The 547620-nt window shown below is 43.6% G+C and overlaps 6 protein-coding genes, 1 long non-coding RNA gene, 1 other non-coding gene and 3 pseudogenes across 22 annotated transcripts; 6 read left to right on the top strand and 5 right to left on the bottom strand.

Annotated features, from left to right (window-relative positions):
• Positions 1-20061: 20061 nt before the first annotated feature.
• On the bottom strand, positions 20062-324935 carry ANKRD44 (ankyrin repeat domain 44). 9 transcript variants are annotated; one of them, XM_058664770.1, is made up of 28 exons: positions 324677-324935; positions 214268-214351; positions 178410-178488; positions 164974-165044; positions 150683-150883; positions 150254-150341; positions 145908-146050; positions 144745-144957; positions 129317-129395; positions 121790-121904; positions 110261-110343; positions 109063-109126; positions 106749-106817; positions 105551-105691; positions 104134-104217; positions 100997-101108; positions 55305-55376; positions 48511-48712; positions 44862-44949; positions 43711-43828; positions 41645-41861; positions 38636-38723; positions 37746-37829; positions 36048-36193; positions 35491-35573; positions 32254-32336; positions 30643-30734; positions 20062-20243 (listed from the first exon to the last, which is right to left on the bottom strand). In XM_058664770.1, exons 1-28 carry the CDS (start codon positions 324701-324703, stop codon positions 20170-20172), a joined length of 3000 nt encoding a protein of 999 aa, XP_058520753.1. In that variant the 5' UTR covers positions 324704-324935; the 3' UTR covers positions 20062-20169. The 9 variants fall into 9 exon arrangements, with proteins under 9 accessions (XP_058520753.1, XP_058520758.1, XP_058520754.1 ...); XM_058664775.1 differs by lacking the exon at positions 20062-20243 and adding an exon at positions 20258-20307 and having other exon boundaries at positions 324677-324934; XM_058664771.1 differs by lacking the exon at positions 20062-20243 and adding an exon at positions 25357-27063 and having other exon boundaries at positions 324677-324934.
• LOC101527175 (large ribosomal subunit protein eL27-like) lies at positions 82981-83378 on the top strand (annotated as a pseudogene).
• Positions 324936-354271: 29336 nt separating the features above from the next.
• LOC131480387 (small ribosomal subunit protein eS24) lies at positions 354272-354752 on the top strand. Its single transcript, XM_058664779.1, has one exon. The coding sequence runs from the start codon at positions 354326-354328 to the stop codon at positions 354725-354727; it is 402 nt and encodes a 133-aa protein (XP_058520762.1). The 5' UTR covers positions 354272-354325; the 3' UTR covers positions 354728-354752.
• Positions 354753-384215: 29463 nt separating this feature from the next.
• SF3B1 (splicing factor 3b subunit 1) lies at positions 384216-426489 on the bottom strand. Of its 5 annotated transcripts, XM_058664783.1 has the most exons (25): positions 426157-426454; positions 410466-410632; positions 408655-408759; positions 408181-408295; positions 406273-406352; positions 404976-405146; positions 400525-400762; positions 400039-400251; positions 399369-399494; positions 396760-396953; positions 396568-396669; positions 395708-395887; positions 394609-394695; positions 394227-394497; positions 393820-393965; positions 393576-393722; positions 393319-393444; positions 392675-392896; positions 392192-392374; positions 391996-392107; positions 390410-390530; positions 389992-390123; positions 387968-388240; positions 384984-385200; positions 384216-384697 (listed from the first exon to the last, which is right to left on the bottom strand). In XM_058664783.1, exons 1-25 carry the CDS (start codon positions 426281-426283, stop codon positions 384539-384541), a joined length of 4014 nt encoding a protein of 1337 aa, XP_058520766.1. In that variant the 5' UTR covers positions 426284-426454; the 3' UTR covers positions 384216-384538. The 5 variants fall into 5 exon arrangements, 2 of the variants coding, with proteins under 2 accessions (XP_058520766.1, XP_058520767.1); XR_009245478.1 differs by lacking the exons at positions 384216-384697; positions 384984-385200; positions 387968-388240 and adding an exon at positions 390918-390987 and having other exon boundaries at positions 390096-390123; positions 426157-426462; XM_058664784.1 differs by lacking the exons at positions 408181-408295; positions 408655-408759; positions 410466-410632; positions 426157-426454 and adding an exon at positions 406658-408154.
• A 2254-nt stretch (positions 426490-428743) lies between these two features.
• On the bottom strand, positions 428744-428878 carry LOC118757889 (U4 spliceosomal RNA). The gene has a single exon (XR_004995404.1). It is a non-coding gene; the product is annotated as a U4 spliceosomal RNA (small nuclear RNA).
• Positions 428879-441374: 12496 nt separating this feature from the next.
• On the top strand, positions 441375-441767 carry LOC101526928 (small ribosomal subunit protein uS8-like; annotated as a pseudogene).
• Positions 441768-452692: 10925 nt separating this feature from the next.
• On the bottom strand, positions 452693-453661 carry LOC105941899 (small ribosomal subunit protein uS2-like; annotated as a pseudogene).
• A 4682-nt stretch (positions 453662-458343) lies between these two features.
• On the top strand, positions 458344-471789 carry COQ10B (coenzyme Q10B). The gene is made up of 5 exons (XM_004576958.3): positions 458344-458570; positions 461224-461373; positions 465065-465257; positions 467212-467313; positions 471596-471789. Exons 1-5 carry the CDS (start codon positions 458455-458457, stop codon positions 471761-471763), a joined length of 729 nt encoding a protein of 242 aa, XP_004577015.2. The 5' UTR covers positions 458344-458454; the 3' UTR covers positions 471764-471789.
• LOC131480388 (uncharacterized) lies at positions 459355-460336 on the top strand. The gene is made up of 2 exons (XR_009245481.1): positions 459355-459548; positions 459688-460336. It is a non-coding gene; the product is annotated as an uncharacterized LOC131480388 (long non-coding RNA).
• Positions 471790-474941: 3152 nt separating the features above from the next.
• On the bottom strand, positions 474942-484556 carry HSPD1 (heat shock protein family D (Hsp60) member 1). The gene is made up of 12 exons (XM_058664785.1): positions 484400-484556; positions 483331-483506; positions 481039-481291; positions 480689-480771; positions 480374-480469; positions 479994-480087; positions 479340-479508; positions 477266-477365; positions 476547-476792; positions 476080-476254; positions 475676-475854; positions 474942-475560 (listed from the first exon to the last, which is right to left on the bottom strand). Exons 2-12 carry the CDS (start codon positions 483502-483504, stop codon positions 475408-475410), a joined length of 1722 nt encoding a protein of 573 aa, XP_058520768.1. The 5' UTR covers positions 483505-483506; positions 484400-484556; the 3' UTR covers positions 474942-475407.
• A 324-nt stretch (positions 484557-484880) lies between these two features.
• Positions 484881-530781, top strand: HSPE1 (heat shock protein family E (Hsp10) member 1). 3 transcript variants are annotated; one of them, XM_058664787.1, is made up of 9 exons: positions 484881-484986; positions 485527-485691; positions 506561-506623; positions 515079-515179; positions 526586-526628; positions 526793-526879; positions 528922-529001; positions 530148-530259; positions 530374-530781. In XM_058664787.1, exons 1-9 carry the CDS (start codon positions 484984-484986, stop codon positions 530503-530505), a joined length of 786 nt encoding a protein of 261 aa, XP_058520770.1. In that variant the 5' UTR covers positions 484881-484983; the 3' UTR covers positions 530506-530781. The 3 variants fall into 3 exon arrangements, with proteins under 3 accessions (XP_058520770.1, XP_004577336.2, XP_058520769.1); XM_058664786.1 differs by lacking the exons at positions 484881-484986; positions 485527-485691 and adding an exon at positions 500278-500419; XM_004577279.3 differs by lacking the exons at positions 506561-506623; positions 515079-515179; positions 526586-526628; ... (2 more) ...; positions 530148-530259; positions 530374-530781 and adding exons at positions 486518-486607; positions 486688-486924.
• Positions 530782-547620: the final 16839 nt, after the last annotated feature.

The raw sequence follows: 547620 nt of genomic DNA on the forward strand, positions 1-547620 counted from the left end.
CTGGCACTGGGGGCTAATTCTGTCAAGTCAAACCACAGAACCACCTGGAGAGTGCATAATCTGGGAGTGGGAGTGGCCTAGAAGGGAAATAGTGGGCTCTTCCCTCTTTTGTTACCACTCTGATTGGCACAAAAACTAGGGCACGAAAACTAGGACAAGGGCTGGGGTGGCTAGACAGACACCCAACAACATCTGTGTGCGCTGGATAGTGGAGCTGGTTAGATGGAACTAGGCTTTACTACCCATTGACATGTATGAGAGCAGAAGGGGATGTGGGACAGACTGGACTAGTCTGCCACACTTACTGGCAAATCAGGGTAGGGGGCGGGCCTGGTGGGGGTTATTGTGGGTCACTCTGACTAGGCTGCAGCTCCCACTGGTTTATGTGAGGGCCGAGTATGTGCTGGGCAGAACCAGACTGGACTGCAACATCCATTGGTTCCAGTAGAAGTTGGGACTGAAAACAGAACCAACCCAGCAATTGTAACAACCAGCTGATATCATGGGCAATGGACTGTGCTGGGCCCTGTGCTTGCTAGTACATACAAGAATCTGAACACCTCAAAGTTTCTTTGGAGATCTCCCCAATTGAACTGCTGGACTCAGAACCCTAACCATGAAAAGACAGAGGACAGAACAAGTGAATCAACCACCTCAGCCATATGTTGGCAGTGAAAAACTGAGCAAATGGAGACTCTATGATGGACTATGTCAATCAGTGGATTCTCCAACGACCTCATCGTGCTTGGAGTGGCAAGACTGGCCTCAAATCATAACTGTTGAACTATCAAAACCACTTGAGCAAGACCCTCGGAGCATGCCCCACATCAGGGACCTGGGGTAGGCGGGAGACTGGGTGGGGCTTCTCCCTTAATATCCCCCTTCATGTATCCCAGATACATGAAGGAAACAATGTAGAAATAATAGTCTTACCCACTTTCCTGTAGCCCTTGAACCTTTTTAACTATGTAACAATTATCAAAACTATAATTTAAAAAAATGGAAAAAAAACCCATCACGTGGTGCCCTGTAAATTCAAATAAACTTTCTGAAAACTCAAAAAAAAAAAAAAATATGTTGTTTGGGACACCTACATCATATGTCAGAGTCCCTGGGTTTGAGTTCTGGCTCCTTTCCTGATTCTAGCTTCCTGGTAACGTATGCCTTAGGAAGTGACAGGTGATGAATCAAGTAATTTGGTTCACTGCTGTGCACACTGAATATTCAGACAGTTCTCGGCTTCAGGTTTCAGCCTATCCATTCAGTAGGTGTGAGCATTTGGGAGAGTAAACCAGCAGACAGGTGAACTCTCAGTTTTTTTCTGCCTTTAAATTATATAATAATAATAATAATAATAATAATACATTTCAAATAATTTATTTTTTAAAAGTATTTGAAACTGAAAATTTTTTAAAAATTGGATCTGGGACATAAAAGCACAGCATGTTCTATCTTAGCTTCTTTATACAGACAATTTTGTACAAGAAAATTTAAAATGCCGCTGAAATAGAAACATTCCTAGAAAAATTAAACTTGCCAAATGGATTTAAGAAGAAAAGAAGACTATATCTATTAAAGAAATCAAAGCAGAATTTAAAAGTGCTCCAAAAAGAAAAGCATGCGTCCAGAAAATTTTTCAGGGATATTTTAGCAAATGTTCAAGTGGAATAAATAAAATCCAGCAGAGCAAGCTAGCAAACAACCCCTCCCAAAAAATGAGAAGTAAATAACATGTTCAGTATTCACTGTAAATTTAAAGCCACTAAATAATTATCCAAAACCCAGCACAATGCAAGAGCATCTCAATGATCCCAATCACTGGTAATGCAGAATATGATGATGTACACAGCATAATTTCAACACTTACACAAATATGTCTAGGGAATATAAAGACTTCTGGGGTGGGTGGTTAACCACCTGCAGTCCGTAACAGCATGTCTAGATCCAGTTCCCAGCTCTGGCTCCTGTTTACAGCTGCCTTATGATACAAAACCCAGGCAGTAGCAGTGAAGGCTCAGACAGCTGGGTTTTTGTTACCTCTGTGTGAGACCTGGGTTGGACGGCCGGCTTTGCCTCCGGCGCTTCCCAGCACTGTCCTGGCTCTAGCTGGCATTTAGGGAGTGAACAAGAAAATCAGAGCTCTTTGTCTCTCTGCCTCTCCATTAAATAATTAAAACCCAAAGATTTATTCTATGTTGAACCAGAGATTGTAGCTAGAGCGCAAACTCATCTTCCTGTGGATCAAAGTGGCAATGAAAAAGTATTTAATTATTTAGTATAATTTATCTTTTTCGCTCACTTCTGAGTTATTGCTCAGGTTCATTTGCCAGAAACCTTCTGTGACTTCTGCTAGTTAGATTAGATGTTGCACTTTGAGGCCTCTGTAATTCCCTACAGTTTTATTATATATCACATATTATCCATATATTTTCCTATCTTTCCCACAAAACTCTTGGAGTGCTATATTCTCGGTTGGGCATCTGAATATTAGCTAAATATTTGCTAAACGGATGAATGAAAGAGTAGAGAAGGAACAATTAAATATGCAATTGAGTATATATAGAGCCAGGAAACAGAACGCAGAGATTAAAAATACAGAGGAAGGAATAACACCAGGAAATTCAATATGACATTAGATTTTCCTCATTTTAATGTTTTTTCCCCAAATTACCAATATTCACTTGATGTATTTACTTACAATTCTCTTTTGCCTAATTAAAAAAAATTTTTTTTTTCTTGGGACATGGCTGACAAAAGGCATAGCCAGTAATATCCACTGGGTCACATACAAACCACCTAATTTTCCTGCCTGAGTTGAAGAGTAGGTCTGAGATAGCATAGAAAACGTGGCTTATGTGTGCAAGATACTCTGAGCAGCAGAATTTGGCTGGCATTCCCTTTGTGGCACAGATCACTACCGGCTGCCTAGGTGAGGGCTGGTTGCAGAGCACTGGCTAGTAGGGGCTTCTTTTGGGCAACTGGTCCCTACTGGAGGAAAGGATAAAGGGTGTAGCTCTGACTTCCTACTTCTGGTTAAGTTACTCCTTCCTTAAGGCAGAGTGTGTGGCAGAGAGATCAAAAGGTTTACACTACTTGAAATCCGTCCACAGGGAAGGAAAAACCAAGAGTAGAGAATGACTGTTCTTGTGAGTAATATCCATTTTGTAGATAAGGCAGAAGAAAGAATCTCAGATTTAGAAGATATTTCTTGTCACAATGGGGGAACAATCAAAAGCTGGAAGTAGAGCTGGGTTAAGCTAAAACAAATATTCAAGAATTAAGAGATAGTATTAAAAGGCCAAATATAAGAGTTATGGGAGTTCCAGAAGGTGCAAAAAGAGAAGCTGGGATTAGAGGTGTATTCAATGAAATGATAAAGGTAAATGTCCCTAATCTAGAGAAAGAATTGGGAAACAACCTCCAGAAGGGGCACAGAACTCCCAACAGTGTTGACCAAAAGCAATCTTCACCACGACACATGATAATCAGCTCTCTCCAGTCAAATATTAAAAAAAGATCTTTAAATGTGCATGTGAAGGGCCTGGCAGTGTGGCTTAGCAGCTAAAGTCCTCACCTTGAACGCCCCGGGTTCCCATATGGGTGCCAGTTCTAATCCTGGCAGCTCCACTTCCCATCTAGCTCCCTACTTGTGGCCTGGGAAAGCAGTTGAGGATGGCCAAAGGCTTTGCCACCCTGCACCCGCGTGGGAGACCCGTGTGGGAGACCTGGAAGAAGTTTCAGCTTCCTGGCTTCGGATCAGTGCAGTACCGGCTGTTGCAGCCACTTGGGGAGTGAATTATTGGATGGAAGATCTTCCTCTCTGTCTCTCCTCCTCTCTGTATATTTGACTTTGTAATAAAAATAAATAAATCTTTAAAAAAATGTACATGTGAAAAAATCAATTGACATATAGAGGAATGCTAATCAAGCTCACAGCTCACCTCCCTCAGAGGAAACTCTACAGGCCAGAAGAGAATGGAGTGACATATTCCAGATTCTTTTTTTTTTTAAAGATTTATTGATTTTTATTGACAAGTCAGATATACAAGAGGAGGAGAGACAGAGAGAAAGACCTTCCATCCAATGATTCACTCCCCAAGCGAGGCGCAACAGCTAGTACTGCACCGATTTGAAGCCGGGAACCAGGAGCTCTTCCGGGTCCCCCACGTGGGTGCAGGGTCCCAAAGCCTTGGGCCATCCTTGACTGCTTTCCCAGACCACAAGCAGGGAGCTGGATGGGAAATGGAGCTGCCGGGATTAGAACTGGCGGCCATATGGGATCCCGGGGCGTTCAAGGTGAGGACTTTGGCTGCTAGGTCACGCCGCTGGGCCCCATATTCCAGATTCTAAAAGCAAAACATTGTCAGCCCAGGATAATGTACCCAGCAAAGCTTTCCTCTGTGGATGAAAATGAAATAAAATACTTGCACAGCAAAGGAAAGTTAAAATAATATGCCTCTTTGAAACCTGCCTTACATATGATACTTAAAGATGTTTGCTTGACAGAGGAAAGGAATAGTACCCACTGAAACCAAAGGCAAATGTGAAGAACATCCCAGTAAAATAACAACAGAAGACTAAATCAAACAATGGACAACTGATTGCTAAAATGACAGGCCCAAATTTACACCTATTCATATTAACCCTGAACGTACAAGGCTTAAACCCACAAACATCACAGTCCAAAAAACAAAACCCATGTATCTGTTGTCTACAGGAGACACATCTCACCGACAAAGATCAGTAGAAAATGTATCTCATGGATTTTGATGCTTTTGTTTTTAGTTTCATTTCTTCAAAACAATTTTTTTCTCAGATTAAATTCTTCACTGACTCATAAATCATACAGTAGCATCATTTTCTTCTAGAAGGTTCTTGATTTTCCTTTTCATTTCTTCAGCGACACATTAGTCATTCAATAGCATGTTATTCAACTTCATGGCATTGTTTTTCTTCCTGTTGTTGATTTTGTATTGTGGCTTTTCATTTAAGTGTAATGGAGTCTATCATATCAAGATGTGAGGATATAATGCAGTATGCATTTCTACGTCCAGATCACAGGTGGACTCCCAATGAAACTGTTAAATGTATCTTGACAATAGGATGTTGGACTCTACCATTGTCCATGCCCGCAATGATGAACTTATAACTGTTAATAAGGAGCCATTGTAATAATATAGGGAAAATTGGGGGAGTAAGGGGATTTGATGAGGAGGTAAGGAAAATCAGAGCCTATGGAACTATAGCATAAATTATTATTAATAATAATAAAATGAAACATTTTAAACATTTTCAATTTACAAAATTTTTAAAGATTTATTATTTGTTTATTTACTGGAAAGTCATATTTACAGAGAAAAGCTGAGACAGAGAGAAAGATTTTCCATCCACTGGTTTACTCCCCATGTGGGGAAATGGCCAGAGCTGAGCTCATCCGAAGCAAGCAGCCAGGATTTCTTTCAGGTCTCCCATACACATACAAGATTCCAAGGCTTTGGGCTATCCTCGACTGCTTTTCCAGGCCACAAGCAGGGATTTGGAAGGGAAGTGTAGCAGCACAGTGGCGCCCATATGGTATACTATCACATGCAAGGCAAGGACTTTAGCCACTAGGCTACTGTGCTGGGCCCTCCTAGTCTTACTTTTAGAAATGTTTTCCAATTTAGTAAGAAGTTAGCTTTGGTGCTCTTGTGTCTCTCAATTCCTATTTAATTACTTTAACATGAATGGATGTTGAATTTTGTCATGTGACTTGTTGATATTTATGTAGACAATAATGGGAATTTTCTCCTTAGGTTTATTAATGTGATGAGCTATATAGAAATATTCATTGATGTCCTATTGTAGAGCCATTCTTCTAGTCTTGGAGGACCCTTAAGAATTACATTTTATTTTTAAATGTGCTATTGGTTGTCTTTGCTAACATCATTAATAAGCATTGTCAGTACTTATAAAATAATATAATTTTGCATCTGTTAAGTGAGATTGGTTTACTGTCATCTCTTTCTGCAAGCTTTTTCTGTTTGGGTATTAATATTATTTTCGGTTCTTAAAACATTTTGCAAGTTTTATATTCTAAAATGCTCTCAACTAGACTGCACAGCATTTTAATGATCTCATCTCTTATGGATCGATAGATTTTTCCCTGTGAATCTGTCTTTTATCCAAATTCTTGAGTTTTTACCCAAGTTTATATAGTGCTGAGAACAAACAAACAAAAACTACATGTGAAAAATATCCTTGTTTCCACCTTGCACTAATAGGATATGGAGATTACTTAAGTTGTTTTAAACATCTATAAATTATACTGTAACTGCAGCATTTGGGATGAGTTAGGGAAGGAGGAAAGAAACTTCAGAAAGCTGTTTCCACGATATCCTGAAACAAATCTATGGCCACAAGAATGGAGAGGAGGGGCACACGAGGAAGCGATTTCAATGACGGAAGTAAGTGGTGTGATTACTAATTAAAGTTGAAGAACAGAGAAAGAAAGAGGACAAAAATTACTGCAACATATGCACATGGAGGAAATAACTCAAATCCACTCATTGCTGAATGAGTGAAATATGGCTTCTGAATGCATTGGAACATCACCCAGCAATAAATGTGGCGCAGTACTTATGCATGCCACAGCATGAATAAACACTGTGTACACTCTGCTGAGAATCCAGCCACAAAAGATCATCTAGTTTATGATCCCACTTTTATGAAATGTTCAGAACAGGCAACTCTACAGGGATAGAAAATAGATGGGGGTTGCCTGGGCCTGACATAAAGGGATGACTGTTCCAGGGCACTGGGTTTTGGGGAGTGACGACACATTCTAAAATTAAATTATGCCAAGAGTTGCACACTTCTGTGACTACTAAAACCCACTGAATTACATATACTTCAATACAAAAGTGAGTTTCTTGACATGTGAGTTCTATTCCATTAAAGCTGTTTAAAAATGATCACTACAGCATGAGGTCAACTATACTACTCAGAGAACAAAATGAATTGTGATGTTTGTTAACAATATTGAGTAAAGAAAGAATAGGTTTGGACAGAAAGTTTCTGAACATGGTTTTAGACAATCTATAGATAGTAGTTCAGACTATGGAAAGTGATAAAAATTACATAAGGCAAACAAAGTTACAGGATCACAGGCACACACACTTCACAAATTATCCTGAATGTCAGAGGCTGGTACTGTGATGTTGCACGCTAACCCTCCACCTGCAGTGCCGACATCACATACAGATGCTGGTTTGAGTCTCGGCTGCTCCACTTACCATCTACTCCCTGCTAATCTGCCTAGGAAAGCAGTGGAAGATGGCCCAAATCCTTGGGCCTCTACACCTGCATGGGAGACGCAGTTGAAACTCTTGGCTCCTGGTTTCAAAGCAGTACACTTCCAGCCATTTGGAAAGTGAGCCAGTGGGTGGAAGATTTTCTCTCTTCGCAAATCTGCCTTTCAAACAGAAATGAATAATTCTTTTAAACATCTATATTGGGAATAGTATGTTGTGCTCCTAAGTTTTTAAATATTGAGATTTCCCTTTGCCTTTTTTTTTTTAAGATTTATTCATTTTATTACAGCCAGATATACACAGAGGAGGAGAGACAGAGAGGAAGATCTTCTGTCCGATGTTTCACTCCCCAAGTGAGCCGCAACGGGCCGGTGTGCGCCGATCCGAAGCCGGGAACCTGGAACCTCTTCCAGGTCTCCCACGCGGGTGCAGTGTCCCAATGTATTGGGCCGTCCTCAACTGCCCTCCCAGGCCACAAGCAGGGAGCTGGATGGGAAGTGGAGCTGCCGGGATTAGAACCGGCGCCCATATGGGATCCCGGGGCTTTCAAGGCAAGGACTTTATCTGCTAGGCTACATTGCCAGGCCCCTCCCTTTGCCTTTTTTTTTTCTATTGGTAAAAATGCATTTTATTTACTTGGGAAACAGCGTTACAAAGAGATAAAGACAGGACAGAGAGGCAGAGCGAGGGAGAGTGACAGGAAGAGCCATTCCCTGATTCACTCTCCGAATGGCTAGCACAGCTGGGACTGCACAGCTCGAAGCCAGGAGCCTGGAACTCCATCTGAGTCTCCAACATGGGTAGCCAGGGTCAGTTACTTGTGCCTTCTTCTGTTACCTTCCCAGGGACATTAGCATGGAGCTGAATGTGAAGGGGAGCAAACTCAAACTGGAACTCAAAAAACAGTACTCATATGAGATGGTGGTCCTGCAGGTGGCCGTTTGACCCACTGTGCCAGGACACAGGCCACCCTCCTCCCTATAATTCTGCCTTTCAAATAAACAAACCTTTATATAAAGGAAGATTTTAAAATTAAATCAGATTTAAATCCCAACCTCACAATGAGTCCAACAATAGAGGATTAATTTGTTTCATGAAATTGCAGCTTTGTTATTTTTGTTGGTTAAGGTTTCAAATGGATTTCTCACATAGAAGCTGCAAATAGATTCTCCAGCAAACTGGCATCCTAGGGAGAGCCTTGTACTTTGAAAATTTCTAATTAGGGGAAGGTAAAGGTTATATAAGCCCAGCTGCCAAATTGACTGTCTGACCTTAAAAACCAAACAAAACCTACCTTTTTTTTTCTCCCTTCTCCTTGGCCAAGGCCTCATTTAAAAATAAATATGAAAATACAAACACAAGCTCTGTGATAAATCTGGCGTAAGAACTAGGAAGGAGCTTGTTAGTTATAGTTGAATAGACTTTGATAACTATTCAAAGTCTTTCTAGCTGAGCATTCAGTCATAAGTAGTTCCACGTGTGGCTTCAATGTCAACGAATATAGGGAGAGGACAAAAGCATTCAGTAAGTTTTATTGTATCCATGGAACTTTCTCTCCTAAACACATTTAGTACACTTTTGAAAATAGGACCATTTCAGTCTGAAGTTATACAGCCTATTGTCTTCAACAAAAGGGTCGGTCAAGGCCACAGTGGTATGGTCTAAGTGTGTAGGTGATATTATCTATGCCAAAAAACCCAGGAGATCTACTTACTAAGAGTATTTTGCCAATAGTTGTTTAGGAAGTATTCTTTTTTTTCTAAAGATTTATTTATTTTATTGGAAAGGCAGATTTACAGAGAAAAGGAGAGAAAGATCTTCTATCCACTGGTTCACTCCTCAAATGACCATAACAGCTGGAGCTCAGCCAATTCAAACCCAGGAGCCAAAAGCTTCTTCTGGGTCTCCCATGCAAGTGCAGCATTCCAAGAGTTTGGGCCATCCTCTACTGCTTTCCAGGATACAGGCAGAGAGCTGGATGGAAAGTAGAGCATCCGGGATTAGAACTGGCACTCATATGGGATCTTGGCACATGCAATGAGAGGACTTTAACCACGAGACTACTGTGCCGGGTCCAGTTTATGGAATATTCTTAACTCGGTGTCACTTGTCTTAACCCGTAAAAACAAATGTAGTCACACATTACAACTATGTTCTAATTACAATGGATCAAAATTCCCTGATCTTTAACAAGGACAGAATTTTTCCACAAAATAATACTGATTATTTATGGGGTCCCTGAACACATACTTTCTCCATATTCAGAAAAGAGTCTGTAAGATTTCTTCACTACATGGAATCGTTCATCTGTCCATTGAATACACGCTGAGTGCCTACCATAGGGAGGGATTTGGAGACTCCCACACACATATTAGCATCTCGGTCCCAGCCCAGCCCCTTTGGGACATTTTTTGTTTGTGTTTTTTTTTTTTTTAATTTGACAATTTCACATTTGTCAAAACCACTGCTGGCAAGTAACTGGAAGATGTTTCTAGAAATGCTAAGGAAGTCTACTGTAAAACATTTGGCCAAGAATCTTAGAACCAGGACAATGTTGCATCCTGTTAGGGTGTACGAAAAGTGGCCTTCATCAACTCCACGCCATTCTGACACCTGCTCTGAAGCTCCAGAGCCTTCAAACCTATTCAGAGGGTTCAGTATCATTATCCCCTCCAACATCCTATCCTCTTTTCTGCTCCGATCTCAGTTACCAACCTAAAAAGCACCCATGTACACCAGTGACTACAATCCTGCTGAAATGGCTGTGACATTACATTACAGGCTTCAAATTCTTGGCCAGCAATCTGACATACACAATGTAACCACCTGAAGATTTTGCCCAGAGCCATGGCAAATGGCACATAGCAGCCGTTTGGTGAACTGTGTCCAATCTGTAATCTGGCCAAAGCCCAGGCTGATACTTCTAAACGTTTCCACATTAATTGCTTTAATTATTTGGAGGTAGGTTAAACAAAGAGCTGTGAGTGGCCGTTGCGGCTTCACTTAGGGAGTGAATCATCGGATGGAAGATTTTCCTCTCTGGCTCTCCTCTCTGTATATCTGACTTTGTAATAAAAATAAATAAATCTTTTTAAAAAAAGAGCTGTGAATAGATTTTAATTTTTATGTAATAATCAGCTCATTATAGTAATTTGTTACAACATATCTGAACAGGACCTAGGTAAGACAATGATCTGAAAAGAGCCCCTTACAAAGCAACATGAATTCTGCTAAAATTCAAACAAAACAAATGTGAAATTGATAGTGAATCTCATGGGGGGAGAATGGTGAAGGCAGGGACGCTTTATGAAAAAATTTTTAAGATTTTATTTTTATTAGAAAGTCAGGTACACAGAGAAGATGATCTTCTGTCTGATGATTCACTCCCCAAGTGGCCACAATGGCTGGAGCTGAGCCAATCTGAAGCTAGGAGCCTGGAGCCTCCTCCGGGTCTCCCACATGGATTTGGGCTGCCCTCAACTGCTTTCCCGAGGCTTTGGGCCATCCTCAACTGCTTTCCCAGGCCACAAGCAAGGAGCTGGATGGCAAGTGGGATTAAAATTGGCACCCATATGGGATCCTGGCACATTCAAGGTGAGAACCTTAGCCTTTAGGCTACTGCGCCAGGCACTTTACGAAAATTTTATGGAGGGTTATCGCCCAAATAACAAACATCTAACTTGTTGAAGCTAAAGCCACAGTGACAGACCATCCACATCAACTTGTTGGAAAAAAAAAGATCTTGATTACGTCCTAATTGAAGAGCATCAATTAACAACATAAGGGACAAACAACACCACAGATATCCTCACTGGTTCCACCAACTGAACTCTGGGAAATTAAAGTGGAGCAAAGTTTCTTGTTGATGAGCACTGAAACTGCTCAGATCAACTGTAGTCAAGAGCAGAGCTCGCAATGAAATGTTTCAGCAGGCAGGATCAAGATTCTGAAACAGTTCTTCCAGGAATTAAGAAAGGGATGAATGTAGCCTGAACAGTGTGGCCCTGAAGACAAGGTTCAATGGCTGCTCAAGTGCGAAAGCAGACCAGGCACAGCAACGGTCATAGCACATTGCTTGGAATGTTGTTGTCATTTTGCTGGCTGATTTTATGGCTCAACAAAGAAAACACTTGCTACAAGAGTGTGTTGAGAAATTAGCCAGAGAATTGGCAGGAAACGCCCAGAAAAACTTCACCAGAGAGACAAGGCTTCTGTTCATTCCTCTCATCAAAGGCAATTTTGTAAGTTTACAAAGGCAACAATCAGGCATTCACTGTGCTGGCCTGAGTTGACACCTCTGACTTATTTTTATTTCCTAATCTTAAAACATCTCTAGAGGATACTCATTTTTCTCTGGTTAATAATGCATGGACTTGATCAAATTCCTTGAAACTTAGTTCTTTAGAGATGGCCTAAAGAGCTGATATCAAAACACAAGACACTTATAAATCATATCATGAACCTGACAGATGTTAGGCTGAGAAATAAAGTTTACATATTTTATGAGTATATGTGTGTGTGTATATATATATAAAATTTCATTTTTCTATGAATGTTTTGAAGTCCATTCATATGTCTTCCTTCTATAGATTCATGCAATGTACAATGTTCTGCAATTTTGGTTTGTTAAATAATTTAAATCTGATATCTTTACTTATCAGTAAACAAAGGGCTATACCTTTTTCAAAGCTCAGTACTACCTTCCATTATATTGATATAACATTATTTATTCATCTCATCTTCCGCTGATGGACATTTGGGTTATATCCAATTTTCAATATTAGATATAGCGGCAATTAAACCCCTTGCACATTTGTATCTATGAATTACACAAACATTCTAGAAGACAAACCCCTGTAAACTGAATTAGCATGGCTAGATGTTATGTGCCTTTAGAAACTGATAAATACTCCCAAATTTACCTCTAAAATATATGCAGCAATTTACATGCCCTTCAGTGAGGATCACAACAAGTGCTTATTTCTCTGCATGTTCCCCACATTTTATACTAAGGCATTGACTTGTTAATTTAGGAAATACGTCTATTGTTTCCAAAAGGCCTGGTGATAAAAGCTCTGGTCTAATACTCTCATTTTCCTTTTACTTTTCATAACTGTCATTCAGTCCTAAGCAGGGAAGGAATGTATTTTTGGTTTTCAGGATAGCCTGCAGAGACATGGTATATTCTAAGTTATGAACACTTTATGTGTGTTATGAAAAAAATATAAATAGGTAGTTCAAAAATTTTCACCAAAATCAGCTTATTTTTAATTCCATTTCTACGAGCTTTCTCTTAAAATGAATTTTCATTTTATTTGAAGGGGAGGGAGGGGCTGGCATTGTGGCACCTCAAGTTAAGCCACTGTCTGCAACCTTGTCCCCCCATGTTAGTGCAGGTTTGAGCTGCAGCTATTCTCCTTGCTAACACACCTGAGAAGTCAGCAGGAAGTCACCTGAATGCTTTCGGGTCTGCCACTCACCTGGGAGAAGCAATAGAAGTTCCTGGCTCCTGGCTTCAGTCTGGCGCAGCCCCAGCCGTTGAGGCCATTTGGGGAGGAACCAGTGGATGGAAGATCACTTTCTCTGCTTCTCTCTCTCTCTCTCTCTCTCCCTCTGTGTAGTACTTTAAAAGAAACAAATACATGAATGAATGAATGAATGAATATTTTAAAACATGCAAAACAAAAGGAGAGACAGATACATCTTTTATCTGCTGGTTTTAATCCTCAAATTCCTGCACAGGCCGGACTGGCTCAGATCAAAGCTAGGACCTCAATCTGAGTCGTCAATGTGGATGGGAAGGACCTAAGTACTTGAGCCATCCTCTGCTGCCATCCCAGAGTACACTGCATGAATGTTTCAAGTATCCTCCCATGAATCCATGTGTTAGTTCATCCAAATCACTCCAAATCAGCAAGTTCTGGGTAGCAAGCCAAACTACTGAGACAAAATACAGGCTCTGCCTGCAAAAAGATCAAAACCCAACCTGGTGAAAAGAACAGAAAAGGAAACTGGAAAAACAGAAAAAGGTAAGGATGTGCTGCTTTCCTGTTAGGGTGCCCCATGAGCAACGCCGTAGCGTGAGTGACCCCAAAGGGTGAGGGCTATGGAGTCGTAGACCCAGGGCTAGCAGGGACCAGGCAACTGTCCCATTGGACTTATGGAAAAAATGAGTAGAAGGTTCAAGATTGGTTACTCTGAAGCGAATCTTTGCACAGCAGTTACATCAACAGCAAAAAGTAACATTTTCAAAAATACTGTTTTGGCTTATCCTTAGCATTGTAGTGAACATTCTTAAGTAAAAAAAAAAAAAGTGTCCAGCTTGTCTTTCCTAGAGAGGAAAAATGAAGCAGGTAAAATGTATCTTTTTATTTTATTTTTAAATGATATCTTCATAATTGATTAAGGTGGGAAGGATCGGAGATTAGGGAGAAGTGTTTATAAATTTTCTTTTTCTTCTTCCTGTATCTGTGGGGAGAGGAGTGGTAAGAGAAGCTGCACTCAGCCTCCCAATCCCCTCAGCACTTGGGGATGGGGAACAGTCACCCAATATCAACCCAGGGTCCCCGATGTGGAGCATGCTCTGAGGGTTCTGCTCAAGTGGTTTTGATAGTTCTGAAATGCTATTTATTTCACGGATACAAGGATGAGGAAATTCTTCCAATGTCCATTGTCTGACACAGTCAACCTTAGAGTATCCATTAGCCCAGATTTTTTTTTCTTGTTTTATTTTATTTTATTCTTTATTATTATATTTTTGACAATCTTTACATAGTTAATTATGGTAAAAAGGTTCAAAGGCTATAGGAAAGTGGGTAAGACTATTATTTCTACATTGTTTCCTTCATGTATCTGAGGTAAAGGGGGATATTGAGGGAGAAGCCCCACCCGGTTTCCCACCCACCCCAAGTCCCGGATGTGGGGCATGCTCTGAGATTCTTGCTCAAGTGGTTTTGATAGTTCACCAATTATGAATCACTGCCATTCTCGCCACTCCAAGCACAATGAGGTCATTGAAGAATCCACTGATTGATATAGTCCATCATAGAGTCTCCATTTGCCCAGTATTTCGCTGCCAACATATAGCTGAGGTGGTTGATTGACCTGTTCTGTCCTCTGTATTTTCATGGTTAGGGTTCTGAGTCCGGCAATTCAATTGGGGATATCCCCAAAGAAACTTTGAGGTATTCCCAGACCAGATTCTTGTGTGTTCTAGCAAGCACAGGGCCTGACACAGTCCATCACCACGATCAGCTGTTGGTTGCAATTGCTGGGTTTGTTCTGTTTTCAGTCCCGACTTCTACTGGAACCAATGGGTGTTTGCAGTCCAGCCTGGTTCTGCCCAGCACATACTCGGCCCTCACATAAACCAGTGGGAGCTGCAGCCTAGTCAGAGCAACCCACACTAATGCCCACCAGGCCCGCTCCCTACCCTGGTTAGCAAGTATGTGTAGCAGACTAGTCCAGTCTGTCCCACATCCTGTTTGGCTCTCATACATGTCAATGAGTATTGAAGCCTAGTTTCATCTAACCAGCTCAACTATCCAGCCCTCACGGATGTTGCTGAGTGCCTCTCTGACTAGCCACCCCAGCCCCATCCTAATTTTCATGCCCTCCCACAGGAGTAGTAACTTAAGAGGGAAGAGCCCACTATTTCCCTCCCAGGTCTCTCTCAATCCCAGATTATGCACTCTTCAGGTGGTTCTGTGGTTTGACTTGACAGAATTAGCCCCCAGTGCCAGCTTCTGCCAGCTGATGCTGCGGCTAAGCCCAAACAACCCTCACCCACTCTAATTTTTGTTTGCACCAGTAGGAATAATCTGCCCAGTCTGGCTTTTCCCTGATCTAGTCCACATGAGGTGCACAGGTGTTGTAGCCCTGCTTAGTCTGGTCTGCCCCGATCCCAGCTCTAGCTCTCCAGTGGGTGTAGCTGTCCAGCAGGGGAACCACCCCCGTAATCCCCCTGCCGGGTGCTGCAGCCTAGTCAGAGTGACCACCAATAACCCTCACTAGGCCCGCCCTCAGAGCATGCCAGTATGTGAAGCCGACTGGCCCAGTCTGTCCCACATCCTGTCATGATCTTAAGTTTGTCCTGTTGTAGTTAAAGTTCAACCATTTTGTTGCTCACAAAAGGAAGTGTGCATCACCTGAATTTCCCTGAAAGTTCTTCTGGTGGAAGAAGTAATATTGCAGTCAGAGATTTAATGAGGGTTATTTCTCAGCAACAATGTGTGCCTTGTTTGCTGCTTTAGATGCTGTAGCTGGTTGTCAGTCTGAGGAATAGTAGATATAATCTGAGGATTAAAATAAAATATGAGAGCTGGAATGATACGGCAAATTGCTGATTCAAATCTCCACATCTTTAAAGTGGGTGAAACCTTTCAGCTATTTCAGTTCAGTCACTTGGCTCTTCCTAGAAAGATGCAATTTTCAATTCTGAATATATCTGTGTTTTTTATTGAAGCATTTTCAATTTTTCTCAATCCGCTTTCATGATGGACAGGGCACTACCGAATGGGGCTAACCTAGCTGTAAGTATTTACTTTCCAATACATGTTTGTGTATTGCAGTCCTCTCTTGTTAAAATCCAATGCAAAACAACAAACAACATAAACTCAGACTGAAAATCACCCACAATTCTATCATTTAAGTAAATCGATTTTTCCACATTGCATTCTAGTTCTTTCCCATAGACATATTCAATTTTATTTTATATATAATAATTTTATAATCTATGTTTCACTTAACAGAGAAAGGGCAGTATAATCTTTATATTCTCCCTTTTAACTATAACTTTATAATTCCTTATACCTTTTGCTGTTAAGTCTTTGCCCATGATAACACATCAACACATGGACAATGATAAACATTTGAAGGTACTTCAAAAATTTGAGGAAAATTTAACATTTTTATTTTCAATATTTTTCTTTTAAAATTTGATTGATATGCAATGTTTCTGTTTTTATGGAATACAGTGAAGTATTTCAAGAAACATGCAGAGGATAAATCAATTGGACCAAGGAACCAACCTATTATCTTACCTTCTCTTTGGAGCTTAAAAATTCCACTCTTTCATTTATGCAATGTGTCACACATTATTGTGAACAACAGTCATCGCACTATACTACAGAGTATGAGAACTTGTATTTGCTACCTGCTGAGCAACCCATATCTTTCCTAATCCCCCCATCTTTCCAGTCTCTAATCATCACTACTGTTTTGATTTACCCATATGTGAGAGAACATTCAGTATTTATTTTTCTGTCTGACTTATTTCACTTAATATTTTCTGTTCATATGTTTTTATATATTATGTCTGAATAATATTGTTACGTTCACTGTGTTCTAGTTATTCAAACATCGAAAGACACCAAGGTTGAGGGGCTGTACCGTGGTACAGTAGGTTAAGCCTTTGCCTGCACTGTTGGTGTTCTATGTGGGTGTTGGTTCAAGTCCTGGCCACTCCATTTCTGATCCTGTTAATGAGCCTTGAACAGCAGCATAAGACAGCCCAAATCTTTGGGTCTCTGCACCTACGTGGGAGATCTGGAGGAAGTTCGTGGTTCTTGCCTTCAGACCAGCCCAAATTCAGCCATTGCAACCATTCAGAGAGTGAACCAACAGACAAAAGATTCTGTGTGTGTGTGTCCTCTCTCCCACTTCTCTGTAACTCTGACTTTCAAGTAAGCTAAATAAGTTTTCTTTGAAAATCTTCTCAGTGAAGCATGAGACTGCAATAGGGACAAGTCATGACCACAGGTTGAAGGCAGGAAGCAAGCCATTGTGTGCCATTATGTACATAACTAGCCCTATTCTACGAGGTCAGTGTTACATTCACAATAACAGAGGAGGACATTGGAAATAAAGACTAGACACTCCTTAGCTAGTGGCAAAGGAGCCAGCCACAGAGGGATACGTACTATAGTATTTCAGCTATATGAAATGCCCAGAACAGGCAAAATCAGAGAGAGAGAGAGAGAGAGAGAGAGAGAGAGAGAGAGACAGACAGAGCGAGCAATAGTGCTTTCCATGGGTTAGAGAGGGGGGAGGGGTGAAAACAGAGAATGATGTGAATGGTATAATATTCTTTTTGGGGTGATGAAATTTTTTTGAAACTTAATAGTGATGGTTATATATCTTTTGAAAGTTACTTAAATCACAGAATTGTACACTCTCGTAGGTGGTGTTTGTGGCATAGCAATTATATTGCCTACAAGGCGATTTTTGAAATGCAGCCGCTGGTCTGGGCCCTGGGGCCACAGTTTACTACCTCCCAGTTACAGATCTCTATTTACAGACCCAGGAAAAGGCCAAACAACACTTTAAATTACAACAACAAAACAGGCTATCAAAAAAAAAAAAAAAAAAAAAAAAGGAGAGCAGAAATCCAAATACTATCTGTTGGCTTCCCGTGAGATAAACTTGTCAATAGCATAATACCTGATGAATTCTGGCCCCACCTTAACTAATGCTGAATCTTAGATCTGCCACTGGTTAGCCATGTGTTCCTAGAAATAAAAACATGTTCGTACCTTCCACAGATACTGTAAGGATACACAACATTCTGAACAGTACCTGGCATGTATCACTCAGTGAACACTAGCTATTTTTATTATTGACTCCATTTAGAAAGCAGGCAAATAATTTCATCAAGTGATTTTTGAGTTTCAAAGGATCTGACCATGGCCAGTACCCTAACTACACCATCTGTTCTGCATCAACAAGCACAGTCACAGAATCTGACACCAAAAGTGTGACAAACACGGGAAGATCATTAACACATACAAGAAAATACGTTCTTACCTCCAGGAGCTATTATAAGTACCCTCAAGGGCTCCTCTTTTTTCAATATCAGAAATACATTGCAAGAAATTAATTGGTTTTCTCAACCTAATTTCTAGTGTCAGCTGTGACATCACAAAGCCAGCTCACAGATGGCATCCTCTGACTGCCTCATAGCTAGCTCTGATGCCAGAAAGACATGGGCCCAACAGCCAAATCCAAATTGACATTCTAATGGTAGATCCTTATAAATGGATTTCAAGCAGAAAAATCTATATATCATTAGGTAACATTTCTCTAAGAGAAGCTTTACAGCTTTCAGGTAATAAAAACATGTCAAGGAATAAATCTCAGCCCTAAAAAGGACTATAAAATTGAAACAGAGCATAACCTTGGAAATGGAGAAATCTTACATGAAAAAACAAACTCATAAAGGAAATTTATAAATAACTTATTGTCTACTCATTTTAGTTAAAAATTGATTTTTTCCAAGAAAAGTTAGTATTTTAAAGCAAAATTGAATTTAAAAAACATTACAGAATTCCAATGAATTCAGTCTTTTCTTCTCTGAAAAGCTTTCCAAAGTCTGCGTTTTCATTATTAACGCTAAGACATTTGTCTGATCCATATTCTCCTTTTGTTCATTCTGCAACTCTTTGCCATCTCTCATATTTTCTGAAGAGCCTCATAAACACATTTAGGTTAAACCATATGGTCATAAAACCTGTTACCATAGTCAAGGTCTGGCTATTGTTGTTTTAACATGAATGCACTTGACAATTTTTTACTTCTTTAAATGTTTCACTGTAATCCTGAAACCAAACTTCAATCTGAGAATAAACTGGCTCTGAGTGTATGTCTACTTACAGTAAAATGCACAATACAAAACTTCTCAATTTTGCTCAAACTCTATGTATGACAAATGGCTATTGGGTCATTCATCATATTGGCCTCCTCTACTTTTTATTTCTTTAATGCCAAGACTTTTTCCTTCAATCATTGGGAACAACCCCGTCCTGTTATTGCATCCTTGACTTTGACATTAAAACTACATCACCTCTAAAATCTTTACTTCAAGCATTCCACATCCAGATCACCAACTCCAGTACTCAAATTCCATAATCATAAAGGTGCTCAATGAATGTCTTACTTTTAAGATTTATTTATTTTCTTTGGAAAGGCAGATGTAAAGAGAGGAGGAGAGACAGAGAGGAAGACTCTTCATCCACTGACTTTACTCCCCAAGTGGCTGCAATGGCCAGAGTTGTGGCGATCCAAAGCCAGGAACCAGGATCCAGGAGCCAAGAGCCTCCTCCGGATCTCCCATGTGGGTACAGAGTCCCAAGGCCTTGGGTCATCTTCAACCTCTTTCCCAGCCTACAAGCAGAGAGCTGGATGTGAAGCAGGGCTGCTGGGATTAGAACCAATGCCCAGACGGAATCCTGGCACATGCAAGGTGAAGATTTTAACCGCTAGGCTACTGTGCCGGTCCCCTACTTTATACCATCACTATCTACAACTTTCCTTTTGTCCTGAATTTCCTCCTCAACCAGTTTATGATCCATGATCCCATAATATATCTACAATTGTATCTGTTTAAAACATCATCTTGGACTCACTCACTTGGCAAACCTGTACTTATCCTATGACTGCACTCAACTATCTGATGAACAAATCTACCATCATGATTGGGATAATTTCAAAATTCACTGCCATAAGTCTCAAGGGTACTAAACTCCACTCAGCAATCCTCAACTGTTTCAAATTTTTTTTCTCCATAATCTCCCATCCCTTCTCAGAGGTGCAGTCTACTCTTTACGGCTTCCCACCTCTGCATCAATATGCTACAATATTCCTATTTTTAAAAATAAGCATTCTCATTGGTTTCTAGTTCTTCGCTAGCTGCTGCCTCATTTTTCCTTCTTCTCTTCACCATCTCCCCTCCCTTTCTCTCCTCAGCTCAGTCACTGAATTGTCTCCCGCCCTGCTCTCATTTACATTTGCAAAATAAATTCAGTGGTCAACTTGGTCATATTTTATTTGGTATCCCAATTTTCTTACTGCCTTACCTGCCACCTTTTGCTGGTCTTCTCTCCTATGTCCTCCTCCTCCTCCTCTTCCTCACTTCCAAATGCTGGAGTAACCAGGGTTGGTTCACAGTTCTTCTCTCTGTTCACTCCAAAGGAAATGTCTGGTCATCAATAATTGCAAATGGCCTTAAACCCTAGACTCCCTGCCAAGTGACAGGCAATGTGTTTGACCTCAGACCATCAGTAGATTCCATTGATTACACCTTAAGACGTTTCCCAAGTTGATTTCCTGGTTGCCACATCCACTTGCACCACTAGGTCTACATTCTGGATTATTGCCGCAGTGACTTCATCATTCATGTGGATTTATCTATTGCCTTTCTACAGTAGCTTGAGTAAACTCTAAAAAAGAGAAATCACATCATAGACTTTTTTTTGCTTGCATTTACCCAGTTTTTGTCATATCCAGGATAAAATAGAAACTCCTCCCCACTCACAAAATTTGGTATCTGGTCTCAGTTTACTCTTGGTCTAATCTGTTCTCTCTCTGCCATCTGAGTCTCCAGCAACTCTGGGACTGTCCCTGGTCTGGAATATGCCAATCTCATGACTTTGGGTGTTGGCACTGACTTTTTCCTCACCCTAGAATGTTCTCTTCTATGACCTCTATATGGCTGGAACTTCTTGTGGGTTAAGATCTGTTCTTAAATATTTGCAACTCTTAGAGAAGCCAGATTTAAGAAGTATGAATACGTGAACTTCTCAGTTTTGCGGGGTGTTTTATCAAGTGATTATATGTAAGCTTTTTGTGCTGGAAGTAGTTTCAACACTTTCACTTTTGAAATTAAAAAAAACTGTCCAGAATTTAGATGTTTCATTAGATTGTCACTTACAGGTAGAAATGATGTTAATCACTGTAACCACCAGAGCCTAGAAAATCACAAGAGGTCACAGTGTTGCATGACCAGACCTTGCCTTGTGACCATGGATGAAGTGTCCCCACCCTTGTGAGCAGGAACTTTCCCAGACAGTAAACAGAGACTATTGCCCCTGAAGACAATGAATGTACCTATCTGTGTATATACGTTTGTGGGAGAGAACAAGGAAAGGAAACATTTGTCTTAAAGCGCTGCAGCTTTTCTCGCTTCCTCACTCACTTGCGTATGATCTCTTCTGGAAATGCCCACAATTAGAGCACACTTGCCTCCCAAAGTTTCTTTGTCTTAAAGTTGCAAGTTGTCTTGATAAGGACGTATATATCAGAATACACTTATGCAATTCCTTCTGAAAGAAATATGATTGCCTTCATAGGCAATAAGCTGATGAAAAAATGACTCAGAAGCGAGAGAGCAGGAAGATAGGCAGTGGATGGGAGAGCACGGTGGGTGGGGCAGCTGCTTACCCAGTGAGGCGTCACCTTTGATCCTCCTGGGCCTCAGAATAGTAAATGTCAGCCTCACCCTTCACATCCTTGGTCATTGTGCCAACCACAAATGCCTTCACATTTCCAATTACTTCCTGGAGTTCTGAACAATTAATGAATGCAGCAACCACTTGCTGTTTGTATTTTAAAGCAAATGTACCTTCATTATGGAATTTGCTAAAGAGACATTCATAGAGCACTTTTACCCACAATGTTTTTAGGTTATGTTAATAGCCCTTTAGCTTAATGCTTCTGTACCTCACAAGCTAATTCTGGAACACAGTAAGCATGTTATGTGAGGTGAGAAGTTTGAGGATCTAAACCTAGTCGCTGGAATGAGAAGGGTCCTTTGACAAGCAGTTTGAAGACAGTGCCACAGCAATGTTCAACCATGTATGTATGTCCTATAGTAGAAGCCATCATCTCCTTTTTACTTCAAAGAACTTGAGTATAATTAGAGGATCATTACATTTCTTTTTCTTGAATAGGAGAACAAAAAAAAAAATCGATAACACTCTTAGCAGTTGTTGGGAAGCAGCTTCCCAGCTTGGTTTCATATCCTCAAGGACACGGTGTGGTCAGTAGCTTCCAACAGCTCTCCCAATAAATCTGGCTTAAGCAACAAGGTATGCTTCAAAATAGTCTAGAGCTTGTAACCTGCCTCTAATGAGAATGCACGAAGTGCAACAATATCTGAGATTCAGTTACAAAACCCTGGGCCTTCAGTTTTGCTCCTTTCTCTGTTTTTCTCAGCTCCTCAAAAGGAGGCCCGCTGCCACACTGAGAGCCTTCTTATGCAAAGTTCCACTCAGCATGGAACTGTGAGCAGCCAGCAGCTCTTATGGGAACTGAGGCCCTTCAGCCACAACCTGCAATGAATACTGCCACCAACCACACGGGGAAGCTTAGCAATGAATCTCTCCCTGGCCAACAGCATGACTGTAGCTTCTTGACTCTGAAGCAGATAAGCTAGCTACGCCACAGCTGTCTCACAAATACAAGGTGCTAGCAAACGCTTGTCTCAAGACATCAGATTTTGGGAGTATTTGTTACAGTCATAGAAAACTAAACAACTGAAGGCTTCTTCATAATGTGATTTTTGATTTACAGTTTTAAGTCTGGAAAGCATTCATATTTGAACATTTGAATAAGAAATGAGGTGTGGATGAGTACAAAACCTTCCTGAATAACTCTGGCAGAAAAAAAAAAAACCAAATAAGCAACACAAACAATGAAACAAAACATTAGAGGGCAGAATGGTGGAAAGCAGAGAACTTCCACAAGTTGTAAAGCCAGATCACCAGCTCTCAAGTTTGGGCAAGTCATGTAACTTCTATGGTATTCAGTTTGCTTGTGAAAATTGATGATAGGATTGGACTGAATGGAAATACGGCTAACATCCCCCAACGGTATGATCTGACAGCCTCACCTTCAAATCTCTCTCATTAGCTAGAAACTCCATCACTAGGAATCCGTCCTTAGTTCCAGAGGTCATCCTTGAAGTTACTACTCAATAGGAGAACCTCTGGGTGCAAGACAGACCTGGGAAGAAATTTTAGAGACACCATCAAGGATGAGGCAGGGAGGTGGGTTCCTATGTTGCAAATAAACTGTGGAAGAGCAGTAATGACAGAATCAAATCAGAAACATGGTTGATTTATTCTACAGTCCTGAGGACCTAGTTGGCTTCCTTCTTTCTGAAGTATGCGGACTATGTAACTGGTCACATTTTCACTCTTGGCAGTGTTAGGTTCGGGAACAACAGGGAGAGAAAGAGAGTAAAAGAGAGACCTTAGTTCAGGCAGAGCTTTACTAGGCAAGAAGAGTCTGACTACTGTTCCCCTGCAGGAATCCGTCCAGACGACTTTCACATGGAGGGCAGGGGTGACGGTGGCGGGGGTGACTACATGAGGGAAATGGCCACCCAGGGTAGACAGCACTGGGCTTTTATTCATCCTAGGCACAGCTACTTGGCACGTTACTTATTCGCTAGTGTCTGTCTGCCTTTGGTAAATACTATCTTCGATATGCCTAAAATCTGCTATGATTCTACAGTAAATAGCTCAGTTCGTGCATGCGAGCTACCTGTAGCAAGTGATCTATGGTATAGGGTACTCCTGTGGTGGGCTGAGACAAGGTCTGAGTGGTTCTTGTGGGGTATTATTCCAGACACTCCTGAGGAGATAAGGCCTGGATGGTCAGTCACGGACTCACTCTCATGTTGCCTCAGGCCAGCATCTTCCCAATCTAACAGGCTGCAAGCAAGCTTAGCACAAACTCATGTCCAGCCACAGCCACGCTGTTAAATTTTATGCTTTCTGTATTTGTGTTCTTTTTCCCCTTCCTAATCTTTCTACTCTGAGTTTATCACATGTCTTTTATTGCAAGTCAAGTTCAAACCATTTATGGAAAAAGCTGACGGCACACATAAACAACAGAAACACGAACATGTTGGAAATCTTTTTCTCTAATTGTGATAATACAAACGGAAATAGCAAATCTGGAACTATCATGACTATTTATGTTCAAACTTTAAAGTTCATCTGGCTTGTGGAGGACAAAAATACAAAACAGCATAATTTAGAAAAAAATATAAATTGGGAAATTCAAGAAACCACAAATCACAACAATATTTGTACCGTTTTTATTTGTAAAAATAACAATCTGAATGCATTTTCATAGTATATTACAATTAAGTACTTCCTTACATTATCAGAGCATTCAGTAGTTGCAAAAAGTATTAAACTGTGCTTGAGAAGTTCAGATTGGATCAAAGTCACTCAGTGAACTAAAAACCATTTCCCTCATTTTTACAGTCATGGCATTTACCAGAGTCATTCAACTCCAATTTACATAATAAAACATTACAGACAAAATTCCACTGAAATCATCAGACAATATTTTATGCTGTTACAAATATGCTATGCAAAATATAACACTGGTACCAGATTTGTATCATCGTGCTTTGCAAAGATATATTGCACATGCTAAAGCATAAAATATGTAGACAAAACTACCAAACAAGATATTTGCATTGAATTTTTAGATCACTGCATAAGAAACATATAGAGTTACATTTTATACACACACTCAGATTGTCACTATCTTAAAACACTTTTCCCCTATAATACTGACCTAAAGTTTACAGTTTTGTAAGAAGAAAATATTTCAGTACTATAAAATGAAACATTATGCCTCTAGAAAACGTATAGCATTTTCATTTCAAAGCAAGAAAAGGGGAAGTAGGAAAACACACTCTATATCTTCAAAGAAAGACTGAAAGGAAAACTCACTGGCATTATATTGCTTTGATAACACTCCAATGGAAAAAAATACAAAACATTTCACAGAACATTGTCAGAATATACAAATATAAAAAGGCACTCTAACTTCATAGTACAAGACAAAAATGGGATGAGTTCTTCAACCAACACAACAGACCAGCAAACCAAGTTGCTCCACAGTACGAAGAATAACTAGTGCAGCAAATCCATTTGATGTTCCTGTTCTAACAATAAAATAATAAATCAAGCAGCTGTTTACTGCCTAAGTACCAAAACATACTACGCTGCCCTTTTAGTGGTGATAAAGAGAAATCCCCTGAGCTATTTACTGTAGAATCATAGCAGATTTTAGGCGTTTCGAAGATAGTATTTACCAAAGGCAGACAGACACTGGCGAATAGGTTACGTGCCAAGTAGCATGATCCCTGTGGCTATGGTTAAAATACAGTCTAAAAATAACATGTAAAAGCATTAAGCAACTAAGACTCAATTAAAAACACAAAGTTTTATGTTTTTTTTCCTCCCTCTTTTTGCAAACACAATTTTGCTCTAAGAGATGTAATTGAAACACATAGAAAATTATAGTTTTTGAAAAAGTCATTTCTTAAGAAATTTAGTTTTGGGGACAGGGAAAATTAGAGGGTGGACTAGAGAAAAGGACACTGATTGATTCAATGAACAGTTCATTGTGAGCATGATTGTGTTTTGTTCCTTTGCCCTGCTCCTACGAGACAGAGGGGAGGGGTAGGGGGAGAGGCTAAAGGCGACTCCATGGAGACAACAATGCCTCATGGCTGCTCCCTGCTTTGCTGGAACCATCCTTTTACTCTGCTACTCAAGAGGAAAAATGTCAACACTGCTTCACCATTAAAGCAGGCATTTCCTCTCCTGCCTTAAATGCCAATGGAGCAAGATTTCCATGCACTTGTGCACAAAAAGACACTGCAGGATGCTGTATCCTTCAACACAGCCTTTCCCTTATTTTCAGCAAAGATAAGGTCACTAATGCCCATTCACAATTTACCTATTTCTTTAAAAATTCATCCTGTCTAAAATTAACAAGGAGGGAAGCAGCACACCCAGGAAGAATTCAAAACATAGTGGTGGGGGTGTAGAAATTCTGCGGTGAAATTAGTATCAGCTCTGTAAGTCCTTTGAACAAGCACTCAATTATAAAGAACGCAATATGAGATTTAATGAAATCCAGGATATTAGAAGAATTAAGATAAAAGTATTTTACAGCTGAATGGAAAATACAGCACAGTATCTGTATCTGATCCAGATACGACATAATACTGTTTTTACAAACACCCCACATATACTATAAAACAGAAATTTCCACGGTCAAAATGGAAGCCATTATACATTGTTGTCGAGAACTGCATGGATGGGACGCATCCTTCTTGTCCTTTTCCTCAAGTGGAAATAAGCCCTAGAGCTGGTGATTTTCACTGGCCCTCTAGGCAGAGTGCCCACACACACATTGTTTCCTGTTAGGTTGGTGAGAGCATGATTTCTCAGTGAGGTGTGGATTGTTTTCTGAACTTTCTTCCAGCCACTGTTGTGCTTCACTGCACACTTTCCTTTTCCCGACACAGAGGAGCACATGGGCTGTAATGTCTTCTAAGCTCTAAGTCAGCGACAGACGACAACTGAGCCACAGATGAACTTGAGGATCTGGAGCCTGGAGCAGTGGGCATGCTGGGTGTGCCCTGAGGCTGTTGGGTAGTCCAGGGTCAAGTATGGTTTTTCCACTTTTTATTCCAAGTAAGATACACAGCAATTAAAACAGTGAATGGACACAGGATGTTTCCTCAGCATTTGTCTTGTATCATAAATACCAACACATTTACATCAAAAGTGTATGGACATTTCTCCTAGTTTGGCAAAAATAACAATAACAATAATGCTAATAAACTGTGGTCCACACATCATCAATTACAAATGTTAAGGTGTCAACTAGAAATCTGTATAAGAAATACAAAATGCAACCAACAGTGGTATGCAGAAAAGAGTACATTGTAACTCTGTAGAAAAGCTACTGCAGTTCTTGCATTTTGAAGGGAAAAAAAACTTACATCTTCCATTTTAGACGGAAGCATTTTGGTCCTCATGGAGAGTTGGCTGATGAACTACATACATATCTACATAGACGTTTATGTGTGCGTATGCATGTGCGTAGCGTCTAGACTCTCATTCTTCTTTTTGGACGGCTGTTCCGGGGGTGGAACGGGGTCCGTTGGACCTAGAAGCTTTGGCAGAGGGAGCACAGTATTCACTAGGCTGATCAGCATTAAGCAACTGGCAATCGGCTGTCATTTCCAAATCACCCATCTCCACTTCTTGTGTTCACTTTCTTTGTTCCCTTTCGCAGGCATACTTTCACACACTTGGCCATGACCTTGAGTGAGGCGCTCATTTAATATTTTCCTACTGATGAGTAATGCCAATGATTTGGATGTATTTCAAAAATTATTTTAAAAATCAATGAACCAGTTTCCTATTAAATGTACACACTGTCTTCAAATTTTGGTGCAATGTAGTTTTCATTGGAAATGCTATTAGATTTGGGCTCAGTCATTCAGATGGAAATTAATCATAGGTTTATTCGGGGGAACACTAGGATGCTACATTTATGTTTAGGAAAAAAAACACCTCAATTTTCCTATTCATCCAGCAACTTTAACAAAGATGTTAAAACTCTCAGAAGGAACTCAGAAAGAAATTCTGGATATTTAAGTGCTTATTAGAGAGGACTTAAGCAGTTGGACCCTCTTAGATTCATTCAGGCATTTTTCTGAAGATGAAAGCCTTTACCTTTGGCTTCTAGTGAGGAAGTCAACATCACAGCGAGAAGAAGCTTGAGGTATTTCCTACCCACTTCTTCCCTCCCCTCCCAGGGGACATGAATGTCACACTGCTACACTTCTGAGAACTTTCTGCTGAGTAACTAAAAAAAAAAAATTCTTCATAGTAAACAGCTGCCTCTCTCTCATGCATTATCCCCAAAGAAAAAGGATTAAATACACTTCTAAAAAATTTTTACTTAAAATGAGAGGTAGACTTTCATGGCAGTACCTAGCAAAACATGAAACAAAGCAAAATTGCGTATTCCAACCTATAGCCTTGCTGCCCTTCCTGTGTTTGATTAATTCTTTCCCTACTGACTTCTGGGAGCTCAAGTCCCAAATAATACTTGGATACAAACCAGGAAGTCAAGCTTGCGGCCCTTCCTCCGACCCAGGGGAATCAAGGCAAAGAGGAAAAGCTCCTGCAGTGCAAAGTCAAAATGTTTCTGAATCAGAGTCATTTTCATTGTACCCATCCTCGGAGCCTACGTTGTTATCGCACAGGCTCACCATGCTACCCAGATTGGAGAGGGTCGTCCTGCTCAAATTGTCTTTTTTTAAACACACGAAGTTGACAGCCGTCATTGTGCTGGAAGGAGAAAAAGGCATCATGGTAGCCAAAATGAGGGCGAGGCAGTCAGCCACGTCTTTGTTAGGAGCACAAGCCAGGGCCGGGGTATGACCTGGGCGTAAACGCAGACAAGGCAGTGGTTAGTTCCAGGGAGTCCAGGGGAGGCGGCGCGAGCATTTCACAGTACATCTCCTAGGCCCACCCAAGCCGAGATGTATGCTGAGTTAGAAATCATGCTAGGTAAAAGGTGAGTGACTCTTCCCAAGTCATGCTGGGGGTGAGGCTGGAGAGGGAGGGAGGGAGGGAGACACTGGGGGTGGGGAGGGCAGGTTTTCTTTTTTCTTTTCTTTCCCTAAGCTCACACAGCTACAGCAAGCACAATACTTTCTGAAGTTAGAATTTCTGCTTTCATCTACTGAACAGAAACAGGAGAAGGTGGGGATGGGACACAATTCCACAGGACAACCAGGAAGATGTTTCCACCTGCAAGCAAGTACAACACACACACACACACACACACACACACACACACACACACACACACACAACATGAGCCTCAGACTCAGACCACACAGGACTCTCATTCTGAGAACAATGACTTCGCATTGTAGCTAACTGTCTGTCGGATTAGAGAAAAACACTGCAAATTAGATGACAGTAAGATTGTCTAATGCTATTTTGTCTCGATACAGATAAAATATGCACTACCAAACCAACTGTAGAAAAATGGAATCTCGTGAGATCAGATACAAGAAGGTATGGTTGATTGTGACTCCAAGTCATTTAAGAGAAATTTCACAGGGTTTTGAAAAATAGTCATCCCACTAAGTAAAGTCCTAAATCGGAAATACAACAGATTTGGGAAATATATTATTCTTGTCACACCTGAAGAGTCGGATCATTCTCTACCATTTAGATTTTACGGGTTCAGTCCATATGAGAAACACATGCCTGGGTCAATCTACTCATTGTACAATCAGTCCTCTGCTTTGTTGGTCTGAAAGGACCACCCATACCTCTGCTGACCAGTTCCCACTCCACAATGGGCAGCGCACACACTCACTCGTTCAGAGGAACTAGCTTGGTAAAGCTTCGTATTTCACTGGCTTGCTTCTTATCACTTGACCTGATCCTCCCTCACCACTCCCCTGAGTACTTGAAGAGGTTATTCTTTCTGGTGTGAGAACAAGAATGGACATAAACATTCCATTCTGCAAAGGTTCAGTGGTGAGTATAGGAATTATGACAATTCTGGGCAAAACCTGCCCCACACGTTTGGGATGCGCTAAGCTCCAAGACAGGAGCTCGGATGCAGATGCACATATATATGCGAAAAAAAGGACAAAATTGGTTTATTCTGGTCTGTTTGGTCATTCTGGAGAAAAATTATAGGCCTCTGCATACCAATCTTAAAGTATAGAGTGGAGATAAGAGGGTGAGGAAACGTGACGTGAGAAAACCAAGGAGATGGAGTTAGAGAAAATTCTGTAGTTCCTACAGGAGCCACGTTGGGGACAGAGCAGGGCGCATGCTGGGTAAATGGGGCTGCAGAACCAAAACTGATAAGAGTTAACTACTGATGTCAGTAGGGCTGCTTACTTCTGAGAAATTGGCATGAGCTGCTAATTCCAATACCTGTAATAAGCAGTTGAGTCACATTAACACGTTATAATAATGAAATTAAATGCTATAAGTAATGTTATGTTTTAAAGAAATACTTAATTCATAAATATCCAGAAGTTCCTCTTTTGCTCCCAACGTTAATTAGTAAGCATTATGCTTAAAAGGGTAGCTTAGTACAATTCTAGGATTCATTAGTTTTCAAAATTTCTTAGGAAACAGAGTAGAAAGCTTCTGTGAAGAATCAGCTCATAGGAAAGAAATATTAGATAGATCAGGAGAAGCTTTCAAGCCTCGACATTAATTAAAATTTGTATTCATGGTCCCCAATTTGCGTACTGGGAATATGAGTTCTGATCTGTGCTTTTAACAAATTGTTTGATCTCAGAATGAATTGAAATACAATCAAAGACCTAGGTTTTTACTGGAGCCCTTGAGCATGCACTAATGACATATGTAATCCCAAACTCTTCAGTGTATGTAGTTAGCATTCTGAATGCCAAGTTGAAAGCTTTGTAATGTCTCTAAAAGATTTTTAACCACCACGCTGAGGAGTTAGAGACCAACTGCTGACGTTACATGCAGAATGAACAGCACTGGTGGGCCACAGGTAGACTGTGTGTTTTATGAAATGACAGACAGGACAAAGTATCCTTTGATTGCTCACACGCATGGAAATTCTAAGGAGAGCATTATGATTGCCTGTTCATAGGCTTCTGTCTCTCATTTTCCTCTGGTTTCAAACAGCACATGGAGGGTGCAACCAGTCCTCGTTCCCTTTCTCCACTTACCATTGTCATCCACAGCCAGCACACAGGCCCCTTTGGCCAGCAGCTCCTCGACTACCACCTTCAAGCCATTGCGGGCGGCAATGTGCAGCGGTCTGCAACACACAACAGCAAGCATTAGCGAGGCTACGTACTTGCAGGAAAATGTGGCATTCTGATTGCTTGAACCACTAAAAGGAAGAAGTACTTAAGGATTTACAAATGATACATGGGTCTTTTGACAGAGAAGAAAAGGTATTTGCTAACCAGACCTTTTCTAGGTGCCAATGATTCAACTGTTCTCACATGGTTGGCCCAGATCTCTTTGTGGGTATTATAAACATGCTGCATCTCAATCTCTATAACAGTAAAGGTTCTTACTTGATTGCTACCACAGCCTTGCCATCACTGTGTTCCACAGCTCCTCAACAGGGTTGGTATACAAATTATCATGCATATATGCACAGGCACTTCGGAAGGATTATGGAACAATAGAATTAACATATGAGCTTCCATATATATACATATGTATTTAATACACACATACATGCATGTATGTGTTTATACATATGTGTTTATATACATATGTGTACATGCACATGTATGTATACATGCATGTATTTTTAATTTGAGAAGCAGAGGAGAGGAGAGAGACAGACTGACTCCCATCCACTTGCTCACTTCCTACATGCTTGCAGCAATCAGAGCTGGGGACAAAGTCAGGAGCCAGTGTGACCCAAACTAGAATTCCCACATGGGTAGCAGGAACCCAATTATTCTTGGGCCATTACAACTGTTTCTCAGGGTCCACACTACCAGGAAGCTAGAGCTGGGGGCTGGAGCTGGGAACTCAGATATGAATATGGACACCATAATCACTAGTCACTTGCTCTGGTAAGCCTCTGTTGGTGCAAAAAGATGTTGGAAGAAATATCCAGCTTTTAAATCACATGGCTATTATATATGAACTTCTTGAAGAACTTCTGTATATAATTTCAAATGGTGTTATTACTAAAAGCACACAGATGTTTTACTGAATTCTTAATCCCTTAGAGATTAATGTCAAACTCAGCATACTGCACTTTATACTTAACAATCTTAAATGGAAAAATAAATTCCTAATATTCCTTTGTCTTTAAAACAAATGCATACATAATCTCCTAAAATGAAACCTAAAGCAGCTTTGAGATCTTTCACACCAAGGGTTACAATGAATCACATTAAAATATAATTAAGACAAATGGCTTAGAAATTCATTGAATGTATTCTGGGAACATGATTTATAAAACTGCCATTTTCCAATCAGAATATATAATGTTAAAATGTAAAACAAATATGTCAGTTTTTTCTAGCAGCCCACTAAAATTACAGCATTTCTACAGAAATAACAGTAAAGGAAAAATACAGATCTCAAAGAACCTTATGACAATGTATCAAAATGAGAATTCTAAGCAAACAGTTGAGCTCAGTCAACAGTTGTTGGTGAATGATTGCAAATCTCATGGCAAGAAGGCCCCGGGTCTACCTTCCTCATCACTGCACTCCCCAGTGCTAGCCTGACACAGCCAACTCTAAACACTTGTTGAATAAATTACTATGACTCTAAGTTCAAGTAAGACTGAAATAGTTACTTACGTCTGCAGTGCATTATTTTTTGCATTAATAAGGTTCTCATCTTGTATCTTGTCAAGTATTAACAAGGCACATTTCTCATGACCCTAATAAAGAAAAAGGAGTGATAAGAAACAGGAAACACAGACAGGTTACTAAAAAATTACTTCATTATGCTTTAAACTGCAAATGAATTTCCTCTAACCAAAAACATTTTATAGGACTATTTTCTGAGTACTGTTTTTTCTTCTAAAACAAAAAAATGGGCCCCAGATACTCTAATATTCTATATAAGGTCAATTAAAAGAAACGTGTTAACATAGATCTGAACTAAAATGGTGACACTTCTGAGATAATTGTTAGAATTAATGCCTGGAGGGCTAAAGCAGATGCTAATGTAGCACGCTCAGCTGGTAAACAGAGTAGAATTAGAAGTATCCTTTAAATCCTTCACCATTACTTTGTATACATATATTGGGTCCAATGTGTTTCCTGAAGCCTTCAGTTACCACCTCAGTGATCCATCATCACTGGATTTCCCATTACAACAATTATTTGCATCATTCCTCACCATTTACTCTTTGCACCATGAAGGGACCCTACATCAGGAAACTCATTCTTTTCTTCCCTCAACTAGGGGGTGGGGACATCTCTCTATCTCACAATAATAGGCAACTGATAGTTTTAAAAGATCTGAGACCCTTTCATAGCTTCAGGCCTGGTGCCCTTTTAAGGAGTCATGGCATTCTAAGCCCTTGCCCCTGGACCTCTAGCATGAAGTTCAGCTGGCAGTGAAATACACTGCCTCTAAGGCAGACTCCAGACCTCATACACCGATGTAGATTTCAATACAATTTCTAGTTGATTTGTTTGCACAATAAAGTTTGAGAAGCACTGTATTTACACTAACACCGAATGCTTTGACAAGAACCTCATCAAACTAAGCACCCTTTGTGATTTCCACAGGATTCTCAGAGCACAAAGAAACTGTCGAAACTTGTGGCAACGCCGAACCTACATAACACCTTCAGCATTTTAACTCTGCTGAAATTAATCACCGTCGCTGGTGTCAACTGGCACCATACCACAATGTCATATGTGGGATGCAATTAAACATGATTTTAGAAATGTCCCTGGCTCTTTCATTCCAGCGTGCTGCTGGCAGGATGCACACTACTGTGACCTTATCAGAGAATGATCTGGTTTTTAAAATGTTCACATCTTTAAGCTCAAGAAGGCTACACTGAGTAACTTCTCTCTCTCTCTCTCTCTCTCTCTCTCTCTCATTTTTAAGATTTATTTATTTTTATTGGTAAGACCATTTATAGAAAGAAGGAGAGAGAGAGAAAGATCTTTTATCTGGTGGTTCATTCTCTAAATGGTTACAGTGGACAGAGCTGAGCTGATTTGAAACCAGGAGCCAGGAGACTCTTCTGGGTCTCCCACTGCAGGTGCAGGGTTTCAAGGCTTGGGCCATCCTCTATTGCCTCCCTAGGCCACAGGCAGAGAGCTGGATAGATAGTGGATTAGCTGGACACGAACTGGCACCCTTATGGGATCCAGGAAGGTTAGCCAATTGAGCCATTGCTCCAGGCCTGAGGAATTTATCTTAAAAACGAATAAGGATTCCTAGAAAATATTTCCCTATAATAAGCTTTATAACATTTGACAATAATGTCTCTGTCCAATAATAGCAGATGGATTGAATAAGGGATGGCCTATTCCTAAGTTGAAGTGTCACACAGATTTTTAAAGCACCATATGGGGCCAGCATTGTGCAACAGTAAATAAAGCTGCTGCCTGGAGTGCCAGCATTCCATGTCGGCTTTGGTTCCTGTTCCAGATGCTCTACTCCTCATTCAGTTCTCTGCTAATGGTTTGGGAAAAACAGCAGAGGACATCCTAGGCATTTGGGCTCCTGTCACCCATGTGGGCAATGTGGATGAATTTTCTGGATCCTGCCTGGTCCAAAGTCAGCTATAGAGTCCATCGGGATGAATCAGTGGATGGAGGAGTTCTCTCTGTTTATAATCCTTTTAAATAAATAAATAAAGATTATAAAATATGATCTCACTTCTTTAAAATAATACATTTATAGATACACATATACATGAACATATCTTTCCAAGGAATACATATGCCCCTAAAATCTTTTATGTGGAATAAGAACCTGGAACAACACATAAACTCAAGCCTATTAACAAAAAAATTTGTTTCCTGCAATGAGCTATATACCAGAAAAGAAGGTAGAAAGAGAAAAATGTGTATTTATTGGTTTCTCATTATTTTTTACTAGGTTTTACAATGTCTTCAAGTAGAATAAAATAAAAACAAAATAAATAATTTATGTTTCACTTTAAAGACTTGTTAGTTTATCTGAAAGAGTAACAAGAACGGAGGTTGGAGACACAAAGGCAGATCTTCATCCACTGGATCACTCCCCAATAGCCACAACCTGAGGGCTGGGCCAGGCCAAGGCCAGCAGACGGGAACTCCGTCCAGGTCTTCCGCATGGATGGCAGGGACCCCACATAGTTGAGTCATCTTCCTCTGCCTTCCTGGGTACTTAAGCAAGAAGCTTGCTTAAAACTGGAGCAGCTGGGATGCCAAAGTAGCTCTCTGATATGGCTGCAAGTGGCAACTTGATAGGCTGTGCCACAGCACTAGCCCCTACATTTTAGCAGTGATTTAACTGAGGCCCTAACCTGCTCCTTAACCTGCTCACTAAGATACAGATACAGTGGCAGCACCAGCACAGACGTGGTGAGAAAGTAAAAGGCAGATGCCGCTGCCGACAGCTTGTGCTCCTCCTTCATGCTGGTAAAGCCCATTAGCCTGGTGTGCCTGCGGCCCCCCCACCCCCCATTTCATCCAAAATTGAAAGCATTCTGAGCAAATGTACTCCTTCAAAGTCAGGATTCTACTGGCATTATTATTGTCATTACTACAATGCCAAGAGACAAGGGCAGACATTTGGGCAGGCATTTGGTAAGATGCATCTTGGGATATCCACTCCCCATCCTGGAATGCCTAGGTTCCCATCCTCTCCCTGCTTATGCGCATCTTGATCTTGATGGCTAAGGAGCTGGGTCCCCATCACCCACAGGGAGACCTGCACCGAGTTCCGGGCTCACAGCCATTAGGGGATTTTGGGGAATGAACCAGCAGATGAGAAAGCTCTGCTTTTCAAATCAAATAAATACTTCTAAATTATTCTCAAAAACTCCTTTAAGCAACAGTGTTTTCAGTTAATTTACATACTTTACTGCTAGCCAAATGTAAGGGTGTATTCAAGTCTTTATCCTTTATGGTCAGGTCAGCCTGGGCACTGTTCACCAAAATGTCTACAGAAAAAGCAAAAAAAAAAAAAGTTATTTAGATTAGATGCTAATCACATGCATTTTCAAGAAGTTGTTACAAAAACAACATTTATGTTAGTTTGGATTCTATTTTGTGGGGTTTTTTTAAAGAAAAAAACAAACAATTTATTGTCGTATTGGTTCTAATTCTAAGGTTGACAGGCATTAATTTTATTTTCTAGTTTTTCATCATGACCAGTTAAATGATTCTGCTTATAACCCTGTGTTTCTACACGTCAAAAATCTCACTGCATAAAGACTGCTTCCTACTGACAGCACTTACACAATTCTCCAGTGACACAAAACACCTGGGCACACAGTCAGGCAGCTTAAGTGCGACTGTGCACGGCCCCTTTCCACACATACATTCTAAGAATGTGACTGATTTTTCTTTTGAATTTCCACTATTTTCTGTCACTGGGGAAGCATGAACACGAAGTGCACGTGACAAGTACACACCCACAGCGCCTGCCTGCCCGTTCTCAGCAGCCATCATCAGGGCCGTCTTCCCGGATTGGTCCACTGCGTTCACTTGAGCGTTGTGTCTCAAAAGAAGCTGCAAGCACTCCACGTGGTCAGCAAAGGCTGCTGCGTGAAGGGGTGTCCTCAAAGAATTAAAAAACATAGGATTTTAGTTTTCTATAAACTTACCCTCTCTTTAGTAACTGCCTGAGAAACTGCATGGTGTTACCCTTGGAAATTCCAATCTCCCAGGTAAGAGTCGTTGACCACACACCCTCTGAAGGCCTGACTGAAGTGTTACCTATGTGAATGGCGGTCTCTACATGTGGAGAGGGGTGTATGCAGCGGCTGGGTTAGTGAATCTTTAGTGCCCCTTTAGTCTTGAGACCCAGTGAGTTCATTCTCCTGTTGGAAATAGATACTCATACAATTGAGTCTTAGAAGTTCAGGCAACTGGCTGATTGAGTACCAATTTTAAGTCTACATCGTCCAGTGTAAGTGGCTGATGATTTGTCAACATTAAAAGCTTATTGGGGCTATCACTGTGGCACAGAGAGTTAAGCTTCCACTTGCGACACCCTCCCCCCAGCAGTACTTTTGATGCAGTGGGCTAATTGATAGCTGACGCTCATGGGGGAGTCTTGGGTGAAGTTCCTGGCTCCTGGCTTTGATGTGGCTCAGACCCGGCTACTGAGGCAGGAACAGATGGAAGCAATCTCTCTCTCTCTTACTCTGCATTTCAAATTAATCAGTTTATTTTAATGTGATAAAAAATAATTGATCTTTTCACTTGTTTTTCAGTTATACTTAGTCATGTCTATGACACACCCATGAGCATGTTTACTTCAAAATAACAAAATATGGGAGACAATCTAAATGTTCTTCAAGAGAGGGCAAGCAGAGTAAAAACACGATACATCAAGCCAAGGAAACAGCATGCAGCATTAGAAGGGCTGTGAAAAGACTGGGCGTTGGGCACAACAGAGAAGACCCCACTTGCAACATTTGCAACACTTGCAATGCGTGTTAGAGTGCCTGGACTCAAGTCCTGCTCCTGCTGGTGACACAGCTCTCTACTAACGTGCACCTTGCAAGGACAGCAGGTGATGCTTCAAGCAATCAGATCCTCACAGCCATGTGGGAAACCAAGATCGAACGCCAGGCTGCCAGCTGTTGATTGGCTCCTGTACAGCTTTCATAGGCCCTTGAGGACTGAACTACAAGATAACATGGCCTCTATTTCTCTCTTTCTGGCTTTCAGATAAATGAGAAATAACTTGTTTAAAAAATGGAATATGGCAAAGTTGTATATCCTACTATGAAAAGGTCTCTAAAACATAAAAAGAGCATTTCCATGAATGGCATAAACTTCTTACAGAAAAAGAATTGTGTATATATATATATATATATATATATATATATATATATATATATGTTTTGGTGATATATACATAAAATGCTTAGAGAAATTAAGAATTTGGAAAGAACAGTGGATAGCAGCTTCCCCTATGGAACAGAATAAGGATTTTGTGTCAAGAGGGGGAGTTCTCTTAACTATATATCCTTTTTATAAAAATTTAAAAAGATATGCTATGCATTGCTCTTCTAAAAAAATTAGGTATCTTGCCGCTCTGTAATGGCACAGCAGACTATGCTTTACTAACACGGAAGGCAAAGCCGTTTCAGGAGACTTACCTGCCTTTGTCATCTCGACAACTGACGATGCTAGAATCTATGGCCCCAAGGAGCAGGGAGGCACAGTTCTCGTGATCATTTATTCTGAAATCAAAATGGATTTTCATGTAAAAATTTCACTCCTTTAAAACATATTTGCCTTCCTAACTCTTCTTTCCATCTACTGTATATTTAATCTTGTTCATTTTTTTAAATCTCACGCAAATATTTTGTGGAATATATCTCAATGACATAACTGCTGCAACCCTTGCAGTAGCGCTTTGCTGCACAGCAAGTACACAAGGACCCCTGCGAGAAGTTTTGCAGATAACATGGTTCCTTAAGGTTCAGAGTATCTCCATCACTGGCTTCTTCTTAATGCCTCCAATATTTTTTCAACCAAGTTACACAGCTTTATGCCAAGTTCAGAGGCAATGCTATAGGCAATGTCCCCAGGATGACCCATGCAGGGGTCACTTTAACTGTCTTCCCCAAATTATGGCTCACACAAGACAAGAACAAAAATTGCATTTCTCCAAAAAAAAAAAAAAATTACAGCATGTGGAGAGTTACCAGTATACCAAAAAAATTCTTCCTGGTATAAAATGTACTTCCAAGCATATTGCTGAAATCTCAACTTATGTTCAGAACTCCGGAAGAACTCTTCACATTACTGGAATGTGAAGAATGTCACATGTCATGGCCTGCCCTGCCATACAGCTGGTGAGATGGATCTGGGGCATCTCATCAAAGGGTTCAGGAAGCTTATTAACACTGGGGATCACACTTTGCTATCACACCTATTTGTCTTTAGCAGAAAATGGAGTATTTTAGCATTATCTGCTACCTGAATGTTTTTTTCCTTTCCTAAAAGCACTAAAACATCATTACCTTCAAGCATTTTTACTTACATTGCACAGTGCAGTGGAGTGAAGGGATTACCAACAAATTTACGAAAACATTTTTGCTCCAAAAGGACCTCTATGCAGTTCTCATTACCTGTAGGGAATCAAAAGAATTTAGGGAGTCTCCAAGAAATCTTGTTCCACCGAATGCTGTTGTTGTTTTTTTCATTAAACATTGAGTTCTAGCTCATGAATTTTCCTGAATTGGTTGGCTGTTCACTCTCCAAAGAATAAAATTAACAAAATGTCAAAATGCTATTAACTGTTTTCACAGGTGTTCTGAGACATCAAGGCAAACAAAACAGTGAAGGCCATATGGTTTGGTGAGAGAGAGAAGACTTCCTATTTGTAAACAGACTAGATTCTATGTCACACTCAGCTCTCATAGCAAGATGCTAACATAGGCATGCCCCAATTTGGCCATATCTGTAAGAGAAAACTTACTTTCACCTACATGATTAGGTTTACTTACAGTTGTGTATCCCAGTGACAGGGAGAAGTCACAATTTACAGAAAATAGTACTTGAAATGTTACATATGAAAACATTTGGACTGTAAAAGCCCAGTGAAGTGTTCATAATGGCCCTGAGAACAGTCCCTAGCATGCAGTAAGCACCCAGTAAGTATCTTTTTAATAAGCAGATGAATGAATGTAAGGAATTATTTTTTTAAAAATGACAGGTGATTTCCAATTCAGCTGAACTTAATTCGCCTCCATCAGCTTGCACATCACATGGCCTGAGACAATTTAATTGCTGTCTACTCATATGAATTCTCCTAAGGGATGCTGTTTAGGACAGCACATAGGCACACCATTCTCTAGGTTGGGACCCTGTGATTCCCCACCCAAAGGTCTGTGTAAATAGAATTTGGAGCTTCTGAATTATTTCAAATACTTCCAAATATCTGAGCTCACACATGCATGTATATACACACACATAGTAATCACAGCTCCTAAGATAACATTTTATTAGAAGGATAAAAATACAAAAAATTATAGGAGCAAAATAAGAAATTGATGGGGAAATATTCATATAATCTGAAGGTAGCATTTTTAAAAAGTTTGGAAGCTTAAATATCATCAAGTGTTATCTGATAGCTTCAAATACGTAAAGCTCAAACTCTGCAAGGAAAATGGCATCATACGCAAGGGATTAAAAACACAACCTACAAAACCCACAGAGATCAAATCACTAAGACAAGGTGTTCCCACGAGCCCACCAGGAAAAGAATATGCACAGGTGCTTCTGCAAAGTCAACAGGAATTAAAAATGAGCAAAGGATAGGAAAGCTAACTTCCAGAAGAGGATGTATAAATGGACAATAAATTGCTATTATGTAGAGAGATGCAAACTGAAACAACGAGATCACCTTTTTCCTTGACCGTGAAACTGACAAAAACAAAAAGCAGTATCCTAGGACAACAACGATGTGGGGAAACGTTAACTTGTATACATGTTTGATGAGATGGTAATTAGGAGACTGGCGGCAGACACTGCCTACCACTCCTTTGTAGCATGTTCAATAAAATTTATTCAGCTCACTCAAAAAAGTTACGAGAACATTTTTGCTAAACAACATGATATAATGTATTGAAATTTAAACATGTATGCCCTATACTCAGAAAGTTCATGCCTGGAAATTTATCTGACAGACTTATGGTGCCAAAATATGAACACACACTATCACATTTTTGTCACAGGAAAACAACCGGAGTGCAAATCAACAAGAATAAGTGATAAATTCTGGTTGTTACAGAAGGAGAACCCCCTACACATTCATGGAAAAAAATGGAATGAAAAGATAAGTAGGCTTATTTTGCTATAAAACATTTTTGAAATCTAAGTAAGCATTTCTCATAGTACACATTTACCATTTTCTTTTTAAAGAATGCTATACACAGCTATGCAAAAGATTAATCTGCACTGATTTGTCAGGATATATGCAATGGAATTTTAAGTAAATGTGACCACAAAAGAAATAGGTTGATATTTATTATATGATTCCAACTTTAAAAACAGATGCGCATTCATTTGTATTCACATTTACAAGCATTAATATTCTCAAAGAAAAAGCTGTGACAGGCATATTCCAAAGTATATCAGAGTAGACTAGAAATGGAAACTCAATGTTACTTCAGATACTTCAGTATTTTTTAACTGATACAAGTAGCATGCTTTACATTTTATTGAAATAAATAAAATATAAAATTTAAATCCACTATATAATAATGCAACAAAATAAGTGGGGAATATAAAATTTAAAAGATATACCAATAAATGTCACATATCTATTAGCAAGTGTGACAGGTTATTACATAATTTTTAAAATTTTTATTTGTATTATTTTAATTCATTGTGGAATCACTGTTTATCATATATAAAGAATCCAAATTAAAACTGCTTGTTTAAGTTCACTAGAAGCTATGGTTAGCAGTTGTGCCACGGATTTTTAGAAAAGGGAAAAGTTAATAATTAAGATATCATAGCAGCTATGAAGGGGAAGAACACTATTCAAAAACAACCCTAACTTTAAAAAGGTATCTTGGATGCAAAGATTGAAAACTATCATTGGACCCAGCATGGTAGCCTAGTGGCTAAAGTCCTTGCCTTGCACGCGGGGATCCCTTATGGGCACTGGTTGGTGTCCTGCTGGCCCCGCTTCCCATCCAGCTCCCTGCTTATGGCCTGGGAAAGCATTCAAGGATGGTTCAAAGACTTGGGACCCTGCACTTGTGTGGGAAATCAGGAAGAGGCTCTGGGCTCCTGGCTTCGGATTGGCTCAGCTCCAGCCATTGTGGCCGCTTGGGGGGGTGGGAGTGAATCATTGGATGGAAAATCTTCCTCTCTGTCTCTCCTCCTCTACATATATCTGACTTTGCAATGAAAATAAATGAATCTTAAAAAAAAAAGAAAACTTTTGTTCGCTGCATCATGCTGTTATTTCCTCCATGGAAATCACAGTGGCCTGGTGGTGGGAAGCCTAGCAGAATCAGTCACATGGCAAACAACTCACCATTGTAGCAAGCCCAGTGCAGCGGCGTGTAGCCCTGGTTATCTTTGAAACAGCAGTCCTCCTCGGAAAGGGCCATCTGGAGCAGCTCACTCAGCCATGTGGCGTGGCCCCGAGCGGCTGCATAGTGCAAGGGTGTCCTCCCTCTGGCATCTCTACAGAGAATCGACACTTCATCTTCCAGCAGCATTTGCACACATTCTTCGTGTCCTGTCATAATCTGATGCATTGCAATTTAAACACAAAACTTATTTTTGCAGGGCAGAAACTCAGGAAATAATACAGTTGGCTGAAGCTGGCCTCACAGTAACCACCTATGTAACGGACTTAAAGAAAATAGACCCTATCTTACGGCAGAGCTGGGAAGCAGGCCAATCCAGCTCCATAACAGAAAAGCCTGTGACTGCTAACATTCTGGAAACCTCTCTTGACTCTCCAGGTATAACCATGAAAGGACCATGATGTGGTAAAAAACATCAGCTCAAGACTCAAGAGGGAGGCTGGTACGATGTCCTACTAGTCAAGTCCTCGCCTTGCACAGGCTGGGATCCCATATGGGCACTGCCTGGTGTCCTAGCTGCCCCACTGCCCACCCAGCTCCCTGCTTGTGGCCTGGGAAAGCAGCAAAGCATAGTCCAAAGTCTTGGGACCCTGCACCTGCAGGGAGACTCTGGCTCCTGGCTTTGGACTGGCTCAGCTCTGGCCATTGCAGTCACTTGGGGAGTGAACCAGCAGATGAATCTTTCTCTCTCTGTAACTCTGCCTTTCAAAAACAATGAATAACTCATCAACTTTTTATAAAAAGACTCAAGAGGTTGTGAGTGAAATCATGCTCTCACCCTTGTTAATCTTGGGCGTCACCTCTCTGTGTCTTGATTTATTTACCTATAAATGTGATCGGTATAATGACCTCACAGATTGTGACGAGGACTAAGGAAACACTATATAAGGTTCCCAGGCTGGTGCAGAGTTTCCAGGGAGTGCTTCAGAAACAAAAGCAGGAATTTTAATCAAGATCATTTAGAGTTCCTCCTTGCATTACTGGGGGAGTTGGGACCATATCCAAGTAGTAATTTTATGACCGCAGTTTGTTTTCTATTTAGTTCATTAGTTGCACTTTAAAGAATTCAAGAGCAGGCACTGGGCCCAGTGGGTTGAGACGGCCCTTAGTAGACCTGTGGCCAACATTGGAGTGCCTGCTTTGGGTCTCAACTCTGTCCCCAATTTCAGCATCCTCCACATGCATACCCCAGGAGGCAGGTGATGGTTCAAGTACTTGGGTTTCTGTCACCCACAGGAGACACTAGGTTCCCAGTCTCCAGCTTTGGCCTGGCCCAGCCCCAGTTACTGTGAGGATTTGGGGACAGAGCCAGTGGATGGGAGATCTCTTTCTCTGTCTCTTTTCTCCCCCCTCTCTGCCTTTAAAAAAAAAAAAAAGGTTTAGAGTTACAAAGAATTGGCCACAAGATGCATATCCTCACCATCATTTGTAATAAAAAGCTAGCAGTATCATCACTATTCAAAAATCAGGTAATCATTAAAATAAATGATAGCACCTCAGCACAATGGCACATTAAGAATGATGACATGGAGAACATTTTGTGACACGGCAAAGGTTTTTTGACTTATACTAAGAAAAGAAAAAGCAGATTACAAACAGTATCTTCAGTAGTCTCTCTTTTGAAATTTAAAATAAAACCACATGCAGAAATAAAGAAAAAGACTGGAGATAAATAGATATGCACATCTCTACAGGAGGTGTGATTACTGGTGATTGCGATTTTCTTCTCTATGATTATCATTTTTCTTTTTGGGGGGATATTTTCAGTGATGTTCAGGTATCTTGTAATCAGAGGGCAAAACCAATTCCACCAACTACAGGTGTTCACAGATCCATGACGCCACTCTAACATGAAACCCTAAGTGGACCTTTCATTACATTACCTTTCCAAAGATTCTGTAATCTCTTTTTGACTGAGATTAATTGATCATTCTGGGCAATAAGGGGAAAAAAAGAAAATAAGCTCATGGAAACATTGCTTGGTGAAAGCTGAGAGCTTTATACACACCCCTCTGTGTAAAGCTGTGCAGCCCATGATGTCGACAGCATCCACGTTTGCTTCCTTTTCAAGTAATAAGGAAACGGCATCAATGTGTCCATATGCCACTGCAAGCATCAGCGGGGTTCTAGGGAGACAGAGATACTGCCATCAGAAAGATCAAGAAACACACATCACTATCCCCCCTCCCTTTTTTTTTCTTGGATGTGGCTTAAAATGTTCTGAATGTTCCTGGTTTGCTATAAGCCTTGTGGAACACGTTATCTGGCTCTGCTCTAATGCCATGGGGAATGGTGTCAGTAGAACGGAATCCCGGGGATGGGGATCTGTAGGGGGAGGCTCCTTTTCCAAATATTCCTGCAAACCCCATCATCTTCAGAACTACGGAGCACTTACTAAACCTGGGTATGTAGAAATGCTGTTGCTTCTAACACAGCAGCTCTACTCCCATGGCATTCTGTGTTAGATTTTTGCCCAAGATTCCATTTTGACAAAATTTCACTTCCTTAAAGCTGAGTCTAGGGGGGGTGGGAGTGGCAGTGGGGAATATGGTATCCGAGAGCGGCGGTCCTGATCTGCTCACAGCATTGATTCACACACCTAGGACTCATCATAAGTGCTTTGTCAATGGACAGAAACTACTTTAGAAAATCAAACTTAAGGAACAACGTGCAAAGGATATTTAATCATGACCTCATGAGGTTTGTTCTGCTGCCAGTATTAATTTAAAACTGGTTATGCAGCAGCTTCAGAAGAGGGTGGGGTTGGGTAGAAAGATATTTTTAAACATATTTCAAAATAGGTAGGGGATATTTCTGAACAGACAGGAAACAGGACCACAGCTTTAGAAAGGTGGTCAATCTCATTAAGTTATGCGTACATCCTTTCTTCCTGGATACACGTGCTAGCACAGCACAAGGCTAGAGTTTCACCCAAATATAAAAGCATACTTCAAAAATGTTCATGGAAATGCAGATTCTGAAAAAAGATATGCATGGATTTCACAATTCTCTGCAGTAACACAACCTCATGTTTAAATTCCATTTTCCATGAAGTCTGTATATACAGGTAGAATTCAGCAAGCAGCTCTCCGGCTATTTAACAACTACATGCCTCTGGTGATAGAAATGTCAACCCAAGGCCAAGGCAAGAACACTTACTGTCCTTTGGCATCTTTCACATCAACTGCTTCTGGGTTGTCTGCGATTTCTAGTAACAGTCGCAAACACAGGGTATGACCATTAATTACTGAAAAAGAAAATAATGGGCATTGTTTTAATAGACCACCGTGACAGATTTCCTCCGAAAACTGAATGTATTTGGACTTCATTTCGCTTTTTCCAATTCTTGCCAACAGATTCTCCTGGGTGGTTTCCAATTCATAACTGCTTCCTGACACAGCCTACCCCAGGCTCAGTCTCTCCTTCGTTCTGTCTGGGCCTCTTTTTAAGTTTGACGGCATTTATTCCTCTGACAGACAAGCAGACGGATCAGAGAGCAAAAATAACTTGAGCAGACCCATCCCTGGGTCACTCCCTAAATGCCTGCAGGGTGTCGGGGCTGGGAAGCTGGGAGATGGGATCAAGTCCAGCCCTGTCACCTGCAGCCTCCGCGGATCTGCACTCCGATACAGGAGCAGGGCCTGCTGCACCTCCGAGTCAATCAATCGCTAGCCTACACGCCTGTGTCAGCAGCCTTGCCTTCTGGATCCTCACCTTTATTTTCTGGGAGTTCTCATTCAGCTTGAGCTCCTTTCTGGTCTTCCTGCATGGGACTGGTCATCTCTCCCCACTGGTCATGTTTCCTTTTCTTGTCCCTTTAAGTCAGTCATCCCATTTTTCTCTCATTATTCTGTATCTACCAGTCTCTAGCCTTTCTTTTTCTAAGGAAGAAGGGGAAAGAGAGGGAGGTGGAGGGAGCCAGGATCTGAATGGAAGGAGGAGGAGACGTGAAGCAGAGGGGAGGGGCTGAGAGAGAATAGGTCCTGCCTCTTCAGTTCCCCTGGTTCTCCCTCCCTTGGGCGGGAGCTGGTGCAGCACTCTCCTAACTGATCAGTGCTGCCTCCAGCTGGACGTGACCTGTAGGTGCACGTGATCCAGTCAGTCCTGCTCACTGATGATCTCAGGAGACGCATGGATGGGACCAGTGGCCGCAGGACCCCCTCCCCAGACAAGCTTCCTTTCTCTGTCCAGGGCTCATGTAGGCCGTGGGGGTCCTCTGCTGCCTTCCCCTTGTGCCTCCTCTTACCTCCCCTGCTGAGTTCTGACTTAACTCCTTACCCCTAACTTCCTGAGTGGCTACACTTCCTTCCCAGCAGACCAAGAGAGTCCAAAAGGGGACAGGAACTTAAGCCCACAAGTGTCAACCTTGACCAGCTGGGACATACCCTGTCTATATGTACTTGGTCAGTCACTTTTTTTTTAAGGAACTGGAGGTGCCCCATGGGCTGGGAAGTGACAGTCCCTGGAGGAATACACTAACCTCAGCTTGTTAAATGTGCCCCCCAAAAAGCTTCATGGCAGGCATACTCCATTCAGAGGGAGATGAGAACAGTATGATTAACATTTCAAATGTGACCTCCTCTCCTCTCTGAAACAATCACATTGCCATAAAATACATTGAATTTGCCTTGTTATTAATGTGAAGAGGGAAGGGAATAGGCCAGCTCCATTCGGTAGTTAAGGGTTCTTCTAAGAGCCATGTTTTACAGTGCTTTTTATTGTTTGCCAGTCATGAGAGGCTGCTAATTTAACCAGAACACATTTTTTCCATACATATTAGAATTACCTCATATTCATCCCCATCACTCAAATGAACAACAGAAAATAATGCCCACATTTTGTAGTTCGCGGCAGTCAGCTCATTCTTGGCAGCAACACATTTATGCATCCCAGGAGGAGATTTGGGAGATTGGAGCACAGGTAATGTGCCATTGTTTTCTGCTTCTAAAAATCACATTAAATCTGTAACCACTGGCAAAATATGTAAGCCGTTTGATGGTGATTAGCATGGGACCGTGAAATAGCATAGGCAGTGACGAACTACAGGTGATGGATTCAGAAAGATGGAGAGGTAGTGTATTGCACTGACTCCTTTGTGTGTTCCATCTAACATTCTTTAAATTCTCAAAATCATTCCAAGGATTCTTAATTTTTGCTAAATCTAAGAAGAAAAAAATCACCCAAACTCATATTACTCACTCAGCATGCTGAACAGCAAAATAATTTCTGCTGTCAGGCTTTGTTTTGGATACAGCTTTCTGCTCTTAGCTCAAAGTCTTGAGAGACATTTAACTCCCCTCGACAGTAAAAGCACAGCCTAGCTCAGCGTCTCACTGGCTTCCCACAGACTATGTGTTTTTACTCTTTTGGTCAAAAGATGCTGTCTTCCCCAGCTATGCCGGGCCAGGTCTGGCTTTGTCCTACTCTCTCCCTGGTTGTCAGCGACAGCTGCTTGTCATGCTGCAACAAGGCCACACCTGTCACTGAATGCATCTGGGATGAAATTCTAGCATCCATCCCAGCTCTTACTTCTTGTGGAACTCTAAGGACTGGGAGCAGCAACAACAAAATCTGGTCCCTCAAGGGAGATGAAAACATTCTGGAGAAGCAGAGCCTCCCCACACTGCTACAGATGCTGTGAGTCCTCACCGGGGGTGCCACTGGATCACACCTCTGTCACAGTGGTGCAAGAGTGCCCAGGACTGTTCCTTGTTGAGCTGTTTACAAGGGCTGTTTTCCACAATGGAAACAAGGCTTTGCAATGGTCAGGTATAACACGGTAACCAAAGTAGGATGCCTGCCTTAATCACAGACAGCTAACATAGAAAAGAGCAAAAGTTGAACTTCAGAATGAGCACAGCTAGGAACAAGACTAAATGGATTGGAAAATTCATAATGCAATCACAGCAACCAGCACTGACCCAATGATTACACTTTTTTTTTCAACAAAATAATCTCCAGGTAATTAGCAAGTAGGGATTTTGATCTCTGTATGTGTTTTTTATATTGGTGTGGAAATTCAAGGATACAGATGATCATGCTGAGAAAATTTCCCCAAGCAACAGCAATCAGAAAGTCTTAGACAAGCTGCCTTCACTCCTCTGTCTCAATTTGCCCATTGTTACTCTGTGTAACAGTTAATTCTCCCTACAGGATGGCATCTACTACTAACCAAGGGCTGGTAGCACTGGATATCCTGAGCCCAAGAGCTAGGGACCCTTCCACACTGTTTTCATACCTATGTGCGTGTGTGTGTGTGCATTCTAGATCTTTACCCAGTTTTTCACAAGCATTGTAAAAAATATTTCTAGAAAATAAAGTTCTTACTTATTGAGTAAAATGTGCACCTTCTTTAAAAGTCTCTATTTTTACATCTGATATATCAAGAATCAAAGCGAAAGCCCAGCAGCATCACTGAGGCTGGCAGAACGATTCTAGTTACAGAACAGTCTGATGATTCCTTATATGAAACAGCCCTGAGATATCATGAATTCTGTTTGATTTTTATTAATCTGCTCTATGTAGATTATTCTGAAAATTATGTTACATCTTGCTGTTTATTTGGAAAGTTTTGTGTTATTCTTTGGCTATGGGGTTCAGAACTGTCTATTGAGGCAAGCAGCCCACCTTGGAGAGAGAGTACCAATCACTTCCAAGGGCATAGCAGGTGAGAAGCACTTAGAAGCACATAGATACATCTCACCTAGGACAAAATGAAACAAATGAAAGAAGATGCTACCATCCTTTCATTCAAACTTAGGAGTGGGCCACGAAGTGAGGCTAACCAGACACCTGATCGACTACCTACCTGAGGCATGAAGTGGGGTTCTTTTGGTTACATTGTCTTTCACAAAGATGGAGGCACCCTGATTGACAAGTGCTTCCACGCATTCCGTGTGTCCCTTAAAGGCGGCCAGATCCAGGGCAGTGCGCCCTTTCTCGTCCCTGATGTCCAGGTCCACCAGCGACTGCAGAAGGACTTCCAAGGCTTGGTGGTGTCCATTGTAGGCCTGCGGAGTAGAGACCAGTGGCTCAAAACTCCCTCCCATTGGATCCCACCACGGTCCTCTCAAGGAGCCGAGTCCCTGTGGTCACAAATGGAGACCACCACCAAGGGCACCTCAGAAAGACAGTGGGACCAAGGACTGAGAGAGTAAACCCAAAGAGCGGGACAAACAGACTGCAATGCACAAATGTCACAGCTCCACGTCACTTCTTAGCTGTTCCTGTTCCCTTGTCAAAAGATGCACTGCAGAGGCACTAAATGCACTAACACACGCTTATATCTATTGATCTAAAAATCTAACATAACATGCATAGCTGAAAGAATGAATATTCATCTCCTAAATATCTTGACATTATCGTATTTTTTTCAGGAATTCTTTCTGTTAGTAAACCTGGAGAAATAAATTATGAAAACATTGTGGACTTTGGAATTTAACAGTGACACACAGATTCCCTTATAGTCCAAACTTTGTCAATTTTCATCCATGTGACCTTAGCTCAGTTCCTTAATTTCAATAGAATCTATTTCCTCTGTAGCAATAAAATAGCAATACAAGCTGTCTCCTGAGGTTGCCATAGAGACAAAATGGAATAGCTTTTGTGTGATAGCTGTATGTAGCTACTTCTTTCCTTTCTTTCGTTGATTATAATGATAACACAGGACCAATTATGGGAACAGTCCATCACTAGCACCAACTTCAGACAGATTTTGGGCCCCTGTGATGTGAAGAGTAAGAGTCTGCACATTACTAACAACTAAAAGTCTGAACATTTTTGAGTTTTATGTTAAAAAACTATATTTATACACACTGGCAAAGGAGGGAAAGAGAGTAAGGTTATTTTGGATGGGTGGGGAGAATGAGAAGGGGAGAGAAACAGAGAAGGAAAGCCTGTACCAGCGTCTTCAGCGTGCAACTCCTTCCCTGTGGCACCTGGGCTTTTTGTTTTCTCCTGCAGCTCTAACTCCAAGCATAATTTAGCAGAAAAAAGGCTGCACAAAGAAAAGAGACTAGTTTCCCTGTTGCACAAAGAGCTCTTAGAAAGCGTTTTAAAAATACTAAAGTGCATGAAAAGAAAATTCACAGAAATAGAATATAAAAGGCCAATGGGCAAGCAAAAACATCAATTTTTTAAATGCTATTTCAACTACCAGGTTGACAACGATTAAAAAGTTTGACTATGTCCATTATCAGTAGAGATCATGAAAAAGAAAACAGCAATCTTAGATTTGGTGTGACATTTGCAGAAGGTTATTTAACAAAATCTATCCAAAATTTTTGTTAGGAAATTTAAGTAATAGCATGAGCTTGTTGATATAACAAGCAAATACATTTATGCAAGCCTGTTTATGTCTCTATATATTTCTATAGTTCTCACAGGAGATATTTAGAAGGCTACAAAAGAAACTACTAGTGGTGTGGCAATAACAAACTTTCCTCATATTATCTTTTAAAAATGGTTTAAATATTTCTTCTTGAACAGATGTTAACAGCGATAACAAAAACCAGGATTGAAGTTTTCAAGTACCGGGCCCGGCGGCGTGGCCTAGCAACTAAAGTCCTCGCCTTGCACATGGGGATCCCATATGGGTGCCGGTTCTAATCCCGGAAGCCCTGCTTTCCATCCAACTTCCTGCTTGTGGCCTGGGAAAGCAGTCAAGGATGGCCCAAAGCCTTGGGACCCTGCATCCACATGGGAGATTTGGCAGAAGCTTCTGGCTTCAGATGGGCTCAGCTTCAGTCATTGCAGCCACTTGGGGAGTGAATCAATGAGAGGAAGAGTTTCCTCTCTGTCTCTCCTTCTCTCTGTATATCTGACTTTCCAATAAAAATAAATAAATCTTTTTTAAAAATCCATAGCTGTAGCTCTGAATGAGAACTCTGGTACGACAGGGTAAGTTTATGCATCTTACCCTGCCCAGATATGGGACTATGTTTGCTGAAATGAACAGACCCCATGCTAACTCACAGGGAAGGGTTGTTAGTTCTCAGCATCTGGCAGGAAAACAGCTCCCCAGTTCTTTTTCTAATTCATACAAAGTTGCTGTTACAATAGTGACCTTCAATGCCAATTCTAAGGCCTCATTGTCCCTACCTACTCTTTCCTCAAAATACATACAGAATCCTCTCGTTTCTCATTAGCACCTCCACCACCTTGTTCTGCTCGGATTAAAGCCAAAGCTTCCTTTTTCATTGTCACTCTGATACACCCAACAGATTGAACTCTTTCAAATCCCAGGTTGCTTGTGTTATGTCTTGTTTTAAACGAATGTAATACTTCTTCCCTCATGGATGAAAACACCCAAAATTTCCCGTGATGATCTATCTGACTTGGGACCTAGTCTTTGGCCACAATCTTGCTCCACACACCCCTCACTCTGGTCGTGGACTCCCCACAGGTCCTTCTACAGTCAAATACATCCAATCCCTCCTTTAGGGCCTAACATCTGTGCTCTATTTCCTTTCCCTGGAAAGCCCTTCCCACAGAGTCACATGGCTTTTCTGGCACTTCTGCTCAAGTCTCACCTTATCATTGTGGCTTCCCAGAGCAGCCTACGTGAAACAACCCTCACCCTATACCACCCTATACCACATTTATCCCAGGCACTTCCACCTCCTCATTTTCAGGTCACTATTTCCACCGGATATCTGTTATGTGTGAAGAAATGTTAAATGGGTTATTTATTGCTGATGCACAAACTAGATACTTGATAAATTATGAATAGAAGAACAAATATAATGACAGTTATTGTGGTAGAAATTTAAAAAAAATAACACCTGTTAATTGCTTTTTATATACTGGAAACTATACTGAGCACATCTTTTGCAGATTTCAATAGACAAAAAATAAAACAAAGTAAGCAATATTCAATTAACTTGTTCAATTAACTTGTCAGGTAGTTAATACATGACAATGTCAAAATCTGAACCCAGTTTTCATGACCACTACAATTTTTGGTTTTAGGTTCTTTCTCTCATTTTTTTTTACAGTAATTCCACTTACCTGACTTTCAAATTAAATAAATATATTTGTGTGTAGGTATGACAAAACAGAGTTGAATAGCAAATATTAAATCAGAAATCTAATCCCACCCTCTAGGAGGCTCAACATAATGATACTGTAACAAAGATTTGCAGCATGAATATACCTGCGGGACTAACTTCTAGACATTGCTCTTTCACTGTTAGCTAGGATGCAGCAAGCTTCCACAGTTATCCAGCCTGCCAAGGAGGGTACAGGCTTCAAGGTAGACCAGCTGACCCTGGAGCCCGAACTGTGAGCATTTCAAGATTACAAAGAGAAAGGGTATGAGGTGGCCAAGGGTACAGGCTTTGACTTTTTATTGTGGGAAATTTCAAACATACACAAGGAAAGCATGATGGTAGAATGAATTTCCATGTGGCCTCCACCTAGTCCCAGCCATCATCAACTCCAGACATAGACACTTTAATGGGTATCAGGATGCCCATGCTCACGGACAGACCTTTGGAAGCAGGAAGCTCCACTTTAGGATGTGCGCCTGTCAGCTGTACTGTCCTCTGTCCTCTAGATTTGAAAAGCAGTTATGTACGTAACACTGTCTCCCCTTTAACTTGCAATGACAGTCACTATTTCAGGGGAAGTGAACCCATGTACATGACAGCAAGTTCCAGAAGCTATTTGCAAACGCCAGCTCCTTTAGTGTCAATTCCTATCCTCCAGAGAATAACCATTTTAATTTCTTTGAGCATGACTGAGCCTAGGAAAATGGAACTAGCAATGTAAAATCCATGCACACAAAGCACAATGTCTAACAGGTTAGTAAAGAGAAGATACACAGGAAAGGAAAAAGCAAAGGCAGGAAGGATGCAGGTGGGAAGAATTCTGCACTGTCCAGAGCAATAGTCACATCACAGGGCACTTGGCTTGGACTCCAATTCATATTCATATTAAGATGAAATGAAGTGAACCCTATTGGTAATCAGGAAAAGAACAGGATTCCAATTCATGCTTTCTTCTATCCAGGCACTTGAACATTCTCCTAAAGACAGAGGATAGACAGGCCAGTTTCTTCCTTAATGTAGCCTTTGGTCCTTTAATTTATAGTGCATAGAATAGAACATCCCTGAAACCTTTGAAACATTTTTAAATTATTTTAAGAAATGCCTCTCCTAAAAAATCTCATTAGGTAACTTAAATACCTCTTAAACATGATTATATGGTTTCAAATCATTTTAGATAGAAACAAAGGGCAATGAGCGGAAAGAACTGTGATTTCAACAGAATCCATGAAAACAATAGGTTCATCTGGAACTGTCAACACCCGGAGCCTTTCATTTGCATAACCTTGTTTCTTAATTTAATTTTTAAGTGGATGAAATGCTTATGAAATTCACTGGCCCGATGACTCAAGACTTGAATCATTCAGCTAGGAAATAACAATTCAAGGTAGGCTGGGTTTCTTGGGGTAGTCAAGTTTTGGGGGCCTCTGGTTTCATTTCAATGCTAGAACGCTCCCACCTACGAAATTGTGTGCCTGGGGTTTTATCAGGTTAATTACTACTGAGTCCCCTTGGAGAGAAGGGATGGGAATATCTGTAGGGTTCTAGCAGCAAGCAATCTTCTTAAACTGTTAAGCCTAGAAAATAAAACAATTTAGGATGAATCCACCGCCACCACCCTGATCAAAGCCACCGGCATCACGTCTTAACTCTGGAGGTCTGACTTTTTTCCTCTCTTGTACTTCTAACTCAATACAGAAGCTAAAGCAGGTTTTAGAAAACCAAAGCTCTATACTGCCTTTAGTCTCTTAACCTACCACAGAGTTGCCTATTTTGCTGGCAGTCAAAGTCAAGTTCTCAACCGCAGGCCTGTGAGATCTACAGCAGGTCTCTCCGAATGTATCAGATCCTACCCTTGACCACTCTCTCTCACAGCCCGGCTGCAGCCCCAGGGGGTCTCTAAGCTTTCCTGTGTGCTTGCCAACTATGATCTCACCCCCCAGAAATTGGCACTTCTTCCCAGAACATTCTGCCATCAGATATCAACGCTGGAGGCATCTGTCCAAGTGTGACAGTCTCTGCTGTGTAAAACAGCATCCTGCCTGCCACCTCAATCACTTCTACCATGCTGATCCCATTTCATTGTTCCTGTAGTGCCTGCAGTACTTATTATGCATTATGTTTTACATATTAAATTGCCTATTGTCTCTCCTAGGTTGGAAATCATAGACAGAGGAAGTTGTGTGTGTGTGTGTGTGTGTGTGTGTGTATCTTTAGCTTCTGGAAGACTGGCACCGTTTGCAATCAGTGTGTATCAAGTAAAAGAATGATTTTTTTGTCGACAATGATAAAGATGGAGTGGATGACTGCCAAGTACATGCTAGGCACTGTCTGAATTGCTTTACATGCACCAATTCCTGCTATCCCTCCACAGTCCTGGGATGAAGTACTGTTCTCTTCACATTAGGAGTGAGGAAAGTGAGACTCAAGAGGTCAGCTACTTGTGCCAAGATCACATAACAGTTAAATGAACTAATAGACTGGATTGGGTTGCCAGGATCCTTAGCAGCAATTTCCTTTCATTTCCAGGTGGGGAAATCATGTCCATGTTAGCTGCAAATGAGAAGAGAAACAGCTGGAACTTCTCCGTGACCCTCTTGGGCTCTGCCTGCCGCAAAACTACCAAAAATCTAACTCCTTCCAGTAATGCTACCACCTGGTCACTTTTTGTAACGTTTGTATTATTTCTGTCTACTTGAAAGAACAACAGAGAAAGAGACAAAGGGCAAGATTTCATCCACGGATTCATTCTCCGATGTCTACAACAGCTAGAGTCAAGAACTCCATGTGGGTGATGGGAGCCCAAACACTTGAGCCTTTTTTTTTTTAACCTGCTGTACTAGCAGGAAGCCAGGTAAGAATAGAATAGCTGAGACTTGAACCAGTACTTTGATTTGAGATGCTGACTTTCCAAGCAGTGTCTTAACTCGCTCCACCACATTTTTTAAGACAGCTAGAATCCCATGGAGCTTAAAGAGCACCCATCGGGGTTGGTGTTGTGGCATGATGAGTAAAGACACCAACTGCAATGCTATCATCCTCTAATGATCCCAATTTGAGTCTCAGCTGCTCCACTTCTAATCCAGATTCCTGTTAATGTGCCTGGGAAAGGAGCATGAGACAGCCCAGGTGCTGGGGCCTATGCACTCTTGTGGGAGACACAGATCCAGTTCCTGGCTTTACCCTGGCTCAACCTAGACCTGGAGAATAAACTAGGGGATGGAAGAACACTCTCTCTGCCTCTCTCAGTGTGTAACTTTGTCTTTTAGACAGATAGACAGACAGATAGATAGATAGATAGATAGGTAGATAGATAGATAGATAGATAAATCTTACAACACACAGGGAAAGTGTTATTTCTAGGGTCACCAGCAGGAAGTTTAAGTTGAAAGACAGGCAAGGTTTCTCTCCACAGCCTCCTGTGCTTTCAACCTTGTACTACTTTCCTGATCATCCATCATGGCCCTAATATGTTTATATATTAAGAGCAGCCCAGTTTCAAGAAAGTTTAGCTTCTATTTGTAACAAACCAAGTAGCCCATAGTGTTTCACTTACAGCCAAATGGAGAGGACTCTTGGTGGCACCGGAATCCGATTCCTCAAAACTATTGTTGGTTCTTTCCAAAAGCTGTAGAGGTAAAAAGAAAATAAACTGAATTTATATGTCAAATTTACCCCTATCTCTTTCCTGAAAATCCCAAGTCTGTCAAATGAGAAGTAAATTTAAACCCTATATGTGGAAAGACACTACTTTCATTTTTTAAAATTATGTTGATATGCCTATGTCTGCAGAAAACAAGCCCAGAAACACATACAATGGTTCATACATAAGTCCTGAATTCCTTTCTAGTCAACAGGTGTGGAACAAAATACTATACTGTTAGGACTCTTTGGCAGCTCAAATAACAATTTGAAAATTATAATCTAAAAATGCTGCAATTTCATGTTTGCAACTATCGTAATACAAATCATTATTTTAGAAATCATTATTTAACCTGTTGTATTTACTTTATGACACAAAATTCAGAACTTAAATAACCTAGGAAATGTTAGAATGATGAGAATAAATTTAACTTCTAAGTAAAATAACTTTAAAGTCAATCCTTCTTTCACCCTTGGAGTAAAAGTAGCCTTAAATGCTTGCTTGGGGGAGCAAACAGCTGTGCTTTGCTTTGTTTTGCAGTATTATCACCTACAAGACTTCCTAGAACTGACAATCTGTAGCAACTTGAACTTCTGTCCTAAAGCGAACTTTGAATCAAAGGAATAAGGAATAATTTCCCCTACTTTCACAAACATGACCAACAGGGACACCCACCTCACTTCTCCCCATAAAAGTGTTCTGCTCATAGCTACACATTAGGCATGGTCCCAGGTGATTTGTTGTGGAGTAAGATTTCCCATGCACACACGATGACCATTCTAATGCTTTACTCCATTCCTTCCCCAAACACTTTGTGATTGTTATCCATGTGAACAGTCCTAGGTCAGGCACTAGAAAGGTGGGCGCTGATCAGAAGTGGCTAGAGACCTGACAAAGCTTAGAGGCTAGTAGAGAACCTACTGAAGGGAACAGTTAATCAAAACCTAAGGCAAGGGAGAGAGTGGAAAAGTACAACATGATATGGAAACACAAAGAGGTACCTTATATAAACCAGGGGTCAGAGAAGGTCCCGGCACAGAATAGGACCTAGCCTGCAATCCAGATGGTAGGAGGCAGCCAGGTAAAGAGAAAGGAAGAGTGTTCCCAACAGAAGGAAGAGCCCACAAAGCTCCTCTCACACGTGGGCATGAGGAAGAAATGACAACCAACGCACACAGAACACAGATTAGGTTTGGGGGATCATGAATTATGGGCCAACCCTAGACACTTCTGAGAGTGCCTGTGGACAACACACCATGACAGCAAATCAATACAGCTCTTAGGAATCCCTGAAGGGCATTCCTAAGCATGACTGGGGTCTTGGGTTTTACAAGAATCACTCTGCCTGTAGTGTGACTATTGGACTCCAGTGATGCTGGAGATTGGAACTCCAAGCTAGAAGCAAAGAAAATCAGTCAGGATATTTCAACTATGGGGTTTATGAACTGTGACATTTTAAATTGGTGAGAGTTAATGGCAGCCAGAACTGCAGAAGAAGCAATGGCAATGGAAGGATACAGCGGACAATCAAGAATTTCATTCACTCCTTTATTGACTTATTCAATAATTACTCATTGAGCACTGCACTCAGGACATGGAATGTCACATGCAATGTATTGACTGAACATTGGAGGAAGGGGACAAAGCACAGCAAGGAATGACATCTAGGTTTCTTGTTTTATTAAGAGTAGAAGGCAATCACTTCTTTAAATCAGAACAAAAGAAGGAGAAGCACCAGCAGCAGTAAGTTCCAGAACAGAAAGACACATTGCACTTGGCTACTTGGCTTGAGGTGCTGCTGGGACATTTTTGGAAAGAGGTTGTCGATGGAAATAAGGTGTGAAGTCTGGGATACACCGATGGGTCTGCGGTCTCCAGCAATGGCTAATATGCTAAGCTTCACATGTGGATGGGAGAGTTCATGTGGGAGTAGTAAGGGAATGGGACGAAGCTTAGGACACAAACCTCAAGAAGATGGACTCTGCAAGGGGACTGATCAGAGAGGTGCACAGTAAACCAGAAGAGTGAGATAATGATGATGATGATGATGATGATGATGATGATGACAATGATAGAGACAGATTCAATGAAACAGTAGTGATGGCTGCAATGATGTACATGATGGTGAAGTGGTCACAGTGACAAATGACACAGATTGGCACTAACAGTGAAAAATTATTAAGTAGTTACCAGGAAGCAAACTCTCTACTAAGAACCTTACACAGATCACCTCAGTCAATATTAAGTCATCTACTAAGTGACATCCTTGAGAAGTTCACAGAGTTAATCAAAGGCTGATCAGGGAACTCAACCCAGATCTAACTCAAAATCCAGGTTCCTAATACACACAGTAATGTTTTCCAAGCAATCAATTAACTGAAACTTTCACCGGATGTTTCACAAAAAGCAGTAGGGAGGGGACAGGAAACAGAGTTCTTGTGTGCTTATGTGCGTGTATACATTCATGTTTCTATTTAAAAAGGCAGGCCTTTTTTTATTAATGTCTCTAACTTCACAATTGCCTTTTGAGAATTTCCTTTATGTCCTCTAGAAGTAAGAATATTCATCTTAGCTACACAGTTATTGCTGGAGACACTAAATGGAAATTAGTTCCTTTAATCATTCTCTTCCTTTTGTGATTCTTCTTTATTGGTTAAGAAGATAAAATAAGAATTGTGGAGGGGAGCAATTTGCAAGTCAGTCAAAACTGGCATTTACAACCTGAATGAACTTTTCTTTCTTATTTAAGGTTTTGTTCTAAACACACAAAGTCCAAGGCATGAGACATTACTCAGCCCTGTGCAAATATTCTGCTCTGCACAAATGTCTCAGGGGAGGCATGTGAGGGGAAAAGAATGTCAGAGGGCTCACACCAGGACATGCAATATGAACTCATCAATCTGTAAGTCTATAAAGGTTACTGAGAAGAATATTATCCTGCAGAGATCAACCTCAACCTATCTGTCAAAATCAGAAATGGATCCTTTAAAACACAGATAGGGCAAGCACACATTCCAATGAAGCAGAATCTTAAAAAGCAATGAGTTCTGCAGATAGAGTGTACAGTTATATAAGGCTAGCATAAACTAAACTAGCTATGACTACATCAGAAAAAAACGCCCAGGGACTGATATAGTGGGCAAAGCCACTTTCTGCCATGTAGCAGCCCATATGGGCTCTGGTTTCTTGCCCTGGCTGCTTTACTTCCCTTTTTTTCTAAGATTTATTAATTTGTATTACAAAGTCAGATATACAGAGAGGAGAGACAGAGAGGAAGATCTTCTGTCCAATGATTCACTCCTCAAGTGACCTCAATGACCGGTGCTGCACCCATCCGAAGCCGGAAATCTGGAACCTCTTCCGGGTCCTCCACGCGGGTGCAGGGTCCCAAAGCTTTGTACCGTCCTCAACTGCTTTCCCAGGCCACAAGCAGGGAGCTGGATGGGAAGTGGAGCTGCCGGGATTAGAACCGGCACCCATATGGGATCCCGGGGCTTTCAAGGCGAGGACATATAGCTGCCAGGCCACGCCGCTGGGCCCCACAGCTGCTTCACTTTCTTTTTCTTTTTTTTTTTTTTTTAAGATTTATTCATTTTATTACAGCCAGATACACAGAGAGGAGGAGAGACAGAGAGGAAGATCTTCCGTCCGATGATTCACTCCCCAAGTGAGCCGCAACGGGCCGGTGCGCGCTGATCCGAAGTCGGGAACCTGGAACCTCCTCCGGGTCTCCCACATGGTGCAGGGTCCCAAAGCATTGGGCCGTCCTCAGCTGCTTTCCCAGGCCACAAGCAGGGAGCTGGATGGGAAGTGGAGCTGCCGGGATTAGAACCGGCACCCATATGGGATCCCGGGGCTTTCAAGGCGAGGACTTTAGCCGCTAGGCCACGCTGCCGGGCCCAGCTGCTTCACTTTCAATCCAGCTCCCTGATAATAGACTGGGAAATGATGGCCCAAGAACCTGGGTCCCTGCCACCCACATAGAAGATAAGGCTAGAGCTCCTGGTTCCTGGCCTTGACCTGGCTCAGTGCTGGCAGAGTCATTCACCATCCCTCTCTGTAACTCTGACTTTCAAAATGGATAAATAAATAAATTTTCAAAAGAAGCACTTCAGTGTCTTACATTTAAGGCACTGATTTAAGTCTTTTCTACAACGATTCCATGACACGGCCAAGCAGCAGCTGATCAGACTTGGGGCTAACCAAACAATAACCTTATCATCAAAATGTGCAGAAGAACGCCTAAAAATTACACTCGTGCAGGAAGCCAGGGCTTTATAAACAGTAAATTATGACTGGCTATTTGCAAACAGGACTGGGAACAATGCAGGGATCCCAAACCAGTCTCCAATGTGGTCCTTAAGAAAACAGCAAGTGGGCACATACCAGTGGGTCCATGAGCCAGCCCTGTTCAGTTCACCTCCTGTCCTAACAGGAACAGTGGTGTTTCCTGACTGTTCTTCAACCCAATCTGATTCTTATTGTTGGATGTTTCAACCCAGCCATGGCTCTTCCATACCACCATACAGCTTACACATGGTTCAGTAAGGGTTGAGACCTAGCCTAGTCTGTCATACATTTCCCCTGGTCCTGCAGAGCACCAGATGGTGTTGGAGTCTGGCCCGGCTTGGTGCTTCCATTCCCAGTCCACACTGTGCCAAGTGGGATTACACTCGTATCCTGATCGGAACGCAGCCCCATTTACAGCCCATGCGCTCATTGGTGGGAAACTCAACGCAGCTAGAGTATCCCCTTAGCTGCCCAACTGGGCCTATTTCCAGCCTTAGATCTTGTGAAGGCCAGTGGTTGCTCTGATTCAACTTGGTAGAGCCCCTCTCTTGTCCTGTCCCCTTAGATGCTGTGGCTTAGCATCCCTGTCTTACGCAGATCAGTAGGTGCAAGGACCTACTTGGCATGACCTGTGCTCTAACCTGATTTCTGTTGTTTTTTGTGAGTTAAGGTTTGTTCAGCCCTGCCCATTCTGTCCCCTTCCAGTGGCAGCACGGCCCACCCCACATCCTGTTAAAGGATGCACTTTCAGGTGCTGCTGCCTTGACCTGCGCTGACTGTTTTGGGTTCCTGCACCCATGTGTGATGGCAGGTGGCATGATCACATCTAGGTTAGTCCATCCCAACCCCAGCTTGTGAGCTAATCAGGGGAACTTGTATTTCCACAGGGTTGGGCCCACACAACCCCATAGAGCCTGCCCCCAGACCAAGTTCTCTCACTTGCTGGATACAGTCTTGACCCTGCCAAATGTGACCAGTCCACCACTCCACCAAACAGTTGGGTAATGGTACCCATCACTGCCAAAGAGGCCCCCATCCATAGCATTGGTGTGGGCTGGTGTGTGACGAGCAGTGATGTTCTAGGCAAGCAGGCCATTTCTGTATTCCGAATTGGGTTGGTGTATCTGACTAACCATAATTGTCTCCTAGGCATTTCCTTCCAAACCACCAGGTCTCAGTCACCATGCATGCCTAAAACTTCCATGACCCTGACACTGGGAATCACCCAAGATTCACTATTCACCTACACTAAAATTGGACTTAGTCATGGGTGTCCCCAGGCAGCAAACATATCTTAAAAAAAACCCAGAGCAGGCCGCCGGGCGGCCAGCAGGCAAAACCTGGCACCACATAGTGCACTGGCCACCCTGGGGGAGGCCGAGGACTCGTTCACTGCCTTGCGGCAGTGTCTCTGGCGTGAGCCCCCAGCATTGGGTCCGACCCGGCAAGGGCAACCCCCAACAGCCGCCACACTGTGAGGAGCGGCACTTGCCCCCAAACCAAGGCCCGAACCCCTCCCAAACTCACCCAGCCACAAGATATTAGTAGCTGGGCGGAGCTAGGAATTTTAACCCAGTTACCAAGTTCCCTCATGGCGCACTTACCCTGAGGAAAGAGCTCTCTTAGGTCCTGGGGGAAGCCGAGGACTCGTTCACTGCCTTGCGGCAGTGTCTCTGGCGTGAGCCCCAGCATTGGGTCCAACCCGGCAGGGACACCCCCCACAGCCGCCACACTGTGAAGCGTGGCACTTGCCCCCAAACCCAAGGCCCGAACCTATACTTAGTCTTTATATATACATACACACACATATAATAAAAGTATGTTAAAAAGATAACATGAAAGAAATGGAACAAAAGGTTAATAATACTTGCTTGGGTGTTATGGGAAACTGATGTTTTGATTTATACCTATTCTAAACATTCTGTAACAAATATATGTTAATGAAGAGTTATATTTAAAATTGAGATGGCTGAAGTAGATTATTTCCAAGGTCCTTTAAGCAATAATATTTGCCATAGCTAATCAAAATGCAAGATCAAACTACATGGGGTCAACATTTCGAGCACCAGACTATTTTTACCAAAGCAGTAATAACATTTATAGCCAATATTATTGATGGCATTTCTTCATAGCCATTATACTGAAAATTCCCTAGAGGAAGGTACTATCTATATTCTGTACTAGGCATTCAATAAATGATTACTGACTTGAATTAAAATCTGATCACTGAATGAGACAGCATTAATAGAATTAACTATAGGGTAAAAAAAAAAACTGCTGGGCCTGGTGCAGTAGCCTAGCAGCTAAAGTCCAGGCCTTGCATGTGCAGAAATCCCATATGGGCACTGGTTTGTATCCCAACAGCCCCACTTCTCATCCTGCTCCCTGCCTGTGGCCTGGGAAAGACGCAGAGGATGGCCCAAAGCCTTGGGACCCTGCACCCGAGTGGGGAGACCCAGAAGAGACTTTGAGCTCCTGGCTTCAGATGGACGCAACTCTGGTCATTGTAGCCACTTAGGGAGTGAATCAATGGACAAAAGATCTTCCTCTCTATCTCTCTTCCTCTTTGTATATCTGACTTTCAAAAAAATAAACAAACAAGTAAAATAAAAATCAAAACCAACTCTATGTGTTTGCTTTGACATTAAAGAATCACCAAAGATACGGCGATGATGTTTTATTTTGGATGGATTTTCCCCTTTGTAGAAACAAAGCTGCATAATGTGATGGCTTGCTACATCTAAAAGCTCCAGAGGGTAGGTGCGTGCAGCCTAGTGGTTGAGAAGCTAGGTAGGAAGACCGCTAGAGTATGTGGTTCCATTCTTGGCTCAAGTTCTCAGCTTTAGCTTCCTGCCAGCAAAGACCATAGGAGGATAAGTGTTGGTTCAGGTGAACGGGTCTCTGCAACCCATCTGAAGGATCGGTACTGAGTCCCAGCTCCTGGTTCTGAGCCAAGTCCTAGTCATTGTGGGTGTTTGGGGGTGCACCGTTGGATGGGGGCTCTGTCTGCCTGTCCCTCTTTCTATTCCTCTTGAACAAAAGAAATAAAGACCAAGAGGGGGTGGAAGACATGAAGAGACAGAGCATGGATTTTTTTTTTTTTTTAAAACAAACCTGAGTCTTCTTTTTTTTTTTTTTTTTTTTTTTTAAAGATTTTTATTATTATTGGAAAGCCGGATATACAGAGAGGAGGCGAGACAGAGAGGAAGAGCTTCCATCCGATGTTTCACTCCCCAAGTGAGCCACAACAGGCCGGTGCGTGCCGATCCAAAGCCGGGAACCCAGAACTTCCTCCGGGTCTCCCACGCGGGTGCAGGGTCCCAAAGCTTTGGGCTGTCCTCGACTGCTTTCCCAGGCCACAAGCAGGGAGCTGGATGGGAAGTGGAGCTGCTGGGATTAGAACCGGTGCCCATATGGGATCCCGGGGCATTCAAGGCAAGGACTTTAGCCGCTAGGCCACGCTGCCGGGCCCGAGCATGGATATTTTAAGGATAGTGATAATATTCTGTATGATATCATAATGAGAAATAGATGTCATTACGTATTTATCCAAGCCTACAATACCAAGAGTGAACCCTAACGTAAACTATGAACCCTAAGGCGCAATAATGAAGTGTAAACGTAGGTTCATTACATATGACCAGTTTGCCATTCTGTTGGGGGTGACAGGAAGGGAAGGAGGGGGTTGCAGACATGATACAGGAACTCTTTGAACCTACCTTTGGCTTTTGCTATGAGCCTAAAAATACTCTTAAACAATAAAGGCTTATTTAAAATGAAAGCATCAATGACAACAAAACTATCCAATTAAAAAAACCTAAACAAAAGCCCCCCGCTTTCTGCAGAATATGATCTTGAAAATGATAAAGGTGAATATTTCTTTCCAAATGTCAGTTTATTGCTACATCACATGAGGTGGTCTTTGGGTCCTCTAAGTATCAGAAGACATAAGCAATTAAAGATGATTAATAGAAATTACAGCTTTTTCTGGTTGTAAATTACTAAACCAGTCCAGAAAAGCCTTGGCATCATGTGTCTGAAATGTCAAGACAAGTGATACTTTCTCCTTGCCATAAACGCTCCCTATGAGAACGAATATTAACATGAAATAAGTCATAGGGAGTATTGTGGCATGGTGAGTTAAGCTGCTGCTCGACACATTTCCTGACTGGAGAATCCGGTTCCTTGCTTTTGATCCCGTTTCTGGCTAATGTGCATCCTGGGAAGCAGTGGATGATAGCTCACACACTTGAGGATGAAGTTCCATGTTTCTGGGTATGCCTGGTCTCAGGTTTGCTGGACATTTGGGAAATGAAGTTAAGGAAGCAAGCTTGATCTATCCCACTCCTTCATCCTCTCTCCGCTGCTTAGTCTTTCAAATGAGTAAAAATAAATAACATTTAAAAAGAAATGTCAGGGTCTTTAGGGGAAAGGCATCACGGTTACCAAAAACATAAGGAATGATCCAAAGCTAAAATCCCCATTTCAATCTTTTCCAAGAAGAATAAAAATATACACTCACTGTTGTGGTTAGGATGCTGCATCCCCCGCCCCCCACCCACACAATGCAGAGTGCTTGCCTTCAAGCCCAGCCTTCGTTCCCAATTCTAGCTTCCTGCTGATGGACACCTGGTGAAGGAAACTGTTTTGGCTCAGATGGCTGAGTCCCTGTTCCCAAGGTGGGGGGCCAATTGAACCCCTGGCTCCCAGGGTTGGCCTGGTCCAGCCCCAACCACCGTGGCTATCTGAGTAATGAAACAGGGATGGGAGTTTTTTCTGCCTGCCTCTATCTCTCAAGTAACTTAAAAATAAAAACATCTAAAAGCATTACTGTATCAGAATTAAATAGAATCAGAAGATACAATTCATCTCTATAAAAAGCATTCTCTTTGGTGTCACAGTTTTCCATTACTGAATTTAGTTTTATTCTTTCATGTGGGTGGCAAGCCAAGAGAGGGAAAGAATGTTTATGTCTTGGAGCCAGGATGGAAAGCAGAAAATGTTAAAAAATGTGCCAGAGAAAATCTCCGAGGAAACATAAATAGTTGCATCAAATTCCAGAAGCACCAACCTCAAAACCAAAGTGAATGCCTTGGTTGCTGATGTTCGCAAAACTGGGCTTGTGGGCACTCTTAATGCATCTACTCAGGACCTGATTGTGGGTACGGTAAGCCCACTTGGACTTGGCAACAGCCATCACAAGGAAATTTCAGTACTACTAAAGGTCCTTGTGAGGGAATAAGCTTAGACCATACCTGCTCGCTTCGTGCATTTTGCAGAGTATTTACAAAGCTCACATCATTATGTTACCCTTCTAAATTAGTTGTAAGTCCGACATGTTCTATCAGTGGAAGAGGTACTTGGTTCACTTGGTTTTCTTTCTCTTGATTCTACCCTTTGGATTACCTGTGTTAGTTGGGTTGACGGTGGTGGTGGTGGTGGTGTGTGTGTGTGCACGCATGTGAGTGTGTGTGCACATGTGTGTGTGTGTAAGCACATGTACCTCTGTATGAGAGGCAGGGGAGAGGGTGGGATAGGACAGAGACAGGGTCAGGGAGGAAGGGAGCTGGAGAGAAGGGCAGGGATGAGCAAGACAAAAGCAAAAAGTCTATGCTAATCAATCACACATGGGTAACACGATTTAGGACACAAAAGAGCTTCAAAGAGTAAATATCAAGAAGTATTTGATTTCTCATTGCTAAGAATGATCCCAAAGCTACGAAGATGGCCAAAGAATAATTTCATGTCCTTTCAGAGGAACCATTAAGCAGAGCCACCTAAAGATTTTTGTTTGTTTGCTTTTTAGCATAAGTTTTGCTAAGGGTTCCGTTTCTGTGAAGTTCTATGCTAACCTCTCCATTTATTTCCAGCAGAGAGGCAAACAACTTCTGTCCAGCAGAAAACAAAACTGCAGTGGTTGTAGCTTATTGCCCCTGGGAACAATCTACTTTTGTATGTAACCTAGAATCTTATTCTATTAAAGGAAGCTCTGCCCCTCAAATACTTCTTGGAAAAGCCTCAGCATTTTCCTGGTTCCCTCACAACTTACTGAGATTTAAAAGAAAATTCTTAATTCAGTTCCTCTTCTCTTTGTATTGTGGGTCACGTTTTTAAGTTTTTGAAAGGTATGCCTTGATAGCACCCATCAGCTCTAACCCTAACCTTAGCAGCTGTTGGAAACTCCTCCAGTAGAATCCTTCCCTAACTCAGCTTCGCAGCTAACTGTGCATGTGAGGACCTAAGGAGGTGCCTCTTTCTCCTTCCACAACAGCCTGCTGAACAACAGAGAAGACAGAGCTAGGCCATTCCAAGATCAGAAACTCAATCCCGCTGGAGTTCAGCTAAACTCCTGTTAGTCTCTGAGATGGAGAAACTGGGTTCCCCACACCACTGTAGCCAGAGGCCCTGGTGATGGTCAGGGAAGGCTGCCCTCCCCTGGCCTCTTGGTTTGCCCTGCAGCAGCCCATGTTTCTCTCTTCGGGACTCCTGACTGGTTCTGGGCATACCCTACAGGCCTGGGCTCAAGCATCTATACTACAGGTGTGCAAACTACCTAGTGGTCTTAAGCCCAGCACATGATCATTCTGCTCACCAGAAGTAACAGGGATTTCTATACCTCAACCTTGTTTCTCTTCCCTCTCCATTCCACCTGAGAGCTCCAATGCAATCGGTGGGGACTCACACAGCATCCCCCAGCTCCCTGTTTGTGGCCTGGGAAGGCAGTTGAGGACGGCCCAATGCATTGGGACCCTGCACCCGCGTGGGAGAGGTACCTGGTTCCCAGCATCGGATCGGCGCGCTTCGGCCCGTTGCGGCTCACTTGGGGAGTGAATCATTGGACGGAAGATCTTCCTCTCTGTCTCTCCTCCTCTCTGTATATCTGACTTTGTAATAAAATAAATAAATCTTTAAAAAAAAAGATAATGGGTTCATGGTAAATATCAGATTGTGTTCAACAGAAAGCAAGATCACATGAACTCAACCAAAACAGAAAAATAATTCAAAGGATTGTTTCAAAGTTCTTAACATCTCCTGCCATTAAATGTTTTTGTTTATGTGACCATTTTTTAAAAGATTCATTTATTTTTATTGGAAAGGCAGATTTACAGAGAGAAGGAGAGACAGAGAGAAAGATCTTCCATCCACTAGTTCACTCCCTAAGTGGCTGCAACGGCCAGAGCTGAGCTGATCTGAAGCTAGGAGATAGTAGCTTCTTCCAGGTCTCCCAAATGTGTGCGAGGCACAAAGCCTTGAGCCACTCTCTGCTGCTTTCCCAAGTCATAAACATTGGGCTGGATCAGAGAGCAGCAGCCAGGCACCACATCATGGTGCCGCCCATAAAGTGACTATTATGCTAAAGTTACTTCACAGGCACAGAAATGAGAAACAGCATAAGAAAAGTGTTCTCAGATTTTTTTAAAAAAATATTTTTGTTTATTCAAAAGGCAGACTTACACAGATGGAGTGTGGAGAGAGAGGAAAACAGACTGAGGTCTTTCACCCCCCAAAGGGCCACAACAGCTAGGACTGTGCCAGGCCGACGTTAGCAGGCAGAAGTTTAACCGGGGTTTCATACCTTGGTGCAGGGGCCCAAGCACTTGAATCATCATGAGCTGCTTTCCCTGGCATACTACAAGGGAGCTGAACTGGAAGTGGAACAACTGGGATCCACTGGTGCCCATGTGGGATGGCAGCATAACAGGCAACAATGCTGGCCCAATAAATATTTCTAGATTTTAAGATGACAAAAAAATATAAATCAAAATTGTGGTTGATCTTTTAATGTCATCAAACAATAATACTCTAAAGGCTAATTTTTGCATGATGTCAAAACAACAGCCTTGTCACAGAACTTTCCATTATGGGCCCACTTTACCCATACACTCTATTTCAATAAATCTCTCTCTCCTTAATTGAGGGGGCTGATGGGAGCCAGCTCCCAGGACTGCATTTTGGCAAATCTGGACTTAAAATTTTTTTTCTCTCTCACTTGTAAGGATTTATTTATTTTTATTGGAAAGACAGATCAGATTTACAGAGAGGAGAGACAAATATCTTCCATCTTCTGTTTCACTCCCCAAGTGGCCACAACAGCTGGAGCTGAGCCGATCCGAAACTAGGAGCCAGGAGTTTCTCTCGGTCTCCCATGTCCAAGGGCTTTGGGCCATCCTCTATTGCTTTCCCAGGCCATAAGTGGGAAGCTGGATGAGAAACGGTGCAGCCAAGACACAATCCACCCACATGGGATTCCAGCGCTTGCAAGAAAAGTTTTTAGCCATTGAGCCATTGCATCTTGTGGGACATGGCCCCTGGATCTCTGCCTGCTTGGCCTATGTGGCAGGTCATAAGGACGCAGCATACCATATTCCTGGGGGAAGTCCCTGGCAGTGGTCTTAGCACACAAAACTTCAACCTGACCTGATCACTGGTTATACACATGAGAGCAGTGGAGTGGGCTGCACCTCAGTTTTTCCTCTCTGTCCTTGGACAAGTTGTGCTGAGACTTCCTTGATATGCAACTGTGAGAAGTCAGGTGTGATCCATTACCTGCCAGCTTATGTGTTGTACATGACCCACAGCCTACCTGCCAGCCACACATGATGAACATGACCTGCAGCATAGCTGTCAGCCATGTGTGCTATATGTGATTTGCTACATGATGGGAGGGTCCAGAGAGACTGACATGCCTTCTAGCCAATCACAGTGCCACTGGTTGGTGGGAGGACTGTTGGAAGACACCCTTCTGCCTTCCCCCTTTTTAAATCTATTTAAGCTTGTGCTTGCTTTACAATACACAGACATGCTTGACTGGACTGTCTCCAGTGGTTTTTGCTGCTGAGGAGCTCAGCCCCCCTCATCCCCTTGGTTGGTTGTGGGACCTGCTGGTCAGGAACCCCCGAGAGCACCAGGCCCCTCTCCCTTTTAGTAATAATTTACTTCCATCTCCTTAAAAGATCACATGAGAGCAAGAGCATGCACATAAGCGAAACACCTCCCATGAACTAGCTCACTCCTCAAGTGCTCTCAACCACCACAGTTAGGTCACCTGAAGCCAGGAGCCAGCAACTTCATCCAGATCTTCCACTTGAATGGCAGGGGACCAAAGTGCTTGAGCCATAATCTGGTGCTTCCCAGGGTGAATTAGTGAAAGCCAGAGGAGAAGCACAGCAGCTAGAACTCAAACCAGCACTGTGAACACTAACTACAGCGGCAGACGTCCCGAGCAGTGGCTGAACCCACTGTGCCGCAAGGCTCATCCCTGTATTGCTCCATGAGGTTTTCAGATCATACCCTAATCCTGGAAATACCCACCACCTCCTCCCAGAGAAGCCAACATTCTTGAACAGGAAGGAAGAACACAAACCATTAGTCACTCAATTCTCAATTCTTATTCCTGACAATTTCACATGCTCATGTCATACCTACACCCTCCATGCCTGAAAAACAAAACAAAAATCTTAGAAAATCCACTCTAGGTCCCAGCACATGAATGCAAATCAACACCAATCTCTGGGGTTGGATCCAACTCTACAATACTGAATATAATTTGTTATGACAAGTAAGAAAACCTCTGGATAACATATGAATTTAAATGAGGTTTAAAAGTCAGGTCCCAGTCTATTTCATCTTAGTTTCATAAACACAGCTAAGGGAGTGCCTAAAAGTTTTCAGGCACCCAGCAAGCCAGTCAGTTATGTTTGGCTGGTGGCAAGAAGCAAGCATCGTTCGTCACCAGTGCCCATCCCATACAACACTACAGTGGATGAACTTGAGAACCACGATGTGAACAGAGACATATCACAATGCTCAAAAATCCTCACAGAAATTTGAGGTATTGATGCCTCCTTTCCCATCTGGTATTTGTCTTTTGTATCTCGCTGTTAATGAGCTGTTCAAACAGAAGGCATCAGAGCAGCATATTTAATTTAGTGGAAACCCATCACAAAGATTTTCACGATTCTCATACTAATCTATTGCTTGCTGACAGTGTTCATAAATGGTTCGAGAAGTAAAACAATGAACTGAAATGTAAGTTTGTTTCTATGGTCCATGGACATATCCTACATCTTCACTGATGAAGGAAAACCTAAAATGGAGCTGGATTCTCCATCACTCGGAGAGCAGTGTGCAGCCATCTGTGCACTTGTACTTCTCCCGGTTGTTGTCAGTTATCTCGCAGAATTTGCTCTGTGTTTCACATGCCTATACACAGAAAGCCATGTTAGAAAAATACTTCACGCAAATGCTATGGAAAAAATCAAATGTGGACAAAACTCCGTTCCTAATTTTTAAAATATGAGACTTCCAACATGTCAGGGTGCACCTGAAAGGTGGCTAGACAACACCTAGTTTCATTTAAAGTGTCAATAGCAGCATTGTTAGCTTGAGGGGAGGGGGACCAAGCTGCCTCCATTTGTTGCACAACAGTGCACTTGTCAAATTCATAAAGTAGACCACTATAAGCTATTTGCAAAATCTAGTGTCAAAGTTAATTATAACTGAAATCATGATTTCAGTTTCTATGTATTTGTAAAGTCAAAAGACCTGAAGATTAAAATGCAGGAACCACATTATGAAAAAGCAAAACCACAAGTTATAGGATATTTTTTCATGTATTCTTTGCCTTACAATTTGACCTAGTAAAAATGGCGATAGACAACATTTTGGGATGCCACTCCATATATTAACACAATAGAATTTCTCTTAAAATATGAAAATATTTTAAACTAAATGCTTACTAAGTAAGTGCTAAATTATACACCAATTCCTGATGCTTCCAATTAAATATTCCAGTTTTGAAAGCCTAGTCCATATGCATGTTTTTCTCTGAAGGCTGCCTTGCGTTTATCTATGATAATCAGTTTTTAAATACATGTCAGAAAAGCAACCTGATCCTGAAAATGCCCTTTGATTCTAACAACACACCAAAGCACAGACTGAGATTTCACCTGGCACTGTAAAGCAAAAGCAGGCCATCAATCTACAAATAATCTAAAGACACAAATTTCTAACTAAGCCATAAACAGCTTTAAAAAAAGGAAGTTTTAGGTTTAAGCAAAAAAATAAAATTCAAATACAGCTTAATTTCAGTATTTATTCACTATAATAGCTTAAAAAACATTTACCAAGTTTATGCCAGGGAAGGTACTAGACTGGAAAAACGGACTAAACGTGATTACATTTAAATATTAATGGTGGATTTTATTAAAATGACAAAACAATCACCAAAGCTCCAGATGATTTTATAAACCCACATCATGAACTATAATGTGGATTCCCCCTCCCTCTCTCTTTGCCACTTAGGCAATGGGGAGGCAGTTGGGCTGTATAAGTTTGCTCTACAAACTTCCACAGCCATCCTCTCTTGACCCTGCTAGTCAGACAGGTCATGTTCTCATCACTTCTGTGTGGGCTGGTGATTCTGCTGTCCTGTTTACTTCCCTTCCTCCACTGCGGCCAAGAAGTTGTCCTCTTTTGCTTTCCCCCAACAATCATGAGGCCAGGTCATCTCCACCTAAGCAGCTCTGATGGCATTTCATTTCGGAAAGGATCAACCATGAGCAAGCAAGCCTTGATATCCTGGGCCCTGTTGCTGATACAGTTGCACCTGTAGCACCTTGCTTATTTCCATCTGGGCTCATCACCCTGGCAGGTGAGCTAAAAGCACTATTGGTGGTGTGAGGGAGCAGCCTGGAAGCTCAGGTCTTTGTTATTCTGTCTCTGCCTGCAGAGAGGCTTGAAAGCATACTCTTCTACCAGTCATGCTGATAGACCATCTTCCCTCAAAATAAACTTTTTAAGTTCTGAAGGATGATGTGTTCTTTTGCATGGATGGTGAAAACACAGCTTTCAAACAAGATATACTGAAAACAAAATCTCCATTACTTAAGACAGTATTTGACTCTAGAATAATACCTCAATATATTTGTTTTAATGCATGATTTTTTTAAAATGAAAGAATCCTAAACTAATATTTAAGATAAAGACAATTTTTAAAAAGAAGAAGAAAAAGCATGTCCCACAATGGCAGCAGCCTGAGATCACTGGTTCATTTTACTATGTGCACATCAACACATATCAATCATGACACATGCATATTTTATGATTTTCTTCCTGTGTGTGACATGTAGTGACTATTCTGCAGAAATCAAGGATTCCTTTGCCATTTCTTTTTTTTTTTTTAAAGATTTATGTATTTTTATTGTAAAGGCAGATCTACAGACAGAAGGAGAGACAGAGAGGAAGATCTTCCATCTACTGGTTCAGCCAAGTGGCTGCAATGGCTGGAGCTGAGCCCATCTGAAGCCAGGAGCCAGAAGTTTCTTCCAGGTCTCCCACATGGGTGCAGAGTCCCAAGGTTTGGGGCTGTCCTCCACCGCTTTCCCACAACCAGAGACCTAGATGGCAAGTGGAATAGCTAGGACTAATGGGATCCTGGTGGATACAAAGTGAGGATTTAGCCACTAGGCTACCATGCCAGCTTCATACCATGTCATTTTAATAGCTACCTAACCTTCCAAGAAATTGATGCAGGGATGAATCAATAATTAAACTTTCGCCCCATGACTGAAAGTTCTAGCTGCCCCTTCGCAGCAGTACTGCTATTATTGATACTAGCAGCTATAAACATGTTTGTGGCTCATTCTTTATGAATATTCATGCTGGTCTCCTGATGATAAACTGCAAGGAGCAGAATATTAAGGCTTCTGATTTGCAATTGGCAAAACTCTTCCTAGTAATTTAAATCAAATTTAGAGCAGCTTGAATTATGGTGCCTGCAGATATGCTCTGCTGGGTCTTAGTTCATCATTTCCAACATTAGTCACCCCTGTCTTTGAATATATATTTTGTAGGCTCATCAAAGCAGCCATTCTCAAAGGAGTCTGTTAGTGAATCCTCCAAGAGAACAGGAAACTGATTCTTTTTCATTAAAAGGATCTTCGTGGTTCCTCCCAGTTGCTCTGTCATGCTGAGCAGTGTACATGTCTTTCTATCCTTTTTCTAATAACAAACTCCTTTCCTAAAGTCAATCTCATCCTCTTATAACCTCCAACTCCCTCCATGCTTATCCTCAATAAGTAAAACAGGGCTTGTCCCATTTAAACTATCTCAAGTAAAACTTTTTCTCACTAGTTTAATAAAAATGAATTTTGTAAGAAAAAGAAATGGACACAAAGTTATCTCAAGAATTTGGAGGGGCAGGCATTGTGGCTCAACAGGTGCCACTTTCTTGGGATGCCCTCACCTGCTACTGCTGGCCTGCAACGGAGGCCTGCCTCTGCTTCTGAACCAGGCTCTTGCCGGTGCACAGTCTGGGAGGCAGCAGATTCTGGCTCAAGCACTGGGGTCACTGCCACCCACAATGGCAGATTAAAATGGAGCTCCTGCTTGCTGGTTTCAGCCTGGTCCAGCTTCAGCCATGGCAGGCATGTGTGGGGGTAAATTAGAAATGGAAGGTTTCCCTTTTCTCTTTTTCACATGCTCTGCTTTTTGAATAAATAATAATCTTAACAAAGAGAGGTATGCCATTTGAGCTGGCAGTTTAATAAGACGTCTTTTTCCTCTCAGAATGCCTGGGTTCAATGCCCGCCTCTCATTCCTGATTCTAGCTTCCAGCAAAGACAGCAGTGATGGCTTAAGGGACTGTGCCCCTGCTGCCCTTGTGGAAGACTTGGTTCAAGTTCTTGGCTTTCAGTTTCACCTTGGCCTGCTCCTGCCCAGCTGGAGTATTCTGCCTCATGAATAAATAAGTGAACATTAAAAAAAAAGGAAGTGTGTAGCTATCTATGGTCTCTAGAAGGAAGACCATCAAGTTTCTCAAAATATGAATCTCCACTTTAACAAAACAACTAGAATTGCTATTTTAAGATGACTAACAAAAGGCAACCCTTTAGCATGCCACATGACGTCTAACAAGCATTTTGGATTTTAAAATCAGCCTTAAGTAGTCTTGGAAAATAATCTTGGTGTTGCCCTGAAGGTCAGCATCTGTTTTGATGAAACTATATCAAAGTGAAGGAGAGACCTTGCAGAGTAAGTCAACTGGCTCAGGTTGTTTGTGTGGGGCCCATGACGATGGAGATGGTAGCGACAGGCAGGCCCCAGCCACTCTCAGCTTCCAGGCTCGTCATGCCAATCTCCCTCCACCCATATTCCTCCATCCGCGGCTCTCATCAGACACCAGACGTCCGGACCAGGCCGATCTCATCCTGTAACCCTCCCCCTTGGACCATAAATTGAAACAAACCTTCTCCCTTCTCAAGAACATCCTCTTAGGAAATTTGGTTGTAGTGTCAAAGAGCTGACTACTACGACTGGACAGGGCTAAGGATCATTACTGAAGCAATGAAATGGCTTGTTCTTTTTCCTAATAACCACTACATAATACTACAGAAATAATTTTGCATACTGAAGGACTAGTACCACCATGTTTCTAAAACTAACAGATGCTGAACCAACTTAATAGGAATTCAGCAAAGGACTGAACCCTAAGAGTGGGATTTAAGGAATTAAGAGATACTTCAGTGCCTCCTGAAAGAAAAGTCTGACTCTCAGATGAGAGGGAAAAACCATAGTATCGATAATCTCTGCTGAAATGTCTTTTCACTCCTCTGAGAATTTGCATCTTAACCTTCACTTTTAGCTAGATGATCAAAGTTCGTTTCTTGCAAATCATGAAAAAATATATTTACATTGCATTTTTCAAAGTATGTCAGTTTTTGTGTACCAAATCCTTAGAAATATCCCATCTTCCATTCATTTGTATGGAAAGGATTTTTCCAAAACATTTACAATATCACAGGATACCATGATGGAAAGTAACAGGAGATTTCTGTACAAGAGCATGGTAGCAAAAACCTCTTATTTTAGCCTCTAGTAACAACCACACTGCCAGATGTTAACAGTGAAGATTTATGCTATTGAGAGAACATTCTGTTTATTTAACTTTCACATTTTCACACCAAATATGCCTCACACTTTCATGTTTTGTCTATTTCTTAGAACAATCAAATGTCCCTCTGAATCTCTACCTTAAGAATTTCACTTAAGCTGTGATTTGTATCAAAGAAACAAAGATTTTTCACAGAGCATTTTTTGAGTTTTAACATTTAATTGCTAATTTACCATGTTTTTATTTTAACATTTTACTCTTTCTTTTAAACCCCTTCAGGGTTCTCTTTCATTAATGCTGGCCAGGACACCCCTTGACCACCAATCACAAAGCATTCTACTTTTCCCTTATTACAAATTCATTGTATTGCTTGCTGCCATTAAAATCCCTTCGCCCCTACAATGCATCAATAACTATGGTAACTGTGGGCCAATTAAATTATATTACAGCTTCTTTCTGTTGGTGAGCTCCCTGGTTATTTTTTGAAAGTTCTCACCTACAGAGACTATAAATAACCCTCAGTAATTCACAGCTGTGATGAGGCTCTGTAAAAACCCAGCTCTCTCAGGGGCTGAGCTGAGCCTCTGGGATAAACATTTCTACATGTGGAATTATTCATAGGCCTCCCTTTCTCATCTTTAAAATGCTGATGACTCACAAACAAGAAGATCCAATCTTTCCAAAACTATAGGTTTCACCAAATCCAACTACAAGGAGTCTCAGCTTGGCTAAATCAGAATATGTGTTCAATCAACTGCTCTCAATGTGCCCTCTGAATTATTTAACAGTGACTTTGCTGAAGAGAGGAATGCATAGCACTGGCTTGGAAACTTAGCTGCATCTCACCAATAAAGACAGTCTATTTTCTTTCACTGTTAATACTGAGATGCTAATACTGTTCAATAGGGCAAAGATTCCCACCAAGGACATTGTCATCCCCAGTGGGCATCTATCACATCTGAAGACATGTCTTAAAACATTCAGTTATGAGGCAGTGAGAAAGAGGAGAGACAGAGATCCCATTGGCTGGGCCATTCCCCAAATGCTGGCAACATCCAGGACTGAGCCACAGATATTTCACCTTCTCCCAATCAAGTGTTAAGCCTGTTCATGATGTCAATAGCACAAAGGTTGAGAAACTGCCTTAAGGAGGTGAAATAAAACTAGATTAAAACAATGATTTCCTTTGAACCTTCAGAAAGCACTACCACCCAGGCAGTATAGAGCTGTGGCTTACATACTTGGAAGATGAGGCAACCTGACAATGGGTGTGTCCCAACCTGAGTGTTCTCATAAAGGAGTTTAGCCAACATGGACACACTGATATGTAGACCAGGTTCCAGAGGAGAATATCATCATCATTTTGATAGCATCCACAGCAGTCAGAAATGCAGCTTTTCACATTTAACTTGAAAATCATTGAGTCGAGGTGAAGAACAAAATAAAGGACAGATAACCAAACCACTCGAATGACTTTAGGTATAGTTCGTTTTTGCTAATTCATTTTAAACCTTTTCTTGCTTTGGGAGACACAGTGTGGTGAGTACCTTCAGTGTTTGACACATACAAGAAAACCTCCAGCCATTACTAGATTGTAATCATCTCACCCATATTACAGATGCAGGCAGCTTGGCAGATGCTCAGAGAAATGAGCTTTCTCCATCCTCAGCATCTAATTACTTATCTGAGAGAAAATTAGGCAATAGTCCAAGTCTACAGAAGACTTGAGTTCTTCTGGGAGTTATTAATTACAAGTAGACTTAAGAAGCATTAATTTGTTTTGGTAATCATGCCATGGCGTACATAGCTCTGCCAAAGAATGTGGGAAGTGGAAACCCGGGAGAAAGTGAGTGGCTGGACTCCGCCAGTAGATGTGGGAATTAAAACCAGATGGCCCCAATTTGTCTCTTTCAGCCAAGTACCAAATAAAATATTCCTTGCAGTGAAGTTTAAATTAAACTGATGCCTGACTAACCCTCTCCCAACTAATAATCTAAACAATTTTTTTCATTTTAAAAATAGTTCCTGTTTCAGTGGCATTTTTCAAAAAGTACTTGAGATTGTTAAAATATACTCTGACATAAAACACACAACAACACACATGAGAAAAATCCTAGAATGTAAACAGCGATTATCTCTGGATGGTGGGGTCATAAAAGATTCATTTCGTTTTCAAATTCATGAAACTTTTACCTTAAACATTCCTCCTAGCAATAATCATACATATTTATGAGCCAACATGATATTTCGATGTACATATACGACATATATTGATCAGAACAGGATAATCAACTATTCACCCTATTTGACACTATAATTGGGGGCATGGAGTTACTCTTTCTTCATATACTTTAACTGAGGATATTATGAACTACAGTCTTCCCTTCACATTGTTAAAACTAGGAACTTGCTACTTCGCTCTGATTTGGTAACCATTATCCAAACTCCCTCTAACCATGTCACCCCTCTAAACCTCCAGTAATCACTATTTTGTATTTAGAGTTTTCTTTAACTTCCACATACAACAGAGAAAATTTATTTTATTTTTATGTGTCTCACGTCTCCAACATTTCTAGAACTAAAGCTGAGTTTTATAATTAGCAAACAAACGGGATGTTACTTACACCTCTTCTGCCTTTCTACTTCATCCTCTACTTACAATCCAGTTCTACCTACACTGCTACCCATTTTTTTAAAAAGATTTTTAAATTTTTATTGAAAAGTTAGACATACAGAGAGGATCAGAGACAGAAAGGAAGATCTTCCATCTGCTGGTTCACTCCCCACATGGCCAAAATGGTCAGAATTTAGCTGAGTTGAAGCCAGGAACCAGGAGCTTCTCCCGGGTCTCCCACACAAGGACAGGGTCCTAAGGCTTTGGGTCATCCTCCATTGCTTTCCCAGGCCACAAGCAGGGAGCTGGATGGGAAGTGGGGCCACTGGGACACAAACCTGTGCCCAGTATTGTATCCTGGCTATGTGGAGGCTACAGAATATTGGACATAGGGTCCTAGACAGCATTAGTTGGGGGCAAACTGGGAAGAGGTTGTTTCTGAATCAAAAGGCCATGCTCCTAAGCTGGTCTTTAGTTGTCCTTCTACTTTTGATCTAAGCCCTGCACATAACACTTTCTGTGAGAGTGTACATGCAAGAGGAGCAGGCATCTGATTTAGTAGCTAGGATGCCTGCCTACCATATCAAAATACATGGATTCACTAACAAACTGCAGCTCCTGGTTCTAGCTCCCTCAGAGACAGCAGTTACAGCTCAAGCAAAACTGGGTCCTTGCTCCTGGCTTTGGCCTGGTCTAGCCCGAAATGTCGCAGGCATTTGCGGAGTGAACCAGTGGATAGGACCACATGTTCTCTCTCCACCTCCTTCTGTTCCCTCCCACATCCCCTACACCCCCGGTTCTCTGGCTAAGTAAACACAGTCATGTTTGGGGTTTTGAATAAGCCAGAGTCCTACTGAAGCTCCTACTTGCAACACAGGAGCCTATTTATTCATTTTATGCATTTCTGCCAGTTTGCAACATCTGCTGAATCCCTCCAGGTGAGGCTGGACCCACTTGATGGTGATATCTGACACATTACATTTTTTTAATGAATATGCAATGAGGGGCCAGTGTTGCAGTGTGGTAATGTAATCAGTTATGTCCGACCCCGGCATCCAGTATGAGCACCAGAGTCCCATCCCTCTGCTTCTGGTCCACCTCTCTGCTGATAGAGCTGGGAAAGCACTGGATGATGGCTCAGGCACACGGGCTCCTCCCTTCCAGGTGGGAGACTGCAATGGAGTTCTACACTCCTGGCTTCTGCCTGGCTCAGCCCTTCCATTTGGGGAGTGGTCCAGTGAATGGAAGATCTCTCTTTCTCTCTACTTTCATTTCAAATAAATAAATCTTTGAAAATGCAAAGTAATTCAGCATGAAATCATCAGATTTGTCATGGTAGTAAACAGCTTTTCTATTCCAAAAATTGTGAATATTTAAGTACTAACCTAGAAAATTTTACTGTGATTATAATTACTGCACATATTAATAATGATCTACTCCTTCACCCTACCGCTGACATCACAAGAGACAAGATAGATCAGTATGGCTCAAAACTACCAGAGGAAGGCATTAGGGTTGAATTGGAAGTTCAGGGACATGATCTCCCTCTACATTTCGAATGAAGTTTTCTGATTTTTTTTCAGCATTGAATGGCTAATGCTTTGTGATCTGCAAATTAAATCCTTTTGAGACAGAGAAAGAATATCAGATGAGAAGAAATAATAGGTAATTTTTAATAAAAGCCAGAAACTTAGATTTGTTGTCAGTTGACATAGTTCTTCAAATCCAAGGACATTAAAAATTCAGTGATATGCAGAAAGGCTTTGATTATCAGAGCTTTTATATAAGTTTGAGAGCTGATCACCTCTTCCAGTTAGTATCTAAGATGAAAGGCAGCAGGCCTTCTTGATTTTGGACTATTTAAAATGTATTTCCTCCCCTGTCCATAATCCACACGTCTGAGAGCTAATTCAGTTGAAGTTCTACACTACAAAATATTCAACTGAATTAAGAGTCAAACACATAGGCATGATAACAAAGAGTCAACCCAGCAAAAATACTGAGGGTCATGAATGTAACACTTGATAACTACTTGCCAAGCAGACACTGTTCACTGCGTACTGCCAAGCAAAATATTAACACCAGTCTCGTGTTTCCAGGGCAATTCCTGAAAGTAATTCTTGTTACCTCTTTTCATCCATGATTATTTTCATATAGATGATGTTCCCAGAATACCCAGAATAATGTTATCATTGTCTTGATTTACTTTCTGCCTCAGCTCAAGGTGGAATTTATTTGCCTGGGGCAAGCCGAGTTTTTATCTGGGGGGAGGAGGTGGTAGAGTAGGTTGAGGAGGACATCGAAGCTGGGGACGTGCGAACGATTTTAAAATGTAGAAAAAGAAAAAAAATGTAGAAAAAGAGCGTCCAGCACAGTAGACTAGGGGCAAAAGTCCTCACCTTGCACACACTGGGATCCCATAGGGGCACCAGTTCTAATCCTGGCAGCCCCGCTTCTCATCCAGCTCCTTACTTGTCACCTGGGAAAGCAGTTCCAGAGGCCCAAAACCTTGGGATCCTGCATCCAGATGGGAGATCCAGAAGAGGCACTGGAATCATGGCTTTGGACCGGCTCAGCTCCAGCCCTTGTGGCCCCTTGGAGAGTGAATCATCGGATGCAAGATCTTCCTCTCTGTCTCTCCTCCTCTGTGTATATCTAACTTTCCAATAAAAATAAAATAAATCTTTAAAAAAAGAGTTCAAAGAATGAATTAAATCTGTTTAAAAATGTAGAAAAAGAGCAAAAAGAAGGGAAACATGTAAATACCAAAGTATTACTTATAAAAATTTACAAAACATGTAGTGGAAAACATACCCTACTTCAGAGCGACATGTCTCTCCTCTCATGTTGATCCACACAAAAGCTGTATGAACCAACACAAATGTTCATTGGCACATATATTCCATGTGTTCATAGTACACATTTCTCACTCTAAACATCAGTTAACATTTTAGAGATTCTAGCTCAGGATAAAAAGCATACAGTTTCAAAGTAAAATTCTGCTGACCTAATTAATACTAATCTTGTTTGGATTCTTACACCTCAGGATCACAAAGACTGTTTCCGGCTATGAGCATTAGAAGAGTTAGCACAGATTCAAGTAAGTGGATAGAAAAGCTATTATTATTGTAAGCAAAATTAAAACAGATGGGAGAGACTAGCACACATGTATTCAGATATATGCCTGCCTCCCATTTAATCTTTTATGAATGGCTGGTCCCATATGGTGACAGAACTCAGGAACACAATTTTAGCTACAGCTTATATTTTCCTTTTACTCCAATGTTTGAGTCAGTTATAACTTTTCTATTTAGGGGGTGACGCAAATATCATCAAGAGGAAAGAAATCATCATGAAAACAAGTGCTAGTCAATTTTATCAACTCAAGCCCAAACATCTCCCTAGATGACATCATTCAATTCCTTTCTGGTTTTGTGCTACTATTCCAAATTCACACAAACAGTGAAACAAACAAGAAATTGAGAAATGCAGCAAATACTTTGTGCTGACAAGTATCAATGATTCATTAGCTACTGAACGCATAGTGTGACTTTGCCACCTTTCCCCAAATTACTACAGCATGTCACCTGCACTTCTTGAACACCATGTTTTCTTTTTTTTTTTTTTTTAAAGATTTATTCATTTTATTACAGCCAGATATATACAGAGGAGAGACAGAGAAGAAGATCTTCCGTCCGATGATTCACTCCCCAAGTGAGCCGCAACGGGCCGATGCGCGCCGATCCGAAGCCGGGAACCTGGAACCTCTTCCGGGTCTCCCACACGGGGGTGCAGTGTCCCAATGCATTGGGCCGTCCTCAACTGCTTTCCCAGGCCACAAGCAGGGAGCTGGATGGGAAGTGGAGCTGCTGGGATTAGAACCGGCGCCCATATGGGATCCCGGGGCTTTCAAGGCGAGGACTTTAGCCGCTAGGCCAAGCCGCCGGGCCCAAACACCATGTTTTCTATTAGATAACAACAACAGAAATGCAGAATTCTAACGGGACTACTACTGCAGTTTTTCACCATCATTAAGTTACACATTGATTTCCATTGCTGGAATTTTAGCCTTCATTTTTGTGTACCTGGTGTACAGCATCACAATAAATAGCAAGAATCAAAACAGTAAAAAATACCTTAAGAGTTACTACTTATGCCTATCATATGCAACTGAGTATGCTGGGCACGATATTCTTTTTCACTGTTTCATTGAGATATAATCAATAAATAGTGCATACATTTAGGGTATATAATATAATGTTTAATGTACATGGGGACTACATCAACTTTATGAGAAACGGAATTAAAAGGTAAACTTGTTTTGGTACATTTTTTATTAAAGATTTATTATTTATTTATTTGTATTGCAAAATCAGATATACAGAGAGGAGGAGAGACAGAGAGGAAGATCTTCCATCCGATGATTCATTCCCCAAGTGACTGCAATGGCCAGAGTTGTGTTGATCCTAAGTCAGGAGCCAGGAGCCTCTTCTGAGTCTTCTGCGCAGGTGCAGGAGCCCAAGGTTTTGGGCCATCCTTGACTGCTTTCCCAGGTGACAAGTAAGGAGCTAGATGGGAAGCAGGGCTGCCCGGATTAGAACTGGAGCCCATATGGGATCCCAGCATGTTCAAGGTGAGGACTTTTAGCTGTTAGGCCACCACGCCAGGCACTTGGTACAATTTTTAAGTGATACATGTGAAAGGGCTTCAAGAAATTCATGGTGGGACCCTTCACAATGACTCAATGGCTAAATCCTCGCCTTGCATAATCCAGGATCTCATATTGGCACTGGTTTGTGTTCAATTACTCCATCTCCCATCCAGCTCCCTGCCTGTGGTCTGGAAAAGCAGTCGAGGACGGCCCAAAGCCCTATGACCCTGCATCCGCATGCAAGACCCAGAAGACGGTCCTAGCTTTTAGCTTTCGCCTGGGTCAGCTCCAGTCACTGTGGCCATTTGGAGAGTGAACCAACAAAAGAGGAATCTTTTTGTTTTTCCTTCTCTGTAGATCTGCCTTTCCAATAGAAATAAATCTTAAAAAATATAGTTCATGGAGTGGCTAGAATTGTGGCATGAGGTCTCTGCCTCTGCCTGTGATGTCAGTATTCCATATGCATGCTGGTTTAAGTCCTGGGGCTGCTCCAGTTCTGATTGAGCTCCCTGCTAACATGCTTGGATAAGCAAAAGATGGCCCAAGTGCTTGGGCCTTTGCTACACCTCCTTGGGCCACCCAGAAGAAACTCCTGGCTACTGGCTTTGACCTGGTGCGACCTCTTATTACAACATTCAGGAGTAAACCAATAGATGGAAGATCCCTCCATATAACCCTCTCTAACTCTGCCTTTCCAATAAGTAAAATAAATCTTTTTAAGTATATGAAATGTGTATTATTAAAAACTGTGCATGAATTTCAAAAAATGTTGCACCAAAATAAATTCACCTTTGAATTATATTTTACAAGAACTCCTTGAGGTATCAATGTATGTATGTACTCTAAAACTATTACTATAATCAAAATAATTAACAGCTACCACCTCACAAAGTTACCTCTGTGTGTGTGTTTAAAATCTACTCTTTCTGCAAATTTCAAGTATAAGTGTAGCAATACTGACTATAGTCTGCAGGAGGCACCTTAGACCTTCAGAAATTTATTCTATATAATTGAAACTGTGCACTTAGACCCTCAGTCTCTGTTGATCATCATTCTATAGTATGCTTTTCTGACTTTAAATTTCAAAAATCCCATGTTCTTTTTGGCTGAAGGCCCATGTTCTTTTGTGGCTGTCGTCGAAATGGGCAAGTTCATTAAACCTGGGAAAGTTGTGCTGATCCTGGCATAATGTTCTTCAGTATGAAGAACATTGATGAGGGCACCTCGGACCTCCCCTACAGCTTCGCTCTGGTGGCCAGCATTGGCCACTGACCCTGCAAAGCTGGCCAGTGACAGCTGCCATGGGCAAGAAGATTGCCAAGCAGTCCAAGAATAAATCATTTGTGAAGGTTTATCACAACCACCACTTTATGCCCACCAGGAATCCTGTGGATATTCCCTTTGATAAAACTGTGGTCAACAAGATGTCTTCAGGGACCCTGTTCTGAAATGCAAGGCCCAGTGAGAGGCCAAGATCAAGTTAAGGCGAGGTACAAGAATGGCAAGAACAAGTGGTTTTTCCAGAAGCTGCGATTTTAGACATTTTTTGTTCTTTAAAAAACAAAACCGGGCCCGGCAGCATGGCCTAGCAGCTAAAGTCCTTGCCTTGAACGCACCGGGATCCCAAAAGGGCGCTGGTTCTAATCCTGGCAGTTTCACTTCCCATCCAGCTCCCTGCTTGTGGCCTGGGAAAGCAGTTGAGGACAGCCCAAAGCCTTGGGACCCTGCACCCGTGTGGGAGACACAGAAGAAGTTCCTGGCTCCTGGCTTCGGATTGGTGCAGCTCTGGCTATTGCGGTCACTTGGGGAGTGAATCATCGGAAGGGAGATCTTCCTCTCTGTGTCTCCTCCTCTCTGTATATCTGACTTTGTAATAAAAATCTATAAATCTTTTAAAAAAAGAAAAAGAAAAGAAAACAAACAAACCTTATGTGATATTTATCTTTCTCCCGTCCAAGTACAAACCAGGCCTGACCCTGCTTAGCTTTGGAGATTGGACGAGACTGGGTGTGTTCAGGGTGGTATGTCCATAGCCGTATTTATCTTTCTGTGCCTGGATGTTTTCACTAAGCAAAATGCCTTCCAAATTCACCCATGTTTTCATAAATGGCAGGACTTCCTTCTTCCTAAAATCTGAATAATATTCCCCTGAATATATGAATGGACTACTGGGCCATTTGGCACTTCTATAGTTAACTTTCTGAAAACGTATTCACATACTTCCATTTAATGGTCAGAACAATATAATCTCTACCTGACAGATGAAGCAAGATATGGCAGCTCATGGAAGGGGAGGAAAATGCTTAGAGCCTTACAGCTAGGTGGTGGCAGAGTTGGCTTTTCAACCTAGGCATGAGTAATGCAAAAGTCCTTGAAATTCCAACCATACCGGCCAGGCCCTTCTCTTACCCAGTTCCCTGAGCTCAGGCTTGAGTTGTTTGTGAGGAGGTCTAAGAAAAAAGTCAGTGGCGTGTAAGTGTTTGAGTGCAGACATCAAGCACAGGGCACAGGCATTAGCAGCTTCTGTCATGGGCAGGCACTCTTAGAAGCAGTGTCGTCACTGGCATCTGTAACAGCCTTTTGGGAATAAAGGTAGACACCATAGAAAGCAAGAACAGCCAGGGAAGACAAATGTGGCTGCCTTTTTTGCCAAGAGGAACACATGCAACTCATGGAAAAATGGCCAAAAGCTCTTAGCAGAGACACTGCTCCTACAGCACAGGAGGGGACAGAGCCAGATAAATATTTGGGGGCTTGTCCCAATCCTGTTATCTCCCTATGGACACCATGGAGATGTGGTTACTTTATCTAAGTAATATTCATGCTTAATCCATGTTTTGACCATGACCCCTACCGCATTCCATTCTGCTCTACCCTATTAATTTCCAGAAAGCAGGCATTCTAAAATCTCAACTTAGAAGTTTTACCAATTGTGTACCAAGTCCATTTCCAGGGAGCTGGGAAAAATGATACCAGTGAGAGGGGCATCTCTAACCCTTTGTAGAGGACAAGACTCCTAGGTAAGTCACTGAAGGGATTCAGATGAGGAAGGCATAAGAATGGATATATAAACTCACCCAAATCTGAACTCACTGACTTTTAAACAATTTCTTTAGTTTACTTTTATACCCAGGAAGAAAACTTCTGATCTTGAGTCAATTTGTAAAACTGAACCTCCTACCTGAAGGAGAATGTAACTATAGCAACGACATTTATTCACTAGCAGTTGATTTTTTTTCCAGTGGAAATTCATAAAGGGTGTTCTTGCTTATCAGGTTCCTATGACTGATAATGAGGACTAACAACGTTTATGAACTTGTCAGAGCTGAAATGTTCACTCTGACCTTCAATCTTAATAACTGTAAGCAGCTAGTGGAGCCTGAAAAAAAAAATCCGCCAATAGGAAATACTGACTAATCAAATGTCATCCTGACTGTACTATTCTCCTCATTAACAAATATATCTTGTGAACAAATGACACCAAAAACATGCTGCTTGTCACAATAATTAATCATTTGGTTATTTCCTACTATGTTTTGTCCCCATCCATGTAAGGAATTTGAGACCAAAAAAAAAAAAAAAAAAACAATATAAACTAAAAACACTGTCATGAAACTTAAATAGTAATTGTATAACATAAATCATGACGTGGTGACCCCTGAAATATACTAAGTTGCATTTCCAGCAACCAAGTGAGTTTTATGTTTCCTATTGATGAAAACACTTCTTCAAGTACTGACTGGCCCACAGACTGTAAGTGTGGTGAGGTTACCACATAGGCTCTGAGAATCTACTAAGCTAAGAAAACCCAGCTTCATTGCTGTTGAAGGATCGGATTTCTTGAAATATTCCTCTACTCTCCTTTGGAATCTCAAAAAGACTTTGTTCTCTGAGAGCATCGTAACCCTGGGACCCGGAAGCAAAGGTGTGCATGGGAGCTCTTTCTCTGGCTTAAAAAGAAAAAAAATGCCCAGGCCTTTACATTCTTCCATAAGGGAAAGAGGATCAAGCCAACAAATGATGATCAGAGGGGCTTGGTCTAGACTTTACAAGTGAGGCGGCTTCAGCAGCTGCCATAAAGCATCCTTGAAGAATCAACTTGGTGGGAAGTCACTATCCCTCTTCCGGCTGGAGGGGGTCATCCCTGCAGCTGCCACCAAAAGAAAAGTGATGCCAAGTCGAAAGCAGCTGTGACAAAGATGTTGAATGGAGAGTCCAGGAAGAAGGCTGAATCTGAGTGAAGGGTGCTTTCATAACAACACATGTGGAGGTTCAGGGGTCAGCACTGCAGATTCTAAAAAGTGGGGTGTGCTTCAGCATGGCAGTTGGCATGGCTTCACCCCTCACTGGGTGAGTCAATGCTGGCAGCTCATCCACACAAGGCTAGGAGAAGAGATGTTGTCTGAGGCCCTCCTGCTTCCCTTGGTAAGGACTAAAGACTACCTATCTCCATGAACCTTGGTTGGCTCTCATTGTCTTGGTTGATAGGGAATTCAGATACTCTGAGGCAGCTCTGTCTTTCAAGTATCTGCACTCGGCCCGTCTTCTTACAGCACAATGCAATGGTTAAAAGCATAGAATTGAGAGTTCAAGTGTGATGTGGCTCAACATCATACCAGCTGTGTGATCCAGGAAATGTTCATCAATTTCTTTGTGTGTATCAGAATATCCATCTGTGGCACAGATAACAATTGCTGTTACTTCATATGATAAGAACTAAATGAGAAGATGGTCCAGTCCAACATAACAGCTGATAAATGTTCTTTATTATGGCTCCGCTAGAAATAAGAAGCACATTACCCCCCTGGGTCGGTGGAAGTGGGGGCGGGGAGAGGCAGAGAATGCTTTGAAAGAGAATTCAGATGTTTTCTTTGAGGGATTGTTCTTCTCAAGGACCAAGGGTCTGATGACCTTATTTTATTGGTTGGAGCTGCGTGAATTTGGGTGCAATCAAGCTCAGAACCTGCTCTGGGCCACCAAATTCTCTGGATTCCAGTGTCTGTGAGGCAATATGAAACATGAACCTGGATCTTGGTAGAGTCTGAGTTTAGAGATACAGATTCAGAAGATTCTTCCCAGAACAAAGTGCTAAAAATTCGACATTTTGAGTGGCTGGTATTGTGGTGGAGCGAATAAAAGCTGCTGCTCGCAACACTGGCATCCCATCGCCAGTTCATATTGCAATTACTCTCCTTGCTCTACTTCTCATCCAACTCCCTGCTAATGACCTGGGAAAGGCAACTGAAGATAGCCCAAATGTCTGGTCCCCACTACCAAATGAGGGACCTGGAAGAAGTGCCAGGCACCTGGCTTTAATCTGGCCCAGTCCTGGCTGTTGGAGCCATCTGAGGAGTGAGCCAGTGAATGGGAAGATCTCTCTCTCTCTCTTTCTCTCTCTCTCTCTCATTCTTGCTCTGTCTGTCTCTCCCTCTCTTTCTGGGGGTGGGGGTAAGCTACACGCTGAAGGGGACAGCAGGTGGTCTACCTAAGAACTAAGGTCACTAAGAGTAACAGTGGTAACAATAATTTTTTAAAGATTTCTTTATTTTTATTGGAAAGGCAGATATACAGAGGAGAGACAGAGTGGAAGATCTTCCGTCCGATGATTCACTCCCCAAGTGGCTGCAAGGCTGGAACTGAGCCAATCCAAAGCCAGGAATTTCTTCTGGGTCCCCCACGTGGGTATAGGGTCCCAAGACTTTTGGCCATCCTCGATTGCTTTCCCAGGCCACAAGCAGGGAATTAGATGGGAAGCAGGGGCACCAGGGATTAGAATTGATGACCATATGGGATCCCGGCACGTGTAAGGCAAGGATTTTAACCACTATGCTCTTGCACTGGGCCCAACAGATGACTCTTAAGCAACACACGGGGATAACTGAATTAGGGGCTTGTTCAAAGACGTCTAATCCCAGGCTGGCTCTTAGTTATTCTGACACCTTTTCTCAGCTTCTTTCCATTATTTGTGTGCTTAAGGAAATTTATTTTAATGTCAAAAGTACACAGAAGAAGCTGAATTTCCTGCAGGAAAACATGTTAAATAACTATATAGTTACATCTTAAATCATTCCATTCAGTGCTCAATAGAGTGCCCACTGACTACCAGACTCTGCTTAAGATGTCAGGGATGCAAACATGTTGATGCTTACTGTGTGTTCTAGATACTATGCAAGGTGTTTTAATACACTGACTCTATACAACAATTCTATGATGTAGGTATTATCATTATACACATCTTACAGTTGATGAAACTAGGGAACAAAGAAATCAAGCAAGGTCACAATGCAAGCAAAAGGCAAAATCCGCGGGACTGGCTTTGTGGTACAATGGTTAAAGCCATTAACTCTTCAACTGGCATCCCAAATGAGCACTGGCTTGAGTCCTGGCTGCTCCACTCCCAGTCCAGCTACTTGCTGGGAAAAGCAGCAGAAGATGGGTCAAGTATTTGGACCCTTACACAAATGTGGGAGACCTGGATGACAGCCCCCTGGCTCTTGACTTTGATTTGGTCCAATTCTGGCCATTGCAACTATATGGGGAGTGCACCAGCAGATGGATGATCGATCAATCTCTTTCTTTCTTTCTTTCTCTGATTTTTCAAATAAATAAGTAAATCTTAAAATAAGAAAAGGCAGAGTCGAATATGATCTAGATCTGGGTCTTGCACCTGCACTGCTGCCAAGCCGTCTTTCTGCAGAGCTGAGAAGGAGTTATCTCCTCTAGCTTCATGCAGTCTAATGCTGGGGTGACACATCTGGAGCTAACAGTCCTGTTTGCCAGGTAGATTCCCTTGACCAATCTTCACCATCGTGATCTAGCTGCCAATCAATGGCATTTACTAAGGTATCCATTTTTTTCTAAACAGATTCAGTCTTCATTAGATATATTTATTTTGAAAATACGCCTAATATGGAGAGTCCAGGCTCTTATGCAATTACAGTCATAACCCAAGAGATACTGGGTGCCTTTCACCCAGCGTTCTATGCCCCTGACATCTTAGCAAACAACAGTACAGAATCATAGGGTGAGTAACACAGACACAAGGCACCAATGTCTTGAAAAAGTCAAATTACAGAACATTTCCATCACCTTAGAAATCCCTCAGACTGCCATTTTAAAACCTCGCCAACCTCTTACTAAAACTCTAAGTGGAAGAATCCAAGTGAATGCGTTGTCTATTCTATGATTTTACCATCTGGTAGTACAAATGGGCTTTCAAATGGGCTCCTAAAAAGTGAGTATAATTGATTTTTTTTTTCATTCACTGGAGATTCACCCAGGTTCTTACATGAATCAATACTTCATTTCTTTGCTACAAATTATTCTACATCATAAACATGACATTTTATTGAATAGTTTACTCCATTTAAAGTTACTGAATTGTTCCCAGTTTTACACATAAAATTACTACAAATATTTGTGTAAAAATTTCTGTGTGAGCCTAGGACTTCATTTCTTCAGAAGAAGTGCCCGGGAACGCAATCTCCGGGTCCTATGGGAGTTGCACAATGAGCTTCGTAAGAAGCTGAGCAACTGCTCTGCAGAGTAACTGTATCATCTTACACTACCACTCACAATACACTAGTGAGGCACTTTCTCTGTATCCTCATCAGCAGTTGAGGCTTTTTAAAAATTATTTTACTTATTCTTATATTAAGTGGTAATATGTGAGGTTTTTTTATTTTCTATTATTTAATGATGTTGAACATCTTTTCATGTGTTCTCTTGCCATCTATAAATCACTTTCACTGAAATATATTAATGTATTTTGCTCATTCTCTAATAGGATTTTTAAAAAATCCTTTGAGCCTTGAGAAGTCTTTATTCTAGATACTAGTCCTTTGTCAGATAAGTGGTTTATAAATATTTTCTCCCAGCCTTCAGCTAATCTTCTTAACCTCTTAATAGGATCTTGCATAGAGACGAAATTTTTGATTTGAAGAGTTCTAACTTGGTGATTTTTCAAATTGCTATCAAGAGCTCTGTAGCATTTCCTAGATCTTGAAAATCTTTTTTGTACGTTTTAAGTGTGTGATCCATTTTGAGCTGCTGTTGTGTAAACTATATGATCTATTTTGAATTAATACGTGTGTAAGGCATGAGACTGAAGTCGACATATTTTTATTTGCCTGTGAATATCCATCTGCTTCTGCAGCACTGTTGACAACTTTCCTCCACTGAATTACTTGTGCACTTGTGCCAAAATAGGCTGAAAATCTTTGCACACATCTGTGGCCAGGCTGTGTATCCTGCTCTACTGACCTCAATGTTTATCTCTCTGCCAGTGATTCATAGTCTTGGTTACCACGGTAATAATTCTTGAAATTAGGTGGCCTGATGTTCCCTACTTTACTCTTCTGTTTCAAAATTGTTTTAGTGTTCGAGTTCATTTGACACTGATGGACATTTTGGAAAACTCTTCTCTCTACTTATAGAAAAAAACCTTGCTGGGATTTGGACACAAACTTTACTAAATCAGCATGTTCATTTGGGGAGAATTAACATCTTTAATTATGATGTCTTCCTACCCATGAAATCAACAATAGGTCACTTTACTTTCACCAGATCTTTTGTTTTCATTAGAATTTGGTGGCTTGAAGCACACAAACCCCACATTCACTTTTTCTGATGGGTTGTGAATAACACTGTGTTTAAAATACTGGTGTCCATATTTTCATTCTATGTATCTGGGATTGTCATGACTTTTTTTTTTTTTAGCTTTTATTGGAAAGTCAGATACACAGAGAGGAGCGGAGATAGAGAGGAAGATCTTCCATCCGATGATTCACTCCCCAAGCAGGGAGCTGGATGGGAAGCAGGGCTGCAGCGATTACAACCAAAGCCCATATGGGATCCTGGTGCATGCAAGGCGAGGATTTTATCCGCTACGTCACCGTGCTGGGCCACTGACTTTTGTATGTTTACCTTACAGGCTGTAACCTTGCTGAAATCACTCAGAGTTCTAGTATATTTGTGCTGATTCCTTGGGATTTTCTCTGTCTTCTACTAGTAAAGCTGGTTTGTTTTTTCCCCTTTGCATTGCCTGCATTTAAATTTCTTTTCCTTTCCTTTTGCTCCAGTGAATGGTGACAGCAGATACCTTTTCTTGTTCTTGATTTTAGGAGGAAAGTATCCAATTTTTTAGAACTCAATATACAGTTTATTATTGTTTATCAACTTGTTACATATTCTTTTTTAAATGTTGAGGATGTGGGCCTGGCATGGTAGCCTAGCAACTAAATGTCCTTGCCTTGAACACACCGGAATCCCATATGGGCGCCAGTTCTAATCCCCGCAGCTCCACTTCCCATCCAGGTCCCTGCTTGTGGCCTGGGAAAGCAGTCAAGAATGGCCCAAAGTCTTGGGACCCTGCAACCACATGGGACCCAGAAGAAGTTCCTGGCTCCTGGCTTCAGATTGGCTCAGTTCCAGCCATTGCAGTATCTTGGGGAGTGAACCATCGGATGGACGATCTTCCTCTCTGTCTCTCCTCCTCTCTGTATATCTGACTTTGTAATGAAAATAAATAAATCTTTAAAAAAAAAATTGAGGACACATTGCTCTTTTCCTATTTTTTTTATTTTGTTTTTGTTTATGAAGTTGCATTGAATTTTATCAAAAGTGGCTTTTTGGCATTACATGATCTTGTGACTTTTCTTTATCTATTAATACGACTGATTACATTGATTTCCAAATATCAAAACAGGCCCCCTAAATCAATCACACTTGGTCATTGGATATAAATTCTTTGTATGTATTGCAGAGTTCTACTTGGTCATATTTAAACATTTTTTGCATTCATATTCATGAGACAGATTTTCCTAGTAAAGTATTATCTTTGGTTTTTGGTATCAAGGTATTATCTTCATAAATGAAAAGTTTTGCTTCCTTTTTCCAGCACAAAGTATACAGAATTGGTACTAACTATTCTTTAAATATTTGGCAAAATTTTCTTTTCTTTTTTTTTTAAAGAATTACTTATTTTATTGGAAAGACAGATGTGCAGAGAGGAGGAGAGACAGAGAGGAAGATCGTCCATCCGATGATTCACTCCCCAAGCAGCCTCAACGGCCGGTGCTGCACTGACCTAAATCCAGGAGCCAGTAACTTCTTTCCAGGTCTCCCACATGGGTGCAGGGTCCCAAGGCTTTAGGCTGTTCTCGACTGCTTTCCCAGGCCACAAGCAGGGAGCTGATGGGAAGTGGAGCTGCTGGGATTAGAACCGGAGCCGATTTGGGATCCTGGTGCGTTCAAGGCGAGGACCTTAACCATTACACTATCGCCCCAGGCCCTAAATATTTGGTAAAATTTTCTAGTGAAATCACTGGCATTTGGGCCCTCTTTTGGGGGATTTTTGAGAATTTATTTTTCCAAATAGCAATTGGGTTATTAAAATGGTCTACCTCAAACTGGGTAGAATTTATACTTTTCAGTGGATTAGTCCATTTCATCTAAGCTGTCATATATATGTGTACAAGGATCACTCATAATATTCCACCTTACCTTCTGGAACCTGCAAGGTATGTAGTGATAGCTTATTTCATTCCTGATTTGGCAGTTCACATCTTCCCTCACCTCCAGGCCTTTATCTCCTTGTCAGTATCAGTTCCTGTTTTATTTATTTTTTTTCAAATACTAGACTTTTTTTATTGACTTGTTTTCTGCTGACAACTTTATTTATGTTCCCACCTCAGTTATCCTCACCTTATGCTTCTTTAGGATTTATCTTGCTCTTCTTCTAAATTCTTGAGTTAGAAACCTCATTATCGATTGGAGACCTTCTCTCTTTCCCAGTGTAAGCATTTAGTTCTACAAATTACTTTTCATTTCCAACTGAGTCTCCAAACTTCAATTTCTTGAACCTCTTTTTTTTTGGTTCAATGTACATTTTATATTTTCCTGGAGACTTTTTCTTTGATCTATGAATAATTAAAAGTTCTGTTGTTGGACATTTTCATGATATCCTTCTGTTACTAATTTTTAGCTTTATTACACTGTGACCACAGAATGTACTCTATATGATCTCAAATCTAAAATAAGAGAGCGAGAGAAAGAGAGAGTTTTGTTTTGTGATTCAGAATTTCATTTATCTGGCTGAATGTTGTTTCACACTTGAAAAAAGGATGTTTTCTGCTGTTTGGGACAAGTGGTCTACAAATATGGATTAGATCCTCCTCTTGGTTGATGGTATTATTAATTTCCTACATGCTTAATGATTTTCTATCAGTTTGTTCTATCTATTGTTTGGATAAAGGTGCTAAAGTCTCCAACTATTATTATCAATTTTTCCACTCTTTCAGCTTAACCAGGTTTTGATTTACAAATGTTGCTGCTCTTTTACTTGATGCACACACATTCAAGACACCTTCTTTGAGTGGGTTCTAGCCCTTCCTGAACTGTATTTCTGAGAGTTGTTTCCTGGGGCCCTGGCCCCAGGTGACCCATATCCTTGCCCTGTTCAGTCAGTCTCATAGTGCTTATGACTGAGTATCAGGAAGAGAAGGAAGAAGAAAGGGAAGAAAAAAGGACAGAAAGAAACACCAGATTCATGCATTTTTTATAATGACTTTAAACTACCTTCTCTTTAAGAAATTTTCCTGTGTTCTGCACCATTATTAGAAGGATCTACACTGGAAACAGTAATTCTCATTCCATGAACTACTTAGTGTTTGCCAACCATCTGGAAAAGATCACAGTAAAGTAAGTGTGTGTGTGTGTGTGTGTGTGAGAGAGAGAGAGAGAGAGAGAGAGAGAGAGAGACAGAGAGAGAGAGAGAGAGAGAGAGAGAGAGAGAGAAACAGAGAGAGACAGACAGACAGAGAGAGTCAGACAGACAAGAGAGACAGAATGAGCCAAATCTCATTTGGCAAGGAGTTTTGATACGAAATACAAACACCAGTTCAGATTTTTCTATCTTGAAAAACAGTGTAGGAGAAATTGCAATAAAAATCAGTTGGTATGGAGAAGTAATCAAACATGAAGAAAAGATCAAGCCACAGAAATTCAAATGCTCATTTCCTCTCCACCTGTCCACTCATCGGAAGCACCTTCTGACAGACAACTACCCTAATACTTAAGAATTAACATCTACATTGTGTTACTAAGTCCAGCTGACCTTCACCAACGTATTCCTGCTTCTTCAACAATTTTTGGCACCTGATCAGTGCTTGACCTCATTAGAACCTTATGTCCCATAAGGTTGAGATTTAAATTCATGCATGCAAGAATACTTCAAAAGGTTCATAGAGAATTGAATTTTAAAAATACATTATTTTGGTATAAAAAAAATTGAAACTCATGCAGGTTTTTTCCCCTACAATATATATTTTCCATGAACTTTAAAAAAACCCCTTAGTTTAAAGGATATTAGTTTCTTTTTCTTTAGAGCAGGATAGTATTTTTCCTAAAGCAATGACTGTATAACTTTGTACTGAGGTGATGATTCATAGGCATAACCAAACAATAACTTTATTCTCTTTTTCCCTATACCAGGTCCCATCTCCTTTATGAGGCTGCTTTATTTCAAGACACTCCAGACAACATTTTGAACAAATAGTAAAAAGCTCTCTGGGTATTTTAGTTACAATCATAACTCAATGTCAGTAATTCATATCCTTTCTAGTGCAATGATCACAAATTCTGAACACTACTTCACATGAAGTTTCTCCCTGCTCCAAGGATAGCAGAGGGAAGGGCACCAGGCTCACTCCTCTCTTTCCCAGCCTAGGGCTTCTCCTCTGTCCTCCATCAGCCACCTCTGCCTCTTTCTGGACTAAAGGGGATGCAGACAAGGATACAAACAGGAACAAGAACAATGCTCTAACCAGGTCAACGTTTAAAACTGTCTCTCAGATGCTGAGCTACGTACTCTATCAACATCTATAACCAGGGCCTCTCACCTGCCAGTCGCTCTGCCTGGGAGGATGCACTTCTCGGCTGGTGGTTCACATCCCCTCCCGCACTCTAAGAGTCCTGGCTCTCCTCACTCTCCTAGGCAGCCTTCCTGAGCAGGATCCAGGGAAACTTCTTGCCAGGTCTGGCCCTTGGCTCACATAGTGACTCATTGTAGTTACAGATACAGTGATTTAGTCAGCACAGCTATCTTCCTTTACTACCTGGCAACAAAACTCCAGTCAGAGCCACTGAGTGTTTGATGCCAAGCTACCTACAAGGTTCCCTAAGTTACATGGGTCCCACTGTCAGATATCCAATCTGGAGGCTTCCCTCACTTGGGTTTGGTGTCAGGAAGAAAACACCCTTTCTCTCCCTTTAGGGGAGAGTGGGATTCACCGCAGAGACATCTCCAAATAAACTTCTTGTATTTTCTAACTCTGACTTTGGAAATGAGTAAGGAGACTATGAGTTGAGCATCTGGTTACGGAGATCTTAACTGTCCTGGGCCTCAACTGCAAGTGAAACTGAAATTGTCCATTTTAACTATCTCCTTGGAAGAGTCAGTCATCTTGGATGGGTTACCAAGTTTACTGAAAATAAGAAAATACTCCTATTCTAATACTACTTTCTTGGTATTTAAAAGCTTCATGAGACACTGCCAATGTAAATACATTTTATATACACATACATGTATTCAGGGCCATGAGAATACATATAGAGCCACAAGAAACAACCCAAAATGGTAATATATAGAGCCATAAGAAACAGCACAAAACATTAAGTATTTTACTGGAAATCAGCATCATTTAAAAGCTTAGTTTTCCAAAACACAACTATCCTCAGAGAATACCTGAGACTTCTAGTGTATACCCTAGAGGCATTTGTCATCCCACTTTAAGTTCCAGAGAAGGAGTTCCAGGGGAAATAACCACATTCTAAATGATTTGACAAAATCCTGGACTGAATTTAATCACAGGCCTAATAGTCTTCAAACGATTTCTCTACATTTCTGCAGGCAATTTATATGATTATATTGGCACACACATTTTTCCATTTCAATAACAAAGCCACAAATATGTTAAAAAAATGTTAATATTTGCAAAGGCAAAATAGTATGCCAACATAAACTTGAAACATTCCAAATAGAGGCATATTAACTGTGTTTTTATTTTGAGTAAGACTATATCCCAGAGAGGAGACAAGGGAGTATTGGAGCCCTCTTTGCCAGTTTCCCTTGTCCACTCAGACATGCATTTTATTCCAACGCAAGGTGCTTTCTTAGCCAAGGTTTGGTTTTGATCACTTGAGCTTGACTGAATGTGACTGATCACAGCTCTAAATACACATGTACTGCTGGGCAGATTTTTTGCTTACACACATAGTACATGCATCATTGATCAAGACCAGCTGGGAACACTGGCTTAAGCAGGTAGAAATCTGAGCTTTGGTTAATTCATCAAGGCTAAGGAATTTATACTGCTTTCTAGTGGTGCTTTGTTCTTGGAACTAATTCTAGATTGTTTATGTAAGTAGAATTACAATAACTAAAGTAATTTCTATTCCCTTTTGATTATAGGAAAGGTAGAACACAAAATATGATTTATAAATCCTAAGCTAATGATCACAGACAGATGCCACAGCCACAAATCTCAAGCAAACGCAGGCCAAAGTATACATCAAACAACAAATTTAATGATATGTACCTAATGATATGTACAATCACAGTAATAGCTCAACTAGATGGGAGGAGATAGCAAAAACAAACTCCATCAGCCCGATAAATCAGCCAGCTCTGTTGGCCACAAACAGGGGCAATGCCCCAGCTCTGGTGGGGAAACTCATTTACTTGTTATTTCCTCCCACAGGCCAGAAGCACGGGCTGGGAGGCTGGCATTCAAGTCTCCAGGGGCCAGCTGCCTTTGTGGCTCATTGAGTTAAGCCACTGTTTACTACATTAGCATTCCATATCGGAGTGCCAGGTGGAGTTCTGGGTGCTTCGCCTGTGATCCAGCTTCCTGATAATACCCCTGAGAAGGCTGCAGAAAATGACCCGTACTTGGGTTCCTTACCCATCGGTGGGAGACCGGGAAGAAGTCCCTGCTTCGGGCTTTGGCCTGACCTACGCCTGGCAGTTGAGGTCATTTTGAAAGTCAAACCATCAAACCACCGATGGAAATGTAAGCTCTCTCTCTGCCTTTCAAAAACATAATTAAATAAACCTTTGAAAGAAAAAAAGAAGTTTCCATACACAATTCTTGCTGAAAGTTTCAAACAAGCGATTCACAGTCTTCTCATTGGCAACATTTCACCTGACAGAGCCAGAGCCCATTAATTAAGAGGATGGCTCCTGCTTGTTTTTCAGGTTGAGAGAAAGCTTTTCATGTGGAAGAGTCTCTGAATTCCCCCCTTGTGCACACTAATTTGCTTTCCTATTATCTAGGGTCCATCGATGAGGGAATGCTAAGGAGTATGAAGATCCTACAGTCCCTGGAGTCAAAGGAACATGGATTAGGACAGGATCCCCCTACCCTCTTCCTCTAGCACTTGCATCCTGACCAAGCCCTATTCTTGCTTTCCCTCCCTACTGTCCCAACCCATCCCCAAATCCACTGGCAGTGGGTGAGTCTGCAACCGGGATAACATGCTGCTAAGGCATTGTGATTTCAGGGTACCTGGGGTTCAGAGTTGTTTTTTGTTTTGATTGGAGGGGGAGGGGGATATGAATGTTTATAGTCTGCTTAGGATTTTTGCATAAGTGTAAACTATATCCAGGAGTAATTTTAGGATACATTTCACACCAGGAATACATAAATATTCACAGTTAACTGTAATCATTCGTGACAATGTGAGAAGAATTTCCATCCCATCTGGCTGGAAATGGCACACTGAGGTTCTATCCCAAAAGCAAACAGTGATGACATTTTTACCAAGGTATACTGATAATCTAGTCTTGTTCCACAGACACTATAAATTAAGATCAATTCATAACTGGAGGGGAGAACAGAAGGGAGGGGAGAAAACTTGGAGAGGGGGAAGAGAGACTCCAGTGTCACAAAATAATTCTAAAAATAAATAATTTTTAAAATTAAAAATATCTGTCTTCTTAACCAAAGAATCAATTCATACCTCCCTCTGTTGTTTCTGGATGTCTTAAAATTGCCATGAATAATCATCTTTGTAAACTACACAGGATACATGATGATCTAATCAAAGGGATGCATTAATTATTAGCAGAACTTGTGAAGCCTTCTTGTGGACCAAAAAATCCAAACAAACAAAAACACCTTTCTGTTGTATAACAGAAATAACGGCTTTGAAATGACTTTTCCAAAACACGAAAGTAACCCATGAAATGTATCACTTACAAAGAAAGATGTTGTAACATGATAATTATTCCTCACTTATCATACTATAAGATTAAAGTGTTATAACTCAGCACATATTACTAAGACTGTAATAGCAAACTTTGCAATAAAATTCATATATCTGAATATGACATGTTATTTTCATAAAGTAAATCAATTACAGGCAGCAGTGTCTTTAAGTTTGTTTTGGAGAGCCGGCTCCAACTGAATAGTTGCATCAGTAAGCCTTCACTCTGCCACTGATGACCCCCTGAGTCTCTGAGGACCCTTTCTCATGCAGTATCTAAGCACAGAGTCTTACATGTCCACATACACATACATAGCAAAACTGGCATGAAGGGAACAGACGTGATACTGTTTTGTTTTAGTCACCTCCTGTCATACTGATTGCTCTATTCAACGCTTAAAACACTTTCTTTGAAACCAGGATTCATGAAATTCTTGTTTATGGTCTTGTTTCATCCACTGAGTAGTGCTCTGGTTGTGGACAAATTTGTTAATGCCTTGTATTTTGGTTTACTCATGTATAAGGTTAGGCATTGCTCTAGGGATGCTACATGGAAATCCATGCTACAGGTGAGGAAACCAGTGGCTTCTTCCTATACCTTCCTATGGAATTGGACCGTTTTAAAATATACTCACAGGGTCTGGCGCTGTAGCTTAGTGGCTAAAGTCTTCTAGGACTTTGCACGCACTGGGATCCTATATGGTTGCTGGTTCATATTCCAGTTGCTCCACTTCCCTTCCAGTTCCCTGTTTGTGGTCTGAGAAAGCAGCAAAGCATGACCCAAAGCCTTGGGACCCTGCATCCATGTGGGAAGCCCAGAGGAAGCTCCTGGCTCCTGGCTTCAGATCAACTCAGCTCTAACCAGTGTGGCCATTTGGGGAGTAAACCAGCGGATAGAAAATCTTTCTGTCTCTCCTTCTCTCTGTAAATTTGACTTTCCATAAAAATAAATAAATCGGGGCATGGCAGCGTGGCCTAGCAGCTAAAGTCCTCGCCTTGAACGCACCGGGATCCCATATGGGCGCCGGTTCTAATCCCGGCAGCTCCACTTCCCATCCAGCTCCCTGATTGTGGCCTGGGAAAGCAGTCGAGGACGGCCCAATGCTTTGGGACCCTGCACCCACGTGGGAGACCCAGAAGAAGTTCCTGGTTCCCGGCTTCAGATCAGCACAGTACCGGCCGTTGCGCTCACTTGGGGAGTGAATCATTGGACGGAAGATCTTCCTCTCTGTCTCTCCTCCTCTCTGTACATCTGACTTTGTAATAAAAATAAATAAATCTTTTTAAAAATAAATAAACAAATCTTATTAATAAAATATGCTCACAAATTTTTAATACGCCAACTTTTCCAAGGCATCCTCTGTAATTTGTGGCTGTCTTAAAAAACGGAATCAACAGAAGTAACCTTGTGTGACCTTGGAGGACAGATCCTCAATTTCCTTCCCTTCTCCTTCAGAGGATACCATTGGATCCCTGAGCCGCCAAGTGAGAAACCCAGTGACTCTGGACCTGATGTTATACAGACAACCATGTGAAAAGTCTACAGGGAGGCCGAGAGGGAAGGAGTCTCCAGGGATGGCAGCTGTTTCAGCCTTCCAGCACAGGTGACTGAAACACAAGTAAAGAAGCCTTTGAGATTTTTTGCCACCCTCAGCCACTGTATGTCAGTAATTTCACAGGATATCCTCAACTACAAGTGCTCGGCTAAGCCATTCTTGAATTCCAGATCCTCTAAAGCAGAGATGATATGCCACTGTTGTTATTCTGGGCCACTGATGTTCATACGGGATTTGTTATGAAGCCTCAGTAACTGGAAGAGAAACTAGGATGCAATCACAACTGAAGGATTAAGCCAGGCATCTACCACCAAGATCAAAGAAGGAATACTTTAGCAGTCACAAGGGTGCAAGAAACTTCAAGAACGATGAAGGGTAGGTACCATTCACCAACACATGCAAAGAAAAATAATTCTAACATAGCCATCTGTTTGCTTCCCAGCTGAGGGAACTTTTGACCTGTGAGACTGGGAAACCCCTGCATGCTAGTGAAACTGAACCGAGGTGATGTCAGCGGATGACCAAGGGTGGCCTGCACGCAGGATCTACACATGAACCCACAACTTGCTTTTGCCTGGCCCATCTATTGTCTCTCAACAGCAAATTTCAAATAAAATAACTAGAGTGCTCACTTCTCCTGCAATCCACCTGGTCGCAATCAGCAGCAGCTGACAAGTTCTTTCTCCAGACAGAACACAGAGCTATTTGCCACAATCTCTCCTGTGCTCACTTCACTCATGTACATTATAATTTGTGTCCCTACAAACATTTTGAGTTTATGTCTTGTGACCTACACCAACAAATATGTTTCAGTTTACAAATTCTCATGTGTCTCATGGTCACCCAAGTAATGAAATTGCTGTTTATCTGCAGAGCCCAGCAAATTTTGCTACTGTTATCTTCGTCAATTTCTTTTTCAAAAGTACAAACATGGAACCACAACAAAGCCATACACCTAGTGGTTATATTAATCATGTTAGGCACTGTTATTGGATATTGGAGTAGTAAGTTTCTGCTCAAACATATGCACTGAACTTATTTGATAGATCTTTAACTACCTGTAAAATGCCTACTAATACACACATCTAATAGTCCCAGTCCGAATCAACTGTCAGTCAGCTCTGAGATGAGAATGAACAAAAGTGGATCCCTATATTGTAAAGTAAATCAACTTACCACACAGCATCGTCCAGGCAATTTCTGTGCTGACTCAATCAGTCACTGATGGTATTTGCTGAGAGTTAAAGATTAGCAGTTTCAAGGATGGGTGGGTTGGTAGGTGAGTGAGTGTGCGTGCATGTGCTGGATAAAACAAAGTCAGGCAAAATGACTCACCAATTCCAGACACTGTCTGTGGCCATAGGCAGCAGCATAATGTATGCTATTGTAACCTTCCTTGTCCCGGATAGATGGATTTGCATCATTTTGAAGCAGAAACTCTAAACATCTGTAAGTATAAAGATGAGGCTTATTTTAGAAAACATCTCTGAATGGAGGATGATAATTAATGTCCATTCTCCAATTGTGAGCATTCTGCAAAGCACATTATGAGCTTATGTGTTTCTTAAAAATCCTACAGCAAGGGAGTCTTACATGCTGGAGGTTGTGTATGGTGTGTGCGTGTATTTTGTAGCTATCTTCATTTCAGCTTAAAATAGCCACTGTTCTTCTCTTTTAAGGGAATATATAATGATGGTATAATAGAGACTATTGTATTCAGATGTGAAGATACATGCAGTATGCATTTCTACTTCCAAATCAAAATGGACTCCCAGGGAAACTGTTAGACATATCTAAACAATGGAGCTAGACTGTCTGACATCATCTGTAACAGCAATGTTGAGGCACACCTAAATAACAGGCTGATGGACTTACGATTGCTAATGAAGGATTATATTGTAATAATATGGGGAAAAATCAGTCGGTGGGTGGCAATTTGGGGGGATGGAAATACCAGAGCTTATGGGATTGTACCATAAAATTCAAAAAAATAAAAATTAAAAAAGAATACTATGTAAAGAAAAAAAATAAAAAAGCCACTGTAGAAATAAAAAAAAAGTTGTAAAAACAAGAGTAACTGAAAGGCTCTCTTTTTTCTTTTTAATCTTAAATGGCAGAGCAGGTATGTCATGATTACTGAACAGTCAGTGGTAGAGCCCCACATTCAGAAAGTGAAGTCTCATTGTAATCAAAAGAGGGGTAGGTCACAGCAACAGGGCCAACCCAATAGAGGGAGGTTTATTTTTAAGCTCACTATTGGAGGTGTGAATATTAGAAGATTGTAAAATACAAGTAAAGTGAAAAAAGCTAAGGAACCCAAGAAGAATTCACATAGTGAAAAGATTAAAGAAATGATTAAGCATTTCACAAATATCAAGGACTGATTCAATAACTTTAGAAGAAAGACACTCAAATGGCATCATTATGAATACAGATTAGAATTAAATCATCAGTGTTTGAAGCATCTGCTAACACAGTTGTGGTTTTTTTCTGAGAAAGTTGCAATCTCTGGAAGGGGTGAGAGGAAGAAGAATAGCTCTGTCTTCACCAAAGAGTCCGAAATTCTAGCACCCAAGTGCTCAGGGATGGGACAAGTTCTGTTCAGGATCCAATATAAATGGCTCAGCTGTATAAGCAAAAGAAGGAATAAGCAGCCATGAAACAATAGTGTTATCTCCATGATAGTGGGCAAACAAATCCTTTACAAGGCTAACTGATTCCACTGGTTCATACTGAAAATTCCAAGATTCTAAATACAAGCCTATGTATTCGACAACACCTTCCAAAGGAAAATGCCTGTAATTTATTCACACATATTAATGATATTCACATGTCTTTTGGTATAAGGCGAAAAGGATAAACCAGTTAGAGAGACAATTCAAATAGATATTATAATTTCTATCTCTATCATATGATTCATCTATCATGACCTGCAACATAAATCAATGATCCATTAGAATGCTACTGTCATGCTGTCTGTCGTCGCACTTACAAAGAAGTTTTTGTTTTTTTTTTTTTTTTACTTTAGTAATTAAATGTCTTGGACAGAATTTTAGTGCGACTCACTGAAGTTAGCTCTTTAAATAAACTCATCCAATCGAAACAGCACATGATCAACTTCTGAACTGAAAATAAAAATCAGATGATAACTTGAATTTGTAATTCAGAAGGCACTTGGACTTGCTTCCAAGGAGTTATTTAACTTAGACTTATGGTTGAACTTTATAGTACCATCAGAGTAACATGAGTAGTATATGATTGAATATTCTCCACATTGGCTAAAGAAAAAGACAGTTTTCATGTTTTCCCCTTTCCAGGACCCTGATGAGCAAACCCATCACTTAAGATGCAAAATCAATAAGTACCCGTTAGACCAGAATGTGTCTGGACAAGAGGAGCAGCTTCCCACTCATAAAAGAGCTCTCAGGGAACCTGCTCTTCCCTACCTGCTGCATAATCCTAAGGGGGTTGGTCTACCCAGAGCAAGCCCAAAGCTCCGTGGAGAACAGGGCATTTATAGAGCTTCAAATTCTACATTAAAAGAATTATTTAAAATTCTGGAATGTCACTACTACTTCAATTCATCATTCCGCTTCACTTCCAGGTGTTTTCTGTCCCCACATGGAAACATTCTCAGTTACATCCTACCACTTGCACCTTGCACAATGGTATGGACACCAGCAAAGCCCACAAGATGGGAAGATCCTACAGTGAACACAGAACTCGGCTCACAGAGAAACTGGCTCCTCTAGTGGCCAGCGAACACAATGTACAAGAACAGTGTGACTGTACACTCCCAGCGGGTACCATTTCATTTGCTCATCATTCAACAACTAGCTATTGTATAGCAACTACATGCTAGGCACTGCACTGGTCCTGGAATGCTGCTCACTGTGACTTCTGGACAGAATAGACCCTTGGAAAGCCACCGATAGGAGCTCCCACGTGTCAGCACCCCTGGGTGAGGGCAGGCATCCACCTCTAGGCACAGGAGTCCCTATTAGAAGGCAGAGTGAAACAGTGTGGAGGAGTGGGCCAGGAGCAGCAGTCTGCAGGGAGCAGAGTGGAGTAGGGTAAGGGGAAAGCACAACTGGTGTGTTTCATACCAAAGTCTCAAGACATCAATGCATAGGATTTGCTAAATAGTCAGACCCAGATAACGAAGAGCACAGCCTAAGATCCTAAGTTACTATGTCATGTATAGGATGCATGGAAGAGACACCTTGTCCTAAAAATGCTGACCAATCACAGTGCTGGTTGAAGAAGAGCCTACTGTTTCAGGGTTTCCTGTGTGCAAATAGCATGAATGTATTCAAAGAACAATTTCTTCTCCATTAAAGGCAAGCCCACATTACTTCCTCATCAGGCCCAGATAAAACCCTGAGATAGTAAAGCAGGCACACGTGGCCATGCAGAGAAGGAAACGAAGCATTGCAGGTGGCAACTGGTTCTGAAGATGAGAGGAAACTTACAATGCGGCCTCCTTTTCCTTCAGCTCTCTGGCTCTTTCAAGTTCTTCTGAATTTTCATGGGCATTTCCTAAGATGGTCTTACTTCTCCATGCCAGGGTAGAAAAACAATTGCAATTAGTTGTTTTTCAATTACAGTATCATCGATGGTTTCAGAACAATTATATCTCAATGATTTTTTACCAAACCTCAAAGTAATAAGCACCACTGATTTTCACTCAGGATATAGATAGTTCTCTCCCAGGCTATCCAATAAATCGATTCTCTCCCAATGAATCCAACTGAAAACAAGACTTTCTTAAAACTTCCACTGAAGTGTTGCTGATAAAGGCAACAAATTGCCCACCGATCCACCAAATATCATAACCTCTCCACGTGAAAAAGGAGGTGACTTAACACAAACTTCTCTGACTCCTAATACAATCTCTGCACTTCCATGCCAGTTTAACATCAGTTTAGCCAGGCCCTAATCACCCTTCATCCACCAGAACAATTCCACCATCCAGGATTCCTCTTCCAACTCTTAACAAATGAGGTATACTTGTCCCTTCTCCCCTTCAAGTGCCCTTATTCTCTCCTGTGTAAATAGCATAACAGCACATGCTCAGCTATGGAATCTGGAATGCTACATATGACTTCAGCATACAGTGATTACACTATTCACATAACAAAGTAGATAAATCTAAATAGCACACACACACAAAAAAAAAACCAAACAAGCAGTGCTTTTTCAAAGTATGGATAGTAACCTATTACTGCACTTTGAAATCAATTCGGTGAGCTGCAGTAAGCAAAATTTTTTAAAAGAATTAAAATGTCAGAACCATGGGTAGTAAGTATGAATACATTTTCTGCATTTTTAACTTATTTTTTACACATACAGCATGTATATACTGTATTACATATGTTGTATATACAGACGTAAATATATATGAATTCATGTATTGTGGGTAATCAACTAAAATGTTGGAAAGGCACCGCTTTATGAGAAGCCAATTAGCAGGGCATAGAATTAATTCCAAAGCACGCACAGGATAGTCAGTAACTCAGCAATCTTCCAAAGTACATCACTAAAAAGCATGTCGGTGAAAGATCCTGCCTTAAGCCTTTGAGAACAATTTCATAAACTGTGGATGAAAACTTTGGTGGATCTCAAGATAAATTACCGTGGATTCTGAGTGAACTAAAAACCTGGGCTTGACGGCTCCACTTGGCATTCAACCCAAGCAATACAGAAAAGTCATTGCCCAGCGGCATGTAATAATTAAACATGAAGCAAGCCACACGGGGAAACCCAGGTTAAGAGGGAGGCAGCCCCAAATCCTGAGTCTGGATGAGAAAAATTCTTCATTTGTAGTTTCTAGAAGAAAACAGAGCTAGTCCCTCCCCCCAGGGGAAGCAGAAGGAAGTCTGTGTTTACTTTCTATCCATGTCCGAAGCTGCAGCATAGTGGAGAGCTGTCCGACCCCAATCGTCTGTTTCATTAACGTTGGCCCCTGTGGTCACTAACGTCTCAATACAATGGTAATGACAATTCGCAGCTGCATAGTGCAAAGGGGTCCTGGAAAACAAACAGCAACCTATTACTTCATTCAGTTGGGGAAACAGACCAGTCATCCGCATTAGCACTGGAAGCAGTGTTCCTAGGGGGCATACAAAGCTCTTTGATTCTCAGGGTGTGTGCAGGTCAAGGATGTGTCTTTCTTTGATTATATAAATTAAACTGAGGCTCCAAAGACCAGGCCAGTCAAGAGGCTTAACAGACTAGGAAACAGGATCATCAGAGACAGTGTGATGTGTGCCACAGTCAGAGAATGGGGATGCAAGTGGGTAGAGGGCACACGCAGCAGGAAGGAAAGGAGGTGTCTAGAGGATACAGAGATACGGCTTTAAACTGGTTGGTAAGAGAAGAAATTTGCAGGGTACATGTGGAAAGCAGCAGTAGAGAGATACATAGAAAAGCAAATGCCTTAATGACAGGTACGGATTCTGAGAAATGTGTTGTTATTTTGTCATTTTGAAAATATAATTGTGGGTACACAAGCCTACATGGAGTTGCCTGCTTCACATGTGTATTTTATGGGACCATCAAAAATGCAGTTTATCGTTAACTCAACCATCAATGAGAGAGAGTGAAAGTGTGTGAGAGTGTGTGTGTGTGTTTGTGTATGAGTGTATGCCATACACGTGTATAAGTCACACCACAACACATTTTAGCTAGACAAAGAATCATGAGGTAAATAAATTCTATGATTCATGTTGATATGTTTGTGTATTTTAATGTCTAGAATTTGCCCCCAGACTGGGTTAGGAGGCGCATATATATGTCAAAGCATTCTACTCTGATACAACCAGGGTTTTATACTTGACTGCATGTAGATTTTTTTTTAAATTAAAAGGAGACAAACTGCATCTCCAGGTGGAAATGGAGAAAACATCTTCTCTGTGTCCTGTGTCTGCTTTATTGGCTTTTCCAAACTATCAGAAATTTCCTTCTGAGGATAGAAGCCCCTGGCTACCTCCCCTGCTTACAATTTCAACATCACATGATTTCTAAACACACAAGTCCCATCCAGAACTCGTGGATGATGCTGGAAGCAGATCTCCACATGACGTACCTCCCACACTTGTCCTTCTTTTGGAAATCTGCTCCACTGCTCTGCAAGAGTTTTATACATTCCACATTACTAGAAAGACAAGGAAAGCACCATTCAGACAGCAGCAAACATGCACTGGCCTCTATCAAAACAGTGTAGGCTAAGATTAAACGACAACTCCAGGTTTAAAATTCTGCTAAAAAAAAGGGGAAAAAAAAATCCCTGAACACATTAGAGCAGTTCAAAAAGTTCCTTTATCAAACCTAGTAAGAATAAATTGGAATTCTTGAAAGAACATTTCTAATTCCATGAGTAAGAAATATAAAACAATTACTATATGATTAAATCTTGCATAATGTTTTCATCATTTACCCTAAAATTATTTTTCAAAACCATTAAGAGTTTTAGGAAACTCTCACTTAAAATTATAGTAACTTATGTCACCTTTAAACAATGAGCCAGGGTAGATAAGTATTACCTTAAATCACTGCAGAAATAATTCACCATGATAACCACATTCAACCCTGGTACTCTTTAAAGGAAAATAAAATTGCTGCATTCCCTGTCCTTGTAATCTAGGTAAACATGTGTAGAACCAAGGCTGAAAATGATGTCACAGGCAGAGTGATCCCCCAAAGAGGCCTTGTCATTTGTAGAAACAATCAATCACGTTTAGCACACAGAGAGGTACCCATTGAAGTAAATTTTCTTCTTGAAGGACAGGAATGATTTCAACAGGAGTTTCAGAAGAAAAGCCAGAGCACTGTGTTGTCACTTCCTGTACAGATCTAAAATCTTTTTAATGTGGGACTACCTAGAGACAATCATCTTTCAATATTCTAAACTTGGGATGCTAAGAAGAGGCCTAGAATTTACTTTTGTTACAATTTTAAGAAAAAGTGTCATTTTGACAACATGGGTAAGGTTCTTCCTACCCCACGTTCACTCCTTACAGCCAGCTTTCTTAAGAGAGCTATTGCACCCAGCGTGGTAGCCTAGAGACTAAAGAACTTGCCTTGCATGTACAGGGATACCATAGGGCGCTGGCTCATATCCCAGTATCCCTGCTTCCCATCCAGTTCCGTTTGTGGCCTGGGAAAGCATTTGGAGGAAGGGTCAAAGCACTGGGACCCTGCACCCACGTGGGAGACCTGGAAGAGGCTCTGGCATTGGCACAGCTCTGGCCACTGCAGCCACTTGGGAAGTGAATCAGTGGTGGAAGATCTTCCTCTCTGTAGATCTGACTTTTCAATAAAATGAAATGAAATGAAATGAAATGAAATGAAATGAAATAAAATAAAATAAAATAAAATAAAATAAAATAAAATAAAATAAAATAAAATAAAATAAGAGTGCTATTGCTGACAAACACATGTTGGTGTAGCATGCCAGGTCACACAAAGCACCTGTCTCCTACCAAATGATGCCAAAGGCAGATCCAAGAAGTATGATTCATGAAGCTCAGACGTTTGGGGGGATGGGCGAGGGAAAAGGATTTAAAGATACACACTATTATAAATATAGAAGTAAGTATAAGATATCATAGAAGATCCACAAGATCCATGTAAATAAGGGGCCCTGAAGTGTCACAGTTAATGCATTTATAATGAACAGGTGATACCTTTCATACTATAGAGATGACCTAGAAAACTGGTTAAAACCAGTACCTCAAAGACGGTCACTCAAAAGACAACATGCTTAGTCAATGTGTGAATATGCATCAATTTTGTACTGATCAGAGCTTTAATCTAAGCATTGACAGGGAAAAGGAAAAGCTGATAAAAATTATTCTTAGTAAAAACAACAATAAGAACAAAAGAATGTCTCAAGGACTAAATCAATTACTGCCTTTAAGAATTCTTGGTTTTTGTTCACATGTAATCATTATAAAGATTTCAAAATCAATTTTGAAAAAAGGCCAAAATCTCCATAAATGAACATGAATTCATCCAATCTTGGATTGCCTTGGTCATCACACACCAACCAGCAGCAAACAGGAAAAAACAAATCTTAGAATCTTTCCATTTGGTTTATAGTGTACCAAGTAGACATATATTCTACAGACTGAACACCTGTGATTAAAAACAACAACAACAACAACAAAAAAACAAAGGAAGGAAGAAAGAGATAAGCTACTTGCTAGATGAGATGGGCTAACAGATTTTCTTTAGAAGACTAAAGTGCAATTAATCTGGAAATGAAACATAGTGATATTTGATCTTGGGTACAGATGATCCTTTCTGATTTTATTCGGGAAATTGTCTTTGGTTCACAGTGGAAGTCAATTAAGACATATTGACAAGTCATGAAGCGACTGAAATTGCTAGCTACTCACCCTCCTGCAGCAGCAGCATGAAGGCACGTTCTTCCAAATTTATCAGGGGTGTCTATTTCAAAGCCTGCAGACAGCACGTGCTCATTACTAAACAAGGACACTATGCTATACTTTTGTCCTAGTTAAACCACAAGAAACATTGCAGAGACAGAAAAATCAGTTAGTAAAAAACCAGAAATGCAAGCAATTGTAGTCAGAAAGAGGTTGTCATGGAAACGAATGGTAACTGCTCAAGCTTGGTGATTTCAGAGGAAGAACCCATGAAGTCAAGGATTTATTTTCACATTCAGCCCTGGGTGAAACCATAAGCCCACGGTGCAATCCTGGGACAGAAATGCAGGAAACCAATCTGAGATAAGTGGGGCAAAAGGCAGGCAGTGAGAACACACAGAGAACACACAGAAGGCTAAGGAGTCATCCTTACATGCCAAGGACAGAGATTTCCTTAACTGTACCCCAAGATTTGGGGAAACATGCTTTCATGCACAGTTTATTTTTAAGCATGCCAAGAGCAGGGACAACAGAATCAAAGGTAGAGGACTAGCCTATGGCTATCTGATGAAAGAATTTGTACACAATCTTTGCTCTGCAGACCCTCTGCCACTTTTGAAAGCTCAGGAACTACATAATACATGAAGTTTGGCTGAAATAGTGATAAGAAAGATCAGTAAAGCCCCACAGCAAAGGGCATTCTTTGGCTTCAAATTGCTTTGCATTACCAAGTAAAAACTAAACCCAGTTGGATTGCTTCAGCTGTAATGATTTTTTTTTCCCCTTTTAGCATCCAGGGAGAGAGGAGAAATCCAAGCATCTTCTCCCATGAAAAATTTAGGGGATCTGATCTTTCCTGTTGGTTGAAAAAAAAAACTATGTGGAGCCACCATTTAAGGCTTCAAAGATGATTTCTTGCAGGACTTAAATTTCTCCAAACCCTGCCTATCTCATCCTGAATCACCCAAGATTTAATCTTTAAAAATTAGACAAATTCTCTCATCCTGTGGGAGGCCTATTGAAATCTAAATAGTTACAAGCCCAGTGTGGCAGGCAGCAATCGCATGCAGTTAGCTGTGGGACACAAGCCAGCCTGCAGAGTCGGACAATGACATGAAGCACAGCCAGTCACTCACTCTGACTGGACACCTGAAGCACGTGACTCATGGACAGGACTAAGTCTCATCTCTGGAACAGCCTTACTTACCTGATGACAGCAATTTCCTGCAGCAGTCAGAGTGAGCGTTTAGGGCAGCTAAATGTAAAGGGAACATGCTATGGATTCCACATCTGGGGATGAAAAAGAACAAAAGAGAGCAAGCAGCTCAAGATAAACACAGCAGCACAACCGCCTTTCTAGAAGGTCTCTGAAGGCAATTAGGGATACCTCATGGAGGGACTTTGTAATTCTTCCAATTTATAAATAATAATGCAATCATTCTCATCCTCAAAAAAGTCCCAGAACTGATTCCAAATTAGCCATAACCCTAGAAGTGTATATTTTTAAGAAAAATCTGTTTCACACAAACAGCAACTCTTTAAAATGTATTTCCCTCTCCTTTTCTTTGTTTAGCAACTGTATTTTTCATCCATGCGTACATTCATCTATTCACACATTAAGGAGCATTTTCATTTAAAGTTTAAGCTAAGTCCCAGAGATTTCAATATTGAGCAAGACAAGCTGTCAACCTGGACAAGTAACTCTGTAATAAATATTTATTATAGGTCTATACCACCTGCCAGATGCTTAACTAAGACTTAATAATGATTATACCTTTGAAAATAAAATTTTGGATGAGAATGAAAACTAATGCTGAGGCAGCATTTTGGCACAAATGAAGCAAGCTGCCATCAGCAATGCTGGCATCCCATATGAACACTGGGTTTGAGTCCTGGATGCCCCACTTCAGATTCACTCCCTGTAAATGCACCTAGACAAGCAGAACATGACTCAGGTACTTGGGCCCCTGTTGCCCATGTGGGAGACGGATGAAGCTGAGTTTGTGGCTTCAACCTGGACTAGCCCTGGCTGTGGCAGCCAGCTGGGGAGTGAACCAGAGAAGGCCTCTTTCTCTCTCTATCCCTTTCTCTCCCTCTGCATTTTCCTCTGCCTTTCAAATACAAAAATAAATAAATCTTTATAAAAACCTAAGAATGCCCTAATGCTTGCTAATTACTTGATAGCTACTTTTTCAGGTGAGATGTCATCCCCTAACAAACTTTATACTACTCATTAATCCACACTACAACCCAAGTCACAGAAACAGAAAGGAGCAAAAAAATATCACTTTGCTTATATTGTATAAATGCAGCATATTTTTCCTAAAAGTATTATGGGAAAGATCTGGATAAGCATTTCTTGGGCTGAAGCCCCACTTCAACTGTAACGTAGTCCTCAGAACAGTCTCTTGATGGATAGGTGGTCACCCGAGGGCAGCATTTTGGGTGTTCAGAATTAAACCCTCCTCATCTTCCCCACTGAAACAAGGACCCATGCTGTATGTTAGAGTTTATCACAGAATCATCGGGCAACTCCTGTGTCTCACCATTTGTTACATAGCGATAATTATTCATAACATCTCAAATATTCAGGTAGTACATTTCCAATTCCTAAAATTCGCTGCATAACACAAGCAACTATGCGGCTCTATTTATAGTCTGCAGCATTAATTACCCAAGTTTGTTCTCTGGCACAAAGGGATCCATTTTCAGATTCGATGCTTCATAAAGAAAGATGTATGATCGGAATTAATTAAGCTTTGGATATGTGAACTGTGTCAGTGATCTCAAATGTCATGATGCTTATTATGTGTTTGTGAATGTGTGAAGATTTCTACACAGCCACAGGTTTTTCATGATATTTATGATTTTGTGAAATCCAAATCGGTCAACAATTAACCAGCACTCTTTCTATGGTAACATACTTCTGTTTACAGGCAGTTTTGTTCCGTCTTCATTCTGTTAATTTCCTTTCCCTACATGCAGATTTCCAACACAGTGCATATAATAGCAAGCATCCATCAAGAGACTCAATTTGCCTGTCTTCCAGGCAGTGTCATGGAGGGAAATGCTTGTAATTGCTGCTCTCATCATTTCAAAAAGAAAAAAAATTCTGGAAAGCAATTGCATCAGTGATAACCTTGATGCTCATGAAGAGGAGGGACTCAGGGGATGGAAAAGAAGCTGTTTTATTCATAATATGCCTTATATTGCTCCCTCTTCGTGCAAAGGAAGAATGCTATTTAAAAAAAAAACAACGTATGACAGGTTTTAAAACTGCTGTCTATGTGGACTTTCAAGCTACAGTGATTTTACCTAATAATTTTAAATACATTTACACTCTGTGTGTGTACACATATATATATATGTTTGTGTATATATACATACACATATACACATATACATGCACTTTTATGTATATATACTTATATATACACAATTTAAAGATACATAAAATGTTTCCTTATATAAGCAATACAAGCAAATGAATTAGAGAAAATAAATTCTATATGAAAACAATTGAGGAAAACAAAACATGTAAAGGATAGCATAACTGTAATAATATTATAACACATATATTCCATTAATGTATTCATCATCAATACTTCTAAACGCCCTGGCCATTTAACACCTCTGTTTTTAGGTAATTCAATACAATTTACATTAGCTAATTATTCAGGCTTTTCATTGCTAAATATATACCATAGAAGAAAAGTATACTAATTTTAAATGTCTAATAAAATTGTTTGATACATTTTTAATTCCATAATCAATGAAAGGCTATCACCTCAATGCAGATTTTGAAACTGAATTAATGTAAGTTCAAGAACTACTGGCTTTCAAACTTGAATATGATATTATGTAGCTTAAACAGTAAAAATAAACTTCAATCCAAAACTGCAAAGAAAAGCAGAATCCAAAATTTGAGTCATTTCACAAGTCATTCATTAGTTAAAAAAATACTCCTTTACTGTTTTTACTTGTTATCAAATAGGATTGCTTTTGGAGCAGGGATTATAAAGACTTCAGCAGGAAAATTAGAAATTGGCTAGCTGGATCAAAGCAGCAGCACCATCCTTATTTCATCAGGTCTGATCAAGGATGATAAAGAATAAAGATTCCAAGAAATGCAACGTTAACAACATGTAAGTGATAGGAAAAGGGAAGGCAGCTCCAGTTAGGCTGTCACATTTCTCTGACCAGTCATTAGCTTAATGGAACACATCAGTAATAGCTGTTGCTTATTTGGCATTTAGCTGGCATCTCCTACCCAGTTATCCCAGAATAAATGAAATCTGAAAGATTGTCCTCCAAAGCTATTAGAGGTGAAGAAGGGGATTTTGCATCATTAGACTATCAGTTCTTTCAAGCTTTCTGCTGGGTATCTGAAAGACTTGGCTGCCCCTTCCTATAGCCAGTCTTTTCAAAACCCTCCCCTTTAGGCTGTGTCATAAAGAGCACTGTGATTAAGAGAATGGGGTCAGAAACTTTAGGATGGGCTCCTAGTTGCCCCTCTTGCTAGCTATTTGATCTTTGGAAAGTACATAATGGTTCAGTCATCCAGAAAGCAAAGATAATTTTAATGTCTGTGTTAGAAAGCAACTGAGAGGTCTCATTGAGATAATGGATGCCAAGTGCTAAACAGTGCATGGGGCACCTACTAAGCTTTTAGCATACATGAGAGTTCCATTATTACTGTCTTGAAATGATTACTAGCTTAGTAACTGACAATTTGTGGTCTTTGGTGTTGTTATCAACTTATACATCCTTAAAAATTATATGCATTTCTTTAAAATGTTTTTTTTCTTTTTCATATTATTTACATAATTGAGAAGGATGCACACCCATGTGGGCCTCTGATTACGGATGAGTCAGGTATAGAGGCAGGTGGGTGGGACAAATGTTCCAGGTTTTTTTTTTTCTCCTGTAGCCATAGGGGAGGAAAAGGCAAGGTTTACTCCTTGCTGTCAAACTACATTTTAATAGTGTAATGTTATGACTGTTCATGAAGAATTACCCATTGTAATACCAGAGGAGAAATCAGTAGGGAAAGAAGGGAGGGGGTTAGGGAAGGCAGAGGTGAAATCCCAGAGCCTGTGGAAACGTACCAAATAAATAAATAAATAACTACATTAGCATGCCAGTGGCTTCTGTAGCCCTGCCCAGCCTCATGTGCTCGCAGCCCCAGCTCTTGAAGTACATTATATATTCAAGTTCAAAGGCCAATAGTTCTTGAGCTTACATTAATTCACTTTCAAAATCTGCATTGAGGTGATAGCCTTTCATTGATTATGGAATTAAAAATGTATCAAACAATTTTATTAGACATTTAAAATTAGAATATTTTTCTTCTATGGTGTATATTTAGCAATGAAAAGCCTGAATAATTAGCTAATGTAAATTGTATTGAATTACCTAAAAACAGAGGTGTTAAATGGCCAGGGCATTTAGAAGTATTGATGATGAATACATTAATGGAATATATGTGTTATAATATTATTACAGTTATGCTATCCTTTACATGTTTTGTTTTCCTCTGCCCAACAGGGAAGTTCCTAGAGCTCCCCTACCAGGCCCATTCCCAGCTGCTTTGACCCAATCTGGCTTGGCCTGCCTGCAGTCTCAGCTCTCATCAGCAAGTGTTGCAGGCTAGCCCATCCTGGCACAGTCCACACCCTCTGTCCTGGCTCTCCTGCATGCCAGCAGGGGCAGCCTGTCCTGTCCCCAGACCCAGCCTGCACAAATACTAACTAGTGCTGCAGCCTTGCCTGGCCTGACCCGTCCCAGTCCCTGACTCTTGTGCTACCCAGAGGGAGCTGGGGACAAGTAGGGAAGTTCTCCAAGATCCAGGGCTACTCCCAGTCCTGGATCCCATGTGTGCAGGCAGGGGCAGCTGCCCTACTTGGCATGGCCTGTCTTCAGGTTTGGATTTTGCATGTGCCAGCAGGTGTTGCAGCCTGGCCTTGCCTGGCCTCCTCCAAGCTCCAGCTTCCATAACTGTCAGGTGGACTCCTTTCATGTGAGTTTTGTGGTCCAGCCTGGCATGGCTTGTCACCATCCCCAGCTCTCCTTGTAAACCAGTGGGTGTCATAGTCCCACAAAGGTGAGCTCATGAGTACCCTACAGAATCTGCCCCCAAGATCTGGTTGTCTCGTGTTCTGGTGTTTGCTACAGCCAAGTCTGAGGGGACCCACTCTCTGCTGCAGATACCTCCAGGCACTGTGGCTGAGGCCAGCCAGGCATGCCTCCCAGCTCTAGCTTTTGTGTGTGCCAGCACTCAGCAGGTGATGCTATTCAGCACAATCAGGTCTCCCATGTGAGCAGGTGCCTTGGCCTGACCCAGACATGCCCTATGGATTTTCCCCCTCCGAACCATTTCATCTCAGTTCCCTTGCCTACTTGCAAGTGCAGTGGCCCAATTCCTGGAAGTCCTTGAAGTCATTCCTTCCCTGTCAAACATGCCTGCAGCCACTCTCCACTCCAATACATCGCTAGACCTCTTCTCCAGGCAATCCAGTAACCTACCCTGATGCCTGGTGGCCAGCTGGCACATCCTGGCCCTGCAGTCCATATTTTCCCCTCCTAACATTAAAAAAACAGAAGGTAAGAAACTATGCTGGCACACTTGTGTTGTTACTACAAATTTGGCATTAACCAGGCCCAGAATGCCCGCCAGCTACTGGCTGCTCTTCTCCCAGCAGGGTAACACTTGCCTAGGTACAAGGCAACCTAGGCAGTTGCCTACCAATGGGGATATGCGATTTCTTAAACATGGAAAATGAATTCTGACCAGCTGGAACTTCTATTTGTCCATGTTGTTTACAGTAACATTTTCCTCATAACTCTCCCAGGGAAGTAGACTGGTTTAGTTAAGCTTCCTGAGTGGGCAAGGAAAAAAAAGCCCCAAATGACATATCCCTAAATTACAGGCATTTGGTATCACGACAGCCATGAGACCTGATCCTTGCTGTTAGCAACCTACATTTTCGTGGTTCCTTTTGAATCAAGTCCAAACACTGTAAGGTGATTTGACAGGCTCCTTCTGGATCTGCTGTTGCCTAATTAGCACATTTAATTTCTTCACATCATCTTCTCTCAGCCTTCTCCCCTGCTGTTCAAAATTTCTCAATCCAGCCAGTACATCCCTTGAGGTGATACTTGTGGGCTCTCAAGAGTTCTCTGTGAAAGTTCTTACATTCTCTTTCTCGCCCAGTGATACCCTAAAATAAAGGGTATACAGGAACATTTTGGCTCATTGGAATGATCCCTTTACCTCCTCTTAAACCATGCCAAATTTCAGTATCCTTGTTTGTCTTTAGGTTCACAATACTGCTTGTGTAGTGTCAGAATGGGCCCACAGGAAAAGAACAAAGATGAAATAAACTGACAAATGACATGTCTGGGCCTTAAGAAGGCCAATGATAACGCTGTGTAGTGAGCACTCTGCCTGACATTGGGAGTAGCAGGAATAGGGGCCTCTGCACTGCGTGTCAACTGCATTGTCTTACCACTCTGTTGGAGCCATGGCAGAACCTCCTTTCCTGTGTTTTACACTGAACTCTAGAGTTATTACTTTGACCAACAGATCATAATCTTAAGCAAATGAAGATCTGCCTGGGGCAAATATCATTTGTGATGCCGCATCATTTGCTATGGTGAGAGGCTCAAGCCACATACTCAGGGCCTGAGCCTCGGACACTGAAAGTCTCATTCTTTCCCCTCGCTAGTTCCGCAACCTTAAGCCAAGGCAACCAACTCTTCTGTGCCTTGTTGCTTCATCTGTTGGACAGGACTATCGCAGCACCTACCCCACTGGGTTGCTGTGACTTACATGTAAGCACCAAGAGCAGTGTCTAGCACAGGGAAGCATTCAACAGCACTGGCTATTGTTGCGGAACTACAGGCAGTTTATCTAAGTGCTGTTGGTTTCTGTTTGCATCTATTTCATAATTTTTTAAATGTATTAATATACTAGTGTCCTAATTCTAAGCAGCTTATGTCTCTAGTGTTATGTCTATACATATTCAAGGAATAATATCATAAAGATAAGTTTACTACGATGCCTGACTCTTAGTACCAAGATCTGAATAACTGTTACTCATTCTGCCGCCTCAGTTAAGCATAGCTGCTTGCAGGAGGTCTCCCTGGCTTTGCTACATAGGGTTCAATGTCCCAGACACGATTCATCATACTGCTTAGCACCAAAAAATTGCTCTGGTATTACACTCAATAAGCAGAATTGAAATTCCTTCTTTAATTCTTGCCCTCAGTGGGTTATAAATTCTTTGATGGCAGGGATTTCTATAACCACTGAGCCTAGCACCCTGAGTGACACTTTACAGACCTTTAATAACAATGTACCAACTGAATGAAAAGCTGAGCCTGTTATCCTCAGGTCTATATTTCTAATTCTGCTGCAGCTGAGACAGAAAAAGGCCTGTGTGTACAACTCGTTGACGGAAAGCAAATTACAAACCAAAAAAGACAAGTGTCTCCAACCTAACCAAGTTCAAGAGAAACCAAAGGCTCTGACACCACTGAAGCTACATGAACGCTGAGTCAAGTTACAGACAGTGCTTGGACTTACATTCAGAGAAGCACAAATAACAAAAAACATGGTCAGCATCAAAAATTCTCCATAATATTCAAATAAATTCATAATGTAATGACAAAACCTGCCATATAGACATTTGTAAAAATATATTTGAGGATACTGTTTATTAAAGATGGATTATTTGAATAAATGCTACTTGTTCATTTATACACTTAGAGAAGGAAAGGCTTTCTTTTTCCTCTTTAGTAAGTTACACTACACAAACTTGTATGAAACCCAAAGAACAGTAATTTCCCAAAGGACTTTCGGAAAATTTAATCTCCTCCAATTCTGCTATTTCCCCTCATGTGCTTTTTTTTTCCTCCCACGTACATAGATCCACAAACACACACGCACAAAATCACTTCCCTGACAAGTGGCAGGTCTTATGCTCAGACACGCTATGACAGAAGGAAGTGTATGTGGTTCATTAAGCCTGGGCAAATGGTTTCCAAAAATGGATCCCTGAGATACACAGCACCAACAGAAGTAAGAATTACTCCACAGCCTTGTCCAACAATGCCATTTCTAAGGCCCATTTGCTTCATGGCATGTTTTCATAAACTGAAATCAAAACAATTAGAAGGAAATAGACTATATAAATAAATGGGGCATGGAGGGAGGGATTTTAACTATTGGGCCAAGTTCATTTTATTCCTAAAATGAACTCAGGTTCAGAGGAAAATAAAAAATTCTTGACTATTGACTAAAATTTCCCCAAATAATGTAAAGTTGAAATAAAACATCACTGAAAATACCCCAAGGAAACACCAAGGAGAATAACTCAGGTAAAGTTGGTCTGTGCCTAGATATTTCACTTTTGTGTAATTAGCACTGAACATGTTATCTCTGCCTTTGGGCAGCTCCGCCTAGGTTGGAACTCTAGAACCTGTAGAAATTCTCCAGAATCTGAATGTGGACTCTTCCCCCCAAAAACCAAGACACTTCTTGTAGTGTTTGCAGCAGCCCAACTTTACAACAGGCCCTTTGGCTTGAAGCAGATTCTTTTCTCTGCCAAGAAGAGACACCTGACTACTAACACAGCAATCTCCTTCTGTGGGCCCTTGGCCTCGTCCTTATCCCTGGACTTCATCTTTCCTTCCCGGGACATTTGCAAGAGCCTGCCAAGAATTTCTAGTCTGGACAGTGGCCAGTAGGTTGAAATGGCTGTCAGAGTAACCTTCCTCAAACACAAATGGGATCATTAGACACAATCCATCCTAAATCCACCTTTAATTCTTTCATATAGCTTCTGAATGCCTCAGAATGGAGTCCAGTTCCTTGGCGGGACATTCAAAGTCCCTGGAAATGTGGCTTTTCTGCCTTTCCACGTCACTTCGTTCCATTCCCCTACACACACCAGATGACCCAACATTAAGAATTGCTTTCAACATGTTCTTTAGCAATGCTGTTCACTCTTTCTTGAATGCCCTTCCTTGCTTTTTCCCCTCTCCTTTTAAACCACAACTCTACCCACTCTTCTTTTGGCTGAGATGTCACATCATCTGGAGGATCTAGAAATCCAGTGTCTTGCTGGTTCTGTTCCCACAGCCTTGTCCAAAAGCTCCATCACAACAATCCTTTAGAAGATGACAGTCACTGCCTCTTGTTCTTTTCTTAACCACTAGACTGGCAGCCCCAAAGTTCACTGGCACACAGCTCAACTTAATGTATTAAACTAATGAAGGTAAATCATTACATACTGCAAAGCCGTCAGAGTTCTCTACATCTCTCATGTCAATTCACAGTACTTGATCTCCAGTGAATCTGATTTTAAAAATGATTCTGCCACAGCTTTCCTGGACCATTTAAACGTTGGCTCATTCTAGAGCAAAACATTCAATTCTACTGCACAATATTTTACAGATAAAATAGCATTGCTAGTATGTGCTACTCACCAACCCTGTAATCAAAGCTAATGTCTTTATTCAAGCATTTAAGGACCTCTTTAATGTGGCTCTACCATGTATTTTTAAGTAGTAACGCAATAGCTAGCTTACTATGTAAGCTTACTATTTATAGCTTACTATGTTCTAGGTATTATTCAAAGAGCTTTTCACACATATTACCTTTTTAAAATAATCGTAGCAGACATACTTACGTACCTCATACTCATACAGATTTTACCATGTGCCAAAAAACTTTACAAATAGTTAAGTCATTTTGGTTCAGAAAAATTCTGTGGATAGGCACTATTAGCACTCCCATTTTTCAAATGAGGAAACATAAAAATGGGGATTGAACAACAGACTAATGGTCACACAGCCCATATGCGAAGCAGCTTGGATTGGAGCCAAGCACAAGGAGTGTCCACCAAAACCTGGGCTTCCAACTCCCACAAAGTATTGCCTCTGAGCAGGACCCAACAATCTGATACTCCACTACTCTGTCTGGCCAAGTTCTCCTCTGAGGTGCAACCTGAACTCTTTTGCTCCTGCTGGGGATGCCTGCCACCCTCTGCTCTGCTCAAACTAGTCTCAGTTTCCAACATCTACCTAGAGTTCACCACTTCTTTGAAGCCTTTTCAGGAAGTATCAACCGCCTCTGGGCTCTCTGTGATGGAGCACAGTGGTTCATGGCTAGCACCCATTTGACAGGTTAATTGACAGCAGACAGCACGAAGAAATGGGAGTTTCCACACCTCACCCTTCCCACCTCTTCTCACACCATTCAAGTTCATTAAAGGCATGAAACCAGCTCTAGAGGTTTCGTGTGCACCCTTGCCCCTCCTGTCTTCTGAATTACTCAAAACAATTGACAGTGGAAAGTACTCTGGAGGCTCCACTCACCTGGCCCCTCATGCTTCCTACTGTACTAGGTTAGGTTAACTACAGGAAAACTTTGGGCTCCGGCAGCTCCCTTCTTGCCTCCAGCTACTTAGTTAATTGAGTAAAAACTTTGTTCAGTATGGCTCTCAATCTGATTGGACGGTGAGAGCTTTAAAAATCCCTGACTTTGGCAGCTTGATGCAGTGGCTCCTAGAGTTTTGGGGAGGTGCTGTTACCAAGCTTGGACAATAAAGACTCCTAACATGCTACACTTGAGTCCAGTGTGCTCTCTCTTGTACTCTTCAACACTCTCTCCTTCCTTTTGACACTTCAAACATTTTGTCATTTATGTCCTGTTTCCTTGAGAGCTTTAGATAGACTTGTATGGTTATTCATCCTAGGGGACCTTGGACGTCCTCCTATATCCTCCACGTAGGGTACTTCTGAAGTTCCCCAAAGCACCTAGTATTGTGACAGACCCTTATGAATGACATATATATATATATGTTTTTTGTGATTTCCAAATAAGGTTACTTTATTAGTGGATTGTTCAAGCTTATATTTTAACATATGCTTACAAATTTAAGTTTATATATGCTTATATATATGTTATTTATCTATATGCAGAGTTAGTGAGATCCATGTCATCCAGCCATTGACATATTCAGCTTCTTAATTATTGCTAAGAGATTTGTTCTAAAGTCATTCACCAGTATCAGAAAATCTACTTTCAACTCTTGATACAATTTTTTTATTAATTATTTTGCATTATGTGACAGTTTCATAGGCTCTGGGAATCCCCCCCACCCCTCCCCACGCCCCTCCCCCCTGGTGGATTCCTCCACCTTGATGCAGTATTACAGTTCAAATTCAATCAAGATTCCTTCCTTGCAAACATATACCAAGCATAGAGTCCAGCTACTTATTGGAATGACATATATTTTTACTGAAGTGTAAAATGAAACCAGGTCACTCCTCCATACATAGCAGATCTACTCATAGTATCCTTAACTGTAATATCAAAACTAACCAAGCACTCTGAATAAATCCTGAATTTGCTTAATTATTTGTTTTCCTACCACACTTATACAAAACATTAGAAAAGACGGAAGGAGGTTGTTAAACCGAGTTAGGAATAAAGTTCTAGTTTACTCAATTAAAACCATAGCCTAGGTCTCATTCTGATACAACTAAATTAAAATGGTTATACATACCTGTTACTAAGGATTAATTTATTTCAATTATAATTTGTGTTTAGTATAATCCAGATCCACCTTAATCAGAACAAATGGAAACTATCTATCACATGGCCAAGTCCCTTTGGAAGAATTCCCACATATGGCAATTATTTCACTGTATTTTAGCAGCAACCTACTTGGCTGTGTCAGCTCCACTGGTTATTAAGGTGTTAATCAAAAGCTCATGACCGTATCTTGCAGCCACATGGAGAGGAGTGTTGCCATCTTTATCCACACAGTCAATTTCACCTCCTGAAAGAGACATTTAAATTCAGGGTAACACAAAAGGATTCAGGATTCCCATTCTAGGTTCTGTGTTCACCACCCATGCTGACCAAATGTTGATCTCCTTTTCTACTGCAGCATGCATCTCTGGTCTGCAGTACAACAAACATGTCATTTAAAGGGATCCAGTTACCATCTACAGAAGCGGTAGTATATCTGCATAAATGAAAGTCTATTGCAAATGCTTTTGAAGAGTCTGCATATGATATCTTATTTAAGGATTCAATATCTCATGACTGGCTTCCTCCTCTGAGTGAGCAATGTAATCAAATTCCACAAAATGTAATACTGAGGGCACATTCAGTTTTAATTTTACCTGCTGAATTAAAGGCCTGTGAAAACTTCACACTAAAGCATAAGAATCAAAGGAAATAGAGTATTCAGGAAAAGATTTTATGTACTTTGATTACCCAGCTTAAAATATGGGGGTAAAATGAGTAACAACATGAAGTATAAACTGTAAATACCTGTATTTATAAGCTATCATGTTATTATTCACACTTATTTTTAAATAATATTTTTATCTTGTTTTTCCTTTTGCCCAAACCTTTCGTTTTATATTTTTCCTCTTCTCTTTTTGTAGGCATGTGGTTTGTAAGCATAACTGGTCTATTCAATAATCTGAGGAGCTCTTTAAAAATAAGTTAGATATCTCATTTCACCCAAGCATATTTCTCCTAATAACAAAACCATTCTCATGCATAATCACAATTCGTTAACATCTTTAAGAGACTGGACATAGAACAATCTTTTGTCAATCCCAGTTCACGTTCTAGTTTCTCCAGTTGTCCCCCAAAATTTGAAAATCTGTGATCCAAAGATTCTGATATCATTTGGTTGTCCTATCGTTTTAGATTCTCCTAATCCAGGAGTTCTACAGCACATCCCATGCTTCAGGGTTGTCCTGATAGTCACAGTGCATTGCAGCGAAAGACATACAGGTTGACCTTCTTCACTGTTACATGATGCAAAGCTTGATGTCTTACAACAGGCTCAGAGTTACAGTTTGAGAACACAGGAAATTTCTGGTAATGGATAGTGACAACTTACACAATAATGTACTTATTGCCATTGAACTGTATAATTACAAAAACTTAAGTGATAAATTTATAAATATCTTACCACTACTGCAAAACAAATCTGTGTATCTTGGGTGGCACCAGATGATGGTTCAAGTCCCTGTACTCCTCCATGGCTTTGACTTGAATGGTGTGCTGGGCTCCTGACTTAGGCCTGATTTAGACCTGGCTGTGGCAGGCATTTAAGCAGAGAACCAGCTGATGCAAAATGTCCTCTCTTCTTCATAATTAACCAGCTGTTTGTGTGATGATGTTTCTGAGTGTATGAGTACTCTATTTGCCCCAAAAGTGTCCTGTAACAATGTTCGTATATTTTCAAAAGCTATCTCAGTTTTTTTTATTGTGTGTTCTGTTAAGCAAATACTTCAAAAATGTTGTAGGAAAAATGTAAAACAAGATGTTATTTCTGCACAAAAAATCTACTCATAGTTTTTTCATAACATGCATTTCCATGATCTTTTTAAAGATCCTTCATATTGTCAATTTGACTTAGTTAGATTCACTTTGTTTCCTCAACTTAATCAGGTTTCAACTTGATTTTATTAAAGTGCAAGACATTTGTAGGTTTCAAATATTAAATTACCGTTTTAAACATTTCCTACCCTTATCCCTACCCTTCCACTTCGTCCTCACCCACAATCACCTCCTTAGCTTATGCTTCTTGTTGCAAAACCACTTTTCCTCATGTAACATTAAATCCTGGGATTCTCTCCGAGAGGTCAATATTAAAAGTAGTACAACTTTTCCATCTTCCATTGTACACTCGTCTTCTGTGGACAAACATCTAGAGGATAAATAACATACTATCACTAGCAATGAGGCAGTGGAGACCACCTCATACACATGCTACTTCAAATTTGTGAGACAGATTTTCAGATTAAAATCCTAAAAGGCACATTTCTAGGTAGCAGGGCAGTTGAGTGTGTGGTTTTGGTAGACTCTGCCAAATCTCCCTCCTTCAGCACCCTGGCCAGCACTCAATGGGTGTGTCTCTTCCACAGGGTCCTCCCAGGCTTTTGGATATCTGCCCTCTCAAAGGAAAACTGTATCTCAGAGCCACTTCCATTCACATCCCGGCTAGAGAAAGGAACTTGAGCCTCTTATACAAGGGCTGCTTGTCTATGTTTTTCTGTGAACTAATTTCTATGGGCTTTGTTGATTAATCCTGTGCACATCTGTGATTTTCCATGCCTTGATTCTTAATGGCCTTTAACATATTCTGGGAATTATCCATGTCTCCATAACAATGGGTCACAGATACTTCCTGTGTTTTTGTTTGGTGATTTAATTGATACAGCTTTCATCTTGCAAGAACTCAGGAATTGACAAAGGAATGACTCATGTCTCCCATACTGGAAAGGTTCCATGTTTAAAAAATAGATATCAGGGCCCGGAGGCGTTGCCTAGAGGCCAAAGTCCTCGCCTTGAACACGCCCCGGGATCCCATACGGGCACCGGTTCTAATCCCGATAGCTCCACTTCCCATCCAGCTCCCTGCTTGTGGCCTGGGAAAGCAGTTGAGGAAGGCCCAGTGCTTTGGGACCCTGCACCCGCGTGGGAGACCCAGAAGAGGTTCCTGGTTCCCAGCTTTGGATGGGTGCAGCACCGGTCGTTGAGGTCACTTGGGGAGTGAATCATCAGACAGAAGATCTTCCTCTCTGTCTCTCCTCCTCTGTATATCTGACTTTGTAATAAAAATAAATCTTTTAAAAAATAGATACCTGATTCACTTGATGTTTACTTTGCTCCTTTTAAAGATGTATTTATTTGAAAGGCAGAGTGACAGAGAGGGAGAAATGTATCTTCCCACAATGACAAGATCGAGGCCAGCCATAAGCCAGGAGCCAGGAACTTCATCCAGGTCCTCCATACGAGCGGTAGAGGCCCAAGCACTTTGGTCATCCTCCCCTGCTTCCCAGGTGCATTAGCAGGTAACTGGATTGGAAGTGAGGTGGGCAGGACTCAGACTGGTGTCCAATGGGATGCCAGCATCCCAAACTGCAGCTGGACCAGCTGCATCTCAAGGCTGGACCCCCTATTTGAGACTTATTTGACTGTTTCCATGTTAGTTACTTGAAACAAACAGAAATCCAAGTCAAGGATCTCAAGAAACTGTAGAGACAGAAAGTAGATTAGTGGTTTCCAGTGCTGGAGGAGAGAATTAGGTATTGGTGGAGGGGGAGGATGAAATATTCTGGAATCTGACAGTGGTGACAGTTGTACAACCTCCTGTAAGTACTAAAACCACTGAATTGTACACCTTAAGATAGTGATTTTTATGGTGTATGAATGATCTATCTCAATTAAAAAGGAAGGGCCTTGGTGTCAGTATTACTAAGGTGGTGCAGGTAAAGCTGCACCTATGACCCTGGCATCCTATGGACGCTGGTTCGTGCTCTGGCTGCTCCTCTTCCAACCCAGCTCTCTGCTAAGAGTCTGGGAAAGCAGCTGATGATGGCACCAACTACCTCATTCCTGGTCTTAGCCTTCCCAGCAAGAGTCATTATGGCCATTTGAGGAATGAACCAGTAGAGGGAAGATCTCTCTTTCTCTTTCAAATAAATGAATACTCTTTTAAAAAAGGAAAAACTAAAGAGATCTACATGAAAAGGTAAGGAAGCAACGTGCGAAGCACAGCAAAGAGAAAAATACATGTGTGTATTTGTGCTTGGATGGGCAAACACATTTTAGGAAACATGGAATATTGAGGCACAGAAATTATTCTGGGGTGCCATTTCCTCGTTATCCTATAAAGCTCTACTTCATTATGGAAAGCTGTAATGTGTATTGTAGAGTACATCTCATTAGAAACTTATCACATATAAGAATCTACCAATTTACTTCATATTTTTGCTTTATGCTCATTTTTAATTATATTCACCTAACGCAAGGCATGTTTAAGCTGAACTATACCATCATAAGACATAGTAAATACTATGTTCAGTGTATGTACACTAAAGTACACTAAAATGCCAGAATAAGAAATTCAAATTTCTAAAAAAAAAAAAAAAGCTGGTGAGTACAAATGGCTGGATCACATGCCTCCTGATGCAAATTTGCCTTTATTTTTTTAAGATTTACTTGTTTTTATTGGAAAAGCGGATATACAGAGAAGAGGAGAGACAGAGAGGAATATCTTCCATCCAATGATTCACTCCCCAAGTATCTGCAATGGCCAGAGCTGAGCTGATTTGAAGCCAGAAGTCAGGAGCCTCCTCTGGGCCTCCCATTGGGTGCAGGGTCCCAAGGCTTTGGGCCATCCTCCACTGCTTTCCCAGGCCACAAGCAGGGAGCTGGATGGGAAGAGGGCCCACCAGGATTAGAACTGGTGACCATATGGGATCCCAACACATGCAAGGTGAGGACTTTAACCACTAGGCTACCGTGCCAAGCCCCCAATTTGTTTCTTAATTTAGTTCCTTTTCCTCTCTCAAGTGAGAGTGTAACTTTATTCCACAAGCATATTTTGACAGTAAAGGTAGTCTTTGCTTACCAAGAAAGAAGACAGTATTTTTTCCCCCAGAAATTGTCTTACCTGAGCTGAAATATTCTGAGGTAGCAATGTTGCTATGAGGAACTAACAACCCTGACTGGCATCAGCCAGAGAAGCAGAGCAAGGCTATCCAAACACCAGAGTGATTTAACAAAACAACACCTGGTGTGCTGCAGGAGCGCACTTGGTGCTAATGTACCAGTTCCTGAACGAAAGATGAGTGGCTGCTGTGCTGTGACCCACGTTAGCACGTGAATCCCTGCAGAGGCAGGTTTCTTACCAGAAGGAAGCCCATAAACAAGAGGAAAAAGAACTTCCTACTCTTTTCCCCAAGGACATTTTCTGAAATGTCAGATGAAAGAACTTGCAATTCTCATGTGGGTACAACACTACCACAGTGTGAGTGCCTTGTATATATGGGATACCCAAATATCACTGTTGTTCCAGAGAATACATGCGTAAGCACAGTGATTGGAGTTCAGACTCATGTGAGACAGTCTTTGTTCTGACCTCTGTTCTCCAACACAAATGACAACCACACTGTCCTGGTTTCTCTGTATGTAAAATGGAGCCCCTAGGAAGACTTCTTTCTCATAGGGTAGTTGAAAGGATTTACATGAGTACTTGGCTGAGTGCCTACACTGGATGAACAATCAATGTAAGTTTTAACCATTACACAAAAGTGGGTTATTTATTACAGCCAATACAGTCTTCTCAGTTTATGCTGCCGGGTCTTACTCATGCCAAAATTAAGATGTCAGGCCAGCCAAAAACAAGACAGCCTCTGAACCACAGAGCTGTTGATTAGAAGGTATAAGACAGGGTCTCCTTCAGGTCTTTCTTCAACTCCAAACCCTGCCAAGAATGTCTAAGGGGGTAATGAAAGTCTTATCACATGCAGGATGGCTCTTGGAAGGCTCAGAACAGCCAGCAGGTCCCAGGGGCTGGGATGAGAATATCAACATGAGCAGGGATATGGATCATGGCTTTGATGCAAGAAGAGGACCAGCGTGTCTGACACTCAGGAATGGACCTGTGGGAAGGCAGTACTTACGAGGTTAAAACTGTTCTTCCTCCAACCTTGACTCTGGCACTTGACTCTGGGTTGTTTTAATAAGGAACAAAACTTTTTTTATGTTACAGAACTAAGGTCCATTGATTAAATTCACACTACATTTCTTCAAAAAGTTTTGTTTGGCCTTCAAGAAGGTAGAACATTCAGCAAAATAAAACAGTGAAAGTGACCCCTTCCAGTGAAATGATGCCAGAGGCACAGGATTCATGCAATTCATTTCCACTTTACCTTCCTTGGATCACTGGAAAGTTTTTAAGATTTATTTTCCCTGACAGCTCCATTGAATTGCTTATAAATTTCTGTACTTTGCCACAGGTATTTTGCTTCCTAAGCATAATTTCACTGGCTGGTCTTTAATCCAAATGTCAGACAATCTTTTGCTTTTATGATATAAGTGCCAGAGACATAAACTCAGTGCCACTAACAATCCAACTGTGCATCATCCAACATCCTCAGATAAGAAAACATAGGCAGAAGAAAATGAACAAAGAGACTGGAGAAGCAGAACGTGGATCAACAGAAGACAGTTTAGAATTGCTGAAGTGGGGTACTTTAATAGAGGTGGTTTTAGTTGGGAGGACTTGAAAGTGGTGCGCAGGAAGACCGCGTAGGGGGTAGCCTTACTTTGCAAAGTGGCCGGAGCCTGTTTGCTTGGTGTGTCTCCAGGGCATGCCTGTAGCCCATCAGGCCAGGACTATTGCCTCGGCCAGGACTATTGCCTCGGCCAGGAAGGAGCATAATGGTGGGCATGGGGGAGGTTCTGGGCCCCTGGGAGCCTTCATTAGGCAAGGAGCTCCAACCAAAGACTGGAACCCACTGAGGGCCTTTCAGGATGGTGAGCCCCTGCTTAAAAATCCTCCTCTGCCCAGGACACCTGGGATGGCTTTCGCACAGGTATTCCTGAGGAGAGCAGACGCTCATGTTTCAAATGAATGAAACTCCCACGTGATGAACAATCCGTGGTGTTCGTTTCTCTGTCAATTACATACCGTGGAGCATTGCAAAGTGCTTCCGAATAAAATGTGAAATGGTTCTTTTTCCTTTGGAAAAAAATAACTGCTGAAGTGACCTGAAATGTCAACATAAGATCTGGACTAAGCCTGGTTGTTGCTTTAAAAAAAATGGTTGCTAAAGATTTGTTAAAATAGTAGGAGCTGTTAAAGTCAAACCAGTCTCAGAGTACAGCCAATACTAACTGTTGCAAGAACCATGAGGTACAGGGACACTCCCCAGCACTTGGCCTTCATAGACAACCCAAAGGTTCAAGTAAAACAGTGTTGTGAGACTGGAAAATTACTACAGCAGGTGATTTACCAAGGTCTCTGTCAAGGCAATGATTTTATCATCCTTTATACCATGCATTTACCTGTAATCCTCGGAGTCACCCCCCTCCTTTTCACCTTTGCCTAAGTAGCTTAATGGGTTTTAATTTAGCAAACTATAACCAATTCTAAAACCTAAAATTAGATTTTTCTGTTAGAAAATGCATGCTGATTATTTGTTTCTTCACCTGATTGAGAAGTCAATGAGGAAACTATTGTTCTATGTTCTCATTAATATAAGTTAAAAGTTTATGATGCATCTGACAAGGCATTTTTAGCAGAGCATTCAAAGGGATGCATGAAACCATGCTTATAAAATAGACATCAACTCCCGCATCCAGGCACTGACAGCCAAATCCAGTCGGATCAACAAACCTCAAACAACGAAACCCCAGCAGCACCTCTCTTACCATTCTGAATGAGGGTCTGGGATCGAGTGAACCTTCCATGGACAGCTGTCATGTGAAGTGGACTTTTCCCATCTTTACTCTGAAAAACGAGAGAAGAAAAAAATAATGGAGGCACTTATGAACCACAGAGAGCCTGTGGACATTGCCAACAATGCCTGAATACATCAATTTTGATTTTTTTAAAGAGTGATCAGCAATTACAAAATTCAATGAAACTAAAGGCAAGAAACAAAATGCATATACTAGTTCAGGTTACGTGTAATAACCACATGCAATAAGATACTGTGATGTAACCAATGAGCCACAATCAATGTGAGGCAGATTGCTTATGATCTACATCAAAGAACTGAAAAATTCAATATGCTTTTAATACCCTATGTTATTCCGTAAAGGGTCGGGAGAGCAGAGAAATCTTCCACTTTCTTAGAGTGTGTGAGGAAGATGTTAAGTGTAACCTATCAAGAATATAACAGGTAACTTACAGACAGCAGACTCAAATCTGCATTAGACATTAGCAAAAACTATAAAGACAGACAATGGGATCCAAGAGCGATCCAGACAGCCTCCTGACAGGGGGCCATATGCACAGAGCAGCGGGGGGACCCTAGAGTGGAGCAGGAAGACAGGAGGAGGCTTCTATGCCAACCCTGGAGACTCCCGGATCCTCATCAGGGACTATCAGCATGGGCACCAAGGGCTATATCCCAACTGCCAAGGAGACCTGGGGAATTGGAGTGACCTCATAGGCCAAGAACTCTGAGGTTATCCACTCCCTTTCGGATTTCCCACATGGGATGGAAGAAGCCCAGTTCCTTCCTCACAGGATCTAATGTCATCGGAACAACAGCCAGGAGTCCTGAGCGGTCCTCAGGAACAGAAAAACAGTAAACTTCCTTCAGGACTCAAGAGAGGAGCTTTCTCTGGTCCTTACTTAGTTCCAACTTTGGATCCCCACCCTCTCTTACAATGACTATCAGGGTCGCTCCGTAGCACCCCCACAAAAAAAATCAGATCAGATAGACAGAGACCAATAAGGAAAGCTTAGAACAGACAGGAAAAAGTCAGCTTGGACTCCCATATACCTTACTAGGTAGGACACAAAGATTAGTCACTCCTCACTAAGGCATTGAAGATTTCTCTGCACACCCCTCCTGAAACTGTTCTGTGCCTCAATTGTTAACATATGCCTTGTTAGATTTATAAGCCTGTTTGGACTAACCTAAAATTCACCAAGTTCAGTAAAAATCATGCTTCAAAACTATAAGCTGCTAAATATAAAAATGAAAATAGACATGAGATAGCTGAACAGTACCCTATAGACATTCTAAGGTGTATAGCAACCGGTTGTGTATAAACTAAAATTGAAATGTTAATGAAGTAGTCACAGGATCTGGATAAGAACTTGCATGTTCTAACATATTGGTCACTCAATGCCATGTCAATTAACTCCATGATGTTGTAAATTGTTGTTATTATGTTGTGGCTTTTCATTGGAGGGGATGATATTCTGCCAGCTCTATTTTCAGACCAGGAATGGTCTCCCAAGAAAACTGTTGAACTTATCTGGACAATAAGATGCTGGACTCTATGCATGTACATGCTCGCAATGAAGGAATCATGACTGGATACGAACTGTACTACTGCAACAATGTGGAGGAATCCAACATGAGGGGAGGGCATGGGGAGGGGGATGGGTGAATCCCAGAGCATATGAAACTGTGTCATAAAACAAAATTTTAGAGAATCAGGAAGGGAGGAGGCAGAATCAGCAGGGGAATAAGGGGTGGTTCCCTTGCTGGACAGCTGCTACTGAGAGCATGAACTGGGATGAGGGTAGACCAGACTAGGCAGGGCTACAACATCTGTGTGCCTCATGTGGACTAGATCAGGGAAAAACCAGGCTGGGCTGATTATTCCTACTGGTTCAATCTATAATTAAAGTGGATGAGGGTTGTTGGGGGCTTAGCCACAGCATCAGCTGGCAGAAGTTTGCACTGGGGGCTAGTTCTGTCAAGTTAAGCCACAGAACCACCTGAAGAGTGCATAATCTGGGAGTGGGAGAGGCCTGGGAGGGAAACAGTGGGCACCTCCCTCTTGGGTTACCACTCCCCACGGGAGGGCACAAAAACTAGGACAGGGGCTGAGGTGGCTAGACAGACACCCATCGACATGTACAAGAGCCAAATGGGATGTGGGACAGACTGGTCTAGTCTGCCACACATACTGGCAAACCAGGGTAGAGGGTGGGCCTGGTGGGAGTTATCGTGGGTTGCTCTGACTAGGCTGCAGCTCCCACTGGTTTATTTGAGGGCCGAGTATGTGCTGGGCAGAACCAGGCTGTACTGCAAACACCCATTGGTTCCAGTGGAAGACAGGGACTGAAAACAGAACCAATCCAGCAATTGCAACCAACAGCTGATCAGGGCAATGGACTGTGCCGGGCCCTGTGCTTGCTAGTACATACAAGAATCTGGCCTGGGAATACCTCAGACAAAGTTTCTTTGGGGGTCCCCCCAATCGAGCTTCTGGACTCAGAATCCTAACCATCAAAAGACAGAAGACAGAACAAGTCAATCAACCACCTCAGCTATATGTTGGCAATGAAAATACTGGGCAAACAGAGACTCTAAGATGGACTATGTAAATCAGTGGATTCTTCAACGACCTCATCGTGCTTAGAGTGGTGAGATTGGCAGCAATTTATAACTGTTGAACTATCAAAACCACTTGAACAAGACCCTCGGAGCATGCCCCACATCTGGGACCTGGGGTGGGTGGGAGACTGGGTGGGACTTCTCCCTTAAAATCCCCTTTTACACCAGATATATTAAGGAAACAATACGGAACTAATTGTTTTGCCCATCTTCCTGCAGTGCTTGAACCTTTTTACCCTAATTATGTCAAGACTGTAATAAATAAATAACAGAAAGTAAAAAAAAACAAATTTTTTTAAAAAGTATATCACTATACTTAAAGGTTCTCAGAGAAATGGACAGATAAAAAGTAGGACACTCTGATAATATTAAAACATGAATCAGAAAAGATGGAGAAGGATGGAATTAAACTTGAAGCTTTCCTGGAAGGAGGAAAAGGAGAAGTGGAGAATGAAGAAGTGACAGCATCACTGATACCAGACACACCTGAGGAGCGATCCTAGAAATTATTGGACTCTGGAGCTTGGTCTTGGCTGTTAAAATTGAAGGCAGTTGTTGATGCTTGGGGCCCTGGCCACAGCCACCACAGCCACGTGGTGAGTCCTGGGCTTGCTCAGGCCCAAAAGGTTTCTCTCTTCTTGGTGAGTATACTAGCAGGAGATCTCTTGGGAGCAAAGGCAGGTACTGGCTCCACCTGCCACCAACATTGTGCAGTGGGAGGGACCTAGGGGAGTTCAACCTTGGGGCTTGGGTGCAGAGAGAGTCCAGGTTGAACTCAAAGCTTGGGGCCCTGGCCATAGCCACCACTGCCATGTGGTGAGCGAGTCCTGGGCTTTGGGTGGCCAGCATGCCAATTAGCACCAGGCTCTGCCCACTGGCCACCTGGAGGTGAACTCTGAGGTCTTGGAGATGTGGAATTGCTGCCTAGGTATGTCCACGAATGAGGCCACTGTGCAAGTTGGTGAGGAATCAATCCTGAGTGACTCCCAATAAATGGCAGGGTCACTTTACTTAAATGTATGCAAAGGTACTGAGACCTGATGGTTTGGAGGGGAGAGGCCAGATGATCTGTATGGGTCAGATTGATACACCAACCTATATGTGAGTTCTGTGTAGAACTTGTTACCACCGAACAATGCTGACCATCACACGCCAGTCCACGTGAAAGTTAGGGCCAGGGGCCTGTCTAATAGGGCAATGTTGGAACAGGGAACAGGTCACATCAGGCAGGGCCATGACACTAACCAGCACGCAAGAGAACCAGGTCCAGGGGTAGATTTTGTTGGGGGGTGGTGGTGCGGGCCCAACCCTGTGGAAATACAAGTCGTGTGGTTAGCTCAAGAGTTGGGGTGGTGCTGGGCTGATCTAGGTGAGAACATGGAACCTGCCATCACTTACAGGTACAGGAACCGATAACAGTCTGGGCAGGTCCAGGCTATAGCACCTGCATGTGGGGCAGGGCAGGTCAGGCCGCAACATTCACCAGCTCATACAAGGCCAAGATGGAAGGGCAGACTATGCTGGGCACTGGCCCAACATCTGCTGGCACGTATGAGATCTGGATCTGGGGGTGGGTTAAGTGGGGGAACTTGGAAGACTTTCCTCCTGTGTCATAATTCTCACTGACAATCACATGGTATAGGCCTGGGGGTCGGGCAAGCTGGGCAAAGTAGCTCTAACTGTTGGCTAATGTGTGGGTTGGTTATGGAAGGGGGCGGACCAGGCAGGGCCGAGCAAACCTTAGCTCAGCAGCAAGAACAGGTATCAGGCAGGAGCACAGGTCATGCTGAGCTAGGCTCTTATACCTACTAGTTTGCATGAGCTAGGGATGGGAATAGACTGAGCAGGGCAAGGTTCCATCACCTGCCAGTGCGAATTGGGATGGGAGGCAGGCTGGGTCAGGCCAGGCTACAGCACCTAAGGCAAAGGCGAAGACAGGTGAGGGCTAAGCCACCTGGGTCAGAGCAACCACTGGCATGCGAACAACCTTTAGCTGGGAACAGGCTCCCTGGTTGGGGAGCTAAGGAACACCCTGGCTTGGTTGGGGTTCCCACTGGTGAGTGCGGGGACTGGAGTAGGAGCTGCGTTCTGGTCTTGACATGGCTGCAGTGTCCCTCAGCACAAGTGTGGACAGGGACTGGGTGCACAAAACTGGGCTACACTTCAGCACCAACTGGTGCTCTGGATGACCAGGGTAAGTGTAGGACGGGCTAGGTTAGGTCTCTGTCCCTAGTGAGCCATGTGTGAGTTGTGTCTGGGTGTGGACCAGGCTTGGCTGGGCTGAAACATCCAACAGTAAGAACTGGAATGGGTTGAAAGCCAGCCAGGAAAGGCCACTGTTACTGCCAGGAGAGGAGGTGGATTAAGTAGGGCTGGCCCATGGACCCACTGGTATACACAAGATCTGCCATATGGAGAGATGCTGGTGGAAAAGCTTGGGAAACTCCTCACAGTCCCTACAGGTGAACGCAAGAACCACAATAGGGAGCATCCCAGAACAGACCAGGGAAAGATATTCACTGGCATACATTTGGCACAGGTCAGGGGAAGACCAGATTGAATCAGTTTACATCACCTGCTGGAGAATCCTAGCACCAGAATGGAGTGTGGATCAGGCCGGGTTCAGTCACAACACATAGCACTACACATTATGGCTGGAATTGGATGCCTGCTGGGTTGGGCTAGGCTGCAACCCACACCAGCATCAGCTGGAATTAGGGGTAGGCCAAGCTGGGCCAGGCTACAGCGCCCACTGGCAAATGCCAAGGTGAGGTGGACCATGCCACACTGGGCTGCAGCACCCAACCAGCATATATGAGAATCAGCGGGGAGGGGGCAAAGCTGGTAGAGGGAATGTAGAAGGCTCCTCTGCTGGACAACCACTCCCATTGGAGAGCATGAGCTGGGATGGGGGCAGACAAGACCTGGCAGGGCTACAACACCTGTGGACCTCATGCGAGCTAGATCAGGGAAAAGCCAGGCTGGGCTGATTGTTCCTATTGGAGCAAGCATAAATTAGAGTCGGTGAGGGTAGGATGGGCTTTGCCGCAGCATCAGCTGGCAGATGCTGGCACGGGGGGTTAATTCTGTCAAGTCAAACTGCAGAACCACCTGGAGAGTGCATGATCCAGGAGTGGGAGTGGGTCCAGTAGGGAAATAGTGGGCACCTCCCTCTTGGGTTACCACTCTCTGGAGAGCATGAAAACCAGGACTGGGGCAGGGGTGGCTAGACAGAATGGCAACCACCACCATGTGTGTGGGCTGGATAGTAGGGCAGGTTGTGTTGAACTAGGCTTCAATGCCCATTGACATGTGTGAGAGCTGAATGGGATGTGGGACAGACTGGACCAGTCAAATGTACATACTGGCAAGCATGGGAACCAGGGTAGGGGGTGGGCCTGTGGGGGGTTATAGGGAGTCGCCCCAACTAGGCTGCAACTCCCACTTGCTTATTAAAGGCTGAGTATGTGGTAGGCAGGATCAGGCTGAACTCCAACACCCATTGGTTCGTGTAGAAGACAGAGCTAGAGACAAAGCTGACCCAGCAATTGCAACCACCAACATATGCATAAGCTGACTGGGGTGATGAACTGTGCTGGACCCTGTCCTGGCATGTACACACAAGAATCAGGTCTGGGATCACCTCAGACTAAGTTTCTTTGGGGATCCCTCCAACTGAACTGCTGATCTCAGAATCACAACTATGAAGAGAAATGCAGGTTCCATGGTCTGACTATGGAGTGCAAATGTCAAAGCTGAGCCTCCTCGGAGGCTCCTGTAGCCCTTGATCCTTTGTGCCATAATAATGTAAAGATTATCAAAATAATTGTAAAAAAATTCAAGACAGTTCAATCAACTGAAAAGCCTGCTCTGGAGTGTTTAAAAAACACACTTCCAACAGAAAAGTGATGTCTATTCAAGAGAGACAGAAACTAGAGTTGACATTAATTTGTCCCTAGGTGGTGCTATTTCTTTAACTTTTCCTCCAATATTTTCTCTGAAATTTAATATGAAAACATAAGTAATTATCATTTAATGAAACAAAGTTATACATACTTCGGCATTTAGAAAATATCCTTAAATAGTCAAATAATTATCCAAGAGTGGAAAACAGCTCAAGGACTTTAGCAAGGAATATGAGTTTGGTGGGAACTAGCTAAATTCCAGGCAGAGTGTCACAGAAGTAAATGATGTTTATTTTGAAAAGTCAGTCCTCTTCCAGAGATAACAGTCACTACACCCTTTTGCTGCCTGGTAGTGTCAGTGCCTGTGGTAAATGGCCAAATGAACAGAGATCATCAAAGTTTGGTAAAATGTACAGGTGACCCTTGTTTCACATCTATCCAGGCAAAGTTGGGTTCATTTATCAATGAGTGTAATCTACAGGTGATTTTTTTCCCCTCACTGGGATACAGGTGGTAGAAGGGAATCAAACATGGACAGAAACTATTGAGTGTCATGGGAAACATTTGAGGTCATGCAGTTTATGTGGTAGGAGTGTAAAGACAGGTCATTATTGCAAAGGGGCATTTAAATCTAAGGAAGGCTGTTGTCTCTGCTGCTTTCCTTTGTCCGTCAGTCTCCAGGAGCCCTCTGTCATTCGCCTGTCCTCTCATGGAACATGTCCTCTCTGCTTCACCCTAGTTAATGTTTCTCCATCTGTTAAAACGTGTCCTTCAGATGGGACCAGTCAGCTGTGCATACTCGCAAGCACGGGAACCAGGGTAGGGAGCAGGTGGGGGTTATTGTGGGTCGCTCTGACTAGGCTGCAGCTCCCATTGGTTTATGTGAAGGCCAAGTATGTGGTGGGTAGGATCAGGCTGGACTCCAACACCCATTGGTTTGTGTAAGACACAGGGCTGAAGACAGAACTGACCCAGCAACTGCAACTACCAGTGTGTGAGTAGACCTGATTTGGGTGTGTGCCGAACCATGTATTGGCAACACACACAAGAATCAGGTCTGGGATGGCCTCAGATGAAGTTTCTTTGGCGATTCCCTACCAACTAAACTGCTGGACTAAGAACCCCTTAACCATGGAGAGAATTACAGGTTCCATGGGCTGACCGTGGAGTGCATGCATCAGAGCTGAGCCTCCTCAGTGGCCCAGACAGAGCAGTGGACAGCATATCCAGGTGCACATGGAGGATATGGCAGTAAGTTAGAGCCTCCAAAGGACATCTGGTACCATGGCAGAAGATGGAGGACAGAACAGATTGATCAACTACTCCAACCAAGTGGTGGCAATGAATATCTGGGCAGATAGAGACTCTAAGGTGGACCATAGCAGTCAGTGGATTCTGGAGAGATTTCATCACGACTGGAGTGGTGGGACTGACAGCAATTCAGGACTGTTGAACCATCAAAACCTCTTGAGAACTTCATGGCATTGTAAATTTCTATTTTTCTTCCTGTTGTTGATATTGTATTGTGGCTTTTCATTTAAGGGGATGTATAGTAACCGTGTAATGGAGATTATTAAATCCAGATGTGAGGATACAATGCAGTATGTATCTCTATTTACAGATCAAAGATGGACTTACAATGAAACTGTTTACTATATCTTGACAATAGGATTCTGGACTCTCTGCCATTGTCCATGCCCACAATGATGGACATATGACTGTTTATTGAAGAACTATACTACAGTAACAATATAGGGGAACTCAGTTGGGGGGAAGGGACTTGGGGTGAGGGTAAGGGAAATCCCAAGGCCTATGGAACTGTATCATAAAATAATAATAATAATAAAAATAAAATAAAACAAATCCTTACCCTATTCCACCATCTTGATTCCCAATTAAAAAAAAAAAAACAGGGTGAGACTAGACTCCTATGAGGTTTATTATCTAAGAAATATTTTATGCCAGGAAACTTGGCTGGTGCTGTTGTTCTTGGGTTTCAGACAAAGATGAAATATTTCCCATGTTCCCCTAAGAGAGAAAGTGATCCACTCTCTCATTTCTTCAAGGCTTTTATGAAACCTTTTCTTCTTATCTAATCTTCTTTCAATTGTATAGATACATTTTCTTATCAGACTTGGAGCTCCCAAATTTTTATTTTAATGACTCATTCAATTAGGCAAGAAGCTCTTCTACTGATTCTTAAGCCACAAAAGGAAACAAATGAAAATTAAGACCATTTTATGATAAAAGTTAGCACTCTTTCCATGTGGAACTCATCACTGTCCAAGGAAGATGAATCTTTGAATTAAGTAAGTGTTTTCCTTTCCAGATGACCATTCCTGCTGCCTTCTTTTTCACTGGCAACAGATCAAAATCTTCCCTACCCCTACACACATTTCATTCTCCAAGGAGTTGAAAACAGCTTGTTGACTGTGGTTTACGAGGAAGAACGGGATAGCCAAAGCCCAGTAAGCTTCCTGATTCACAGAGGAGCCACCTAAAATGCTGGTTTGAAAAAACCATACATAGTTGTTTGTTGTGTTTGTAATGATGATTCAGCCTAGAGATGCTACATGGTTGGACATTCATTCCCTTCCTGTCTTAGCTTCCTTTCCAAAGTCCCAAGGGTTGTGTCCCCATCATGGCTTACTCTTGTGTGTACCAATTTTCCCCTTCAATCTCTGCAACACAAGTCATTCTATCAACTGACCCTGGCACATACGAAGAAACAAAGAGGGGTTTCAACTCCAGTCTCCTGGGGTCAGATGATCTACGTGCCCATGGACAGAAAAGGACTGAGACCACAGGTTGGTGAGCAGAATATGGGCAATCAGGCTACCCATTGTAATTTCTGTCTGTCCAGCATGTCTAGGCGAATGTGGTCTTTTTTTTTAAATTATTATTTATTTATTATTATTTTTAATTCATTAATTACATTGTATTATGTGACACAGTTTCATAGGTACTTGGGTTCTCCCCACCCCTCCCCAAATCCTCCCAGAATGTGGTCTTTTTTAACGCTTACTTTGAACCCTTGCAAACACAGACTTGACATGCTACAGAAACTGTAATCTGTAACTGAAAAGAAAAGCTATGTTCTCTCCTGTTTGCAAATTATAAACAAACTTTTGAAGGCTTATTTTATAAAGTATTATGCTTTGATTATTTTATCATAATTCAAACATTGTAAATTCCAAGACAGGACTACTATCTATCTAAGCAAAATGTAAGACTATAAAATGCATGCAAAATATTTACCCCTCTTGCTCTTCCCACCCATTTTGTAACTGTGCATGAAGACATCACTCCTAGGTCTTGCGAGAATAGAGAAAAACAAGTGAACCTGTAGGTGGCTATCAGCTGCACTTCAACACACTAGTTCCTCAAACTTGGTAAAATCTAAACAAACACAACCTATCTTCAATCTCCAAATGCTTTCAAGCTCCAACCAGCAAGGTGGTAGAGGGAGACAATGACTTCAATTCAAAGCTACTTTTCTTTTGGCCAGTGTCTGCCAGCAGGGCTCTGTGCAGACACTGCAGGATCTGAGCATCCAGGGAGCATCTGGAACATCCAAAATGGATTTCTAAGGGAACTAGGCAGCTGTGTTGATTCAAAACAGCCCTTTTATAGGTTGGGTAAGATATGAACCCAAGCCTCAGATCTTTAAAACAGGATTTGTTATATTTTTAATGACCTGCTCACAGAACAAAAAATTGAAGAGTAACGTTAGTTAACAAGGCTTTTCGGTAGTCCATTTTTGTGGGAGAGAAGAGCATAGTGGAAGTCTCTCATGCATTCTGAACTGAACCCTACTCAGTTCTCTCTGAGAAGCAGACAGCTGAGCCAGGAAGTGGTCTTCCAGCCCCAGGCATCCGATACACCGAGCAGTGGTGGCATGTTTTACAGGGGACTGGACAGCAGTAGGCAACTGTTGAGAATTAGTGAAGTCACTATATTTAACTGCAGTAATTTCTCCTCCTTTGAAGGACTCACAGGCCAGGCATCAGACACCAGGATGACAAGACGAATGTTCACTGTCCCAGGGACACGGACAGCATGGCCACCTGTGTGCTCCTATTCTCCTCACCATCAATTACGCAGGCAGACTCTCAACCTCAGGCCAAGGCGTTTTGGGCTCTTCAGCACCTCCAAGGATTCTCATCTGTCCTCTGGGGGGGCTCCACTTACAAGACTTAGAACACTGAAACTCTCGTCTACATTATTTTTCTTTCCTTTTAAAAAATTTTGTTCATATTGTTTACATAGTTGAGAGGGATTCATGCCCAAGTGGGCCTCTGATTAAGGCAGGGAGGCTCTGGCATGGAGGAAGGTGGGTGGGACAAATACTTCCGTTTTCTTATTTTTTCTTCTTTGTCTACAGGGGAGGAGGAGAAGAGGGAAGCTCCTTGCTGTCAAACTACACAGCACTCGGGATAGGGGATGGTCACTTGATGACACCTTAGAGACCCCCATGTGGTGAAGAGCATTCCTAGGGCATTACTGAATGGGTTTGATAATTGTGTGAAGTTGGTTTTGTTGTTCCAAGGTTGAGAAAATCTTTCCAAGGTCTACTGACTGACAAAGTCCACCTTAGTGCATCCACACACTCAGGAACATGCTGCAAACCTTGGCCAGAAGGACTGTCCAACCTGTCTGCTTTCCAGTTGACATCTGCTGCTGGCCTGGATGAGCTGGCTGTCATGTTCCTCATGTGTATCAGGGCATGCTCTCCACTACACAGGCATCAGCAACAGGAGGCCTGGTCCTGATACATGCACTCCAGAGTCGGACCACACATCCTGTAATTTTCCTTGTAGCCAGAGTCTGAGTCCAGTGGCCTAGTTGGAGAATCTCCCAAGAAATTTCATCTGGAGTGACCTCAGACTTCACTGTTCTGTGCGCCAGCCAGCTGAGGGTCAGGTTTGGTCTGTCACCTGCACCAGCCAACAGAGCTGGTGGATGCAGCTGCTTGCTCAGTTCCGCCCCATCCCCATATCTCACGAAAAGCAATGGGTACTGCAGCTCAACTACATTAGTTTTGTACTTCTACCTGCTTTCATCCTTATGAAGTCCCTTCCTCCATTTCATTCTTATCTTCTCTAACTTCTTTTTCCTAGATTTCCTCCCAGTAATTCTACCAGTAAAGAGTTACTAGACTCTTCCCTACTCCTGTTATCATGCAATCTCTGACGGTGATCTCATCCTTTTCCTCCCAATCGTAACTATCACTTTTATGTAAACGAGGCAACATCAATGTTTTCCTCTATTCCCAACTGGCTGTATTACCACATTTCCCACCATTGTGCTTTTCTGACTGGCTCTACGAAAGCTCAAAATCGGCTTGTCAAGAAGTACACTTACCAGTTTTACCTCCTATGACAACTCTTTGGCCTAACATCCTCTCCTTTTAATGTTTCTTTATTTTTTAAAAGATGTATTTATTTTTATTGGAAAGGCAGGTTTACAGAGAGAAGGAGAGACAAAGATCTTCCATCTGCTGGTTCATTCCCCAAGTGGCCACAACGGCCAGAGCTGAGCCTATCTGAAGCCAGGGGCCAGGAGTTTCTTCCGGGTTTCCCACACACGTGCAGGGTCCCAAGACTCTGAGCCATCCTCAACTGCTTTCCCAGGCCACAAGCAGGGAGCTGGATGGGAAGTGGAGCAGCTGAGAAATGAACCTGTGCCCATATGTGATCCCAGTGCATTCAAGGCAAGGATTTAGCCACTGAGCCATCATGCCAGGCCCATATTTCTTTATTTAAAGGCCAGAGTTACAGAGAGAGAAAGAAAGACAGAGCCAGAGTGAAATCTATTCACTGATTTTCTGAGATTGCTGCAATGGCTGAGGCTGGGCAAGGCAGAAGTCAGGAGCTTCTTCTGGGTTCCCCATTTGGGCAGGAACCCAAGTTAATTGTGTCATCTTCTGTTGTTTTCCTAGGCCATTAGTAGGGAGCTGGATGTGAAGTTGAGCAGCTGGGACATGAACTGGCGCTCCTATGGGATGCTGGTGCCACAATTACAGTCCCCTTGCCATTCTTCTTAATGAATATTAATAAGTGTTGTTTTATTAAGAGTTGTTCCTATTTCAATCTTTTTTTACCCTTTTGTCATATAAAAGTTTACAATTTAAATGTTGTCATACAATTTTTCCCTTTATTTTTTCTGTGCTTGCTGTTCTATGGCCAGATTACTACTCAAGTCTGACATTTGGCTTTTACCGTAACTTATGAACTCCTAGCCTACAGAAACTCGAACACCATAGGTAGTCAATGAGCCCTCTTTTTTGGTCACATCAATTTCAGCTTATTTTTAGTCGCTTTCTTCTCTCCATTCTATTGGATAGGCAGACAGACACAGGTCGTTCATCTGCTGGTTTACTTCCTAAATCCCTGCAATAGTCCAGGATGGGCAAGGCCAAGGCCAGGAGATGGGAATTCAATCAAGTCTCCCACGTGAGTGGCAGGGACCTAAGTACATGAACCATCACCTGCTGTCTCCCATGTTGGGCATTTGCAGGAATGCTCAACCAGAAGTGAGACAGCCAGACACTCTGATATGGGATACAGGCAACTCAAGGAGGGCCTTACCTGCTGTGGCATGTGCCTGCCTCTAGCCTCTGTTTTTCAAATAATCTGTATTCTATTCAATCACAACAAATTGCTATCCTGAAAATGTGTATCATTTTTCCTTATTAGTAAAAATTATGAGAAAAATTATACAAATGTTTTAACAGTGAACAGAGACATCCATTAAAAGAGAATGATGCAGTATTTTGAAATTAAGTCTTGGAAATCCTAAGCCTTCAACATCACCCAGAGAACATACTGAGACCTTATTTCAGGATTCCTATGTGCTTAGCTGAAACTGAGAAGACGGGAAAGGTCTGCAGCTCAGATTTTTCTGCCTTAGCCTAGAAGCATTCAAGATATAACCCGGATCCTAAAGGCTTTATGCCTACACTCCCCCGGTCAGCCACCACTACAAGCCAGGCATGTCCTGATGCTCACCCAGAGTCTGTTCTACCCACTTCTCCCACTGCTTTGCTCAACCCATTCTCTCTCTGTATGGCCTTCTCCCATCTTACCTCTACTCTCCTCAGCTGAACTCCAATCCATTTCTGAGTCTCAACACAAAACCAGCTTCTGTTTTTCATTACCAACAGGAAGCCAGTCAACACCTGCTCTTGTCACTGCCGTGCTTTCTCACTGTCTCCCAACACACATCACACTCCTCCTCCCTCAGGATTCTGAGCGTACACTGTCTGCTTGTCATCTTGGAGCCTCCTCCAGTGGCAAACAAAGGGCACTAAGTGCTTAGTAACTCTGGTGAATAGAGAGGAGTGATCATGCGCCCAATGATGCATCACTGAAGCCACTACCTGATGTTTGAAAAATATTTGGGAACCTCCTTGGAGAGCCGTGTTGGAGCTAGAGCAGCCCATGATCACAAATCAGGCCTTCCTTTGAATTCTTAGCAGCTCTGCCCTATCAGCTTAGTATTTGGGTTTGGGATGCGTCAACATCCTAAAGAGCCACCTTCAGACCAGAGATGGTCTCACCAAGAAACCATTGAACTTACCAGGACAATAAGATGCTGGACTTTATGCTTGGTAAATACCTCCAATGAAAGAATGTCAACTGAATTTGAACTATGGAAATGCAACAAGGTGGAGCAATCCACCGTGGGGGGAGGGTTTTGGGAGGGGCGGGGGGAATCCCAGTGCATAAAAAAATGTATCACATAATACAATGTAATTAGTTTTTAAAAAAAGGAAATGCAATAAAAATAAATAGACAAACAACAGAAAGTAGAGCTTGAAATCTGACAGGAAAGAGCTGGCGTGGATTGGCTCATGCCTTGCTGGGTGGGACACAAAGATTAGTCACTCCTCACCATGGTGTTGAGGATTTTCCTGCACCCCCCCCCCAAAAAAAATGTTCTGCACCTTAAATGTTGACAAATATCTTGTTAGAGTTACAAGCCAGTCTAGATTATCCCAAAATCTGCCAAGATCAACAAAATTATACATCAACACAACAAATGGCTAAATACTAAAATGAAATAGACACGAGATAGCTGAATGGTACCCTATAGCCTTTTCAAGGTATATAGTAGCTGGTCCGGTCCTGTATATAAACTAAAATTGAGATGTCAATGAGCTAATCATAGGTTGTGGTTAGGACTTGTTTTTTGGTTTTTTTGTTTGTTTGTTTGTTTGTTTTTAACATACTGGTTACTCAAAACCATGTCAACTCCATAATATTGCAAATTGCTGTTGATGTTATATTGGGACTCTTAATTGACTGTGATGATATTATACCAGCTCTGACTTCGGACCAGAAATGGTCTCCCCAAGAAACTGTTCAACCCATCTGGACAATAAGTAGCTGGACTCCATGCTTGGTATATGTTTGCAAGGAAAGAATCTTGATTGAATTTGAACTGTAATGCTGCATCAAGGTGGAGGAATCCACCAGGGGGGAGGGGAGGGGGAGGGGTGGGGGGATTCCCAGAGCCTATGAAACTGTCACATAATGCTAAATATTAATAAAAATATAAAAAAAAATTTTAAAAATTAAAAAATATATATGTTAAAAAAAAAAAAACATCCTAAAGAGCTAGTCTTTGCCCTGGAGCACACAATGAGTTACCAGGTACATGGAGCTACAGCACAGGGCTTGGCAGCCAGGACCACACCACACCTGAACAAACAACATTGCTTCCTTCACCTTCAAGATAAGGCTGTGTGACCCAAGGCATTCAGCATTGCAGGTCACTAAAGACATACTATAATCTTTAGCCTCTGGCTTTGCTCATAGGCTCACTGCAAAGGGTTTGAACATCTGGAGAGACAAAGAGGTCATACCTGAATGTTGACATCTGCCCCATTGTTTACTAGCAATTCCAGACACAAAGCACCATGGGTGGAGGCGGCAGCAAAATGCAAGGGGGTGAAGCCGTTGTTGTTCGGTTGGTTCACATTAGCACCGTAGTCAATCAGCTCACTAACCACAGAATCCTGGCCATTGTAGCAGGCGATGTGAAGTGCTGTATTTCCATAGACATTGATTTCATCAATCTGTAGAGAGTCCAACATGGGATAATTAAAATCACAGAAGCCAATGTGATCCATTCCCTGCAGAGGTAAGCAGCAGCAAAACCGGACTATGACAAAAAGAGACCTTTGGAGAAAGGGCTGGAGGCTTCATGCCGTGGGCAGGTTTTTTATGTCTGAGAGAGAAGGTGTAAAGGACAAAAGGCAAAACTGCTTTCAATACATCAGAAAATGCACCAACTGGGATGGGGGCAAGAGCCCTGAATTCAAAAGCTGGGGCACAGGAAACAGAAAGGGTGAGAGAGGGAAGGGAGGTAGTTTGGACCCAAAACACACGAATCAGGCTCAGCCCCCACGCCCCCCACTCCAGGCTTGCTCTGCTGCTGGTTCTAACAGCAGAGTGGTGATGCTGCCCTGAGGCATCCTTCATTCAGGTCTCTCTTATTTTCTGAGACCAACCCTGGGTACTGAGCATCACCAATGTGGTCTCAGTGTAACAACTTGGTTTTCCTTCCTTGCAGGAACAGAAAGTGCCAGAGTCTCACCAGTGCTCCTGTCCTGCCAGTTGAGGGAGAACAGGAAGAGACCAGCTTAGCTCAGTATCAGCCACTTGTGTTTGTGCCATTTGTTCACTTCCTCTGTGTTCTGTGCATTCAAGACCAAGGTTCTGAGCATAGGATGGCCACCCCTAGCCAGCCTATGACTGAATAATGTGCATCCCACAGAACATGTACCTTAACATCTTTCTCTATCAACATAGATGTATGATTAGTCTGTTACTGGGTTTCCAATATCTGGCCTACACTCCTGTTGCCTGGCATCAGCTGTATGTGGAAGCTCAGACAGACAAGGCTACAGCAAATGTACTTCCCCCTCTCATTACAACAAAAATGCACGCAGGATTTAGTTTCAAAGCACAGAAAATGCACACACACACACAGGGGCCATGTAATGATGCACTCAGCATAGCTCACCTCCACCCCTAGATTCAGGAGATGTTTGACCACATTGATCTGTCCGTGGGAGGCTGCAGCATGCAGGGGAGTATAACCCTTCTTGTCCTTGCAGGCTACTTCTGCACCATGGCTAATGAGCAATGCTACAACATCCAGGTGGCCTTGACAAAGAAAGCAGCAGAGAACATCATTCATCTTAACAGGACAATGTGACAATGTACTTCACCTAAACTATCACCATTAACTGCTAGAGTCACCAGTGGTTTGTGAGCTATTTATGAAAAGCTGGTTCATGGCAAACACCCACCAAATGTTTATTCTGTACCTACTATGTGTCAGGCATCATGCCAATATTGTGGGAAGAAAAGGAGTGATCCATGCACAAGCCTCCCCTTGAATGAGAGGGACAGTAGTCACTATGTCAATAAATAATGCTGAAGGTCTGCAAGGTGTTAGCATCCTAGCCAAAAGTAGTTTGTGCTAAAATAAAAGTAATGGGGCCAGTGTGTGGTGTAACAGGTTAAGTTCTCTGACTAGCATAACAGTGCTGGTTTGGATGGTATCCCAGCCGCTCCATTTCCAATCCAGCTCCCCAACAAAGTGTGTGGGGAGGAAGGAGTATATCATAGCCAAGTTCTTGGGACCCCATACTCATGTGGGAAATCTCTATGAAGCTCTTGGATTTGCTGTGGCTAAGCCTTGGCTGCTGCAGCCATCTGGGGAGTGAACCAGGGGATGGAAGCTTTCTGTGTCTCTCCGCTCTAACTCTGCATTAGCATTATTTGCTTCTTGAAGGTCTCTGAATTTGTTTTTCATTTCTTTTTTTTTAAAGATTTATTTATTTTTATTGGAAAGGCAGATTTACAGAGAGAAGAAGAGAGGAAGATCTTCCATCTGCTGGTTCATTCCCCAAGTGGCCACAATGGCTGGAGCTGAGCCAATCTGAAGCCAGGAGCCAGGAGTTTCTTTCGGGTCTCCCACATGGATGCAGGGTTCCAAGGCTTTGGGCTATCCTCAACTGCTTTCCCAGGCCCCAAGCAGGGAACTGGAAGGGACGTGGCACTGTTGAGATTAGAACCAGCACCCATATGTGATCCCAGTGCGTTCAAGGTAAGGATCTTAGCCACAAGGCTACCATGCTGGGCCCTCTTTTTCATTTCTTCAGCAACACATTGGTCATTCAAATAAATAAATAAATCACATGTTATTTAACTTCATGTTGTTGTAAATTTTTTATTTTTATCTATGTTGTGGGTTTTCTTTGTGGTTTTTCATTTACAGGGATGTATAGTCACTGTAGTAAAGATTATCACATACAGATGTGAAGATACAGTGCAGTGTGCATCTCTACTTCCAAATCAAAGACGGACTCCCAATTAAGCTGTTGAATGTCCCTTGACAAAAGGATGCTGGACCCTTTGCCAATGTCCATGCCTACAATGTCAGGATACACTTAAATAGCAGAATGACGGACTTACGACTGATTGTCAAGGACTACACTATTGTAATGGCATGCAAGAAATTAGTGTGGGGGGGGGAGGGAAACCGTGGAGCCTATAGAACTGTATCATGGAATAATAAAATAAATAACTTTTTAAAGATGAAAAAAATACCTTTGAAATCAATCACCACTCCTCATTGAAACCTTTAAAAACAACAATTTGATATGGAAAAACGTATTAAAGAAAACATGAATTAATCAGAACGATTATGGGTTTTGCTAACTCATGAAATTTCTGCTTAACTGGCTTTTGACTCATAAAAATGGCAGATTCATATGGCTCAACCAAAAGCACTTTCATGAGGACTGGTACATGAGCATCAAAGCAAGAAACCCTCCTAAGCTTCAACTGCTGTTTCCCAGAATACTTCAATCTGTCTCAAAGATCAGACTAGAGAGTGACAAATGTATTTGGTTTTTATTTTGTGGCTGAATATTGTTCATTGCTTGAGGGCTATTGCTCTTAACACATCTGCTTGATAACAGATGAGGACAAGGCCAAGGACTGACTCTAGGACACAGAATTATCTAGAAGAGAAAGAGTTACGGGGAGAATAGTGCTGGTTTATTTTACTAGCATTTGACTTTTTCATCTCTCAAAACTTTACAGAAAAAAAATTTTTTTTCAATTGCTAGCTCCTTTATATAAAGTTCCTTGTCCTGATTTTGTCTTATTAGTCCCCATAGTTACTGATATATTGTTTCCAAATTGCATCCAGATGATATAAAACATATTGATATCTTGATAACTTCTTTAAACATATTCACCCAAATGTTTTAACTATATGTCAGCAAAGAACAGCACGGTAGCTTAGCAAGCTAATCCTCTACCTGTGTTGCTGGCATCCCAGCACTGGTTCATGTCCCAGCTGCTCTACTCGTGGCCTGGGAAAGCAGCAGTGGAGGGCCCAGGTCCTTGGGACCCCGTAATACGTGAGAGACCCTGAGGAAGTTCCTGGCTTCTGATCAGCTCAGCTCCAGGCTTTGCAGCCATTTGGGGTGTAAACCAGCAGATAGAAGAAATCTCCCTCTTTCCTTTCTCTCTTTCTCTATGTTAATTTGCCTTTCAAGTAAAAATAAATAAATCTTTTTTAAAAAAGTTAAGTAACTTGAAACTCCATATCCCTCAAGTCATAGAGTGCATTTTGCTTAAATATCTAGGTCCTGGCAAATGTTCCCGGGTTCCATGCAGGTACCATGCAGACAAAGAATGTACTTTAGGCAGCTCAAAAACTCATGTCACTTAAAAAAACTGTAATGTTTGAAAAAAATCTAATGCTCCTAAAATTTTAAGATTCTTCAGTTTTTAAGCCCATGATAGATTCACTCAGATCTATCTATAGTCAAATAATTTCTCCATCCTACCCTAATCTACTCTTTATTTCCTCTACAATTAATGACAAGTTTGTTTTTAAAACGTATTTACTTCAGTGGCTACAACAAAAGATCACAAGGGGGAAGGAAGAGAAGTAAGAGAGAGAGAGAAGAGGAAAGAGAAAACCAATGGAAAGGTTCCTATTGACTGATTCACTCCCCAAATGCCTGCAAAGATTGGGGTTAGACCACCTGGCTGAGGCCAAAAGCAAGGAACTAAGCCCAAGTCTTCCGTGTGGGTGGCGGAAGTCCAACTGAGTCACCACAGTTGGCGTCTAAATGAGCAGTAAGCTGGATCAGGAACCAGAGTCAGCGCAAAACCAGGTACTGCAGTGTGGGACACAGGCATCCTAGCCACCATCACCTTAACCACTAGGCTAAATTCTTGACCCAACGTTCATTTTTAATGTCACTGTAAAAAAAAAAAAAGAATATACATATATGCTTGTTGTGCTTGTTTTAAAAGATTCAGTGGGAGGGAAAAAGAAAAAAAAATCAAAGGAAACCAAAATCACCACGGTCACAATTGCTGGAGATAATCAGTTAACATATTGATCTACGACATTTCCCAAATTTGTTTTTACTGCACAGATTTTTTTCCCTGCAAAATGAGAATCATGCCATTTAAGCTGTTTCATGACCTGCAGTTGCTTTATTACAGAACCTTCCTATGTTAATAAACACCCAAGGATGACATCCTTGGTCACTTCAGAGTGCCTCCTTGTAAAGGTCTTCCAGGGTCTGACAAAACTGTCCTGCAGACGGGCACTCGGGTGTCCACTGCTAGATGCTGATCAAATCCTGGCTGCTTTGCTGGTGCCAGGATGTTCTCCAATTAGCAACACACATGACCGGCCTTGGTGCTTCACTTCCCATAAGCCAACCCTGAGAAGAAGTCTGTAAGGTCTTTGATATGGCAGAGGAATTTGTGTCCACAAAAAAAGTGAAAAGGAAACATAGAAATGTGACCTCTTCCTTTACCTCTTGCACTGAAGGTGCAAAAACAGGACGGCAAGCCCCCACTTGAACAGTGATGGACAGGACAACTCAGGATGCTTTGTCCTGCCACTTCCCACCTAAGAAACAGCCAGAGTTTGTCTTTCTTCCTTCTTCTTTTTTCCAAAATATTTACAAGCAAAAAAGACAAATGGGATTTGAGTCTTTGTTCGGCTAGCCAGCCATCTTTAGTTTTGCTGCCGTAACAAGTTTAAGTATTTAGTTTTCTAACCCAAACTAAAACCCATTCAAAGGGGTTCAGGCCATGATTCATCCCTCCTCCTCTTTGTAGGATAGATAACTCTCTGACAAAGCTATTGTTCAACTAGAACATTCTATTAGAGCCAGTCAAATGCACTGAATCTTCACACCTTTGGAAACAAAGCTTAAAAAGCAGTCAGATGTGTCCCCAGGGGACACCTCCACAGTCAGTGAAGAAGCCCATGTCTTATAAGTTTATCTCCACTTTGCTTTCCATGAATGAGATCCTTACCCATATATGCTGCCCAGTGCAGAGCACGCCGGTCCTTCTTGTCAAATGCATTGATGTTTGCCCCTTTGGCCAAGAGTAAATTAACCATCTGAAAGACAACCAACAATGAAATCTAGCATGCATCTGTAATGGGCTCCTCTTTGCCCATAAGTGATTTGAGACAAACTCACAAGGAATCAAACAGCACATCAGAGAAGTGAAGATCTAACAAAGTGGTAAGGCGATGCCACTGAAGACATGGGGCATGTGTGTCAGAGCAAGCTAAAGGGGCAGCCAGGGGGGCTCCACATTTTAAGAATAAACACAATTGTCTGTTTTGTATACAACTATTATCACATTTCCTAAAGGCGTAGTACTAAGATCAAGCCCCACTTGTGGCTAGGAGAGTCTGTGGGGAGCACTCCGGTTTCTAATGATGAAAACACCCACCTCCACGTGGCCATTCAGCGCGGCATGGTGCAGAGCTGTGCGGCCTCCTCGGTCGGAGACGTTGACACTGCTCAGTAGCGGAATGATCACCTCAGCACACTTGACAGCCTTATTGGCTGCTGCCACGTGCAGAGGGGTCTGCCAGTTCTTATCCCTCGCATTGACGTCAGCCGAGTGCTTGATCAAGACTTGAACTGCTTCCTACAATAGAAGAAGAATTTGCAGGAGTCGCTGACAAACACTCAACCAGGGACTCTCCCAGGGTCAGATGCTTCACCAGATCCTAGAAATCATGAAGAGTGAGGAGGATTCCTTCTTCCCATGAGCTGGCTCCAGCCTAGCAAGGTAATAATGTGGTAAATGATCACAAGTAACATAGATTAAGACATACTTTTTTGGTCAGACCAGGAGTCCAGGTGTATTTCTAAAACCAAATAAATATTTCCATTTGAAGATCTCCTTCTATGTTACAAGGCATTTTTAGATCAATTGAGAGCACCCAAATGTAGTATGAATATGAAGGCAATTGACAATTTGGGGGGGGGTCATTGCTGTTTGTCAACAAACCTATAACTTTCCGGGATTCTCCCAACCCCATGAAACTGTGTCACATAATGCAATTAAATTAATTAAAAAAAATTAAATAATTTTCAAATAAAAAAAACTATAACTTTCCAAAATCAAAAGGCCTCAAAGCCCTTCAGACATTCCTGGATTCACTTAGAAGTCTTTGATTCCCTCTGCCAATACCTTAACCTTTGCTGTGTCATCACTAAGCAGACAAGGGGTATGATATATTTGTTACCACCTGTTATACCTCATCCTGAAGCTATGAAACTGCCTACCTGTTCCCAACCTCTTCCAGTTATACTAACTTTTTTCACTTTTTTAAAAAATTTTTCATTCTTTTATTGAAAAGACAGGTCAGATCTAGAAAGAGAAGAAAAGACAAAAAGATCTTCTATCCGGGGCCCAGCGGCGCCGTGGCCTAGCAGCTAAAGTCCTCGCCTTGAATGCGCCAGGATCCCATATGGCCACTGGTTCTAATCCTGGCAGTTCCACTTCCCATCCAGCTCCCTGCTTGTGGCCTGGGAAAGCAGTCGAGGATGGCCCAATGCTTTGGGACCATGCACCCGTGTGGGAGACCTGGAAGAGGTTCCTGGTTCCTGGCTTTGGATCGGTGCAGCATCGGCCATTGCAGTCACTTGGGAGTGAATCATCGGATGGAGGATCTTCCTTTCTGTCTCTCCTCTCTGTATATCTGACTTTGTAATAAAAATGAATAAATCTTAAAAAACAAAAATCTTCAATCCACTGCTTCACTCCCCAAGTGGCCACAATGGCTGGAGCTGAGCTCATTCAAAGCCAAAAGCCTCTTCCAGGTCTCCCATGTGGGTTCAGGGTTCCAAATCCCTGGGCCATCCTCTGCTGCTTTCCCAGGTCCCAAGTAGGGAGTTGGATGGGAAGTGAAGCAGACAGGACACAAACCAGTGCCCACATGGGATCCTAGCACTTGATGGTGGAGGATTAGGCAATTGAGCCAGCCCTCCTCCCACATTCTTTGCTTCTGTTGAGTTGATTTTACCTTTATTGAGCCCCTCACTTTCTACTTTGTTTTTATTGACTCAGCTCATGGATATCATGACTATGACTCTCAAGCCTGCTTGTACAGTGAGATCACGTGGGGCGTGCTTTAAATGCAGGTGCCTGATTCTGATCAGAATTTTGGTAGATCTGAGCATTTTGTAAGCTTCCCTGGAGATGCTGCAGTGGGGCAGGTTTGAGGATATTCTTCTGTTTAGTCAAGGCAATGATTCAGCTCCTCTGCTACTTCTAGAGAGTTCCCTAGGAACAGTAAGTAGGGCTCCTTTATGGACATCTTGTCAGAGTCACACTGATAAACTGACAAAGAGCATCAGCGCCAGCTCACTCTCTTTCTACCCTTTAAATGATGTCACGTTTACCCTTGTCTGCTTGGGGTGGTTAATTTCAGGTGTCGACTGATTAAGGAATACCTAGAATCTTGGGAAAGGGTGTGTCTGTGAGAGTATTTCCAGAACAGTCCCTCATGTGAGTCCGAGTAGGTAGCTGAGGAAGACCTGAGCGCCGTTAGGTGGGCACCCTCACTCAATGAGGGCCTGTACAGAATAGAGAAGGGGTTGGTCCCTTGCTTGGAGAACTGGGAGATGCTCATCTCTAGCTTTGTACATCAAAACTCCCGGCTTGCTGACCTCTGGATTCCAGGGCTTACTAGCAGTGACTGCCTCATGGGAACTCAGGTTTTTGCGCTCAAACTCAGAGTTCCACCCTCAACTTCCCTGGTTCAGAGGCTTTGGAATGTGCCTGGCATCCCATAGTCTCCAGCCTGCAGATCTGTCATATCAGAGTGTCTTAGCTAATTCCCGTTACTATTCATCAATTCCCTTTTACACACCTACCTACATATGCTATTAGTTCTGTCTCTTCTCGATCCCTGATGGACAACCTAGTTTACCATACAAGCATATGACAGTGCTCTAGATAGAACTGGCACACAGCAACATTAACATGATCATCACAGACATAAATGATGGAATAAGAATGTTCCATGAATCAGTAATAACCACGCATGGAGATGAATGGCTAATGTAGAGAGCAGATGGACAGCAAATAAGAAACAAACTTTAAATTAGACACTATAGTTAAAATAAACAGTATGCTGATGAGGGACATTCCAGTTAGACGTTATAAACAAACTGATAATGCCCAACAAACCAATTTGTTAAAATTACCAAAAGAATACATACAAATATATGTTACCCACTCTCAGAAACTGACAATACTACTAAACATTGCATGAACTCATTTTACAGTGAAACATGTATACAAGCATTATTTTCTTTTCCAGTTTTGTTTGAAAGGTGGGGGATAGGGAAAGTGAAAGTAAGAAAGAAATAACAGAGCCCTCATCTGCTGGTTCACTCCCCAGAAGCCTACAACATCTGGACGAGGGCCTCACATAGGTTGCCCACATGAGTGCCAGGAACCAAGTACCTCAGCCATGACTGTTACCTCCCAGGGTCTGCATTAATGGGAAGCTGCATTCTGAAGCCAGAGCTGAAAATCAAACCAAGCTAATCCAATGTAGTACATGAACATGCTAACGAGCTGAATACTTGCTCCTCTACATGCATTATTAATGTCCAGAAACCATATACAAAGCCCTGATAAAACTATGGAATGATGCCAGAAACAACATCCAGGCTCTAGCCTAAAAAACTAATTAAACAATAAATAAGCAAGTGAAAAAGTAATGGCATAAATTGTAATATGAGGTTAATATTAGAAAAAATAAATTTTTATTAACTGGATTTATAATCATAACATGGTAAGAAAATACTAAAACCTCCATTGATTTTATTTATATTTATTTATTTGAAAGAATTACAGAGAGGTAAAGAGAGGTCTTTCATTGCTGGTTCACTCCCCAATTGGCTGCAGCAGACAGGGTTATGTCAGGCTGAAGCCAGGAGGTTCATCTGGGTCTCAAACATGGGTGCAGGGACCCAAGGACTTTGGGCCATCCTCCACTGCTTTTCCAGGCACATCAGCATGGAGCCAGATGGAAACTGGATGAGCTGAAATGCCCAATACAACAATGACCTGCTAGGTTGATATACAGATTCTAATACGACAGCTTTCCAAAAAGTTCATGGAATAGGCATACTGTGAAAAATTGTGCACAGATTTCAAATATTTGTGCACTGAAATAAACCATGGTTAACTGCATTTTCCACGAACTTTCTTAAATTATCTTCATGTATACCTTTAAAGTAAAAGAACCCTAAAATGCTCAAGATTTATGCAAGGAATCCACAAACTAAGGACAAGACTGGAGCAGGCATTTGGTGCAGTGGTTGTCACCACTTGGTTTGCCAACATCCCATACTAGAGTTCTGGTGTGGGATTCAGCTGTTCTACCTCTGAACCAACCCCATCAAATGCATACCCTGAAGGACAGCAAATTCTGATTGAGGTACTTGATTCCCTGACACCCATATCAGAGACCTGGATGGAGTTTTGGGCTCCTGGCTTTAGCCTCGCCCAGCCTTGACTGTTGCAGACATTTGGGGAGTCCATCAGCAAATGGAAGACTCCTTTCTGTCTCTTGTCTTTCTGTCTCCTTGACTGCCTTTCAAAAATGCTTTTCAAGTAAAATTAAAATGTAAAGATAAATATATTGATAACAATGCAAGGACAAATCATGTGGGAGTCCCCAAGTTGAAGCTATTCACTACTCTTACTGAAAGCTTTGCATTGCCCAAATCACAAGGTAAAAGCAATAGTAAACTTAATCAGCTCTGACAAGAGTTTGGACAAAATGGAGAAAAACCATCAGAGGACTACTACATGGTTAAGGAAAACAATGATGAACAATGAGACTCACTCAAAGTTCAGTGCACCTTGAAATATTAGCTAATTTATAAATGACAGGAATAAAAGAGATTCATAGTTTAAAGATGCATGTTTGAATATCTTTGCAGATAGATAATCTAAAATATTGGCAATAACAACCACAAAGCAATATTCTAAAAAAAATGGTAATGGCCTTCTCACATATCTACAGCACAATAACAATACATGATCACTTGAATTCCTCTGTTTTACAGGTGATTTTATCATGCTGGTACAGATTCTTGCTTTGCACTAAATACATAAACTCATGACAGACTTAACAACAAAAAATAAAATATACAGAATAACTTCACAAAACTATAGTACATGAATATAACAATGAATTCACGAAAAAGTTATATTTTAAAAGTGATAGCTTTGTCCGACTGAGGGAGTCTACTGTGACTGTGGTAGAAGCTGGTCCAGCTACACTTTCTGCACAACCAACTGAGGTGCATTTGGGGAACTGCAGGAAGGATAGGGGTAAGGATGGGAGAGGGGAAAGGAGGGGAAAGAAGACGGTCCCTGAACTCCAGGAAACAGGTGCACATTTGGGCTGACACGGGGGCAGCAGGCTGTGAGAGGAAAAAGCTAACAACACAACAAAAGTAAGGCAGGAGGAGCAGGCTTTCCAAGCTGGGCAATCAACAATTTAGACCTCCTGGGACTCCTTAAAATCATGAAGAATATTAGACTTGGCACAAGCTATGGCATGGAGTTCCTGGCCAGGCACATCCATGCAAAAGGCACAGTGATTCTGACAGACATTTGGGTCACATCTAAACAATTAGTAAAGGAAAGGTTCAAGTTCATTATCAGATTTGGGGGAGGGAGGGACACAGAACAGGTTGCAGTCTCTATGAAACCTCTTTTCCTGTGAACTTGAGGTAATTCCCAAGTGAGTGCCAGCTTCGGTCCACTTAACTCCTTTATGGCCCCCAGACACCTGGGAGAGAACCTTCATTTTTATTTCTGCATCTGCTTAGGTGATGACATGCATTGCTGTCACCTTCCTCCCAATAAGGATTCTATGAAGAAATATTTAGCCTGCAAAGGAAGGGTTATACATTTCCAAAGATTAACATAAAAAATGAAAATACGGTAGTTACGGAACTGAGTTCACAGGCATACAGAATATCAGACACAAGAAAGTCCTTAGGGGTCACCTGGGCTGGCCTTGGTTTTGAAGGCAGCCTCAGGGCACAGGAAGGACACTGGAAGTCCAGGGTGAAGTCCAACTGTTGGCTATGGGCCTTTTCTGCCAGGCCAGGCTTACTCAGTACACAGCAGCATCCTGACATAATCTCATTCAAATATCAAGTCTCCTCCATTCTCTACATTTATAAACTCTGAAGTTTTAGTCTGCCAAACTGAATACAGGTATTTAAAGAAATTTAGTAAAAAAAGATTTGGACAAAATTGACAACTTCCTTTTTTAATACTGCATTTTTGTCTTTCAAACGTTTTAACCTTGGAGACTTCAACTTGGTTTAATAACAAAGCAATTAAGGCTATTTGGGAGATTAATAATTCTACTTTTAAAGAATATTGATTTACCTACTTATTTATTTGAAAGGCATATTTATGGGGTGGGTTGTGGGGAGAAGAACAGAGAGAAAGAAAGAGAGAGAGATCTTTCACCCACTGGTTCATTTCTCAAGTGGCCACACTGGCTGAGACTAGATCAGGCAGACACTAGGAGACATGGGCTTTATCAAGATCTTCCTTGTGGGTGTAGGAGCTCAAATATTTGGGCCACTTTCTGCTGTTTTCCAGTTGGATTAGTAGGGAGCTGGACTGAAAGTGGAGTAGGTGGGACAAGAGCTGGCAACCATACAGGATGCCAGCACATAGCCCACTATACTACAACCCTGACCCCAGATGCTTCTTTAATCAAAAAAAGAGCAAAACAAAACAAAAAACTTTCAGGGCCTGGCACTGTGGCATAGTCAGCTAAGCCTCCACCTGCAGCAGAGTCATCCCACATGGGTGCTAGTTCATGTCCCAGCTGTTCTACTCCTGGTCCAACTCCCTGCTTATGACTTGGGAAGGTAGTGGAGGATGGCACAAATCCTTAGGCCCCCTATATCCATGTGGGAGACTCAGAAAAAGCTCCTGGCTTCAAATTGGGTAAGCTCGGGCCCGGTGGGGTGGCCTAGCAGCTAAAATCCTCGCCTTGAAAGCCCCGGGATCCCATATGGGCGCTGGTTCTAATCCCAGCAGTTCCACTTCCCATCCAGCTCCCTGCTTGTGGCCTGGGAAAGCAGTCGAGGACGGCCCAATGCATTGGGACACTGCACCCGCGTAGGAGACCCGGAAGAGGTTCCAGGTTCCCGGCTTTGGATCGGCGTGCATCGGCCCGTTGCGGCTCACTGTGGGGAGTGAATCATCGGACAGAAGATCTTCCTCTCTGTCTCTCCTCCTCTGTGTATGTCTGGCTGTAATCAAATGAATAAATCTTTAAAAAAAAATTGGGTAAGCTCAATCACTGGGTCATTAGGAAAGTAAACCAGCAGATGGAAGATCTCTGTTTCTCCTTTGTGTAACTCAGCCTTTCAAATAAAAATAAATCTTCCAGAAGAAATCTTTTTTTTCTTCCTGTATCACACACTGGCTAAAAATTAATCTCCAGGAGTTTGGTCTAACAGACATTTATAAGATAACAAAGAAACTAACACGTGGAAAGGGAAGTAAATATCTGATGAATTAAGAAAAGACACTTAGGTGTGGGAGCTTGGGAAAGCTGCTTGGGATGTTCACATCCCATTTTGTAGTCCTGGAGTTTGGATCCCAGCTCTGCTTCCAACCCAGCTTCACGCTGATGCACATCTGAAGGGCTGCACGTGACAGCCCAGGTACTTGGCTCCCTGCAACCTGGATGACAGGCTTGGACTGAGTTGTAACTTCCTGGCTTCAACCAGCCCCAGCCCTAGCTGTTGCTAGCATTTTGAGCGTGAACTAGTGGATGGAATATTTCTCTTTCTCTGCCTTTCAAATAATGCAAAAATAATTTTCTAAAAAAGACATTCACAGGGCAAGCTTAACTTTTGCGACTTCAGCATCCTATGTAAGCACTGGTTCATGCTCCAGCTTCCCCACTTCTAATCCATCTCTCTGCGAACAGCAATGGAAGGTAGCCCAAGTATCTGGTCCCCTGCCACCCCTGTGGGAAATCCACAGCTCCTGACTTTGGCCTGGTCCAGCACTTACCACTGTACCCATCCAGGGAGGGAATTAGAGAATAGAGTATTTCTCTCTTTCTCTCTGTAAACTACTTTTTCAAGTAAATAAATACATGTTTTAAAGAAATACACTTGAATAGTAGCTTTTCAAACTACTTGTAAGGAAGGAACAGATTTTTTCAAGAGCCAACACTTCTGTAAAATACAGTAAGATAATTAAAAGAATCCAAAGGCAAAAGCTATTAGCTTGATAACTGCATTGACTATAATAGGCAGAAAATTATATGATCAATGTGGAAGCTTTTGCTGGCTTGCTCTTACCAAGACAGTGAAGACAACAGCTCATGGTCATCACCACACACAGGACACCTGTGAGGGTCCACTGAAGCCTTCAGTTCTTTGGCTATGAGCAGACACCTTTCCTCCAAAATGGAAGCGCCAGCCCAGCGACCATGCAGCCCTAGGGCTGAGAGTCTTGCTGGTGACTCTCCTCCTGGCAAGCTGACCCATGGGAGACACAGAGACAGCACACAGAGGATCATGAGCTGTCTCAGGCATTTGCAGTCGGTTGGCTTCCACTTTTTATGACCTTCTCATTATACAAAGGCCACGCAACCTTGCAATAAGAGACCAAAAGATGGCTGGTGCGTACAAGTCAGGTCTGAGGTCATGCCACTCCTCAACAAGACCACTGGACTCAGACTTTGGCCACAGGGAAAATCACAGGGTGTGTGGTCTGACCTTGGAGTGCATGTATCAGGACTGGACCTCCTCAGTTGCTGATGCCTGTGTAGCAGAGAGCATGCCCAGATGCACATGGGAGACAAGTCGGCCAGCTCAGCCTGGCCAGGTCTAACAGGTTGGACATTCTCCTAGGCAAGCTTTGCACCTTGGGTCTGTGGACATACTAAGATGAACTTTATCAACCAACAGACCTTGGAAAGGAGAAATAAAACCAACAACTTCTTAGAACTATCAAAACCATTCAAATAACATTCTCAGAACACTTTCCTGCATTGGGGTCTCTAAGGTAGCATCAAATGATCCTCCCCCATCCCCGGGGTGCTGATGCAATTTGACAGCAAGGAACAGCTCCTGCCCCTTCTCCCCTGTGAACACAGAACAAAGAAAAGAAAAAAGAAAGCTGAACCATTTGTCCCACCCACCTTCCTCCATGCCTGACCCTCCCCTCCCTGATGGGGGACCCCTATGGGCATGCATCCCTCTCAACTATGTAGGCAATACTGGACATTCAAAAAATTTTAAAGAAGCCAAAATATACTCTGGGCACATGGAAAAGGGAATAGGAAGCATGTATCTTAAACTCTCACCTTTAATATTGTTTTATTCTCAAATGTGTACTGCATTTAAGAACACACAAGTTACTCATAGGAAAATAACAGTGTGTGACCCTACTTGTCCTTGCAAGCACAAGCAATGTCAGATTTTATCAACTATGAGTTGTTCTGTACCAAGATCTGGATTCCATACAACTTTGTGTACTCACCACAACAACCCAGAAAACTTGGAGATTTGGGAAGAATATATACAGGTATTGCTACAATAATTGAGTAATCTGCAAGTATTAACATTTATGGTGAAATTACAAGTCCTGAAGGTGTCTCCTGTCATCATCAGGGGTATTTATCAAATATTGATTAAAGCAACTCTCTTTTCTATAAAAGCTGCATAAACTGACAATCAATTTGCTCAAAGAATGGGATTGTTCCTCTGCAAGGACTTAGCATCAAACTAAACTCTTCCATTATAACTGTAATTTCTATTAGAGAACAGTTGTTCTAAGAACTAGTAGTACAAAGGTGATTTACTAGGACTTGGGATTTGAGAGAATGCCAAGGGATCCACGCAAGTAGCACTTGCGTCAGATACGAGGAAGGACAGACTCTAGAGCATCCCCAGTCTTTGGTCTCGGGCTTTAAAGGATGGTATGTAGCCTGTATCAGCAGCAGCTTCATAAAAGTACAGATTTCTGGACCCAGCCAGCAGTTCATCAGAATCACTGGGGGTGAGGCTCTAGGGCAGATATTGTGAAAAAGCACCCAGATGATTTAAACAGACATTGAGTCTGAATACCACTCATTTCCTTCTGGATAACAGATTGCATAATCTTTCTACACCATGTATGTTCTAGATACATTTGTATAGTCAATGAAGGATAACTTGAAGTAGTTATATTCCAATCATGTATATAATTTTTTAGAATTATGTCTACCAGTATTTGGTACACAGTAATAACTTTTTTTTTGGAAAGGCAGATTTTACAGAGAGAAGGATCTTTCATTTGCTGGTTCCCTCCCAAGTGGCCAGCCAGAGCTGAGCTGATCCAAAGCAAGGATCCAGGAGCCTTCTCCGGGTCTCCCATGCAGGTGCAGGGTCCCATGGTTTTGGGTAATCCTTTACTGCTTTCCCAGGCTACAACCCGGGAGCTAGATAGGAAGCAGAACAGCTGGACATCAACTGCTTATATGGGATCCCAGCGCATGCAAGGCAAGGACTTTAGCCACTAGGCTAAAGTGCAGGCCCAAGTTTTATAAATTCTTTAGAAGATTTATTTTTATCTTTTCTTGAAAGGCAGAGTTTACAAAGAGAAGAAGAGACAGAGAGAGAAATATATTTTAACTGCTGGCTCACTCCCCAACTAGCCGTAATGATGGGAGCTGAGATGATCTGAGGCTGGGAGCTTTTCCTGGGTCTTCCACACAGGTGCAGGGGCCCAAGCACTTGAGTCATCATTCACTGCTTTCCCAGACCATAAACAGGGAGATAGACTGGAAATGGAATAGCCAGGACACAAACCGGCACTGCAGGCAGAGGCTTTAGCCCACTATGCCATGGTTTTGTGAATTTAAGTTATAAATTAAGGGCTTCTCCTGCATAGCTCTGGCAAAGATCATTATACCATTTAGGGTCTTTGCACAGGTGCCAGAAACAGACCCATTTTATTAGCTGGCACAGATTCGCAGAAACTACACAACAGTTAAGCCTGTGGGTTCTCTGATCCCACTCTCCTCTGCCTACTCGCTGTGACATCTTTGGCTCCTTACTTAACTTCTCTGAAACTGTTTCCTAAATTAGCATCCCCAATAGTCTTGATCTCAAAGGGTAGCTCAGAGGTGATGAAATGCACAGAAAAGAACTTGGCATGTGTCCCAGCACACAGTAAGCCCTTCCTACATGCTCATCATAGTAACACATATTTGGACCACGTGTCACTTAATCCTCGGCCCTACTCTCCAAAGATAGGAAACAATAGCCTTGAACTTTCCCAATCAAAAGATAGTCTCTAGAATAGGGAGCGTAAGCCTTCCCAGCGAGTCTTCTTTGTTGTTACTCTTTACACATTACAGCAGGAAGGGCGTGTGCAGGAGGCCAGCTGCATTGACACTTAGGCCGCGGCAGACCATGTGTCTGGTTGCCCGCCTCAAACATAGGTCTGCAGAGGCCACCCAACACACATTCTCAAGACCTTCCACGCAGTTGGCTTTAATAAACACATGCTAAGCTTCCACCAGCGTGTGTGAGACTTTCTGGCTTATATACATTAATTCCTTTCCCCTTCAGCTGCTCTTTTACAAGAAAGAAAAGCAAAGGGGCAACGTGTATAAACTCAACAAGGAACACATAAAACAGCAGACAATAACACTCCAAAATATTCTGTCTGAAAGCCCTGAATCTTGCCTATGTCCAGCACCCACTATTACAAAATATATTTCCCTTACATTTCGGAAGGAGTCTGTCTACATGTCCTCACTGCCTTGAGAATAATAACAGAAAAAGGAGGGGAGACTACTTCAGGCATGGGATAATCTAACAAAGAAATTATGCTGTTTGACTCCAAGAAGCTTACAACCTGGGAATCCCAGCTGTGCCACACTGGGAAGGAGTGAAAGGAGGAGACCAGGGGACAAGACCCAGAAGGGAGGCCTTGGGCGAAGCCTAGTCAGCACCACTGTAAGTCTCCACGATCCACCTGGAGAGCCCAACCTCAGTAAGCAGATGTTCAAGGGATGCACTCAAACACACGACAGACACGCACAGAAAGCAAGATGTTCACTCACAGAAAATGGATTTTTCAAGATTCAGGTTTTTGTGGTTAGAGAGTTAACAGAGGTGGAGATGTCTTGGACATAAGACCAAGTACTAGAATCACCTGCTTTCGTGTCTTTCTCACTAGACCACAAGCTTGTCCCAGTAGACAAATGCGTCCTCACGGTAGGGACTCCAGATATGACTCACTTTTTAGATTCATCAACAGGCATAGTTCCTGTTCTATAGGAGGCACTCAGGATTTTTTTTTTAACGAAAAAGACCTTTACTTGTTAAAGAGGAGGCAAATCCATACATTTTTTGAGACACTGATGTATCAAAGATCCAGTGAGCCTATAATTTGGTTCAGAAAATATTTCCCTGTAAACACACTGGTCAAATGAAACCACTACTTTCAACTCAAGCACATTACATCAATCCCAGGTAAAAGAGAAAAAAATGTAGGATCTAAAGAAGATTTAAGGGGTGAATACTGTGGCCCAGAGGTTAAGCCACTGCAAGGGACTCCTACATTCCATTTTAGAGTGCCTGGGATTGAGTCATATCTCTACTTCCTATCCAACTTCCTGCTAAAGGAGTTATTTAAAGCAGTTATTTATTTTTACTTGAATGTCAACGTTACAGAGAGTGGGAGAGACAAATCTTTCAACTGTTGTTTCACTCCCCAGATGGCTACAATGGCCAGAGCTGAGCCGTTCCAAAGCCAGGAGTCAGGAACTTTTTCAGGTCTCCCACATGCGCACAGGCGCCTAAGCCTTGGGCCATCCTTCTCTGCTTTCCCAGGCCACAAGCACAGAGCTGGATCAGCAGTGAATCAGGTGGGATACAAACCAGCATCCATATGAGATGCCAGCACCACAGGTGGAGCATTAGCGTGGCATGCCATCATGCCAGCCCCACAATTTAGGACTTTCACTTCTTTCATTTCGCGTGAGCTATTAAGAAAGAGAATGCAACAAACCGGGGAGAGGGAGGGAGGTGGAATGGAGAAGAGGGGAGGGGGAGTGCTCAACTGCTACCTGCCAAAAACATTATGACATTTCTGGATGGGTGCCACAGAGGAAGAGCTGATGTGGACGTTAGCCACAAACACTTGCCTGTGCTGCGTAGTTCCGAGCAGCACCTCCTGCTCCTGGATGTGTCCAGGGAGCACTGCCTCCTCTAGGAATAGAGTGGATGCAGGCATCTCCTCTCACCTTGGGTTCCCTGCCATCCCTCAACCAGCTGATCTACTTGCTGGTTGTCCCTGTCCCTGAGATCCCAGCCTGAACTGATAATGTCAGACCATCCATCAGCCATCTTCACCGCAGTTTCCAGCATTTGTAATGAATGATTTCTTCCGTATCAGGCTCACTGTATTTCTCCAATGCACCAGGTTTGAGATGTGGGAAAAAATAGAACCTGCCCTCACAGAGAATGTGCCCTCAAGTGGCACATTTGCTAAACCTGCCACTCAAAGAGGAGTAGCCAAGTCACTTGCTCTGGGCTTTGTCAGTCAACAGCATCACCATTCAGCATGAGCTTCTTTTCTGCCCCCCTCTCTCTAGGAACCAAATCCTGTGAGGTTCACCTCTCAGGCTGAAGTCTTGCTCTTGCCTTTACCCCAAGCTCCTCAAGTCTCCTATGGCCCTTGATTTGCACCTCTGCCTAAAATCCCTCCCCACCCAGCCTACTTCCATGCTGTCACCACAGTGGTGGTACTGAAAAAGTAGCTGAGTATGTCACTCCTCTGTTATTGTCTTTCTCCACAAACCAAGGGATACTAAGCCCCTTGTCCTCTAGCCCAGCCTCAACTGTAGACTCACCTATACCACACCTTGTATTCCTATTACCCTTAAGTGAGACCACAATTTATTCACTCCCATGCCTCTTATCCTCTGGCACATTCCCTCTGCCCTCCCTCCTTTCCCTGGCCTGTTAAGTTGCTACTCATTCTTTTTTTTTTTTTTTTTGAGATTTATTTATTTTTATTGGAAAGGCAGATTTACAGAGAGGCAAATTTTACAAACAGAAGGAAAGACAAAGAGAAAGATCTCCCATCTGCTGGTTCACTCCCCAAATGACTGCAATGGCCAAAGGCGAGATGAGACGAAACCAGGAACCAGAAGCCTCTTCCAGGACTCCCACACAAGTACAGGGTCCCAAGACTTTAGGCTGTCCTCTTCTGCAGCCAAGAACACGAACCAGCACCCATCTAGCATACAGTACTTGCAGGAGGAGAGTTAGTCAACTGAGCCAATGTGCCAGCCCTCTACTCATTCTTTAAGGACCAGTTCAACTGATGCCTGTTTTTGGAAGACCTCCTCTAGTCATGCAGTTAGCTCCAATTCGACCATGACCTTGTGCCAATTTATTCCAGCTGCACCTCCTCTCTCTCACATGCACAACTTGCTGAAGTCAAGTGCCATGCTTGGCCTACCCCAGACGCCTCCTCTTCTGAACCATGGCTAGTGTGCAAGAGGTGTTCAAATAAACATTGCTTGTTATTGGCAACCCTCCTAGTTTGGAGGTAAAAGTCTCTTAATCACCAACAAGGACTCCTAAACCAGTGCAAAGAATTTTTATTCTAGGGGAGTAGGTATTAGATTAAATAAGGTAATCACTCACCTCACTTCTGGAAGCAACAGCCCTGTGCAGAGGGGTCAGCCACATGTTGTCCTTGGCATTGACACGAGCTCCTGGAACCAAAGAGCACACATTTGAGGCTTAATGGAATCTAGGCATATTCTGCTGATATTAGTCAAATGCTGTCTCCTGCTCTGATTTGCCTGAGGTAACCCAAACAGTCTTTACATTAGTCATGTTCTGACAAGATTGGATCAGGGCCGAGGAGAAAGCAGCTTTATAAGAATTGCTGTGATTTTTCTGGTAATAACTAGTTATTTTGGTAGGAAGCAGCCAACCTCCAGAAAGCTTCGAGACAAGCTATGGCAATTGCTCATATCTCACTCATGCTCTGGGGTGGGCAGACAGGTTCAAGCACCAGCCAGAACCTGCTCACACTCCATGAAAGCCACATCACCACCATGGAGTACAACTGTGCTGCAAATGAATTCACCGACAGTAGAGACCACCACATCCCATGAGGCTCCCACAACTCGCCATGAAAACAAACCCACCCGGTCTCTCTCTGAACTGTCAAAACATTCCATACAAGCCTCCTTCAGGGGCTCCAGGGTTATAAAAAGGCAATAGAAGGAGACAAGAAATATGGGTGATGTGTTTTGTAGGCAGCAGTAAGAGAAGCCCAATTCAGCTGTAGGACAAGGCAGAAAGAAAGTCATGAGGACAAAGGCTGGTGGAAGAATTGGGGAGACTGAGAAAGTAAGACAGAGGAGAGGAAGTACCAAGAGGAAGCCTCAGGGTCAAGGGCCGGGAAAGTGACTCAAGGGGATGCCAGGGTTGATTAATCTCCATGAGGCCAAGGCTGGCTGACAGCTGAAAAAGAGAAACCTCTTTAAAGTCAGCTTAGATTAGGATACTGGCTAAGAGGAACTCACAAATCACAGAACTGACACTGTCATTTACCTGAAAAAGAACCGATACCATCAGCAGCGCTCATCATAGAAAACAAGAACATAATCCCTCCCACCTAGCACCCGTAAGAATATAATGCCTCCCTGTGAGCCTTCATCCTAACTTCATGAGTTTGAGATGGGATCAGAAACTGTGGTTTTTGCATGTCTCCAGGAACCATGGCTACTGTAATACACTGTCAAGACGCAATGCCCTGATGCATTGTTGCTTAAGTTTACCAAGGCCAAAGTTATTTACACTCTAATTCTGCTCACTCTAGCTTGTCCAAAAATGGTCCATGCCTATTTACTCCACAATGAATATAAGAAAATCAGACTGGGTGGGCAGAGCCAGCAAAAATGTCTGGCGTCAACAAGAAGATGGGCTAAATGCTGCTAAGGTGTAAAATTAATGCAGTCTTGAACAACAGTGGCAATCACAGAGAGAAGTGAGTTCTGATATCAGCACCTACCAGCTCAAGGACCAAGAGTTGCTCATCCATAAAGAAAGGTTACCATCCACAATGCTCCACCCACTTGACTGCTGTTTGGGAAAACCAAACCAAAAACACCAAGGAACATGAGTAGCTCTTATTTCCAAATCAACTCCAAATCTACAAGCAGATTTTCAAAAGTAAAAAGCATAGCCCTTGTCCTACGAAGAGGCAATAAGCCAAAGAAGCCTAATTAAGAGCACAAAGGATCTCCAAGCCACATAGCCAAGTACCTTTTTAAACAAATCAGGTGCTAGAGAATATTGAGGAGAAAAACACATTGGATGTGATTAAAAACAGAAAAACCGGTGAATTTTTAAACAAAAAGCTTCAATATCTAATACAAATGTTAGATTTCTTCTCCCAAATCTTAATTTCAACCAAATTCCAGATTTTTACAAAGCCTACATTTCTAGCTTGTAAATAAACAACATTTATCCATCCATGTCCCAGGACATCCTCTTTACATATTTTAGAAACTATTTACCCTTTTAAAAAGCATTCACCTTTTCATTAGGAAATTTTCTTGGATGATATAGTTGATCACCCTGTTTTTAACCCCAAACATTAAGTAAGCAAAATACAGGCAAATTCATTACTTTTAGGCATGTCTTTGTCACTTTTGACACAAGCATCATTTGGAATTCACACAGTTTTGGAGGGCTGGGTTCAAGTCTACTATTCATAGCCTCGGGCAGACTAAACTGTTTTGAAATTCTGTAAACTCAAAAACTTAACCCAAGCAAAAACTGAAATGACAAAACACATATGGAAAGCTAGTTATCAAAATTCATCATGGAGAAGAACATGAATGCAACATTAGCCATATATTTCACATCCCCCATCCAACTGGTAGAAATGACAGAGTGGCAACAGCAAGAGTTAGCAAGAGTACCAAACAGCAGGAAGATTTACCATATAACTGGTAAAGACTGTAAAGTGGTCCAGCCCCCTTTGGGAAGCAATGCTGTGTTACTCAGTGACACTGATGGTATATACAAGTGGCAAATTTAACCAAAAACACACCTGAGGGAAATTCAACATACACTGCAGCATCTTTTCAACAATAGGAAGTTGAAATGCTAAATGTTGAGCAGAAGAAAAATGAGTAATACACTGATAGATTTGTACAATGAAAGCTACACTGTCATGGAAATGGACAGACGAAGTATAAACAAATACAGTTCAAAATCAAAACACTGAATGAAAGGCCAGCAGTGTACACAGCAGGTAAAGCAGCACCCATTAAGGCCAACATTCCATACGGGTGTCAGTTCGAGTTCTAGCAACTCCACTTCTGATCCAGCTCCCTGCTAATGCACCTGGAAAAGCAGCAGAGGATGATCCAGATGGTTGGCCCTTGCACCCATGTAGGAAATCTGGATGAAGTTCCAAATTCAGCCTGGCCCAGGGTCCACACTTGCAGCAGTGTGGGGAGTGAATCAGTGAGTGGAAGTGTTCCCATGCTTTGTCTCTCTCCATACACACATTTCCATTCCCTGTCACTCTGCCTTTCAAATAAACAATAAAACAAATCTTTTAAAAGACGTACTGAACAAATCACATTACAGATTAATATCGATGGCATAATACTACTTACTTATGTTTTAAATTTTACAAATATAATTTTCCATGTTATTTATGGCATATATGTGAAATAGAAGTGAAAAAAATGTGGCTAAAGAACAGATACCAAATGTGGACAATGGTTGTTTTGGGGAGGAAGAGAGCAGAAAGCCGGTACAGGCACACAGATGGCTATAACTGTGTGTTGAATGGTTTACCTCCTTTAAAAAACAATTAAGCAACTGGGAATCACAATTGTGTATTTACTCCGGAATGAATATTTTCCATCTCTCCCACCTTGTTTAGTGGAACTGTTTCCTACAGAAAACCACTCTTGCCACTGTGTCAGAATTGTGTGCACTTTGTAGTGTCTTAGTCCAGTCTGCTTAATTTGTTAACTTGTTGTGCAAAACTTACCATGTATATGACATTAACTTTTGAATTGTCTAGATTCATGTAATGGCAGTATTTGCCTGGAAAATCACTGGAATAACTTAAGAAAGAATGATTACTCATGTCACTTTAGATTTTTGGTACATATGTTAGCAATTGTATATGAGTTGAAAAGCATATTAGTGACTCTGAATATCATTAAATTCTCAGTTACTACCAAATTCTTTGCAAAAAAAAATATAATACAAAGATGCCAAAATGTTGAGATTTCTTAAAGGTGGAAAGTATACGGGTATTATATGGTTTCTCATACTCTTACTAGATATGTGAAAGGTTATTCAATAAAATATTTTTAGAAAGCTACTGCATGGAGAAACAAAGTTTCTTTAAAAAAAAAAAGGGAAGAAACTAACTTGCTTTTGCTTACACAGTTTTACCCTGGGTTAGTGGCCTGTGACAGAAAACTACTTCGCATCCTCAGCATACCAACAGGCCCAGGCCCAGGGTCTCCTCCAGGACTTCCCAGGACTCATTCCGCTGAGAAGGAGAACAACAGCAACAACGGCTGTGGGATCTGCAGATGATCTTGGTGTTAAAAAGTGTGATTGGAAAGAAAGCTTCAAGTTAGAAATGTAGTTTGCTCACCTCTCTCTGAAATCACTACTGCTGCCACCAGCTGAAGTCCAGCAGCAAGGAAAGCATGCCCAGGGGAAGGCAGGTCCATCGGGGTCCCTGGCTACCAGGTGAGGCAGCTCTAGAATCACGGGAAATCTTTTGCTGTCTCTTTCTCCCTCCCTCTCTCCCTCCTGGTGTGTCATTTGAAGATCCCAACATTGTGAATCTAAGTATCTCACTCCAAGAACTGCCCCAGCATCCAGATGACCAGGAGAACAGACAGGACAAATGCAGGTGACATGTTTAGCACACCCTACTTTTGCCCTCTGCAAATCCACCTTTCTTCTATTTCATTCCCTTTCTTCTCCCCTTCCCCACCGGGCATTTGGGTTGTCACTGTGTCTCACAATATGTTATAATATGGCTATAAAGGAAATAACTATCAAGACTAATTTTCAAGGATGTTTTATGAAGTATTGGTCATAAAAAAATAAAGCCTCTGGCAATAGATAAAACAGAGTTAGTTACAAACCTACTTTATGGCCATCCAATGTAGCTGTAAATCTGATTATAAACTGTATGCGTTCTGCATCTGCAGAGATGTTCACAAACTATTATATGAAGACGTACTAGAAACAAGAACATTACATATAGAATGAACCCATGCGTGTAGAAACACTGGAAAGTCTAGAACGATGCAAAGTCTTGCGATCTGCCTGCATGTGGGAACCATCTACATGCAACTAACACAATCAACAGTGCCAATCTTACTAATTTCATGTTTTGATCATATAAGTAATTTAAAAATGGAATGACTGCAATCTTTTAAAAACAGATTGCTGGACCCCAAGGCTCCACGGCTCGTCCCATGCCTGCTTTGCGCGCACCAGCTGCCACGTGCACATGGTGAGCCGATCCTGGACCTGCTTAATGGAGCCACAGGAGCTGACCTCTCGGAGGTGGGACTCTGGCTTTGTTGGGCAGGTCCAGCTCCTCCTACTGCTCACTTTGGTTTGAGCTGGGTAGGGGGATGGGAAGAGGTGGGTCTTTGAGCCCGGGGATCTTAACTTCCTGTGGCTGCCAGTCTACGGAAGCACCCCAAGACTCCATGGGTCGTCCCATGCCTGCTTTGCGCGCACCGGCTGCCATGTGCACGTGGTAAGCTGCTCCTGGGCGGCCAGTGCACCATTTGGTGCTAGGCTTCGCCTGCTGGCCGGCTGGGGAGCTCTGGGATTTTGGTTTTTTGATTTGCTGCTTAGGTAGTTCCATGCTGAACCCACAGTACGTTGGAGCCGTGAATCAATCCTCAAGATTCCCAAGGACAGTAAATCTTCCTCTGAAGAACCTGTAATTACTTAATATTGCTGAGCACCGAATACTAGTCCATTCAAAAGCTCAGACTCTGGGCATGCCCAACAGGATGTCCCCATTACTTGCCATGATGATGGATCAGCAGGGGGTTTACAGTGGGCAGGGGTGTGGGCCACATCCTGCGGAAATTCTACCCCTACTGGGTGACTTAGGAATGGGGATGGTGACAGTATAAGCTGGGTGAAACCAAGGAGTTTAGTCACAGTGTCTAGGGCAGGGATTGCTACAGGCGATGGGCTGTGCTGGGCTGAGCCAGAGCAACCACTGGCACGCTTAACACTGGCTGTGATCAGGCCCAGTTGGGAAGCAGGGGGGAGACCCTGGCTGGGTGAAGGTTCCTACTAAGGGGCGCACACACTGGAATGGAGCTGCGTTCTGGTCGGGACACAGTTGTAGCCTCCCTTGGCACAAGTGTAGACTGGACTTGCCGCACAGGGCCGGGTCAGACTGCAACACCTTCTGGTGTTCTGGAGGACCAGGGTGGATGCAGGACAGACTAGGCTGGGTTTCAACCCCAACTGAGTCATGTAAGTGCTATATGTGGGTATGGATGAGCCGTGGCTGGGCTGAAACATCCAACAGTAAGAACCAGAATGGGTTGAAGGCCAGTAAAGGAAAACCGATGCTGCTGCTAGGACGGGAGATGAACTGAGTGGCCCATGGACCCACTGGTATGCGCGAAACCTGACACCAGGTGGGGTTCCGAGGGAGGAGCCTGAGCAACTCCTCTGACAGGACACGGATCCTACAAATAAATGCAAGAAGCACGGAAGGAAACAGCCCAGAAAAAAAAAAATGCACCACTGGCATACATTTGGCATGGGCTGGGGATGGACCAGGCTGAGTCAGTTTGTGTCACACACTGGCAAATCCGAATGCCAGAGCAGAGTGTGGGTCGAGCCAGGTTCAGTAGCGACAAAAGCAGGATACAACACAGAATACCAAGGTGAGGCTACCTGTGCCAGATGAGACCGCAGCACCCAACCAGTACACGTGAGAATCAGGAAGGGAGGGGCAGAGCCAACAGGGGAATAGGGGTGGTTCCCTTGCTGGATAGCTACTCCCACTGGAAAGCATGAGCTGGGACCAGACTAGGCAAGGCTGAGGCACCTGTGTGCCTCATACGGACCAGATCAGAGAAGAGCCAGGATGGGTGGACTATCCCTACTAGTGTTGACAAAACTGTAGGTGGTGAGAGCTGTTGAGGCTTAGCCATAGCAGAAGCTGGCACTAGGGGCCAATACTGTCAAGCCCAACCACAGGGCCACCTGGAGAGAGCATAATCCGGGAGTGAGAGTGACCTGGCAGGGAAATAGAGGGCTCCCCCCTCTTGAGTTAATACTCCCATGGGAGGGCACAATAATAACTAGGATAGGGACTGGGATGGCTAGACAGAGAGGCACTCAACAACATCCGTGAAGGCGGGACAGTTGAGCTAGTTGGATAGAACTAAGCTACAATACCTTTCGACATTTACGAGAGCCTAATGGGATATGGGGCAGACTGAACCAGGCTAAATACACATGCTGGCAAATCAGGGAGGGGGCGGGCCTGGTGGGGGTTGTTGGGGATCGCTCTCACTAGGCTGCAGCTCCCACTGGTTGGTTTGATGGCCGAGTGTGTGATGAGCGGAACCAGGACGGACTGCGGAGCCCATTGGTCCCAGTGGACGTTGAAGCTCAAGACGGAACCAACCCTACAATTGCAACCACCAGCTGGGCGGGGAGACGGACTGTGCCAAGTCCTGTACTTGTTAGTACATGTCGGATTCTGGTCTGAGAACACCTCAAAAGTTTCTTTGGGGATCCCCTCAACCAAAATAGCGGACTTAGAACCTTAACCAAGAAAAGACGGAAGATAGAACAGGACAGTCAACCACCACAGCTATACGTTGGCAGCGAAACACTGGACAAAGGGAGACTCTATGATGGACTATGTCAATCAGTGGATTATTCAACAGTCTCATTGTGTCTGGAGTGGCAAGACTGGCAGCGATTCATAACTGGTGGACTACCAGGACCACTTGAGCAACGATCCTAGAGCATGCCCTACACACGGGACCTGGGGTGGGTGGGAGACTGTGTGGGGCTTCTCCTCAATATTCCCTTCAGCCCTTGTAACTTTTTATCCTAATAAAAAAAAACATAAAAAAATAAAACTAAATAAAAACAGATTGTTGGACTAATGATGTGGTGTAGCATGTAAAACTCCCACCAGTGATAACAGCATCCCATATAGGTGCTGGTTCAAGTCCCCGCTAGTCCACTTCTGATCAACCTTTCTGCTAAAGTGCCTGGGAATGCTTCGAGAAATGGCCCACATTCTTGGACCCCTGGACTCACATGACAAACATGAATGAAGCTCCTGGCTCCTGACGTCAGCCTGGCCCAGCCCTGACTTTCGTGGTCATATAGGAGAGGGAACCGGTAGACAGAAAATCTCAATCTCTCTCTAACTCTTCCTTTCAAATAAATAAAAATATTTGTTTAAAAAAGGAAAGCAAAGGAGTTGAAGACAGTAGTGAGTTTTGTTTTTGTTTTTTTAACCAAAAGCAACAAAATACAGATCATTACCAATGGGACCAAAGTTCTCTGGAGGCTCTCTCTCAAGACCCTGCCACCTCCCTGAGGTTTAACTGCTGCTCTGAGTTTGGTGTGGAAGTTTCCAGCTACTTTTGCATCTGCATATGCAAACGAGGTCTACCCTAAGAAAATGATCTGCAAAGCTGTGTGCCCAAGCAGTTACACTGGCTGGCTAGGAAAGTGTTCTTTTTGTTACTGAAAATACTACATAGTTACCCATATGGGTAGCACCGTCCCAAGCACTAAGCCATCATTTGCTGTCTCCTGAGGTACATTAGCAGAAACCTGGGTTGGAAGCAGAACCAGTACTCAACCTTAAGCACTCCAACACAGGATGCAGGCACCCCAAGTAGCAACTTTAACCCACAGTGACAATGCCTTTCCAAGAGACACATATTAGTTTCTAGCAATCATTTCAAAGGTATATGAACTGTCCAAATTCATCAAATTACATGCACTAAATATATGTGGTACATATCAATTATGAAGCTGTCTTAAAAATAAAAATTGCAAATAAATACTGCAATTCTGATTTGGAGAAAGTGGCATCTCATTCTTGTAAGCTCCGATTTAATAATAAAATTAAATATCATCTTATATTTTCTCATTGGCCATTCCTAATCCTTTTTCTGAGAATTATTTGTTATACAATTCCTTGCCTACTTTCCCAGTTTCACACTTGAGACATTTATCTAGTTATTCACTTGCAATTTATATATGGTACTTCGTACTTTATTTTTTAAAGTTTGTACTAATATAGAGAACAGATCTCAAGTATTTCATAGCTAGAACTCTAAAATAACCATACTTTCCTCTCTCCTATCCTTCCCTTCCTTCTGTCCTTCCTTTTTTTTCTGCTTTATGTACTCCATAATTATAGGCTTACTGCACCACTAGACAAAGGGCTGTGCATAATAACCCACTCACCCAGGAATCAGCTTCTCGCCTCTCTGGAACCATCCATGCCTCATGGTTGGTGGGGCAGGAGTCCTCACCTTCTTGTGCTGTAGCAAGGCCTCTGATACAGGCAGAGGGTTCCAAGCAGCCTGGACCCCCCATCAGAGCCCCAGCCTGCTGCTGGCTTCCTCCTCTCCACATCTCGGGTGCCTGTTTCCATGTCAGAGGAAGGCATCCAACGGTCTGGGCTCTGAATTGAATATTTATAACTCACTTTTCCAGAGGAAGCGTCATGTTATTTACCTGCCTGTCAGGCAGCCTTCTGCAGCGAAGGGCAAAGTCTGCATGTCTAATGATTTGAAGGCAAACGGTTTTACCCAAGGACATTTTCAAGCTGAAAGCATGAAATCAAGTACTCGACTGTCAGAAACAAAGGTCCAGCTCAAAACCATCAGGCACAAATTCTAACTTCCATTTAGGCACGCCGGGCCGCTTCTACCTATTACTTCTTAACATATTTTCACAGAGATCAGGAACAAGGGGAACCCTGAGCAGCTTTTCCAATGACAACATTTCTGCTCTCTTCACTTGTCATCTGGGAAGAAGTAGAAAGAAAAAATTAACCTGATAAAGGTGGGCTGACTGACCGGAAAGCCTTATAGAATAAAGAGAATAACTGATTCTTAAAGCTGGCTTATCTAAACATTGGCTTTTAACTAAAAAAAGCAGTTTTTTAAAAGATCATATAAAATAATTATTCTATGATGACATCAGCTTGTTATTTGAGTCTCTGTGAGTAAACAGACCAATCTTATGCCACAGGAACTTTGCCCTCCCAAGCAGATATTTGGAAAGTTCTATGATAATCCCATGTTTCATGGCAAGTGCTTAAAACATTTTTAAGCTCCCATTAGAGTTATCTTTAGATCGTTTACACACCCACAAAATGGCTCATTACTTTACAAATGCACCATATTTGTACTATAATATTGGCTTTGTTGTTTAATCAAATCCATCTAAAATTTAAAAAGAACAGCTGCTGTATACAAGGGAACCAAAAGAATGATATGCCACCAGCTATGAAAATAATTTGCATTTAAAGTGGTAACACATTTTTAAAATTCAAAGGAAACACTTTTTCAGGACTATTATTTTGTGTTATAAGTCCTAAGAATCTTTTTTTCTTTTTTGACAAATTCACCCATATTTCTGAAAGGTATGTGCTTTCAATTCTCTTCCATCCAGTACTATAAAACCTTACTCACCCTCAGAATTTGCTCTAGAGGGTTTTTTAAAACTTGCAAGATAGATGGATAGATTGATTGGTTGATTGATTGGATAGATTGATTGGTTGATTGAAAAAGTGAAGATACAGAGAGGGAGGAGAGGCAGGCAGGCAGGCAGGCAAACAGACAGATGATCTTCCATCCACTGATTCACTCCCTGAATGGCCACAGTGGTTAGGGCTAGGTTAGGCCAGGCCAAAGCCAGGAGACAGCACTCCATCCAGGTCTCCCACATGAGTGCAGAGGCTCAGGCATGCAGGCTTTCTTCAGCTCCTCTCTTAGGCACATTAGCAGGGACTGGATCAGAAGCAGAGCAGCCAGGACTTGGATCAGTATCCGTATGGGATACAGCCATTGCAGGAAGCAGGTGTGGCCACAGAACTGGGCTATCTAGAGGATATTTCTACTGTGGTCCTTGTTCTGTGTACTGTACTTTCTATATTTCAACCATGGTCTCTCTAACTCTTAGCAACTGATAGGATTCACTGATCTCACTGACCCTCTTTCACCCTTAATTATGACTTGACCAGCTCCCAAATAGAACCCCAAGGTGTGGGGGGGAAGCCAGATTTTGGACTGTTACTTCTAAGATATAATCTACCAGGTATGACTTCCTCCCGAGACCTGTCCCTGCTTTCTGTTCAGGGACATTTAGAGTTCCACCTGCCTGGTTGACGAAGCTGAAGTCAGAAAAGCATTCAGCAGGCTTGGATTACACCATACTCTGTAAGTTAATACAGCAACAGAGAATACTGCTGTATTGGGCTGTTCTGGCGAGGCCAAATTATTTGTCCAACATGAGAATCATTAACACCTCATTCATTATTAAGCTAGAAAACAGTTTTGGTTAGATTCCCTAAAGGGCCAGCTGCCAGATACAAGCTCTCAGATGAAGTAATCACACTTGTGCAACAATATACCTTTAAGAGTATAATATATAAATTGAATAAGGGCCCTTTCAGGGGAAATAAACACTATGCAAACTCCAAGAGTTTCCTTTAGCTCAACAAAAGCGCTACAGGAACTTCTCAAGGTTCTCCTCTATGTCCTAAGTCTTAATGGGAAGAGGAGGGGAAAAATCCATAGCAAGTTGAAGTAGAATTACACTAATGAGATTAACAATTCCGCAATTCTAAGACCCAACAGGTGTCCAGATCAAGATATACACAGCTTTTCCATCTCTGCCAAATCAATCACAGAGGCTGCTGGAGAAAGGCACATGTGAAGGTGGTGTGAATCCATTTTCCAAAGCATGACCAGCTCCTGACCACTAAAGAAAAATACAATTAAATGTCATGCTGACAAATCAAAACTTTTCTTTCAGATAGAGAAAGAATAACATGGGGCTGAAGACTCAGAGTGTGGGTTTGCCATTCATGAGACAAAAATCTTGCTAAGAAGTCGTGATACAGGTTGAGTATCCCTAATTCAAAATGCCTGAGACCAAAAGTGTTACAGCGTTCGGATTTTTTTCAGATTTTGGAATATTTATATATACTTAATGAGGTACTTGGGGAATGGGACCCAAGTCTGAGCACAAAACTAATACATATTTTCTATATACCCTATATACCTAGCCTGAATGTGATTTTAGATAATATTTCTAATGTGCCTCCATTTGACTTTAATCTGCCATGTGAAGTCAGATAAGGAATTTTCCTTTTGTGACATCATGTTTACACACAACAGGTATCAGGCTTGGTAGCACTTGGGATTTTCAGATGGGAAAAAAATACTCCATCAGTACATTTGGGTGGGGTAAGTGATTATAACTTAGTAGGTCATTAGGTGTTACATCACAAAATTCTATTTTATATCTCCACTAATCCGGCCTACAATTTTCCATGGGCCAAATTTTAACTGCTAGGGCCACCAGCCAGGTGCACGTTGGCGCTCAGCCAGTGTCACCCAACATTAAACAATATATGTTTGGAACACAGCCTTGGAACATCTCTAGATTTGTTGGAAGAAAGGCCCATTCTCAAAAAATACAACATCTAACCTAAACTCCACCTCCTGTCAGGAGCCTGAGGCACACATGTTTGAGGCCCAGAATATGAGTTTCCTGGGAAAATTCCACCGTAAGAATATGAAAAACAAAAAGGGCAGTAGGCCTCTTGCTCATGACCACAGCTCAACTCCTATTTCTTTTGCACAATGCTCGCCGAGCTGCCCCGGTGCAGCACCAGCTTCTCCCTTCGCACAACTCACTTTGGAATCCTACAACTCCCGTGCCTACCACAGCAAACAAAAGCAAAGCCTTCTAATTGGTCAGAGGCATTTCCTCCAGATTATTCTCTCTCCAAACAAAAAGAAGGAAGAAAAAAGGCCACCAGTCTGCATACAGCTACAGCAAGACACGGGCAGCACTGCAGGTGCACGGATTCCGCTGGTCTTTCTGCAACAACACACACGCATGTGCTCAGATGCACTCAGCAATTCTTCCAGCGGGCACTCAGGAAAGCACAAGGAGGCTCGGGAAACCTGCTCGGTAAGATATTGTGAGCACACAGCATTCCAAAGAGCAAAGCAGAGCAGTGGCATTTTAAAATCTGATGACATTTTTAAAACCATGGAAATAATAGCATAAAGACATTAGGCACACACACACAACAGCCTTAACATGCTTATCCTAATTGCTTCACTTTTTTAGAAAAAAATATTTCACATAGAGTTCGTATAGTCCTTTTTATACCTTCACTGAAGACTCTTCTCCCTGGACCTGCCTACCTGGTGGTAACCCCTATCCAGAGCTGACACACTTCCTCCCATACCCTCCAGGTTTTCACACTTTTATTACAGATCTACTTATGCACCCATAAGCTAAACCTAGTATTGTTTTCCAGCACGAAGTAAATATATGCAATAGACATACTTATTGAGTGCATACACATAAACACAGTACATGTTCCCATAATAGCTTCTGTGTGTACACAAACTACACTGAGTATATTTACATATATGCATATATACACGATATATATATAGTATGCACATGTGCAAAATTCATATAAACTTTAAAATGATTTTCTTTTTTTTAGCAAGTAAAAAAAATATACCCAAATATACTGAATTCATCTACCACGCCAGGCCTCACAAGACAGTCAAGAGCCAGACCTTGAAAGCAATACAAAAGAGTTACGAAAGAAACCATTTGTCAATAACAATTTCTTGTGCTGTATAGATGAAACTGCCCATCAGATAAGCCTCCTATGCACATAATAAGGGGATTTTGCCCGGATTCATGCAGCAGTCAATCTGCTCAACTGGTGCAACAGACACAGTTTTATCTGCAGCTGACCTTCGAGAGCAGCTGCTCCTTACCTGACAGAATCAGGAGTTCAATGATCTCTGCATCTCCCAGAAACGCGGCCACGTGAAGAGGGGTTCGTTTCTCAGAATCCTGAAACAAAGTCAAACACACACAGCAGGTCAGTGGCACTGGAGGCGCCTTTGGCAGACACAGTGTCACTCACCCCAAGGTTAGTACCTGTGGAAGAGCGTGATGGCCAAACACCTGCTCACCCGAGCACAGCCTCCAGCCTATGGGTGATGGAGTCTGTTCTCTGTGCCTGGTCCTTGTCTATCAGCTCAAGCCAAGGATGGATCATCATGCACTGGATGATGCACTTTATTTTCAAACTTTCCATAGAGTTTTTTTAAAAAAAACTTTCTAAATAGCACAGTCCGAAGCTTTCAATGACTGACTATCTTTCTAAGATAATGATAAAGGCTATAATTAAAGCAGCACCATAGCACAGTGGCAAAAACCTTGCCTTGTATCCATGAGGATCCCAGTCCGTGTTCCTGCTGCTCCACATCCCATCCCAGCTTCCTGCTTGTGGCCTGGGAAAGAGTGGAGGATGGCCCAAAGCCTTGGGACCCTGCATTCGCATGGGAGACCCTGAGGACACTCTTAACTACTGGGTTTCAGTTGGCTCAGCTCTGGCTGTTGCAGCCACTGGGGAGTGAAGCAGCAGATGGAAGATCTTTCTCTGCCTCATCTCTTTTATAAATCTGCTTTTCCAATAAAAATAAATAGATCTTTAAAAAAAAAAGCAGCCTAATGAGATTAAGTGATTGGGATTTAGGAATGATGGAATGGGAATGGCATTTCTTTTTTTTTTTTTTTTAAGATTTATTCATTTTATTATAGCCAGATATACACAGAGGAGGAGAGACAGAGAGGAAGATCTTCCCTCCAATGATTCACTCCCCAAGTGAGCCGCAACAGGCCGGTGCGCGCCAATCCGATGCCGGGAACCTGGAACCTCTTCCGGGTCTCCCACGCGGGTACAGGGTCCCAATGCATTGGGCCGTCCTCAACTGCTTTCCCAGGCCACAAGCAGGGAGCTGGATGGGAAGTGGAGCTTCCGGGATTAGAACTGGCGCCGATATGGGATTTGGGGCTTTCAAGGCTGCTAGGCCACGCTGCCCGGGCCGGGGAATGGCATTTCTAAGGAGGTTTACATTTAAACTGAGAGGAGAACATTGTGATTCAAATTAAGAATTTCCTCAATGGGGCCTGTGTTGTGGCCCCATAGTGGGTTAAGCTGCCACCTGAAATGCCTGCATCCCCTAGGAGCACTGGTTCAAGTCTCAGCTTTTCCACATCCAGCCCTTTTCCAGCTAATGTGTCTGTGAAAGCATAGAAGATGGCCCAAGTACTTGGACCAGTGCCACTCCAATGCAAGACTCAAATGGAGTTCCATGCTCCAGGCTTTCAACTGGCCCAGCTCTGGCCACTGTAGCCATTTAGGGAGAGAACCAGTAGATGGAAATCAGTCTCCCACATACCCTAAATCTTCAAGTAAAATAATTTTTGTGAAGATTTTTTTTTTTGAAAAGCAGAGTTACAGAGACGAAGGAGAGACAGAGAGATATCTTCCATCTGTTGGTTCATACCTCAAATGGCCACAGTGGTCAGAGTTGGGCTGATGGGAAGCCAGAAGCATGGAACTCCATTTCCTGGGTCTCCATGAGAGTACAGCGGCCCCAGGACCTCTTCTGCTTCCCAGAACAGAGGCAGGGAACTTGATCTGAAGTGGGACAATTGGAACTCACACTGGTAATCATATTGGGTGCCAGTGCCACAAGCAGCGGCTTTGCCTACTACACCATGATACCAGCCCCAACAAATAATTTTTCTTTTTAATTAAAAGAATTTCCTTAAGACATCAGGGGACACTTAAGAGCCAAGATCAGACCTTTACCAGTCAACGTCCTTGACAAGATATTTAACATGCTTCACTAATATGCAACAGCATGTTATCATACAAGGAAAAATGCAACCTCTCCATCTTTAAATCAGAGATAGCAATATCCACCTGAAAAGTGCGATAAGAGGAATCAGGATAGCGTGAGTAAATAAAACCTGAGTCAAGCAGAGGCAAGAGCCAGGATGTGGTGCACACGCAGCCATTATTCCCAACAGCACAAGTACGCGTATGCCACCCTCCTTCCAGCCCCCTGGAGGAACAGGCAGGTCTTATTCCCCGTTGTTCTCACAGCAATACCACACGTGGCATGAGGCACATGCTGACTGCCTGAACGAGTTCACGCGCACAGCCTCTGCGTGAGCACTCTCCATGACCACTCGGTGACAATGGAGACCAAAGCCTGTCTGTTATACCTCCAAGGCTTCTCCTGAAACTAACAGGCATCTTAGTCTTGAAATTCTTGGATTCAGTGTTGACTTTCACATCCCTGTTATCACTTGATTATATAATCACCCTAACAGCCCCTGATTAGCCCAAGGACATCATTCTATTTTCTGATCAGGTAAACCCTCTGCTTCTTTCAGATCATTGCTCTTGAATGACTCACTATCACCTAGAGCAGATGGCCAGCAGGGGACAAGATTGGATCTTCAAGTCAGTAGAAAGTCTGGCAAATCAGATTTAAGAAAGGACAGATGAAACACTAAGTGGATAAACACTAAATGAATAAAAACAGCCTTTGGATTAGTTGGAAACTTAGGTTGCCTGGGTATGACTGCAGGCAATTACTACAGATGAGTGGCTATCAAGCAAGTCATACAACTGTCAAATAATAAACTCAGTAAGACAGGCAACTAGGGTCAATCCTTTTGTAGTTACACATCAGCTTTGAAGATAAACATTCGACTTTCGAAAACACATTTGCTTATTTGAGAACCAGGTGAGTTCATTCGTGCAATGAACCACTTAAATGAGACCAGACTTCCATAGAATATTTCTAATATTTTTAGTTTTACAAGCATATTCTATGTTAGGCTCATTTTCCCTTTGAATCACCATTGCATCAAATTTGAAATGTCTGCTGAGTTTTGGAAAACAATGTATGTAATTATATGTTCTTCTGTGAAGTGGATCTGATTCAGGGTTTGGTTAAACACATGAAACCTTGCTTAAGACATTTAAACAATGACTATCTGAACCCAAATTATGATTTCATTTGACCTCAAGCAAAGTCAATCCTCTATTTGAAAACTTGGCCTCAAATAAAAGCCTCCAACATCCGTCTCTGCCTTGAAGACCTGGTGGGGCTTTTATTAAGTGTCCGTGCTGAACCCGTGGGCCCTTTCATAACATAGCCTGCTCAAGCCAAAGTTTCTAATATAAAAAGGGGGTGTTTTATGACAGCATACTATAAAAAAATTTGATTATAGATGCTAACAGTCCTCTTAATATTACTGAGATATTTCCAATATCTTCCAGGACAACTATATTTGCTGAACTGTCCCTTCCAGGGCCAATGTCGTAGCATAAGGGGTTAAGCCACCACCCTCAATGCCAGCATCCAGTTGAGTTCTGGCTGCTTCCAATCAAGCTGCCTGCAAATGCACAGGCGAAAGTAGAAAATGACCTAAAACATTTCTGAACCTGGGAGACCTGGATGAAATTTCTGGCTTCTGGCTTTGGCCTTCCCCAGTCATGGCCATTGTAACCATTTGGGCAGTGAACCAGCGGATGCAGGACTTCTCTATCACTCCTTTTCTTCCTCCATAATCTTTTTTTTTTCTGTTGCAAACAGAAAAGTTTATTTGTGAAGGGACCAGGTGATCAGGGAAGGGAGAGGAAGGGGAAAGCACCTCCGAAGAACTGGGAGGTGGGGTGCCTCTTGAAAGAGGAGGGAGAGAGAGACACCCTTCCATAATCTTTAAAAACAAATCTTTATTTGAAAATAAATGTTTAATAAATATTTTTTTTTATTTGAAAGATAGAGCTACAGAGAGAATGAGAGGCAAGAGACAGGCTTAAGCAGGGAACTGGATCAAAAGCAGAGCAACCTGGACACAAACCAGTACCCATATGGAATGCAGGCACCTCAGGTAAAGGCTTAGCCTACTATGTCACAGCACTAGCCTTCAAATAAATAAGTGGAAGGAAGGAAGGAAGGAAGAAAGGAAGGAAGGAAAGAAGGAAAGGGAGAGGAGGGAGGGAAGGAAGGAAGGAAAAAAAGTTTCTTCCAGAGAAAGAGCACAGAAAGGGTCCTGCATGGAAGAACTGTAATCCAGCTGTACTCATTTACTTCCCTGAAGTAGCAAAATGATATAAACTCTCACACGTGCCATTAAGACCCAAACCAAATTACAGGTCACTCCGCTTTTGGCACAGGACTGCTGACACTGGCTCTCTAGCAGGAACTTGAGGATACACAAGAACCTTGCATGGGGGGTGAGTGACACAGCCACCTGGGTCATCACGCTCACTTTGGTGGAATTCGCTCGGAGATCACAGTACATCCTCTGCCGAGGTACAAGGCCACTCCATTTGCCACCAGCTGAACTAATGGAGCAAGTGGTGCAATGACAGAAGGAAGGATAAAACTCTGGAGAAAATAAAGAACAAGTAGCAACACTACTAACAGTGAGTTCTAGTCCACTGGCGTGCCCTAAGGGGTCTAAGCCTATTTGACGTTAGGGAGGGTTTTCTTTATTTTTTTCAAAATACCTTCTTCTCTGTTCTACTACTAGGTTTGTAACACCCCTATCAGGGAAGATATACCTTTTCCAACTGTGTGCTTTTGCAGTCTTACTCGCTGTGTTTAAAAGATCAGGAACCTGGGCCCGGCAGCGTGGCCTAGCGGCTAAAGTCCTCGCCTTGAAAGCCCCGGGATCCCATATGGGAGCCGGTTCTAATCCCGGCAGCTCCACTTCCCATCCAGCTCCCTGCTTGTGGCCTGGGAAAGCAGTCGAGGACGGCCCAAAGCTTTGGGACCCTGCACCCACGTGGGAGACCCGGAAGAGGTTCCTGGTCCCGGCATCGGATCGGCGCAGCACCGGCCCGTTGCGGCTCACTTGGGGAGTGAAACATCGGACAGAAGATCTTCCTCTCTGTCTCTCCTCCTCTCTGTATATCCGGCTTTCCAATAACAATAAAATCTTTAAAAAAAAAAAAAAAAAAAAAAAAAAAAAGATCAGGAACCTGAGCCTGGACAGGCTGTATGACTTTCCCAACACAGGAAACAGATGTCAGAGAATTAGCTGCGCTGGCTCCCAGCCTGAATTTCCTTCATAAAAATGAAGGCAAAACATCATCTTCGAAGTTGCCTTTATAACCTAAACACCCTTTCACTTTAATCCCTAAGAAATCCTAGAAAAAAACCATGCACACAGCCCATATGCTTTTAGAAGCACTCACGGAAAGGAAACAGCATGCAGTTAGAAATGGAGAGTAAAATTGAGAAGCAAAGGCAGCAATGCAGAAAAGCTGATACCTGGGGTCAGGGGTTCAGCACTTGCTGGGGACGGTGGGTGGGCTACGCAATCAGTACCCAGGCCTTCACATACACAAAGACCCTCCTAGTGCTCCTGAAGAATGATGCTCGAAGTGAAATGGTGGGCTTGAAGACCAGCCAAACACATCGGCAAGTGGCAATGATATGCCAGGGCCTGGACACTTGGAAGGGGAAAATAAAGATGTCATCCTTGAGCATGCCCAGAGTTTGCCCTCTGAGGTTTAGGCTTTCGAAGTCATAATATCCACACAGTCCAGGAACTTCCATGCTAATCATAGGCATACAAGTTGGTTCTTGATCAATGATACTCAAGGTACAGAGAGGAAGAGATAAAACCCAGCCAGAGAGCCATGTCCTCAATTCAGGCAACCTGGGACATACACAGATTACATCTCCACAGAAGGGGAACTCAAACTAAACCACAAGACCCATGTGGAAACAATTCACCATCAGCAGGCGTCAGCAGACGCAACAATCAGCAAAGGCTTGAGATAACAGAAGAAAAATCTGATGGAGATTCAGCATAATGTTTGAAATACCTCAAGACATAAAGGGCAGAGCCTAAGGGAAACACAAAACACTACTTAAAAATATATACATATAAACACCCATTGGTTCCAGTGCAACTCGGGACTGAAAACAGAACCAACCCAGCAGTTGCAACCACCAGCTGATCGGGTGATGGACTGTGCCGGGCCCTGTGCTTGCTAGAACATGTAAGAATCTAGTCTGGGAATACCTCAAAGTATCTTTGGAGATCTCCCCAATCGAATTGCTGGACTCAGAACTCTAACCAAGAAAAGACAGAAGACAGAACGGGACAGTCATTCATCTCAGCTATATGTTGGCAGCAAATTATGGGGCAAACGGAGACTTTATGATGGACCATGTCAATCAGTAGACGACCTCATCGAGCGAAACTGGCAGCGATTCATAACTGGAGAACTATTAGCACCACTTGGGCACATATCTCGGAGCATGCCCCACATCCGGGACTTGGGGTGGGCAGGAAACCGGGTGGGGCTTCTCCCTCAATGTCCCCCTTTACCTCAGATGCATGATGGAAACAATATGGACATAATGGCATTGCCCACTTTCCTATCCCCCTGAACCTTTTTTTTCTTTTCTTTTTTTTTCTTCTTTTTCCTTTAACTGTAATTAACTATGTAAAGATTGTCAACAACAATACAATAAAAAGAAAAAAATTAAAAAATATATATATATATATATATATACATATATAAAATATGGGGTAAGAACTATGAAGGAAGTTGATGCGAAGTAGTGCCAATACATGATTCTAGAAATCATCCATACATGATTCTAGAAACCATCCAGAGTTACAAAAGAAGGGAAGCAGAAAGGAAAATGACAGTGACATTGGGACATACATTAAAACCACTGAGCCATACTCTGTAAGTATAGTCTTAGAAATTATTAGATGAGCATACTATGAATATGCCTGACTCTGAGGAGATACTGGAGTTCCCAAATAGGAAATATCCAGTCCTCTCACCTTAAATTTGCAGTCGATACATCAGTTTCCAAATTTAGAACATCAGGATGAAAACAAGAACAGAGAAGTGGGAAATCATGACACTTAAGGTATTAAATGGCTGTGAAAACTACCAGTGACATGAAGTGAATGTCTTAGTGAATACTTCCCCAACCCCACCCAATTCTGCCCTGACCTGGGCAGGAAGTCATCTGACCAGAACAAATATCTCTGAATTGAGAAACAAACACTCCCCGGAAGCCTTAGGAGTTCCAGCTTATCTGTGAGCCTTGGAAGCCCTGGCCCAGACCTCCAGGCCAATCACAGAACCTGGCCAGCAGCTTCAAGGCTAACTCTCTTGGCCGGCTCAAGAGGACGAGACCCAAAGAAGCATCCAGGCACAGTGGCTGGCCTCTGGCCCTGCAGTATTTGTATCTGTTCTTGTGTTTTGTCCTAGATCTGTGATGACCAAAAGCTTGATGAATGGGCACACAGGTCTTTACAACTGCCATGAATGCCAGGGGAGAAAAGAACTCAAAACCATTCACAGTAAGATGAACACACACCAGAAATAGACTCATCTGCCTCATTTTTAAAGCTACTCCAAGCAACACAAAGAGGGAGATCTTATTCCTTCACCCATCACCTCCAATTCCAAATAGTCTTTTTGGAAACAGATTCAGAAGTATGAGAAATGCAAAGACCCAGGCTTTTCCAGAAGAAAGGCAGGCAAACCCTTCCTTTGTATGAAGAACTATATATATACACACACACACACACACACACACACACACACACACAGCTGGCTTGGGTCTGTGCTAAATTTGCAGTTTGTCATAGAGAGACTGGGCAGCGGAAGTTTCTGAGCCTTCTGTTTACCAAAAAAAGGCAGATGAAAGAAAATAGGGAACTTGAAGTATGTACACACAAAGTGAGTCTGACACAAGCAGACAGACCATTTTGGCAGTGAGACAGCAGACAGAGTGGACACCCCACTCCATTTTCTGGGGAACTAAAAACTGTTAACGACGACATGCTTTGGGAATTCTTGGCTAGAAGTGCATGATTTAATTGGCACTCTACCTACCATACACCCAAATACTCCTCCCAATCTGAATATCTGACATACTGAGACAGAGACATGGTGTAACAGTAGAACAAGCCTAGGAAACACAGAAGCTCCCACTGTCAATCAAACTCCTATTGCAGTCCATGGAGCTAGGAAATAACTGACACCACAAGCCCAACAAGAAGAGTGTGGCACTGAACATCGGTTGCTCAAGGCACGGGCATGTATGTGAAAACTCAGAACAGATTTCTTGGAGACATTTCAAACCATGTGAGGAAGAGAGCCACAAACATGTGATAGATCTAAATTATACGGGACGCTTGGGCTTAAGGGAGGGAGCTACAAGGCTGTAAAGAGCAGAGAAGCTGGTGTGTAGGCCAGCAGGTAGGATGCCATATCCCATAACAAAGGGCTTGGGTTTGAGTCCCAGCTACAACTCCGATTCCAGCTTCCTGACGAAGGGGAGCCTAGGAGGCAACAGTGATGGCTCACGTTACTGGGCTCCTGACATCCACAAGAGAGATCTGGGTTGTATTCCTGGTTCTAGCCCCAACTCTGCCCAGGCCAAATCAGGAATTGGGAGCATTTCCTTTCTACTCTGTGTGTGTGCATGCGTCTTTCTCTCAAATAAATATCTAAAAAGAGGAAAGGAATGCAAAGGAGAGCATCATGTCATACTTCTTTTTAAGCTTTTCATGTTCACTTTCCATTTTTTATATTCCTTACGTACACAAAAGTTCAGAAAGTAGATCTCTATGTGCCCATCAGCATCAGCAAATGTTTTAACATTCTTCCACATCTGCTTCAGAGCTTTTTTTTTAATGCCTTTAAGAAAGGGTAAAATGCCATGGTTCAGAAGTACAAAAGGTTGGGAAGGTGACAGGATGCGAGTGTAAACATATGTGTATGAGAGGGACGAGGGGAAGATGAACACAGGGCAAAGGTCAAGTTGTTTTCATTTCCTCACCTTCCAAGTGATGCTGCAGTGTGCATCTCTGTAGCGGCCTCCTTGCATGTGTGCGTCTTCATAGCTCACAAGGAAGGAACTGCTGTATCTTGGTGGACACATGCATTCAGTTGTACTGGGTGCTGCTTAATACCTTTCAAAAGTGGTCTTACTAACTTACATTCTCACCAGCCAAATCAGAGTTCTTTTTCTGAACATGGTGGCAAATATTTGATGCTATCAATCTTACTGCTGTTTGCCAATACACAATGCCTGGTTTGGCTTGTCCTCGGTTGTTTGTTAGTTGCTTGCTTATTTGTTATTGTTTTTTTCAATTGCAAACAGTCGAGACATATATTTATCTACTGTTAAACCCGTTATTGGTCTTTTTCTTGTGCAGTAGTTCATACTGTTTGATTCCATTTCAATAGAAAGTTAAATTATGCTTTCACTAACAACAGAGATGACTAGATGCCATCTCCAAGTCACCAGAAGAGAAAAATGAAGATTTGCACAGCTCTTGTTCATCCTTTGGGGACTCATTATTTCTGGAATTGGATTATTTTCCTGGAATCTTCTATCACTCAAAGGCCTCCACACGTGTCCACTGACACACACTGGCATTCAATCAGCACTCTGCTGGGATTTCAACCCTTTCATTTGAATGGGCTTCTGGCTTCAGACCAGCCAAACTCCTGTCATCGTGGCCATTCTGGAGTGGACCAGCAGATGTAGAACCTCTGCCTGCCTCTCTCTGGCTATGACCTTCAGATAATAATAAAAAAAAAAAATCTTTAAAAGAACCCAAAAAGGACTAGTAATATCTTGTGGAAAACATTTAAAAATGAATACATGTAGTTTCTTGCCTGTCAACTGCATTTCAATAAAACAGTTTTTAAAATAGATAACTAGGGAAATAAAACATACTCTCTTGCTTATATAATGTAAATTTAAAAAAAAAAAAACTTTTTACAGATTTGTTTATTTGAGAAACAGAGTACCCCTGCACTGCTTTATTTTCCAGATGCCTCAACATATGAGGTTGGGAGCCAGAATTCAAGATGGATCTCCCAATATGAGTAAGTCACCTTACAGGATGTTCATTCGTAGGAAGCTGAAGTCAGGAGCTGGTGCTGGGTATCAAACTTGGGCACCAATGAAGGGTACAGTAGTTCTAATCTCTAAATCAACTGCCCACCCCAACAAAGGGTCTGTTTAAGTAAAAAAACGCACCTGACCACAAAGATAAAATCTGTTAATGAGGGGAAAAAACAAATGCAAAATGTAATCAACCATTAAGGAGTTAATTTGGAAGCAACTCATGTTTTGTCCTGTACAGGTGCAGACACAAAAGTGATGTTTTTACAAAAGAATGGTCTGGGGCCCAGCCGCGTGGCCTAGCGGCTAAAGTCCTCGCCTTGAACGCCCCGGGATCCCATATGGGCACCGGTTCTAATCCCGGAAGCTCCACTTCCCATCCAGCTCCCTGCTTGTGGCCTGGGAAAGCAGTTGAGGACGGCCCAATGCATTGGGACACTGCACCCGCGTGGGAGACCTGGAAGAGGTTCCAGGTTCCCGGCATCGGATCGGCGCGCATCGGCCCGTTGCGGCTCACTTGGGGAGTGAATCACCGGACAGAAGATCTTCCTCTCTGTCTCTCCTCCTCTGTGTATATCTGGCTGTAATAAAATGAATAAATCTTTAAAAAAAAAAAAACAAAAGAATGGTCTGTTAGATGAAAATCTACATGTCCTAAAAATAGGCACAAGCAAGCTTTCCGTTCAAAATCCTTTGGACGGTGTTTTAATCCTAAACAAAACCTCTGACAAATGTATACTGAGTACGGATGTAGAAAGTAACCTAGAAAATGAAGTGTAACTGAGAAGGCAGATGGTTTGTATCTGACCTGCAGGTACACTAGAACACATCAGCACAAGATTAACATAGGACCTTTGAAATCATGCCGCAGTGTCTAGAAACTTCTCTATGCCTGGGAAAGGTGATGAAGAACCAACTGTTTGTGATGCCCTGAAGTCATTCAGGCAGAATACTCCTGAAGAGCCAGTAGACCCAGCCACAGGAAAGAGTTCTAGTCCTTTGGTCCTGCAGAATGGGAACAGATCAAGATGCTGATGCTTCGTGGCCAGTGGAGCACTCACCTCCACACATCCACCCTCTGCAAAAACAACTCCAGGCGGCCTTTGAAGGGCTACCTTCCCACTCTGTCCAAAGGCTAGTCAAGGTCACGGCTGCCCTGTGCAACACTCAAGCTTATCAAGTAGTACTGCCTTTAAGTTCAATGCATTTGTAAATCATATTTCATGAACAAACTCTAATTCTTGTACTCACAGCAGGAATGTTTTGCTGTTAAGCACATTAAAGCTGTCAGCTCAGAAATGTTCTCGATTCTAATGCACTGACCAGTGTATCCAGAAACCTTGTGTTAGTCAGGGCCCCACTATAGGCTCACCGTCTCCTTTCAACAACTCATTAATCAAGTCATTCAACAAGTATGCGTGCCTCATAAGAGGAAAATAACCCAGAGAATCACTCAGTCAGCAGGAAAAGTATCTCCTATTGATGAAAGGCTAAAGAAAAGGTGGCTGCTGATTTTCACACTTAGAAGGGGCTGGCAATGATGAAAATGTGTTATCAGGTAAAGAGTCACCCAGCAACATAATCAAAAATTCAGAAAGGAAACTTAGAATGATAAACTGTTGGAGCTGGAAGGACATTAGAGATAGTCCAGGAGTTCAAATGACTGGTCCAAGGTCACACAGCTCTTAATACCAATGGTAACAACCTTCACTCACACAACCAATATACTTGGGTTCCTCATAAAGTTCCCCATAAAAGCAGAATTAAGAAGGAAGTGAAGTTTCATTTTCCATGACATATTTGAAGCACCCTGGTAGAGACTCAGTACTTGTGCCCCACTGGATGTGAGGCACTACACTCAGACCCGGGACAAGGCGCCATGGAACCTGAACCACAGCTGCTTCCTCGACTGTATGCGGTGGGTTTTCTATTGCAGAAGAATAGTATAGATTAGACACACTCATTCAAAGGAGCAAATACACTCCTAAGTGGTGTTAGAAAAGAACTGACAGTGAAAGAAACAGTATGCCAGGAGACAGAATGTTTGCAGCCGTCCACTCTGGATGTAATATTTATTGGCTGGCATTTCTCTCTCTCTCTCTCCCTCTCTCTCTCTCTCCACCTCCTTCCCTCCCTCTCTTCCTCTCTCCCTCTCTTTCTCTCCCTCCCCCTCTTTGCTTAATTTAAAAGCAAAACCTACAAAACTGTTTTCTCTGATCGAGGGAAAATCATTTTAACTGAAACAATCAGTATCTCTTTATGAGATGGTTTTCCCCTGCAGGTGTGTATTTCATAAACAGTTTATGTCTCATATAATTGACAATAAAAGTCAACGATGCAGTTATCTGGAGCTAAGATATCAGATGGGCACAACACACCAAGATGTTAATAAAGATTACTTCTGGGTGAATAATTTTATAATAATTTTATACTCTTCCATTTCTTCTTTATTTAACCGTGTTTCCAGACTTGCAGTTTAGAAACAAAAAAAATAAAATCTGTTTTAAGTAAGGCTTTTCTATTAAAAATGAAAACACAAAACTGGTCTGTTCTAACAAGAGCTAATTTTAAGTAATTACATAATGAACAGTAAAGCACTGGACATTACTTCCTGTCCAAAGTCTCCATGATCTTATGTTTGTTTTTAATCATTCTTTACAATGACAAAACATGATCTTTGTGATCAGAAAAAGTAAAACTGCAATGGTGTTCTGCCTGAGCACCATTAGCCACTACCTCATTCCATTAAGAAAATCCAGAGATTCTGGTCAAGTAGGTACCGGTGCCCCCTTTTTAGAAGACAGAAATGAAGCTGACTCTGAGCCTGAAGTGACCCGAATGCCACACAACAATATTTAGGGAGTCTGGGTTTCCTGATTTTACCTTCTCTGTGCTCTCTCAATCCATCCGTATCAGGCATTATGCACCTACTAAACATCCCTCTCCAAGAACAGCCTAATCCCATGCACTTCACATATTTCAGAGATCTTTGGCCCTACTCTGATCTTCCCTGTTGGGAGACCTGTGTGCAGGCATGTGCCCATGCATGTGTGCCCACACACCCACTCAAGCACCTCGGTTAGAATGAGCAGTCTCTGGAGTCAGAATGGCCTCACCCTGATTCCCTCCTCTGGATGATGGGGACAAATCAATGAACATATCCAAGACTCGTTTTTCCTTTCTATATAATGAAAACATTACCATTCTTTCTTTCAGGCACAAACATGTTCAAAAAAGATAAGTCATCCTGTTACTAGTATTATTAACATCTTTGTGACTGGTCTTTTTTTGCCCCTAGTTCCCCTTGGTGACAAAGAGGAAAACAAGAAGGAAAAACAAAATGGTTTCAGGGGAAACAATCTTACTGCTAAGAAATGATACGTATTAGCAGTTAGAAGAGCTGGCTCTGTGCAAAACCAGCCAACGGCAGAGAGCTGTTCACCTCCTCGCTCCCAGGTAGTAGGCAACTGTATCTTACACCTGGTCATTAGAAACTGTGTTGCTCAATGTAAAAAGCTGTGTCTCTAACATAAATAGGGAAGTGCCCTCCCCTCCCGACCTCACCATAAACTTTGGAGTTGAACCTTGCATTTATTTGTCTTCCTTTATTTCACTCATGCCTTTACAGGAAGGGTTTCAGTGGTGTTGACTCTACCCCAACCCCAACTGAAAAATCTGCTACCTGCAGATAGCAACAAGAGGTGGTTTCAAAACTACCCCAGGAAAAAAAGGTGGGCTTCAAGGACTGGCACTGTGGCACAGCCATATAGGCACTGATAAGTTCCAGCTGCTCTACTTTCAATTATGCTAATGTACCTGGGAAGGCAGCAGAAGACAGTCTAAGTGCTGGGGCCTCTGAGCCCACACAGGAGACCCATAAGAAGCTCCTGGCTCCTGGCTTAAATCTGGAAATCTGGCCCAGTCCTGGCAGTTGAGGTCATTTGGGGAGTGAATCAGCACATGGAATATCTTTCTCCGTCTCTCTGTAACTCTACCTTTCCAATAAATCTTTTTTAAAGTGAGTTTCAAATAGATGGAAATGTGGAAGTGTAAAGCCGTGAGACACTCAGCTCAAAACAACTGCCTCTGAAGAAGTAGAAGCATAAGAGATTAATCTAAGGACAATGCTCCATTTTAAAGCCATAAACAGGGAGTCCCTGATTCCAAACTTTGAGGTCATTTACAAGTCTTTTCACGCTCAGCTCAAGTGTCCTTTCTTGTGAACCCCCTTCTGATTTTCCAGTCATACCCCTCCCCCCATTCTTATACTCTCTAGGCTTGCGGGATGGCTCCTTCGCATCTGTGCCCACCTTGCTTTTTCTGCCTCCCTCTTACTGGGTTGTGACACAGGAGGTAGGGTCTCACTCATCACATCTGACATACAACCAGTGTTCAATATGTGTGCTGGAGGAATGAAGCAGAGTGACGTGGGCTTTCAGATTTACTGATTTATTTATCTGGGAAGCGGAGAGACTGACACACACAAAGGGAGAGAAGAAGGAAGGGGGAGGAAGGAACGAAGAGGAATGAAGGGGAGAGGAGGGAAAAAGGAAGAGAGAGAGTGCACACTAGCCCTCATCTGTTGGTTCACAACAGCCTGAAGCACACATCCAGGAACTCCATCTGCCTCACATGCAGGTGGCAGGAGCCCAGCCACTCACTGCTGCCTCCTAACAGCTGCACTGGTAAGATGCTGGAGTCAGGAAACCCAGGTGCTCTGAGGTGGGCTACCGGACGTCATCCTTACCAGGCCAAAACACCAGCACTGGGAGTCAAGCTCTGATTTACCTCATGCTCTTTATCAAGCTGTACACTCCACGACAAGGGTCTGCCCATAAGCGCGATGCAATTAGGGGTGGGGACTGCAGGCTTCACAAGGTAACAGAAAACTGGCAGGCCAAAAGGATGGAGAAGGCACCAAGCTGGCTAGTGGCTGTCGCTCACTTTTTTCTTGAGATCGGCTAAGAAGAGGTGACAAGAGTCTAGCGGCGTTTGGTATACGCTTGCAATGGGGAAATCTCAACTGAACTTGAGCTGTGGTTATGCAACAAGGTGGAGGAATCCACCATGGTGGGAGGGTTTGGGGAGGGGTGGGGAGAACCCAAGTATCTATGTAACTGTGTCACATAATACAATGTAATTACTGAAGTTAAAAAAAAAAAAAAGAGTCTAGCGGCTCCTCAGTACTCCACATGCGGACGGCTTGGTTTGCTGCTCTGGTTTCCGTGAGCCCTCACCTATAGCTAAGACCTGGAGAATCACATTTAAGGTCCAGTCGTTCACAAATGCCAGTTTCTGGGATCCCAGTGGCTTCTTGAATTAAGGAACCAACACTAAGGAGCTGTTGTTGTTGTTGTTGCATGCGTGTTTAATGTGGAACATTAGTCTCTGGCCAGCCTCAACATGTGTGTGAAATGATTAGAGGTTCTCACTGGAATGCAACTACTCGTTTGGAATGTTTCCAAGCACAGAAAATCTCAGGGTTGGAAGAGAGTCTTTGGCAGTAGACAGCAAGGGCTGATCATCGGTAGGAACAGGCTGTTGCAGGCCTGGGGCTGGGGAGGGTTGCTGCTTCTCACCGGGAGAGAGTGCTAGAAACACTGTGGGGCTGGTCATACCCAGTGCTTTGCAAAGGTCAAGAGTAAAGGGCTCAGCAGCGTGGCCTAGTGGCTAGGGTCCTCGCCTTGATCCCATATGGCCGCTGGTTCTAATCCCGGCAGCTCCACTTCCTCTCTGTCTCTCCTCCTCTCAGTATATCTGACTTTGTAATGAAAATAAAATAAATCTTTAAAAAAAAAAAAAAAAAAAAAAAAAAAAAAAAAAGAGTAAAGGAAGTGGGGCCCTGCGGCATGGCCTAGCGGCTAAAGTCCTCGCCTTGAACGCCCCGGGATCCCATATGGGCGCCGGTTCTAATCCCAGCAGCTCCACTTCCCATCCAGCTCCCTGCTTGTGGCCTGGGAAAGCAGTCAAGGACGACCCAAAGCTTTGGGACACTGCACCCGCGTGGGAGACCCGGAGGAGGTTCCTGGTTCCCAGCATCAGATTGGCACGCACCGGCCCGTTGCGGCTCACTTGGGGAGTGAATCATTGGATGGAGGATCTTCCTCTCTGTCTCTCCTCCTCTGTATATCCGGCTTTCCAATAATAATAAATCTTAAAAAAAAAAAAAAAGTAAAGGAAGTAGGGTCACGATAGGGTCCTTACTCTTCAATCCCTCAAGAGTTTTTCTGAGCAACAAATCACTTTCCCAAAGCAGCTGAGATGGGCTGGCAGCCCCACCTGCCAGGGGGGCCAGAAGCTGCAGCATTTCCACCCTGGCTGCATGGGATTTTCCTACATTCCCCCAGTCGCTGAGGGCCCAGCTTCAGACACTGGGGCTCCCTGGCTGTCACAGCAGCTGCTCCTGACCCCAGTCCAGCAGTGTAAGGTCAAGGGTGTGGGCTGAAGCAGCATGGGCAGCAGAGCAGCTATGGGGCTCCTGGCGTTCCCAGGCACAGGATGCCTTTTTCCTCTGAGGGAAGACATTCGTCCCCCTCTTCTCTTCACTGTGAGGCAAAGAAGGTCATGCATTTTTCTTTCTCAGATTTATTTAGTTTTACTGGAAAAGCAGATTTACAGAGAGAAGGAGAAACAGAGAGAATGATCTTCCATCCACTGATTCACTCCCCAAGTGACCGCAGCAGCCAGAGCCAAGCCAACCTGAAGCTAGGAGCCTCTGCCGGGTCTCCCAGGTGGGTACAGGGTCCCAAGGCTTTGGGCCATCCTTGACTGCTTTCCCAGGCCACAAGCAGGGAGCTGGATGGGAAGTGGGGCAGGAAGAAAAGAAAGAAAGATTTAGAAAGTCAGATTTACAGTGAGAAGGAAAGACACAGAGAAAGCTCTTCTATCCACTGGTTCACTTCCCAAGTGGCCACAACGGCCAGAATTGTGCCCATCCAAGGCCAGGAGCCATACCTTCTTCTGGGAGTGCAAGATCCCAAGGCTTTGGGCTGTCCTCGACTATGTTCCCACACCACAAGCAGGGAGCTGTGGTACAGTAGCCAAGACACAAACCGGTGCCCATATGGGATTCTGGCACACAAGGTAAGGACTTTAGCCACTAGGCTACCATGTAGTATCCCAGATCTTTTTTTTTTTAAGATTGTTTTTTATTGGAAAGGTAAATTTGCAGAGAAAAGCAAAGACACAGAGAAAGATCTTCTATCCACTGGTTCACTCCCCAAGTGGCTGCAAGAGCTGGAGCTAAGCCAGGAGCTTCTTCCGGGTCTCCCTTGCAGGTGCAGGGTCCCAAAGCTTTGGATCATCCCAGGCCACAAGCAGGAAGCTGGATGGGAAGTACAGCAGCTGGGACACAAATAGACCACCGCATAGAATCCCAGCTCTTGCAAGGTGAGGATTTGGCCACTGAGCCTTTGTGCGGAGCCCAAGGCCAAGGCTCTTATCTTAGGGTGGGTCCATTTAACTCAGACTCATATCTTCCAGTCCTCAAAACCCACACCTAAATAAATAAATATTTAAATTAATAAATAATTTCTAAACTTAAAGTATATACTGTGCACTGTTGCTATAGAGACAAAACCCACCAGAATGTAACTAATAGCAGGGGTCTTGAGAAATCTGCATCTAGGTGATGGTTTTAAATAACTCAAGCCTATTCTTACGTGTCCCCTAATTATCTGATAAGCATAAACCATTCTTGGTCATCAGGACTGAGCAAGTAGACGGATCTGGAAAAACTACTTGCTAATCACAAGCTAGGCTTATAGTCAAAATGAGACTGCAATCTTTGCCATCTGATTTAATGCAAAAGATCCAGCTCCACCGGACTTTTTCTGTCCCAAGAGCCAGATCATCATGTGGCAATCTCTTCTCATCTGGCATCCTATTAAGCAGACTATGAATGTGACTACCTGTTCCTACAGAGTTAAAATCTTTGCAAGGATGACTCATGGTGTCATGAGCTTCCATGTCAGAAGTTCAGCTGCCCTGTGGCTAGAAGGAAGCTAGGCAACACAGGGAGGCCACAAACAGGTACTCAGACCAACAACCAGCACCAGCCACCAGATCACTTCCAGGTGATTCCAGCCCCCATATACCAAAGTCTTCTCCATGGACAAATCTTTACAGCTAAGTCCAGACATCAGGGGACTAGAGAAAAGCAACTCCATGACTTCTTGCATGAATTCCTAACCCATAAGCCATCAGCGTAACAAAGTGGCTATTTTTACACTAGCATAATGTGGGGTGATTTATTCCAGCAATAATAATAGTCTGAGGAGTTGTGAAGTACTCTCTGAATTAGTGAAGAAAGCAAGCATTATGTTGAGCGTCAAATGGACATTACTGATTCCCCAGATGAGGACAAGTAGGCAGTTGGCCAATGATATACAATAAATAAGGACCCCTCTTAACACCAAGCATACTTATTAAGCCCCATCAGCAGTTCCTTTGTGTACCACCAAACAACCATTTCCTATTCTTACAGAATAATGGTGGCAACGGTCACTTCTCTGTCCCCCCTGAAGCCGCTCTTTAGTTCTATCTCCTCTCAGAAATGAACTGGTTCATGATGCCATTACTTGGCTTCTCCTCCAAGTCTCCCTCTTCTCCATCTCTACTGTTCGGTGCAGGAATTGTCAGGAGTCAGATCTTCCTTGATCCTCACTGTTTGCACATCACCAATTCCCAAGCCATGTACCTGGAAGCAATCCGCCTCTCCCCACCTCCATCACATGTAAGCAAGCCACAGGAGAAGCGCTCTGCAGACCTCATGCTCTATGCACTGGGCCACTGCTCCCCCTTCCTCCAACACATCATTTCTTCCCTGGCTGCAGCTAAGCCTCTCCCTGCTCGCCCAGCTCCCACTCCTCCCCCTCACAATCTTTTCTGCACACAATACTCAGTGTAACTTTCTCAATTCCTCACTAGACTCTTCTGCCCCTCAATGAAACCCAGCTCTGATGGCTCCACCCTTCCTCGTTCCCTTTCTAACCTCCTTTTCTTCCACTTTCTCTCTTCCTCACTCTCCTCCAACCACAATGACCTCCTTTCAGTTCTCCCCAGCCCGCCCACCACCTCTGCCAGCCTTTGCTCATGCCTCTATCCAACCTGAGGCTCTCCTTCCATCTCTCCATGGCCCCCAGTCTTAGTTTACACTTGACTGTCATCTCAGGGACATCTTTTCTGATGGCTTTTGGTTGAGTAAGACAGTATACTAATGGCTTTCTTGGTAGCAGCCTCCTAGGCTTTTTTCATATCTATTAATTCATCTCCTTTCTGTCTCTACCGACTGCCTCTCCACTAGCCTGTGAGTTCACAAATGCAAGGACCAGGTGTCAGTCCTCCAAGAACACATCTCAATCTCTAGCGCTGGCAAATAGCAGATGCCATCACACTGTCAAATGAGTGCCCCAACTTGCACACTGTGTGGCTGAAGTCTAAGGTACCCCACTTCTATTTTCCTTCTAGTCTAACAATCAACCAGTGGTTCTCAAAACGTGATCCCTGTCCAAAAGCATCAGCTTTGTCAATACATACTCTCAAAACTTCAAGGCCTGCTGAGTCTTTCTAAATACTGTATTATGAGTCTTTCAAAATAGTGAGACCAGTATTTTGAGTCCCTCCCACCTTGCCCCCGATGCACATCTAAGATTAAGAATTACAGTCATAGGTCATCCCACAGACTTACACACTCCACAGCAGTATTTCTCAAAGTGCTCTTCATAGGTTCTGGGGAGAGTCTCACTTTTGAGCTTAAAATACTTTTAAAGGAGGGACAAAAAGATTCAAAGCCAAATTATTTTGAGAAACATTATGTTGAAGACAGTGAAATTGATTTCCCTGTATGCAGGAATTCTCAGTGACTTTCACATAGCAACAGATAGTGGAAAAATCACTAAGAGACAAGGAAATTTGCAGAAGTGCTTTCCAATTTTACTTTACCTCAAAAACCTCCTTTATCTCTTCTAAACCCATGTTAGACATATTCTGGACTCGTAGAAACACATTTTGGAAAATGATGTCATTATGGAATCCCCCCTGGAGAACAACATCCCAATTCATTGCATTATGCAGCAACATTAATCATGTCTGAGTCGCTTGCAGCAACTATTTTAAGCTTTGTGCATTTTTATCTTTTGATCTTCCTTATACTTGAAAATGAATGTTAATATTAAGTATGTCTTCATAAATAAATAAACAACAAAAAGAAATCTGATCTTTGCTAAAACACCAAGTGTTGGTAAAGATAAATACGGGTGAGTAGAAAATGGTGGCAATCTCAAGTTGAAAGAGAAAGAAGTAGAGTTTAGTCTCCATCTTAGGCAACAGGGAGCTTCACTATTTAAACTGTGAAAATTCCTTGCCTGGGCATCAGAACACCAGCTTCATATCTGGGGCTCTGGGAAAGGCCTAACTTTCTTTCCTTGTTTAATGGGGTGGGGGTGAGTGGTAAATCCCTCATAGAGGGCTGACAAATTGCAAGTGATGGGAAAATGATCAGTCCCGGTTTGACAATGGGTAACCTTGAGAAAGCAGAGCCAGCTTGGAAACAGGACATTAAAATATTCATGCCAAACATTCAGTGTTTACTTAATCAGGACTAATGATTAGCTTCTTAATGAAATTTTACAAGCTTAGTTGAACAGAGAAAACATTTGCTTCTCTAAAAGCAAATAGGTCTGTTTGCATTATAATCAGATGCTTGGTGCACAGAAGGCCAGCAGCCCTCCGGAACAGGGCTAAACAGCTGAAAGATATCTGACATTTCTATAAAGATGAAGGTGCTGAGGAGTGTAATAGCAGCAGCACAGTGGGGGCCAGAAGGCTTGGAATTTGCAGAACTGAATACCACAGACTCAGACCTAAACTTCAGGCACTTGTGCTAACCAGTTACAGAGACGGATGACCAAAGGTGTTAATACAGTAAGCAGTGGTTCCAGGATGTGTGGGAGGACTAAGGAGGCAGATTAAGTGGAACTACTTCTGCATTTAAAGCAGGCTATGGTTACTGAGGCTTTAGGTTAAAACTCAAGAAATTAAAGTGGAAGAATCAGTAAGATGGGGAGAACGAACAGGTTGAACTAAAACTATTCTGTATGCAAGCGGTGGGTGCCTGTGATTACACATCTATCCAAAGCCACACACCAACACCAAGAGAGAACCCTAGAAAGACCACAGATGTGAGGCGATCATGGACTGAGAATGTATCAATTGCTCAAATCAAAAATCAGTTATTGTCATTACTGTTATTATGATCATTATTAGCAAGGTAGCTGATAAAAGTCATGAGAAGCTTTCCAGCACTCTGTTCAGCCCCAACCCAAGCACTGCCCTGACACTGTGGCTCAGGGTAGTATGTGGTTGGTCAGGCCAATGAGCAGTCCGCAGGGTTGGGGCAGCTCCACTCCCATCACAGCCCTGCTGCTTCCTTTGTTACCCTCGTTCACCCACCTGATCAGGATGTGATCTAGGCACACAGGAACCGGTCACACTCAGTACAATCATCAAGAGGCCCTGACACGGAGCCGTGTCAATGTGCACTGAGTGAAGACAAGTGGCACAGTGACAGTTAAACAGGAATCTGAACTGCTTTGTGAGCTTAAACACTGTTTTAAAGTTTAATAAGATTCCAGGAAATATGCTAATCAAATTTATTTAGGTACACGAGAAAGCCCTGTTTTGAAATTGTTAAATGAAGTCAAGTCTGACTACATCTTGAGAAGGATATTCATAGCATAGTCTCAAGATGGATCTTAACAAGCCAAATGCAAAACCAGGTCAATCACCTGACCTTTCCAGAAAGTTTGTCTCCTTAGTCAAAGATCCCTACGTCCTTATTCAAAATGATGAGTGGTAAAACCATCCTGAACTTTCCCAACCATACCCCAAATTCTATGTAAGAAATATATGAAAGCCTTTTTAAATATGATTTTATCCTCTAACAAGTATTATTTTAATAGGACACTCAGAAAAAGGGCCTTTAAAGAAAACCCAGGCACCATCATTACTCTGTGCCTGCATTTCATATGGACTTGTCCCATTACAGCCCAAACATGCTTCCCTGACAGAATAGTATCAACAGCCACTTCTGAATATTGCCATAGGGCAACTTGACATATTTATTCTTTTTCCCTCCTTGAGAGAAAAGCTGGAAAAGGATTTTCTTCAAAATGGAAGAACTACTTGTTGAAATAAATTATTAATGAAGGAATTCTATTTTCAAGATACCTAAAACAAAATTATAATTCCTTGAACAAGAGAACTTGTAAACTAAATGTATTCAGTGTTCCTGAAGATTTACATTTTTGTATTAATTTACAAAGATTTTATTTTTACACAGTATATTCCTCATGAACATCCTTACTTAGAGTTCTTTCTAGGTCTTTTTAAGTGCTCAATTTGATCATCTTTAAAATGTTTTAATCGTGGTAGGATGCACATAAAACTTACTGTTTTAATTTTTCTAACCATTTTTGGGATTGACACCACAATCATCACCCAGCTCAGACTCAGAGGCCACAGGCTCTAGCCAGAAGGTCACATGATCACAGTTAAAAGGCTGTCACAAAAAATGGACTTACTGTGATAAAATCCTAGAACAAATATGATGGGAATATAAATTACATGAAATAAATGTTTCATCCACCCACACAGATAAACATCAAACACCACATAGTGAGTGAGAAAAAACATGTTATCGATGATATAAACAATGACATGTTTTAAACTACACAACACTAGCTATTGCTTTTCCATTGTGTACACACAAGCACGCGCGCACACACACACACAGCACAGACAGCACTGGAGAGGGAGGACACACAAAACTTCCCTCAGGATAGTGGTCTTCCCTGGACAGAGAGGCCGAAAGGGGATGATGGGTAGGGGAGACTCAGAAGAGGCTCTGGCCCTCACCTGTTGCTAGTCCACTGCAGACACCACTGGGAGTGACTCAACTCTGAACAAAGTCCAGCCCCAGCTCTCCCTGGCCTGATGTGCTAGTAGAAAAATGGAAAACAAGCCCTTTCACTGTATATGTCACCCAGCAAAAAGCACTAAGAGGACAGTAGAGGCCAATGCAAAGACAGGAATGACAGTGTGTTTCTACAAGGGAAAAACCCTCGGAATCCATGAAATTTCATCCCTTAACTAAATGTGGAAAAATGTTCACACTTCAAGCAGTCTCTGTGGTGGACTCAGGGTTGTTTTTGGAATGCTTAAAATTTGTCACAATAAAAAAGATTTTAAACAATTCACAGCCATTAGTTATCTGAACATTAGGAGGGACAACGTCAGGCATGAGAAATTTTCCAAATGGAGTATCCTGAGCCAATGAGTACAGATTCTGTTTTTTTAGGGGTCCTGTAGATATTGGGCCCTTCTGAGAAGCAGCCAGCAATGGGAAACGTTGCCCAAGCAGTTATGTTACACATACGTGCTCTCTTGTTGGTTTGCTTCTCTCTCTACCGTTGCTTTCCAAAACAAAATGCATACCTGTGCAAATACTGAGTCTCCCATTTGGAAGGGACAAGGCCAGAGGACAACTAGTGAGCCTAACAGGTGCTTTAAACAGGAGGAAAGGTATATACCCAAAACTAGTAAGGACACAAAATATAAATAAGCATGAACACTGATGACAAGACAAGACCTCTGGACATGGGAGAGAAAAACATGCAGTTTCTGCACCACTGAGCCTGAGAGCTGCCGTGTCGTGACATATGACAATCTCACCATTCGTCCTCTCACCCTGAGAAAGAAGGCTCTCAGTAACACTGCACAGCAAGGACACAGTCACAGCTACATGATTCCTACAAACCATCTTTTTGACATATCATGAACAAACAAAGTACATACATGTGACATCTCTAATGCTCTAGCTGTAATAATTCTATAATAAATATCTAGTAACTAGAGGGGGTGTGGACCAGGTTACCTGCTAACAGCACAATGGAAGTGATACTCTTCTATACGCAGACAATTTTCTAGGTTCTAAAAGGCTCTCACCTGGCAGAGAACCCTGATTGTCCCAACATCTCTCTTCCTTCATCAAGTTGATAGCTCAATGCCGGTACAGTTTGGACACTACACAGGCAATTCCACCCTCTGGATCCTTAAAGAAAGAGAACATGTCCTCCCTCTGCTTTCCTCCTTCCCACTAGCCAGAATTTGGATGTGATGGTTGGAGCTCTAGTGGGCACTGTGGGAAATGACATGGAAGCATAGAAGGAAATAGACTGGGTCAAGACACCAGGGAGCGTCATGCCAGTCCCAGACAGCTTGTCACTGGGCACACTCTATACGGAAAATCAAGAAACTTCTAGTTTATTCACAACAACTAAGTTTTAACATATTTTTACTTGACTAGAAACTACTATCACTGTCTTTATTATTTTCACACTGAATACAGCCAAATCTATTTCTCATATAAAAATATATCATCTCATCTCCTTCATCACAACCTTATGAAAAGCTCATAATCATGTCCATTTTATAGCTGAGGTCAGAGGAGGTGATCTGGCTTGATCAGGGACTTCTGTTCCCTTGTCCAGCCCACTGCTCTCTCCAGGGAACTACACCCATGTCTGCCTGTTCATGTGACTGATACACACGATTCACTCTGAATACGTGCTTGTGGGTTACGGAAAGCCACGAGGAGGGTTAGGAAGGTCGGGGGCTACAGGAGAAGGAGTTCTGAGGAATCCATATGGCACATCCATGGCTAGCAGGACATTCTTTCAAAAGCGTAAAGCTGGCAAGTGACCTGACTACAGCCAGCTCTGTAACCTCCTACAAACACTCTCACCCAGCCCTCGGGCTTCCAGGCTAATTGAACAACACAGGAGTGTAAGTCCTGCGTTTCTTTCTTCTTTCCAAGTCAGTGTTTCAAGGTTGTAATAATAATATACTTACAAAACTACAGCTGGAAGGCCCTCAGGCTGTCACAATTACCTGCTTGTAGTTACATAACATTTGAAACCTGAAGCAATATATCACTGGTTGAAAAAAACCAAAAAATCTGCCGGTTCTACCTTCAGATCACAGATGGTCTCACCAAGAAACTATTGAACTTACCAGGACAATAAGATGCTGGACTTTATGCTTGGTAAATACCTCCAATGAAAGAATCTCAACTGAATTTGAACTATGATAATGCAACAAGATGGAGCAATCCACCATAGGGGGAGGGTCTGGGGAGAAGCTGGGGGAATCCCAGTGCATATAAAAATGTGTTACATAATGCAATGTAATTAATAATAAAAAATTTAAATGGGGAAAAAAAAGAAAAAAAAACAAAAAACAAAAACAGGACTGGTGCAGTAATTGACCTAAAATTCACCTTCTATACCTTTAAACTGAAGCGTGTCTCATAAGAATAACCAAGAGTAGGTGTTTCTCTCTGCCCTGCTGGTTTTAAAAATATAAGACTTACTACTACTTTTTCTCAAAATGTCTTTAAATTGGTCTGGTTTTATTCTAAACAACATTGGAACATGAAAGGTGTCTGGAACCTTTCAAGTTTTAGCCTGAACAAGACGAATGATCCCTTTTTTTGTTTATTTGTTTTTAAATCACTTATGATAAGAAATGTGGTTCCTATCTAAGCTTTGTGATTTTGCCACCTAGAATCTTATCCCTACATATTTTTAATATTCCATAAGGGCAAGTTTCCTGACTTCCGCCCCGTCCCCTCAAGGGAGAAGCTTGATGACCGGAGAACAGAAGCCACAGAGAGAGCAGAAGTTCCTCACTCCGGCTTCTCAGTCACCAGCTTAGGCCAGGATAAAGGCCCTAGGGATGCGATACAGGGGGCAAGGCCTATCCTGGCCGCCACTCACCACAGCAGCCACATCCCTGCCGCATCACTGCACTTGTCCAAACAAACACAGTGAGTGCAGTCTGTGGAAGCTGGTTTGATGGTGTTGTATATGCTGAAATAAATGCACCTGTCTCTACCATGTGTAAATGTAATACTTGTACATGGTCAGTACAAACCTTAGTTATACACAAGGTGATTTTAAAAACACGGGGGTAACCACTACCCAGCCTGCACTATGATTAAACTTTCAGACATCATGCTTCTAGGCCTCTTCTATACTTATTGAGTCATCTGCTGTTTAATGATGAGGCAATGTCCTCACAAATGCATCATTAAGCAATGATAAAGTTGTGCAAACATCACAGAGTACACTTGCACAAACTAAGAAACCTACAAAGTTACCAGCAAATACAACCTCATGGGACCACCATTTGTAGGTGGTCCACTGAGGATACTATACAGCACTTGACACATTGCATGCTACTTACTATGGCTTCACTTATATCTCGAACAGCTCACCATTGACTAAATGCATGGAATAGGCAAAAAACTAATGTAAGTCACCCTTTCCAAGATAGCAAAATAGAACCACCCAAGGGTGAGCAATGATACATTTAAGAATAATTCGCCCAATTTCATATTATACTAAGCCACGAAATGGCAAACCTTATTTGTGTATAAATACAGGGGACCATTTTGATTCTTTAGGATAAATTTAACATGGCACCATGTTAGAGGGTTGAACAGTTGGAATGCTGGTGCGAAACTGCCTTCCTAATGGTGACATAAATTAATTCTCCCAAAAGAGACAGAGTGCTTCCTCATTTGAGCTGATCTGATGCTCAAATGGTACTAGGCCCTGGGTGGTAACCTAACAGCTAAAATCCTTGCCTTACATGTGCTAGGATCCCATATGGGCATTGGTTCCAGCTCCCTGCTGGAAACCAATCCTTGTGGCCTAGCAAAGCAGTGGAAGATGGACCAAAGTCTTAGGACCCTGCACCTGCATGGAGACTCAAAAGAAGCTGGCACCCATATGGGACCCCACCACATGCAAGGCGAGGACTTTAGACACTAGACTACCATGCTGTGCCCAACTCTTCATTTTTTTTTAAGATTTATTTTTATTTATTTCTTTGAAAGGCATAGCTACAGAAAAACAGAGAAAGATAGAGAGCTCTTCCATCCCTAAACCACCACAACTGCCAGGGCTCACCAGAGCTGTGTCACACCAAAGCAGAGACCTGGAGTTTCATCTGAGTCTCCCACATGGATCTAGGAGCTCAATAGTTGGGCTATATTCCACTGCTTTCCATTAGTAGGAATCTAGATGAGAAGTAGAGCAGCAAGGACTTGAACTGACGCCCATACGGGATGCCGGCATTGAAGGCAGCAGCTTAACAGGATTGAACACCAAAACACCAGTGCTAACATTTTCCATATACATTGTACATATCCTTAGTTTGGCTTTTAACCCTGTTCATGGTGCTTTAAATGTAGCAAATCCAGTTCTTATATTTTTAAGATTTGCTACTTTATTCACTGTGGTTTTATTTTAGCTATTATGCTTTGAAAGTTCTTCCTCACACCAAAATTGCAAAAATATTTCCCTCTTATTGCATTCCACTATTTTCTACATCTAGAATTTATCTTTAAAAATCAGCTTTATGTTTACATCCTCAAATCCATATGTCCTAATACTATTTGTTAAATTATCCATCTGTGTACCAGTGATTGAAAATGCTTCTTTGGGCCCGGTACAGTGGCCCAGTGGCTAAAGTCCTCGTCTTGTATGCACCAGGATCCCATATGGATGCCGCTTCTAATCCCAGTGTCCCCACTTCCCATCCAGCTCCCTGCTTGTGTGGCCTGGGAAAGCAGTGGAGAACGGCGCAAAGCCTTGGGACTCTGCACCCACGTGGGAGACCCGGAAGAGGAAGTTCCTGGCTCCTGGCGTCAGATTGGCTGTGCTCCAGCCATTGTCGTCACTTAGAGAGTGAATCATCGGACTGAAGATCTTCCTCTCTATCTCTTCTTCTCTTTGTATATCCAACTTTCCAGTAAAAATAAATAAATCTTAAAAAAAAAAAGCTTCTTTGATCCTGTGCCAAAAATCAATATACACTATTGATATACTAATTCTAGACTGTCTATTCCATTGTCTATGCACACTGTTCTGACTGTTAAAGTCTTGTAATTGATTTATTTTGTGACTCTCCGCTCACTGATTTTCCTTTTTAAGAGTTTCCTAGCTAGTATCACATGTTCATTCCTCTAAACAAAGTTTAGAATGATGCTGTCAAGTTTTCACAACCTAAATTCTAGCACTCAGTTCAAATGCACCAACTTAATAAATTTTAAACAATTGTTCTCTTAATTACTATTGCCTTTCCATCTAAGAAATTTGTTTTTTCACATTTACATCCTTCCCCCAAACTTTAATATCTAATGTGAAAAGGGGCATATCACTTCTGTTCATATTCCCAAGCCAGTCATAAAATACAGTGGTATGTCAAACAGCCGTGGATTAAAAGACAAGCTGCTTGGGGCCCGCATTATACCATTCAGCCATGCTTCAGATGCCATAGCCTATCCTGGAATGATGCTTCAAGTCCCAGCTATTCCACTTGTGATTCAGATTTCTGCCGATGCATCTGGGAAGGCAGCAGAAATACGGCCCACAAACTTGGTCCTCAGCTACCCATGTGTGAGGCCCTACTGGACTTTTAAGTCCTGGCTTCATCTTGGCCCAGAACTGGCTGTTGTGACCATTTGGGGAATGAACCAATGGAAGGACGTGCGCTCTGTTTTCCTCACCCCCACCCTGCCACTCTGTCTTTTATATAAATAAGCAAAATGGTTTTATGGGAAAAAAAACAAAAGTTGATTTTGTTGTAAAAAAAAAAAAAAACTTTGAAACCCATGCACTGTGTACAACCTTCAAAAAGCTCTTGAAAGTGGTTATTATGAGCATATAAGTGGATTTCAGTTTTTTTACCAAAAGAAATTTATCTTTTAAGGTATACCTTTTTCATTAGATTTTTCTATGTGCTATAAAATTGTGTAGCAATTGTGAAACACTACTAATGCCATTATGCTTTGAACATTTCTGTAACTCCAAAATGCCACTCCTCCTATGTGGAGGCACAAATCATGGACCACTGTTCAGATTTCTCCAGCTCTGCAGTGCTTTCCTGCCTGCACGGCAAGTGCTGGAGAGACTGGCCCTGGAGCTCTGGGGCTTTCTCCACCAGACAGTCAGGAAGGATGCTAGCCAGCCCTGCCTTCACACATGTCAACAACTGTGAAGCCACATCTCTGCAGTTTGAAGGCACTGTCCTGAGTTTGCGTATTATTCTCTAGAGAACACAGGCAGTGGCATCCAAACCACAAGCCCACATCTCTGGCAGGAGGTCAAGCGGGCTGGGTGGAGGAGAAAAAAGTGACAAAAAGCACCATTCCCAGAACTGTAATAGGATCACCTGCCTCCCTCCCCGCCCCCCCCGCCCGCCCAGCTCTGACACATGAGCCCCAAATGCTGTCAATACTTTAAGAACACAGGGCACTTCTACACCTGGGATAATACAGGTCCCTCCGCTTCTGAGCCATGGGGCTTTCCTTCCAGACACAGGTGGCCAGAGAAACCTCAATTGACCAAGATTTGCTACTGTCATCCACAGTTAGTAAAACGGTGGCCTGAAGGCTGGACTTGGCCCACAATCGTGTTTTCCTTGGCCTGCACTTTGTTGGATCAGTTTTTAGAACCAGTATTTAACAATTTAGAGCTTTCCTGTATTTTTCTCTTAGAAACTTTTTTTTTAAAAGATTTTATTATTATTGGAAAACCAGATATACAGAGAGGAGGAGAGACAGAGAGGAAGATCTTCCATCCGATGTTTCACTCCCCAAGTGAGCCGCAACGGGCGGTGCGCGCCAATCCGATGCTGGGAACCAGGAACCTCTTCCGGGTCTCCCACGCGAGTACAGGGTCCCAATGCATTGGGCCGTCCTCAACTGCTTTCCCAGGCCACAAGCAGGGAGCTGGATGGGAAGTGGAGCTGCCGGGATTAGAACCGGCGCCCATCTGGGATCCCGGTGCGTTCAAGGCGAGGACTTTATCTGCTAGGCCACGCCGCCGGGCCCTTTCTCTTAGAAACTTAAAAGCCTGGGCCAACCATGCTTTGCATTCCTGACAGCACTTGACAAGAATGGAGTGATTCCTCACACTCCAGCAGGGCACTTCTGTCATTTATGGGCCTGAGCTCGCTGCCCTGGGTGCAAACTTCCTTATTTCCAGCATCTGATTTAAAAGTTCCCAACTTTCTATGTAGACAAACATTCTCATGTCTTTATCCTCATGTCAAAGTCTTTGTTTAAAAAAGAAAGAAATCAAATAGGTTATACTAGAGGGAAGATACATACACACAAACACACAAAAAAATCTAGAAACTTTAAGTCATTTGTAGTTCAGGTATTTCAGAGGACAAACACATAGCAGAATCAAGCAGAGGGGTTGGCATAGTGGATAGAGATATCACTTGGGCCACTGGTATCCCATAGGGTTCCAGTTCAAGTCCTGGCTGCTCCACTTCCAATTAGGCTCCCTGCTAATGGCCTAGGAAAAACCATGGAAGATGGTCCAAGTGCTTGGGTTCCTGCCACTCGCATGGGAGACTGGAAGAAGCTCCTGGATACTGGTTTCACAACAACTCTGACTGTTGTGCCCACTTGGGGAATGAACCAGCAGATGGAAGATCTTTCTCTCTCTTTCCCCCTCTCTCTTTAACTTTGACTTTCAAATAATATTTTTCAAAAATCAAGCAGAAAAGAGTTTGAAAACATAAAACCCGTCACTCATAAATCCTTTGGTTATATAGCCATACTGAGTCCTCCTGGGTAGATTTTTAAAATAAATTTGGCTACTTATCACCTTTCCATTTGCTTGGGTTGTTGTCTGTCTTTTTGTCAAAGATTAATTGACTGTATCTGTGTGGGTTTCCATCTGTTGTTTCTATTCTGTTCCACTGATATTCCTCTCTATCTTTGTGCCAGTACCAGGCTGTTTTGATGACCACTGCCCTATAGTATGTCCATAGATCCGGTACTGTGATTTCCCCTGTTAAGTTCCTGTTCTTCAGAGTGGTTCTGGCTATTCGTGGTTTTTTGTGTTTCCAGATGAATCTGTGTATCATTTTTTCCAGTTCGATGAAGAATGCTGTGGGTAATTTGATTGGGATTGCATTGAATGTATATATTGCTTTTGGTAGTATAGACATTTTGATGATATTAATTTTGCCTATCCAGGAGCATGGGATGTTGTTCCATCTTTCGAGGTCTTGTTCTATTTGCTTGGTATATGTTCGCAAGGAAAGAATCTTGACATTCTCTTTTTTTTTATTTTTAATTAATATTTAGCATTATGTGACAGTTTCATAGGCTCTGGGAACCCCCCTCCCCCTCCCCTCCCCCCTGGTGGATTCCTCCACCTTGATGCAGCATTACAGTTCAAATTCAATCAAGATTCTTTCCTTGCAAACATATATTAAGCATGGAGTCCAGCTACTTATTGTCCAGATGGGTTGAACAGTTTCTTGGGGAGACCATTTCTGGTCCGAAGTCAGAGCTAGTATAATATCATCACAGTCAATTAAGAGTCCCAATATAACATCAACAGCAATTTGCAATATTATGGAATTGACATAGTTTTGAGTAACCAGTATATTAAAAAAAAAAAAAAGAACAAAATAACAAAAAACAAGTCCTAACCACAACCTATGATTAGCTCATTGACATCTGCTATATACCTTGAAAAGGCTATAGGGTACCATTCAGCTGTCTCATATCTATTTCATTTTAGTATCTAGCCATTTGTTGTGTTGAAGTATAATTTTGTTGATCTTGGCAGATTTTGGGATAATCTAGACTGGCTTGTAACTCTAAGAAGACATTTGTCAACATTTAATGTGCAGAACATTTTTTTGGGGGGGGGGTGTGCAGGAAAATCCTCAACACCATGGTGAGGAGTGACTAATCTTTGTGTCCCACCCAGCAAGGCATGAGCCAATCCATGCCAGCTCTTGCAAGGAAAGAATCTTGATTGAATTTGAACTGTAATACTGCATCAAGGTGGAGGAATCCACCAGGGGGGAGGGGAGGGGGGGGAGGGGGAGGAGTGGGGGGATTCCCAGAGCCTATGAAACTGTCACATAATGCAAAATATTAATAAATATATATATATATATAAATAATAAATTTGGCTTTTAAAATCATGCAACACCACAAAATACACACACATTACAAGCTTCCTTTTGTAAACTTGTCTTATTTCTCTAAAAAGCCTCGTCATCATCCCTCTCAAGTTTTTTGTTTGTTTGTTTTTGTTTGTTTCCTCGCTTGAATTGTGAGACAGTCAGGTCACCCTTGCCTGCAGCCCAGAGTGAAGAACCTGCAGCTCGTTGGTGTTCTCTCTTTGTTTCACTCTAGGTTCTTTGCTGACACAGGCTCTGCGCTCAGCTCAAGAGTCACTGCGTTACCTAACATAGCCTTCCTGCCTGTCTTGGATTTCAAGAGTAACCAAAACATTCCAACACACCTTGGCCAAATCCTGTTAAAGCAAATAATAAATACTAGCAGCTTGACAGAATTCTCCTGTTGCATAAAATAGAGTATTCAGCTGCTCCACGTCCAAATTAGCTCCCTGCTAATAATATGGGAAAAGCATTAGAAGACAGCCCAATGACTTGGGCCCCTTCCCCTATATGAGCAATGCAGCTGAAGCTCCTGGCTCCTGGCTGTGGCCTGGGCCAGCCCTGGCCAGTAAGCAGTGGAGGCAAAATCTCTGTTTCTCCCTTTATCTCTCTTTTAACTCTGCCTTCCAAATAAACAAATATTTTTTAAGACATGGGATGATGAATGGGGTGCAGAACAAAAGGCAAAAAAAAAATCATAGCCTAGAACACATATACACACACAAAACTTAAGAGAATAAATAAGAAAAAAATGAAAAACTAAAGTGACAAATACTGTCTTTTAGGTAACAGGTGGCTCCTCTACTATTTATTTCTGTTCCTTGATATTTAAGGTTATCGGCCTTTCTTCCCTGTGGAAACCAACATCTAGTCTTAGGTTTCCAGTCCTCACGCATCTTCATCTCTGAATGTCCTTTGTTAGCATCGCTTGCTTTAAATTACCTAATCTGTCCCTGGAAAAACGCTCAAAATGACCAATGCCCTAGAAGCCCTGGCAAAAGAGGACAAGATTCTAGGCAGACAGCTAAAACTGTGGGGTCAAACGATCTTTATACACACCTGAGGGATAAGTAAAGGGTATGTGATGTGGATGTCTAAGAGGTGTGAGTGGAACAAGAAAAGTGTGGATACTGAAAAGCCCTAAGATCTAAGGCACCAGGCCCTCCTTTCATTTGCTCATTCATTCTTCCAACCACTAATACATTTATTCCTCTCTCCCTTTATCTCACCCTCCCAGCTGCCACACATTTGAGCATCCACAAACACAAGCAAAAGCCTACGTACATCTCAGATCTCAGTTAACAGATCACTTGATCAGGGCCCCGTGATTAGTCCATCCTCTTCCAGGGCGAGTGCCCTTGATTTTCACTTTCAAACACACACCACGACCTAGTTCTGCATCTCTGGGCTTTCCTGCCATGCTGTGAGCTTCTTTGGGGAAAGGACAATCTCCTCACTTCTGTGTCCTCTGCACCCTTGCAGTCTCAACTCAGTCATCTTAGAATGAAGGCACTCGCAGACAGATAATTACTAACACTTGAATCCCCCGAAATTCTATAAGGCCATCAAAATCCATACTCTCTAATTCCTCAGGGACACACAAACCACACTGATTTCCTACCCTCTTGGCAGTGAGGTGTGGCCACTGGAATGAGTCCTGAACCATGGAATGTGGGTGGAACTGACCTGCACCACTTCTAGTTGACTAATAGTCATCCTTCCATGCTTTTCTGCACGTTCTTTTTCTGCAGCTGCTCTACAGACAACCCCCATAGCGACATTAGAAGCCACATGTGGATGCCAAGAATGCTGTGTTGGAAAGGACCACCCCTCTCATCAGTTCACAGCACAACTCAGCTTCCTGCATCACACACCCACCAGCCACTCAGAGGTCTCAGTGTTGCAGTCCTCATACTGCCTAAGAAACTCAGTGATATAGCTGGTGACAACTCAACTAAAAGCTCCCAACCTTGACGAATCCCTACCACCCACCAACTAGTTGTCACTTTCCTAGGGAGAAATAAAGCCCATTCAGACAGCTGTACAATCTGTGACTTTGCATAAAAGCTGTACGCATGGGATCACCAGGAAAAGATAGTGACCTTACCGTGGGCTTGCCTGAGGTGGGGCCACAGTTACAAAATGGGCCAAAGGAATTCCAGTGATGTCAGCACAGGACAGTGAGCTTGCTTGTCTGGCCTTCTCTCAGACAGACAGGTCAAACCCCATAGGTGCTAGACAAATGCCCAACTTTCCTTCTCCAGTAGTCTGTCCCCGACCTCCTAGACTCGCTTTGCCAAAATGTCACAAAACAGTGTCCTGTTGTTTTTAGTGCCAGCTGGGAAGAAACTGCCAAAAGCCTTTTCAAAAGAGCCACACCAACCAGCAGTGCCACGGGACAATGATTACACTAAATGAGTTGCCTTCTGAATAAAGCAGCCAGCCAACTAGATAGAGAGACAACCTTAGACATCATTCATGTCCTTGTGGCAAAGCTCCTTTTATACAAGAGGAGTATTTGAGTCATTCTGTTGTGTTTGCTGAACACTGGAGACTTTACAGAGAAGTCCTCTCCCTGATGAACTTGACTGTTTCAATAACTGAATTACAGGAAGAAAATTAGTACCATGTACTGCACATAATTGCCTGTTTCACTCTAGTCTAGGGAATTATTAAAAGGGTGAATTATTGACTCTTTGTACCTTTCTTCCTTGTAATGTGGTTGGCGATTTCAAGACCTTTCAGAATTAGCCTTTGGGGGTCCACAGACCCTTGAAGGATTTGATGAGAACTCTTCATCTTTTTCCCATAAAATTTTGTCTGTGCACATGAATAGCTTTTACTTAAAACTTCAGAGGGAGGACAGGATAACTAGTTCAACCATTCACCCCTCATGGGGCTCACAGACCCCCACAGCAAGGTCAGCAAACCTCTTCTCTCATAGGCCAGATTCTTAACAGGCCATATGAGTTTTTACAGCATTCCAGGACACAAACAAGCTCTCTGACAATTAGTCAATGCTGCATAACAGTGCAAAAGAAGCCACAGATAATGTACAGTGAATATACAATGAATGACCATGCTGCAACACAACTTTATTTATAGACACTCAGGTTTGAATTCCATGTCATTCACATGTGTAACAAATATTCTCCTGATATTTTTCAACCATCTGAAAAGAGGAAAATGTTTAGCCAGAGGCCCACAAAAAGCTGATGGACCACAGGTTGCTAATTCCTGCTGCAGGACATTGGTTCATCTCCTTTAAAAATGACATATTTTCACCTATTTCTCATTGAAATTTCATATTTCTTTCCACGATTGTTCATATACACAATAAACCACAGGAGTAACCACAGCAACTCTATTTTTATGTTATGATCATTTTCAGATCTTCTGCTATAACTGGTTGTTTAAATGTGTTAATAGATTCAAAAACTGAGGGAAAGAGAATGGGTGGGTAGGAGAGAGAGAGAAATGAGGGATAAAGGCAGGGAGGAATGGAATGTCATAATACTCTCAGAAGGTATCTATGAACTATATTGAATCTATGAAAAACTAAAACAAAATTAAAACGTATCATGGCGAACATACACAAAATTTATTTCCAATATTTTAGTCACTATATTTCAGTAAAATTGGTTTTCCTGCGGTTCAAGAATTTTTAAATAATATGTAGAGACACTGCCCAGCTCTCCGTAGACAAACAGCAAAAAGGTCAACAACACAGCAAGGTGAGGGGCCGCTGCTGGCCCCTGAGAGGGCAGCAAAGCTACAGCATCTCTTACCAGAGCGTTGACATCTTCCGTTTTGTGGATGAGCATCCGTATCTCCTCTGGATCTCCACTGAAGATCGCCTGCACCAGTGGTGGCTGCAAACATAAGGGAATGGGAATTAGAACAGTAAATATTTGACTGCATTCAGATGCAAATCACAGGAAGAGGATTTGCTCCCTACAAGTTAACTGAACCCTCTGCAGAAGTGTAGTAAAGGAGATATTTACATGCAGCAGTAACTCTAGAGCCTGGTGCAATTGGGTTGGTCAGCTAAGCCTCCCCCTTCAAGTGCTGGTATCCCATATGGCTGCCAGTTCACATTCGGCTGCTCCACTTCCCATCCAGCTTCCTGCTTCTGGCCTGGGAAAGCAGAGAAGGATGGGCCAAAGCCTTGGGAGCCTGCACCTGCATGGGAGACTCAGAAGAGGCTCCTGGATCCTGGCTTAGGGTCAGCTCAGCTCTGACCTTTGTGGCACTTGGGGAGTGAACCAGCAGATGGAGGATTTTTTTCTCTGTGTCTCCTTCTCACTGTAAATCTGACTTTCCAATAAAAATAAGTAAATCTTAAAATAAAAGTAACTCTAATATAATACGAAATTCCTAACATATGGTTACTCTAACAGATGATTACTCTAACCTTAGGACATGATCTATAATGAAGTGACATTAACTCACTCCTAATTGAAACTATCTTTGAAAAGCCCCAAGATTCCCCGTGGAAAGCAAACGACCAATTGCATGCTCTTGTGTTTACAATCCCTGTTATTCACTGGACTCTGCTCCCTAAAATTCACATGTGGAAGCCCTAACCCCAATGCTGCAGTATTTGGAGACAGAACTTAAAAGGATGTAATTAAGGTTCGGTGAGCTCATCAGGGCCCTTCCCCAATCAGCACAGAAAAACTAGGTGGGAACAAGAAGGCAGTCAATCACAAACTAGGCAGAGATGTTGCATGAAAAACCAACGCTGATGGTCTCTGATGATTTCTAACCTCCAAAACTGTAAGAAAGTGTGATTCTGTTGGTGGTATTTGTGACGGCAGCCTAGGCAGAGTAACAAATCCTTATCATTTCTCCACTTCTCATTAGCCAAAGTCCCTTCATAGCCTCAGATAATTCCATGTTGATAGCCATATTCCTGGCCATCTGAACGCTTCTTCATCAACATTTGGAAAACCTGAAATCATTCTTAATCGCTTGCCATTGCTTTAGTGAAAAAAAACACTGCTTTGGGACCCGATGCGGTAGCCTAGCGGCTAAAGTCCTCGACTTAAACACACTGGGATCCCATATGGGTGCCAGTTCTAATCCTGGTGGCCCCGCTTCCCATCCAGGTCCCTGCCTGTGGCCTGGGAAAGCAGTCGAGGACAGCCCAAGCTTTGGGACCCTGCACCCACATAGGAGACCCAGAAGAAGCTCCTGGTTCCTGGCTTTGGACTGGCTCTGCTCCAGCTGTTGTGGCCGCTTGGGGAGTAAACCATCAGACAGAAGATCTTCCTCTGTCTCTCTTCCTCTCTGTATATCTGCATTTCCAATAAAAGTAAAATAAATCTTTAAAAAAAAAGGCACTGCTTTATGCCTAATTACATCCATTACCTATTTAAACTTGTGGAACCACGATGAGGTAGGGAGCAACATGAGTTTACTATTGAATTTTTATTAAATCCATTAAACAAGACCCCAATATATAAAGAATCTATTAAGTGTGACTGATAACATAGTTGAAAGATTAACTAGGTCTGCTAGCAAAGGAAGCAGGAGAAGAGTGAGCCCAGAAAAACTGCATGAAGGTACCTTACAGAATGTGGCATTGTGGGTAAAGCCACTGCTATGTCAGCATCCCATATGGGCACGAGTTCAAGTTCCAGCTGTCCCACTTCCAGCCCAGCTCCCTGCTAATGTGCCTGGGAAAGTAACAGAAGATGACCCAAGTCTTTGGGCCCCTGTGCCTACGTGGAAGACCCAGAGGAAACTAGTAGATCCCGGCTTCAGTCTGGCCCAGCCCTAGAGGCAGCAGACATTTGGGGAGTCTGAGAATGGAAGCACCCTCCTCCCCTCACCTTTCCCTCCCTATAACTAATACTGCCTTTTTCAAATAGATAAAATAAATCTTAAAAAAAGAAACGAGGGTAGAAAGGACACTCCAGGGAGAGGGGGTAGGGGATACAGAGTGTGGACAAGCAAAGAATCTCTTACAGGTTTGGATGGTGTTTATTTTTAGTTTGGGGAAAAACAATCTAAGTACCCTCAGTGGGAAACAGTAGGAATTCTTGAACAAATACTACACAGAAAATGCAAAATTGCAGATACCAGGAATGTGTCCAAAGGTTTCTCTGCTTCCATGAAAGCTCCCAGCAAATGGATAAATGCAGCCCTCATCTACCCCCACCTCCCAAATGTTTTCCCCATTCTATTTCTTGCCAAGGAATGTGGATAGTTTCTCAAACTGCCAACAATTGAGTAACAAACAAGAAAGAAGACCTGGCTGCTCTCCCTTAAGATAAGGAGCTTCCTCCATGGTCTTGCTGACTACTTACTAACCAAGTTTCCAGGTTACATTTATTTGCCCTGCGACAAGGAGCACATTTCACACAGGACACAAAGTCAGATGTATATTCAAACATTGAATCTTGTTTCCTAAAATTCTCCATCTGTTCATGGCCAAACACCCTTTTGGCTGACCCCTTCCAATGTCGTGGCTGGGTGTTAGTGTATATATACCACTGTGCACCTGCCCTGCTCACTTGCACTCAGGCATGCAAGTACAGTGATGTACACTAACATACAAATCCTTTCACTCCCTGGAGAAGTGTCTGTTCTCCCAGCCCAAAGACTCCCTAGAGGCATATCTAGCCCCAACTGTGTCATGTAGCTACCACGACATCATTGTCTTCACAACTTTGAACCCAAGCATCCTGGGGTTCCAAACCAGAACTCCGCAAACTCCGCAGGCTTTGGTTCGTCAAAAGCTGTGTGTTTGCATGGATATTATTCTTCAGCTCAATGACTGTGACTCTTGAGCAACTAGTACTCCTTAATACTATGGGTATTTCTCATTTTTTTCCACACTCCCAAGAAAAACATGGGAACTTTTTTGAAATATTAATTAATATTGGAAATATTTATTAATTTTTATTGGAAAGACAGAAAGATCTTAAGTCCACTGGTTCACACCCCAAGTGGCTGCAACAACCGGAGCTGAGCCAATCTGAAGCCAGGAGCTTCTTCTGGGTCTCTGACATGGCTGCAAGGTCCCAATCCTTTGGGCCGTCCTCTGCTGCTTTCCCAGGCCACAAGCAGGGAGCTGGATGGGAAATGGAGCAGCTAGGAGATGAACTAGCAGCCACATAAGATCCTGGCACGTGCAAGGTGAGGCTTTAGTCATTAGGTTATTATGCCGAGTCCAAACACAGGCTCTTAATCCAATCCTGTTTAATTCTTTCCCATGTAAATATTCAGAATGAATAATTGGGAAAAGCTATACCTAAATATTGTTTCTACTATGATTTTAAGAAAGGGGGATATTCTAATTACATTATTTCTGCTTTTAAATATCCTAGAGTTACACTCTGTTGACCATTAATTTGCTAGCCATTGTGACTTTCACAGCTTTTGCTTTAACCTTCAAAATCCTTAAAAGCAAAGTCTTCCCTGCACAACAGTCCTACACTTCAGCATATTCAGCTACAAGGGTTCCCTTGCCCCTTAATCCCAGGTGTACTTTCTGTGGTTTTAGTTATCTGTGGTCAGATGCGGTCTGAAAACATGCAGTGGAAATTTCCAAAAGCCAAACATTTCATAAATTTTAAATTGTTCATCATTTGAGAGTAGCATGATAAAATCTTGTGCCATCCGCCTCCATCTGCCCTGATTGTGAATCACCTCTTTGTTCAGCACATCCACACGAGAATGCTACCACCCCAAGCAGCTTAGCAGCCAACTTGGCTATCAGATTAACTGTTGAGGTATCACAGTGCTTGTGTTTGCATACTCCTGATTTTAATTAATATGGGCCCCAAAGCAATGAGAGTAACACTGGCTATTTTATTACAGTACTATATTTTATGTGTAGTATTGTCATTTATCTCTTACTGTTCCTACTTTATAAATTAAACTCTATCACCGACATGAACCTATTTCCAAAAAATTCATGGAAATGGAATTAAAACATTAGTTGATTTGTTGTGCAAAAGTGTTTTGAAATCCATGCACATTTTTTTACTTCACAGATTTCCTTTCAAGTTTTAGAAATACCCTTACATACAAAGGGAAAAATACATAGATATGATTCAGTACCATCTCCAATTTTAGGCATTCAGTAGGGTCTTGGAATTTATTCCCTGTAGATAAGATGTGACAATATTTGTTTTTGAAATGTCAACATTAGTAAACCCAATGTAAGCAAAGGATGTTTTGCATTCAATATAGTTCCAAGTTGAAAAAACATTATATAAGGGTCAACACTGTGAAAAAGGAAACAGTGGCCAAAAAAGGATATCCAGATATGATGAAATCAAACATGGGTTTTTCTAAATAAATCTAAATCCTTAAGAGAGAGATGAAATTATTACAGCTTCAGTGACCACGGTCTTAGTAGCACGCTGTCAACTGGACACGACATCAGGTGCTGTGCCTTGAGTAGATTCAAAAGGCAGAAGGACACAGCCTAGACCTAATTTACCATTGGCACAAAGAATTCCTATCAGGCTGGAACTTGTGCTTGTCGTTCAACATCACCAACTACCACCCCTATCATCTTTCACAGAAGAGTTGACAGCTGCTTTCTAGAAGAGACTTTTGCTAAGCTGATGACATCTGACCCTTCTAAGCTAGAAATGCAGATAACTTTTTAAGTTTTACTGTGAATCCTGCTGACACTAGGAACCAAAAGTTTATCAGCACAAAATCATTTTCCCAAGCCATATCCCTTACAGTCTGTGCAATGCAGTATGTTTCATTTCTGCTCTCACCCTTTGAAAACAAACTTGGAAAATACCTTGATTTCTCAAAATTAAGACACTAAATCAAATATGTATCAATAATAGAACAAAAGTCCAACTTTAAAGCAGACCTGCAATTCCACTAGGGGGAGCAAGATAGTAATTTGTTACCTGGGAGGTAAGATTAAATATTCAAGTTGTAATTAAACTAATTGAAATGGCCACTTTTCTTCAAAGCATGAAATAATCCAAGTTTCTGAAATCTATTGATAATAAGGAAACACACACTCACACACAATGTATACAAAAAAAGAGTTTTCTTTTGATCCCTAAGGGGGTAAGTAAATGAAACAAAGCTATTTAAAATCCAGATGCCAAAATATCATATTTAATCATTTGCAAAATCCAATTCAATTATTATCCCATTCCACTAAAGAATATGTGACTAGTGGCATAAGACATGGCATTCTAAGAATAGAGGCTATCCTGAGTTCTCCAGGAAGTGCTTAGCTAGGGAGCAGTATGCACTCCATTCTGCAATGAAGACAGCAGCACACCCGAGCCTCGCTCCCCACGCCCAGCCCAGAAACATGTCCTAATGAAGCCATCAATATGATTTTTGTTAAAAGCATTGGAGAGTGCATCTCCCTCTCCCTTTGTCAGGGCTGCAGGTTCTTTACTAAATGAATGGGCTTCTGGAGGGGGGAAGCTGAGTGACAGAAGCCATCAGTGAGATTCAGCAACACTACCAGACAGGAATAAGCCCAAGCACTACAGAAGATGCTCCAGCATTTTGTTCCATACCCCTGATAAGTTCCTGCTTCTTTCTGATTTCACTGGCTAAATAAAGACCACAAGTCTGAAAGAAAGCATCTTGGCATTCTCATCAGGAAGGGATACTGGGAATCAATAAGCAGACCACAGGAGAAACAATGGTATTCCTAAATATCCATGTACACTGGAGCATTCTGAGTACAGTATGTCACTAACTCAAGGTGGCAGGGTGCTATTACTAGCTATTAGCTGAGGCACCAAATAATTAGGCCATATGAAACCAGTAACGTATATGAACAAGCTGAAACACCTCATTAGTAATCTGATGTTTAGAAGAGGCAGTGCTTGTTTTTCTTTGCGAGAGGCTGATAAACACATGCTCAAGTCATTAGATTTAATGGATGAACCTTGCTAGCTCTATCCGTGTACATCCTGCTGTATGACCTGCTGTGAGGACACTGTGGAAGACTTCCTGGACACAGATCCCTCTTCCCACGGGGAAAAGTTCACTCCATTGTAGAAAGATAATGACCATCAGAAAACCAAAATAGCTCCCTTCACTACCAAAAGAATTGCACAAAATATACTGAGTCCTAAGAAGCAGCTTTTTCCTAACTCGAGGAGGCAAGATTACATGCTTTAAAAAGTCGCCTTCAGGCTATGCTACAGAGTAAATGTCTCTAATCCCACTTAAAAAAAAAAAAAAAAAAAAACAGAAAAAGCAAAAAATTTCTAGGTAATAGCAGGATTTCTACAAGCCACCCATTCATACTATTCTTAAGCATTATGAGAAAAAAAAATACATTTAGTCAGAAAGGAAAGAGAATGAGTTTATTATCTGGTCCTTTGCAAAATGAAAATACAATATACAAAACAGCAGGTATGTAAGGACCAATGACCCAAGTATTCAAGCATCCACTTTCTTTGTTGCTGCTTCCTTTCCTGACATCCCTCTTGGCTATGATTCCGCTCCTTGATACCATTCTTTAGCACCTCCACCAGAAGATACTAACCAGAAACAAAACAAAACCAGGCATATCAACTTGGCTACTTGTTGGGTAAAAGGAAATGATGAAACAACAGTATCAGTTACATTGAACTCTACAGGTAATATTGCTTTTTACTGACCTAAAATCATTTTTTCCATGGTAGACAAATTAACGCTATATTATCAGGTTGATCTGGAATTACATCTTGGCCATAGCTATATCATCTATAAAATGAGGTTATGAGAGCCATTTTATAAGATGTTAAGAAATTACATAAAACGACTGGGGCATGTAACGTAGCAATTGAATCACTGATTAAGACCAAGTCCCACAACGGAGTGACTCAGTTTGTCACCCAGCTCCAGTTTCTCATTCACTTCCTGTTCATGCAAACCCTACGCAGCAGGCAAGATGGCCCAAGTAACGGGGTTCCAGCCAGCCACACGGGAGATCTGGCTTGAATTCCCAGTTCCTGGCTTCAGCCCATACCCAGCTGTCACTGGTACTGGGAGAGTGCAATGGAGAGCAGCATTCCAGCTCATTCATTCTCTCCTTCCCATTTTCCTTTCCTCCCTTTGAAATAAACAGAACTGACTTGTACATACAGCAGACTCTGTACAGGGCTAGCTGCCTAGTGTGCACACAATAAAAGCAGTGATTAACGTAGACTTTGTGACAACAAATTCAAAAACCTTCACTGATAAATACATTGCTATCCATTTTACAAAAGAGAAAAAAAGGTATCAAAAAATCACAAAGCAAAATGATTGGGTAATGATTATTAAATATTCTGTATAACCCTCAGGCATAAGGACTCATAAGAAAGGGAGTGGAGTTTACAGCAGAACAAAAATCACCAAAGCAAATCGATCCTCCTTTGTTATCCTGGGACACGCGCCCCCAAAAAAGCACTGCACATCTTCTCTGTCCCCAGAAGTCTAATCTGTGAAACAGAACGGCAACTCTCTGAAATCACACATCATCTCTCTTTGACTTGTCAAAACATGCCATGAATTCACTCCTACTGGCTGAGATATGAGGTTGAAATGTTAATGCTTAGTGGTACCACAACTACACATACATTTGCCTTCTTTCAGGTTCTCCTGATAGCCACAAAGGAAATGAATTCCCTGGAGCTGTGAAGGGGACAACTGATTTGTTATTACTGGAAAAAATAAGATTAGAATTTAGTTTTCTGATTCTCCCCTTTCAGTATTTTTCCTCACATATCATGTTTACACTACACAATACATAAAATTCATAATGAGGAACTCAGCTTTAACTCAACATATTTTGAATGGAAAAACAGTATACATGTTACAGTCCACTAAAGATAAAAGGCTACTATATAACACGTATTATTTCTACAAGGGTGGTGTATCTTCACTGAATATGAGTTAGGTGTGTATGTGTATGTTTCTAGATACAGTTCTCAACAAAATCTCTAACAATCACACAATTTTATCAAAGACAGAAAAATAGGGTACAATCCTCAATGTACAGAGGTTCAAGGTAGCTGTGAGTTACAAGAAAGATGGAGTAGACAGACACCAAGTTGAATTGTGGAAAGTCTCTAGAGCACCTCTCACATTGGAGAGTAACAGCAGATGAAGTTAGAAAAGTCACTGGGGAGGGGGCACCATGCCAGCACAAGGAGTCGCAAACAGGAACTGATGTCTTAAGCAAGAGAGAGGAATTGAGTTTCTGCAAACATTTAATCTGTTCACTATGAGCACAAAACACTGGATGCCAAGGGATTAGAGTGGGAGACCCATTGGAAGACTGTTGCCATTACAAGCGAGAGCTGACTTTCCTTATCACAGGCTCCCCAAGCACTGCTTACAGGGATGGAGTGGAAACAGCAGATACTGCCTGTAGTTCTTTGATGTCCACTCTATTCCTGTATGTAAGCTTGGCTCAACATCTTGGCCGCTTCCCTTTGCTCTTTATATAAAGCCCAAATCTCCTGCCTCTGTGACACTGATGTTTCCAGGTGAAATCGAGGTTACTTCCTTTCATTCTGGAACACTGCCATTCCTCTCCCACCCCACCACACACACACACACACACACACACACACACACACCCTCTGTGGATGTAAGCTCTGTTTTGTCAGACTTGTCACTTGATTGCTGGATTTAAATCATAACATTTCAAAAATAGGCCACATCCATAAAGAGAAAAGAAAAGCAAAACAAGGCAGATAGGCCTTGCCAAATGCCATATTTTCACTGGGATCTGCTGCCAACCATCTACATTTTTTTTTTTTTTTGCTCTGTCTAGTTCCAAATGGCTGGAGATCAAATCTAAACTTTAGTTAATTAAGTAGTGCCGGGGAGTTTAAGGAAATCTAATTTAATCAAGAGTGCAGTGGATCTGAGAGGCTAGTTCATACCGCATGTTTAAATTCATGTAAGTTTACTGAAACAAAACTACATACTCTAAAAAACTATATACAACCACTTCCTGTTTTAAAAAACTGCAATAGGACTTTTCTTTCTTATTATAGTTTTGGTAACATTCTTTGCATAACTGTTAGCTTATAGTACGTAGCATTAGTTCACCCATGTGAGCCATTGTATGGATTTTTGGCAAGGGGGGGAGACAGAGTTATATGTTCAAAAGATAATTTTCAGAGTTGTATGGACATTCAGTATAATATTTGTCCGGAAAAAACAACAAAAAATATTAAGACAAGATTTTTCTACTCATACCAAGTAAATATGCCCTTATAAAATAGCAACAACAAAAAAGTACTCCATGAAAAGTAGGCCAGAAGTGGTAATTACATTAATATATTTTCCTGCATTCTCAAGAACTAGTAACCTTTTGAGATCCTCAGAAGTCAGGAGCTAAAGAAAACAAATCAATCCTATGAAAACAGTCTAAAGCCATCATGTGGAAACAGAAACGAGCCATCAGAAAGGGGGCAATCTTCGCTATATTTGAAGGAGCTTAGGCTGTTACACATGAGATAACTGGATTAACTTGGTTGCATTAAGCCATTTATGAATTGGGCAATCCCAAATTCAGTTTGTGTAAAATTTGTTAGAGGGGTTGGCATTGTGACAAACTGAGTTAAGCTACCACTTGTGACACCACATCCCATAGGAGTGCCAGTTCATGTCCTGATTCCTCCAGTTTGTACCCAGCCTCCTGTTAATGGCCTGCAAAAGTCACGGAAGATGGCCCAAGTACCTGAACACTGGCACCCACTTGGGAAACCTCAAATACATTCCTGTCTCTCAGCTTTCACTGGGCTCAGCTTCACTATTGCACCACCTGGAGACTAAACCAGCAGAGATCTCTCTTTCTTGTTCTCTTTCCCTCTCTCTCCATAACTATGACTTTCAAATAAATCAATCTTCTTTAAAAACAAAATAAAGTGTACTAGAATCTGATTGTTTCATTGCACTTGCAAGATACTTGTTACACAATCAAGTCCTTCTAAAACCCATGATGATTTTCTTTGCAATCCTATCCTTACTTTTGGTAGTTAATTTTCTTTGAATTCCACCTACTTTTTTTTTGGAAAGAACTCTTACCACATCTCCAAGGAGAGAGAGGAGCTCAGGGACTTGTGCAAAATGGAGTCACCTTCCTGGCCTCAAAAGGTGAGAACTGACCAAGCCCTGGAACAATCTCTGCCTTAGGTGACTGGCAGGTTCCCTACTGTTCACAAAGGCCAGGGAAGTCATAAGAAAAGGTCTGTTAATGACTCCTCTCAGTGGAGCCTTCCAGGAAGCACTTTCTCAATGTCCCCAGTGTCCCCAGCCAAAATCCTGGCAAGGGAGTTCCGGACAGATGTCAAAGGGAAATGATAAGGCAGCAGGAAAAGAGAGGAGCCTCCGAGACTGAGAAACACTTGATAACATAAAATGGGAAATACCACACAAAAGGCCATGTCTTTGTGGAGACCTAACCCAGTTCACATCTTTTTTTTCTCTCTCAAAATACTGTCTAACCTGAAAAACAACAACAACAAAATGTTTCCTAAAACTTAGTCCAGTATGTTTCCAATAACAGTACTGAATTCACTACAACCAAGTTTTTCTAAGAAGTTCACACACTGAAATGTCATGGTTAATCTCTCCTTTGATGGGGTGATACAAGCATATAAACCTGAGCATACAGCAAAAACCAAGGAGAGGGCTCGGCGGCATGGCCTGGTGGCTAAGGTCCTCGCCTTGATTCCATATGGCCGCTGGTTCTAATCCCGGCAGCTCCACTTCCTCTCTATCTCTCCTCCTCTCAGTATATCTGACTTTGTAATAAAAATAAAATAAATCTTAAAAAAAAAAAAAAAAAAAAAAAGGAGAAAGCCACAAAGATGAGACAGGAATTCTATCTCCCTGGTAATGTGCCTAGAAAAGCAGTAGAAGATGGCCCAAGTGCTTGGGACCCTGCTACCCACACGGGAGCCCTAGATGGAGTCCTAGGCTCCTGCCTTCAGCCAGAGAGTGAACCAGCAGACGGAAGATCAATTGCGCTCTCTCCCTCTCTCTCTCTCTCTACCGATCTCTCTCTATCTCTCATCTCTCCTTGTAACTCTGCCTTTCAAGTAAATTTTTTTAAGAAAATTCTAAGACAGAGAAATGAAATTAAAAGACTGGAGAGAATTTAAACAGGTAGAGATGGATGAGTGGGAAGGGAAACCACTGCTTCGTACTGAAGAGTGTGAGCAGATGCTGGGGATGACAGCCTTGCACAGTGAACAGCTTCCTCACACTGGAGCATGAGACAAACTGGGAAAACTAAGAGGCAGATAGTGACCCTATCTCGGAGGGCCTTGAGCGTGGACTGTCTTGTGGGGAACTGGGAAGCCACGGATAGTTTTTTGAGCAGAGGAGAACTCAGAGCTGTGCTTGAGAACAACTCTTCTGGAAAAGTCTGTACTGAAGACAAAGACTTGACTGGCAGAAGTGGGGAGGCTGTAGCAGCAGCCTGGTTGGGAGGGCCTGGGGTTGCAGTATCCCTCAGTTGTGACAGGAAGCGGGATACACTCTTACGGTGGCCCAGATGTGAATTTAAAATGAACTACCCTGATAGCAAGGGCAAGCCCTCTCGGGCGTGGCTCTATGCTTTCAAAAGCATCTCACGGACATGAGCTGCAGAAGGCAGCGTACTAGAGCAGCAGGCTGACCCCAAACTGCCTTTCTTCACTTTTCCACTTGTGTAAGCCATGTAGTTGTTTGCCACACCCTCTTCCGCCCAAGCTCTGCACTCAACATCTGCGCAACCTGCTACTTCTCTGCCCCAACCCAACCACAAAACCAGAGCTTCGAGGCTTTCGGTTTTGATGTTAACTTTACAGTTTGAGTTGAGGTAAGAATAAAACCTTTTCCTCACATCATGAGAAAGCAGAAGAGCCTATCTTCACATCCTGGCATGAAAGAGCAAAGCAAAAAAGCATACCTAACCCAAGTATAATGCTCTCTGTATTTCCTTATCTTTATTATCTAACTCTAAATTTTAGTCAAAGCATCAAACTTGTTTCTTTTCAGTCATGCCAAGTTTAAGCAACAGGAAATGGACTTTGTAAAGTATCAAAATCCAATGCAGTTTTCTGTCGATAGTCATAGGGTTTTAATCTTAGCAATTTTTATATTCCAATAATACAGACAAGCTTAAATAATGTAATGCCCCTCCTGACCACCAGTGCTAACAGCCTCACACATGCACCCTGCGACATTTTTCTCTCTGCCCCAGGGTTATATAAAAATACACACACAGGGCCTGGCACAATAGCCTAGTGGCTACATTCTTGCCTTGCATCCACCAGGATCCCATCTGGGTGCTGGTCTGTATCCCGGCTGCTCCACTTCCCATTCAGCTCCCTACTTGTGGCCTGGGAAAGCAACAGAACATGGACCCCGCACCCATGTGGGAGACCTGGAAGAAGCTCCTGGCTCCTGACTTCAGATCGGCTCAGCTCCAGCCATTGTGGCCACTTGAAGAATGAACCACTGGACAGAAGAGCTTTCTCTGTCTCTCCTTCTTTCTGTAAATTTGCCTTTCCAATAAAAATTAAAAAAAAATACACAGAGGCGCAGTATTTGGCCCAGATGCTGGCTCAGATGGCCTGTTTCATGGCTAGGTACAATTCCTGGCTCTGGCTTGGCAATCCATATCTTCCCCCTCGTAATGCAGACTTCAGAGGCAGCTTGATGGCTTAAGCAACTGGGTGCACATGGAGACCTGTATTAACTTCCCAACTGCAGTCTGAAGCCTGGCTCAGCACTGGCCACAGCAAGCAGCTCAGAGCAAACAAGTGAACAGGGCACTCTCTTTCACACCCTGTCTCCATCTTAAAAAAAAACATATTTTAAAACAAACTGTTTTTAAGAACAGATATTCATAAATACAGTTATTATGCATTATCACAAAATGAGACCTTAATTCCCTTCCGGTTAAAAGAATACAACAGCATTTTGAGGATATCTCCAAAGTCAATAGCTATAGCATAAACCCACCTGTTGTAATGTAAGATTCTATAACTCAGATACATCACGACACATTTAATAATGCTCCTCTGGGTGAGAACTTGGGTTATTTGTAGTTTTTGCCACAGCAAAAGCCTCTCCCAGCACTTATCCCAGCCAATATGTTCCACATTTAAGTAGTACCAAGCTAAAATCACTGAGTACTTACCATGCACTATTTTCATGAACTGTACAAAAGAAAGGTGTGACATGGTCCCCTTGAGTGCCAAATGTAACTGGGAAAATAAGCCAAATCTACACATAGAACAACTCCGCTGTGGAAGACAGAACCTAAGTACATTCCACAGATCTCTTGTGAACAGGTGCCAAGTTTCTTTCCTTCTTCGTAATGACAGATTAGAGAGTCTGGAGGCCCCTTCAGTCCTGGCACTCTTGGAGCCCTCTTGCTTTAAGCAAAGGGGAACAAGAAGGGCTATGCAGCTCCAGTCGTGTCTGTGCAGGAGGGAGGACCTGACCAAATCCTAGGAATGGGTTAGATGGAGACAGAACCCATGCTTGGGAGTGACAAATGAGCCACAGCCTACCCCCAACCCTCAACGTGTAAATGTTCAGGAGACAGAGTAAGCAGCCCTGACTGCAAGTCACTGCCCTTCCAAACATCCTCAGTACTCCCCCACCCCCACATAGCCTCTTCAAGATATAAAAGAATCCCAGGCTCAGCATTATAATAACACTGATTTAATGTGCACTTCCTCCAGAATTAAAGAAAGCCCTTCCCCATCCTTCTCATGCTCCACATAACCCCTGCCAAATCACACACACAACACACATGACACAATACACATGCAACTGTGCAATGCACATGTGTTTGTAAACATATACATACATGAAGAACTCACTGTGCACACATGCATACCACACAAATACAATTTTGTTCTGTGCCCTTCAATAAGAATAGCCATATAAGCTGTTCTTGATTATCTGAGAAATAACAGGGAAAATAATGTTTAAAACATAACTTAATTAAAAAGATTTTTCTGATAATCAAAAATCTCATCACAGTGTTGACAATGACAATGACTTTAGTTTTGTTCTTTCCCTCTGTTGCAATAACAAATTTGCAAATATCTAAATCTATTTGAATATAAAACATACTTAATAACATGTGTTAAACTTTATCAAAGGATAAATATGATTTGAAATCTTGGGGTACATACCAGGTATATATTATGCCTTAATATAAATCTAAGTAGCTCTACGAGAAAGTTTTTTAGATGAATTAGGCATAAGTAAATTAATCTGCTTTTTATCTCAAAGATTGAGGGAAACCACAGGGAACTTTAATAGTCTCTTTTTCTCATCTCCCCTTCCAGCCTAAAATTAGCTTTCAGCATGTTTTTTGAACATCAGGAAAACAAGCCGAACTCCCAGGATGTCAACTTGAATGCCAAATTTAAAGTCTTAATTTTTACAGTCACACTGCAGAAAATGAATGCATTTAATAAAGGGAATAGTCATTAAGTTTCCATCAAACCTGATCTGCATCTTAAATTTCTAGTCCATGGTGAAATGCCTACAAACACTCTTGACCTCTATTGCACTAGCCCAGCCACAAGGGTGGTCTGCAACACAGTACCAGGGAGGCAGGCCCCTTGTGACTCCATGCCCTGCCTAGCCACACTCTCCCTGACATGGTTCTGCACAGTGTGGAGATCCGCCCTCACACGGTCCCTCGGTGCCTTCTCACATTCCAACCAAGTTTAGGAACCTGTGCTATGCATCTATCAAAATCTTACCATGAGTCACCCAATCAACATACAATATTCCAGCAGTTTACAAGTGCACACTATGATCCAAGCTTTAGAACACAGTCCCATGGGCCTGACTGGATGACTCAGAGCTGCCCTTCTTCCACATAGGGATACAACTAGATTTGGCTGAAGGCTATAAAACCAAGCTCTCTGATCCACATGGCCTGCCCAGACATGTTGAGACCTGTTCTCTCTGTGAAAGAACTCTGAGTATACTTGGCATTGTGTAACTACATTTTGCCTCTTGAATGAGGACCAACAGAGAAGTTCAAAACAAAGCTACAAAGGGAAGTGGAAGTAAATTATCTGAACAGCCAGGAGACCTGAGTTTGGGCTAGCCTTGGTCAACAGCTGTTATACAATTGAGAGCAAGTCACAAAGCTGACACACACGCCTATGTCCTTATCAGAAAAAATGGGCTCAAAATGATCTATTCCTCAAGCACAAGAAGGGAGATCAAATTCTACACACACACACAACTACCCAGGGACCTAAGCCACAGTGGGCTCTGGCAGAACACTCAGAATGTTCCCTACAATAGGGAATACGACAAGACCAATTTGCTTAGAAGTGGTCAGGGTTGGAGGACAATTGTGTGGCTGCTGTCTCTCTTTTGAAACTTCAATAAGTGCAAAAGAAATCCATTTCACAGTTCTCGGTTAGATTGCAAACTAGAATCCTCAGGGAAACTGAGTTCACCCAGAATGAGCATGGTGTGTGAGGGAAGAAAATCCTAGCACTGGCTCTGCAACAGACTTTCTGGTGACTGTTCCTCATCCCTGCAGCACTGCGTTGGATCCTTCACACCTACACCTCAGCTCAGGATGCTACACCCTTGGGACAGACACTGTGACACACTGAACCACCATCACATCCTGTGTCTCAGCAGTGGTTGGAGTCCTGGCTGACCCACTTCCAATTCAGCTTCTTGTTAATGTGCTTGGGAAGGTAATGGATGATGGCCCAAGTACCTGTGCAGGAGACTAAGATGTGGTAACTGGCTTTGGCCGGGCCCAGCCTCAGTTCTTTTTTTTTTTTTTTTTTTTTGAAGATTTATTCATTTTATTACAGCCAGATATACACAGAGGAGGAGAGACAGAGAGGAAGATCCTCCATCCGCTGATTCACTCCCCAAGTGAGCCACAACGGGCCGGTGCGCGCCGATCCAAAGCCGGGAACCAGGAACCTCCTCCAGGTCTCCCACGCGGGTGCAGGGTCCCAATGCATTGGGCCGTCCTCAACTGCCTTCCCAGGCCACAAGCAGGGAGCTGGATGGGAAGTGGAGCTACCGGGATTAGAACCGGCGCCCATATGGGATCCCAGGGCGTTCAAGGCGAGGACTTTAGCCGCTAGGCCACGCGGCTGGGCCCCAGCCTCAGTTCTTACATGCACCTGGGGAGTGAACCAGTGAATGGAAGATTTCCTTCTCCATCACTTTACCTTTAAATAAACAACATATAAATCTTAAAAACAACAACAAAGTGCTGTAACATTGTGATTTTGATTTGCATTCTCCAACAACTGAAGATCTTAATTATCTTTTTATATACTCCTTGGGAATCTATACCGGTGTACCCTTTCTGACTTTATGTATTTAAATTTATTTAATAACTTCCATAGCTTTAGCACTGGTTCATTTTAGTCATTTATTTTCTGGTAAGATTTGTTTATTTTTATAAAAAAGGATAATTTATCGAGAAAAGGAGGGAGAGAAAAATTTTCTGTCTGCTGGTTCACTCTCCAAATTGCTGTAATGGCTGGAACTGAGCTGATCTGAAGGTTACCCTTTGGCTCCACAATCCCACTTCGGGGAAATTATGTAGAAATGAGATGTCAAGATCATTTTCATATAGACGTTCATAGTAGTTGATACACAACTCTTGTAAAATGTAAAGTTTAAAATGAACCAGTTCCAGGGCCAGAACAATGGCTCAACTGGCTACTCCTTCACCTGCAAGTGCTGGCACCTCATATGGGTACTGGTTCGTGTCCTGGTTGCTCCATATCCAATCCAGCTTTCTGCTTGTGGCCTGGGATAGCAGAGCAGGATGGGGCAAAGCCTTGGGACCCTGTACCCTCATGGAAAACCCAGAGGAAGCTTCTGATTCCTGACTTCAGATTAGTTCTTGGTTCTGTTGGTGGATTTGCTTTTCAAATAAATAAATAAATACTTACTTGAAAGGTGAGAACAACTGAAAGAGTTATTCACATCAACTGATGCATGCATAAATAAAATGCAGTGTGGCTACACCATGGAACATTACTCAGCTATGAAAAGGGATGGTCCACGGTAAATGCAGCAACATGGATGAATCTGGACAACATTATGCTAAGTGAAAGAAGCCAGACACATAAGCATACGTGCTGCATGAAGCCTTTTGTAAGGCATGAGCTCAAAATTTCAGACAGATCTAATGTGGTCCAGTGATTAACAGGAACTGGAAGAGGGAATGGGAAATGACTTTAATAAACACAGCGTTTTCTTTTGGGAATATGAAAATGTCCTGGAACTAGAAAGTGGTAACAGCTGCACAACACTGTAAATGTACTAAATGATTCTCGTGTGTGTGTGTGTGTGTGTGTGTGTGTGTGTGTATTTTTTAGGAAAGAGTTATTTCATTTATTTGAAAGGCAGAATTGAAGAGAGAGAGGAAGAGAGGGAGGCATGGAAGGAGAGATCTTCAACATGCTGTTCATTCCCCAAAAGGCTGCAGTGGTCAGTTGGAGGTAGGCATGTTCAAAGCCATGAGCTTCTGGGTCTCCCATTGTAGCCTGCCACCTTGGCCATCTTCCTCTGCTCTCCCAGACACATCTGTAGCTGCATCAGAAGTGGAGTAGCTAGGATCAAACTGGCACCTGTATGGGATACCAGTAACCAACAATGGCTTTACTTGCTAGGCCACAGCACAGGCATCATAGAATATATTTTTAAATTATTAAAGAAAAGATGCTTGGCACAGAGATGAGGTATCCACTTAACACACCTCAATATGAACCTCAAGTCCCTTAGTTTAAGTCCCCACTCCAGGTTCTGAATCCACTTCTTGTTCAAGTGTACTCTGAAAGGGAGCTGGGAATGGGTCAACAGCATAGGTCCCTCCCACTCAGGTGGGAGATCTGCCTCAGTGTGGCCCAGTGCTGCTATTGCAGGCATCTGGGGAGTGAACCAGCAGATGGAAGATCTCTCTTTCTCTCCTCCCCGCTTTCCCTCTCTCTCTCTCTCTTTTCACTCCACTCCTTTTTGAATAATAATTTTTAAAAGGTTAAAATGGTAAATTTCATGTTACATGCATTTTATTCCCCTACAAACAAGTTGCATGAAACAGATTAAGACTAATTTTTTGAAAATATTAAAAACATGTAACAATATGACTACTGCTTCATCACAAATATAGAAAAAAACAGGGATTTAAAGGAAATGTACAAAAAATATTATACAGTGTTACCAGCAAATAATTTTCAGTTTTAGGCTTTTCCATTTGTAATTTTTTTATTAAGTTACTACATAATAAAATACAACTTGTCTAAGACATGGGATCATTTGATACTATGGAGCACACACAGGAAAAGAAAAAAATCAGAGCAATGAATGGTCAAAAAAGCATGTGGCCTGATGATTCAGGGAAGGAGCAGGACGCTGCTATGCAGCAGTCAGGGCTATGACCATCCATAGGATGCCTGCCCGGACCAAAGCTGGCCCTGCGGCTCCAGATCTTTTGAGTTTTCCAGAGGCCAGAACTCCAGATATTGCAGTAAGATGCCCCAATTTTCACATGTTGACGACTTTCTCAATATTTTCAAATAGCACAGGCCAAACAGAACACATCTGTGGACCGGATGCAGCCCACAGGCGCCAGCTTCAGATTCCAGTTTATAGGAACAGGAATGCTGAGCCTGGAAAAGAAACACCTTACAAGGGACATTGCAGTAACTTCAGGTATCTGGAAAAATGACCATGTGGAAGATGACACAGCCTTAACTGAGGAGCCTGGAAAGGCAGAACAGAACCCAAAGCCTGGGTGTTATCAGAGAAGCCAAACTGGTCATAAAGTGGGAGGAAGCAGGTTCCAGCCACTATGGCAGCTGTCCAGCAATACAGGACTGCAATAGCCAGCCAGCTGCCTGTTTTTAAGGGCTCCAGCAAAGGCTAGGACACTGGGGATGGTCCTCTGGGTCAGGAACTGGACCAGGTCAAGGGCTCCTAGTTGTGGCAGAGCATCAGCAATTTGGGGAGTGGAGGATAAGAACGACAGATTTCTGGACCCCATTCTAGAATCACAGGGTGAGAGCTAGAGGTGTGTGTTTTCAAAGCATCTCAGCTACCTAATAGATGGCTTAGAACCACGGCCCTGAATCCCTAAGGCTGAAGCAGGAATTACGGTAGTCCAATCTATTGTGACACCTGCCCAGCAGATAGGAAAGGGTTGAAGGCAAGGAGAAAAGAACCATTTACCAGAGCTTACAAGGCGGGTCCTGTGCTTTCCGCTCTCCTTGAGACATTTCACTTCGTGGTTTACAACCACAGAGTGTGATGCCCTGCCTTTCATTTCCATGCGAGAGGCACTAGGGCTTGGGGAGTTTAGGGATGCTACCTCCACCCCAAGGTCCCTGCCAGTCACCAAGAAGACCTTTCCAGCTCCATGTGCCCTGTCAGCTCTCGTATACTGTACTGCCTACTCCACACACATTTCCCCAGCTCCCAAGAGACCAAGCTATCCACTTGAGGGAAGAAATTCAACAAGGATAAAGACAAAATCCCCAGCCCTCAAGAAGCTTTGGAATCCAGGAAGTAAAGAGAAAAACAAGTATCACCCTGGGAGCTGGGAGGTCGTACAGGCAGCGCACTAGCTGCAGCCTTGCATCAACAGGGAAGGCTCAAGGGTGGAAGTTATATTCAAGCTGGTATTCTGCAGAGACAAGAGTTTTAGAATGGCAGGTAGATGATGTGGTATTTAGAGACCCAGAGATCAGCAAGAGCCTAGCATGCACCGGGAAGCACCAACATTTCAGGGTGGGAGGAAAGAAGCAGCGGGTGGACAGGAGGACAGAGCCCAGGCACCTCCTGAGTTATGCTGAGATCCAGAGAAACAGGAAGAAGGTGAGCTGCTTTGGTACAGAGAGCCGAGGAAGATCAGATTGGCTGCCATGGGGAGAATGGAGGGAGCGGGGCATGTGTGCTCACTCCGTCACCAGTATCAGAACCCTTGCCAGACGCAGCCAAATAAACAGTGTTCACCACTGTGGAGTTTACAACTAGCCCTCTGATAGGCTACAGATTTTTGTGGAAGTACTTTCTTAGAGATAGAGAATTTGAAAGGGGGAGTTACAGATAGAGAGGAAGAGATATGGAGAGAGATCTTCCATTTGCTGGTTTACTCGCCAGATGGCAGCAACCGGCAGGTCAAAGCCAGAAGCCAGAAGCTTCTTCCAGGCCTCCCACATGAGTGGCAGGATCCAACCACTTGAACCATCTTCTGCTGCATAATATATAATATTACATATTATATATATTATGTTACAATATGTTATAGTATATATAACATAAATGTATAATATATCTATATAATGATATTAGCTATTTTTTAAGATTTATTTATTTTTATTGGAAAGGCAGATATACAGAGAGGAGGAGAGACAGAGAGGAAGATCTTCTGTCCGATAGTTCACTCCCCAAGTGAGCGCAATGGTCAGTGCTGCGCTGATCCGAAGCCAGGAACCTTCTCCAGGTCTCCCACGCGGGTGCAGGGTCCCAAAGCTTTGGGCTGTCCTCAACTGTTTTCCCAGGCCACAAGCAGGGAACTGGATGGGAAGTGGAGCTGCCGGGATTAGAACCGGCGACCATATGGGATCCCGGCACGTTCAAGGCAAGGACTTTAGCCGCTAGGCCACGCCACCAGGCCCAATGATATTAGTTATTTGTGTTATCAATAATAACACAGTTAGGGGAAGAAGATTCCATCATCCATTCTCAAAGCATCATGGGACCAAAGAAACCTATGAAATAAATCTAAAATGTCAGGCTTCAAGGCAGCCAATACTCTTCAGAATTATATTACTAACAGTCACATTTGAGAATGTAAATCAAACTGACTTCTCTCGGTATATTTATTTCATAGAAAGAGAAGAACATACTGTCATTTTAACTCATCATTTTTTAATCAAAATGCTCAATTTTCAAAAATGGGATGGGATGTAAACTAGTAAGATTTAAAAGATACTAAATACCTATTAAACATGACCTTGTACTCAGTGGAGTTGCTAAGCGCTGGGAGAAGAAGTGTGCATTTATGCCAGACCAAAGAATCAGCAACTGGAAAGTTACGACCAGGAGGGAAGGGGGTAGGTGTCTGAGAAAGGGGCTAAGCGTCTCCGAGAGCCCACCAGGTCTCAGACCAGATCGCCACCAAGGCCAGGATCTTCTCCCCGCGCACTTGCTCTGTAAGTCCCAGCCACTACATTCTTTTCATTCCTTGCCTCCAACTGTTGTCACCAAGATCCTGGATTCAACAGCTGCAGCTGAGATGGCACGTGGAGCTGCTGCTTTCTGGGAGGTAATCTCCATTTCTGTGACCTCTCAGACAATTCCTTTGATCTTTTAGCATGCCAGCATCCCAGTACCAGCAAGAGGAAAAATTATGTTAGAACTTGAATCTGCTTCCTCTACTGCCCAGCTTTTTTTTTTAAAAACTTACAACAGGATTATTAAGGCTCCAGTTCAGATAATCACCACTGATCTCCAATCATTGCGAATGGTCTCCTCTGGTTTCTTCCACGTGATCACTCTCTGATGATCTTCCTTGAGTATGTCAGGTACCTTCCCCACCACTCCCCATCTATAAGGAAAAGGGCACACACCATGGGTTGACAGCTCTGAGTCGCCATCTGGTTTCCCAAAGATAGAAGAAAAATAATAATTGGGATCCTCTATGGCTGAGTAATTCTAACCTTTACATTTGGCAAATCAAAAACAGAAATGAAGAAGACTTCCATACAAGTTCTTACAAGTCAACCTACAGCAGGAGCAGCTTTTATAAAATATATAGAAACCCCCAAATGCAAATGTTAAAACTATCCCAACCCCATCCCCACTTTTTATACACTAAACAGGAGAGCAAACAACCGGTCATGGAGGCTTTGTGAGTGGTTCTTGGTTTCACAGGAACCTTGCAGGGTAATGAACTTTAAAGCATTGCTTTCCTCAAACTTTCTGCAGATACAGTTCATGCCACTGGACAGTTACAAATATATGTTACATACGCCATGTATCTTCTGAGTAACTCCACAAAAGAGTGCAGAAACCAAGGTGTGACTTCAGCCTGCCCATCAATGCTCTAGCAGACAATGCTTGGCACAGGGTGACATCTCCCACACACCCCCAAGTGCCACAGCCAAGTGGAGGCCAGAGAGGGAGTTGGCTGGATCTTCTTTACTTGTCTGAGAGACTTATCTGATTATCTGCCCCACGCCTCCCTGTTCCTCTTCCACCACAATGGGAACAGCCGGGAACAAACAAGAATTCTGAAAAGAGTATTTAGCCCTTCAATGTTTGATACCCCAGCTGTCCAGTTTCCAACAAGAGGTGAACGTGCACGGCCAAGCCACACCACACACAAGGTGTCTTCACTTTCAAGCACAGCTTTCATTGTCATGTTCTCAAATAACGGTAACCTTGGAAAATAACCCAAAATCCCAGGTAAGTGACCCATTTACTCCAGGATCTTTTCCTCTCTCAGAACATCGTGTGATTCATCCTTCAGGCTCTCTAAAAAATAGGTATTTAGAATAAAGGCAAAGCGGATGTAACGGCCAATAGTATTAGAGGCAGCTCTTGCTTTGCATAGCTCCAGGGATTCCTGAATGCAATTCTTCTCCTTTCCTTCAGGGCACACGCTCACAGCTCTTCAGAGACGAAAAGGCACAGTGTACTGAGCGGCTTCTTTGAATGGATCAAGTTCTAAAAGAGACAGCTCTGACTTTTTAACAACTCCTAACTATCAGGTAAAGAAACACTAACAATAAGCAAAACATGAAATAAACAGGTAACCAAAGGTAAAGAGCTTTAGCTGGTATCCTACTTCACTGCTGCTAAATCATTTACCAGAATAAACCTGACCTAGAAACTTCTTCTTGGATTCCCCAACTGCTCTCAAGTGGGAAAGCCAAACAACCTAGAAACAATGGAATGGCCAGCATGTGGAGAGCTGGAGAGAGGCATGACAAATATGTAGCTGGGGATGCCACCTGCCCTCCTGTGCCTCTGAGAGACGTCACTAATCAGACACAACCATTCTTCAATGTTTTCCTTCAACCTCAAACAGACACAACCTCAGAATCTTTCTGAACACTCAAGCATATCAGATCATCATTACCCATTACTAACAGCTGACCTATTTGGCCTTCCAGTTTTAGAAGAACCCTGAATGATCTTCCATAGTTTATAAGAATTAGAAGTTGGCCAACTGGTCTTCTATTGAAATGTTCTCCCTTAAGAACTAAAATGGGGGGCCCGGCGGCGTGGCCTAGCGGTTAAAGTCCTCACCTTGAACGCGCCGGGATCCCATATGGGCGCCGGTTCTAATCCCGGCAGTTCCACTTCCAATCCAGCTCCCTGCTTGTGGCCTGGGAAAGCAGTCGAGGACGGCCCAATGCATTGGGACCCTGCACCCGCGTGGGAGACCCGGAAGAGGTTCCTGGTTCCCGGCTTTGGATCGGCACAGCACCGACCATTGCGGCTCACTTGGGGAGTGAAACATGGGATGGAAGATCTTCCTCTCTGTCTCTCCTCCTCTCTGTATATCTGGCTTTCTAATAATAATAAATCTTAAAAAAAAAAAAAAAAAAAAAAAAAAAAGAACTAAAATGGGGGCCTGGTGCAGTAGCCTAGCAGCTAAAGTCCCCACCTTGCATGCGTTGGGATCCCATAAAGGTGCCGGTTCATGTTCCAGCGAGCCCCGCTTCTCATCCAGCTCCCTTTTTGTGGCCTGGGAAAGCAGTCGAGGACGGCCCAAAGCCTTGGAACCCGTGTGGGAGACCTGGAAGAGGGTCTGGGCTCCTGGCTTCGGATTAGCTCAGCTCCAGCCATTGTGGCCACTGGAGGAGTGAATCATCAGATGGAAGATCTTTCTCTCTGCCTTTCCAATAAAAAATTAATCAATCTTTTTATAAAAGAAAAAAAGAAACTAATTTGTTGCAGGTCTGCAGGCAAAACTGGCTCTGCGGGTGAGACAGTGTATAGTTTTCCAAGACGGAACCTTTCAAAGAAATTTTCAAGGGCAAGTTTGCCTCTGCAAGAACTAACACATACAAGACTTAGAACTCTAGCCACTCAGTGAACTATGACCCTCCAATGCAGGCTGGTGCACTACTCAAAACAAGCTGAACAAGAACTTTTGAAGCAAGGAAGTAGTGCACATCTGATTACACAGTGATACGTCGAAGTATCTGTAACACAGCCCCCATTTTTGGCACGGAGCAGGTTTCAGCATATTTTCTTCCACCCAGTTTTCTGGTTTTTAAATTTTATTTTATTTTCTATTTTTGATGATGCTTACATAGTTGACCATGGTGAGATCATTGCTTCCAAATCTTCCCCTCTCTTCCTCCTGTATTTGAGGGAAGGGTGGGGAAACTGGGGGAGAAGATGCACCCAACCTCCCCACCACCCCATCTGTTATTTCTAAGATGAATCACAATAATATCTGTAAGGGGATAAATCCAGAAAGCCCACTTGGAATTTTTTTCTAGTTGATTTCAACACATGTGATTTCAAGATCTCTGTTTAAATATATTAACCTCAGCTAAAATAAATCCAAATAATTAGATGATATAAAGTACAACTCATTAGTAGAGCCCTGGTAAATATTTTCTCTATTCCAGCTAAGCACTGCTCATTATACACTTGAGCTCTGTGTAGTCTCATCATGTCACAGTTATCAGCCTAGCCTCTAAACCCTGCACAGAAAACTGTTTGGAGCCAATAACGGAGATGAACCTGCAAACTGCTAACCTCTTGAAACCTGGCTCCTACAATCTGCCCAATTGAAATGGCCCACTTGAACCAACTGTATGTTTTCATAAACAAGGCAATTTTAACAAGGTTAATGATCTAGTTTATTAAACTTTCTGAGTGAATACGCTAACTTCCTTTTCCGAATGGTTCATTTCTCAACTACAGAAATTTTACCAAAGTGTATGTATCTGTTTCATTGGGACTATAGAGCCTTACCTAAAATACAATGGTATGTAGGTTTTAAGATCACTTTCAGGCAATCACTTGATTTTTTCTGGACAATCAGAAAAAGACTAATATGGAGATAGCCCCCTAGAGATGTTAAGCATGCCCTCAAATGAGCATTCTATTTCTCCAGGTTCCTTGCCCCTGTGATTCTTGTGGAATATAACCGGAAATCAACAATCAGAGATGAGCACAAAGATTCACATGCAAAATGCTTACTGAAGAATTGCTAACCATAGGAAAAAACAGAAGCTTCTTAAACACCTAGTATCGGGAACATAATGAAGCAAAGATGGCACATCCAAATGATAAAATATTACGCAGCTATTAAAAATATAATGTCAAGGAATTATAAAAGACTTGGGGAAACATCTATTATAGAATATTAAAGGTGAACGATGGAAACAAATTCTTACCCAAAACCTAGCACCATAATGCAAACTTCACAGACATGAGATGAATTTCATGGTATTCATCAATGTATACAGTGAGATAGCAAGTCTATATTCTAGATATTTACATACATTAAATAAGTGCAAAGAGTAAGAAGAAAAACACCGGGCCCGGCGGCGTGGCCTAGCGGCTAAAGTCCTCGCCTTGAAAGCCCCGGGATCCCATATGGGTGCCGGTTCTAATCCCGGCAGCTCCACTTCCCATCCAGCTCCCTGCTTGTGGCCTGGGAAAGCAGTTGAGGACGGCCCAATGCATTGGGACCCTGCACCCGCGTGGGAGACCCGGAGGAGGTTCCTGGTTCCCGGCTTTGGATCGGCGCGCACCGGCCCGTTGCGGCTCACTTGGGGAGTGAATCATCGGACGGAAGATCTTTCTCTCTGTTTCTCCTCCTCTCTGTATATCTGGCTGTAATAAAATGAATAAATCTTTAAAAAAAAAAAAAGAAGAAAAACACCAACAAGTCTACAGTACTTGTGTCTTAATTATTCAACTACGCGTGAGTAAATGTCTGTTTATTTTTTCCTCATCGATACATTCTATATGTTAATATCCATCACTGACACTGGGAGGAGAAAAAAGAGACTATAACAACAAAATGCAAGAGCAGACAGCTGAATGAAATTGCAGTGTACAAACCCTGATTACTCCAACACCAAAACAAAACCTTGGATCAGAGAGTCACACACTCCTCTTCCTCAATAGATGCTGTAAATTATGCCAGCACAGAATTCAGGGACTATTCAAACAAGAGGTATATTTAAAAAGCAAGTTGATGCATCATCGTATTTTTACATCACACATTGTTTTGATGCTTGGAGGATGTATTAAATCTTACCAAAGACATAATAGTTGTATTTTACTTACCCATGAAACTACATTGAGGAGAGTAAGGATGTTTCCCTAAGGCCTTGGGTAAAGTTGCACATCTCTTCTCTAACTTCTCTTCCCCTCCTATGGCTTCAAGACAGTAGACTTTTGATTCTAACACCCTCCCTTGCTAAGCAACCTTTTTTGGCCTTTTTCCAGTTGAAAAACATTCGTAACCTCACAAGCACCAGCTAGGAAGCACTTTACCACCCTGTAATGACAGCAAGGCGAGTGGCCGGCTTTGTAAGCCAGCACACTCGAACCAACCAACCAAAATTACTACTTGGGGAGGAAACAGACTCAAATATTATCAGAAAACAAAAAACAAAGCAAAACAAAATAAAAACTGAGCTGGCTGAAACATAAAACACTCACAGTTATCAGCACTATGAGAGGAGCGTGAAGATGAAGAAGCTGGATAGCTTTCTCATCACTGTTAGCCTAGGAGCCTGGTTTTGCTGTTGAATACAGGTCATATCATTTACTAATTTCTACCTTTCTGATGACTTAATCATCTCTGGCATTATCAGATTCTGTAAATGATCACAACTGCCTCCTTTTACTAACTCAAGTGTTTTTCAATCCATCAAAGCCCACAAGGAGGCGAAGATCCAGGATATAACCAAGGCTCAAACACCAGGCAAGGATTCAGACGCTCACTAAGGTTAGATACATGCTTATGCAGACTGAACTGGGTAACACATCGGCATTAATGTAGAAGCCTAACAAGAGACAGAATGAGACATGAAACTGTGCACTCAATTCTGTATCTGAAAGACATGTGAAACTGTCATGTAAAATAATTGAAAAATTAAGCATCAGGAAAATGGCTAGGTAACAAGTCCAGACTTTCCATGTTGGTGCAGAGTAACCTTGAGATCTTTGCCCTTTAAGGTAATAAAGTAGGATAAGGTCATTTTAAAACTATTGGAAGCCATTTTTCTCATCTGTGAAGTGAACGGGTTGCACAGCACGCTTTTTGTTTGTTTGTTTCTTCCCAGAACTAAAAAGTCCGTATACAGCTTGGGATACACAACTCTGACATAGTTTCCAAAAAACACGTGGGAAATTGGTCCCCAAGGAAAAGACATTTTTACTAACGAAAAGCACAGTTAAAACACTTGACTGACAGCCAGAAAGAATAATTCTTGGGCTCAGAACACCAAAACAGAATTGACTCAATTGCCTAGGAGACCTAGGGTTCTGATTCTGGCATATTGATTGTGGAGATCTCAAAAGAAACTTTGTCTGAGGTGTTCCCAGACCAGATTCTTGTGTGTACTAGCAAGTACAGTGCCCGGCACAGTCCATTGCCCCATCAGCTGGAGGTTGCAATTGCTGGGTTGGTTCTGTTTTTAGCCCTGACTTACACTGGAACTTGAAAGGCACAGTTATACAGAGAAAGGCATGGAGGGAGGGAGGGAGGGAAGAGGAGCAGAGAAGGAAATTGAAAAAAAAAGACCGTTCAGTCTTTTCATAATTGGCTTTTCCCTCCTCGTAAACATAATTTTACTCAGAGACAGACCATGCAGGTCTTTTAGGCATCATAGTGAAAACAAAATCCTCCTTCTCTGAGCTGATACCAAGGGGTAAACCAGTTTTCGTTTTCCATCACAGTCTAGTTCCTCAGCAAGAGCAGCTATAACATTCTGAGGATTCTGGGATAAGCAGCTTCAAGAAATGGTTTGTGAACTGGGTCTTGAAAGCCAGACCGTCCTGCTTGTAAGTCCAGCTTAGGGGCTAACCCACCACGACCTCGGGAAAATTGTTTCTCATCTTTTTCATCTGTAAAATGAGGACACTAATATCTTGACCTCAAAAGTTGTCAGAGGATTAAAACAGTCAAAATCTGAGTTGTCGTCTAGTCTCATTTTCACAGTAAAAAAATAAGTTCTCTAATAAAAGTGAATATTGAGGGAATAATCTTTTGTGCCATTTTAGACATTTCAAATTCTTACGCTTTCAGGAGTATTTGAGTGATGAATTTGGGGTTATTTTTATTTTGTTCATCATAACGTTCTATACTTCAAAAACAAAAAACAAACAGTATGTTTTCTTCTTTTTTTTTTTTACTGAAGAAAGGTTTTTTTATTATTATTTCATTTTATGACACAGTTCCATAGGCTCTGGGATTCCCCCAACCCCTCCCCATGCCCTCCCCCCATATTGAATTCCTCCATATTGTTACATTAATACAGATCATAACCAGTCATGTTTCCTTTATTATGGGCATGGACCATGCAGAGAGTCCAGCATCTCATTGTCCAGACATACTCAACAATTTCATTGGGAAACCATCCCCAGTAAACAGTATGTTTTCTTAGCCTTTAACACAAACACAATTTTTGTTCCTTTTCCAGGAATCAGGGAATCCAAGGCTGATGATGATGGCAAAAGCTGGTTATCACGTACCGCTTATCTAATGGTATGTGTGCCTAGCCAGTAGAGAGAGATCATTTACTATTGCTTCTGTGGCACAGGGCTATTACAGGCCCTACATTTTAAAACTCAAAACAGATGTCAAGTTCATCACGGACGCAGATAATGACTTCCTGTTTAGAAGAACACAACAGCTCAGAATCTTCTGACACAAAAGAGGATTAACAGAGCCAAAGCTTTTAATATACATGGTAGGGAGGGGAGAAGGGGACGGGAGGGATGTGACCTTGGTCCTTGGATTTACTATGACCCGCTCCTGTGTCACACAACATGAGGGACCAAAGATTTGAACAGAAAGTACTCACGTGGAATTCTCTGGCTCAAGCAGGATGCCATCAATCTATTCATTTGATGGCCCAGTAAAATCAATAAAATAATTCAGCCTAGTTCCCACATGATTAATTTGAAACTAAAAGAATATTAAATTAACTTTAATGCTTTTCTGTTGAATTATATTTAAAAGTAAATCTTGCTTTAAGGGATTTGATATCCAAGGAAGAGAAAACCCTTCTGTAAGGACTACAGTCTTGACCCAGAAACAGACATAGTAATTTGTCATGGAGGAGAAGATGACTGTGTGCCAGATCTCAAGGGTGACATGGCCAGAAATCACCATGCTTACCTTACAAATAGTCTGCAACCCAAGCATTCTTTTCTAAGCCCATGAACATATTTTCCTAGCATAAACTTCTGAAGGATTATCTAAAAACAATTCCTCCTTTCTGGCTACATTAACCTTCCTTATGTATCTTTCCATCTTCTTCAATGTCTCACAAAAGGAATCTTTTATGGCTCTTTCCCTGGGAGAATTATTTTAGAAATCAATGACACAGCTTCAGTAACTTTTTAATAACATTTCTATGTTTTCTGAGACCACATGATCAGTGTTCTTCATTATAGCAAAGCCATTTACAAGCTGTTATGTCACTCATAAATCCCTTGGTAAGAGCCCAATTATATATGAGTATAGTTTAAAATATAACATTGAGGGGGTCCAGCACAGTGGCCCAGCAGCTGAAGTTCTCAACTTGAACACGCCAGAATCCCATATGGGCGCTGGTTCTTTTTTTTTTTTTTTCAAAATAATTTATTTTCATTACAAAGTCAGATATACAGAGAGGAGGAGAGACAGCAAGGAAGATCTTCCATCCGATGTTTCACTCCCCAAGTGAGCCGCAATGGCCGGCTGTACTGATCCAAAGCCAGGAGCCAGGAACCTCTTCCGGGTCTCCCACTTGGGTGGCAAGGTCCCAAAGCACTGGGCCGCCTCGACTGCTTTCCCAGGTCACAAGCAGGGAGCTGGATGGGAAGTGGAGCTGCCAGGATTAGAATCGGCACCCATATGGGATCCTGGCTCATTTAAGGCGAGGACTTTAGCCTTGGCCACAGCGCCAAGCCCTGGACACCGGTTCTAATCCCAGCAGCCCTGCTTCCCATCCAGCTCCCTGCTTATGGCCTAGGAAAGCAGCAGAGGACGGCCCAAAGCTTTGGGACCCTGCACCAGTGTGGGAGACCCGGAAGAAGCTCCTGGTTCCTGGCTCTGGATCAGCTCACCTCCAGCTGCTGCAGTAACTTGGGGAGCGAATCATCAGACGAAAGATCTTTCTCTCTGTCTCTCCTCATCTCTGTATATCTGCCTTTCCAATAAAAATAAATCTTAAATAAGTAAATAAATCTTTAAAAAATATATAACATTGAGACTACTAGGTATTGTAGAGCCAATCCACAAGGGTTGCACATTTGAATTCCCTACAAAATCTTTGGAAATACTGAGGCCCAGGCACAGCCAACACAAATTAAATCAGAACAAACTAATCGCTAATTGCATCAGATGGGACCCAGTGCCCTGTACTTCCCAGAGGGGACTCGATGCTCAGTGAGAATCAGAAATCATTGATCTGGACCAACTACCTTACCCTCCAGGTGAGGCAGCTGAGGTCTACAGCTGTCGAATGACCCTCCTGAAGTCACAAAGGTGATTAGCCACGCATCTGGGATTAAAACCCAAGCCTTCAGATTCACTTTCCTCCACTGGTCTTTTATAAATCTGTTTCTCCTTTGAAAATTAGATCTCAGAATCTGATGCTCAGAAAGGACCATCATTTGGACTCAACTCCTGAATGTTACTGGAGCCAGCCACACAATAGTCACTCCAGGAGCTCTCTCTGCGCCCTGCCTTCGGCTGCTGTTATGACAACTCTATCACCCTGTGAAATAGAACACACTCTCCCTCCATTCTCACCACAAAACAGCAGCCCAATTCCCCGTCCATATTAATGCCTTTCCTCATGACTTCCACTGACCCCTGTGCACTGAAACCTTTCTATAAAAGAAATACTAACAACCTCTTCTCAGAACCTTCATTTGGTGGTAAATTGAATTTCTGGCATCAAGATGAACTAAAAGCATTCCTAAAAAGAAATGGCTTCAGGGAGACCTCCTGAGAAAGGAATCATTTGCTGACGGGTGGTCTGAAGCTTTGCTTTCAGGGAGAGTTAAACATGGGCCTGCAGATGGAGCGCAGGGCCCTGGACACGGGCCAAAGCTCCTAAGTACTGAGTGTCACGTTGCACTGCTGGCCCCCTTCCAGAACCTACAAAGGGATAAGCACAATGATCCCACCTGGGTGTAGCGAACACCTCCTGGTTTTAAACACTACTTGGAGAAGGAAAAATTGAGCAGAGCCATCTCCCTTGCAGGTCCTGCCCAATCCCATGTGCACATCCCAATCCCGCTAAGCTATTAACCACAACCAAGAAAATGTTTGTTTTATTAAAGAGAATCCATTGAAACCAGGAAGAAGAAAGATGTCAGATCTGCACGTAAGAGATGTCACTTGCATGGCAAGGCTAAATGAGAAGTGGTACATCAACTCCAGCTCTGATCCTATTGTAGTTGCATAGGTTTGCAAAACTCCATCTCTCCGGGCTCCCCTTGCCTTCTAGGGAAAGCTGTGATCAGACGCATCCCTGGTCACCCTACGGGCTGGGTTATGAAGACCAAATGCAGAGATCATTTATATTAAAAAATACTTACACAGCTACAAGTAAAGAAGAGAGCAGAAGAGATGAAAAGAAACTTATAAGAACCAATTAAAAGTCAGGACACTTAGTGCTAAATTCCTAAACAAAAGACAACTGAAGAATGATTCAGTAATATCATGGCAGGAGTAGCAGCCCTGGTGAAGGAGTCAGAGAGCCCTGGAGTCACAGCTGGGTTTGGTTATCCCCCGAGCCCAGCGTTCACATCTGTATGTTGGGATTTGGGATTGAGCATACACCTCTCTCCACGGTCGGCTGAGGTTGACATGAGATTCAAGTAGGGATCAGCACTGTGGCACAAGAAACAAGGCTACTGTCTGTGACACCAGCATTCTATGTGGGTGCCAATTCAAGTCCTGGCTGTTCTACTTCCAATCCAGCTCCCCGTTAACACACCTGGGTAAGCAGTGCAGAATAGCTTGTGTCCTCTGCACCTATGTAGGAGATCCAGAAGAAGCTTCCTGCTCCTGGCTTCAACTAGGCTCAGCCCCAGCCTTTGAGGTCATTTCGGAAATGGTAAGATCTCCATGTCCTACAGCTCTTTCATCTTTTAGTCCAGTCAGGGTAGCTAGCAGGGTTCCAGCCTACTGCCAAAAATGTCAGATAAAATGAACAAAAGAAACAGGCAAATCAACAAGAGTTACTTTAAAATGAATGACATGAAATTTGTACCTAGCTATGTTCTAGAAGTCTCACTTCTATTCCAATAGAGAAAATTATTGGTTGTTATAAGTTTCTCTTCATCTCTTTCGCTATCTATCTGTGAATATACATAACAGAAATTTTACTCCACAAGGAGTTACAATAACTCTAGCTAATGAATTCCTTGAAATCCACAGAGGAGACTTAAAGTCTTAATGAATTAAGTAACTAGCTCTTCTTTTTTACTATCATGTAATTAAAATATATGAAAACAACAAAAAATAAAATATATGAAAACAGTGCTTGCCATTTAGTAACAGAAACCACACAAAAATTTCACACAGCAGTTATAAAAACCAGCAAGTCACACAGTAGGTAGAGTGCTGCACTGGGACTAGGACCAAGGCAGGAGGGAACTACAGCCCATGCTCTGAACCACCTTGCCATGCTGCCTCTCACCGATGCTGAATCAGAAAAGATAATCTCGGGCCCGGCGGCGTGGCCTAGCAGATAAAGTCCTCGCCTTGAACGCACCGGGATCCCAGATGGGCGCCGGTTCTAATCCCGGCAGCTCCACTTCCCATCCAGCTCCCTGCTTGTGGCCTGGGAAAGCAGTTGAGGACGGCCCAAACCTTTGGGACCCTGCACCCGCGTGGGAGACCCGGAAGAGGTTCCTGGTTCCCGGCATCGGATCGGCGCAGCACCGACCCGTTGCAGCTCACTTGGGGAGTGAAACATTGGATGGAAGATCTTCCTCTCTGTCTCTCCTCCTCTCTGTATATCCGGCTTTCCAATAATAATAATAAAATCTGTAAAAAAAAAAAAAAAGAAAAGAAAAGATAATCTCCCTTGTGCTTATCCACACTGTGGCAAGGAATAACATCAACTACAGCAATTGTTGAGCTCATCATAAAACCTCCCAGCATGCTGGAAAAAAAAAAACACAAAACATGCAACTCATCTAGGAAATACTGGTTTCAATAAACTGAGCAGAATCTGTATTTCACAAAAGACAGGGATACTCCTGGAAAGTTGGATATTGTTACGTAATATAGCAAACACAAGCCTTCTTCAGGGATGCACTGACAGGGTCATGTTTAGTAACTTAAAGGTCAGGCTGCCAAGGTGGGTGAGTACATGTGTGTAGGGATTCTTCTCCCCTCCCAGATCTCCTTTCTTTCCCTCCTTACTCTTCTCCCCACCCCACTGTTTTCCCCATATTATTACAATAGGATAGTCCTTCAGCAACACTTGCAAGTCCAACATTCTACTACTTAAGTGTATCATGGCATCATAGGTATAGACAATGCTATAAAGTACAGCATCCTACTGTCAAGATATATGTAACAGTTTCATTTGCAGTCCTCCTTTATTTAGGAATGAAGATACCTACTGCCATATATCTTCACTCCCCAATATGAGACTACCAAGAGCTTTTAAAAAGTTGATACATCTGTGGCTGCATTCCCCAGAGTACCATAAAATGCAAAATTGCCAACATTAAATGAAAGAATTGACTGTTCTCCTTCCTGTGCCTTAAGAAAGTCATCACTTGAACTGGGCAGGGAATAAAGCTCCTAGGAACTCGGCATTCAAGAACAATTTTCTGGTGGGGCCATAACCAAAACTCCTTATTCCATAGCCACAGTCCTCCCAATCCCAAAGCACTAGATGAAGGCAGATCCAAACTGGGCTCTTTCAAAGAAGATTCTGAAAAAGAAAACCATATGGAGTGAGGAAGTTGTATAGTTCTATCAAAGTACAGCTGATGACAGGATTAGTAAATGCAAGGCTATACCATCCCAGACTGATCAAAGAGAAGCCACAGTAAGTAGCTTCATGACATGTGATGAGTACTCATTGGAAGAAAGGGAGCAAGAGAGTTTATTAATCAAGAAAGTTCACTACTACAGCAAACAGCCCCTAAATCTCAGTGGTACAAAAGGAGTAAGAATCTTTCTCTTTTCTAACGTTGTTGCCCAGTGTTGTCAGCACTAGAAGAGAGGTGGACTCCATAGAGTCTCGAAGGGTCTCGAGTTTCTTCTGCCTAGGGCTCCAGCAGATCCAAACACCTCCGAGTCCCTGGCTAGATGCCGAGGTTACTGTCAATAACCCAGGAGGGGCACAGGAAAAGAGTCATATGACAAGTTCTATGGGGAAAGGGCCGGAAAGTGCCCACATCATCCCTAACTCACACCATGGACCAGAACTCAACTGGCCCCAACCAACTGAAAAGGTTAGAAAAGAGGTCAAGCAGGAAAATGCTTTGATAAAATACAGCACTATCTGACATGAGAAGGGGGAAGGAAACAAAGCTAGATTTAGACCAAAGAATATGTCTTTTTCCTTTTTTAATCTAGATCATCATCAGAGGCCATACTTGGGTACAAATTGAGGTAAGGCTGAACTATCTGGTTTGCAATCAGGAGTGAACACATAGCCTTACCAGGAGACAGGTGGCAGTATCTGGAGATGTTTTTCATGGTCACGGCTGCGGGAAGCAGCGTCACATCATTGAGTAAGTAGAAGTCAGGGATGTTGCTCTACATCCCACTACACACAGGACAGTTCCCTTTCTGGGAAGCTTCTCTGTGAGGCAGGTGCCCACTGGAGTCAAACTGAAGGCAGCTCAGTCTGTTCTCTTGGTGCTGCCCCTGCCCCACCTCTGCTCTTCTACCTCTTCTTCTATCCCAGATGAGAGAGCGCAAAGCTCATGTACTTCTCACAAATGTGGCAAGAAGAGATGGAACATGCTATCATGCAACCATCATCTAAACACCAATTAACATGTGCAAAGTGTCTTTCAAGAAAGTTCTTCTGTGTCTGTTATTTTATGTGTTCTTCATCTTCTGTCTTTAAGCTCCATATTCTCCCTTGACACCTTTCAATGCTTCAGGCTTTACATAAAACTAAAAAATATATAAAACATGATCCATTGTACATCCAATTCAGGATGGCTCTGCTATTCTGTTCACCCCCAGGTCAGGTAGAAGAACTAACTGAGAGCACAGATCCTAGCTCCATTCAGTTCCAACCCTGTCACTTAATTGCTCCATAACTTAATTTATATCACTAATATTCTCTAGTCTGTTTCATACTGTATTAAGCAGAAACATACCTTACTTTCATTACTCTTTTTTCTTTAAAGATTTATTTTTATTTGAAAGACACAGAGAATGACAGAAAAAGATTTTTTTATCTGCTGGTTCACACCCAAATGGCAGCAATGGCCAGAGTTAGATCCATCCGAAGCCAGGGTCTCCCAGGTCAGTGCAGGGGCCCAAGGATTAAGCCATCTTCTGCTGCTTTCCCAGCCCATAACCAGGGAGTTGGTTCAGAAGTGGAGCAGCCAGGATTGCAGGCAGCACCTATATGGGATGCTGGTGCCAACAGGTGGAGGTTTAACCTACTATGTTACAGTTCCAGCCCCATCGTTGCTCTTCAAAGGATCAAATGAGGGCAGGTATGCAGGGTGAGCCACCACTTGGGATGCCTACATCCATGTGTGTGCAAGTCCAACATGTACTGCCAATCCAGCTTCCTGTCAATGCAGTATCAGGAGAGGGGAGAGGTACTGCAGCCATACATAGGCAAAGGTAGCAGTTGATCACCCAACTAGTTTGTCTCTGCCACCACCTAGGAGTGGGGCATGAGACCTGGGTGGTCTGGATGCCCTGGGGAGCCCTGGAGGGAGTCCCAGGATTCTGGTTTTAGCCAGATCCAACACTGGCTGAGGCGGGCATCAGGATAGTGAGACAACTGATGAAGATCTACCTGTATGTCTCTCTCATGCATACCCACCGCCACCCATAAAATTAAGCATTTTTAGATGATCAAATGAAACAAACATACAAGGGCATTTTGTAATGTGGTCCTGCAATTACTTCCCAGAGGCACTTAGTGATGTCTTAGATATTGGATGCCTATAACCAAATAGAGCTACTAGAAAATACAAATAAATCTTGAAACCACATGGTTTTAAGTAAGTTAAACTGCACTTTTTTGTTCAATGAATACCTGATGACTTTTAAGCTGGTTTAACACAAATTGCCACATCCTACTTTATAATCATGGTTTCTTATCATTTAGCAATAACTAGTAGATTAATTCCAAATATCTTCTGCCAAGAAAAAAAGCCATGGGAATAGACATCTGAAGGCTACATATTGTTCAATTGTGCTAGTAATTTTCTTGCAAGACACAACAAGCTTGCATTACAAAAGAATGTCTGTGACCCATTATATGTAATGTTTCTTTTTAAACAACCAAGCAATACCTAAATATATTATCCATTCATCGGATTTAGTTCCTCATGCAAAATGAGTAAGTGCTAGAAGACCTGCTACACCACCTTCTGTTTATAATTAACAAGCCTGGGCACTTAAGCATGTTAAGAGGATAGCTCTCATGGTAACAGTTCCATCACACTCAAAATAAAATTAAAAACTTAAAGTTTGAAGCAACAGAAAAGACCAGAAAGCCTCCACAGCCCTGACTCTGCCAAGAGAACACAATCCATGTCCCGCCAGCCGCCTTCCTGCAAGCTGACAAAATGGATAGCCACACAGATCACGTGTCTCAATTTCTTATGTATTTGTCCCTTCACAAATTATTCTGTATTTTTTTTCACTTTTCCTAAATGTTCTCATCTTGTATATACACATATATCATTATTTTCAAAACACAAGATTTCCTGTTAGGCAGATACCCCAAATTTTACCTAACCTTATTGATGGAAATTAGTGGTCACAATGTCCACATCACATAGCACTGTTCAACTAGTAAAATCAATGCTAATGAAATCCATTTAATTGTTTCTCTCTAAATGCTACCTGCCATCAACTGCCAATAAAGTTCTTTCTAATTAATATTCCCTTCATTTCAGAGACAAGAAATGTGAAAACAGGGACAAGCACCTTGGTGTAGTAGGCTAAGCCTCCACCTGTGGCACCAGCAACCCATACAGATGATGGCTCATGTCCCAGCAGCTTCACTTTTCAATCAGCTCCCTGCTTAAAGGCTGGAAAAGCAGTGGAGTGCGGCTCAAGTCCTTGGGGTTCTGCATCCACATGGGAGATCCAGAAGCTCCTGGCTTTTGAGGTTCGATCAGCCCAGCTCTCTCCTTCTCTCTATAACTCTGCCTTCCAAATAAGCATTTTAAAGAAGAAGAAGTGTGGAAATAGTGTGAACTGAACAGTCTTTTAAAAGGCAGCACAGGAAAAAGCTTAGCAAGATAAACTCAATTCTAGTCTTTTCACAACATATTCCTTATTCATTGTTAACAGCAATTGTTCATTGGCCCTGTAATTCACATGCAAGTGGATAGGCCTATGCCTCAAGGCTTCCATGTTAAATACTACAGAATTTAGCTTCAAAACACACACACACACTGCTATTACCAAAGAAAGCAAGCATGTGTGTGAAAAAGCCTCGTATACTCTCTATCCATTTAAACTAGGTCTTAGATTCTATAAAAGAACTACATGGAATGATATTGCCAGAATCTCCCACAAGAGCAAAGCTACCTCCACTTGGGTTTTCTGAATTCAAGTATTTATTGACTGTCTACTATGTGTGTCCCAGAAACTATAAAACACTCAGGGAATGAGGCCAATATTAATAAAACACTCAATTCAATACAAAGTAGCCAATGATTGGGTGCCAAAAGGAACAGAACAGGCGAACGTGCCCTAGAAGGAACCCCTGGCAGTAGTAAATTAAGGGAAGTAACACCAAACAAGTCACTGTGAATAGGGCATTACAGAGAAGTGCTAAATCAATCCATGAAAGCCATTTGCTATACCACCATAAAACAGTCACCCCTGACTATAAGACACCTGAACAAATGAAGCTTAGCATAATGGCACATTTGGTGGGAAGACAACCAGAGGAAATAGTGCTCCACGAGGTGAAAACACAGGATCGGCACTGTGGCTTCACATGTTAACCCTCCACCTACAAGTGCCAGCTTCCCATATGCATGCCAGTTGATGTCCCGGTTATTCCATTTCTGACCCAGCTGCCTTCTTGTGACCTGGGAAAGCAGTGGAGGATGGCCCAAGTTCCTGGATCCCTGCACCCATGTGGGAGAACTGGAAGAAGCTCCTGCCTCCTGGCTTCACATCAGCTCAGCTGCAGCCACTGTGGCCATTTGGGGAGTGAAGCAGCAGACGGAAGATTTTTCTCTTGCCTCCTCTCTATAAATCTGTCTTTCCAATAAAATATATATATATATATATATATATATATATATATATATATATATATATTTTACAAAAAGGAGGTAAAAACCCAATGGATGCCACATAAAGCTTCCACACTGGCCCGACAGCACACTCATAATTGTCCAAGGCCACTCCTCAACAGGCCAAACAGGCTCCCAAGAAACACTTTGTAAATCTTATTGGAGGCACGGGCACTTAAGTTTCAAGCATTTTTTCATGCCCAATGCTGGCTGTGTGCAAAATATGACAGAAAACATCACTTAGCCGCCCCTAAGTGCCAATTTCTAAGTTAAGACCAGATGAAGCAGCAAACGTCTTGACCACCCACTCCTATCGAGGCTGCAGCCTGAGGGCGTCCTGAACTCCAATCAGCAGATGTGCAAGGCCCAGACTCAAAGGGGAGCAGTGGGAGAGGTGCCTGTAATGGATGTCTACAGGCTAGCATAATAAAAAGGATGCTTGTGTACATCTCTTAAAGGGTCTTGTTTTGGGGCTAGTCCTGTGACTTTGTGGGTAAAGCCACCACTTGTGGTGCCAGCATCCCATGTGGGTAACACTTCGAGGCCCATTTGCTCCACTTCCAATCCAGCTTCTTGCTAATGAACCTGGGAAAGCAGTGGAGGATGACCCAAGAGCCTGGGTCCCTGCTCCCATATGGAAGAAGCTGCTGACTTCAAACTGGCCCCACTCTGGCCATCTCAGCCATTTGGGAAGTAAAACAGTAGATGGAAGAACTCACTCTCCCTTCTCTTTCCCTCTCTACCTCCCTCTCTCTTCCTCTCCTTCCTGCTCTATCACTCTGCCTTTCAAATAAATAAATAAATTGAAAGAAAAAAAGAAGGCCCAGCGCAGTACCCTAGCAGCTAAAGTCCTCATCATGCATGCACCAGGATCCCATATGAGTGCCGGTTCTAATCCCAGCATCCCCACTTCCCATCCAGCTCCCTGCTAGTGGCCTGGGAAAGTGGTTGAGGACAGCCCAAAACCTTGGGACCCTGTACCTGTGCGGGAGACTGAGAAGAAGCTCCTGGCTCCTGGCTTCAGATTGGCTTAGCTCCAGCCATTGTAGTCACTTGGGGAGTAAATCAACAGACAGAAGATTTTCCTCTCTGTATATCTGACTTCTCAATAAAAATAAAATAAAATAAGTAAGTCTTGCTTTTGCTATTTCTGTCATGCCAAGGCTTGCTCTAATCTGCAGCACCTTATGGTTTCTTTCAATGCAAAATTCCAAAGTGTGGCCTTTTTTCCTATTATGGGGTTTTTAAGTCACTTTCCATTTTCTTTCACAATTTACCACACAGATAACTTGATGTAGGCCTAAAACTGCTAATCTCACCCCACTGCACTCCCGCCAAAAAAAAAAAAAAAAAAAGCCTAATAAAAGTAGTAATAAGGTCTAGTGGCTAAAAGATCCACATCCTCTATGAGACAGCTGAATTCAACACCATCTCTACTTCCCGACGTCAGCTTCCTGCCAATGCAGACCCCAGGAGGCAGTGACAACTGGGCTCCTGCCAGACAAAGGGAAAATATTTTTTTTTCTCTTTTTTAATTTTTAATTTTTATTTTAGATGATGTCTATGTAGTTGATCAGGGTGAGAAGGATCAAGGGTCAGGGAAAAGTGGGTGTTTCCCATTTTCTATTTCTTTTTTTTTTAAACATATTTTTATTGCATTTCATTTTTTTAAAATTAATTACATTGCATTATGTGATACATTTTTTATGCACTGGGATTCCCCCCGCCCCTCCCAAAACCCTCCCCCCACAGCGGATTGCTCCACCTTGTTGAGTTTCCATAGTTCAAATTCAGTTGACATTCTTTCATTGGAGGTATTTACCAAGCATAAAGTCCAGCATCTTATTGTCCTGGTAAGTTCAATGGTTTGTTGGTGAGACCATCTGTGGTCTGAAGGTAGAGCCGGCAGAGTATCATCCCAATCAATTAAAAGCCCCAACATAATATTTCCAACCATTTATAACATTGTGACATTAATTGACATGGTATTGATTAACTAATATGTTACTAGGAAAATGCAGGTTCTCAACCACAACCTGTGACTTCTTCATAGACATTTCAATTTTGGTTTATATTCAACCGTGTTCTATACAACTTAAAATGTCTATAGATTGCTATTCAGCTGTCTCATGCCTATTTTAATTTTAGTCTTTAGCAGTTTATAGCATTGAAGCACATTTTCGTTGAACCTGGCTGTTTTTCAGGTGGTCTAACTCTATAATTCTAACAGGATATATGTCAACTGTTTAGGTGAGCATGCAAAGGGAAAATATTGATGGGGTTCCCATCCTGGCTGCTGTGGGCCTTTGGGGAGTAAAGCAATAGATAAGAGCTTATTTCTTCCTCTCTTCCTGACAGTCCAATAAATTAATTTTTTTAATAGAAAAAGATGGAAAGATGCACTTACCTGGCAGGGGAGACACCATGATCAGAAAAAGATGGAAAGAAAAAAAGAAAAAAAATTCTACAATAACTACAGAAAAAGAAAGCAGCCCACAAGCAGTCTCATTTGCACATGTAAGGTTATATAGTGAGGGAGAAGGCCCACATACTACACTGTCTAGCTCCTATAAAAAGAAGGAATGCATATCTGCTCAGAAATACTAGGGACATTGGGAGAAGCAAAACATCACTATTTGTCTCTTACTGGAAATCAAGACAAGCAACAAAGTGCTCTTTGATGCCCTGGCCACTGGCAGAGATGGCAGGGATGGGGCGACACAGAACAGAGCTGTACAGGCAGCAGGCTCATTCTAAAGTAAAGTCCACTCCCGTGCAGCGCCTGCCATCAACTGTGGGTCCCTCACAATATCTGCCTGTGCTGCCTTTTCCCCTAAGAATTGACCTTTGTTCCAGATAGTGTAGCATCCTTGAGGGCATCGGTACTAGTCACTGTGCTTGGGAGAAAGGCACAGAACACCATAGTTGCTGAAGACAAAGAGAAATCAATTATTGAATAAGCTCATCTCTAAGAGGGTATCAAACTGCAGGGAAAACATGTGCCTCTGCTATTTTCACTTTCAGGGGCACAAACTAAAATGGTACCATCTTAGCAACACTTTTCTCAAACAAGGAAATTCAATGATTGCTTTGCATCCCAGCTACACGGCTCACCTCCGTTCCGTTTCGTAGGAACAAGCCCTATTCAGGGCAACATGTGTTCACTGAACAGACGCCACGGCATTCATGTTCTCAAGAGAAGCTCCTGCTTGGATGTCTACCTGTGATGCTGCATCCCCCTGCTCCAATGCCAAAGGCCAACACACACAACATTAGATCACTACAAAACAGAAGCATGCTAAACACCCTGGAGCTTAATCATGTGTTCCAGAGCATCAATCCCAAGATAGAAAAGGTTTGGTTGTTTCATCTAGGTTTGTAATAAGCTTGGAAACCACTGATCAGCGTCTCCAAAATAATTTCATAATTACAGACAAAACTGAGTTTTCCACAAAAGTGACATCTTGAAGTTGGAGTTCTGGTACAAGGATAAGCTGCTACCTGCAATATCTATGTCCAATATGAGTGCTGGCTGAGACCAGGCTGCTCCACTTTTTATCTAGCTCCCTACTAATGCACCTAGGATGATGACTGGGAGAACTGGATAGCGCTCAGTCATGGCTGTTGTAGCCACTTGGGGAGTAAATCGATAGAAGATTCTCTCTCTCTTTCTCTTTCTCTCCCCCACCACACCCTCTCCCTTTCAAAATCTTTACAAAAAAATTACATCCTTGGCAATTAGTTTAGTCTATACTGCTCTCCTTTGCCAACTGCTCACCAATAAATAGCCTTTCTACTTCCCCAAACACTGTAGCTCCCTCCCTCATCAGAGCTCTGCAAAGACAATCCCTTGTGTTGAGAACATGCTACACATCCATCCCCCACAGGCTAAATCCAATTCACCTTCGGATCTTGGTTCAAAAGCCACTTGTCCAGAACAGTGTCCCCTGACTGGCCCTCCCACTCTGAGTCTAGATGAGAGTCCCCAGGTATGTAGGTTCTCACAATTTCCTATGTCCCTGCCCCATATCTGTGTGGTTCTTGGATTGATATCCATCTTCCATGTGGGACTGTAAGCCCTATCAGATCAAGGACCACAGCTGTTCGGTTCACACTAGAGTCCCAGAACCTAACACAAAGCCTAATGAATAGTAACCAGGCCGTACCTTTGCTAAGGAAGTAAATCATGCAAGTTATGACTGCCTCTTGTAATAAAAAGTCAGATCAAATAAGGACAAAGTATAGAAAATAAAAAGTCTGTCCTGAAAACTGCCTATTCCAGTGGCTCGGAGATGTCAATACTAGCTGGGCGGCTCTTCTTGGTGAGTTTGGGTTTATCTTGATGTGTGTGAAGACAATGACTTTGACTAAGGATCAGTTATGCCTAATGGAACATAATAACAACAGAAAAATGAGCAATACAGAAACCCTAACAGTGCCTTAAGCAAGACAGAAGATGTCTCCCTCATCACAAACAAGGGCTACAGGAAGTTCACCAGATTGGCCTGATGCTCTGAGGTGACAAGATTTCACCAATGTTGTTGTTACAGTCTGCCAACATCTACTTCTGTCATGACCCACAATGGCCGCTCAAGTCCAACCACTTCACTTGGTTTTAGGCATCAAAGAAAAAAGGGAATTAAAGACAATATTTCTCTCTCTGAAAACTTCATAGGAAAGCATTTTGGTCAGAATATAATCTCATGACCACAACTAGTAGCAAGCACAGCTTTTAAAAACAAACAAAAAATAATAATGTTTAATCAGGGAGCACTTTAACAACTTACAAAGACTGGATCTTACAGAAAACTCCAGGACCTCCACCAGATGGCTCAATGCAAGCAATCAACTGTCATCACTAGACGAGTTCTGCAAGTGTGTTTTCAGTTTTTAGTTTAGTTTCTATCTTGGTAAAATTTTTGCAACATGTACAATGTCCCAAAAGGCAGACTTGCTGTTTCACATTTAATACACCTGTCAACTCAATTACATAACTTTTCTTGCTCTAATTGCCCATTTTTGGGAATTCCACATTCTCAGTGGATTTCAGACTCAGAAAAAAAGTTGAAAATGTGTCCAGATGAGCATTTCTATAAAAATCAGGTGCAACCCAGAGATTAGTTACTCCTCACATGGTGTTGAGGATTTTCCTGCACACCCCCCGCCAAAAAAAAATGTTCTGCACCTTAAATGTCGACAAATGTCTTCTTAGAGTTACAAGCCAGTCTAGATTATCCCAAAATCTGCCAAGATCAGCAAAATTATACTTCAACACAACAAATGGCTAAATATGAAAATGAAATAGACACGAGACTGCTGAATGGTACCCTATAGCCATTTTTAAGGTATATAGCAGCCGGTCCTATATATAAACTAAAATTGAAATGTCAATGAGCTAATCATAGGTTGTGGTTAGGACTTGCTTTTTTTTTTTTTTAACATACTGGTTACTCAAAACCATGTCAATTCCATAATATTGCAAATTGCTGTCGATGTTATATTGGGACTCTTAATTGACTGTGATGATATTCTACCAGCTCTGACTTCGGACCAGCAATGGTCTCCCCAAGAAACTGTTCAACCCATCTGGACAATAAGTAGCTGGACTCTATGCTTGGTATACGTTTGCAAGGAAAGAATCTTGATTGAATTTGAACTGTAATACTGCATCAAGGTGGAGGAATCCACCAGGGGGGAGGGGAGGGGGAGGGGTGGGGGGATTCCCAGAGCTTATGAAACTGTCATATAATGCAATATAATTAATAAAAAAGTAACATGATACACATTTATGAATAGATAATAGTACATTAGAACAAATGGCAGCCAATATCGGGGCTAAAAACAGAACCAACCCAGCGATTGCAACCACCAGCTGATCAGGGTGATGGACTGTGCTGGGCCCTATACTTGCTAGTACATACAAAAATCTGGTTTGGGAACACCTCAGACAAAGTTTCTTTTGGGGATCTCCCCAATTGAAATGCCAGACTCAGAACCCTAACCAAGAAAAACAGAAGACAGAACAGGTCAATCAACCATCTCAGCTATATGTTGGCAGCGAAATGCTGGGCAAACAGAGACTCTATGATGGACTATGTCAATCAGTGGATTCTTCAGCGACCTCATCATGCTTAGAGTGGCAAGATTGGCAGTGATTCATAACTGGTGAACTATCAAAACCACTTGAGCAGGAACCTCGGAGCATGCCCTACATCTGGGACCTGGGAGGGTGGGAAATTGGGTGGCCCTTCTCCCTTAATACCACCCTTTAAACATAAAGGAAACAATATGGGAATAATAGTCTTACCCACTTTCCTATAGCCCTTGAACCTTTTTACCCTAATTAACTATGTAAAGATTGTCAAAAATATAATAAAAAATAAATAAATTTAAAAAAAAAAAATCAGGTGCAACCAACTCAGTTCTTCCACACAGCTTCAGTTTAGGTTTGTGGCCAGGCAGATTCTTCTGCAAACTCTCTAACACATCCCCCTTACAACATGTGCATTTGCAGCCTGTGATTTCTACCTTTCCTAAATTACCAGTGGCCAAACTATTGATTCTAGAAGGAAAGATATATAGAAGTATCTATCTATCAAGGGGTTGATACAATGGCTCAACAGGCTATTCCTCTGTCCGTAAGCACCAGTATCCCATACAGGTGCTAGTTCATGTCCTACTGCTCCACTTGCCATCCAGTCCTGGCTTATGGCCTAGAAAGGCAGGAGAGGACAGCCCAGAACCTTGGGACCCTGCATCAATGTGGGAGACCCGGAAGAAATTTCTGACTCCTGGCTTCAAATCAACTCTGCTCCAGCCACTGTGGCCATATGGGGAGTGAACCAGCAGATGGAAGATCCTTCTCTGTCTCTCCCTCTCTCTGTAGATCTGCCTTTCAATAAACAAATCTTTTTTAAAAAGTTACTCAGACTTTCACCACAAAGTCCCCAGCATTTCTGACACAAAGAGGAAAAGCTGGGTAATAAATAAGACGCACATCCTCAAAACTGTCCTAAAAACCACAATCCAGTGACACTAGTGGCTAGAAGCTTCAAGGAAACCTCCACGAACCTGCCAAGGAGGCCTCCTTTTTTGTTGCTGGCAAGTTTTTCTCTGAGGCTGGGAGTTCTGTGTCCAGTTTAGCTTTGATGTGTCACAGCAGTCTTAAAGCATCTTCTTTTGGATGAACCATGACAACTGCACTGTGGGTAAAATCAACTCAGCAGGCCAGCCCCAAGGACATGGTATACTACACAACCGCCAAGTTGCACAATCCCACGGCTCGTTATTTCCCTCCTCTATTCTGCACAATTATTCTCTAAAGAATAATTGTCTGCTCAGTGCCGGCAGGAAACTCTGCAAGGCAGCTCTGACCAAAGGCCTCTCCCATCAGCTTTCCCCAAATGTATAATACGCAGCTGGCAATGCTGCAAAAGCATCTTACTGGTCAGGAATAAATTTGAGGGTTTTTTTTAAGATTTTTTTTTTTTTATTGGAAAGGCAGATGTACAGAGAGGAGTTAAAAGACCACATGGGATGTCCATGTTCTGTGACACAGCCCCTGGTTCACATCCGGCCGAGTTTGCTCCCAATCCAGCTGCTTACCACTGCACACCGCGCAAGGCAGCAGATGGCGGCTCAAGCACTCGGGTCCTTGCCCGAGTACTGACTGAGTTACAGCAGCCTGGCTTTGACCTGATCTACCCCCAGATGTTTGTGGGTATCTGGGGAGCAAATTAGTAAATGGAAAATCATTGTCTCCTGCTTTCAGATAAAATTTTTTTAAAAATAAACTAATTTAGGGCCCGGTGGTGTGGCCTAGTGGCTAAGGTCCTCGCCTTGAATGTGCCGGGATCCCATATGGTCGCCGGTTCTAATCCCGGCAGCTCTACTTCCTCTCTGTCTCTCCTCCTCTCTGTATATCTGACTTTGTAATAAAAATAAAATAAATCTTTAAAAATAAATAAATAAACTAATTTAAATATCAGAAGAATCTGCAGGTTAGATTTTTCTTTCCTCATAAGAAGTAGAGGTATTTATTACATCCTTCTACTGGACAAAATAGTAATCAAAAGGACAATCTAGAAAAACAAAATCCAATTTTAATTCTGACCGAAAGAAAAGGCTTCCTCCCTTCCGAGTTAGCCCAGCCTTCCCAAAAGAGACACGAGGGATCAGAGACCCAAGTCCATCCTTCAGCAAGATCCACCTTCTTACTAAAGCATTGCTTGTTAAGATATTTCTGTGCCCAAATACAACCACAGTGGCCAGATTAAACTGGCAAGGCCATCTCTCAGGTTCACCAGGAACAAGGTCTCCTAACCCCACTAGGTCTGTGTCCCCACGGAACATTTCCAGAAAGGGCAGTCAGTGGCCCCTTCCCTTTGGCTAAGAGGAACCTGTCAGCAGAACACATAGAACTAGGCAGGACACTTGATTCACCTGTCCAGAGGCTGAGGACACGCCTCTGTTTACCAAGACTTCAGTGCCCAACACGAGACCAGAAAGTCTTACAGTGCAGAAATCATGGGGGAGCTGTCGGCAGAAAGCTCCAGTGCCAGTCCTGCCAGTGGACTGGAGTAACTACGACCAAACACCAGGGTCGCAAATAGGCTCAAGTTCCTGCATCCAGATCAGAATAAAGAAGCCTCCATCTGGTAACTCGCCAGCTCAGCAACAACTTCGTTGCTTCGGGAAATGATACCATTCTAAAATTACAGCCGTTGGAACGCACTTTCCAGTAAAGATTGAGATTTGCCTCTGTCTCACTGAGCAAGTGTTCCAATGATGGAAGGAGAAGTAGAAATTATGTTAAGGAGAGCTCTTTATTTAGAAGGCTTCATTTCTACCAACCAAACACAAGCAAAACAAAATCTACCATGTTATAGTATTTACTGTACACATGCTCACCAACGATGCTATGTATTTCTAGCTCACGCTGCTGAATTTGCATAAAACTGTTGCTATTTCGGTCAACAGCAAGAAGGAACACTAAAAAAAAAAAAAAGCCTCTCAGAGATCCTGCGAAACAAGGAACCCAGTGCCACAGAAAAGCAGCTTTATTTTAAGGCCAAAATAAACAATCTGTAGGGGGAAAAAACCCTGAACTCCTAAGTCTGCCAAGTGATCACTGAATCAGCATCATAAATTACAATGCATTATAATAAATAATTCAAATTAGTGGGACCTTTCCAAAACTAACACACTGAAATATCAGGGAAGGCCTAAACAAACAGGCTGAAGAGGGGACTGCCATGGTCCCACGCGGGCTGCAATAACAAGGCACCTGAGGCTGAGGGGCTCACATAGTATTTAGTACTTGCTATCCAGAAAGTTGGCTGGTCTAACATCAAGAAGCCAGCAGACTGTCCAGCAAGGGCTGTTTGTAGACAGCAGTGTCTCACAAGGTGCTGGCATGGGGGAAGGGTGAACAAGCTCCCACACACCTCTGAGAGAGGTGGAGGGGGAGAGAGGGAGAGATGGGAAGAGAGGGAGAGAGGAAGACAGAGAGAGGAGGAGAAAGAATACGGGGAGAGAGGGAGAGAGGAGGCTTCCAGTCACTGGTTCACTCACCAGATACCAGCAATGGCCAGGACCACGCCAGGCCACAGTCAGGAGCCGGGAACTCCCCCAGATCTTCCAAGTGCGTGTAGGTACCCCAATTACTTAAGCCATCAACATTTCCTCCCTGGCTCTGCGTTTGAACTCCAGATATATGAGACCCAGTTACTTTATTTCTTAAAAAAAAAAAAAAAAAGATTTATTTTACTTGAAAGTCAGAGAGCTAGAGAGATAGGAAGACAGCGCTACCAATTGCTGGTTCACTCCCTAAACGGCTACTAAGGCTAGAGCTGGGAAGATCTAAAGCCAGGAGCCAGGAACTTACGAGGTTTCCCAAGTGAGTATTGGGACCCAAGAACTTAGTCCTTCCTCTGCTTCTTTCCCAGTCTAAGCAGGGAGCTAGATCAGAAACGGAGCAGCCAGAATTTGAAACAGGGGCCAGAATTAGCATGCTACAGCACCACGAGGGCCCTGAGACCCAGTTATTTTAACAACTATGCTAAATGCCAACTCCCAGGCCTCTTTTATAACAGCAGTAATCTCATTAATGAGAGTGAAGCCCTAATGACCAGCATGCCTAACAAAAGCCCCACCTCCTAATAAATAGCACTGTTTGAACAGCCCTGAACCAAGAATCTCAACCGGGGGTAGAGCATTGTGAGACAGCAGGGGAAGCCAGTGCCTGCTGACACTAGCATCCCACAAGAGCACCGACTGGAATCCCTGCTGCTCCACTTCCCATTCAGCTCTCTTCACACACCTGGGAAAGCAACAGAAGATGATCCAACTTCTTGAGCCCCCCACCCCACAACCGACTTCACCCAGTCCCACCCGCGGCTTTGGCAGCTGGTTGGGAAGTGAATCACACACAGAAGCTCTTGTTTTCTTTTTGTAACTCTTTCAAATAAATACATCTTTCAACCAGTATCTGATCCCCAGATCCTCCAAAATCTGGGAAATTTTAGTGCCATGTCAGTATTAAAGGTTTCAAATTTCAGAACATTTTAGATACTAGATTTCTGGATGACATACACTTCAGTGGTAATAGTCTATGTATATTCCAAAAATCTGAAAACACTTCTGTTCCCAAGCATAAGGAGTATCAAAATGTATTATATTGAGAATTAAGTTTCAGCGCCTGAATTCCGAGGAGGCATGAACTTTTAGACCCCAAGAACTTGCATACAAGGATATGGGGAAGATCTGTTGGTCCTAAACAAAGTGTGAAAGAAAAACATGCTATCGCTAATAAACAGAAATACTATTCTGTCACCCATGGACACAAAAGATGATGTATGTATAATGTTAGCCAGCACTTGTCATTATCATATCCCAAGATGAAAACATCAAAATAGCTGAGAACCCCTCATAAATAGCAGCCATATTTTAAATGCATAAAGAAATACAAGCCACCTCTGATGGTTATAAATGACAGAAGCAGGAGGTACTATTGAAATTTCAATATCAATGTCATCAAGAATGGAGTAGAGGAGTCATTTTTTAAGTGCTCGGACAAGACTTTCTTCCGCAATGACCCTAGGGGAATAGGAATACTGAGATGAATCTGCATGTCCTGGAAAACAACAGAATTAGAAGAAAAAAACCACACACATACGCACCCCCAACACGTATATTGACTTAGCAAATGAAGCTGTATCATCAGCCTCAAGACCGGCAAGCAGGCAGTAATGTTTTGTTTACTTCTATCTCTTTGGAGGACCATCCATCTATCATGCCCCTAATTTTATCTGCTAATGTTCATTGTCATCAAGTGTATGTTGGGAGTGTTGGGACAGAATATCACGTGTGTCTCAAATGTCAGAAATGAAACGTCCATTACCATCAATGTAATGTGATATGGAAAATGGAAGATGGGAAAAGGCAAATTACTGTTTACCTTCTACCCCAACAAACACAAGGCCAGGTCTGGATTGATAACTTTCTCGAAAGTGTCAACTGTACGTTGCAAGCAGGAGTGCAAAATGTCTCTTCAGCTGTCCCCTTGAGCCACCAAGAGGACCTCGCATGTCCCATGCACGAAAACAGCACAGGCAGGCAACTGCTCTATAGGCAGCATCAGTACAAAAGCATACATCTGTGGCTTATTCCCAGAAAAATACACAGAAATTTCAATCTACAAAACAGGTAAACATGAATGAATTCAATTACCTCACAAAATTAAAAGGCTATTTACTACAGCTTTTCCAAGGTAAGGTGGAAGGGAAGACAGGAGCAAAGCTGTCGGTGGGGTGAACCTTCCTAATGTTGGTAAAATGTGCCTGACCCTCTCATGCCAACGACCACGAGCCACACTTTTTGCCTGTGTGGATTACTCTAAGTCAGCAAGTAGTTGGATCAGCACTATGACTCCTGAAGACAACAAAGTCCTTCTACATTCAGGGAAAGTTTTTAAAGCCAGGAAAACGAATTGAGGCTGATCAAATCAGAGTTGCACCTTAAATTATTCTAGAAACTAACAAGATAAAAGGAATATACTCCCTAATTATAACAAAATTCCTTTTATCAGACAGAAGTAGGAATATTAAGCAGGAAAAAAAAAGGGGTTCTCCCACCCTGTTCCATTCTTAACGCTCTGTTTTGTCCCACAAATCAGAAATCAACATCACAGATGAAGTCACAACATGGTCACACGAGCCCTGACAAAGGCCAGCCTTTGAAAAAGGCAATGGAAGGCACACACAAGAGAGATGCCAAGTCAGGCAATAATCCCCCCGCACAGCTCTGCCCTGCTGTGTCTAACCCCTTGATCCTTCAGTCACTCTACCTGGCCATCCTTACAGAGGGAGCTTGAATTCCCAGGCCACCGTGGCTACCAAGTTTCCTGTTTGCACTTAACAGTCTTCCTGGCCAGCACCCCTCCTCAGCCATTCCCTGATGTGTAGCATCGCTATGACCTGATGGTTGTTGCCAGATTTGTCCTCTTCTCATCCAATTTCTCCAGCTCAGACACCTACAGTACTTCCCAAAGATCAGGCACTACTCCAAGTAACTTTGCTCCATTCTCACATGCCATCCTCAACATAACACTGTGCTGTACAACATCATTCATTCTTCTTATTCCACAGATGAGGAAACCGAGGCACAGAGCAGTCTCGTAGCTGACTCATGACTACCCAGCTAGGAGGCAGCAGAGACACAATGAGACACCTGGTGCTCCAACCCGAAGCCTAATGCCCAAAGCCCCTATGTGCTAATATCAACAGAATCAAATTCAGTATCTTTGCCCAAGGTTCTAGTCTTGGTTCCCTCAGTTCCCCTTGGCTCCTTCCTGACCTCCTGCTCCAATGTCACCCACTGTAGAATCACAGAGATGAAAGTGACTTGATTAAATAGCCAGCTTAATTTTCATTTCAGTCTTTAATTTCATTCAAGAATGGCCTTGATTTTCAACACCAGAGGGGGAGCAAGAGTGTTTCGATTTTTTCCCAGGAAGTCTAATCTCTAAATATGAAACCGGACAACAAAGAAATCATCCAAGAATGTGTTAGGTTAATTATTCATCTCCTGGCTGTCAGCAAGAGCTCCAAGCAAGGCAGCTCTATACCCCTTGCGTGTCATAAATCACACTGGGTAGAGGCAGCTGGGCATCAGTTATTGAAATACAGCTCCCTAGTCCAGAAAAAGATTCCTTACACTATATATCCCTTTGTTCCATGAAGAAAAATTCAACACTGACAGAAGTCCTAGGTACCTACAACAAAATCAATTGCTTTATGTATAAATCAGGCTTTGTCTGGTAGTAACAAATGGGATAAAGTGAAGCCCAAACCTAATTCAGACAGTGCTTCATGGGATATAAATCATTTACACATAGCCTCTTCCAGGATCCACAGGCCTGATCTCCACATGGTTGATGAGGAAACTGAGGTATAGAAATAATACCCCACAACCCACAGCAGTGTGAAGGCAACCATCCTTGTCTCCTCTCTCAAAGGCAAGTGCCAAGGCTCAACTGTGGACAGGGTTTACCTCATAACACACTCTTCCACAAAACAAGGAAGGACTCAGACAGCAACCAGCCATGGGCTGGCCAACGGAATGAAAAAGCCCACGAAGAGCTGGAAGAATGGAGCCCTATCTTGAGGCTCCTGTGGGTTAAGACCTTGCACCAACTCTGTAGAGAAATAGTTCTGGACATGCCTGTCTCATCATCATCCTTCATCCCAGCTCCTGAACAACCCCAATGCAACAAAGGAAGCAGCCACATCCACACTCAACTTCCTAGCTTCCTCTTGGACACTGCTGTAGGCACAGAGCAGAACCTGACAACCTGCAATCTGCAGAGGAGATGCAAATTTCAGGCTATGTTGGGGTAAAATTCACTTTAATGGGTGAGTGAGTAGAGCAGATTTCCCTCCATCATGTGTGTGGGCCCCATGCAAACCAGTTACAGATCTAAACAAAAGCACCAGCCTGCCCAACCAAGACCTTGTTTGGACCACTCAAGCTTGCTGGCCCACACTGCAGATTTTGGACTTCCTAGACTTCAAAATCAAGGGAGCCAATTTCTTCTAATAAATGTAGATGTATGTATGTATGGATGGATGGATACACAGGATGGAGAAAGGAAGGACTGGTGGGTAGGTAAGTACAAGGATGATAGACATATGACACAGAGTCACTGAGACAGAGCCTATGTATAGGGTTCTTCTGGAAAACCACACCTAATACAAAGAACTCACAATGGAAGGCTACTGCAAAAGTAGCTCATTGCTGCAGACAAGAAACAGTGTCTGGGAAGACGAGAGGAAAGAAAACCAAGGAGGAGAAGCAAGTGATATATGCATGGAAGGAAGTGTTGAAGTCTGTGTACTTTGGGGAGCGGTGGTTGGCCCAACGGAAGTGACCAAAGGCTTGCCTAGAGAGAAAGAACATTGTGTGCTGGAGAAAGGCTGTACTACCCCTGATATTCTGTAACATGTAAGAGAAATATGCTTTGGAGCTCACAGTGGTTATAAATATTCCGCTAGCAAATGTTATGACAAGTCATTTTTTAAAAGACTTATTTTATTTGGAAGGTATAGTTATAGAGAGAGTAGGAGAGACAAATAGGGAGATCTTCCATCTGCTGGTTCACTCCCCAACTAACCACAATAGATAGAGCTAAGTCAATCCAAAACTGGGATCCAGGAGCTTTCTGCGGGTCTCCCATGTAAGTGTACGAACCCAAGGACTTGAGCCATCCTCTGCTGTCATCTCAGGTCATAAGCAGGGAGGGGGAACCGAAATGGAACAGCTGGGACACCAGCAGGCGCCTATATGACATGTTGGCACTGCAGGCAGAGGACTGGCCAGCTATGTCATAACCTCTCTCTCCCTCCTCCAACAAGCAATTTCTATCAAGAAGTTTAACCTTCCTGAAACAGGGCAAGGGCCACATAAAGAAAGGGGAAGAATTACCCAGCTTTGCTCTCCAAGTGACACACCATGACACTGCTATTCAAACAGCACATTGACAAGTAAAACAGTTTTCTGACAGAGCAGAGAAGAAATACAATTTCCTATGTATTTGACATATAACTTCAGCAGCCACATTCATTCATTGGAACACTATCTCTTCATCAGCTGCACTGAAGTTTATTTTTAAACACATATTCAAACTATCTGGGCCATAATCCTATCACAGCTGCAGCTGCATTAGCGATTATAGAGTTACAGGTTTACACTCACTCTTACCCAAATGTCTTACAATGTCGCAGCATTTATTTTGAAAATATTTTTTCATGTTCATAATTAAAGCATACAACTCCACTTACATTTCACTTTTATTTTCAAAGCAGTTTTTAAACAAGTCTCTAGATTCAAAATACACTAGACAGTTATGCATTAAGATTAATTTTGAAAGCATTATTTCTGTCATGAAAATTTTACGTCTAAGATGAAAGACTAAAAAGAGTACTGACTTCTTAAAAAAAACTTCATCTATTCATAAAGAGCAATTTTTGTGCTAATATAATCTTAAAATTAATACATCCGACAGTGGAAAACTCACCTGTTATTTTCTACAGCAACTTACAGAAGAGCCAAGTAGATTTTACATGGGTAATTTGGACATCTATTAATCTTGTTTACAAAAAAGTTTCTATGGAGACAGGTGGCCCTGGACACTACAGTTCAGTGATGGGGTTAGTTCAATGAATCTATCAGAAGTCTAGATCATCTTTTTGCACTCTGCTAGTTTTAGCTGGGCAACCCACATACCTCATGAATGTCCAAAGCAAGAATGGTAGGGCCAAGGAGGAGTGAGAGGCATACAACTCACTGCATCTCTTTTTCTTTATCTGCATCTATTTTTTAAAAATATATAAAGAGGGATGACTTTTTCCCAGCAAATCCAAGTTGTCCTTCTATCAAGTCGCATGACTACTTCAACCCACTTTGTGACAAAGGAGAATCAGATCATCCTGCTACCCCAGGAAGCTTCTATTCACCTGTCGACAGCTGGGCTGCAAGCAGCCAGACGTCTGAATGAGTTCAGGGCTCTTTCAGCAAGCAAGAAGTCAGGGAACCACCAAGAATGCTTTCCGGGTGGGCACTGTGACACAGTGGGTTAAGCCACCGCTCAGGATGACTGCATTACATAGCGGAGTGCCTGGTCTAACTTCTAGCTCTTCTGTGCTTCCCAAACTTTCTGCTAATGTGCCTGGGAGGTGGCAGATAATGACTCAAGACTTTGAGGTCCTGCCACCCACGTGAGATATCTGGATGGAGTCCGTGGTTCCTAACTTTGCCTTTGCCAAGCCCTGGCTGTTGCAGGCATCTGGGGAGTGAACCAGCAAATGGAAGTTACCTCTCGGTCCCCACTCTTGTTCTCACTCTTCATTACTCTGCCTTTCAAATAAATCTGTCAAAGTACATAAGTAATGTCTAAAAAACTGAGTAAAGAATGCATTATCTCTCATTGGCTATTTGTATCAGCATTTTATTGTGCACTTTTTAGGCATTATCACATTCACTTAATTCTTACTTGGAGACCAGTACAATCTTCATGTCCCAGACAAGGAAACTAAAACACAGAGGTCCTAACAAATTCTTCACGATCTATACTAAGTGGTAAAAATAGGACTTGAATCTAGATAGTCTAAACAAAGGGCTGGCAAATACTGGGCCTGGGTAGCTACAAAAATTTTAGAGCAGAAAAGGAACTGAAGTGGCTTGAAATTTCATTTGGGATGGTAGGCTGATAGACGTATAGTTAAAAAGGTGTTCAAGCTTCTTTTTTTTAGATCTATTATTTACTTTCATTGGAAAGGCAGAAGTAGAGAAGGAGACAGAGAGAAAGATCTTCTCCCGCTGGTTCACTCCCCAAGTGGCTGCAACTGACAGAGCTGAGCAAATCCAAAGCCAGAAGCCAGGAGTTTCTGGGTCTCCCACGCAGGCGCAGGGTCCCAAGGCTTTGGGTCATCCTTTACTGCTTTCCCAGGCCACAAGCAGGGAGCTAGAGGGGAAGTAGAGCAGCTGGGATACAAACTGGCGCCCATATGGGATCCCGACGGTTGCATGGTTAGGACTCCAGCCATTAGGCTACAACACTGGGCCGGTCGTCAAATTTCAAAAAAAAAAAAATCATTTCACCCATCCTCAACGCGTTGTGCTAAGAAGGAAGGAAAAGTATTCCAGGGATAACAAACCTTACAATGCTCCTTTCAAAATATGATGTGTTTAAAGGTGGCTGCTGTGGTACAAGTTAAGCTTCTACTTGGGACACCCACATTGAACAGCAGAGTGCCTAGTTTGAGTCTTTGCTACCCTATGCTTCTGATCCTGCTTCCTGCTAGTGAGTTTGGGAGGCAGCAGATGACGACCCAAGTGCTGGGGTTCCTGCCACTCATGTGGGAAACCCAGACAAAGTGCCTGGGACAGCCCTGGCGGCTGCAGGTTTTGAGTGTGAAACACAGTGATAGAAGATTGAGCTCTCTCTTCTTGTCATTACGCTTCTAGAAAAACATTTTTAACAAACGTTTCTGAAATGTTTTTAAATGTTTTAAAATTGGCATATTCATATTGCTAAAACCATAATAAAGATGTCTATTTTTTTTAAAGATTTCTTTATTTTTATTGGAAAGGCAGATATACAGAGAGGAGGAGAGACAGAGAGGAAGATCTTCCATCCGACGTTTCACTCCCCAAGTGAGCGCAACAGCTGGTGCTGTGCCGATCCGAAGTCAGGAGCCAGGAACTTCCTTCAGGTCTCCCACACGGGTGCAGGGTCCCAAGGCTTTGGGCCGTCCTCCACTGCTTTCCCAGGCCACAAGCAGGGAGCTGGATGGCAAGCAGGGCCGCTGGGATTAGAACTAGTACCCTTAAGGGATCCCAGCATGTTCAAGGCGAAGACTTAAGCCTCTATGCTATTGCACCGGGCCCTGAGATGCCTGTTTCTTATTGGTCTTTTAACATATATTAATATGCTTTCTTCAGAATGTCTTTTCTAATCACCATTTTTGGACATCTAAAAAATATGCCATATTATTCATCAAATGTTTGGCCGCTACTAGTAAAAATGCAATAATATATATAGTTCTTATAGTTCTTTCTTATAAGTTTTCCTTTAGAGTAAATTCCCAAGGAGTGGGGCTTATTAGGGTAAAGGGTCTAATGGTTTATACGACTTTTTACACCAGCTGCCAATATGCTTCCCAAAAGAACCAAGCTCACATACACTGCTGCCAGAAATGAAAGAGGATTTTCATTTTCTGCAGTCATACCAGTTTTATTTATATTTTCATTAACATAATAGCCATAAAACTACAGTTTTTATATTTCCATTTCTTTTATCTATAGTGAAATGTGCTTGCAAGGATTTCCTCCTGTGAAAAATCTGTTCTTATTCTCTGTCCATTAATCTTTCTGGATTTTAACACTGCTGTGATTCACATTTTAAAACAAAGCTGGCTTAATTTCGTTCTTGCAAACAGCATGCTGACTGAATGACTGGTTCATCTAGACTTACACTTGGGTGGACCCAAATTCCAGCTTGTTTCCCCAACCTTCTACATTTCAACAACAGAGGCATAAATGTCAATCTCTGCTATAAATACATGAACAATGTTTCCACAGTTTAATTGTTCCCCCTCCCAGAAGACATATTAAGAATGCTCTCCTCAAAAAAGTATACATCAATATTAATCTTAACATGCATACATCAAGCCTTGTTTTCAGGGGCAACTAGTTCTGCAAATACACAGTCATTTCCCACTATGGGATAATGGTCATGATGAGATTTCCTTTATGCTTTTAGCTTGAAGTTTCTAGGCAGGTTCAAAAGCAGGAGCAGGGAGGGAACATTATATTAAGAGTTTCTTCTGTTTAAACTGAAAATCAAATCTCCTCAAATCAGCAAATATTGATTTTTAAATAATCTAAGCCAAGATTTGTATTTACTCCTGTGGTGTTTTGCAAAGAGATCTTGAAAGGCAATTTATAACCTTATTTCACCATTTATCTAAGCAAGAACAGAAACCAGAAACAGGCATTTTTACTTTTTCTAGCACCTGACCCTTAAAAACACTTGGTGTGTTAACCAGGAGCAGACCTTCGGGCACCCAGAGCAATATTTAGAAGTCTAGCTCATCCTCTGAAGAGTTGAGGCATTTTTATTTCCATTACAATTTGTCATGGTGATGGTCAGCAATAAGAAAAATAGCAGGACTGGCACTTGTTTGCAGGTAAAAGCACTAGAATCCTATATGGCCACCAGTTCAAGTCCCAGCTGCTCCACTTCCAATCCTGCTTCCTGTTGATGTGCCTGGGAAAGCAGTGGAGGATGGCCCAAGTCCTTCAGCCCCTTTAGCCAAGTAGGAGACCTGCAGGAAGTTCCTGACTCCTGGACGAACCCAGTTCCAACTGTTGCAGCCATTTAGAATGAGAACCAGGATGAAAGATCTCTTTTTCTCCCTTGCTCTCTAACACTGCCTTCCAAATGAATAAATAAATAAATAAATCTCTTTATGATTTTTTAAATTTTTATTGGAAAGGCAGATTTTTGAAGACAAGAGGAGAAAGACAACAAACATAGGCGTTGGTGATTAATGTTTTTAATCATGTCAATGGTGTCAATGGTCACAGTGCTCTAATACTATATCATATCTGCACATCTTCCACATTCATCAATAAAAATGACAGATGAAGGATGGAGTCATGCTTATCTGTAGAAGATACAGTGAAACCCACAATGGCTGCCTAAACCAGAGAAAACCCACCCTTGCACAGATGATGGTTTTCTCCACACATACATAGATAATGAGGCTTCATTTCTAAATTACACACAATGAGACTAGCAATAATAGAATAATCCTAACCATATACTGTAACAAAAGTCATGGAAACATTCTGTCTCCCAAATTCTCTTATGTGCTGTACTCCCCTTCTTCCTGTGGGCCACCGGCAATAAAAACGTGGACATGCAGGGGACTCCCGAGATCCAATAATACGTTTGATAATGCTGATGTCTGCATCATGCTATTCATATGCATTATTCTCTGTCATTACTCCAGATGTGCAGAATATATGGTTAATATATATGGAAGAACTTGAAAACCAGATGGATATGAATGAAAAAGTCTCTGGAAAGCAATGCTTTACTCTTCAGGGGATTTCCATGAACATATCTAATCACAGAGAAACACTTCAGCTGGGGCCTCCAACCCACAGCAAGCACATAACACGGTTCCAGTCTCAGCCTCTTCCTGGAGCCTAGCAAAAAGAAGTCATGCTTTCTGAAGGGGCTCTATGGTCTGCAGTCAGCCAGTGAACGGGTTAATTTGAGCAGGCACTGCTACCTGCAGAACTAGCTAGCTCATTCTTATTATTCAGCTTCATTTAGAAAGCATAGTTAGAATCTGTGCAAAGTCCATGAAAGATTATATTAATGTTTCTTAGCTCAGTCACTCCCCAGTGGGAGTATTCCGTGCCCAATTCTATATACACAGGCAGCCAACCTCCTGGCTTCACACATTAAAACAAGCAAAAGTACTGAGTATCTTGCCGCAGGGCTTCATGTCCACCTTTTAACCTCAGCTTGTAATTGTCCAGAAATTTCACTACTTCCTCAACTATCCTAGCAGCAGAGAGAAACATTTACCACAATAAAATCGGGTACCTTCCCTCACAGTATTTTTTTAGACAAATATTCCATCCCTGGTTCATTCCTCACATATTCACAATGGCCATGGCTGAGACTGAGGTCGAGCCAAAGCCAGGAACCCAATCCAGATCTCCCACACAGAAAGCAAAACCCCAACTAGTGCAGCCATCCCTGCTGCCTCCCAGGGTCTGCATTAGCAGGAAGCTGAAATCAGGAGCAGGAGCCATGAACTCAGCTCAGGTCCGTAAAGGTACCACACAGGCATCCTAACTGCCAGGCCCAGTGCCGGATCCCCTCACTAAGAAATGCTCATAAGTACGCCATCTTCGTCCCTGGAATGCTCAGCTTTTCATCGCTATAATGAAATGCTTCACATAGCTAATTTCATACAGATGTTTATTTAGCTCCTAACTTGAAGGCTTAAAGGTCCAATCAGTACGGCACAGGTTCCAATTAAGGGAGGATGGAAAGTGTGCTGAGGGATCATATCACAAGGCAGAAAGCAGTGTGAGGTCAGGCTTAAAACTTTTATAACAACTTATTCCAGAAGACTAACAAACCCATCTGAGGGACTGTTACCTTTAATAACTTAAGGAGCTCGCACTAAACCTTCCCTCTTAAAGATTCTCCCTTCTCCCATGGTTGCCACCCTGGGGCCCAAGATTTTGGGGAGTACCAACCAATTCTAAATCACAAGAGTCCCTAGTTTATATGTTACTGTAAATTTGCTTTAGCATCAAAATACCATTTCTTCTGAAACAAGGGGGAAAATTGGTACTCCAGGAAGATGTTCCAGGTGGACCCTAGCATTTCCCCTGTCTTTGAAAGGGGCACACCTATCAGACTGTCCTGACTTTTAAAACGCTTCCCTGGAGCTAGGAGTACACTCCCCAGCTAGGCTGTAGTTTCCACTGGTGAGCACGAGGACCAGAATGGGGGCAGCAATCTGGACTAGACATGATTGCAGTGTCCTTCGGCATGGGTGTAGACTGGGTGTGGGGGGTGCCAGACTGGGCTAGACTGCAGCACCTACTGCTCATGATCCAGGGAGGGCTAGGTCTCGGCACCTGCTGAACTGAGATCAGGGGCATACCAACTTGGGCAGGGCTGCAACACCTGCATATAAACTGGGTAGGGGAACTGTCAGGCTGGCCTCACCGACCGTACCCACTGCTGCATGTGCAGGCTGGTTTGGATTTGCTGCAGCATCAGATGGCAAAGTGCTGGGACTGGAGGAAAATCCTGTCAAGCTAGGCTGCAGAATCACCTGGAGAGTGCAAGATGTGAGAGTTGGAGATGGCATAGTAGGGAAACTGTGAGCACCTCCCTGATGGGCTGCAACTTCCACTGATAACAAAAAGAACCGGGGCTGGGGAAGAGCCTCGCTAGATAGGCAGTGGTACCCACCGGCATAAACATGGGCTGGATAGTGGGGCTGGTTGGGCTGAACCAGGCTTCAATGCCTATCGACATGTACAAGAGCTGAATGGGATGTGGGACAGACTGACCAATCTGTTGCACATACTTGCATACTCTTGAACCAGGGCTCGGGGGGTTGGCTAATGAGGGATATTGGGGGTCGTTGCGACTAGGCTACATTTTCAGCTGGTGCACATGAGAGTCAAGTATGTGGTGGGCAGGGTTTATGCAAGAGATGGGGCTGGAGACAGAACTGACCCAGCAATTGCAACTACAGTGCGTGTGTAGCCTGATGTGGGTGATGGACTGAGCCGGACTAAACACTGGCAAACACACACAAGAGTCAGGTCTGGGATCACTTCAGATGAGGTTTCTTAAGAATCCCTCCAACTGAACTGCTGGACTCAGAACTCCAACCGTGGGGACACAATCACAGGATCTGTGGTCTGAACGTGGAGTGTTTGTATTAGAACTGGGCCTCAGTGGCTTAGATGGAACAGTGGATGGCATACCCAGTTGCAAATGGGCAGTCCACTGAGGCCTGCAGAGGACAACTAATACCACAGAAGAGGAAGGCAGCAGAACAAATAGGTCAACTACTTCAGCCAACCATTGACAGCAAATTTCTGGGAACATGCGAGCTAGGCTCGCACCTACTGGTCTACGTGAGTCAAGGATGCTAAGCCACAGTGTCTAAGGAAGAGGTCGGGACGGGTGAGGGGCTGAGCCAAGCTGAGTCAGAGCATATGCATGATCTATGCATATGCATAGATCTATGATCTATGATCTATGGCTGGGAACAGGCCCAGTTGGGAGGTAAGGGGACACCCTAACTGGGTTGAGGTGCCCACCAAGGGGCACATGGGCTGGCATGGGGGCTTCATTCTGGTCAGGAAACACTTGTACTCTCCCTTGGCACAAGTGTGGACTGGGACAAGACGCACCAAGCTGGGTCAGAATCCAACATCATCTGGTGTCCTGAAGGACCAGGGTAGATGTGGGATGGACTAGGCTAGGTCTCAACCCCTACTGAGCCACGTGTGAGCCATATGTGGATGTGGACAAGCCGTGGCTGGGCTGAAATATCCAAAAGCAAGAACCAATTTGGGTTGAAGGCCAGTCAGGACAAGCGACTGTTCCTACTAGGACAGGAGGTGAACTGAATAGGGCTGGCTCATGGACCCCTTGGTATGCGCAAAATCTGGCACTGGGAGGGGTTCTGATGGAGGAGCCTGGGCAACTCCTCTGGCAGGACACAGACCCTGCAGGTAAGCGCAAGAAGCATGATAGGAAACAGCCCAGAACAGGCCATGGAAAGTTTCCCACTGGCATACATTTGGCGTGGGTTGGGGGCAGACCAGGCTGAATCAGTTCATGTCATCCACTGGCAAATCCGAGCACCAGAACAGAGTGTGGGTCGAGCCAGGTTTGGTCGTGACAAAAACCAGTGCACAATACGGAATGCCAGGGTGAGGTTGCCTGTACTGCGTGCGACTGCAGTGCCCATCCAGCAATGTGTGAGATCCAGGAAGGCAGAGGGCAGAGCTGGCAGGGGAATAAGGGGTGGTTCCCTTGCTGGACAGCTACACCCACTGGAGAGTGTGAGCTGGGATGAGGACAGACCAGACTAAGCAGGGCTACAACACTTGTGTACCTCATGTGGACTAGATCAGGGAAAAGCCAGGATGGGCTGATTATTCCTACTGGTGCAAACAAAATTAGAGTGGGTGAGGGTTGTTGGGGCTTAGCCACAGCATCAGCTGGCAGAAGCCGGCATTGGGGGCTAATTCTGTCAAGTCAAACCACAGAACCACCTGGAGAGTGCATAATCTGGGAGTGGGAGTGGCCTAGAAGGGAAATAATGGGCTCCTCCCTCTTGGGTTACCACTCCCCCCACGGGAGGGCACAAAAAACTAGGACAGGGGCTGGGGTGGCTAGACAGAGAGGCACTCAACAGCATCTGTGTGGGCTGCATAGTGGAGCTGGCTAGATGGAACTAAGCTTCAATACCAATTGACATGTATGAGAGCAGAATGGGATGTGGGACAGACTGGACTAATTAGCTACACATACTGGCAAACCAAGGTAGGGGCGCGCCTGATGGGGGTTATTGTGGGTCACTCCAACTAGGCTGCGGCTCCCACTGGTTTATTTGAGGGCCGAGTATGTGCTGGGCAGAACCAGGCTGGACTGCAACACCCATTGGTTCCAGTGGAAGTTGGGGCTGAAAACAGAACCAACCCAGCAATTGCAACCACCAGCTGATCAGGGCAACGGACTGTGCTGGGCCCTGTGCTTGCTAGTATATATGAGAATCTGGTCTGGGAACACCTCAAAGTTTCTTTGGGGATATCCCCAATTGAAATGCCAGACTCAGAACCCTAACCAAGAAAAGACAGAAGACAGAACAGGTCAATCAACCACCTCAGCTGTATGCTGGCAGCGAAATACTGGACAAATGGAGACTCTATGATGGACTATGTCAATCAGTGGATTCTTCAACGACCTCATCGTGCTTGGAATGGCGAGATTGGCAGCGATTCATAACTGGTGAACTATCAAAACCACTTGAGCAAGTATCTCAGAGCATGCCCCACATCCGGGACCTGGGGTGGGTGGGAGACTGGGTGGGGCTTCTCCCTCAATATCCCCCTTTACCTCAGGTATATGAAGGAAACAATAGGGAAATAATAGTCTTACCCACTTTCCTATAGCCCCTGAACCTTTTTACCCTAATTAACTATGCAAAGATTGTCAAAAATATAATAAAAAAAGAATTAAAAAGTTTCTGGGCAAATGGAGACTCTGAGGTGGACTATTTTTAGCCAACAAATCTTTGGGAGGGTTTCCACATCCTTGCAGCAGTGAGATCAACAGCATTTCAGAACTACTGAAACCACTTGTGCAGAACCCTCAGATCATACTCCACATTGGGGACCCTGGAATGACATTGGGTAGCTGTTCCCCCTCTCTGGGTACTGAGGCGGTTGGGAGGCTGGATGGACCTTCTCCCTTTAACTCTCTCTGCCCCCAGACACAGGAAGAAAAATAAAATTTGGAAACAATGGTATCATCCACTTTCCCCTAATCTACATTCCTTCCCACCCTTATCAACTATGTAAACATTATTAAAAGTCAAATTTTTAAAAATGTTCTTGTACTATAAAATATAATCAAAATAAAAACTAATATTAATCTCATCACATTTTATCATGATTTTCACAATGCTCCTGCATTGGAATAATATATTTTTTAAAGGAAAATAAAAGAACTTCACAATGATAATAAATGAACAAACACATGTATACATACTTCTCTGGAGCATTCAATACCTTGGCATAGTAAGTTAAACTTCTGCCTGTGGTGCCAGCATCCCATGTGGGTGCCACTTCAAGTTCCAGCTGCTCCAATGCCTATCCACCTCCCTGCTAGTGAGCCTGGGAAAGCAGTGAAAGGTGAGCCTACGCCCATGAGGGAAACCTATCAGAAGCTCCTGGCTTTGGAATGGCCCAGCTCCAGCCATTAAAGCCTTTTGAACCACAGATGGAAAACTGACATATTCTCTCTCTTTCTCTCTCCCCCTCCCTCCCTCCTGCTCCTGCGTCTTCCTATCTACAAGACACAACTACCATGCAAGTTTCTGAAATCCATTTGTCCAATAAAGTCTCTGGCCACAGTTAACTGAACCAGCCAGGACTCAGCTCAGAGGAGCCCAGGACAGGCCCTGTCTCCACAGTGTGGAAAGGAGCTGAAGAGCTGATCTCTGTGGCTAACCCATAGTCACATGTTCAGGGAACATGGTCTCAGACTCAAGTAGGAGAAGATGCTTAAAAAGAAGCCGAGGGATGAGATGGAAAGCAAAGGCTTTAGGTCTCCTTGCAGGTGTTCAGTTGGAGGCTATCCTCGCCAGGACAGGCCCCATCAGTCTGGAAGTTCATCCTCCCGAGTAGTCCACCTTAACTTGTATTCCTTGGACCAGTGCTCTGTGGTATACTAAGTGACAAGCCAGGCACCATATGACAAGCCTTGTTCTCCACAGCGGGAGCCACTTGATGTGGGTACACTTGGTCCCAACAACCTTAAGAATAGAGGAAGTTAAAAAAAAAAAAAAAGAACTCAGAGAACAGCAAAACTCAACACAACAATCCAAGTGACAGCAGAAACTAACAACCATGTTGGCCCCCACCTGGACACATCAGCAAGGAACATCTCCCACACCTTGCACTGCTATCGTTCAGGAACTGAAAATCTACAAATTTTAAATGAGTCCAAAACAGAAAGAAAGACTTGCAGGCCTGCCTTGAGTTGTTTGGTAAACTTCCGTTTTCTCCAGGTTGTGACATGCTCTGCTGATGTCACTGCTAATGGTGTGGGACGAGGCAGGTCCCTGGTTTTCCCCAGCCACGCTGCCCAACTGAAAGCACAGATCACTGAGACAGAGAGTACAGCTGGAGTACTGACTGAAGAAGCAATACTTCTCCAGCCACACAATGAAACCCGGAGCAGGACACTGCACTTCACAGATACTCAAACAAGAAATGGTCAATCACACATCTGTGCTAAGCACTGAAGGCAGCCACTGGAAAAGAGGAGCACTAAATGCAATGCTGGCATCCCACAGAGATGCTGGTTCAAGTTCTAGCTCTTCCCTTCCCATCCAGCGCCCTGCTTGTGGCCCCAGAAAACATCTAAAGCCTTAGGACCCTGCACTCATGTGGGAGACCCAGAAGCTTCTGGCTCCTGGCTTCGGATCAGCCCAGCTCTCGTTGTGGTGGCCATTTAGGGAGTGGATGGAAGATCTATTTGTTTATCTGCAATTCTTTCAAGTAAAATAAATAAAATATTTTAACTCAAGAAAAAAGCCATATGGAATCCTGATCTAACTTGATCCAAACCTAGAAAAATGTTGCAGGGTTACTGAAGATATTCTGTATTTATTTTCTCTTAATGGGGGCTGTATTCTGTATATATGAACGGAGCAGAAGGTGTGGCTGGGTCACAATTTGAAGCCATTTTCACTGCTAGGATACAGTTTCACTGAATTTCTACCATTTTCATGGCAATTCTCTAGACAGCAGAAAATGAAGACCAGTAAGAAAAAAAAAATGGAGGGAAAGACAACTTGCAGCAACTGTCCCAACAGCAGATCTGTAAGTCACTAGTGTCTGAGCCCGACAGCGGTCAGGAACAGACCTCTAACCGCCCAGACACTGGGCAGAAAGACGGTCCTTGCCCCTCGGCTGTATCTGCATCTTTCAAAGACTTTTCAAAGTAGCCAAAGTTCATCACAGTCATTGCACAGGAAGTAAATCAAACTGGGAAAGATGAGCAGAGAAGGGGAAAAAGGTTCCACATGAACCTAAAGTTCCACATCTATTTTTCAACCTCAATTGTGAAAAAACTCATTTGTAAGATTCATGCTGAAAAAATTTTCATGTGTATACAACCACATTAGTTTGGGCCCGGCGCCATGGCCTAGCAGCTAAAGTCCTCGCCTTGAACGTGCCGGGATCCCATAAGGGCGCCAGTTAAAATCCCAGCAGCTCCACTTCCCATCCAGCTCCCTGCTTGTGGCCTGGGAAAGCAGTGGAGGACGGCCCAAAGCCTTGGGACACAGCACCCGCATGGGAGACCCAGAAGAGGTTCCCGGCTGGTTCCTGGCTGTTGCGCTCACTTGGGGAGTGAAACATCAGATGGAAGATCTTCCTCTCTGTCTCTCCTCTCTGTATAACTGACTTTGTAATAAATAAATCTTAAAAAAAAAACATTAGTTCCCTGTAGAATGATTTACCAGAAAGACCTACTACTACAGAGGATGGCTTCATGAAAAGACGGCAGCACACACGGGTGGAAGTCAAGGAGCTCATATTCTGATCCCATTTCCTAGGTATGCCAAGCCAGCCACCATGACCCTAGTCCAAGAGGTCCCTGTATTTTATTCCCAATAAAGCATCCTATAAAGACCTTCAGCACACTCCTAGATCACAGATCATAGACAAAGTCTATAGAAAGAGAGAAAGAAGAAAAAAAACTTATTTGGGGTTTTAAAGGAAGTGTCCAGGCTTAAGCAGATTCAGGGACTCACTGCCAGGCACAGTCATTACCACCTAGAATTTCTTTATTGTCAACATGATTAACTCTCTCTCAGATGAACAAACGTGGGTACCCTGTAGATGAAATCTCCTGGGAAAGTCAGATATCTGCCAATTTGGTATGGCTTGACATTACATTTTTTTAAAATTCCAGTACTCTTTAACAGCAGCCATTCAAGAGAATGTCTTTGAAGAACTGGCTTGCTCTGCAAATATCAGGTTCTGTCATTCACCTCATTCTTGATACTCTAAAAATTAGTTTTAGGTTTTCATTGGAGAAGCAGGGGGAGAGAGACAGAGACAGAGAGACAGAGAGACAGAGAGACAGAGAGAGAGAGGCTCCCACCTTCTGGTTCATCCCCCCACCCCCAAGTACCTGGCACTGAAGCCAAAAGCCATGAAGACAAACCAGGTCTCTGTGCATGGTGGTAGGAACACAATCACTGGCGTCCACATGGCTGCCTCTCAGGCTCAGCACTGACAGGTGGCTGCAGCCGGGAACTGGAACTGGAGCTGATGCCAGGCATTGTGAAATCTTAACCATTAGGCTAAAAACCCTTTCCTTCTAATGTGTCTTGTCTCAGGAGACAACCTTCTGTGGTTTGACATTACATTTTAAGAGAGATTCTTTTAAAAGAAAAACACAAAGTTCTTATTTAACATAATTTGAAGAATCAGCAGTGATTATTATTATTATTTAGTGATTATTATTTATCTTTGATACAGAGTGCTGGAGTGAAAACCCAATTGCCTAATCTTTTGCCTTGAGGACCAGTTCATGTCCTAGCTGCTCCACTTTCCATCCAGTTCCCTGCTTATAGCCTGGGAAAGTAGCGGAGGCTGGCCCAAAGACTTGGGACTCTGCACCCACATGGCAGACATGGAAGAGATTCCTGGGTTTAGATTGGCTTAGCTCCAGCCATTGTCTCATTTGGGGAGTGAACCAGTGACAAAAGATCTTCCTTTCTCTCCTTCTCTGTAAATCTGCCTTTCCAATGAAAATGAATAAATCTTTATAAACAAATAAACAAATCTTTGAGACAAAAGAGCAATGATTTTCTTTGGTTCTATTTTTCAGTATCTTAAAACAATTCATTTTGGAGTACACATTTTTTTTTACTGCAGTAATATGTATATAACATGAAACTTACCATGTCAGCCAGCTTTAAGTGTGCAGTCCAACGGCATTAAGCATTCACTGTCCATCTCCAAGATTTTCTCACTGTCTCATACAGAGTCTGTACCCATTAAACAATAATGCTCACCACTATTCTACTTTGTCATTATGACCTGGACTATTCTAGGTATCTCAATAACTGTCATTTTGTGTCTGGCTATTTTTATTTAACATAGCATCTTCAAGGTGTATCCACATTATAGCATACATCATAAGTTCATCCCTATTAAAAGCCAAATGCAGTATTACATTGGCATTAATTTTTAAAATCCCCTTCATTCATCTGTTAGACATTTGAGCTGTTTCTGCCTTTTGGCTGATGTAATATTACTATGGACATTGGTGTGCAAACACCTGTTTACATCTCTGCTCTTCATTAGCATGGATATATGCCTAGAAGTGGAATCGCTGGATCAACTGGTAATTCCAGGTTCAATTTCTGAGGAATAACCAATCAACCTCAACAATATTTTATATCCTTCCTATCAGTAAAGCATGAAGGTTTTAATTTTTTGATGTCTTCATCAATGCTTTTTTTCCATTTGGGGGGGCTATAGCCATCCTCATGAAAACAGGTTGCACAGCCTTTTACGATTTTGAGCAAAATCCTTCATCTCAGTGGTCTCACTCAAAAAACAGTAATGATACCTCGCCTGCAAGTAGAACTGATCTGAGCAATTTAGGGGGAAATGCCTCATGAGTTTTCTTAACATCCAAGGCTGAAAAAAAAAAAACCAAATATTTTCTAAGGATTCTCAACACAAGTCTTCAGGTCAAAGGTGATGCTGTGATGCAGGTTCACTTCCTGCTGCTGCTGGGACATTCCTGTCAAGGCTTCTGAGAGTACTTAAGAGGAAGTGAAAGGGACTGCTGAGAACCTGAGACCTTTCTGTTGCCAAACTGGAATAACGCCTGCATGATAGCGTACCCTCCTGTGCCATGAGGACTCTGTGCATCATTTTAACGAAGGCCTGATAACTCCTCCTAAGACAATGTCACTGGAGACCACCCTTACCAAGAAAATAGGATTGGGGGGGTGGGAATGAAAAATTAAAACCATTTTTTTCTGTATGTGATGCAAGAGAAGGAAAAAGAAAGGAGAGCAAAATGCAAATAGGGAAAATGCACAATCAAAAATATCCAGCATGCAGCACATGCTAGGGTTCAGAACATCAATATGAATCAGAGACAGCTCACTGCTCACTTCCTACTAACCAGAACACAATATCCACATGCTTCCATACAAACAAACCTTCCTGGCCATACAGTAGTTCCTTCTGACCGAGTATTCTGAGCTGAGAGCAATAAACAGAATCCAGACAGGAAGCAGCCAGGAAGAAAAAAATGGCAGCGTTTTCTGGCACTATCTCCTTGTAGAGAAACAAGAAACACTGATCTGTTTTAATAAAATTAGTTTATAACCCAGGCCCTGAAATTACCTATTAACATGGTTACGGGGTTGGGGAAAGTTATAAACGCATTTGGAATGCTTTGGCTCCATGCCTATATTCAGCATCATAACATCAACTCTGATTATCGACCACGGACAACTCCAGAATCAAACTCCATCCGGAATGAAATATTTTGAACTGTTCCCCAGAGGCAGCCCTTCAGGAGACATGTTCTCATTTGGATGCAGCTGAATTCATACTGGAAATCTCAACGTGCTGAAATGAGTCCATCCTTCCCATAAAAGAATGCTTAAAGGAAGTACAATCATCTCTTTCTTAAGATTTATTATTATTGGAAATGCAGATTTACAGAGAGAAGTAGAGATAGAAAGATTTTTCCGTCTGCTGGTTCACTCCCCAAGTGGCTGCAATGACCAGAGCTGAGCTGATCCAAAGCAAGAAGCCAGGAGCTTCTTCTGGGTCTTCCATGCAGCTGCAGGGTTCCCAGGCTTTGGGTCATCCTGCTTTCCCAGGCCATAAGCAGGGAGCTGGATGGGAAGTGAAGCAGCTGGGACACAAATCAAAGGCCTTTTGGGGTGTTGATGGTTGCAAGGTGAGGATTTAGCCACTGGGCTATCGTGCTGGGCCCAGTATAATCCTTTTCAATTAAAGTCAAAATTTATTTCCCCAACATCTGAACAATTTAATAAGATATAAACACTAGATGGTATGGTCTGGAATCATCTATGAATGATAATTACATCTTTTCAAAAGGTGCAGTATCAAGTTTGAATGTATCCAAATGGCAAACACTGAAGGCCAAATGTTCCTATTCTTGCATGATAGAGACCCCCAGTTGTCTCCTTAATTGTCCTTCCTCTAAAGTTGCAGAAGTCTCAGCCAGGCACAAGGCTACTAGCAAAGATTACATTTCTCAGAATCCCTTGCAGCTTGGTAGTCACATGACTGGTCTGACCAATGAGAAAGCAGCCACATGATACCTGCAACTTCTCTTCAAACTAGTCAGTTCTTCCCTTTCCTACTCCCATCTCTGCTTGAACTGAAAAACAGGAGCTGTATGATCAAGATGGTACAGCAAAAAGAGGAGCAAACATTATCCCCAGGATTGTGGAGTCTCCTTCTGCCCTGATCTATTTGTACTCAGATCTTTATAGAAGTGGGTGAAATAAAGTGTGTTTTTCCTTTGGTAACTCAGTGGCTAACTAATTAACACATCATTTTTAACATTTTTGTTTGAGAGAAAGTGCTCTCATCTCATTTCCTGGTTCACAACCCAACCCCAAACGCCCTCAACGACAGACTGAACTGAGGCCAAAACCAAGAACAAGGAACTTCATACATGTCTCCCTTATGGGTGTCAGGAACCCAAGCTATGTAAGCCATGACCTGCTTCCTCCCAGGGCCTGTATTAACTTACAGCTAGAGTCAGGAGCCAGAGCTGGATATCAAACCAGCTACTCCAACACAGGACACAAGTACCTTAGCCACTAGGAGCCCATTCCTACCTATACACTTCCGGAAGCACTTCAACAACTGTCCTCTATTGTTTTTGCCATTCATTTTTTGTTTTTCTTGTTTTAAGGATTTAACACCTCCATTCACATTGGACCTAGGATCTAGGTTTATTTATATGAAAGGCAGAGTTACAGAGCGGCTTGGGGGAAGAGACAGAAAGAAAGAGAGGGAGAGACAGACATCTTCCTTCAACGGGTTCACTCCCCCAATACCCATAACACCTACTGCTGGGCAAGATGGAAGTCATGAGCTAGGAGCTTCTTCTTGCAGATCCATAGGACGCAGGGACCCAAGCACTCGGGCCAATTTCCACTGTTTTTTTCAGGCCAATCAGCAGAGTTGTACTGGGAGCAGAGCACCAAGGACTCACACTGGCACTCAACTATGATGTTGGTGTCATACCTGCTATGCCACAATGCTGGTCCCTTAACTATTGTTTAAACAGAGTACCTAGACTTCTTGAACAGAATTTCAATCCCATTTTTAGCACAGAACATCAAGATTGCACATTCCTTTGAGTTTGGCATTAATCTGTAGCATAAATGTTCCCAGTTCCTGTGATCAGATCTGCAGTGATGCTTCCCTACCCCAGGACACTGGAAGGCAGCAGAACATCTCCCATGTAGCAAGTTTTCTGGTGTGCCCTCATTGTCCTGGTCCATAGCTGGCGATGGCAAGAGTGTGCCTGAGTACTGGGATCCTTCGCAACACTTGAAACCCGCCAAGGGTTTGAAAAAACATTTTTGTCATTCAAGAAATCCAAACCCCTGGTTCTAGACATGAGGACCATGTATGTAGGTGGAAGCTACCAGGTCAGAGTTCATGGATCCTCTCAAAAATCAGTTTACTTAAAAAAAAAAAAAAAGGAAGGAAGGAAGGGGAAAGAGAAAAAAAAACTTGAAATCCCCCATGGTTCCAGTGGTCATTACCACCTACAAAACAAAAATGACAGTGGGCTCTGTGATAAGGTATCAACAGTGGAGACAGCTTGGGCTCTCTGAGAAGCCCCAGGAACCCTCACACAGAACTCAGATCTTCCAGAAACTCTGCCCAACAAACCCTCAATTGTCCCAGCTAAAAGGCCACAGAAGAGCTAACAGGTCAGGAATCAACTCTGCATGCCCGCAGGGATTTTTCTTATTTTAGTTACAGAAATGTTAATGTACTTCCCTGAGCAAAAGCTTTTTAAAAATAGAACTTTGGGCTGTTTTTGTTGTTGTTGTTGTTATGGTTGTTGTTGCTATTGCCTCTACCTTGTCTAATATAAATGATCTGATTAACTCTAAGCCTAGAATTCTTATGCAGACAATAAGATCACGGAGACCCTTCAAGAACAGAGTATAGATATACTGACACGAAAACGCCACAGATCAAGACTAGTGTCACTCTTTTAAAACTTCAAAGAACATGTAATTTCACAATGTTGAAAGAATTTGGGTAATATTTTGCTTCTTTAACTTTATTAGCAGTGTAACACCACAGTTCTAATCTGAACTTCCTGTATATTCACAGACTGAAACACAGCAGAAAAAGCATTTTCTTTCATCACCCAACAGCTAAAATTTAAAGCACATGACATTTATCTATATAAAAATAATTTGGAGTCAACACGGTTGCATAACAGGTTAATCTTCCACCTGAAGTATTGGCATCCCATGTGGATGCTGGTTTGAGTCCCAGCTGTTCCACTTCCCATCTAGCTCCCTAATTATGAGTTGGGAAAGTAGTGGAGAATGGCCCAAAGCTTTGGGACCCTGCACCCATGTGACAGATCTGAAAAGATGCTCCTACCTCTTGGATTCAAATCTGCTCAGCTCCTGCCAAGGCGTCCATTTGGGGAATGAACTACAGGATTAAAAACCTCTCTGTCTCTCCTCCTCTCTATAAAAATATGCCTTTCAAATAAAAGTAAATATTTAGGAAAAAAAGAACTGCCCTAAAAATATGATAAATCAAATGCTCAGTAACCAAGCAGAAAGTCACAGATATGAGGCAAAGGAAAAACTGTACATGAAGGTTTTGTGTGTTAATAGCAAAGCAACTGCTCAGGTAAGTGGAATTGATTCAAAGCATGGCACCCATGTGGCCAAGCCAAACTTCTCACTAAGGCAAACCAATGGACATGGTAATATGGCCATGTGGGAGACCCAGCTCCTGGGTTTGGCCCAGCCCAGTCCCAGACACTGCAAGCATCTGGGGAGTGAACCAACGATGGTAATGCAGTCTTGCTCTGCCTCTCTTCCTTGCTCTCTCTCTCCCTCCTCCTCCGTAAATAAAAAAATAATAATAAAAAAGTCTCCCCTGTACATATCACTTTCAGTCCTGTCCGATTTAGAACCAAAATAAAAGCAATTTTTATGGGTGCCTTTTATGTTTATTTTTCATTTACTTGGAAGGCAGAGAGAGAGAAAGGAAAGAAAAAAGGGAGCGATATCTCCCATCTGCTGATACACCCCCCAAATGCCTACAACAGCCAGGTTGGGCCAGGCCAAAGCCTGGGTGGATCTTCCACATGGGTGGTAGGGGTGTGTAGGCACTGCAGCCAGCACCTGCTGTCTCCCAGGCACATTATCAGGGAGCTAGACCAAAGCAGAGAAGCCAGGACTCAAATAGGCACTCCAATATGGACACAGGCATCTCAAACAGTGGCTTAACCCACTGCACCACAACTCTATCCCTCCGTGTCCTTTTTAAAAAATAAGATTTATTTTTATTTGAAAGGAAGAGAAACAAAGGCAGAAGATTAACTGCCCAAACGGTTGTAACAGCCGAGGTCAGGACAGACAGAAGTCAGGCACCTGGAACTCCCTACAGGTCTCTCACATGGGTGGCAGGCACCCAAGTACTTGGGCCATCTTTGCTGCTTTCTCAGGCACATTAACAGGGAGCTGGATTAAAAGTGAAGCAGCTGGAACTCGAACTAACACTCATATGGGAACACTGGCATCACAGGTGGTGGCTTAACTCTGCCACAACATGGGTCCCGTTGGTATCTTAGGAAATGCTAAAGCACTCTGGAATGTTTTCTGTAATTTCTCAGGCCCGTTATGAATGTAACACTTCATTTCCTTTCTGCTTCCCTATCGTGAATACAGTCTCTAATTTATTGGCACTTACAAGCCATTTAGCTACAACCTGACAGCCATGTGCCTTAAGTGTTCATGATGTCTCGGGGAGTAACGAGCATGAGTCAAACTTTGCAACATCTATGCTTGGCTGATCACAAACACAATTTGCTTCATATTTCTTGATTCTCCACCATCTTCTGGAGGGGTAAGAAGCCAATGAGCCAAGTTCAAATTAAGTGTGTCAAACGCACTCATGCAAAAATGACATGTGCTAGGGTCTAAGAAATGCCACTGTTCCATTAGACAGGATAACCACCAGTTACCTAGGTGTGTAATTTTTAGTTATCTATGTAAACCAGAGGAAGGGGTATCCAAATAAAACAGGTATGTGGCAAAGTCTGCATTAACAGGTAGAAAGCTCATTCTCACCAGAGATCCTGTAGGAGCGAATCATTGCCAGGGAGCTGCACCAGGGCAGGACTGAGAAAGTCAGAGCAGAGGCCAGAATTACAACTCTGGAACAAATCCTAAGTTCAGTTTTCCAAAATGCAACACAACGCCAAGGCCGGACTTGATGTGACAGGGTCCCTGGGCTGAGTCAGAGCTTCTTAAATCCTCAGAGCCAGACAAGGAGCCGGATCGGGACCAAACGTCCCAGACTGCAGCAAGGCTGGGAAAGCCTGCACAGGTTTGGACCAGAAAAGAGCGGAGACGGCAGCCACTGCCTCCTCTACATGGTCCAAGGGCATCACCCACACAGAGGGACAAGTGGCCTCTGTGTCTGCAATGGGCAGATGGCAGACCAATGGGAGGGCATTGCCACCAGGAACATGCAGTGGGAGGAAATTCTATGGTGACCAAAAAGACAAGCGAGAAGAAGGAAAGACAATAAGCCAGAATCATGCTGCCAGGACCGTCTCTGCCAGACTCCAGTGGACATGAAAATCTACTAAGCAGGGAGCAATAAAGCTGAATGCAATTTTAGGAAGACCATCCTGGGGGGGCAGCACTCAGGATGAACTGAAGCGCTGGATGGAGGCAGAGACAACGTAGCTAATAGCAAGGGTTAGCCAGGAATATTGAGACAAAAGCTCAAGTTTTCAACTTGGGGTGGAAAAGACCAAATTATTACTTACTGTAATGTGCAGTGACCAAGCTCAAGGCTAGTATTTTTGACCTTATCTCATGTATTCCTCCCCTTAACACTGCAACACCAGCATATTATCCTATGTAATAGGTGAGGAAATTGAGGCCCGCGACATGTTCACAGACACACAGCATGACGACAGAGACGGTTTTCATTCTGGGAAGATCTGAATCCAAAATCTCCACCTGCACCAAGTGACACATAGGGGCAGTGACTTTTTCACCCTATGGGAGAACGGGGAGCAGGAAGGGGGCCACATGTTTACAGGCATGAATTTCATAAGAACGCAAGCCACCGGGCTGGCCTGAGGCCTTCTTAGTACACCCCACTTCGAAACAAAACAGGGAAGTCCCCCATCAGACAGGAGGTTCAAATCCATGGGTGCCTCCCACGCTAGGCAAATGACATTTTAAATTTAAGTAATAATCCGGGCTTGGCAGCGTGGCCTAGTGGCTAAGGTCCTCGCCTTGATCCCATATGGCCGCTGGTTCTAATCCCGGCAGCTCTACTTCCTCTCTGTCTCTCCTCCTCTCAGTATATCTGACTTTGTAATAAAAATAAAATAAATCTTTAAAAAAAAAAAATTTTAAGTAATAATCCTGGGGCCCAGCTGCATGGCCTAGCAGCTAAAGTCCTCGCCTTGAACACACTGGGATCCCAATGGGGGCCGGTTCTAATCCCAGCAGCTCCACTTCCCATCTAGCTCCCTGCTTGGGGCCTGGGAAGGCAGCTGAGGACAGCCCAAGGCTTTGGGACCCTGCACCCATGTGGGAGACCTGGAAGAGGTTCCTGGTTCCCGGCTTCGGATCGGCGCACACCGGCAGTTGCGGCTCACTTGGGGAGTGAATCGTTGGATGAGAGATCTTCCTCTCTGTATGTCTGACTTTGTAATAAAAATAAAAACATCTTAAAAAAAAAAAAAAGAAAATGGTCTTTTATAAGCAAGGAGTGGGGTGGGATGGGAATTTGAATATGGAGATACGAGCCTTCCTCTCTCCTAGAGAAGGCCCACAGAGAAAAACACTCTCCTCAGAACCACAAGGCCGTTGCCTTGGCAACGGGAGCTGTGACTACTGCCATCATACCTCAGGAGTAAAGCTGGCCAAGATCTATTACAATTCTTAGATGCCTCGAGGAACCACAGATGATTGTAACTATGGAAGACAGCCAATCTGGAGTAATAAAGCAGCACATGCCAGAATTAGGAAGGCAGCAATTGAGAAAGAAAAAGGGGGCAGGGGAGGGAACCCGAATTCAAGCACAATAGGAAAAGTAGAATCCAAGGACCATACAGCTGAAAGACAGCCAGTTTCCCTGATGTCAGCCATCTCACGCTCTGTGCCTTATTGTGCACCTACAACCTGCCACGCCCCAGGACTAAAAGATTAAATAAGTTCTTTTGCAAGAAAAGACATAACGTGTGTAAACTGGGAATACAGGTGCTCTGGGAACCCGGTGAGGGAACAAATTAACCTCCAGTGAAATGGAGCACAGAAAGCTCCAGATAGAAGCCGGCAGCTTTAAGCTGGGACTCAGAACTGTCTGAGAGTGCCCCAGAGAGACCCTCCAGGGGCATCCAATTCAAGCAAATGGAAGATGCATAAAGCAGCCGAGTCCGTTTCTGAATGGAGTCGCCACCCGCAATGCTGGAATGGCCGTTTCCATGGCAAGAAGACTTGGCACACACTGCACAATATTGCCACCCTTGACAGGTCCAATTGCTGGCAGCAGTGCCAATCATTCTGATAACTACGGCAAGACACCACCTTTGCAAATATCTTGTTGTTGCAGGCAAGAAGCTCTACAACCTAGGAGAATAGATGTGTGGCCAAGGAGAGACACCAGTATAAAAATGCAGATGAGGCCAAGCATGAAGGCTTAGTGCCTTACCAGGAGCAAACCCCACTGGAGACACAGAAAAGAAAGAACAGATTCCAAAGCAATTACACACCAAACTGACGAGCCTTAGCATCTGATAAAGCCTGAGGTGAAGGAGGAAGGACGGAAAGAATAAACTCCACAGTTTCACTCTTAGACAACTGAGCAGACATTTGTGCCCTGAACCAAAGTGATGAGCACAGAGTAACAGCAGAATTGCAGTAGTATGAAAAGCGGGGTAGAAAATGAGCCTGAGGCTTTAAAAACTATACAGGTGGAATTTCTGAAAAGTAATAAATAGTAGACCAAACGCTGAGGAGAAACAGTTGGGCTGGAGATCAGGTAACCTTAACATTTATTTGTGGGCAATGGCCAAGCCTTTTCCCCAAAGGGCCCTAAGAGGCATAGGTGCTCCTGCCCATGCTAAAAAGCCAGCAAAGTGGTGATGTGAGGGTGAAAAGTCTCAGAAACTGGAGCCAGCCATGGCCAGGCAAGCACCAGAACCAGAAGGTGGGCCCAGGCAGGCAGGAAGGGAGAAGTGAGCCAACTGAAAGGTGTGAATTGGGCAGGATGTTTCCAGAGCTATGGGAGACAAGGGCCTCTTGGTTACAGACTGCCCAGTCTATACCACTCTGTTGTTGTGTCAGCCCAGACTCTAAGACCAATCAACCACACTAAGTATCAGTTTGAGTTAGAATTATATTTTAAGTTATAAATAGCAGGGTGACATTAAGTTACACCTTACATATATTTGATTAACTACAGATTTAGATTTTTTCTTCCCTTTCAGCATTCAAGAAGCCAATACAAAGACATGCATTTGGCACCATGCAGTTTGACATGCAGGCATCCCAGATGAGAGCACCTGGGTTCTAGTCCCAGCTCCATGCCTGACTCCAGCTCCCTGCTCATGTGCACCTGTGGAGGCAGCAGCGATGGCTCAGGCAACAGGGTCCCTGCCTCCCAGCTTCAGACTTTGGTGGGAATTCATGGAATGAACCAACAAAAGGGGCACTGCCACTCTCAATTCCCTTCCTTCTCCCCTTCTTTCCCCTTGTCTTATGCCCCCATCCTCTCACAAATAAAACAATTATAAAAAGAACCCAATACAAACTTTTTAATGTGTGATGTTTTAGATATTTAAAAAGGTCATAGGCCCAAGCTTCAAAATTCCTAAGGATTAACCAGGCCCATGTCTCACTAGAGCTAAAGGAAACAAGTCTCAAAGTGGAAAAGCACTGAAAGAGAAAAAAAGCCAGAATGTATCTGAGGCCAAGAGCGCCCAAAAACTGGTCAAAAAAAAAAAGGAGAATCCAATTTTGTCCATCACAAAGTAAATGAATAAGCAATTCAAGGAAGAGAAGAACGCAAAAGATAACATGGAAGGAGGTATGTAACCTCATGAGCATTCTGGGAAATCCTTGTTTTTCTCCTATCAGGTTGGCAGAAACGTGAAAGACGCACAGCACCGGGGGCCATGCAGAAATAGGGCATCTGGGCAGTGGCTGAAGGCAGTGTGGCTGCTGCAGCCTCCTTTAGCCAGTGACCCCAAGGGAACTAACCTCTCTCACCTGCAACCTCAGAAACCATCTTCCTGAATCACTGGTCTCCACTTACATCCACCACATCACAGAGGCCTTCCCTTTAACACAGTTTATTGCCTTATTTTTGTCATACCTCCTATCTCACTGCTATTTTGTATCTTCTGTATTGTTTTACCTGTTTTTAGAGGGTCTCCCCTCCATGATGTTAACTTCTGGAAAGCTGGAAACATCTCCCTTGTCCATCCTTCTAGCCCTAGCTCCATAGTTGGAATAGCATTGCGTAAACAACGAAAACTAGGAATAAGCTAAAGGCCCATGAATCAAGAAGACAGTTGAGTAACTCCAGACACACTCACACAACAGAATACCACAGAGCCAGACTGACCTGGGAAAGAAAGTATCTGTAATACGCTGGCTTGCAACAAAATAATTTAAAGATATTGAGCATCATGTTTTTATAAAAAAGAAAAGATGCAGATGAATATACTTGGGTCTGTCCAGGTAAAGACAGAGAAGAGAAGAAAGATGTACAACTGCTAACAATGATGACACCAGGGACCCAACAGCATGTCGGGGATGAGAGACTGCATTGTCAGAGGGAATAGGTACTTGGTAATTTTTTATTTATTTATTTCTGTTGGAAAGGCAGATTTATAGAGAGATTGGGAGACAGAGAATAAGATCTTCTGTCCTCTGGTTCACGCCCCAAATGACTGCAATGACCAGAACTGAGTCCATCTAAAACCAGGAGCCAGGAGCTTCTTCCAGGTCTCCCATATGGGTTCAAGGCTCTGGGCCATTCTCCGCAACCTTCCCAAGCACAGAGTTGGATGGGAAGTGCCTACATGGGATGCCAAGCTTGCAAGTAGAGAATTAGCCTGTTGAGCCATGGTGCTGGCCCAATACTTGGTAATTTTTAAAAATCATAGTATATAGTAAGAGATTCTGGTCTCAGGAATCTTCAAATATTTTGCTAAGCATTGGTTTAGCAGATGCAATAAACAGAAGTGTAGTAAAGTAAGACAATTCCACCAGTCCCATTGGCCTTGTCCTATTGGCTAGTTCCATTGGCCCACCTTGTAGCCTAATAGCCATTTCCCACTTGGTTTGCTAAAAAGCCAAAATCATTCTAGCCCACATTAGCAGAAACTGCCTTGTTCGAAAGTCTTTTCCATGGACCACTGAGCACCCAAACAGAAACAGAAAAGAGGGCCAGAACCAAGGACACCGTCCAGCAGGGGCTGGTGGCACCTGCTCCAGTCCCAGCACCAGTTGAATGGAGTGTAGGAAGTGACAGCCTTTCAAGGCGCTGACTTCCAGAGTTCATAAATCAAATGTCTTCACCTATGCCAGAAATAAGCTGTTGGTAGACTCTTATCACAAAACCAGCAGCTTTCACGCACATGCAGAAAATTTTAAATGAATTCCTAAAGCTGATCAAGTGATCAAAGCTGAGAACAAAGAATTCAGCTACTTCCCCCTTGCCATGCTAATCTACCTGCAAGCTACCCCACCAACCACAAAAGCCACAGCGTGTGTGGGACAGGCTGCCACTCAGGCCCCCCCTCCACACCTATGCAATGACAAGAAGTGAAGAACCAATGAGCGAATGACAGTCTTAAAGCCCAGACAGATATCACTAAAGAGAACTGGCATTTAGAAGGCCTCAGTTCCAATCCTCACTGAGACACTCATTATGTTAAAAAAAATTTTTTTTTAAATAAAAAAAAGGGCAGTCAGGGAAAATCCTTTAAGCCTTGGTTTCCTCATCTATAAAATGGGACTGACAACTGTACCTAAACTCCTAGGGTTCCTACGAAGTACACGCAAGAACAGATAAGAAAACCTCTCCACAGACTGAGCTGAGCCACCAAGATGCCCTTCAAGGAAGGACTTGCCACCCAGCTGGGATGTGTGCTCCCCAGATGTCCCCCAGCTGCCAGTTCCTCCAAGGGCTGCCCAGCAGCAGGGAGTTGCCTCGCCTGGAGAGCCTCTCATTCCTGCAACAACCAGGAGTGCACTCACTCTGGGGCTTCCCACCAGGACAGCTCAGTCCTGCTCTGTGCCTTCCTCTGCCCACACCTGCTTCCTGCCCTTCTCAGGGACTTCTCAGCACTGGGCACCGAAACATCTGCTTCTGAAGAGAAATGCCCCTTTGTAATGCCCCTCTTTCAATTTGTATAATGTGACAACCAGCAGAAGTCATTCCCCAGAAGCTAAAACACACACACACACAGTCATTCTCAAACATCTCCTTGTGGCGTAGGGGCGGGGATGGGGGAGGTAGGATTGGTGCCACTTACTTCAAGTATTCAAAGTCTAGTAGTTCATTCACACGCTCAGCAAAAAAGTGCAGCAAAACATTCCTGAAGCTTGCTGGGGAGGGGGGACAATTCGGGGTACAGACTATGTAATTCAGGAGCTTTTTCTACCTCCAGAACAGTAGCTCTCTAGGCTTCAGAAGTAGGGAAGGAACTCTTTGGTTGTTAAGATGACGGCAGGTTCTGCTGGCGTTTAGTGAGGCCAGGAGCAGGAATGCCAGAACCCCACGATGTTCCTTCTGGAAAGCCTCACCTGGCTCCCACACACCAGGGTGCGAGGTTACAGGCGGAGTTTGTGTGATTTTCTGGGTTTAGCTCTTAACTGCATTTCATAGGAATATTCTGTTTAGCTTTAAATGCACTGACCCTTCCAGAGATTTTATTATCCCATAAATTGGGGGAAGGAAGTACTTTAAGAACTTTGCCAAGAGTTTTTGTTTTGTTTTTAAGGTTTTACTGAAAGACAAGACTTACAGAGAAGGAGAAACAGAAAGAGATCTCCTGTCCACTGGTTCACTCCCTAAATGGATGCAGTAGCCAGAGCTGGACCAGTCCCAAGCCAGGAGCTTCTTCCGGGTCTCTCCTGTGGGTGCAGGGGCGAGTTTCAGTGCCTATAAAGGCTTCAGGAATGTTCGCCAGAGCACACTGACTTTCACTGTTCCCCAGATCTCAGCTCCATTGTACCCTCTGCAAAGAAGGCTACCACCCCCCATTGGCTTCTCCTTTCCCTGAATTCCCCTAGTTCTGTTGTGATCTCTGGTGTTTCTTTAAAGACACCGTTACTTTTTAAATATGTCTTTCTTTTTCTCTCCTCAAATGGCCACAATGGCTGGAGCTGGGATTCTGAGCATCACGCATTCACATATGGCAGATGACAACAGGCAATGAGGGCCACCAACTAAGCAAAAGCTACTGTGCTAACAGCAGGTTCGGAATTAGGAGCTCCTGGCAGGAGCCAGGACAGCACCCAGCAGCGTCTGCTGAATCAACCCCGACCTAATCAGAGAGCTCTCAACCCAACACAGTGGCTCCCAGGGCAGCAAATTAGCCTCATAGTGACTGACTGCAGTAACCAGGACAGGACTGGTGGGGAGGGGAGGACAGCAACACGCTAGAAGAAGCAATTGGCTGGTGAGAAGGGGTTAAGTGGTGCTTAATTAGCTGTTAAATTGCAAAGTGCTAAGCTTCTGTGTTCTCAACATAGAATAGTCAACAATGAACAGATAAGAGCACAAAATAAAAATGCCTCTGGATCTAATCTTTAGGCTACAGCCTGACTGTGCATCAGTTTGATACATAACTTTCCATCTCTGTAAAAAGGAAAAGATGAACACCCTTCATGTCCATGTCGTCAGCCTCATGGCGACCACTGTTGCTAGCCTGAGACCCAGAGAACCCGGTACCCCCTCCACCTCATTCTCACCCCTCCCTGGGTTCCACGCTGAGATCAGCACGTTCCTCATCCCTCCAAGGTAGAGGCCTAAGGACCCTGAAGTCACTGGAAGCAGAAACAGGTGGTGTGGTCTGGCACAAGCACAGGAGGCAAGCTCCAAGAAGCCTCCAGATGGAATTCTCATCTGCATTTTGTGCAGTCAGCAGTTCTCAGGATTTTCCACATCCCTTCAAAGGTTAGGTTCTCAGATCACGTGCTGTGAGTAGGTCAGACTAAGAGGGTTTTTTTCTTCTTCTGGTTTCAGACTGGATAATATTTCGTAACCACATGATTGCAGGGCTGAGCTTAGCTGTGCTGTAGTTAACAGTCGGCTGCATAGCCATCATCCAGCCCACATTTCAAAAACTGATAAAAGAGTGACTCTGGGATTTGAGAGAGCTGATGAGAAGACATTTCCTCTAACTCACAGGACCATGAGGGTCAGTTCTTAATGCAATACCACTAAGTCCACCTGTATGTAATCACGTTATCCCAGTATCACAGGCTCCAGGCAGTAAATGCACAATCGGTCCTTTCCAGCACGGCTAGATTATTCATCCTAAAATACTACATTACACACATCACGACCCCTGATCACATGTCTTCCATGGCTCCATAGATGAGCTGCACACTCCTATAGCAGGCTTTCAGGTGCCTCCAAGAACTGACGCTGCCCCATCTCTGGAATCCAATTGGCCCCTGCTGCCTGAAAAAGCCCAGCGCTCCAGCACAGCAACTGGTCTCCTAGCTCCTGGAAACACTCCACAGAGCTTCCCTTGTGTGTCTTCCTTCACTGAGCTATGGCTCCTTCCTCCCATGGCTTCTCTTCCTCCCACTTCCCAATGGGTTCCAGCACAAGGTGTTTAAAACCAGCTCAAACCCCATATCCTCCCTAAAGCTGCCTTTCGAAAACGGCCGGCCTGCATACTCTCTCCCTGCTGGATGGCCCTGAAATTCAGAGCTTACCTTGGCTTCTCCAGGATCTCGCCTGATTGCCATCATTTTTCAGCCATCATCTCTGTAAGAATTTGGTCTTCCCAGGTCTGACTAGAAGACGCACCCCCTCCTTCCTTCTCCATATGTCATCCTCCTGGAGTCTAGACATACGACAGGACCGCCAATTCATCTGTCCCTAGGGCAGTCAAATACTTAATAAGTGTTTAACATAAGACTCCTAAAAGGTGATTGCTGGAGCAGAAAAATCACCTTGGGTCCCAGGGGGCTATGTGCAGCTCCAGACAGGAAACAGGCAAGAGGAGAAGGAGTTTAAAATAAGCGAAAAAATGGCCGTGGCTCATTTCCACCCAAGCCAGCACCCCCCACCAGAAACAAAAAAGAATAGCATCTGGACAGAACGTGAGCAAATGTTGCTGAGATGGGAAAACTGTGTGTGTAACAAAAGCACAAAGACTGTTCAAAGGCAGTTTCACTCCCCATCCCCAGATCACCAAAAGCTCCACAAGAAAACGAGCGGAGCTTTCACTCACTCGCACATCTGTTTTCACTTACCTGCGCCTGAACCACAAACTGAATAGAGAAACACAGAGATCTTGAGCTGACTCCATGGTTTAAGACCTGTCAGAACAAATTATGTAGCACTGGAGGGCTGCAGTGTGGAAGCCTTGAGCAAGAGCCCTACAGCACACATGACCTTGACAAGCTTCACTGTTGAAGTTTTGGAGGGACTAGGAACTGTACTATTGAACTGATGGTTGAGAAAAATAAAAGCAGCTTCTGGATATCATTCTAACTTGATAAACCCAGCTGGCCATGTTGGCCAATCACTAATGAGTAGACTGGCATCACCCATTAAAGCCTCGTGTGGGGCAGGTGTTTGGTGCACTTAGCATGACCACTGCCCATCTGTCTTGCTTTGAATCTCTCAGCCCAACTACTACGTATTATGCTGTAGGCAATGAAAAGTCAGGTAGTTCATATCACACAAGACCTGTAGCCCCTGGTAAGCCACATGGCAAAATATTTATCAATGAGTTCCACAAACCTCCTGGTATAGGAATATGGTAGGGCCTGGGGTAGCTAACAGTTAACCAATGCAATGTATTTGGTGCCATATAAAAATTGCTATTTGTGGCATCTAGCTTCCATCTGCTCCTCTTCTGGGTTTTGATCCATATAGGGCAGCCTGTTTGTGATGTAACAGTCGGAAGAAACAGGTTCAAAGTGTGGGACATCATGGGTTAAAAATCAGCAAAGGGGCAGGCCTTGTGGCACAGTAAGTTAATCCTCCGACGGAGTGCCTTCATCCCAAATCAGAGTAGTAGCCTGAATCTGAGCGTCTCCGCTTCTGATCCAACTCCCTGCCGTAGAGCATGTGAGGTGCAGCAGATGATGACTTCAGTATTTGATTTCCTGCCACCCAAACATGAGACTCTAATGGAGTTTCTGGTTCCTGGCTTTGCCTAATCTAGGCCTGGCTTTTGCAGCCATTCAGGGAGTGGCTGGATCGAGTATCACTCTATACTCATCTTTCTCTCCAACCTCTCTCTTTGCCTTTCAAATAAAGTATTTACTAAATCTTTTGTATAAATAAAAACTAGCCAGGCCTGGGGTAATGGATCAGTGGCTAAATCCCTACCTTACAAGCACCAGGATCCCATATGGGCACTGGTTTGTGTCCTGGCTGCTCCACTTCCCATCCAGCTCCCTGCCTGTGGCCTAGGAAAGCAGTAGAGGATGGCCCAAAGCCTTGGGGCCCTGCACCAGTGTGGGAGACTCAGAAGAAGCTCCTTGCTCCTGGTTTCAAATCTGCTCAACTTCAGCCTTTGTGGCCACTTGGGGAGTGAACCAGCTGATGGAAGATCTTCCTCTGTCTCTCTGCCTTTCCAATACAAATGAATGAGAAAGAAAGAAGAGAAGAAGGAAGGGAGGAAGGGAGGAAGGAAGGAAGAAAGGGAGAAACTAGCCAAAGTATAGGAAATATCCTAGCTGGATGCTGCCGCTCCAGTGCTTGTCTCTAATGGGGTAATGATTCTTACTATTTTCTCAAACATGTGAAGTGCATTTTTACTTTCTCAAGAAGCTAAATCCTTCTGTGGTTTTATGACATTTCTGTAGGTATAACCAAGAACCTCTTGAATACTGAGACAAGTTTCACAGCCCTTAAAACACTGCCTGCTTGTTAGTCTCTGGAATGAGCCCCGATCACAAAATAAACCTTGATTGGACACATGGACAGGTACATGGATGGGAAGGGAGGAAGCAAGGAAGGAGCTCCATCATGGCTGACATACAACCAACCTATACAGAGTTCAAACAGATCAATAAAATGATATAAATGTCAGATCCCAATTTTTAAAAATATAAACAGAATTCAGCACAATTACCTTTGGAAACTCTCTGATAAAATCAAGTCTTCAACTTTTGTCCCTAAGTAACAGTCGAAGTAATTTCAACCATTTCATCTCCTACACAAAATGCTTAATCCCCCGAGCTGACTCTGGGTGGAGAAGCTAGTGTTGCCACTGTAGCTTAGAAAGTCCAGAGTCGCACTGTCTGCCCCAGCCAGAGGAAGAAAGCACTCCCACTGGGCTATGCAGCTGGCTGCCTGACAACATCGTCAGTCACCTGCTGTTCCACGAGGTTCTCCTTGACCATCTTCACACAGCATCCTTCCAAGCATCATTTGCCTGGATAAAGTTGAGTCTCATTTTGCTGAAACACTGAATATATTTCTATCTGAGCTGAAGTTATTTCAAAAAGTTTACGAAAAATAGAATTAAAAGATGAGTTTGAGTGCCAAAAAAAATTTGAAACCCATGCATACACGTTTCACAATACGTATTTCCACGAACTTTTCAAAGAATCCTCATATTTGTGGTTTTCAAATTTTTCTTCACCAAAACAAACTCCTCTTTTACTTCCATTTTTCACAAACTCTCTCAAGCACCCTTTTACTTGCCCAACGTGAAAGCAGCCTAGTTTTAAAGATCTCCCTAAATTCTATCAAAACTATCAAAACTGGCTTAAATATTTTAAGAGTACCTAAAGAGAAAAACAATGTCTTTCTCCTACACATGAATTTTAATTCTTCTCTCCACTTCTCACACACATGTTAGTCAACTGAAAACAATGCAAAAATACATTTTTGAGGGCTGACATAGTGGCACAGTTAGCTAATCATCAGCCTGTAGTACTGGCATTCCGTATGGGAGCTGTTTCTAGTCCCAACCACTCCACTTCCAATCTAGCTCCCTGCGAATGGCGTGAGAAAGCAGTAGAGGCTGGTTCAAGGCTTTGTGCCCCAGAACCTACTGGGGAGTCCTGGAAGAAGCTCCTGGCTCCCAGCTCTAGACTGGCCCAGCTCTGGCCAATGTTGCTACTTGGTGGTGGTACAGTGGGGGTCTGGGGGGTTTAACCAGCAGATGAAAGATATATATCTCTCTCTCCCTCGAACTCTGAATTTTTAATAAAATATTTTTGAAAAGCACTTTTTTGCTTGTGAAAGTGACAAGGTTTGTTTTGTATTCAAACTTTTGAAAAACATGTAACTTTGGAAGGCACAAAGAGGCCACAGAAATGAAATTTTCTAAGATCCCTTAAATTTCCAAAATTCTTTATTTTGAATCTTTATTCTACTGTATCTCCTCTAAGACTCTATCCAGCTAGCTATATGACATTCTGGAAAAGACAAAAACCATGGGGACTAAAAAGGGACGAGTGGCTGCCATAGTCAGTGAAATTACCTTGCTGCGATGCTGTATAACACATACATTACTATGCATTTGTCAAAACCCACAGAGTGTACAACACCAAGAGGGAGCGCCAGGAGAGTTTGGAGTAGCAATGACCTGCCAATGTATGTTCATCAGTTCTAGCAAATGACCCGTTCTGCTGAGATGCTGACAATGCAAGCAAGAAGCAGTGAAGGATATTTGGGAACTCTGTACTTTGTTAAGTTTTGTTATGAACTAAAAACTTCCCTATGAAACAAAGTCTACTTTAAAAAAAAAAAATAGAAGCTGTTCTTCCCCAAGAATATTCTCAGCTTGAAGACAGTGAAGCAGTGGAGGAAAAATGAATACCCCTGTAGCCAGAAACGGTTAAGTCAGAAAAAAGTTGCTGAGCTGTGGGGCCGGTCTTGCAACATCCCAGAACACTTGGCAAAGAGAAGATTTGTTGCTGTTTGGCCTCAGATGAGTCAGAGGAACCAGCCATCAATGCTCTTTGAAGGGCCATTTTTTTTTTTATTTATTTTTATTGCAAAGTCAGATATACAGAGAGGAGAAGAGACAGAGAGGAAGATCTTCTGTCCGATGATTCACTCCCCAAGTGAGCCACAATGGACGGTGCTGCACCAATCCGAAGCAAGGAGCCAAGAACCTCTTTCAGGTCTCCCTCATGGGTGCAGGGTCCCAAGGCCTTGGCTGTTTTCAACTGCTTTCCCAGGCCACAAGCAGGGAGTTGGATGGGAAGTGGAGCTGCCAGGATTAGAACCAGTGGCCATATGGGATCCCGGGGCGTTCAAGGCAAGGACTTTAGCCGCTAGGCCACGCCGCCGGGCCCAGGCCATTTTTGATGTGTTGAACCCAACACAAAAACCAGCCAAACCCATTCAACAACCCCATGCAACCATACCTCATCTTGAACTTTATGTCAGCTATTTCATCCCATTCTTTATCAAGTAACTTCCCAGGTATATCTGTTTTCAACAAGGATATCAGGACACCTTGATGTATTGCCTTTGGACAAAATTCTGCATGAAGAGGAATGGAGGTGTAAGCTCAAGAAGAAAAAGTAACAATGTAAAATGTCTGACTATTGGGGCCAGTGTTACAGTGTAGCACATTAAGCCTTGCCTATGTTGCCAGCATCCTATATGGGTACCTATCCAAGTCCCGGCTACCCCACTCCCATCCAGCTCCCTGCTGGTGAGCTTGGGAAAGCAAAGGAAGCTGGTCCAAGTGCATGGACCCCTGCCACCCTTCTGACCCAGCCCTGGCAGCTGGGGCCATTTGGAGATGAATGAGCCTGTCTGTTTCTCTCCCACTAATTCTGCCTTTCAAATAAATAAATAAGCCTTCAAAAAAAATTCAAAATTCTGACTATCAAAGAAATGCTTACTTACGTATTTTTAAAGTGATGATGGGGCCATCAAATCATAATAATGTTTAAATTCCATCATTTTAAACAGAATATAAGGTTTTCATCAGGAAAGTCAATATTTACATTGTGCTGGGAGTTACATCTTTTGTATCTTTCTAAGTTTATAATGAAAAATTCTAGCTGTCAACCTAAAAAGGGATACAAAGCTTGTAAACATCCTTTGGAGGTCAGGGTTGAGGTTAAAAATGTTGCAGGGAACACTGGATGGCCTGCCTTGGCCCTGCTTCCTCCTCCTCCAAGTCCTATCAGGGGTGGGAATTACACCCTGCGTCCTGTGGATTCAGTCAGGCCAGAAGCTTGAAACCAAGTGCCCAGTCAAAGCTATCTAAGACCTACCCCAGTTACACACCGCTTGAAGTCCTCAGGACACAAACCTGATGAGTAAAACAGTTCTTCCTGCACTATTTCCTTGGCCAGTGGGGAGTGGTTGCACACCGGTTCCTGTCATGACACGCTAATCTAGCAGCCACTGGCTCTTGGTGACATAAACTTAGTAGGGCATCAAGGAAAAAAAAAATAACCCACTGAAAACATTGGCAGTATTTTCTACAACCAGTCTTTTCAGTAGGGTTTTTATGTAACCAAATTAAATAAACACACCTAATCACTTCCAATCCTTCCTCTCTTCACAGTAAACATTCCAGGAAAAGAAAAAGGTGAACGTAAGAACAGGTTAGAGTCCGGGCTGGCGGCGTGGCCTAGCGGCTAAAGTCCTCGCCTTGAACGCGCCAGGATCCCATATGGGCGCCTGTTCTAATCCCGGCAGCTCCACTTCCCATCCAGCTCCCTGCTTGTGGCTTGGGAAAGCAGTCGAGGACTGACCACAGCCTTGGGACCCTGCACCCGTGTGGGAGACCCGGAAGAGGTTCCAGGTTCCCGGCTTTGGATTGGCACAGCACCAGCCGTTGCACTTACTTGGGGAGTGAATCATCGGACGCAAGATCTTCCTGTCTGTCTCTCCTCCTCTCTATATATCTGACTTTGCAATAAAAATAATAAAATCTAAAAAAAAAAAAAAGAAAGAACAGGTTAGGGTCGTGGATAAAGAGAAAGGGCAGCCGAGACTGACACGACTGACAAGCACTCATCCATTCACTCAACAACCATGGCTCACCTGCGACCAGTCTGGCCGGGCCTACTCTACTAAAGAGCAGAGGGTACATCTTCCCTCAGAAGTGAACAGCAAACAAATGGCTTAGCCCCAATCTTTTTCCCAAATCATACTTTTCCAAGTAATCAAGAGGCTAAAAACAGACAAAAAACCAGAAAAGGCTCAACGAATAAACTCCCCCTTCCCTGGAGGAAGGAAAAGTGAAAGTGCTCATTGAACATTTAAATGCACCTCAGAATAGGCAGGTCTGTGACAGCCACTCCCTTCATATGGCCAATGTGAAATAATTCTAAAACAGAAAACAAAGCATTCTGCAGGTGTGGCAGTGTGGAGGCGGAGGGCATGGGAAAGCCTTAGTATTTTGGGACTGTTATCAGCCACAAGTGTTTTTAAACAAGAATGTAGCTCCACAGTCTTCTGTTTATCACACACATCTTCACCCATAGGGGAACAATGAGGCAATATCCTTTGGGCCTGGCACACAATGAACTCTCTCTTCTAGAAGAACTTGGAAGCCAGAGATCCATTTGAATCTCGATAAATGCAGATGATAGGATACTAGCACCACAGAATAATTACACAGGCAGCAACCCTCCGTATTCTATCACCGGGTGTTTACCCAGCATTTGTGGCTGTATCCTGAATATAACTAAACAGGGACGTAATTTTTAAGGGCTGTGTAAGAACAGGATAGGCAAATGAAATGTACCTCGGCTGAGCCTGAAAAAAACCATAGAGCTCTACCTCCACTAAGACTCTGTAAGCTAAGTAACAAGCTCTTCCCTATTATAGATGAGGTTCCCGGGTTTGCCTCCTGTCCGCTCCAGATACTGTATGACATTCCTCAGAGATACTGTAGGTCCCAGACAGCTTAGGTGCTGAGTCACTGTCAGTATTTTGTAAAGTCATGCACTAATGGCAAACCTTCCATACAAGCAACTCTCCCCAAACTTGGTTCTTCTCTCCAAAGGATCCAAAGAGAAAACTGAAGCTAACTTCTGCGTGAGTGACGGCATGTGTTGGTTGACCTCTTTCCTACCCCTCACTAACAAGTTCAAGGTGTCCACCTTCTTCAATTCCAATGCCACGCCAGGGCTAGGAGTTTAAAGCAACCCAAATGACTCTGGAGGCACAACAGCAGGAGGCAGATTCTCTTCAGAATCATAATGAAATGAACACTGGAAAGCCACACACTAGATGCACACTCACCCAAACTCATAACTCATACAAAAGTGAGATTTAGTCTGAGAAGCTTCTAGAATTATGAGAAACAGAAAAGTAGACACTACCAGTATTGACTTTTTAATTTTATAATTGCCATTTATAATCACTGCAGTTTTAAAATGTGCTTATTTTAAAGCTAGCTTTCTATAAACTGACAGCCATTTCAATCTAGAGTATCAATGCAGAAAAAATTAATCATATATTTTAGCATACAATAGGAAACAGAAAATAATTAAGATTTTTGTTTTGGGGCCCAGCACGGTAGCCTAGCAGCTAAATTCCTCACCTTCTATGCACCAGGATACCATACGGGCGCTGGTTCTAAACCCGGCAGCTCTGCTACCCATCCAGCTCCCTGCCTGTGGCCTGGAATAGTAGTAGAGGATGGCCCAAAGCCTTGGGACCCTGCACCCGCATGAGGGAGACCAGGAAGAAGCTCCTGGCTCCTGACTTTGGATAGGCTCAGCTCCAGCCATTGCAGCCACTTAGGGAGTGAACCATCGGACAGAAGATCTTCCTGTCTCTCCTCCTCTCTATATATCTGACTTTCCAGTAAAAAATAAATCTTTACAAAAAAAATTCTTTTTTGTCTCACTCTCAAACATAGCCGGGGGAAGATCCTGTCTTGGCTCTCTGAGGGCATCAGAAAGCCTGAGCTTTGAGCCTACATCTGGCTCTTAAAAGACAAGTGACTTAAAATACAAACATATGGCCTCCTTCTCGACAGTGATTCCTAGAGGGAGAAAAAAAATCCAAGGACAAACTAGCTATTGTTTTTGAAGAGGATTTTTGTTTTAATTAAAAGCATACCAAGAAAGCTAACTAAGCTTCTACTTTCTACGGGAGAAAATAATAAAAGCAAGAATTTCCACCTTAAGCTAACTAAAACCAGATCAAAGTGCAGTTTGGGTATGGCTGAGACTTTAAGAGCACAGCACTCAATCTCTCAAGCGCATGGTACCCAGCCTACCCTCACGTCAGAGCAGCGCCTGACAAAGGTTTTCTGTAAAGGGGCCACAACAGGGTCACTCTGTCGCTCTACACTCTGCTGCAGTCTGCCATTGCAGTAGGAAAGGGGCCACGGACAACAGTACAGACAGAGGAGGCCGTGTCCTAACACAGCTTTATTTATGGACACCCCAGCTTGAATTTCATTAAATTTTTATACATTTCAAAACATTATTCTTGTGATCCTTTTAAGTCATCTAATGATGTAAAACTTACTCGTAGCTCATGAGACACTGAAAAGGAGGCTGCAGGCTGGATTTGGCTTGTGGACAGTCATCTGGGACCCCCTGGCGTAGAGCTATAAAAGACTGCAAGATGATCTAAATCAGCATCTTGACTTCTCAGACAAAAACTGAGGCTCACACAGTGGAAATGACCGACTGGGATCTCATCGTCAACTCATGGTGAGAAATTAAGAAAAACGCTACTGGCATAGCGGGTAAAGCTGCTTATCAACAAAGTTGGCATCTCATATGGGCATCAGTTCAAGTGCTAGCTACTCCACTTCTGATCCAGCTCTCTGCAAATGCACCTGGGAAAACAGAGGAGGATGGTCCAAGTGCTTGAGCCCCACACCCACATGGGAGATCGGGAAGAAGCTCCTGGTTCCCAGGTTCTAACCAGCCCAACTCTGGCTGTGGCAGCCACTTGAAGAGTGAGCCAGTGGAGGAAAGGTCTCTCTCACTCCTTCTCTCCCCCTTTCTTTCTGTAACTACCTCTCAAATAAAATAAACGCTGAAGAATAAAAGTACAGTTAAATACCTAAAAAGGCTGCTGAAAGGGTAAAGCAGAGATGGAGAGATGTTCTTAAGTTCAACTCACCAACACAGGTGGTAAGATGCTTAAAAACAGAGATGGCACGGGAACCTGCCTCCCTGCCTTCACACTGCATCCCATGAATCACCCAGTGCTGTTCTCTGCACTCACGCTGAAGGTTCTCTCACCAGCCACGAAGACCCTCTGATGGGCCAGAAAACATGAGCCTGATTCTTTCGGGCTACATAGCTGTGCTTAGTTCTGAAACCGAAACAAGCACCTCCATTGGAATAATTTGGTTATTCCAATGATAAAACACCGAGAGGTAAGTGTCAACCTGACTGTTCCGTCACTGACCAGGGGCAGGCACTGTGAGCCTGCAGCACCAATACCTGCATCCCACATGGAACCTGGTTCAAGCCCTGGCTGCTCCAGTTCCCATCCAACTCCCTGGTAAGACATCTGGGAAGGCATGAGATGATGGCCCAGCCAACTGTGCCCTTCCCTCCTGCATGGGAAACCTAGATGCAGTTCTAGGTTCCTGGATTCAGCCTGGCGCAGCCCTGGTTGCTGAGGACATCTGGAGAATAAGCCAGCCGAGTAAAGAATCTCTCCCCGTCTCCTCCTCCTTCTCCTTTCTCTAACTCTTCCAAACAGATAAATCTTTAAAAAAATTAAAAAACAGTGATCAATGTAAATCATTCCCAAGAGCACAATTCAGCAGATAACCTATTCAGCTCAAAATTCAAAAGGATCTGTAAGAAACTGACAACCTCCTTCCATTTCTTATTCTTTACTGTTCTTAAAATTATTTTCTAAAAACAAATAAAATTTCTTTCTCCCACTTTTCCTTCTTTAGTCCATTTTCTGCACTGAATTTGTTATTTACCTCATTGCAGCCCTTTTGATTTGGCCCTTTACCTTTCAACGAGGTACAGACTCTAGCTGAAGCATATTTGCAAAATTGGAATACAGGCACGTATCCAGCGATGTTTAACTGATATACTCTTTAAATAGCATCCTGTGGTTTTAAACGAAAAATAAAATTTAAAAGAAAAAAAAAACAGAACTCAAAGTGACTTTGGGCCTATAGATCCTTCATCTGACTTGACTTTTTCAGAGAATTTTACAGTTTCCTATTCTACTACACATTCATTCAAGACTTAAAATTGCACACCAATTTTTTTTGGAAATCATGCCATGTTGAGTTTTGATAAAGATGACTATAGCAACTAGTTTGTTTTTCCACACTTCCTCAAAAAGACACGATCTTACACTACTGTGGAAGAGGAAGTAGCATTTAAGATTTATTTACTTTTATTGGAAAGGCAGATTTACAGAAAGAAGAAAATACAAAGATCTTCCCCCCGCTGGTTCCCTCCCCAAGTGGCTACAATGGCCACAGCTTAGCCAATCCAAAGTCAGCAACCAGAAGCTTTCTCGGGGTCTCCCACGCGGGTGCAAGGTCCCAAGGCTTTGGGCCGTCCTCAACTGCTTTTCCAGGCCACAAGCAGGGAGCTGGATGGGAAGCAGAGCAGCCGGGACACAAACCAGCACTCATATGGAACCCCAGGTGTACAAGGATTTAACCACTGGGCTGTCACACCTCGCCCAGAAGTGGCTCTTTTTTTTTTTTTTTAAAGATTTTTATTTATTTGCATTAAAAAGTCAGATATACAGAGAGGAAGATCTTCCATCAGATGATTCACTCCCCAAGTGACCGCAATGGCCAGTGCTGCGCCGATCCAAAGCCAGGAACCTGGAACCTCTTCCGGGTCTCCCATGCAGGTGCAGGGTCCCAAAGCTTTGGGCCATCCTCGACTGCTTTCCCAGGCCACAAGCAGGGAGCTGGATGGGAAGTGGAGCTGCCGGGATTAGAATAGGCGCCCATATGGGATCCTGGCGCATTCAAGGTGAGGACTTAAGCCGCTAGGCCACACAAGTGGCATTCTTACAAGTGATTTCCAAAGTTCTTTTCAACAGCTTAAGTCAAGAATGACTGCAAACCTTAACAATACCCATTTATTCTCCTAGACCAACTTAAACCTAAGATTCTTCACATAAACTAGGTCCACTGATGTGAGAAAACCAAACTGCAAGAAAAATGCACTTCATACAATGGAAGGAACCAAAATACAGCTACCCAAATCTAAGGATGGAGATTCCACACAAAAATAAAACAGACCAATAACAACTCCCACCACACTATTTCCTACTCTCCTAAAGCTGAGAGTGATCCTAGAGAGCTGACCTGCTAGACAAAGGGAGACGGAACCCAGGATCTGGGGGCTATTTCCTGAGAACCAGTCAGGGGTCCCTGGCAGTACAGACTTTTCCTATCTGACTGTCACAACTTCCCCAAAGAACAAGCAGCATCACACTCATTTCACAGCCAAGGAAGACTGACATAGCCAGTTAGGAAGCAGAGTCTCACCTGCAGCCCAGATCTCTGGACATCAACTTCAGGACCGTCTCCACTACACTTCTTTCAGGTAACATTTCTGGAAACTATCCAGTGGGATGTCCACAATATTTTCAAACTATGTATACGTAGTAGTACAATCCCCTGAAACCTTGATATACGTCTCTGCTAAAATGTGGAGTTCTGGGGACTGGAATTGCTGCGATCTGTGATGCCAGCATCCCATATGGCACTGGTTTATGTCTCAGCTGCTCCACTTCAGAGCCACTTTCTAATAATCCGCCTGGAAAAGCATCACAAGATAGTCCAAGCACTTGGGCCTCTGTTATCCACTGGGAGACCCAAAAGAAGCCCCTGGCTCCTAGCTTTGGTCTGGACCACGTCTGGCCATTGTGCCTATTTGGGAAGTGAACGAAGAGATGGAAGGCCTCTCTTTTGTTCTTGCTTTGTGTGTGTGCATGTTTCCACCTCTCTGTAATTCTGCCTTTCAAATGGATAAATAAATCTTAAATAAATTTGAAAATAAAAAGTAGAGCTCATTAAAAACACATAATTTCTTCTTAACTGTCAAGAAGTATTAGCAACTAAATGCTACCCTCACTTCATGAACCCAGTATGTAAGCATACTGAGGCTCCAAACTGCCTAAAACCTTATTCACATGGCTTCTAAATTGCTCATGACAATATCATCTGCTCATGTTATGGCTGACCATCCAACAAGTCTGGAATTCTTAAGTGTGGACTTCATTATAAGGATATAGCAGAATTTTCATATTTACAGAAATAAGTCACAGTTCAGCATTCCTACAGTCACAATGAAACCACTATAGGTAACAACCAACACCCACTTCCTGCTCTGGCATGAAGACAGGCATGATTGCCAAGATCACTAAAATTAAAATTTTGCAACTATTTATTACCTTTAAAAACTATGACTCGGACAGATATGTCATGCAGTAGCTAAGATGCTTGGGATACTGCATTCCATGTCAGAGTTCAAGTCCCAGCTCCACTTCCAACTCCAGCTTCCTGCTAATGTACACCATGGATGGTAACAGGTGTGTCAGTTCAAGTACTTGGATTTCTGATACCTATGTGGGAGACCCATATTGAGTTCCAGGCTCCTGGCTTCAGTCTTGCCCAGTCCTGGCTATTGTAAACTGTAAGTATTTAGAGAGAGAAGCAAGGAATGAAAGAATTCCCTTTGAGTGCGCGCGCGTGTGTGTATGTGTGTACACACATGCTTAACCACATACCATTCAAATAAATTGACCAATCACTTCAAATAAAATACACCATTTAATTTTTAAACATGTTAAAAAGCCAAGATAAGAGTGATTTTTTGGCAATTTGAAATTTCCTCTGAAATATAACAAAATACTCAAGGACAAGGCCACCTTAAATGCACACAAAATGGGGGTCCTAGCACAGAGGCTCAAATATACGACTTGAGTTCAGAAGCCTCATCAATGAAGTGAATGGTTGTGTGGGTCTCACCACTAAGCTCAGAATTTTATTTCTTTGGGCAGAAAAACGAGCCAAGTCTGGTACTTCTGAAGAGAAACTCAAAGGATTCTAGTGACCTCACTCAGACATGCTACAGGGGGAGAGCAGCGTCTCCTCACTGGGACACAAAGGGTGCAGCAAGAAGTTTAAAAAGGAGAGAAGTTGCTTCCAAAATGAGTGAGTCACTAAAACAGTTAGATGCCCTGGGCAGGTGCTAAGGTTTTGCGGTTTTATTTCTTGTTTTACAAGAGCGTTTCCTTTTAAAACATAACCACAATACAATAGTCACACTTCAAATGATCAAATATCTACTCTTTGGAATTTTCTCCAATTATCCAACGAAAGTAATTTTTTAATGTTTAACTCAAAATTCAGGTGTATTCACTGCTATTAGTTTGGATTTTTTTTAATTTATGTATTTCTATTTCTTCTCCAACTTTTTTTTTCTTACAATTTACCTTTTTTTAATTGGGGCCATTTTTATCACTGTAAGCTTCCCATGAACTGGATAGTATAATTAAGCTTTTAGTGTTATGTTTCAATGAATTGAGTTACCACTGGGGAGGCCTGCAAACCATATCAGTATCTGGTTGAGGCATGGCTCTCTGCTTCCCGTCCAGCTCCCTGTTAAAGTGCCTGGGAACCAGCAGCTGCTGCCTCCAGGGCTTGAATTCCTGCTGTCCCTCAAACTCTCAAGTACAGTTCCTGGATCCTGGCCTCAGCCTGGCCTACTCTTGGATGCTGCAGCCGTTTAGGGCGTGAACCAACAGGTGGAAGATCTTTCTCCCACTCTCTGTGTCACTCGGACTCCCTAGAGGAAACTGAGGAGGAGAGACAGAGAGGAAGATCTTCCATCTGATGATTCACTTCCTAAGTGACCGCAATGGCCAGAGCTGAGCCACTCCAAAGCCAGGAGCCCATAGCCTCTTCCAGGTCTCCCATGCAGGTGCAGGGTGTCAAGGTCCTGGGTCATCCTCTACTGATTTCCCAGACCACAAGCAGGGAGGTGAATGGGAAGTGGAGCAGCTAGGATACAAAATGGTGCCCACATGGGATCCTGGCACGTGCGAGGCAAGGACTTTCGGCACTAGGCTACTTACTGTGCCAGGCCCTAAATAAATCTTTTCTTTTAAAACTATATATACAGTTAAATAAAAAAAGAGCCATCTCTGGACTGATAAAATTCCAGTTTTTTTATTTGCAAAAACCCATCCAAACTCCTTCAATGAAGTTTTTGCTACTCAAGGACATGTTTGTCAAACCAGCCCACAGCAAGTGACTTGTGCAACAATCTGTTCAAACAGGTGATATCATGGAGAGATCCAAGAGGTAACAGCTCATCTTACGGCTCGATTCCTTTTGGAATAAGAGGTATCGATCCATTTGTTAAAGATCATGCCCATGCAACAAATGGAAGCAATGAACTTTGTCCTGGCATAAAATCCATGTATCCAGGAGAGGACATGTAAGTACTTATAAGAACTCCAGTGAAAAAGATCTGTTAATATAGAAACACCTCTCCCATACAGTTCATATGTTAGCTATTTCTTATGGTCTTACCTTTGATTCTGATCTAAGCATGAGCTTTCATAATCTAGTGCCCCAGTAACCTGACAGGTATATGGCACATCAACTCAGCTGGGCTGCCTCTCACCACCACCTCCACCCAAGTCATTAGCTTCTTCATGTGTTAGTTGCACTCCCTCCAACTCCAAGGCTTTTCTTAATGACTCTGCCCATCCTGGATCCCTGGATCCCTGGATTCCTACAGCACCTCTCACAGGTACTGTAAACCTACATTGTACCTGAATTGACAGCTGGTTATCTGTATCCAACAGACTTTCACAGAGGGCCTTCCAGGAACAAGGCGTTCAGCATTGTCTGTGTCTACACCACAAGCTCCATCAGGAAAAGGGCCCTTGGAATACCGCAAGTACTTCAGGAGACCATAATATTAAGAGCTAAAAAGGTATACCTCGGGTTCACATTTACCTAGAGGGGACTCAGACGTGACTCTGAAGAAATGATTTACTCAACTCTCATTTTTGTCGTCTATAAAATGAAACGACAGCCACTGTCCTAGACATGTTATTGGGATTAAGATATGTGATGCATGATTGGTTTTTCTCATTTCCAATTACTGATATCAAGTTTCTTGCCATTTCATTATACCTGTTCTTTCCCTTTGTGGAAACAAGGGGAGCAGAGAAACCCAGGAGAGTCGTCACTTCTACGCACATGGAACTCACGGAACATTCCCTTGTCTCCTTGAGCACATAGGAGATGCACTTTACCACAGGCCCCAGTGTGTCCTCCTCTCCACAAAATTTCCCCTCCTTCCTCATAAAGAAATGAAGATAGGGCAATGGGTAAGCTGCCACCTGTGATACCCAGATCCCACGTCTGAATGCCTGTTTAACTCCTGGCTGCTCTGCCTATCATTCAGTTCCCTGCTAACACACCTGGAAAGCAGCGGAAAATGCTGTTCTGGGTTCCTGCCACCCACTCCTGCAACCAGTTCTGGCCTCTGGTGACCGTTAGGGAGGGAAGCAGTGGACTAAAGCTCAATCATTCTCTCTCCCCTCTAGTCCCTCCCTCTCCTTATGTTTCTTGCATTCTGCCTTCCAGAAAAAAAAAAACAGGCTGGCATTGTGGCATAGCAATTAAGCAGCTAAAGGTGGCCCAAAAGCTTGGGCCCTTGCCACCCACATGGGATACTCAGAAGGAGCCCCGGGCTCCTAGCTTCAGCCTGGCTCAGCCACAGTCACTGCAATTTGGGAAGTGAAGCAGCGAGTGAAAGATTTCACACATATTCTTTCTCTTTTTCCCTCTCTCTGTAATTATATTTCAAATGAATTTTTAAAATCTGAAAAAGGAGGGCCCAACACTGCACTGTGGCCTAGCAGCTAAAGTTTTTGCCTTGAACGCACCAGGATCCCATATGGATGCCAGTTCTAATCCAGGCGGCCCCGTTCCCCATCCAGCTCCCTGCTTGTGGCCTGGGAAAGCATTCGAGGATGGCCCAAAGTCTTAGGACCCTGTGGCCACGTGGGAGACCTGGAGGAGGCTCTGGGCTCCTGGCTTCGGATCAGCTCAGCTCCAGCCGTTGCAGCCGCTTGAGGAGTGAATCATCGGGTAGAAGTTCTTCCTCTCTGTCTCTCCTCCTCTCTGTAATCCGTCTTTGCAATAAAAATAAAATAAATCTAAAAACCAAATCTTTAAAAGGAAATGGAATTTTTTCAGAATTAGCTATAATGTTAAACAATTCCACCACCACCAAGAACCCAATTTTAAAAGGGAACTGTAAACATTAAAAAGACAAATACATCATCTCTTAAGTTTGTTTGCATGGAAATCCAATATCCCAGGGTATCAGTGAAAGTCCTATTTACAGAGTATTTCGGATTTTTCATTTGTGCAGCTCACGAATGAAAAATATTTGAACATATATACATATGATTCACTTAGCAAATATTTATTTAATGGCTATTAAAAGGCTTTATATTGCTTTAAGCACTGGATACGCAGGCATACCTGTGAGAGGCACCACCTGAATGAAGACGTGAAAGAGAAGGCATCATAGCACAGCACATTAAGCTGAAACCTGAGGTGCCTGCATCCCAGGTTGGAGCTGCAATTCGAGTCCTTGGCTACCCTACTTCTGATCCAACTTCCTGCTAATGAGCCCAAGCAGTCGAAGGTGGACCAAGAGCTTGGGCCCTTGCCACCCATGCAGGAAACCTGGATAGAGTTCCTAGCTCCTGGGTCTAGCCTGGGCCAACTACAGCTGGTGTGGCCATTCAGGAAGTGAACCTGCAGATGGAAGGGTGTGTGTGCGTGTGTGTGTGTGCGCATGTGTGTGGGGTGTGTGTGTGGCGGCGGTGGCGGTGGCCATTCAGGGAGTGAACCTGCAGATGGAAGAGTGTGTGTGTGTGTGTGTGTGTGTGTCGCTCTAAAAAATCCCTGAAAGAGCTGAAGCCTTACAGTCAACCTGGGAAAGCTTCTGTCGGGGCAGGTACAACCAGGGTCCTGAGGCAGCAATGAATCCGGGATGTTCACTAAGCAAAGAGGTGGCCAGCGTGGCTGGAGCCAAAGAACCCCTCACCTGTCCCACCTCACCTCTTCTTATTCTCTAACTGGTTCCTTGGTTACATTCTGGATAGTTCTGTGCAGACGAATGTCAGTTCCAAGTTACCCCATTCTGACAGCTCTACTGGGAGTAGAGGCCAGGGTTTAGATAACGAGGACCACCATAACAATGGGTCAGAGGCCACTGCGATAACCCAGGTGGGGGTTTGCCCAGGCAGCAGATTAAGAAGGACAATCAACAGAGTTAGATGGTATGAGATGATATTTACTAAAACTACACAAAAACTACAAGTTTCAAGGAATAATTTCTTTCAAGCAAAGGATAAAGGAAATAGGATTCTAATATTTTCTTTCCCAAACTCAAACAAGCATCTTGTTAAACCCTGGGACACAGGCAGGCTTCAGCCACTTTTGGAGGCCAATGTCTAACAATAATTGGCGTGTTGGTCAGCTCCAGGTGACCAGAATTCCTCCCTGTCTTTCTGTTTCTTATTCCCCACATGCTTACTTTGCAATCTTGCTCTTGGCCCCGCCCATCTAACAAAACAAGCCTCCTCCAGAGACCAAGCCCTACCCACACATCCAGGGGTGGGGAATTTTCGTTCCTCTGAGAAGACATCAGTGGCCACCATATCAGCAGATCACAGGACCTACGCCAGCAGCTGGGGAAGGGATTTGTTAGATCCAGATATTACTGTGGAGTCTAATGGAACAGGACTTTCCCTGGAAGATACCAAGGTGCTTGTTAAAACAGCCCTTCCAGGACAGGACAAGCCAGCCTCCAGCGCACTACAACTCACGGGAGACCAGCAGTCTATAGGGTAGGTTCCACTGCCCTTCAACTTCAAAAACCTTCTCAAAGGGTCACACCAAAAACATCCCTTTGGTTTCCGGTCTTGACAATCAAGTATCTGCAGATATCAGAAGACCTCCTTCTTGGGAAAAGGACTCCTGTCCTGAAGGTAAAATGCGTTCATCAGGCCTGGGAAAGGCCCAACCTGCCACCACCTCACTGGCAGAAAGTCAGAAGCTCATGGAAAGCAGACAGCTTCTGAAACAAGATTCCTTGAAGGAAGGAGGGATTCACACTGAGCTTTGTGCGATGCTTCCTTTGAATCACAGAGCTAGAAAGAACTAAATGCAGGACTAGCCCGAAGCCACACAACTCTAAGAAAACCCAGGGGCTGGCACCAAGGCTCAACTGGCTAATATGATGCACACATCAGCATCATATATGGGTGCCGGTTTGTGTCCTGGCTGCTCTACTTCTGATTCAGCTCCCTGCTTGTGGCCTGAGAAAACAATACAGGACAGCCCAAAGCCTTGGGACCCTGCACCTGCATGAAAGACCTTGAAGAAGCTCCTGGCTCCCAGCTTTGGATCAGCTCAGCTCCGGCCACAGTGACCATTTAGGGAGTGAACCAGTGGGCAGAAGATCTTTGTCTCTCCTCTCTGTGGATCTGCCTTTCCAATAAAAACAAATCTTTAATTTTTTTTTAATTTGTAGTCCACAGGTAGATTTTTCTAGAAATTCCTCTAATTGTAAGAAGAGTTCTGTAGGCACACTTGTAGTTAAAAAAAAAAAAGAAGAAAAAGACACCTCATAAAGTTAAACTAGGGGCTTAAAACTCACTGGGGTGGAAATAATGAAACCCTGAACACACAAGAGCCCAAAGGGGATTTATTCCTGTTACTTGCATAGTCTGATTCATAAGAGCATCAGACAAATTCTCAGTTTTCAAAAGGGGAGATGAGAAAGGACCCTTAATTATGAATGTTACAACTAAAAGTGAGGTTCAAGAAACATTCACTCAAGCTCTTGGGCTACAAACATGAACACTGACAACACCCCCCTCTCCCAACCTTTGAAAAAGAGGAAGAGGCAAACAGGACCCTGTGAAAAGCGTTTATCAGGCATGGGAGAGTGGAAAGAGTCAAATGAGAACCAGTTCCTAAATCATTGCCATTAGTTCAGACCCTCTTCTGGAACTTGCAATTGACTTTTTTTTTTAACTTGGAGAAATAAGCTAGAGCTCATATGTAAATACACTCTTGATTGCCACATCTGTGAGAACATCTGCGACTTGGTGTAGACATTTGATGCATTGATTAGGATGCCACTTAGGATAACTACATCTCCTGAGGTGCCTGGTTTGAGTCCTCAGTTTCATCACTTCCAATTCAGCTTCTTGGGAACAGTCATGTTGGGAAACAGCAGGTGACAGGTTGTGTGGTTGCAACCCTGCCCACCCACATGGGAGAACCAAGATGAATTCTGGGCTCCCAGTTTTAGCCTGGCCCAGTGTCTGACTGTTGCAGGTATTTGAGTGATGAACCAGTGATGGGAAGATCTCTATGTGTCTCTCTTCCTTTCAAACAAAGTGAAAATAATTAAATAGCTCTTAACTTAAATCTCCATTAAAGAGACTGAGCAGGAGAGAGCAGAGCTGAGGCACCAACCATTAAGGCATCCCAGTCCAACTTTATTTCATTTTAGGAAAATGGACCTAGACCCCACAGGGGTGAATCTGACCTGCCAAAGGTTGGCGAACACACAACATGGGCTATCTTTCCATTGTCTGAGACTCACAATAAATGCTGAGAGAGTGAGAATGTTTCTATCAAGTTACTCCTATAATCTCCCAGAATCAACTTAATCAAACCAACACACGGGATCTGGAATTGCACACGGCCATTCAGAATTTTTTGTAAAACCTGCTCTGGTGTGGACTGACTCAAAAGGAAACAACTCAGCTAGCTCCCTGCTGCCACCAGGTCTGAAGTGAACAAGCACTGCGTCCACATCATGTGGCCTTATGTCCAGTATACCTGGACACTCCTGGTTCACTCCTGCTTCCTAGCTCGATATCTAATAGTGCCCGATAATGCCCCCGAGGAGTTCCAGTTTGGATAAAAATGATATGGTTATCCTATTCCTGTTTAACTCTTCATAGTCTGCAAACATCTGTAAGTGTGCATTTGTTTTATTACATGAGATGTCAGGGGGAAAAAAACAAACACTGAATCACTAATAGTTACCTCTCACAAAGGAGCTTTCACATAACACTAAGATCAACCTTCAACAGCACCTTAACAGGCCATCTGAGACTGGGCCACAGCACCCACTGGCAGGCGTTAGACCAAGCACTGGGAGCAGGCTTAGTAGGGTAATCTCCAGGACTGTTCTGCTAAGACTGGATGCAGGCGGGCCCAGTGCCGTGGCCTAGCGGCTAAAGTCCTCGCCTTGAAAGCCCCGGGATCCCATATGGGCGCCGGTTCTAATCCCGGCAGCTCCACTTCCCATCCAGCTCCCTGCTTGTGGCCTGGGAAAGCAGGAGAGGACGGCCCAAAGCTTTGGGACCCTGCACCCGCGTGGGAGACCTGGAAGAGGTTCTGGTCCCAGCATCGGATTGGCGCGTACCGGCCCGTTGCAGCTCACTTGGGGAGTGAAACATCGGATGGAAGATCTTCCTCTCTGTCTCTTCTCCTCTGTGTATATCTGGCTTTCCAATAATAATAAAACCTTTAAAAAAAAAAACTGGATGCAGGCCAGTCCAGGCAGGACTGCAGCATCCACTGGCATGACAACAAGTCAAAAAGGGTACAAGCCAGCCAGATTAGGTTGCCGCACTTGCTGGCAAACTGCAGGTCTGGGTGAGTATCATTTCAGGCTTGCCCACAGGTATCCTTTGGCAAGCCCAAGATCCAGGGCTGGGAGCATGCCTGGCAGGGGAACTGAGGGCACTCTCCTGCTAGGTTGCAACTACCAATAATGAGCACAAGAACCAGGGCTGAGGGTAGGCCAGCCTGGACAAGGCATGCATGGAGGCCAGGTCTGGGGGTGTTCAGGCTGAGGTAAGTCATAGCACCCACAAGTGTGCATGAGAGCTGGATGGAATACAGGCTGGGTTAGGCTAGGCCACAACAGAAGCCGGCATGTACAAAAACTGGAGCTGGAGGTGGGGGATTACCAGGGGGCTCGCTCCGACTAGGCCTCATTACCCACTGATATGAGGGAGAACGGGGCCTGTGGCCAACAGGCTGAGCTGGGCCTCAACACGGACTAGGGAACTGCATCTACCAGTACGGGCGTCGGCTGCTACGGGAGACAAACCAAACCTGACCCTGCACTGCCTGAAACACGCAAGAGTCAAGGCTAAGGTCACCCCAGGTGAGGTTTCTTGGGGGACTACCCAAGTAGACTGTAGGCTACTGTAGACTGTAGGCTCAGACCCTGGCCACAGGGAAAATTACAGGATGTGTGGCCTAACCTTGGAGTGCAATGTACCACATTCAGGCCTCTTTAGTTTCTGATGCCTCTGCAATGGAGACAACGCCCAGATGCACATGGGGGACACGACAGCCAGCTCATCTAGGCCAGCAGGAGATGTCGAGTGCCTCGTCAGAAAGCAGACAGGTTGAACAATTCTCTTGGCCAAACTTGGAGCATTTTCCTGGGTGTGTGGATAGTCAAGGTGGATTTTGTCAACCAATTGACCTTGGAAAGATCTTCTCAACCCTGGAGCAATGAAACCTACTCAGAATTATCAAAACCATTCAAGTAACACTCTTTTCCACATTGGGATCTCTAAAGTGTCATCAAATGACCATTCCCCATCCTTGGGTGTTGATGTAGCTTGACAGAACGGGGCAGCCCTCTTGCCCTCCTCCCCTGCAGACACAGGAGGGGGAAAAAAACCTAAAACAAACAAACAAAAACTAAAACATTTGTCCTACCCATCTTCCTCAGTACTTGACCCTCCCCATCCTAATCAGAGGCCTACATGGGCTTGCATCCCTCTTAACTATGTAAATAATATTTAAAAGAAAAATTGTAAAAAAGTTTAAAAGGGGGCCCCTAAGGAATGTTCGGGTCTACTTTAACTATTGAGCCTTAATATGGAATCTTCTTTCTTTGGATGAAGCAAGCAAAAAGTGTCACAGCTTAAGCAAGTGTTCAAACCACCGGATTATTAGATCGCTGCAGCTCTGGCCTATGTTTAAATGATTACATGCTCTACTTTAGCCTGTGAGAATTCACATGATACTGCTGACATACAAACCCTTTCACAGAATACTTCAGCCCTGTTCCCGACCCAAGCACTTGTACCTTTCTAGTTATATTTTCTGTTTTGGAGGAAAGGAAGAAGCAAAAGTTAAAATACTTAAAAGAGAAAATACCAATCGATGCAGGGTTAAACCTTCGAGGTTGGGGAGTCAGGCTTGTGCCAGAGGATCCCCCCATAAGTTTCAGAGAAACGTGCTGAAGGACTGTTTCACTATAAAACGCAGGGGACGGGGCTCGGCAGCGTGGCCTAGTGGCTAAGGTCCTCGCCTTGATCCCATATGGCTGCTGGTTCTAATCCCGGCAGCTCCACTTCCTCTCTGTCTCTCCTCCTCTCAGTATATCTGACTTTGTAATGAAAATAAAATAAATCTTAAAAAAAAAAAAAGCAGGGGACAATGGGAGGACAGAAGGCAAAGGGAATCTGCAAAATCGTAAAACGAAAAACGAGAATAAAAAAAGAGAAGCTTGAGTTTATTCAGAAAAGTCACACAGATGTGTGTGCAGGTAACAAATAGTGATATCATCACACAGAAAGTTAAAAAAAAAAAAAAGTTATTTGACAGACAACCAGAGGTAAACCCAGAGTCCGGAGACGTCGATGGTCTTCTGCTTGTCTAGCTTTCGGATTGTCCTACGACGACTGCAGTGTGTGTGCGACAGAAATAATACCCAAGAACACAAGTCACCCAGCTACCAGCACACCACTCCCAGGGTGGGAAGCTGAGGCCAAGCACAGCCAGGCAGGAACAGAAAGCACAACAGCTCCTTGCTCTGACAAACGTGGGGCTTGCCCCTGGAGGCAGGAGGGGTGCAGGGAACACTGCTCACCCAGTGACTTCCTGTAAACAAGAGTAGGCCATCATTAGTCCCCAGTCGCACTGCCCTTTCAACTACGCAAAGTATAGCCTTGTGGTCAGAGCCCCACCTGTGCAATCCGAATGTCACAGCAGACACTGAGCTGGCTCACTTACCGGGCGTATGACCTTAAAGGCATCAATGAGCCTCTCTATTCTGTTGTCTCATCTATAAAATAGGAATCACACCATCACCAACCTCCTGGTGTGACTAGGAGGATTAAGAAAGATGATTCACAGCCAGGGCCAGCATACAGTAGGAGCAACAATAAATACACTATTAGGTGTGTGCCACCAACTCAGTCCTCAAGTACACTGCCAAGCCATGTGACAGGGTCCCAAAGCAATCAGGAAGGGATCCAAAGAACAAAGCCTTTCTTTTTCCCTCTCACTGAAGCACAATATTTGCTTTTTAAGACCAGTGCTTTAGGGAGCAATGGAAGGACAATCCAACAAAATACGCCATGTGCCCCCAAGGCCCTACACCTTGGGCTAGAAAACCTTGGTTTCAAAGTTACAGAATTTGTTTCTTGCCCACTGGAACAGCTGCCAGCCACTGCCTTTGGCAAGGAGGTAGGTGACCAAAGTGTGAGCTACAGCTTGGCAAGGAGACACAAGCCAGAAGGCCTCCAGGCAGGAAGCGCCAAAACAGCCACCTGCTGAAAGTGTCTCCGGGCAGCCTTCGACAGGACGCTGCTGCTGTTCAGCTGCTATGAGTACAAATCAGGTAAGAATCGTGAACACGTCAAATACCCAAGAAAATATGGCCACCGTGGCCTTGTGACTTAGAAAAAGACAAATCACTGTAATGCCTTAACCCCAAGACATAAAAATCACTTTAAAAAGGTTCATTATCAAATCAAATTGCCAAGTTTCATGGCTATATTGAGCTAAAGCACATTAGCTTTATAAATGAGAAAACCATTTTCTAAGGTTGAAATCATCTTGCTTTTCCAAAGAAAGAAATAATCCTCCTAAACATCCATCTGTGAGAAAATAATTACATTACTACATAGCTGAGTGTGTTCTATGCGAAAGGATGCAGAACCAATTCCTACTGGTCCACCCGGAATTTGCCCAGTTTTAGCACCAAACAGTGGGAAGCATGGCAGCTTTGAGCAAACTAGGATGGTTAGTCCCCCCACAGAGTACACAAAATGATGTGTGTTGTGTAAAGAGGAAAATAGAAGAGAAAGCTATAAATGCAGAAGTGTTAAATGCCCGTTTGTTTGTAGCAACAGTCCCCAGTTCCTTTTCCTAGTTACAACAAAATAGTCCAAAAACCACACTGGCCTCTCCCTTCTCCCCCCACCCACCACCCTTACTTTTCAGCCTCCTCAAACGGAGTATAGACATTTTCCTTTTCTTGTATGGCCAAGCGGTCCCTGCAGGAGTGACTGCTGAACTGACAAGGGCTCTCTTCTCAACTCCCGGCCCCAGCTCTAGCAGGACAAACCGGGTGCATCTGGGCCTCACCCCTTTCCAGGGCCACACTGAAAATCAAACCACAACTCATGGTTCTGGTTATCAACAGCAAGGATGTATCCTCACACTACAAGTCCAAGAGCCGTGGCATCTCACAAAGACGGCACAAAGCAGATTTCGGGGGCAGTGGTGAGGAAGCGACCACTCTAGGAAGGTTAGCAGAAAGCTAGCCCAGCTACTGGCCATTCCTCCACAAAGCCTCAGATAGGACCCCTGGAAGGAGCTCCCCCCTTCCCAGGATGCTGCCAGCTCTCCTAGAGAAGTTTAACCCAGGGGATTCTAAAGGGGTTGACAAGGCTAAGAACCAGCTTCTAAGAATCCAGAGCCACAGCCACAAAGAGGTAAGACTATAAAAGGCAACAACAAAAGACCACATACTTCCTGGACCTAAAGAAACCAGCGCCACTCACCACCCCACCCCACCCCACCCACCTCCCCACCGAGGCTCCCTCCAGCTTTGCCCAAAGACAGATGAGCAATGTTTAGATGTTTTTGAATCTTAGAACTGCTTCAGGTGTTCCCATATCAGAAGATGGAACCAAAGGCAGATTGAGCCACTCTCCAAGGTGATGCCAGTTTGCTAAGGGAAGGAAGGGAATGTATTTAGAAACATCCTAAAAGACAAACATCTTTCGAGGTCTGATCAGAATAACTTCCCAAGACCAAACAATGCACTTGTCACAAGGGCTGATCTTCCTCTAGGAAGGGATGCCTTCTGGTAACCCTTGAATGTGTCCAGAGAAGACAGAGGCTGACTCCGGAGCTCACGACCAGGGCCACTCAGGGGACACCAGCTTGGCAAGGAAGGATTCGGCAGGGCTGACATCTCCGGCATCTTCACCACTCTCCTTGGAGACAGTTACAATGCCTGCGTCCTTTTGAGTTTTAGGAACTCACTGACAAGTCCCTTAGCTTATACCAACAACTACGACAGCATGGAGACTTACTAAATGGGTAAGATTTAAACAAATGTCTAAACAGTTGGTGAAGCATGTGACCAAATGGTACAGGAAACCCCACTATCAACTTTCAAACACTTTCAAATGCTCTGCAACCAATGAGAACCAGTGGATTCATTACAATTACCAGCTGCTCTTCCTGCTAATTTTAACAAGAACGTGAGCGTTAACTCGGCGGTCACCCCGGGAACCCTGCCGCGTCCCTCCCTCCCCAGATGTCTGTAAATACTTAGGGAAAACCACCTACAAGTCTGAATCTAAAAGGCAGAACCCATCATCATGGTCATCCATTGCCTCTCAGCTGAAGCTCCTCTGTGCTGTTTACAACCGGGATAGCGAGGCTCCACGTGCAACACGAAGTTTGAGATGTTTAACACCGCGGGCCCGGCAGTCTGCCCTACCAGAACCCCCAAACAAGGGTCATTTCATTATGCTTGGAGTCGCCGGGGTGGGGGTGGGAGAAGAGGGGTAAGGACAACTCTTTCTTCGGTAGAGATGCCGAGTTTTGTCAGGCCACTTGGCTGGACGCCTGTGGGAATCGATGTCCTAAAGACAACTGAGTCGACTCCACAACCGCGGCACTCCACAGACTCGCAGCGAGGGCCGCCAGTGCGACCCAGTCAAGCCCCCTCCCTGCAAGCCACGACTGCAAAGAGCAACCCCGCGCGGTGTCGCGACAGGGAAAGCAACAAAGCTGATGCACCAGCACTCACGGCGGGCAGCTCCGCCTGCAAGGGGAGCCTCCGAAGCGCCCTCACCCCCGGCGCACAGCCGCCCGGGGCGCTGGCGCCTGGTCCCCCTCGCGGAGCGCGCACCCAGCGCCCGTTCTACCAGGAGGAAGTCAGGCTGTCCTAGCAAACGGATAAAGGCAGCGGTTTCTACCCGATTCCCGCCTGCCTTCAGGAGGGGTCCCGGTGGCGATCTCGGACCGCTCGCGATCCCACCTTCCCCGGGTCCCCTGTGCCGGCTTCACCCACGCCAGGGAGCGTCTTCGCAGCCTGCGGGACACCCCGCGCTCCCCTCCCCCTGCCAGTCCGGCCCGTGCTCGACGCTCCGTCCCCGCACATCCGCGCCCGGGCGCTCGCGGGGCCCAGGAGCCGAGCGCGCAGTTCCGACGGCCCAGGGCGGGAACCGCGCGGCGGAGGCACCGGCGGCCGCACACACTCCGCCCCTCGCCGGGAGTAAACAGCCCGCGGGCGCGCCCCGCGCCGCGCCCCCGTCCCCCGGCTCCGCGCGCGTCCCGCCCGCTCGCCGCCGCCGCCCCCTACCTGGTCGGTGAGTTTGAGCACTGCCATTCTTCCGCCCCTTGGCGCGCACACGCGTGCAGGTCCCCGGCCCGCAGATGTCACGCCGGGAGCCGGGGAAGCGGAAGGGACTGCCAAGGGGAAGGGGGAATCTGGCTCCCCAATTTGACAGCCCTCCCCCGGCTCCTCCTCCGCCGCCGCCCCCTCGCGCCGAGAGGCTGACACTGGCTAGTGGGGCTCGCCACCGAGCCCGCCCGCCTTTCCACAGGAAGTGCCGGCTGCTGCCAGCCGGGCCGCCACTGACATCACCGCGCGCTGCCTCGCTCGCCCGCGCGCCGCCCGGGCCGACGCTGCCTCCTGCCGCCCGCAGCCGCGCCTCGCAGCCCGCGGCCGCGCGCCGGGGCCAGTGCCGCCTGCTATCCGCACCTGCAGCGTGGCGCGCCGGCGAGCGGGCTGCTGCGGGGCCTGCCCTGCGAGCCTCACGCGCGCGCGCGCAACGCAGGGCCATGCCCGTGCCCACAACACCCCGCGGGGTCAAGAAAGGCTAGTGCACACTCGAGTCCCGCCTTCTCCTACCCAGTCCTCTGCCGTATGCATTCCTCGGCCACGGACCACCATCCCCGCGCTCTCTTTGTCTGATGCGGGAAAGCCCTGGACACAGGGAGATTCTTCAACGGCTGTTTCTCAGACGCTCGGAATCGGAAGATTTGGCCCTTCCTTGTGTCCTCGGGACACCTTGCAGCCAAGAGCTGTCCCTGAATGACGTTAAGGCATCCCAGGTTTGGGATATGCAGGTAGAGATGAAGAAAAGCTATGCAGGAAACCACATCGATTTCAGTGATCACGTTGATGAGTTTTCCATGGGCTATAGCTATCCAACAGTCTGGGATACAATGGGAATATTCATTATCTTAGTGTTGGTGCTTCCAGAATTTGGAGCACACGTGTATTCATTCAACCATCATATCCCAAGTCCCTTTGTGGTACCAGACACTGGCCAATCATGGACAGAACAGGGAACATAAATATACACGCTGCCTACTCTCAGAGTACTGACATAAACCCCACAGTCATTGCTAATGAACGTGATTACAAACAGACAAGGGATGGGGGTGGGGGAGGCGTGTAGAGAAGGCTTTGCAAGGAATCAGACCAGCAGGTGGATAAGGGCAGGCTTTCCCGAGAAAGGGATGGGAGCAAAGGCCCCTGGCAGGCCATAGAGTAAATGTAGGGTAGTACCTGTTATGGGGTGCAAGCGAGATCACACCAGACATGTCTAAGGCTTTATTAAGGAGTCTTTATTAACCAAGCTTGGTGATAACAGAGCATACTAGAAATAGCAGATCACAAGGCCATATGGCAATCCAACCAATCATAATCCAACCAACATAATCCAAAGGGGCACAAATGGTCATCACCCTTAAGTCCATCCGTTAAGCTGAAGACCTATGTCCCAGCTTCCCCAACAATATGCAACGAATGTCTAAGAGACACGCAACGAATAACCTGGACACATTTACAAAGCTGCAGACATTCACCTGTCCCTGGCTTCTCTGCCCACATTCCACTACTGCTAGGCCTCGCCTCTCCTGGAACTCCTGATAGTACACAGACCAGAAACAACGTTAATATATCCATTGTCCAATCTAAGCAGTACACAGCGACCATGCTCAGGGGATTACCTGTCCTGAATCAGCCAAGAGTCGAGGTGCCAGGGTAACGGAAGTACCTGACCAAAAAGAGAGCCAGCCCAGCTTCACAGGCCTTTTAAGCTGGCTTGTGAGGGGAGTGGTTACACAACAATGCAATACCATCCCCTCTGAGGTGATAGATGAGCCACAGGTGTTGTGGGTTAAGGAGTTAATTGGCGCTCATTGGGATGGGCAGGACCAGGAACTAGGCTTGTAGCAAATCACCTAGACTAATGGGATTCATCTGTACCCAACATCCTGGCTAAATCAGGACGTGGGGGAGAAGAGCACGCAGAGAGGTGAAGGAGCAATCGCTGGCTGCACTCCATAACACACCCAACAGCAAGCTAGAGTTACAGGGTCCCTGTGCCAAGACCAAACACTTCCATCCACACTCCTTTCACAAAGCAAGTGCGGAGCCTTCCCCCACGCCCCTTGAAGAGCCTCTGGATAGCCTTGGTAGGAGAAGGGAGCCAGGGGAGCGCATGCTTGCGTTTCTTACTGAGTCACCTCAGTGGGTGAAGCAGCTGAGTCCCAAATGCAGTTTTCCACACTAGTAATGCACAGAGGTGAGAGAGAAAACCACATCCCCTCTCAAACACAAAACAGCTTTTTTTGCACTTAAGAAGCAGTCTTAGCTACTGCAGGTGGTCTCTGTGTTTACTAATATCACTTGGCATGGCTTTGCAAACAAACTCCAAAAGGCACTGAATTCTGCTCATGAGTGCAACCATATTTCCAGAGTGCCAAGTGATTCAGTTTGGACGATACACTCCACATGTGCTTCGCTTCACCATTTGAAGGCAAAGAAAACAGTTCTCATATGCCAGACCCATCCTCTCCTTTCTGTAACGAGTGTTTTAATACTCCCTTGACTATTCTGAAATCCAAGTCAGATATAACCTGTACTCAATATTCCAAATGAATATAATGCCCTAATTTGTCTCATCATGGAAAAATAAGATGAAAGAAATTTATAATTAATACATATTTCTTGGTAGGTGATGGCATGCAGCTCTATTAGGATACAAAGCACTGAGATGCTTGTGCCTGTGTGTAGAAGTATTGAGGGGGCCAGCATCATGGCACACAGGTTAAGCTGATGCCTGAGACTCCAAAATTCCATCCACACACTGATTCTTAGCGCCGGCTGCTCCCTGCTCGTGTGCCTAGGAAAGCAGCAGAAGTTCCCCAAGGGCTTCACTTCTGCCACTCACATGAGAGACACAGAGGGAATTCTAGGTTCCAGACTTGCAGTGGAGCCCTGGCCATTGCAGTCATTTGAGGAGTCAATCAGTGACCCAAGATCTCTTTCTAGATCTTCCCCCCAGACCCCGCCCCTGAAACTCTGCCTTTCAGATCATTTAAATTTAAAAAAAAATTTAAATCAACCTCTTAAAAGTATTGTGAATGACAGATTACAATTGCAGTTCAATATAAATGTGTAATATCAACAACTCAGATATCAAGATGCGTTGTTAGTGAGTAACATAGTCTTGTGAAAGATTGAACAGCTCTGAGTCAAGTTCCATTCCAAACAGAGAGCAAAGGATTGGGCTAACTTCATTGACACAGGTGTACTTACCATGAAGTCTAGATTGTAACTGACAGATTGTTTAGTGAGTTAAATAAAACTCAAACACAACAGTGTTCTGTAAGCAGTTAGCTCAAGATGCCAAAATGCACCAGGTATAATATAGAGAAAGGAACTGGAATGTTAATGAAGATAGAAGTGTTGGAGTGATTTTATAATGTGTAATCCATACAACCAGCCCAAACTACATGGCCCTGGAGGGACCACATGTCCATACTTCTGGGGGAAAAGGTGTGTTTACACTAAGGCTCAGTGAAGGGAAGACCAGGAGCACTGTGGAGTAGCCTGATATTGTGGAAGGGATGCCTCCATTGAGACAGTTCCCTGATTTCTATAATCCTGGGGAAACTGGAATGACAGTGGCCAAGTGACAGCCACAAGAGAGTGCATTGACTACAATGAGCAGCCGCAACAAAATAGTTTGTGAAGGTCTTGATCTGTATGAATATTTGAAAGTACCCTTGGTGGCCCTAGGAATGAAATAAATGGGCAATTCAGAAACACTCCTTGATCTGTACAAGAGGAAAACTTCAGGTCTCCTGCCTGAAACCTGACTTGAGCTTTCACAATTAAAACCCTCTTCTCATTCAGACTCGGTACCTAAGCCAATTCATACACACAGAGCAGCTTGCTTCAATGGGGAGCCTTGTGAGGTGTGGATTCCATCCCCAGTTCCACTCCTGACTTCAGCCTCGCAGAAACAGGCAGTGATGGCTTAAGTATTTAGGTCCCGGCCACCCACATGGGAGACCTGGCTTCAGCCTGCCCAGCCCCAACTGTTGGAACAGGTGGAAACTGTTTCCCAACAAGTGGAAATGCTCTCCCTCTCAAATAGATATCTCATATATTACACAAAGGGAGGCCAATCCCCTTGAAGATGGATCTTGCAGCATTGCATAAATATATACTACAAAATCCTCATTCAAGCCTTCCTAAAAGGAACCTTATGTCATCATATACCAGGTAGCCATGCACTGGGAGAAAAAGTATTTCAGGGATTACCAAACAGTTTCTTAATTAATCCTAACCCAGAATACTACTTGGTCTACCAATCAGACTAGAGGCTTACAGTCATCTGGTGATAGAGTTTTCACCCAAATATCAATCACTGTAGATCTGTGAATTCTACAAACCCATCTATGGTTATTTCCTAAATTTTGAACACATAATTACATATATTCAAGAGCTAGCTGATCCAACATCACTCCTAGCATTTGCAGAGTGAAGGCCATTGTGGTAGGAAAGACCCAAGTGGAAACCTCTGAATTTCCCCCTGGCTGCCAGAATAGAAAACCAAAAGCAATATTACACCCCCAAATATGTAGAAATTAGTACCACTATAAAAGATCTGGAAGATGCCAGGATGGTAACACCCTCACCTCCTATTCACCTGTCTGGCCTAGGCAGAAAACAAATGAATCTTTTTTATATAATTTATTATTTTTTATTGTTAAGGCAGATTACAGAAAGGAGAGACAGAAAGATCTTCCATCCACTGGTTAACTCCTCAAGTGGCCGCAACAGCCAGAGCTGAGCCTCCTCCAGGTCTCCCATGCAGGTGCAGGGTCCCAAGGCTTTGGGCTATCTTGTACTGCTTTCCCAGGACACAAGCGAGGAGATGGATGGGAAGTGGAGCTGCTGGAACATGAACCAGGACCATTATGGGATCCCAGTGCATGCAAGGTGAGGACTTAGACACCAGGCTATCGCACTGAGCCCACAAAAGAATCTTACTCAGGCAATAACACCAGTTGTAATGGCCCTGCATCTGAGGTCTTTGTACAAAGAAACACAACCCTTAGCACCTGGGCTGCCTTTACTGAGATGACAAATGCTTTTACCTATCCCAATGTGCACCAGCAGATGTTTTCTCTGCTGTAGCTAGCATACTAGTACACTTTTGTAGTCTCAACCACGGGGTCTAAGCCTCCCACTCTCTGCTATAAGCTTACCTGTGGCAAACGTGACCACTGCCTAGAGCCTCTGGTAGATCTGAACTCTTGGCGAGGAAGCAGATGCCTTCATAAGAGGTAGGTGAGACAGAATGTGGGCTGTAGACCTCCAGAAAGTTCATTGTATCCCTGAAGTTTCTGAAGTTCTAGTTATCTAGAAAACACCCTCCAAGGTAAAAGACAAATTGCAGCACCCAGGCCAGCACCATGACTCAACAGGCTAATCCTACTCCCGGTAGCACTGACATCCCATGAAGGTGCTGATATGTGTCCCAGCTGCTCCACTTTGGATCCAGCTCTCTGCTTGTGGCCTGGGAAAGCAGCAGAGGATGGCCCAATGCCTTGGGACTCCGCACCCACATGGGACACCTGGAACAGGATCGTGGCTTCAGATTGGCTCAGCTCCAGCCGTTGTGGCCACTTGGGGAGTGAAACTGCAGATGGAAAATTTTTCTGTCTCTCCTTTCTAAAATCTGACTTTCCAATAAAAAATAAATAAATAAATCTTTTAAAAATATGTAAAATTTAAAAAAATAGACTAGTATATGCCAACATCAGAGATTTCCCACTGAGTTCAAATAGGGCACGGTAGTATTAGAATAGACATTTGACAGCAAATTGATTATATTGCCTTTCCATCATGAAATGGAAAATTATTTACCTTCACTGTAGTAGACACAAGTTGAGGGTACACATTTTTCTTTCTATCCCCATAATATTGCTGAGAGGACTACTATCCATGAACTTGTGTTATTCCTTGAGATACTCTACACAATATTACCTCTCTCGGGGAACCCATTTTATGGAGAAAGAAATATGCCAGTGGACTCAGGTAAACAGAATATACCAGTCTTACAAATCTCACCAACCATGTACAGGATGTAGGGGTGGCCTACTGGAGACTGGGTTCCACTCCAGCTGGAAAACTGTACACTGGCACCCTGTGCTATGGGATATAGAATATGCTTGAGGTCAGCATTAGGTCTGAGAATCAAGGTTAGAGGTCATGATCCGATGACAGACTGGGTCTAGGGTCTGCAACTCTCACCCCCAGAGATCACAGTCGTGCTTTCAGTGAGACTGCTCGCCTCGCCACCTTGGGCTCCTTGTGCTATGGCAACAACAGACAAAGGAAGGGTTACTATTTTGGCTGAGGTGGCTGATTCTAATTACCAAGAGGAAATTGCTTTGCTGCTTACACAATGGGGACAAAGAGGGTTGTGGGGGCAGGGAGGGCTGTATTCTGGACTTTCATGGACTTTTCATGGGGGTTCTCTCAGCATTTCCATGGCCTGCAGCAAACAATGAAGGAAAGCTATGATAATTTCTCTGAAATATTTTTTAAAATCCATCTAGATCTTTCAAGCAGGCACAGGGCCTCTGGGCCAGGCTTGCAGTTCAGATAACTAATATTTTCCTTTGTTCCCCAGCCCATCTGGTGAATGCTGCTTCTTCAAGTTGTTAGCTCTGTGCTCCCTTTTTTATTTTTTTCATTCCTCCAACACCTGTTCAAGCAATTTACCATGCAAAATTTTTATTTAAATATTGTGGTTTTCCTGGCTGGATTCTAACACAACATAATTGCAGCCATAGAACAAGTCACTGAATATTAAAACTACTTAAAACAAAATATAGGGCCCCAGTGTGGTAGCCTAGCAGCTGAAGTCCTCGCCTTGCAGGCACCCAGGATCCCATTTGGGTGCCGCTTCTAATCCCTATGGCCCCACTTCCCATCCAGCTTCCTGCTTGTGGCCTGGGAAAGCAGTCGAGGACGGCCCAAAGCCTTAGGACTCTGTACTCGTGTAGGAGACCCGGAGGAGGCTCCAAGCTCCTGGCTTCAGATTGGCTCAGCTCTGGCTGTTGTGGCCATTTGGAGAGTAAATTAATGGATGGAAGATCTTCCTCTCTGTATCTCCTCCTCTCTATATATCTGACTTTCCAATAAAAATAAAAATAAATGAATCTTTAAAAAATAAAAATATATATACAAAGTGAGTTGGATCCCAAGCTGAAATAATGACTGATACTTACATTTTCTTAAAGATTTATTTATTTTTATTGGAAAGTAAGACTTACAGAGAAAAGGAGAGACAAACATAGTTTATCCACTGCTGTATTTCCCAAGTGGCTACAATGGCCAGAGCTGAGCTGATCTGAAGCCAGCACCCAGTAGCTTCTTCTAGGTCTTCCACACGGGTGCAGGGTCCCAAAGCTTTGGGCTGTCCTCTACTGCTTTCCCAGGCCACAAGCAGGGAGCTGGATGGGAAGTGGAGCTGCCAGGACACGGACGGGCACCGATATGGAACATTAGGCTATTGTCCGGATATGTTTTTTGTCCTATATTCTGCAGCAAATGTGGTGGCATTGCAAGCTAATCCTCTGTCTGCAAGTGCTGGCATACCGTATGTGTGCCACTTCATTTCCTGGCTGTTCCATATCTTATCCAGCTCTCTGCTTGTGGCATGGAAAAGTAGCAGAGGATGACCCAAAGCATCCAGACCCTGTAGCAGTGTGGGAGACCCAGAGGAAGCTCCTGGCTCCTGGCTTTGGATCAGCTATTACAGGCATTTGGGGAGTGAAGTAACAGGTGGAGCCTCTCTCTCAGTATCTCTCTTTCTCTCTGTAAAAATCTGCCTTTCAAATAAAATAAATGAAACTTTTTTTAATTGTGTATTTTGACTTTATACTGGAGATTTGGATAGGTCAGCATCTGTTTGTAATTCAGTCAGAACCACTTCCTGAAAACCACAAGCAGAACCTTGGAAAAAAAGACTGCTGAATAGGTTAACTCCTAACTCAGTTACCTCCCTAGCTCAACAAAGAGACTTTTCTCTCTCTAAATTATTGTGGTCTTTATACAGTTAAGCTCCAGGTAAGCCAAGGATGCCTTTGTGACAGCAAGATCCTCATAAAATTATAATTTTTTTAAATAGCATTTTTAAGAAAATAAGTATCAATCTAGGTTAGGAAGCTTAGATATTTCCTCAATTTTCACAAATGTATACCTCTTTCTTTAAAAATTGCTTAATTGATGTGAAAGAGTGACAAAAAGAGAAGATCTTCCATCTGCTGTTTCACAGCCTAAATGGTCGCCAGAGAAAGTGCTGGGCCAGATTGAAGCGAAGACCCAGGAACTGCAACTGGTCTCCCAGGTGGGTGGCAAGAACGCAAGGCCTCCAGCCATCAGCTGCTGCCTTTCAGGTGCACATGAGCGAGCAGCTGGATCAGAAGTGGAACCGCCAGGATTCAAACTGCAGGCGTCCCAAGTGGTAATTTAAGCCGCTACATCACGGCGCTGGCCTCAGTGCATATACGTATCTGCAAGGACTATTTATGTCTACACACCATGGTTCTTAGATTTGGGACAGTTACAGAGTTTGGATTTGTACCATTAGTTCAGTAACAACTTTGGGATGGGAGTAAAATAATCTCACTTCATTAAAGGCCACCAGGGGGTACAAGTTTATGCACGAAAACACTTAACAATATTCAGTGCAACACAAATACTTGCTGTTGTATTTATGATGTTAAAATGTGAAAAGACAACTGAATTAAGAGCAGAACTGAGACACCGGCATGGTTGCACAGCAGGCTGATCATCTTCCTACAGTGCCAACTTCCCATATGGGCACCTGGATTTAAGAGCTCTGTCCAGGTCTCCCTCAGGAGAGATTGCAATCCAATCACTTACACACTTAATGCCACCTCCCAGCGTTAGCATCGACAGGAAGCTGAAGTCAGGGACCAGAGTTAGGGCTTGAACCCAGGTACTCCAATACAGAATGCAATAATAGTCAGCATCTCGTACACTAAGCTAAATGCCTGCCCCCTGAATGGGGCATTCTAACATGCAGTGTGGTCCTCCAACTTCACTGAGACCTGTGGGATGTGAATGACAGTTCTCAACCTTCCTCCAGAGACATGACAGACATCTCTGACTCCTCCCTCTCCTTTCAACCAAACATCCTCACCTTCTCAGTGTCTCCTAAAGGTGCCACTGAACCCCCACTCCCCTAAAACCACAGTAACTCAGACCAGTTCCGGGCAACACTGCCTGACACCTGCAAGACTCTCCTGGTCTCCAAACCCATCCAGCTGTCTGCTTCTCTCTTGGATGTCTCAAAAATCACCACACACACAGCCTATCTGATTTAGTCTTCTAGACTCGGTCCTCCCATGTGGCCAAAGTCAGTAAATGACACCACCAGGGAGCCAGGGCGGACCACAGACAAAAGCCACGAGGCGCACCCTTCACTTCCTTCCCCCTTCATACCCTGCCGGTCACCAAGTGTGGTCAGTCTGTTTTCTTTCCACCCTGCCCCCGCCCCCACATCTGTCCCCGTTCTGCTCTCCTGCTTACCTGCTGCTTAGCTGGTGTTCCTGGATCCATGCTCCATGCTGGGAGCATGACCTCTCTAAAAATGCAAGCCTGTTCAAACCAAAACCTCAACAGTGTTTTCCCCAATGCCTTCAGGCTGCATCCAAACACCTCAGCAGTCCACCATCCCCCTACCCCACTGCCCTTCTTACAGGGAAGCCACACGGGTCAAGCTGTCCTTGGAAATGCTGACCGTGCGCCTCCAGGAGAGTAGACACGCAGCCTGGCCCCTTGGCACTCCTTACCGTGCTAAAGAAGCTCTCCCAAGCCTGTAATTCCTCTCACTCCCAGCCTTTGCTTCTTCCTGTCTGTGAGTTCATCCACCTCCATGTCCTTCAGGTCTCAGTTGACCCACAAAGCTTCCTCTTCTTCCACTTCCCAGGCACAGATGAGAAGTTTCTCTAGGATCTGCGTTCGCGCCCCCTACAGGACACCTGCCACTGTATTTCCCCCTTGACTTTGTAGTTGCTTGTTTACTCGCTTGTCTTGTCTTTGGGGGCAGGGACTGCGTTTCTAGCTCATTGTGTAGGAGCTGGCACATGGTGAAGGCAAAGTAAATATTTTCTGAATGAATACAACTTTGAGTAAATCATTGTACCTAGTTAACCTTAGGTTCTTACTGATAGATATCCCTAGGAATGCTGTTCTGAGGGCTGCCATTGTGCTACAGCTGGCAAGGCCGCTGCCTGTGACGCACCATCCCATACACATGCTGATTCCTGTCCAGCTGTTCCACTTCCTACCCAGCTCCCTGCTATTGGCTTGGAAAGGCCACAGAAGATGGCCCAGGTGTTAGGGCCCTTGCTACCTACAGGGAGACCAAGAAGAAGCTCCTTGCTTCTGACTTTGGCTTGGCACAAGCTATTGAGACCATCTTGGGGTATGTGCCAGCAGATAGAAGAGCCTTCCTTCTGTCGCTCCCTCCCTCTCTATAACCTCAGTTTCAAATAAATAAATCTTTAAAAAGAAGCTTATCCTCAATACATTACAAACTGTATAACAAAATGTACATACATGATAATCCCTGAAAAGTGTAAATAAATAAACAGATGAGAAAGCAATTGATATGGCCTTATCTTCATAAGAAAGTAATAAGGATGACGGGACAATAAGATGCTGGACTCTATGTTTGGTATACGCTTGCAATGGGGAAATCTCAACTGAACTTGAGCTGTGGTTATGCAATAAGGTGGAGGAATCCACCATGGTGGGAGGGTTTGGGGAGGGGTGGGGAGAACCCAAGTATCTATGTAACTGTGTCACATAATACAATGTAATTACTGAAGTTAAATAATAAATAATTAAAAAAAAAAAAAAATAAATGTATTTTAGTGCAAACAAAAAAAAAAAAAAAAAAAAAAAAAAGAAAGTAATAAGGAGGGATGGGCACCATGGTGTAGTGCGTTAATCCTCTGCCTGCAACTCTGACATCCCATATGAGTCTGGTTCATATTCCAGCTGCTCCGTTTCCCATCCAGTGCCCTGCTTATTAAAGGAAAGAAAACAAGTGACAGGAACATGATGCTCTTAAGGAAAGGCCCAAGAGACGGTTTTGTTTTGTTTAAGATTTATTTATTTCTATTGGAAAGGCAGAGGCGAGACAAAGATCTTCCATTCGTTGGTTCACTCCCCAAATAACCACAATGGCTGGAGCTAAGCCTAACCAGATGATGGGAGCCAGGAGCCTAGGAGCCTCTTTCAGGTCTCCCACATGATGCAAGAACTTGGGCCATGCTCCACTGCTTTCCCAGGCTATGTGCAGGGAGCTGGATTGGAAATAAAGCAGCAGGGATATGAACTGGTGCCTATGTGGGATGCTGGTGCTTGAAGGTGGAGGATTAGCATGTTGAGTTACAGGGCCAACCCAAAAGACATCCTCTACGCTCTTGGCTTTAAGACCTGGAACCTGAGTTGAATAGAGACAAAGACTGTGTCTTGCTTAGAACTACAACGAGCAGCCAGAGTGCTTCAAAGGCCAAGCAGAAGATGAGGAGTCCAAGGCTCAGGCAGTGATTTCAGTGCGTTGACTGAACGGGTTACTGCTCCTCTCTGGTAGTGCATGCACATGTAAATACAAGCTGTGGTCAAAAAGTCTGCAGAAAATTCATGTTATCTTGTAATGCCATTTTTCCAGGACTTTTAAAAGTAGCCGTGGCTGTGTCTTACTATATATATCTAAGGAGATATGAATCTTACTATTTCTTTAAGAATAGGTCCTGGGAGCGACGCTGTAGCACAGAAAGCTTAGTCTCTGCCTGCATCCCCTATAGGCACCAGTTTGTGTCCCAACTGCCCCACTTGTGATCCAGCTCCCTGCCTGGAAAAGCAGCAGACAATGGCTGAAGTCCTTGAGCCCCAAACCCATGTGGGAGACCTGGAAGAAGTTCCAGGCTCCTGGCTTTGAATCAGCCCAGCTCTGCCCATTGTGGCCATTTTGTGAAGTGAATCAGCAGATAGAAGCTCTTTCTCTCTTTCCATCTGTAAAACTGCCTTTCAAATAAAAATAAATCTTAAAAAAAAAAAAAAACTAGGTTGCTGATACTTGTCAATTTGAAAAAATAGTGTTACAAAGAGTTGTAAAAATTCCATTGAAACAGCTTAGAAAGTTTCAGGATAAACAGCTCTTCAACCTGAGCCATCAGACTCACTTGATGAGTCATAGAGTTAAATCATTTAACTTGAGAAGCAACTTGAAGCAGTATTTATATAAACAAAAAGGGAGAGAATGTGGCAGGCACTGTAACATTTGAAATGAACCTGGGGGCGGCTTCAAACTCCTTATATTTATAGAGGAGTATTCCATATTATGTCCCTCTACCCTTCCTCCCACCAAACCTTCCCACTCCCAAGCTCCAGCAATAAGTCTTCACCCATTTGTTCCCTTAAGAAGCTTAAAAAAGTTTAGAAATGACTGCGTTTAGAAGTTTGGGAGGTTTTCATCTGCTGAAATGAAGCAAAGATAGAAACATGGCCAGAGCCAGCACTGTGGCGTAGAGGCTAGCCACTGCTGCAGCTTCAGCTTTCCTTATGGGTGCTGCTTTGTGTCCCTGCTGCTCTGCTTCTGATCCAGCTCCCTGCTAATGGCCTGAGAAAAGCAGCAGAGGACGGCCCAAGGCCTTGGCCCCTGCACGCACATGGGAGACCAGATGAAGCACCTAGTTCCTAGTTTCAACCTGGCTCAGCCTTGGTTGTTGTGGCCAGGTGGAGGAGTGAACCAGAAGATTGAAGATCTCTCTTCTCTGTCTTTTCTCTCTCTCTCTCTGACTTTGGCTCTCAAATAAATCATCTTTTCTAAAACCGCCCCCCAAACTTTCAGAAAACCTTTGCATAAGCCAAGTTCATAGTTGACTATTGATTTGTGCATCTCATCTCTGCTTGTAGAGTTTGCCTGTTATATTGCTAAATATTTTCATAAATATCAATCACAGGTCAGAATCTCCTTATGCAGAGAAATCAATTACTGCTTGCCACTGCACAAGAAAAGATTTTAAATCTATGTCTCTTTGATGTTTGGTATCATAACTTTTGTATATAATGACCATGATAGTATCTCTAAAAGAAGAAAACTAAGATTGAGTCTCAACTATGCTCCAGGTGCAATGCCAGGTGTGATGCCAGGTGCCATGCCAGTTGCTATAAGTTTTCTCACCACCCTCCCTCTCTTTCACTGGTGAGCATGAAACCAGGGCTGAGGGCAGGCCTGGGTGGACAGGTGGTAGCAACTGCTGACGTAAGTGTGAGCTGGATAGTGGGGTTGGTTGGGTTAAACTAGGCTGCAGCACACATGGGAGTATATGAGAGCTGAATGGGATGAGAAACAGATCAGACCAGACTAAACCAGACCAGACCAGACCAGACCAGTCTGCTGCACATACCAGTATGCATGGGAACCAGGACTGGGGACGTGTGGGGAGCTGCCGACTCCACGCGTATGAGGGGCCGCAAGATGGCGGCTGGCCGAGGGCCAGGAGGCGGGATTTGTCCCGCCAGTAAACAAACAGGAAGTCACAAGGATAGGCTAATCGTGCTCCCTGCCCCCGCGATTGCTGGCCTATCAGCGCCCAGTGGACCCACGGGGAGAAGTGATTGGTGGAGAACTATATATAAGCAGCCCGCTTTCGGCAATAAACCTATTCGTTGGGCTTTTTCCTTTGCCTCCCTTTTTTCATTCGCCTTCTTTTTGGTTCGGCTTTTCGTTCGTTCGTGTGTGTGTGTGTGTGTGTGTGTGTTCGTTCGGTGTGTGTGTGCCGGTTGCGGTGGCGGTTCCTGTTTTTTCCAGGCCCTCGAGATTCCTCATCATTTTAGTGTCACTGCAGGGCAGCGACAGGGACGGGCCTGGTGAATGTTTCTGGGGGTCATTCCGACTAGGCTACAGTTCCCACTAGCATGCACGAGTGCTGAGTGTATGGTGGGTAGGGTTAGGCTGGGTTGCAGAATCCATTGGTTTGCGTATGGGAGGGTCTGGAGACAGAACTGACCAGGCAACTGCAACCACCAGTACATGTGTAGGCTGATGTGGGTGATGGACTGAGCTGGACCCCGCACTGGGTTGCACACATAGGAGTCAGATCTGGGGTCACCTCAAGTGAGGTTTTTTGGGGGGACCTCTCCAGCTGGACTGCTGTCAAAGCTCCAACGGTGGGTAAATTCACAGGATCTGTGGTCTGACCATGGAATGCATGTATAAAAACTAGGCCTCCTCAGTTACTAAAACCTGGGCAGTGAACGGCATGCCCCATGCACGTGAGGGACGCAACAGCTCATTGAGGCCTGCAGAGGACATCAAGTACCATTGCTGAAGATGGAGGGCAGAACAAACTGGATAACTCTCCTGGCCAAGCTTTTACAACAAGTATCTGGGCAAGTGGAGACTCTAAGGTGGACTGTGTCATCCAATGGACCTTGGAAGGATTTCCTCAACCTTGGAGCAAGGAAATCAGCAGCATCTCAGAACGATCAAACTGCTTAAGCAGTACACTCGGAACATGCTCCACATTGGGAACCCTGGGATGACATCGAGTGGCTGTCCCCCATTCCTGGGTACTGTTGAGGTTGGGCTGCTAGGAGCAGCCCTCTCGCTTTCTCTCCCCACTTTCCCCAGATACAGGAAGAAAAATAATTGAAAGCAATTGTCTCATGCACTTTCTCCACTTCTTCAACCCTTCCCACCCTGATCAGTGATCCACATGGGCGTGCATCTTTCTCAAGTATGTGAAAATAATCAAAAATAAAATATGTTTTCTAATACAGGGGGAAAAAAAGCAAGTTGTGCTTCACTACTCCAAAACTCAACTTCTTTAAATCATCTTGCACAGATTCGTCATACACTAAGGAAATGCAGACTCAAATAGTTATGTCAGTTTTCATTATTTTCAGTCTCTGAAACATTTCCAAGTCTTCTTCCTAACCCCCAATAAGGGGGAAAGAGGTGTGTGTGCATAAAATCAATACATAATATGTACCACCAATACTATTGACTCTTCCCATAAAGCATTCTCTTCAGTTTACTTAAATATACTGAGTAACCTGTGCACTATAACTTTTAAGTGAATTGCTAAGTGCAGATGTTCCCTATTTCAGTGGTTTTAACAAGTGATAAAGAACAGGACCTAAATAACACTGCTTAGAGAGGATTAAACATCACGCATTCAGAATTCCAAAACTATAGCCTCAGGATAGTTCTTCCTTAAATCCAATGTAATCAAAACATGGAAATTTATTCTCATCATTCTACTCGTGAGTACATAACGAGCATAATCTGTGTACACCCTGTTTCACACACATACACACGTAACACAGATACACACACTCAAATACCTTAGTACAGAGGAGGAACTAATTAGAAAATAAGAGCTCCATCAACACCCAATTTAGACCCAGTTCAAAGTTAAGAACCTCATCCAATTCCTCTCAAGTTCATATTCACTTGACATTTGGTATATTGTGATTCCCTGTTTTCATAGAACAGTGTTTTCAAAATATATTCAGTAAACTCTTTGAAAAGTATCTAACTCCTATAATGCAATATTTGGAGCATTGAGCAGCTAATGAATAAAGAACACATGTAATACTTTTTAAAAAGATGCACATGTTTCCCAAAACTCAGGGGAAATATACTTGGCCAAGTCTATCTGTAGTTTTGTTCAACACTTGAAAATTAGCTAATGACATTGGGAGATACCAAGATACAACTGGGGTTTTCCATCGAGTTAGCAGAACACAAGAGCTGTCAACCAGTGATGACAGAATACATAGGAAAGTACCCTTGATTTTTCAGAAAGGGGAAAAATTGAGATTCACTGGTGTTTTGGTAACTGTCCCATTAGCAAGGAAATAAAGAACAAAACAAATGAATCTCAAAATATGCTCACATGTTTTAAACGTACTGGTTCTCTAATGTATATTTGTCAGCACATGGTCCACAGTAGAAAATGTGTTACAAACATCAAATCTACCAAAGAGCTCATAGACAAGCATTCAAGAGTGTTGCTAACAGTCGATAACAGGTCTTACTGATGGGCAAAAACTTTCATTTGACAAAACAAGCGCTTAGAATACTGAGGTAGTTGGCGAGTTGTCACCTCCTCAAGTCATTTAACCCTGAATGTATTCCTGGCTAAGTGCCCCAATCTCCACTCTAGAACATGGGTGACCCTAGGAAGTCACAGGCATTAAGACTTTGGAAGTATTCAGGAATTAACCTCATACTGCACTGCCAGTCCTGTTCTCCTCCCGGCTTTCCTGGGTATCCCCTGAGCTGGCTGAGCTTCTGGAACCTTCTGCCAGTCTGATTTTGACTATGTTCTACCGAAGCTCAAAAAGGAAATATCCTGCCTGTAACACAGTTGTTAATGCTTTAAACCCTCCAATTGTCGAATGATCACGCTAACCCTTCAGGAGGTGAATGATGTAATGTGTTCCAGGCAGAATGTGGGTATCACTCTGTGAATATCAGACCCCTCTCTGCAGAGTTTACACTGACGGCCTGGGCCTGTGGGTGGAGACCGAGCAGTACGCTCTTCCCCCAGCCAGGGTCACACATCTCTAGATGTACAAGGAAACATGCAGACTTTCTGGTGCTGGTCTGTGAATTGGGACCAGTGCAGATACATGTTCTATTGCCAAGAGGTTAATCTGATCGAGTACTTTAGTCCTGTTGTCAATGAATAGAAGAAAAAGGATGGGCATGCCTAAGTGGCACGGTGAGCTAAGCCTGCACTTGGGACACCCACACCCCAGAGTGCCAGCTTGAATCCTAGTTACTCTGCTTTCTATTCGGCTCCTTGCTAATGTGCCTAGAAAGCAGTGGATGATGACTCAACTCCGCGGGGTGCCTACCACTCTCATGCAAGTTGCAGATGGAGTTCCTGGCTTCCTCCTAGCTCACACTGAACTGTGGCGTTTGAGGAAGGAATCAGTGGAATGAAAGATATCTCTATCCCTCTCCCTGTCACTCTGCCTTTCCAGTGAATAAAAAATAAAATAAATTAGAAAGCAGGAAGAAAAACACAAATAGATTTTACTAGTCATGATGATTGTCATACCATAATACACAATGATCAAAGTAACTGAAGAAGGGCCCGGCGCGGTGGCCTAGTAGCTAAAGTCCTTGCCTTGCACACGCCGGAATGCCATATGGGTGCCAGTTCTGATCCCAGTGGCCCCACGTCCCATCCAGCTCCCGGCTTGTGGCCTGGGAAGGCAGTTGAGGACGGCCCAAAAATTTAGGACCCTGCACCCACATGGGAAGTCCAGAGGAGGCTCCTGGCTCCTGGCTTCAGATCGGCACAGTTCCTGCCATTGCAGCCACCTGGAGAGTAAATCAGCAGATGGAAGATCTTCCTCTATCTCTGTCTTTCTTCCTCTCTGTATATCTGACTTTCCAATAAAAATGGATAAATCTTAAAAAAAGAAAAAGAAAAAGAAAAGTAACTGAAGAAAAGCAAATGCTCAAACGGTATTAGCCAATTTTGGAAAAAGCATTTGATAAACTCACAAATTAATGATTTAAAAAAAAACCACTCCTGGGCCCAGCACGATGACTCAGTTGCTTAATTCTCATTTTGCAAATGCCAGGATCCCATATGGGTGCTGGTTCAAGTCCTGGCTGCTCCACTTCCAATCCAGATCCTTGCTTATTATGTGGGAATGCAGTTGAGGACAGCCCAAAGCCTTGGGACCCTGCACCCACGTGGGAGACCTGGATGAAGTTCCTAGCTCCTGGCTTCGAATTGGCTCAGTTCCAGTCATTACAGCCACTTGGGGAGTGAACCAGCAGATGAAAAATCTTCCTGTGTCTCTCCTTCTCTCTGTAAATCTGCCTTCCAATAAAAATAAATCTTTTTTTTAAAGATTTATTTATTTTTATTGGAAAGGCGGATATACAGAGAGGAGGAGAGACAGAGGAAGATCTTCCTCCCATTGAGTCACTCCCCAAGCGGCTGCAGCAGCTGGAGCTGAGCCAATCCAAAGCCAGAGCTGCCTCCGCGTCTCCCACATGGCTGCAGGGTCCCAAGGCTTTGGGCTGTCCTCCACTACATTCCCAGGCCACAAGCAGGGAGCTGGATGGGAAGTGGAGCTACCGGGACCAGAACCAGCACCCATATGGGATCCCGGCACATGCAAGGTGAGGACTTTAGCCATTAGGCTATCGCACCAGGCCCAAAATAAATTTTTTTTTAAATAAATATTTTTTTAAATAAAACAAAAGAAACTCTTACCTAGTTATAGGCAACTGCCCAGGTTGCCTTATACCTAGGAAAGTGTTACACTACTGGGAGAAAAGCAGCCAGTAGCTGGCCAGCCAAATTTGTGTTTACTATCCACTGTGCCAGCATAGTTTCTTCCTCTTCTGCTGCTTCTTCTACTTCTTCTTCTCCTTTTTTAAAGATAAGTAGGAATGCCTATGAAACTGTCACATAATGCTAAATATTAATAAAAAAAAAAAAGATAAGTAGGAAAAGCAAGGAACTCCGGGCTGGGACATGGCATCCTGGTCCAGGAAGGGGAGCTGCAGATTGCCCAGGAGAGAGGGTCTGAGGGTATAAGCATTTGCCCTAGCCACCTTCCTCCATAACCCAAACCTCCTCAGAGGCCCACATGAGTGTGACTTCCTCTCTACTATGTAAACAATACTAAAAATATAAAGCTCATTAAAAAAAAAAACATCTTGGGGCCAGTGCCACAGTACAGCAAGCTAATCTTCCACCTATACTGCTGGCATCTCATGTGGGTGCTGGTTATACAGCTCCTTGCTGGTGGCCTGAGAAGGCAGTGGAGAGCAGCCCAGGTCCTTCAGCTCCAGCACCCACATGGAAGACCCAGAGAAAGCTGCTGGCTCTTGGCCTCCAATCAGTTCAGCTCCTGTAGGAGGACAAGTGATTAGATCTGTAGGAAAACAATTGATTAAAGAGAGGGCATTGGGAATCCTTGCCAGTGTGGAGCCAGGGCTAGGTACAATTCTGCTGGGAAGGTTGCCGGAGCAGTTGGTGTGGAAATGAACAGGTGAGAAACTTCCTAGTCTTCAGGTTTAGATACCAGATCAAAGGGAGGTACTTCCTCTCACAGGCAAGGGTGCTGGGACTCCCACAGTCTCAAGTCAACTCCCACTTGCTGTTGAAAATGCAAATTCCTCAAACCCTCCCCCCTGATGCCTTCGTGACCACCTGTCTCTGAAAAGTCCGATGCTGTTAATACACTTCTCAGCCTCGTGTGTTAATATCAGCTCTGTGCACTAAGTCCATCTGGGAAACAGACCACAAGATGGAAAATCTTTCTCTCTCTGTCCTTTCTTCTGTGAATATTCTTTTAAAATAAAAATAAATATAAATAAAAGCTTTTTTTTTTTTAAAGATCTTCCATCCACTAGTTCACTCCACAAATGCCACAACAGCCAAAACTAGGCTAGTTGGAAACTGGGAGCTTCTTCAGGGTTTTCCATGTGGGTGCAGGGACCCAAGTACTTAGTCCCTCTTTGGCTGGTTACCCAGGTCCATTAGCAGGGATGGGAAGCAGAGCAGCTGGTGGAAGAAGCTGCTTGGGTGGGGTGGCCAAGTTCACGCTTGAATTTGGAACTCAGCTTTGTTCACACTGAGGTAACACAGAACACCATCTTGTGCTGAATCAAAAACTTTGGTTTCTGTTGGACTACCAGTGAATAGCACAGAAGTGTTCTGGGATAATCTCCATCCCTACAGTGATTTCTTTCCAAAAAAACTTAAGGACCGATCACCAAACACATCTGTAAAAAGCAAAGGAGACTGGCTTTTGAGTTGTCACTTTTACACTGACAGGTTTCTTGTGACTTTAGGATTCCTTAGTTGAAGCAGGAGTTGATGTTACTGTGGTGGAGATGGTTGCCCTCTGCAAAAACCATTAACTTAACTTGGAGTTATTTTGACTGTGGACAGAAAGCCAGTCCCACACAATAAGTCCTAACACAGAGCTGATATTCTTGGCTTTATAAGGCAATAAATTTCACTTTTAGCATTTTGTAGGGTTTTTTTTTTAAGGCTTAAACATATGTTCATTTTAGCAAGTTTCCATAAGTTCTTAAAAAATGTTTACTATATGAATATAATGAATTTCCTTACTAACTCCGAGTCCTTTTTTTTTTATGAACTCAGTATTTTTATACTTCTTGTTTAAAATTGGATTTCTAAGGAAGGCACCTTTTTGGTAATAAATTACAAGCTTTTCCCTGTTATGGCTGGAAACGATATCAATGATGCTATACACTGGCCCCATGTTATGTTCTCATCCGCAGCAGCTGTTTCGTGTTTGTAATGGACTCTACAGAAGATTATACAGTAGAGTGACCCATCAACACGGAGGACCTAAGTCACTTGGATGATGGGGAAGCCCTCCCATGAGGGTCTTGTTGATAGGAGACACCAACTAGACACCAGGGTTGAAGGCTGTGAGCAGCCTTGTCAGGGTCAGATGTTTAAGAAGCCAGGAGAAATAGCTGAGGGATCGGGAGTGGGCAAGGCCGTGGTGTCCAGTGATAATAAGCTGTCAACATCCAAAGGTCATTGAGACCATTCACATTTCATTAACAGGCACTCCATAGAGCCTGGCTGCCTTGGCTGCAAATCCACTCGACAAGTGTCAAATTCTGAGAAATTATTAGATCACTTAACAAAAAGGCCAGGGGCTCACACAAGGCCACCAGCTCATTTCACTATTTTCTGGTTGACACCTTGCTGTTATGACTTCTGCTTGACCTGCTCTGTAGACCCTAGACCTCCGGGCTTGCATCTGTCCTACAGTCAATCCCAGCAGGGTGAATGCTTCCTTCCTTCCTTTTAGTGAAAATGAAATAAAGGTCCCAGGATGGAGATTTCTTGGCTGTAATTGTGTGACATACTCATGGATGGAGCAGGGAAGAGTAGATGAACCTGACATGCAAAATATGTTCTCCTCTGTCTATATGCTATGAACTGAAGAAGAGGAATTAAAAAAAAAAAAAAAAAAAAAAAAAAGAGGTACTTAGAGGTACTTCCCCTAAGACATTGTCACCAGAAAAAGATTATAAATGGTGAACAGACACAAACAACATATGCACATCAATCACAATGCATAAAACTGGTGCTATCTTAATCCATTCACAAGTGGTCAAGTGGATTATGGAGCTTGGTAGAAGGCCTGGGCTCCAGGGCAGTTGGGGGCGATTTCCAGCAGCCCGAGGGTCTATGTGTAGGAGGAGGATTGGGGGCAGAAAGCAGAGCGCCAGAAATGGTGAGACTCAAGGAAATTTCTGTGCTCTCAGCCTGGAGCCCATTGAGACAGGCCTGAACTGCGTGGTCTGGGAACAGACTCTGTGAGGGGGTCCTTCATGCGAGGCAGCAGTCCCCAGGCCTGGGGCTGAGCTGCGGGCGTGGTTCTCAGATAAGGAGCAGGAGGGCTCAGCAGGGAAGCCTGCCCTCCTCTCTGATGCAGGTGATCCCCTCCCTGGTAGTCTCAGTAGCCAGTTGGCAGTAGGAATGGGGATGTGACCTTAAGACTATTGCCACATCCATAGACAAATCTGATACCCTGACCCAGAAAACAAAAATTGCCAGGAAGAGATTGATGGAGTTCTCCCTTTTGAGAAAGGAAACCTCTGACCCCTTGCTTTTAGAAATTTGAACTTTGTGTCTCTGTCTCCTTCTATCTAGTTGCACACCATCTGCTCTTCACTCTGGTTCATGCTGCGTGGGTCACGGGACTCTGGAACTGAGGTGAAAGGCAGGGAGCTGAGAAAGGCAAAGGCACAATCATTACCAGTTAGTGTCCAGGGAGGCTGATACACTACACGATAACGTCAGGTCTCTGGGGCGGCTTGTGTAAGATTCACCTGTCTCTCCCTCTCACTGTTGATTACTACAGCCCTGAGCCCAACATGTTCACACCTCCACGTGGGGAGGCTGGTAGAAAGGGGAGCAGTGGGCTTTCTTCCTGCTTATCCCTCTGTTACAGGAGAGAGAAAATCACTCCAAGATGCCAGCTGGTTTTCTATTATAACTCATTGCAAGTTACCTTTTTCTATCTCACAGTTTGAATTACATGTCCAGGTTCTCACCAGAAGAGAGGCTGCAACAACAACAACAAAAATCATTTAGCATTTTGTTGGGAAGGTGGCTCTACCAACAAGTTGAATTAGTCTAAAATGGGGGCGCAGGTGCAGCTGGAGACAATGGGGGCTAAGGACAGGTAGCAGGACTCAGCTCATCTGATGGGAGCTGCCACCACTGTGCTGCTCCTTACCCACTCTCCCCAGTGGTTTGTCACACCCCAGATGGTTCTGAACCTAACAGGTTTTATTGCACCAAATCAGCATTTCTTTACTCTCACAAACCACACACTACCTAGGAGTAAGAATATTTTCTAACAAGTTTGCATAGTACAATTTTAACTGCAAGTCCAAGTTAAAGAGATATGTAGATTAGCATAAAAGCAAAAACATTGTAGTTTTAGATTTCAAAATGGAAACTATAAAGATATTGTATTATTCTGCTTTTCAGTACTAAGGAAACCTTGAGAAAAATGTTTATTTTGGCTTACAGTTCCCATTAGGCTGGTATCTGATGAAGGCTGATGATCGGCAGAACACGTGGCAAGAAACAGTGGTGAACCAGAAAGTAGCAAGACACACAAGGAACACGCTCTTCCCCATCCTCCTTAAAAACGGCAACAAGAGGACCTGGCTAAATCCTCCCTTATGGGCACGGTTTGTGTCCCAGCTGCTCTGCTTCCCACCCAGCTCCATGCTTGTGGCCTGGGAAGGCTTATGGCCTTGGGACCCTGCACCCACACGGGAGATCCGGAAGAGGCTCCTGGTTCCTGGGTTCAGATTGTCTCAGCTTCAGCCTTGAGGCCACTTGGGGAGTGACCCAGCAGATGGAAGACCTTTCTGTCTGTCTCTCCTCTCTAGAAGTCTGTCTTTCCAATAAAACTAAAATAAATCTTTTAAAAAAAATGACAGCGAGTGTCTCTCTCGCCCTCCTGTTTCGAGAGGCACCCCACCTCCCATATTTCTCTCCGAAGGGGCTTTCCCTTTCTCCTCCCTGCACACCTGGTCCCTCCGCAAATAAACTTTTCTGTCTGGAAAAGAAAAAAATGACAGCAAGATTCAATTATGGGCTGCACCCCCAGCTGACCAATCTAATCTGATCATTTCCCAGAGGCCCTTCCTTCTCCATCCTAACCTATCAATCCACTGAACACAACCAGAACATTGTGGCAGCAGATGTTCAGCCCTGGAGCTTGAATTAGTACTTGGGACAGCCACACTGCAGCACCTGTTTGGGTCTCAAATATTCCACTTGGAATCCGGCTTCTGGCTAGTGTATATCCTGCAGCAGATGATGGCTCACATATTTAAGCCCCCAGTACCCACAGGGGACCCAGGTCGAGATCTGGACTTTTGGGTTTACCTTAGCTCAACCCTATTATAGGCAATTGCCGGGGGGGGGGGGGGGCGTGAAACAGCAGATGCAAGATCTCTCTTTCTCTCTCTCTCTCATTCTCTTTCTCACTTTCAAATAAAATTTTAAAAATATTTTTTTAAAACATACCCTGAGGTGGTGAAGTAAAAAAAACTTAAGAGGGGCCAGCACAACGGGTCAAATGGTCATTCCTTCACCTTGCAGTACCAGGATCACATAGGGGCTGCTTCACTTCCCAACCAGCTCCCTGTTTGTTGGCTGGGAAAGTGGTCAAGGATGGCCCAAAGCCTTGGGATGCCACAACCATGTAGGAGACGCAGAAGAAGCTCCTGGCTCTTGGCTCTGGATCAGCTCAGCTCTGGCCATTGTGGCCAGTTGGGGAGTGAACAGTGGATGGGAAGATCTTTCTGTATGTCCCTCTCTGTGAATCTGCCTTTCCAAGAAAAAAACAAACAAATCTTACAAAAGAAAATAAAAAGCCTTTAGGAACAAAAAACAAAGCTGTTATTTAAGCCAGAACTCTTGATTATGAGAAACTCAATTGACTTAAGCCAAACAGGGGAAATTACATGTTTACCCAAATAACTGTGCAAAGACTGGTTTTGAGCAGCGCTGGAGTAGACTGGGTGCAGAAACTCCACAGCACTGATTCCCTCACTCCTTTCCTCCCTCTCTCCGTTATATTCTGCATTATCTGAGGTGTGTTACCCTTGCTCCCTCAGTTCCAGGAGAACACAAAAGCAACAGAGTACATAAATGATGAGGCACTGAAAGTCTCCTTGCTGACAAGTGATTTAAGTGTTTAAAAAAGGCATTCATAGTAAGGGTGTTGTAGCATAGCATATCAAGTTAGCATATGTGAAATGCATCCCATATATGTGCTGGTTTGAGTTTCAGCTACTCCGCTTCTGATCCAGCTCCCTGCTAATGTCCCTGGGAAAGCAGCAGATGAGCCAATGCTTGAGCTCTTGTAACCCACATGGGAGACCAGATGAAAGCTCCTGGCTTCAGTGTGGTCCGGCCACAATCTTTGAGGCCACTTGGGGAATGAATCAACAGGCGCGAAATTTCTCTGTGACTCTCCTCCTCTCTTTCTCTACCTTTGCCTTTCAAATAAATAATAGAAATCTTCTGGTATGGTGGGGGATGCTCAGCCAGCATTGGGTTGCATCCTTATAACTTTTTAAAATATATGGTTTTTTTTACTAGAAAGTCAGATATAGAGAGGAGGAGAGACAGAGAGGAAGATCTTCTGTCCAATGTTTCACTCCCCAAGTGACCGCAATGGCTGGAGCTGTGCCAATCCAAAGCCAGGAGCCAGGAGCTGCCTCCAGGTCTCCCACGTGGGTGCAGGGTCCCAAGACTTTGGGCCGTGCTCAACTGCTTTCCCATGCCACAAGCAGGGAGTTGGATGGGAAGCGGGGCTTCTGGGATTAGAACGGCACCCATATGAGATCCCTGTGTGTGTTTGGCGAGGACTTTAGCTGCTAGGCCACCACACCAGGTCCATCCTTATAGCTTTGTGATCCAGTGGTAACAAGTCTGTAAGACATGGTCTAGGTCACATCACTGGTCATGGTAAGTTTTTCCTGGCTTCATCTCTCCTACATCTGTCACCTGTTGATGTGCCACCCAAAACAGTCTTGTGTGACTCCTCACAGTCTCTCATCTGGACTGCATTGGCTCCCAGCAGGTCTCACAATTTCCCAAAGCACCACCACTCACCTGACATGCTACACACACACACCCATTCATCCATCCTGCATGCCATGACCAGTGTTATTGGCTGTTGATTTATCTCAGATACACACCTGACTGAGTCACTGCTTTGCATCCCACGTTCCCTAGCTCCCACTGGGTTCAGCTTGAAGTCCATATCCTTGGACTCGGTCAGCCATGTCCCAAGCAGTTTGTGTTCTTGCACAAGCCATGTCAAGAAGACTACAGCCCATTCTGAGCATGCACAAACTGAAGCCATGGTATCTCTCTCCTGTCCCAGGGGCCTCTTGCTCTGTGTGCTGCAGCTTCTCCAACCTTACCAAGTGGATGTTGGTGAGGACACACCCAACTCAGGCAGGAACAAAACAATCAAAAGCCCTGGAATGGGCCCGGTGAGGTAGTCTAGCAGCTAAAGTCCTCCCTTTAAACATACCTAAATTCCATATGGGCACTAGTTCTAATCCCATCGGCCCTGCTTCCTATCCAGGACCCTGATTATGGCCTGGGAAAGCAGTCCAGGACGGCCCAAAGCCTGGGGATCCTGTACCCACGTGGGAGACCTGGAAGAAGTTCCTGGCTCCTGGCTTCGGATCACTGCAGCACTGGCTGTTATGGTCACCTGGGGAGTGAATCAGCTGGCAGAAGATCTTCCTCTCTGTCTTTCTTCCTCTCTGTATATCTGACTTTGCAATTAAAATTAAATAAATCTTTAAAAAAAATCCCTGGAGCAACTCATGACCCAACAGAGATTATAGGCAATGGATGTATGCTTTTCTCTTGTTCCCTAAGGGAAGAGCTCGGAGACACACATCACACAGCTCCTCCAAAGGCTCAGAGGACTGAACACCAGTCACCCACACCAGCACCAAATCCAGCTACTGGGCTCTCACCCCTGCCTCACTTCCCCTGCAATGCATTGCGAAGCAATTCACCCATACTCAAATCTCACCTTTGTCTCAGGATCTACCTTGGAAAGAACCAGAGCAGAGACACTGAGCTAAAGCCAGGCCAAGGACCTGCTCGGGAAGGAAGAACCAAAATCAGGAGAAAGAAAGGTTTTAAGTGAGGAAGCCACCGCCTATCCAATGTTGAATTCTAGCTCAGACAGAACTGAGGACCCAAGAAGGCAGTTATGTATTCAAAATAGCAATCCAGACAACCAACTTCCTACTTTCTGCCAAAATTTCCCTTCTGGAAAAGCATCATGGTTAGAAAAGTACACTTGCAGTGTAAAACTAAGCAATGTTTTTTAAAATGTCCCCTGTCTCACATCCATTTTCCATAGAAACTCATCCCCCAATCACCCCAAATCCATGTTCTCTCTCCTTTACCCTCAACTCTTAGTTATAAAACTCTTCAACAAAAAGCAAACTCCTCATGGCTCTGGACTTTCCTCCCCTTTCTCTTCCCTCTTTTAGCCTCCCTTCTTCCTTCTTAGGGGTAAGTTTCAGCTTTTGCCATGAAAATCCCACATCCTGTTTCTTTTTCATTCTATTTTCTGCTGTTCTCCCAACTCTGCATCACAGAGTCCCAGAACCAAAGACAACCAGAAGAAGGGATTGGAGCTCGCTAGGCTCAGTCCTGTTTAATGAGTAGAAGAGGCTGGGAAGCTCAGCTCTTAATGCTTTTGTTCCTGGTCCCCCAGTGTGTTCAGTAGAATCCAGGGAAGCACTGGGGGGCAAAACACAACAGCAAGTGTTATCTCAAGATCCGTCAACCTTCTTCAGGGAAGAACAAAAGATGAGTGAACAACCTTTTAAAAAAAAAGATTATTTTTTTATTGGAAAGGCAGATTTTCAGAGAGGAAAAAAAGAGAGAAAGATCTTTCGTCCACTGGTTCACTCAGCTGCAACAGCCAGAGCTGAGCTGATCCAAAGCCAGGAGTTTCCTTAGGGTCTTCCACACGGATGCAGAGTCCCAAGGCTTTGGGCTGACCTCTACTGCATTCCCAGGCCACAAGCAGGGAGCTGGATGGGAAGTGGAGCAACAGGGATACAAACTGGTGCCCACATGGGATCCTGGTGCTTGCAAGCCTGGGACTTTAGCTACTATACTACCACACCATGCCCCCAAAATAAAATAAATCTAAAAAAGAAAAAAGTCATGACTTACTTGGTGAGCGTGAACTTCAAGCATGGGAGCTCATGGCACTCACTGTGCAGCAAGTTTCACCAGACATTTCCAGCTCATCAGTAGGTCTCAGCCTGCCACCAAGAGGGGCAGGTGTGTTCTCAGGTCAGCATATGCGCTGTGTGCGAACAGACTTGCAGAAAATGTCTCCCTCTCTCCCTTCTCCAAGACTGAGAAGGTCTCTTTTTCCTGGCTCTTTTCTTTGGCAAGGGCAATTTCCTTGGTCAAGGTAGGCCGTATCATGAAATGGAAGGGGACCTAAAAGTTAAATATCTTGGGTATATGCAGTGGATCCAATGTCTGTGTCCCTTCAACATTCCTATGTTAAAACCCCGATTCCCAAGGAGACAGTACTTGGAGGTGACCTAATCACCTCCAAGTGATTAGGTCACAAAGGGGCGAGCCTGTGCTGGAGGGATTAGTGGCCTTCTAGTAGAGAACTCCAACAACACCGTCCCTCTCTTTCCACCACATGAGCACGTGACCAGTAGACCTTGGTCTGCAACTCAGGGGAGGACCCTCACCAAAGGCCCAACTCCCTGGAACACTGCCTTCACACCTCCATCCTCCCCACCCGTGGGAAATCAAGTAGTCTATTGTACGTTGTTACAGCAGCCCACATTAAGGCAGTACTACATGCGCAAAGGGCCTCTGGACTAGGAGCCAAGAGAAGCAATGATGCAGGTGAAGAAAGACGGGCATTGCACACCCTTATACTTGAGCTCCTCCCCGGTCCTCATTACCTGAGTGAGTACTCTATGCAAAAATAATTTAATACATCCTATCATTGTCTTGTGAGCAATGCGGTTACATTGTATTGTGTATTGTCTGCCAAAGTGTTCATTGTTCCAATGCAAACATTTAAAATAGCACACTTTTTCTAAGCCTGTTTTGTGTATCTTCATGTATTCTAATATTTGGGAATAACTTGGGTTTCTGAGCAGGACTGATTTAAGCAGCTTGTATTGAACTTTACGTCCCTAGAAACAGACTTTGAAGTTCTCTACACTGTCTGCTGGGTTCACTAAGAAGTAGTAAAGGAACATTAAACAACCACTACCAGTCAAGTAGTGGTTAGGTCAGTACCTAACCTTTGTAAGATGCTGGGAAAAGGGAAAACAGAAGAAACCTGATTCCTGCCCTCCAGGAGTTTCCATTCCAGAGCAGGAGATGAGTACTGGTCAGTGAGTCACACAGGTGGTCTAAAATTACAAGAAGTTGTAACAGGGACATTTGACCTTTGATGAGAATCAGGAAGGGAATTCATAGAAAAAGGACATCAGTTAAACATATCAAAGACAAGAGCAGAGATAAAGGAAGTGCCGGGGAAGATAGGGAGGGAGGCCAGGGGAATGGCGGAACACATTCTATGGGCCTATGGTGGAGGAAGTGCTGCAGATTTGAGCCTGGGTCTCTGGGAAACACAGAGCCGGAGGGAACAAGGTTGGCAGAAGGCCACTGGGAGCTATTCCTTAAAAGGTCTGGGTTTTCTGTGGCGGTAGTTGGAAGGAGGGATCATCTAACTGTTGCCCACACACCTCATCTCCTCATCCTCCCAGAACTCACACCTTTTCCCAATCCTAATTGTCTTCCAAAGCCCAACATGGCCTGAGCTTTTCAATATATACCACATAAATCATTTACCATAGTTAAAGCAGGGCTTTCCCACCATGCTGCAGATTTTGAACAACCACACACCTAAGAGGGAACAAACTCAGAAGTAAGGCAGATGTACAAGAGCAGTCAAGCACCAAAATCAAAATGAGATGTAGACAGGAATGAGTGGACAGGAACTAAAGCAGTGCACTTTCGTAGTGAATTTCTAAAGCTTTGTTCCAGAACAGGATACTTTCACTCAAGAGAGCAAGAGTTCTGAGCCATCAGGGACTTTTTCATGCACAAATACTGCATTGCAAGTAAAGGGATACAGTATAAATATGGATTATAAACAAGCTATATTAGGATCAGTAGAACCAAAAATTCACTCTTCACTGATTAAAATAAAATGAGCAAAACTCTGGCTAACTGATGAAGAAAGAAAAAAATAAAAAGCATAAATATACAACATAAACCATAAAAATGAGAACATATATAGATATAAAAAGGTTTTAAAAATAAAAGAATATCGATTTTCAGTCAGGCTGTGGCTCGGCCAGCCCCGCGGCCCCGGCCACGCCCACACGCCGACGCCATCCGGGGGCCTTCCTTGTGCGCTGATATGATTGGCCGGCCCCTCGCGGCTCTCTTTTGCTCCCTGGCTGTGTAAGGGTTTGCCGCCATCATGAATGACACAGTCACCATCCGGACCAGGAAGTTCATGACTAACCGACTGCTTCAGAGGAAACAAATGGTCATCGATGTGCTCCACCCTGGGAAGGCGACCGTGCCCAAGACAGAAATCCGGGAGAAGCTAGCCAAAATGTACAAGACTACGCCCGACGTCATCTTTGTGTTTGGGTTCCGAACTCACTTTGGCGGTGGCAAGACAACGGGCTTTGGCATGATTTACGATTCCTTGGACTACGCCAAGAAAAACGAGCCGAAACACAGACTCGCAAGACATGGCCTGTATGAGAAAAAGAAGACTTCGAGGAAGCAGCGGAAGGAGAGGAAGAACCGGATGAAGAAGGTCCGGGGAACTGCCAAGGCCAACGTTGGTGCTGGCAAAAAGCCGAAGGAGTAGATTTTGCAGTGACTATCTGCGGAGATTTGCGAGTTTTTCACGGGAATTAATAAACTGTAAAAAAACTTAAAAAAAAAAATAAATAAAATAAAAGAATATCAAGAATAATTTTGGGGTACTCAATCTGAAAATTGATGCTAGATTGAATCGTTTTGTCCCACCCTCACCCAATTCATATGTTCAAACCTAGTCCTCAGTGTGATGGTATACAGAGGTGAAATTGTGGGTAAGTCATGAGACTGGAGCCCTCACAAATGGGACTAGTGCCCTTATTTTTTTTTTTTTAGATTTTTATTGGAAAGGCAGATATATAGAGAGGAGGAGAGACAGAGAGGAAGATCTTCGTCTGATGGTTCACTCCCCAAGTGAGTCGCAACGGCTGGAGGTGAGCCTATCCGAACCCAGGAGCTAGGAGCTTCCTCCAGGTCTCCCACATGGGTGCAGGGTCTGAAGGCTTTGGGCTTTCCCAGGCCACAAGAAGGGATGTGGATGGGAAGCAGGGCTGACGGGATTAGAACTGTGCCCATATGAGATCCCGGTGCATTCAAGGCAAGGACTTTAGCCGCCACACTATCACACCGGGCCTGATTGGTGCGCTTATAAGAGAGGTCTTGAGGCCAGCATGGTGGCTCAGCAAGTTAACTTTCTGTCTGCAGCACTGATATTCATTATGGGCACCGGTCCATGTCCCAGGTGCTCCACTTCTCATCCAGATTCCTGCTTGTGGCTTGGGAAAGCAGAATAAGATGGTCCAAGTTTCTTCTGTGGGAGACCCAGAAGAAACTCCTGGCTCCTGGCTTTGGATCAGCTCAGCTCTGGCCATTGCAGCCATTTAGGGACTAAACCAGTGGATAGAAGAGCTCTCTCTCTCCTTCTGTATCATTCTTTCTGGTCTTTTGCCTTTCTGATAAAAATGAACTAATCTCCCAGAGAGAGAGAGAGAAGTCTTGGAGAGCTCCCCTGTGCCTTCTATGCTGTGAGGACACAGGGGAGTGTAGTCATCCATGAACCAGAAAGTGGGTCCCTATCACACGCAGCTGCTGGGAGCATCTCTACCTGTGGCTTCCTGGCCTTCAGAGCTGTGAGCAGCACAGCTCCATGGCTGAGGAGCCACCCCATCCTGATGTTCTTTCTATTCCAGCAGCCTGAACAAAGACACAGATGAAAAAAAGATACAAATACACTAGAAAAAAACACAATTCATCAAAACTCACCGAGTAAGACAGTAAGAATATATTCAAGGGCACTTCAGAAAGTTTGTGGGAAAGGGGTATTATTCAGCAAGAAAGGACGTGACTTCAACAAGTTTGGTGCAATGCTCACATCCCTGCTCAAGACATCTGCTTCCCGTAGCAGAGGGCCTGGGTTCAAGCAGCTGCCTGCCGACGCCCACCCTTGGAGACAGCAGGTAATGGCTCCAATTGGTGAGTCTGCCACCCAGTGGAGAGACATGCATGCATTGGCATCCCAGTTCTTGACTTGGGCTCCAACCCTGCTCTGACATGGCAGGCATTTGGGGAGTAAGCCAACGGACTGGCACCCTCCCTGTTGTCTCTCTCTCCCTGTGTGCATCTCCCAAATAAATATAAGGTTTTAAAATCTTTTTAGATTTTCAGGGACCAGCATGGAGGCATAATAGGTAGAGTTGCCACCCACAACACTGGCATCCCTGCCAGCCACATGGGAGCCTAGGCTTCAGTTCTGGGCTCCTGGCACTGGCCTGGTGTAGCCACAGGTGTTATGGGCACTTGGGAAATGAACCAGGGAATGGGAGAACTCTGCCTTTCTTTGCCTTTGAAACAAATATAAGTAAATCCATGTAAAAAGGCAAGTATATAAATCTTCCTTGGGTACCCCAGATAAGTGGTAAAGGGTTTACGTTTCTGCATGAAAAAAAAAATTAAATTCTTGAAGACTCTTAAGAATTTCAAGAAAGAACAACTTAGGTATTCTTATATTTAAGTGGAATTTTAACTTACCACATAAAGTAGAGGGGACTTTCCTCAGCGAAGACAGATTTTGTTTTTGTCTGACTCAGAACCAAGGGCCTGACCATACAGGAAGCAGAACCATGCTTTCTAGACAGTGTTTCAGCTGGGTTTTTTTTCTTTCTTTCTTTCAGTGCTTCCTCTGGGTTTCTCAGATGACCTTTTAGCATTCCACTGATTCCAGTATTATGTGATTTGTTTTGTAGTTTCTATAAGAAGAAAAATCCAGACTTTACTGATTCCAGCCACACAGTCCCTAGAAAAATCCAGCTGTGGACCTGAAAAGTGACAAGAGTAAGGACAGACTCCTCTCCACAGAGTCTGCAGCCCTTGGCAGACATGACAGGGTGAAGACCATCACTAGGTGAGAAGCCGACAGGGTCCCTCCCGCCTGGGGCCCCGAGGGGCCCGACTGGCAGCTAGAACCGCAACACTGAGGTCTGCACACTGGGGCCCGGGCCCAGGACTGGCAGACTGATGCAAGCAACTGCTTCTAGAACACTGAGGTAGGCCTTTGCAACGCCACTGTGGAGCAACTCAGTCTCTCGTGTCCTCACTGTCTCGGGTCAGGCTTCCCAATTTGACCCTGAGGTGAGGTTCTGTGTGTGAGCAGCTCAGAAAGCAAGGGCCCACAGGAGAAACAGCAAGAGAACAGCAGGCAAAGAACACCAGGGAAAAAGCCAGAAGCCAGGGCAGGCTGATGCTGAGGGAAGGTGGAGGGCCGGTGACTACACACGATCCGGCCTGTCCCTGCAGGCTCCTGCATGTGGCAGCTGCCCTCTCCAGGCTGTGCTGAGGTCACAACAACTCCCCTGCCCTTGCTCCCTGGGACTGACCAAGCTACACTGCTGCCGTAGGCCAAGGTGCAGTTCTCTGAAGAAGTCAGAGGCTTCAGCAACTCAGAGGGAAGTGCCCAGGACACAGAATTCCAGGGTGAAGCATCGTGTTGGGAATCATACAGGCCTGGGTGGAAATTCCAGCTCCTTCACTTACAAAGTCTGGCACCTTTAATGAAGTGCTGAACTAAGTTGGGGTTTGTATCTCAGTGGATTTACCTCAAACAAAGCGCCTTTTAATCACTCAGTTGGCTTACATGTACTATTGATAGTACCCATGTTTTGAATCACTGTCTTCAAAATGATTCTGCCACCATTCAACACACATACGAAAAATTCTGATGGAAACAGCACAGCAGTGAATGGTGACAAGAGCAGACTCTACCAGAGACACAAAAACTCCTCTAGCAGGAATAACCACAGTTACATCTGCCTAGCAATTTAATAAGAACAGTCTTTCCAGAACCCAGGAAAGGAGCTACAACAAGCAGAAAAACATGTGGTACCTTTGCTGCTGAGGACAGTGCATGGTGTTTGCCTCTCAGACCAACCGCCTGCCAGAGATGTCGCCATTCCTTCTGGACAAAAGAAACGTGGTGGCAGCAAGTGGCTGGAGTGGCCAGGTCCTGTGGCACAGGTCCATCACTGTAGCACGGTTTGTTGGAAGATTGTTTTCTTTCTTCCCAGCCTGTAAAATAATGATGCGTCTATCAGTCAATGAAATTTGCAGGTTGAATGAAAATCCCCCAAGTTCCAAACGTCACATTCAGGTGTGGGGTTGCCCTTGGCCTTGGCAGTGCTGCGCAGGAGACGCAGAAGCAGAGCCACCGCAAGTGACACGGCCATCCTGAAAGGCCAGACATCACTGGGCAGCTCCTTTACTGACAGCAAAGATGGAGCATGGGATCCACTCGTAACGGGGGTCGGACCTTTAAACCGTTAAGATAGAGGAACTGGAGAGGGAACATAATGAAGCTCTAAGCCATAGGGTAGATCTCTGCCCTATGCCCACGAGGGGCTTCCTCCACCCAAGTGTACCATGCCAACACTGCCCAAATGAAAAGCCTGGATCAAGACAGCCCCTGACCACCCTGTGGTCAGTGCATAGTGTATGCACTATGTATGCCACGTATGGTGTATCTACCTGTTACGTGGGGTCCAGAGGGGGATAGCAGAAGGGCACAGCAGGTGCAGCAGCTTGTGTATATGTTAGTGTGGAAATACTGTGATCTTTAGAAAATCACGCTTGGGCCCCAGCGGTGTGGCCTAGCAGCTAAAGTCCTCGCCCTGAACGCACCAGGATCCCATATGGGCGCCGGTTCTAATCCCGGCAGCTCCACTTCCCATCCAGCTCCCTGCTTGTGGCCTGGGAAAGCAGTCGAGGACGGCCCAAAGCCTTGGAACCCAGTAGCCACATGGAAGACCTGGAGGAGGTTCCTGGCTCCCGGCTTTGGATCGGCACAGCACCGGCCGTTGCAGTCACTTGGGTAATGAATCATCAGATGGAAGACCTTCCTCTCTGTCTCTTCTCCTCTCTGTATATCTGAGTTTGTAATAAAAATAAATATTTTAGAAAAAAAAAGAAAGAATGAATGAAAATCATGCTGACAGGACCCAGCAGAGTATTAGCCCAGCTGTCCTGCGCAACAGTGGGAGACCATGCACCGTGCGGAGGCTGTGGAGGCTGACACGGGCCTGATTCACTGCCAGGTGATTGTAAGGAAGCCACTCAGCTTCTCATCATCTCAATGTCTTTAACATAAAGGGGAAAGCATTTGATTCCATTGGCTTCTTGGACTTACATGTGATAAGGTGCTGCAATACTTAGGGCATGAGACACAGCACATAGTGAAGTGCTCTGCAAACCACGAGTACGAGGGCAGCTCTGTGTCTCCGGACAAGAAGAAACCAGGTGATGTGTCCGGTCAGGAGGTGATGACTCACTGTGGCTGGGCCAGGTTCAAGGTGTGGGTGTAGGGTCTGACTGCTGCTAACCGTTCATGACACCCACAGTGAGAACATCTCCTTTCAAGCTCTAGCCCCTGTGTTCTTTGAATCAGCTGAGGAGTTCTTTCCCCACCTCCTCCAAAGTTGAAAGTTCATTGACCATCTCAAGTGGGTGGAATGTGCTTTATGTAAAAACAAACAGACCCCAGAACAATATGGGAGGCAGCCATCTCTTCTGGCAGGTTTCCTTTCCATTAAGTACATATTGCACCAACAAGTCACCGTGATAAAGTAGATGAGACATGTCTCAGTGACCTCGCTGGCCCCGGTTATTTAATGTTCAGCAAAAGCTTTATGGAAAATATCATCACAATACACAGGGGATGGTGAAATGAATCCGGTTTCTTTAAAATATGCCTGCTTGTCCTGGTGCAATAGCCTAGAAGCTAAAGTCCTTGCCTTGAATGCACCAGGATCCCATATAGGTGCCAGTTCTAATCCCAGCAGCCCTGCTGTGGGGAGCGGCCGACCCCACATGGATGAGGGGCTTCAAGATGGCGGCTGACCGAGTGCCGGGAGGCTGGACTTGTCCCTCCAGGAGGCAGGCAGGAAGTCACAAGGACAGGCCAATTTTCCCTTGCTGCGATTGCTGGCCTATCAGATAGCCCCGTGGACCACGGGCAGAAGCGATTGGTGGAAAAACGATATAGAAGTAGCCGGTAAAAGCTGGACTCCAACAGACGGACGAACGAACGAAGACGGACGAAGACGGGGGACAGGGCACGACTGGAACTGATGGACAATAGAAGACTGGGGGACAACGCAGAGACTACTGGGGGCGACGAGGAGACTGGGGGGCGACGAGGAGACTGGGGAATGAAGCAGAAAGTACGGGAAGAAATGTGGGAAGAAGGGTGGCGGAAAACGGGAGGAAGGGTAGCAGAAGAAGTGGGTAGGAAAGCTTAGACCAATGGGTACAGGAGCAGCAGAGAGAAGGCTTTAAACACAGCCGCTTTTGCCAGTTTTCCCCGGACCTCCAAGAGTATGACTCAGCGTTTTTAGTGTCGCCGCTGCTGGATGGCGGTGACACCCTGCTTCCCATCCAACTCCCTGATTGTGGCCTGGGAAAGCAGTCAAGGATGGCCCAAAGCCTTGGGATCCTGCACCTGCATGGGAGACACGGAATAGGCTCCTGGCTCCTGGCTTTGGATTGGTGCAGCTGCAGCTGTTGTGGCCACTTGGGGAGTGAACCATCAGATGGAAGATCTTCCTTTCTTCCTCTATTCCTTTCATATATCTGCCTTTCCAATAAAAATAATTCTTGAAAAAATAAAATATGCCTGCTCACCCTCTATTAATATACCTGTGTACTATTTTTCATTGTGACACATACTGTTCTAGTTAATATGCCTTTGGTAGTATCTTTGAAACTTTATCTAATGATTTCCTTAGACTATAATGACCATAAACTCCAGAAAGTTTTCAGCAAGTTATAATTTTAACAGTAGTGTATGGAAGTATTCATCATAAATATTAATCACTGTGATTTCACCAGTACACTTGCTGAAAAACCTCACTGTCTTCCAAAAACACAATGATAAAGTGCTAACCGAAAAAAATACTCAAGATGGAAATACTAACTTGATCTGATCATCATTCATTGAATACACATTTCAGATTATTACATTCAACTGCAGAAATATGGACAACCATATTATGGCACATGGGACAGCTCATTACTCTGAACTGCTCAAAGCATTTTAGGATTCCAACTTTAAGATTACTGAGGTAGGTTGCACCCTGTCTACACTCCCAGTTTTACTTGTATATGTCATTATAATTAGTACATGATGTGTTAGACAATTTCCGAATTGTCATGCTTTACTTCATCTGTGACATTCTGGAAGGTGGGCTGTGGGAATGGCTTACTGACCCTGTGACTGACAGATGACCCTGTTCACAACTAGACCCAGTTTCTCAATATTTCCTTCATTTGTCTAATGATGAGCTGCACTGATCATCTAGATGGAGCAACCCGTGTAACATGCTTGACCCTCACCCCTTGGCAAAGCTCTCTCTCCTCCTTGGGCTTTGGCCCATGACAGCCCAAGCCGGCATGCAGCAAAAGAAGTGGCTTCAAGGTCAGACCTGATCTGACCTACTGTCCCACCATAACATCTGTCCTGCTTCTCATATTGGTTCTGTCTCTACTTGTTCCCTTGACAAATGAAAAATGCTTTTGGCTTAATGCTTTTTTAAAAGGCATTTAATGGGGCAATGTATGGTACAGTAGGTTATGTCTCAGCCTATTGCACCAACATACCATGTAGGCATTGATTTGAGTCCTAGCTGCTTCATTTCCGTAAGCTGACTGGGGCAACGGACGGTGCCGGACACTGAACTGGCAAACACACACAAGAATCAGGTCTGGGATCAACTCAGACGAAGTTTCTTTGGGGATCCCTCCAACTGAACTGCTGATCTCAGAACGACGAGATTGGTAGCAATGCAGAACTGTTGAACTATTAAAACTGCTTGAGCAGGACCCTCAGAGCTTGCCCCACATCGGGAACCTGGGATGGGTGGGTGGCTGGGTGGGGCTTCTTCCTTTGTCTCTCCCCCACCCCAGATACAGAAAAAAAAAATAATATTAATGTGGAAACAATGATTTACCTACTTTCCAGTAGCCCTTGACCCTTTGTGGCCTAATCAACTATGTAAAGGTTATCAGAATAAAATAATAAAAAAAGAGTTGGGCTCGGCAGCGTGGCCTAGTGGCTAAGGTCCTCGCCTTGATCCCATATGGCCGCTGGTTCTAATCCCGGCAGCTCCATTTCCTCTCTATCTCTCCTCCTCTCAGTATATCTGACTTTGTAATAAAAATAAAATAAATCTAAAAAAAAAAGAGTTAATGTACAAGCAGCTCTATCTGGAACTATACTTGTAAAGATAACAACAGTAAATAGGAAAAATCATTAGCATTTCCTTAAGGCAGAAGCACTTAATATGTGTCAAATGAATGGCTGTTGAAAGGATCACAAATACCATTCAATTTAATATTGCTTAATTTGGTTGAACATTTTTAATAGTTCTATTTTTAAAGGTTTATTTATTTAAGAAAGTCAGATATGGGCCCGGCGGCGTGGCCTAATGGCTTAAGTCCTCGCCTGGAAATCCCCGGGATCCCATATGAGCGCCGGTTCTAATCCCGGCAGCTCCACTTCCCATCCAGCTCCCTGCTTGTGGCCTGGGAAAGCAGTTGAGGACGGCTCAATGCATTGGGACACTGCACCCGCGTGGGAGACCCGGAAGAGGTTCCAGGTTCCCGGCTTTGGATCGGCGCGCACCGGCCCATTGCGGCTCACTTGGGGAGTGAATCATCGGACGGAAGATCTTCCTCTCTGTCTCTCCTCCTCTGTGTATATCTGGCTGTAATAAAATGAATAAAATGAATAAATCTTAAAAAAAAAAAAAAGAAAGTCAGATATACACAGAGGAGGACAGACAGAGAGAAAGACAGAAATCTTCTGTCCACTGATTTATTCCCCAAGTGGCCACAACGGCCGGAATTGAGCTGATTTGAAACCAGTAATCAGGAACTACTTCCGGGTCTCCCACACAGATGCAGGGTCCCAAGCCATGGGCCATCCTTGACCGCTTTCCCAGACCACAGGCAAGGAGCTGATGGGGATCTGGATGGGGAGCTGGGTCACTGGGACATGAATGGCACCCATATAGGATCCTGGTGCAAAAGGCGAGGACTTTAACTGCTAGGCTACCATGCCAGGCCCTTAAGTTCTATTCTTAAAAGTTAAATAAAATAGCAGTATATCCCTGGGACAAAAAGAATTATTTCATAAATTTTGGTTCATTCATTTGTCCACATATAATAGACTCCTTTATTTAAAAACAAAATAAAAGGCCTAGGGTGGTGGCCTACTGGCTAAAGTTCTAGCCTTTCATGTGCCACAATCCCATATGGGCGCCAATTCATGTCCCAGTCGCTCCACTTCCCATCCAGCACCCTGCTTGTGGTCTGGGAAAGTAGTAGAGGACAGCCCAAAGCTTTGGGACCCTGCATCCGCATGTGGGAAACCCAGAAGAGGCTCCTGGCTTCAGATCAGCTCAGTTCTGGCCTTTGTGGCCACCTGGGGAGTGAACCAGCGGATGGAAGATCTGTCTCTCTGTCTCTCCTTCTCTATAAATCCGCCTTTCCAAGAAAAATAAATAAATCTTTAAAAAAAATACAAACACTTCAAAATAAATAAATAAATAAAAATAAAACAAAAAGCAAATAAAACTTGGGGTGGCACATAAGGTTCAACAGACTAATCCTCCACCTTATGGCATCATTATCCCAGTTCATGTCCCAGCTGTCCTGTTTCAGATCTAGCTCCCTGCTTATAGCCTGGGAAGGCAGAAAATCATGGCCTTAGTCCTTGGCCCCCTGCATCCACTCGAAAGATACAAAAGAGGCTCCTCACTCCTGGCTTCAAATGAGCTCAGCTCTGGCTATTGCGACCATTTTGGGAGTGAACCAGTAGATGGAAGATCACTCTCTCTCCTCTATAAATCTGCCTTTCAAATAAAAAATATATATTTTTGAAAAGAAAAGATCTATTTATTTTTATTGGAAAGACAGAAAGGAGGAGAGACAGAGAGAAAGATCTTCTGTCTACTGATTCATTCCCGTAGTTGCTGCAATGGCTGAAGCTGAGCCGATCTGAAACTAGGAGCTAGGAGCTTCCTCCGGGTCTCCCACATGGGTGCAGGGTCCCAAGGCCTTGGGCCATCCTCTTCTGCTCTCACAGGCCACAGGCAGGAAGCTAGATGAGAAGTGGAGCACCTGGGACATGCACTGGCGCCCATATGGAATTATGGAGCATCCAAGGCAAGAATATAGCCATTAGGCTATTGCAATGGGCCCAATAAATAATCTTTAAAAAAAAAACAATAAAAGTCCTTAAAAAAAATAACAACCTCAGAGTTCCTGGCCTCCGAAGGCACTCCTTTTCTCCCGTGGTCTCCTTGGCAGTAGGGATGTAGTCCTCGGTGGTCGTACTGATAGTCCTTGGTGAGGCTCCGGGAGTCTTCAGGGTTGGGACACAAGCCTCCTCCTGTCCCCCTGCTCCGCTCTAGGGTCCGCCACCGACTCTATGCGTATGACCTCTTGTTAAGAGGTTGTTAGGATTGCTCCTGATTCCCTCCACATGTCTTTGTAGTTTTGCTATTGTCTAATGCTGACTCGAGACTGCTTTCTATGAGTTACCAGTTATGATCCTGATGGGTTATATTTCCACCGTCTTCCTCACACCTACTGGGGTGATGAAAGATTTCTCTGCCCTCCCTCCCCATTTCCAAGTGTCATAGGGCTTTACAAGTTTGTTAGGTTTTACAATTCTTGATGTAGATCATAAGCAATCTGACTCATATCGATTGTTGGTTCATTGGTTACTTCACAATGTCTTATTGCTTGAGATACAGGCTGTTTGGGGTTGAAATAATGTTACTGTTTTCTGCATTGACATCATTTCATAACAGCCACATCATCACAACCACAACAACATCATCAACACCAGAGTATAGCAGCCTGGTAAAATAATGGGCAGCTGAGTAACCAACACATGCTTAATTAAAAGGAAACGCCCACCCCCATTTGGACCTACAATATGGGATGGAAGAAGCCCAATTCCTGCCTTGCAGGATTCAGGGACATCGGTGCGACAGCCAGGATCCCTGGACGGTCCGCGGAAACAGAAGAACAGTAAGCTTCCTTCGGAACTAGGGAGGGGAGCTTCCTCTGGCCCTTGCCTGCTTCCAACTTTGGGTCCCCACTCTCTTTTATAAGGACCATCAGGATTGCTCCAGAAACCTCTCATAACAAACACGAACAAACAAGTTAGAATAGACAGACAGAGAACAGATGGGAAGGCTTGGAAGCAGACAGGAAGTGGCCAGCCGGGATACACTTGTGACTCACTGGGTGGGACACAAAGATCAGATACTCCTCTCTGGGGTGTTGAGGCTTTCTCTGCACACCCCTCCCAAAAATATTCACCTGAACTGTTGACATTTGTCCTGTTAAAGTTATAGAGTTGGACTACCCGAAAAACAGCCAGGTTCAGCAAAATCACGCTTCAATGCTATAAAATGCTAAATACTAACATTGAAAAAGACAAGAGACAGCTGAATAGCAATCTATAGCCATTTTAACGTATATAGACCATGGTTGAATGTAAACCAAAGTTGAAATGTCTATGGGGAAGTCACAGGTTGTGGTCGAGAACATGCATTTTCCTAGTAACATATTGGTTAATCAATACCATGTAAATTAATGCCATAATGCTGTAAATGGTTGTAAATATTGGGTTGAGTTTTTTACTTGATTGGGATGATACTCTGCTGGTTCTGCCTTTGGACCAGAGATGGTCTCACCAGGAAGCCGTTGAATTTGCCAGGACAATTAGATGCTGGACTTTACGATTGGTCAAAACCTCCAATGAAAGAATCTCAACTGAGTTTGAACTATGGAAATACAGCGGGGTGGAGCAATCCACTGTGGGAGGGGGAGGGTTTGGGGAGGGGCGGGGGGAATTCCAGTGTAAAAAAAAAAATGTGTGTCACATAATGCAATGAAATTAATAATAAAAAATAAATAAAATAAAATAAAAATAAAAATAAATCTTAAAAAAAAAAAAAAAATAACAACCTTCCATTCAATCATCCATCCAACAAATATCTGCGAATATTTATTTTATCCTTACTGGCACTAGACACCATTCTGGTCCTGAGAGGAAAGAGCATTGCAGGCAGCAGTGCCCCTACCCTTGAGCTCACATTCAAGGGCACACATAGGAAGCAAGCAAACCAACAAATACAATAAGGGTCTTGTAGAAAAAGAAAGCCGATTAGAGGTCAGAGAATGATGGGGGTGGGGGGGCATGAGGCTTTAGCCAGAGCAACCAGGAAGAGGCTGTCAGAGGGGGACATTTCAAGGTTCTTGGAGGGAGACCTGAACAAGGGACAGGAGCAAGCCATGCAAAATAGAACATCCCAGCCCGAGAGATACAGGACAAAGGTGATGGAAACACGGCTGATTTATTTAAAAGGTAACATGAGAATCAGCCGGGGAGCAGGTCATGTGGGGCCTGGAAAGCCATTACAAGGGTTTAGATCTTATCCAAGGCTGATTGAAGCCACGGGGGACTGAGAACAGGACCGTGGAATGATCTGCTCTGTTTTGAAGGGTCACCTTGACTCTCATGTGGAGAACAGACCGAGCAGACTGAGAAAGATTTGATTGTTTTTCTTTGCCTTTCTTGCATCTTTTACAGATCTGGTAAGGACCTTTTTTAGAGTTTTTAAATATTTCAGCCCCAAGGAAATGGGTTTGGGATTATTCTGGTGTCCAATCAAAGATTCATGAGCTTTAAAACAGTTGCTTCGAAAGTTATTGTAAAGTTCAGCCATCCATGAAATATGAAATGCTTAGGTTGAAAATTACTTCCAGCTGTTTGTGAAGATACATGTACCAGAAAATGAATGTAGCTCCAACTACGGAGGAACCCTGAAGGCAAACAGCTGAAGTTTGTGTTAACAATATGTTCTTTTAACAAAGTAGATGCCAATCCTATTTTAAAGAAAATTGTATGGGAATTATAAGGCTATCGGGACAAAGATAAAAGAGAAAATATATAACACAAACTCTGCATTTTATATATGCTTGCTTTCCTCTTAATAGCAAAAGTTACACCTGTTAATGTACTAAGTTGGAAGGTCATTACATGCTACAAACTGCTAGCAATGACCCCAAATCCACCACCATCCTCCACCTTGTTCTTGTTAATGAAACCTCTATCTGGGGGATTGGTTTTGTGGTGTAGCTGGCTCAGCCACCAGCTGTCACGCTGGCATCCCCTGTGGGTGCTGGTTTGAGTCCTAACTGCCCCACTTGCAATCCAGATCTGGCTAATGCACCTGCAAAAAGCAGGAGATGATGGTCCAAGTATCTGGGGCCCTGGTATCCACATGAGAGAATAAGAAGAAGCTCTTGAGTTTGGTCCAGTCCAGCCCTAGCCATCCCAACAATTTGAGCAGTGCACCAGGAGATGAAAGATCTTTTTCTGCCTCCCTCTCTGTCTCTCTAATTTATCTTTCAAATAACTCCTTTAAAAAGCAAAATAGGACCCGGCACCTTGGCCTAGCAGCTAAAGTCCTCGCCTTGAACGCACCGGGATCCCATATGGGTGCTGGTTCTAATCCTGGCAGCTCCACTTCCCATCCAGCTCCCAGCTTGTGGCCTGGGAAAGCAGTTAAGGATGGCCCCAAAGCCTTGAGACCCTGCACCTGCATGGGAGACCCGAAAGAGGATCCTGGTTCCTGGCTTTGGATCAGTGTGGCACCGGCTATTGCGGTCACTTGGAGAGTGAATCATCAGATGGAAGACCTTCCTCTCTGTCTCTCCTCCTCTCTGTATATCTGACTTTGTAATAAAAATAAACAAATCGTTAAAAAAAAGTAAAATAAAATGAAACCCCCATCTGAATCACAGCAGTGATATACCCAGATTCCAGTGGATCAAAACTGGTCTACATTTACTGCATCATCATCTTTCCTAGCTTTTTCACCTTCCCAGGCAAACAGAAGCGGCCTGTGACCCAGTGATGGCCAAGGAGACATTACACAAATGTGTTTGGAGGCATGTCTGGGAAAGCTTTGGCTTCTCTGATGAAAGGGGCTGGGCACAGAGGCTTCCTTTTCCCCCTCCTCCTTCCTGCCTGTCGTCTGGCCTGTTGGTTCCGCTTTGGATACACTGCAGCTGCGGGGCCAAGAGATTCAGCAAGCGGGCCCCCTCCCTGGCGACTTAGCCACCAACCCAACACTCCACATGTCTACTTTCAGACATTTTGTAAAACAAGAACAAAAATTCCTCAGTCTTTAACCTCTGTCGGTTGTGGTTTCGGTTGCTTATGATCAAATACATTCTTAATTTTGGACCTTTGAAATCACCAATAATCTAGGGAAATAAAGCATTTATGATTATCATTTATAAGCTAAAGTAACCAAAACATACTTGCCCAGTTTCAACCGGTAATAGGGGAATCTCATTCCTACTATCTGAACCCCTTCAGATGGCCATTAAGGGGCCACAACTCTGCGGATTTGTGAAGAAAGCACCTCCAGGACAAGAATGCATGCTGTGACGAGCTCAGGCCTAGGATGGAGAAGCAGAGACATCAACTAAACATCCAGCCCGTGGTGCATGCGCTCTCCTGCCACTATGTCAGGTGCACGCTCTGGGAGCATTCCAAGACCCCGCCTCTTAGCACGCACGACTTCTACCTGCCTAGGTACAACATAAAGAGAGGGAGCCTCACTTGGAAACTGACTTTCCCACTTCTGTTTTCTTCTGCTGCTGGCACTGTAAGCCATTTTGCCATCTAGTTGGGGATCACACAGGGTTGTCATGTCTCAAGTTACTGTCGTTCAACTTCCAGCCCATCTTTTCACCCCCAAAATGAAAAAGAGGCCCGAGGGTTCCTCCCCACCACACTAAGTCCCAGCCCTGAGGACAAAGAGCCACATTGGGGACAGATGAGGGACTTCTAGGCTGTTGACACCTCTACCACTTCCTACCTTTAGCCTTGGGCAAGATTTTGACTTGTTCTGGGTGTCAATTTCATCATGAGAACTAAGGAATTAATTAAGGAATCTGACTTAATTCCCAAGACTTTAATACATTGCCTCAAAAATTCTCATGGAAAACCACTGACCATTTTTAAGAGAAAAGTCACTTTTCCTCTTTGCTCCGGTTTCTTTTCTCAATAAGCAAGAACCGTGTCCGCTCATTTGACCTTTTGAGGGTTGACTGCCATTCTCTGGTGTGTGGGGTGGAAGTCTTCTGGACAGGTAAGTGCTTTGAGGGTTTGCTTCTTTATTCAGGCAGGTGCTTCTCATCTGCACACACAGCCTCTCTGCTCTGCTTCAGTAATTGTGATGGAAGAGGTATTTAGTGTTCTTATCTGGTGACCATTACACCTGCCGGTTGTTCCGTGCTCTTTCCCTCTTACACACAAAGATACACACACTTGAGATTCTTCTAGGTAAATGTTTCCAAGTTGAGGTCAGGAATCTTTTGACTTCTCTCCCACTCAGCAGCTCTGATTCGCAACCACTTGTCCTTTTTTCTTTTACTGATTTATTTTACTTGTGAGGTAAGGAGATAAAGAGAAGTCTCATCAAGCTCTTCCTTGCTGGCTCATTTCCCCTACAGCCCTCAACAGCCAGGCTGGCCCAGCCTAAAGCCAGGAGCCAAAGCCTCAAACTAGATGTTCCACATGGGTGGCAAGGAACCAAACACACAAGCCACAGTGCACCTGCTGCCTCCCAAGGTGCACGTTAGCAGGAACTTGAACCCAGGCATGCCAACGAGGGACACAGTATCCCAAGCAGCTTCTTGACCTTCTCCTTCATTCTTATGCTCACTCTCTGATACATGTTGTTACCCAAGACTACAGCTTTTTATGGGTATCAGCTTCTTAAGGAATCCTCCCTAGACAGCTGGCTGGGACTGGAGAGAAAATGAAGGTGAAAGGAGACATCCTTTTCTTTTTCTCTTGAAGCACAAAAACCATAAGCCGGCACACTTTTACCAAGGGTCCCGACCACCACAGTAGATGACAACAAGGAAAAGCAAACTCCAAGTTGCCAGCATCCCTCTCCTTACTTAGCTCCAGAAAACACCTGAGGCTGACTCACTCCCAACTTTGGCACATGTTACAGTTCACTTCTCCGACATTTTGCAAATCCTATCCTGCTCCATTGTGTCACAGTTCAATAATGGAAGTGCAATTTGGCTGTTCAACTGCCTGAAAGAACCATTTGCTCAAGAGAAATACAAGAAGCCAAGGTGCACAGGCTTGCTCCCCGCCTCTCCTCTTTATCACCAGCTACATCTCACCAGCCTTTCCCCTTCTTCCTTGTAGGGAAGCTGGAAGCTTCAGGGCCACATGGTTTTTCCTTCCCTAGCCCTTCCCAGGGCCTCGGCTGCACAAAGGCAGTATTCTCTGCTTGCAGACTCAACACACGGCACTTGCATGTTCTTCCTGGGAGCAAATGAGGCATAACAGCTTGGAACTCTGCATTCAAAGGGTGCTGGTGGACCCATGGGTTTTCTTCCTGTGTGCCCCCCCCCCCAGGGCCTTTGCTCCTACCTCCACAGCCTACACAGCCTTTGACATCCGTTAAACTCATGGAGTAGTTCATTCCAACCCTGAAAAACGACTGAGGGGGCTGGCCAATGTCACAAATATGAGTGGCATTTGCAGAGTTCCCACCCTAAGCCTGGAGTTCACTTTTCTCTAACCTATATCACATTCTTTCTTAACAGACTGAAAGAATGAATGAGTCTACCAACAGCTATGTAGGCAACACCAGGTTACAGAACTCTTTTCTTCAGAGATAAAAAATGAAGTGGTGCTGGAGGAATTAAGATGGTGGAATAAGGTAAGGACATATTTAAATAAACATCAGCCATTGTGAAGCAAAGAGGGCACATTCCAGGAAATAGGTGAGGACAGAACAGCAAAGGGACACTTGGAGACTGACAGACACAGGAAGGCAGCAGACACAATGGTGTGGTGTTGTAGTGGCCAATCCCCCAACAGCACTCAGCCAGAGCTACACCAGCAAGAAGGTGGGAAGGAACAATCACTGGGAGCTCCAGAGGTGAACCCAGACAAAGAACTGCCCATGCTGTTGGTCTATTTGATTTGACAGGAGCAGAGACAGAGTGATAGGTCCCAGGTAGGCAGTGCAGGAACAAGGTTGATTTCACAGCCCAGGCTGTCCTCTAGAGCCATATCGGGTGCCATTTTGTACAGAGAGGCAAAGGCTATGGGATAATACTGCATTCACTGACCTGGGAGGGAACTCATTTCTGGCTCAGAAACTGCAACAACGTGGCATCCTACAGGTTCCATCCAAGATAGGTACGGGTAGCCCTCAGACCTGACAGCCAGCAGATCAAGAACTCTAGTAGTGGCACATCAGGTGCCATTTTGCACAGTGTGGAAAAACTTTAAGACTGCAGGGAAATGGAAGATCTTCCTCTCTGTGTCTCTCCTCTCTGTATATCTGACTTTGTAATAAAAATAAATAAATCTTTAAAAAAAAAAAAGAATACAGTGAAGCAAATTGAAAGCACAGTGGAGAGTCTCTAAAATAGAATGAAGGAGGCAGAAGAAAGAATCTCAGAATTGGAAAATATTTCCTGTCACCAGGGGGAAACAAACAAAAAGCTGAAAGCAGAGCTGTATTAGGCCAAAAAAAGTATTCAAGAATTCAAAGACACTACTAAAAGGTCAAATATAGGGGCCCAGTGCAATAGCCTAGTGGTTAAAGTCCTCGCCTTGCACACCCAGGATCCCATATGGGCACCAGTTCTAATCCTGGCAGCCCTGCTTCCCATCCAGCTCCCTGTTTGTGGCCTGGTAAAGCAGTTGAGGATGGTCCAAAGCCTTGAGACCCTGCACCTGCGTGGGAGACCTTGAAGGAAGTTCCTGGCTTCTTATTTTGGATCAGCAAAGCACCAGCCATTGCGGCCGCTTGGGGAGTGAATCATTGCATGGAAGATCTTCCTCTCTGTCTCTCTTCCTCTCTGTATATCTGACTTTCTAATAAAAATAATAAACAAGCATTTTTTATTAAAAAAAAAAAGGTCAAATATAAGAGTCCCAGAAGGTGCAGAAAGAGAAGCTGGGATTAACGGTGTATTCAATAAAATAATAAGGGAAATTTTCCCTAACCTAGAGAAAGAATTGGGAAACAAGATCCAGGATGGGCACAGAACTCCCAACAGGGTTTACTAAAAGCTATCTTCGCCACAACACATGATAATCAAGCTCTCGTCAATCAAACATAATGAAAAGATCCTTAAATGAGTACGTAAAAAAAATCAATTGACATATAGAGAAATGGCAATTAAATGCACAGCTGATCTCTCACAGGGAACTCTACAGGTCAGAAGAGAATGGAGCGACATATTCCAGCAAAAATTCTAAAAGCAAAAAATTGTCGGCCCAGAATAACGTACCCAGCAAAGTTTTCCTTTGTCTTTGAAAATGAAATAAAATTCTTACACAGTAAAGTTAGAAGAATATGCCTCTTCCAAACCTGCCCTACAAAGGATACTTAAAGATGTTCTCTTGACATAGAAAACGGAGAGCACCCACCAAAACCAAAGACAAATGTGAAGAACATCCCAGTAAATAACCAACAGAAGACTAAATGAAACAATGAACAACCCAATGCAAAAATGATAGGACCAAATTACCACCCATATTAACCCTGAATGTAAATGGCTTAAGCTCATCAATCAACATCATAGATTAGTAGACTGGATTAAGAAAACAAAACCCATCTATTTGTTGCCTACACCAACAAAGTGGAAACTATATCTCATGGATTTTTTTTTTATTTAGTTTCATCTCTTCGAAACACTTTATTAAATTCTTCACTGACTCACAGATCATACAGTAGCATTTTCAAGAAGGTTCTTGGTTTTCATTTCAGCAACATATTAGTCATTCAGTAGCATGTTACTTAACTTCATGGAATTTTTAATTTCTTCTTTTCTTTCTGTTGTTGATTTTGTTTTGTGGCTTTCATTGAGGGAGATGTATAGCAACTGTGTAATCGCGACTATCATATCCAGATGTGAGGATACAATGCAGTATGCATCTCTACTTCCAGATCAAAGATGGGCTCCCAATGAAACTGCTAACTCTATCTAGATAATAAGATGCTGGACTCTTTACCATTGTCCATGCCCACAATGATGGACATATGATTGTTTATGAAGAACTATACTATAGTAATAAAATAGGGGAACTCAGTTGCGGGGAGAAGGAACTTGGGGAGGAGGTATAAGAGACACCACAGGCCTATGAAACAGTATCATGAAATGATAACAATAAAGTTTAAGAAAAGAATGAGGTGGTGCTAAGAATAAGGACCGTGCAACCACACAGCCTGGGTAAAAATCTGGGCTCTGCCCTGTATGAGCTATACCCCGAGTCCTTGGTTCACACAATGCTTCATGTGAGCTGCACTGCCCATGTGTGCAATGTCCATGCAGCTGTGTTGGGAATAACCTGGCCTCCCTAAGACTCAGTGGCCCCATTCGAGAAGTGGGCATCAAGGTAAACAAACCTCCAAGGTTGCAACAAGAAAACAAATGGGGTGCACGACAGGCTTGGGCCAGTCACAGCTACCCAAATTCTCTGTGCTCTTGAAGACTGGGCCCCTCAGGCTGCCCCCGCGACATGTCTCCACATTCCTTGCTGGGCAAATGTCTGCCTTTAATGAAAGTCAGCCCTGTGTCCTCCATGCCCCACCCCTCCCATGGCTGGGACACCCTTTGACCCCCACGGAGGGCAGTGTGCCTTGGTGCATGGACCGCCTGGGGTCAGGAACTGCACTGAGCCTGGATGTGCGTGCCCCTTGACCTCCCCTGTCCCAGCACCAACGCAGGCTCCACTATGTGTGCACATCAGCAGCTGTTCCTGGGCCCAGCGCAATGGCTCAGTGGCTAAATCCTTGCTTTGCTCCACCAGGATCCCATATGGGTGCCGATTCATGTCTCAGCTTCTCCATTTCCATATCCAGATCCCTGCTTATGGCCTGAGAAAGCAGTGGAGGTTGGCCCAAAGCCTTGAGATCTTGCATCTGTGTGGGAGACCCAGAAGAAGCTCCTGGCTCCTGGCTTCAGATTGGCTCAGCTCTGGCTGTTGCAGCCACTCGGAGAGTGAACTGGCAGATTGGAAATCTTTCTCTCTGTAGATCTGCCTTTCCAATAAAAATAAATAAATCTTAATAAATGAATAGAGTTGCTCCTGGAGCATCTCTATAGGGGGATTCTCGGCACACTTCTGCCATTGACCTCGTTCATGCCCTAAGTCTGGTCTAATCCATTTGCCAGGAAAGGTGTCTATCTGTCCTGTCCCGTTGTACAAACAGATGAGTCAGTGCAGCTGTCATATAAATTGATGGGGGACGAGTGAACTCAACCTCCCAGGCTTTGAATTAGGATTAAATGGCCAGACCCTCATACTAGCCAAGAATCCAGGGTGTTTTTTTTTTTTTTAAGATTTATTTATTTTTATTACAAAGTCAAATATACAGAGAGGAGGAGAGACAGAGAGGAAGATCTTCCATCCAATGATTCACTCCCTAAGTGACTGCAACAGCCACTACTGTGCCAATCTGAAGCCGGGAACCAGGAACCTCTTCCAGGTCTCCCACGCGGGTGCAGAGTCCCAAGGCTTTGAGCTGTCCTCAACTGCTTTCCCAGGCCACAAGCAGGGAGCTGGATGGGAAGTGGAGCTGCCAGAATTAGAACTGGCGCCGATCTGAGATCCTGACGCATTCAAGACGAGGCCTTTCGCCGCTAAGCCATTGCACTGGGCCCAAGAATCAGCTTTAATATCTGTCTCTGCAGACAAAGTCTAACAGCGCTGGAGACAGAATTCTAACCACCAATGGAAAATGGAAAACTTCATGTAACTTGCTGCAGCGATGCTGGGAAAAGGAGCATGTGCCAATTCCAGCTGAACCCCACTAGAACTGCCAGCCTAAGGGGCAGAAGGACCTCACAGAACCTCAATGTAATTTGCAGGGCTCTTTGGTCTTATCAGATTCAAGCTGATTATGTAAGCTATGGGCACCATTTTGGCCAACGAGTTCCAGTCCACCTGGCTATGTCTTCCCGAGCCAATCTACGGGCAATGACGCGGAATCTTGCTCATCTCTGCTCCCCCCACTCTCCTTTACATGGTCTCAAATCACGGAAAGCAGCACAGTCCCTACAGCTGTATATGGGACAGACCACGTTTTGGAATACAAATTTCCCGTGAGGGTGTGTTTAAGAGACAATTAGAATTCCTATGTGACTTGCAAACCACCTCGGAGAATGAGCTCGAAGGCTGAAAGTGTTCCTGCTGCCACACGCCAAGCTTGTACTATGCTGAGGATATGGAAAGCAGCAAAACTTTTGGAACAGCATTGTGGCCCAGTGGGTTAAGCCACTACCTGCCAGCTCAAGTTCCACCTGCTCCATTTCCAATCTAGCTCTCTGTTAATGGGCCTAGGAGAACAGCAGATGGCCTAAAGGGGTAGGCCGGCCCACGTGGGAGGCCAGGCGGAGCTCCAGGCTTCTGACTTCAACCTGGCTAAGCTTTAGGTTGCATCCTTTTAGGAAGTGAACCCATGGATGGAAGGCCTCTGTGTCTCATCTGTCCTACTCTCTGGAACTAGGAAGTAGGAAGAAGAGAGGGGGAGACGGAGAGATAAGCCCATGCCGTGCTACGGGGAGGGCACATAGGCTCTGGCTGTTTGTGCTCATTATTACCTCATTTGTTTTCCTTTTTATTTTTGAGGTTTTCTCCTCCCTTCTGCCCGCAAAGAGGGTAAGGGGACAACAAAAGCCACAGCATCTAGCTGTAAGTTTTAAAATCTTTTTTTTAAACAGTTGCATTTATTTGAAAGGCAGACTAAATGGAAAGGAAGCAGAGGCAGAGAAAGAGAATCTTCTATCTGCTGATTAGATAGTTAGTCCCAATAGCTGGGTCTGGGCCAGGTCACGAGGAGCTAGGGATTCTATTGACTCTCTGACAGGGGCAGCCAGGACCCAGGTACTTGAGCCATCCTCTGCTGCGTTCTCCAGTGGATCAGAGGCAAAGCAGCCGGGACTTAACTGGTCCTCCAGTAGGGAATTGGCAGAATCTCAAGTAGAAGTTAAGCTCACTGAGCCATAACACAGTCCCCATCTAAGTACTTACATTCCCTAGCACCAAGTGGAAACATTTCATGGCCTAGCGTCGTTTGACAAGTCATTGGCAAAAAGTAAGTACTCACTTTTTAAGGGTCAGTGTTGGGGGTACAATGGGTAAAACTATCACCTGGGATGCTGGTATCTCATATGGGCCATGGTCTTGAGTGCCAGCTACTCTGCTTCCAATTCAGCATCCTGCTAGTGTGCCTGGAAAAGCAGCAGAAGATGGTCCAGGTGCTTGAGTCCATGCCATCCACATAGGAGATGCAGAAGAAGCTCCTGGCTTCCGACAACCTGGCCTAGCCCTGACCATTCGGTGTCTCTCCTCTGACTCTTTCAACTAAATAAAAAACAAATTTTTAAAAAGAAAAAAAATCCACTTGTGATATGATGGATGCATTATAAAATGCCTTTTTTCTAAATAAAAGGTAAATCACTTATAGTACCAAGGACAGTAAATTAATAAAGGTAACCGCACCCTGCAGTCTATATTAAGTAGTGAGGTCCCTCAGGTCCCCAGGGACGGTTCCCTGGGAGCTGTTAGAAGGTTTGCTCCCGGGCGTCTCCCGCTGCCATCAGAAAGGAGCAGCCTTTGTTCTCCTGGGCTTTGCTGCCCCCTTCTGGAAGGTAGAGATGTCACAGGCAACAGCATAAATCAAGCTTTCCATAGAACAGCAGTTCATGGGATTTCTTCAGCCACAGGATGAAATAAACCATTCTTGTGTTCTTTAAAAAGCGTGTTAAATTGTACCTCATCTCTCTGCTGCTTAGTCCTTGCACAACTCCTGCAGAATGAAGCCTGAAATAACTTAGAGGGCAGCCTTCACTCCCTGTCCCATAGCACATAGACACAGAGTAGCAGCTGGGACTGGGGACCTAGGCATGAACCCAGGGCCCTCTCCACGCTCCTGTTCCATTCACAGGACATCGGGGAAGACACACAACTTCAACACTGGGAGAGCACTGAGCAGTAGCCCCAGGGGCTGGAGCAGCACAGGGGGAATCACCTTAGCCAGTGGAGCAAACAGGAAGCAAAAGCAGATCCTTCCTGACAAACTAGCAGAAGCCAGCCAGGTGCACAGGGTGACAAGGGCTTGTCCAGCCACAGCCAAGGTCTGCGCCAAGGCAGGGCACCCTGGAAGGAGGCAGCAGGGCACCCTGGAAGGAGGAGGCAGAACACCCTGGAAGGAGGAGGCAGAGCATCCTGGGAGGAGGAGGCAGAGCACCCTGGAAGGAAGAGGCAGGGCACCCTGGAAGGAGGAGGCAGGGCACCCTGGAAGGAGGCAGGGCACCCTGGAAGGAGGCAGAGCACCCTGGAAGGAGGAGGCAGAGCACCCTGGGAGGAGGAGGCAGAGCACCCTGGAAGGAGGAGGCAGGGCACCCTGGAAGGAGGAGGCAGGGCACCCTGGGAGGAGGCAGGGCACCCTGGAAGGAGGCAGGGCACCCTGGAAGGAGGCGGCAGGGCACCCTGGGAGGAGGCAGGGCACCCTGGAAGGAGGAGGCAGGGCACCCTGGAAGGAGGAGGAGGGAGGGCACCCTGGAAGGAGGAGGCAGGGCACCCTGGAAGGAGGCGGCAGGGCACCCTGGAAGGAGGCGGCAGGGCACCCTGGGAGGAGGCAGGGCACCCTGGGAGGAGGCAGGGCACCCTGGGAGGAGGAGGCAGAGCACCCTGGAAGGAGGAGGAGGCAGGGCACCCTGGAAGGAGGAGGAGGCAGGGCACCCTGGAAGGAGGAGGAGGCAGGGCACCCTGGAAGGAGGAGGCAGGGTACCCTGGAAGGAGGCAGGGCACCCTGGGAGGAGGAGGCAGGGCATCCTGGGAGGAGGAGTCAGGGCACCCTGGGAGGAGGAGGCAGAGCACTCTGGGAGGAGGTAGGGCACCCTGGGAGGAGGAGTCAGGGCACCCTGGAAGGAGGAGGCAGGGCACCCTGGAAGGAGGAGGCAGGGCACCCTGGAAGGAGGCAGGGCACCCTGGAAGGAGGAGGAGGGAGGGCACCCTGGAAGGAGGAGGCAGGGCACCCTGGAAGAAGGAGTCAGGGCACCCTGGGAGGAGGAGGCCGAGCACTCTGGGAGGCGGCAGGGCACCCTGGGAGGAGGCAGGGCACCCTGGAAGGAGGAGGCAGAGCACCCTGGAAGGAGGAGGGAGGGCACCCTGGAAGGAGGAGGCAGAGCACCCTGGGAGGAGGAGTCAGGGCACCCTGGAAGGAGGAGGAGGCAGGGCACCCTGGAAGGAGGCGGCAGGGCACCCTGGGAGGAGGAGGCAGGGCACCCTGGGAGGAGGAGTCAGGGCACCCTGGAAGGAGGAGGCAGGGCACCCTGGAAGGAGGCAGGGCACCCTGGAAGGAGGAGGAGGCAGGGCACCCTGGAAGGAGGCAGGGCACCCTGGGAGGAGGAGGCAGGGCACCCTGAAAGAAAGCAGGACATCCTGAAGAAGGCAGGTTCCAGCAACACCAAGAGGGGAAGTGAAGTCATCTTTTATAGCTCCAGAGGATGCCCAGGTCAGAGGTGAGAATCAAGGCACACACATGGTACAACCAGCAGAGTATGACTGCATGCATTCTGTTTACATCCACAGCACCTAAATATTCTGTGATTAACGGAGGCTCCCATCTCAAGATCTGAAGAGAAAAGGAACCATGAACAGTCACCCTGAGATTTGTACGTAGTCTCAGCTCTACTCAAGATAACAGAGGGCCTGGCGCGGTAGCCTAGTGGCTAAAGTCCTTGCCTTGAATGTGCTGGGAGCCCGTATGGGCACCAGTTCTAATCCCAGCAGCCCTGCTTCCATCCAGATCCCTGCTTGTGGCCTGGGAAAGCAGCTGAGGACGGCCCAAAGCCTTGGGAAGCTGTACCAACGTGGGAGACCTGGAGGAAGTTCCTGGCTCCTGGCTTTGGATTGGCACAGTTCCACTGTTGCAGTGGCTCCAGCAACCAGAGTTTACTTATCTACAGATTCAATAACTGCAGTAAGGGGTAAGGTCAGGGAAGCCCCTTTAATAGCATTGCTTTCACAGAAATGATGGGTAACATTATCATCAAGGTATAAATTTTTTTCTTACATCATGAAGCAGTTTTTTTTTTCCTAAGAGAACCATCAAAAATACAAATTTGCCCACATGTACAATTTTGTGTGGTAACAAACCTTAGCATTAATATTTTTTAGCTTCTTTCCTTGCCATGCAACAACACGTATAGAGGGGAACTTCAAAAATTCATGATCTGCCCCAGCAGACACAGGAGAAAAAACTGACATTTGTCCCAATCATGTTCCTTATTCTTTGACTCTCCCCACCCTAATCACCATCTCTCAACTACATAAACAGTATTAAAAATAAGGAACTTAAATTTTAGAGAAACCATGGAAAACGAAAGTACACTCTGCACACAGATCGAACTACCAGCTCTCTGGAAGTGTCACGATTCATCAACTCTCCTGAAAGCTCAACAGTCCAGACGCCTCTGTGAGTAACCTTCTAGTCTCTTACTACAGATTGGAAGCCTAGGCGAAGAAGCAATCAATCAACCTGAAGAACGTAGCATCAGTCTGACATCATTCCTTTCCCTAAGTGGTCCGTGCGCTTTGGCCAAGGGTTAAGGAGCTGAGGCTGTGACTGGCACGCTAGGGCGAAAGGAAGAGTATGCCAAGCGTGAGCCATGACTTAAGCCAGTGTCTGTGCTGAACTAATTCTGCTCTGCAAATCCTTGCTGAATAAACTCTTTACAGAGAGCTGGGTCTGGATTAAGAAAACGCACTAGAGATAGTGAGCCTCCTCCCAGCACAGCTCAATTCATGCCAATTTCCTACTTGAAACAGATGTTGAATAGTCACTGGTTATAGCCATTGCTTACAGAGAACGGCCACTAGAGGCTCTCCGGAATGCAAGTACACAGCACGCACATCCATGTTCAGTAAGTACTCACCGGACGCCGAGTTTGAGCAGCTATGAAGTTGGCACTGAAGGTTCAGGTCTCAGCATACCCAGCAGAACTTGGCCATGACCTTTTGTCCTCTCATCTTGAGGTTTTTCAGTGTAAACAGCCTCCCCATCCCACAGCTTGAGGCTTCTCGTGTCCCTTTCAACTTTATCTTCCTTCCCACAAGCTCAAGCGTGCTCTCCTCCCTCTCACAAAGGCAAGCAGCTGTCTGGCGACCTTGCTGAACTTCTTTGCTGTGACATTCTTAGCACCACTTCCTTCTCCATCCCTTATTACTTACTTCTCAGTGACCAACAGAACAATTCCCACGTTACGAAACTGAAATATTACGAATGAACTTTTCATGTGTATACCCTACATCTTGCCTCCTGGGGAAATACGTTTCTAAGAAAAGCCCCTTTATCTGTGCTACTGCACCGGACTCACCTTTTCACCTCATCAAAAACTTAACTCACCTGCTTCGCTGTTAGTCAGCCTCCTTCAAGTTCTCCTTAAATCTATTTCTCTGGCACTAAGTTGCCAATGCAACAAAATGTCAATTACTAAAATAGGTAGAAGATACACAGGTGTTCATTGTAATTGCTCTTCCAGCATGCCAGCACTAACAATTTTTCCTATTCCCATATGGTTCCTACTACTAAGATACTTTGGTGTAACACTTCAGACTTGCCTCTTCTGGGCCAAGCCTGGTAGCCTAGTGGCTAAAGTCCTTGCCTTGCACGCACAAGCATCCCAGGTGCTGGTTCGTATCCCGGCAACTCCACTTCCCACCCAGTTCCCTGCTTGTGGCCTGGGAAAGCAGTAAAGGACAGCCGGAAGCCTTGGGACCCGGCACCTGCGTGGGAGACCCAGAAAAAACTTACGGCTCCTGGCTTCAGATCAGCTCAAGCCCAGCTGCTGTGGGAGTGAAAGAGCGGATGGTAGGTAGATCTTTGTCTCTCCTCTCTATAAATTTGACTTTCCAATGAAAATAAGTAAATCTTAAAAAACAAAATAAACAACGAAAAACAAGCTACATCTTGAAAATTCCTTCTAAAATAGTATTGGGGTTATAAGTTATCTGTACAATCTGTTGAATCCATATTCATTGTTTTACAACCCACAAAATCAACTATTAAGGAATGCTAAAATGCCAGGAACACAAACACGACTGCTCTGCCCTCCCGCCTACAAACCTTGACCACCCTGCTCACGCATAAGCTCCACCAAGCCATCTTCAATTGTATGGCTTCCTCTCCAAATGATTTTTCAGAGAAAAAGGTCTTGAGGCTGTGCCAGCTCCCTGTACTGCCAGCTGCTAAGTGGAAGACTGGGTCCAGGGAACAGCAATCCGAACCAAACACTTGGTGCCTGTTGTGGCTCCAACCAGGCCACAAGACAGAGGACCCAAGGATGTTATTCTGCATTTTCCTGGCTCACTTTCTCCAGCAGTCAGGTGGTGCATTAATCAACGTAACTGTTTCCAGTGTTGACTAAAGTTAGTCCCAAGCAGTAACTGCTATTGCTTTACACATACTTTGATTTTAACAGACGTGTAAGTCCTATTTGGACAATGTTCTGAAGCTGCTTAGTGGTTCTCAACCTAGGAATTCTGCCCTGAAGGGACCTGACAACACACCCTGCAAACCTTTTGGATTGTCACAACTTGGGCTAGGGGTGGAGAGGTGATTGGCATCTGGCCGGTTGAGGTCAGGAATGCAGCTCAACACCCTGCAACACACAGCGCAGCTCCCAAGATGTTGAGGATGCCTAAGTTAAAAAAAAAAGCCTGGAAGAACTGTGATTTTGTCTCCTCAGCCTGATGGGATTGAGGGTCACTGGGAGCAAAAGGCCAATTGAACTGACTCAGCTATGTGTCTTTTCCTAGTTTATAAAGCTCCATGGATTTCAGCATCAGATCCTCTTGTTTTGAAAACCACCCCAAAGAGTTCAGCAAGATTTAAACAAAACCAGGGCCTGGCAGTGTGGCCTAGTGGCTAAAAGTCCTCGCCTTGAAAGCCCCGGGATCCCATATGGGCGCCGGTTCTAATCCTGGCAGCTCTGCTTCCATCCAGTTCCCTGCTTGTGGCCTGGGAAAGCAGTCGAGGATGGCCCAATGCATTGGGACCCTGCACCCATGTGGGAGACCCGGAAGACGTTCCTGGCTCCTGGCACCAGATTGGTGCAGCACCGGCCGTTCCAGCCACTTGGGGAGTAAATCATCGGACAGATGATCTTCCTGTCTCTCCTCCTCTCTGTATATCTGACTTTGTAATGAAAATAAAATAATAAAATCTTTAAAAGAACAAAACCACAATGGAGTGTAGTGTGATAACAATACAGAGTCAATTAAAATCAAAAATTGGTCTAAGAAGACTTTAGATATAATGTTTTATTCATCTGGTAGGTACTTGATGCTCACAGGGCACCGTACAACAAATTTAAAAAATACAATATGAAAAAAAAATCCAGCCATAGATTAATTCCATAAGAGGGCAATGGCCCACAGGAAAAAACAAAAGCCCACAGTAAACCCACCCTCTGTCCTCTTAAGAACATTAATTTCTTTCTCCCTGCTTAAGTTTGGCTGTAAGCAACATCAAAACAAAGTGCGAAAGAAAAGATATCTGAGAAGATAGCTAAAGGTTCACATAGCGTCTCTCAAGTAATTATTTCACAAAATGCTTTCCCTATGCAATAACAAGCACATAAAACAATACAGACATCTATAAGCCTCTATTTGGTCCAAATTATTAGTCCAAACCCTTCAGCATTTCTCTCCTCTTATCCTCACATGATTTGTCAATAATTAGTAATTATTGAATGTCCTTTGACATCAACTATAGAAAAGAGCCAATAATTAAAGTCAGGTGGAGGGCAGTTACAAAATTTGAGAATACAAAGAATGCTTCAAAATTTCTGCTCTAGTTTTCCGCTAAAAAACACAATGCTACATTATGAATTTTGTAAAAGTCAGCCAAACATAATCTATTTTTTCATCTAGTCATCAAAAAGCTCAAAGTGTTAGCAGCAGGCATCAACCTAAGGTAGCAGAGAAATCACACACTAACACTGTAGAATCTCTTCACCTTAGGATTCACAGAACTCAGACAGACACAAAACAGGCTGCGTAGGCAAAAGTCTAAAGCTAAGAAACTTGGGCTATACAATTAAGCTGAAAATATACTGAAAAACGCTAAGTGCTACCTCAACACTTGGTTCCTCTAGAACTGGCAATCAATCAATATAATTACTAAACACAAAATGAAACAAACTCAAATATTATAGCTGCTGCCACTCCATAACATAGTCTACAGAAAATCTGCAATGAGATGTGACTCCCCTTTCTAATTATACCACACTAGGGCTTAAAGGTAAAGGGCACGTCGTACGCTTCTTTACACTCCCTGGAGTTAAAGCACAGTGGCAGGCATAAACGCAGGGGCTCAAAAATTATTACTGAGCACACTGCTGAGTGGTGGTTACTGACTCAGGAATAAAGGCCACACGGCCTTACTCTATTAGCATTATTTAATTGGTCTCACTCTCAATATACAAAGCAGTTCTGAAGTAAAGACCACACCCTCTGTGCTTCCTAAACACAGATCTCTCAGGAGGAGCTGGCCATGATCCAAGCCACTTTTTAGAAACATGCTTGAAAAGCATTTTGCAAAATCAAGAGATGAAAGGTGCTATGTAAGTACAAAGTATTATTCAAGACAATTCAACAAAGGTGTTATTTTTCTAAAGTGATAGAATCATTGTGTGAGTTTGGAGGAATGTCCCCAGAGCTGCTACTCTTCTTCTCACCAATAGAACAATGGAATTTTGACAAAGATGTCATCATTTTATTTACTTTGCTAATTTCTATAAACCAGATAACAGAAAACGAAAGCCACTTACTCTACGCAAACCAATACTTTGATAAAAAAGGTCTGCATTTTACAAGTCATATTCAAAAAAAAACACACAAATTAGCATTTTGTACACAAATGTTTATTTCTCAATTAAACATTCCCTTTAAACACAAGGAATGAATTCTAAATCTTCATAAAGGTGAATTAAAAATGAAATCCCTCCAGTATAGTATGTGTAATTACTGTGTTCTTGGTCACTACCGGCGCTTATTGTTTTAACATCAAAAACAAAGACAGGTTATTTAAAAATCATGCTACTGGATTTCTAGCTCTTCTTCTATGACCAGTTCTACACTGATCTGCAATGTTTAAGTTTATATCACCAAATCGAAGCAAGTTTAAGGTGTGAAATAGCTGTGCATTAAACACAAACAATAAAGTTATAAGATATAGTCAAGTTCATAACGAATGTAAGTGTTCTTATCATCATTGTAGATTCTTGGATAATGTGCTATGAGAGCATCCTGTGAACCAATGTAGATGGAGTTGTAAATTTTCCAATACACATCTCTGACTTTCCGGGCTGGGTGAAACAGACCCTGGAATAATTGAAAGGATGTTTTGTTACAATTTTCAAGAACACATATAATCTTAATATGATTAATAAACTATGAAACTATGATTCAATTCTCATGAAGGGGGAGACCCAGCAACTAAGATTATAATGGGCAAAGATAAAAACAAACTTCCCCTTAATACATTAATTGTTCCCCTATGTGGCACAATACATCCTATTGATAACTATACGGTGACTTAGCATTTTAAACAAAATCACTTTTCTCACTGACAAATCTTTAATTAAAAAAATAAACAAAAAAAACTTACCTGTAAACAATACTGCAACATTCTACATGGGCCAATAGCAACTCTTAGACCCTCCAGAGCCCCCATAACTGCCTGAATCACATGAGGAGAAGTCTCAAACACATTGGGCCACACATAGTTCAACAAGTGGTTCAGTGAATCTTCACAACCAAATCCATAAACTCCAAGTGACATGTGCTGTACCACTGCACTAGCTGTCTGCCTGTGCACAAGGTCCCTGAAACATAAAGAAAAAGTTTTTGGGTAAGATAGTCTTAGTTTCTTAGTTTTTTTACAGAAATATTCACTAACCTTTTAGAAACTAATGCAAGACAACTTCTGGAGAAGAAAAGAGAAGCAGTTCTTTCAAGCATACATAAACACACTATCTCCTAGATTAACCAAATTTGTTATGAAAATAAATTATCCATTGTATAATTAGTGAATATCAGCATCAGACAACAGCATGGAATTTGTGATGTGTATAAAAATGAGTTCACAGGCCTAGTGCGACGCTCAATTGGCTAATCCTCCCCTTGCAAGTACCAGGATCCCATATAGGTGCCACTTTATGTCCTAGCTGCTCCACTTTTCATCTAACTTCCTGCTTACTCCCTGGATAAGCAGCGGAGGATAGCTCAAACATGGGAGACCCAGAATAAAATCATGTTTCCTGGCTTCAGATGGCTCAGTTTTGGCTGTTGTGGCCAGTTGGGAATGAACCAGTGAATGGAAAGGCTTTCTCTGTGTCTCTCCTTCTTTAATGTCTGCTTTTCCAATGCAATCTCAAAAAAAAAAAAAAAAAAAAAAAGGCTGATACACTGTTCTCAAGAACTCAAACTGGTAAGAAAAAAAGATTTATGCTTGTGCTCGGTGTGGCAACCTAGCAGCTAAAGTCCTCGCCTTGCACGCAACAGGATCCCATATGGGCGTCAGTTCTAATCCTAGCAGCTCTACTTTCCATCCAGCTCCCTGCTTAGTGGCCTGGGAAAGCAGTCCAGGATGGCCCAAAGCTTTGGGATCCTGCACCTGCATGGGAGACCAGGAAGAAACTCCTGGATCCTGGCTTAAGATTGGTGCAGTTCCAGCCATTGAGGCCACTTGGAGAATGAATCAGCAGATGGAAGATCTTCCTGTCTCTCCTCTCTGTATATCTGACTTTGCAATCTTTAAAAAAAAAGAGAGATTAGGGCCCGGCGGCGTGGCCTAGCAGCTAAAGTCCTCGCCTTGAAAGCCCCGGGATCCCATATGGGCACTGGTTCTAATCCCAGATGCTCCACTTCCCATCCAGCTCCCTGCTTGTGGCCTGGGAAAGCAGTCGGGGACGGCCCAAGGCATTGGGACCCTGCACCCGCGTGGGAGACCTGGAAGAGGTTCCAGGTTCCCGGCTTCGGATCGGCGCGCATCGGCCCATTGCGGCTCACTTGGGGAGTGAATCATCGGACGGAAGATCTTCCTCTCTGTCTCTCCTCTGTGTATATCTGGCTGTAATAAAATGAATAAATCTTTAAAAAAAAAAAAAAAAGATTAATGCTTACTCTATCACTAACATTCTTGCTTTTCAATTTATTACATCTACTCAGAGTTAGTAATTCCTCACAAATAAATTTTCCAACAGTAACTTTTTTTGCATTTTATATTATTACCTTATTAGTACACAGAACATAAATTTTAATTGTGTAAGCTGTTTACATACACCAGTAACCCTATAAAGCTCAAGCACGGTTCACAGAATGTACTTCAAGGTTGGTTCATCCCCTTTCGGCTCCTGGTGGCCAAGCTCATACAGAACACAATCCCTATTTTGTCTCCGTGTCTTGCATATTTAACTTCGGTAACTAGTCAACTCTAGTTGAATCATTCTTAGAAGGTCATCAAGGAGTCCCTTTAGTCTGTACATAAAAAGTAACTGAACTCAAGTTACTTTAAAAAAAAAAAAAAAAACATAAAAAGCTGAACTCAAGTAACTTAGCTTTCCTGAAAAACAGCAAGCCAGCCAAACAGCTCTTTCCCTTACTGCATGGACCTTCCTCTCTCTTTTATGCAAAGTAAGGGCAAAGCCCAGCCTGCAGGTTCTTACAGGCCAGTGAAATCACCCCATCTGGCCCTGCCAAGGTAACACCGGCAGGACTAGAAATTCAATAAATCTATTGCAGGTTAATTTTTACATTGGCAATTTTGTGTATATAATGTATAGTTATGCATGTATACACATATAACATGCAGAATGTTACAAATATACCATGCACAATATTATAAATATCCAAATGGCTCTTGACAGAAAAAAAACAGCATAAAGCAGGAATAGGGAACCTAACTACTCGTGTTTAGGCCACATCAGTCTAAATGGCAAACAGTATTAGGAATCTGTCCAATCAATCTGAGTAATACTGTATTGATGGTTACCCAAACCAGTAATCCGCAATGAAAACAGTGTGGCTCAGGCAGGCCATCTTTAGAAATGTGAAAGCTTAAGAAAAACTTGTTTAGGGGCTGCTGCCATGGCATAACAGGCTAAGCCTCCACCTACGGTACCAGCAATCCTTATGTGTGCCAGTTCATGTCCCAGCTGCTCTACTTCCAATCCAGGCCCCTGCTTATGGCTTGGGAGCACACTAAAGAATGGCTCCCTCTGCCCCCTCATGGGACCCTGCACCCTTGTGGGAGACACAGAAGAAACTCCTCTGGCCATTGTAGCCATGTGGGGAGTAAAGCAGCAGATGGAAGATCTCTCTCCCCATCTCTCCTCTTTCTGTAACTCTGACTTTCCAAACAAAACAAATATATCTTTAAAAACAAACTCCCTCCCCAAAACCATAAAGATCTATCTCTGTCATATTACCTAGTCTTTATCATTTCCTCTAATTACATCTGATTAATTTTTAACCTGTTAACATTTTTTCTTTAACAATATCACAACAGTTCTTAATTACTTCAGTAAGTTCTAAATGAAGGGAAAAAAAAATCACAATTATTCTCTTGCATTTAGTTCATATCACACTTACCTATCCATTAACGCATCTTCAAGTAATGGTGTTACAGCATAAATGTAGTCTTTTCCCATTTCACCAATATATTCAAACAAGAAGGAAAGTGATTTCAACACTCCATTTTGAACATTCAGTTCAGGAACTCTGTATTCATTCATTAAGGCAGGGAGTACTGTGAAGGGTGAACATGTTTCTGCAACAATAGCTATTGCTACAGTGGTACAAACTCTGTTTTGCCTTTCTTGAACTTTGAGGTTGTTCAGAAGTGTAGCCAATACATCATGAGGACTGGGAAGGAGGAAAAATGTGTCAGCACACCAATAAATCACAAATCAGTATTTTTTTCAGCATACAATGGAATAAGTAATGATAAAATGCAATTCTGGCATGCTTCCACCTAAAATTATATACATTAAAATATCTATTTAAAAGAAAAACACTAACTCAAATGGAAGCACTTTTGAATCCAACTTTCAAAATGTTCTAATTTTCTGAACTATAAATACATTTACTTAAACACAGCCTGGCGCTGCAGCATGGAAGGTAAAACCCCCGCAGTGCAGATATCATACACAGGCACTGGTTCAAGTTCTGGCTGCTCCACTTCTGATTCAACTCCCGTCCGTGCGCTGCAGAAAACAGTGGAGGACTTGGGCCCCTGCATTCACATGGGAGACCCAGGTTCCTGGCTTCACACGAGGCCAGCTCCAGCCACTTCAGCCATTTGGGGAGTCAATCAGTGGATGCAAACTTCTCTGCTTTTCCTCTACCTCGCCACCCCATCTCCCAGCAACCGTCTTTCAAACAAATAAATCTTAAAAAAAAAATGAGATTTCATATGTATTAGGGAGGATTTCACCTAATTTGACTCATCTGTTTCTTGAATACACTAAATCCCATATTTATATTGGGACTAATTTTCCATAATTATTATTTCTCCTAGTTTGGTTTTGACAGAGAAGCAAACACCTACACATAATCTCACAGAGTAACCATAATTCTGTTAAGTTTATGACTTAATCACAGAACCATATTTCAAGCACAGGTAAGGCATTAACATGAGTTTTACACTGTAATGCTATGAATTCGATATTAAGAACTAGCCTCGGGCCCAGCTACATGGCTTAGCAGCTAAAGTCCTCGCCTTGAACGCGTCGGGATGCCATATGGGTGCCGGTTCTAATCCCGGCAGCTCCACTTCCCATCCAGCTCCCTGCTTGTGGCCTGGGAAAGCAGTTGAGGATGGCCCAAAGCTTTGGGACCCTGCACCCATGTGGGAGACCTGGAAGAAGTTCCTGGCTCCTGGCATAGCACCGGCCCGTTGTGGCTCACTTGGGGAGTGAATCATCGGACGGAAGACCTTCCTCTCTGTCTCACCTCCTCTCTGTATATCTGACTTTCCAATAAAAAACAAATAAATCTTTAAAAAAAACAAATAGAACTAGCCTCAGGGGCCAGTATTGTGCCACAGTGGATTACAGAGCCACCAGTGACACTGGCATTCAAGTCCTGGCTGCAGTATTTCTGATCCAGCTCCTTGATAATGCAGCTAGGAAAACAGCGCAAGAGGTTGGGCCCCTGCACTCCAACGCAGGAGATCAGAAAGAAACTCTTGGCTTTAGCTTAAACCAGGCCCAGCTCTGGCCACTCTGTCCATTTGGGAAGTGAACCAGCAGACAAAACGATCTCCCTCCCCCAACTCTGCCTTTCAAACAAATCTTTAAAAAAACAAAAAACCTATTTGCCTCAGTGTTTTAAGTTATATCACATCATAAAAAAGACCAAGAAAAATTTGACGATATTCTGAAAACAGTACTGCTTTACTCTGAAAATGTATTAAATGTGAATAAATCAAACTTCAAGCCCTCTCATGTTTTCGTTCAATTACAAGTTTTAAGAAAGCAATTCAAACACTGGCACATGGTTAAACTTTTCTCAGAGTATTTCTCAAGACCATGGTTGAAGATTTCTAAGGATACAGATGCATTTTCAACACCACATTATAATGTAATTTTAAAACAGAAGTAAATCATACTCACCCAATAGCCTTTGCAATATAACCAAATGTGTTGACTGTTGCTCTACGAATAGCTTTTTTGTGAGCTTTTAAAAGCTCTAAAAGCTCAAAGCAAATCCTCATCCATTCTCTTGCAGATACATACTCAGCTCCCCTAATTAAAAACAAAATGAGTAGTGACATTAACCTTTAGAAAGTCAATTCTGCAAATTCCATTTTCAAAAATAAAAATTTAGCAGATTTTAAGCACTAAATACAAGTTACTGATCCCGCAGAAAGGCTGTTTCAGTCTGCAAAACTACACTGCCGGCTCCATCACCAACTAAACCAAAATTCGGTTGGAAACACTAACAGCAACATGAAGCAAATTCTGCTATCTGAATATAAAGTAGCTAAGTCCAAAAACATTATTTATAAAAATATGTAGGTAATTTACATACCTGTCAGCAATACGCCCAACAAGATCAATACAATTCTCCTGTACTTTTTCATGCCTGTTCTTTAAGATGGGGGTGAGTCTAGGCAGCAAATCTTTAATTGGTGGGGTCATCTTATGCATACCTATTTAACAGAAGTCACAAACTATCAATTAACATTTGAAACACAAAACTTTATTTTTTCTTTGACTTTGCAATGTAACATACATGACTAGGCATAAACTCATAGCTGCCTATAAAAAAAGTCCCATATTCTGACCAGACTCAGAACTGTTTTTATAGCTTTTTATTAACAATTTCTGATTATGCATAGAAATGAAAGAAATCAGTGAAGTGATTTAAAGAATGATGGATACTCAGTAACAAAAAAAAAGTTTCTATTTGGTTCCAAAATGTATTTGTACACTGACATTTAAATATGGGGACAGCTTGTGTTCCGGCCATACACAACAATATAAGCCAGAGGTAGACATGTAAATTAAAGCAAAATTTTCCAAAAGGGCCCCCTTACCCTTTAACTGCAAAACAAACAGATCTCCAGTCTCCCTGCAATGCAGGGTATACTTGGATGGTATTTACACCTATGAAGAGAGAAAAAAGGAGGCAGCTGGCAGGGGCTCTTGCTCTAACTAGAACTACTTGCTCTGATTTTCTCTCCATTGCTTCTTTCCCATATTTCCCTGACACATAGTATGGTTTATAACTCCCTGCAAACCAAAGCCCCATAGGTGGCTGAGTCACAGATTTTTATTAGATCACTATCTTCAAGTATACAGGACTGGACTGGGCTGAACTGGGGATTATATAAAAATGCAACAGTTCAACGATCTGTATTGCATAAAAATCTCTTAATAAAATGACAAAGCGATGGCTACTCCAGCCAGTTATTTTGACACCCTGATAACATTATTTCAGATTCTCAACTGCAGGAATTACCCTTGGCAATAGTTATGCTGAACTCTAAGTTAAAAATAAGCCCAAGAAATCAGTTGTTTGCTTTATCATACTGCCCTAGAAGAGTAAGAATTTTGCTCTCCATACTCAAGATCATTTGTTGCATTTTCACTGGGTGAGAAAGCTAAATGGATAATCTTAAAAGACCTGAGTATAGATAAAAACAAGATAATACCTTGAGCAATTCACTTTTGTCACTGGTTAGGACACTGTAACTTGATGGCAAGTAAAAAGTCTGTTATAATAAAAACTTACTAATTCAAGATTAAAGAAAACATGATCATTCTGTTCCAAAACTAAATGACAACTTTAAGGTTGCCTTCCCCCAACTATTCATGACACACTGGTTCTACTACAGTTCTATATCCCACAACTTCAAGGTTTCTTGAGTTATGACTACTCCCACGTCTTAGATCTTCAACTTGCCATTTTTTCTTTCTAAATGAAAATATAAATGGGCTTTTTGGAGGACAACATTGATGACATCCCTTTTTTAAACTCTGAAGGTTAAAAAAAAAAAAAAGTAATGAAAATCACCCAATTCCTAAACGTGAGTCTACGTTCTACTTTCAAACAGCCAGAGAAAGTGAAAGACAAGACAAAAAAAATTCTCACATGACCAGCAAATTTCATACCTATTACATTTACAATGGCCTTCAGCGCTCCAAGAATGCTGCCCAGTACTTCAGGGTACTCTTCACCCAAATACTCATACAAAACAACACCCAAATGCCCCATCAATTTTTCCTGTAATGAAAGAATAATGGTAAAACATTACTATTTACATTAAACAATAAGGTGAGGCAATAACAAAGTGGTACCAGAGTTTACCTCTTGACAAGTCTTCATAACAACAGCAGTCCTAGAAATCAAGTCAGCTGCCTGCTGCCTAACCTTGGCTGATTTGTTATTTAAACGCCACAAAACTGTACCACAGATCTGAGGCAAGTACGGTTTGACTCGTTTGCCAAGAGCATTGACTACTGTACCAAATCCATTCAACATCACTGAATCCTAAAACAAAACAAAACAAAACAAAAGTTAAAGAACATATTCTCTGAACACTAGAATTCTGCTTAACTATAAGCTGAAGCAACTTAAACCTTTTCCAACAACCTGAATATCTATTGGTCTAAAAAAACAAAATAAATACAATCTAAGAAAAAAAAATCTCTTGGCAACCAACTGAACAAGAATATAAACATCTTCAAACTTACTCCAAATTTTATTTCATTAATATTTGCTTGGAAAGTAATATTCCTTTTCATAGATATCAAACTCAGGCAACCTGCCACAATAATTAGTTATCATTACCTCTGTGGTCTGTTCTTGGAAAGCATAAAGAATACCATCAATCAGTTGTTCTTCTAGTTTGTGATCAATATCTGCTGCTCCCAAGTTGCCCATGATTTTCTCAATTGTCTCCATCACCATTTTTCTGTACTGTTCAGCTTCATCTTTCAGATCATCCACAATCCTAGATATGATTTCAGCAGCACCTACTTTGTTTGCCAATTCCACAGTAGTATCAACCAACTAAAAAGTTTAAGAAAAGACTTTTAATCTACTTCGAGACCAAGAAAATAAAGCAGTATTATGAAAACCAAATACTCCAAATATGCTACAAAGCTAATAAACATACTGAGAATGGTTAACCCTATTCTATTAAACTCTGAGAAAAGTAACCTGTAAGGGTCAAATCAAAGTAACTAAAGATCAATGCTATCCATGTTTCATATAGCCACATAAAGCAGTGATTTTATTAGGCAAAGCTGAGTTGAATATTCACCCTAGAATGCAATCAAAATGAAGAATGGACTACAATCTATCTGCTTCACAACCAAATATATAAACTGCTGAGATAAGCTTCCCACTAAGTAATAGCAATAATATGTGCACAGACTAAAGAACTATATAAAACATTTTTAAAACCATGGGTTTTTTTAATTGAAGTTTACCTGTCGGTAATTTCTTCTATCCAAAGCCATTCTGTGCTGCCAGAAGTGTTTAAAAAAAGGAGGAAGGATCTCTGTCTTAATGTAGTTTGCTTCTACACCATCTGTTCCACAACACTGTTTCACCACCTAAAACATTAAAAAGATGGTAATAAATCAAAACATACTACTAGTATAATATATATATTTTTTAAATGCCTCAGAACAGCCTGCAGTATAAAACAAACCCAGCTTAGATGAAGTAAAGTCAGAAAACTTACTTTCAGCACAATTTTCTTCATCTCTTCATCAGGAGACTGGAATTCTCGAATAAGAATTAACATCACTTCTCTAGTATAGTAGTTGGCATATTCTGCATCCATGAGAGGAATAAGATATCCAATAGCTTTTAAGAAAGCGGCCAAACCCTATTTTTGCAGAAAAAAATATACACATATTTTAATTATATTGTCTTGATTTCAGTGAATAAAAAGGAAAAGAAAACAATCTAACTAGTGTACTTACTTTTCCTCTGTGTTGGCGAATACCCTTCCACAGAGGCTTTAAAACGGAGTCAAAAGATTCAATACCATAAGGAGTTGCTGCCTCAGCTAAGGCAGCAATGGCCAAAGCACTGATGGTTCGTACTTTCTGTTGCTCATCCACAAGACCTGTAAAATCAGTCATAGGTTTTAGCTATGCAACAACACAGACTAACTTCCACAATGTCATCCAGTCTAGCTTGCTCTAACCATTTAGCCAAATTAAAATTTATTCACATTAGATAAAATTAAGCAAAAACCAATAGGAACTAATACCAGTTTGCTGACTTCATAAGATTCATCATAAAATACATGGGTTTAAATAGCTAAATTTAATCAGTAACCCAAATTTCAGGACAGTTATCCCACAGAGTTACACCTGCAGCTTACCATGTTCAATGATTTCAACTAAACTTCTGAGATGTGGCAAGATAGCACAGCCCATAAGAATAGCTATCTGCTGCACAATCTTAATACCGGTGTGTCTCGCTTGCCAGGACTTCTTGCTTTTACATACAGCTTTTAAGAAAGGCAATAAAGAAGGAATGCCCAGAGCAGAGGCTACAACAGCAAACGCTCTAGCTGTTGTGTTACGGACATATTCATCCATGTTATCTATATCAGGTCTCATGGTAGAGATCATGGTAGCCAGACCAGCAGCCTAAAAGGCACAAAATAATAAGGAATCAGCACACCAATCCTCAACAACTCACTCCCACGATAAGATAATCGCATCAACAGGTACGAGCTCTTAGGAATTTAATATAAATACCTTCGCCAAATTAGAAATAATCTCTCGGCCTTCCACTCTAGCATAGTAATCTTCATCAATCAATAATGGTTCAATGACCACGAGGATCTGAAAAGAGAAAAACGAACTACATTTTTACACCAATTACTGACACTACACTCACATAATGGCAGCAATCTTCAATTACCAGTATTTTGCTTACCAAGTGGGAAATTAATGTCACATAAGTTCAAATACCAGATAAAGATGAAATTAATAACTATTATTCACAGAAACTAATAACTTAATAGTTTAAAAACAAACTTACAATTACCATCAGAACGAAGAAAGCTTTTAAATCTAAACAGTGTAAGTTAGACATATCCATATTCTCACTCATATATATGTCAAAATAATTAGCACTGAGCATCTCACAAGGTGTACAGTTTCCCTTTCGACTGTAATTGTATACAACCAGCTACTGTGTACTCAGAATTTTTAAAATTTCAATATCACAGGCATCACCTGGTATGAAATTTCTCTTATACATACTGACAAGTAAAAACAGTAAATGCTTAGAAACACTACATCAGGACCCAGAGTGGTAGTCTAGCAGTTAAAGCCCTCACTTGAACGCACCACAATCCCATATGGGCACCAGTTCTAATCCCACTTCCCATCCAGCTCCCTGCTTGTGGCCTGGGAAAGCAGTCAAGGATGGCCCAAAGTCTTGAGACCCTGCATCCGCATGGGAGACCCGAAAGAGCTCCTGGCTCCTGGCTTCAGATCAGCGCAGTACCGTAGTACTAGCTGTTGCGGTCACTTGGGGAGTCAATCATCAGAAGGAAGATATTTCTTTCTTTCCCTCCTTCTCTCTGCTTATCTGACTTTGCAATAAAAATAAAATAAATCTTAAAAAAAGAAAAACTTGAGCATGGGAGATCCAGAAGAAGCTCCTGGCTCTTGGCTCCTGGCTTTGGATCGGCTCAACGTAGGCCATTGTGGTCACTTGGTGAGTGAATTGGGATGGAAGATCTTCCTCACTGTCCTCCTCTCTGTATACCTGACTTTGCAATAAAAATAAATAAATCTTAACAAAAACAAAATAAACAAAAAAACCACGACTTTAGGGATCACAAACCTTGTGCACATATGGTCGAACTAGGTCATCAAGTTTGTACAAAATTCTGTCGATAACCTTCACAAGTAAATGACGCTCTTGATCCTCAAGTGTAGGAGACATCAGTAGAGGAAGAATCTGATTAAACAAAGGACCAGCCCCAAACTCCCGTGCTTTATCAGTGATCTGACGCAAGGCAGCCTGGCGGAAAAATGGGAAAATAAGGTGTTTTCTTTGCCAGTACAGATTTTGAATGAACACTCTACATCAGGAAATTTTTCCCACGACTTTACATTTTAAGTTTCTATAAAAGAACCTAAATTCATCTCCATCAAAATTACTCTGAAGCATGAACTTCCATAACATTGAAATTTAATGTTTTCACTTCATCTAGGAGTGATTCAGGGTCCAGTCCTGTGGTGTAGTGAGCATCCCATACGGACACTGGATCAAATGCTGGCGGCTCTATCTCCAACTCAGCTCGCTGCTAATGCTCCTGGAAAGCAGCACATGGTCTAGTGCTTAGGACCCTGCACTCATGGGGAGACCAGGAAGGAAGCTGCTGGCTTCCAGTTAGCTCAGTTTGGGCCAAGGCAGCTACTTGGGGAGTGAACCAGCAGATGTAATATCAAAAAAAGAAGATAATTCATAGAAGCACAAGAACATAAAATACTTTAATCTCCCCTAAGGCATCTTCCAACTTAAATCTACATACAGAATTAATATAATTCCTCATATAATAGTCATTTTTCAAAATTAATGTTAAGACTTTCTGCTTAAAAAGCTAATTCCATCCTCTGCATCTGTTGCCCTGAATGAAAATAAGTGGGTAATTGTAAATCCTGGAAAAAAAATAAACATACTGAGCAGCTGGGACTAACCTTTCTCATTGGAGGGGTTCCATTCTTAATTTTTAAAAGCAACTTCATTATTTTTCTCTCTTTTTGTTCTTCTGGGCTAAGTGTTGACTCATCAACATCAACCTATAGTAAGAACAAAGTTAAAGGCAGGTTGAGATGCCAAAATTTATACCTCCCAAATAAAAAGTAGTTTTATTTCCTATTATCACTTACCAATAGTTTATCAAAGTATTGAATATCATCAGGTTTTAAAAATGGAAGATTTCCAGATGGCTGGTCATTAACATTTTTCATAGTTCTGTCTTCAGTTTGCATGTGGAAACCAGTCATACCACCCAATGGTGTTGGAGTTGCTGTCAGCTTTCGAGCCGGAGTTCGAATAGGAACATAACCAGCTGGAGGGGGAAGTACCTGAAAAATGAGTTACAGAGAATCTATGCTTGTCCTTAATTTATAGATGAAAAATGAATTCATTTGTAAATGTTTTCCACACTTTATTAGCAAGGAAGCTTTATACTTCCTTAGAGAAAATTAGCATATCAATTGCTTTTCTATCTTATTAGTAAGTTTATTTAAAATAATCATGAAAAGGAGTCCTGCGCAGCAGCCTAGTAGCTAAAGTTCTTGCCTTGCATGCACAAGTATCCCTTACGGGTACTGGGTCATATCCCAGCTGCTGCACTTCCCAATCAGCTTCTTGCTTGTGACCTAGGAAAGCAGTCGAGCACGGCCCAAAGCCTTGGGACCCTGCACCCATGTGGGATACCCAGAAAAAGCTCCTGGCTCCTGGTTTCAGATTGGTTCAGCTCCAACCATTGTGGCCACTTAGGGAGTGAACCATCAAACAGAAGACCTCTCTGTGTTTCCTTCTCTCTGTAAATCTACCTTTCCAAGAAAAATAAATAAATCCTTAAAAAAAAAAAAAAAAAGAAAAAAGAACGTTATCTGCTGATTAAAACTAAGTATATTAAAAGTATGAGGGAAATGAGGAAATAACTAAGAATTTTATACAATTTTTATATCAAGAGTATGAGGGAAATGAGGAAATAACTAAGAATTTTATAAAATTTTGACCACTTAGAGTATTAATGTAAAATTGAACCAATAGTCATTTTATTAAAAAATTTATAAACTATAAAATCTGAGTGAATAAGGGCTGGTGCAGTGGCACAGTGGCACAGCAGGCGAATCATCTGCCTGTGACGTCAGCATCCCCAGCTTTAGACCTGTCTGCTCCACTTTTGGCCTGGCTCCCTACTGATGGCTTGAGAATGCAGTGGAAAAGGGCCAAGGGCCCTGGACCCTGGCACCCATGAGGGAGACCCAGAAGAGGCTCCCAGCTTCAGACCAGCTCCCTCTAGCTGCTGCAGCTATTTGGGGAGTGAACCAGCATATACAAGATCTTTTCTGTCTCTTCTTGTCTAATTCTTTCAAGTAAAACAAATAAATATTTAAAAAAACTGGGGGGAGGGGAAGAGTAGAAATCTGAGAGAAGTCAAATAAAGTACAATTGCAGTAAATACATTTAACAGAGATAGAACCACGCATGCATAACACAGTTCAGTGGTAAAATAAACACATGAAATATCACAAATGATATTCTAGGAACTGATCTTTTAAGAACTCTACAAAAACACATCAAAACTAAAATAAAAATAACTACAAAACTCCTGTAAAATACACCTCACTGATTAAACCTGCAAAACCAGTTAAAAAAAAAAAAAACAACCTTAAAACAGGCTGAAAATAAAGATTCCTGTTTTTTTCAAGATAGCAGCAAGTTAAAAGAGAAAAACTTTCTAGGCATCTCAGTAATCCTATTATAGCAGGGCTTCTTAAATGAATACACACAATTATCTAAAAATAAGTACTAATGACAAAATTTTGCAAAAGGTATATTGACACCATCTGTACCTTGCTATCAAGTCACATCTCACTGCTACCTGCACATGCACCAAGATGAACAATCTATCATTCTGAGTAAGTAAAATTATTCTGCATGTAGATAAGAGGCCAATGAAATCAATGTCAAGTCCACTGACACCAGTTTCCCTCAAGGACTTAGTCCACTATTTTTTATATTCACCAGTAAGGATTTTAGTAAGATTTATTTTGAAATATTTTCCTCCTAACAATAATACAAAATCAGTGACTACCCCTCAAGACACTCGGGCAGTCAACCGTGAGCTGTTAACCACCCCAGTTGTAAGACGGTATAAAGCAGATAGCCACATGCCTCAACCACACACTCTCATACAAGTTCAAAGGTGGAAAACAAAACAGCAACAGTCACAAGCAGAGGAAATCCTCTAAATGCTAAGAAATGACTTGGATTCTGGTCTTCACGATGATGCTAAGTTACCTAAACAGTAAATATTCTAAATGCCAGGTACCTAGCAGAGGTTAGTTCAAAATAAACTTTAAGCTACTTTAATACAGAGAATACTCTTTGTACCTACTGGCAACTTATCAGCTTAAATACAGGAAAACTTGTTAAGGCACAAATAAATTACAATCTAATGAAGCTTAATCCTGAGACTACAGGTGGATGAAAAGGCAAACTATTCCATATGATTTCTAAAAGTTTTTCAGGTTTCTCACTTTCGAAAAAGCAATAAAAGCTTTAAACGTGACTTTTTAATCTGTCACTTTTGGAACTTAGGTGTAAGTTATTTATAACTTATATGTAAGTTAAACATAAGGAAATAGAAGGACGGAATGGCAATTGTAAATACAGGCAAGGCCAACACAATGATTCAACATTTTTCAACAAATACTTGAAACTCACACCCTAAAGACTACCATGTTCACATTTACTGTAGGTACCTTATATCCTTCTGGGAACATAGCATCCAATTCTTCATCAGAAAGTGGGCGATTTCGCTCATCAATCTCCCTCTCCCATCGCCAAGCCTGAAGCTGTTCAGGAGTCATACTCATGATGTGACCTATTAAATAAAAGCAAATTTTTGCAAGAATCTGTAGTATAGCACCTTATTTTTTATGGGTATGTTTGATATAAGACAGTTAAGATGAATCTTAAAGTTTTCTATGTCAATATTATACATGCAAGCCAATATTTAAAAATAAAAGCTATTTATTTAGAAGGCAGAATAGACAGTTTCATTTTCTGGTTTATTTGTCAAATGTCTGCAACAGCCAAGACTGGCCTAGAACAAAGCCAGATGCCCAGAACTCCATCCAAGTCTCCCATGTGGACTGCAAGAACTCAATTACTTGGCCCAATATTCGTGGCCTGCTACAATATGTATCAGCAGGAAGCTGGCACAGGAAGAATAGCCAGGATTCAAACCCAGACATTCTACATGATACCTTAGCCTGTAAAGCAAAGGACTATCCTGACATTTGCTTTCATATCCTCTTATTAAAATAGTGCACAGAAAATAACAAGGGAAAAAAAACAAAAAACAAAAAATGCTAAAGTGCTTCTTCCAGAACAAAAATAACTGTTTACAATGAGAGATTTTGTACCTGGGGTAGGAGTTGCCATATTCATGGCTGGTGTGCCAATTGGTGTTTTCCCAGGGGTTAGAACAGGAGTGCTTCCACCCATCTGACTAGCTGGTGTTTCATCCCAACGTGACTTTCTTTTGCTGGCTCCAGGAGTTGGCGTTTCACCAATAGACTCTCCACCTCGATCTGTTCGCGGCGTCTCAGCCCAACCACTTCCATGCCCAGGAGTATCTTTGAAGAGAAAGAGCCAGTAAGACCAAAATCACCGTCAAAACAGCACTACTTATTCTCAAACACCTGTTATATTCAATATGATCAAGTCCAGAAACAGGATATTTCTGAAATGGAGACACATTTGAATTTTTTATTCTCTTTTTCATATTTATATTTCATCCCCTTCCACTCCACCAGTTAAAAAACATACACAGTAACTAGGAACAAAACAAAGTAACCATTCAAATCAACACTGTACCCCAACAAAAATTCAGACTCTAGCATAAGTACCTCTTTCTGTTTTAGGGGTTTCATCCCATCTGTTTTTACGAGCACTGGAAGTTGCACCTCCATGGCCTGGTGTGGCATGACCCGGGGTATCGCCTCGTCCAGGAGTAGCAGCCCCTGCTGGTGTGTGACTGGGTGTAGGATCCCATATTTTTGAGCCTGGTGTTGCCCCAGGAGTCTCACTTCCCTTTGCACGTCCTGGTGTCTCATCCCATCGTAAGGAAGGGGTATGCCCTGGGGTCTTAACAACGCAAAAAAACAAAAAAAAGTTATTTCACACTTCTATACTTCCACAGAAATAACCAGTGAAAATGTTTATGCCTAAAAACAAATTAAAGTTTCAATTTTATGTAATCAAAAAAAGTCATAGATTAAAAACAAAATATTAAAAAACTGTAACTAGATCTTGGATATGACATTAACATTTCTATGAATTTTGAAAAACTTTTTTTTTTTTTTTTTTTGCAACAGACAACTGCCAGTTCTAATTACAATACTTCTCAAACTGGGGCAGACACATATACATGTACCACTTAGGGAAAAAGAAGCATGAAATTTTAAGTACTATACTTGTGGCTTCTTTACTCTGTGTAAATAATGTAAGCATGTCTTCAATTATCCACATAAGCATGTTACTGCCACATGCTTTTAATCCTTGGAATGAATCTACATTTCCCATTCTGTTTTATTAGAGATAGATTTAAGGAATATCACAAGCTTCAGAGCAACTCAGACTACTAGTGGAATATATATGACATCAGAGAGCATGTGATTATCAAAAAACCGCCAGGGACATCAGATCAAAGCAGCAAACAATGTAAACAAAACAAAATTTATACTTCAACATTGCCTAACTGTATTCAACAGGATCTGTAATACTCCTAATGTTCTTACAGACTTAAGACCTCTATAAGGCTTTTAATAATACCTTTCTTTTCTTCCTTTCCCTTTTTTATTATTATTTTTTTTTAATTTGTATTGGAAAAGCAGATTAGATTGACAGAGAGGAGAGACAGAAAGATTTTTAGTTTGCCGGTTCACTCCCAAATGACTGCAACAGTTGAACTGAGCGGGTTGAAGCCAGGAGGCTTCTTCCAGGTCTTCCACGTGTGTGCCCAAGGACTTGTGCTATCCTCCGTTGCTTTCCCAGGCCGTAAACAGGGAACTGGATGGGAACTGGAGCAGCTGGGACATGAACCCGTGCCCGTATGGGATCCGAGCACTTGCAAGGTTAAGATTTAGCCACTGAGTGACTGTGCCAGGCTCAGCTGCTTTTTTTTTTAATTCGAAAATCAGGGCCTGGAGCGATAGCATAGTGGTTAAGGTCCTCGCCTTGCACGCACCAGGATCCCATGTGGTCGCCGGTTCTAGTCCCAGCAGCCCCACTTCCCATCCAGCTCCCTGCTTGTGGCCTGGGAAAGCAGTCAAGGATGGTCCAAAGCCTTGGGACCCTGCATCAGCGTGGGAGACCCAGAAGAGTTCCTGGCTCCTGGCACCGGATTGGCAAAGCACTGGCCATTGCACTCACTTGGGAAGTGAACCATTGAATGGAAAATCTTCCTGTCTCTCCTTCTCTCTGTATATCTGCCTTTCCAATAAAAATAAACAAATCTTAAAAAAAAGAAAGAAAGAAAATCAGATGTACAGAGAGAGGAGGAGACAGAAAGATCTTCCATCTGATGGTTTAGTTCTCAAGTGGCTGCAAGGCCAGCGCTGCGTCAATCAGAAGCCAGAAGCCTCCTCTTGGTCTCCCACGCAGGGTACAGGGTCCCAAAGCTTTATGTCGCTCTCTACTGATTTTCCAGGCCACAAGCAGGGAGCTGGAAGGGAAGTGGAGCAGCCGGGATATGAACTGGCACCCACATGGGATCCTGGCACATATAAGGCAAGAACCTTAGCTATTAGGCTACCGCTGGGCCCTGCTGCTTCACTTTTGATCCAGCTTTCTGCTTATGACTTGGGAAAGCAGTGGAGGATGTCCAAGTGGTAAATATTCATGAAGTATGACAAAGCACGATCCATGGCATAACATGCAATCTCAGCTGCTTTCAAGTGAGTGACATGTGTACCCATGGAACCCTGAAGGACATGCTGAACCTGGCTGCCTGCATAGTGCATGACTCTGTTCTTTGTGCCTGTTTTTCTGTTTCCTATAATGCATTTATTTGCTTGGAGAAAATAAAGCTTATTTAAGCCAAAAAAAAAAAAAAAAGTGGGGTTCTCGCCTCTAGATGCCATGTAAAGATAGGAATGTGACATGGGCAGTGAGGATAAATGGAAGAGAAGATCCCAAGCACTAAACCGAGAACACTGCCAAGATCAAAGGCAAAGAAGATGAGAAGAATCCAACAAGTAAGATTCAGGACTAGCAGCCAGTAAAGAGACGAGGAGGAAAAGCAAGAGATATTAAAGCACAGATGCTAAGACAAAATACACTATCACAGAAGACTAAATGCTACTTATTGATCTGATAATGTAGTATGAGGACTGGGGCGACTTCTAGATTTACTTTAAAGGGAAGTCAAGCAACCTTGACATGAAATGTTTAACCAAAATGGCACAGGCAAAACACTAAAATAGTTAAGCAGAGCATTGATGGATGACTCACGCTTTGGGCCCTGTGCAACAACCTGGTTGCTAAATCCTTGCCTTGCATGCAGCAGGATCCCATGTGGGCGCCAGTTCGTATCCCAGCTGCTCTACTTCCTGTCCAGCTCCCTGCCTGTAACTCTGTATCTCAATAACTCTGCCTTTCAAATAAATAAGTCCTGAAAAACACCCTTTTTTAATTAAAAGTAAAACTGAGGAGACCAGCACTGTAGCCCAGTGGCTAAAGTCCTTGCCTTGCACGCGCTGGGATCCCATGTGGGCACAGTTCTAATCCCAGCTGCTCCACTTCCCATCCAGCTCCCTGCTTGTGGCCTGGGAAAGCAGTCAAGGACGACCCAAACCTTGGGACCCTGCACCCTGTGGGAGATTCAGAAGAAACACCTGGCTCCAGGCTTTGGATTAGCTCAGTTCCAGCCACTGTGGCCATTTGGGGAATGAACCAGCAGATGGAAGGAAGATCTTTGTCTCTCACCTCCTCTCTAAATCTGACTTTCCAATAAAAAAAAAAATCTATAAAAATAAAACCAAACAGTTTGGGGCATATATTGTGATTTGCCAGATTAATCTGTAGACCAGCAGACAGATCTTTCCCTGCCTTTTAACAGGGAAAAAAAAACTTTTAAATTAGCAAACATCAAAATCACTACGAGAGTAAACTGACCAAGGCAATGCAGCGCCACAAGTGGTCAGAGGCTTAGGTTACTCACAGAAAATAAGGAATGAAGGCAGTAAAGTAAGCTACTGCTTGAAGCACTAGCATCCCATGTGGGTACCAGTTCAAGTCTCTCCTGCTTCATTTTTTTTTTTAAAGATTTATTTATTTTTATTACAAAGTCAGATATACAGAGAGAAAGATCTTCCGTCCGATGATTCACTCCCCAAGTGACCTCAACGGCCAGTGTTGCACCGATCCGAAGCCAGGATCCTGGAACCTCTTCCGGGTCTCCCACATGGGTGCAGGGTCCCAAAGCTTTGGGCCATCCTCAACTGCTTTGCCAGGCCACAAGCAGGGAGCTGGATGGGAAGTGGAGCTGCCGGGATTAGAACCGGCACCCATATAGGATCCCGGGGCGTTCAAGGCGAGGACTTTACCCACTAGGCCACGCTGCCAGGTCCACCTGCTTCACTTCTAATCCAGCTCTCTGCTAATACACCTGGAAAAGCAGAAGACTGCCCAAGTCTTTGGGCCCCTGCATCCATGTGGGAGACGCAGAAAAGCTCCTGACTTCAAACCAGCCCAGTTCTGGCTGGAGCAACCACTTGGGCAGTGAACCAGCAGATGGAAAATCTCTCTTTCTCTCCCTGTCTCTCTCACTCTAAGTAATTCTTTCAGGTAGATCTTTAAGAAACTACTAAGGAAGATCATGATACTATACTTAACCTCCACAACACAATGAATCTATGTATCTGTATTCAATACTCCTAAAGAAATATTCCTTTATTCCATAATTTAGTGTGAACTGTGTCTTCCCTAAACCCTTATAGTGAAGCTTTAACCTCCCCAATATAACTATTTTTATAAAACTGGGTCATTAGGAAGATAATTAATGTTAAATGAAATCACAAGGACTGGTCCCTCATCTGATGGTAGAGTACACATGGAAGAAAAGCAGCACAAAAGGACAATAGCAGCTATTAGTTATTTGCAAGACAGGCAAAAGGGAGTCCACCAGACACCAACTCCGCAGGCACACTGATCTTGGACCCCAGCCCCCAAGCCCATCACTGAGTGTATCTGTTGTTTAAACTCAGTGTGTGCTATCCTCTTAACAGCAGAACAAGCACAATAATGTACTACCTAACAAAATTTCAGCACTGATGATAAAAAAAAAAACAGCAATTACCTCAGCCTGATCCCAGCTTGAAAGTTTTTTAGGGGTAGCACCAGGGGTCTGATCTGCTGTTTGATCCCAACGCCGCTTTCGCTTTGAGGGAGGCTGGGATGCTGCTGCTCCATTGACGACTTTTAGTTCTCCAGCTTTAGCTTTTTCTGCTAGCTGTTGCCTAATTTCTCTCTGAAAAACATTTTAAAAGGCAACATTTATCTTTAAAATGCCTCCAATATTTTTGCTACTATACAGTCAATTCCATTTAATGTAATGTTGTATTTTACACTTCACTGATACCAGTAATCTCATTCCTTACTCCTGCTTTTTCTGAATATTCAGTTTTACATGCTTTTCTAAACAGACAAGGTTATAATTTATAACAGAACATCTTAGTTTATACACAGTTAAAATCTTCAATCAACAATGAAGAACCAAAATGCTTCCACTGAAAAAGATCTTGTTAAAAACTTACATAAATAGCAGGAGTTTATGCAGGAGCAAAAACAGTAAATATTACATATAATTTAGTTTTAACAAATATCTTCTATGACTTTAAAACAAGACTCCATCATCCTACTACAAATTAGACAAATCTATTATGGCAATAGTTATAAAGGCTAAAATGGAATAATGATCTCTGCAGGCCAAAGGCAATGATTTCAGATTTCTCCACTCAAGTCAACCTGAAAGAATTAGGGAGTTCTTCAAGCAGTAACATAACCACCTGACCTCTCCCTAACACACTGGCTTCAGATACATTCCATAAACCTTATCCTCATACAAACAACTATCATAAGACAATATGTATACACATGACAAAGGGGCCCTAGACTAGAAAAGAACACAGAAATGTGAAGCATTTCATTTGAAAGGTGACATTATTTGATAAGGTCCTTTTTCAACTTTTATCAATACTACTAAAAGTATTATTTAGACAACAGCAAACAAGAAATATAAGTGTCTGTCCCAATTTTACAGTGTTGTACAACCGTAAGAAGCAGAAGGTGATTGTATCAGCTCAAGCAAATATGTCTGCTGCCAGCATCGCCTATTGGAGTTCAAGTCCTGACTGCTCTGCTTCTGATTCGGCTCCTTGTTAATGTGCCTGGGAAGGCAGTGGAATATGGCTCAAGCAATTAGGTCCCTTCCACCCACGAGGGAAACAAGCATGTAGTTCCCCGCTCCTAGCTTTGGCCTGGGTGCTGTAACCACTTGGGTAGTGAACCAATAGGTTAGAATCAACCAATCTCTATTTCTCTTTTGTTCTGCCTTTCAAGAAATATAAATCTTTTTAAAAAGTAGGTTTATATACCTCTTCTTTAGTCAAATGTTGTTCTCGCATTACATCCATGTAAGTCCTAGCATTCATTTTAGGATCAGGGGTCTTCCCTCCTGCAGAAAAGAACAGCAACAGGACAAGAGTACAATAAATAAAGGATAATTAGATTCAACTGATTTATCTGCCCTGCTCTAACATTATGTTATTCCATAATTGTTTAATTTATTTTTGATGGAAAACTTTAATAATTATACATCTTACTTTTTATTGAGTTTGCTGATCAATTTAACCTGTTTGAACACAAACATATCTACAGCAGTTTAAAACAAATATTTTAATGCATATAAAAAACAAAATGACAACACAGTTTAGTCTTCAGAAGTGATGGGTTCCTGGGTTGCTAATCCGGAATACGTACACTTTCGTGCCTTTGTCTCCATCAGCAGTTCTGACTTCAAGCAGCAGAATAGAAGCCTAGAAAATTATCTCTTTACCATTAGTAACACTTTGGAAAGATATTTATATTCAAAACATTACCTGTTGCAAGCTGTTAAAATCCTGACTATAAATAACTATAACTAGATAAGTTCTTCATACAGTGTTCTAAAACAGTTGTAGTTTAGAAAATCTCATTTTTAAAAATACACCTAAAATCATATTCTGATGTCAGGTTATTAAAAAGGGCTTCATAATTTTTTAAAATGTTTTGTTGACCCAGAAACATTTTTATTTATTAAAAAGTTACAATGGAAACATACTCTTTGAAATAAATTACTTCTAGCATTATGATGCAGAGAAGAAAAGCAGTATACAAAGAGATGTGTTAGTCTCTTGATTAAAATTTTCAGTATTTGCTTTTCAAACTTCAAAATATCTTAAAGAAGCCCAAGCAATATATAACAAGACTCAAAGAGGCACATTATGCTTTAGAAATGTGACAATTAGCTATACAAGCAGTATAGCATCACAATTTAGGAAAAAATAGTAATATTCTAAGACAATTCCTAAGCTGAAGATCATGCCCAATTGGTAGTGTCTTTATTCTGACACTAGTTCTGATAAGACTTCCTTTGGAATACTTTTTCACCATAATCTAGAGAGGATGTGTTGAACTGCACCCTTAAGAATGCAGACAGGACTGGCATATAGCAGTACTGCTGTAGGAAAGAAATTAAGGACAGTTAGTATGGGCCTGTGAATTCTGACATACATGTTTAAATCAATTACAATTATGCAAGTAAAAAAAAAGAATATCCCTACTAATTCATGCAGGCTGAAAATCTAATTTGTAAACCTGCAGCAGACTCTAACTTTTAAGAAACAGGCACCTAATCTTGATTGTGAAACTCACTCACCTGAGGAAAGCTTCCGTCAGGCTCACTATGCCCCCTGTGCTGACTTGCACGCTAAAATTAGCAAAACAGACTCCAACTATTAAAGATATCAAAGTTTTTGTACACATACTTTTGTTTTAACTTTAAGTATGCTTAGAGCAAAGTAGGTGCATTTACTAAGTTCCAAATAGAGCATTATGGAGGGAGCTCTAGTGTGAGAAACAGTTTCTCAAAAGTAACAATCCTACAATTCTAAGATTTGAATGAAAACTTTCAATAATTTGAAAGTATTGAGCAGAAAACCACATTCGTTCAAAGTATAGAAAGCGTACCCAAAACAATAGTAAAAGAAAAACCTTTAACCCTTTGCGTTTCTATGGCATTGGCTCATTATTTTCTTGTCCTTCTACCTGGAAAGAAAACTTGCATTATAAAGATGAAGAATATGGCATCTGTGACTTCAACCAAATCTATACAAATCTATAATAAGGGAAGGGGAATTTTAAAAAAGAAAAGCAAATCCATAAGCATGCCAAAAAAAATCAAAGGGCTAAAGATAACACAAATAAATTTCTGAATACTTATAGAAAAGTGGGAAAAAAATTACCATCTGCAAAAGGATCAAGACGCTCTGGGGAAATTATCATGGTCCGCCTGTGCTTTTTGTATTCGTCCTCCCGGTCTGCAATCTTTGGAGGTCGGTGCTCAGCAAATGGATCATACTAAAAAAAAACAGGTATGTCTCATTAACACTGACTATATTAAGGAACCAGTGGAATACTGGAAATAAAAATCATAAGACACATGGTTACTAAAAGAACATCCTCCCATCATATAATGGTAATATAAAAAGAGGTACATGGATATGAAATAATAATATGCCTATGTTCCAGTTTAGTGCTTTATGAAATGATTACCTTTATAAAATATATACTAGGCATTTTTTCAATTCTAAATCAGTTTTTCTCAAAACATCCTAAGAAATGATTCTTAAAATACACAGGTTTCCCCAGGAACTCAGACATTTACTTTTCTGTGCCTGAATAAATTATGGCTTTATTTTCAATTTTTTAAAATTCACCTGTTCCGTTGACTGTGGTATATCATTAAGCAGTGCCACTGGGGCATGATATCCTGGCTTCTTCTGACCAAGCAAACTGGTAGATGATGAGTAGTCATCGTCATCCTACAAAGAAAGCCCCCAAAAAGTCACAAACAGAATGTAAGAGCTTAAAATTGGCATGATAAAATTTTTTTCAAATTTGGCAACAACAGGTTACCTGGAACTCTGCAATTTTTTTTTTTACTCAAAGTTTTAAACACAGTTCAACATTTACAGAAACAAAACCATTTTAAAAGTCCTTACTTGCCTAGTAATATACTTCAACAAAAAATGCTGTACTGTTAAGTTTCTAATTTTAAAAAGTGCAACAGGTAATTCTCAAGGTCTTAACACCTCAAATTTTATTTTAAAATGAGGTAGCAAACTCCCCTTAGTTTCTGAAACCTATTGTTACCACTGTATTCTGTCATTTTGGTTATAGAAAACCCAAAATGAGTCCCTGATTGCCTACTAGAAATTTCACCTTAGACTTTTAAGTTTCTCTCAAAAAAAGGAAAAAGGAGGAAAGTGATCATTATAAAGTAAAATGTAACCTGAATTTCAAAGAAACAACCAGTTGGTGATTACATTTACAAATTAAAATAACGTAAACTCCTGTTACTGAAAAATAGGTTTTTCAGCAAATCTGGATGCTTGGAATGCCCTGATAACATTGTAATGATAAATATGAAAGAGGTGTGGGAGAGGCCAGCATTGTGGAACAGCAAGTAAAGCTGACCCTTTTGATGGTGGCATCCCACACATTCACTGCTTAAGACGCAGCTGCTCCACTTCTGACCCCTGCTCCCAGCTCCCTGCTAACAGCCTAAGAAAAGCAGGTCAACTAGTGGGGCCCCAGCAGCCACAGTCAATAGTGCAAGACCAGGGTGAGGTGCTGGCTGTGACTTGGTCCAGTGCTGGCTGTTGCAACCACCAGCGTGGGAAGGTGGGGGATGGGGTGCTGTTGGTGTGTGTGTGGGTTAGCGGTCTCTCTCACCATCTCCAGCTGGCTCTCTGTAACTATTTCAAATAAATAACTCTTTACAAGGAAAACGTGTGGAGCTGGTGATGTGTTACACAGGTTAGACCACTAGCGTCCCATAGCCAAGCATCCAGTTAACTCTGGCTGCCACGCTTCACATCTGACTCCCTGCTGATGCTCCCGAGAGACCGGCAGATGATGGCCCAGTTACTTGGGTCCCTGCCACCAACAGGGGAGATCAGACAGGGTTCCAGGCTCCTAGCTTAGGCCTAGGCCAGACCTGATGCTGTGGCCATTTGAGGCATGAATTAGCAGATAAAAAATTTCATTCTCTAGTCTTCCCTTTCAAAAATAACATTACAAATTTTAAAATCCTATAAAATCTTGTAAAACAAAGCAAAACACTGCGAGGAGTCTATTTCAAAATGAGAAGCAATCCTTCACAGAAACTGCAACAGATAGAAAAGGCTCATAAGCCGTCAGCAACAAGAAAATGTCACTCATGTTAAGAACAAGGGAGAAATCAAGTCATGAGGACAAATGTCTACGTATAATCGTTACTTCTGACATGCAGTCCAGCAGATACTGTATGATTTACAATAGTAATTATTTCTAGGTACATAAAAATGAGGACTTAAGGAAGTTTCTGAATCTTAGTAAGGAATAACATCTCAGACATGGTTATACACACTAAAAAGATCTCTTAACCCAAAAATATTTCTGGATTATTCAAACAAAAAACTCTACACCTCATTTTCTCTACCAGGAAAAAAAAAAAAGCTTGCCTATTACATAATTTGTAACTTACATCTTCAAGTTCAGTTGCAGCAATTGATGTCACGTATCCAGCAAATCTGCTGTCACTTCCACCGTAAATTTCCTGATCATAATAACCTGTAGAATCAAGGCCCACTCCTTGAGCTTCATCAAGAGCTGCCTTCTTGCCTTGAATTTCTCGAATCTGTGCTTCAATATCTGTAACAAAGATAACATAGCTTTTGTTTTCCAAACTGCTTTTCACAATATCTCTACTAGGTATTATCAAAGCGCTATCATAAACACAATTTAAAATAATTTAAAATAACTCCATTACATACAGTGGTTAGCAAAACAGAACAGATACACAATAAATACAGTAATAACATACAGAAGAGCTGCTTCCTATCTCATCAATTACAAATTCAGTTACAAATTACCCTCACCTTCAGAATGGACTATAACTATTCCTAAATCATTATTTTTCTCTAACTCTTTCCCTAACGGAAGAAATTAGCACTGTTAATGTTGATTAGAAACCCAGAACTATATTCAAGGTTATTTTATGCCTAAACTACTAAAGATAGAAGAAAAACAAACAAAAATCCAAAAACACATAGGCCAATGCAATGGCTCAACAGGCTAATCCTCCACCTTCAGTGCCAGCACTCCATATGGTTGCTGCTTCTAGTCCTGGCTGCTCCACTTCCCATCCAGCTTCCTACTTACGGCCTGGGAAAGCAGCAGAGGGGGACTCAAGTGCTCGGGCCCCTGCACCCACATGGGAGACCCAGAGGAGGCTCCTGGCTCCTGATTTCAGAACCCCCAGTTAGGGACATTGCGACGAACTAGTAGATGGACAATCTCTTTTCTACTCTGTAAATCTGCCTTTCAAATCAAAATAAACAAATCTTTAAAAAGATAGCAAGAGGATGGAAAGAAAAGCAAAGGAAAGAAAAAAAGAAGAGAAGAGACAAGAAAAGTTCGTTAAAGGGATTGTTACAAGGGGTATGGTGGAATCTCTTCCATCCTTTCTAAGCGGCAGCCATGAGAATGGAACTCCATGAACTCCATCCTGGCTTAGCAGAGGCCTGAATTTGGCACATCTTCCACTGCTTTTCCAGGGACCTTTGCAGGGAGGTAGACTGGAAGTGGAACAGACAAAAATTGGCACCCAAATGGGATGTGGGCATTGCAGACAGGGGTTTAACCAGATGCACCAGCTGTGAGTATCAGACAAAGATCAACAATCGCCATCCAATTCCCTTCAGCCACTTGCATATTGCAAGAGCAATACAAACAAATCCTTCCGTGGTTTGGAAAACTAAATGAGTCCCAAATCACAGATGCTCCACTTTGGATCCTGCTGCAAGTTAATGTGCCTGAGACAGCAGATGATGGCCCATTTGCCTGTGCCTCTGACATCCACATGGGAGTCCCAGGATCCTGCAGGCACTTGGGGAGTGAACCATAAGGTGGAAGGTATGTCTCTCTTCTTCTATAACTCTGCCTTTCATTTTTTAAATAATTAAGATTTGTTTTTATCAAAAAGGCAGATATATAGAGAAGGAGCTATACAGACAGAAACATCTTCCATCGGCTGGTTCACTTTCCAAATGATCACAACAGCCAGAGCAGAGGTGAGCTAATTCCAGGCCAGGAGTTAGGAGCCTCTCCCAGGTCTCCCATGCAGGTGCAAGGGCCAACACACTGGGCCCTCCTCTGCTGCTTTCCCAGGCCATAAGCAGGGATATAGATGGAAGTGGAGCACCCAGGACATGAGAGATATGAAGTGCCCATATGTGGATGCTGGTGCTGGCAGGTAGAGGATTATCCAGTTGTGCTGTCCATAATGCTGCCTTTCTTTCTTTAATTCTGCCTTTCTAATACAAAGTTTTAAAAGAAAGGAGGACACTAAAAAGTGAATGATAATTTGCTCTATTTTCCCCTTCCAAAAGTCTCCAGACGCTTCTTCACCATAAAACACATGTACCAACTTTTAGCTAAAACAGGGGTACTTTAAAAATATTCATTACTTTTGTGATAACATCCTTAATACACATTAATATTTATTGCACACTAATACATGTTTTAACATACATGGGTACCACTTCGAATAGACTGTTAGATGGTCTATAATCCCTCTGTTAAGCATCAGTGTCGTCTGATGACCACTCACCTTCAACAATCACCTGGTATCCCTCTAACAAAGGTGGAGGTCTGGGATAACACCAGCATAGAACCTACAACTTAACACTCCAAGCTGCCTCATTATTAACAAATGTGTCAGCAAACTATTTTAACTAGCTCTTGGCCCTTATATTTCTAGTCTGGGTCAATCAGTCACTATACTTCCCAACTGAGAACACTTTTCTCTACTTAAAATGTAACCTAAAAAGGGGGGGGAGGGGAGGTCAAAATATTACACAAAAACTACATATCATACATAGCCTAATAATGCAACTTACATTTCTCCCCTCACCTGAGAACAATCAACTTTCTTATTTTCCTTCCAAAGATTTTTATTTGCATTCTCAGCAACAAGTTCCTCCATTTACATAACACATTGAGAAACTACTTTTCATCTACTACATTCTACTTACTGCTTTTATGTAGTTGCTGACTATGAGAGTTCTCTAATTACAGAGGTTCATAAAAATATTCAATTAACAAATGTATAAAACCTATGTAAGTCATGACTGTCCTATTAAACTAAAGTTTAGTAACAAAATTACCTAGCCCAAGGTCTTGCAGGGCGAGGCAACTGTTTGTAGTTAATTAATTCTGAGGGGACTTCATTACTAAACTTCCATTGGCTGCACATAATTGAATGTTTATGTGAAATCTAAGCATTGTTTTTTGTCTGACTGAAATACAGGAACAGAAACCTCAAAAAGTTAGTAAGTCTTGTTGATGTATTTTTAACTGTAGCACATATATGTAAACATTCAAAAAATTAAAACCTGATACCACAAAAACTAAGTAGCTTTTTTTAACAAGCCACAAAATACTGAATTATTCTTTGTTAGTAATATTCCAAAACGCCAAACATAATTCATTCAAATATTTAAATATTTAGAAGAGTAAGTTCCTGGCCCGGCGCCATGGCCCAGCAGCTAAAGTCCTCGCCTTGAAAGCCCCGGGATCTCATATGGGCGCCAGTTCTAATCCCAGCTGCTCCACTTCCCATCCAGCTCCCTGCTTGTGGCCTGGGAAAGCAGTTGAGGATGGTCCAAAGCCTTGGGACCCTGCACCCGTGTGGGAGACGTGGAGGAAGTTCCTGGCTCCTGGCTTCGAATCGGTGCAGCACTGGCCGTTGCGGCTCACTTGGGGAGTGAATCATCAGACAGAAGATCTTTCTCTCTGTCTCTCCTCCTCTCTGTATATCTGACTTTGTAATAAAAATAAAATAAATCTTAAAAAAAAAAAAAAGAAGTTTACATCACTACAATCACAAAGTAACTGCATCGGAGATTCCATTTCCAACATACAATGAGTGGAGCAAACACAGCAAAATATTAAAATTAATAGTTAGGTGGTACATGACAAAATATATTTTGTCATATGCTTTCTCCTATGTTAAAATGTTTCATAACAGAAAGTTTCCATCTATAAAGACTAAAAGAAAATTTTCCGATCTATGCCAAAGATTTATAAAAATCTCACTTCACATTTTATAAACATTTGTATCTTTGGTATTTTCAAAGATCGCACTAAACTATATCTACCTGTACGTAAGTATTCCTGCAGTTTTAACAATATGAACTAAAAATGAGCAAATAATCCACTGCTGACAAATGGTTAACAAATAAAATTTGTTGTCATGTTAACTAGAGGAAAAAGAGTAACCAGACGTTGAAAATAAAATAAAGATCTGAAGTGGCAGAGAAATAAGGACCAGTATATGCTAACCTCTCCCCTACTTTAATTATTACCAACATCAAAAAATCCTTTTTCTAGTTTACATCTTTCTAGTTCAGACTTCCTGTAGTCTAGGACAATCAGATCTGAAGAAAAATGGACACTGTCTGCTATTGAATGCTGAGACTACACGCTTAGTAGCCAATAAATTGCCAAGAGCTGGCACTTTAACCCAATGAAATTCATAAATACTGTCCATCAGTAATTGTGCCTTTTTATTATTGAGTAGTATATCACAGACAGCGTGTACCTATTTTCTGGCTGAGAAGTATTCATGTTGGCAGTTTGCTATGATTATAAATAAGGCTGCAGCAAATACTTGTATTTGTGTACAGAGTTCTTGTGTGGAAACAGGTTTCACTATCACTTGGAAAGCAAATACACAGGAATGTGACTGCTGGGTCTTATTGTATATAAGTCTATAATTTTACAAGAAACTTAAAAAGTAGATGAGAGCTGAATTACTCTGCATAAAGGAAGAACTTTGAAAGATGAAATGGTGGGGGGAATTAAGAAATAAAATGAAGAGAAACTGAGATATGAGATTTATAAAATTCCACATTAACATGGTATTGGAAAAAGGGGACCAAAGGGTAGAATATTTTCAGAATGAAAACCTCACTTCTATTTGAGCCACTTCCTCCTCACAATCTTCAGCAAAAACTACTTCCACGGGTAGGGTAAGGAATGAATGGTAAGACTCTACTATTGACACTGAAATCTTAAAAACAGAGCAGAGATGAACTATCCTGACAGTAACATTTAGAATCTTAAACACTGAAGTTACACGCAGAGCCTTCAAACAGCTAAATACAGTGGACTTACATTAACCAACAACCCACCATGAGCCACACTAAAAAGGGTTCTGAGGATAAACAGAAGAGAATGTACTCTTTTTAAACATTTTTTTTAAATTTACTTATTTTTATTAGAAAGGCAGATTTACAGAGAGAAGACAGAGTTCTTCTGTCTGCTGGCTTAATTCCCAAGTGGCTGCAAAGGTAAGAGCTAGGCCCATCTCAAGCCAGGATCCAGGAGCTTTGCCCGGGTCTCCCACACGGATGCATAGTCCTAAGGCTTTGGGCCGTCCTCTGTCGCTTTCCCAGGCCACATTCAGAGAACTGGATGGAAAGTGGAGCAGCTGGGACAGGAACTGGTGCCCATATGGGATCCTGGTGCATGCAAGGCAATGACTTACCTACTGTGCCGGGCTCCCCAACATTCTTTTATAGTATATCACTAGATGTCATAGTAAAACTATGCTGGGCTGCAATTAGTCCTATTAGAAAACTGTGGGAGCATATTTATTGCCAATAAAATTACGGTGGAGGACCCAGCATATACATCACCTTTTTTTTTTTTTAAAGATTTATTCATTTTATTACAGCCAGATATACAGAGAAGAGGAGAGACAGAGAGGAAGATCTTCCATCCGATGATTCACTCCCCAAGTGAGCTGCAACAGCCGGTGCGCGCCGATCCGAAGCTGGGAACCTGGAACCTCTTCTGGTGCAGTGTCCCAATGCATTGGGCTGTCCTCGACTGCCTTCCCAGGCCACAAGCAGGGAGCTGGATGGGAAGTGGAGCTGCTGGGATTAGAACCGGCGCCCACATGGGATCCCGGGGCTTTCAAGGCAAGGATTTTAGCCGCTAGGCCACGCCGCCGGGCCCTCACCTTTATTTCCTTCCCATGGCTAATACAAACTGAAACAAACTTAATTTCTTTTTTTTTTTTTAAGACTTTTATTTATTTTTATTGAAAAGGCAGATATACAGAGAGGAGGACAGAGAGGAAGGTCTTCCGTCTGATGGGTTCACTCCCCAAGTGACCGCAAGGGACAGAGCTGAACCAATCCAAAGCCAGGAGCCAGGAGCTCTTCCAGGTCTCCCACACGGGTGCAGGGTCCCAAGGCTTTGGACCGTCCTTGACTGCCTTCCCAGACCGTAAGCAGGGAGCTGGATGGGAAGTGGGACTGCCGGGATTAGAACCGGCGCCTAGGGCCCGACGGCGTGGCCCAGTGGCTGAAGTCCTCGCCTTGAAAGCACCGGGATCCCATATGGGCGCCAGTTCTAATCCCGGCAGCTCCATTTCCCATCCAGCTCCCTGCTTGTGGCCTGGGAAAACAGTCGAGGACGGCCCAAAGCTTTGGGACCCTGCATCCGCGTGGGAGACCCGGAAGAGGTTCCTGGTTCCCGGCTTCGGATCGGCGCGCACCGGCCCGTTGCGGCTCACTTGGGGAGTGAATCATCAGATGGAAGATCTTCCTCTCTGTCTCTCCTCTCTGTATATCTGGCTTTCCAATAATAATAAAAAAATCTTTAAAAAAAAAAAAAAAAAAGAACCGGCGCCCATGGAATCCTGGCGTGTTCAATGCAAGGAGGACTTTAACCACTACGCTATCGTGCCAGGCCTATTAACTTCAAAACACTGCTCTTTCCACCAGCCAGGAACATTCTTGGTTCTTCCCCTGCAGCGAGGCTCTCTAACACCTTGACTGAAGCAGTAATTGTAGGAATGAGAATAAGGGAGAATCTTGCAGCTAATTTACTGTTTTCTACCCTTTTCCCTCCATACTGCAGCAAACTCTCCAAGACACAGGTGCAACAATGGCTCCTTTGGCGAATCCTCTGCTTTGCAAGAACCAGGATTCCACTCAGCGCCACTTCAGTTCCAGCCGCTCCACTTCCTATCCAGCTCACTGCTGCTTGTGGCGGAAAGCAGTGGAGGACGGTCCCAAAACCTTGGGACCCTGAACCTGCATGGAAGACTCAGAAAAAAAACCTGGCTTCAGGCTTTGGATCAGCTCAGTTCCAGCCACCGCGGCCATTTGGGGAGTGAACCAGCAGATGGAAATTCTGCTTCTCCTTTTCTCTGTAAATCTGACTTTCCAATAATAAGTAGATCTTTAAAAGAAAAATTTTAAAGGTGCACAAGCAAATAAGGAAAAAGGAAAAAAGGATGGTGGAGGAACCTGTCTACTAAAAACAAGACTCCAGGGACATGTTAATTGATAACACATGAATTTATTTTAAAAATGAGTAAAATGAACACTGGACACCTTACTGTATTACTTTCAGACTTTTATTACTACTTTTTACAGACATCACATTTTAGAAATACAAACCAAAGTACTCACGGATAGTGACAGATGCAGCAGATAGTGACAGATCCCAAAAGGGAAGGGGAGACTGGCACTGTGACACAGTGAGTTGAGCAGACACTCGTAACACTGGCACCTCGCCCCTTATCAGACAGCCAGTTTGAGTCCCAGCTGCTCTGCTGCCAACCCAGCTTTCTGCCAATGTGCACATGAAGGCAGTGGAAAAAAGGTGGTCAAAGAGCTTTGGAACCCTGCTGCTTATAGACACAGGAAGGCGTTCCTAGCTCCTGACTTCAGCATGGCCTAGGCCTGGCTGTCTTAGTCATTTGGTGGGTGAATCAGGATAGATTCAATCTGTAACTCTTTCAAATAAATAAATGTAAAAAAAAAAAGGGGGTGGGGAAAGTAGAAGGGACTAGTAAACAAAATCAGCTCTACATTTTTAACTATCAAAGCTAGGAAATAAATACATGGAGATTCGTATCACTATTCTCTCAACTTACCTGGGTGTTTGTAGTTTTTATGTATTTATATATTTTTGAGTATTTATTTTTATTTGAAAGACTGAGCAACAGAAAGAGAGAGAGAGAGAGAAATCTTCCACATGTTGGTTCAGTCCCCAAAATGCTGGTTCACTCTCCACAATGGCTGCAGCTAGACTGGCAAAGCCAGGAGCTTCATCTGGGTCTCTCCCAAGGATGCAAAGGCCCAAGTGCTTGGGCCATTCTGTGCAGCATCCTCGGCGACATCAGCAGGTAACTGATCGTAAGTGGAGTAGCCAGGACTTAAACTAGTACCCATATCAGATACCATGTCACGGGTACCAGTAGCCTCCTGCTCCGTAGCCCCGGACTCATCGCTTGCAATCTTCAATAATGGAAAGATTTTTAATAATGGAAAGATTTTTTTAAAAAAGCATGATTTTAATAAGTTCAGTCCCTTTTCATTCTTATTTCTTCTCTAGTCTCTTAAAACCAAAATCTGACACAATGCAATGGAAGTCGTATGGTCTCTGAAATGAAGTCCTACATTAAACACAGTTTTTACTTCTTTCATGTAATATCTTGAATATACAACTTTTTAAATCCTTGCCCCTTCTTTTCTCATTTTTACTGGTCTTCCAAATTAGCAGTAGATAACAAAAACTTTCAACTCTTGAAGGAAGAAAGACTAATGGAGAGGAAGAGAAGGACAATCTCCCAGCTGCTGGCTTACTAACCCAAATACCCACAAAGAGCCAGGCAGAGCTGGTTAGACCTTGTCACTCCTTTAGATCAAGTTTCCATCTAATGCTCCTGGGAAAACAGCACAGAATGACCCAAGACCATGGGCCACTTCCACCAGGTGGGAGATCCAAAAAGCTCCTGACTACTGGCTCCAGCTTGGCCGAGCACCGGCCACTGCAGCCATAAGGAGAATGAACTAGCTGATGGAGACTGTTTTGCGTCTCTCTGTTACCTCTTTCAAATAAATAAAGCTTTTTTAAAAATACAGAAGACAGATGTTAACAGTGTCAGCTGGGGAATTAATTTGAAGAACTGGCTCATTTGGCACCACAAGATATTCAAAACCAGAGTTCCTTCTTTACTAAGTTAAAAAATCACCAATACAGTTATACTAAAAAAAAAGATAGATGTTAAGATTAGATTTTTTCTGGAGGAAGTGGGAAGTATTTTTTTTAAAGATTTATTTCTTTTATTACAAAGTCAGATATACAGAGAGGAGGAGAGACAGAGAGGAAGATCTTCCATCCGATGATTCACTCCCCAGGTGAGCCGCAATGGGCCGGTGCGTGCCGATCCGAAGCCAGGAACCAGGAACCTCCTCCAGGTCTCCCACGCGGATGCAGGGTCCCAAAGCTTTGGGCCGTCCCTGACTGTTTTCCCAGGCCACAAGCAGGGAGCTGGATGGGAAGTGGAGCTGCCAGGTTTAGAACCGGCACCCATATGGGATCCCAGGGCGTTCAAACTTTAGCCGCTAGGCCCATGCCGCTGGGCCGGGAAGTATTATAGTCAGAACTTTATCTAGAAACTAATTAAAATTTCTCCATTAGTTAGAAATACAGCTAAAATTAACTTAAAAATGTTTGGGGCCATGCCGCTGGGCCGGGAAGTATTATAGTCAGAACTTTATCTAGAAGCTAATTAAAATTTCTCCATTAGTTAGAAATACAGCTAAAATTAACTTAAAAATGTTTGGGGCCCGACGGCGTGGCCTAGCGGCCAAAGTCCTCACCTTGAACGCCCTGGGATCCCATATGGGTGCCGGTTCTAAACCTGGCAGCTCCACTTCCCATCCAGCTCCCTGCTTGTGGCCTGGGAAAACCGTCGGGGACGGCCCAAAGCTTTGGGACCCTGCATCCGCGTGGGAGACCTGGAGGAGGTTCCTGGTTCCTGGCTTCGGATCGGCACGCACCGGCCCATTGCGGCTCACCTGGGGAGTGAATCATCGGATGGAAGATCTTCCTCTCTGTCTCTCCTCCTCTCTGTATTTCCGGCTTTCCAATAATAAAATCTTAAAAAAAAAATGTTTGGTCATAAGCACATGAAACACCTTTTCTGAGAATTTAGTCTAACATCAAAAGATAATACTATGAAACCCACAGTCTTGGAAGATGGCAAACATCCAACCTACTGCACTCTTTTTATTTTGAGTGCAACAGTTGAACTCGTGTTGATTCAAGATGTGGATTTCTTTTTTTAAGTTTATTTTTAATATTGTTTACATAGCTGAGAAGCATGCGTGCCCTCCAAGGGCCTCTGATTAGGGTGGGAGAAGTTCAGGTATGGAAGAAGGTGGTTTGGAAAATGTTTCAGTATTTTTTTTTCTCTGTCCACAAAGAAATGGGGGACAGGGCTTCTCCTTGGTGTAAAACTACATCAACACCTGGGGATGCGCAACAGTCCTTTGATGATGCCCTAGAGACTCTGCTGTGGGGAAGTGTGTTCCCAGGATATTACTTGAGTAGTTTAGATAGCCCTGAGACATTGTCAACTTCGTTGCTCCAGGATTGAGAAAAATCTTTCCACAGTCTACTGGTTGACAAAGTCCTCCTTAGTGCACTTAAGTGGATTTCTTAACTGATACATCAAATGTCCACCCTTACTGTTCGTAGCTTAAACTAAGAACTACTCTCCCCCTACTGAGCCATGTGTGAGCAGTGTCTGGGTATGGACGAGCCTTGGCTGGGCTAAAACGTTCAACAGTAAGAACCGGAATGGGTTGAACACCGGCAAGGAAAGGCCACTGTTACTGCCAGGACAGGAGGTGGACTAAGTAGGGCTGGCCCATGAACCCACCAATTATGTACAAGAACTGCCATAGGGAGAGATTCTAAGGGAACAGCTTGGGAAGTTCCTCTGTCAGGACACAGTCCCTGCAGGTAAGCACAAGAACCACGATAGCAACCCAGACCAGGCCAGGGAAAGGTATCCACTGGCATACATTTGGCATAGGTCAGGGGCAGACCAGGCTGAATCAGTTCACATCACCTGCTGGTGAATCCGAGCACCAGAACAGAGTGTGGGTCATGCTAGGTTTGGTCTCAACACATACCACTACACATTATGGCTGGGATTGGGTGCCTGCTGGGCTGGGCTAGGCTGTAACCCTCACCAGCATCAGCGGGAATTGGGGGTTAGGCAGGCCAGGCCAGGATACAACACCCACTGGCAAATGCCAAGGTGAGGTGGACCATGCCAGACTGGGCCACAGCACCCAACCAGCACACGTGAGAACCAGGGAAGGAGGGAGGGAACAAAGCTGGTAGGGGGAATGTGAAGGGCTCCCCTGCTGGACACCCACTCCACATCCATTGGAGAGTGTGAGTTAGGATGGGTGCAGACCAGACCAGGCAGGGCTACAACACCAGTGGGCCTCATGTGAGCTAGATCAGGAAAAGCCAGGCTGGGCTGACTGTTCCTACTAGTGGAAGCACAAATTTTAGTGGGTGAGGGTAGGTTGGGCTTTGCCACAGCATCAGCTGGCAGAAGCTGGCACTGGGGACTAATTCTGTCAAGTCAAACTGCAGAACCACCTGGAGAGTGCACAACCCAGCAGTGGGAGTGGCCTAGGAGGAAAACAGTGGGTGGCTCCCTCTTGGGTTACCGCTCCCACTGGAGAGCATGAAAACCAGGACAGGGTCAGGGGTGGCTAGCCAGAGTGGCACCCGCCAGTATGTGTGTGGGCTGCATAGTAGGACAGGTTGGGTTGCACTAGGCTTCAATGCCCATTGACATGTACAAGAGCTAAACGGGATGTGGGACAGAGTGAACAAGTCTGCTATCCATACTGGCAAGCATGGGAACCAGGGTAGGGGGCAGGCCTCGTGGGGGTTATTAAAACTAAAAACTAGAATTACAATGTAAACTACTTCACTGAACACTGGTAGAAGTTATAAACCAATCCCCAAATGATTCTATGGGGGAAATCTTTCAAAACCTTCAGCAGGGTCCAGGGCTGTGGAAACTGGGTGAGGCTGTCACCTGATGCCCTATCCCAGGTAAGCACCGGTTCCAGTCCTGGCTGCTCCACTTCAGACCCAGCTCCCTGCCAGCGCACCTGGGGAGGCATCAGAGCATGGCGCACTGCTTATGTCTCCGCCATCCCCTTGGGAGATCAGAGTATAGTTCCAGACTCCTGGCTTCTGCTGTAGACATTTAGTGCCTGAACCAATGGATGGAAGATATATCTCTACCTCTGTCTCTATAATTCTTTTAAATAATTTTTTTTTCTTTTTTGCTAGCAACCCCCATACCAGAAGTCTATAAAATCAAAGTAACTATTTTCAACACAGGAAAATAAATCTTGGCAGGTTGCAGAACACCTCAGCAGTCACTCAGGGACTGCTGGATGGCAAGCCCATGCACATTTATAATTTACACATGTAACATAATTTGGTAACATGAAGCAAAAATTCTACTTAAGTTCAGTTCTTTCATGTTTTTTTTAATTTTTTATTTTTTCTTTTGCTTTGTATTATCTTCTTTCCATATTTAAATCAAGGAAAGAATAAGCTATACTAACCAGGACAAAAAAATGATCAGGTTAGTTAAACAGAACATTAGAGCTGATCCTTCAGAAATGTTTGAAGAAAATATGTTTGACAAAAAGGAAAAAATAGTTACAGCTGGCCTCAATGATGGGAATACCTTGTGAAAACAATAATAACCTGTTTCAGTCTGAACAGAATATTATTTATCTCCCAAGACTCAACTACAAACTACTGATGCCGTGACTGTAGAAATACATCATAAGGAGGAGGGGTACCAAGATGCAGAGGGTTACGGCACAGAGGGTTAAGCCGAGGCTTGAGATGCCTGCAGCCTATTTGGGAACACCAAATGAGTCTCAGCTTCCTGGTTTCCGATCCAGTGCCCTGCTCACACACCTGGGAAGCAGCGGATGGATAAAGCATTTGGGTTTCTGCTACCCACATGGGAGACCTAAAGAGAATTATGGCTTGAACCTGATCTAGCCCCAACTACTATATTCTTTAGGGAAGTGAACAATTCTGTCTCACTCCCTCTCCCACTCCTAATCTTTTAAAATAAAAATTCCAGGGTCCAGCATGATGCCTTGGCGGCTAATCCTTTCCCCTTCAAGCGCCAGGATTCCACATCAACACTGGTTCATGTCCCAGTTGCTCCAGTTCCCATTCAGCTCCCTGCTTACGGCCTGGGAAAGCAGTAGAGGATGGTCCAAAGCCTTGAGATCCTGAACCGCATGGGAGACATGGAAGAAGCTCTTGGCTCCTGGCTCCTGGCTTTGGATTATGGATTGGCTCAGCTCCAGCCATTACAGCCACGTGGGGAGTGAACCAGTGGATAGAAGATCCGTCTCTCCCTTTCTTTTCTCTCTGTAAATCTGTCTTTCCAATAAAAATAACACAAAGTCTTCAAAACAACAACTACAAGGCGGCGAAAGGAGTGGCATTTAGTGTAGTAATTAAGGCATGCTTAGTACACCCAAGTCCCCTGAATGCCCACATTCAAGTCCTGGCCACTCTCCTTATTCCAGTTCCTTGCTTCCTGCTAAAACACAGCCTGGGAAGCATCAACAGAAAATGCAGCAGTGTGGGTCCCTGTAACCCACATGGGAAATGCAGACTGAGTTATGGGCCTTGGCTTGGATATGGCTCAGACTTGGATGTTGCAGGCATTTGGGGAGAACCAGCAGATGGAAGGTATCCACAGTCCCGGAATTTAAAAAAAAAAAATTTTTTTTAGGCCCCGCTGCATGGCCCAGCAGTTAAAATCCTCACCTTGAACGCACCAGGATCCCATAAGCACGCCGGTTCTAAAACCAGCAGCTACACTTCCCATCCAACTCCCTGCTTGTGCCCTGGGAAGGCAGTCAAGGATGGCCCAAAGCTTTGGGACCCTGCACCCGCGTGCGAGACCCGGAAGAGGTTCCTGGTTCCCAGCTTCGGATCGGCGCAGCACCGGCCGTTGCGCTCACTTGGGGAGTGAATCATCAGATGGAAGATCTTCCTCTCTGTCTCTCCTCCTCTCTGTATATCTGACTTTGTAATAAAATAAACAAATCTTAAAAAAAATTTTTTTAAGTTTAAATAAAAAATAAAAAACATGGTACAACAAAGTGTCTTTACCAGAAATTTTATTTAGGACAACTTGAAACAAAAACAAGTACTACACATTTTTAAAGATCTCTCAGTGAGGTTCGAATCTAAGTCATTTTTCTAAGAATGGATGCTCTCAACCCAAGTCATCCATCACACCTGTGACTTTCCTAACAGAAGGACTGTGGTACTGGGTGAGAAAGGAGAGTACTTTGTTCTGTAGTCACTGGTGGAAAGCCTTCCACAATCTGACACTTAATACTTCGCTTTCGCAGTTATGGAGGTGCCCAACATATGCTTCCCCCATCCAGCTCAGACAGACATATCTAAGCCAACCCAAACCTTCAAAGATTAATAATGTGCCCTTTTTCTGTGAAACTCTTAATATTTCCAGTATATATTAACCTCTCAATAAAATCTGATTGTTTATACACACATAATTCATCAGGTACTGGGGATACGAAGACAATCTCAAAGTACAAAAAAAAACTTTAATGCAATGATTACTCTAAATGATAAAATTTTACTGAATACTACTATAGCACTCTCTCTCCCAGCAAGAAACCAATTCTCCTCCATGTTGTAAGAAATGGCTTGCCAAGTGAAAACAAAGAACAAAAATGTCATGAGGAAGGGAGCCAGAAGCCATGCTCACTATTTCTATTTCAGTTATCACCCTGCCACTCGTAACACAGTGAGTTTTTCAGACAGGGCTCAGATGGTAAACCAAAGATGGCACTACCTCAGTGACATCGACAGAACTCAAACAAAACAGCAGGTGCCAACAAACAAGCATCAAAGCTACCAGGGCCGCACCTGAGGACCCTACTCCTGAATGAACAAAATCAGCAACATTTTTTTATATTTGCCAATTGCTTTGCAAAAGGTTATTTTGAGATAATCTAGAAACAGAAGACTAGGGCCTAAGGCTGCCATTGGGCCTTGGCGCCTTAGCGGCTCAAGGACTCCACCGACGTTCCGGTCCTAATCAACTTCCCAGACTCACAGATTTCCCTCCTTGCACCCTCTTTCCTACCGTGCCAGCCTTCTCCAAACACGCTTTCCAATGAACGGTTCTCTCAAGCTTAATGTCCTCCCCTAATGTGACACTGATTAATGCTTGCAGACCAGAGACACGTCACTTATGTATGAAACAGTCCTAACCATAAATTTGTCACTCATATTCAGGGTCCCAGAATATGCTGCTTGTACTTCTATTTAAGCCTCCTCTAAGAAAAATCTAAACACGTGTCTAGTTCCCATCAGAATGGAATGCTTCATGGTCTCTTACCCTCTTAATACTGAATCCCCCCACACACCTAGAAAGGACGACTGGAATCAACATCATTCTTGCACCTGGAAGCCTTGTGCCCACTGTGAATTTCAGACTCAAAGTCGAATCAAGGAGTGCAGCTCTCAACTTCCCAAGGCCCCCGTTTCCTGTCATCTCTGGGTACTCCCTAATGGAGTTCAGAATGGAGTTCAGGTTAGTCCTTAACTCCGCAAACTCTATCCACCAGAAAACCATCAGCTAAGGTTCAAATCTTAAGCCACCAACCAAAATAATGACTCTCTCCTCCACCCACTCCTCCAATAAACACCCACCAAAGAAAAAGATAAATGCAGTGATTAAGAAAAGCCAAAGACAAACAAACAAACAAAAACACAAAAATCCCAGCCAGACTGCATTGCTAGGCCGTTTCGTGCAAAAACAATAATCGAGGAACCAAGACACCCGGAGACACGCACACTACCCAAGGCGAGGAGAGCGGCGCCTCGGTTTAGGAACGCCCGAACAGAGGCGACCCTAGCGCTTTCCGTGCCGACCACCGCGCCGTCCGCCCACGTCTCCCCTACCCTCTTCCCTGGAATCCTCCTTTACAGCCCACCGCAACGACGCCCCTGGCCGCCAAGCAGCCACGTTTAAACACGGAACAAAGCGCCCGTCTGCGCTGTACGAGCAGGACGCCATTACGCGGGGCCGTGGCCTGCACCGCTAGCGCTCAGGACACGACACCGGCCCCGGGCGAGGCCGCAGAACCCCCAACAGCAGACACCACAACAAAGAGTCTGAGGCCGGGAAAGGCAGTCGTAACACCGCGACAGCGGAGAAGCCACGTCAACAGGAAAAGCCCGCTTACCTTCGTGAGTCTTGGCGATCTTCGCCATTTTGTCCACTCCAACACACAGACGGAACTGGCGCTCCCGAGAACTTCCGCTCGCTGCCGCCGCCACGGAGAAAAATAGCTGTGCGTGCTCTCTGCGCATGCGCCACGCGGGAGCGCGCTCCGCCGAGGGACACGTGACAGAGCAGCCGCCTAGGTGGAATCGCGAGCTGCCTTGTGGGTGTGGGCGGAGCCTGGGTTAGTCACGGGGCGGAGCTTAGCTGCGACCCCGGAAGCTGACTCCGAGTGACGGGGCGGGTGAGGGGATGGGTTTCCGAGGGTGGACCGGAGCAGACATTGTGTGAAACTAAGGTTTCGGAGCTGAAAGAGACGTCAGTCCTTCAGTCTTCTTTGGGATCTTCCTTAGCAGGCCTCGGCTCTTGGCGGTGCTTAGGGACAGTCCCAACAGTCTCCTCACGCTGTAATTCTAGGTCGTTTTCTTACTGTCCTTCTCTCATTTAAGACCTAACAACAAATAGAGTGGAAGGACTTGTCAATTGTGCCGGGTCGCACAGTTACCATATTTCACGGCAAGAATCCTGCCGCCGTTGGAAGGTCTTCCCACTTCTTAGATTCTTAGAAAACCATTGCCCTAACCGTTGCGCCTAAATCATGAATTTCAGTCAGTCAGAATACAACAGTCTACCCCAGATGTAAATTATGTTGTCATAAACTTGCATAGTCATAATTTTTGTACTTTCAAGATGAAAACAACAGATCTAAGAAGGGAAGTTGGGTCCAGGAGGAAGCCTGGTAAATAGGGATCAAGGCCTCAAAAACAAGTTTATTTTATGTGACAGACTCAAAGCCCAAATAAATACATAGCAGACACTTCAACATTAATCGGATTTTTTTGCGGGCATCAATAAAATTCAATATAATGAGTTAAAAACTTCAGTTGTTTAATAATTCGCACTTCTTTATTAGCTCAAACAAGTTAACATAATGGGGTTCAGGTGGAATAAGACAGATTCTTGCACAAAATATTGATAAATTCAAGTACTTGAATTTGTAGAAGTAGTCACAAATGTTCATTACATACTTCCTACTAGGTACACGTCATAAATTTATTTTATATGCACAAAGCATTTTAATAGAAGGAAACAATAAGAAATGAGGAATCACAAGTGCTAGTATCAGTGATCAGCACTAAGAGATTCCCTCTGCGCCAATAAAAATCATCCAAAGGACATAGAATGCCTTTGCTCCTCTTTTTTTTTTTAAGATTTATTTATTTTTATTGGAAAGTCAGATATACAGAGAGGAATAGAGACAGAAAGAAAAATCCTCTGTCCATTGATTCACTCGCCAAGTGGCTGCAACGGCCGGTGCTGCACCAATCCAAAGCCAGGAGCCAGTAGCCTCTTCCAGGTCTCCAACGTAGGTGCAGGGTACCAAGGTTTTGGGCTGTGCTTGACTGCTTTCCCAAGCCACAAACAGGGAACTAGATGGGAAGCGGGGCTGCCGAGATTAGAACCAGCAACCACATGGCAAGGACCTTTAGCCACTAGGCTAGCCCACCGGACCCCTGCACCTTTCTTTAAAAAAAAAAAAAAAGCCTATACAAAATGTAATCCCTGGGTCCAGCACGGTGATCTAGCAGCTAAGGTCCTCACCTTAAATGCGCCAGCATCCCATATAGATGCCAGTTCTAATCCCAGCAGTCCTGCTTCCCATCCAGCTCCCTGTGCAGCACTGGCCCTTAGAGCACCTGGGAGTGAATTATAGGACAGAATACCTTCCTCTCGGTCTCTCCTCCTCTCTGTATATCTGACTTTGCAAAAAAAATTATTACAAAGTCAGATATACAGAGAGGAGGAGAGACAGGAAGATCTTCCATCTGATGATTCACTCCCCAAGTGAGCCGCAACGGCCGGTGCTGCGCCGATCCGAACCCAGTAGCCAGGAACCTCTTCCGGGTCTCCCACGCGGATGCAGGGTCCCAAAGCTTTGGACCATCCTCGACTGCTTTCCCAGGGCACAAGCAGGGAGCTGGATGGGAAGTGGAGCTGCTGGGATTAGAACCGACAACCATATGGATCCTGGGGCGTTCAAGGTGAGAACTTTAGCTGCTAGGCCACGCCGCTGGGCCCAAATAAATAAATCTTAAAAGCAAAGTTGGAAAATAAATTTATCAACATCTTAACAGTAGATATTTATGAATGATGGGATTGTGAGTGACTTCTTCCTTTATCCTTTTTGTATTTTCCAAATAAACACATTTGTTAACTTAAAAAAAAAGAGGATCTTTCAGTTTTATTTGCATTAATTTTATAATGGTGGCAGATAAGAAATGAAAAGAAGTCTCAAAGTGGGCATCACCTGTTCCGTGTTTCCAAGACAGAGAAGCTGAGCCTGCTGGCTCCTTTGTATACTACGGATAGGCCTCCAGGCCCCTTGCTATTAAGCTGCTTCGTGCATAGGGCAAACATAGCTGGTCTTCAAAAAGAATGTGAATTCTGCAGTATCTTTTCAACCTTTTTATTCCAAAAAAGTTTGATGTACCCTTGTGCACAACATAATGAGAAATGAGATTTTACCGTAGCTTAAAGGAGATACACTTATCTTCAGTAATTTTTTTGCCATTGCCGACTATATTTCAAGTCATCACAGCGGGATATTGGGAAAAGTTTTCAATTAGTGATAATCATGCCTGGGATAAAACTCATTGGCTACAATACTGCCACTGTGCAAAGCTCTTCAGCAATTTTTTTAAAGAATGTATTTATTTGGGCCCAGCGTGGTGGCCTAGTGGCTGAAGTCCTCACCTTGAACGCACAAGGATCCCTTATGGGCACCGGTTCTAATCCCAGCCAACCAGCTTCCCATCCAGCTCCCTGCTGTGGCCTGGGAAACCAGTTGAGGATGGCCCAAAGCCTGGGGATCCTGTACCCACATGGGAGACCCGGAAGAGCTCCTGGCTCCTGGCTTTGGATTGGCTCAGCTCTGGCCTGAGTAGTTGCAGCTATTTGTGGGGATGAGCCAGCAGACAAAAGATCTTTCTCTGTCTCTCCTCTGTATAAATCTGACCTTCCAATAAAAATAAATAAATATTTTAAAAATATATAAATTTTCTCATTACTTTTCCAAAATTATGTCCAATCAGCACTGTCTCTCTAGAAATATTCAGTGAAGTATTTCAAGCTGCCTAATCCCTATTTCTTGGATATTTCATACTTATCTCAAACATAAGACGGTCAAAACTAAATTTGTATCTTCTTTCAATAAGATTTATTTATCTATTCAAAAGGTAGAGTTCTGACTCCAGCTAGTCAGCTGTCTCCAGGCCTGCCTGGGCTCCAGGGGCTGCTTCCTTCAGGGTGAGTACACTGAGGGAAGAAGTCTCCATGACTGGGCAGGCCCAGGGCCCACCCGCGGCCCTCATTGAGCCATGGATGGGATTGGGGAGGGGCGTGACCTTGGGCCTGGGGTTTAAACTTCCTGCAGCCTGCTGGCTACTGGTGGGTCTCAGACCAGGGCATCTTCATGCATGGATCCCTGACTCCAGCCACCCTGTGCACATGGTGAGCTGTCCTGGGGCCTGGGCAAACAGTGCGCCATTTGGTGCCAGGCTGTGCCTGCTGGACACCCGGCTGGGGACCTCTGGGGTTTTGGTTCTTTGAATCGGTGCTTGGGTAGCTCCAGGTTAAACCCATTGTGCTTCTGGGACATGAATCAATCCTAAAAATTCTCAAGGACAATAACTCTTCCTTTGAAGAACTTGTAATCACTGAACAATGCTGACCACCAAACACCAGTCCACACAAAAGCTAAGGCTCGGGGCTTGTCCAGCAGGATCATATCCTATTACCTGATATGATGATGGATCAGGAGATGGGTCACATTAGGCAGGGCCATGATATTTACTAGCACTCGAGAACTATATCCGGGGGTAGATTCTGTGGGGGATGTGTGGGCCAAACCCTGTGGAAATTCTAGCCCCACTGGTTAGCTCAAGAGTTGGGGTGATGATGGACTAAGCTAGATGTGACCCAGGAACCTGCCATCTATCACAGGTAAAGGAACTGACAAGTCTAGACTGGTCAAGGCAGCAGCACCCAAATGTGCATCCTCAATAGGGTGTGGGGTGGGTTGTGCTACAACATTCACCAGCTCATACAAGGCCAAATGGAAGGCCAGAATGTGCTGGGCACTGGCCTAAAACCCAATGGCATGTATGAGAACTGGGTCTGGGAGTGGATCAAGTGGAGGAACTTGGGAAACTCCCCTGGCGAGTCATAGCTCCCACTGGTGAACATGTGGTCCAGACCTGGGGGTCGGACAAGCTGGGCAAAGTAGCTCCAACAGCTGGCTAATGTGTGAATTGGTAATGGAATGGGGTGTACCTGGCAGGACTGAGAAAACCTTAGCCAACAAGCGAAACTAGAGACCAGGATGGAGCACAGGTCATGCCAAGCTAGGCTCTTGCACCTCCTGGTCTGCATGAGCCACAGTGTCTAAGGCAGAGGCCGGGACAGGTGAGGGGCTGAGCCAAGCTGAGTCAGAGCAACCACTGGCATACGTGTGATCTGTGGCTGCCAACAGGCCCAGTTGGGAGGTAAGGGTACACCCCAACTGGGTTGAGGTTCCCACCAAGGGGCATGTGGGCTGGAATAGGGGCTGCGTTCTGATCAGGAAATAGTTGTAGTCTCCCTTGGCACAAGTGTGGACTGGGACAAGACGCACCAAGCCGGACTGGACTCCAATACCGTCTGGTGTCCTGGAGGACCAGGGTAGATGTGGGATGGACTAGGCTAGGTCTCAACCCCTACTTAACCATGTTTGAGCTATATGTGGATATGGACAAGCCGTGGCTGGGCTGAAACATCCAACAGCAAGAACCAGAATGGGTTGAAGGCCAGTCAGGACAAGCCACTGTTCCTGTTAGGACAGGAAGTGAACTGAGTAGGGTTGGCTGATGGACCCAGTGGTATGCATGAATTCTGGCATTGGGAGAGGTTCTGTTGGAGGAGCCTGGGCAACTCCTCTGGCAGGACACAGACCCTGCAGGTAAGCGCAGGAAACATCATAGGAAACAGCCCAGAACAGGCCATGGAAAGTTTCCCACTGGCATACATTTGGCGTGGGTTGGGGGCAGACTAGGCTGAATCAGTTCCCGTCATCCACTGGCAATCCAAGCACCAGAACAGAGTGTGGGTCGAGCCAGGTTTGGTCGCGACAAAAACCAGTGCACAATATGGAATGCCAAGGTGAAGTTGCCTATACCAGATGTGACCACAGCACCCAACTAGCACGTGTGAGAAGCAGGAAGGGAGGGTGTGGGGCCAGCAGGGGGAACCAGGGAGGGGTTTCCTTGCTGGACAGCTACTCCCACTGAAGAGCTTGAGCTGGGATGAGGACAGAACAGACTAAGCAGCGCTACAACACCTGTGTGCCTCATGTGGACTAGATCAGGGAAAAGCCAGGATGGGCTGATTATTCCTACTGGTGGTGCAAACAAAATTAGAGGGGTGAGGGATGTTTGGGCTAGGCCACATCATCAGCTGGCAGAAGCTGGCACCAGGGACTAATTCTGTCAAGTCAAACTGCAGAACCACCAAGAGAGTGCATAATCCGGGAGTGGGAGAGGCTTGGGAGGGAAATAGTGGGCTCCTCCCTCTTGGGTTACCACTCCCACGGGAGGGCACGAAAACTAGGACAGGGTCAGGGGTGGCTAAACAGAGACGCACCCAACAACATCCGTGAGGGCTGCATAGTAGGACAGGTTGGGTTGCACTACCCATTGCTTCAATACCCACTGACATGTATGAGAGCCGAATGGGGTGTGGGACAGACTGGACTAGTCAGCTACACATACTGGCAAACCAGGGTATGGGGTGGGCCTGGTGGGGATTATTGTGGGTCGCTCCAACTAGGCTGCAGCTCCCACTGGTTTATGTGAGTGCCGAGTATGTGCTGGGCAGAACCAGGCTGGACTGCAACACCCACTGGTTCCAGTGGAAGTCAGGGCTGAAAACATAACCAACCCAGCAACTGCAACCACCAGCTGATCGGGGTGATGGACTGTGCCAAGCACTGTACTTGCTAGTACATACAAGAATGTGGTCTGAGAACACCTCAGACAAAGTTTCTTTGGGGATCTCCCCAACTGAAATGCCGGACTCAGAACCCTAGCCAAGAAAAGACAGAAGAAAGAACAAGTCAATCAACCACCTCACCTATATGTTGGCAATGAAATACTGGGCAAACGGAGACTCTATGATGGGCTGTGTCAATTAGTGGATTCTTCAAAGACCTCATTGAGCACTCATTGAGTGGCAAGATTGGCAGCGATTCATAATTGGTGAACTATCAAAACCACTTGGGCCTGGCGGCATGGCCTAGCTGCTAAAGTCCTCGCCTTGAACGCCCTGGGAACCCATGTGGGCGCCAGTTCTAATCCCGGAAGCTCCACTTCCCATCAAACTCCCTGCTGGTTTCCTGGGAAAGCAGTCGAGGACGGCCCAATGCATTGGGACACTGCACCCGTGTGGGAGACCTGGAAGAGGTTCCTGGTTCCCGGCTTCGGATTGGCACAGCACCGGCCATTGCGGCTCACTTGGGGAGTGAATCATCGGACGGAAGATTTTCCTCTCTGTCTCTCCTCCTCTCTGTATTTCTGACTTTGTAATAAAAAATAAATAAATCTTTAAAAAAAAAAAAAAAAACCACTTGAGCAAGCATCTCAGAGCAAGCCCCACATCCGGGACCTGGGGTGGGTAGGAAACCGGGTGGGGCTTCTCCCTCAATATCCCCCTTTACCTCAGATACATGAAGGAAACAATATGGAAATAATAGTCTTACCCACTTTCGTATAGCCCTTGAACCTTTTTTTACCCTAATTAACTATGTCAAGATTGTCAAAAATATAATAACAAAATAAAAAAAAGAAAAAAGGTTGAGTTACAGAGAGTGAGAGCCAGAGAGGCTTTTCATCTGCTGGTTCACTCCCGGAATGCCTGGAGCTGGGTCACTCCCCGAAGAGTGCCAGAACTTAAGCACTTCGGCCATCCTGTGCTGCTTTCCCCAGTACATTAGCAGGGAACTGAAATGGAAGGAGAGCAACTGAAACCATCATGCCACTGCAAGAGCCTGCAAACATCTGATCTATAAGCTTGGAACTGTGTTCTCAGCTGATGGTGTTCTAAGCAAACCATCCACTCGCTAAGGTTCCTGGATGTAATCTCCACCCTGTTCACTCACTGTCCTTCCATTTTTTTAAGGCTTATTTTTTTTATTGCAAAGTCAGATATGCAGAGAGGAGGAGAGACAGAGAGTAAGGTCTCCCATCCAATCACACACTCCCCAAGTTCCTCAACGGCTGGTGCTGCACCGATACAAAGCCAGGAGGCAGGAACATCTTCCAGGTCTCCTATGTGGGTGCAGGATCCCAGGTATCCCACTCAGGAGGCTGCAGGGTCCCAAGGCTTTCGGCCATCCTCGACTTCTTTCTCAGGCCACAAGCAGGGAGCTGGATGGGAAGTGAAACTGCTGGGATTAGAACTGGCTCCCACATGGGATCCCGGCGTGTTCAAGGCGAGGACTTTAGCCACTATGCCAGGCCCCGTCCTTCCCTTTTAATACCAAAGTCATCAGTATCTTGTCTTAATATCCCCTAAATCTATATGTACTGTTTCAATTTTCCTAAATTCATTTCATTGAAACTCTATTTCTTTGTGTGTGTGTGTATCTGCATTTGATTTAGTTAGTGTTGCTCTATTTTTATTTTGAATTTTTCAATTTTGTGGTACAATTTCATAAAGACTGGGATTCTGCCCCAAATTCCCACCCCCAATAGATTTTCCCCATGTTGCTACAATAGTATAGTCCTTCATAAGGAGTCATAATTCCATCAGTCTCTTATTTAAGTGTGCCCCAGCATTGCTGGTACAGACAATGTCAGACAGTCCAGCATCCCATTGTTTACCCATTTTCAACAGTTTCATTGGGAGACTATCTTTTCTTTGGAAGCAGGAATGCATGTTGCATTGTACCCCCACTTCTGAATATAGTAGACTCCAGCTCTCCATCACTATACATTTCTGTAAATGAGAAGCCATGAAACAAGGTCAACAACTGGTATGAATTACAGCTTGACTTGGCCCCTCGGGTGACAGCAGCCCTCCGCAACGGTGGTGATCTGCTTGCGGAGAGTACCTGAGCCAGGTTGGACCCCAAAGCTTGGGACTCAGGCCAAGGCCACTGCTGCCAAGCAGTGAGCGAGCCCCAGGCTTTGGGCGCCATGCTCTGCTTGCTGGCCATCCAGTGGCGAGCTCTAGGGTTTTTACTGTATGTAGTTGCTGCCTAGGGACATCCATGGATAAGGCCAATGTGATTGTAGGTGAGGGATGGACCTTTTGTGACTTCAAGCGACAGGGTCACAGAATTTGCTGGCAAGCGTGGGGACTGAGAGCTGTTGGTTTGGAGGAGGAGAGTCCATAAGATCTATTGGGTCAGACTTATTTACCAGCATACATGGGAATCCTGAGATGAACTGTTAGTTTAGAGCACCACTGAATGTCACACACCAGTTTACACAGAAGCTATGGATGGGGGCCTGTCTGGCAGGGCTAGGTACCAGTACCTGACTGAGTGGTGGAACAGGGGGTGGGTCACACTTGTCAGGGTGAAGACACTAACCAACACATGAGAGAACCAGGTCCGGGGGTAGATTCTGGGGGATGTGTGGGCCCAACCCTGTGGAAATACAAGTCCCGCTGGTTAGCTCAAGAGTTGTGTGGTGACAGGCTGAGCTAGGTATGACCATGGAACCTGCCATCACTCACAGGTAAAGGAACTGACAAAAGTCCAGACAGGTCAAGGCAGCAGCACCCGAATGTGCTTCCTAAAGCATGATGTGGCGTGGGCCAAGCTGCAACTGGAAGGGGGCGGACTGGTCAGGGTTGAACAAAACTTAACTCACAAAGAAGAACAGAAATCAGGATGGAGCATATTTCATGTCGAACTAAGCTCTTACACCGACTGGTCTGCATGAGCCAGGGATACTAGGCCACAGCATCAAAGGCAAAGGCTGAGACAGGTGAGGAGCTAAGCCATCTGGGCCAGAGCAATCACTGGCACACATGTAATCTAAGGCTGGGAATAGGTCCGGTTGGGGAGCTATGAGAGTACATCCTTACTGGGTTGGGGTTCCCACTGGTGAGTGTGGGGGCCACAGTGGGAGCTGCATTTAGGTCTGGATATGGCTGCAGTATCCCTTGGCACAAATGTGGACTGGGACTGAATGCACTAGGCCGGGCAAGACACCACCACCATCTGGTGCCCTGGAGTACCAGGGTAGATGTAGGACGGACTAGGCTAGCTCTCCCCCTACTGAGCCATGTGTGAGCAGTGTCTGGGTATGGACGAGCCTTGGCTGGGCTAAAACGTTCCACAGTAAGAACCGGAATGGGTTGAACACCGGCAAGGAAAGGCCACTGTTACTGCCAGGACAGGAGGTGGACTAAGTAGGGCTGGCCCATGAACCCATCAATTATGTACAAGAACTGCCATAGGGAGAGATTCTAAGGGAACAGCTTGGGAAATTCCTCTGTCAGGACACAGTCCCTGCAGGTAAGCACAAGAACCACGATAGCAACCCAGACCAGGCCAGGGAAAGGTATCCACTGGCATACATTTGGCATAGGTCAGGGGCAGACCAGGCTGAATCAGTTCACATCACCTGCTGGTGAATCCGAGCACCAGAACAGAGTGTGGGTCATGCTAGGTTTGGTCTCAACACATACCACTACACATTATGGCTGGGATTGGGTGCCTGCTGGGCTGGGCTAGGCTGTAACCCTCACCAGCATCAGCGGGAATTGGGGGTTAGGCAGGCCAGGCCAGGATACAACACCCACTGGCAAATGCCAAGGTGAGGTGGACCATGCCAGACTGGGCCACAGCACCCAACCAGCACACGTGAGAACCAGGGAGGGAGGGAGGGAACAAAGCTGGTAGGGGGAATGTGAAGGGCTCCCCTGCTGGACACCCACTCCACATCCATTGGAGAGTGTGAGTTAGGATGGGTGCAGACCAGACCAGGCAGGGCTACAACACCAGTGGGCCTCATGTGAGCTAGATCAGGGAAAAGCCAGGCTGGGCTGACTGTTCCTACTAGTGGAAGCACAAATTTTAGTGGGTGAGGGTAGGTTGGGCTTTGCCACAGCATCAGCTGGCAGAAGCTGGCACTGGGGACTAATTTTGTCAAGTCAAACTGCAGAACCACCTGGAGAGTGCACAACCCAGCAGTGGGAGTGGCCTAGGAGGAAAACAGTGGGTGGCTCCCTCTTGGGTTACCGCTCCCACTGGAGAGCATGAAAACCAGGACAGGTCAGGGGTGGCTAGCCAGAGTGGCACCCGCCAGTATGTGTGTGGGCTGCATAGTAGGACAGGTTGGGTTGCACTAGGCTTCAATGCCCATTGACATGTACAAGAGCTAAACGGGATGTGGGACAGAGTGAACAAGTCTGCTATCCATACTGGCAAGCATGGGAACCAGGGTAGGGGGCAGGCTTCGTGGGGGTGATGGGGAGTCACCCCAACTGGCTGCAGCTCCCACTTGTTTGTGTGAGGGCCAAGTATGAAGTGGGCAGGATCGGGCTGGACTGCAACACCCGTTGTTTTGTGTGGAAGACAGGGCTGGAAACAGAACTGACCCAGCCATTGCAACCACCCTCATATGCATAAGCTGACTGGGGTGATGGACTGTGTCAGACCCTGTACTGGCAAGCACACACAAGAATCAGATCTGGGATCACCTTAGATGAGGTTTCTCTGGGGATCTCTCCAACTGAACTGCTGATCTCAGAACTCCAACCATGAAGAGACTATGCCAGCCAGTGGATTCTGAAGAGATTTCATCACACTTAGAGTGGCAAGATTGACAGCAATTCAGAACTGTTGAACTATCAAAACTGCATGAGCCAGACCCTCAGAACATGCCCCACATTTGGAACCTAGGATGGATGGGAGGCTGGGTGGGGTTCTCCCCTTGCGCTGGATACAGAAAAAACAATATTATTAATGTGGAAACAATGGTTTACCCATTTTGCTGTAGCCCTTGACCCTTTGTGCCCTAATCGTCTATGTAAAGATTATTAAAATAAAAGAATTTTAAAAAATTGTTATGAATTAGAACAGCATCACAACAACAGGTGCCGGCGCGAAGGCCTTAAATACGCCGGGATCCCATATGGGCGCTGGTTCAAATCCCGGCAACTCCACTTCCCATCCAGCTCCCTGCTTGTGGACTGGGAAAACAGTCCAGGATGGCCCAAAGACTTGGGACCCTGTACCTGCATGGGAGACCTGGAGGAAGTTCCTGTCTCTTAGGTTCGTATAGGCACAGCACTGGCCATAGCGGTCACTTGCGGAGTGAATCACTGGTCAGAAGGTCTTCCTCTTTGTCTCTCCTCCTCTCTGTATATCTGTCTTTGTAATAAAAAAAAAAAAAACTAAATAAATCTTAAAGAAAAAAAAAAAGAAAAGTAAAATTAAAAAAAAAAGAAAAGGAAAAGAATCTGCCTCAGGTTAGGTGCTATAGCCCAGTGGCTAAATCCTTGTCGTGCATGTGCTGGGATCCCATATGGGCACCTCTTCTTATTCCAGCTGCTCCATTTCCCATCCAGGTCCCTGCTTGTGGCCTGGGAAAGCAGTGAAGGATGGCCTAAAGCCTTGGGACCCATGTGGGAGACCTACAAGAAGCTCCTGGCTTCGGATAGGCTCAACCCCCACCATTGTGGTCACTTGGGGAATGAACCAGTGGATGGAAGTTCTTTCTCTCTGTACCTGCTTCTCTCTCTTGATCTGTCTTTCCAATAAACAAATAAAATAAATCTTTAAAAAATGTCTGCCTCTCCTGCAGTCTGTTTGTAGTAGGGTAGGGAGACAAGTTAGCATGTATATGTTTCTGAAATTTCCGTTGTGTATCACTAATACAGTGATTCTCAGTCAGAGACTTCTTACCATTCTAGGTATGACTCACCCAGTATAGGTTTGAAGTACAACTTAAGAGGTGGAGATTCTTTTTTTTATTTAAAGATTTATTTATTATTATTGGAAAGCCGGATATACAGAGAGAAGGAGAGACAGAGAGGAAGATCTTCTATCCGATGATTCACTGCCCAAGTGAGCCGCAACGGCCGGTGCTGCGCTGATCCGATGCTGGGAACCAGGAACCCCTTCCAGGTCTCCTGCCGGAGACCAGCTCCAGCTGACCGAGAGCTTGCAAAGGATGCGTGGATCAGCGAGAATGTAAGAGGAAAAGATAAGACACAGACCACTATGACATGATGCTCATAATGGACAACTCAGAAAAGTTGCCTTCTTTATTTATACACAAATCATCACAAATTTTTGCACAATATCCAATTGTTTCATTTTTACATCATGATTAAGAGAATACAAAAAACAATCCTAAGGAAAATATTTTCAACAATCATTACTCATTGAAACCTGCAGTCACCTGGCTAAAGCCAGGAACTCCACAGATGGCAGTGCATGTGGTTACATAGTGACAAATGATTTACTTATGCTTAAAATCAATTTTTACTAAACACAAGCAAACTAATATTGCTTAGAATATTAAGAGTACAGATTTAGAAGATCATAAAAGGATCTTATAAAAGCATATAACATAGATTCTTTGCTAAATCTTATAATCAAGTCATGCATTAATTACCGTCACCTTCACCTAGAACTGATTCAATTGTTCTTTTGTTCTTTTGTTAAAGGGCAGTGAAAGGGATCAAGGCAGCTCAGCCAATCTAGAAACAGAGGGCCTTTGCAAGCAACTTTCTTTTATCTTTATAAACTGTTTTCTTTCCCTAAACATAAGTGCCAATATAAGATTGAGATTTTAAGCCATTTTGAGGGGGTTCACATTTGTTTCCCTTTAGAAGATGCCCCATATACTTTTGCTTATGGGCCCAGAGGCATGGCCTAGCAGCTAAAGTCCTCGCCTTGAAAGCCCCGGGATCCCATATGGGCGCCGGTTCTAATCCCGGCAGCTCCACTTCCCATCCAGCTCCCTGCTTGTGGCCTGGGAAAGCAGTTGAGGACGGCCCAATGCATTGGGACACTGCATCCGCGTGGGAGACCTGGAAGAGGTTCCAGGTTCCCGGCTTCGGATCGGCGCACATCGGCCCATTGCAGCTCACTTGGGGAGTGAATCATCGGACAGAAGATCTTCCTCTCTGTCTCTCCTCCTCTGTGTATATCTGGCTGTAATAAAATGAATAAATCTTTAAAAATATATATACTTTTGTTTTCTGTGGTGAGAAACTAGAATGCGTCATATCATGTGTTGTAACAGTTCGAGGTACATGGTAAACAAACTCTTTGTACCTCCATGATTGCCATCAGTTGCAAGATATTATCAAGCCATTTCTTAAGGAAAACATTACTTATACTAGGGCAAATTCCAGGACAAAAGTGGGCACATAACAGGATATTTGGAAACATAGCGGGCTCAGTTGTACCACTGTATACTTTAGCTGTGTGTCATAGCCTTACATCACTAAAGATGTTTTTATCATAACATGATTGATCAATTTGAAGTGTCATACCAGTTACAGGAATCACTTCACATTAGCAGAAAAACAACAACACCCTCAGGAGAATTCTATGAAACAGCAGAGAGGTGATTGAGTGTCCATACAATGGGCTGAGGCAGCAATGAGGTGACCAGAGACATTCCGCCGGGCCTTGCCTCGCTGCTAGAAACTCCTCGTAGCCTTGCTAACCAAGGAGCAGTGCTCATCATACACCCATGCCATCCGACCCAATTGCATGGCTCCCCACAGTCTCCCACGCAGGTGCAGGGTTCCAAGGATCTGGGCCGTCCTCTCCTGCTTTCCCAGGCCACAAGCAGGGAACTTGATGGGAAGTGGAGCTGCTGGGATTAGAACCAGTGCCCATATGGGATCCTGGGGCGTTCAAGGCAAGGACTTTAGCCACTAGGCCATGCCGCTGGGCTCTTTTTTTTTTTTTTTTTAATTTTTATTTTTTCTTGCAAATCAGATTTACAGAGAGAGGAGACAGATTATTTCTATCTGCTGGTTCACTCCACAAATGGTCAACCAAAACATCTAGGGCTAAGCTGATCCAAGCCCAGGAGCCTGGAGCTTCCTCAGGGTCTCCCTCATGGGTACAGGAGCCCAAGGACTTGAGCCATCCTGCACTGCTTTCCCAGGCTACAAGCAGGAAATTGGATCAAAGTGGAGCAGCCAGGTCACAGACTAGCAGCCATAAGATATGCTGGCATAGGGCATGGCCTAGCAGCTAAAGTCCTTGCCTTGAAAGCCCCGGGATCCCATATGGGCGCCGGTTCTAATCCCGGCGCCTCCACTTCCCATCCAGCTCCCTGCTTGTGGCCTGAGAAAGCAGTTGAGGACGGCCCAATGCATTGGGACCCTGCATCCGCGTGGGAGACCCGGAAGAGGTTCCAGGTTCCAGGCTTCAGGTCGGCGTGCATCGGCCCGTTGCAGCTCACTTGGGGAGTGAATCATTGGACGGAAGATCTTCCTCTCTGTCTCTCCTCCTCTGTGTATATCTGGCTGTAATAAAATGAATAACTCTTTTAAAAAAAAAAGATATGCTGGCACTTCAGGTGGAGGATTAACATGTTATTCCACCATACAGTTCTCCCCTCAACACACTGGTAATTCTTTACAGGTGTCATGGCAATATGTTTTAAGAAACTTTGCATATCAAAGCCCCCATCCTCATCTACATCTGAATTTTCTAAGACGACAGATTTCCAGTGGTGAATGGTTAAAAGTGTAAACAATGACTGGGCTGTGAATTAGAGTGCAAAGCCTCCTGAGGCAGTGCAGGCATCCAATAAGAGCGTGGGTTTAAGTCCCAACTGCTCCACTTTGCATCCAGCTCTGTGCTAATGTGTCTGGGAAAGTAGTGGAGGATGACACAAGTATTTATGTGCCTGCATTCATATGGGAGACCTGTAAGAAGCTCCTGGTTCTTGGCTTTAAACTAGCTCAGCTGTGGCCATTGCAGGCATTTGGGAAGCAAACCAGTGGACAAAAAAATTTCTGTCTCTCCCTCTCTGCAATTCTGCCTTTCAAATAAGTAAGTAGTTCTCATCCCCAAACAAGAAATAACCGGACCACACTCACATAGTCTTTAAAAATGTCAATATAATGGTACCTGTTGAAAAGTAAAAGGAGCTCTTTCCTCCATCTCTCCATGCCGCCACCATGGTGCACATGAATGTCCTGGCCGATGCCCTCAAGAGCATCAACAATGCTGAGAAGCGAGGCAAGCGGCAGGTGCTGATCCGGCCATGCTCCAAGGTCATCGTCCGCTTCCTCACTGTCATGATGAAGCATGGATACATTGGCGAGTTTGAAATAATCGATCACAGAGCTGGAAATATCGTTGTGAACCTCATGGGCAGGTTAAACAAGTGTGATCAGCCCCAAATTTGACGTGCAGCTGAAAATGGCAGAATAACCTGCTGCCATCCCGCCAGTTTGGCTTCACTGGACCACGAAGAAGCAAGTTGAAAACACACAGGAGGAAAAATCCTGGGATTTTTTTTTTCTAAGGATGTAACACAGATATAAATAAAAGCTTAATGGACAAAAAAAAAAAAAAAGAAAAGTAAAAGGAGAAATTGGAGTAGGGCAGGGGGAGGGAATGGGAGTGTAGTCTAGTCTTTCAGATGCCCACACCCTATCTTTAAGTACCTGGGATGGTTATATGGATCCACTTCCAGGTTGCTTGCTGGAAGGAAACACAGACGGCTTAGGTGACTGTGCTGCCCTGGTTGTTGGCTTCAGCATGGCCCAGCTCCAGCTGTTGCAGGAATTTGGAGAATAAAACAGTGAATGACAGCTCTCTCACTCAAAATATTTATTTCCGTTGGAAAGGCAGAACTACAGAGAGAAAAGAAAGACAGATTTTGCATTTGTTAGCTTACTCTACAAATGGCTCCAAGGCTGGAGCTGGGCTGGTCTTAACTCAGTAGTCAGTAGTTACGAGCCAGAAACTTCACTGGGTCTCTTGTGTGGGGACAAGGACCCAAGAAGTTGAGTAAGACTGCTTTCCCAGGCCATTAGTAGGAAGCTGGATCCAAAATGGAGCAGCCAGAATATAAAACAATGCCTATATGGTTATTAGCATCACAAGCAGAGGATTAGCCTGCCATGGCACTGCACCAGCTCCATTTTTTTTTTAAGGAGAAATCAAAGAAAATTAAGGGTTATAATGACATATGTCCTAAAGAATGGAAAAGTTTATGAATCACAGATTAGAGGTTCCATAAGGTTATTTTTCACTGCTGTATTTTATTTTTATTTGAAAGACAGGTTTACAGAGAGAAGAGACACATAGGTCTTCCATCCTCTAGTTCACTTCCCAAATGGCCGCAACAACTGAAGCAGAGCTGATCTGAGACCAGGAGCCACAAGCCTCCTGTAGGTCTCAACGTGGGTGTAGGGACCCAAAGGCTCAAGTCATCCTCCACTGTTTTCCCAGTCTTGAGCAGGGAACTGGGATAGGAAGTGAGAAGCCAGGACTTAAACTGGTGTCCATATGTGATGCTGATGCCACAGCTGGAGATTTAGGGTACTATGTCATGCTGCAGGCTCCCAGAGAATAATTATTCTGGAGGCTTTTATTGTAGATGGTGGCTGGGAAAGACAGGGTGAAAAGTCAGGCTATAATCTTCAATAACTGAGAGAGAAACCTCCAGCCCATATGCTATATTTGTCTGATACCACCCCTTTGCGCAGGGCAAAAATATACACACTATGAGACTCGAGCATTGGTGAAGCACGCTAATGCTCAGCCTGAGGTACCAGCATCCTTTGTGGGTGACTCCACATCTGATCCAGCTGCCTGCTGATGGATTTTTTTTTCAAATCCAAAGCAGAGAAGGGTTGCTCAAGTCCTTGGGTCCTAGGGTTACCCACATGGGAAACCCTAAGGAAGCTCCTGGTTCCTGACCTTGGATCAGCTCAGTTTTAGTTGTGGTGACCATTTGGGAAGTCAACTAGAGCATGAAAGCCCGGTTTGTCTCCCCGTTCTCTAAATCTGCCTTTCAAACAAAAATAACTTAAAAAACAAAGATTTAAGCACAGTCAGATGGCATTGATACATTGAAATTGCTATGCAACAATAATCATTACCTCCACACTTTTTATTATCCCCTTAGGACACTGTAACAGTAACTGCACAGCCCTCCTTTCCCTCAGCCTTATCTGGTTCTAGGATGAGAAGGAGTGAGCCAGAGAACAAGGGTGGAGCAGACAGAGTAGGATAGGAAGCAGGAGCCTCCAAGAAAAGGAGGCAGGGCAGCGAACCATTTTGTTTTGCAGGGGATCTATAAACAGCTACGTGGCTAAATGCTACAGAGTGTGGCAGGAAGCAGCTAAAGGAAAATTCTAAGACTGGGTAGGAGGCTCATTATATAATCAGGAAGAATCTGTTCTTGTTCTCCTGTGCATACCCTGAAAGAATAGCAGCTTCTGGAACCTGGGAAGCTAAGAATAATCTCCAAGCTATCTTCCTTTGTGGCCCCATCTGTGTAGTTCATTATCCTCCTGCTGCTCAAATTCCTAGTTTTGAGTCACTCAAACTGAATTGCTTTCAAAAATAGTTCTGTTAGCATTCCAAGGTTGCTGCTACCTTCTTCAAGATGTCATCTGAGGTTATAAAAGAGCATTATAGGGTTCAGTGGTGTGGCCTAGTGGCTAAGGTCCTCGCCTTGATCCCAATGGCCGCTGGTTCTAATCCCGGCAGCTCCACTTCCTCTCTATCTCTCCTCCTCTCAGTATATCTGACTTTGTAATAAAAATAAAAAAATAAATCTTTAAAAAAAAAAAAGAGCATTATAGGGGGATGGCACCATGGCATAACAGGCTATTTTTCCGACTATTGCTCAGCATCTCATATGGGTTTGGTTAGTGTCCCAGCTGTTCCATTTTCAGTCCAGCATACCACTTGTGACCTGAGAAAGCAATGCAGGATGGCTCAAGTCCTTGGGCCCCTGTACTACATGGAAGACCCAGAGGGAGCTATTGGCTTTTGGCTTCGAGTCAGCTTAACTCTGGTTGTTGCGGCTGTTAGGGGAGTGAACTAGTGGATGGAAGATCTTTCTCTCTCTAAATCTTTCAAATAAAAAATAAGTCTTTAAAAAAAGCATTCTGACTCAGAATCAGAAACCACTAATTTGTTTGCTGGATTCACCAGGTTTGTTCTAGTTTATGCAGGTTATTTAACATCCTTAAAATTCAGTTGCCTAGGAATGTGTACTTAAGGACCTTTAGGGATAGGGCGTGGCTGCTCTAGCTCTAGGCACTAGCACCAGCCAAGCAATGCCTTCCCCTCAGAGATCTGTGTGGCCCTGTTTTGAGGCCCTTCCACCATGTTTTTTAGTAGTAAGTCCAATATCTTTCTTTTGTTCCCCAAGTCATGGAGGTGTTTGCAGAAGAGTGGTGACTATCCTTTGAAGACCTGAGGTTTACCTTGGCTGCTATCTGCTAACTTAGTTTCTATCATTCTCAGAACTTACCAGAGTGTCTCTGTGATAAACTGTGCACACAATATAGTTTGTACTGAGCATCAGTTTTTCTTGTGGAGTCTAGAATTTGGGTATGTACCAGGCAGAGGGTGCTCATGTGACCAAGCTCCCATAAAAACCTGGCACAGTGAATTGCCAACAAGTTGACATGACAGTACATTTCATACGTACTGTCCTAACTTGTGGCTGAAAGAATGACTTCCTTTGGGAGAGGACCCTTGACAATTTACAGCAGGCTTCCTTGGGCATTCACCCCTGCTGCCCTCCATGTTTTTTCTTTTTTTTGCTAATTTTCCTGCAGTAAATCATAGCCATGAGTACAATGAGCTACAGAGAACTGAGTCCTTTTAGTAGATCATTGTGTCTGGGAGTGGTCTTACGGGACACAGGATAATACTTGCTTCTAAGGAAGTTTCGATTGATTTCTTGCCTCAGAATCCCCTCTTTTGGTCACCCTAGTTCCCCCGAACACTTTGAATCAACATCCTGCTGTTAAAATCTTGGCTTTACATAACTGGTCCCTAAACAACCCAACTAGTCAGTAAGGGAGATCTGTCTAGTTAATCTGTTACGGTCTGATACTAGCCCAGGTGTTCCTCAGAGGTCCTCAAGCTGGTGATAGAAACGTTAGGAGATGGGACCTTCCAGCATAGCCTTTAGGTGACTAGGACATGTCCTGGGAACATCACTCTCCTGTGAGCCCTGGGGTATCCTGAGAAAGAATAGCCCTCTCCACTTCCAGTTCACAGTGTGATTCTTCCACATACCTTCTGCACTGTCATCCTCTACCCTCAGTGGAGGCAAACCACTGGGGCTGCCTGATGTTAGACTTGAACCCCCAAAATTGAGAACCAAATAAACATTTTATCCTCATAAAGACAATTCCCTCCATTATTTTGTTGTATAAACAAAGCTCTGGGACCAGCATTGTGGTGTAGTGGATAAAGCTGCCAGCTGCAATGTGCCCTACAGGTGGTTGGAATTCTGGCTGCTTCTCTTCCAGTTCAGCTCCTTGATATTGTGCCTGTTAAGCCAGAGGACAGGCCAAGTGGGCCCCAGCACCCACCTGGGAGACCTGGATGAAGCTCCTGGCTTCTGGTGTCTGCCTGGGCCAGCCCTGGTTGTTGTAAGGCCACTTGGGGAATGAACCAGCAGATAAAAAAAATCCTTCACTCTTTGATTCCATTCCACCTTCTCTCTGTAGTGCTGTCTTTCAAATAAATCTTAAAGAAAAATGAACAACATGTAAATGCAGCATCCTTTTCTAGTCTGCTTTTTTTTTTTTTTTTTTTTTTTTTTTTTGGTCAGCTGCTAATATCGCCAATAGCATTAATTTCTTGTAACTCAGTCCCTGAATCTGTTGGAAAGTGTTCTTAAAACCAAACATTTCAGACCCAGTGCAGTAGCCTAGTGGCTAAAGTCCTTGCCTTGCACGCACCGGGATCCCACATGGGTGTCGGTTCATGTCCTGGTTGCTCCACTTAGCATCCATCTTCCTGTTCACCATCTGGGAAAGCAGTAGAGGAAGGTTCAAAGCTTTGGGACCCTGCACCCATGTTGGAGACCGGGAAGAAATTTCTGGCTCCTAGCTTTGGATCAGCTCAGCTCCTGCTGTTGTGGCTACTTGGGGAGGGAACCAGCAGATGGAAGATCTTTCTGTCTGTCTCTCTGTAAACCTGATTTTCCAATAGAAATGAATCTTTTTAAAAAAGATTTATTTATTTTAATTGCAAAGTCAGATATACAGAGAGGAGCAGAGACAGAGAGGAAGATCTTCCATCCAATGATTCACTCTGCAAGTAACTGCAATGGCTGGTACTGCACCAATCCGAAGCAAGGAGCCAGGAACCTCTTTCAGGTCTCCCTCACGGGTGCAGGGTCCCAAAGCCTTGGCTGTTTTCAACTGCTTTCCCAGGGCACAAGTAGGGAGCTGGATGGGAAGTGGAGCTGCTGGGACTAGAATCTGTGCCCATAAGGGATCCCAGTGCGTTCAAGGTGAGGACTTTAGCCACTAGGCCACCGCGCTGGGCCCGTAAAAATAAATCTTAAACTTGTATTTTATTGTATTTATTTATTTTATTTTATCTTATATTTGATGTTTATGTAGTTGACCTTGATGAAACCATTGTTTCCAAAACTTCTCCATTCTTCCTCCTGTATCTGGGGGGAGGGGTCAAATTAAGGGAGAAGCTTGCACCCAGCTTCCCAACTGCCTCAGTACTCAGGGATGGGGACGGCCTCCCAGCGTCATCTCAGGGTCCCCAGTTTGGGGCCTGCTCCAACGGTTCTGTTTGAGTGGTTTCAATAGTTCTGAAATGTTGTTGATCTTGCCAATCCAAGGATGAGGAAATCTTTCCAAGGTCCATCTGTTGACATAGTATACCCTAGAGTCTCCATTTGCCCAGATATTTGCTGTCAATGTTTGGATGGCGTAGTCAACCAATTTGTTCTGCTTTCCTTCCTCTGTTATGGCACCTGATGTCCTCTGCAGGCCCCAATGGACTGCCATATCCTCCATGTGCATTGAGCATGTAATACACTGCTCTAATTTAGCCACTAAGGAGACCCAGTTCTGACACATGCACTCCACGGTCAAACCAAAGGTCCAACGATTCTCTCCATGGCTGAAGTACTGAGTCCAGCAGTTCAGTTGGGAAGATAACCATATAAACCTTGTCTGAGGCGATCCCAGACCTGACTCTTGCGTGGGGTCTAGCTCCGTCCATCACCCATGTCAGCCTATACACACTGGTAGCTGTAATTGCTGGGTCAGTTCAATCTCCAGCCCCATCTCTTAAATAAACCAATGGATGCTGTGGCCCAACCCAACCCTGCCCGTCACACACCTGGCTTTCATGTTCACCAGTGGGACCTGCACCCTAGTCGGGGAGAACCCCTGTAACCCCCACCAGACCTCCTCCAGGTCCCAACCCTGGTTCCTGTGCTTGCCAGTATATGCAGCAGACTGGCCCAGTCTGTCCCACATCCCATTCAGCTCTTGTATACATCAATGGGCACTGAAACTTAGTTTAACCCAACCAGCCCCACTATCCAGCCCACACTCATGCTGGTGAGTGCCACCGCCTGTCTAGCCATGTCTGCCTCCAGCCCTGATTCTTATGCTCACCAGTGGGAGTTGCAGCCCACCAGAGAAGTGCCCACAGTTTCCCTAACAGGCTCACTCCAAGTCCTGGATTTTGCACTCTTCAGATGGTGATACAGTCTAGCTTGACAGAATTTGGCCCTGGTCCCAGCATTTGCCAGCTGATGCTGCAGCAAATCCCAACCAGCCTGCACTATTTGGGCTCATGCCTGCACCAGTGGGTACAGTTGGTTAGGCCAGCCTGGATCTCTCTCTAACCTGCTCACATGCAGGCCAACATGTTTTGTAGCGCTGCTGTAGATCTGCCCCCCCCCCCAGTTCCAGTACTCACACTCACCAGTGGGAACAGAGGCCCAGCAGAAGAGCCCCCTGCAACTTCCCTACCAGGCTCATACCCCTGCATCCAGTTTCTCATGTATACTGGTAGGTGCTGCAGCCTAGTCTAGCATGGACCACCTTACTGTGGCATTTGCCAATGCCTGCTTTAGTCTGACCTGCTCGGCTGCCACCAAGCCCAACTCATCCAGCCCCTAGTCCTGGCCCTAATGTGAACTGGCTGGTGTTGTGGACTGACTCAGCCTATCCTGCACCCCAGCCAGGTTCTCAGATCTGCCATTGGGTGTTACAAACTGGGCCAGCCTGGGCTGCCCTGAGACCTGACCCACATGTATGCTGGCAGGTGCTGTAACCTGGCATGGTCTGGACTGCTCCCAGCCATAGTTCTTGCATTCACCTGCAGGGTCAACATCCTGACAAAGGAGTTCATCAAGCTCCCCTATCAGGCCTCCCCTCAGTGCAAGATCTTGCACGCCCCAGTGGGTCTTTGGCCCAGACTGATTTAGTCCACCTCCTATCCTTGCAAGAACAGTGGCCTTGCCCAACTTGCCCACACCCATTCTGATTCTTACTTTTGAGTGTTTCAGCCCAGCAACGCCTGGTCCACATCCAGATACAGCTCTTGCATGGATCAGTGGGTGCCAAGACTTAGCTGAGCCCATCCTACATCCACCCTGGCTCGCACAGGCACCAGTGGGTGCCAGAGTCTAGCCCAATCTGGTGCACCCCAGACACAGTAAGCTTAGGCTTACTGTAGTCATGTCTGGTTCAGAACGTGGCCCCCATTTTGGTTCTCGTGCTCACCAGTGGGAACCACAACCCAACCAGGGTGTCTCCTTAGCTCCCCAACCAGGCCTGTTCCCAGCCACAGAGTTTGCATCTTCCAGTGGTTGCTCTGACCCTGCTCGGCATAGCTCATCCCCATCTTGGCCTTTGCCATGGGATGCTGCAGCCTGACGTATCCCAGCCTGTCCTGAACTCTTGTGGGCAGGTGCTATAGCCTAGCCGTGCCCAGTCTGATTCTATTCCTGGATCATATAAACCAGTAGGCATGATAGCCTAGCCCGACATGACCTGTACTTCAGCCTGGCTCCTGCACTTGCCAGTGAGCTAAGTTTGGTTCAGCTCTGCCTGGTCCACCCTCTTCCAGAACCAACCCGCACATTTGCCAATGAGTGGAATTAACTTATCTAGCCTGAGAAACACCCAGGCCTGAATCACATACTCACTTGTGGGAGCTATGGCCCCCAGGGGCATTTCCTCCCGACCAGGCCCACTGTCAGACCCAGATCTCACATGTGCTGGTGGTACTAAGCCCTCACCCTGCATAGTCTGCCCCATTCTGTCCCAGCTTGTGTATGGGTTGGTAGATATTGCAGCCTGTCCTGTCCCCCACCCTATTCTTGGGTGTGCCTGAACCTTCCCAGCCTTTTCCTATCCCCGGTACCCATGAGTATCAGATGGCTTCATGGTCATGCCTAGCTCAGCCTGTCACCACTCCCAGCTCTTAAGCAAACCTCAGGAAACTGCAGTTCCACAGTGGTGTGCCCACATATGCCCCACAGAATCTGCCGCCAGACCTTGTTCTTTTGTATGTTGGTTAGTGTCATGACCCAGGCTAACTACCTGTCTCCTGTTTCAACTCTTACTGGTAGGTGATCTAGCTCTGCCAGGTGGCCCCCAGCCCTAGCTTTAATGTGCACTGGTGGATGTGGTCAACTGTGATCCATGCTAACTAGCTTAGCTATCTCCCATGTGGGGTGGGCTGGTTCATCTGTCTGACCCATAAAAGCCCTTTAGCTTCCCACCTCCAAACCACTCAGTTTTGGTCCCTTCACTCACCCACAAGTTCAGTGACTTTGTCTATGGGAGTCCCTCAGAAATCATTTCTTGCCTGCAACATATTCCCTCAGTAGTTTTCCCTCCCACACACCTCCTTACTCCCCTCCCTGATCAATCCACAGACCATGCAGGTCAGGAGATGCCCAGGCTCACTCTGCCTGTCTGGACACGAAGCCCCAGGTCTCCCCACACCTCCGCCAGCACCATCCCACAGGTCCCCACAAGCATGGGGAAAAGGGTGGGGGGACGAGGGAAGCCCTTCCACCCCACGGGCAACCAACCTGTATGGCAGTTGCTTGCCACACGAAATATATTTATTTGGGCCCGGTGCAGTGGCCTAGCAGCTAAAGTCCTCACCTGACACGCGCCAGGATCCCATATGGGCGCCGGTTCTAATCCTGGCAGTCCCACTTTCCATCCGGCCCCCAGCTTGTGGCCTGGGAAAGCAGTCAAAGATGGCCAAAAGATTTGGGACCCTGTGAAGAGCTCCTGGCTCCTAGCTTCGGATTGGCACAGCTCTGGCCATTGTGGTCACTTCATCGAACAGAAGATCTTTCTCTCTGTCTCTCCTCCTTTCTATATATATCTGACTTTGCAATAAAAATAATCTTAAAAAACAGTGGAAACTATATTTGAAAAAAAAGTATATTTATTTGAAAGACAAAGTTACACAGAGAAAGAGAGGAGAGGTCTTTCATCCCCTGGTTCTCTCCGCAAATGGCCATGACTGGGGTTGGGCCAGACTGAAGCCAGGAGCCAGGAACTGCTCCCTGGTTTCTCATTGGACACAGGACCCCAAGCACTTGCTTCCCCAAGCACATTACCAGGAAAATGGACTGCACCTGGAGCAACTAGGATACACATCAGTGCTCATATGGGATGCTCGTCCTGTAGGTGGTGGGTTTACCCATCAATGGCATTAATCCCTAAATGAAATATTTCTGAAGAATACTCTCTATATGAAATAATAGAGTATACTGGGAAGACAAGCTTATTGATCAAGAGGTGATGGTGACAGCTGGTTAATGTTGTTTAAAACTTCCTTTACTTTAGGAATCAATACACTGCTTAGGCAAAGGGCTTTTATTTATTTTGATTGGAAGGTCAGATATATAGAGAGGAGGAGAAACAGAGAGGAAGATCTTTCGTCCGATGATTCACTCCCCAAGTGAGTGCAATGGCTGGTGCTTTGCCGATCCGGTGCCAGGAGCCAGGAGCCAGGAGCCAGAAACTTCATCCAGGTCTCCCACATGGGTGCAGGGTCCCAAGGCTTTGGGTCATCCTTGACTGCTTTCCCAGGACACAAGCATGGAGCTGGATGGGAAGTAGAGCTGCCAGGATTAGAACCAACGCTCATATGGGATCCTGGAGCGATTAGGGCGAGGACTTTAGCCACTAGGCCACTGTCCCAGGCCCCTAGGCAAAGGTTTTGTTCTGGTTATAATTCATCTGGTGGGCTCAGCGCAGTAGCCTAGCAGCTAAAGTCCTTGCTTTGCCATGCCAGGATCCCACACAGGCCGCTGGTTCATTTCCTGGCTGCTCCACTTCCCAGCCAGCTCCGTTAGTGGCCTGGGAAAGCAGTCGAGGATGGCCCAAAGCCTTTGGGACCCTGCACTGCATGTAAGACTCGAAACAAGCTCCTGGTTCTTAGGTCTGACCAGCCCAGTTCTGGCTCTAGTGGCCACTCGGGGAATGAACCAACAGATGGAAGATCTTTCTGTCTGTCTCCTTCTCTCAGTAAATCTGCCTTTCCAATAAAAATAAATAAATCTTATTAAAATTCACCTTGTATTTGCTTTAACTGGAGGATGGATTAAAAACAGTATTTCTAGGGCAAGCATTAGGCACAGTAGTTAGGTCACTGCTTGGGTCACCTGCATTCCATATTGGAGTGCCTAGTTTCAATCAGAGCTCTGATTTTGCAATCCAGCTTTAAGCTAATATGCATCCTTAGGGAGATGGGAGACAGTGGATCAAACACTTGGCACCCTGCTCCCCTGTAGGAGATCCAGAGTAAGTTCCGAATTCCGGGCTTCAGCCTGGATTGACCCTGGATATTGTAAGCATTTGAGAAATGAACTAGTGAACGGAAGGTTGCTCTTTCTGTTTCTCTCTCCCTGCCTTTCAAATAAAATGAGAAGACATAAAATGGGACCAGCACTGGGCATTTGTGCTTCAGTTTGGATATGGTTTGAGCACCTTCCATAAAGTTTCATGGCCTTGGTTCTCAATCTCCTGGTATTAAGAAACTGTGAAATCCTTATGAGGTGGGCCTAAAACTGGTTAATGCAACCCTTGGAAGGGATTCACATAGCTACCAGAGGACCTTGGTTAATTCCTGGGAGTGTGCGTGTAGGTGATTATGTGAAGAGCAAGCCTGGACCCTGAATCTCTTGGCCTTCCTGCCTCACCATGTAATCTTTCCCTCGCACATTCACTGTCACCTGATGCCATCTACCACATTGTGATGTACCCAGAAGGCCTTCGCTAGAGCCCAGTAGACGTCAGCACCATGTTCTGAGGTCTCCAAAACTGTAAGCTAAATAAGTCTTTCTTCTATATAAGTACCTAGCTTCACATATCTTATTGTAGAAACACAAAATGGACTACAGCTACAAAATAAAAATCTAAATAATGCATTTAAAATCTTTGAAATCTATAATCACAATCTCTACCCTTTGACAATTACCAGTTGAGGAAACTAGGCCACTTGTCTTATACAAGTTCCCACATTCTGCATTTTTTCCTTTAGAAATTGGCATTTATTTTCCATCAACCTCATTTCCATTTTTATTTCAGAAACTGTGAAGAACAGTTTAAAACTACTCCATGGTTGTTTCTTCTGCCTGAGCAGTGGGAGCTGCAGCGTCTTCAGGGGCTGGCTGAGCACTCTAGTTCAGGGAAGTGTTGAATAGGCACAGAGGGCCTGCATACCTGCATGCTTTCAGACCAGGCTGCAATGTGAGGCCCAGCAGCAGTGAATCTAGGAGCTAAAACAGTCCATTCACCCTGAAATTCCTTCTTGGTCACAGCTTTTTCAGCACTGGCCAGTTCTTTTTCAGTCTCTTTTGTATCTCTGCAGAAGTAGAGATGAGGCCTGACTCCCATGGGCATTCATTGAGGATGGTATCACACACGTACACCTTCCTGGGCCAGCATCCACCATCTCAGACTCACCGAGTGAGCTCCCCTGTTGTTTTATGGATGGCAATGAATGTGTAGCACAGAGAGTCTGTTCTACTTGGCACTGACAGGCAAGTTCACCCAAGTTGCCTCTGGGAGAGGCTGATGTCAGATCCGGGATCAGTCAGCACCACAAGACGTGGCTTTTGGAAGGCTGTCTGCATCTAGTTAGAGACAGTTACAGGTGAGAAGGGGCAGCAGCACACTACAGCACAGCCTCTGGCTAGTGTTCCTGGGGGATGTCACACTGATATCAACACGGGGTTTCAATGGCCACAACAGAATGAGCCTCTAACAGAAGCTTTGCCCAGTTCCTCTTCAGAGTTCTGATGTAGATGCCATCACCTTTCCTTTTGTGGGTATATTGTTCCATTTGGATGTCAAGGCTGGTGTCATCTAGGTGAGTTCCCGCTGCAAAGGAATTTGGGGACATCCTCTTTCATTGGCAGGACATCATGGGATCTGGACATTGTGACAGATTCTCTTTAAACCACCTTAGAGATGAAAACAAGGCTGTGTGGGGCCTTTGCTGGCTACTGCAGAAATCCCACATTCTGAATTTGACAGACAGTAGCTCCTTGGTGTCATTTTAAAAATTATATTAATTTTTTTGAAAGTTGGGGTTACAGGAAGAGGAATAAAAGCATAAGGAGAGAGAGAGAGAAAGAGAGATTTTCCATCTGCTGGTTTACTCTCTAGATGATTGCAATGGTCAAGGCTGTGCTAGGCTAGAAAGTTCATTCAGGTCTCCCACATGGGTGCAAAAATTCAAACATGTGCGCTGTCTCCTGTTGACTTCCCAGGTTCTTAGCAGCAAACTGGATTGGGAGTGGAGCAGACAGGACTCAAACTGGTACCTATATGTGATGCCAGTGCCATAGGTAGCATCTTAACCTGAAATGCCACAACTCAGTTCCCCTCTTGATATCACTTGGCATACTCAGCTGGTAAACTGGTGCATACAGAAGCTGACAAATTGGGCCCAGTGTGGTAGTCTAGTGGCTAAAGTCCTTGTCTTGAACATGCCGGGATCCCATATGGGCGCTGGTTCGTATCCAGGCTGCTCTGCTTCTCTTTCAGCTCCCTGTTTGCGGCCTGAGAAAGCAGTGGATGATGGCCCAAAAACTTGGGACCCTGCACTCGTGTGGGAGACCCAGAAGCTTCTGGCTCCTGACTTTGGATCAGCTCAGCTCCAGCCATTGTGGTCACTTGGGAGTGTACCAGCGGATGGAAGGTCTTTCTGTCTCTTGCCATTATTTTGGCAAGAGGATTATACTTAGTATTGTGTCGTTTCTTTTACAAAATTTTTTTAAAAGATTTATTTATTTTTTATTGGGAAAGCAAATATACGGAGATGAATAGAGACAGAGAGAAAGATCTTCTGTCCATTGATTCACTCCCCAAGTGAGCCGCAACGGGCCGATGCGCGCCGATCCGAAGCCAGGAGCCCGGAGCCTCTTCTGGGTCTCTCATGCAGGTGTAGGGTCCCAAGGCTTTGGGTCATCCTCGACTGCTTTCCCAGCCACAAGCAGGGAGCTGGATGGGATGTGGAGCTGCTGGGATTAGGACTGGCGGCCATATGGGATCCTGGCATGTTCAAGTCAAGGACTTTAGCTGCTAGGCTACCGCGCCGGGTCCTCTTTTTAAAATTTTGAAAACTGTATTTATTTGCCGATTTGGCTTTTCCTAGACCTAACTAGATAGGATGTAGAGTTCAGTTTTTCCTCCCTTGCTAAGTTATTGGGGATTTCTCTGCTCACCCGTCTAAGACTGTTCTACTCTTCAATTGTTAATACATGGCTTGTTAGAGTTATAAAACTATTTTGATATCCTAAAATGGACAGAGTTCTGTACAATCTTGCTTGAATAATATATACTGCTAAGCTTATATATAATTTAAAAAATTAAAAATTTCTTTATTTGCAAAGCTTAGAAGAGGAGACAGAAAGGAGAGATAAACAGATATCCATCTTCCATCCACCGGCTTACTCTCCCAAAGGCCACACAACTGGAGCTGGGGCAGGGTCAGGCAGAGGGCAGGAATCTGGCATCTATGTCTCCCACATGGGCAGGAACGACCCAAGTACTGGGGCCATCTTCTATTGGCTTCCCAGGTGCATTAGGAAGTTGGAGGGAAATGCAGCAGCTAGGACTTTAACTAAGGTTGTTGGCATCACAGGGCCTTGCAATCCAGTGTGTCACAAGACCAGTCCCTCCAATTTCTTCTTAACAGTGTAATTGGTTTGGAGATTAAAACCCTGCTTCCCACAATTATCTACTGAGTTTGATTTTACAACCAATATTTTAATATAGAAACATCTCATAATTTCTAATTTATGCAAGTGGTGTTACCTAATGAAATTGAAACAGATGTTATTACACTTATGTTTGCACATACTATCTCTTCTGCTGTAGGTCAGATGGATATTACACACCATTCTTTATTACACTTAAAAACATCTGTTGGAGAAGGGCGTACAGGTGTTTGGCGCAGTAGTTAAGCTACTGCTTGGGATGCAGTGATGGCTCCAGTGCTTCCGTCTGTGCCACCCACACTGAAGACCAGGATGGTGTTCTGAGATTCTTGCTTTAGCCTGGCACACCTCTGGCTGCTGTGGAAATGTGGGACATGAACTTGCAGATAGAAGAGTCCCTTCTGTCTCTCTACCTTTCAAATAAGACAAAAATAGGTAAAAACTTTTTAAAAGGCATTGGGAAACTATTCACTTGAGTGATCCAACTCAAGTTGTAAAATAAAAAGGGTTGTGAATTTAATTTCATTTAATTACTTGTTTTTATTGTGAAGGCAGATTTACAGAGAGGAGAGATAGAGAGATACATCTTCCGTCTATTGGTTCACTCCCCAAGTGGCCTCAATGGCCAGAGCTGAGCGAATCTGATCTGAAGCCAGAAGCCAGAAGCCAGGAGCCTCGTTTGGGTCTCCCATGCAGGTGTAGGGTCTGAAAGACTTGGGCCATCCTCTACTGCTTTCCTAGGCCACAAGCAGGGAGCTGGATGGAAGTGGAGCAGCTAGGACACAAACCACAATCTATATGGGATCCTGGCACATCCAAGCTGAGGATATAGATACTAGGCTGCCATGTCATGCCCACAAGATGAACTTAATTTTTATTTTATTACTATTTTTAAAGATTTACTTAAAATGTAGTTACAGAGGAGAGACAGAACAAGATCTTCCATCTTCTGATTCAAACCCTCCCCCACTCCCTCCACAGATGCAATGGTCCAGATTGGGACAGGCTGAAGCCAGGAACCTAGGACACCATTCAGATCTGCCACCTGGATGCCAGGGATCCAGTATTTGGTCCATCCTGATGCTCTCTCCTGTGCATTATCAGGAAGATGGATGGTGAGTAGAGCAGCTGAAACTCTCGGCAGCAGTTTTATGTGATGCTGGGTTTGTGGCAAATTAGTTTAAGCTACAACCTGCAACTCACATTAAAGACACCAGTTCATTTAATGTATGATGGCCCTTTGCCCTGACTAGCAGTGAGGAGGCTGTACAACGCTCCAAGTGAATGTGAAAGATGTAAAGCAGGAGAGCTCTGGCAGCTTTCCTCAAAAGGGCCAGGCAGGGCCTGGTGCGATAGCATAGCAGTTAAGGTCCTCGCCTTGAACGTGCCGGGATCCCATATGGGCACTGGTTCTAATCCCGGCAGCCCTGGTTCCCATCCAGCTGCCCTGCTTGTGGCCTGGGAAAGCAGTCGAGGACGGACCACAGCGTTGGGATTCTGCACCTGCGTGGGAGACCAGGAAGAAGCTCCTGGCTCCTGGCAACGGATCGGCACAGCACTGGCCGCTGTGGACACTTGGGGAGTGAATCATTGGACGGAAGATCTTCCTCTCTGTCTCTCCTTCTCTCTGTGTATCTGCCTTTGCAATAAAATAAATACATCTTAAAAAAAAAAAAAGAAAAGGCCCAGGCAGCTGAGTCCCTGAATCACAGCCAAGCTGCTTCCTACCAGAACTGACTCTACATATAAACGCTTCCACATCACAGCAGCGCCTTCCCAGGCACACCGGCAGGGAGCCGGACTGGAAGTGGAGTACATGGTAGCTTAGCCCAATAACTATGGAATGAGTCACTTGATTTCAAACCTTAGGTCTGTCAGAATAATGACTGGAGTTGGCACTGTGGTTGAGCAAGATATGCTACCTTCTGCAGTGCCAGAATCCCACACCTCAGGACAACTCCCCTTCATTTTTAGACCTTTGTTTATAGCTTCTCAGGGGCTCACCTGACCACTTTGTATAAATCAGCACCCATCATATTCCTCCCTCTCCTACCTTGCTTTATTTTTATTCCGCAGGACATGTAACATTGCATTAAATGCCTCACTGGTTTCTTAGCCTTTCTAGGATAAAAGCTCAACGATGCAGACTTATGTTCATTTCTCCACCACCAAGACGGCAATCTTATTGGTGTCCACACACTATTCCCTGGCTTCTGCTGGCTACCGTCATTTCACAATGTATAGGAAAAACAGGGATCTGAGAACAGAGAGAAAAGTGAAGTCTGATTCTTCAGACTGATTTCCGACATGAATGAATCAAGGCAAAACTGCCCGACTTGGCTAACCTAAGAGAAATCTAAACAGCAGTTTACGTGTTGGCCACGCAGGAAACAACCCAGCGTGAACCCTCGCTGTTGGCTAACCGGTTCAGGACACGACCTTGTGTTGCCCTCGCACCCACGCCGTGGGGTAAGCACGGGAAGTACTCCATCAGACAGTCATGAGGGCGCAGCACTTGGCGCCCAGCATTCGCCAGGCCCGGCCCTCCGCGCCTGTGGAGAGTTACATAATTCACACTCACAGTCACCGCCTTCTTCCAGCCCTGGAGCGGAACTCACGTGCCGGGGCTCGCGACCGGAAGCCGACAACCAGACAACGGCGGCTGTCGGCAAATCCGGGCACAAGCCGGAGCGCGGAAGGCGGGCGAGGCGGTGCTATAGTGTCACGGAACGTGCGCGAGAGCTTGCGTGGAGGGAGAGGGCGTGCCCTGGCGGCCCTGCGCCCCCCCTTGATTGGCCAAGAGCACGAAGAGCGCGTTCACGCTCCGCCCTAAGGCCGTGGATGCGAACGTCAGCTTTGCGCCATCACGGAGGGAAAGGGGGCGTGGCTGGCTGCTCAGACGGCCCCCCGATTGGTTGACAGTCGCCGGAGCCGGCCGCACGCCCCGGCCCGGGGGCGGGGTCGCGGGGCTGATCGGAGAGGAGGCTACCGGCTTCCGTGAGTTAACCATGGCAGCCCGGGCCGGTCCTAGGGCCTGGACCACAGTAGTCTCTGGATGCCGTCCGAAGTCGGCGACGGCGGCTGCCGCCTTGACTCCGGCTCAGGGACCTGCACGGAACGTCAGGTAATCAGCCGCAGGGGCCTGTTGTGTGAGGGAACCCGGAGGGATCGGGGCGCGGCCGAGCTGGACCTGTGCCTTGCCGCGTCTCCGGCGTTGGGCGCTGGAGGGACTCTGCTGCCGCGCCCTTCGTCAGGGGGCCCGAGGTCTGGTGTGGGGCTCGCTGCCCTCGCGAGAGGCGGTGACTCATTGGCAGAGCGACTTTGGAAGCAGCTGAGAAGCCGCTCCGCCGCGGGCGCCTTGGGCTTTGCCTGTTGACACAGCCGAGGGCCGGGCTTGCCCGGCGGGGCACCCCCTGGCCCCGAGCCGCTGCACCTGCGTGCCGGCCGGTCTCAGGTCCTTCCCGGGTTCTGGTAGGGGCCCTAGTCCCCGCCCCGTGGTGCTAGCCAAGAGCGCAGCCACCTGACAGGACCCGGAGTTTCTAGCTGGGCAGTGAGAGCCCGTAACCTTGAACCGGAGCCTGCCTTCGATTTTCCTGGTTGATTCTTTTTTGATGGTGGTGATGTGTCTGTGGGGAGGGGTGTTGGAGAATGGAGGCAAAGACATGGAAAATTACCATTCTTTCACTTGATTTTCTTTTTTAATACGTTTGTAGTAAGTGACTAAAATTAAACTTTAAAGTGAAAGGTTTGGACGGTGTAGGGCAGAAAGAGCAAAGCTGGACATTTAGAGTCAATGAAGACTTTTTTAAGTACCAACAATCCTGTCAGTTCCAAACCGTTTATGGGATGAAGCTAAAATAAAGTCATATAAAAATAATTTTAAAAAGTCATATATCCTTTGCTAAATAACCTCCAAAAAATTGATCCAAGCAGAGCATAATGCTGCCTGATATTCTTGTAGAATAATTGGCTTGTACACGATGCAAGTGTCATCTTTATAATACTTGTGCTTGTTCTAATTACCATACTGTCTCCTTAGTATCTAGGGTACACAGAATAGCTCAGCAAGTCTGTGGGCTAACATGAATAGCAGTATAAAAAGGTTATGCTGGTAGAACTGTAATAGTGCACCAAGGTGGAGGAATCCACCAGGGGGGAGGGGCGTGGGGAGGGGTGGGGGGATTCCCAGAGCCTATGAAACTGTCACATAATGCATAATAATAAAAAAAAGAAAAAAAAAGGTTATGCTATAACCTCTTAAGAGAAAGAGCAGGAATATTTACGTGAATAAGAGTGTGTAAGGGACTGATCCTGTAGCCTCTGACAACAACATCCTTTGGGGGCACTGGTTTGTGTTGAGGCCGCTCCACTGCTGATCTGGCTCTGTGCTAACGGCCTGGGAAAAGCAGCTGAAGCTGAGCAAAGTGCGTGGGACCCTGCACCCATGTGGGAGACCTGAGTGACACTCCTCACTCTTGGCTTTGTCCTGGTCATCGCAGCCATCTGGAGAGTGAGCCAGAAGGTGGAAGATCTGTCTCTTTCTCTGAAACAGTTTCAAACAAAATAAATATATATATTTGTTTTATATTCGACACATACACATAGAAATGTCTCAGATAGTTGACTATGAGTGTGTGTTGAAGTGGAGATGGGAAGGAACAGGAGGACAGAGCAGCCATTCTGACGGGGTCTGCAGAGCTCTGATTAGTGTCCAGTTCCACTGGAGTGAATCCAGAATGGAGGAACCCCTGTAGCTCCGGCTGGCATAATAACCTGAGTAGATAAGAAGAACTGAAAAACAGATCAAGAGGGGCAGTTACTGTGGCACAGGGAATTAAGCTTCCGTTTGTGATGCCCGCATCTTGTGTTAGAGCATCTGTTTGAGACCCACCTCCTCTACGTGTGTTTGTTGTAATGTGCCTTAAAGGCAGTAGCTCAAATCCTTGGGCCTCTGCCACCCAAGTGAAGACCTGGATGGAGCTCCTGTTTCTGGCCTCAGCCTGGCCCAGCCCTGGTCTTTGTGGCCTTTTGGGGAGTGAACCAACAATGGGTATAAAATTCTCTCTCTTCTCCTCTCTCTGTAACTCTGCCTTTCAAGTTAAATAAATCAATAAATTTCAAAAAGAAATGATGGGGGCCTGACACAGTAGCATAGTGGCTGAAGTCCTTGCCTTGCCTGTGCCAGAAACCCAGTCCTATATTCAGGTGCCGGTCTATATTCTGACTGCTGCACTTCCCACACAGCTCCCCGCTAGTGGCCTGTGAAAGCATTTGAGGATGGCCCAAAGCCTTGGGACCCTACAGCTTTGTGGGAGACCTGGAAGAGGCTCCAGGCTCCTGGCTTCGGATTGGCTTAGCTCAGATCCAGCTGTTGCGGCCACTTGGGTAGTGAACCAGTGGATGAAAGATCTTTCTGTCTGTCCTTCTCTCTGTAAATCTGCCTTTCTAATAAAAATAAATAAATCTTTTAAAAAATGAAATGATGGCTATGTTCTAGCACAGTTATGGTATAGCATGTTATAATATGTGTCTGTAGCATGAGGGCCAGCTTTCTGGGGGAAGCCATACCTTTGGGTCAGAACTGCAAATGTTACTGATTTCTGTATGCTGCCTAAGGAAGCTTCATTTTTCCTTTGTGCTTGTGTATATTTTTTTCCCCAAAATCTTCTAAAATGATAGATCCTTCTAAATTGGCTAGCTGTTTAACAGTCTTGGTAATAAATGTTTCCTCTTAACGTGTAGTTCACCTCTAAATCAGGTCACTTCTGTCTTCTTAGACACCTGGCTTCCTGTGGTATACTGATGAGCAGATCTCTTACATCGCATACCTCCAGGCCGCCTAAGGAGATACATGCAAGAACTTTCTTCAAAATTACTGCACCATTAATAAACAAAAGGAAAGAATACTCAGAGCGAAGGATTATAGGGTTTGTATATAATAATTATACTAAAATGTGTTCACAGTTTTCAGGAGCGTGTCATTGCCTCTCTCTGGCTTTTCTTGTTGTAGATTAAGCTCTGATTTTTCTATGTTGGCCATTCTGTAGACCTCGCAATTTTGTAAGTATTTGTTGAATAAATGTAATTATACAGTTAACTTTATAGGATAGATTTAAACCTTGGCATGTAAAGCAATTGCTTGTTTATGATGATGTGCTGTACCTTGCGCTTTTCTGTAATGGCAAGGCTATTGCTACATTGGGTCATGTGTTCACAGAGAAATGCATAGATGAGTGCATGCAGTCATGCTAAAAGGCTTCTCATCTAGAATAAAAAATGGAAAACTGCCTGCAAACGTCCAGACAGCAAGCAGGTGAGGCCTGATGGGCTTTAGGCCTGGACTGTGAGGCTGGCTTGTGACATTGTGGGATAAGCCGCTGCATGAAGAACTGACATTCTAAATGCGCACCAGCGTGAGTCCTGGATGGCCCGAGTGCTTGGATTCCTGTCTCCCACGTGGCAGATCCAGGCAGAGTTCCAGACTCCTGGATTTGTCCTGGCCCCTGACTGTTGCTGCCATTCTGGGAACAAACCAGCAGAAGGGAAATATCTCTCTGTCCCTTTCTTTGTAACTTTGCCTTTCAAAAAAAAAAAATTCCTTAGAAAAACGAGACTCAGGTCTGTCATTGTCATTGGAGCCCAAAGGCAGCTATGGATAATATATTTAAAAATGGCCATGACTGGACCCTGCATGGTAGCTAGTGGCTAAATCCTCATCTTGCATGCACTGGGATCCCATGTGGCCGCCAGTTCGTATCCTGACTGCTCTACTTCCCATCCAGCTCCCTGCTTGTGGCCTGGGAAAGAAGTCGAGGATGGCCCAAAGCCTTGCACCCATGTGGGAGACCCAGAAGAGGCTCCTGGCTCCTGGCTTTGGATCGGCTCAGCTCTAGGCTTTGTAATGACTTGGGGAGTGAATCAACAGACAGAAGATCTTCCTCTCTGTATATCTTTCTTTTTTTTTTTTTTAAAGATTTATTTATTTTATTACAAAGTCAGATATACAGAGAGGAGGAGAGACAGAAAGGAAGATCTTCCGTCCGATGATTCACTCCCCAACTGAGTGTAATGGCAGGTGCTGCGCCAATCCGAAGCTGGGAACCAGGAACCTCTTCTGGGTCTCCCATGCAGGTGCAGGGTCCCAAGGCATTGGGCTATTCTCAACTGCTTTCCCAAGGCACAAGCAGGGAGCTGGAAGGGAAGTGGAGCTGCTGGGATTAGAACCGGCGCCCATATAAGATCCTGGGGTGTTCAAGGCGAGGACTTAAGCCGCTAGGCCATGTCGCCGGGCCCCTGACTTTCCAATAAAAATAAATAAATCTTTAAAAAAAGGACAAAAATTCAGGTTTACTAAACCAGAAATACAACAGCATTGCCCATATGGCAGTTTTTGAAAGAGATTCTTTTTTTTTTTTTTTTTAAAGATTTAGTCATTTTATTACAGCCAGATATACACAGAGGAGGAGAGACAGGAAGATCTTCCATCCGATGATTCACTCCCCAAGTGAGCCGCAACGGGCCGGTGCACGCCGACCCGAAGCCGGGAACCTGGAACCTCTTCCAAGTCTCCCACACGGGTGCAGGGTCCCAATGCATTGGGCCGTCCTCAACTGCTTTCCCAGGCCACAAGCAGGGAGCTGGATGGGAAGTGGAGCTGCCAGGATTAGAACCGGCGCCCATATGGGATCCCGGGGCTTTCAAGGTGAGGACTTTAGCTGCTAGGCCATGCCGCCGGGCCTGAAAGAGATTCTTAATTCCTAGCTGGCCACTGCTGTTACACAAAACTTTATAGAAGTGCCTTTTATTAATTTTATTTGTATGTTTTCTATGTTTTTTCTGATTTTTCTATATAGTAAAAGATGTATAGCTTTGGTCATTAAATACACTAAATATAAAGATGGAATTTATTACTGGTTCATCACTGTATTAGTTAAAATAAAGCTAGCAATGATGTAAATAAACCCAAAGTTTATTATATTTGTCTTATGTAATGTTGAAATGGGTATTCCTTATCAACAATTTTCCCCTCGAGTAGTGATTCAGGAACCCAAGCTTTATCCAAGTCTGAGATTTTTAGTCTTTCGAGTGTTATTGACAAGGACTAGTCATGTGACCCTAAATGCATAGCAAATGGAGACTGGGAGTTACAGTACCTGATGGGTAGGTGCTTCCTGGTGATAAATATGTAAAGGTAGTACAGATATCTGCGTAGGTAGACATCCTTGCCATAACTGGTACTTGTTAAAAGAACTGGGGAGCAGGTGTTTGTTGTAGCAGTTAAGACATCCCTTGGGGGCAACACTGTGGCACAGTGGGCATTGCACCCTGGAGGCATGGTTGGGCTTCTGGGCTCCTAGCTGCAGCCTGGCCCAGCCCTGGCTGTTGCAGCCATTTGGGGAGTGAACCAACAAATGGAGGATAATGCTGTCTTTCTCTGTCTTTAATTTTGCCATTCAAAAAATAAAATTAAAAGATTTTTTATTAAAAAAAAATTCCCTTTGTTTCTCTCCTGACCCCAGATACAGGGGGAAAAAATGATGATATTAGTGTGGAAACAATGGTATTACCGACTTTCCTGTAGCCCTTGACCCTTTGTACCCTAATCAACTAAGTAAGATTATTAATAATAATAATAAAAAAAGACTACTCTTGGGAAACCTGTATCCCATATCAGAGAACCTGGTACAAGTCCCAGTTCCAATTTCAATTCCAGCTATTTGCTGGCTTGCATGCTGTGAGACAGCAGATGGTGGCTCACGAAGTTGGATCCCAGTTGTCTAAATGGGCAACTGCAATGAAATTTCCAGCTTCTGGCTTCCGCCTGGTCCAGCACGAGCAGTTAGGGCCGTTTAGGGAGTAAACTGGTGAATGAGGTGTGAGATTTGAATGTGTATGTGTGTGTGTCTGTCTGTCTCCTTCTTACACTGCCTTTCCAGTAAGTAAACACATAAAAATTGCTGCTTTTATTTCTCTCATGGCCAAAATCCTGTTTATTTCAAATTGATCAACTTTTAAAAAAATTTCGCAACAGCCAGTGCTGCGCCGATCTGGAGCCAGGAGCCAGGAACCTCTCCAGGTCTCCCACAGGGGTGCAGGGTCCCAAGGCTTTGGGCCATCCTCGATGCTTTCCCAGGCCACAGGCAGGGAGCTGGATGGGAAGCAGGTGTTCTGGGATTAAAACCAGCACCCATATGGGATCCTGGTGCATTCAAAGGGAGGACTTTAGCAGCTACATTATTGTGCTGGGCCTGTATGTAAGCCAGTTCTAATGAAGACATAAGACTTGTTCTAACAAGATCTTTCTCTTAAATTTTTAAGAACTGGCAACTAATTTAAATTTTGTAACCTGTGTGCAAACCAGATCCAACCCATGATTTTGCCAAATCTTGACCTCTATATAGATGTATATTTAGAACCCTTTTATTCTCTTTATTGTATGGAGGTTTATTTTCCCAGGTTGTAGTTTAATATGTGTGTGAAATGATTTATTGCCTTATGAACAATATGTTTTATTCATTTTCTTTTTTGTTGTTGTTTTATCCATTTTCAATTTAAAGTATGTATACATACACCATATAAGTAGTGCAGTTAATCCTCTGTCTTTTTGTGTTTTATAAGTTATTCAATGCAGGAAATGTATGATGTGGTATCAGGAATGGAAGATTACAAGCACTTTGTTCCTTGGTGCAAAAAATCGGATGTAATATCAAGGAGATCTGGATATTGTAAAACACGATTAGAAATTGGGTTTCCACCTGTACTGGAACGTTATACATCAGTTGTGACCTTGGTGAAACCACATTTGGTGAAGGTAGGAGTTTTTTTGTTTTGTTTTTAAATATTCCCAAAATGCTAATTATATCAAGCAGATTGAAATGTAGCCACAAAAAAAATAGTTCACTAATAGGAGATTGGGGGGAATCAGTCGTGTGTTAATCTCCTAGTTGTATTCATTTCATAAAGTGATACGATTATTTTCAAATAGAAGCTTAAATGGAATATGGAAAGGGGAGGCTTGTAAGAATATAGTAAATTTATTATTGATGATTTATTATTGATGATTTATTATTTATTATTGATAATAAATTTTATTATTATTTATTATTAATTAGTAATTTTTATTCTGTTTAATATAGCATTACATCTTTTTTTAAGATTTATTTTATTTTAATTTTTTAATTACAAAGTCAGAATTACAGAGAGGAAGAGAGACAGAGAAGAAGATCTTCCATCCGAGAATTCACGCCACTAGCAGCCCCAACAGCTGGAGCTGCGCCAAGCTGACGCCAGGAGCCAGGAGCCTCTACCAGGTCTCCCACACGGGTGCAGGGTCCCAAGGCTTTGGGCCATCCTCAAATACTTTCCCAGGTCACAAGCAGGGAGCTGGATGGGAAGCAGGGCTGCCGGGATTAGAACCAGTACCCATATGGGATTCCGGCGTTTTCAAGGCGAGGACTTTAGCTGCTGAGATATGGCGCCAGGCTCCAGCATTGCATCTTATAGAAGTGCCTTGTCACTTAGTGGCCATACCATATTTCCAAAGAGGGCCTGGTGTGATGGCTCAGTGGCTAAATGCTTGCCTTGCACATGCTGGGATTCTAAATTGGCACCTGTTTGTGTCCCAGCTGTTCCACTTCCCATCCAGCTCCCTGCTTGTAGCCTGGGAAAGCAGTAGAAGACAGCCCAAGGCCTTCAGACCCTGCACCCACAAGGGAAACTGGAAGAAGCTCCTAACTCCTGGCTTTTGGTTGGCTCAGCTTTGGTTGTTGTGGCCACTTGAGGAGTGAAACAGCAGATGGAAGATCTTTCTCTGTCTCTGCTTCTCTGTATAATTCTGCCTTTCCAATAAAAAATAAATAGATCTTAAAAAAAAAAAAGATTCCCACACGGGTGCAACAAATTCTAATAACTAAGGTTTTAATACTTACCTGAGGAGGTTATAGAAGTTCAGAAGCATTTTTAAATGCGAGCTGAATCATGAGCTGCTGCTGAGGGAAGGTGATGCTTAGCCCTGTGGTTAGGTGTAGTAAGGCCTCGGTATTGTTTTTGGCTGAGAAGGTTAATCAGCTGAGTTCATTCACTTCTCGTTATAGCCAGTTCCAACAATGGGGTAGTGACTACAATCTGGCCACCAGTACTCATATTAAAACTAGGTCTCAATCAAAATTATTTAAATGGTAGAGAATGAGAACTATCTGTATGCTAAAGTGCTCCAAAAGAACTAGATCAGGGTCAAACCTGGGGACCAGTAGCTCAGGAAAACTGGGGCGTCTGGGAATAGGTAACAGAGTTAAGGCTGAGAAAAATCTTTGGGTAGAACAATAACTGAATTGTGCTAGGGATCTATACTAGTTCTCTTATAAACATTTTAGCCATCTCCTAGTGATAGTATAAAGTAGATATTGTTTTACAGATTAAGAAAATATGGCGTAGGGATTTAACTTTGCAAGGTCACTTATCAGTAGGCAGAGCCGGAAGTAAGTCTTCCTCCAAAATCACTCATTAGTTTGGAGAGAAAGTGAAATCTAAGTAGCATAATAGGTGATAGTGGAAAAAAGTTGGTAGCCTTGGGGACCCCAGAAAAAAAGAAAATGACTAATTCCGGCAAGTGGTTGCTAAATATCAGCTAAAAATTGGAGTTCTTCATCTCCTGTGTTATAACCTGTGAGAATAATTACAGAGATTTTAGCTACAGTCTTGGTAGATTCTGGCTAATAGCAAAGATTCTTATTCCACTGTTGTTTTCTCTTTTTGTTTTGTTCCAGGCATCTTGTACTGATGGGAGACTTTTTAATCATTTGGAGACTAGTTGGCGTTTCAGCCCAGGTCTTCCTGGGTATCCAAGAACTTGTACCTTGGACTTTTCAGTAAGTCTCACAAAAGCCCTTGATTGGTCTAAGTCATTAGCAGTAGTTTGTAAAGAAGTGTAATAATCCATTGTAGAACCCAGATGTTATAATTTTCTCATATACATATTAGTTACTGAACACAAACAAAAAAGATTTATATATTTGAAAAAGAGACAGAGGCAAAGAGAGAAAAAGAAGCTTTATCTGTTGCAATGGCAGAATTAGGCTGATCCCAAGCCAGGAACCAGGACCTTTTTCCATCTGCTAGTTCACTCCCCGAATGGCCACAACAGCCAGAGCTGAGCTAATCCCAGCCCAGGAGGCAGGAGCTTCTTTCAGGTCTTCCACACAAGTGCAGGGTCCCAAGGCTTTAGGCCATGCAGGCCATAAGCAGGCAGCTTGATGGGAAGTGGAGCAGCTGGGACATGAATTGTTGTCTATATGGGATGCCTGTGCTTGTAGGTGGAGAATTAACCAACTTAACCATGGTATCAGCTTCAATATCAGCATTTTCAATTAACATTTTATTTGTTTTTATAATTTGCTTATATATTTTTTAAAATTTCAAAAAAATTTTTTTAAAGATTTATTTATTTTTATTGGAAAGGCAGATATACAGAGAGGAGAGACAGAGGGGAAGATCTTCCGTCCAATGAGTCACTCCCCAAGTGAGCGCAGTGGCTGATGCTACGCCAAACCTGAAGCCGGGAACCAGGAATCTCCTCCAGGTCTCCCAGATGCGTGCAGGAACCCAAGGCTTTGGACTGTCCTCAACTCTATTCCCAGGCCACAAGCAGGGAGCTGGATGGGAAGCGGGGCTGCTGGGATTAGAACCGGGGCTCATATGGGATCCTCGTATGTTCAAGACAAGGACTTTAGCCACCCGACCACCGCACCAGGCCCTTGTTTTGTTTTTTTATCGGAAAGGCAGATATACAGAGAGAAGGAGATTGAGAAAGATTGCAGTGGGCAGAGCTGAGCCAATCTGAAGCCAGGAGCTTCTTCTGGGTCTCCCACATGGGTGCAGGATCCCAAGGCTTTTGGCTGTCCTTGACTGCTTTCCCAGACCACAAGTATGGAGTTGGATGGGAAGCGGAGCAGCTGGAGCATATATGGGATCCCGGAGGATGCAAGGCAAGGATTTAGCCAATAGGCTACCACACCAGGCCCTACTTAACTATTTGACAGGCAGTGTGACTGAGGAAGAGGTGTTCCATCCACTGGTTTACTGCCCAAATGCTGCAGTAACTGGTCTGGGCCAGGCTTAAGCCAGGAGCTAAGAACTCCATGCAAGTCTCTGACATGAGTGGCATGAGTTCAATTACTTTGGCCCCTTTGGACACACTAGCAGGGAGGCATGCTGGAGGCCAGCTCCAGCTGAATTCAGAGCTCGAGAGGGGTGTGTGGATTCAGCAGGGAAAAGAGACATGGACACAGTCACTTGGTGCCCTCTGTTAACAGCTCAAGAAGCTGTCTTTTTTTTTTTTTTTTTTAAGATTTATTTATTTTTTTTTTACAAAGTTGGATATACAGAGAGGAGGAGAGACAGAGAGGAAGATCTGCCATCCGATGATTCACTCCCTAAGTGAGCCGCAATGGCCGGTGCTGCGCCGATCCGAAGCTGGGAACCAGGAATTTCTTCTGGGTCTCCCACACGGGTGCAGGGTCCCAAAGCATTGGGCCGTCCTCAACTGCTTTCCCAGGTCACAAGCAGGGAGCTGGATGGGAAGTGGAGCTGCCGTGATTAGAACCGGCGCCCATATGGGATCCCAGGGCGTTCAAGGCGAGGACTTTAGCCGCTAGGCCACGCCGCTGGGCCCGAAGCTGTCTTTTTTATTTACTCAGACACATCACAGAGTTCTGCACAAACATTGAATTGTTCTATTTTTAACTTCATAACTGAGCGGTCAACCAGATGCTCTTAACGATAATTGTGTAAGTTACTATAATCTATTTCTTCAAAGCAAGCCATTATTCATTCTTGAGTAGCAGCCATTGTGCGACAGCCAGGAATCCAAGGCCAATGCATATGTGATTACCTACTAATCTGTAATGCACTCCTACTACATTACTATTCCTACAATTTATCTATTACTTATTGGGAGAAATACATCAAAAAGGAAAAAAACATAAAGATCCTAGCCAAAAGTTTCGAATATTTTTTTTCTATTTTTTTTTAATTATTTATTATTTAACTTCATTAATTACATTGTATTATGTGACACAGTTATATAGATACTTGGGTTCTCCCACCCCTCCCAAACCCTCCCACCATGGTGGATTCCTCCAAAAAGTTTCGAATATTAACTCCCCCTACAACTACAGGTTCTACAACCCCATAAACAGTCAAACAATAGTTAAAAGCATATCTCTATAATATTAATAAAGCATCCTTTAATTCCCTAGACAAAAATTATAAAAGTGGCTAAAACAGATACATTTCCTGTGATCCAAAGAAATTGCAAAGACAGGCTAGCCTTTAAGGGCACAGTAACTGTAATTATTGCCATAGCAGTTTCAGTTCATACTCCCATCACTTTCATTAATTTTTGAGATACTTATCAAGCCCTTTCCCAGAAGGCATGCTATATATCTGGGCCAGATTTTGAAGCAGTGGGTAGGCACACAATAAGGTGTCCAGAAATGGTATGGACTTAATTGCACTCCTGTGTGTAGTTAAAAACCCACTCAGCAAAACATCGTCAGCAACATTAACTCCCAAGCTCACATCGGTTGCAAAAACCATCTCACAGGGGCAAAAAACAAAACCTCATTAGATTTTTTTTTTAAAGGTTTATTTTATTTTTATTACAAAGTCAGATATACTGAGAGGAGGAGAGAGAGAGAGGAAGTAGAGCTGCCGGGATTAGAACCAGCCAAAACCTCATTAGATTACAGAATTCTTAGCGGGGTGGTTTGAGCATCCGAACAAAGGGGATAAAACTGGGTCAGGTGGTTGGAGAGACAGCTGCCAGACCTTACTAGAGAGCTGGAAGCTTCTCGCAGGCTTGCCAACAGTGGAGCTGTTCTCTTTGCACCTTCATGTCATCCATACCCACTGCACGGACCCCAGCAGAGCTTGATTGCAAGGTGTGCAGCTAGACTTGAAACTATCATTCCTTCATGGGATACTGGTATTGCAAGCAGTAGCTCAGCCAGCTAAGCCACAGTGCTCGCCCCAAATATCAGCATTATTATCTAACAATAGCAACTGCCCCTGGTAATTTCCCAATTTTGATAATGGCACAATAATTTTCTAAGATATTAGTGTGGAGAGATCTGTGTGATATGTACATGGGAATTATTTCTGTTGTAACTTTTATAAAAACACACGGACTTTGGAATGAAAAGTTGAAATATTTTAATAGAAGATATTTGGTCCTTAAGATACTGTTCTCCGCTTAAGCTATCTTGAGTTCCACCCAAAAAAGGGAATGCAAGGTTCCCAGTCATTCGCTGTTTTAAGTGTGTGCCATGCACATGTGCAGTCTGATCTTCCTCTCATTGGGATTTAATCTGTGAGAATGATCACTTTCCTTCCCTATACCCTTTTTTAAGATTTATTTTAAAGATACCTTTTTATTTTAAGATACCTTTTTAAAGATTTATTTATTTTTAGTGGAAAGGCAGATATATAGAGAGAAGGAGAGACAGAGAGGAAGAGCTTCCGTCCAATGATTCATTCCCCAAGTGTCCACAACGGCCGGTGCTGTGCCAATCCAGAGCCAGGAGCCAGGAACTTCCTCCAAGTCTCCCACACGGGTGCAGTGTTTCAAGCCTTTGAGCCGTTCTCGACTATCTTCCCAGGCCACAAGCAGGGAGCTAGATGTGAAGTGGGGCTGCCGAGATTAGAACCAGTGCGCATATGGGATCCCAGCATGTGCAAGGCAAGGAGTTTAGCTGCTGGGCTACCGTGCCAGGCCCAAGGTTCTTTGGATAGGTCAGAAAAAAAAAGTCACGTAGATATATGTATAGTTCTCAATGCAAACATTACTGTCCTAAGTGGAAATTTAGTGAAAGATCTTTGTATGCTTGACCTTAGCCAAAAGGCTGAGAAGCGATGTGAAAGGTCTTTGTGTGCTTGACCTTAGCCAAAAGGCTGAGAAGCGATGTGAAAGGTCTTTGTGTGCTTGACCTTAGCCAAAAGGCTGAGAAGCGATGTGAAAGGTCTTTGTGTGCTTGACCTTAGCCAAAAGGCTGAGAAGCGATGTGAAAGGTCTTTGTGTGCTTGACCTTAGCCAAAAGGCTGAGAAGCGATGTGAAAGGTCTTTCTAAAATCACTTCTTACATTCCTCTACAGATATCTTTTGAATTTCGCTCACTCTTACACTCTCAACTTGCCACATTGTTTTTTGATGAAGTTGTAAAGCAGATGGTTGCTGCCTTTGAAAGAAGAGCATGTAAGCTGTATGGTCCAGAAACAAACATACCTCGGGAGCTAATGCTTCATGAAGTTCATCACACATGAATGAGAGCTGGTGTCACCGACTTGGACCTTTTGTGAATGGTTTCCAGACGTCAGAAAGCATTTAGTACACCTAACTTTGATTGTAAACTTGCACGTAGAATACGACCCTACTTGTATATGGAATTATTTCTTCAATCATTATATAATTCAGAGTACTAAGTACATCAGCATACTCTGTATTTAACTATGTTACTATTGCTAGGATGATGTATCTCTTCTAAGCAGAAACTGAATATGTAAATTTAATGAGTGAGTTGATATACTCAGCATTATGTATATATTATCCATATCATGTTTAAGTTATTAAATTCAGATTATTTATAACTTATTATATGGAGCCTACCAAATAGCTTAGGGGTTATCACCAGGTAAGTAAAAACTTCATCTTACAGATACTGCTAATGGATTCTCCCTGGCACCTTTGGTATTTTTAAATTATTATTATGGATATAGAAGATCATTTGGTGCTATAAGGAGGTTGGCTCCAAATGTAACAGTGAAAAGAATTTGGGGGGGGGTTAGTGGCCCAGAGCTTTCAGCTGCTTTTCCAGTAGTCTGCAGTCTTCCTCCAGGTACTTTGGTTGCTCTTTAGCTAACGCTGATATAGAACAGTAGGCGACAGATGAAGGAAAGTTGGGTGATGTGTTGCTGGCACTGTGCATCCCTATTTTCTATTTATTGTATGTATTCACTTTCAATAATATATTTTGAAACTGGTATTTTTTTTTAAACGAATCAATGTAAGGACTGAAGTAGTCACCTAATAAAGTTAATTTGTTTATTTTTTGTAGTAATGTTTATTGAAATCCTATATTCTGTGTGCATTCATTTTTGAATTCTTGAGAGGCAAAGAGAGGGCAATTGTTCATTTGCTGGTTTCACTCCCCCAGTGCCCAGGGCACCCTGGCAAGAGGCCACAGGGAGCTAGGAAACCCAGTGCAGGTGTCCTACAAGAGTGGCGGTAACTGCTGCTCAGGCTCTGCGTTAGCAGGAAGGTGGACTTGGGGAACCAGGGTCAAGTTTCAAACCCGAGTCCTCTGATGGGAGTTTACAGATGTCTTAACCAACATTTTAAAAGCTGAAATAAATGCTTGTCCTTCTACGTAGACATAGTGAAGTTTTATGGTATTTCAGGATTTTAAAATACTTGTTAAAAGAACTTGATGGGGGCGTGGTGGCTCAACTGGCTAATCTTCTGACTGCAAGTGCCAGGATCCCATATGAGACCCTGCACCCAGGTGGGAGACTGGGAAGTTCCTGGATCCTGGGTTTCAAAAACGGCAAAGATGCCAGTGTTGTGGCACATCAGCTTAAGCTGTTGTATCTCACATGTGATTGCTGGTTCAAGTCCTGGCTGTTCCACTTGCATCTCCCTGCTTAAGAAGGCACAGTCCACCTCTGTGTCTCCATTTGCTCAGATATTTGCTGTCATGCTTCACTGGGGTGGTTGATCAGTCTGCTTTTCCCTCCTTCCTCTGTTTTGGTGCCAGGTACAGGTACCAGGTAGTAGGTACCGCTGCAGGCCAGAAACAGGGAGCTGCATGGGAAGCAGGGCCCATATGGGATCCCAGTGTGTTCAAGGTGAGGACATTAGCTGCTAGGCTACCAATGAGCTGGATGGAAAGCGGGAACACCAGAATTAGAACCAGCGCCCATAAGAGATCCCATTGTGTGCAAGGAGAGGACTTTAGCCACTGGACTACCATGCTGGACCCTCCAGCCCCATTTCTTAAGCAAATGAGTGCTATGGCCCAGTCCAACCCTGATCTCAACACTGTGGGTCCTCATGTACACCACTGGGAACTGCAACCCAGTCAGAGTGACCCCTAGTAACTCCCACTGGGCTGGTCTCCAGCCCTGGTTTATCTGCCAGCATGTGCAGTGGACTGGTCCAGTCTGTCCCATCTTCCATTCAGCTCTTGCACACATAGTTGGGCGCTGGAGCCTAATTCAACCAAACTGATTACACTCTCCAGCCCACACTCATGCCAGTGGGTGACACTGCCTATTCAGCCAGGCCTGCCCCAGACCAGGTTCTCAAGTTCACCAGTGGGAGTTGTAGCCCATCAAAGGGGTTCCTGGTTTCCCTACTGGGCCCACTCCCAGCCCAGGATCTTGCACTCTAGGTGGTTCTGCAGTTTAGCACTTGCAGCTCATGCTGCAGCAAAGCCCAACCAGCCTGCCCTTGTTTTTGGCTCATGCCTGCACCAGTTGATAGTCTGCCCAGCCTAACTCTTCCCTGCAAGCTATTTGACATCAAGGACAACAGGTGTTGTAGCCCTGCCCAGCCTGGTGTGCTCCCAGTCCCAGCTCTCACACTCACCAGCAGGAGCAGTAGTACCTCACAGCTCCTCTTCCTAGATTGCACCACCCCCACCAGGTCTTGGGTGTGCTGGTTCATGCAGCAGCCCATTCTGCCATGGCCCATTTCAGCTTGGCGTTTGCAAGTGGGTGCTGTAGTCTGGCCTGGCCTGGGAGACTGGAATTCTAAGGTCTTTAACTTTAGCCTTAGCTTGAGAAATAAACCAGCAATGGAAGATCTAAGTCTGCTTTGCCAATATTTACAAGCATTAAATATTTACCCACTTCTATTGGAACCTTTTCTTAGAGCTAGTGTTGTAGCAGTATGCTAATGATCATTCCGTGTCGCTGGCATCGGCACCCGTTAATATCCCTAGTGACTCTACTTCTGATCCAGCTACTGGTGGCCTGGAAACGCAGTGCAGGATGGTGCAAAGCCCACATGGAAGAGCAGGAAAAACTACTGAACAGGTTCCCAGCTTTGATAAGCAACGCTGGCCCTTTGGGGAGTGAATTAATGGATGGAAAAACCCCATCTCTCCTCTCTGTAAAAATCTGCCTTTCAATTATAAACAATAAATCTTAAAGGTGAACATCTGCAGGAAAGCTAGAAGTTAAACAGTTGGGGATCAAACCAAGACACTGATGTGGGGGTATAGGTATTGCATTAGGTGTTCAAGGAGTGATGGGTTACCTTTTTATGTCAGGGTTCAATACACATTGTTCCCAAAGAATTCTTAAATTGTTGCCTTCTTTTAAAATTCCACCACCCCTGCTTAACTGCAATGTTCAATTGCAATTAAGAGTAAAAATTGCTTTTCTTTAACCTCTTGAATTAGCTTTCACTTCTCTGGACAATAAAACAAATACCAATCACTAAGTTTAAACAAATTTTTATTACACAAAGGTTGTCACATAATTGCATATTTCTCTACTTTGTACACAATTATTCTCACTCCCCACAGAAAGGCTGCTTCTTCACTTCTCATCTGGTGATGGCAAGCACTAAAATCCTGATTTTAAACAGAATAGTAGTAAGAATGCCGCAGTGATTTAAGTTGAAAGCAGTACACTGGTACATGGCTCTTGCACTCAGTATCAGGAATGTACAAATGTCTTTTTTTTATTCAAAAATACAAAATAAATTATCTGTAGGCATGGACATGACAGCAGTAAACCATTATGTATTGTCAACTGAAACCAGTAACTGATGCTAGTGGTGATTTTCTTTAGCCAGCCTTTTCTTCATCTTCTCCAACTGAACTCTGAAGTTCTTGATGAGGGACACTGCCTTCAGCTTCCTGTCACAGTTCATTTATAATGGTAAAGCACTAATCTAAGAATTAAAACATCCCACCTCCCATTCCCCCTCCCATTCCGCCCATTGCGCCCATTGCAGGGTCCTTCTCTTCCTTGGGAATTTCTGTGACCACAACTTCTGCTGTAGTTAACAGAGAGGCCACTCCAGCAGCATCGAGTAAGGCAGTTCTTACAACCTAGAAAAAATGAAATGATACATCACATTTCATTAAGAAATATGGACAAGACACAAAAATGTTAAGTCTTTGAGTTACTCAAAAAGTATTTTTAGGGAAATGTTCAACTATGTACCTTTGTTGGATCAATGATTCCTTTTTCTACCATATTCACAAAATCTCCAAGCAAGGCATCGTAGCCAATTTCAGAGGAACTCTGCAAAATTTTCTCCACAATCAAAGATCCTTCAACACCTGCATTCTTAGCAATAGTCATCGCCGGAATTTTAAGTGTTCTTCTAATAATGTCTATACCTGCAGAGAGAATATAGTAAAATTTTAGGTTTTTGGTAAACAATTTAACAGTTCTAAATCATGAAGTTATCCAATACAGGAAAATCCCAATGCCAATGTTATCTCAATCCCTGCGCCCAGAACATATCCAAGCACTATTCTACTTTATTACACAGGAAACTGGTTTGTTGTTCCACATAGGAAATAGCAGTACAACTAAACACCAGGCATAATGTATTTATTTACCAATTTTTTGATCTTCATTAGCTGGAGTTAATGAGTCCAAGGCTGGAATGCACCGAAGCAGGGCACATCCACCTCCCAGAACAATGCCTTCTTCAACGGCAGCTCTTGTAGCATTCAGAGCATCTGTAACCCTGTCTTTTTTTTCATTTACTTCAACATCACTTGTCCCACCAACCTAAAGTTATAAAAAAAGTCTTGTTAGTATGAACCCTTCAAGATGCAGACTACCCAAAAAGTCACCTGAAGACTATCCAGTTTACTCAGAAAAGCAATCCTGCAGAAAGTTACATGAAGGACCTCCTATAACATTAAAAAACATCTTTTCCCATAGCAACTTTCCTCACTACTAGTGTTTTAAAAAGCAAGCAGTAATGTCTCAGAAGAAATTTACGTAAATATTTCCACAACCTAGTTAAGTTTCCCAATATTTGAGCTTCGTGCAGGAAATGCTGCAAAGCAATCCTAACCTTCAGCACAGCAACTCCATCGGAAAGCTTGGCCAACCGTTCATTCAGCTTTTCCTTTTCATATTCACTAGTTGTGACATCTAGCTGCTCAATGATTTCTTGAATGCGTTTTTCAATTTGAGCCTTGTCACCCTTTCCTTTCAAAAGCATGGCATCATCTTTAGTCACAATGACCTCTCCAACTTTTCCCAAGTCATGAGGCTGAACATCTTCAAGATTCAGGGTCAATCCTTCTTCTCCAAATACCTACAACATTTTAATGTGAATCAGTTATGAGTTAGTGTCTTCCATCACACCAAGCTTGCTAATGTATCACAGGTGCTTCTGACATTAAATACTGCATTTATTAGAAATGAAGTTATTTAAAGATCAAAGCTAGCTCAGAACAAGATTACACATTCACTGCACTTCCAACATCTCAGCCTTAATCAACTTCACCAGTTAGTAGTATATTTATTTGATAAACACTAAAGATCTCAATTATTGGAGGAAGACTATGTCAACTACAGGCTGAAATTCTCCAAATCCTACAGGGCACGCTTTACCATACTTTCCATAGATTTATTAAGAAAAGTTTAATCAAAGAGATTTTAATCCAAACCCCACCTCCCAAATAAGCAGCAAAAACAAAAAGTATCTAATTATAAAAAATGAATTGTAGATTATGGAAGTTTTAAAGTATAATAACACTCAGTAAACAGAAGACTTATTTTACTTACTGCACCACCGGTAGCAATAGCCATGTCTTTAAGCTGATTTTTTCTGTTGTCACCAAAACCTGGTGCTTTCACTGCTACAACCTGAAGACCAACTTTTAGCCTGTTAAGAACAGTTGTCGGTGAGATTTACATCAAATAAAACCAGCTAGTCTTAGTTCCCCTCAAGTTTTGATTCCACTAAGACTTAAATACCCCCACTCTTTTCCCTTCAGGCTTGTGTATCTGATAGTCTTCCTAATAGACTGTTGGCAAATTCCAGTTCAATTGTGAACCCAGAAGCAAAGATCACACCACACTAAGTTAAAGGACATATTAGTAAATATTTTATGACTGATGGGGAACAATTACAAAATACTAAGATTGAATGTGAAGGTCACACAGTGAATACCTCTATGGTTTAAGTTTGAACAATGAACATCCCAATAGTGCTAGGGTCACCTGAATCTGCATGAAGTATACTTGAGATATAATCAAAGAAATGTCAAATTTGAGAGCAGATCATAAACATTTTTAAGACAGTTGTTTTATTTAATTAAGGATACAAACAATATAAAAAGCTATGACATGAAACAAAAGAGGATAAGCTACAATGCACTGAGTAAACTGGACAATGACTTTACAGCTACCAGTAAAGCATGCAAATTCTAGCCCTAGATTTCTTGGGGGAGGGATGAATTTAAATCCTAATCTCCAAAGGTTTAACACCCCGCAAAAGCCAATTCAAGCTTAGAAAAGTACTCTTGAATGACATGGCCATTTGTTTTTATTCCAAAGTCTTATTTTCAATATCCCTACATGCTAAGATTAAACCACTAACTACACCAAGGAATGAGAATTTTAGAATGGCAATTATTTCTTTACTATTCCATGCAATATTAATCAGAAGCCTTTCTTTGGGGCTCGAATGGTGGCATAGCAGGTGTCGCCTGTCACAAAGCGACTCCCCATCAGATCTGCTTCCAATCCAGCTCTTCTGCTCTACCGAGGGAAGCAAGGGAAGCCGGCCCAAGTATCTGAGCCCCTGCCACCGTTGTTAGAGCTCCAGATGGAGATTCAGGCTGCTGGCTTCAGCCTAGACCAGCCTTGCCTGTTGCAGACATTTGGGAAGTGACACTAGGAAACTGAAAACTCTGTCTCCCTCTTTCTCTGCAACATTGTCTTTCAAATAAATAAAATGAACCTTAATCATGCACATATCCTGCAAGCAACTGTAAACACTAAGAAAAACAGGGAAGGTGCCCATATTCAAACTACTTCATGACAAAGTTGTACAAAACAGTAAGGATTCAGGGATCCCACACAAAAATTGAAACAAGATGGAAGCAACACATTTGTAGTACGAGGGCACTCCAAAGCAAATTTTATTTAAAAGGATCATGGCCCAGAGGCATGGCCTAACGGCTAAAGTCCTCGCCTTGAGGGCGCTGGGATCCCATATGGGCGCCGGTTCTAATCACGGCAGCTCTACTTCCCATCCAGCTCCCTGCTTGTGGCCTGGGAAAGCAGTCGAGGACGGCCCAATGCATTGGGACCCTGCACCCGCGTGGGAGACCCGGAAGAGGTTCCAGGTTCCCGGCTTCGGATCGGCACAGAACCGGCCCGTTGTGGTCACTTGGGGAGTGAAACATCGGACGGAAGATCTTCCTCTCTGTCTCTCCTCCTCTGTGCATATCTGGCTGTAATAAAAATGAATAAAATCTTTAAAAAAAAAAAAAAGACTTATTTATTATTATTACGATGTTTCACTCCCCAAGTGACCACAACGGGCCGATGCGCGCCGATCCGAAGCCGGGAACCTGGAACCTCTTCCGGGTCTCCCACATGGGTGCAGGGTCCCAATACATTGGGCCGTCCTCGACTGCTTTCCCAGGCCACAAGCAGGGAGCTGGATGGGAAGTGGAGCTGCCGTGATTAGAACCGGCACCCATATGGGATCCCGGGGCTTTCAAGGCGAGGACTTTAGCCGCTAGGCCACGCCGCTGGGCCCAATAAATAAGTCTTAAAAAAAAAAAAGATCAAATGCCTTAAACTTATGAGTAAGGAAAAAAAAAAGATCAAATACACTCCCTCTTACCTATTCAAAACCAGTGTACTCAGAGCTTCTCCATCAACATCTTCAGCAATTATGACCAGAGGCTTACGGTGAGCATTGGCAATTTCAAGAGCAGGTACAATGGACTGGACACTAGAAATTTTCTTTTCACTCAACAGAACATAGGCATCTTGGAATTCACATTTCTGACCTACAAAAAAGTAAACAAACAAAATTTCAAAGCAAGAAGTGACCTTGTGGTATTCCGTCTGTGTCTCCAGTTTGTGCTAATGGCTTGGGAAAAACAATGGAGGATGACGGATGGCCCAGGAACTTGGACCCCTGCCACCCATGTAGGAACTCCAGATGAAGCTCTTGGCTCCAGCCTGGCTCAGTCCCAGCCATCATAGCCATTTGGGGAGTGAACTGGCAGATGGAAGACCTCAAATTTCTACTATTAAACATATACCTTTAGAAAACTTTTCAAATCAAAAGTAATCCAATTTATTTAAATAAAAAGCTAAACTCAAGTTCCAGTATCATTTAAAATTGGCCACTGAATTCATCTTTTCTTTCTCATGTATTATTAATTTCTGAAACACTCATTTTTCAGAGGTATGCTGCCAACTTATATGTATAGCTTGATGTACACTAGCAAAGTACATTTACATTTTTTATTTTTTGATTTGTCCTTACCTTTTGATGTATTAATAAAGTATGGAGAAATATAGCCTCGGTCAAACTTCATACCTTCAATAATTTCTAATTCATCATTCAGTGTTTTTCCATCCTATGAAAAATACACAAATTAGGTATATGAATTTCACAGAAGAAACTCCAAACTTGGAACTGAGCAGATTAACACAGAGTTGCCAGTGGTCCTGAGGAGTTCAGGCAGGAGTATGCAAATGCCCCAGGACATGTGATTTCACTTCTATCAACTGATACAAACTCGACTTCCTCTTACAGGCGCTGAAATTATACATGAGGAAATGAAGTCCTCCTGAGCATTCTGTAGGAACCATGGTGACGAATTCTATTCGGAACGCTCAAATCTGATTATCAAACATACTTGCCTTTACTGTGATGACACCTTTTCTTCCAACCTTCTTCATGGCATCGGAAATGATATTGCCAATCTCCTTGTCTCCATTTGCAGAAATCGTAGCAACCTGAAATAATCAAGTTACTCTTCAAAATTAGTGCCCTCAATTCCTGACCCTTCTCATATAGTAACTTCCAAATTAATAATTCCATCTGACAATACCTTATGATGCAATAATTTTAAATGCTTCCAGTGTTGGTGACTGAACACTGATTCAGAGTGGTGTGAAAGAGTATGAACATTTTTTTTTTTAAATTTCATTTTAACATTTACAAGAAGTCCTTACCTGCGCAATTTCTTCAGGGGTCGTCACAGGTTTTGACTGTTTCTTAAGCTCAGCAATTACGGCATCAACAGCTAACATCACACCTTGTTCAAGAATACATAAGTCTGTTATTGTAATAGTTATGGCATCCATATAATGCAGAAAACTTCAGATTCATAATCAACATTCTTAACCTTATGTCTGTACACAGCTTCTGCAGCAGTGCCATTCCTAACCCAAGCTGGACGGCATGCAGCAAATGGAAACCTTAAATTTACAAAGGTGGATGTATGACTTCACATCTAATACCAACAAGAATTGTAAACCGTAGCAACAGGAATTTCCTATGGCTGTAGATACAACCTTCTTACCTCTCCTGATTTCCACTGGATTAGCACCTTTGCTAATCTTCTCAAAGCCTTCCTTGGCAATAGAGCGGGCCAGTACAGTAGCTGTGGTGGTGCCATCCCCAGCTTCTTCATTTGTGTTATTGGCGACATCTTGAACAAGTTTAGCTCCAATGTTTTTATATTTATCTTTTAAGTCAATTGACTTGGCAACAGTTACACCATCTTTTGTTACTTTAGGACTCCCCCAGCTCTGTTCAATAATCACTGTTCTCCCCTACAATGGCAGAAGGAAGAAAAAGGGGTGACATGATCTTAACTGCTAAACTATTTAGATTTAAAACAAGAGCAGGGTTCAAATACAGCTACTACTTGAAAATCTCAATGCAGGCTTTGTCATTTTATCAATCCTGCACAGGAATCTCAAGGACAAGTTCATCAACATTCATGGTCTACAAAATGATCTCTCTGCTTCTCTGCCAAGAGCATGACTTTGAATGAGGCATTACAGCAGATGAAAAATTCCAGGGCTTAAAAGATGTCATCCTGCAACAAAGCATACAATGCAAGACAAACCACAAAATTCCAGAACACTGTTCACACTGGTTGGAACTCATTATTACTGAAAATACTCTAATTTGCTTACTAAAATACTCTATAGCAAATCAAGCTCCTCCTTCACACACCGTAAGCCAGGGGTGAATGCCTGACACAGCAGGGATGCCTGCAGTTTCTTAAGCTCCTTAGTCTTGCTTGACTTCCTGCTAGTGTGTGCACTCATGGGAGATCAGACCAAATTCCACGCTCCCAGGCTTCACAGCTTTTTTGAGTGTTGGGAGTATAAACTAGTGGAGGGAAGATCTATTTCTGCCCTGCCTTTCGTAAGAGTAAGAAAAGTCTTTAAAATGGGCCCAGCGGAATGGGTCAGAGGCTAAATCCCAACCTTACAAGAACCAGGATTCCATATGCCTACTGGTTCTGTCCTGGCTGCTCCAATTCCCAGCCAGCTCCTTAATTACAGCCTGGGAAAGCAGCAGAGCATGGCCCCAAAATCCTTGGGACCCTGCACCTATGTGGGAGACCAGGAAGAAGCTCCTAGCTCCAGATCAGCTCAGCTCTGGTCATTGGGGCCACTTGGGGAATGAACTATTGGAGGACTATCTGTCTCTCCTTCTCTCTGGAAATCTGCCTCCCAAACAAAAGTAAATGATCTTTAAATATATATATTCTTTAAAATGTGTTTACTTATTTGTAAGGCACCATAACAGAAAAATGGGGAGGATAAATCTTCTATCAGTGTTGGTTCTTCCCTCAAATGGCTGCAATGGTCAGGTCTGGAACCAGGAATGCCATTCCAGACGCTCACATGGGTACTTGGGCCCAAGTCTTTGGGCCATCTGCCAGTCTTCCTTGGACCTTTAGCAGGGAGCTGGGTAGGAAGCAAAATTACAAGGATTTGACCCAGCAGTCAGATATGGGATGCAGCCACAACAACCTACAGCTTAACATGCTGCACCAGAATGGTAGCTCCACAAATAACATTTTTATGGATCTCAAACATAACATGCATGATGTATGCAACTTGTTGCCTTTGCACCAAAGCTGCCACCTTTTATATTCTTGAACTATGCAAATGGGCTAAACTTTACAGCTGTTTGGATATCTGTACTCACCTATACAAGTCACTTCAAAATATTATGTCTCATGATTGACTCATAGCTTAAAAATATGCTTTTTAATACAAAGAATAACAATACTGGGTAAAATTGCACCTATGGGGGTACACTGGATAGTTACCAAAAAAAAAAAAAAATCTGGAGATAGGTGGTGGTGATGTTTGTCCAATAACACTAGTGCACTTATCGTCACTAACTTGCATGCTAAAATATGGGAAAAATTAGGGCACAGCGTTGTTTCCTCCTGTCCCAGTTCTGGCTTTTAGCAGCATTTGAGATGTCACAAAATCTTTCCAAAAAATCTCAAAAACAAAAACAAAAAAAACCTACCACTTGAGATATTATAGGACTTGCAGCTTGTATTTCCTTCTATACTTGCCACTACTGGGAAGGGACACAAGTGCTACTGAATGTACCTTCAGGTTAAACATCACCCTTAAACCGAGTTACTACCCGGTTACTTCATACACTGTACAAAAGTTTCAAAAATCCGAATGAAGCAGCCCAAGAACATCATGCCTGAATAAATTATAGAGCTACATATAAATTCTCTCCAAAAAAAATCATCAAAATACTGTGCCTCCCTCATCAGTAATAGTATTCCTCAATCAGTAACACATAATGACAATAACGCTGATACCTTTGGCCCCATTGTAACGGCTACGGCATCGGCTAAAAGGTCTACCCCTTGAAGCATTAAGGCTCGGGCGTCGGCACCGAATTTTACGTCTTTGGCATAAGCCCGAGTGAGATGAGGCGCCAGCGCCCTGGACACGGGCCTGATCTGGCGAAGGACTGAGGGTAATCGAAGCATTTCTGGAGGAGAAAAGAAGCGAATGATCAGTTCCCGCCTCGACCGTGCGGCACGGCACAAACAAGCCCACCCGCGCCACCGTGAACCAGCAAGGTTAGCTGTGCGCCCGGCTGGGCTGTGGGGCCCGCAAGCGGCGCACGGCGAGAGGCCGCCCCCTTGCCTGGCCTATAGCACAAGGCACACGCAATGGCTACCCCATGGCCTCCTGCTCCAAAAAAAAACCCGAGTTAATCTTTCACCGCTAAAATGGCCTAGAGTGGAGTCGCTCCCAACGTGCCCCTGCAAAAACCGATCTAAGGTGGAAAGGACAGATTACAAATCCTAAGAGTCCAGGGAAATTTTCCGGACCGTGCAAAAACTCACTCAGCAAAAAAAAAAAACCACAAAGTATCCAGCCGCAGTTACTGTATCAGGGCAGTTAGCAAGGCCCCGAGGCTGGGGGTAACGGCCCGACCCACTCCGCGAGCCCCACGTGTCTTGTCTGCAGGATGCCCCCGAGCAAGGTCAACAGCACCGGGACAGTACCCCTGCAGTCCGCCGGCCAAAAAGTGAAAGGAAATAGAAAATCAGTTCTTCGTGGATGAGATCCCCTTCAGCAGAGTACGGCACGAGGCCGGGAGCGGACTGCCCCCGAAGCCCCAAGCGCCCCCAGCCCTCCCAGGCCACCCCCCGCTGGCCCGCAGGCAAGCCCTCCATCCTGCGCCAGGCGCGGGCCGCAGTCCACGCCGCACGTGACGAGAAGCCGCATGGGTTCCCGAGGCCTGGACGGCCCGGCCCGCGTCCCGCGGCGCTCCGAGCCCTGCCCGTCGCCCAGGGGCCGTCGCCGCGGCCGGAGGCCTGCAGCAGGGTGGCGGGAGGCCCGGGCGAGGCGGTGCCGGAGGGGGGCCGCGTGTACCTGCGGGGCGGCGGCGCGGAGTGCACGCGGCGAGGCAGGCCGTCGGCGGGCGAGTGAGGAGCAGGCTGCACGGCGCGCACGGCACTGAGCCCGAGTCCCCTCCCTCGGCGCTCCCCGCCCCGCGGCACCGCGTGTGCGTGCGGCGCCCGCCCCTTCCCGTCGCCCGGGGCCCTGCAATCTGCACGCGCCGCGTCCGCGCCCCTCCCGCCCTCCCGCGCTAGGGCCCGCCAGACTTAGGCTGGTTCCCGGGCCCCGTTCGCTTCCAGAATTTTCCAGCCAGCGCCGCGCTCTGCGTGGTTCAAGGGTCACCTCCCGTCATTTCCGGGAGGGGGCGCGGGGGCGGGGTGGTGGAAGTGTTCTTTCACCTCGGCCGGCTGCCTAGAAAAGCCTAGAAAGAGCGCGGCTTCCATTCCGCCTTCCCGGCTCCCGCAGCCAGCGAATCGCGGCGCGCGCTGCGGCGGCCGCCCCCTTGGGCGGGGCGCGCGCCTGCGCAGGCGCCTGTCCTCTTCACGCGCCCCGCTAGGTCGGCCTGTGGGGCTTCTCTCTCGTTGCGGCGGCGCGTGAGCGGAGCGGGAGCTGCGGCCATGGTGAGTCCCGCGTGGGCCGGAGCGCGTTCCGCGGGGCTCGGATGGGCCTCTCCGTGGACGGCGGTCGGCCTGGTAGCCCGCAGAGGCAAGGCCGCTCCGGCCCTCAGAACCTCCCGTGCCCCGAGCGCAGTTGCACGCGCGTGTGCCGCAGGCACCGGGACCCACGCGTGGCGCCCCACATGGTTCGGCACGTCGGGCCTCTGTGGGTGCGGAAGGTCTTGGAGAAAGAGCGCAGCCCCGGGAGAGGAAAATCTGTACTTTTCCAGAAAATGCTTGGGGGAGGAAAATGACCTTGGCAAGGTTCAGGAAGGTTACCCTTAAACCTAGTCAGGTGACGGGAGGGGCGACAACGACCCCCCACAGCAAGCGCAGGGAATGGGAAATGAGGCTGGGTGCATGGGGCGGGACTCCGATTGTGCCCTCTGCGGAGGAACAGCCCGAGTCTGTGGTCACTTTGGAAAGCTGCAGTCACGTTGAGATGAAATGCTTGCAGTAGTGTGTGCTGCCCGTTCCCACTTCAACGCTGCCTCTCCCCTGCAGGCGGGACAAGCATTTAGGAAGTTTCTGCCTCTCTTTGACCGGGTGCTGGTGGAAAGGAGTGCCGCGGAAACCGTCACCAAAGGAGGCATTATGCTCCCGGAGAAGTCTCAAGGGAAAGTGTTGCAGGCGACAGTAGTGGCTGTGGGATCGGGCTCTAAAGGAAAGGTAAAAGGCTACGAATGCAGCTTTTGGTGTCCTAAGGGAGGGTGATTGAAAGTATTTTAAACATCATGATATTTCAAGTTCCTGGTTCACCCCGATTTAGCACTTTAAGGAAAAGGATTGCAAACATAAGCTTAATTATTTTTCTTGTGTTAAAATGGCCGTTATTTATGTAGAAGCCTTGTAGGACCAGCGGTTTTCTTAAGATTCTGAATTTTTGATCAGATTAGGCTGTAAGATAGACTGCCAGAACTAAAACGCAAAAGGAAATGGAGACTGTTGGGATACTTCCACGTGGTCCTAATCTTGTAATTTGGAGCCTTACACAGCAGACCGGTTAAAGGAACAGGTGTTCTCCAATTAACTGCTTCAATCTTTGGCCAAAACCAAATTAAAGCCTTAGGCTCAAATATATTAACTGTGTCTTGAAGTTGCAGCTGCTTCTGCTGCTTACTGCCCCTCTCCCTGAGTCTGTATTTTGAAGGAAAGGAGATTGAGTCAGAAAAAATGTTTCTTTTAAATTCAGAGAACTAAATGGTAAAATTTTAGATGTTGTAGTCAAATTTGGACCATTTTGTGTAAGAGTTTAAGCACTTACTTAGTTCACATAGTCCATGGGTTATGTTAATATGTGACTATTACAAAGTTAGCTCTTCGACCTTTTACACAGAAGTCAGGTTTTCGTTTAAGCCATTGTTTCATGATGTAGCTCTACACTGATGTATTGAAAAATTGCAATTCCACGACATTTTTAATGTGGGCTTTGAGCATGTTTCATGAACAGAGGTTGAAAGCTTAACTGTGTATGTGATGTCTTTATTTTGTCAAGGGTGGAGAGATTCAGCCAGTTAGTGTGAAAGTTGGAGATAAAGTTCTTCTTCCAGAATATGGAGGCACCAAAGTAGTTCTAGATGACAAGGTGTGTAAATTTAATAATTCCAAAATAAGAATTAAGTCTTTGTTAAGAGCTGTTTTAACTAATGTTATCTCTACTTGCAGGATTATTTTCTATTTAGAGATGGTGACATTCTTGGAAAATACGTAGATTGAAAGCTATCGAAATGGCATCACATGAAGCTGCCCATTCCACTGACGTTCTGAAATCGTTCATCATGTAAATAATTTCCGTGTCTCTTTTATAATAAACTGATGCTGTCTAATGACACCCATTGTCTCTAAACTTTAGTTCCACGGTTCCGGTGTAAACATTTCCAAATAAAATATATGAACAAATGGTTGTTTATAATTTAAGGTGGTTTTTAAATTTTCTACTTTCTCTTTAAATCAGATAACCAGATTTCTGGGAAGTAAGATAGGTATGTTTTCTCCAGTTTGAATTAAAGTATTTGGCATTGATAAAAAGCTACAAATTCATGCATTTTGAGAAAGTTACTTCTATACATTCTTACAGTGTAACATATTTCATGAATATTTCCAGTGAAGTTAAATTGTGATGATTGTATAATTAAAGACAAATCTACATCTGAGTTCCTCTATTTTCCAAGATAGACACATTGATAATAATAGCTAAAACTTCAGAATCAGGCCCAGCCTAGTGCTAAAGGCCTCACCTTACATGCGCTAGGAAAGAGTTAAAACTTATTCCCTGTGCTGATTCACTCTACAAATGACCAAATCTGGCCTGGTCTGAAGCTGGGATCCAGAAGCTCCTCGGTGTCCCACTTGGCTGTCAGGGCCGAAGGACTTGAGCCCTCTTCAGGTTTTCCTGGAACATTATGGGGAGGTGGGTCAGCTGGGATATTAACTAGTGCTACAGGAAATGGCTTAGCTTGCTAGGCCATGACATAAGCTCTGGAAGATTGAAAATTTTAACAGCTCCATGCAGTTGACTATCCACTTGCTATTTCTCCTACTGATTTACTCAGTATTGACAGTGTCTTTTCTAGTTAAAATTTCCTAAGAGATTTTGTGTGCTATATTTCTGAATGGCACTGGTCTTTTTTTTTTTTAAGATTTGTTTTTCAAATTTTTATCGGAAAGTTAGATATACATGGAGTATGAGAGACAGGAAGGGTTTCTGTCCGATGATTCATTTTCCAAGTGACTGCTATGACTGGTACTGTGCCAATCTGAAGCCAGGAGCCAGGAACCTCCCCCAGGTCTCCCACGCAGATGCAAGAAGGGTACGTTCCCAAGGCTTTGGGCTGTCCTGGACTGCTTTCTCAGGCCACAGGCAGGGAGCTGGATGGGAAGTGGAGCAGCTGGGATTAGAACTGGCACCCATAAAGGATCCCAAGGCGAGGACTTTAGCTGACACTGGCAGGTCCTGAAGTCTTAAGATTATTTTACTGGAAGAGCAGGTTCACAGAGGAGACAAATCTTTAATCTGTTGGTTCACTTCCTGAGCAAACCCATTGCTGCAGCCAAGCTAATCCAGAGCCAGGAACTTCTTCCAGGTCGCCTATGCATGTGGGTGCAGGTTCCTAAGACTTTGGACTGTCCTCTACTACTTTCCCAGGCCACAAGCAGGGAACTGAGTGGGAAGTGGAGCAGCTGGGATACAAACTGCTGTCAACATGAGATACTGCTGCATGAAAGGCAAGAATTTAGCCACTGAGCGATCACACCAGTCCTGGCATTGGAGTCTTAAGTTGTAAATGGCCTTGTAATATGTGTTGCGTTTCTCAGCAAAGTAAAGTAGTGTATGTAGCTTTTTTTTTTTTTAAGACTTATTTTTATTACAAAGTCAGATATACTGAGAGGAGAGACAGAGAGGAAGATCTTCCGTCCGATGATTCACTCCCCAAGTGAGCCGCAACGGCTGGTGCTGTGCCGATCTGGAACTTGGAACCTCTCCCAGGTCTCCCACGTGGGTGCAAAGTCCCAATGCATTGGGCCGTCCTTGACTGCTTTCCTAGGCCACAAGCAGGGAGCTGGATAGGAAGTGGAGCTGCTGGGATTAGAACCGGTGTCCATATGGGATCCCGGCACATTCAAGGCGAGGACTTTAGCCGCTAGGCCACTGCTGGACTGTGTATGTAGTTCTAATATGTAATTTACACACGTATATTCTTTGTTATACTGAGGCTTAATTTTTGGCAAATTTTGGTACTATGATTAGGCCTGTATTCATGTTTACTGTTAATTTCAGAAATTGCCAATGACACAAGTAAATGCATCATAACTGTAAGTACAAGTTACCTTGGTTTATAGAGCCAGTTGAGATTTTTATCTCAGGAAGCTTGTTCATGGCCATGACCTGTAACTTGCCAAACTGAAATTCAGTCCAAAGGCCATGACTTTGCTATTATTCTCTGATGCTGTTTCCTCAAGACCCCCAGTATAAGTTTGGAGATCAAAAGTGACAGTAAGCTCCAAAATTTGTAAACTGGTAATGGAAAGGAATGTACTGGGCAGGATTGAGCAAACCTTAGCCTACAAGCAAAACTAGAAACCAGCATGCAGCACAGGTCATGCCGAGCTAGGCTCTTGCACCTACTGGTCCTCAGAGCAACCACGGGCAGGTGTATGATTTACGGCTAGGAACAGGCCCAATCCGGGAGGTAAGGGGACACCCTAACTGGGTTGAGCGTCCCACCAAGGGGCACGTGTGCTGGAATGGGGGCTGCGTTCTATCTAGGAAACAGTTGTAGTCACCCGAGGCACTAGTGTGGGCTGGGATTGGATGCACCAGGCCAGTTCAGACCCCAACACCATCTGGTGTCATGGAGAACCAGGGTAGATGTGGGACTGACTAGGCTGGGTCTCAATCCCCTACTGAGCCATGTGTGAGCTGTATGTGGGTATGGACAAGCCATGGCTGGGCTGAAACATCCAACAACAAGAACCTGAATGGGGTGAAAGCCAGCCAGGAAAGCTACTGTTCCTGCTAGGACATGAGGTGAACTGAGTAGGGTTGGCTCAAGAACCCCCTGGTATGTGCAAAATCTGGCATTGGGAGGGGTTCTGATGGAGGAGCCTGGGCAACTCCTCTGGCAGGACACAGTCCCTGCAGGTAAGCACAAAAAGCATGATAGGAAACAGCCCAGAATAGGCCATGGAAAGTTTCCCACTGGCACACATTCGGCATGGGTCAGGGGCAGACCAGGCTGAATCAGTTCGTGTCATCCACTGGCAAATCCGAACACCAGAACAGAGTGTGGGTTGAGCCGGGTTTGGTCGCGACAAAACCAGTACACATTATGGAATGCCAGGGTGAGGTTGCCTGTACTGGATTTGACTGCAGCACCCAACCAGCACACTTGAGATCCAGGAATGGAGGGGCAGAGCTGGCGGGGGGATTAAGGGGCTGGTCCCCTTGCCAGACAGCTACTCCCACTGGAGAGCGTGGGCTGGGATGAGGACAGACCAGACTAAGCAAGGCTGCAACACTTGTGCGCTGCATGTGGACTAGATCAGGGAAAAGCCAGGCTGGGCTGATTATTCCTGCGGGTGCAAGCATAAATTAGAGTGGGTGAGGGATGTTTGGGCTTAGCCGCAGCATCAGCTGGCAGAAGCTGGCACTGGGGACTAATTCTGTCAAGTCAAATCACAGAACCACCTGAAGAGTGCATAAACCGGGACTGAGAGAGACCTGGGAGGGAAAAAGTGGGTTCCCCCTTCTTGGGTCACTACTCCCGCAGGAGGGCATGAAAACTAGGACTGGGGTGGCTAGACAGAGAGGCACTCAACAACATCCGTGAGGGCTGGATGGTTGAGTTGGTTAGATGGAACTAAGCTTTAATACCCATTGACAAGTACAAGAGCCAAATGGGATGGGGGACAGACTGGTCTTCTGCTACACATACTGGCAAACCAGGGTAGGGGGCGGGCCTGGTGGGGGTTATTGTGGTCGCTCCGACTAGGCTGCAGCTCCCACTGGTTGATGTAAGGGCCGAGTATGTGCTGGGCAGAACCAGACTGGACTGCAACACCCATTGGTTCCAGTGCAACTCGGAACTGAAAACAGAACCAACCCACAATTAAAACCACCAGCTGATCAGGGTGATGGACTGTGCTGGGCCCTGTGCTTGCTAGAACATACAAGAATCTGGTCTGGAAATACCTCAAAGTTTCTTTGGGGATCTCCCCAACTGAAATGCCGGACTCAGAACTCTAACCAAGAAAAGACAGAAGACAGAACAGGTCAATCATTCACCTCAGCTATATGTTGGCAGTGAAATATGGGGCAAATGGAGACTTTATGATGGACCATATCAATCAGTGGATGACCTCATCGAGTGAAACTGGCAGCGATTCATAAATGGAAAACTATTAAAACCACTTGAGGGCCCAGCGGCATGGCCTAGCAGCTAAAGTCCTCGCCTTGAACGCCCCAGGATCCCATATGGGCGCCGGTTCTAATCCTGGCAGCTCCACTTCCCATCAAGCTCCCTGCTGGTTTCCTGGGAAAGCAGTTGAGGACAGCCCAATGCATTGGGACACTGCACCCACGTGGGAGACCTGGGAGAGGTTCCAGGTTCCCAGCATCGGATCGGCATAGCACCGGCCATTGCGGCTCACTTGGGGAGTGAATCATCGGACGGAAGATCTTCCTCTCTGTCTCTCCTCCTCTCTGTATATCTGACTTTGTAATAAAAAATAAATAAATCTTTAAAAAAAAAAAACCACTTGAGCAAGCATCTCAGAGCATGCCCCACATCCGGGACTTGGGGTGGGCGGGAAACCGGGTGGGGCTTCTCCCTCAATATCCCCCTTTACCTCAGATACATGATGGAAACAATATGAACATAATAGTATTACCCACTTCCCTATATCCCCTGAACCTTTTTTTTTAACCATAATTAACTATGTAAAGATTGTCAACAATACAATAAAATAAATTAAAAAAAAAAAAGAAAGTGACAGTAACCAAGTTGCATTGATCTCTGGAGTCATGAGGGTATACTCCAAATTTGAGGGCCCTATTTCAAAACTAATCTGTGGGATGAGAATGTTTACCTAGCAGAAATGCTAAAGAACCTCAGATGGTGAAAGTATATTAATAGGGAAGAGATGTTTTTCAAAATTTAAGATATTGGGAATGTTAAAACAGCAAATTATGTGCCATTTAACTTCATTTTCACAGGAAAATAATGAAGGACAAAAGTAAATAATTCATTTTATAAAAAGATTTATTTTTATTAGAAAGGCAGATCAGATTTACCAGGAGAAAGAAAAAACTTCCATCCACTGGTTCACTCCCCAAGTGGCTGCAATGGCTGGAGCTGAAGCGTTGCAAAGCCCGGAGCCAGGTATCCTGTGTGGGCGCAGCCTGAGGCATTGTATCATCCTCCTCTGCTTTCCCAGGCCATAAGGGAAACGTAGGCAGAACACAAACAAACGCCCATATGGGGTCCTGGCGCTTGCAAGGTGAGGATTTAACCAATTTAGCCATTCTGCCAGGCCCAGTAGAAATTCTAACTAGAAATTTTGGGGTAATATTTATCATTTTGAACACTTGCTAGGTGCTTTGTGTATATTTTTTGTGTGAGAGAGACCTCCCATTCACTGGTTCATTCCAAATGGCAGCCAGCTTAACATGGATGGTGGGAATTAAATTATTTGAGACATCACTTCTGCCCCTTACTGCCAAGCTGTGCAATAATTTTTTTTTTTTAAAGATTTATTTTATTTTTACTACAAAGTCAGATATACTGAGAGGAGGAGAGACAGAGAGGAAGTGGAGCTGCCGGGACTAGAACCAGCGGCCATATGGGATCAAGGCGAGGACCTTAGCCACCAGGCCACGCCGCCAAGCCCAGCTGTGCAATAATTTTAAAAATATATCTTCTGTTTAATTCTCCAAATGCCTGCAAATAACCATGGCTAGGCCAGATCAAGCCAGGAGCCAGGAACCAGATCTAGGTGTGCAACATGGACAGTTGGGGCCAAGTCCCTGGACCATCACCTGCTGCATGCCAAGGGGCATGCTAACAGGAAGCTGCAATCAGGAGAGAGCAACTGACCTGAGTTGTTTTCATGAGGACTGGGGCCTGTCCCTCTGTATAATCTTGCTTACTGGCTTGTAGTTATAGCAGCTTTGTGAAGCAGATGCTCCTGCCTTGCAGGTGAAGATTTACAAAATAAGTTGCTCAGGGTAGCACAAATTTTAAGTGAAAAAGAGTTGGACTGAGGGCCCAGCATGGTAGCCTAGTGGGTAATGTCCTCGCCTTGCAGGCGCCAGGATCCCATATGGGCTCCGGTTCTATTTCTGGCAGCCATGCTTCCCAAGCCTTGGTAACCTGCACCTGTGTGGGAGATCCGGAAGAGCTCCTGGCTACTAGCTCCAGACAGCTCAGCTCTGGCTGTTGTGGCCACTTGGGGAGTGACCCAGCAGATGGAAGATCTTTGTCTCTGCATCATCTTCTCTCTGTAAATTTGACCTTCCAATAAAAATAAATACATTTTTTTTAAAGTTGGACTGAATTCAAGTTTTAGCTCCGCTTTCCATTTTCCTACATAAAAGTTTGGGGCTTGGTTAACATGAATTGGGCAATTCTGTCATACAAATGTTACAATTATGAAAAGATTGTAATTTTTATTGCTTCAGAAGAGTGCAACACTTAATGAAAATTTTTTTAAAAATTGAGATTGGGGCCTAGCGCGATAGTGTAGTGGCTAAAATCTTTGTGTTGAATGCGCCAGGATCCATATGGGTACTGGTTGTAATCCGATGGCCCTGCTTCCCATCCAGCTCCCTGCTTGCAGCCTGGGAAAGTAGTCGAGGACAAACCAAAGCCTTGGGACCCTGCACCTGCGTGGGAGATCAGGAAGAAGCTTCTGGCTATTTGCTTTGGATTAGCACAGCTCCAGCTGTTGGGACCGCTTGGGGAATGAACCTTCAGATGGAAGATCTTCCTCTCTTTCTCTCTTTGTGTATCTGCCTTTCCAATAAAAATGGATAGATCTTTCTAAAAATTGGGACTAGGGGCCCTAGTGGCTAAATGTTCGCCTAACATCTACCAGGATCCCATAGGCGGGGCAGTTCATGTCCTGCTGCTCCACTTCCCATCCAGCTCCCTGCCTGTGACCTGGGAAAGCAGTAGAGAATGGCCCAATAGCTTGGGACCCTGCACCAACATGGGAAACTGAAGAAGCTCCTGGTCCCTGGCTTTGTATCAGCTCAGCCCCTGTCATTGTGGCCATTTGGGGAGTGAACCACTGGACGGAAGATTTTCCTTTCTGTCTCTGCTGCTCTCTATATATTTGCCTTTCCAATAAAAATAAATAAATCTTATTAAAAAAGGCAAAAGGTTATTTGGATAGGTAGGATTCTCTAATGAGGCTGCCATCATCTGAAAGTTTTTCTTGGGTGGCAAGATACATCTTTTAGTTGGTTCACTCAAGTTAATACTTTTAACAATATATTTCAATTTATTACTACATGGACCCCCTCATAAGGGTTCATGAAAGTCTTCATACATGGCAACTCCTACTCCCTTCCCCCAGGAGAGATGATCTTAGAGAGCAAAGCCAAAGCTACATTGTTTTTGTGACCAAACCTTTAAAGTCATACCACATCATTTCCAACATCCTATTGGTTATGCAGCTCAGTAATCTTCACTTGGAGAGAAAGCCCACACTAGAGTGTAGACACTGGAAGATGATAATTGTTGCGGGTCATCTGTGAGGCTGGCTCTTACAACCAGAAATCTGATGAAATGTTCTAGACTATTGATGAATCTCATTAGAAAAAAAATTACGAGCCACTGAGGTCAATGCCTCATTTGTAGTCAAAATTACCCAAAGTTTGAACTGTATAAATTAAAAAGAAAAATTATATCCATGACAACCTTTGATGGAGAATAATGTTAAAATATGTTGAAGATAGATAAAATCATATTTAGGGGGGTGTTGTGGTGCAGTGAGTTAAACTACCACCTGTGATACAGGTATCCTTGCTGCTCCATTTCTGATCTAACTTCCTGCTAATGTGCCTGGGAAAGCAGCAGCAGATGGGCCACGTGCATGGGGTCTGCAAGCCATATGGGAGAAGCCAGATGAAGGTGCAGGCTCCTGACTTTGACCTAGCCCAGCACTTGCAATCGCAGCCATTGGTGGAGTGAATGACTGTGTCTTGCCTTGTCTCTGCACTCTAGCTTTAAAATGAATAAATAAACCTTAAATATCTACCTATTCATACATGCATAACAGAAAGGCAGAGAAGCAGGCAGGCTGGTGTGTGGCACAGTGGGTAACACCACTGTTTGATGATGGTATACCATATGAGCTTAGGTTTGAGTTCATGCTGTCCCACTTTCCAGCCATGTTCCTGGTGTAATTTACCTAGGACAGCAGTGGAAGGTGGTCCACGCACTTAGAACTCTATACTTACATGGCAGATCTGGATGAAACTCCTAGATCCTAGCTTTAGTGTGGTCCAACCCCGGAGGTTGTTGCAATTTGGAGAATGAACCAGCTGATGAAAGGTCTCTCTCCACTTCTCCTTCTTTCTCTGTATATTTGCCTTTCAAATAAATACATAAAAATCACATTTAAAAAATCACATATAGTCACTAATATTAGTTGAACAAATTTCAACTATGAGTAGCTATTTGCATTCTTCCCTGAGGCTTCAACTTTGCTCATCCTACACTAAATCTTCATCTCCAACACGAATGCTACCCCCATATGAACTCTTCTATGCACTGCTCTATGTGTCAACTCTGCTTTCAGCCTGGCTTCCTTGAACCCAAGGTGGCTGCTGCAGTCCCAGAAAAATGTCTAGAAAAAAGGAACCATCTCTTGCTATCTCCTCTTTGGAACATTATAAAACCTTCTTTTTTTTAAAAAAAGATTTATTCATTTTATTACAGCCAGATATACACAGAGAAGGAGAGACAGAGAGGAAGATCTTCCGTCCGATGATTCACTCCCCAAGTGACCCCAACGGGTTCTATTTCTGTGCCAATCTGAAGCTGGGATCCTGGAACCTCTTCCGGGTCTCCCACGTGGGTGCAGTGTCCCAATGCATTGGGCCGTCCTCGACTGCTTTCCCAGGCCATAAGCAGGGAGCTGGATGGGAAGTGGAGCTGCCGGGACTAGAACCGGCGCCCATATGGGATCCCAGGGCTTTCAAGGCGAGGACTTTAGCCGCTAGGCCATGCCGCCGGGCCCAAACCTTCTTTTTCAGAGATTTATTTACTTTTATTGGAAAGGCAAATCAGATTTATGGAGCAGAGAGACAGACAGGAAGATCTTCCATCTGTTGGTTCACTCCCCAAATGGCTGCATTGGCCAGAGTGGACCTGAGCCAATATGAAGCCACGAGCCAGGGGCTTCTTCTGGATCTCCCATGTGGGTACAGGGTCCCAAGGCTTTGGGCCATCCTCACAGCTTTCCCAGGCCACAAGCAGGGAGCTGGATGGGAAGTGGAGCAGCTGGGATATGAACCAGCTCCCTTACAGGATTCTGGTGCTTGCTGGGGTGAGGATTTAGTCAACTGAACCATCGTGCAAGCCCGGAAGATTATAAAATCTTTCCCTCAGACATCTTGTCACATTTCTCTAGCTAAAAAGGCACCACATGTCTTTCTCCTAACTGATCATTATCATAGAACTTATGGATTTATTCCTCAACTGGAGGTAGGGTCTCCCTATTACTAGTGTAGAGGGAGAAAGACACACTGAGCATGATCAAAGACTGTAAAATAATAGTAATAAAACACTGGAAGGGAAGAGACTAAGTTGTTTCAACACTGCAGACATCTGATTATTCACCTTTAAGCTCTCTGAGAAACACGTTTTTGTTTTACACTTTGTCAGCACTTAGGCCAGTGCCTTGCACCTAAACGGCACTTACTCTTCTATAGTCATCTGCATTTCAGTCAGTCACAGACTGCATGTAAAATGGAGGTCCCATAACCTGATGCTATGCAATGACACTATAGCTGTCCTAGACTAACTGTACCCTGTCGTTGTCACTCATTGCCAAAAGCAATGCATTTCCCAGAACATTCCTGATCATTAAGTGATAAACAACAATACTTGAATTTTAAAATTCCCCTAAGTGGGCCTGGTGCTGTAGCCTAGTGGCTAAAGTCCTTGCCTTGCATGTGCTGGGATCCCATACAGGCACCGGTTCTAATTCCGGCAGTCCTGCTTCCCATCCAGCTCCCTGTTTGTGGCCTGGGAAAGCAGTAGAGGACGGCTCTCCTTATCTCTGTAAATCTGCCTAATAAAAATAAATGTATCTTTTAAAAATGATGTGATCACTTTTTGTACATCTTGCAGTCAGTAGGCATGAGAATTTACATTTGTTGAAACTCACTCCAGAGTTATGCCCATTGTTTTGCTGTTGTTGTTTATTTGTTTATCTGAAAGAGCTACACAGAAAGAGGGAGAGACAGGGCCCTCACATCCATTGGTTCACTTCCTGGAGGGCTGAATGAAACAAAACCAGGAGCCTAAGCTTCTTCTGGGTGTCCCATGTGGGTGCAGGAGACCAAGCACGTAGGCCATCTTCCACTGCTTTTCCCAGGCAGCGAACTAGATTGGAGGCAGAGTAGTCAGTAACTGGCATTGGAAGGAGGCAGCTTCACTTGCTATGCCACAGTGCTGGCCCTGGGTCACACTGTTTTTAAACAGAATATTCCTCCATTAGCTGAGCATTTTGTATTCACATCCTGACTAATCATTACATGTAACTGTTATGGTCGATTATGCTCTTTTTTCCCTTCTCCTCTTCCCCTTCTCCCCAGATAAGCCTTGCATCTAAAATTGTTCCTATTTGGAGGTCATGCTTTTCAGGTTGATGGAAGAATGAAAATGTGAAGGCTGAGGGCTGGAAAGCTTGCGGCCTTGAACAAGGTTTTTCCTGTAAGCAAGGCCAGTGATGACATCACAATGCAGCTTTACTGGGTTTTTCAAAGATGATGTATTTTGTTTCCATATTTAACATCAACCCATCTGCTTTGTCTGTTTTTTTTTTTTTTTTCCGACATAGACTGAAACAATACAGAAAAACCTGGAATGAATACAACATTAGGGAGCTGGCATTGTGGTCCAGTGGGTTAAGCCTTGGCCTACAAAGCCAGCAATCCAGAGGTGCTGGTTCACGTCCTGGTTGCTTTTCTTCCAGTCCCTGCTAATGCACCTGGGAAAGCAGTGGAAGATGACCGAAGTGTTTAGGCACCAGTCATTCATGTCGGAGACCCAGAGAAGCTCTTGGCCTTAGGCCTGGCCCAGATACAGCTGTGTGGCCATTTGGGGAGTTGATGGGCAGATGGGAAATATCTTTCTCTGTTTAACCCCCTCTCTCTGAATATCTACCTTTCAAATAAAAAAAGTCTTGAAAAAAAATAATAAAGGGTCAGCGCTGTAGCTCAGCTAGTTAAGCTTCCCCCTACAAAGACAACACCTCATATGGGTACCAGTTTGAGACCTGGGTGCTTCACTTCCAACACAACTCCCTGCTAATACACTTAGGAAAGAAGGGGAAGATAGCCCAAGTGCTAAGGCTCCTTCACCCACATGGCAGACAGAGGCGAAGGTGTTGGTTCCTGGCTTTGGCCTGGCCCAGCACTAGGTGTTGTGGCCATTTGGGGAATAAATTAGTGGTTGGAAGATTGGTCTATCACTGTAACCCTGCCTTTCAGATCTTAAAAAAGAGAAAAAGACCACTAAAACAACCCCCTTCAACCATAACCCCCCTCAAGTGTAGATAACTGTTACCTGTAGCTCAGTGTAACTACCACACAGTCTGAGAAACCTGGATTATATCTGAGGTGAGGCTGCCTGTAGAACAGGAGGCCTACCAAAGGCTCTGCTCTCTCACAGACCCACCCCATTTCTCTTGGGAAGGCAGGATTTCCATTTGACCTGGACATTCAGTGCATTTAGTATAAGAATTGATGGAGGCTGGCGTTGTGGCATAGCATGCGAGCCCTCTGCCTGTGGTAGCTGTTCCACGTCTGATCCAGCTTCCTGCTGGTGGCCTGCGAGGGCAATAGAGGTGCCCACATGGGACACCCAGAGGAAGCTCCTGGCTGGATCAGCCCAGCTCTGGCTGCTGCCGCTAGCTGGGGAGTGAACCAGCAGATGGAAGATCTTTTCCTCTGTCTCTCCCCTCTCTGAAACTCTGTTTTTTTTTTCCCCTAGATTTTATTTTTATTGGAAAGGCAGATATATATAGAGAAAGATCTCCTGTCTGATGATTCACTCCCCAAGTGACTGCAATGGCCAGAGCTGAGCCGATCCGAAGCCAGGAGCTAGGCGCTTTTCTGGGTCTCCCACACAGGTGCAGGGTCCCAAGGCTTTGGGCCGTCCTCCACTGCTTTCCCAGGTCACAAGCAGGGAGCTGGAAGCAGGGCTGCTGGGATTAGAACTGACACTCTTGTAGGATCCCCATATATTCAAGGGGAGGACTTCAGCCACTGGTCCACCACATTGGGCCTGAAACTCTGCTTTTCAAATAAAAATAGGTATCTTAAAAAAAAAAATGGTGATTTGCATATTGATGCCTATTGCTGTACTGTATGGACCTCATAGTGAAGATCTCGGCCCTTTCATACTTGCACGCCCAGTGCCTACCACATACTGTGTCTTCATGAGTATTTGTTGAGTGAATACATCTTTGGGTGTCTAGAAGCTATTTCTAGGAGGTCACAATTAAGTTTCAAAAAACTAACTATGCCAGATTTCAGAAAGAAGGAATATTAGGAAAATGAACTTCCTATTGCCAAATCTATCTGAGCCAAATCCCAACCAAGTCACTGACAAGGACAGAGCTTTGAAGTTCGTTCACAAATCTCTTCGCCCCTCGTAACCTTGCCTCACGGCCTTTCAGCACAAGACATCTTTATCTAGGGACATCTTTCTCCCGAAATCACGTACTGTAGACCTTCAGTTCTCTTCCCTTGTGACAGTCCAAGGCCACCCTCCTTCTGGATCAAAGACTTACTGGTTTCAAGCAGGGAAAAACTCTGTTGAAACTGTTGTGCTTTCTTAAGAGAACCTTTAAACCACAAAACCTGTAAATCGTCGAAGTCCCAAGTTCCATTCATTTTCCTGCTTTTGACTTGCAAACACACGAGCTGATCCTGCCTGCCCGACGCACAGTACTCAATGTATACTCACAGTTGGCCCAGACCTGTAAACACACACACACACACACACACATCATTGAAAAGGTCCTTGGCTTTCTGTGGACGGCGGAAGAAGCATTTAACACATAGCAGTGCTATATGATTTCAGCGGGGGTTAGTTTCACGTAGGTTCTAAGGAATTTTCCCAGACTGCTGGATTATCCTTCCACAGGCAGTTTTGGGGACCAACCTAAACTTCCCTTGGTACTTTCCACCACATGGGTTTACGCAAACAGTCGCCATTGTGCAAACGCTGTCCTCTAGTCTAAGAAACAAGAGCCCAAGGTGATGTACCAACGTGTTAAGCATGGCACGCACGCTGTCTGCGCAGACTCCGTGGACCTGGGCCCACGTGCGCTGACCAACTGCCCGAAGCCGCAGGAAACGCGGGCCTCAGCGGCGCCTCACAACCTCGCCCGCAGATTCGTCGTCAGTTCCTCCGCCCGCCTCGCCGCTCCTCCCCTTCCCGGACTCCGCCCCGACCTCCCGTGCTGCCCCGCGCGGGCTGCAGCTGTTCTGCGGACGGCCGCCCCTCCCCGGCGCGCCACTCGGCCCCGCCCCCCGAGGCAAGCAGCCGGCCCCCTACATCCGGGTACCGACTCCAGCCGCCCAGATTCTGGCACTATGGTCATGGCGGAGGGGACGGCAGTGTTGAGGCGGAACAGGCCGGGCACCAAGGCGCAGGTACGGTCCCCACAGCTTTCCTGCGGGTGAACTCTCGGTGCCGAGCCGTGCCACGCCTGCGGGCTGGCTGCCACCGCGGGCAGGCAGGATCGGGGCGGCGGAGAGGCGGGCGGGGCCCTGGCGGTGCCCGGCCTGTTCTTCCGGAGCCGCAGCCCCTCCAGGCAAGGGACGGTCCGGCCGGGCCGGCGGAGCGCTGACCGGCGGGCGTGAGGGGCCGCTGCCGGGAACGCGGGTGCTCGGCGGTGCCTGCGGCCATGGGCCGCTTGCTGTGGTCTGGCAGCCGACGGGCGCCGGAGGGGCGCGGCCAGCCCAGGTGGAGTCCTGGGGGTCAGGGGGGCCCCCGAATTGGGGGCGGCGGGCCTGAGAAGGGGGTGTGGACGCCGCTGGCCTCGTCCGGGCTTCCGGTCCTGCCCGGCTGTGCCACCCAGCCGGTCTAGCCGGATTTGAGAGGCGATAGTTAAACCTCCTCCTCTGGTTCGGCTTGGACCACCCCTTCCCGCTGCTTCCCCGCAGCTGGGCTCTGGTCCGGCAAGTTTTCCGCGCCAGGTTGGGACTTGTACGGTGTGATATTCCTTAAGACCTTCCTTGTTAATATGTAAGGAAGCACGGCTGGGCAATGAACTGCTGATAATTCTGTTGAGTCTTAATTAGCCTGTATTGCGTGTAAGTTGTTACTTGCTTAATTACTTATTGGTTCTTGGGATTTGGAAAAGATGCATCACATTAAAAGAACAAATTGGCATTCACATTGGGTCTGAAAATGGCTTTCCCAGGAATTGACGCTCTGGGATTCAGAAGGGTGTGTTTCAGATGTAATTTTAGAGAGAAATGGTGTTAAGTGGTGAAAGTACTCAGCGCTGAGAATAGATTTTCATGTGGCAGACAGACTTACGGGAAGGGGACCAGCAGTGGAGTCGATTGCGCTCCACCCCTTCCCAATCCATTTTTCAAATAGAATCGACTGGATTTGTTCAGGGTTACATTGGCTCCTGATTCCAGGTCCACAGGTGACCTTTCGTTTTGACAACTTGCTGCTACTGAATTCCAGAGAATGCATTTTGCCAGACTTACTGCAGTCACATTAACCTGTGCGTTCAGGACAGTTTGTGTTCATGCTACCGGAAGTTGGTTGGAAATGTATCTTTGCTTCCTTTTCTGAACCTTTTGCTCTGTTTTGCATGCTTTTAGCTTGTATTCTGGAAGCATTTTTGCCTCTTAAATGATCGATTTTTAATTGTTCTATTCAGAAATACACTTTTTAAAATTCATTCTCAGGATCATTTATTTAAAAGCCTCTAATTTTTAAAAAGTGTCTAATTTTGAAAAAACTAGAAAATAACATACCTTTTTTTAACGGTTTTTTTTATTTTTATTGGAAAGTTAGATATACAGAGAGGAGGAGAGACAGTGAGAAAGATCTTCCGTCCGATGATTCACTCCCCAAGTGAGTGCAACGGCTGGTGCTTTGCCGATCTGAAGCCGCGAGCCAGGAGCCGGGAGCCAGGAGCCTCTTCCAGGTCTCCCACATGGGTGCAGGGTCCCAATGCATTGGGCCGTCCTCGACTGCTTTCCCAGGCCACAAGCAGGGAGCTGGATGGGAAGTGGAGCTACCAGGATTAGAACCGGCGTCCATATGGGATCCCAGGCCGTGTTCAAGGCAAGGACTTTAGCAGCTAGGCCAAGCCGCTGGACCCTCAATGTATGTTAATACATTTTTAAAGATTTATTTTATTTTTGGTGCCTGCAGTAGTAGCTTATTGGCTAAAATCCTCTCCTTGCATCCCCTGGGATTCCATATAGGCGGTGGTTCATAACCTCGTTGCTCCACTTCCCATCCAGCTCCCGGCTTGTGTCCTGGGAAAACAGTGGAGGATGGCCCAAATCCTTGGGAGCCTGCACCCCCATGGGAGACCAGAAAGGAGATTTTTTTTTTTTTTTTAAACGTTGTTGTAGATTAGTTATTAAGTAAATGAGGTTAGGACTTAGAAAATACTACTTAAGTAGTTAACTTGCCCATATCTTCTTTATCACATAAATTTCCATCAGTAAAATGAGTCTCTTCTAAAATTATGTGGCGGGTCAGTATGTTGTCTCAGCTGACTAATCCTCTACCTCCAGGTGCTGGCATCTGTATGGGTGTCAGTTTATGTCCTGGTTGCTCCACTTCCCATCCAGCTTCCTGTTTGTGGCCTGGGAAAGCAGTAGAGGATGACCCACGTCTTGGGACCCTGCACTCGCATGGGAGATCCGGAAGAAGCCCTTGGTTCCTGGCTTCAAATCAGTACAGCTTTGGCGCTTGCAGCCACTTTGGGAGTAAACCAGCAGATGAAAGATCTTTCTTTTTTCTTCTCTTTATAAATCTGCCTTTCCACTGAAAAAATAAATCTTTTTTTTAAAATTTATTTTTATTGCAAAGTCAGATGTACAGAGAGGAGGAGAGACAGAGAGGAAGATCTTCCGTCCGATGATTCATTCCCCAAGTGGCTGCAATGATTGGGGCTGTGCCATCCAAAGCCAGGAGCCTCTTCCGGGTCTCCCACGCGGGTGCAGGGTCCCAAGGTTTTGGGCCGTCCTTGACTGCTTTCCCAAGCCACAAACAGGAACCTGGATGGGAAGTGGGGCTGCCAGGACACAAACTGGCACCCATGTGGGATCCCAGCGTGTGTAAGGTGAGGACTTTAGCCACTAAGCTACTGTTCCACTCCCGAAAAAGGTCTTAAAAAATAATAAAGAATGACAAATATTAGGTAGAGGTATGACAACAGGTAGAGTATCTTCCTACTTTTTTCGAAGTTGCTTAGATTGGACTATAAGCACATCATTGATTGTCAGTAAATATTACCTAAATTAAGTGAGAACATTCATTAAGCTGAATTTTTGTTGCCTCTCATAGGTGTGTAAAGTATGTCCCAGTTGTGGAGGGAAACATTTCATTGTCAGTTAACTTCCTTATATCTGCTGTGTATTACTCTATTTAAAAATTACCAAATTTAAAAAACATTAACTTAACTCAAGAATCGTGAACTCCATCCAGGTCTCCCATGTGGATACAGGGGTCCACAGAATTGGGTAATTCTCTGATGCTTTTCCCAGGCCGTTGGCAGGAAGCTGGGTTAAAAGTAGAGCAGGCAGGATAGGAACCATGCTCATAAGAATGCTGTTGTAGGTGACAGCTTTATATGCTATGCCACAACACTGGATTAGAAATTATCTAGGAGGGCCCGGCGCGATAGTGGTTAAAGTCCTCACCTTACACGTGCCAGGATCCCATATGGTCGCTGGTTTTAATCCTGGTGGCCCTGCTTCCCATCTAGCTCCCTAGATTTTTTTTTTTGTTTGTGGCCTGGGAAAGCAGTCAAGGATGACCCAAAACCTTGGGACCCTGCACCCGCAGGGGAGACCTGGAAGAGGTTCCTGGCTCCCAGCTTCAGGTTGGCACAGCATCAGCCGTTGCAGTCACTTGGGGAGTGAATCATTGGATGGAAGATCTTCCTCTGTCTCTTCTCCTCTCTGTATATCTGATGTTGCAATAAAAATAAATCTTAAAAAAAAAAAAAAGAAATTGTCTAGGAAAGGCATCCTGAAGCATCTTCTAGCAGAGTGTTTTGTTTCTAAATAGTTTCCCTTAATACAGTTGGTTAGCTATTTCAGGTAGGGCAACTGTGAGAAAAGGATAATTATGAAATGATTAAGACACTTGAAAAGTTTATCGCCTACTCTCAGAGCTAAGGCTTTGCTAATACAGGTGAATCCCTTGGGATCACATCTCTTCCGTTGCTATCCCACCCAAGCAATAATGTGATCATCATTCCTTTTAATTCCTTTTGTTGTATAAGCATGTTATCTGTAGGTATGCCTTGCATTTTGTTAGAACTTTTATTTTCGGGCTGTCATACGCTGTGTATTGCTTTTCTTGGCTCGTGGTTTTGAAGGCTTACCTGTACTGATTGATGCAGGTTCTCTACTCCCACCCTCCCCCGGTTTTACTCTAGAGACATGTTCTGAGAACAAGTATATATTAGGCATTTACCAAGAATAATATACTTTGCCCCCCCCCCCCATTAACTCATGTATATTTATTTGAAAGTTGGAACTACACAGAGAGGGAGGGAAGGAGGGAGAGAAAGAGATCCCCTTGTTCAATCCCTCAGATGGCTGCAATGACCAGGACTGGACCAGGCTGAAGCCTGGAGCCAGGAGGTTCTGGGTCTCCCATGTGGCAGGGACCCAAACACTTGGACCATCAGTTGGTACTGCTTTCTCTGGTCATTAGCAGGAAGCTGGATGTACATTTGGGACATGAACTGGTGTCCACATGGGATGCAGGCTGCAGCTTAACCTGCTTCACTACAATGCTGGCCCCAAAATGGGAAGGTTTTGAATCCTTTAGGGAAGTATCTGTAACTATTTATAGAGGGATTCAGAATCAGTACAAGTTGTTCTACAAAAAATAGTCATCTTGAAAAAAAAAAGACTTGTTCTATTTGGACAGATATTTATTTGAGCCACACAAAGTCAGAGAAAGAATGAGAGCAAGCTCCTATCCAGTGGTCTGCTCCCACATTGCCCACAGTAGCTGGGATTCTGCTGGGCTGAAGCTAGAAGCTCAGTCCAGTTTTTCTTATGAGTGGTGGGAACCCTGTTCCTGGGGTCATCTCTGCTGCCACCTGCCATCTCAAAAACCCAGAGACTGAGGGCTGGCATTGTGGCATAACAGGTTAAGCCACCGCGTGTGATGCTCACATCTTGTGTGAGTACCAGTTTGAATCCTGGCTGCTCTGCTTCAAATCTACCTCCCTGCTAATGTACCCAGGAAAGCAGTGGAAGAGGGTCCAATGTGTGGCCACTTGCCATCCATGTGGGGAACACGAATGAAACTCCTGGCTTTAACTTGGCTCAGCCCTGGCCATGGCAGGCATTTGGAGAGTAAACCAGTGGATGAAAGAGCTCTCTACATCTTGTTTCTCTGCAACTCCGCCTTTCAAAAATAAAATCTTGGGCCCAGCGGCGTGGCCTAGCGGCTAAAGTCTTCACCTTGAAAGCCCTGGGATCCCATATGGGCGCTGGTTCTAATCCTGGCAGCTCCACTTCCCATCCAGCTCCCTGCTTGTGGCCTGGAAAACTAGTTGAGGACGGCCCAATGCATTGGGACCCTGCACCCGCGTGGGAGACCTGGAAGAGGTTCCAGGTTCCCGGCTTCGGGTCGGCGCGCACTGGCCCGCTGCGGCTCACTTGGGGAGTGAATCATCGGACGGAAGATCTTCCTCTTTGTCTCTCCTCCTCTGTGTATATCTGGCTGTAATAAAATGAATAAATCTTTAAATAAATAAATAAATAAGTCTTAAACAAACAAACAAAAAGACAAACCCAGAGACTTATATGGGGATGCAAGTATATTTTTTTAATATAATCTTTTTAAAAAATTATTAAAAAAGTAGAATTAGAAGGGATAAAAAGGAAGGAGGCAGGGAGAGAGAAAGAGAAAGTCTATCTGTTGATTCACTCTCCCAACAGCCACAGTGGCTGGGGCTGGCCTAAGACAAAGTCAGGAGCCCTTTCCAGTTGGCCAGGTGGTGCAGGGACCCAAGCGCTGGGTCAGTCTTCTGCCGCCTTACTAGGTACTTTAGCAGGGAGCAGCACCCGAACTGGATGCTGGCAATGGATGATCTTGTGGGAAGTGTCATGATTGAAGGGTTTGTGGTTAAAAATGTGATTTGTGGTTAAATAAATTTAGATGTGTTGTTTTTAATATTTAGAAGATTCACATATTTGTTTAAAAGGCAAATGACTAGAAAGGAGAAAAAAAATTGTCTTCCATGTGCTGATTCATTTGTCACATGCCCTCAACAAGAGCTGAGCCAGGCCAGTCCCACGCTGGGGAACAGGGACCTGACACTTGGACCGCTACTGCCTTTGCAGGCATGTTAGCAGAAGCTGGATTGAAAGCAGAGCGGCTGAAACTCTAGTAACTGCTTAACATTGTCCCTTGGTGTTCGCTGAATCCTTTAACTTATTTCTCTGAAAAATCACATTTTAAAAATGTGATTTAATGTGAACTTGGAACTTTTGTTAAAAATTGCAGATAATAATATTTGATCCTATTTGTAACTTTGTGGTTTAACCATGAATTTATTTTTGTAGGATTTCTATAATTGGCCTGATGAATCCTTTGATGAGATGGACAGTACACTTGCTGTTCAGCAGGTAATAAAGAGTTTCGTTTACAACTCCAATAGTTTTTGACAAAGTTAAGTATTCTTATATCTTATAGAACAAAGATGAATGGAATATTCATTTTAAACTTTAATGAATCCTCATTCTGTTGTAAGATGACATAATAAACTAAAACCAAACCCAAACACTTTTTACTATCTCCTATTATGCGCCAACTTAGGATACCAAGTTTGATTTCACAATGAATTCAAAATTACTAAGGTAACTACTTTCAGTAATTTAGAAAAACAGATTGTTAGATGGCATACTTATTTTTTTTCTTCTATTTTTAATTTTATGGTACAATTCCATAGGTGTTCTTAACTATAATGTGACCTTAACTTTTATTTGAAGTAAGGTGCTCATAGACAGCATGTAGTTGGGTTATATTTCTTTATTCAGTCTGTCACTCTCTGTTCTTTTGTTTTTGTTTTGTTAACATTTGTTTGTTTTGCCTGAATGTTAGAGTTACAGAGAAAGAGAGAAAGAGCGCAAGTGAGGGAGAGAAAGAAATCTTCTATCCACTGGTTCACTCTGAAAATGGTTCTAACTGCCAGAACCAAGTCAGTCTGAAGTTGGGAGCCAGGAACTTCTTCCGGGTCTCCTACATGAATGCAGTAGTCCAAGGCCTTGGGCCCTCCTCTGCTGCATTCCCAGGCCATTATCAGGGAGCCTAATTGGAAGTGGAGCAGCCAATGCTCAAACTAGGGCGCAGACCAGTGCTCATATGGAGTGCTTGGGCCACAGGTGTAGGCATAGCCGATTATGCTACAGTGCCAGCCATAGATAGATTTAGATTTAGAGCTACCGATTTAGTATTTGTTTTCAGTTTGTTTCTCTTTTTTGTTTCTGTTTCTGCTTTTCTGCATTTTAGTATTTTATTTCAATTCAGATTTGTGATTATATACATAAATTTTGGTAGTTGCTTTAGGAATTCTAAATATTTAGTTTTTTTTTTTTTTAAAAGAAGAGCTTGTGAACTTATGTTTTGTATGTACATAGGAACTATCCAGGGAATGAATAAATAACCACTATATTATATATTTTTTAAAGATTTATTTTTATCAGAAAAGCAGATTTACAGAGAGAAGATACAGGGAAAGGTCTTCTGTCTGCTGGTTCACTCTACAATAGACACCACAGCTCTAGCTGAGCCGATCTGAAGCCTAGAGCTAGGACCTTCCCACAAGGGGCAGAGTCCCAAGGTTTTGAGTCATCCTCTGCTGTTTTCCCAGGCCACAAGCAGGGAGCTGGATGGGAAGTAGAGTAGCCGGGGATGGAGTGATGCCGTATGGGGATCCCAGTGCTTACAAGGAGGGGATTAGCTAATTCAGCCATCACACTGAGCCCTATACATATTTTATCCAGTTTACTTGAGATCAGTATTTTGCCATTAAAATTGAAATGTAGAAACTGCCATCATTTAGACCCCTTTCCTTCTCCTTTATGTGTAGTTGTTTTGTATCTTACATCTAGCTGCATTAAAAACCTCATTGGACAGTGTTATATCTTTACTTTCAACTCAACACCATGTTTTAAAGAATTCAAGAGGAGAATCCTGTATTATTTTTGTGTCCAGATGTCTACAATTTTTATTGCTGTTAATGCTCCAAGTTTCCTTTGAGTATTTTTTTTCTACTGTCTGAAGAACTTCCTTTGGTAATTTTTTGGAACTGGATAGGGATTATTTTTAGTTTTCTTTCATTTGAAATTGTCTAATTTATCTTCATTCCTCAAGGATATTTCTGTTGGCTATAGAATTCTGGGTTGACCTTTGCTTATTTCAGTATCTTAGAAAAAGCTGTTTTTGAAAATTCCATTTTATTTGAAAGGTAAAAAGATGGAGACAGAGCACTCGTGTCTGCTGATTTCCTCCTCAAATGCCTGCAATGGTTGGGACTGGAGTCAGCCAGAGTTGGGATCCAGGAACCCAGTCCAGCTTTACCGTGTAGGTGCGTGGCAGGAACCCAGTGACTTGAGCCATCACTGCTGTTTTCCCAGGGTCTGCATTTGCAGGCAGCAGCTGGAGTCTGAAACTGGAGCCAGATAATAAACTCAGATACTGCAGGGGGCAGGTGGGCATCTTCTGTGTTGTTAAAAAGCTTGTTTTTTTTTTTTAAAGATTTATTTATTTTTTATTGTAAAGTCAGATATACAGAGAGGAGGAGAGACAGAGAGGAAGATCTGTCCAATGATTCACTCCCCAAGTGACCACAATGGCCAGTGCTGCACTGATGCAAAGCCAGGAGCCAGAACTTCCTTCAGGTCTCCCACACAGGTGCAGGATCCCAAGGCTTTGGACCATCCTTGACTGCTTTCCCAGGCCACAGGAAGGAAGCTGGATGGGAAGTGGAGCTGCTGGGACTAGAACCGGCACCCATATGGGATCCTGGCGCGTTCAAGACGAGGAAGACTTTAGCTGCTAGACCACAGTGCCGGACCCTAAAAAGCTTTTTGTTATTTTATTTGAAAGAGAAAAATCATGAATCTGTTGATTTGGGCCCCAAATGTCTGCAACAGGTAGCGTTAGACCAGGTTGAAGCCAAGAGCCTGTAACTCCACCTGGGTCTCCTAAGAGGCTTCAGGAACCCAAATACTTGGCTATCATCTGTTGTCACCCCGGTTGTGCATATCAGGGTGTTGGATGGGAAGTGGAGATTCAGGGGCCCGGCACCGTGGCCTAGCGGCTCAAGTCCTTGCCTTAAATGTGTCAGGATCCCATATGGGCGCTGGTTCTAATCCCGGCAGCCCCACTTCCCATCCAGCTCCCTGCTTGTGGCCTGGGAAAGCAGTTGAGGATGGCCCAATGCTTTGGGACCACGAACCTGCGTGGGAGACCTGGAGGAGGTTCCAGGTTCCTGGCTTCGGATGAGCACGCACCAGCTGTTGCGGCTCACTTGGGGAGTGAATCATCGGATGGAAGATCTTCCTCTCTGTCTCTTCTCCTCTCTGTATATCTGACTTTGTAATAAAATAAATAAATCTTTAAAAAAAAAAAAGTGGAGATTCAGGGGCCCGGCACCGTCGTCTAGCGGCTCAAGTCCTTGCCTTAAATGCGTCAGGATCCCATATGGGCACCGGTTCTAATCCCGGTAGCCCCACTTCCCATCTAGCTCCCTGCTTGTGGCCTGGGAAAGCAGTTGAGGATGGCCCAAAGCCTAAAACCTGGACCTGTGTGGGAGACCCAGAAGAGGCTTTTGGCTTTGGATCGGCGCAGCTCCAACTGTTGTTGTTGCTTGGGGAGTCAGTTATTGGATGGAGGATCTTCCACCATGTCTCTTCTCTCTGTACATCTGATTTTGCAATAAAAATGGAGATTCAGAACTTAAACCAGGCATTCTGATTTAGGGTGCAGGTCCCAAGTAGTGCCTTAAGCACTGTGCCAAACCCCTACTCTGAAATGCAGGTTATTAAAAAAAATTGTTGTGGCTGGAGCCGTAGCCTAGTAGACTAAACCTCCATCTTGTGGCACTGGCATCACCTCTGGATGCCAGTTCAAATCCTGGCTGTTCAACTTGTGATCCAGCTCCCTGCTTCTGGCTTGGAAAAGCAGCAGAGGATGGCTCAAGTCCTTCGGCTCCTGTACCCATGTGGGTAACCCAAAAATGACTCTGGCTCCTGGTGTTGTATTGGCTCAGCTGTTAGTCTACTGCACCACTGTACCAGCCCCCAAATAAATAAATCTTTTAAAAATTTGTATTTTATTTGTAAATTAGAATTATAGAGTGAGAGAAAGATACAAATGGACAAAAATGGTCCTTCTACTGGTTCCTTCTACTCCCCAATGGCTGGGGCTGGTCCAGTTGAAGTCAGGAGCCTGGAACTTCTTCATTGTCTGCCACATGTGAGACGGGCCTAAGCACCTGTGCTATCTTGTACAGATGCGTTAGTAGGAAGCTGGATCAACAGCTGAGAAGCCAGGCCTTGAACCAGCCCTCATATAGGATGCTAGTGTCAGAGGCCTTGTTTCACTCTATTGTAGTTAATTAATTTATAGTATGTATTTATTTCTAATAAACTTTATTTTTGATGATGTTTACATAATTGAGAAGGCTATGAACCACTTTAGGATGGGAAGGATTAAGTTATGGGGAATGTGGATGAGACAGTTGCTTCTAATTTTTTTTTTTTCTTGCTGTATCTGAGGGAGTGGGAGAGACAAGGGAAAAGGGCCACTCCCAGCAGCCTAACCGAATCAGCATCCAGGGATGGGGCACAGCCTCTTGATGTTATCTTAGGGTCCGCAATGTGGAGCATGTTCTGATGGTACTGCCTAAATGGTTTTGAGAGTTCTGAGATGCTGTTGTTGTTTTTGCTCTAAGATTGAGGAAATCCTCCAAGGTCCATTGGATGACATAGTCCACCTGAAAGTCTCCACTTGCCCTGACAATTGCTGTCAAAGCTTGGCGGGGAGAGTTATCCAGTTTGTTCTGCCCTCCATGGTATGGGACATCCTCTGCGGAAATGCAGTGTATTAACCTGCTGTGCCCAAGTGTAGACCTGCATGCAGGCATCTTACCTGATGCCTTAACTGCTAGGTTCATCCTCTTTCCCATTTAAAAGTTATTTGGTAGGCAGATAAATCAACAGAAGGAGAGAAGATTTCCATCTATTAGGTCACCACCTAAATGCCCACAATACTGAGGCTGGGTTGAGCAGAAGCCAGGAGCTAGGAACTCAAATCCAGGTCTTCATGTGGGTGGCAGGTACCCAGTTATTTAGCTCATGTCCGTTGCCTCTGAAAGCCTGTGTTAGCACGAAGCTGGAGTCAGGAGGAGCAATTGATCCTAGGCACTCCAGGGTGGGGCATTTGTGCCTCAAGTGCTGGGCCAAATGCCTGTCCCTCTCTAGCCTGAATCAGTTAACCTTATGAGTCAGGAAATGATGATGAGATAAAGAGATCTATCCTCTGATCCTTCAAGTGCTGGTAACATCTGCTAGGCCAGGCTGAAACCAGGAGCCTGGAACTGGCTGTGAGTTCACAGGGGTGGTAGGTTACAAATGCTGTGTCTGTTAGTGGCAAGCTGGGATGCAGAATCACTCCAATATAGGACGTGGGTGTCCCAAGCAGCTTTTTTTTTTTTTCCACAAGTTTTTTGTTTCAGTGTTTTATTTTGGAGGGATATTTTGAAATTTTAACACTGTGTCTCTAATCCTCCAACTTCTTCTCTAGGGATTGAGAAAAATAATTTTATTATCTCAGTAAGTTATAATGTCATATTAAATCTAATCTAATGTGTTTTAGTTTAATAAATAACATTTTTTGGAAATTGCTTTATTTTGATAATCTTTACATAGTTGATTCTCCCCAAGTAGCTTTTTAACCACTCTGCTAACACCTGCTCCTTTGGCTTCTCTAATTATTTCAGTTTTTAGGCATTTGATTTTGATTTATCTGAGTATAGGGTTCTTTGAGTTCATATTGTTGGTGCTAAGGTTTTTTTTTCCTTTTATTGTGATAAAAATTTTACTTAATTTTATTCAAGGCAGACAGAGACAGAGAGGGTTTTTTCATTTGCTAGTTTACTACCAAAATTCCCACATTAGCCAGTCCCGGACTAGGGTCAAGTCAGGATCCAGGAATTCCATCTGGGTATGCCATATTGATGACCGTATAACCCAGGTCCTTGAGCTGTCCTTCCGTAGCATTAGCAAGGGCCTGGATCAGAAGTGGCATAACTGGAGTTAGCTTGGTTCTCAAAGTGTATCGAGCACGAAATAGGACAAGATTCTGTTTGAGGTGTGCCCAGGAGTTCAGAAACAGTTTTATGGGAATGCTGGTCTAAGATTGTCCTCTTCATAGTCTCTGATGTTTTTCTGGGTTCTTTGAGCATAGTAGTACTTTGGTCCTGGCTAATGGCTAGAAACTACTTAACCACAGTTGTGCTAGAATCTGGGAAGATGGAAAGAAAATGGTTTAGTTCCATTATGTTGGGATCCCAGCACCACTCAGCTAAAAGGATGGAGGTTTTTCTCAAAGGTCTTTTTTTTTTTCCCCTTACATTTTTCTCTGACCAGCCACTTTTGGTGCCTTGGGACACAGTCTTAGGCCTAGACTATAAAAGAATGAAGAAAAACTATGTAAAGATTGTCCAAACTAAAGAAAAAAAAAAAAGAATGAAGAAAAAGAGTGGGAAAAATTGAAGTTTCCCTCCCCTTTTGATTTTTTAAGATTTTTGTAGTTGTTAGAAAGGCAGATTTCCAAAGAGAAAGAGGTACAGAAGGAAAGGTCTCCCATCCTGTGGTTTGTGGTTCATACTCGCATGGGTATTATGGCCGGAGCTGAGCCAACCCGGAGCCTCTTCCAGGTCTCCAACATGCGAGTCCCAAGGCTATGAGTATCCTCTGCTGCTTTCCCAGGCCATAAGCAGGGAGCTGAATGGGAAATGGAGCAGTTGGGACACAAACCAGTGCCCATATGGGATCCCTGTATTTGGAGGTAGAAGATTAGCCAGTTCAGCTATCGTGCCGGACCCTCTTTGAATTTTTTTTTTTAAGGTTTATTTATTTTTTTATTTGAAAGGCAGATAGATATACAGAGAGGAGGAGAGATGGAGAGGAGGATCTTCCATCTGATGATTCACTCCCCGAGTGCAAGGGCCAGTGCTCTGCCGATCCCGAGCCAGGAGCCTGGAACTTCCTCTAGGTCTCCCACGCAGGTTCATGGTCCGAATGCATTGGGCCGTCCTCGACTGCTTTCCCAGGCCACAAGCATGGAGCTGGATGGGAAGCAGGACTGTTGGGATTAGAACTGGTGCCCATATGGGATCCCGGAGCGTGCAAGGCAAGGACTTCAGCTGCTATGCTATCACGCCTATCCCCCCTTTGAGTTTAAAAGTATTTTTTTTCTACTCTTGGATCCAGAATAACAGTTTTCTTTGGATCTCTGTCGGTGCTGTAATTCTCATTTCTTAGTCTCATATTGCACTGGGCCCAGGCCAAGGATAACAGAGAGGAAGGGCTCCATGGCCAAGCTGCTGACAGTTCAGTGGCAGTTTGGATTCTCGTGTTGTTTCCTGCCCTCTTGCTATGTACTTTCGGAGACCTCACAGCTGACCTATGCATCCTGTCTTTTTAGCATTCTTTTCACTATGAGGGAAAAATGGTATGTGTTGCTTCCATCTTACCCAAGACTAAAAGCAGTCAAATGCTGCTTGGACGGTGCTTTATTGCTATGCACTTCATTTGATCCAAATTACTTTTCAAAATTACTTTTCAAAATTACTTTAGGAAAAGTCTTATCTGAAATATGTGCAGTATTAGATTAATATAATTAGAGCACACAGGATTAAATCACTAGAAAGATAACATATCCGCCATTTCATAGTAGAAGGAAGAATTTGTGCCATCTTTCTGAGTTGATCTGAAATTGGGTTATGGTATGTGATGAGGCTGGAGAGGCTTTAGTCAGTGGATAACTGATAGTAACTCTGGAATGTTAGCAGAGTGTGATCAGGGAAAGTGGTAGTGGCTTTTGAAAGCTTTAAGAAAGATTCTGTTCCAGAAATGGTGGTAAGTTAGAATTTTAAAGGGACAGGCACAGTGGCATAGCAAGTTAATCCTCTACTTGTGACTCTGATATCCCAAAGAGGTACTGGTTCGAGTCCTGACTGCTGTACCTCTGATCCAGCTCTCTGCTTGTGACCTGTGAGAATGGCACAGGAGAGTCCAATTCCTTGGTCTCCTGCACCCGTTCGGGGGTTTGGGGGAATGCTCCTGTTTCCTGGTCTGGATCAGCTCAGCTTCAGCAATTGCAGCCGTTTGGGGTGTGGAGGAGCAGAGGGAAGGTCTCTCTCTTTGTCCTGCCTTCTCTCTGTAACTGTGCCTTTTAAATAAAAGTTGAAATGCAGCTTCTATTAGATGTAATTATTATATCAGATAAACCCATTAAAATATACTGTTTAATGGTTGTATTCACAGGATTACACAGCTGTTACCACAGCCTGTTTTAGAGCTGTGTCATCCTCCTTAAAGGAAACTTCATCTTCATTGGTAGTCCTCTTCATTCAGCTGTGTGTTCTCCCGTAGGCTCTGAGCAGCTGCTAATCAATTTTTCATCTCTGAAGATTTGCCTCTATTAGTTATTTCATATGATAGAACCATGTATAAAATTAAATTTAATCACAGTTAAAATTACAAAGTCTATATTTTATGTTCATTTGAATATGATAGTTTACAATTTAGAGCTCAGTCCCAATTCTACTGATCAATACCCCATCTGTATTTATGTAGCGAATCCTATTCCATTGAGGTTGAATTGAAGAATAGTAAGAATTATCTCTTCTGAGTTCTGATTGTGATTCTGTACTTGAATTCCTGTCTAATGTATAACCCAAATGACAGACCACAAAGAACAGTTATGCATTCAAAAATTGTATTTATTTAAAATACAGTTTGCCATGTAATAAAATATTTTAATTAACCATAAGAACTTTTTTATTTATAGTATATTCAACAGAACATAAGAGCAGATTGCTCCAATATTGACAAAATTCTTGAACCACCTGAAGGCCAAGATGAAGGGGTGTGGAAGTATGAACATTTAAGGTAGGTCCTTTGGGTACATCAGAATAACCTCAAGTGCCTATTAATGTGTATGAATCATAAATAGTTCACTATCTAACTATAGCCTGGAAAATATTCATTTATTTTAATTTTTTATTTAATTTTTATTTTTAAAGAAACAGCTTCATAGGCTCAGGGACTTGCCCAACCCCTCCCTCTTTCTTCTCACCACCACTGATTTCCCCTGTGTTATTACAGTAGTATAGTTCTAGAGAATCAAGATGGCGGAATAGGGTAAGGACACGTTTATACAGACGGAAAAACATTTAACCAGGATGAAGCAGAGAGGACATATTTCAGGAAATAGGAAAGGACAGAACAACAGCAGAGGGGTACCTGGAGACTGACCGACACAGGAAAGCAACGGACACAACGGTGTGGTGTTGCAGAGACTGATACTCCAGCACGGTGATCTGAACTCCACAGCAGCCGGAACTCCACCAGCAACCAGGTGGGAAGGGACTTTCACTGGAAGCTCGGGTGGTGAACCCAGACAAAGAAATGTCCGTTCTGCTGGTCCGTTTGATTTGACCAGGAGCAGAGACAGAGCAGCAGATCTCAGACGGGCAGTGCTAGAACAGAGTGGATTTCACAGCCCCTTAGAGCTGAATTGGGCGCTATTTTGTGTAAGGAGGAAAGGGGAAGGAGAGGACTGAGCATGCGCTGAGCTGGGAGTGAGCTCATTTCTGACTCAGTGAACTGCAACGACGTGGCATTCTACGGGTTCTACCCAGGGCAGGTCTGGGATAGCCCTCGGATCTGACGGCCAGCAAATCAAGAACCTTAGTGCTTGTACGGCAGGCGCCATTTTGGGCACTGTGGCAATAGCTTTGGGACTGCAGGGGACAACAATGAACCGCGCATGTGCTGATCTCGCGAGAACTTGCTGAGGTCCGAGATTGCACTGGTCCCGCAGGAAAATAATACTGACTGTGTCATCGTACGGGTCAAAATAGGTCCGTGTGGCACCCAGACCTAACGTCCAACAGGTTCCGACAAGATCAGCAGCACCAACAACCTAATTATATAGGACACCTGGTGTCTCTCTAATCCTGGGACCTGCTCCAACCGGAAGTGGGAGAAAGGTTGCAGAGACAACGGTGCAGCCACACTACAGTATCACAGGAGGTGGTGAGTGGTGAGCCAAGAGCTGGGGCTGTGGAGACCACAGTGGAAATCTGACATAAGAACCCAGACCTGGAACTCGCTGGAGGTTGTGGCACAAGTGGCTGCAAGAAAAGTTGTGTACCAACCGCAATAAGTAAAATCGCATTGTAGACCTGTGGGTGACACAGCTTAGAAACCTACCCCAAGGAGAAGACTCTGCTAACCAGAAGTACAATGATCAAAAGAAGAGACAAAGGCACAATGAATATTGCCGAAAACACTCTTGCAAGGGAGCGAAACCCATTGCCAATCTCAGAGTTAACTGAGGAAGACATCGAGAAAATGGGGCACACAGAATCCATAAGACTCATTTTAAAGATTCTGATCAACAATGAGAAGCTCATGCAAGAGTTCAAAGAATTTAAGGAAGCAATAAAGCAAATCAAGGCTGGTATATCAGAAATGAAGAACACAGTAGAGCAAATTAAGAGCACAATGGAGAGTCTCCAAAATCGAATGAAGCAAGCAGAAGAAAGAATCTCAGAATTGGAAGGTATTTCCTGTCACCAGAGGGAAGCAAACAAAACGCTGGAAGCAGAGCTGGATCAGACCAAAAAAAGTATTCAAGAATTGAAAGACACTATTAACAGGCCAAATCTAAGAGTTATGGGAGTCCCAGAAGGTGCAGAAAGAGAAGCTGAGTTTGCAAATGTATTTAATGAAATAATAAAGGAAAATTTCCCTAATCTAGAGGAAGAATTGGAAAACAAGTTCCAGGAGGGGCACAGAACTCCCAACAGGCTTGACCAAAAGCGATCTTCAGCAAGACACATGATCATCAAGCTCTCTTCAATTGAACATAAGGAAAAGATCCTTAAATGTGCACGTGAAAAAAATCAATTGACATATAAAGGAAAGCCAATTAAGCTCACAGGAGATCTCTCACAGGAAACTCTACAGGCAAGAAGAGAATGGAGTGACATATTCCAGATTCTAAAAGAAAAGAATTTTCGGCCCAGGATAACATATCCAGCAAAGCTTTCTTCTGTCTTTGAAAATGAAATAAAATTCTTCCTCAGTAAAGAAAAGTTAAAAGAATTTGCTCTTCCAAACCTGCCCTACAAATGATACTTCAAGAAGTTCTCTTCACAGAGAAGAGGAATAGCACCTACCAAAACCAAAGGCAAACGGGAAGAACATCCCTGTAAAATGACAACAGAAGACTAAACCAATGAACAACCCATTGCTAAAATGACAGGACCAACGTAACACCCATGTATATTAAACTCTGAATGTAAATGGCTTAAGCTCAATCAAACATCACAGAGTAGTACACTTGATTAAAAAACAAAACACATCTGCTTATTGTCTGGAGGAGACACACTTCAACAAAGATTAGCGGAAACTATATCACATGGGTTTTGTCATTCTCTGTTAGTTTCATCTCTTCAAAACACTTCCTTCTGATTAAATCATTCAATGAGTCCATATATCATACGGTAGCATCATTTTCTTCAAGAAGGTTCTTGATTTTCATTTCTTCAGCTACACATTAATCATTTAATAGCATGTTATTTAACTTCTTGGTGTTAATTTCTGTTTTCTTCCTGTTGTTGATTTTGTTTTGTGGCTCTTCATATAAGGGGATGTATAGTAGCTATGTAATGGAGACTGTCATATGTAGTAACATGTCATTTAACTTCAGGCATTGTAAATTTCCTCTTTTCTTTCTATTGTTGATTTTGAAACATGACTTCATTTAAGGGAATGTACAGTAGCTGTGAAATGGAGACTAACATCCAGATGTGAGGATATAGTGTGGTATGCATTTCTGCTTCCAGACAAAGATGGACTTACAATGAAACTGTTTACTATATCTTGACAATAGGATTCTGGACTCTCTGCCATTGTCCATGCCCGCAATGATGGACATATGATTGTGTATGAAGAACTATATGTTAGTAATGATATAGAGGAACTGGGGGGGGGGAATGAGGAGGGGATAAGGGGATATGAAACTGTACTATAAAATAATAACAATAATAATAAAATGTATTAAAAAAAACCATAGTATAGTTCTTCAAAAACAGTCACAAATTCAGGGCCTAGGGCAGTGTGGCTCAGTGGCTAAATCCTTGCCTCACATGCGCTGGGATCCCCTATAGGCCCTGGTTCATGTCCCAGCTGCTCTAATTCCCTTCCAGCTCCCTGCTTGTGGCTTGGGAAAGTGGTAGAGGACGGCCCAATACCTTGGGTCCCTGTACCTGTGTGGGAGACTGGGAAGAAGCTCCTAGCTCCTGAATGCAGATTGGCTTAGCTCCAGCCATTGTGGCTACATGGGGAGTGAACTAGCAGATGGAAGGTCTGTCTCTCCTTCTCTGTGGACATCTGTTTTTCCAAAAAAGATAAAAATATCTTTAAAAAAAAAGTCACAAAGTCATCATTCTGCTATTTAAGTTTATCCTGACATTGTAGGTATAGACAATGATAGAAAACCCAGCATCCCATTGTCAAAATATAGTTAACAGTTTCACTGGGAGTCTATCTTTTATTTGGGAGTAGAGATATATACTGCAATGTATTTTCACATTTGGTATACTAGTCTGTATTATAAAGCTTCTGATTTTTGCTGTCTTTTAAGGTTCTCAAGTTTGCTCATTTTTTAAAAAGATTTATTTATTTTTATTGGAAAGGCACACATACAGACAGGAGGAGACACAGAGGAAGGTCTTCTATCCGATGGTTCACTCCCCAAGTGGCTGCAACAGCCAGAGCTGAGCCAATCTGAAGCCAGGAGCCAGGAGCCTCTTCCAGTTCTCCCACATGAGTGCAGGGTCCCAAGGCTTTGGCCATCCTCGACTGCTTTCCCAGACCACAAGCAGGGAACTGGATGGGAAGTGGAGCTGCCGGGATTACAACTGGAGCCGATATGGGATCCTGGTGCATTCAAGGTCAAGACTTTAACTGCTAGGCTATCGCGCTGGGCCTTTGCTGATTGTTATGATCCAGTTATGCTACAAAGTCATCTCTGTGCAACTTTTTGTTGTGGATTTGGATCTGATTCTGTTTTTACATGGTTTTCCTTTATCATATTTTCTAACCATGAATAACAGTATTTCTATTCCTCCCTTCTTCCTATGAATAACTTCATAGAGAATTACCTCAAGGTTTTTTGTTTGTTTGTTTGTTTGCTTTAAGATGTGTTTTATTTCTATTGGAAAGTCAGATATGCAGAGAGGAGGAGAGTCAGAGAGGAGGATCTTCCATCCGATGATTCACTCCCCAAGCGACTGCAACTGCTGGAGCTGAGCTGATCCGGAGCCTGGAGCCAGAAACCTTTTCTGGGTCTCCCACACAGATGCAGGGTCCCAAGGCTTTGGGCTGTCCTTGACTGCTTTGCTAGTCCACAAGCAGGGAGCTGGATGGGAAGTGGGGCCACTAGGATTAGAACTGGCACCTGTATGGGATTCCGGCTCATGCAAGGCTAGAATTTCAGCCAATAGGCTATTGTGCCGGGTCCGGTGTTTTTTTTCTTTTTGCTTGTAAGATTTATTTTTATTGGCAAGTCAGATATTTACAGAGTGAAGAAAAGACAGAGAGAAAGATCTTCCATCCGCTGGTTCATTCCCCAAGTGCCTGCAGTGTTCAGAGCAGAGCCGATCTGAAGCCAGGAGCTTCCTCTGGGTCTCCCATGAGGGTGCAGGATCCCAAAGCTTTGGGCCGTTCTCCACTGCTTTCCCAGGCCATAAGCAGGGAGCTGGATGGGAAGTGGGGCTGCCGGGACACTTATAGGATCGTGGTGCATGTAAAGCGAAGACTTCAGTCACTAGGCTACCATTGCCAGGCTCTAGCTCAAGGCTTAAATTCTAGATTTGTCCTGTAATGTGTACCAAAGAATGATTATGAACATCCAATTTTCTCTTGGGGAGATAGAGCTTAGTTACACTCCTGGACCAATGAGCTTTGGTGCTTTTTTTATATCGTTGGAATGAGAAAAGTGGTGATTACTGAATAGCAGAACATTAGAAGCAGCTATGTCCTCACGTTACTAGGTGGTTGTTAAAGTTATACACTTTGCAGTGCGAATGAGAACCAGGATGAAGGTGAGGTTAAGTATAGAGAACGCAGTATACATATGTGTTCATTGGGTTTTATTATTTTCAGGTTGACTTTTATATAAATGTGAAGTATAGATAGGGTTTTTCCTCAGATTGCATTTCTAGTCATGAGTCTTGTGGGTGAGACGTTTTTTCAAACTTTTACTATTGCTTATCTCTGTTATATGGTATACCTCTTTTAAAGATTTATTTATTTCACTTGAAAGAGTTATGGAGAGAGGTGAGGTAGAGACAGAGAGAAATGTTGGATCAACTGGTCTACTTCGCAGTTGACTGGAACTGTCAGAGCTGGTCTGGTCTCAAGTTGGGAGCTAGGAGCTTCCTCTGCATCTCTCACACGGGCACAGGGCCCAAGGTTTTGGACCATGCTCCGCTGCTTTCCCTGGCTATAAGCAGTGCCCTGGAGCAAGAGTGGAGCAGTTGGGACATGAACCAGCATCTGTATGAGATGCTGCCACCACAGGTGGAGGATCAGTTTGCTGAGCCACTGCACTGGCCCCTCGTATATATGTAGTTGGCCAAAAAGATTTTCACGAGTAACCTTTTCATGTTGTTGATTTAAGACTGTATACTTGATGTTATTGATTAATGGAGTTATCATGTTTAAATTGGGTCATAATGTCAGTTAAATCTCTTACCTTTAAGAATAGGCAAAGGTGCTCTTTCTTTGACTAAATACAGTCTTGTAGTGGGATGCGTGGCATAGTGACAGGCATACAAGTTGAATGTCAGTTTGACAGATGTGTATGTATTCCTTCTGTATGGGATTAACTTGAAGCTGTAGATTTGTATGGTTTGCCACAGATTATGTCCAGAAAACTGCCAGATCCTAAAGTTAGCTTATTTTTACTGTCATCTATTGAACAAGTAAGAACCAAGTGTTGGACCAAGTAAGAACATTGTTTAGACATGTAGCAAAACATTGCTACTCCAATAAATATCTGTATCTGTTTGAGAAAAATTATTTATCACCATCAGTCTTTATATAGGTTAGTTGAAATAATTCAAGAACACATAATATGGTTGCTGCTGAGATTAGGGCGTTTGAGAGTGATGTGATTCTGAAAGTGTTATTTTTGAAATTCGAGAACAATATTGTTATTAAACATCTGGGAAAGAAATGCAATTATAAGATAACTGAAAACTCCAAAGTTGTGTTTCTGTTTTTTTCTATTATAATATATCTAAATTAAGTTTGTTAATAAAGAAGTATAGTCTTTTTACTACCAGATTTGTTTTATATATGTTTCATTCTTTATTTTTTGGAATTTCTTTTGTCTTATAATTATAGATTTGCATTTTGGAGTTTTTTCATTTATTAGATGAGGAAAAATATAATAATGATTGTCCACCTTGATTCAATGAACTAAATGTTACCATGGTAGGATATTTAGAAGGAGCCTACTTGGTATTTTTTTTTTTTAAAGATAGGATTTTATTTTATTTTGTTTAAGATTTATTTGCTGTTTACAAAGTCAGATATACAGAGAGGAGGAGAGACAGAGAGGAAGATCTTCCGTCCGATGATACACTCCCCAAGTGACCACAATGGCCAGTGCTGCGCTGAACTGACCTGGATCCAGGCTCCAGGTCTCTCATGTGGGTGCAGAGTCCCAAGGCTTTGGGCCATGCTCTACTGCTTTCCCTGCCACAAGCAGGGAGCTGGATGGGAAGTGGAGCATCTGGGATTAGAACTGGCGCCCATATGGGATCCTGGTGCATTCAAGGTGAGGACTTTAGCTGCTAGGCCATGGCGCCAGGCCCTACTTGGTATTTTGACAAATTATATAAAGCAGATTATTTTTGTGATGTGAAACATTATTTTAACTTTTTAAAAAAAATTTTATTGGGCCTGTCGGCGTGGCCTAGCGGCTAAAGTCCTCGCCTTGAAAGCCCCGGGATCCCATATGGGCGCCGGTTCTGGTCCCAGCAGCTCCACTTCCCATCCAGCTCCCTGCTTGTGGCCTGGGAAAGCAGTTGAGGACAGCCCAAAGCTTTGGGACCCTGCACCTGTGTGGGAGACCTGGAAGAGGTTCCAGGTTCCCGGCTCCGGATTGGCGCAACACCGGCGTTGGGGTCACTTGGGGAGTGAATCATCGGACGGAAGATCTTCCTCTCTGTCTCTCCTCCTCTCTGTATATCCGACTTTCCAATAAAAATGAATAAATCTTTTAAAAGAATTTATTTATTTGAGAGAGAAGAAAACAGATTTCCTAGTCTCAGGTTTACTTTCTTAATGCTTGCAACAGCTGGGGTTGGGCTGAGTCACTGCTAGGTACTGGGAACTCAGTCCATTTCTCTCGTGTGACTGACAGTGTCCCAACTATGTGAGTACAGTACCTTATGTCCATGTACACATTAGCAGGAAATAGGAATTGCGAGTGGAGCTGGAGTAGGGATGCAGACATTTGGGTATGGGATGTGGGTATCCCAAGCAATGATGAACTGTTGTGCCACAGGCCCCAAATTGTCTTTTCTCAAATGAGCCCATTTGAAATTGATCTCAGTGTTCAGTGGTTTCCCCTCCTCTTTAATGAGAAGACATTTGTGCCTGTAGTCTGTTTCAGACTTTTTTTTTGAAGATTTCTTTATATTTATTGGAAAGTCAGATTTACAGAGAGAAGGAGAGAAAAAATACCTTCCATCTGTTGGTTCACTCCCCAAGTGGCTGCAATGGCCGGAGCTGAGGGGCCAGGGGCTTCTTCTGGGTCACCCACGTGGGTGCTAGTTCTCAAGGCTTTGGGCTGTCCTCCGCTGCTTTCCCAGGTCACAAGCAGGCAGCTGGATGGGAAATGGAGTAGCCAAGATGTGAACTGGCTCCCATATGGGATTCTGGCACATGCAAGGCAAGGACTTTAGCCACTAGGCTGCTGTGCGGGTCCCTTCAGACATTGTTGTAGGATTGATAATTCTGTTTCAGAAGGAAATTATATCATGAAAAATGTCCTAAAGTAACCAAAAACAAGTAAACAAGTGATGTGTGAAATCATCTGAGTGTATTTTACCTTATGCCTGGAAAACTAGTAGTCAGTAGTTGCCTTGGGGCAAGTACTGTTGCATGGTAAATAAAGTTATTGCCTGTGCTGCTGGCATCTCAAATAGGCGCTAAGTCAAGTCTAAGCTACTCCACTTTTGATGCAGCTCCCTGCTAGTGTGGCTCAGAAAGCAGGCAAGATGGGCCAAGTATTTGGGCTCCTCCACCCACGTGGGAGACTCAAATGCTCCTGGATCCTGATTTTACACTGGCCCAGTTCCCCATTGCAGCCATTTGGAGTGTGAGTTGTTGGATGGAAAATCTCACTCTTTCACTGTTTGTCTGTCTCTGTGTAACTAAGTAATTGAAATAGACAAATATTTGGGGCTCGGCGGCGTGGCCTAGTGGCTAAGGTCCTCGCCTTGATCCCATATGGCCGCTGGTTCTAATCCCGGCAGCTCCACTTCCTCTCTGTCTCTCCTCCTCTCGGTGTATCTGACTTTGTAATAAAAATAAAATAAATCTTAAAAAAAAAAAAAGAAATAGACAAATATTTTTAAAAAATAGATTGTTGGCACAGCGCAGTTGCCTAATGGCTGAAGTCCTGGTCTTGCATGTGCTGGGATCCCACATGGGTGCCAGTTTGTGTCCTGGGTGTTCCAGTTCCCTTCCAGCTCCCTGCTTGTGGCCTGGGAAAGCAGTTGAGGAAGGTCCAAAGCCTTGGGACCCTGCACCCATGTGGGAGATCCAGAAGAAGCTCCTGGCTCCTGGCTTCAGATTGGCTCAGCTCTGGCCATTGCTGATACTTGGGGAATTAAGCAGCAGATGGAAAATCTTTGTTTCTCCTTCTCTCTGTAAATCTGACTTTCCAATAAAAAAAATGAATAAATCTTAAAAACAGTAGTTGTTTTTTTAGGAAGAAGTGGAGTTATGATGGATTTTGATTTTCCACATTTTTTTAAAAATTGATTTTTTTGAAAGGCAGATCTACAGAGGGAAGGACAGAGAGAGATCTTCCATTCATTGGTTTACTCCTCAAGCAGAGCTTAGCTGAATCGAAGCCAGGAATCAGGAGTATCTTCTGAGTCTCCCACATAGGTTTAGGGGCCCAAGAACTTGGACCATCTTCCACAAGCAGGGGGCTACATGGGAAGAGTAGCAGCTGGGACATGAACGGGTACCTATATGGGATGCCAGTGCTTACAAGTAGATGATTTGGCTATCGAGCTACTGTGCTGGCCTCAGATTTTCTGTATTTATTTGACAGTTCTTGAATTTAAAAAATACATTTAGTTTTATTTGAAAGATTTAGTTACAGAGAGAAAGAGAGTGAGATCTTTCTTCCACTGCTTCACTCTCCACATGGCCACAATCGCCCAAGTAAAGCCAGGAGCCAGCAACTTCATCCTGGTCTCCCGCATGAGTGGCTGGCTTGTAGGTATTTGTGCCATCTTCTGCTGCTTTTCCAAATGCATTGGCTGGAAACTGGATGTGAAGCAAGCAAGCAGTTCTTGAATTGGTACTCTGATTTGGAATGCTGGCATGGCGAGCAGTGGCATAGCATGCTACATGTATATGAAAATGCCGGGCATGGCGGTGTGGCCTAGTGGCTAAAGTCCTCGCCTTGAACGCCCCGGATCCCATATGGGTGCTGGTTCTAATCCCGGCAGCTCCACTCCCCATCCAGCTCCCTGCTTGTGGCCTGGGAAAGCAGTTAAGGATGGCCCAAAGCCTTGGGACCCTGCTCCCACGTGGGAGACCTGGAAGAGGTTCCAGGATCCCGACTTCGGATGGGCGCAGCACCGGCCATTGTGGTCACTTGGGGAGTGAATCAGTGGACGAAAGATCTTCCTCTCTGTCTCTCCTCTCTGTATATCTGACTTTATAATAAAAAATCAATAAATCTTAAAAAAAAATGCCAGCCAGTAATTTTTCAAAAGTTTTTACATCTTGGAAAGAAGCAGTTCCCTGGCAGTTGAGGTGAGGTGGTTAATGATGCTGAAGGGTACAGTGTTTAGGATGGTGATTGAGGTGCCTGCATTCATATTGAAGGGCCTGGATTTGAGTCTTGGCTCTGTTTTCAGTTCAGCTTCCTGCGAATGCATACTGTGGGTGGAAGCGAGTGAAGGCTCAAGCACTTGGGTATCTGCCCCCACCTGGAAGACCTGAATTGAGGTCCCTGCTGCGGGCTTCAGTCCCAGACCTGGCTATGGTGGAAAATAAACCTGTTCATGGGGAATCTCTTTGTCTTTGTTGTTATTCCTTTCAAATAAATGAAAATTAAATATATCTCTAGAAATAAAGAATGGTGTTGAGAGAGGAAGGATGGTACTGATGGGATTCTTTTTTTTTTTTTTTTTAAAGATTGAAGTATAGGTGAGGTGGTCACAGAAGGTGGCTGGGAACTCGCATTTATCTTTAACATATTGGTTACTCATTACTATGTCAATTAATTCCATAATGATGTAAATTTTTGCTGATTGTATGTTGGAGCTTTCAATTGACTGGGATGATACTCTGCTGGCTCTGTCTTCAGACCAGAGAGGGTATACCTAAGAAACCGTTGAACTTGACTGGACAATAAGATGCTGGACTCTATGTTTGGTATACGCTTGCAATGGGGGAATCTCAACTGAACTTGAGCTGTGGTTATGCAACAAGGTGGAGGAATCCACCATGGTGGGAGGGTTTGGGGAGGGTTGGGGAGAACCCAAGTATCTATGTAACTGTGTCACATAATACAATGTAATTAATGAAGTTAAATAATAAATAATTAAAAAAAAAAAGATTTTATTATTATTGGAAAGCCGGATATACAGAGAGGAGGAGAGACAGAGAGGAAGATCTTCCGTCCGATGATTCACTCCCCAAGTGAGCCGCAACGGCCGGTGCGCGACGATCTGATGCCGGGAACCAGGAACCTCTTCCAGGTCTCCCACGTGGGTGCAGGGTCCCAAAGCATTGGGCTGTCCTCGACTGCTTTCCCAGGCCACAGGCAGGGAGCTGGATGGGAAGTGGAGCTGCCGGGATTAGAACCGGCGCCCATATGGGATCCCGGGGCGTTCAAGGCGAGGACTTTAGCCGCTAGGCCACGCCGCCAGGCCCAAGGATTCTTTTTTTAAGAGTTAATTTTCTATAAATAATTTTAGAGAATAAATGTAATTTTCATTTATATATTTCCATTTTCAGGCAATTCTGTCTTGAACTAAATGGACTTGCTGTGAAGCTTCAGGTAATATTTTCTTTAAGTCAAAGGTACAATTCAAGGTTCTGATATTGTTCTCATTATAATTTAATATACTTGAAAATGTATCCAAAATGTATAGTTATTTTCTTCTGATATTTTATAGGGAAATGTGACTTACAGGATGAACTTCTCCATTCTTATTTTTGTAGAGTGAATGCCATCCGGACACCTGTACTCAAATGACAGCAACTGAACAATGGATTTTTCTCTGTGCAGCTCATAAAACTCCCAAAGAGGTGAGGATTAGGAGATAGAATGAATAATAGTCACCAGCACTTGAATCTCCAAAGCCTTGCTGTGGTAAACTTTGAGAGTCTCTCTCTAGTTCAATGAATATTTTTCTGCTTGATTTAGAGTTTCTTGGTGTAATGTTATTACCTCAGTGCTAAGGATTTCTTATTTTTTTTTTCTTTAAGAATTATTTTTATTGAAAAGGCAGATTTATAGAGAGAAGGAGAGGCACAGAGAGATCTTCTGGCCTCTGGTTCACTCCCTAAATGGCTACAGTGACCAGAGATGGACCGATCCCAAACCAGGAAGCAGGAGCTTATGTCTGATCTCCCACGTGGGTACTGGGGCGCAGGGACTTGAGGCATGCACCACTGCTTTCCCAGTCCATCAACAGCGAGCTAGATTGGAAATGGAGCAACTGGGACATGGGTTGGTGCCCATGTAAGATGCTGCCATTAGCAGGTAGAGATTTAGCCTATTGAGACAATGCACTGATTGCTGCGGATATTTTTTCAAAGATACAGTAATAGCCATATGCTCATGAAAAAAACGCTCAGCATTCTTAGTTTTTAAACATCTTACTAATGTTTAGATAAATGCAGATCAATTGGTAAATGTAGTATACAGACATTTGTGGAACATTGTACAGCCACGAAAAGGGAATGAATTTCTCATTTGTGCTATAACATGATTGAATCTTTGAAATCCAGTATGTATTATACTGAGTGAAATAAGCTGGATACCAAATGATAACTGATTTTTTCGGTTATGTCTTTTTCCAGGGAATGGGTCCTAAGTAGTTCTGGATGAGAATTTGTAGCTTTAATTTTCCTTTAATAAATTCACTGATATGCCATGAAAGGATAGGTTATGTTGTTTTGGGTGAATGGAGCAGGATAGGATAGGTTTATCAAAATACAGAGACACTTTAAAATTTAAAATAAAATTCAAAAGAGTGGGTGGTGTTGTACCTTAGTAGCTTAGATTTCTGCACATAATGCTGGTGTCCAGTACACGCAGCAGGTTCTGTTTCAGCTGCTCCACTTCTGGTCCAACTCCCTGATAACAAACCTAGGGCACAGCTAAGATGGTGCCACTGCTTGGGCCCCTACCATCTCCATGGAAAGCCCCAGGAAGCACTTGACTTTGTTCTGGCCCAGTGTAATGGTTGTGGCTGTTTGTGGGGTGGATAGTCTCTCTCTCTCTCCTTCTCCCTTTTTGTAACTAAACCTTTCACAATAATAAATATTTTTTAAAAAAATTATGTCTGGCACTGTGACTGTGGCACAGAGAGTTAATTCACTGTCAGCTTCCATGTTGGTGTTTGAGTCCTGGCCGCTCCATTTCTGATTCAGCTGTCTGCTAATGTGCCTGGAAAAGCAGTGAAAGATGGCCCAAGTGCAAGGGTGACTCTGCATCCACGTGTTTTACATGGATGAAGCTTTGCACTGGCCCAGCACTGGCTCTCTTTACCATACAGGGAGTGGGGTAGCTGATGGAATATCTCTGTCTCTCCCTCTATCTCTGCAACTCTGATTTTCAATAAAAAGAAATCTTAAAAAAAAAAAACAAAAACTTTTTTTTTTCAGAGAAGGCTCAGGGAAAAAGTCATTTAGAATTTAGATAGGTGCTAGATTGATGGTGAGGCTCTGGATTGCTTGGCGAAGCGTAGATCGGTAGAGTAGAAATGAGCATGCCTGGATGATGATTCTGTTGCTTCTGTCATTGACCATTCAAAGCCTCAGTTTCCTCAGTCAGCAGTCAGAAGATTGGATTAGACAGTCTGGGATTTTCGGCACCTCTGAGTGTTCTCTTCTAAATTAAGTGGGGAATGAAAATGGGAGACTGCTAGAAGCTAGATACTAGATTATAGTTCCTAACATAATAAAACCTTATTTACTGTAAGTGTAACATTGTAGTTTAGTTATTAGTAAGAGACATTTTTCTGGAAATGTGCACGTCTTTGGACTAATCCACATATATGATAATTATCCCAACCCAGGAGATTGAAGTCTTTGCTGACACATTTTACAACCTTCTTTTTTAGTGTCCTGCTATAGACTACACTAGACACACGCTTGATGGTGCTGCATGTCTTCTGAATAGTAATAAATATTTTCCTAGCAGGTAAATAAGTTACAAGACTTTTGGATTTAATATAAAAGATGGATGCTTCTGAACTAAAATTAAGCTGCTGGTTAATGTACTGTTTTTTCTTTTTTTTCTTTTTTTTTAAGCTGTTACCTATTTTGTTTGTTCAGATGGTCTGATCTTGAAGTTAGGGTTGTAGTTAGACAGCAGGCCTTGGCTACCAAAGCTCACAAGCTGTGTCAGGCAGGGCTGGGCCTGGTGTCCTGTGTGTCACCGGAGTGTTCCCTCTCTGCTTTAGCTTGGGCTAGGTACCTGCTTGCTCAGTTTACGAACAGTAGTCAGAGCTAGCCTCCCCTCATGGGCAGCTTGCCTAGGGAGCACTCTTCCCCACGGTGGACTGCTTGGGTTTTAAAGATTCCTGCTTGTTATCTGTACATTGTGAAGGTCTAGGAAGAAATTGGGTTGAACTGCAATATTGGTAAGATTTGTGACTGACCTTTTATTCTATTAAAGTTATCTGTTACAAAGTGGTTGGAATTAGAGATTCCATCAACCTGGTAAGAGATTTCTTCCCCCAATAATAGAGATTTATTTCTCTAGATATAATTAGCTCTAAAAAAAAGCTCATAAAATATGCTAGAAATAGGATCTTTTGCTTCAGTATCCTATACATATTTTTATCAGAATGTTAGAAATAATGCAGTTTTGATTTCTAAAAAAGTTAAAATGAAGGAAAGAAATAATGCAACTCTATAATCGAAGATAATTATTCTCACTAGAACACTTTTGTCCTAAAAGACAAAGTATAATATTGTGCACTAATTTTTAGTAAGTTTTGAGTTATCCAGGGTTTATTTTATTTGCATAAAATTTTGTTTGTTTGTTTTTTTATTCTTTCTTTTTTTATCTTTTTTTAAATTTTTTGTTTTTTTTTCTTTTTTTTAATTTTTCTTTGTTTTATTTGCATAAAATTTGAACAAACTAAAACTGGAGCACTTTAATCTCCCTAAAGTGGCTAAGAAGAAGAGGTTGGCAGAGGATTGGGATGAAGGTTTTCCAGTCCTGCTTCTGGACTCATCTCTTATTTTTGCTAAATGTCAGTTTCCACATTTGTGAATTGAGATAACTTTATTGATCCTAAGATTGTCTCCAGTTTTATAAATGTATGGTTTCTATTTCTAGGGTTAGCATAAAGGAATCATCTGTAGCAAAACTAGGATCAGTATGCCGTAGGATTTACAGAATATTTTCACATGCTTATTTTCATCACCGGCAGATATTTGATGAATATGAAGTAAGTATATTTCATTAATGATCCTGAAGCATCATTAATCAAAACGACAGTCATTTATCTTGATGTTATTTGGTTTTGGATAATAAAGTAACATCTTTTTCTTCCTTTCTATAGAATGAAACATTTTTGTGTCATCGGTTTACTAAATTTGTGATGAAATACAATTTGATGTCCAAGGATAACCTGATTGTACCGATTTTAGAAGAGGAGGTTCAGAATTCAGTTTCTGGAGAAAGTGAAGCATGAAGGGAATCATACAGGAAAATGTACTGATCACATAATTAACATTAATTATGTACTGTATATATATCATTTTAGACACATCAATCATGTATCCATAGTATAGCTTCTTTGTCTAGAATAAGTTTTTGTATGCTGTGTGTTGCCTTTTAAAATGGGAAATACTTTTTAAGTTATTCATGAGCTGTATATTCACCAGTGTGGCACTCATGGTTTTTTAAATAAGATTAGTATTATCTGTTTATAATGCTTGTTAATAAAAGAATTTACAGTTTGGTAAAATTGCTGCTAAACAATCATTGGATCACAATCCTCATCAAATAAACCCATCTGTAAACAAGATGAGTAAACTTGAGAATCTCGCACAAGCCATTTGCTAAAGGGAAAGCAATGTGTTCCTTTTGTTTTGCCCCCGAGTTTAAATATTCTAAAAATTCTGTAGAATATAGACTGAACTTTTCCAAAATGAGATAAGTCTTTAAAATTCTCTATAGTTTTTGATATGCAGTTATTACTGTGTGTATATCCAAACATAAAAACAAATGAAGCATTAGTAACTCTTATATAATCTTACTGTGTTGAAGTTTATTCCAGCCAGGCCAACATATTTGGAAAGGATATACCTTTTTGCAACAGTGAATTGTACATACATTTGATGCTAATGATAAGGCACATAAAAGGTATTCCCACTGGAAACCTCCTCTTCACCCCTTCTCACTTCTGTAATCCTATCCTCCAGTCCTGTAGCTGAGAAGCCTTCCGCCAGACTGGTTTAGAGGTGGCTTATGCCTGTTTAAACTCATGTTAACAATTTACAGATTTACCTCATATTATCCATTATACTACACTACAGGAAAGATCTGTTGGCATAGGCTCTTTGTTTTGTGAAAGTTTTCTAACTCTTTAGAAAACAGTCCTTAAAACCAATTGAGTCTTAGTAATATTAATCTTTTCATCTAATCCTAGGCAGCATTAAAGAGAGTTGAAGAACTACTGTAATATTTATTTTATACCCCTTTTTCACAAAGTTTGCTTGAATTATATACATATGTGAGCTTATTTGTAATAATTTATGGGCTCTAAGGGTGTTGATGAATGGCCGTACACTTTTTAGACTTCGTTGTGTTAAGGATTCAGGTGCAGATGTAACAATCTATTGAATGCAGTTTTTCATAGAGTACTAGAATTTTTATTGCCACACTGTTTGTTAATAAGGCACTTAGAGTGGAAAAGTTATACATGTGGTGAAGAAAAGACTAAAACCCATTTTCTAGAACAGAACTTCCTTTTCATTTAAAAGTTATTTTGAAATGAAGATGGAAATGTATTCATCTGGATTGTCTTTTTAAATAGGAAGTTATTTATATCATATTATGAGACAAATACGCAAAGAAAAATGTTGGTAACAGTAGCATCCTGAGATTGTAAATACATAATTGATGCCTTTCCAAGGCTGCCAGTTCTTTTGGCTTTGAGCAGTACTGCCCCAGCAGCCATGGCCCTCACTAGACCCCAACTCACAACTATCTTTTCAAAGTTTTATGTTCAGAATGAAAGAAGTGTTGACTTTGAAATTATATATTTATATTAATATCAGTATAAACTAATGAGGATAGTAATTTTGAGCCAAACTTGCTAAATCTTGAGAGACTAACCTACTAAGAAGTGATGGATAACAATGTAGCTCTTCTCTTTAGACGGTTTCTCATAGCAGTTGCCTGTTACTTGACTATTTTCTTGGTGAACATGTGAACTAAGGTAGTGACTGGGACTGGTTATCTTGCTAAGGATTTGAAACACGTTTTAAATAATATGACTTAGTGTTAACTGGGAAATAAAATATGATTTTTTTCATATTCATTCCATCTTCCCTGTACTGTGTTTGGATTTGATCATAAAAAAATCTTCGAAAGAAAATGTCACTTTGTAATCTTGCTTTTGTATTCATATTGACATCTCACTAATAGTATTCATTGCACTGTGAAATTGATTCACAAACTAGGTAATAACTAAATAAAAATTTTCTGTTTTTCTTTAATACTATTTATGGATTTGGGAAAATGTACATGTTTGTACATAAGCAGTATTTTAAAAATCAATGATCTATGAATTAAGCGTTCCAATAAGACAGGAAATGGAGAATTCAGAGTTTTGGGAAGTTGGTTTTCATCTTTTGTTTGAGTTATATCAAATCTAAATTTAAAATTTTTCATTAGCTTTTTTCCTTCCATAAAGACAGTATAATCAGCTCAGTCTTGTTTCTCCTACTCTTTCTGCTAAAGTAGCTAACTTTAATCATTTTTGTTCCCCTACCTAACATTGTTTTTTCTTGTGGTTTGTGTGCATTTTCTTCTGACATTGGGTGTTAACTTTGCAGTTATGCTTAAGTAACATTTTTAATATCAGCATAAAATTAGAAATCCACACATTTGCTAACTGGTATTAGATTCGTTGTAATATAAGAACTAAGTTTTTTCCATGAGTGCTATATAATAACATCTTTTTACTACAAGGCTTCCTGTAATTTTATTTAAGCAGTTAAGTTCTAAATTTTATATACTTTATTTTATAGATACAATTTGTTATAAAGTTTCTTTATGTGGTTCTTCCATGCTAGGTAAGTGCTTTTGTAAAAGTCATTGATCTTTTTTTTTTGGTGGGGGGGAGTGGAAAAGTCATTGATTTTCATTTGTTAAAGCAGTTGATTGTTAAATAGGCAATACAAGGTAAATGTATTTGTGCTGTACTTTTAGTAGTTTATATGAGGTGTTCAAAAGTTTCAAAATCTTACATAAACAAAGCACATTTCAGGGGTTAGTATGATGGCTGAAATGGCTAATCCTCTACTTCCAAGCACCAGGATCCAATATGGGCACTGTTTGTGTCCTGGATGCTCCACTTCCCATCAGCTCCCTGCTTGTGTCCTGGGGAGGCAGTAGACGATGTTCCAAAGTCTGAGACCCTGCACCTGCGTGGGAGATCCAGAAGAAGCCCCTGGCTCCTGACTTCGGATTGGCGCAGCTCCAGCCATTATGGCCATTTGGGGAGTGAACTAGCAGATGGAAGTTTCTTATTTCTCTCTCCTTCTCTCTGTAAGTCTCCCGTTCCAATGAAAATAAGTAAATCTTTCTTTCTTTTTTTTTTTTTTAAAGATTTATTCATTTTATTACAGCCAGATATACAGAGAGGAGGAGAGACAGAGAGGAAGATCTTCCGTCCGATGATTCACTTCCCAAGTGAGCCACAACGGGCCAGTGCGCGCCGATCTGATGCTGGGAACCTGGAACCTCTTCCGGGTCTCCCACGCGGGTGCAGTGTCCCAAAGCATTGGGCCGTCCTCAACTGCTTTCCCAGGCCACAAGCAGGGAGCTGGATGGGAAGTGGAGCTGCCGGGATTAGAACCAGCGCCCATATGGGATCCTGGGGCTTTCAAGGCGAGGACTTTAGCCGCTAGGCCACGCTGCTGGACCCAATCTTTATTTTCTTTAAAAAAGAAAAAGCACGTTTCAAAACCAGGTAACTAACATGTAAATCCACTGGAGAATTAGGTTAGCTAACTGGCATATTTACTCATGATCTGTTTTTTTCTGCTATTTATATTTCTTTTCATGATACACAAAGTTCAGGTCATTGTCTGAGGTCATGTAAGGTAATTTAAAAATACTACATTTTGGGCCCTGTGCGGTAGCCCAGCAGCTAAAATCCTCACCTTCTGCATGCTGGGATCCCATATGGGCGATGGTTCTCATCCAGCTCCCTGCTTGTGACCTGGGAAAGCAGTCCAGGATGGCCCAAACCCTTGGGATGCTGTACCCACATGGGAGACCCAGAAGAGGCTCCTGGCTGCAGGCTTCGGATTAGCTTAGCTCCAGCTGTTGCAACCGCTTGGGGAGTGAATCATCGGACGGAAGATCTTCCTTTCTGTCTCTCCTCCTCTGTATATCTGACTTTCCAATAAAAATGAATAAATCTGAAAGATTTAAAAAAAAAATTTTAGCCCACTTTTTAAGTTAAAAAATATTTTTGATGATGTTTACATAGTTGATAAGGGTGCGAAGGATTGAGGGTTAGGGGAAAATGGGTAAGACCATTATTTGCAAATTTTCTTTTTCTTTGTGTATCTGGAGGAAGAGGAGATAGAAAGGAGAAGTCTCCCAGCTGCCCCAGTATTCAGGGATGGGGACTGACCATCTGATATCAGCCCAGGGTTAACCCACGTTTCTAAAAGATAAATACATTGGCATCTGGAATTCACAGCCAGGAGAATGGCTACTTATCTGGTTATTCTAGGATCATGATAGCACCGCTTACAACTATTAAAATACTTTTAAAATGAAATCACGATTTTAATGTGGATCTGGGTTTCTCCTACGTGCTAAAAGCAATTTCTAATTCCATGAATATTAAACTCTTGATTTTGAGAAGGAAAGCTCCAGGCTGCCGGTTCGCTGTTCGTGTGTCTGCAGTAGCTTTAGCTGCTCAGGTTGAGGCTGGGACCTGCTTGAGCCGCTGCCACTGTCTTCCATGGGGACCGTTAGCAGGACCTCGCGCCTGGGCGTTGGAGGGGCAGAGGCACAGGCTAATCCCAGCCAGGCCCAAACGTCTTCCTCAGCTTTTGTTCTTAAGCGGCATTGTGTAAAACAGATAGAGATCTTGGGATCTGACTGTTCAGATAACATACTGGTGATTATGTTCGTTTTTCAGAGCTTCTAGAATGAATCATCACAAACTTAATGGTTTAAAGCAGTATAAGTCTATTTTCTCAGTTCTTTTTTTTTTAAATTTATTTATTTTTTATTACAAAGTCAGATATACAGAGAGGAGGAGAAACAGAGAGGAAGATCTTCCGTCCAATGCTTTCCCAGGCCACAAGCAGGGAGCTGGATGTGAAGTGGAGCTGCCGGCGACCATATAGGATCTCAGCGCGTTCAAGGCAAGGACCTTATTTTTTTATTTTATTTTTTTTTAAAGACTTATTTATTTTATTACAAAGTCAGATATACAGAGAGGAGAGACACAGAGAGGAAGATCTTCCGTCCGATGATTCACTCCCCAAGTGAGCTGCAACAGCCGGTGCTGCGCTCATCCGAAGCCGGGAACCTGGAACCTCCTCTGGGTCTCCCACGTGGGTGCAGGGTCCCAAGGCTTTGGGCTGTCCTTGACTGCCTTCCCAGGCCACAAGCAGGGAGCTGGATGGGAAGTGGAGCTGCCGGGACTAGAACTGGCGCCCATATGGGATCCCGGTGCATTCAAGGAGAGAACTTAAGCCGCTAGGCCACGCCGACGGGCCCCATGGCAAGGATTTTTGCCGCTAGGCCACACTGTCGGGCCCTTCTCACAGTTCTTTGAGTTTAGCTCAAAATCAGTTTTTTTGGCTCCAGTCAGCTTTCTGGTTCTGTAGTGGCTTTCCTTGCCTCTTCCAGCTCCTAGTGGGGCTGCCAGCATTCTTTACCTTGTGTATCATTGTTTGCAATCTCAGTACCATTGTTACATTGCTCTCTCTTTCCATCTCCCCTTTACAGATTGCGTGTGGATATATCTTTGGGCTTGCCTGATTTCCCAGACTAATATCTTAATCTCACAATGTTTAATCATATTTGCAGTGTCTTTATTGCCATACAAAGTAACATTCACAGGTTCTATAGATTAGGATTTTTGTAGTTTACAACAGCAGTCCCCTGAAATTTACATTTTATTTAATTTTTTAAGTTTTATTTTTTATTGGGAAGTAACATATACAGAGAGAAAGAGAGACAGGAAGATCTGTCTGCTGGTTCATTCCCCAAGTGACTGCAATGGGCAAGCTGTGCCGATTTGAAGCAAGGAGCCAGGAGCTTCTTCTGGGTCTTCCATGCAGGAGCAGGGCCCCAAGGCTTTGGGTCGTCCTCGACTGCTTTTCTAGGCACAAGCAGGGAGCTGGATAGGAAGTGGAGCAGCCAGGACATAAACGAGCACAAGTATGGGATCCTACTGTGTGCAAGACGAGGACTTTAGCCACTAGGCTACTGTGCCAGGCCCTAAAATTCATGTTAATATTAAAAATTCCCCATGCTACAAAACCAAATTTTACTGTCAGTCATACAATTTCCTGCATGTTAACTAATTTATGTCTTCCAATCAGATGCACTTCAGTTAAATTGAAGAATTTGAGATGGCTTTTTGCAGATTAACATTTCCTACATCCTGGGCCTGATGTGGTCGCCTAGTGCCTAAAGTCCTCGCCTTGCTCATGCCGGGATGACATATTGGCACCGGTTCTAATCCCGGCTGCTCTACTTCCCTTCTAGCTCCCTACTTGTGGCTTGGAAAAACAGCAGAGGACGGCCCAAAGCCTTAGCACTCTGCACCCGCGTGGGAGACCATAAGGAGGCTCCTGGTTCCTGGCTTCAGATTGGCTGAGCTCCGGCCGTTATGGCCACTTGGGGAGTGAATCAGCTGACAGAAAATCTTTCTGTAAATCTGCGTTTCCAATAAAAATAAATATTTTTTAAAAATTTACTACATTTGTAGAGTGATCCATTTTGACCTAAGCCTGATGAGTTTTTAAACAAATTAATCATAGGGCCTGGTGTGGCAGCCTAGTGGCAAAAGTCCTCTCCTTGTATGCACTGGGATCTCATGGGCGCTGGTTTATGTCCTGGTGGCGCCACTTCCTCCACTTCCCATCCAGCTCCCTGTTTGTGGCCTGTGAGGAGTCGAAGATGGCCAAAGCCTCAGGACCCTGCATCCATGTGGGAGACCTGGAGGAAGTTCCTGGCTCCTGGCTTTGGATTGGTTCAGCTCCAGCCATTGCAACCTCTTGGACAGTGAACCATCAGATGGGAGATTTTCCTCTGTGTCTCTTCTCCTCTATATATCTATCTATATCTGCCTTTCCAATAAAAATAAATAAGTCTTTAAATAAAACATGGAATCTGCTTTAACGAATTTATAAGTGTAGAATATATTATTGTTGTGCAGGAGATCTTAGTGTTTATACAACTTGCTTGACTGAAACCTAGGCCTCTTGGTACATTTCCGTGTAAGTACCATTCCATTCTTGGAGCATCATTTACGTAGGGTAATGGAATATTTTTCTCTCTATGACTAGTTTATTTCACTTGTCATAATGTCTTCAAGATTGTCCAGGTTGGTAACATTGAACTTTTTAATGGTTGCATAGTTTTGCACAGTGTGTATGTATACCGCATTTTCCTCACTTATCTGCCAGTGGACACATAGGTCATTTGTTCACTTTAGATTTTGTGAATAGTATTGTAATTAATTTAAGAGTGCTAATGTTCCAAGACGATGATTTCAATTCTTTTTTTTAAAAAGGTTTATTTATTTTTATTGCAAAATCATATATATATATATATAGGGAGAGAGAGAGAAGAGACAGAGAGGAATATCTTCTGTCTGATGGTTCACTCCCCAAGCGGCTGCAATGTCCGGAGCTGAGCCAATCAGGAGCCAGGAGCCTCTTGTGGGTCTCCCGCATGCATACAGGGTCCCAAAGCTTTAAGCCATCCTCAACTGCTTTCCCAGGCCACCGGCAGCGAGCTGGATGGGAAGCGGGGCTGCCGGGATTAGAACTGGTAACCATATGGGATCCCAGCGTGTTCAAGGTGAGGACTTTAACCACTACACTGTTGTGCCGGGCCTTCGATGTTTTTTTATTGTTGTTTTCCATGATACAGTTTTATAGGGATAGGGATTCCTCCCTCCTTTCCTTCCCTCTCCATTTCCCCCTAATATTACAGTGGTATAGTCAGTAACAGTTACAAGTTTACCATTCTGCTACTTAAGCGTATGATGGCATTGTAGGTGTAGGCAAAGGTAGAAATCTAGTATCAAGGTACTTTAAATTCAAAAATCTCAAATTCAGTTGTAATCCAAATAATATGGTCTAAATAATAAATTATAAGATTATTGTTTCTAAGGTCAAAGCTGAACATTGCAGTCATTGTCTTAGTCTCCAAGGTTGATGTAGTTTGCAAGTTGTGTGTAACTCCTTCATTTATTGGAGTAGCTAGTATAGCATATAGGATGCTGCATGGTAGGGGTGTCTGGGGACTTTCCAAATTCCTGATTTACTCCCAGGGCAGATCACTACTGTTGGTTGATTATAAAACAGCCCTTTCTGCTTACAATTCTAGATTAAAAATAGAGCAGTCATCATCAGCTGGCTAAATTCCATTGCCTTTAGTTTGTTCTCTAGCTCATTTACAAGTAATGCCAGAAGCTTCATAATGTAGTGATTCTTTCCAGGGCTTACTGTAACAGGCTAGCACTGACTTGGTGGTTTCTAAATTGGATCCAGATACGCTACTCGGAGTCAGAATTGCACATTGTAGTTATCACTTAGGTTTGGCTGTTTCTACTTATGCAAATGATAAAATAGGAACTCTTTCATCCTTTACCTGAACAATGCAGCCTTTGGTAATCTAGCTCCACTAGAGTGAACACGGGAAGTTGTAAACCTAGTGCAGACATGCTACATGAATGGTTTCCCTTAAAACAGCCTTTCCCATGAAAATAATGTATTTGTGTCTATTTAGGTTAATAAGTAAAGAAAACATTTTGAAGACCATTTATGATCTTGGAAATAAAGTAGAAAAAGAATTGTAGGTAATATGTAATTACTACAGCTTTCTGGTAATTAGAATACTGAAGAAGAAAAAAAGGTTCTATTTGCGACGAGGAAAATTATGGAAACCGCATTTTATAAGTTTTTGATTTTTAAAAAAATATTTATTTTTGTTGGAAAGGCAGATCAGATTTGCGGAGAGAAGAAGAAACAGAAAGACCTTCCATCCGCTGGTCTGCTCCCCAAATGGCTGCAATGGGCAAAGCTGAGTCGATCTGAAGCCAGAAACCAGGAGCTCCTTCCTGAGGGTCTGCCACGTGAATGCAGTCTCAAGGCTCTGGGCCGTCCTCGACTGCTTTCCCAGGCCTTAAGCAGGGAGCTGGATGGGAAGTGGAGCTGCCTGGAGCCTGGACAAAAACTGCTGCCCATATGGGATCTTGGGCACTGAGCCATTGTGCCAAGTGCTGATTTCTTTCTAAAATTGAAATGCCTTATAGTTTTTCTGTATTTTGAAGTGACTTTATGAAAATTTTGTCTTTAAAGTTATGAAGTTTCATCAAATAAGATAAATTATCTTACGATAATGACAAACTGGTTTCTTACGCCTTTAAGAGGCTTTAAGTCTTGGCAGGAATCTCTAATTGTATATCCTTTTGGCTTATTCATATGAGTAAGTCTTTGTAAGTAGTATTCACAATCTGCCCATTTAGCATTCAGTGAAGATTTTCATTAGCACTGTATTTATGTATAGTTATTTTGAAAATCTTAGCAAGATTTAAAATAGTAATTTGAGGGCCCGGCGGCGTGGCCTAGTGGCTAAAGTCCTTGCCTTGAACGCACTGGGATCCCATATGGGCACCGGTTCTAATCCTGGCAGCTCCACTTCTCATCCAGCTCCCTGCTTGTGGCCTGGGAAAGCAGTAGAGGACGGCCCAAAGCCTAGGGAACCTGCACCCACGTGGGAGACCCAGAGGAGGTTCCAGGATCCCAGCTTCGGATGGGCACAGCACCGGCTGTTGCGGTCACTTGGGGAGTGAAACATTGGACGGAAGATCTTCCTCTCTGTCTCTCCTCCTCTCTGTATATCTGACTTTGTAATAAAATAAATAAATCTTTAAAAAAATTAGTGATTTGAGGAAAATTGGGAGAAGAGATTTTTCAAGCATTGCTTAAGGCAAGGGAAAGTATAATGCATGGCAAAAGGAGCTTGCTAGATGTTGGTATAGATTGAATGAAATTTGTATTGGTGCTTAAGATGTCAACTTGTAGGACAAGGGTGGAAACTCTATACTTGTTATTTTTATTTTTTTGAAGATTTATGTTTATTGCTAAGTCAGATATACAGAGAGGAGGAGAGACAGAGGAAGATCTTCCGTCCGATGATTCGCTCCCCAAGTGAGTGCAACGGCTGGTGCTTTGCCGATCCAAAGCTAGGAACCTGGAACCTCCTCCAGGTCTCCTACGCGGGTGCAGGGTCCCAAAGCATTGGGCCATTCTCGACTGCCCTCCCAGGCCATAAGTAGGGAGCTGGATGGGAAGCCCGGCCGCCAGGGCTAAAACCGGTGCCCATATGGGTTCCCAGTGCGTGCAAGGCTAGGACTTTAGCCAGGCCCAGCACTTGTTATTTTAATTTTAATTCTCAGATCACTGTAGGAAGAGCCCACCAGTGCAGAAAAAAGTAAATTTAGCAGAATGGTTGGGAGTCGAATGTGATCATACTGAATGGTGTCACATTTTTGATGCGTTTGGAGAGACCCGTCTAAAGTGGTATATTGATTATCAGAAAGAGGAGCCTTTCCTGTGTGCCTTGTGTCAAGATCACTCCAAAAGCCAGGCCTCATGTCCTCTGCAGTCTGCAGCTGCCACTGACTCTCCGGGAGACAATCCTGGGCTCATATGTGCCCTGAGACTCAGTGTATAGTCACAGACGTAAAAGTCATTGCTCAGAATGAAAATGGAGCATGAGAGTGGACCATCCTGGCAGCTTGGAATTGTAGTGGGATGGTAAAAGGGAGGCCAGAGATAGGAATGAGTCTGTGGGTGCAAATGTTCTCTCAACATGCAGGAAGTTTTGTGCTTCTGGCTTCCCTGTCGCCCTCTCTCCTCATGTGTGTGACATCGGTATCTGCCGAGAGGGTGCCACATGGACTCCTAGGTCCCAGGCCCCGATGGAGCCATCTGCCATTCTGCCCTGAGCTTCTCCACACCGTAAAGTCACAATTTTACAACCTTTGTAGGCACCAGATTCCACCCCACAGCAGACTAAATATCTTAAATTGTAGCCTTTTTTATATGTTACACATAACTTTTATGTTAATAAAACAAATTTGAATCTCATAGTTTTTAGCATTTAGATCATCATTTTATAACTCACTGTTTTCCTATCACTCATCATATATTCTCTGGAATTCCCTTGGATTGTGAAAAGTTAACCTGTAGATTGTTTTTAAACTTAATGACTTAATGATTGAAATGCAAATGTGCCTTATACCTGCATAATTTTTATTTTTAAAAATTTATTTTTATTGGAAAGACAGATTTACAGAGGGAAGGAGAGACACAGATCTTCCATGTGCTGATTCACTCCCCAATTGGCCACAACTCCTGAAGCTGAGCCTATCCAAAGCCAGGAGCTTCTTCTGGGTCACCCACGTGGGTGCAGGGTCTCAAGGCTTTGGGCTGTCCTCTGCTGTGTTCCCAGGCTACAACAAAGCTGGAACACGAACTATATGGGATCATGGTGCTTGCAAGGGTAAGGGCTTTAGCCAGTTGAGCCATTGCACTGGGCCTGCCCACAGCTGCATATTTTAAAACTTCAGTTTTGCAGTTTTTAGCTTTTCTTTTTGTTGTTGTTAAAGATTTTGTTTATTTTTATTACAAAGTCAGATATACAGAGAGGAGGAGAGACAGAGAGGAAGATCTTCTGTCTGATGATTCACTCCCCTAGTGACCACAAAGGCTGGTGCTGTGCCAATCCAAAGTCAGGAGCCAGGAGCTTCCTCCAGGTCTCCCACGCAGGTGCAAGGTCCCAATGCTTTAGGCTGTCCTCGACTGCTTTCCCAGGCCACAAGCAGGGAGCTGGATGGGAAGCAGGGCTGCCGGGATTAGAACCAGCGCCCATATGGCATCCTGGTGCCTTCAAGGCGAGGACTTTAGCCTCTGGGCTACCTCTACAGGTCCTATTTTTCTTTTTCTTTTTCTTTTTCTTTTTCTATTCATTTATTCATTAATTACATTGTATTACATGACACATTTTCATAGGTACTGGGATTCTCCCCCCTTCACCCCCAGCCCTTCCCCCATGGTGAATTCCTTCACCTTGATGCATAACCACAGCTCACGTTCCGTTGGGATTCCCTAATTACAAGCTTACACCATACAGAGTCCAGCATCCCACTTGTCCAGTCAAGTTCAACGGCCTCTTAGGGAGGCCCTCTCAGGTTTGAAGGCAGAGCGTCACCTCGATCAATTAGAAGCTCCAACATATCATCAGCAACAGTCCAGGTACGATGAGGCTGGTGCAGAGTCCACTGATTGACATAGTCCATCTTAGAGTTTCCCCTTGTCCAGTTTTCCGCTGCAAGCATATAGCTGAGGTGGTTGATTGATCTACTCCATCTTCTATCTTTTCTTGGTTAATGTTTTGATTCCTCCATTTTGTTCAGGGGAATCCCCAAAGAAAGTTTGAGGCATTCCCAGTCCAGGCTCCTACATGCACTACTAGTAAGCACAATACCCGCCACAGTCCATCACTCTGATCAGCTGGTGGTTGTAACCCCTGGGTTGGTTCTATTCTGAGCCCTGACCTCCATTGGAACCGATGAGTATTGCAGCTCTTCCCGGCTCTGCCCGTCACACACTCATCCCTCACCTAAACCAGTGGGAGGTGTGCTGGTTGGGTGCTGCATTCCCAATTGGCACAGGCCATTTTACCTTGGCATTTTGTGTTTTGTACTGTTTTTATCGCAACCAAACCTGGCCAGGCCCCCACACAGTTCCAGCGCTGGGATTTGCCAGTGGATGACGTGAACTGACTCAGCCTGGTCTGCCCCCAACTCGAGCCAAATGTATGCCAGTGGGTCACTTTCCAAAGCCTCTTCTGGGTTGTTTACCTCCATACTTCCTGCGTTTATTTGTAGGGTCAGTGTTACAGGTCCTATTTTTCATTTGTAAAGATTTGTTTATTTGAAAGGGGCATGCGTACATCTCTCCCCCAAAAGATCTATCTGCTGTTTTTTTTCCCCTGATGACCTTAGTTGTCAGGGTTGGTCCAGGCTAAAGTCAGGAGCCATGAAATCAATTTGGTTCTTCAGGTGGGTGATAGGGGTCTAAGTACTTGGAGCTGTCTTCTGCTGTCTTCCTCTGGTACATTAGCAGAGAGCTAGATTGGAGGAGGAGCTGTAGGGACTGGGACCAGTGCTCCCATGTGGGATGACAGCGGTGCTGATGGCAGCTTAATGCACAGCTTAACACCAGACCCAGGTTTTTTTTTTGAAATTGGGCATTTTTATTTTATCTGCAAGACAAGAAAAAAAATCTTCCATTTGCTGGTTGTACTCCTTAATGGGCCACAAGAGCTGGGCTGGGCCAGGACAAAAGCAGACTTGTGGAGCTCACCCCAAGTTTCCCACATTGGTAATAAGGACTGAGCTACTTGAGCGGCCTTCTGCTGCCTGCCACCCTGGGCAGTGACAGGAAGCTGGTTTGGAAAGTGGAGCTTGAACTCAAAACCAGGCACTCCCATACAGCATGCAGATGTCCCAAGTGGTGTCTCAGCTAAACCAAGTGCTTGTGCTAATGTTTTTTCATTCATTGTTTTACTTATTTATTTTTGAAATTTATCATGCAATTTTGTAAAGTCTAGGATTCCCCTCCCCCCGTTTCCTACCCCCCGATTGATTTTTTTTCCCATAATGTCACAACTCTTCATAAGGAATCATAATTCCATCAGTCTCTTATTTAAGTGTGCCCCAACATTGCTGGTACAGAAATGTCAGACAGTCCAGCATCCCATTGTCTAGATATATCCAACACTTCCACTGGGAGTCCAGCTTTTGTTTGGAAGCAGAGATGCATGTTGCATTGTGTCTTCACCTGGATATGGTAGTCTCCATCATCCCACCACTATGCATTCCATTGTGCATCATGGATTCCGCCTGTGCTAATGTTTACATTTCAGAGCCAACATATCTATTTTTTTAATATCTCAAGTCTTTTGCAGACCCCTAAAAAATTCAGTTGCGAATGTTTAAAATTATCTGCTTGTAAGTATATGGCAGTGTCAGCACTCAGAAGGTGATACCCGAAGCACAGTCCTGGGCGTGCCGAAGGAGTCAGCCCTGCCTGCTGCCCTGCTTCGGGCCCAGCCATCTACTCCAGGGTGTCACAGCAACCACAATTCCTGCCCCCAAAGCAAGTCACGAAACCCAAAAGGATCACTCACGAAACCTTCATTTCCATGGACTATTTTAGCAAATGTAGTACATGTATTTTATAGCATTTTTATAATCTGCTGTAGGGACCCTGGGTGGAATAAGTCCAATCCTTAATTAGCTTGGTTAGGGAAGAAGATAGATGCTCTTCTGTCTGCGACACCAAGTGTCAGTCCCTAAGTGAAACCAAGGACCAAAACCTGTCAAGTCACAATCTGCTTCTGATTTACTTTCTTTTTTTACAGACTTATTTATTTGAAAGGCAGAGAAAAAGAGAGTTTTGCCATCCACAGATTTATTCCCCAAATGGCTGCAATGGCCGGAGTTAGGCTAGTCTGACACTGAGTACCAGGAGCTTCATCCAGGCCTTTCTTGGTTCCTTGGCCATCGACTGCTGCTTTCCCAGGTGCAGTAGTGGGGTCTTGAACTGGCACCCACCTGGGAGGCCAGTGCTGTAGACCGCGCCCTTGCTCTCTATGCCACAGTGCTGGTGCTGGTCTCTTAATTGGCTATTTGTGAATTAAAGGTGACTGTCATTTTTAAAACAAATGTGTTGCATTTAGGGGCATCTTAAGCCTGATGCATTTCACTTGCCCAGAACCCAGAGGACTCACGCTCTGAACACGCCACATTCTGCCCAGCCCTGGGAAGCTGCTCTTCAGCTAGAGTACAGGCTTGTCACACGAGACGTGGACTCACCAGTGGGTCAGGAGAGAGTGACAGCTGTGTAAAGAACAGCTGTTTTGCTGGCAAGGGTGGCAGTGGAAACATCAGGGCTTTGGAAGTGGAAGATCCTATAGTTGCAGTTGTAAACTGCAAAGCTGGATTCCTAGTAGCAGAGCCTTGTGTGTCCGACAGGCTTGCTGTATTGTATGGATTTACACATTGTTTTTTCGGGGGAATTTAGCACTGAACTTAGTTTTCCATCTCTCCAAAACTTCGTGAATTCCTAGATAAATGTTTTAAATGTTTTAAAATTAAGTTTAGAGGATACGACAGTTAAATTTATCTTAATAAAAATTTTTAATTCAAATAGAAAATTTTGGGCCCGGCAGCGTGGCCTAGCGGCTAAAGTCCTCTCCTTGAACACCCCAGGATCCCATATGGGTGCCGGTTCTAATCCCGGCAGCTCCACTTCCCATCCAGCTCCCTGCTTGTGGCCTGGGAAAGCAGTCGAGGACGGCCCAATGCATTGGTCTCCCACGTGGGAGACCCGGAAGAGTTTCCAGGTTCCCAGCTTCGGATTGGCGCAGCACCGGCCGTTGCGGCTCACTTGGGGAGTGAAACATCAGATGGAAGATCTTCCTCTCTGTCTCTCCTCCTCTCTGTGTATCTGACTCTGTAATAAAATAGATCTTTAAAAAAATAAAATAGAAAGTTTTTATGAGAAAAAATAACCTTTAGATGAAAAGAAAGTTTACACACACACACACACACACTTTAAAGTGACTATTATATTCTTGAGTTTTCCCCTTAGTCAAATATCAGTTTCTATCTGTTCCTATCTGCTTTTAATTCTTCAAGCGCCCTATGTGTTCTGACTGGATGATAATGGTGTCTCTATCTCTTATAGACCTTGGCATTGGGGAAAAACTGTCTGATCTTAGTTCATTCCTTGTGTTTCAAAGCTACCTGGCCTCTGGAAGTAATGACTCTTTCCACTTCAAGTGCACCACACATATTCTTGCAAACACTGCTGATTCCTAGCCCTGTATGACATGACCGAGCACAGTGTTAAGTTCCTTTGTCCTTGCTGGGGTAATGCTGTTGGGTGGTAGAGTGATTCCTGTCAATCTAATGTAAAAATCCCTGGGATTTAGTTTAGTTGCACTATATATTTGATAACATAGTACATACCTGTCATATGTATTACATATGTAGTACATACCTGTCATATGTATTACACACATCGTAGAGACAGGACGTTTAGTTAGCAGTTGCATTGCTGGTTAAGACTCCTGGTCCCACCTTGGAGTGCCTGAGTTTGTCTTCTACCTCTGGCTTCTTGATTCCAGTTTCACATCATACAGCTCTGGGAGGCCGCAGGATGGCTTAAGGGGCTGGATTCCTGCCAGCATATGGGACACGAGGAAAGGGACCCCAGCTCCCGCCCAGCCCCTGGCCTGCTCAGTGAAATGGGGGCCCGAGCTTGAGCTCTGTATCTTTCGTTTGTCTCTAAAATGATTAGAAGTTTAATCAGATCACATGGGTATTTGTGTTCAATAAAACAACTGCCCAGTAACAAATGACATTTTATTATTTCAATGATCTTACAATGTCAGCATCAATTGTACCAAAATATATATATAATAGGCTTGATTTATCAATGATGAAGTCAGTTATGATTCACTTGAGGGTCTCCACTTTGCACATTATGACTTTTTTACATTAAGAAATGAGAATCCTCTATTTTGTAGAACTTAGATTTGTGCTTGGTTAATGCTGGAGCAAGGCACGAGCTTCCCTAGAGCAAGGGCAGGAGAAGCAGGCGGGGCAGGGCAGCCACCATACACCACACCGCACCCACTGCGCATGTGAGGAGTAGAAAGCTCCTGCAGGCCTTGCAGGTCCCGTTCTTGAGGGTTGAGCAGGTCAAAATAAAAGCATAAGTCAAATCTAGAGACATGTAAAAAGCTTCAGTTTCTAGTTGAAGCTGATGTTTTTCCTTTGCATGGTATTTGCATGTAAAAGAATGAAAATTCTTTCTGCTAAAGTTTTTACATGCAGACATTGTAAGTTATTTTCACATGGTTTTAAGAGACACTGCTCTGTTCTATTTCTCTGCTGTTATGAGCCACAATGTTTAGTTAGGTTCAGTGAATCAGAACAGGGCTGATGATGGGACCCTTTCGAAGCAAAACAGACAGCTAGGATTTGTTTCTCAAGGAATAGTTCAACAAAATTGGGACTTCCCTTATAGTTACATGCCATAGTCAAAATCTGAATTATATTCTGGAAATAAATGTTTGTTTTCAGTAATCAGTCTGTGTGTGTGGTGAGGATGGTGGGGAGGGAGAAAGATTATTTTTTATCTTAAGTAAACTGTGACAGCTTGAGAGAGCTCTGAGTAGGTAAAGGACTGGTTAAGATAGTCTTTTCACCAGGAATTGTATACTTTGT

Source organism: Ochotona princeps, chromosome 5 (genome assembly GCF_030435755.1).
Source record: "Ochotona princeps isolate mOchPri1 chromosome 5, mOchPri1.hap1, whole genome shotgun sequence".
NCBI lineage: Eukaryota > Metazoa > Chordata > Mammalia > Lagomorpha > Ochotonidae > Ochotona > Ochotona princeps.

Excerpts from the sequence above, each read along its gene's own strand:
- ANKRD44 (XM_058664767.1), bottom strand. The coding sequence starts at position 324,703 with ATGGCAGTGCTCAAACTCACCGACCAG. Across the intron at positions 150,342-150,682 it reads CGCTGAATGGCCACGTGGAG|ATGGTTAATTTACTCTTGGC; the intron begins GTGGGTGTTTTC and ends GTTGTCTTTCAG. Across the intron at positions 121,905-129,316 it reads CCAGACCCTCATTCAGAATG|GAGGTGAAATTGACTGTGTG; the intron begins GTAAGAGAGGTG and ends TGTCTCTTTCAG.
- LOC131480387 (XM_058664779.1), top strand. The coding sequence starts at position 354,326 with ATGAATGACACAGTCACCATCCGGACCAGGAAGTTCATGACTAACCGA.
- SF3B1 (XM_058664783.1), bottom strand. The coding sequence starts at position 426,283 with ATGCGCAGAGAGCACGCACAGCTATTTTTCTCCGTGGCGGCGGCAGCG. Across the intron at positions 410,633-426,156 it reads GATCGCCAAGACTCACGAAG|ATATTGAAGCACAGATTCGA; the intron begins GTAAGCGGGCTT and ends TCTTTGTTACAG. Across the intron at positions 399,495-400,038 it reads TATGGCAACTCCTACCCCAG|GTCACATCATGAGTATGACT; the intron begins GTACAAAATCTC and ends TTTATTTAATAG.
- COQ10B (XM_004576958.3), top strand. The coding sequence starts at position 458,455 with ATGGCAGCCCGGGCCGGTCCTAGGGCCTGGACCACAGTAGTCTCTGGA. Across the intron at positions 461,374-465,064 it reads TCAGAGCGAAGGATTATAGG|TTATTCAATGCAGGAAATGT; the intron begins GTTTGTATATAA and ends GTGTTTTATAAG. Across the intron at positions 465,258-467,211 it reads TGAAACCACATTTGGTGAAG|GCATCTTGTACTGATGGGAG; the intron begins GTAGGAGTTTTT and ends GTTTTGTTCCAG.
- HSPD1 (XM_058664785.1), bottom strand. The coding sequence starts at position 483,504 with ATGCTTCGATTACCCTCAGTCCTTCGCCAGATCAGGCCCGTGTCCAGG. Across the intron at positions 480,088-480,373 it reads AAGGTGTCATCACAGTAAAG|GATGGAAAAACACTGAATGA; the intron begins GCAAGTATGTTT and ends TATTTTTCATAG. Across the intron at positions 477,366-479,339 it reads AGTACACTGGTTTTGAATAG|GCTAAAAGTTGGTCTTCAGG; the intron begins GTAAGAGGGAGT and ends TGTTCTTAACAG.
- HSPE1 (XM_058664787.1), top strand. Across the intron at positions 485,692-506,560 it reads GATCGGGCTCTAAAGGAAAG|GATTTCTATAATTGGCCTGA; the intron begins GTAAAAGGCTAC and ends TTATTTTTGTAG. Across the intron at positions 526,880-528,921 it reads CTCATAAAACTCCCAAAGAG|TGTCCTGCTATAGACTACAC; the intron begins GTGAGGATTAGG and ends CTTCTTTTTTAG.